Below are 533425 nucleotides of genomic sequence, written 5' to 3'. Positions count from 1 at the left end.
CTTTTTTATAGTTTTGGTTTTAAAATCTAATATTATTGTAAAATGGTCCATTCACCCATAACTTGAGTTGAATAATAAAAAAGTTTCATTTTTAAGTTATGTTTTTCAAAGTGTTATTAACAAATCTTGAGCACAAATGTAGAGTATTAAAATTTCACATGTAAAGTTTCTTTCCCATTTCAGATACAAAAATAATTGGAAAAGAAATGGCTGTTGTACTTTTATTAATGTGTTGCTTTATTATGGGAAAGGTTTTATTTTAAGATAGAGCAATTCCTGCACATTTTGTTTTAGATTTTTTCCCCTTCCTTGTTATATGCAACTCAAGATGACAAACATACCAGTTCTCCTTTCTCCCCCTATTTTTCCACAACAACAATCCTGTGAAGTGAGTTGGCTGAGAGAGTGACCGATCCACAGTCACCCAGCCTGTTTTCAAACCAAAGGCAGAACTAGAACTAAAATCTCCTGCTTTCTAGGCCAGCACCCTCACCACTACACCATTGCATTTCTCATTGCTTAACTTCAATCAAGATCACACGAAGTTTAAAATCACTTTACAATGCCTTGGTAAGGCCACACTTTGAATACTGCATCCAGTTTTGATCACCACAATGCAAGAGTACAGAGAATAGCAACAAAGATGATTAGGGGGCTGGAGGCTAAAACATATAAGGAACGGTTTCTGGGTATGTCTAGTTTAATGAAGAAAAGGGCGAGGGGTGACATGATAGTAGTGTTCCAATATCTCAGGGGCTGCCACAAGGAAGAAGGAGTCAAGCTATTCTCCAAAGCACCTGAAGGCAGAACAAGAAGCAATGGATGGAAACTAACCAAAGAGAGAAGCAACCTACAACTAACGAGAAATTTTCTGACAGAACAATTAACCAGTGGAACAACTTGCCTCCAGAAGTGGTGAATGCTCCAATACTGGAAGTTTTTAAGAAGAGATTAGAAAACCATTTGTCTGAATGGTATAGGGCAGACATCTCAAGCTCGCGACGTCATGTGACGTGCAATGTATCGGGACAGTTTTGCCATTGCCGGCAATGGCTGAGGCTTCTGGATGATGCATCTGGCCCGCAGGCCAGCAGTTTGACACCCCTGGTATAGGTTTCCTGCCTGAGCAGCGGGTTGGACTAAAAGACCTGCAAGGTCCCTTCCAACTCTGATATTTTATTCTAGACTTGGAGATTTTTTTAAACTATAAATGAACATGTTGCACAAATATAAATCAGTTAGATAGGAATGTGCAAGCCATGATGTTAATACTTTTTCTATTTATAGTAGCAGAAGCTGTGATAATTTGCAATTGACTCTCTGTGTTTAAACTATGTGTGAATCTACTATTGTTTCAACAGTTTGTATTATACATTCTCCCCAGAAAGCAAACAATCTAATCAGAGTCTTCCATCCTTCCACGGAAGGTGAAATGAGGACCCAGCATATTAGGGGCAATATGCTGACTCTGTGAAATGCTTAAAGAGGGTTGTAAAGTGGTATATAAGTCTAAGTGCTATTGCTATCATATTTTACTAATGTGGAAATATCACTCTTTTGTCTAACATTCTTTAGATCTTTTTTCTCTATTAGAATTACTTATTATATCAAACATTTCACAGATTACAACAATGTAAAGAGAAATAATTGCTTATTGGATAATTACCAGTTTAAAATATCTGGAACTCTCTTATCTTTCTGATCATTTTATGTTTAATTTGGATGTTTCTTGATTCCCAGTGTCAATTTTTGATGGATCTAATCTGATCCTTTTCCAGGCTTTGGCTATATAGAGGAAAACAATCAATCAATCCAAAATTAAGTAATACCAAACTTGATTGTAATTCCTAATCAGCATCTATGGGAAAATTCTCAGGCTACTAAAACTATAAAAATAGGGGGGGGGGACATATACAATGAAGTGAATTACAATATACGATGGAAAAGTTTATATAAAACAAAGCCATTATTACAGCATAATTTTGTCACTCAATATCAAAAACTAAGTTCAAAAATTATTAAAGCATTCTTTTTAATAAAATGAAAAATGATTTGGATCGGAAAGCAACAAAGATATTATGCAGGCTCTGGGGACAGATTTCATAAGTAGGGTCCAACAACCAAGAATGCCCTTTCCTTTGTAGCTTTGAGCTATCTTTTGGTGGGAATTCCTTGAGATACTCTTGCATTCTGCAATTTTACATCTTAATGCATGCTTGTAGTACTGTAATGCAGGATTTGTTTCATTAAATCTTATAATATTCTGAGTTATGTATATAGGATCCGACTGCTAAAGACAGTTGGAATTAAATGGTAATTTTTTAAAAGATTAGCATAACAAAAATTATTGCATTGCAATATTTTAAAATGAGAAGACATACCAGATTTTTTAAAAAGGATCTCTCCATGACCAGAAATCAGGAACTTTTGAAAACTCTTGAACGATAACTCCCATTAGCAAACCCCTGATCTAGGTGATGTGATGTGGCTGATGCCTTCCAAAAGCAAACTGCAGGTCTTTCCAATATCCAGGAAGTAATGATGGGAAACTTCAATTTTCACAATATTGGTTGAAAGGCAAACTCTGTAAAGCCGAGGTCTCCAAATGTGGCAACTTTAACTGGCTGAGGAATTCTAGAGTTGAATTTGTCAAGGTTTGGAGATTCCTGCTGTAAATCCTAGTTCTTTTACAAAATACTTTCTCACCCTGTTGATAATATTATCTTTAAGAGATCCTAGAAAATAAACAAAATGCTTCTCAAGTGTAGGACAACAAATGTGGAGAGAAGGCCATAACCTATCATCAATTCCTGGATAGGTACTAGAAAATTCCAGACAAGGTCATAAACTGTTAAATGTCTAAGTACCTTGAACAAGGTGTGATTGCTATCAAAAGGCAATATGGGTTTTTAAAGAATATGTCTTACTACAATCTGATTTCATTTTTAATTAGGACCTTTTCTTCTACTGTGGCAATACATTTTCTTCTACTATGCAATATATTTTTACTTCAGAAAGCAGTTTAGAGGTAGCCATTGCATTCTGATTTTGCAAGCTACTGAGTTGAATGAGATGTAGTTCCACAGCTGACTTGAAAACTCTTCAGACAGGAGTGGAATGCCTCAAGGTTTGGTCCTGTGCCACATTTTCATTAGTGGGTAAACTAGAAATGGGAAAAAGGCTTATCAGCTTTGCAGATGACTCAAAATAGTGTGGGATAGTTAAAGTTTCATAAAACAGACACACAATTCAAAATGATTTTGATAGGCTAGACAAGAAGATTGGGAAAAAATGGTGCTCACTTCAGCAGCACATATATTAAAACTGGAATGATACAGTGAAGATTAATATGACACCTGAGCAAAGTTGACATGAAAATTCATGAAGCTTTTCATATTTTTTTAAAAATGAAATAACTAAAACAATAATTACAGAGATAAGAACTAATTTCCCATTGGTGAGACTCAATTATGTATCAGTGTACCACATTTTAATAAAGTATCAGAGAAACTAGAGCTGCAGCAAAGAAAGTAAAAATGCAAGGTTTCAGCTGGATAATGTTTAAGCTTGAGAATACTAACAAAAATAAAGCATTTTTCAAGCACTAAAGTAATAGCAAATAATAGAAAAATAACAGTTGTTTCCTATTATCCCCAAATGCAGGATACAGAATAATAATTTTAAATATCACAGAGGCAGATTTTAGTTGAAACTTAGGAAAATCTTAATAGTAATAATTCAACCACTTATGAGGTGGTGAACTGTCTTTTGTTTGATATATATCCATTTACCAACGATTATTTATTTTGGTTTATTGCACTGAGCAGGGTTATGACTTGATAGTCTAATAAACCCATTTGCAGGCATTCAAGGAAACTAAGAATGATTTTTTTAAAAAAATAGTTTTAAAATAGGTAAAAATCAGTATTGAAGCCAATAGAAATTAAAAAGGCACAACCATTATTACTATGCTGAATATAAAAAGAATGCAAATGCCAAAAGAATATATTCTGTTATTCGAAGCAACATAAGAGAAAATTATAAACCAATGAGACCACACATGGAGTATTGTATATGATTTTGAGTATCACATATTTTAGAATGATATTGAGAAATTAGAACAGGTTCAGAAGTGGTCAGCAAAAATAATACAGGAACTTAGAACAGGAGGAGAAACCTAAATCTTCAATCTGAGAAAAAATGTCTGAAGGGAGACATATCAGTGATCAGATACATAACATTTCTCATAGGGAAAATGGACAGGAATTATTGTCCTTTGCCACAGAAAGAATATTGTAATTACCTAGATTTTCTTTAAACATATGAAAAAAATCCTGATAGATAGTGGGAAAGTTTATCTATAGAGGTTATGAATTCTCCATGTCTAAAAGATTTGTTTAAAAAGGCTGAATACCTACCCCTTCAAGATGGTTTAATTGGTTTTTTACACATATGGCAGAAAACTAGACTAATTGTTCATATGGTTCCTTCCTATTCCACAATTCAACAATTCTATGAAATGGATCTCAGAAAGTAAGTGCATCTTTAAGGCAGATCTCAAATAACGATGGCATCATTAAGGGGACCTCTCCATACCTTCCAATTCTTGCTGCAAAACAATTGACAACCACTGTGTTTCAGTGGCCAAACATACAGTGTATATCCAATACTGCAAAGGCTTTTTGTGCAATATTTTTATGCAGTGATAAGTGAGAAATGAGCTATGAAACTGTTGAAGTGTTTCTAACTGGCAAAGATTTGTTCCACTAAAATAATTAGATTCTAGAACAAATATCAGTTAATTTTGTTTTTCCTTAGCATTCCCTACTAAAAGAATGCTGGTTTCAAACACAAATGATTTTAAGACAAAAGAATCTGTTTTCTATGTTTTTCCTTTTTTGTGTTTCAAATAGAGACTTCAGCATACAGTGTCCATTTATTCCAAATCTGGTAAAAAGGGAAAAGAAAGCTGAGTACATCACATTCTCAATAATCAAGGCAAGACTTATTCTTGGAAATAAAATAAAAGAGGATAAAAATACATGCTTGATAATAAAAGCCCACAATCAGCTGATGGCTACGAAAGGGAAATGTTTCACAATTATTTGTCAAACTTGAAGCTCTGAACTGTTTTTATTTATGGTAAATGATTAAGGGATTGAATTGATGATTTGAAAGGGGGAAAAACTGGGGAATGTGATTAGTTAACAAATGCACAATGATAGAACCAATACAGATGAGCCCAGAAATCAATCAAATCAAACTTTTATCCTTTGGACCAGAAACCACAACAATTCATAGACTTGTAATTACTAATAAAACTTTAAAATGCAATAAAATTACTTACTACAATCTCTTACCACCTTTTTTGAGTTCTTTATTTCTTTCTTAAAACCATCCTGAAATATATATATTTCTTATATGGCACTTAATTTGTAATACTTTCTAAGGGCAGAAATCAACTAAATTTTTACTTGTAGATGCAAGGTTTAGTCAATAGTCAAAGAAGTGAATGGAAATTGGATTATATTAGAATTATTTTTGCTTCCTGGTGCTCTTGTAACAAAAAAAACATAAAGGATGCACTTTTGTTCAGCTATAAGTAATCTTATATTTCCTTCAGAATTTCAGGAATATGTTCTGGGATTATGAAAATATTTTTAAACCTAGAATACAAATTACAAATTATTCATATTTACAATTAATTGAGTTATCCTACAGTTACTCATTTTGTGTTTTGTTACTTGATTTTAACCAAAAAGCAGCATTTTTATCACTATTTCCTATTGAATGGTTAATAGGAGTGAGAAAATAACTAGAATATATCTGAAGCTATGAAACAATATGGTCTTTGGATATACTAAAGATGAAAATACTCTCCTTGGTCATAAATCAGTGTAACATACTAAACTGCATAAATATTCTTATGGCAAGTCACATGCTATTCCTTCAGAATAATAAATGCAATCCCGTGTTGTAAAATGCCCATTAATAATACAGATTTCTTGATTCCTGATAGAAAAGTAGCACTTAAAAAAAGTGATTCCTTTGTTTTGATTAGAGGAAGTAAAGAAACCAGGCCTAACATGCTTTATATGCTTTATACATCCACATATCTAGCCCAGAACATGGGGCGGTACTTGGTCATAACTGCAGTCTCCAACTGCTGCAGGACCACCTCCGCAATGACACCAGAAATGGGGGATCCCATCGGTGTCCCTTTGATCTGTTCATAAATGACACCCTGGAAAGTAAAATACGTTTTGAGACACAAGGTCATCAGTTGTACGAGATCTTTGACATGGAGTGAGTCCTGGTGCTGTCCTTGCTCCTGTTGTAGGCGGTTCATTATAACAGTGACCGCCAGATCTTGTGGGATAGAGGTGAAAAGTGAGGTAATGTCAAAGGATACCATTACCTCATCATCCTCTATTCTTAGGGATTTTATCCTTTCCAGGAATTCCTCAGCTGACCTAACTGTAGTCTCATTGTTGTCCACTAAGTATCCAATACGACCGCTTAGCCATTTAGCCAACCCCAAGATAGGTCATAACTGCAGTCTACCAGCGGGCAAGCTGGTAGGCCAGCTGGTAGGCCAGCTCATAGGCCAGGAAGTGCCTGGGTCTCCCAGGCATTCCTCGAGGGTTCTCCTGCATATTTACAAGATTTTGTTCTGACATAACTGAGCTATGATGTTGTCTGTATCATTATTGTGCTGCTAGCTAGGAGACCCTGTGTATTAGCCAGTATGGAAAACGTGTATATCGCACATTAGTGATGTACCTCTGTAAACTTGTTTTGCTGTAATTATTCTCTTTTTGTTGTTATAATGTTTGTACATTCTAGGGGGGAGGGATTAAGATTAGGATTTATTAAATTTATATGCCGCCCTTCTCCCTAAGGACTCAGGGCGGCTCACAACAATAAAAATTAAGAGACATAAAATATAAAAATTAAAAAAGAATTAAACAATGAATATAAGAAATACAGGACAATTTACACAATAAAAACCAAATTAAAAACCATGGTCAGTCCAGGGGTGTAATGTATTGGGCTTTGTCTTGTTAAGGGAACATCACGTGTGTTAACTGCTGGTAGGTTGCTTAAGCAGGGAAGTTGGCTAACGGCTCCCAGCTCATCAGACAACCCGTCTCCAGCGCCGTCATTGGCTGCCTCTAGGGCGGCAATGGGTTGCTTTAAACCTATTGGCCGCCGCCTAGAGGCCAGGGTATAAATTGCTGCATTCGCAGCCCTGTTCCTCAGTTCAGTTCCTGCAAGCAATAAACAATGATCTTTGCTGAACTCACTCACCTCATCTCGTCACTGAAGCAACGAACCCAGTATCTAACAATTTTTGTACTCAAAAGGGTTTCACCAATATCACCTTTTAATAAATAAACCCAGGAAGCATAAAGTTAAATTTCCACTCTTTGTCCTTCCCTATAATATGTGGCTGTGCAGCATCACTTACACTTAGTTTACTGTCAAATAAACGTTGCTTCTTTATTCTAACTGCCTAATATCTTTATGTCCCAAAGCCCATTTATTAGAAGCTGGGGAAAAAATCTGTTGATGAGTGAAAAAGTATACCCAGACCTGCTGATTCATTTCCACTACAAGTGATACAATAATGGAAGAATAACCCCAAGGGATAATTTATCACTAACCATCAACACTGATATCTGATTATGTTCCCAGTTGGGGCTGGGGGCTGGGACTATGGGGAAAGGAAAAAAGAAGGTAGTCCAAAGTTCAAAATAACAATCTAACTTTTTAATTTTTATTTTATTATGGAACTGATAGACTTTTCTGTGTGAAAGAAAATAATTAAAGGATTAGCTGAGTGTGAAATTAAATAGCTTTTTTCTGCTGCATGTTAAAGAACCTGCAGAGGAAGTGCTTGAGTTGAAACAAGCTTCTGAGTGGTTTTGATTTTGTACAAGAAAACGAATCCAATTTTCTAAAACAACAACACAACACACTGAAAAAAGATCAGCCTTCCTTCAACTTTCCTTGCATTGCCAATACAGCTTAAATAAAAGTTAAAGTAATTTTTCAAAATCATATGTGTAATGATATAGAAAACTAAACTTGGGTCATTTTAAAAAGTCTTGGAGGTCACAGCAGCTAATTATTAATTATTTGTGCTGGAATGTTTTAAATAGTTTATTTTCCTTTAAATTAAAAAAAAAGCCATCTTCTGTCAAGCTATCAGTTACGAAAACACTTTGGGAAAGGATGTTTTTAGAATGTGAAAACATGAAATGTAATTATTGCATACCTTGGGTGAGTAAATGGTTATTTGAGAAAAAAGATGATTAGGAGCCCCTCTGATGGCATTCTTGACTTATAATAGTGGAGAATATATTTTGGTAATGAAACATCTGCAAGAAGCAAGCTTAGAAACCTCATTTTTCAACTTGTCTTCTGTTCTATCCATGACAGCGTGCCTTTTGTCTTTCTAATAATATAGTCTTCTTTTATCAGCATATCACCTGCCTCACTGTAAGCACAGAAAAACTCAAAGCTGTTATATTCGTTTGCCAAAGAAGAAACAGAAGATACAAAATTGGCTTCCATTTTTACAACCAGTCTACGGAAGATGAAATTGTGTTTTTGACTAAGTTCAGGATAGCATTTATGGCAAAGGATCTCCTCATATTACAGTTCTCATGTACCTCACAGGAAATTAGATTTGTAAGCATGCATAAAATTTCAGCTTGACCATCTGTATATAAAAGATGTAATCCCAGTAGATCTGTGAGCAGGGCTGTGGTGCCTCTTTGCAATTGTACAGATAAGGAATCTACGCTTCCTCACCTGAGGGAAAAAAGCATTCAAACTAATTTTTAAGGATGTGTTTCCCTAAAAATATTATGTGTACACATCAGCATCAGTCTGTTCAGTTTTGCTGTCTGTTTTAAATAGTATGATAATTCTGTGCTGTACTATTTTACACTCTGGCTTTTTAAAATGCTATTTAAAATGGTCGTACATGTTTATGTATAACTGCCTCTATTGTATAGATTTTTTGTTTACATCTTTTTCTAATAACGTAATTTGTTCTGTAGCCGGTTCTTTGCAGGCAATAAATGAGACAGAAAGTTCCAAACAGAAACATGCTTTATTGAAGTCAAACAGAAGTGAAACAGAGGCTGCTGAGCAGCTACTTATATGGTTGGCCACTAGGCGGCGGCCAATAGGTTTAAAGGAACCCATTCCCACCCCAAATCTACCAATGATATTCCTGGAGACAAGAAGTCTGGCTTGGTCCATAACTGTTACACAGACACACCATTGAGTAACCATTAAGCAGCATTTAAACAGCCATGTGAATCAGTACAAGCAAAACCCCCAACACATTACACCCCTCTCCCCTAGAATGTACACACATTATTTATTAACATAATCTTGAAGATATTTCAGTGGTCTATGAGACCGCTCAGAACGCCTGGGAGCTCTGGGAAACTCCTGGTCTACCTGCTTGCCTGCCGGGCTGGGTAGACCAGGACTCTTGGGTTCAAATGAGTCAAATTGGCTCGAGTTCCTTTGGCTGGCCATTCCTGGTCAGCCCAAACCAAAGTCCAGTGGAGTAGCTGGGTCAGCGGAGCTGCTGCACAGTTTGGGTTGTCCTTCCCCATCTGGAGACCCAATTTAAACTTCCAGACTGTATCCATCTACAGCCACCTCCCCATTGTATTGTCTGAAGGAATCCTCAGAGCGTGTGAACTTCTCTGTTAGACTGCTAGCTAACAGCTATTGTTGTGGACCCTCTACAGAGTCCTTGGTTAGTGACTGTTCAGAAAACCGCCATTGCAGCTGATCAATATGTCGGCGAATAACTCGCCCCTCTCCAGGACCAACTTGTAGGAGAGGGGTCCTGAAATCTTAACAATTTTAGCGGGCACCCACAAAGCCCCATGCACGTAGTTCCGAGCCCATACCAAATCACCCACTTGCAACCCCCTTGGTGCCTTTGGGCATGCGGTGTCTGCTGCTACTAAGTTAGGGTGCAACCTGTCCAGTTTCATGATCAGTCTTCTTCCCCAGCAGAGCTATGCTGGGCTTTTGCCTGTGGCTGTGCATGGCGTAGTGTGCTGGCATAGCAAGAAATCAGCCAGCTTATGGTGCTAATTCCCTGAAACTATGTGTTTTAATGACTCTTTCGTTGTACGCACCATACGTTCTGCCTGCCCGTTAGTCAAGGGGTGAAAGGGAGCCAATGTTGCGTGCCTTATGAGGTTGGCCCTCAAGAAGGCCTGAAATTCAGACACTGTGAACTGGGCCCCGTTGTCCAAAACTAAGATGTCTGGCAGCCCATGTGTAGCAAAAAGCTTCCTAAGCACCTGGATGGTCCTACCAGTAGTCATAGTGGGTATAGGAATTACTTCCAACCATTTAGAGTGGCTGTTGACCATTATCAAAAACAAGTGTCCCTGAAAGGGCCCAGTGAAGTCAATGTGAATCCTTGACCACAGTGTATGAGTCTCCTCCCATTGGTGGACAGGGGCCTGAGGCATCTCTGGTATGGACTGTTGACACATGTAACACCCATGTACTTGGGCCTCGATAGCCTTATCTAACCCTTGCCACCAAAGGTAGCTCCATGCCAGCATCTTCATCCGGATGATACCTGGATGGCCCTCATGCAGAGACTGAAGCAATCTATGCCTTAGTGAACTAGGGACAATAACCCTGCTCCCCCAAAGAATGCAATCCTTTTGAGCTAGAAGCTCATGTCTACATGTGAAATAGCTCTGGAACTCTGGTCCCAGGCTATTTTCCAGCCATCCGGTGTGAACCTAGGACAGCACCCTGCTTAAAATTTTGTCTGCGGCTGTTTCTGCAGCGATATCCCCTGCATGGAGAGGAAGTTCAGGCAAATCTTGAATGGACAAGATGCAAGCGGCTGGAGCCGGATCTGGCTCCATGTGTGGCAATGGCAACCTGCTAAGGCCATCGGCGTGGCCCATGTCTTTGCCAGGTTTGTGGATCAGCCTATAGCTGTAGGCTGACATAAAAATGGACCACCTTAACACTCTGAGGGAAAGTATTTGAGGCATCTGCCTGTCTGTGGTAAATATTCCCAGCAATGGCTGGTGGTCAGTGAAGACCATGAACTTGCATCCATATAAATAGTTGTGGAATTTTTTAACCCCGGCCACGATGGCCAAAGCCTCTTTGTCAATCTGAGCATAATTGCCCTCAGCTGAGGACAAGGTCCTTGAATAGTAAGCAATAGGGGACTGAGTCCCATCATCTGACAAATGGCTTAGTATAGCTCCAACCCCATAAGGGGATGTATCACACACAATACAAACTGGCAAGTTTTCATTAAAGTGCATGAGCACTGAATTTGAGGACCTTAGTGATTTTACCGCCTTAAACCTCTTTTCCTGAACCTTGGTCCACTTCCACAGGGTGTTCTTGTCTAAGAGCCAGTGTAACGGCTCTGCCACTGTGGCCTTGTTAGGAAGGAATACGTGGTAAAAATTTAGGAGACCTAGGAATGCCTGGAGCTCTCCTTTAGATCTGGGGCTTGGTGCCAGCTGAATTGCCTTCAGCTTGGATTCTGTAGGATGGATGCCTTCGGCATCGATACGGAACCCCAGGAATTCAGTGGAAGGGACCCCAATTTTACATTTGTCCCTCCTCAGCTTGAGTCCCGCTGTGCAGAACCGCTGAAGGACAGCTTTGAGCCACCTTGCCAGAACCTCAGTGGACTCTCCGGTGATGAGTACATTGTCAAAATAGGGGCAGACCCCTGGAATACCCTTGAGTGTATGCTCCATGACTCCCTGGAAGATCCCTGGGGCTACGCTAACCCCAAACTGGAGGCACTTGATCTTAAAGACCCCCCCTGTCACAATTGTTTGTGCAGCCACTGTGGCCTCATCCACTGGTAACTGCTGATAGGACTGTGCCAAATCTAACTTAGCAAACATGCTACCCCCTTGCAGCGATGCCAATATGTGGCTAACGACTGGCACCAGGTACGCGTGCTGCTGCAGTGCCCGGTTAATGGTGCACTTGTAATCAGCACAAATCCTGATCTCCCTGTTGGCCTTACGTAAGTGGCGTAACAATAGGAGTTTCCCACTCGCCCCCATCTATGGGCTGTAGTACCCCCTGACTGACTAGCTTGTCCAGCTCTGCATCAATTTTGTGCTTTAAGGCAAAAGGCACACAACGGGGCTTAACCCTAATTGACATTACGGAGGGACCAAGCTTAAAGGCTATTGGAGGGCCCTTGTACTCTCCCAGGCTTGTGTCAAAAACATCTACGAATTCCTCACATACTGATGCCAAGTTCGCCAATTGTGTCCGGTGAATTCCAGTTACTTGAATGCCCGATGCATCAAACCAATCAAGCCCAATAAGGCTTGTTCTCTGACCCTCAACCACAATGACGTCTAGGGCCCCCAAAAACCCCTTGAAATGTACGGCCAAAGTGGCCTCACCCTTGACGGCTACTCAGGAATTCTGGAAGTCTGTTAAAATAATATCAGACGGCCGAAGCTTGGCCCATCTCTTGCTGCGGCTGCACACGAACCGGAATGTCTCAAGGGAAATAATGGATACAGCTGAACCAGTGTCCAGTTCCATCCTGCAAGGAATGCCTTGCAGCTTGACTTGTAGTCGAAGTTTTTGTTTAAGGGGGTGGTGAGCTCCCGTGTGGCAGACACTCCTGCGGCTGGAGCAGAACCCTACTCTATGCTGCCTGGGGCCCCCGGTACCTCTCTTGAATGGCTCGTCCAGTTGGCAGTCCTTCTGGCGACCTCTACAGATGGCTGCGATGTGGCCGGATTTCCCACAGGCCCGACACGTGGCTGTCCTGAATTTGCAGTCCGCTTGTTGGTGGCGGCCACCACAGCCCAAACATCGAAGGAAGGGAACTGCCTTATAAGGGTGTCTCTGTTCCTTGTCTTGGTGTCGTTGAATTTTGTCGACTTTGTGGTCAGAGTCAATGTCTTCTCGTTGCTTGGCATCCTCGTGGTGGATGGCTTCTTTATGTGGTGTGCTTTTGGCGGGCCGCAATGCCTTCACAGCCCTTCTGGCAGCTTTGTCCGCCATGACCTCTTTCCAAGCTTCTTGGAGTGAGAGAGTCTCCTTCACGAAAAGTTTTTGTTGGAGCTCTCTACTCCTGAGTCCATGGACAAGTCAATCTCAAAGTCTTTCTTCCAAGTCCATGATTTGAGACAAGACATGATGCTTGTCTCAGTGGAAGGCAGGCTGGTTGCAATTATTTTTTCTGCAGTCCTAACTGTCCGTTGAAGTCTGTGTCTTTCTTGATTGGTTGCTGTGCCAAACCAGACAGTTATAGAGGTGCAAATAAATAAATAAACAAACAAACAAACAAAGTCCCATAAATAAAGATTTTCCTTTTGGAAAAATAAGACACTGCATAAAGGAAAATAATTTCACACTATGGAAGGAGTGCCAAAAGATCTTTCAATTTTCTTAGATTCACCAAGGTGGCATCCCCACACATTGTAATGTGACATGTCAACCTTTTTCCCACTATTAGTGTCTAGTCAACAGTTGTTGGAAAAATACAGATGTGGATACACTATTTTGTAAGTCCCTTTACTCCCTTTACAACTTTGAAACGAAATAAAATGTAATTTCTTGAACAGCTTCTGAAGGATAAACTATTATATAGTTGATTCATAGGGCACACTTTGTTCTTTTCTGTTTTTTTAAGGACTCTTTTCATTCTCTGCCTCCAGGAATGTTTGCAGGAAAAGCCCAACTTGGCTCTTTTCCCGAAATAGCTGAGTATTTTCAGACTTCAGAGGTGGAAGATAGTTTAAATATGCAAACTAAAAGACATTATTCTCATTTGTAGATAGATAAATCCACTGACCCTGAAAATAGATCTCTTATTTCTGGCCAGATTCATAATCCAATTATTCTTGATCAGTGAAATGTAAGCCCATAATTAATGTGCCACCTGAGAGTTTTGTTATTCTCTTTAAATTACATACTAATTTATTAAATTGTCCTGATTAAGTAATGTATTTGACAATATAGGTTTCTTGTTAAGAATATTAAATATCTTGCACCTATTTTACTACATAAAGGTCTAAATACTGTTGCACACGGTATTCTTCTAAGTGCAAAGAAAGATCCACATTTCCTTTGGATTTGGATGCATAGAGCTCCCTTCTAAGGAACAATACATACAAAATATATATAGTAAACTTTTCCTTATAATCAAACTTGATTGGAAAAGTAAGCAATAAATAAATGAATGTATAATTTTTAAAACAATAATTTGAGATGGGGTAGAACCTGGTTTTAGGATGCAAAAAATACTTTTACCATATAGCATTCCTTTCATTCTCTGCCTGCATGAATGTTAGCAGGAAAAGCCCAACTTGGATAGTGCATCTTTTGTCTTTCGCTCCCATCAACCCAGCCAGCCTAAACAAGGACAAGGGACTATAAACTGCTAGAATAGGGATATCAAAAAAGCAACAGAAATTCCCCCAAAAGAAGAAGGAGTAAGGAAAAAAACACCTCTACAAGTATAACTCAGGCACATCTCTTTTAGCTCTAATCAAGCTGACTCTGGCAAGTGGTTGAATCTTGTGCCAGGGTAACTACTGGCCTTAGGGTGAAAAGATTCCCAATTTGTGCTGTTCAGCCTCAACAACTGTTTTCCAGATTTTCTTTTCTTTTCCCCCAAAATCTAAACTGTTAGCATGTACCATAGAGAAATTCCTCTCTACAGGATTCACAGTGTTAATAGTATGCTTCCTAGCTTCCTGTGTTGTCAGAGATGTTCCTCTCCTTCAAAAATGTGTCAGGAAGATATTCTGCTGTTTCTACTTTTATCTTTAGATGATTGCAGTGTGGTTCTTTTTCTTTACAATGTGTTTTTTAATTGAAAACACTACAAAATATCTGTGGGGTGCTCTACCATAATAAACGCATCCAAGAGTGCATCTCTGCAGATTAGACAGTATCATCCTGTTTTCATTATGAACCAGAGAAATCATAAGCTTTGCTTGTACTTGCTGGGGTCTCATTCAGATTGTTAAAGAAAAGGAATTTTTGATCCTTTCAGACCTTCAGTCTATTGAAAATTGGGGGAGTAACTATAAAATCACACATGCTGTCCGCATGCTCAACTTCCAACTGTTCATTTGAAGGATAGGTAGAGCCAATACCTAGAAATTCAAAATTCAGTCTTTTTAAAGTGCCTGAATATAGAACTGCAGGCACACCATGGTATAAACATATATTCAAATTATATAATTCAAGAACCATTCTTCTCCTTTTTAAATGCAAAGATGTGCAACACACAGCCACCCAAGCACATTTGCACACAAACTCTGAAGCTTCCTCTGACTGCAGTGCCAAATTTCAGATGCATGGTTTCTTGTCGTTTCAAGAAACAAATACAAAAACACTAAGTTCTAAATAGCATTCCTTCCATGAAAATTATGTTGCTCCTGGCCATCAAAACAGTGCTACTTTAGTAGCTTATCCATCTGGGGTTTCTGGATCCTTTCAGAACCCAAAGCTACTTTTACACTTTTGCACTTCTGTTTGCCTATCATAGAGGGAACGTGCCTCCTTTTTTTAATGGAAAGTCACAGCAGGTAAACAGTGTTTTGGTTTCTTAAGTGTCACCAGAAGGAATCCAAAGCTTTGATTTGTTAAGCTACGAGAGAAGAACACCAATAAATAAAATGGCAATGAAAGGAAGCCAAGCCACCAAGAATCAGATGATAGATTCATTTTGATGACCTGAATCAAAGTGAAGTATTCAGCAAACTCAGAAAGTACAGAAGAGAAAGCAAGACAAAACAGACTACAAGCTGAATATGAAATCCCAGGTTTCCATACTATCTCCCTTGTTTTGCATGGCAGCCTCTATTACTCATAGAAAAACCTTCTGACACAAATATTTTAATGAATTCAATTTGATCTAATTTAATTAACCTCTATTTGTCTTTACATACCTTATCCTTTGATATGTAGACTAGGTCTGGATAACCTATTTGGGGGTTTGAGGAAGTTTGAGTAAAGAAATTACCGTATATACTTGAGTATAAGCCGAATTTTTCAGCCCACTTTTTGGGCTGAAAAAATCCACTTCGGCTTATACTCCAGTCAACAAAAAAAAAGAACTTACCGAGGACTTGCGCGCGGCCGAGCTACTTTGCCTGACGCTGCTGGGGTCGCCCGGGCGCCTCTGCTCGCCCTCAGCAGCACCTGGCCCGGAATCACATGCGAAACAAGCACGGCAGAGGAGCCGGAGCGGCGAGCAGAGGCGCCCGGCCCAGATCCTGCAAGGCCCGGCCGAGACACGCCCCCAGCAGCGGAGCTGCTCCGGCTCCTCTGCCGGGCTTGTTTTGCATGTGAGCTACTTTGCCTGACGCTGCTGGGGTCGCGTCTCGGCCGGGGCCTTGCAGGATCCGGCCCGGGCGCCTCTGCTCGCCCTCAGCAGCACCTGGCCCAGAATCACATGCGAAACAAGCCCGGCAGAGGAGCCGGAGCGGCGAGCAGAGGCGCCCGGCCCAGATCCTGCAAGGCCCGGCCGAGACACGCCCCCAGCAGCGGAGCTGCTCCGGCTCCTCTGCCGGGCTTGTTTTGCATGTGAGATACTTTGCCTGACGCTGAGAAGACCCGCTTGGGCACTCGGGTTGGTGTCAGTCTCCGCAGGCCCTTCTCGTTTCCAGGAACGTCAAGCGCGCTTGGCTCCCCACCCCCACGGCAGGGCAGGGCAGAGACTTGCTCGCCCTTCTGACGGCCCTGAAGAGAAACGAAGGGCTTGCAAACTCCCCGCGAGAAGCTGGGCGAAGCGCGCGGCTGGGCGAGTGTGTGCCTGCGCGCGTATTTACGAAAGAAACGCTCCGAGAGTTCTTTCTCCGCCCCCTTGGGGGGAACTCTAGCGACTGCTGTAGCCGCGCTTCTCTTCTCGGCTCCGAAAATAGGGATTTCTACTCTCTCTCTCTCTCTCTCTCTCCCCTCCCCACCCCGCATTCTCCTGCCTCTTCGATTGCGACAATAAAAGGGCGAAGGGTGCGCTGGTTTCTTCCTCCTTCCTCCCCCCCTCCCCTCCCCTCCCCGATTGTCAGGTGAGGCAGCTGGAGGTCTGGCCGGGAGATTGTAGCCGTTTTGAAACGCCGCGTCTTGAAACGCCCGATCAGCTGATTTTTGGGTGGAAGAGCCGCGGCTTGAATCTGTTTGCATCTGCCTGAATTAGACCGAAACGGCCTGAATTTGACCAGAGTTGCTTTGTAATGGCTGGAGGAACTGCAGAGGAGGTCTTGCCGGGAGATTGTGGCCGTTTTGAAACGGCGCGGCTTGAAACGCCCGATCAGCTGATTTTCGGGGCGGAAAGAGCCACGGCTTGAATCTGCTTGTATTTGTTTGAACTTAACCAGAAACGGCTCGTAATGGCTGGAGGAACTGCGGAGGGAGTGAATGCTCCAGCCTGGAATATTTGGAAAGGCTGGGGGAACCGGATGAACTGCAGCTTAAGCGACTGTTGCCGGAGGAGCCATGGCTTGAAACGCCCCAGTTTTGGGGCAGCGTTTGCTTGTTCCGGGTAGAAAAAACGCTGTCGACCCCGGCATCTTTTGCGGGGATTTCCCATTTCCCGTTGCGAAACCAGCCGAGCCCAAGTCCACCCTTTCTTTTTTTTCCACGGCACGCTCGGTGCCTTTCCCACGATCGTGTCTCCTTCAGATCTTACGCAAGCTTCCTCGATTTCCTGGTGTGTGTGTGTGTGTGTGTGTTTCTTTCTTATTCCTCCCTTCTCTGGTGGTTGGAAAGGCGTGTGACGCGCTTCGACAACAACTCTGCTGGCTCTCTCGGTGGGAACCTCCCATCCTCTATATACCCCCATTTCGGCTGCTTCGCAAACTGCTTCCTCCACCCCACCCCACCCCACCTCACCCCTCCCCGCAAAAGATGCCGGGGTCGACAGCGTTTTTTCTACCCGGAACAAGCAAACACGCAGGCAACCCTGCACTATTCAGCTCAGTGAAGTCACGCTTGGTTAAAAAACAGATTTAATAATAATAATAAGAAGAAGAAGTTGGACTGATCAAATGTTTCAATAATGACTGAAGGAGAGCTGCTTGTACCTTGGTCTTTGTGCTGGTGTCTTGACATGCCAGTGTTTTTATTTATTCCATTTATTCCATTTGATCAGCCCAAAGTACAAAAAAAACCCCCCAAAAACAAGGTCTAGTTTCACGGCGATGAGCGACCGGAGTGCCAATCAATTAGTTAACAGACTTCATCAGTTCCAAAATCAAGATCACACCGGCAAGCTTTGTCAGTTGTCACTCGCGGCAGTACAAATACACTAGTACGGAAAGCTGCCGTTCACTTTCGGGGGGAGGAAAAAAAACAACAACACCGCATGCTTTCCGCCCCGAAAATCAGCTGATCGGGCATTTCAAGCCGTTTCAAGCGTGACTTCACTGAGCTGAATAGTGCAGGGTTGCCTGCGTGTTTGCTTGTTCCGGGTAGAAAAAACGCTGTCGACCCCGGCATCTTTTGCGGGGAGGGGTGAGGTGGGGTGGGGTGGGGTGGAGGAAGCAGTTTGCGAAGCAGCCGAAATGGGGGTGTCAAGCCCTACGGGGACCAGGGGAGCACTTCCAACAATGCCCGCGCAGCACCGAAGGCCCATTGGCACCCGCACCCCCCAACTGTTCGGCGGGCGAACGCCAGACCCGCTGCCGCACTTACAGCTGATCGGCGGCCGGAGGAGATTGTGGACGGGCGCAGAGGGTCCGCGTCAGCACAGACAGCTGATCGGCGGCTGAAGGAGACTGCGAGCGGCTGCGGAGGTTCCGCGCCGGCACAAACAGCTAAGGGACAGCCGGGGACGTCTACCAGTGGTCACGCAGCGCGATCAACTGAGCGGCAGCTAGAAACAGCCGCCGACGGTCGCACGGGCCTCACGGGACTTTTCGGGTCCGATGGCGGCTTGGAGAGTGTGGGTGGCTGCTTCGCAGACCTTGCATGCCGCTACAACCGCCAGGTCTGCAAAGCAGCCACCCACACTCTCCAAGCCGCCATCGGACCCGAAAAGTCCCGTGAGGCCCGTGCGACCGTCGGCGGCTGTTTCTAGCTGCCGCTCAGTTGATCGCGCTGCGTGACCACCGGTAGACGTCCCCGGCTGCCCCTTAGCTGTTTGTGCCGGCGCGGAACCTCCGCAGCCGCTCGCAGTCTCCTTCAGCCGCCGATCAGCTGTCTGTGCTGACGCGGACCCTCTGCGCCCGTCCACAATCTCCTCCGGCCGCCGATCAGCTGTTGATCCGGCCGCGGAACCTCTGCAGCCGCTCGCAGTCTCCTTCAGCCGCCGATCAGCTGTCTGTGCTGACGCGGACCCTCTGCGCCCGTCCACAATCTCCTCCGGCCGCCGATCAGCTGTTGATGTGGCCGCGGAACCTCTGCAGCCGCTCGCAGTCTCCTTCAGCCGCCGATTAGCTGTCTGTGCTGACGCGGACCCTCTGCGCCCGTCCACAATCTCCTCCGGCCGCCGATCAGCTGTTGATGTGGCCGCGGAACCTCTGCAGCCGCTCGCAGTCTCCTTCAGCCGCCGATCAGCTGTAAGTGCGGCAGCGGGTCTGGCGTTCGCCCGCCGAACAGTTGGGGGGTGCGGGCGCCAATGGGCCTTCGGTGCTGCGCGGGCATTGTTGGAAGTGCTCCCCTGGTCCCCGTAGGGCTTGACACCCCCATTTCGGCTGCTTCGCAAACTGCTTCCTCCACCCCACCCCACCCCACCTCACCCCTCCCCGCAAAAGATGCCGGGGTCGACAGCGTTTTTTCTACCCGGAACAAGCAAACGCTGCCCCAAAACTGGGGCGTTTCAAGCCATGGCTCCTCCGGCAACAGTCGCTTAAGCTGCAGTTCATCCGGTTCCCCCAGCCTTTCCAAATATTCCAGGCTGGAGCATTCACTCCCTCCGCAGTTCCTCCAGCCATTACGAGCCGTTTCTGGTTAAGTTCAAACAAATACAAGCAGATTCAAGCCGTGGCTCTTTCCGCCCCGAAAATCAGCTGATCGGGCGTTTCAAGCCGTGGCGTTTCAAAACGGCCACAATCTCCCGGCAAGACCTCCTCTGCAGTTCCTCCAGCCATTACAAAGCAACTCTGGTCAAATTCAGGCCGTTTCGGTCTAATTCAGGCAGATGCAAACAGATTCAAGCCGCGGCTCTTCCACCCGAAAATCAGCTGATCGGGCGTTTCAAGACGCGGCATTTCAAAACGGCTACAATCTCCCGGCCAGACCTCCAGCTGCCTCACCTGACAATCGGGGAGGGGAGGGGAGGGGGGGAGGAAGGAGGAAGAAACCAGCGCACCCTTCGCCCTTTTATTGTCGCAATCGAAGAGGCAGGAAAATGCGGGGTGGGGAGGGGAGAGAGAGAGAGAGAGAGAGTAGAAATCCCTATTTTCGGAGCCGAGAAGAGAAGCGCGGCTACAGCAGTCGCTAGAGTTCCCCCCAAGGGGGCGGAGAAAGAACTCTCGGAGCGTTTCTTTCGTAAATACGCGCGCAGGCACACACTCGCCCAGCCGCGCGCTTCGCCCAGCTTCTCGCGGGGAGTTTGCAAGCCCTTCGTTTCTCTTCAGGGCCGTCAGAAGGGCGAGCAAGTCTCTGCCCTGCCCTGCCCTGCCGTGGGGGTGGGGAGCCAAGCGCGCTTGACGTTCCTGGAAACGAGAAGGGCCTGCGGAGACTGACACCAACCCGAGTGCCCAAGCGGGTCTTCTCAGCGTCAGGCAAAGTAGCTCACATGCAAAACAAGCTCAGCAGAGGAGCCGGAGCAGCTCTGCTGCTGGGGGCGTGTCTCGGCCGGGCCTTGCAGGATCTGGGCCGGGCGCCTCTGCTCGCCGCTCCGGCTCCTCTGCCGGGCTTGTTTCGCATGCGAGCTACTTTGCCGGCCGCTGCTGAGGGAAGATCTCTGGAGAGGAGCATAAGGTGAGCTGCTGCATTTCCCAGCCTCGGCTTATACTCGAGTCACCAACTTTTCCCACTTTTGGGGGGTAAAATTAGGGGTCTCGGCTTATATTCGAGTCGGCTTATACTCAAGTATATACGGTACCCTCATTTGCTATTTTTACTTGATTAGCTTAATTTTAGCTTGACTGTCAATTATTTAGTGGAGACGCTGATTCTTAATCCATTCTGGATTTTGTTAATGTTTTAAGCAAAGCATTATAAAGAATAAAATATATTTTCATATAAAACTTAACACTGCTGCCATATCAAGACCACTTTTAACATTTCTTCTGGAGTCCCTCTGAAAATATGTATAATTTTAATGTGATCTAGTGGGGCGATTAACATTAAAATGGAATTAACCATCTAATTAAATCAAATGCATTTAAGCATTTAACACAGAGAGACACATTTTATTTTTTTTACTGCATTTTAGACTATTTTTATATTAATGATATTAAACATGTTTCAGAGCTTTTATTTCACTTATGGATCACATCTTAAAATGACAGAAAAGTGTGCTATTGATTTTTATCAAGTATTCAAAAGATGATAGATGGGAACTGTTGTGTAGTGAGTTTGTTGCGCAGGAAAGGAGACGAGGCAAGTGAGTTCAGCAATGGTCATGTTTATTTGCTTGCAGAATCTGAACTGGGAATTGGGCTGCAGCCTGCAGCAATTTATAGCCTGGCCACTAGGTGGCAGCCAATAGGTTTAAAGCAACCCATTGCCGCCTAGGGGCAGCCAATAGCAGCGCTGGAGACGGGGAGTCTGAGTTGCTGGAGAGCCGTTAGCTAGCTCCAGCTTACCACGTGGTGTTACAATTGAGCCCAATACATAACACCCCTCCCCTCTTAGAACAGACAACATCATAGCAACAATTAGCAAAACAATACAAGTTACAAGATTTAACATCATAGCAACAGTTAGGCAAGTTACACAATTTTAACACCAGAATGAATAGGCTTCCATTAACAGCGCAATAGACAGTTTACAACATCATAGTCCCATTATTGTTTCAGTATAGCAACAAGTCAATAGTACAGACAACATTATAGTTCCTTTATTTTACAACATAATCTGCTAGATAATTAGGAGGCTTGCATGCCCTTGTGGAACGCCTCAGGGTTCCAGTCACTTTCTGGTCTACCAGCTTAACCATCGGGCCAGGCAGACCAGTGTTCCTTGATGCACTTGAGTCAAAGGAATTAGATGCTCTCTGGATGGCCTCTCTGGGCTGGCCCACCCCAGAGTCAGATTGTTCAGCAGAGTTAGCACAGTAGTTGTTAAAATCTGGTTGGCTTGCTCCGTCAGGGGATCCATGCTGCACTTCTGGACTCCCCTCCTCTACGCCCAATTCCTCATTGCTTATGAAGGAAGTCTTGATAGTCCATGTGTGGGCTGGCTTGGCTGCAAGTTTGGGGACTTTGGGAGGGACTTATGATGCAGTCCTCGCTTAGTGGCCATTCTGGAAACCATTTTCTGCGTTGATCAATGTGGCATCTGACGACTCGCCCTCCCTCCAGCCCCACTTTGTAAGAGAGGGGACCAGATGATTTGGTAATTTTACCAGGAACCCACAGATTCCCATGTCCATAGTTTCTGGCCCATACCCAATTGCCCACTTGCAGCCCCCTTGGGGGTTTTGGTTGAGAGGCTTCTGCTGCCACTCTATCTGGATGCAACCTGTCCAGTTTAGTGATCAGTCGCCTCCCCCACCGAAGTTCTGCAGGACTTTTGCCTGTGGCAGTGCAGGGCGTAGAATGCTGGGAAAATAAAAAATCTGCCAGTCTGTGATGCCAGTCCCCTGTTACTATACATTTAAGTGACTCCTTCGTGGTCCTCACCATACATTTGGCTTGACCATTACAGGATGGGTGAAAAGGGGCAGACGTTGCATGTCTGATGAGATTTGCTCTTAGGAAGGCCTGAAATTCAGCAGCAGTGAATTGGGCCCCATTGTCTGACACTAAGACATCTGGCAACCCATGTGTGGCAAAGAGTTTTCTCAGCACCTGGATGGTCCTAGCAGTAGTCATGTTTGCAACTGGGATTACTTCAAGCCATTGGAGTGGCTGTCTACTACTATGAGGAAGAGCTGCCCCTGAAAGGGCCCAGTATAGTCTATGTGAATTCTAGACCAGGGAGTGTGTGTCTCCTCCCACCTGTGAACTGGAGCGTGTGGCATTTCAGGCCTTGATTGCTAGCATGTATAACATCCTTGTACCTGTGCCTCAATGTCCTTGTCTAGGCCTGGCCACCAAAGGTAGCTTCTTGCTAAAGCTTTCATTCTGACAGTGCCTGGATGGCCTTCATGTAGTGACTGTAAAACTCTATCTCTCAGTGATGAGGGAATTATGACTCCCTTGTGAGCTGATAGCTCATGTCTTCTAACAAAGTAACTCTGGAACTCAGAGCCTGGGCTTTTATCTAAACACCCTGTGTGTACCCATGAAAGTACTCTACTAAGTGTTTTATCAGTAGCTGTTTCTGCAGCTATGTCCCCAGCATGGAGGAGAAATTCTGGCAGGTCCTGAATAGACAGAATTCTGGCCACAGGGGCCGGGTCTGGTTCTGTTAGTGGCAGTGGGAGTCTGCTCAGGCCATCAGCATGGCCCATTTCTTTGCCGGGTTTGTGAACCAGCTTAAATGTGTATGCAGACAGAAAATAGACCATCTAAGCATTCTTGGGGAAAGTATGTGAGGAGTTTGTTTGTCTGTTGTGAAGAGTACTAGCAGTGGTTTGTGGTCTGTGTAACCAATATCGGTCAGGTCCATGTGAAGTCCCTGTCATATAAATAGTCATGGAATTTTTTTAATTTTTTAATTCCTGCTACAATGGCTAAGGCCTCTTTCTCAATTTGAGCATAGTTATGCTCAGCAGAGGACAGTGTCCTTGAATAAAATGCAATAGGGACTTGTGTTCCATTCTTTTCTAATGACTCAAGACTGCCCCCACCCCATAAGGAGATGCATTACATGCTAAGCAGACTGGTTTAGACTCCCTAAAATGAGTTACAGTAGATTTAACTGACAATAGTGACTTTAGGTCCTGGAAACTTTTCTCGTGAATGCTGGTCCATTTCCACGGAGCTTTTTTATCTAAGAGCCTGTGAAGAGGCTCTGCCAATGAGGCCTTGTTAGGCAGAAACGCATGGTAGAAATTGAGGAGGCCCAAGAATGCTTGTAGCTCTCCTTTGGATTTAGGACTAGGAGCCAATTGAATGGCCTTCACTTTGGATTCAGCAGGGTGAATACCGTTAGCATCAATTCGAAATCCCAGAAATTCAGTTGAAGAAACCCCAATACTACATTTACTCTTTTTTAATTTGAGGCCTGATTTATGCAGCCTTTGTAGGACAGCTCTGAGCCTGCTGGCTAATACCTCTGTAGATTCTCCAGCAATTAGTACATCATCAAAATAGGGGCAAACACCCTGAATGCCTTTAAGTGTGTGATTCATGATTCCCTGGAAAATGCCTGGGGCAACACTAACCCCAAATTGTAAACACTTCACTTTGAAGGCCCGCCTGTGAGTCACGATCGTCTGAGCTGTGGCTGTGGCCTCGTTGACTGGCAATTGCTGATAGGCCTGTGCCAAATTTAACTTTGTGAAAATAGTGCCCCCTTGCAAAGAAGCTAAAATGTGGCTCACCACTGTGACAGGTATGAGTGTTGCTTAAGGCCTTTGTTAATAGTACATTTATAGTCTGCACATATTCTAATTTCTCCATTGGCCTTAAGTGGTGTGACTATTGGAGTTTCCCACTCCCCACCATCAACTGGTTGTAAAACGCCCTGTTCTACAAGCTTGTCTATTTCTGTGTCAATTTTATGTTTGAGGGCAAAGGGAACCCTTCGAGGCTTAAATTTAAATTTTGGTTTGAGGGGGCATTGGCCCCCGGTGCGGCATACTCTTCTGCGACTTTCACAAAACCCCACACTAAATGGTCCCTGGGCCCCGGTACCTCTCCTGGTCAGATCTTCCGACTGGTGTTTCGGTGGCTGGTCCCGCTGGCGAGCTCTGTAAACTGCTGCGATGTGGCTGGTTTTGCCGCAGGCCCTGCACGTGGCTGACCGGAATCTGCAATCAGCGCATTGGTGGCTGCCGCCACAACCTTTACATCTAGGTAAGAGAACTGCCTTGTAAGGAGTCTCTTGTTGTTGCTTGCTGCTGCGGTACTGTGCGTCGGGCTGCTTGTGTAGCTTGTTGACTTCAGGATCTTCTTCCTCTGAAAATTCCTCAGAGAGTTTGGCATCCTTGTGGTGGACTGTTTCTTTGTGTTTCATTGTTTTGGTGGGCTGGACTGTTTGGACTGTACCCCCGGCAGCTTTGTCTGCCATGACTTTGTCCTGGGCTTCCGAGAAGGTTAAATTCGGTCTAGCAAAAAGTCTTTGTTGGAGTGTTCGGTTTTGTAGGCCACAGATGAGCCAGTCTCACAGTCGCTCTTCCACATCGGAAAATTTAAACAGGCGTGCGGCCTGCCTCAATTCTGATGCTGTCTCACCAGGCTGCTGCATTCGCTGTTTGAAAGTGTAACACCAAGCAATCACCGACATCTTCGGCTGGAAATGCTCTCCTAGCTTCTTCTTAAGCTTAGCGTAGGAGACTGACTCCAGCGGTGTCGGGGCAAACAGATTTTTGGTCAGGTTGAATGTGGCTGGGCCACACACAGAGAGCAGCGTGGCAGCCTTTAGTCCATCTTCCGCGACCTGGTTTGCTCAGAGGTAGTTTTCTACCTGGGACAAGTAGGATGGCCATCCCTCCAGACGCTTGATATCAAACCCGTGCAGCCTTCCAACCTTGGGCATTCTTTAGGTCTTCTCGGCTGATTCCTGTATCTTTTGATCCTGATTCTCCAAGGCCCGGGGATTGATCCACTGAGCACATGGTCGCTAGCGTGTCTGGATAGCCGACCATAGGGGGGGGAAATGCCTTTTCCCGCCAGGAGTGTGCTGCCTCTCCCCTAGTGAACTTCAGCTCTTTCGGAGAAGCAGGATCCCACCTTTGTTGCCAGTGTTCTGTAGTGAGTTCGTTGCGCAGGAAAGGAGACAAGGAAAGTGAGTTCAGCAATGGTCATGTTTATTTGCTTGCAGAATCTGAACTGGAAATTGGGCTGCAGCCTGCAGCAATTTATAGCCTGGCCCCTAGGCGGCAGCCAATAGGTTTAAAGCAACCCATTGTCGCCTAGGGGCAGCCAATAGCAGCACTGGAGACAGGGAGTCTGAGTTGCTGGAGAGCCATTAGCTAGCTCCAGCTTACCACGTGGTGTTACATGAGCCCAATACATAACAGGAACTGCATGCAACAATTAGATAGTGACTTACTCATAACCTTTTGAATATAAGGATTGCACTTGCATATTATATACCATTTTGGAGGACTAGATATTTAACCAATATCGGTCAGGTCCATGTTTATCTCTCTCAATATTGCAGCTACCTTACTTTTGCATCTTCATTACTGTTGTTTTTTTCCTGATCATTGAGGGTGTTGCTTTGGTTTTCTTTTTCTTTTTTGTTTTTGTACTTAGTTGAGTGGTTTACATTTGAAAACTAGTGAAATAGTGCAAAAAAGGAGAACCACTTTTAAGATGAACTTGACCCCTTAAGATTTACTAACATCATATTTAATTATACCTAAGACATCTAAATAAGTGGTTAAAGGAATCCCTTGAGGATTCATAGAGTGCGCCCATGTGACTTGCATTTCATGGTATGTTACAGGTTTAAACAAAACCATATTCCATAGCACACTGTGCTGATATCTTTCTTCAGATTGGGCTCAGAGGCCTGGGAGCCATTAGTTCCAGTTTCACCACTGAATGATATTTATATTCTTCTCCATTTTCCTTACTCAACAGGACCTCACATTTTTCATTTTTTTTTCTTTGTGAAATCAAAGGGTTGAAGTAGACAAACTGTTTGGGGATAAGAAAAAAATTATTAGAAAAGCATAATTTTTAAAAAATGGCAATCACACCCTGTGGAGAAATATAATATCTAGTGATATTTTAGTTTTTCCCCCACATTTGCTGAAAATTAGATTTTAAGATAGCACATGTTTTGCACTATGTCTGGAAAATTATTTTAATATTTATTAGTGAAGAAAATGCTAGTTAAGTGAAGAAGAATCTCCAAGACCAACCTAGGGCCTAAATCGTTTTTTATTTTTGAAAAGTAAAACATAACTTATATTCTTTCAGTTTCAAAACATTTTCAGATTCAGTTCAGTTCAGTTTATCTGTGAGGTTGTTAAGTTCAAAGTACTTCTTTTCTACTTTTTAAATTAAATCTTTATTAAATTTCAAGATCAAACATTAAAATACAAACTAACATAAAAGAGAAAGGGAACAACAATACAAATTAAAAGTGGCAGGAAAAAAAATACAACAAAAAAATTTATAACAAAGATGACCTCCAATTTTCTTTTACTCCAGAGAAAATAACCCATAAAATAACCTATCTCTAAAGTTAAACAGATAACAACAATATTTTAAAATCCTAATAAACACTTTAAATGCCAATATTCATAAAATATTCTTCTCAACTTTAATCCGATATTAAATTGTCCAATATATTTAACCTTATATTTAAAAATGTTACTACTGTATATTTCTCTAATCCAATCCAATCCAATCTAATCCTCAAATTCCAAAGTCAAAAGATCATCCCCCCCTTTATCTTGTAAGAAATCAAATAGAGGTCTCCAGCTTGCAAAACAAATTAGTCAAATTATTGTCACTAAGCAAAGCAGTCATTTTTGCCATCTTCCTACTTTTACCAGAGTATTTGCTCTCTGACTCTGCCTGATAGGATGTAACTAGCTAGGAATTGGACTTTTCCTATTCCTTTGATGTAATTCTTCTAATAAATTTCTTTTGGAAAGAGCTGCTCAATTCTTTCTCAAGTTATATTCCTACTCTCCAGAAACATACTCAAATCACTTCCTCAAATACCCATACCTCTTAAGGTTCCTCAACAACTAGTATTCATACACCAAACTTATCAGGCATGGAATCACATAGTCATAATCTTCGCTAATTGAGATGTATCATATTTTTTATTTAAATTACAGGAACCACAATTGTTAGAGAAGTTTATGTCCTGTTTTATGGCTAAGGTATTTCATAGTTTTCCAGTTTCATTTTCATCATCATCATCATCAACATCATCATTATCCTAGCCATTGTCTATCCACTGCAGAATGGAGGCTTCTTCTGCATATTTCCAACCAATATGGTCTTGAGCTTTTCTTTGCCCATTGGACCTGCAATACTTACTGATGTCATCGCTCCATCTTGTTTTAGGTCTCTTTTGTGGATGCTTTTTATCAAGTGGGATCCATTCTATGACTGCCTTGGTCCACCTGCCATCAGTTCTTCTTGCTAGGTGACCAGCCTATTTCCATTTCAATTCTTTTTCTCTCTTGATGGCATCATATACTTTTGTTTGTTCTCTAATCCATGTGCGGCTTTCACTTTATTTCGCACTAAATCTCTACATGACTTCTCTAAAGGCTTTATTAGATATAAAAGAGGATATGACATGGCCTCACGGAATTACACCTAAGATAATTTAGGTGCTATTTAAAGTATAGTTTAAACCTTTAAAGCAGAGATACCCAACCTTTTGGGCACCAGGGACCGGTTTCATGGAGAAAGGACCGGAGAGTGCTGGTTTTGTGTGCTGTCTGCATCCCACGGATGGGCCTTTCCTTGTTTGTGCAGACCGGTTGCTGGCATGCCGCGGCCCGGTACCCCTACTTTAAAGGACTAAATAGCTGAAGACTTAATAATTAAAGTGTCCTTTACTTTAATATAATATAAATCTATTCAGATCATCTCTCTTAAATATGAACTCGATTTCCAAAGTCTTAAACAAGCTGTATACTTTTGAGGCTCATTTGCTGAGCACACAAAAGAGCTCCCTCCCCCCATTTTGCTTTAAGCTATAGATTATATACCTTGAATTGTTACATTAACTTCTGTTCTTTCCATGTTCAGGAAAAGAATACTGGCCTTATATTTCATCCATGCTTTTTAAAGATGAATTGATTTTAAAGATTTCAGTATTTTGATTCTTAGATATCTTGAGTGGTTTCCTAGATTCTGAAGGAGCCTTTTAGACCGATCTCCTGCCAGTGTAGAAACCCATATTAAAGTATCCTTGACTGACGTCTAATTTGACTTGAACACCTCCAGTGAAGTGACAAAGAATTTGCTGCTTTATTCAATATTCTATTGTCAAGCTGCAGTTACAATTTTAGGGTTTTCCAAATATTAAACTGAAACCCGTTTTCTTATAATCTAAGTCCATATTTATACCTCTTGCTGTCTAATACAGAGAATAAATCTTGGTCTTTCTCTACATGCCACTGCTTCAAGTACTTATTCACCCTCACTTACCTTTTGTCAGTGCTAAACACACCTAGTTTCCTTACTCAGGCTTAATTTCCTAACTGTATTTCTCAGATTCTATGAATATTTCTAAAATGTGATACACAAAATTGAGATCACATCTAAACAACACAGAATATAGTCAAATTATAACGTTGCGTGATGCTTTATTATTTATTTACTATTCTTTTGACAGAATGTAATTTGCCTTTTTAGCAACCATTTCATATTGCTAAGTCATATCCAGCTTGTGATTAACCACAGTTCAAAATATTCAAAGTATTATTTGAATCTAGGTGTACTCTATCCACACCAGGTTTTGCATGACACGCTAAAGACCACACAAAAGTAAGCAGGGCTACTTTATTTTTCTCCCATTTAATTATTTTCTTTAATTATTTTCCCTTTGATTCATTCCATGTATTTATTTCACAGCATTTCCATGCTGCTCCAGTTATACAACTCTGGCAACTTAGAAAAATAAAAACAATAAAAATAAATGCTTATCCCAGGTCCTCGGTCCTTGACCCAAATGCCAAATCAAGTCTGAACATCTGGCTGACTGTGTGATGAACAAATATAATAGTACCATAATAAAAGCTACAGGATGAAAGTAAAATAATTTAAAAGTAACCTTCCAAATTATGATGCAAATCATAGCAAAAATATACTGTTTTATAACTTGGGGGGGTTGATACTAATAATGACCCCTCCCAGAAAACTAGATTTTTCTTCATCATCAGAGTCATTATTTTTTAGCATTACAGTTCTCTCTACTGTTAAGAGACAACACCGCAGCCTCTCTTTTTCATTTTTTAAAAACAAGCAGTAAATTTTGAGTAAATAGGGAGAAAGTCTTTTTTTTTACATTTTCTGGAGCTTGGGAAGATGGCTAAAGAAAAAAATGGGGGAAAATGATATTATCTTTCAAGTTTGGAGAGATATAAACAGATAAAGTGGTGTCCTAAGTCTCTGTGAAGGTTAAACCCTTATTTTGCCCTTAATCTTCCCTAATCTCCAAAATGTACAAATAAGTTCAAAATGTTTGACTTAGGACTTTAGGAAAGTTTGGGCCAATTCTGAAATATGTAACTCCCCACAGGGGGTTATCCAGACTTGAAGTAGTTTCAGCATTCCTGACCTAAATGAACAACTTTTCATTATGCACTTTCCTGCCTAATTAACTAACCTTAACTTGACTTTGAATTTTGATTCTTTGAGCTATTTCAGTTTGATGTAATCAATAAATCTGATAAGCATAAACTATATTTCTTCATTATCGTCATGAAAACTTACAGGGGCTAAAGTTAAACCCTTTGAAATCTATTTCATATCTCGCTCCATTTTTATGAGGAGCTGGTGCTGCATAATATTTTTAAGCCAACTATAAACATGCTATCAGTTCATGCATATCTAACTTGGCAATCAAAATATATTACGTATTTTTCAAACACTCTACTAAACATTAGTTAAAGGTTGGAATAGTTCCTCAGCTTTTGTTGGTGTTCTTAGGATTGCTCCCACTTAGTTGTAACAAGGTTGCAAGGTTGACTTGTTTTGCACTGCACTCTCTTCAGTTATTATAAGGATGGATCCTTTTTTTCACCTTGATGCTGACCATAGCTGAGATGGAGTTAGTGGCCCAAAGTCATCCAGCTGCCTACCATGTTAAGGGAAGTCTAGAAGTTTGGTCTCCCTGCTCCTAGTTTATCATCTTAACTATTGCCTTATGCTGACACTCATGAATAGTTAATCAGTAGAATATTGAAAATAACCTGCCATGCAAGATAATAACAACAAACTATATTACTATTTCCTTCTCTGTCTGGATATTATGAATGAAATAACTTAGAACCAAAGTCTCTCATGAAACTACACACATTAACTAAATGCTCCATTACCAAAGAAACAACCCAACCTCCCACAAGATAAGCTATGTAAGAACACTATTTAGAAAAGCACAAAAACACTGCAGTAACCCTGAACATCAGAAAAAGGAAACAGATCATCTATACATCAACTTTCAACAAAATGGATACCCAAGCCTGACCATTCAATCCACTGTAGCATAACCAACTCAAGCAATGAAAAGGATAACACTGCCATGCATTAAAAATATCTCAAAAACAATCCACAGACTGTTTCAACCACATGGTATCACCATAGCACCCAAACTAAAGCCCTCCAAAACATCCTAAGCAAATTTAAAGATCTGGCAGCCATAGAAGAAAAAGCCGGAGTCATCTGGAACATGCAGTGTAAAGACTGCAATAGTCACTACATAGGACAAATATGCAGAAGACTAGCAGAGCATATCTATAAATTTCAACTTGCAGTCAGAAGACATAATGAAACCTCCTTAATTTCACAATAGATCAACAGACTTAACCATCGTTTCAGCTGGGAAACGTGAATGTCATAACCAAAGTCCAAAGATGCTAGAGAATTTTTTGCGTGGTGCTCAGAACAGAGGCACATAGAGATAAACAACATCTATATGCCATTCTAAAGAGACAGTCAAAAAGCCCAAAGGAAACAAAAAGACCAAAACACCTCCTTGCCAGCAATCAACAAGCAAATAAGCTGAGATTAACATCAAAACCAACAATCAAGCAGTAAACAATGAACTACCAACTCAATAACACTCTCACAGACCAGCGATTAGTATATGAACAGAGAGCAAGTTCCTCTCGCTTCTAGCACTAATGATGTTACTTAGGTAGTGAAAAACCCACAAGATAACAACAAAGCTCAGAGAGCACCAAGGACCCTACCTAAGGCATTCCAAAAAAATAGAGTACTGTATGATTCTTCTCCCCTATTTTTCTTCATAAAATATACACCCGAGTAATCAAATTACTTATAGTGTGAAATCTAGTTTTGAAGTTGTCTTAGTAATATAACTAGATGATTACTATAATTTTAAGAATGTTGAGGTTGATAATTACCATACATACTTAGTATATCATGAACCAAACCACATTATTTCTCCAAATTAGTTTCCCAACTAATGAAAGATAACAGGGATAGAACTATTCCTTTCACACAAAAAACACTTCAAAGAATAGTCAATGAGTTCACACATCACAGTAAGGCATGTTTAGGTTAGACAGGGCTGGTTTGGTTTACAGCTGCATTTCATAATTTAGCATAATGTGGAAACACAGTCATTATAGCTCTCAAAAATGAGCAGGATGAAAGACATCATGACATACTTCATCTCAAAAATGGTTTTACCATTTTCATCTTTGAAAATATGTTCTCCAGATTGTTTTTTTAAAAAACTGCATTGTATCATACAACTGCATGTCCTGCATATTCTTTACATATCCGCTTTTTTTTAAGTTAAAAACTTTTTAAAAAAGCAGTGGCTAACTTGGAGAACTCAGAGCTGTGACAATCTGCACTGAATGAACTTTACAATGTAAAATGAAATCTTGCCAAGCCATGCTTAAAACTTACTTGCCAGGAAAAATACTCCTAATAATTGTTTCTTAAAGAGAATACTTAAGGCAGATTGAAAAATAATACACACATACTTAGGAAGAAAAACAAATCGGTTTCCAAATCTTCATGAAGTCATTTGGAAAAAAAATACTCCATCTAATAAATGACACTACACAGCCAAGCTGCTTTTCCCTCTAAGCCATATGGCAAGAGAAAGTGATATCTAATTTTTGCTTTCAGATCAAGAAAGCAATTCAGACATGCTCATTAAGCTTGGCTGGGACAATTTTGCCTGTAAGACTTTTAATGATGCACAATAAATAACCGTGACATACCTGTTTCTTTAAACTTTGCTTGTTAAATGAATACATTCATCTTGTAGCACTTACATAGAAAAACTGTTGTTCTTTATGGGAAATTAGTGAAAGTAAGGAATTTTGACATGGGAGGGGAAACAATAGGGAAAGAGAAAGGTGCCATGTCACGGGCTTGTCAGCCTCATACCCTGTGGAACATTTTCTGAATAAGCAAATGTATTAGGCATCCTCAAAGGATTGTATGAATATCTTATGTTATTTGTATAATTTCTTTGGCTGAACCTCCTTTGGCAGCCAACTGAATAGGAGCTCCAGCTTAATTCTCCTGTTCTTTTTATAAGTTCTCTTCCAAACATTGGTCAATTTCATTTCTCAACAGCCACCTCCCTGCCAATTTGAGGCATCCCAAATATTTAAACATTGCTCTTACTTAAGTAGTTAGATCTAGTGCTATCGAGTTAAATAAATTAGCTATCTAGGATCTGGGTTGACATTAGCAAGATAAAAAGGGGGAAGGCAGAAAAGAATAAGAAATAAAGAAGCTCATTACAGAAACATTACATAGGTGGCCATAAATAGACAAGCCTTTGTGATGTAAGGGTGGAAGAAAGAGGCCCATGCTTTAATCCATCATTTTGCCTTATATTTGACTGGAGTATTTAACTTGGTAAAAGCTATTCTTCATCTTTTTAGGTTGATATGATTGAAATATCCTAGATTTATTGAGTTTAAGTGTTAGATTTCTCATGAGTTTCAAACAGCATTATTTGCAAGGCAAATTGACATTTGAAGAAATGCATCCTTGGGAAAGTCTATGCCTATTAGTTTCACAAGACACACTTATTTTAATGGTCCTTGAGTAAATAATCTGTCTCTTGTAACAATCACATTTTTAAAAACATATTGACAGTCACATTGATATGTTAAACAAAAATAAAATATTGTCTATCTTCCCTACCCATTTCTAACACAGCAATTTTTTTGCCCAATGTACCTACAATGCATTTTGCTTGGTCCTAACAATTTTATGTATCCTACCTACAGCTTTATAAATTAAAACCTTAAGGTACTTTTCTGCCAATATTAGAAACATCTCACTAATGGAAGAAAGGTTTCAGAACAGCATGTTAATTCAATCCACCTAATCTCTTCACTGTTCTTTCTTTTTTCTTTTTTAGTGTATCAAGACAAGAGGAGTTTGGCAGCACAATCCTCAAAAAGAATGTTTTCCAGTAGAACTTGGCTCATGCAATAACAGGGGAAGTGAATAGTATGATCTGGAATGAGTTAAGAGTAGCAATGGACTTTTCAACTTCTGAATTCTCTCGATTTGAATCTATAATAGCAAAACAGTATTATTATTATCATTCATCACACAATCAGCCAGATGGTAAGACTGGATCAGGCATTTTTATCCACCTATCAAGTCCTTCCCGTTATTGTTATTGTTATTTATTATATGTGCTGTTTATGTATGCATACATACATGCTTGGCTCATATACAATAACAGGGGACACACACAAACACACAGAGAGAGTCTAAAATCACAATAAAATTTAGGTTATAATCAGTGGTGGAATTCAAATATGTGAACAACCAATTCTCTGTGTGGATGCCACTTCCAGAAGTCCATTTTGGGCTGGGCAACAAAAAATTAGCTACCAGTTCTGCTGAAGTGTTGCGAACCAGCTGAATGCCGCCACTGGTTATAACTAAAAGATGGGGAGGGAGAGACCAGAATATACAGGGAGGAAGGTGATATTTCCTATTTGTCCATCAATCATCTCCATCGTGATATTCCCTCTTTGGTCCCCTAAGCCAACTGGCAGAGCCAGGTCTCCAGGTTCTTGCAAAAGGTCAGGATGGTGGGAGCCAATCTCACCTCAGAAGGACAAGATATTCCAAAGGACCGGAGCCACAGCAGAAAAGGCTGTTTTCCTGGACCTGCCACCTAGAATTTCATGACTAATGGTGTCTGCGGCATGCCTACTCTGCCAGCACAGATGGGCCGGCCCAGTCCCATTGGATGAGATGATTCCTCAAGTTGCATGGACCCCATGCCATGGAGAGCTTTAAAGGAAATAACCAATACTTTGAATTGCACCTGGAAGCAAACTGCAGTCAATGTTTATAAGTATATAAGAACAGTGGAGCCCAAAAAATTGCATGTGCCACCGCTTTGTGCACCAGTTGTAGTTCTGAATGTTCTTCAAGGGTAGACCCATGAAAAGTGCATTGCAGTAATCCAGATGTGAGATGATCAGGGCTTGAATGACTATTACCTGCTAAGGCAGTGTTTTTAAAAAACATCTTTCATTTGGGGTTTGCAGAACTGAATAGATGAGGATTCTTCAGGCTAATAGCACTTCAAGAAAAATATTTGTGGAGTTCCTTTTCACCTCTCCAAAACTCTATCTGCAGAATCAGAAAGTTGCTCTAATGGCTAAGATGAAACCTCCAGAAATGAATCTACCAAGGTTTCTTTTTCTTCCTTCAGAGGGAAATTCTCTCAACACTGAAGGATCAGTCAGTGCAGAATACACTGTATTAAGAGGGATTGACTTGATATAATGAGTTTATTATTCAAAACTGGATTAAATAGTAATATGACTTTAAAAACTGTTGTTGTTTGTGGGTTGTGAAATTAAAAATGTTCTGAATTCAAATATTAAGTTAAAAATCATTGTGTAAAATTTATTAAACAACATTCCCTCTCCAGCTGTGGAATATGCATTTCTATAAAGATTCAATTTCAGTGCCTAACTCAATTTAGTTGGGCCCTTTTAGATTTTGAAGAGCCACACACAGAGATCCACAAAGGAAAGTGCATATTGCTCATGGACTTTTTAAATTCCTTGGTTTTAGGGGACTTGGAGCTGGAGCAAGTTGATCCAACAAAGAAGTGGCTCTAAGAAACTTTCAAATTTTCAGAAAAACAAATACCGTATTTTCCGGCGTATAAGGTGACCCGGCGTATAAGACGACCCCCTACTTTTCATATTAAATTATAGGGTTTGGGCTAATAACTCAATATTTCACTTCCTGGCACACACTCTGCATATTAACAACTCGTTAATAAATAAAAGAGGTAAATTTCGTGACCCTCCCAGCCCGTGCATAAAACAGAAATGAAAAGGCTTAAGCCTTTCCGTTCCCAAATACCAAGGTTTCCCCTGAGTTTTGCGCGGTTAAACAAACGGCATTTGCATATTAATGTTTCTCCACGGAGCACAAAATTCGCCCGAATTAAGGAAAGTGGGGAGCTAAAGAATGTGGGGCTACAGGGAATACCTCTGGCATGACAGGCAACCCTGGGAAACACGAGGACTGTAGTGGCACGCTCAGTTTGCACAATCCGATCCAGAAAGCGCCCGGAGGCTCCTTCGTTAATTCTAACTGCAGAACGTCTCCACGTCCTGCCTGCCTTGCCTTTTAAACCCCGCCCCCTTTTCCCCTGTAACGTTTCTCTGCTCCGCCTGCTCTGTGATTTGCCCAGCTTTGCTCCTTCCCCGCCAAATGGGCGCCTCGCCTTCTTTTCTCTGAGCTCTCTCGCCTGGTGCGCTGCTGCTCTCAGTTCCGGGCAAGGGGCGCCAAGTGGCTGCAGACAAGAGGCGCTCCATCTCTCTTTCCCCCCACCCTCCTGCCGCCCAAAACCTGAAGATTGATTGGCAGACTCACCATGCTGAAAAGAGCGCCGCGCGCGCTGGAGACAATTCACGGGCAGCGGCAGTGCTCTAAGCCGAGGTGTGACCGGGCAATCAATTCTGGTCGGCGCGAGTCAGGTGGTGCCTCGGCGGGAGCAAAGGTGCTCCCTTCCTACGGTCGAGCGGGGCGCCTCTGGGGACTGCCTGCCCCTCCTCTCATTGGGGACCTGACGGCCAGCACTGTGGCGCTAGCATGGCCAGTTCTAGAGAGAGCAATGGCGGCAGCTGCAGTAGCCGCCCCAGAAGCTGACGAGAGTTTGCCCTCATTCGCCGTTCGCCGTCAGCCGCTTTACCACGGGTCGCCATCGCCTGCCTCCATTCAGCCCAGGGCTCCATCCGAGCAGGAGTCGTGTTTCTGCGAAGAGGCGGCGGCCGTGGTGGCGGCAAGGGACTCAAGAAAACTCCCTGTCGCTGGGGAAGGACGACGAAGTCACCCCCGGCAGCGGCTGCCCGAGACGACAGGCGCGGGCTAGTCCCGCTCCTCTCATCAGGGACCTGTCAGTCAGCATTGGAGGCGCTAGCATGGCCAGTCCTAGAGAGAGCAACGGCAGCAGCTGCAGTAGCCGCCCCAGAAGCTGACGAGAGTTTGCCTTCCATCACCCATTCGCCGTCAGCCGCTTTACCACGGGGCGCCATGCCTACCTCCATTCACCCAGCGATCCCACCGCCCAGCAGAAAAGAGAAAAGATCCGAAGGTTTTTTTTCTGGCGTATAAGACGACCCGACGTATAAGACGACCCCCCAACTTTTGAGGTGATTTTCATGGCTTAAAAAGTTGTCTTATACGCCGGAAAATACGGTACAAGTTTGTTTAGGCTAGGGAAGTTTTTAGTTGGGAGAGGAAATATCTCACTTCTGTGCATTTAATCCCTTTTGGGTAATTTATATAAACTTAAACAAGTGATAGATACAGAGATTAAGAGTTGGAATAAAAGAAATAATTTTAGGAAGTATTTTTTGCATGCTGTAATTTTCACTAGATGAGGTATTTTGAATGTTTATATGCAGTTGATGCCATATCTTCAATCAAAATATTTTTAATACTCCTAATTCTAAAAAAAACTATTAAAGGACACTGAACACCTGAATAGTAATGCAAAATGTTATTTCAGTTGTAATTAAAAACTATATTTCATACATTTCTTTTTACTCAATTTACTTTGGAATTTTCTTTATATGCAATGTTGCATAATGTGGTTAAAAGGATGGAGAGCAGGGTTAGCATGCTGTGAATTGAACAGCCAGTCAGCACTGGAATTGGAGAAGATTACCTTATAACCAAACTAAGATTTATTTGCAGAGTAAAATAGTTATTATTTATTACATTTATATGCTACCCATCTGACTGATAAGGTGAATCTGGACAGCTAATAAACAATAAAAAAGTAAAAAGATAAATAGAAAAGCAATTAAATTATATATTTATTTTATTTATTTTATTTTAATTCCATTTATATCCCGCCCTTGTCCGAAGACTCAGGGTGGCTTACAAGCTTAGCAGTAGCCTTCATTCTATGTATATGCCTGCTTATTAGGGCTTTCACACACACCCCCAAGCGGCATTATTACAAAGTCAGCTTAATTGCCCCCAACAATCTGGGTCCTCATTTTACCTACCTCGGAAGGATGGAAGGCTGAGTCAACCTTGAGCCTGGTGGGATGCAAACCTGCACTAATTGCAGGCAGCTGGTGTTACTTAAGGAGGCATTTTATATATATAAACAGCTATCCTAAAAGAGCTATCTTAGTCAATGGCATTATCTAAACCAGGGGTGTCAAACTGCCGGCCTGTGGGCCAGTTTTATCATACCGAAGCTCTGACCACCCCATTGCCAGCAATGCAAAAAGAGTTGCAATACGTCACATCACGTGGCAAGTTTGACACCTGCTGTTATATACTGGAATGTAATGATGCAAGCCATGGACCCTCACTTATTGTGGAGAAGCTAAGTAGGCATTTTCCTGCCAAGCCGAGACTAGCCCTCAGGGGCTAGCTTAACGGTCAGTCCCAACAGTTTCAGAGGGAACATTTGTATTTGGGGCAGGAGAATTCAGGCAGGTAATTGGAGGAACACCAGAGGGCTTATGTGTATAAGTAGCAGCCATTACCTGCAGCTGAGCAGTTGTTTTCTGGAGACAATAAAGAGATGCTTTGAAGCTGCGTTGCTCCTTGCCTATTGACTTAACCCACTATATAAAACCCATGATCTAAACAAAGAAAATAGCTTACCATTGCTTATCATAGTTTGCTATCTCATTAATCCTCTCATCTGGCTGCCTGGATCAAAGTCAATCCTGAAAGCCTGGGTTGTGCTAGAGATTCTTGCTTTGCTTTTGATTTTTGGTTTGTCTGTTTTCCTTCCCATTCTTCTGCAGCATCTGGTTTAACCCAGAAGCTGGTTCTGAGGTTAAAGAGCTAATTCTCCCTGAGATCTGCTAACACAATCCCATTCAGCTCTTTTAGGATTTGATTTAAACACTGCTGCTAAGTTGACACCACTGTGGGGTAATTTCTTTTCCTTTCACTACAATAAAAATATATATATATCACTTGTGAACTTTTTTCACTCCGCAACCGTGGTCATTAGAACTGGCTGCTAGTCTGACTTCTGGAACCTCCCTCCTCCAATTTTTTTTTCTTCCTCTCAGTTCTCCAAATCTTGATCCTCCTACTGTTGAACCACTGAGCTATTTCCTTATTGGTGAGACTGCAACATTCTTGATTGATTGATTGATTGATTGATTGATTATATTTATATGCCGCCCTTCTCCCTAAGGACTCAGGGCGGCTCACAACAATAAAAACTAAAAAAGAACGTGAAGATACAAAATTTAAAAAAGAATTAAACAGATATGTTCAATACATAGTAATTTAACCCCATAAAACCAAATTTAAAACCTATCTGCTAGCCAAGCCTCCTGATCTTTTGCAAGGCCTCCCTTCCCTTATTAGCAGCACGGAGTAGAATTCAACTGAGCAAAGTGTTGCAGGGCAGAAAAGTTTGTACTTTATTTTAATTCACAGCTGCCTTTCTGCTAACAGAGGGGACACTCAACGCTTTGTGGCTTTGTGGTTTTTTTCCACTTTGTGGAAAAATATCTTCCCCAAACTATGGAGTCTGTGATGATTCCAACTGTAATCTGGCAGTAACAGACATCTGTTTTTCCCAAACTGTGTAACAACAACAACAACAGCAGCAGCAGCAGCAACAACAACAACAACAACAACAACAACAACAACAACAACAACAATAATAATAATAATAATAATAATAATAATAATAATAATAATAATAATAATAATAATAATAATAATAATAATAATAATATCTGTCCATCCATTGCAAAAACGCTGGGATATCAGCCAAGATAGCAGCCCTTGCTTTACCAGGATGTTTAGGTTTTTGTCTGCAAAAAACAGATAGGTTGCATGTACCAAGAGCCTTGGTGGAGCAGTGGGCTAATGCCTCCTTAGGTAACACCAGCTGCCTGCAATTAGTGCAGGTTCACATCCCACCAGGCTCAAGGTTGACTCAGCCTTCCATCCTTCCGAGGTAGGTAAAATGAGGACCCAGATTGTTGGGGGCAATAAGCTGACTTTGTAATAATGCCGCTTGGGAAGGGGCGAAAGCCCTAATAAGCAGGCATATACGGTACATAGAATGAAGGCTATTGCTTAGCACATTGATTTGTGCTTTAAATTTTAAGCCACCCTGAGTCTTCGGAGAAGGGCGGGATATAAATGGGATTTTAAAAAATGTATACAGCTGCTGCATTTCTTTGCCCCTGAAAATCTAAAAATTGGAAGTAGACATTGATTTCATCTATTTTCATGGAGCCTTGAACTGAATCACACAACTCTGTGTCTTGTCCAGTCAGTCTGACCCATTCCTCCAATTAAGATTTGGATGATCCTAAGGTTTTACATGCTTTCGAACTGCTAGGTTGGCAGAAGCTAGGATGAGTAACAGGCACTCACTCTGCCGCATAATAGAGTGAGCGCCTGTTACTCGTCCCAGCTACTGCCAACCTAGCAGTTCAAAAGCACGTAAAAATGCAAGTAGAAAAATAGGGACCACTACAGTGGGAAGGTAACAGCGCTCCGTGTGCCTTTGGCGTCTAGTCATGCCGGCCACATGACCACGGAGATGTCCTCGGACAAGCGCTGGCTCTTCGGCTTTGAAACGGAGATGAGCACCGGCCCCTAGAGTTGGAAACGACTAGCACGCATGTGCAGGGGAACCTTTACCTTTACCTTTTAAGGTAATCTCTAGTTTTTTTCAAATCAAGTATATATTCATAAACAATACTGTTTAAAGAAAAACAAAATCCTGGAAATATGATCATTTTCCCTCCAGGGTTCCTTTTATGATTATTATTTACAAAAGATTTGAATCTAATGCATTTGTAAAATAAGAATAAAATCATCATAGAAAGTTTTTTCTATGCAATTTTGCTGAATGTTGTCATTCAAAGAAAAGAAGTAAAGCACTAAAAATGTCCTTTTGCACTTTGGAAGGGGCAGCAAACATAACAGCAGGTCATTATACTCAGCTCTACATACAACTTTGATTTTCAAGTCTACTTAGAAACTTTAGCTGATATAATATATGGCACCGAGCACAGTTGCGTGGAGCATAGGTCAGTCACATTTTTGTACAAACATGTAAGGTATATTTATTTACTTTATTTATTTATTTATCAACTTTATATGCTACACAATCATGCATAGCAAGAATGGGGGATCTATTCCACTTTAAATTCTGGTGTGGGATAAAGAAGAACAATAAATAAATTATTTATTTAGAATTGTTTGATGATTGAAGTGGCTGGTAAATTGATTAAATAAATCAGTATGAATCAGTAGTGGGATTCAAATATGTGAACAACTGGTTCTCTATGTGGATGCCACTTCTGGAAGTCCATTCTGGGCCTGGGCAACAAAAAATTAGCTACCGGTTCTGCTGAACTGGTGCAAACCGGCTGAATCCCACCACTGGTATAAATGCATCTATCTTTCATTTATGAGATTCAAAGATCTCCTAACTTGCCCTGAAGTTCATTATTTTTATTTAGACATTCTTTTGTAATCCTAATACAGTCTTTAAACACTATGTTTTTAAAATGCAGTAGAGGAACTGATTTAAAAATCAAATGAGATATATTTTATTAAATTGTTCAGTTTCACTTTCCTTTTATCAACAAAATGCTTTTAAAATAAGGAAATATTATCCTGACATGATAAAGTGCCATCTAATAAAGAATAAAGTGAGCATGGTTAAAACAAAAAAAAAATAATTGCTCATCATATCTTTTAAAAAGCCAATATACAATTTGCAACATGGTGTGTTTCTCTTCTGACACAGACTAAAAGATTTCATATTTTCTTCTAAAAGTTTGAAAGGTATTGGATATTAAGATGTGATTAAAAAAATCAATCTAAGAAGAGCTTTGTCATATTCATCCTAGCGATGTGGTCTGTCCTGCCACAGTTAATTAATACACTTCTGATTTAATATAAATTTCATCTGTTTTCCATATTTATCTAAGCTATTCCTGAAGAAACAGTTGACAGCAAATGTTGCTTTGCTATTTATAATGTTTTAGTCCTTCCGTTTCAGAAAAACATGTTTTGTTATGTTAAGAACAGAACATCAATAGCTAATGATAACAGTTGATCATTAAACACAATCTTTTATTCAGTGTACTCCTTCTACATATCTGCTAAAAGGTGGAAATTTAACTGGGATAACACTGCTTAATATAATAGTGTGTTATATTTATTTATTGGTTAAATTTATTTGCCACCCAGCTTGCTGTGGGTTACTTTAGGTGACATATTAACACATTTTCTGGATCATATGAAACAGCATGCTTTATATAAGAAGATACAGCATAACAGTACTGATTAACAACCTGTTAATCCAGCATTGTTTCCAGAAATGTTGAGACAAATATCTTTTTAAAATATATTTGCAGGGTGTAAAAGTTTCATTATTTCACTGGAGAGCAAAAATACTATGCCAAAATGAGCCCCAATTGACCAATATTCTCCTTATTTTTAGCAAGGAATATTTTATTGTAATATTCAGGTTTATCTAACTTACCTTTAACAGGTTTCACTATATCAGCATAATGCCAAGCTAACAATTTAATCTTAGCATTAACTGTTAACAAACTGGATAAAGAAAAAAACCCAAAATAAATTCATATTCATTGTCTTTGTATTTGACTTTTTCTTAACTGCTGTGATGAAGCTTTTGACATTACAAGATTGTTTCTGTATCATATGATTAAAAGCAGGGCCTTTTTTATCATAGAACGCTCAGAACAGAGTTCCGGCACCTTTTTGGGATGGAACCTTGTAGGGTAGGCAAGGCAGGTTGTATGACATGTGTGAGTTCCGGCACCTTTTTCTTTTACAAAAAAAAGCACTGATTAAAAGTGATTAGTTTTTGATTAGTGTGAATGGCCCTTCCCCCAAAAAAGATAAGTCTGTAGGTGAGATGGGTGGCATGCAAGTCTACTATATAATAAATAAATAAACAAGCTTGGTAATAATATCTTGAAAATAATAATATTTTATCTCATTCCCAGTTTAGCTTTCCCAGGTCAGACATTTTCCAAATAATTTTGTCTTTTATAGCAGCACTGAAAATATCCCCAGGTTTCTGCATTCTTTTGAGCCTAGGATTATGAGCCTATATAGTTGTGTGACATTCCTGGCAAGCTCAGGAAATAATTCATTAAGCCTTGCCACAACAGAAGTAATCTCATCAATATCCTCTGCTTCTGCTCCAAAGATTGCCCTTTTTGTGCAGTTCTCTAAATCTGCCAAAGTTGTTTTAATGCTTGTAAAGTCTTTGGGATTTTTAAAAATTACAAGATGCATTTTGAATGGTAGTTTCATGTGCTTGACTGATTTTTCAAGCTATATCAATCATTCAGTCTGGTATTTCCTTGAATTGTTTAGTAAATTGTTAAGACATATCTGCAAGATCTTTTTTTTTTACTGAAGTGATAGACTTCTCCAATTCTTTTTAGAATTCTATTTAACAGTCACAATGAAACAGGTAAAAGCCATGTTTTGTATCTCCTCACATCCTCACTATACTCTCCATTTGAAGTTTATCTACTTTTGACTCTTTGTAACTGTTCTTGATTCCTTTTATTTTATGCAGTGTTCTTCTGCAAAATATATTCTGGTATTTATTATCTTTAAGAAAATGAAAAGTTTCAAATTCAGCAGCTGAGATTCACAAAAAGAACTGGATGAGAAGATGAGTAGAGTGTTAGACATTCTTAGACGTTCTGATTAGAAATTGGATCAATTGAAAGTTTGAGATAATTAGATAACTATTAATTAATTATTAATTATCCACTAATTGCACATGTTTTTGTTAAACTGAACCACAAACTGGCAATTGATCCAATTTATAATTGGTAGGAAAACCCTTTCCATACTTTCCATTATCCATTAGTGGGGTAAATAAAGACATTTCTAAATAAATATAACACAACTTTGATTTATTCTTAATATTAACTTGGAATCTAAATTTCAAAAAAGTCAGCCTCTCCTATGAGAAAATATTTTCTCAATATTATATTAATATACAGACATTTGGAGCTTCTGAGTAAGTGTATATCTCAATGGGCTAAAAGGGAATTAGATTCCATATATCCGTTTTGGAGATCAGTGACAAATAGAACAGGTGGAAATATGAGAATGTAGTTCAAATGTAAATATTTATTCAATAGAATTACACCTGTAAAAACTGCAATTTTACAATAGCACAACTGAATAAATATGTTAACTTTTTACATGAAATTCAGGCTGTATTCTACATGCATTCAACTGGGAATAAGTTATCTCTATATATATAATTATGCATTGTTATGATAGAAAATTAAAAAATTCCATTGGACAAAACAAAAAGAGAACAACATCAAAGCAAATTCTCCATGGTTTACAGATCACCAAGTTCAAATGAATAAATTTTATGTAAGAAAAATGATATCCAGGCAACTAAATATTGCTAGATATCTCTGCTTCCATTTCATTTTTGACCTGATTTTTTGCTGGCCAAATGTGATAAACCTACTCCAGTTACAAATATATAAAAGCAATTTCCTGTATCTGTACATCTTGCAGAACTTTGCAGAAAATCATGTTTCAAGGGCACATTCTTGTGAAAAATCAGTGCATGGCCTTGAATTCGAAACTATTAAAAATCACTGAGGAAGAATTAATTTGAGAAAGTAAAGAGCAGTAAATTGCCACAATTATATGGTATTCATTTCAGAACTGGGTGAAGTAAAGTGTGAAAGTAAATCTGAGTATTACTGAGTCTGTATTGTATTTCCCATCATTAGAATGATATCTTATCTTCCAAGCATCAAAAGAAATATACTGCTCAAAAAAATAAAGGGAACACAAAATAAGACATCCTACTATTAAATACAGTGCATTGTGTTGTTTAAGTGTTCCCTTTTTTTGAGCAATATACTTGGGGAGGATTTACCATAGTTTGGCATTTTGAATCAGATGAAATACTTGGGGAAAAACAGCCTTGGGGAGAGATTTACCATCCATTTTTAATGGGTTTTATTCCCAGATAAACATATCTAGGATTATATCACCTAAATGAAACAATACCAGCAAGGAAATATTAGCAATTGCACATGTCAGCATTTAAATCTGTAGGAAGCCATCAAAATGTACACCTATTACATTTCTACCCACACAGAATTTGACATCATTGGAAATCCAATATTTAGTGTGACAAACCAATTAGAACATCTGATTTGCTGCTGTTTTAACTAATCTGTGGGAAGCCATGACTTTTGGTTTGTCAGTGAAACACAGTCAGTCATAATCTCTAGAGACGATAGTGGTGATCTGGTCTGTTGGGCCAAAGAACACTGGTTGGCAGGGTCTTCAAGATATGCCTTTTTGCTACCATAGCACTATCTCATGGAACATTTAGAGATCAAGATGGTCCCAAACCTGCTGGGGCCCTAAAGACCTTATTCTGTACCAAAAGCTAAAGGCCCAAGGATGTGCAGGGACCTGCTTCTTGGCTGTGTTATGGATTTGTTGTTTCTTGGTTGTTTCTATTTCAACTTTTGTAGTGTTTGTAATTGCTTTTATCTAGATCTGTTCACTGCCCAGAGCCATTTGCTGAGATGGATGGCTATGTGAATTGGATAAATAAAACAAATGTTTCTCTTCCACACTTGGTTTTTATTTTTGTCCTATCTGTTAGGTCTCAGGTTACAATTCCTGCTAAGACAGTTTATAGTGACTGTTTAGAAATATCAGGGCTCCCCGTTTTAAGGAGGGGAAGTCAGGGCTGCACAGTCAAAAGCCACCTTTGGGGGCATCAATTGGGCAGAATTTATTATATAACCTGGAATGCTGAATGTGATGCACATGAGCATCACGGGGTCCGCAGGCACTCTGCAGACTTCCTGGAGCTCTGGGTTTTTCTTTTGTGTCTGACCATACCATTACTTACTGAATTGATAATAACCTAGGCAGTCAAAATTACACACTCCAAATGTGCCAACTGGACAAAAATTAGAGACCCAGATATCAGAGCTGCAGCTGCCTTTTAATCTGTGAAACAAAGGCCCTGACATTGTCTGCTAGTGGCCTGTAAATCTATCTTAAAACTTTAAAAAAAAGAAAAAGAAAACTTGTGATCAAGTATTATTTAAAATCTACAGATGGAATGTAAAGTCAAACTTATGATAATGGGTATATTTTAACCAGTGAAATTTGTAATATTGTGTTTTTGAGCATGCTGATGCTTGATTTAAATTCCTATTTGAGGCTTTTTTTTTACAGATGTCTTAAAATCCAATACATATATTACAATGCAAGTCTTTGGCATAATTCAGATGACGTTAATTTTGAGGACTTGGGAAGGAGTAAATCTCTGCTTTATAGAGAAAAAAAACCCTCTTTCTCACAGGAATAATTTCATTGCCCCACTGAATAAATGGAGTACATATTGTGAACTCCATTGAAACAGAAATAATTTCTAAAGGAAAACCTCAACTATCATACGATCAAGCAGTAGATTTGCCTACTATTGATAGCAAAGAACAGGGATGGTTAACATGTAGCCATAATTGTCAACTGGCTGAATTACTTTGCCCTAATTCTCACTTTTTTGAAAAAAATGTTTCAAGTGATTTAAAAAGGTATTTTATGATGATTTACATGTTTAAATCTCTTTTGAGGGAAGGAATGGAAATATCAGTACTGAGTGAAGAGAAAATGCTGGATACTATTGCACTGCAAACGTGTTCATTTGTTTATTTATCATATTTATAATGGGTATATTTTAACCAGTGAAACCACAGATCTGTGCCCGGGTGGAACACAATAAAAGAGACAATCATAAAACTAATAATTAAAAATTCAACAACAAAGTAAGTCACAACTATTAGTTGTTTAGCTGGTGTTAATAATGATTATTATATATTTCATTGAGTATTGCTATGTGTGCATATACCAGATTACATGGGAACACTATGAGAAATACACCTATCCAGTGATTAGAGGCTCATGGGAGTTCAAACTATCCATCCAGAGGAGAAGGAAATTGTACCTCTGTCCCAGCTTTTAATTTTCTCAGTTATTCTTTCCATGTAAACCCTGTTTCAATCCTTCTTATAAAAGGTAATAAAGATTACTCAGTCTTTCTTGAAAGAGATTTTTTGCATAAGGTCACTAAGGGGTATTTGAGGTATGAAGACCACAGCAATAGTATTTTCTTATTCCCTGTTAGTATTTTCTATTGATTTCCAACACTATAGATATACTTTCCTGTTGCTGATGTATAAGCATTGATGGTGATTTGTTGCTACATCAACTAAATAAATAGTTCAAAGTAAATAGTGTCTTCCCTTGCAACTTTTGAGATCTTTTCTCTGAAGCTATATGTCCTTGAAGCCACATTGTTAACTACTGACTCTCTGAATTAACCAAGTCTTTCAGATATGTCTCTTTCCATACAAATAGAAATTTAAAATAAAACTCAGTAGGCATTTTTCTCTGGCCATGGACAGTTCTGACTCTTAATCTTTCATATTCTGAAGCAAGCAGTTGTAAAACTGTAATTTCAGTTTAATTCTTGAGGAGAAAGCATTAGAAAGCATTATTCTATTTCTTGTCTACTAGTCCTGTTTTAATAAATTAAAATAAATATTTTTAACTGTTACAGCGAGAAGAAAATTACATCACAACATTTACCACAGCACTATTAAGTGAATTATGTAGTTAGTAAACTGCAATTTTGTCCAACTAGTCAGTTCAGTCTTAAATCTTAGGTTTACTAATAGCAATAAGTCAATTAAAGCATCAATTCTATACTAACAAGACAATATGTCCCATTGAATTAAATAGAATTTCTTCTGACTGAATGCATATAAGATTGCAGCTGTAAGTGATGGACATGTCTACTGAAAATATAATTGTGGTATAGATAAATTTAAATAGAATAGATTAATGTTCTGTCAGAACAGAGCTAAATTAAGAATACTGCAGTAATACACAATATAAGGAATGCAGATTAGTAAAACTGTATCTTAAACTCTAAATGTCTGCCTTGAAAACCTCTGGAGTAAAACTGACCTGACTCTGGATGCTGTCACTACTGCAGCTCTGGTTGAATGAGTTCCAATTTGACCCTCAAGTGACAATTCTACAGGGAGCAGCATGAAAAATGCAGGAAGACAACCATTTTAATATAGTTCTCTTGGACACAGGCAGCCCTAATGTGCTAGTGTCACAAGAAATAAGAGATGGATGGACTTTCTTAAAAGGCTTTATGTTCTCTGGATAAAAGCTAAAGACCTGTTTAGATGCCTTTGGAGACAAAGGGAGCTATAAGAGTGATACAAAGATTGTTTGGGAAAGACTAGGATAATTGTGGGAATTTGAAGTACCCTTGCATGCTTTGCACTAGCGTGCAGTGTGGAAATTCTGACCCCTTGTTAACAGGAATTTAATGCTAATACAGTATACTGTCTTTCTGCATCTCCAGACTTTCCAAAGAAATGTGTGTGTGTGTGTGCGCTCGTGCATGTATGTATGTATGTATGTACCTCACAAGTGTTTACTAAAGACATTTTCCTGCTCATTGTTTATGATAGCCTAAATATCTATGGAGTAAGATATGAGACAAAAGATAAATGACAAAATGTGTATTGTGCCATTGCAATGCAAACTGCATATATGATTGGATAATTCTTGGGCTTTCAGATAAAGTTTGAACTGATCCTAAACCACCATCATTTGGTGTGCATTATTATGGCAGGCAGCAGAGTCAGTCAGATGTTTTGACTGAATTTGACATTTTTAGCCACCTATCAAGTCCTTCCAAAGGACATGGCACAGGCAATTCTCATTGTTTAATAATATTAAAGACTGCTGGCTGCAAGCAGTTCCAAGTAAAGCTACATTTTGCAGTTAACTGATGGTGATTTTGTCAATGCTGAGGATAGATGTTTTGGTATTGCATCCAAGGCATTGGTGCTATTTTGCTTTCTTTTGCCAAACGTCCTACTTCCATTTACAGGTCTTTGTATTTTGTGATGTTCTTTCTGTTCTCTTCTCCAGGTACTGCCACATCCATTGTCCTGACTGTCTTATCTTTATAGTCAACTATTGGTAAGTGTGGACTGTTATGTAGCAGGTATTTTTCTGTATGAATTCTAAAGTTTCAGAACATTTTCTATTACTTTGTTTTGTAATCCCACCAATTCCTCCTTGCAGGCAAATGCTTCTTTCTTGCTGATCTTCCAATGCACCAACTTTCCTTCCAAAAGTCCAGCACTTCTGGCCCTGGTTGCTCAGCCAATAGCTGAGTCTCTTAGCCCATTTGTCACCAGGAACTCCAATATCTAATCTTTGTTGACCAGGACGATGTCCAATCCAGTATGGTTTTCTATAAATTACAGTTTCACCATATTGTTTACGAGAGAAACATTCTTTGTCTGGCTCCTCTGATGAGACCTCTCCTATACGGTTGAATTTCTGGCATACTCTCATCATTCTTTGGCACCCACTATACTGATAATATATATTAAGTCATTTCCATTATTTTAGCTCTGGGAAGCATGTGGGCTCTTAATAATAGCAATAGCACTTAGACTTATATACTGCTTAACAGTGCTTTACAGCCCTCTCTAAGCAGTTTACCGAGACAGCATATTGCCCCCAACAATCAATTTTACTGTCCTTGGAAGGATGGAAGGCTCAGTCAATTCAAGCTGGTGAGACTCGAATTGCCGATTTGCTGGCAGTTGGCAGTCAGCAGAAGTAGCCTGCAGTACTGCATTCTAACCACTGTGCCACCACGGTTCATAATAACCATCAAATTCTCAAACGTCTACTCGAAAAACTTGCCATCTATTTCTATTATACATGTTTTCTGACAAATGGCTTGTTTGTTAATGGCTGACAGAAGTTTCAGTGGCAGGTAGTGGCTAAGACGTTGCTGAGCGCTCTGTATAGAATTTGTGAGACAGAAACCTTTAGAAAGTGACACATCCTTTCCCAACTTGACTACTACATGAAAATACAAAGAAAATTGGTGGCAATGACAGGGAGTTGGTGGAAGACTAGCTGCATCTGCAGAAGATGGATCATATGGATGCCGTGGTCCATGTCTGAAACACCTCATTTTTAGGTTGCAGCATGTTCCCTATGGCATTGTTCTTGAAAACTGCAGCAATTTCCAAATTTCTTTCTGATGTCTATTTTATAAATTACATAATATGGTCGGGTAACATCTGTCATAAGCTAGCCATAATTCCTCCATGGATGAAAAGGATGAACGGGAGAGGATTTCTAACTAGATGGATACAATTAACTCCAGAGGTCCTAGGCCCCAATGTAACTTGACAAGGCTACCTTGGATAACACACTTTAGGTCCAAGTGCCCCAAAATATTAACTTGAAATAGGTGCAGACTACCTAGGCCACAGGAATATCTTTAGCTTCAATTATAGATTCAGAAGAAAAGGAAGACATGTTTGAAGAAGCTCATACCATCAGTAGTATTATTCATGAAAAGAGCATAGCATTGAAGTACAGAACTGATAGACCTGTCTGTGCTTGGGTGAAAGGTAAAAGCATGCATTTTAAAGCTTTATATAAGCGCTATTAAGTTCTTGTAAAAATGTCCTTTTACAGTCAATTATTTTGGGTCCTACACTTTGATACATTTTGTTCCTAGATCTTTTTTTTTATTTCCACTTGTTAATGTTTCTGCTTCCCTATCAAACTTTGTCATTTTGGATTTGGATTTATGCTCCAGTGTTATATGTGAATCAGGTAATAAAGCTATATTCCACAAACTGTTGTCAAAATTAATGCTATTTATAAGCTTTGCTGCTGGTTCTTTTCAGAAAGTCTTAAATAGTATGGTCTATGTGAATAACTACTTCCTCTATCTGGTTCAGTGCATCCAGGGTTTTGTTTTTACAGATTATTCTATTTATTCCACATTGCAAAGAGACTGGATTAATATGGGTCATGCTCTCTGATGCAACAGTTATAGAACTCCTTCTAATGAGCTTTGGTTCCATCTTTGCTTATTTAAGTAAGCTGTAAGGTAGGCTGAGCTTGAATGGGTTTAAAAATCAGGCTTTCATCACCAAACAATTGACTACTGTGGTGTATTTTATATTGGCAGCCTTTAAAGATCACTCAGACATTATATTATTAATACTGCTCTATCCTGCACTGGTGAGGCCACACTTGGAAGTACTCATCCAGTTTGGGTCACCATGCTACACAAAAGATGCTGAGGCCCTACAAAGAGTATAGAGAAGAGCAACAAATTTCATAAGAGGTCTGAAGGCTAAACTGTTTGGAACATCTTAGGGAAGTAGGTATATTTAGCCTAATGAAGAAAAAGCTCAGGGGAGACATGATAGCCATCAATACTGTATTTGAAGGGCTGTCTCAGGGGAAAGCGGGTCAATTTGTTCACCAAAGCACCCGAGAGAAGGACAGGAAGCAATGGGCAGAACTTGTTAAAGAGAGATCCAAACTGGAACTAAGGAAAAATTTCTTGACAGTGAGAACAATTAATCAGTGGAACAGTTTGCCTCCTGAAGTCATGGGTGCTCTTTCACTGAAGGTTTTCAAGAAAAGATTGGACAACCATTTGTTCGGGCTGGAATAAGGACTCATGCTTTGGGCAGCGGGTTAGACTAGAAAACTTCTAAGGTCCTTTCCAGCCTTATGATTCTATGAAGTTGCACTTGATTTAACAGGCAGCAGCTCATGAGCTGGCATTGGGCATCACTCAACATATTACACCTGTTCTGCAAGCTCTTCATTGCTATAGGTTTCCAAATGTTGGTTTTAACCAGGGCTTTTTTCTCATAGAACGCTCAGAACGGAGTTCTGGCACCTTTTTTGGATGGAACCTTGTAGGGTAGGCAAGGCGGGTTGTATGACATGTGTGAATTCTGGCACCTTTTTCTTTTACAAAAAAGCACTGGTTTTAACCCATAGAACCCTATGTGGTTGGGTCCCACTGTATCTGCTTAAAGCAGAATCTACTTGTCTACAGGAACAAGTCAGAAAGAAAATATGACTGTAGCATTGTATTATATTGTGGATGTTTTCTTATGAACTGATGAACTGATAAGAGTAAAGGTTAAGATAAATATGCAGTCATTCAACCTTTTTTCCATCTCAAACAATCTTGGCCTATAATACATTAACTTTCAGATCCAGATAGAAACAAATTTATTGCAAGTCATCCATTTATGTGCCCAAAGAACACATCTCTGCCATCACCATAAGTTTTCCTTACATAGTCATCTGTAAATACACTAAATAACTAATGGGATATGACAAAAACTCTTCTTTACTTCCTACTCAATATTCAGCCATTTTCTAAGCATTCCATTTAATCTTGTGCCTGCTTTATTTATTCATCATACACTGTTCCTATAGAATTCTGCAATGAGCCTTCAATTACCGTATGTATTCCTAACCTCATAAAAGATATCACTTCGTCATATTTCTTACATCAAAAAAATTTCAATTTCTCACATTTAAGAATGGAGAAATAGAAATAGAATTCTCATGCTTAAAAAGCAAATGCTGCATATTAGCTGGACTCACTATACTGATTGTTTAAAAACTGCAATGCCACAAATATGTTTTTAAAAAACAAATACAAATATAACGGTTCAAACTATTCATTTTTGGGTGAAACCATTTTTTCTTACTGACCAGTTTGCTTTTGCAAATCTATAAAATGCGTCTTTGATACAATACAAAGTTTGGAAGAATGGGTAAAATTTCTCTATTAGCATTAAATTTTTCTGCAAATATATAGCACCAAAAATTGACGTTGGGAATCTTTGATCAGAAACATATTTTATAAGTCTTTATAAATGGCTGCCTTATTCCCAATGTCTATTCTGTTTACTCTCATGTTATTTTCCTTATAATTTTAAATATACAAAGGAACTTCAACTTTTACTCCAATGCATTTATTCAGCTGGGCCTACTTATTCAATATAAATTGAAAGAAGAGTTTACCAACTTTCAAAAATAAATCCTGAAGTAGTGCAAAAAATGTATAAATACAGATCTAATTTCATTTTGCTCACTTTTAAAAGGATTTGTGTAAACCAAGAAAGCAACTATATTGAAATTGGGGAAAACTTGCAAATTACCTCTTTTATTTGGAAGGGGAAAACACACAATGAGGAACAGGATTATTTCTTCTCTTCCCCTTGGTCCTGAAGGCATAATAAAATTAACAGGCCATGAGACAAAACTGAAAGTTTAAATTAATGGCTCCTGGGAATCTGTCAAGTGATGTTAACTCCATCATTCAGGACAATGTCAGTTTGGAGGGCAAAAGCTTCAGACAGGGCATTTGAATGTTAGAATATATTTTAACTGATTAAATACTGTGAACATATCCCTGGAAACAAGAAGATAATCCTTTGCTAATTACAACTGGCATTAGTTTAACATGAGAGAGAATCATTATGCAGATAGCATTTGGAATACAGAAAATTACATCTGATACTTCAATAGCTACTTTAGCAGAACTGTTTGAATTTTGTTGTGCACTTAAAACAAAAGCCATTTTTATTTTCATGTTGTCATCTCATGTTAATTTTGTGATAAAAAAATCAAAACTCAGGATATGTCTATGGAGATTCTTAATCATCCAGGCCATGGGTCCTCAACTCCCAGGCCGTGGCCCACTACCAGGCTGTGACCTCTTTACAACTGGGCATGTGAGTAGCATAAGCCATAAAACATGTTGCCCATCTCTAGTTACCAATCCTTTGCAAATAGAGAATTTGTAACTCCACCAGTTGAAATTTATAACAGTTTTTTAGAAGTAGTTTATATTAGGTCTCCAACAATAAGAAGATAAAACTTACCATAAGAAAAAATATGATGAAAATATTTTTTATAAATCTCAGCATCTTCCACTGTTTTACATTGCTTTATCTTTACAGATAAGATAAGATAACCTTTACTGTCATTTTTTTTACTGTGGGCACAACGGCACACATCAAAAATGAAATTTAGTTGCCTGCTCTTAAAGTGAAACACATACATGACAGACACCTAACTATACTATATACAACATATGTATAGACCGCACACCCCTACATTACATTACAAATAAATATTAAATACTGTCCATCTTGAATATATAACGGAAGGAGGAAGCTTGAGAGTTCACAATTAATTTTTAAAATAGAATGTAATTGTTCTTTTTCTTTCTTTCATGGTTGGATGTTTCATTGGGAACATGAGATTCCACATCCAGTTTAGTTCCAGGACAGATCTTCATATGCTTGTCCTTTCTTAAGATTCCTGTCATCTCAAGAAGGGAAGGATGGAAGGATGGAAGGATGGAAGGATGGAAGGATGGAAGGAAGGAAGGAAGGAAGGAAGGAAGGAAGGAAGGAAGGAAGGAAGGAAGGAAGGAAGGATTCCCTGTTTCGCACAAGGAAACTTAATAGGGAAGCCAAAAAGAAGTTGAAGGCATGCTCACTCCTGATTCTTTGCCTGCCTGGGGTTATTCTGTTTCTCTTATCTTTTTTTTAGTAAGGAAGTATCTCTGAAATGATGACTTAACAGTCATGGGTTGTCTAGTATGGTATAGAGCTGTGCCTCTATTCTCTTTTGGCAGCAGCGAGCACTGCAGTGTGATATCACCTCAAATTGTGATAAAATAATCCAAGAAAAGAGCAGGAAAGAAATGTAGAAGAGGAATTCCACAAACATATCTGTAAGCTATCACTTAACACCCAGCTTCTGAAACAGCTATGCAAGCCTTGGAAAAAAAGATGCTGCTGCTTTAATGACTCAAAGAAAGTGATTTAGTCATTTTGCTGTATATTATGAGGCATCTTCTTGAAATGCTTTGCACAGTCAAAATAAATACAGAACAGGGGGCAGATGAGAGGGAAAAGCTGAAGGGAGATTTCCTTTTACTCAAGCTTCTAAATGAAAGCCTTTATTACATTCATACATCAACAGAATAAAATTGCCTCTGAAGTCTGTCATGCCTCAATATCTATTGCCACTTTTCTCCCCAAGCAAACTCTGCCATGACTGGCATTAGAGCTCTTGGACCACAGGGAATGGCAAAATTGTGCCTTCAGCAGAGGACCTTTTGGCTGTGCAAATATTGATGGTTTGTTATGTTAGGAAGGAAGCCTTATGAATGCCTCTGGTGACTGGTGTTATGCCCTGTGCTCTTATAAATTTGGAGTTAGAAATAGGCTGTATTATGTGGCTTTGCTGTCAGACAAAGAATTTGCTTTAGTGAGCGCCTGAGGTAATTCTCAAATGGAAGAGCCAAATTGTTTTTCCAAAGCTATAACTAATAAAAGGTTCTCATCTTGCTGAATCTACCAAGAGCTTGCTAGCTGGGTTCATTTAATAAAAGGTAAGTTGTATGAGTCTAGCCATATTGTTTAATGTTGATGAATTATTGCTTGTTGATGATATATTAAGACCACAATGCTATACTGGATTGAATTCAGTGAATTTAGTTGCATTAGCAATGGGTAAATAGCCTCAAGAGTGTAGCACAAATGTAGGAGATTGATGAGAGTATTGCTGTTGTAATATTTCCATGAAATTATAATCTGTCAAGCCTAATTATATGACAGCTGCTATTACAATGATATAGACATTTCTGATTTGCTTATGTGATTGAGGTAACAGCTCCATATCTTCTCTACTTTGAGTTTGTACACCATTGTATATCAGAAATGCTTTATGTAGACAAACTTTATATCACAAAAGCTCTCTTGTGGCTAGTTTCTGCTTTAAGATCAATTAACATTTAACAAAAAACAAAAAGCTCTCATGGATATTAGATTACTTCTCTTGCAGCTTTCTAGCATGAAGTTAGCTACCCTTTGATATTTTCTTGAGATCTATATCTAGCTATGTCTATGTCTATATCTGTATATAGAATATAGATATACAAGTATAGATATGTAGATGTACAGATAACTATAGATCTAGAGAAATGATGATGATGATGATAACAACAACAGCAACAGCAACAGCAACAGCAACAGCAACAGCAACAGCAACAGCAACAGCAACAGCAACAACAACAACAACAACAACAATAATAATAATAATAATAATAATAATAATAATAATAATAATAATAATAATAATAATAATAGTAAAGTTGGAAGGTATTCTGGAGGTCATCTAGTCCAACCCCCTGCTCAGGCAGGAAAACCTATACCATTTCAGACAAATGGCTGTCCAGTCTCTTAAAAACTTTCAGTGTTGGAGCATTCACAACTTCTGGAGGCAGGTTGTTCCACTGATTAATAGATATAATAATTTTCATTTATAGATTTTTGACATAATGTCCCTGTTTTGATATTATCTTGTGGCATTATTCAGATCTTCTGAGTATTTGGAAAGATTTGTAATGTGGCTTAGCTTCTATGTTAGGATCTGGATGGGGAAAAACCCCACCTCAATAATTCCACTAAAGATGGAGTAGTAGATTCAGATGTCAACTGCTTATAGATGATTCAAACATAACTTTATCACATTTCTACAATGCACATTTCACCTAAATCTCATGCTGGTCTACTATAAGTTATTCTACTGCTCTTGAGGCCTTAACTGATAGAAAATAAAGCCACGTGCTTTATAAGGAGTGTGAACTGCTACAATTAAACAATACATTTGTTCCATTGGTTGCCAGTTTGCTTCTAATGGATTATTATATGCATTGCTCTCTTTAGCTTGGGAATTTCAGGTAGAAACTGCAGCCTGATATATGCTAGCAGAGACAGCATATTAAGAATTCCACCCACTGGGAAATGTGATTGGAAAAGGGCCATGACCCAAGTATTTTCAGATACATTAGAGCTCCCTACCTTTGGAACAGCCTCTGACATGAGCTTATTCCCATCCCTTTTGGAAAGCTTGTCACTGAGAATTTGATGACTGAAGGGTTAATTATAAGAATATTTTTCCTGGGTTAAGAGAGAATGGTGCTCAAAAAACATGGAATTATTTAGTAGCTGGGGATATTGTTAGTTGCTAATGGGGAGGCAGTGTTTTTTGTTTATTGATATTAGACTCTATAAACTGGTCAGAGTCATTTATCTGCAGTAGCACAGTAATAGGTTTTAGTAACAGTCTGCAGCAGCAGAGGTTTCAGTAACAAATTCATCAGTACATGAATGAATAACATATATTAATATATTTTCAAAGATATTACTACTAGGGCCAGATCAAAGATTAAATTCAGTGTTGGATTTACAACCTAGTTTTGGGGAAGCCAACAAGGAAAGCATTAAGACAACAGGACTTCCCAATTCTGTACCTAAGCTATGAATATTCAATTGCATTCAGTCTCTGAAACTGGGGTTCTGTTTCATTGTTATGGCTCATAATAATGTCTGATATTTCTTCTAAAATTTGCAAAATCCTCCTTTATCTCATTTGTGATTCTGGCCCTAATTAATGAATTTGGTAATCAATAAAGAAATGTATGATGAAAAGCTGATTTTTTTTATAACTGCTTCAACTCTCCTGGCAATCAATTTAATTAGTGATCCTTATTGCAATTCTAGGACTTACCTTGTCTTCTTCAAAGGGCTGGGAATTTTTGAAGCTACAATGTGGAAACTACAATTCCAAACCATATGTAGAAGGTCAGATCAGGAATACCACAGAAATACAGTAGTGGGCAAAATTGTGGAAAACTTTTGGGAAAAGTGTATAGTAGAAATGCCACCTTTGGTTAAGTTTCCACCAATTTTTTTTCTAATTTTTTTATAACTGTAGCCTTGTTCACTTAATAATACTATTTTATGTTGCTTTCTGGACAACCAGTCAACTCTTTGCACCATTACTTTAATTTTATTACATTTTACAAGCTCACTAAATGAAATAACATAACAAAACCCCAACCAACTTTATAGCGATCACATAACACACTGACAAATATCCTCCTCTCAGCCTCAATACATGACATCAATAACTGAATCCTACTGTGATTTGATTGGCTCATTGCTAAAACAAGATGACACCTGATTGGCTCTCTAAACATTCATGCTCATTGGCTACAATCAGATGAAGGAAAGCTATCTGATATCAACCTAAGCAAGTTGTGCTTCCTTTTTCTGGTTATTTGGCTATAACTTTTCATAGAATGCAGTACAGATAATTGAACAAACTTTGCTGCATTACATTCTTGATTCAATTATCTTTCCATTGATATATAATTTTATGGAACTCTCCAAAAAAGTGGTGTTATTAGCCATCAAATCTCAAAAATACACCTTTCCCAAAAGGTTTCCACAATTTTGGCCACTACTGTATTATATTTTGAGATTGGAGATCCAGAACTGTATATAGTATTTTTGAATGTACCACACTGTGGACTTCACTAATGGGTTTACAATCCTTTATAATTTTTCCCTGCTGTTAAATACAATGCTTGACAACCAGGACTGTACAATTTTAGCCATTTACCTTTCAATCCACCATTTCCCATCCCAACCCTAGCTTCTTCAGGTAGCAATATATGGAGTTCAAATCATTCTTCATTACCACTTGACATACAGACTGCCTGGTTTGTGTCAGGCTTGTTTAGCTGTTGTGTTCATCAGCTAACCTTTGGACAGTCACATATATTCTCATGCTTATCTTCCTCCTTAGGACACTGTATTGTGCTGGATAAAAAGGGAAGCTGGAAAACACTGAACTTAATCTGATATCCTTGAAGAAAGGGCAGGATTTTGAAAATACCATAAGCAAACTTGCTATTAGGAGTTTTTCTTAATACTATACATAATTTCATTTATTTTTTATTTCAAAATCCAATTCTAAAAATGCTTACTGATAAATAAGCCTGAGTAAATTTAACTCAGAATTACTAACTTCAGTTCAATTTATCTTCGGCTGAATGAATGTAGGATTTCAACCGTAAATAGTTCAGAAAATTATATTGGGCCAGAAAACAGCAGTATATGGAACATACTGCAATATCTTTTCTGATTCACTTTTATAACATTTTCCTTTACATATTTAGAGTTTTCTCTTAAGCTTTCTGCTTTGAAACTAATTCTGAAATATGTTTTCTCTGCAGCTTTTTACTTGGTTGTTGTTCCTGCAGCAATTGGCAAACTCATGAAAGAGACAGCTGAAATATTTACAAGGTAGAGTGGTTAAAGGAATATGGGTATAGTGTTTCCCCTCCCCATTTTTTTTGAAAGATTACTCTTCAAGCCCATTTATAATCATAACCACCCAGCAATTAGCAAGTAAAATACTTGCCTGTCATAGTTTTTATGAATGTGCTCAGTTAAATCTGTGAATAGTGTTAATGAGTGCAGTTCCCTATATTCTGAATGTTAAAGCCTGAAGAGTGTATCCAGTTTTAATTTAAATATTAAACAGAATGGTTTAATGAGTTTGGAGAGGTCATGAAATTTCTAGCACAAATACTTTGTTAAATTTTAATACTTTTATAGTTGTTTCTGGTCATAATCAGTGCTTCATTTATCATCCTTGTAATATAATAAAATGTATGGTTCAATTTATTTGCAGAGGAATCTAGGAAGAATGGATCTATAAAATCAAGTTGCTGACCACGAAGCCGCAGTTGAAGCCCTGTCTCTTTTTTAATGTGCATCATCACAGACTAAAAGGGTGCAGGGCTTTAATCAGCCACCAACCTTTGACCTGATTCAGTACCAGTGTTGGGTAATTCGGAGCCCATCATCTTCCAGGAGAGATGGGCAATAATTGTCAGGCTCAAAGTTGTCAAGCTCAAATATGACGCAATGAGATCCGATCGAGTCTAGTTCTTTATTTGCTTATACCTAATGGAATCTTGCTAGATTAAAGCTACAGTCTTTTAACCTACTAGATATGCCCTGGGAGATTCTAGGGTGTGGCTACCCTGAAACTTATCCTCCTTTCCCACCCAGTACAGACTGTGCAGTCTCCTGCTTTGGGCTCCTCATTGGAATGTGCTGTCTCCTCCCTGGGAAGCTGCTGTCCTATTGCAGACATTCCCAGCCATTCCTCTTCAGTTCCATTTTCCATTACAATAGTTCACTGCTTTGTTTGGAATTCTAAGGAAGTGAGAAGGGCCCAACTATATAAATGTCTGCCCTGAGGGCATGGCATTCAGAAGACTAACATGAATCCAAATGAAATAACTAGTATTAAAATAATTACGTCTTGTAACTTGGATTTATTTTCCCTTTTCACCTACAAAATAAATAATTTTTGCATCCTCTAGTTGACATCAATTGAATTTGCAATATGTAATCAGGATCAGATAAATTTATACCACACTTTACCATCTGCTACCTTCACAATTCATTTTTTGAATTCATTTCTACCCTCATCAAAAGAATCTACGGATCATTTCCAAGAGATTGCCAAGTAAGGATGGTATATGTAGCACATGAAATTGCTTCTGTCTCTTTTCATGCAAGGGCCTTTCCCATGAACATTACACACACACACACACACACACACACACACACACATATACATATAGGGGGAGGGAGGGAGAGGGAGAGGGAGGGAAAGAGAGAATTTCTCCTGTACAGACATTTATTATAGAAAGGGTGGAGAGGTTGCCATATCAATAGTTGTAACAGAGTCCTCATATGTATAGCTTCATACATCATCTCCTAGATTACAGGCTCATCTGCAATTTGTCATCTAATATTTTACAAGCAAACTTTGCAAAAAGCTGAGATAGAATCTCCACTTACTTGTGGTAAGACATTACAAAGCTAAGTATTTGATATTTAAAACAGGAGTTATTCCTGCAGTAATTATTTTGGAAGAAAGCTGAATTTTTCATTAAGTTAAAAAAGCTACACTATGCATTGTTCAGTGGACTGTAACTAGATTTATGATACAATTAGGGAATGTTTGCTTGTTATGAAGATGCACTCTAGTTTGCCTACCTATCATATAGAGTGCATAAAAATGATGTGTACATTTTCAGTATGCAGACTTTCCATAGAGGGTTCTATGGATTGGCTGTCTAGAATTAACAGCCAAATCACTTCAAAAATATCACATGTGTTGTTAGGGAACACAACTCTCAGTGCAACTGTGGGGAGAGTTGATTAGAATGTTTGAGACCTTGGTTCATTGCTTCAAACACTAATTAGGGTTGCTTCAATGAACATTTGTATTTATTTATTTTATTTTACAAATGATTTTTTTTTCTCAGTGTATTCTGACAGATTTAAATTGCTACAACACTTAATTGGGCTATCCAGAGTGAATAATCTGAAATCATACTTTTATTTGCTTATGTTTGTGTGCTGAATAGAATTACATAAGAACACTTCAGATTATGGCTGTAGCCTTCTAAATGTGGTTTAACTATAATGTCCATTTTGCTTCACATTGATAAACGTCATGTGTACGCAACATCATTTATTATCAGACTAACTTGTGTGCTGGAGATGATGTCCATTGATAAAATGCTCACAGAAGTGAATCTGTCCATCATCCAGATTATTAGACAAGATGAAAAATTCTAACATTGGTCAAAGGAAATATATGAGGACAGAAACCAATACTAGGAAACAACTTAGAAGTTAGAAGTTGATCAGTTACAAGCCAACCAAGAGGAGGAAATGCGACACAACGTTTCAACCCTGTCAAGAAAGAACTTTATCCTTATAGCTTCAGAGAAGCCTTCAGAGTCTCCCTGTTGACAGTGTGGACCTTGGATAAAAAACAGAAATCACAAGCCCAAGAAACTAAAAAAAAAAAGAGAAGGCAGACTCTTGAAAGAGAAGATTGCTACATCTGCCCAGAAGAGGACTCCATAGTTGTGGAAGACTCCATACTGACTTGTACTAAAATAGTGGTTCCTTCATCCTCACAGTATTGATCAGAAAAAGATTCTCAACTCTTTTAAAACCTATTGACAAATATCCTTTTTTATCATCTATTTGAGAACAAATGATGGAGCCAGACACAGTCTTGAAGGCGTAGCAAGGGGCTATGAAGCCCTGGATAGAAGAATGGAAGCACTGAAGGGCTTGGTGGCATTTTCTTTATTCCTTCTTACTGAATTTCATAGAGTAGGAATATTGGAAGTGAACAACTAGAGGCTTGATGGTGCTAAAGGGAACACTTTGGATTCTTTGAACATAACTGTTGTGATTCAGGGTCAGCCTGTGGGTTCGGCAGTTGGGTCAGACGACTCAGAGGAGGAGGAGGAGGGGGGTGTTGAAGAGCTTGCTGAGGGGGTTGGACAGCTTGATGAGAGCCCTCAGCCAGGCCCCTCCCACCTGGTCACGATGCAGACCCAGCTGTGTGAGCCTGACAGCGTGGATGAAGATGACCCACAGCTGGCCCTGTTCAAGGACGCCCGACGCAGGAGGCAGTCAATCAGGAGTAAACAGAGGAAGGCAATGGGGCTCCTCGGAAGGAGGCAGAGAGAAGCCACGCCCTGAACTGTATTTAAGGGGGAATGCGTGGGAGGGCTGGTTTGCTGAAGGCAACCGCTTGAAAAGCTCCTGTTTCTTGGTTCGTGTCTTGTTCTATTTGTTTTTGTAGCAATAAATTTGGCAGGCGTAATTCCAGCCTCTTGCCTTCTTGTAAAAGGGGTTGTCCCTGCCTTTTCTGCAGGGCCAGTAGCAGGCTGGTACAGAACAATAACATGGATTTTCATGATGAGGAGGAATACCTGGCAAGAGATGAGGCATATTTTACAAAAACTGGGAAAAGTATATTTGGAAAGCTCTTTGCAATCCTGACCAATTTGAGTGCTGTGGTGGAGGGAGAAGAGAGATCACAGAAATGTCATACCAATGCTGAAAAACTAGACTGGGAGTGATACATAGAATGTGAAGGCTACAAATAATGATCATGTAAATATAAGGAAGAGATTAAGTTATATGACTCAAAATTTGCTCTGCCTCTACAGAAATGCATGGGATTTTTTTTTTAAAGGAAGCACCATGTATCTTAATTTAGGCAATTTTATTTTGATGTACATTACTGAAACCTGGTCGAATGAAATTTAGGTTTGAAATGCAAAGACTGAAGGTTATAACTTATTCAAAAGGAATAGGTTATATATAAGGGGAGAAGTGGCATTATATTGTATGTAAAGGAAACTTGTCCAGAGATTGAGGAATCTGAACATAAGTACATGAGAGGATGTATTTGGTTTTCTGTTTCTCATTTCTTAGTTATATTATCAAGTATGTTATAAGTTGTCTAATCAAGCAGAATTTCTAGATATACACTTTCAGGAACCTGACTACAGAATTTTCAGAGGGTGGAGAGGGAGTAATAAAAGGTTATGTTAATTGCCCAGCCATCTTTTGGGTAAGCAACTAAGACTGAAAGATTCCAGAAAGTCTATAGTGGTCTTGCTTCATTTACTACAAAATTGAAGAGGAAGTGAATAGGCTCTCCTTGTTCTGATACTATCCAATAGGGTACAGTTGGTTAAAGATATAAAAAGCTTGGGAAGAAGCAACTATGTCATTTTGTTTAGCTCAACTTATTATAGAAAGGGAATATGGAATTATAGACATAAATGCATACTAGATTTCAAGAGATCCTATTTCAGCTGTATTAGAGAAGTATTAACTAGGAATCCATTCAAAACAAATAGAAGGCATGCGTGTTGGGAATATCAGAAAAGTAAGAGGCAGAAAATACAAATACAGTTCCAGTTAAAAGACAGACAGACAGACAAACACACACACACACACACACACACACACACACACATGGTGCTTAGGAAACCATTGGAGTGCATTGGAAACTTTTGACTTAACTAAAAGAGATACATCTAGGAAATGGAAGATGGATATAATTGCTGAAGAGAAATATGAGCAAGGAAGTAATGTCTGGAGAAAGATAGAATTGCTAAATTCTAAAGAACAGAAGCAATGGAAGCTAAAAGCAACAAAATGGGATTTATTTCGCTTTGACAGTAGTAAGAAAAAAGGGCAGAGCGAGCTTCTCTGATTGGAGAAGGTTGCTGGATGGGGAATGCAGAGCCTCTCAACTTTTACTATGCTTGGACCTTTTCCCAGAGAAGAACTTGCTTGAAAGTGTATTCATCTGCTCAGAAAAAAAGTAACAATGAGATATTAGTGTGGGGAAGCAGTAATAGGGGAAACAATTTCTCTTGCGGTAAATATACAGGTGAAACTCGAAAAATTAGAATATCGTGCAAAAGTTCATTTATTTCAGCAATGCAACTTAAAAGGGGAAACTAATATATGAGATAGACTCATTACATGCAAAGCAAGATAGTTCAAGCCATGATTTGTCATAATTGTGATGATTATGGCTTACAGCTCATAAAAACCCCAAATCCACAATCTCAGAAAATTAGAATATTGTGAAAAGGTACAATATTCTAGGCTCAAAGTGTCCCACTGTAATCAGCTAATTAAGCCATAACACCTGCAAAGGGTTCCTGAGCCTTTAAATGGTCTCTCAGTCTGGTTCAGTAGGACTCACAATCATGGGGAAGACTGCTGACCTGACAGTTGTGCAGAAAATCATCACTGACACCCTCCATAAGGAGGGAAAGCCTCAAAAGGTAATTGCAAAAGAAGTTGGATGTTCCCAAAGTGCTGTATCAAAGCACATTAATAGAAAGTTATGTGGAAGGGAAAAGTGTGGAAGAAAAAGGTGCACAAGCAGCAGGGATGACAGCAGCCTGGAGAGGATTGTCAGGAAAAGGCAATTCAAAAGTGTTGGGGACTTTCACAAGGAGTGGACTAAGGCTGGAGTCAGTGCATCAAGAGCCACCACACACAGACGGATCCTGGACATGGGCTTCAAATGTCGTATTCCTCTTGTCAAGCTGCTCCTGAACAACAAACAACGTCAGAAGCGTCTTATCTGGGCTAAAGAAAAACAGACCTGGTCTGTTGCTCAGTGGTCCAAAGTCCTCTTTTCTGATGAGAGCAACTTTTGCATCTCATTTGGAAACCAAGGACCCAGAGTCTGGAGGAAGAATGGAGAGGCACACACTGCAAGATGCTTGAAATCCAGTGTGAAGTTTCCACAGTCTGTGTTGATTTGGGGAGCCATGTCATCTGCTGGTGTTGGTCCACTGTGCTTCATTAAGTCCAGGTTCAACGCAGCCATCTACCAGGAGTTTTTGGAGCACTTCATGCTTCCTTCCGCAGACGAGCTTTATGGGGATGCTGACTTCATTTTCCAGCAGGACTTGGCACCTGCCCACACTGCCAAAAGCACCAAAACCTGGTTCAATGACCGTGGGATTACTGTGCTTGATTGGCCAGCAAACTCACCTGACCTGAACCCCATAGAGAATCTATGGGGCATTGCCAAGAGAAAGATGAGAGACATGAGACCGAACAATGCAGAAGAGCTGAAGGCTGCTATTGAAGCATCCTGGTCTTCCATAACACCTCAGCAGTACCACAGGCTGATAGCTTCCATGCCACGCCGCATTGAGGCAGTAATTGCTGAAAAAGGGGCCCAAACCAAGTACTGAGTACATATGCATGCTTATACTTTTCAGAGATCTGATATTGTTCTATGTACACTCCTTGTTTTATTGATTGCATGTAATATTCTAATTTTCTGAGATTGTGGATTTGGGGTTTTCATGAGCTGTACGCCATAATCATCACAATTACAACAAATCACGGCTTGAACTATCTTGCTTTGCATGTAATGAGTCTATCTCATATATTAGTTTCCCCTTTTAAGTTGCATTACTGAAATAAATGAACTTTTGCACGATATTCTAATTTTTCGAGTTTCACCTGTATATTTTCTGATTGGGCACATTCCATTTGCCCGGTGTCTTCCATGTTAGAAATTTTATGAATATTGTGGACATCAGTAGAACATTTTAAATTTAAAATGTGCCTATTACTGCTCTATTTCATATCATGGATTTTTCCAGGCAGTGATTACCTAATACCAGCATATATTGAACTATACCGAACACTGTCCATCCTTTACACAAGTTTTTTGAAATATTGTTTTTCCCCAACATAATCCAAATAGATGCATTCAACTTACTAGTGATTGATTTGATCATACACTACTCTAACAATGGTATGGATAGTGATTAGCATTGTGGCCTCCAACTTATGGTTGGTCAATGGCAGTCTGTAAAGATATAGCAAATAATCTGTAATGCATTCCTATACATAAGCAGGAGTTTGGCATTTCAGGTAAGATTATTAACAATAAGATTTTTGCTATTTGTTTTTATAAATTAACTATTAATTAATTAACAATATAAACTATTAAGAAATTCAGTTATATGCTATATGTATGAGTTATGTGTCTTCTTATAGGAGAAACATCTCTTGAAAGTAATATATCTCAGTGAGTTTACAGTATAATTATTTCTGTAGTATAAGTTTGTTTCAAACATCAACAGACTGATACAGTGTATAACAAGCAGCCTCCATAGTAACTTTTCACAGGCAGCATTTGTAATTTTACAGAATGTTTTATATATAATGTTACAACTGTAAGATCCTGTATAATAGGCTTCTTCTATATTAGGTATTTTGATGCACTGGGCCCAATTAAAATCAGTCTGCCACAAGGTGGAAGTCTCTCTGCTTCTCTTGCAAGGAAGATACTGTACTTTGGAGAAGAAAATGCAGAAGGGAATGTGGAAAAAGGTAAAGGAAAAAAGGTAGTTTTCTTAGCAGTAGGGTGGAAATGCTTTGCCAATGACTTCTGTTTTTTTCTCCTCCCAAATCTCTAGTTTATCTAAATACTAATGCATTCTGATCCTGCTTAGTTTTGAAGGTGAGGTAAGCTTATACTGTCAACTACTGTGTAGGTATTCTGTTTTACAAGTTTAAAAGTTTGATAATATTCATGATCCTCCAACAAATTGAAACATTGTAGTGATATAATACGCTTCTTTGATATTGCAGAAATTTTAAGGTATCTTAAGGCAAAAACTTCTGGTATGTTATATCCATTGTTCTCTTTACACTCCTCAGACTTCCATAAGAAAAGCGTAATTAATAGATTTTGCTGTGAACTAGTAAAAAGAATGAAAGCACTGTGTGAACATTTCTGTTCATATAGAAATATTGATGTTCAGTAACTGTTGAAAATAAATTGCCTTTTCGTCACCAAATACTTTCCAAATGAGAAGTGTGACTTTGAATTATAAGCTAGTTTCATAGGAAACCTGTATCTAGGTCAGGTTATTTATGTTGCCATAAATTATCCATTTGAATCCCTGATTAGCAGTGGCAATTTCTCCCTGATTTTTTTTTAAACCAGAAATGCAAAAGGAGCTTTTCCTACCCTGATGTCATCCAGATGAATATTATTACTATTATACCCTTAATTATGAATGTATAGCTTACAACATAAAAGATTGGGAAATTAATATATGAGTGAGTAGGCATTGCAAGAGAAAATTATGTTTTTCTAATGTTTATAAATCATCATAAAATGTTTTTTTTAAATTTTAAAATAACCTTTGACTCAGGGTTTGATAAAATAAGAAACAATTCATGAATTCTTTGCATATTTTATTTTTCTTTTTTGATTTCCAACTCACGCACATCTGGCATATTTTACATTTTTGCAATAAAACATGGTTACAATAGCTTAAGGAATTTATATAGCCAAAATATTTCACCATGATCTTGAGATGAAATGAACTTATCTTCCAGATGTTCAGTATTCTCCCAGTTCTAAGCTACAAACTCAAGATATTGCTTACAGACCAATGATGAATAACTTAATTATTACATTGATTCCCCATGATTTCAGAATCTTATTAATACAAACAACAGTGAAGAAGGTATTTAGTGCTAAAACTTACTAATACAAGGTGAGTAACAAATTAGAACCACATCAATAAATAATATGTTTCTGGTGCCAAAGTGCCAGTACAAAGAATCCATTATCTTGTGTTGTTGTTTTTTAAATAAATGACTGTGAGTGAGTGTAAAGTCTGAGAAAATTACATTCCTGTTACATGCCTCATAGCCCTACCGACACAATATGTACATCTATGACAATACAGTCACCAAATATACAAAGAAGAAACATGAAGTGTATATACCCCTGGGTATGTTACATGATTCAGAAAATGTGCAGAAAATTATTTGATAGTCATTATTACAGTACTGTCAAATATGAGTGCCTTTGATGTAAAATGTATGTTAAACATATGAGTTTTAAAAATATTCAAAAGAATAACCCCAATGAAGCTAAGTTTGCTTTTAACCAAGCTTTATTTCCAAGGAATTTAAGAGAAAATCTCAGTTGCTCTCTTCCTGCAATGTAATAGTATGCCAAATGTGATGAATCTAGAAGTCTAGCTATCTTGCTTTGGTGGGAATCATAAAGCGCTGTAGCATAGCATCTTAACCATGCTCCTGTCTGTCTATCACATTATTATTTTTTAAGGGAAAATTATTTTTTAAAATGCATAACTATGGCAAACAATGGCTTCATATCCAAATGCTTCATGTAATGAGCAAAACTGCATTTAGAAGGGGTGGCTTTAGACTGAAATATGCAGACCATGTTTCACTAGCCAAGTCTACATTTCAGCTGGCACCCCGTGTCAACCTTTAAATACAAGCTAGGCCTTTGGGCAGCTTTCAGTTCAACTTGTGGATGTGGTTTCAAGACATCAGGCTTAAAGTACATGCAAGTTGTAACTCCACAATAAAATTAAGAAACAGTTTTTGTTTTTTATACAAGGTTTTACTTTTACAAAAGTATCCCTTTAAAGTTAAGATGTGCATCTGATGTACAAAGTATCAAACGTAGGGTTTGTTTGTTTTTCCCCCCTTTTAATTGATCAGCTTGAAAAGAGGCTGGAAAATGGGAAATGGATGCTAAGGTCATGGCCCAAACCATATAAGAATAGCCAGACACAAGTTCCTCAGAATATTCAAAAGTCTCTTGTGATGTGTTCTTCTACCTTTTCTCAGTAAACAAAAGTATATGAAATAATTACCAAAACATCTATTAAGTCATTATAATTTACATGATACAAGCTTGCTTCTGCAGCAGCTGGTGTTCAGTTGTGAAAAAACACACAAAATAAAATGGTTGCTGACTACAATGTACAGCTATTGCTGGGTGTAATGGAATGTACAACGGAGGTCAATGCAGATTTCTTTTTTCCACCAGAGATACCTTTCAGCAGCACTTGTGCTCTCAGTGTAATCTTTGCTTTCAGTTCTTCACTCTGGTTTAATATCTATTCTGATGCTCATAATGCCAACGATTAAAATCTATATTAAAAGCTACAATGCTACCAGACGCCATGCCGGTAATTAGAGTCCTGAAACAGAAAAGGAGATCTGGCTTGTAAATATCTATATCTATATATTTATTATTCATATTAAACTACACTTAGCTAGTTTGAAGGTCAATAGTCATTTGAAAATACTAGGCAAAATGCAATATCCTGCTAAGAAACCTAAGAGTTTATGATGTTATTCCATATTATTTTGCAAGATAACAAATGACTAAAATTTGGGGCTTTCTTTGGAAAATGGCTGCTTCTACTTTTCCAGCAGTGGATTAAATGTAAAAAAATCAACAAAAATGACTACAAAAACAATTACTTTTTCCTCAATATGGATTTCCCATTTTATCCACACTGCGGACCTAATGACTGGCTCACCCCCACAAGAACTAAGGCTGAACAAGGATTAGAAGTTTGCAGTCCATGTTTTAAGATTATCAGTGGTGGGATTCAGCCGGTTCACACCAGTTCAGGAGAACCAGTAGGTAAATTTACCTGAATTCAGGGAACCGGCTGGCTTCCGGAGGGCCAGTCTAGGCCTTGGAGGCCTGGAGGATGCCTCCCAGGCCTAAAATGGCCTACTGGAAGTGCGTGGACACCATTTCCAGAAGTCTGTTCTAGGCAACGGAGGTCTAGAGGAGGCCTTCCAGGCCTAGAAAGGCTCACCGGAAGTGTGTGATGCCACTTCCAAAAGTCCGTTCTAGGCATCGGAGGCCCAGGCCTGTATCAAATAAGAGAACTGGTTATTCAGGTATTTGAATCCCACCACTGATTACTATCCAATATATTATTGCTTTCTTTGAAGTACCAGCTAGTGGAAGCACAGTCTAAAACATACCAGGAGAAATCTTAGCTATCTAGCTGTTTAACTGAATTCAATTGTTAACTGAGTGGTACATATTCTTCCACCCAAAATTACCTCTCTTAAAATAGCATACTTCTTTAAAGTATCAAAATTTACAAGTTCATAAAATCTCATGAGATCTTTTACAAGAATATTTAAATTTAGAATATGTTATCTAGATTTTTGAAATGATTTTTTGTGGGTACATGTGCTTTGAATTGGTAAATGTTACTGACTCATGTTTTAACATTCAAATGATCCACTTGTACTAAGTAGTTAACTAAGGGAAGACTTGCTAAGGAAAATATTAAATGCATATCACCCCTTATTGCTTTTTTTTTTTAGGTTTCAGCTTACCTCTGATCATGGGATAGGTCCATTGCTCTAATGCCAGCATCACAGCCAGGATAAATGTAGAGCTGTTTAAAGTCACAAGCCTGCCATACTTCTACTACTCCATTATCACCACCTGTAACTAGATTCTGCCCATCACTGCTCAGAAGAATAGCCTACAGGAAAATCAAAAGCAGAAGCAACCATAATAGAACTTCATTATTTAACACATTTTGCTTATAGTAGTAAAGCCTAACCTTAAGTGCAGAATGCTGAGCAATAAAATGTTTTTTATTATTATTATTATTAAAAGCAAAAGTGAAGAAGGCTTGCCTTGAAGTTTACACAAATCAGTTCAGCTTTTGCATTAGTATACAGTATACCACTATGAACAGCTTGAATTATGTATCCATTTAATCTCCTTGAGCTGCTGTTGCTGCTGGTAGATTTAGTTCCTTAGGGGCCCGTATTCATGACAGTGTTGAGATGTCTTCACAGAAGCCAGTGTGTGAACATTATGAAATGCATATAAAAGGGTCATCACTTGCATTTTGCTGGCATGAGTTTCATTATTTACCCCCCTCCCAGCTCACCACCCCACATTGATGCCTCTGAGTTTCCATAATTAAAGGACAACAGAGGTCAAGCTATTTAAGGTTTTAAGCATGATCAGATGATTAAGGAACAGATATCAGGAAACACTGTGTATTAAGCAAAATCTTGGTATAGTCTTTAAGAATAAGTCTAACTTAGTTGAAGCTGAAAAGTTGTTTCTATAGATGTAATTTTTTTCAGGTGACACTGAAGTAACATTAATGCCTTCTATTAAAATATAAAATAAAAATTACCCTGGTTGAATCATTAATTTCCATCTGGGCCAAAAGTTTTCCATTAATGCTGAAATTGCTGAATCTTCCTCGTTCATAATAGATGATACAGTGGCCTTCACTAGACACAGATATTAGGCGTGGATACAAACAATTTTCTGTTCCCTCTAATGCTCTCAGCAAATCTCCAGTAATTGTGTGTACCAGACAAGGTCCTTCTGTATATTACAAATTAATGACAGCATGTTACAGAAATGGAAATTCATATAGTTTGAGTACAGACTAAGTTAGAGATACTACTACAATTTCTGAGAAAGTTTTCTTATTATTTAAATCCTAATGATTTCAATACGAATTAAGAAAGGTTTAGGGTGGGATAGAATATCTCTCTACTAATGAAGAAAAACTCAGCTATCAAGGAGAGTACATCTGATCTCCATGGCACCTGCTATACCTAAGGAAATCTTTATAGGCTTATATCTATTCTTAGTAGAGGTTTTAGCAGCAGGAGGCCAGAACAGGGGCAGGTGAGGTTTGGAATAAAACTGGTGGTTAGGGATTTCTGTTCCATTGAGATAATAGTTGGCTACTACATGTATAACCATGTAATTTAGAATGATCATGGCTAATTCTTCCTGCTGAGTGAAATGAAAACTAAATTATAATTGGCTGAAAGGCCAGCAGAGACACTCTATCCAAATAACTGACTTAGATGAAGGTGAACTAGTTGGATTTAGGAAGAAGAGTATTTGCTCTAACACTTATTTTACCCCTCCATTCTGTTATAAGTGATTAGTGTTGCTTCAATTCAATATATCTAGAAATGGATTAATGGGATGTGAAAATAACATTGAGGAGGAAGAAGAAGAATTGTAGCCAAGGGAATGCTCAGATAAGAGAAATCTGAGCTAAAAGCAGAAATGGAATTTGAGAAAGTGTCTGAGACCTGATCATCTTTATTTCTCTTTAGGATAAAGGCAGGGAGTGGTGAGGTACATTCAGACTTACAAGGGTCTGTTACTACAACCTTATGATACAAGTTGATTAATATTTGTAACTTTTGTGTTCAAATCTGGTCTGTCTCCTAGGGCTGGCCCATCTAATTTCAATGTCTTCATAAGACTGTCGGGACAGCTTTTTTAGGGAGACTTTGAGACTTAACTGGAATTCATGCTGGAAACACTGGAAACCAGGTTGGTTTTGTGACACTTGTTTTATTGCAATGATTAGGTTATTATTTATTATTTTAGATGTTATTGTGAGTTTGTTTTACTTGTTTGTAAAATCTGAAGTTGATCCTGATGGCATCAATCAATAAATAAAAAATAAAGGTAATATAAGCCATGATAGAGGTGAGAAGACAATGTCTTCAAGTACTGCATGTGTCATGTCAAAAAAGTGAGAAAGAATTAAACAGAACTTCTTTGAAGCACTGTTACATCTGTTTGGCCATGAAAAGGGTCTCTCTAAATATTATCTCCAAGAGATCAGAGATCTTTAATATCTATTTTTGTTTCAGAACCCTTTTTGTTTAATCTAGACTTCAATAGGACCGCTGGAATCCATAGGAATTGAATTACTGAATCTTATCGAAGAGTTCAGGAAGTGGAAGTAAGGGAGATGTTGGAGAAAACTGACCAACATGCATTTTGATTTGCAGAATAAATTACAGGGGGAAATGCTTAAGAGAATTGGGAATTTGTTATCATACGAATATTAAAAGCATAATAGGAAACAGTTCCAGTAAGGATAGAAATGGCAGTCAAAAAAAGAAGCCAGCCTTACTACTGAAAATGGAGAACACAAAAGCAATGAAGTGGTCACAAAGGAAGAGTTCGGGCAGATAGGCTGGAAGTGTAGAACTTGTGACCTGAGAACTTCAATCTCAAAAAGATTGAAATCTGCAATATTCAGTGTAGGCAGTGTATTCGGGAAACTTCAAGTTTTTAAAAAGGATTTCAAAGCAATGGATTCTGCTCCACACAACAAATTTGGCAGTATTAATTATCTATAGGTTTGAATTTTGTAACAATGTTTATGCTGGCTTTTTTTTTAACCAGAGGCATCCTGGTGGTCTGGGCTATTTCATTTCTTGATATAAGCTCTTGCAGCTAAAAGCAGTCCTTATCCAGCAACTGCCTCACAGCAACCTTTCAGTTACGATGTGATGAAAAAGTAACGGAGACTAATGTTTGCAATCTTTACAGTGCCTCTCTGTCACCATGTGTTTGCCATTACAGTCAGTTATTATGTGTTGTCCTGTGCCTCACCCATTTCTCTATTCCCTTCTCAGAGAGCAGAGAGATTGCTAAGTTATCTTTAACTGAGCTGCTTTTCTCCACAGCAAAGCGTCCCTAAAAAGTGTTAACCGCAAGTAAACAGGCTTAGCTGTGACTTTAATTAGTTGATTAGAAGCCTCCTCCTGGCTTGTGGCTGCTGCCTGAAACTGATAATCAATTTCATACTAAAGGCTTTTGTTTGTCTCTTAAGTGGTTTATGGCATGCTGCAAATGCACTAAGCAAGCAGCTGTCACTAGCACATTCCTTTCTAATAATGCATATTCCCCTTAGTGTGCCTGCTTACTCTCTTATAGTCCCTTACTCTCCAATGAATGTAAATTCAGATATCAATTTCATGATTATTCCAGAGGAAGGATGAGCATTCCAAAGGGCAGGGGAGTGGAGGAAAAAGGCTATAGTATTTGCCTTTTTACTGGCTTCCTCCTGAGTCAAGTTCTGGAAACCTCCCTTTCTTTCTGGGCTCAGCTGGCTGTTTAGGGTTGTATACTTCCAATACTGTAAATCAACAAGGCTGAAGTAAAATTATAAACACAGTTTCAGTCATGTGGTTTTCCACTTAGCTTAACCACCTAGTTGCTGGTTCCAATTGCAGTTGCTAAATGAGGACTTTCTGTTTATAAATTATTGATGGTAATAATTATTTTGAGGCATGAAGTTTTAAACTAAAATTAATCTTTAACAACTGACCTTTAGCACCACTTATGACAAGTCCCAGCTCAGCACATACTGATACGCAGACAACTTCATGATCATGACCAGTTAGAACAGCTCTGGGAGCAGGATAGTCACCTAAAAAAAGAAAAAAAGAAAAAAAGAACCATATATACATTAAACTAGGTTGAACTTCAATTTGGGAGCATTTCTATTATTATGTTGGGGGAGGTCTGTTTTAGAATATCTCTAGTATTAGGGATGTCTTGATTCATATATATTCCTTCATTGCACACTGATATAGACATCAGGTCTACATTAGTCATAATAATTGTATGCATATTTGACTGGGTTTTGTTTTCATTTTAACAAAATCTTTTAATTAAGCTATGTAATGCTTTGGATTTGATATTTATAATTTCAACTTTTAAGTCTTCCCGCTCTTAAAATACTCTGGTCAACAAAAGTTAAGATAATAATTTAAAACTGCCCAGATTCATCTTACAGGGGAGAGGGGTGGCATAAAAATTTAATAAATAAAAAAACAAAACAAGAAACAGCTTTAATGTAAAAATATACTATTTCTCTTGGAAGTAGTTGTGTTTTTTCTTGGATTTGCACAGACAGCTGATATATTTACATTCTGAAACATATTTTTTTTAATTAAGTGCTGAACAACACCAATTATTTAGATTTCAGTGCATATGCTGGCTAGGAAATAGCCAGCCATTATGGCAATGCATCTGGGAGACATCACATTGGGGAGGACAGACTACCTATAAAATTTGGGATATACGTTTGGATTGAAAAAGAAAAGCTGAATAATATTAGAGGTAGTTTCTCTGCCTTGAAAGATGTTTACATCGGTAACAGGTGCATTATATTATGAAAAGTAAACACAGAAAGAGCTAGGAAGAACTCGGTGATATATCTTTCTATGCTTCTGGGTGGGATGTTTAGATATCAATAGGTTATTTATTTATACTTAATATTTTATAAATTTGTCTGTATTGAAGGAATGTAGGAGGTGAAGCTATCAAGTACAAACTATATAAGCAAATTATTTAATTCTCTAAATGATTTTTATATCCTTTCATAAGTGCCTGTTGCAATATATGACTGCAGTTTCAAAAGCATGTTACATTCTACACAGAATGAAAGTTTAAAAGTCAGCAACTTTTCCAGCCCAAAGTGCTCTAAAGGAAATGTATCAGGAGGTGAAGGGGTTTGACTAAATTTCTAGAGGATGCTAAACTACAGCTGGCAGAGGGCTTGAACTTATTTTACAATATTCTCATTTTGAAATTGCTATTCTCAAGTGTGAATTACCTGACTTAACTCTGGAAAAACCTCAAGAGTTTTTCATGAGAGTTGACAAGAAAGGGGAGAAGGGAAAAAGGAACTATTATCTTACATTACACATAATTCCGAAGTATCAAGCTTAATACACTCAACTGCAGGTTAACTATAATTACAGTGAATCCATACTGTTATTCTTTATTTGGTATTGTCTCTGAAAGCAGATTTTTAGACATGTCCTAACTGTAATATAGTTAGAATCAGCTGAGGCTTGGCAGTAACAGTAAATATCACTTCACTCTTTGCAGCAAATGAAAGAAAATAACAGTTTAATCAGCATTATATTATTTCAGCAAACCTGCTAAATGGGAAAAAGAATTTCACATACCACATTTCATTGCAAAAAAAAATGGACCATTAGGGACTGTAGCAATCATTCAAAATCTAACAAAATTCTCTCACTCTAATGGCACTACTGATAGATGCAGTGAAAGATTAAAGGCTAAGATACTAAGGGATATGCAGCTGAACCTTGACGCTGTGAATTGAAACACTGTCAGCTTGAACTCACAGTAATTTCCCCAACGTAGTAGTTTTACATTTCTGTAGTTAAATCACTTTAGGGCAAAATGGTAAAATGAGCTATCTCAGTGTAGTAATAAATGTAGTAATAAATAAGTTGGTAGCTTTTGTTTCTCACAAAAGACATAATATGCAATAATAGTAGAGAGTTTCTTGTATAAAAGAGAAATATTGTCTAACCATTTCATCCTATTTCTTCATATTTTCTTACAAATTAATATTTCATGTGAATTATAAACATTTTTCTTTTATTTTCTTGATAAGTGTCATACACTATCATCAGTGCAATAATTAATAATTATTAATTATAGTTAATAGTTGAAAAATGGAAGAGATCAAAGCATCTAATCTATGGCAGGATTGCTTTCCTATCTGAAGAGGTAGTAATAATATTGCATAATATTGCAAAATGAGCATCAATAAAATATCCTGAGTATCAAATCCCAAAGTGCAGCTTCCTAGAAATGTTATTTTGCATTATTCATTTTTCTCTACAACAAAGCTACTAACTAAACCAATGAAAGAGCATTGATTGATTTCATATTGCCAACAATATGAAATACAGTTGATACAGTTGATAACTGTATCCTAAATAGTGGACAAAGCATCTTAAAAGGCATAGTCTATTAATTTTTCATAATCACCTATATTCTCAATCGTTCTTGAGTCTTCAAAGAGTCTATTTTTTTTTAATTTTGTCATCTTGTTTGCACCTTTGTCTTACAAAATAATTCATCCATTCCCCAAGCCAGATTTTATGCTGATCATTACACACTTTGTCTGTTTTTTCTATTCTTCTATTGCCCATCTCCAAGACTCCAGGAATTTCCCTCCAAACCTATTCCTAATTCTTTCATTATCACCATTCATTGGAAAATATCATGCAAATAATAAATTCATAGCTTCATATGCATCCAAAACATAAATGACATTACTTCATACTGTGTGATCTCATTTTAGCCTTTTCATTCATAATTAAGTCTGCACCATCTGCAGATATTTATCAGCTCTGCTCCACAAGGTCACAATACTTTAACTGAGAACTATTATGTTTTTCTTCTTTCTTTTGGCTTGAAAAAGACACAAAGGGCAAACAAAACTCAGTTTTATCTCAAGCATGCTCATATTTTATGTAAGCTGGATCTCTATTAAAGTCTAACTTGTAAGACAACATCCTATTGCTCATGTCAACCAGGAGGCATACGTAATCTGGAAGGATTTTTTTGAAATAAGTAGCAAGGAGAGTTGGGAATACTCTTTTATTTCTGGTTATAAGCATGTAGTCTTTTACTGCGATAAACCACTGTGTCAACTAAGTTTACACCGGCTTGGGTTCTGGTAATTCCTTAACATCTTTATAATGTTTCTTAAATCCCTGTGCTTTACTAGGTGCTATAGACTCAGATGGCTATGTGCACAGCATTCGTTCTTTCCCATGCTATTGGGTGAAGATTAGAATCATATATTTTGTACAAGCTCCAAGGAGAAATTAGATATAACCATGTAATATCGTCAAATCACCAAATTGCACCCAATATTTATATCTGTAGGTAGAAACAAGAAGTACAACTGACGCAGACATCAAATAAAGTGGATATATCTATGTGAATGTAGATGAGAAGCTTGATAATAGAGACATTAGCAGCTATAACTGCAATATTTTTCCCACTAGGTATCTCTAGATTTTGGGAAATATAATTCTGGATGCTTACTGATATAAACTGACATCTAAACAATCAGTATCTCTTTATAGAGACATTTAGTATGTTTAGCGTACAGACAGTTTACCACACTCATTTAATGGATACTGAACATTCTCTTTAAGTATATGTAAAATGTGTCAAGTGAGACAAAATGTACTTTAGTGCCTTTAAGGGCTATTTACTATAATTGGTCCACAAACTGAGGGTTGGGCCAGCTGACACAATGTGTTCATACAGTGCTCAATGCAAACATGGCCAGGAAAAGCAACTCACACCTCTGGCAACCTGCTGCTATATAATGAGAAATGTCAAGTCCCAGGATCAATGAAATTTCAGGGGGGGGGGCATGACAGGAATAGCATTGATTGTTTTAAAGAAGAAACCAGTCAAAGACTGAATGCAATATATTGCACAGATGGACTCAGGAGGATAAGCAGCCAAGTCCACTATACCTACATGACAAAAAATTCAATCATCTCTTAACACTAGCTGCTGGCTCATTTTTTCCCCCCAGTCAGCTGGTTCTAATTAAGATGCACAAATTAATTTTTATCATTTCTGAATTAGTTTCTGGATTTGTATCCATTTCAGGAAAAACAACCCTCCCTCCCTTCCTCCCTCCCTTCTACCCAGTGTCCTTAGAAAAAAAACAACTTAAGCAACCTAACTTACAAATGAAAAAATAGCAAGTAGCCAGTTTTATAAGCTGAGTTACAGAACAAACTATATAAAACTATGCACAACTAAGAGAGGATTTTTCAAGTTAAAAAAAGTTAAAGTTTAATTAAACAATTTTCTCTAACTATAAATCCAGAATGTGTTTTCTGTAGAGGCTGCAGTCTGAATACTAACTGAAAAGACTAATGCAGGAATGCTAGTGAAAATCTGAACAGCACGTTTCTTAGTCTAGAGCTTAACTTCTAAGAGATTTTTAAGTAGTGTAATAGCCAACAGAAAATCCTGATTGGACCATACATCTTGGAAGCCATGCGTAACTTCATCTCCCTCCAGATGTAGTAACAAGCAGGAGAGTGCTGTATTTTTTTTTATACAATGGATTATTTAGTCAGAATGTTTAATTTGTTAACTATCACTTTCAAAATAATCCCTTTTCTACCATATATTTGGAAGCATTAAAAATAGATTAGATAGAATTTTATGCAGATCAATGTACCAATATGGTATGAGGCAATGTTAGATGGTTATTAGGAGTATATTAAAGCACTTAAATATGTATATTTAGGTATGAGAACTAGTAAGGGCCACATGGTACTTTTCAGCTTACTTAGTCAATTTATTAATAAGTAACACCAGAGAGTGATGAAGTGAATGCAAGCATGTTTATATGAAGATGAATGTAGCATATGAGATGTATGATTAGTGGTGTTGATGAAAAAAAAAGATGTGATCCTGCTGTATGGGATTTTCTGAAACAACTGAAGTTCCTTTTGATAATTGGATGCACTGAAGCTGAAATTGATAATTAACTATCTTTCAGCTTAAAAGATCATTAGAAAGTCAAACACCTATCCCACATAATTACCATAACCTGACATTTTTCTCTTGAGTTCCTTATCTCCTTATGTTCTGTAATATAAAATATCTTATCTATATCTCCAGATGACAGCTTTTGTGAACCTAATCCTTTTCTGAAAAATATCATCCATATCTTCCTAGAAATTCATTTTAAAGATGTTAACTAATTGGATTTAACCTATCTTATACCCCTCATTTTCATTTTCCTTACAAAATAAACTCCAGTAAAGTACAAGAATTGTAGATATTCTGACAATATTTCATTCAATAACTGTTAAAAAATAATTTTTCAGTAAATTATGAAGCCCATAAATGATGAAGTGTCTCCACAGGCTTTCCTGGAGAAAAAAATGGGATAGGGGCCCATGAGGGAGAAGATGGCGAAGATGGCTATACAATTCTGTACAGACAGAATTGAAAATATAAAATAAACATTACATAAATAGATTAAAAAATGCTAATAACTTACTGCTATTTGGGTTGTCACCAATGATATGATGTCGGCCACTCCAATACCACAACAGCAAAGTAGCATCGCGCGAGCCAGAGACAATGTAGCAGTCCCCACCAATATAAGACTCTGATCTGGCAAGACAAGTGACTACATCCCAATGGCCAAACACGATCTGTGTTAGTTTGCCTACAACAAAGAGAGGTTGCTTGACTGATTTTTTTTCTTGTGCTGCAGTGCATGATGAATACAAATTGCAGCTACCAAACAAATTTAAAAACAAAGCACAAATAAAAGACATTTTCAGCAATGGACTACAAAACAGGTAGTCAGACAGCAGGCAATAAGGTATTCAGTATGAACATGTTGTATGCAGGCTGCATCTAATCTCCATGCAGATGTGTTATTACTGCTTTGACATATGATATGGCATTTCAGCCAATAGATGCCAGGTAATTTGCACTAAACGCTCTGTAGCTTTAACATGTATAAATGTAAAAAAAAAGCTGTTCCCTCTAGAGTTCTCATTCTGTATCCTAAAGGCTGAAGAGGTTTCTGCATTCCCAGGTGTCAAGGTGATATAACATTGACTTGTTGTTCATCAGAGAAACATAGAAAACTGTCCACTCTTGAATGGTAATGGCTCTCCAGAGCCTCAAACAGATATCTTGCCTTTCACCTACAAGTGATCATTCTTCGCTGGAAATGCTAGGAACGGAATCTGTGACCTTCTCTATGCAAAGTATTTGTTGTATGATTGGAGTTACAATTTTTACCCTCCTGATCTCTTCCTGTCACAAAACCATCACATCCAAGGCAGCTGCTGGATTGTAAGCCTGAGAATTCTCATTGCAGCTGCCACCACTGGAATTCTGAATAGTTTAAAATCCCTTGAAAATTTAAATAATTTTGGAGGGGATTTAAGTAGTAAAGGAATCTGCTGTTAGTAAATAACAGATTCATCCCTATCCTAAAGGGGGAAAACATTAAACTCCACCTTCACCAGAACATCCTAAATGAGTATTCTCTCAAAAGATATTGCAAAATATCTGAGGCACCTAAAACGTGGTTACAAATTTATACTTAGGATGGATGATAGTGGAGGGCAAAAGTCTCCAAAATTTGAAACAGATTTCAAAGATTTTTAAATTAGCTTTTGGGATTTGTAACAGTTACTCATCCTTATTTCAATTCCTTCTCTGATGTGAAAAAAGCATTTTCTATATTACTTTATTTAATTTAAAAATATTTCTCTATTTTGTCATGCTGTAAATGATGTAAGAAAATGAATAAAATTCCATGTGAAAATTCCACCTGTTTCTGTTGAATAAACTCGAAAGCTCTTGTCCCAGAAACCACAGATAAGAATGTAGCGATTATCTGCTGTGACCACGAAACAATGAGCATTGATTTGAATGCTTTGATCCACAAGATCTGTGATCTGCCGTTTATTCACACCAGAGTTATTGGCTGTGCAGAATAAGAAAAAGCAAATTCTTTCAGAAACTTTATATCATGAAAATAAACTTTGCATGTGAGTGAACATGCTAATTCAGGCATCACAGTAGACTTACTATACCAGGGGTAGGCAACCTTGGCTCTTTTATGACTCCTGGCTCAGGAATTCTGGGAGTTGAAGTCCATAAGTCATAAAAGAGCCAAGGTTAACCCCTGTACTATACCTTCAATCCCATCTGTCAAGTCTCAAATAACGGCCAAAGTTTTTCTAATACACACTACTTTGCAAGCAATTTTTCCCTAACATAATGTATATTTCATAGTGTAAAATTAGTGACTGTAACTATTTTTCTCTATTTTGAATTCTTCTAATTTATGAACATATTATATACTAAATTCTTATTTATTTTTTATCTAACATAACATACCAATCAATGGATCCATTTCAATAGGAAGGTGATGAGCTTGATCTAGAGAATATCCTGGTGCTCCTCTGAGGCCTAAGGAACAGAAAAGAAATGTCAATAATGGCTATATAAAATTAGGTTTGGGATTCCTAATATTTTCCTCTTTCTTGCTTTCCACATTAGAAAATGGCAAGGAGTTTTGGTGGTTTTTTGTTTTTTTTTTGTAAGACTGGAAGCCTGGTCTTTTTTTGAAGGAAAAATTGATTTTGGAATTAAACAAGAAAAAGAGGATGGGGAAAACACTAAAACAATAATTACTAATTGTTCATTTTGTATATTCTTACTATATTGAAAATCTCTCTCTCTGTGGGTGGGTGTTTGTGTATGTATGTATGTATGTATGCATGAATGATTGAATGAATGTATAATTTTGCTGGAAAAGATTCTGATATTGTACATATTCATCAAGACCTTAGAAAGAGCAAGTCTTCACAACCTAAAGAAAAACAACTCCTGGGGTCTCTAACCCAGGGAGTTAAAGTGGGCTGATGTTACTATCAACCTGGCTTTGCTCAAGGGATGATATTTGAACCTGTTGTAGTAAACATTTTGTTTTCACATATCAGAATTACAGTTTAATATACATTTACAACAAGACAGCAAAGGGATATGTGATGGTCCCTAAATAAGACATATTATGAGGGCATTTGTTTCAGATGTAGAAGTTTGGATTCCTTGCCCATTTTGCTGCACATCTCTTTAACTATTTCTCTACAGTGTACATATTCCTAAATCTGTATTGTCAGTCTATTCTTTTCTCAATTTCCTATTCATTTCCTTTGTTTATTATGGTTTGTTTCCTATAAGTTTTCATTTGTGTCTGAATGAAATTAGATGGAGACTGGCATGTTTATTACCACATTTTTAATGCATTAAATAGAATATGTGCGTATCTAATGTGTAGATATCAGAAAGGAGTGTGTATAATGGAAGTGATTGCAGCTAAATCTTTCCACCACTCCAGTAAATCCCAGTGCTTTCCTCTTGCCATGTTCTCACATAGGGACTGCACCAATAGGAAAGCAAAATGACTAAAGAAACTCTGACAAAGTGAGAGGTCAGCTGTTTGTATCAATACCTCTCTCTTGATCTTAAAAAAAATCATTCTCTCCCCTCTGTTGCATACTTTAATGAATAAAAAAAACCTAGTGAATATATATCTAGCTTGGCCCTAGCAATTCACTATTATCCACATGCAATCCAATGGAATAATTGCTACTTAAATTGGGAGAATATAAACAAGCATTCAAAAGAATATCAGGCAGGTTATTTAGGGGTGTGTATATATTTGTGTATATGTGGTGTGTATCTCTGTGTGTTTTGAAGTGGCATTTAATTTCTCCAATGATATCTACAGAGGTGGATTAAGTTATAAAAAACCTTTTTAAACATCTTCTTGGATTTATTTACATTTGAAAATAAATATTTACATTTATTTGGGTAATAAAGTTTAATACAAGCCCAACCCTAACTATACAAACTCATCACAAAATCCATCTTGAAACACATACCTACTGTATTGTGCCATCTATTCACTGCAAAAAGCCGGCTGCACGTCACAGTTACCACTGCAGGAATTGTAAGGTGGGGGAGTGTATTGGCTGCCACATGTGTGACAGGAGAATTTGATGGAAATTTGAGCACCATTATAACATCTTGCTGCATCTGATCTTTAAACATAAGTGGACTCTGTGGAAGGAAACACTGTTGAGTAGAAAAGGAAAGAGAACAGAAGAAAACAGAAAGAATAACACAATTAGTGAGAAGGTCTGAGGGGAAAATAAGGTTAAGAGAGTCAGGAAGTACTTACACATCCAGGAGAAAAATGTTATTTATATAGCTACCACTACAAATACAAGACAGCAAAATTAGAGAACTGGTTACTGGTGAATTATAGTAAGGCAAATATGGAAAAATCATGGAAAATGTCCATTAATTTATCATTATAGGTCATCTGATGATATAGTTAACATTAACAAATAGAAAATCTCACTAAAATGCTTACAGTTGTTTATACAGTAAAGTTGTCAAACAGAAGCAGTAGTTTAGTCTTCATTAGGCTCATACAATACACAAGCTGAAGAAACATAAACTGGAGGAATTGAGTTAGGAGCTCTATAAAAGCCAATAGCAAAACTAAATGTAATGGCATTAACAGTAAGAAGAAATACTAAGCTAAGCTGAAAATGGCAAAACCATGGAATACACTCTCCTTAATAAATAAAATGTATTACTGTTTTTAATATTATCCTGATGATTTTTAGTGATGTGGAATAGAATGAGGAAGTGTACTGTAACCTAAAAAGCAATCTAGTCATGCAGCGCTTGTCATATTACAATGCTTGAGTGAACATGTATGTCTTCAGTAGTTGTCTAGTAGAACACAGCACAGGGCAGGTAACTTCCCTAAAGAAGGAGACACCATAACTGAAAAGATCTTACTATTGGCCACAATACTGTGAACCAAATCTATTAGTAGAACTACAAACTGGGAGATCCTAACTGATTTTAAAGCACATGTTAGAAGACCCGGGGAGAAGTAATAGAAATTCATAAGCTAAATGTCAAGCCTCGTGTCGCACAGCACAATAAAGGTAACAGGAATCACAAAGAACTGAATGAGAAATTTTAATGAAAAAGTCAGAGGTAAGGAACAGAACCTAGGAGTCTACACACCCTATTCATTGAAGTGGACTCTCTGAAGATTTTGAATATTTTACTGCATTGAAAAATATGGATTGACTTGCCACTTCTGCATTTAAAAGTACTACTACTACACTGAAGACCCCAAATACTTCAATCACACTGCCTGATTCAATTGGAAACAAAGTGCTCAATGTAATCAAAATGGATAATGAGATCATGCTCCCACATTTGCAGATGATCATCACTAGCAATTTCACAGAGATACTGAACACCAAGGCACTCTGTTACATCAAAGCATGTTCACCATAGGAAGAACAGAAAGATTCTATTGACATTCTGTGTTAGTGTTTCTGTAAGGAGGCATAGAACCATCACAATATTCTGCCCCAAATCGCAAGCTGCTAAATTGCTCTAGCACACGGGTGTCAAACTTGATCGCGTCATGTGATGTATTGTGATGTATCATGACTTTTTTTGCCTTTGCGGAGTGGGGGTGGGCGTGGTCTGTGCATGATGCATCCGGACTGCAGGCTGCCATTTGACACTCCTGCCCTAGCATATCAAATAATCAGTGAAGTGGTAAGATGCTGAAAATTCCAGAAGAAGCATTTCTCTAGCTCTTTTGATAATGGTAATCTATTACAGCAACCAAACCTATTTCAATTATTGATCCATATGTTATGTCAGATTGTTTGTAACTGGATGGCTTTAAATTTCTCTTTATCATCTTGCCAAAAGGGAAAAACTAAACTGCTACATATGCCATATTTGTTATCACATGTGAGTGTAATTGTCAATGGATTTAATAAGTCTAAAAGGTTATTTACTTCCAATCCATTCCAATATCCTTAAAAATAATGTAGGATGTGATCTGCATGATTGTTCTTTTGGAAAAGCAATAAATTAAAAAAGCAAGGGTCCTGTCCCTCCCTATGTACTTCTTAGGTAAATGTGTATAGAAAAGATAATCAAGAAAACAGATCTGCAAACAACTAGAAGCAAACAAAGTCATAACTAGTAGCCAGCATGGGTTTGTTAAAAACAGATCATGCCAAACCAATCTTATCTCATTATTCGATAAAATGACTAAACTAGTAGACCAGCAAAATGCAGTGGATGTAGTATACTTAGATTTCAGTAAGGCATTTGACAAAATAGACCACATTCATCTGTCTGAGACGGTATAGGTTTTCCTGCTTGAGCAGGGGGATGGACTAGAAGACCTCCAAGGTCCCTTCCAGTTATTCTATTCTATTCTATTCTATTCTATTCTATTCTATTCTATTCTATTCTATTCTATTCTATTCTATTCTATTCTATTCTATTCTATTCTATTCTATTCTATTCTTTTTTCTATTCTATTCTATTCTATTCTATTCTATTCTTTTTTCTATTCATTACAGATTAAAATAATTTCCAGAATATTCTAGAAGTGTTATGAGAATATGTTTTACTTACTATGATCTTGTTATCCCTTAAGGCTTTAATCATTTTCTTTCCCATAGTTTAAAGAACACAGGTGGTCTTCAATTTAGGACTGTAATTGAGCCCACAATTATGTCATAAGTCGTTTTGATTGTTAAGTGGGTCACCATGTGCCTGATTTTATGACCTTTTCTGTGGCAGTCATGAAAAATATATGGAGTCATAAAGCAAATGTAGTGGCTATTAAGCAAACACCATGGTTGTTAAGCAAAACCATTGTTCACAATGGGTATTTTTTTTTCTAGGAACCAAAATAAACACTGATTTTTTTGACAAAGATATTGTAAATTGCAGTTACATGATCATGGGATACTGCAATCAGCCATAAATGCAGGCCAGTTGCTGATCACTCAAAATATAGTCACATGACCACAAGGGTATATGTGTGCCAGCTGTTGGAAATTTGAATCCAAGTCTTAAATACATTTTGAGGGATATGTCATAACTTTGAACATAAAGTAACTGGTTGTAAGTTGGGAACTCTCTGTATCTTTTTGCTACTCTTGGACTATGAATGGGGACCCAGGTTCACATCCATCTGCAGCTATAGAAACTCTCAGGGCGAATTTGAACTGTTATTCAATACAACCTGTTTTAGTGGACTATTGATTTGAGATTAAAATGGGAGGAATGAATGCTACATACATTGCCTTTTGCTTCTTGGGAAAAAGTGGCATATAAATGTAACAAATGAAAATATAATCAATTGCAAGAAAAAGTGTTCCCTAAACAATTTTGCCCTTAATATTTAATGACAATTGAAGTAGAACCATTTAAAAAACGTCCTCAACTTCCACTAAAATCTTTATAGACAATCCTCAAAAGTTAGAGGTTTAAAATAGGAACAAAAAAAGGAATGAAATACAGTATAATTCTTTCCAGTTTACTTGAACCATACATATATTTACATTCCTCTGAAATAAATACAGAAAAATGAGTTAAAATTATGTTACAATTTCTAATTAGAATTCAAACAAGTATTCAGTATCTCCTCTCTGGAAAGACAGCAGGAGATTAACTATAATTCCTCATTTTGGATACCTAGCCAGCATTCATGAATCACATAAATAATTTCTTTAGCAATGGTTTCTGCAATAATCTACCATGGAATGTTTTTACCATAACAATATAGGCTTTTTAAATTTCCCAACATATTATTAATCTCAAGCATATTTACTATAGTAAAAGCTGATTTAAAGAATCAAATATTTGATAAATCACTTAGTAATTGTCCTAGTTCTCCCTCTCTTTCAGCATACTATTTCATGTACACAGAAACACACATACAGAAAATCTGAATTTGTAGGGAAGTCAGAACACATAAAGAGAAAGTGTTACTTAAATGGGCATTTATGACCAATAAAGGATTGTTGGATTCAGAGGAAATAAATCCCTACAAGCAGTTTTATCTCACCAGGTGCATAGCAGAGCTCCGAGGAGGATGTGGCTCGATAAGCAACTGAGATGGCGTCTGTCCAAAGTTCTGTATCTGTGCCTCCATGGCCTGCAGGGAAAGCAGAGTGCTTGTCATAATCAATGTGCATCACAAATATAGGTCAACACACTCCTTGACAATACAAGCATATCCCAAGTCAGCCATGAAAAAAAGTCCAGAAAATTCACTGGGTGCTCTTCTCCCAGGCTGCAGACTCATCCAAGTGTTAGTATTTTGTAGACAGGTGTTGGTTCTTTCAAGCATGCTTCAGTTACTCCACTAATCATTGCTATTTCAAGTAGCTGGAAATGCATGTGAAAATGTTAACCTGTGAGGACATGCAGCTTAAGACCTTGTGAGAATTCTCTGCACTAAACACAACATATACCTTAATGAAGTCCTTTGTAAGGAGGAAAGTATGAGGATCTCTAATAAAATAAGCATCTGGGATCTTGAATTAGAAAAAGAGAAATATAATTCACAGAGAATACAAATCTAAAAAACCCCAATAATTTCTATCAGATTAACTAGGCACAAAAGAAATAATTATGCTGCTAATTGTTTATCTACTTGTAGATAAAGGAATTAGCCCCAATACAACTTTTATTATGTTTTAATGCCATTTTCTTGGTAGATAGGCATTTCCTTAGTCTTTTTTCAGATTAGCATGTGCTATTTCATTGCTCATTTAATCATATTTTATTGAGGTTGTACATACTGTATTATCAATAATTTGAATTTTTCCAGTATTATCTCTCACAACAATTTCCTTTACTTTTGTCTGCAGATCAAAAACTGTACTACCAGTAACATTTTTAAAAAAGAAAAAGAACCAACCAGCAGCCAAACCTGGCACATTTTAAAGTTACAAGTTGACTTGGTGCTGGCGCTGAAGACATGTTGTCGGAAAAAGATGTAATGTGTGAAGCAATTAATGAAGTGCTAGCAATGCAAGTTTCCAGTTTTAAAAGGAGGACAGGAATTATTGCTCACCTCATGCCCACCATGTAATGTCCCATCCAGCAGTATAGAATGGGTAACATCACCCCTTAAACCAGTGTTTCTCAATCTTAGCAACTTTAAAATGTGTGGACTTCAGCTCCCAGAATTCCCCAACCAATATTGGTTGAGAAACACTGCCTTAAAGAGTTATGATTTGGAAAATAGTTTCAGTTTTGACTGCTTATAATGAAAATAACATGGTTTTATAACTATCTGTAGGGGAAATTCCCTCAAGACGTCAAAGGCAGCAGATTTGTGAACAGCTGTGCTAGCAACAGCAGTGTTGAGTTGTGTTTACTACCCTCTATCCTGCTCTGCTTACGAAATCTACATAAAGCCTGCTTACACTCAACTTTTTCTTAAAAGATAGTAAAACATAGAGCACATTGAAATGAAGAGGATATTACTATGGCATAAATGACTAATGGTTACTGTAGTTGTTCCTAAAGAACAATGCCAGCAGGGAATTAGTCTAACCAGGAAAAATACACCTCTATTTCCAGTAGTTTGAAATCCATCTGTTTACCCAACAGGTTCCAAACTAAGAGTATTGCATGCAATTAGAAGGTGTGAAGGGAAAAAGTAAACACAAAAGCAAAGGTAATGGCTTCAGAAAGGACAGAGTGTTTGTACATTAGTGTAACATGTTCTATTATTCATTCATTCATTCATTCATTCACCATTTGATCCCATACTCTGCAGAATCCTACCTACCTTAGTTATGCATGTGAGAACATTACATAGGTATGACTTAATATACAGCACATGCATAATGGGTTATGTACTAGGTTATTTTCCACACGATTCAAGTATTTATCTCTTTTTTCCCTGTCCTTTGAAAAACCTAGTGAATACTTGGTGCAAATTATCAGTGCTGAACTCCATGCAAAGCTTTCAAGAAAATCTCCACATCCAAATCACATTCTGCCTTGAAACTAGATGATAATTGAATCTAATACTGAAATCCCATGTCCACTTACCATTCTGCGAGCTCATTAAATTCAACAATTTCTGAACAGACATCCATCAAATTGTACAGGCAGCATTATTTAAAACAGATACCAGGAAATGCTCTGATAAATAAATATTCCTGATAGTCCAAAAATAAACTATGCTCGAGCAAGTACTGCAGTCTTAACTATTTCAGAAAACAATTTGCCTTACTGAAGAAAAAAAAATCAGTCTCTTTCATCTCTTATATTTGTTAGCTGTCTCTGGCTAAGGCTTCCTGATATCCCCCTTCATCTTATGCTTTTTATTTTTTTCTCCCTATATTATTTAAGGGTCATTCTGCAATGGGTAGGAGAGTATGTCTGAGTCTCTGGAGTGTACTGGAGAAAACAACAGTACTCTTTTTGTTCTAATACAGAATAATACATACAACATACATACAAAATCCTGTGCAGTGCATAACAACCCCTGTCCACCCTGAAGCAATGGTTGACTGCTCCAGCTGCAACCAATTCTACATATTCTTCCAAGAAATATGTGCAAGCACATAAATATATTTGTATAGGTGTGTGTGTTTGTAGTATATACTATCAGAAGCCACATTTCAAGTAAAGGACAATGCCAGGATAAAAACCCAAGGTATTACATTACAAAATTAAGTGACTCCAGCTGCATATACTCATTTGAACATACAAACTGTCACACTGAAATCTATAAATACAAGCACATGTTCCTTTCCCTTCTTCCAACAGACACAGCAAAAAAATAAACAAACCCAACAACCAACCAAACAATAACAAAAAACAAAAGCCTTGGAGGGAAATGTGGTATGAGGAAGAAATAACTGCATTGGGAAGAGAAGAAAAGTGGTGAATGGAAAAGGTAAGTGAATATGAGGGGAAAAGAGAGAAGCAAGACAAAAACTATTGCTCAAATTAAATTTCAAAAACACCCAACCATTGCAGCAGTAAGCTCATGATTTTAATAATAAAACTAATGCCTATCCCAGGTACTTGGGAAGGCCAGAAATGCCAAATCCACTCTAAATCTCTGTCTAAGTTTGTGTACAACTAGCCATAACATCCCCCACCCCAAAATCTGCGGACGGCGTAGGAAAGAAAATAGGTATTAAAAAATTTTTTAACCTTAAAAAGTATAGCCAAGATATGGAAAAATCTCTCAAAATTAGAATGTGGAGTCTGACATTGTTATGCAAATTTAGTGTCTATCTTGAAATTCAAATACATGCCAATGAAATAGTCATTAATTTTTCATTAATTAAACACCTATGTTTAAAAGTAAAGGGAACCACATTAGAAATCAATAAATGTCTCTTGGGATGGCCAGTTTTTACTAACTGTATGGTGCTCACACAATAAAACATTAATTAAAATTATTATCTTAAATCACCAATCAATAACCTTGTGCTCACAAGTTAAAACTATGCTTAATATATCAAATTGGAAAGGATTTTAAAAATAATTTAGTCCACTCCCCCTGCTTATGTATAGGATTCATTATACTATCAACATATTTGATAGATGACCACTCCACTCCACTTAGAAAAACTAGGCAACAAAGGAATGCCAAAAACTGATAGTTTCCAGAAGGGTGCACATGAAATTTATTGTGGATGGTTTTTTTTTTATGCTATTTGGTGTCCAAGTAGCTTCCCAGCAACAAAATAAAATACTCTTAATAACAATACACCACAGTAATCATGAAACAAATGGACAAAACTATCATAATCTTGTAATAATCACAATTAAACAGCACTATGCTTCAGCAAAATCTCACCACACACACACACACACACACACACACACACACACACACACACACGAACTTTCTGTCACAACAGGAACAAGTCTCTTGTGGCAGTTTTAAATTATAATAAATTTATATTGTCAGAAGCTTTCATGGTATAGAGCTCACTTCCTCGGGTGCATGAACTATTACCCCAAATGGCGGGTCAGCTTTTTCTTTTTTGAGGCATTTAGATTTCCTTCATAGCACAGAGAAAAACAACTACTTGCTGCTGTTTCCAATTTTATAAGCATGAATAGGGCTTTTTTATGTTAATTAGGTGTTTGAAGATACTACTGTGGCATGTTGAGTGTTTCATCTAATACGCTAGAGGAAGAATATTGCTCAAGCACATAATTTAAAGGGCCTAGGTGATGTCCTTGAGTCTTCTTTGTAATACTGAAAATCAGGATTGCTACTGCCAATCACAACAGGAAATAATTCCAAATTAAACAATCCAAGAGTCTATCTTGGCATAAGGCCATTTCCTATTTTTGGAGCCAGATAAAACTATTTTGAAGTCTTGCTGTTGCCATTTCCTTTGCAATTCTGTACTTTTGAGCATGACCAGATTCCCCTATTCCTTCTATTGCATTCCAAGTGATGGAAAATCGACAATAGTTCCATCTATATAAATCCAGAATATGGAGCTTGACAATATATGACATTTACATTTATAGCAGCAATGATGAAATGGCCCTAATACTTTTCTGCCATATAAAAGGTTTAAAGCAGGGTTTCCCAAACTGGGACATATCCTTCTTTTGAGAAGATACAGACAGAGTCCAGGGCAGGTGTGAAGAACATTTTAGTTACCTTGTTATAATAAATCTACCTTTCCCAAAGATTCAATATATAGTTTTCATTGTTCATTTTGGATTGTTAGGGAAAGTGTGTACATTAAGATTACATAAAAGGGAGATGTGATGGCAAGAAGATTAGGAACTCCTGTTTTAAAGGAATGCCTAAAGATTAGGCATTAATCCATCAAATTTAAGTACCATATGCAGGATAATGCCTTTAAATCTAAGGTAATGCCATATGAAAAAGAATTGTCAGTGAAGACAAATTAAGTCCTCTTTATTGTATTTCTATTTTATTTTTTTTCCACTCAACAAAGGAGGCAGAAGAATTCTTACTGCTTTTTTTATAGAAACTCAACTTGATTGTATTCTGTTTAGAGCAGACATGATTGACAGCACACTGGGTAAATAGCATATGCAGCCTGAAAATGTTATTGTTTCATACTAATGATATGAGATATTGCTTTTTATTTTTGTTTATGGCTGTTAAATAGCATTAAAATCTTCAGAAACAGTGAGAATAGAGCTGAAATTATTGATTTCAATTTGACATTAATGCATAAAGCTTAGAAGAGATTTTCTTTAAAGACAATAAGTTCTTGGTTGTTAGAATAAGCAGACAAGAATCCTTGTCTATTTTATAAGACTACTAAACAAAGAAAAATATTTTTCTTTAACTTCTTAGTAACTCTTTTTCTGCTGAGAACACTGCAGAACTTTGATGGAGTTCATTATGCCAGTGATGCGATGAGTTAGCATCAAAAGCATAGAGTCACCCATTCTTTCTCTCTTTCTGGAAGCACTTTCTCTTTTCTTTATTTCTTTCTCTCTCTTCTTTACATTTGCAGGTTACTAGAACAAAAGGTCAAATTGTTCTTGCCAGTGGTATGACCAGTCAGTTTCTTAGTTCAGGCCAACGGTATTACTTGCTTTTCTTTCTACTATTCTACAATATATTTATTTGTGCCTTCAAGGAAGCATTCACTGAATACGTCAGTTTCAAGTTTTCTTGGCAGACATTTTTCAGAGGTGGCTTGCCATTGTCTGCTTCCTGGGGCTGAGAGGAACTGATCCAAGGCACCCAGCTGGCATTGTGCAATATTACTGGTTACATATATTTATACCACGAAGTCACTGTTTAAATAGGGGTATTCATATTCAATTATTGATACAAATATTTTATTCATTATTTATTCACTGATGATGTTACCTATTTAGGGTAATGAAATGTTTGCAAGAAAACAAACAAGCTCAGAGAACACCATTGCGATCTATTGTATGATTCTTTCCTGGATGTTTTGATTACAAGCTTGTGTACGTTATATCCTTTACCAAATCAGTAAAAAGTAATTCATCAGCAATTGTACTGTAATGTCACCAAATTTGGTTGAAAGACATCAGATTAGATAGATTAACCTAGCAGAGTAAAAAAAGGATCAAAAGTCCTTTTGGATCTCTCTGCAAAGCTAGAATGAGACAGTGAGAATGAATATTGTTATAGTTAATATAAATATACCAACTAACTCTATTGAAACAGCATTATGCGTATCGGCTGTGTGTGAAATGAATATGTCTTTGATTACATTTGGTACACTGGCTAAAAATAAATGAGGTACAATGACTGTTTCTTTCCACTTAGTTTTATGTGTCATCAGACATGCTAGAAAACTTAAAATAAAGTGTACTTATCAGAATGTATGCCTTAGGGCAAGTCACAGAGTTTTCCCAATATGTTGGTCTGGAGTTACTAATGGAACTGTTTCTCATGAAAGGGTCTCACATATTCCCCTTTGCCCACCCACCATGTGCTCAGTTAATTTCAGTTTTTATTTGTATAAGAAACAACATTGGATTACATTATATATTTAAGGTGCCTAGAAACCATTGGCTGAGAGAAATCTTATTCTCTTCAAAATTAAATGCTAAAATTACAAAATGTAGTTTTAAGTAAGTTGAAAGTAGAAAGCTTTACTGTGAATTTGAAACTATCCCTTCTCTCCTGATAAAAAATGCTTTTTGGTGCTCATGAAACTTGACAGCAATTGCTTACAGCTGCTTGGTTTAACTTTTATTTAAAGAACTCAATTGGGAGCTTTTTAAATTAGAATTCTATCATACACTAAAGAATACTATGTTTATTTCTGAGGATATAACTTTACTACCATATATTCACTCAAAGTTTGGGTAATTTTTGCTTTTTAGTTTTAGTTCTACTTACATTTGTTATATTCAAAGCTATTGGAAGCTTACCCATAGGTTTAGATCAAGGCAAGAGATTATAATGTAGTTTATAGTTTGCTGCCTTTTTAAAATAAAGAAAAAAATGAAATATTTTACAGTCTACAACAGAGTTGCCAGCAATGCTTATCTTCAGCAGTTATTCATATTTAAGATTGCATTTATAATGCAACATTAAGGAAGATACAGTATGTAAACATCTTTCAAAGTTGAATTTAGATCTAATCATACTCAGAGAAGACTTACAGAATTCTACCTAGCTTGTCGTGGCTACTAATTCCAACTATTCTACATCCTTTATTTCTGCTTTGATTTCCCAAGAAAGTTTCATGATGGCTTCTCAACTAGTCTTTAAGAAAATCAGTTCTAGAATATTGGTATCATCACTTCTCACTTTTTATAAATATAAACGTTGCAAAGTGCTTCTCATATCACAATTGCCTCAGAAAAAAAGGCCACATCACAAAGGAAAAAATTATCACATTTTCAAATAAGCCTTCTATGAATGGACTATGTATAAATGAAATTCTTAGAAACTGGGGTTATACTTCCAGGACTTTTTTCCTCTAATATCACTACCTAGTTGTAAAGAAAGCTAAGGACAGAAAATCCATATCTGTTCCTTTAAAATTATCATACCTGAAGGCTAAACAAGACAAGAACTGTCAAAGGCACGAACAAACTATTGCCTTCTTAAAACAACAGCATCCATGAAAGGCAACTACAGAATATTTATCACTTTTTGGGGCGGCAGTTATGTGCCCTGTTTTAGAAATAATAGTCCTATTGTTGAAGGCAGTCTTCTCCAAGTTTACTTGAAAGTCCCTAGATGAACATAAAGTAACTTTTTAATATCTGGCACCTGGTTGACAGATAGGACATTATCAACTGGCCATAGAGTTTCCAGTACAAAGCAATATGTTACAGTAATATTTATATAACATTAATTAGGAAATTAAAATATCAATTAACATTTTAAAGTTACTTTAAAAGGCTAGCCATTTGATGTGAAGAATTTGCCTTTATCCTCTTATAACCTTGCTCCAGTGAAGCATGAAAACTCATGCCATCTTCTTTTGCATGAATAACAAAGAGTAGAAACATACATTTCCATTAACAGATGAAATCACATGCAAATTGGTAACATGTGCTCTAATTTTCTTTTTCTGTATAAATTACATGTAGAAACAATAATATAGCAGAAAAACAAAATTTGGTATTGTATTCTTTTATTTATTGCAGCTATGGATTCTTTCTGTGGGACAGGTCATAGCCGAAATGATGGCTGGGAACTGGAATTAATCAGACAAATCCTGCAATGATATTTGATCATGGAGAAATGTATTTTAATGGAGGTCTTTTTGTTGTTCTGGCTTATTATAGGAATAAAACATAACCATGTAAAGCATTATTTTTATGGGTCAAATTAAAAAACAGAGAAGTTTAGTAAATCAAATAATATAGTATCTACATTTCCTTACTTTATATGCACAAGACTATATTAAATATTTAAATATAATTTTATGTTCCATCAGTCTATAAAACACATTAGAAAAACATTTTGCTATATAGTAGAAAGTTACTAAATCAAAATGAAATTTCTGTCATTGTTCTACTAAATTCAGTGCTAAATTTGCTATCTTCTCAATTTATATTACATAGAAATGAATTATCCTTTGGGACAATGTGAACTCCAGCTTTTATTATCTTACAGCTTTAGTCAATGTTTCTTATTAATTTGAGACTCAGTATACAAAGGAGAATGGTTTTAATAAAGGTATTTGATCTAAACATGCCCATTCATAAGTTAAAAGACCGTCTTCCTTCTTGGAAGAAAAACAGATCCAATGGAGGCTTACACTAGAATAAAGTGGATAGGTCACTGAGGCTGTTGCTCTTGTTATGTGCTGTCAAAAATGGCTAACAATTACATTATTAATTCACAAACTGGTGAATTAAAACTGGTGAAGCTGATGAAGATAAGTAAGCATCCTATAAATCTGACTAAAAAGACAGTGCTTTGATCTTGGAAAATATACCAACACACATAAACTCAGAAGGTTTTTTCCCCCAAGTCGTTGGAAACTGGTGATACTATAAGTAACCAGCTTCTGAATTCTGAATATATAACTGAAAAACATACTTCCTGGAACTGTGGATTCTCTGTCCTTTCATATACTCAGCACATCTAAACCACTCAGACTAATTCAATTTTTCTTTTATGAAAGCTAGTGTGATATAATTGTTATAGTGTTGGACTAGAAATAAGGGTACTCAGGTTCCAGTCTGGAGATAAGCATTATAAGCAGTGCTTTTTTTGTAAAAGAAAAAGGTGCCGGAACTCACACATGTCATACAACCCGCCTTGCCTACCCTACAAGGTTCCATCCAAAAAAGGTGCTGGAACTCCGTTCTGAGCGTTCTATGACAAAAAAAGCCCTGATTATAAGCATGAGCTCCTAAACAAAAGGCACAATGTAAATTGAATACATAAATGAAAAAGTACTCTATTGTCTTCTTGTTAATTCTGCGGCCATCTATGTGGTGTCTGTGAGAATGTGATTCAGTTACCCTGTCCAGATTGTGGAAGTGATAGAGGCCCATGTCCTCTCAACTGTAGCTTTTTTATTCTAGAATAGCTTGTCTCTGTCCCTGCTCTACCCTCAGCAGAGCAGGTCTTTCTCTGTTGTGTCATTTCAGTACAACCTTAAGACAATGTAAACATGTAAATAAGGGTCAGGGCTTCAATTGCATTCCTTTGACTGTTATATTTTCTATTTTATCCTCCTACAGATACCACTAGTTTCAATATACAAATATGGTTTATAAAATTCTAAAAAGCTGATGGGCAACAAAGACTACAGATCCAGGGAAGATCTTTTTGCCATGTTATGCATGTTCCTTCATTTGTGTCATCAGATCTAATGACCTCAAAAATGCATTTTATTTATTTATTACTTATTTATTAACTAAATATATATGGCTACCCAATTGGCACATGGTGATTCTGGGTGGGGTAGAACAATAAAAATCCACAAATATTATAAATGCTCTATCTACAATAACCATCCTTGGAGGAAAGGTACTTATCTCTTTATAAAGGCATGCACATAACAATAAATATTTAAATGATTAATTCTACAGATCTTAGGAAATTTGGATGCAGAAGCTAATATTGATAAGAAGAGTCACTTTTAAAAACTTAAATGCAAACAAATATTTTATAATATTCTAACAATATAGCATATTTGCCTTTTCCACCTTTATTTTTCAGGAAATGCCCAGAGCTACAAAATGGCAGCATGCTATCTATTTTGTTAGAGATATCTTGTTGGTTCTTGACAGCCTTATCATGTCAACTTTCTACAGTAGCATAGTTTTCAACAAGGAGAAGAATAAGTATAAAACTATGCTTCCTGTGGGTATATTTTACTATGGTAGATCCTGGGGGTTGATTTGTTATTTCTGTCAAACCAAACAAAGAGATAGGAGAATAAAATAAAATACAATAACCAAAAATAAAGCAGCAAAACAAAACAAAATCAAAACCCACTCAGGTCAAAACATTATGCTAGGAAAAACCATCAAAATATAGTGAATATCAAACATCTTCAAAATAAACAAATACCACATAGAAAATGTACTTTCAAAATGGCTATGAAAACCAACTGTCAAACGTCGTTCATTTATTGAGAAATTCTCTCCCACCCCCTTCCATTGCTAGTGTGGCTGGATTTTTTTTTATTAGGCAACAAATAAAATATGACATTTCCAAACTTTTGTAAAATCCCCCCAAAGAGCTCTAAGTGGATAAATAATACTTTTCTCCCATTTTAAATTCACAATACTACCCTGTGAATTAGATGAGTCGGTAGATAATATACAGATCAAAGTCAGTGTGTATAACTGAGTATGGATTCAAATCAATCTCACAATCATAATGAAACATTCTATTAACCCATGGGAGGTATGCAAGAGCCTAGCTACTTTGGCAAGATGTAGTGATAGCCAACAACCTGGGTGGTTTTAAAGAAGTTTACATGGTTATATAGATTATAAAATTTTGACTGGTATTATTAATGATAGTTGCATATTGCCTCAATTATTGCTCACTTCTATCTACTGAGGAACAAAACCAGGACATGATCATTAAATGTTTGTGATATATCAGAATCAGAATGGTTGGTACATTGGACTAACTAGGTTTCTAGTCTGCAGCAACAACATTTCTCCTTTCATTCATTTTCTACTGCAGAGTGCCACAAAATTCTTATGCTGTACTAGCTATGCACAGATCCATATTAGGTGGGAAACACTAAATCTATTGAATCAGCAGGATACCACAATTTTAAATTGTACCTCATATGTGATATAGAACTAATACAAGAAAAACAGTCTAGAAAGAATATACAAAGATCAATTGTTGAATATAATTCTTCACTAACTTTTAAAAACAATACTAAGCATAAACTAACTGCATGTACAACATGTAAATGAGGATTTGGCAAATATTTGAAACAAGAAGTAAATAAAATAAACATTGCGTTTGCAAACATACACAGGAAAAGCCTCCTCTCAATGCTGCATCTGACAAAGATAATTACCTTGGGGGCATCAAGCCAATGATTGTTATTTAGCCATTTTAATTTCAGGTTGTGATGGAGGAGCAAAACATTAGTGATGTATTGACATCACTATGTTAAATTAGTTTTGTAAAAACACATGTGTCGGTTTGTTCAGAAGAAAAACTAATACAAAACAATTTAAGTATCATAAAAATAGGTGTCATTTTTGTAAATGCAGCTTAAAAAGCTTGAAAAGCCACTGCTCACTTTTCTTGTGGTTCAATTGATAGGAATGGAGTTTCAAATAAAAAATCTCCTCTAGAAGAAGCAAATCAAAGTTCATTTCAGTGAGTTTGTATTTTACATTATGAAAAACTTTAAACAAAGTTGGAAAGGTGGGTGCCATGTAGCAAAACAAAGCATTAGTCTCCAGAATTTATTTTCAAGAATATTCTTGGATTCTATGTAGAATCTGCAGCTAAATGCTTTGCTTGTAAATATATTCACTTGTCCAGAAAAACAAATAAAATTTGCTTATTATTAATTTGCTTTTCATTGTCATTAGATTTGGAAATTTACCAATGGTAACCATCTTTTTTGAGCATCAAAGACATATTTGAAAATGCCAAATGCAGCCAATGTCTTTAAAGGGATTGGGATACCTGCGCTCAATATTTCTAATACAAGAGAATATACCTGTCTCACGGTTGAACTGTACAGCCCTTAATGTTCTCTGACCTTGGTTGTTGGTTTTTTTTTTTTTGCAATGTTTCATTACCCAACTAGATATAGTCAGCCGTACTAGTGGATGTAGGATTTATTCCCTATGTATATATGCTTCCTGCCTCACTGTCTACTTTCACTTTGATAAATATAACAACAAATCAGAGGAAAACCTATGGATTCGCCCTGCTTAGGACTCAGCAGATCATAATGCAGTATCTAGAAACTACCTTACTTCTACATATGGATCTGCTTTGTAGGTGGCGCCTTTGCAATCATAAAAATGGAATTAGAGAAGACACGTCAAACAACCAATAACATCTTTAAAGAAACAAGGGAAGAAGAATTTTCTTTCCTGGATATTTCATGAGCAGAGGAAATGACAGCAAACTAGAAAGACAAGTTATCAAAAACCAACCCATGCTAATCAAGCATTATGTTACAAAGTAACAATCATATCTCCCATAAGAAGAGTTGTGTAAGAACATTATTCAGACAAGCACAAACACATTGCAGCAACCTGGAACATCAGAAAAAAATGAAGCAGACTGCCTATACAACATCTTCCAGCAAAATGGATACCCATACAACTTAATCAAAAAGTACCTGATTATTCAAGCCACTACAGTACAGTTAACACAAGGTATGAAAAGGATAACATGACAATATATCAAAAACATTTCAAAAACAAACAACTGACTATTATAACAAATGGCATCACTGTAGCAAACAATTAAACTAAAGCCCTCCATAACATCTTAGCAAGCCAAAAGACCAGTCGCCCAAGAAGGAAAAGATAAGAGTTAATTGTAATATACAGTGGATTGTAACAGCCAATATTTAGAACAGACATGCAGAAGACCAGCAGAGCACATTCATGAATACCAACTGGTAATCAGTAGACATGATATAAATTCCTTAATATTGCAACATATGGCTTTTTATTCAACCACAATTTCATCTGAGAAACTGAGTATCCTAGACCAAGATAAATCCCAAAATTTTAGAAAAATTTCTGTATGCTTGCCATTCAGACAAACCAGCCATTAATAGACACATAGAAATAAACCATATTTACACACTACTCAAAAGAGACAAAAAAGCAAAGAAAACATTCCTTCCAGCATAAAATACCCCAATAAACAGTGATTAACACTAGATAAACAATCAAACAAAAAACATTACCAGAAAGAAAGAAAGAAAGAAAGAAAGAAAGAAAGAAAGAAAGAAAGAAAGAAAGAAAGAAGGAAGGAAGGAAGGAAGGAAGGAAGGAAGGAAGGAAGGAAGGAAGGAAGGAAGGAAGGAAGGAAGGAAGGAAACTATAGCCCCCAACAACACTGGCAGGACAAGCTGCTGTAAATAAACAGGGAGCAAACCCCATGTTCACTTGCACTGAGGATATTATCTAGTAGGGTAATAAAGTGTCTACAAGCAAGCAATCAAGCATAAAGATCATGAAGGAATCCATAGAGCTGTTGTCACATGTCCAAATGGAAACTTGCACACAGCTCATGAAAGGTAATGAAAGTAAAGGATATTTCTTTATGCAAATGACTATGTGCCTAAAATAAAAGAAAATAATCAAGAAATTGTATATAAAAACTTTGAAGTACTACATTGTAATCTACATTCAATGTGTCTGCTAATTCTATAAATTAACATTCTTACAACCACTATTCTGATGATAGCTGAAAAAGCTAAAAGCATTGGTTGGATTTACAATGTACACCAATAGTTAAGACAATCCCAAACAACATCCAGTGTCCACTGCAACTGCTGTTTACATATTAAACAGGGATTCAGACTTTGTAGCAGAGATGTTCTGTCATGTTTCTCCACAGGAGAGGGCTGTCATGGAAAAGTTCATTATCAATTACTGTTGTACAAGTCCAAGATGAGTTAAGCTGTCATAATTTTCTCAGCTAGAGATCCTATGCTGTCAAAGAACGTCAATTTTTAATCTGACATATGGAAGAAAATTATATCTTATTCTGACCTCTAATTTTGTGACATTTTAATGCAATAGATGCTGTGGTTAGTGCTGTAACTATGATTTCACCTGTCAAGGAAAAAAACGAATCAATATCCTTGAGCTATTTATTACATAGCTAATAAAACATCATTTCATTAAATAATATTTGGATGTATAGTAGATACAATAATTAAAGAAAAGTGATTTAGGTCTTCCTTGGTATACACTACTTCTAACAGAAATTCAATTATAAATAAATAAATAATGAAAAAAACTCTAAAGATTATTTTTACCCTGCCCATGATCTCTGATTATACAATAAGTCATTCTTACAGTTTAACCAGATTTGTTAATAGTTTATAGAAAAAAATAAAGAAAGTGTAACTTGGTACATATTTAATGTCAACACAAACATTCTCTGTTAGTCTTTTTTTCAGATCATTTCAGATTAAACAAATTTGAACCTTACAAAATAAAAATCTGAGGAACAGTTCTAATAAGTAAAAAAAAAATAAACTATGGAAGTGACTGGAAGCGTCTATTAATTAGAAAAATATAATATATAGGTACAATAATTTAGATAATTCATAAGATGCAAAGCTAGACCAACATTACCCAATTGGTAACCTACAAATGTACTGGGATTAAAACTCCAAGAATTTCTAGCCAATGATCCTACCACCTAGGAATTTTGAAGCTGTTTTTCCAATGTACCTGGAGACTATCAGGTTGACTTTATCAGGAGCTCTTACAGCAAGCATTTGGAACATATGAAAATCCAAGCAAGAAATAAAGGTATTCAATGTTGTTGTTGCTAGCTGCAAAGTCGTGTCCGACCCATCGCGACCCTATGGACAAGGTTCCTCCAGGCCTTCCTGTCCTCTACCATCTTCTGGAGTCCATTTAAACTCACATCTACTGCTTCAGTGACTCCATCCAGCCACCTCATTCTCTGTCGTCCCCTTCTTCTATTGCCCTCGATCTTTCCCAGCATTAGGCTCTTCTCCAGTGAGTCCTTCCTTCTCATTAGGTGGCCAACGTATTTGAGTTTCAACTTTAGGATCTGGCCTTCTAAAGAGCAGTCAGGGTTGATCTCCTCTAGGACTGACCGGTTTGATCGCCTTGCAGTCCAAAGGACTTGCAGGAGTCTTCTCCAGCACCATAGTTCAAAGGCCTCAATTCTTTGGCACTCAGCCTTTCTTATGGTCTAACTTTCACTGCCATACATTGCAACTGGGAAGACCATAGTGTTCTGTACCAGCCTGCTACCGGCCCTGCAGCAAAAGCAGGGACAACCCCTTTACAAATGGCAAGAGGCTGGAATAAAGCCTGCCAAATTTATTCACATAAAACAGAGCAAGACAAGACACCAACCATAAAACAGGAGCTAAGAAAAAGGAACTATCCAAGCGGTTGCCTTCAGCAAACCAGCCCTCCCACACATTCCCCTTAAATACAGTTCAGGGCGTGGCCTCTCTCTGCCTCCTTCCGAGGTGCCCCATTGCCTTCCTCTGTTTACTCCTGACTGACTGCCTCCTGCGTCAGGCATCCTTGAACAGGGCCAGCTGTGGGTCATCTTCATGCACGCTGTCAGGCTCACACAGCTGGGTCTGCATCGTGACCAGATGAGAGGGGCCTGGCTGGGGGCTCTCATCAAGCTGTCCAATCCCCTCAGCAAGCTCTTCAACACCCCCCTCCTCCTCCTCTGAGTCGTCCGACCCAACTGCCGAACCCACAGGCTGACCCAGAATCACAACACTTAGCCTTGACTTTTCGTACTTTTGTTGATAGGGTGATGTCTCTGCTTTTTAGTGTGCTGTCTAGATTTGCCATGGCTTTCTTCCCCAGGAGCAAGTGTCTTTTAATTTCTTGGCTACAGTCCCCATCTGCAGTGATCTTGGAGCCCAGGAAAATAAAATCTGTCACTACCTCTATTTCTTCCCCATTTATTTGCCAGGAATGGAGAGGGCCGGATGCCATGATCTTGGTTTTCTTAATGTTAAGTTTCAAGCCAACTTTTGCACTCTCCTTCTTCACCCGGAACAAGAGGCTCTTTAGTTCCTCTAAGGTATTCAATACAATTAATCAAATAGGTGACCTGCAAATATGCTAACATTTTTGCCTATTTATCTAAATGACAAAAACATTTTTAAAAAAACCTTCTTAAGTATATGAATGTAAAAAGGAAGACAGGGTTCATTACCCTGTATTTAGTCTGAAGCTGCAAGCCTGATTAGAAGTAATCATCACCTTACAACCTTGGGGTCAGAATTTCTGTTACTAAGCAAGGTGATTGTCAAACAAGTTGTACCCAATTTTACAACCTTATTGCTATAATTGTTAAGTGAATCACTGCAGATATTAAGTGAATCATATGGCCCTTAAGTAAATTCAGTTTCCATATTGACTCTGCTTGTCAGGAGCTGGCTGAGAAGGTTGCAAATGGTGATCACATGATTTCGGGATGCTGCAACCTTTTGGAGTTTTGGAGTTGGGTATCATCAGTATGCTGATGATACCCAGCTTTTCATTTCGACCCCAAACCACCCCAGTGATGCCCTTGACGTGATGTCCCGTTGCCTGGAGGCGGTTCGGGTCTGGATGGGGAGGAACAGGCTTCGACTCAACCCTGACAAGACTGAGTGGCTGTGCATACCGGCATCTCAGGATATTCAGGATATTCCATCTCTCTCTATGGGGGGTGAGTCCTTGAGAGTCCTCCTAGATTCACAGCTTTCTTTAGAAGACCATATAGTAGCTGTGACTAGGGGGGCCTTCGCCCAGGTCTGCCTGGTGCGCCAGTTGCGGCCCTATTTAGACCGGGATGCCTTACGTACGGTCACTCACGCGCTCGTGACCTCTCGTTTGGACTACTGCAATGCTCTCTACATGGGGCTGCCCTTGAAGACCACTCGGAGGCTCCAACTGGTACAGAATGCAGCCGCGAGAGTTGTGTTGGGAGTTTCCCGATACTCCCATGTTACACCTCTGCTCCGCAAGCTGCATTGGCTTCCAGTTGTCTTCCGGGTGAGATTCAAGGTGTTGGTAATGACCTACAAAGTCCTACATGGCATGGGTCTGGAATACCTTGGGGAGCACCTGCAGCCGGCGTCAACTTCCCTCTGCCCAGTACGCTCCCACAGAGAGGGCCTCCTCAGGGTGCCACCGGTCAAAGAATGCCGACTGGTGGCCCCCAGGGGGAGGGTGTTCTCTGTGGGCACGCCGGATTTATGGAACCATCTTCCGGTTGAGCTCCAGATGGTGCCCGACCTCCGCTCCTTCCGGCGCGATCTAAAGACTTACCTCTTCGAACAAGCTGGCCTGGCCTGATGGGATGGGGTTGGGTTTTATTAATGTGTTTTAACCTACTTTTTAATGTGTTTTAACTTATTGTAAGAGTTGTGGGCATTTTGTTTAATCTCTTTTAATTTTTGTATTTTGTCTTTTAACATGTACTGCCCTGTTCACCACCCTGAGTCCTTCGGGAGAAGGGCGGTATACAAATAAAATTAATAATAATAATAATAATAATAATAATAATAATAATAATAATAATAATAATAATAATAATAATAATAATAATAATAATAATAATAATAATAATAAAAAATAAATGCCAGTTTTCAAGTGTCCTAATTTTGATTACATGTCTGTAGGTATTATGCAATGATTGCAGGTGGGAGGACCAACTCTTTGTAAGTCACTTTTTAGTGCTGTTGTAATTTTATATGGTCACTAAATTATTGGTTGTTATGTTTAGGATTACTGGTATCAAAATGAAGCCAAAGTATACACAAACAGAAAAGAATAGAATTCCTAAAAATATAACTACTTTAGGAGGATCGTTGGAAATGGAGAAATACTATCCTAAACCTTGTCCTCAAAAATTCTCTTCAAGAAGTTTTCTCTTGATATGTTCATAGTTAATTAGACTTCCTGAAATAAATGAGAGTGAGTTGCACTGGTTTCACTGAGTCTGTTTGAATGATGATTTAAATTTAGATCCAAATCATTTAAAGTATTTATTTGTTAAATTTATATTTTACCTTTCCACTATTAAAATGAAAGATAAAAATATTTAAACTTTTTCAGTGATTAAATGAAAGATACAGTCCATGCAGTCCTTCAATTACCATGAAGGGGTTTAATATCTCATAATGTACAACATAGCCTAAACTGTAGAAAAGGTTTAGAAATATAATTTAATATCTAGCTTATGAGATAATTAAGTAATTAACTGTAAATTTCAAGATTCTTGGTTTTCAGGGAAAATAAGCCACAAGTATTCTACTGCCTTTGTATAAATTATTGCTTGTTTTGCATACAACAGGTGGCAGATATCATACGGCATGGAAGCTTATGTATGAAACCTCAACACAACAAGACTCATCTTGCAGCTGTTGCATCTTCACACTTTTCAACCAAAGTGAATCTTTTTATAGGATGTTATATATTTCCAAGTTAATCTAATAATAATTTTCCTAAGATGAATTGACAAACTAGGAGACAATATATGGAAGGCCATTTTGCAGAAATCATTTTGTTGTTGTTTAAAAAAGTGCTATAAAATACTATACATACATGCTAAAAGAAACCTGCATTCATGTTTGGGCTATTTTATTCAATGTGTATTTATTAATAAATAAACAAATAAAATCAAACATGATTTTATAAATAGTATATATAATAAAAGTACATATGTATGGATTTCAAAATGTCCAATTCTTCTAGTTAGTAATTTTATAAATATAACATGTTAGAAAAAACACATAACCTATTTTAACTTCACTTGTTGATTAAATCAATATAACTGTAGAAAATCCAAAGGAATATCTGTAATGTCAGCAAAGTTCTCTCATCTGTACATCTACATCTTAATAACATATATGTCAATTCATATTATTTCAAAACAGTAATAAATTTTAAGTCACATTTCCATCTTCCACTGCTTTGAATCAATTATTCAAGATACAGATGAACAATTTATGAGACAACAAGCAAGCTCGACCAAGTGCAGTTATACACTTTTTTTTGAAGTGCAGGAAGTCCTCGATTTACGAGCACAATTGAGCCCAAAAGTTTTGTTGCTAAGTGAGGCATTTGTTAAGTGAATTTTGCTCCCATTTTATGACATTTCTTGCCACAGTGGTTAAGTGAATCACCATAGTTGTTAAGTTAATAACACAGTTGTTAAGGAAATTTACCCATTGACTTTGTCAGAAGGTTGCAAAAGGTGATCACATGACCCCGGGAGACTGCAACTATCATAAATATGAGTCAGTTGCCAAGTGCCGAATTTTGATCACATGACCATTGGGATGCTGCAATGGTCATAAATGTGAAAAACGGTCATAAGTCACTTTTTTGAGAGCTGCTGTAAACTCGATTGGTCACTAAACAAACTGTTGTAAGTTCTGTAACAAAATAACCTACTTTTTTTAAAAAAATGAAAAAATAGTAATTAATAATTTTAAGATACTTACTTCTCTGAGAACAGGATCAGTGATACTGTCAAGATTTACGGAACCTTCATATGTCAAGTAATGGAAAACATTAAGTGCCCGCACTGCTTCTGGCCCTCGTTGCTTATAGCCAAATATGAGATCAATCCACTGGTGAAGCTGACAAGATACAAATTCACTTTCCAGAGCCTAGAAATGAAATCGAGATGAAAAAGGAAAATAATGCTTCTCTTACAAGTATCACTGTCTATTTCTTTTACAAAGCCAATGGCATAACAAGATGGTCTTCTCAGAATTTCCTTTAAAATTCTTAACATGCTTGCTATGAGCTTTCAAAATACACGTTTTTGTGAGCTTTCATTGGCATTCAGTTCTTCATATATGCTGTTCGCTCTATTGAGAGCTTGTTGAGAAGCCTCAATTGAAGTACTAAAAATATTTATTTCATGTTATTGAGTCTACAGTGATCATCCAAATCAAAGCATCTTTGATAAAACCCATTGAGACTCAGCTTGAGGGAAACCTGTCACTTCCATGCGTTATTGGTTCAATTGTAAAATTATACATTTTTTCAAAAATTCAAATCAGATTCTTTCTACTGTCTCCTGAACCCTGGAATGACAGAAGGTACAACTTCCTTTTAGGTATTTGAAGAACACTATGACATCTCCTTTCATTTTTTTCCTCTCAAGGTTATCCACGCTCAAATCTTTCAATCTCTTTTTGAAGAACTAGTTTTTTTTTGTTATCCTTGGTACCATTCTTGGAATCTCTTCCATTTTCTCTAAAACCTTAAAAATTATGTCAAGACTTGAATACTAGTTGAGTGGGATTTGACCAAAGCAAAATAAACTGGAACTATTATTTCGTACGGTTTGAAACATAAACTTGGATTGATGTGGTCTAAATAAATAAATAAATATGAAATAAAATTACATTTGCTTTTTTGCACATCTGTTATTCATATTAAGTTTATATCAATATCTTTTTCATAAGGATTTTAATAACAATAGCAATAGCATAGTATAGCAATAGTATTTAATACACACACACACACACACACACAAGCATCTGAATTTCATTTTTTGATGTGTGCCTGTGTGTTCACAGGAAAAGTGACAATAAATCTTATCTTATCTTATCTTGCCTTATCTTGTCTTTGTCTCCTGCTAAATTTCTTTCTGTCACATTCATCCACCTCTTTAAGAAAACATATTCTATCCGACTCTTTTCAAATTAAAATAAAAGCAGGTTATAAAATTAAGAATACTAATGAGCTTTGTGGCTTATTAGTTGCTATGTAATTCTTCAAATGCAGCAAAAATCTTTGTTCCCAGTCCTAATTCATTAGAATATTTGTTAAAATCAAACTGTAAAATTCTGGCTCTTTTATTTCAATTACAGACTATAATTTTACAGTGTGTAAATTTATGCCATTTTTCTGCTCTTAAAGAATTCTGTAGATGTATATTTAAACCACTGAATTTTAAACAGTACCAGAGTATTATGAATTTCATAAAAGGAAACTTGGATGGATAGTGGACAGCAAGATTTTGAAGTCTTATGTTTTATTCCTGCCTCAGCCATTTTTTTCAATATTTCTAACATTAACCATTCGATCTCACATTAACCATTCTATCCATAGAACATGAGCATGCATTTTTCAGATGGAAATTATTTAGAATAAAAATGCATGTCAGTTTAGTAATAGAAATATAGCCTCGACTGAGTCAGAGCCATATGATTTTATCTGTTAATAGTCTTCCGTATTAGTCAGAAAATAACATTATTAGCTAAATATGAGTTAAGAAAAATATATTCTGCAAAAAATTAACTAAACAAAAAATTTACAATCATTTTTTCTTCTTAAATCATTGTTACAATTGTATGCCTTACTAAATGGAAGCTAGAACAACTGCATTCAGTAAATTTTATTTCAGAGTAAACAAATATAGGACAATAGAGAATGGCAGCAATTCCAGGTGTGTGTGTGGGGGGGTGTATGCTCTCATTAAACAAGGTTGTGAGCAGAAAGAGGCTAGAATTACATAATTATTATATACAGTGAAGTTTTTATTTAACAGACCTTGATGCAACAGACTTCAGATGTAAAAATTCTCCATTGTACATGCAAATGACATAAATGATGCAAATTTGTAATTTGTGGTAATAATATTATTGCAGGTAATACAGTCATTGGATGACTAGGCAATTATGAATAATGAATACCTGTTCTCTTAATTGATTAAATGGATAAAAGTTTCACTGTATGTTATTATATTTTCTATATTAGGGTGCTGTCACAGAAAAAAACTGCATGTTTCTACCAATCCCTTTTGTATGTAGAAGAGATCATCACAAGTTTATAAACAATAGGCAAATTTATATGGAAATCAACAGTGTAGGGGTTGATGTTTTATAGTTTGTTCATAAATGATTCTAACTTAGAGATACAGAATAAGCTGGCCTACTTTTGGATGACAAATCTAAACTTAATTTTTTATTTCAATTAAAATTAAACTAAATTCTTGAAATTCTTATTTAAATATAACCAAGTACTCAAAATATATTTAATAATTTTTATCTTCTGTTATGTGAACAATTACAGCTTTATAGCAACTTTTGAAGGAACTTTTGAGGATCACATCCAAAGCTCTTGGCAGGTATAGAGACTAAAGTACTGCATTAGGATTATTGAGATCCTGATTGAACAAAAGAATTTACTGGATTACCTACAGCCAGTTGGCCTCATTTAATCAAATAACTGTGATGGTCAAAATATCATATTCAAATGTCATTGTCAAGATAAAATAGAAGGCAAAGATGGAAAATGTGAAAGACAAGATATGAGTAATATGCATAAATAGATGACTGTTTAAGAAGCAAATTGGAAGGGAGACAATATATTGAATATGGACATGATCTTGAATTTCCATAAAATATATTCCATCTTTCTAAATGACAAAATTAGTATATTAGGTAGAGAAACACATTTCCTGAATCTGAAAGTATATTTTCTGCTTGTTATATTCAGCACTACAATCTGTAATATATTACAATTTGTGCCTTAAATAATCAAAATATTGTCATAATTAGTCTTGGATTACAACAGGTCATTTCTTGAAATTACAAATGCTTGCTTTAAAGGCTTTACTGTGTCTCTCTGTGTTTCAGATTACAGTTTCTTACCTTGATTTAACATGCTTGTTTCTGAACCTGTTTTATTTCAGACTCTCATGCCACCACAAGTCTTCTGGGATCAAAAAGCTCAGCAAGACTACGAAGTCACATCTGTGAAAAGCTTGCTTCCCTTTTTTGTAAACCGGTAGATTATGATTGATGAACCCAGCATTAGGGTAATGTTAGCAGGAACACTTACTGCTTCTGTCCTCTGTGACATCATTGAGGTCAGGCCATAATCATGTTAGCATTGAACACAATGCTTTATTAATGTTTCATGGCTATGTCAGTAGCAATCAGTCCAGCTTGCTATGGATAAATTAACTAAGCTAACAATCACTGATGTAAAAATGGAATGCTCTTAAAATCCACTGTAACACATCTTAAAAGTTACTGAATGTAATCACTCCTCTAGCCTTTTTAATGAGAGCAATCTGCACAGGAATTTCTTTCAATAAGAGATTATTTCTCAGTTAAAACATATAAAATGTTCTCATTTAGTTTGCAAAATGCTTTCTAAATTAGATGGGATCAAGTTATTATGCAGTACTACAGTACTCCCCTCACATATAGCAGCCATCAAAAACTATAAACAGAACGGAGCTTAATAATATAAATCTCACACATGCACAGAAAATATGTACACATACTGTTAAATATGAGTACACGATTAATTTATGAATGCATGTAAGAAATCAGTAATCATCAGTGTCTTCTAATTTTCATAAGTGATTATCTGCAAAACTGGGAAAGTCTTGAATAGACTTTAGATATTAAAATGCAACAGCATTTGTAAATATCAGGATCAAAGAATATAAAATAAAATAAATCTGGTAAATATTTTATTTTGAAATGAAATAACATAATTTGCCAAATATCTCAGCATTTTTGGCATTAAAGTTAATTAAAAATAGGCCTTCATATAGGCCTTGAAAGCTTTGTATCAAAGAAGCATAAATAAAAGCAAGCATATACTAGGAAAAGTTGATATATTAATAACCATGAACTTGTAGAATCATAGAATCACAGAGTTGGAAAGGATCTTGGAGGGAAATAGTCCAACCCTCTGTCCAAAGCAGGAGTCCTTGTACCACCTTGGGTAAATGGTTGTCCAATCTTTTCTTGAAAACCTCTAGCAATAGAGCACCCATAACTCCGGGAGGCAAGCTGTTCCATTTTTTAATAGCTATCACTTTCTGGAAATTCCTGCTTATTCCCAGGTTGAATCTCTCTCTGATGAGCATCCACCTTTTGCTTCTGGTCCTCTTTCAGGTGCTATGGAGAATAAATTGATTCTGTATTTCCAATGGCAATCCTGCAAGTATTGGAAGGCTACATCATGTCTCCCCAGAGTTTCCTCTTCATTAAGCTAAACCCACTGAGTTTCTTTAGCCTTTCTTCATAGGAATAAGCCTCCAGATTCCTGATCACCTTTGTTCCTCTTCTCTGCACTCTTTCTAGGGCCTAGACATCTTTTCTTTTATTATGGTGACCAGAACTGGACACAGTATTCCAAATGTGCCGTCACCAATGTGGTACAGAATGGTACTATCACTTCCCTTGATCTCGATACTCCTCTTTCTTTGTTGATGCTGCAGCTGCAGGATTTGGTTTTTTAAAATATGTTTATAATTTTTAAAATTTTCCCTATTTTTAAAATAAATTTAATGGATTTTTATTTTTCAGAAAGTATTCTGGATTAATTATAAAAAATTGCATTTGGCAATCATAACAAAAGAACAGAGGACAAATGGAAGTGGGATTTTTACAATAGTGTTTATCAGGAGAGTAGGAAAGAGTATGCCGATTGGTCATCTCCAGGGACTAGGCATCAAGATAAGTTAGCTACTGGAATGGGTGATGCATGTGAGAACAGCCATCATGTGTATCATCAAGTTTTCATGCAAATATTGTGATGGATTATATCATTTTAATCATGATGTCATCATGATCGCGGGGAAAGTGAACATCTGAGATCTATTCCATCTTAGATATCAGACTGAAATCTAGCAGAACCAAGAAAAGTATGTTGTCCTGATGTGATGCAGGAACATCTAGATATTGACAACACTGTGGCATCAAGTGGAAGTGTTTAGATTCATGTGGCACTGGAAAGCATCATGAGAAAGCCAAACCTGAATAAGAGCAGGAGATTCCACCTGAAGTGAAATGGAGATAGGTTGCTGCTGTATAACATAAATAATATGGTACAGCTGGAGGAAAGATGCTGGGCAGCATTCAGTTAGAAAAGTGGGGAAATTTCAAGAAACAGTACAAGGGACAAGTACTGGGGTTGTCATATCAATGAGACAAAAAAAAAAGACAAAACCTAAAGGCAGGACAAGAAGCAATAGATGGAAACTAACCAAAGAGAGAAGCAACCTAGAACTAAGGAGAAATTTCCTCACAGTTAGAACAATTAATCAGTGGAAACTATGAATGCTCCAACACTGGAAGTTTTTAAGAAGAGACTGGTTTTGTCTGAAATGGTATAGCGTTTCCTGCCTGAGCAGGGGATTGCACTAGAAGACCTCCAAGGTCCCTTTCAAATTGTTGTTGTTGTTATATTATTATTATTATTATTATTATTATTATTATTATTATTATTATTATTATTATTATTATTATTATTATTATTATTATTATTATTATTATTATTATTCACACAGTCAGCCAGATGTTCAGATTGGATTTGGCATTTTTGTCTACCTATCGAGTCTTTACCTGGGATAGGCAGATGTGGATGTTTGATGATATTACAGATATTGTTGCAGGATGGAAGCAGTTCCTAGTAAGGCCACCTTTTGCAATTGACTAATGGCGAATTTGTCAATGCCAATGGTGTTCAAGTGGTGCTCCAGTTGTTCTGGGATTGCACCCAAGGCACCTATTACTATTGGTACTACCCTTGCTTGCCTTTGCCACAGTCTATTTCTATTTGTAGGTCTTTGTATTTTGTTATCTTCTCCAGTTCTTTCTCGTCTATTCTGCTGTCTCCAGGCACTGCCACGTCCACTATCCAGACTTTTTTGTCTTTCTTATCGACAATTGTTAAGTTGCAGGTTCTTGTCTGTTTGAATTCTGAAGTCCCAGAGCAGTTTAACTTTATCATTTTCTATGACTTTCTCTATTTTATGATCCCACCAGTTCTTGTTTACAGGCAAATGATATTTCTTGCAGATCTTCCAATGCACCATTGTTGCTACTTTGTCATGCTGCTGCTTGTAGTCAGTCTGTGCAATCTTCTTGCAGCAGGTTACCAGGTGGTCCACTGTTCCTTCAGCTTCTTTGCATAGGCGGCACTTACTGTCTGTTGCTGTCTTCTCAATTTTGACTTTGTATGCATTTGTCCTTAAGGCTTGGTCTTGTGTAGCCAGAATTAGTCCCTCGGTCTCTTTCTTCAACTTTCCTGCTCTTAGCCATTGCCAGGTCTTGTTATCATCTGCTTTCCCAGCTTTTTTTTAATGTACTGGCCATGTAGTGCTTTGTCTTCCCATGCCTCTATTCTGTTCTTCATTTGGTCTTTCTTGTAGGCCAGTTTGGTCTCTCCAGTAGTCAGTAAGCCTTCCTGATATACTAATTTCAGTGCATCTTCATCATTGTCCTTCAGATATTCTTCCAAAGCCATTTGGAAACCTGGCTTTTCAATCTATCAGGCCTGGACTGAAGGGGTTCTAAGCTTTTTTAAACATTGTTTTAATTGTTTGGGCTATAATGAATTTAATTCATTTTAATTCTATTTTATCTTAATTTTATATTGTCTTTTATATGTTGCCCTGTAAACCGCCCTGAGTCCTTTGGGAATAGGGAGGTATAAAAAACTAATTAAATAAATAAATAAATTAAATGTTTTCTTCCTCAACTATCTGATGTACTTGCAGCATTCCACGTCCACCTATTTGCCTTGGTAGATAGAGTCTGTCAATGTCACTGCATGGATGAAGGGCATGATTCATTGTCATTATTTTTCTCGTCTTCCTATCCATTGCTCTAAGTTCTGCTTGAGTCCAGTCCACTATTCCAGCTGTGTATCTAATGACTTGAATTGCCCAAGTGTTGATTGCCTTCACGGTATTTCCTCCATTGAGTTTGGACTTTAAGATACAACAACAACAACAACATCATCAAAAACAAAATAATAATAATAATAATAATAATAATAATAATAATAATAATAATAATAATAATAATAATAATAATAATAATAATAATAGATCATCACACAGTCAGCCAGATGTACAGATTGGATTTGGTATTTTTGTCCTCCTACTGAGTCCTTACCAAGTACCTGGGATAGGCAGATGTCGATGTTTGATGGTATTACAGATATCGTTGCAGGATGGAAGCAGTTCCTAGTAAGACCACCTTTTGCAATTGACTAATGGCGAATTTGTCAATGCCAATGGTGTTCAAGTGGTGCTATTACTATTGGTACTACCCTTGCTTGCCTTTGCCACAGTCTTTCTATTTCTATTTGTAGGTCTTTGTATTTTGTTATCTTCTCCAGTTCTTTCTTGATTATTCTGCTATCTCCAGGCACTGCCATGTCCACTATCCAGACTTTTTTGTCTTTCTTATTGACAATTGTTAAGTCCAGGGTGTTATGTTGCAGGTGTTTGTCTGTTTCGAATTCTGAAGTCCCAGAGCACTTTAGTTTTATCATTTTGTATTACTTTCTCTATTTTATGATCCCACCAATTCTTGCTTACAGGCAAATGATATTTCTTGCAGATCTTCCAATGCACCATTGTTGCTACTTTTTCATGTTGCTGCTTGTAGTCAGATTATTATTATTATCATTAATGCGCCAACAATATTTGAGAGAGGGCATATGTATAGGTATTTCTGTGCAAGTACTATAAAGCTCCAAAATGAGAACTAAGAATTCTTACTTGTTTTTGGAATGCAAATTTTGGTACCAGGAGAGGGAAAACTACAGAGGGGAAAGTGTTGGTAATATATAAAAATTAACGTACTAGAAAAAAAATCCTAGCTTCCTCTGTAGAATCACTATAGGTAGCAATATCTGTCCACAAATTTAAATTAGATCTAGATATATATTATCACCCACCGATTAAAATATCAAGGATAATTGTGAGATGTTGAATGAAACCAGGAGTACAAGCAACTTATTTTAATAATTGGAGGCTTCACATAAATTGGGTACATTATGTCTTAACCATGACAAAGAAACCAAATTTCTAAATAACTTAAATTAATGTGCTTTAGAAGATTTGAGTTTTGGAACTTACCAGAGTTAAATTAAGTCCTAAGATGTGACCAGGATATAATCATTATGAAAACAATAGGAAATGATAATTATGATACTATTACATTTAGGATGTATGCAAATGTATGATAGTCTTACACAAATCACATTTGACTAGAAAGAAGAAGCCATTAATAATGAGAGGATTGATGAAAAAGAGACTGAAAAGAAATGTCAACAGAGCCAAACGTCTTCACAGTATCGAAAGCTTATTTTAAACTACTGAAAGTGGTTTATTCATCTCTGGAAAAGGGTCCATTGCTGGGAAATGTAGAAGCAAAGAAAGCAATACTAGTAGCAAGTTGGATGAACTTAGTTGCAGTGGTGATGAGTGCATTGGAAGACATGAAAAACCAGTTTAGGAAGAGATTGTCCTGGAGAAAATCTATGTGATCAATAAAGTTGACATTGATTTGATGGCACATAATCAATCAACCAACCGAGATTCAACTAAAATATATTCACAATTTAAGACACTCAGACTAATTTAGTATGAACCAACATGGCTTTCTATAGTGTTCAGGAAGCTATAAAACCCAAGAAGCTTTTCTGCAAGAAATGGAAAGTCTGTTGTTATGAGAAGGACAAAAAGAAGATAATATGGGGTGAAAGTGTAAAGTTGTACTAAGGAAAGGATAATAAACTAATTTAAGGAGTATGCCATAGAAAGAGACACCATCAGATAAGAACTTCTTTAAATATATTCAAATTAAAAAGTAGCAGGGAAAGAGGTTGGGCTGTTGGGCTGAAAGAAATGGAGATTGCAGAGAAACTGAATGCATTGAATTTCTCTTTATTACAGAAAACAATGGATAGATATCTGAGAACCACAGAGATTACCTTGGAGAAACTATGTGATGAGAGATAGCAAAACACGATATAAGCCTGACAGGAAGAAAACATTAGAAAAAAAAAATCCAAACTACTTCTTTACTTCTTGAGTAAAAGAAGCATGGGGGGAAATGCTGTCAAGTTTTCAAGATCTAGTTAGTATAGCCTATACCAATAAAATACAGGTCCAGAAAGCTGGAAAGGTTTTGTAGAGTCTGTTTTCTGATCTGACCTACCACATAAGGCTGACATCAAGCCTGTACTGACTTTCCAGGGGAAAGTGTGGAAAAATAAGAGTAATTGAAACAAACCCAAGAGAAGTTAGCTTAGACCCCCTGAATGAATTTTCCCACACTTCATATTTTCTGTCTTTCTGTTTTTATGTTTTTCTTTTTCTTTTATTGTATATTGTTATAGAGGCAATGGCAAATCACTTCTGAAAAGCTTCCCAAGAAAACTGCAGGGATGGGGGCACGAAGGGAGGCTCAGCCAATCTCAATGAATACATGGTTGTACTTTGACAATAAAGGTTTATTCATTCATTTGTCCAAGCAGTCTCTGAGAACTGAACACAACAGAATGGAATTGTTGCTTATTAAATATGATTCATGTGCTGAATGAGAGGTTATATTAATCAAATCAATCAAAACAATCAATGAAATTGTCTTCCATTTCAATTTAAAGCTGTTTCAAATAAACATAATATTCACTAATGATTTGGGAAAACATAATGACACAAGATTCTATCTGGCAAAGAAACTATAAATATCCTTAATTCCTTATACCAAATCATATTGATACACATATTTATATTCTATTCTGATTAATTGCCTTTTTGCCAGGGAAGTGCTTCATGACCTTAGCAATTTTAAGATGTGTGGATGTCAACCCCCAGCATTCTTCAGCCAGCAAGTTACTTTGGGAATTCTGGAAGCCGAATTCCATATTTCTTAAAGTTTCCAAGGTTGAGGAAGACTTCTCCAGGGACTCAAAAGAAGGCCTTCAGTAGACTTCCTGTCTGACACAAAAAGATATACTCTATTTCTGGAGTAAAATTTCCAATCATCTTGCAAGAGGCCTTTTACAGATGAAATGAAATAGGTGAGACAGGAACCGTATGTAATATTTTCATAGAAATCTAATACTGATATAAAAATGCTTAAGAAAGCACTTTCTTTTACAAAAGAGAAAGGATGGTACAATACTACTGGATAAATTATGGGGAGCCTCTGTAATGTGTTGATTTATTCAGGGAGAAAGCAGCTCCGGGAAATGCACTTTAACAAGTAAACCTGAAATAAGTCTTATTAGATTCAGCACCCATAAATTCTAATTTAGATTATAAAACACAATGGACATAAAAACATTACAATCAGCCATCTGGGTTTGATGGATAATTTTACATTTATTTTAAACATATATAATTAACTCTCAATATTTTTATTATTTTAATAATGGCTTGAATTCATATATGAATATATAAAATATAATTTGTAAAGTAAATGTATAAAATGTAATCATAATTTATTTCTATATTTATAATGCATGCCTGCTCAGCAGCAAATCATGTGTATATTACTCCTGGGAAAAGGTGCACTGAACTGTATTTCACTTGTCTGAAATGGTATAGGGCAGGGGTAGGCAACCTTGGCTCTTTCATGACTCGTGGACTTCAACTCCCGGAATTCCTGAGCCAGCATGGCTCAGCTTGGAAACCTCTCCCTTTCCCCTCGGCATGGCTGGCTCAGGAATTCTGGGAGTTGAAGTCCACGAGTCATAAAAGAGCCAAGGTTGCCTACCCCTGGTATAGGGTCTCCTGCATGAGCAGAGAGTTGGACTAGAAGACTTCCAAGATCCCTTCCAGCTCTATTCTGACTGATTGATTGTATTCTTTATATCATGGATATCAAAGTTGCTGGCAGTTTGACACCCCTGCTTTATGTAGTTAACTTTGGGATTTTGGAAAAGCACTGTTGGGATTATGTAATTAATATTTGTCAAATGTTTGTCTGTAAAATTTATATCAGGACTTTCAGGACCTCCAGGTTCCTCCTTCCTCCTTCCAGTTTTCCCCACAATACAGTACGTTTGAGAAGGATTGACTGAGAGAGTGTGACTCGCTTAATGGCACCAATGAGTTTCTGTGGCTGAGAAGGACAAGAATTTGGTCTTTCCAGTCTTTCCTTTACCTCTTCACCATACTGGTTAGGAAAGTATTGTTTTATATGTATGATAAAATAACTAGCAAATAATATTGTATTCCCCAAAACAGTTTCCAGAGGTGTATCTATTGATTTTTTTGCAGAGAAAGCAACAGTCTTGTGGCAGTCTTAAGATGAAAAATATATAATTTTATGTTTGTGTGTTAATATACAGAGAACAATTCAGCTTGAAAGGCCAGTGAAGCAGCTACATGCACACACATATACACAAGGAAAGCAGTTTAAACAAGTTTATTCCTGAATATATGTATTTTTATATTTGCCTTTCTAAATGCAGTATTTGTATTGGGACTTTTTCCATTTTTACCTACTATAATTTTTCTGATAAATATATTTTCCTTTGTACTGCTTTGATTAGAAGGTTTTAATCACAATATTCAGAAAAATATGGATTTTGAGATATAATTGTGTTTCATCTGTTGATTAAACTAAGACTGAATTAGATATGTGTGCATATAATGTTAATACTTTTCTATAATAATCCTACCTAGCCCATAATATTTTTTGTACTGAACTTTTTTTTTCAGGAAATCAATGGAATTTTTATTGGGGACTGTAAGAACTGCAGGGCTAGATGAATCAAAAGTTGGAATTAAGATGGCTGGAAGAAACATCAACAACCTAAGATATGCAGATGATACCACTCTAATGGCAGAAAGTGAAGAGGAACTAAAGAGCCTCTTGTTGCGAGTGAAGAAGGAGAGTGCAAAACTTGAGTTGAAACTAAACATTAAGAAAACCAAGATCATGGCATCTGGCCCTCTCAATTCCTGGCAAATAGATGGGGAAGAAATGGAGGTAGTGACAGATTTTATTTTCCTGGGCTCCAAGATCACTGCAGATGGGGACTGTAGCCAAGAAATTAAAAGACGCTTGCTCCTTGGGAGGAAAGCCATGGCAAATCTAGACAGCACACTAAAAAGCAGAGACATCACCCTGTCAACAAAAGTGCGTATAGTCAAGGCTATGGTCTTCCCAGTTGCAATGTATGGCAGTGAAAGTTGGACCATAAGAAAGGCTGAGCGCCAAAGAATTGAAGCCTTTGAACTATGGTGCTGGAGAAGACTCCTGCGAGTTCCTTGGACTGCAAGGCGATCAAACCGGTCAGTCCTAGAGGAGATCAACCCTGACTGCTCTTTAGAAGGCCAGATCCTGAAGCTAAAACTCAAATACTTTGGCCACCTAATGAGAAGGAAGGACTCACTGGAGAAGAGCCTAATGCTGGGAAAGATTGAGGGCAACAGAAGAAGGGGACGACAGAGAACGAGGTGGCTGGATGGAGTCACTGAAGCAGTAGGCGTGAGCTTAGATGGACTCCAGAAGATGGTAGAGGACAGGAAGGCCTGGAGGAACATTGTCCATAGGGTCGCGATGGGTCGGACACGACTTCGCAACTAACAACAACAACAAAAGAACTGTAAGAACCTTTATCAGGTTGAACAAAATAATAAAATTTATCACAGGAATTATGGTTTTATCATAAGCCTCTACTAAGGAAATTCCAATGAAAATCATTGCATTAAAGCCCAGTACTGTTAATACAGGATAGCTGCAATCAAATAACTCCTTTGTGTGTTTTTGCTTTTATATTTTCAGTTGTTGCTTTACAGTGAATAAAAACAAGGCTATATTAGCTTATACATTCTGTGGAGTTGTTAGCAAGCTTGATTTTAAAAAAAAAAACCCCTTACCATTCTATTGATGCGAACAAAATCTTCAGGCTTCTTAGCCCAAGGGGGAAGCTCAACATCATTCACAATAGTTTCATCTTCTCTGGCTCCAAAATTATATCCATTACTGTTGACAAACATTTCTGGCAGGTAATAAAACTCTGGAATTAGTTCCTGTTTACAAAAGAAACAAGCTTTGTTATTCATCATGCAAAATCTGCAGGTTTTTGCACCGACCAAATTATTCAAGAAATCTTATTTTGTTGCATTTAATTTGGAAGTTCGACTTTCTTTCATTGCTTACTACATTACATTTGTATGTTTAAAATATCTTAAGCAAATTCTCTATTATTAGATTAAAATACTATGTTCCAGTCTACCAGAGTCTTGAATGGTGGACATATTTCTAGGGAATTGGCAAATCTTTTTCTTTCAAAAGGAGAAAAAAAAAGAGGACTTCTATAACTATATAGCAGGGGTAGGCAACCTCGGCTCTTTTATGACTCATGGACTTCAATTCCCAGAATTCCTGAGTCAGCATAGCATAGCATAGCTGACTCAGGAATTCTGGGAGTTGAAGTCCATGAGTCATAAAAGAGCCGAGGTTGCCTACCCCTGCTATATACCATCCAATTTCTCCTTATTACCAGACAAAACAAAAAAGTTTACTATGCAACCAGATTGTGAGATTTAAAAAAAAAGTGTTGCTTAGTAGTACACATCATGAGGTTATCAATAACTAATCATGCATAACAAACCCATTCTCATTTTTTTTTTGGTAGACCAGGAGATAAGGTTCACATAATGGCTTCAGCAAAGTACTCAACCCTCTTTTCTTTAACCAAACCCATCCTATTTAGTAAAAACAACAACAACCCATCCTATGAAGAGGGCTAGGTAATTCATTTAAATCACAACCCCATTCTTGAAATCCAATGTCAGGGGAGGATAGAAAAGACCCTGCCAGTACCTCCAAGATGGATAAAGGATAAGCATAAATATTAAAGGCTGAGGCATGCATTCAATTCCCAAGATCCAGACTGAGATGAAAGAGGAAATTCAAGAACAGACAAGCCTTCTTCCCTTGCTCTGGGTTTTAATTTATCCCCTTCCCCTTCGAAAGCTGACAAGTTTATAGACACTACTGGTATTTGGGAGATCTTTGACCACTGGATATTGTATATGAAATTGATGAATCCAGGAAACTTGAACATCAGCATCTCCTAACATGTCAGAACAGACATTTCAGTCAATTATATTTTTTAGTCTTCCCTATCAGAGTCTGGAATCTAAAACACATTCCATTCCATTCCATTCCATTCCATTCCATTCCATTCCATTCCATTCCATTCCATTGCATCTTTTACCTTTCACAATATATGGTTGTCCAGCTTTCACTTGGAAATTATCTATAACTATCAGGTTATTTTGACTATTGGAAGCTAATTCTAACATTCAAGTAGAATTTGCATTCCAGCAACATTATTCCATGTCCTATATTTCAGATATTTTTCTATACAATATTTGATATTTAAAAAATGTAGATTGCCCCACTTTCCAGGCTAAACATGTGAATTCCCTCAGCCCTCTCTTCAGAGGACTTGGTTTTCTTCTCTTGCACACGTTCCACTTTTACTGAATCTTTCTTAAAATGTGGCACACATAAACAGAGTACTTGTGGATTCAAAATTGGATCGAACAATTCCTTAACAATAGCCTTTTATATTTTGCATGGTTAATAGAACAGTATTCATTCCTGACAATAAACCTTTATGTGTAGATCTAGAACATCAGGTTCTAAGGAACTGTCCTGTGGTGGCACAGGGGGAGGTCCTTCTCTGTGGGCGCCCCGGAGCTATGGAATCGGTTACCGGTTGAGCTCCGGATGGCGCCCGACCTTCGCTCCTTCCGTCGCGATCTAAAGACATTCCTATTCAAACAAGCTGGCCTGGCCTGATGGGGAATGGGTGGGGTTTTTACTTGCTATTTTAATATTTGTAATTACTGTTTTTAGTTGGGCATATATTTAATCCTTTTTAACTTTTGTATTGTATTTTTTTATGCTTGCCCTGTTCACCGCCCTGAGTCCTTTGGGAGAAGGGCGGTATATAAATAAAATTATTATTATTATTATTATTATTATTATTATTATTATTATTATTATTATTATTATTATTATTATTATTATTAAAATGCAGTACTGCAGGCTACTTCTGCTGACTGCCGGCTGGCAGCAGTTCAGCAGTTCAATTCTCACCAGCTCAAGGTTGACTCAGCCTTCCATCCTTCTGAGGTCGGTAAAATGATGACCCAGATTGTTGGCGGCAAAATGCTGACTCTGTAAACCACTTAGAGAAGGCTGTAAAGCACTGTGAAGTGGTATATAAGTCTAAGTGCTATTGCTATTTCTTGGCTGCTTACATAGCATTAATATTGTTGTGATTCAGGGTCAGCCTGTGGGTTCGGAAGTTGGGTCGGACGAATCAGAGGAGGAGGAGAGGGGTGTTGAAGAGCTTGCTGAGAATAATATTGAGGCTCCACAGAGTCCTCAGCCAGGCCCCTCCCACCTGGTCACGACGCAGACCCAGCTGTGTGAGCCTGACAGCGTGGATGAAGATGACCCACAGCTGGCCCTGTTAAAGGACGCCCGACGCAGGAGGCAGTCAATCAGGAGTAAACAGAGGAAGGCAATGGGGCACCTCGGAAGGAGGCAGAGAGAAGCCACGCCCTGAACTGTATAAAAGGGGAATGCGTGGGAGGGCTGGTTTGCTGAAGGCAACTGCTTGAATAGCTCCTGTTTCATAGTTCGTGTCTTGTTCTGTTTGCTTTTGTATCCATAAACTTGGCAGGCTTAGTTCCAGCCTCTTGCCTTCTTGTAAAAGGGGTTGTCCCTGCCTTTTCTGCAGGGGCGGTAACAGGCTGGTACAGAACAAATATGGCTTTTTTGTTGCCATTCTGTTCTGTAGTATATATCTTTTATATATAATATGATGTTTTGCTTTGCTACCATTTTGAATTTCATTTGGAAAATTATAGAAGCTTCTAAAATAAACCCAATAATTCTATCTGATTTTTTAAGTTGTCACCTTTCTTCTACTATATAGTAAAAAATGCAAATTTATAATATTTAATAGCTACTTTTCATGTGACTTTTTTGTTAAAAAATAACAAAGATACAAGTCTTAAAAGGTTAAAAATATTATAATATTCATTTTATTTTATTTTATTCATTTATTCACATTTTATTCATCGAATGTATATGGCCAACTTTATATGATCAATTTTAAATGTGTTCTCTAGTTTGTTTAATTTAATATGTCTAAAACATGCTATTTTATGTCCAGAAATTAAACCCAATGCAGATATTTTCACTTAATATATTTCCATTAAATTTTCAGGCCTCTATTATCGGTAATCTTTTCTCTGCCATACTCAAGGTGATCCCCTGGTAACCATTATTTTAATAATCATCTTGGCTGATGGGAGGGGGGTATCATTCAGTTATAAGAATGTCCATTACCCTTATTAATTTACAATATGTCATCTTAGCTACATCTTGTTCTAGCAACCTTTTCTGATTTGTAGCCTTATCCAAGAGCAATATAATATGTTTGAGAGGCATTCAAAAATTAGTTTTTGAACATTCTATTTTTGCACTTTAGAGTGGCGTCTTTCCAAAGTAACATTATGCTAGCTTCTTTATTACTCTATAAAGCATCTTTATAAGTATTTTTTAACTATACTTCTTGATGCAGGGTAGTCTAACATACTAATTTATCAACTAGGGCAGTATGTGTCTTTTGTTCCTAAGTAATTTTCTGCTTTTGAAAATGAAAATACCCAAATTCATATGTAATGTTTTCTTATGAAAATGGTAGGTGTAAACCTTAGTCTTGAAATTTAAGGGAATCAAGTCAGTACACTACAACTGAAGTCTGCAACAAATGTTAATATGCTGTTTTGCAAAAGGAAAAATAAGTAATTCAGTTTACATCAGGATATTAACCTATCCTGATTTAAGGAAAAACATGATTTCATACACAATATTCAAAACTGTTTAAGGCATTGCTGTAACTGCCAACAACAAAGGAATACATAAGCCAAAAGAAAATTCATATTTACCTATGAATTGTTTGTCTGCCTACATGCAAATTTAAAATCATAATTTAAATTTATAAAACATTTCACGTAATATAATAGTGAAATACTTGACCAGATGACCGATGAATCTATTTAGTCAACTGCTTGGGTTTTTATTGATGAAAACCAATCACAAGATTCCCAAATCTGGAATTCAAATAGAGTACTGTCCTTCAACATAAACTTTGATAACTATTTAAATAGTGGATTGTCGCATGTTATATAAGACACATGATAGCCTTTCTGGAAATCTATAATAATGGAAACCTCCATTAAAATAATAATAATAGTGGAAACATCCTTATCTTTTCTCATTGCATGAGAGGAGAGAATGGGATATATGAAACTAAGGTACACATCTGCTTGTTCTTAAAATATCAAGTCAAGGTTGGATTGGATAATATATATGTCATTTCCTTTTCAAATACAGAAACATATAATTTAAATAAAGTGGTTGTGAGTATTGCCCAAATGGAAGATTGTACCTCCAACCAGTATAAAACTACCCAATTAGGTCTATAATTATGTTTTATTGAGTGAATACTTCGTGAAGGCACCTGATCAATACTGAGGGGGGGGGAGGAATCAGACATACCTTAGGATTAACATTCATGATACTTTTATATATTCAACATATATGTTCAACAATTAACTTGATGTTAATTGTAAGGTTATGGCAGTTAACAGAAGTCAGTAAATAGTATGTGTGTGTGTATGTATGTGTGTGTGTGTATATATATGTGTGTGTGTGTGTGTGTGTGTGTGTGTGTATGGAGAAAGGGAGAGAGCAAAACTAATAATATTAATTTAATAAGACTTTATGTATTCTGAACTTATGTTTGCAAAATGTATTAAAGATTTATACATAGATCAGAGAAGCACGCTTACAGTATTTGTAATAAACCATTACAAAATAATCTATTGCATGCTGCTTTTGCCTGGGTAAACAGCTTTCATAAACTAGATGGATGCTTCATGTTAGTATTTACTTTATATATTTAGAGTGAATCTTAGTGGCAAAAACAGATACTTCTGATAAGAAAATCTTGCATTTTGTCTTTCTAAAAGGACTGCAGCATTAAATCAAAGTTTCTTGCCAACCATCACTTTTCACAAGATGTGAACACAAAAGGATTTGAGCCTCCAGAAATATGCATAGATTCTCCTCTCCACAGGCATAGTTCTTTCTACCAAACTGGGGTATTATATTATTGTATTTTAAAGTTTAATGATAAAATATAACACTAAAATATATTGTTTATTCTTCATTTGAAAAAAATGTGTATTAATGCACATATTGCTATTGATGATTGCAGGTCAAAAAACCATATCTTCCATGTTGTGCTAATTATATTTTGGGGGACATAGATTTCCAATGGAATCCAAACAATAAAAGAACCTAGTAACAGTTGTATGAGTTTACCTTCCTTTTGTTCAACCAATTATTCTTACCTTCTAAGTCACAGCAGAAATTCAATACATAAATAATGTAATTCCTACTTGCATTAGTATGGATAGACTTCTAACTTATAGGAGCCTTTAGAAACAATTCTAGCAATCTATATTTTAAAAAAGACTAAAAGGGATTTACAATAAATGTAAACAATTTCAATATATCTTCTGATTTCAAGCAAGCAATTGAATGAATAAAGATATTTATTTATCATTTTAAAAATGCTGTTTATGTAAGTATATATTTTTATGGGATTTCTAGACTGCCAACTAATTGAAACTCAGGAGAGGACCTTATTTTTTAATATAAAGCAAGGGTTTCATAGTACAATAAAAAACTTATAAAATCCATTTATGCAAGAATGAGTGCATGGTAATACTTCAAAAAGCATCCTTGTTCTCTAGTCGTTACCATGTATTATGTAGATATAAGTTTACTCTAATGTGTATTGTTGCATAATATCCTGAGGCACAATGAGGTAAAAGCTAAGGCTTACACAAAGCATACATTTTAATGTATCTTGTCATTAATGCTTTATTAATTGCCCCAGGCAATGGAAAATTCATGCTAGAAAAGCTATAACGATATAACACTTTAAGGTCACATCCAATCTTGCTGTATTTATGGAATGGGCCAAATATTAACAGCAGGAAAGAACAATTTATTGGGTTTTTCTCCAGTCTGTGATTATTTTATTTAAACTGGGATAGAATTATTTATTTATATGATCAGAAACAAGAGATCTTTTAATGGCTCAGATATTGGGAAAGCTTGTATTCATCATAGTATGTAAAACAGGCATTTAAAAATGATATCATTGCACTTTCTTTTCTGTGTATGTGAAATACAACCCTCCCCCCCCTCCATTTTGCAATTGTAGCATATAATCATGCTGACAGCCATCCAATTACTTCTTACTTTGACATCTGAAGTGTCTCGCTGGCTATTCCTCCATGATCTTGCCACTGAAGAAAAAGTTCGATCTGGATGATCAAATTTACCATCATTTGCATTGAGGAAGAACGTTGTAAAAGGCTCCTACCATTAAAAAATGAGACAGAGAAAGTACTGTAAGAAGCCAAATGGTGAAAGCAGCAATAGGATTAAAATTTACAATTAATTAGGAAACAATTAATAAGCACTTAGTATCAAATCATTGCATGTTTCATTTTTTTAATGTGACTAATAAAGCACAACAATATCTGAATCAGAGAATGGAAAGATTCCTATAAGTCTTGTGCATTACACAGACATAAGTATTCTAAATAATCCAAGAATATTTTTTATATTTTTATATGATTTTTGGGTAATTGGTTGATTGTCCTCACTGACGGGAAGTTTCTCCTTAATTCCAGGTTGCTTCTCACTCTGATCAGTTTCCAACCATTGTTTCTTGGATGCTCTGGTGAACAATGTGACCCCTTCCTCCTTGTGGCAGCGCCTCAGATACTGGAACACTGCTATCATGTCTCCCCTATTTCTTCTTTTCTTTAGACTAGCCAAACCCAAGTCCTGCAGCCATTCTTCATATGTTTTAGTCTCCAGGCCTTTGATCATCTTAGTTGCTCTTCTCTGAATTTTTTCCAAACTCTCAACAACTTTTTTGTGATATGATACCAAAACTGGCTGAAGTATTCCAGGTGTGGTCTTAATAGGGTTTTATAAAGCGGTACTAATATTTCGCATGATCTTGATTCTATGCCTCTGTTTATACAAGCCAGAATTGTATTAGCTTTTTTGGTTGCTGCTGCATATTGCGGGCTCATAGTCAAGTGATCGTCCACTAGGACTCCAAGGTCCCTCTCACAGTTACTGTTTTTAAGCCAGGTCTCACACAATCTGTACTTGTACCTTTGATTTTTTCTGCCTAAATGTAAAACTTTGCTTTTCTCCATACTGAAACTCATTTTGTTAGATACGGCCCATTGTTCAAGTTTGTCTAGATCTTTTTGGATCCTGAGTTTGTCTTCTGGGGTGTTGGCTACTCCTGTCAGTTTGGTATCATCTGCAAATTTGATGAGTTCCCCTTCATTTCCCTCATCTAAGTGATTTATGAAGATATTGAAGAGTACTGGGCCTAAGAAAGAACCTTGTAGTACCCTACTGCTTTCTCTCCATGTAGATGTAGTGCCATTGAGGATTACTTGTTGAGTACAGTTTGTCAGCCAGTTACAGATCCATCTGGTGGTGATGTTGTCTATTCTATCTATTATGTACAGTATGTTCGAATATTTCAAGTTTTAAACAATGAAATAAAGCAACAAATATTAATAATTTCTAAAAAGTGATTTCAGTGAAAGCGATTTAAAATGAGTTTTTCACCCACTGAAATAGATATGAAAGTCCTTAATTGGGAAGAATTCTGCAACAATTATATATGTTATTAAATGCAGTTTCAAATGTAAGTTCAGTACTTTGGTTTCAGATTTTTAATAAGAAAGAAAAAATCTTAATAGTTATTTCAGAATGCTTCTGGTGAAACAAAAGAATCTCATTTTTTATATCAGGCTCCTGTTACCCACTTTCAGCAATGAAATATGCAGTTACCCACTATTACTGTGATTTCTCAGTTTTTCAGTGAAAAGCACAATGAAGCTGTTGTGTGAGCTTTAAAAAGCTGAAAGTATTGAAATAAGAAAACAAAATATCACGTTTACTATATAATCCTCAACCTACAATTTAAAAGAAAATCCTGGCATACCATTTGTAAATAAACCCACCCATTTAATATCATTGATCCCCCATTTGACATATCCCTCATCTTTCTTATCTACTGAGTGCAGACCCTAGGCATGAAAATATTGTTCACCACTATTATAAAGGGTGCAGATATCTCAATACTATTCTGAATTGCAGCAATGCTCTAGTGGAGTATACTGGATTTGTTTGCAAATCCATCTAGCCAAGCGACTTTAATGGAATTCACACTTAAATTTAAGTACAAAATGTTTCCATAATTTGTGCCATAGTTCAGAGTATTAGGTATACTTGCTGACTTGAGTTATTTATAAAAACAGTAAGGGATATAAATACATAAATAAAAATTAAAACACTATAGAACAATATCCTTAGTATAATACCTTATAAGAAGGATGCTCCAGAGATTCATCTCCAGGGCCAAACGGAGGAATTTTTGAAGCATTCAGAGCAGGGGTTCTCAACCTGTGGTCCACAGACTCCTAGGGGTCTGTGATGTTGTTACAGGGGATCCGTGAAGGCTTGAAGAAATTTTATGATTTAAATCTAGATTTAAGTCTTGGGGGTCTGTGGCCATGGTCCATGGCCACAAAAGGTATTAAAAGAGATCCGTATTGAACAAAAGGTTGAGAACCACTGATTTAAAGGATAAAATTGCTTGGATTTGTTCACAGTTGGATACTGTGTATGGTGCAAGTTCTATGGAGATGCCCAGGGAATGGACCTACTCAGTTATCTGCGAATGATTTGATTCTGTTGGACCTGAGGATGAGGACAGGGTCCTGTGGAATGCAAATGCCACTACCTGCAAATTAGATCCATGCTCCTCCTTACTGGTTAAAACCACCTGGGAACCCTACCATGCTGGACAATTTTCTCCCAGTCTCCCACCTGTCTAGAAAAGATGGCTGAGAAGATGGTGGTGTTGCAATTCCATAGGACTTTCGAAGAAAAGGATTATCTGGGCCCTTTTCAGTCAGGTTTCATGCCCCGACAGAAGACTGAAACTGCAGTGGTTGCATGCATGGAAGATGCAGGAGTGAGGGTGGAGGTGGTGCATTTATCCTTGCTATCCTTGGCTTCTCTGTGGCTTTCAATACCATTGACCATGGTATCCTTTGGGCTGCCTTAGGGAGTTGAGGGTGGCTGGAACAATGGAATGGGATATTGCTCAGCAGGTAAATTCCTATTCAGGCCAATTCTTCTCCAGAATATTCCATTCCACTGAAATAGGCTTTGTGCAAGAACCTCTCAAAGGCTCACTAAATATATTTCAAAACACCTCTTCAAGTTGCTGAGCATGTCTGTCCACAGCTGACATTTCCACAAGAGTGACACCAAAGCAAGGCATCTTTGATGATTTTGCACAGTTCTATAAAACTACCTTCTAATTAAAGAATTCTGTGTATAAATCAATGGTAAGCTTTTAGTAAACCATTTGACACTATCAAATATAATTCCTATTCGTAGGAATAAAATATATATTTTTTAAAAACCAAAGTTGGCATTTTAAAAGCATAGCACACCACTGTGTATTTTTATTATGAGTTTTAAATAAGATGGTTTTGAAGCAGAGTTGAAGCAGAGATTGTAAATATGAAGTGCAGATTATTTAAAAAGTAGTAAGGGTAATTACAAGGAATTATGTTAAAATGTAATTACAACTTCCATGACAAAATTATTTAAGAGACAGAGACAAACACAGAAAGTAAGAAGATTCAGTGTGAAGGATTAAACCTCCCATAGTTGAGCTCCATAGGAGGGTGGCTATTATACCAAAGCAATATGTCTATCTTTTGGATTTGTAATCCTTAACAACTATGCTGTGCAGACTCATGTACAATAATCACATAGCTCACACATTTTTAAAAAGTGTCCAATATAAATATGAAATCATAATCACAATAACCACTAATAATCACATAATAATCACTTCAATATTCAGAAAGTATTCTTCCTTATTTAAAAGAAATGTATCATATTTTTAAGTTAAAATATTTTGGAATTTGATGTACAATGAATTTAATAAAATACATAATAATTGTGCATTAAATTCCAAAATATTTTGATCTAAAAACATCTACATTTCCCTTCATGTGAAATATATATTTGTTTTATCAAGAAGGAAATTAGAATCCAAGCTAAAGTAATAAAATTTGAAGAATAGTACACTTCAAATGATGATGGTATTTCAATCCATGTTTTGGTTAAGGATGTGGAAATTAGATTTGCTCATTTACAAAGTGAGCAAAGGTGGACCAAATTTCCCAATAATCCTAATTTTTTTCTGTCTACATTTTTTTAAAGATTTTATTAGTATTTTTTCCTTACATACATATGTTAGTTTTTCAACCAGCACGTAGTCTAAATTTTTATTTTGTTCTGCTTTTTGTATGCATTGTTGTACAGACAAAAAACCCCTCACATATACTGTCAGTTGAGTTTTCAGTATCATATTCATGGATATAATATTCAATTGTATCAGTCCTAAGGTTAGCACGATGATAAGTTTGGAAATTGTTATAATTCACACTGTCACAAGCTCAGCTGTGTGTCCCCTCCCCTCTTTCTGAGTCCCTGTTCTAGAGTTGTTGAATGGTCCAAATCTCTGGCTTTGGTGACAATGGTGCACAAAAAAGGTGTTTTTGCAGTAGAATAGCTAAAGCCTGTAATGCCTCTTGAATGAATACTTCCTAGTCCCCCTTTTCTTGAAAATGGATAAAATGATTTCATTCTAGACTTAGGAGTTTATTGGCAGGTCTTTCCTCTTTAATCTGTGTCTCCAATCCTTGCACTGCAATACTCTTCATGTTCTTTCTAAGAAAAATGACCTAATATATGTTTTTGGCTTTGGACTTTGGGCCTTCAGATTGGACTATGCTCCATTTTATCTTTTTTATCTTATTCCTTGTATTCTGCTCCAGTGACTCTTGCTATTGTGCAGAAATTTTGGAGGTCCCTTGGTCCCCCACTTTTCAGGAATCAACCTGATTCTAAAGAAAGCGCTCCCTAAAAATCTTAGGACAACTATCAAGGTTAACATATTGAAGAATTGTTCAAAACCACATTGCTTTACTCTACTTTACTTTGTTGTCAGCTTCTTCTGTTGTCAGAAGACTTTTGGAAAGCCTCAAATAAAACCTTAACCTACCTGCGACATGTACATGTGTGAACGGCATCAGGACAGTGTTACCCCAAATTCCTTGGGTTGGCCTTGTTATGTCAGAAATCACACTGTTTCATTACATTAAGTCCTATTGTGAGCCTTCTCTTTCTGTAGGCAATTGTAATGAGATAATGGTTGCACTGGAATATTAGGATTCTTCTCTCCTTAAGATTGACTTTGCTTCCCTATAATTTTATTTCTATAATTAAACCACATTTTTTTAAAAAAATACAAAAGACAGCAGACAACTTTATCTATAAAGATACAAAAGATAAAAATGGCAAAAATACTTACAATGCGAACAAGCCAGGCTAATGTACAGGTAGATGTAGAATAATGAGTGTTATAATGATAAGGTGGAGTTTGATCATTTTCCCATGTCTCATAGCGTTCTGCATAAAAGACTGCTCTCTTTGGATTTAAAGCACCAATGGGCTGTAAAGAGAATACATAAGTAAGCTTTATAAACCTGCATTCCATTTTTCTTCTACATTCTTTAATATTCACAATATATGACATTCAACAGCCCCAAACTGATAACTCATTCTGTCTTACTGTAATATGATTGGACTGCCTGAGATGGAATGGGAATTTCATGTGAGAAGCTTGAATTACTAAACACACTATTTCTTCTGTGTGATACATCTACAAATGTCATGATCACCTCAAAGGAAAAAAAAAGCAGGAGAGATATGGTAGCTTCTTTTCAAACTAACATGTTTTATAGCTCACTTCATAGGTAGCTAAATTCATGAAGGATTTAAATTGGAATAAGAGATAGAGATAGGGAGGGAGAAGGGGGGAGAGAGAGAGAAAGAGAAAGAGAGAGAGAATAGAAAGATGGTAATTTTGCAGATACAAGTTACATGTGAGACACACAGGTATCTTTTCAATTCATACTTGTGTTTGCTGAGACTTTGTTCAATTGTGCTGGTAAAGTTTCCTTTTTTGAAAACAGTTAATCTGAAAACTATAACAGAGTATCCTTGGAAGTTAAATTGTTCTGTTAGTCCTTGTTTTGTTATGTTGGAGGTCTTCTAGTTCTATCCCCTGGCCAAGCAAGAGACTTTATATCATTCCAGACAAATAGCTGTCCAATTTCTTCTTAAAAACCTCACAACTTCTGAAAGTAAGCCATTTCATGGATTAATTGTTCTGTCATGAAATTTCTCCTTAATTCTAGGTTGGATTTCTCTTTGATAAGTTTCCATCCATTACTTTTTGTCTTGCCCTCAGGTGCTTTGGAGAATAGGTTGTCCCCCTCTTCTTTGTTACAGCTTTTCAAATATTGGAAGACTATTATGTCACCCCTAGTCCTTCTCTTCGTTAGACTAGTCACTAGACATACCAAATTGCTGCAACTGTGTCATATGTTTCAGCCTCCAAACCCCTAATTATCTTTGTTGCTCTTCTCTGCACTCTTTCCAGCGTGTCAACTTTTTGTATCATTATGACCAGAACTGGACACAATATTCCAAGGCAGTACATAGCAGTACTAATACTTCATGTGATTTTGATACTATTCCTCTGTTGATGATGCATAGGACTGCATTGGCTTTTTTGGCAGCTGCAGAACACTACATGAGCCAGGACTCCTAGATCTTCTCACATTTACAACTATTGAGCCAGATACACAGTTGTTGTGAGGAAAATAGACAGACGAAGGAGTATTAGATAAGTTTACCTTCAGCTGTTTATAAAAGAGTAAAGACAGGCTATAAACAAACAAACATTCTTTAGAAAGCAAAAAATTGAACAGATTCTCCTCCTGTTTTTGGCCTATTTAGTAAACTGAAAAGATTTTTTTAAGTTTTCTTACACTAATTGGTTCCCTTAATGTGCTATGAATAGGGAACACTGATATACTATGAAAGCTTGTATAGGTAAAGGTAGAGGTTTCCCCGCACATGCGTGCTAGTCGTTTCCAACTCTAGGGGCCGGTGCTCATCTCTGTTTCAAAGCCGAACAGCCAGCGATTGTCCGAGGACGTCTCCGTGGTCATGTGGCCGGCATGACTAGACGCCAAAGGCGCATGGAATGCTGTTACCTTCCCACCTTAGTGTTCCCTATTTTTCTACTTGCATTTTTATGTGCTTTCGAACTGCTAGGTTGGCAGAAGCTGGGACGAGTAACAGGCGCTCACTCTGTTACGCGGCACTCGGGATTCGACCCGCCAAACTGCCGACCTTCTGATCGACAAGCTCAGCATCCTAACCCACTGAGCCACCGCGTCCCTACTATGAAAGCTTGTAGTAACACACAAAAGAAAACACAGACAAATCTGTGCTTTTGTCTTATCATATTCCAGGAAGTTCTAATAACCTTATCAAACTCTTTTGCTGCTTTCATAGTTTATCCACAATTTTATCTGAAGAGAAACTTCTGATTTCCTGTGGAAATTGACAATTTGCCACACCTTATTTATTTATTTAATGTATTTATTTTATTTAATTTTAACTATCATAGAATGACAATCTCAACTTTTCTCATATATCATGGAAATAGAGAATGCATATTTTGATGGAATTTCCATATATTAATTCATGCATACATATGCACATTTCAAAAGACTTTAAATTTTCCAGACAATAAATCAAATAACTGTTGAACCAAATCACTTAACATTGTTCTTTAATTTCCACCCATTGAACCCACCCAGACCACTTCTTTTATTCCATTATTACTTTAACCTAGATAATATAGAACCTGCTCCAAAATCAATTTACACCATTCAGTCTGGTCATCCCATCATTATTGCTCCTAAATCATATTAAATTCATAATCAATGGGGTCTCCAGTGCTTTTCCCTTCTGAATGGTGGATTTCATATTATGAGACAAGGAAACCAGATGGGCAGATCAGTGGCTGACCTGATGTTCTCTTCCTTTTCTTAAAACATCATTAAGCCAGCCAAAAGTAATTCACTGAAAGAAATGACTGAGCAATCTACTCCATAGTGCAAATTTTAACTTCAAAAATAATTTCATTTCGATTTCCTGTAAAGGGACATCACATGGAAAAATGACTGGCAGTACCCCATAGCTTGCACTATTTATCTTCTAAGTGAAATATTAGTGAGATTATTCTTGTCTCTACTCACAAGTATTTGAGATTTTAGCTAATTTTAGCTAATACTAAACAGCAGAAAGCTCACCTAAGTTCAGTGCATTTCTTTGCATGGACTAATTATACTAATATTAATAAAAAACCTTCAAAATAAAAAACATTTTAAAGAATCTAAGCTACAAAAAATGTTAAGTATATATTTATTTGTTAACCCAAAATTAAATGTTAAAACAAATATGACAATAATCTTATGGTCATAAAGTCTTTGTTTTCTTCCATAACCTAGCAAATTATTCATTATGTTTATTTTAAATGTATATTTAGAAAGACTCTTCATAAACATATCTATTATAACTTTGAAGTAAACACAGTATACTACAACTTAAGTTATTATAAACCTAATCAAAATAACACTTGGAATGTATTGATTATACATTCCAGATACTTATTGAATTAGTTCTAGGTTTCTAATAAATGCTTGGTAAATATGAACAAACTATATTTGTTTCAGGGTTTTTAAACAAAACAAAACAAAAAACCCTCCAAATGTATTTTACAGGTTCTATCTTGCAGTTAATTTTAGTTTTACGTTAATATACCAGGATTTTGGTTTCCCTAAACATTCTGATTGTTTAATACTTTGCCGTGTCAAGGATATGCTAATAGCTTTCTCATGTGTGCAAAATATTTTAGTAATCCCTTAGGATCAAGCTTATCTGATGCAGATTGCACTGTAAGACCTCACTAAACATTCTAGAATGGAAAGCCTGACCCATTTCTTAATCTGTTCCAGGCATCTTGCAACTACTGGAAGAACAATAAAATAAATGTTTATATATTTTTTATTTTATTCAGGTTTCACAGGCTATCCAACCTTTTTAATTTTTTTTTTTTTGGTTCACAACAAAAGTAGTCCTTCGAATATAAATTATACCTTTAATATTAATTAATAGTTAAATCATTTCTTTACTGCTTTGCCTTCTTGATTATTCAACAAGATACAGCCTAGCCTTGTAATAGGATTTGGTAAATTTCAAGCAGCAAAGGTTGATGCAACATTTCATACAATTGCCAGAATAGCTGTTGAGGTTACAATAATAGAACCTGAAAAAAAACCTAACATTTTATTTGAAATATGTTTGGGATCAGACTTGACAGAAAAGGACTGTTGTATAGTAATCACAGCAGGGATTGGAATTGGGAGTTTTACTTCAGTTGTTAATGGCACATAATCCTTCATTTCTCTTTCATGACCGCTAAAATAGAAATAAGTACTTATTATGAGATGGTTTTGCCTGCTGTTTTTAATTGCTGCTTTTATTGTGATGCATTTTCTTGGCATGACTATTTTTATATATTATTTGAAAACTGTTCTGGGAATTGTTTTGGTGAAAAGCACAACACAATTGTTCCAAAACAAACAAAGACATTCAAATAAATGGTATGTTCAACTACAGTATATTACTATGGTTTATAAAAAAGATAGAGACTTTAGCTGTACACCAAATTACATGGGAATAAATCTCAATGAATTTAATAGAAATTATTTCTCCTTAGGCATGTGCAGAAATACAGTGAAAGGTAGATGCATGAATCAGTGATTTCAATATTTCTGTACTATATCAGATGCCAACAGGATAGATTCTAATATGATTTTAATATTTTTTACATGTTAGCCTACTTTCGTTTTATACCCAAAAGACCAAGAAATTCTGATTTCAGCAATAATGTGCTACAGTTTACGATATCAGAAATTGATACTAGTTCCAATTCAATATAAAAATTAGAAGTTAATCCTGCTGACCCAGGATTTCTAGAACTAACCTCTAGTGGGACATAATATAATGTTTATTTTGATTAGAATCACTGATCAAGCTCATCAAATCCATAAATGTTAGCTAAAATCTATGAGAACTAGTGGCATATGAACATTTCATAATGTCAAATGGTAACACCAAAATACTTGATGCAAGTAAGCTGCTTCGTTTAAATGAAGATTAGTATTTGTACATCATGTCTCTCTTGTCTATGCCTGTTCTTCTGGTAGATCTTATTCTGTTCTGTTTTCTGATCTGAAGGCATCTTTGAGATTGTCTATAGTAATATGCAGTCTGCTCCATAAATTCAGTATGCCTTCTAATATTAGCTGTTGAAGAACATTCATGGAAGGCTGCTATTGCCCTCATGTTGTGTTGTTGAATTCTTTGCAAAATAGCATTGTCTTGAAGAACTCTAAGAGTGCCATTGCTAGATAATTTAGATGCAAAATGGAGTAGTTAACTATTTATTTAATTTTGGAAAAAGTTTTAATTTGAGATTCTATGCAATATAGTGTCAATTTACACGAATGCAAGGTGTTAGCTCACATGGTGTAATAAGATGGAGGGTTTGTTGTCACTGTGAGTTGTGGGGGGGCACATGGTTGTACTTTGACAATAAAGGTTCATTCATTCATTGTTAAATATTATTGTGAAATGATGGTTAACTGTTTTTTTCTGGAAAAAACCCAAATAAATATTATTTATTACTTGACATTTCACTTATTAACATTCTCTTGAAATAAATCTTATCTTGGAGATTTGCTTTATTAACATATATATAAATTTGCAGATTTATAGAAGAATCCAACTATAATCAATCAAATTCAAATTGTACTATAATTGTTCTATATGTTTACAAGCAAGGTATATAAATAATTCTTTTCAGATACATTATTTCATATCATATATATCATATATTATTTGATCCAAGAATATGATAGTCATATACTTTCTTTGATAAATATGTAATTCTCTCATTTAGATTTGTCAAATATTTATTTAATGACTTAAATATTCCTAGGACTAAACTGATTACTGCTTTTTTCAGAACAGATATGGTAGCAGGACAATTCTAATAACTTTAAAGTTAGAAAGTTAATATAATTAACTGAATTAAGTAAAAAATTGAATTTTGTATGGGAAAAAAATTTTATTCAGTTCCCAATTAAACAAAAGGTTCTACATGGAAAAGCTTTAGCATTGCTTTAGTCAGACAGTTACTTTGGTTGTATGAAAAATTTCCTGCTTGAAAAAAAATCACACTTTCATTTATTCATTAATTAATTTAAACACCTCAATATATTATTACTTCCTTTTCTGTAAACTAAAGCATAACATAAGTAACTCATTATGCTTATTATCTGCCTGTAAAGAATTTTGTGATTAATAATAATAATGAATATTTTTCACAGATTGAGATGTTTGATGTGTTTCATATTGGTTAATACTAGAAGAATTTGTCATTAGTAATGGAGCTACAATCTATAGTATTTTGCACGATTGGAAATAATGAGGGAAAGATCTATTTATATTTTAATGAGCAGAGATGATACAGGATGCTAAAGTCATATACTAATAGTACCATATAATGCTCTATACAATTTTATATAAAACATGTTAAACTATTTTTCTTAAAAGAATTAAAATAAAATAAAAATTGCAAAAATATTTCTTATTTGAAAGCTTAGTGGGATTCTTACAGGAAGATCCAATCAAGATGAAAATAAGCAGATCTCCCAATGGCTTGTTCATGCCGAGATAATCTATGGATCTATGACAGTCTCTTTCATTAGCTTTTCAACTTGTCAAACAATAAATGTAACCTCTGACCTTTTGTATGTCTTGAATATAACTTGAAGTCTCAAGTGTCTAACTGATAAAACACCTTGACAAATACTTTGCCTTATTTTTCAAACTTACAATTAAATATATATAATGAAATACGAAGACAAATGCTGCATTTAAAAAAAATTGGAAGAGTTGCTTACTTGTAACATTTCCTGTTCAACTCAGCAACTAACAAAAGCAGAAACCAATCTTTAAACATGGTAACATAAAGCTGTATCTTTACAATGACACACAAAATTATCCTGATTTCTAAAACCAGACTTCCAAGAACTGTTCCTGGGGCTATTTTGAATAATTATAGAACTAATTATGTACTTTAAAAGTAACTTTGTAGGTCACTTCCTAGAAAAAGAGAAAGGAAATGCCTTATTTAAGGGCAAAAGAGCAGAAATAGAATATTTATGTATGGGCAAAGATGAATGTGTATAACCTATTTGAATTAGAGACCAGCCCATATTTTAAATCTGACCACATCTCAATTGACAATGTAATTATTAAATATTTGTTGCTTTTAGAATTATTTATTGATTTTGAACAATAAATAATTCATTTAAAGTAAGCTCCTAAAACACTTTTCCCCCTTCCAATCAATCACGTCTAATTCCAAGATTCTGTTTGGACAAGTCCTTGTAGTTTTCTTGGCAAGATTTTTCAGAAGTGGTATATCATTGCCTCCTTCTGAGAGGGCTGAGAGTAAGAAAAGTGACTGGCCCAAAGTCACCCATCTGGCTTTGTGTCCAAGGTGGTGCTAGAACTCACAATATCCTGGTTTTAGCTAATGCCTTAACAACTACATGAAACTAGATCTTTAAAACACTTAAATGTAATTAAAACATTCTGTAAAATGTTGTACTCCACATGCATTTTGAATAACTATACCTTTTGCTACACTGGAAATTAATTTTGAAAATAAGAGGATTCAAAAAATTGTGTAGAAAAGTGGGCTTTCTGGACTTGAGATACTGTAAAGTAAGCACTACAGGCAAAGGAACCACTTAAGTCAATGTAGTACTTTAGTACTGATGCTAACAGAAACAAAGCCTTTGTTAGACATTCTATTACTATTATACTACTATTGTATATTTGTATACATAGGTATGTACAATCCGGCCTGGCCTGATGGGTGAGGGGTTTGGATTTTAATATTGTTTTAATGTATTTTAACTTATTGTTGTTAGTTTCTGGGCACCCTGTTTAATCTCTTTTAATATTTGTATTCTTGTACTTTTATATGTTTGCCCTGTTCACTGCCCTGAATCCTTCAGGAGAAGGGCGGTATACAAATAAAATAATAATAATAATAATAATAATAATAATAATAATAATAATAATAATAATAATAATAATAATAATAATAATAATAATAATAATAATAATTATTATTATTATTATTATTATTATTATTCCCTTCATCCATATACCCATGAACTCATTCTGAAGAAATTCTAATGAAAAATATTGCACTATATTATTTCTAATACAATATTGTATCTACTTTCCTGGAAATATCCATTGAAATCATTAAGGCTTAATATTCAATAACAACAATGAAACTAGTGCTAAATATATACAGTAAATGCATCCATTAAATTGCTTAATTTAAATGTGTTGTGATTTTTGTTGATAACATTGCAATAGAATAGAAAGTAGGAAAGATCATACATTTAAAATATATTATTTAATAAAGTGGTTTTTCTAATTTGAAAAAGTAAATTGATGATAACAAAGTGTAGATATTTCTTAGAAGTTTAACTTATATTCCAAAATCTACCCTAAACATAACACAACAAACAAGATTTGCTAAACTGAACTGAAATTAGGGTTTTACTTTTTGAATTGATTTATTTTATATAGCAAAAATTTGGAGTGTATTGCAAGACCCAATCTGGCTCAATCACTGGGACCAGACTGGATCTTGCAACATTATCCTGGGACACATATATTTGCTTCACAAATGTGAAGCATATTATACCATTCCAATATGGCCACAGAATTACTTCAATATATTAGAAAAATGGTAAATGGGTTGACAATATTAATGATCAGTCAAACATTATGCATCCCTTTTCATAGAAGCAAAAAAGATGTAGATAATAACAACTTGCCTTGGGGAACATAAAGTTCTGCTATAAACAGTTCCCTGCACATTACTATTACTTCTCAATTTTTAATTATATTTCACTTATGGATCAAACAGGTGGCTGAGAAGTGAAGTACATTTCAGTTATATATACATAAACGTTAGCTGAATTGTTAATATAAAGTAATATTATCTAATCCAAAAATCCCTTCCCTTCTATAAATAAAAAAGTATTTCCCAGCAGCTTTTTAAATTAAATACAATTCATATAGTTATTTGGTAACTCCTCTGTGGGCACTAGTTTTTCTTTTTTAATCACATAAAAGTGATTAATGCTTCAAGTCATATTTAGTATGAAGAAGTCAGAAATCTTGCTGGTCAGAAAATAGTGCTATTAGTGCAAAGGAAGATTGTTAAAGACCCATCCAATTATCATGACTTTAACTGAAGGAACTACGTAGCTAGGAGTAAGTATTGGGCCCTCCGTTTTGATAGGAGACGTTGTGGTTTTGTATACCAAAAAAGCCAAGTGTATATTTTATGAAGGATTTTGTAGTTGCTTTATATATAGATATATCTAAAGCAGGGGTTCCCAACCAGGGGTGCGATACGATATTCCAGGGGGTGCAAAAACTTGGGTTTTCAAAATTACAGTGTATATGCATAATTTGTTGCCGTTATTTTGAACTTTTGTAAGGGGTGCGAGAATATATCAGAAGTGTTCTAAAGGTGCAGGGTATAGAAAAGGTTGGGATTACTGATCTAAAGTAAAGTAAAACCCATTAGTTTAGCTAAGCAACTGCCAGTCAGAATAAACAGGACTATATGTAAGACAAATTTAAATATTTTCTTAAAAATGTAAAATAGAAAATAAAACAATGCAGCAATAAAAGTTAATTTTCTGTTTTATAGTTCTCTTATTTTTCTTGTCGATTTCCCATATTTGGGAAGTGTACTAAATAAATATTCTAGGCATATGACAGTTTTTAGTCATATGATTTGAAGACATGAACATCAGTTTTAAATTCTTGAGAGGAATCTGTAATTAGAAAATGTTTTATTTTTGTGTGCCATTCAATGAGTTTTCAATCTCAATATAGCATATCTCATGCTAATATATCAGTCTATCTCAATATGGCTCTAAGCATTATTTCTCTTCATAGAAATAAATGGAATATTTTTGATCACATAGGAACATGAATTCTGTGTGTATAATAGATTATATTAATTGCAAGCTTTATTGAACTACATATCTACTGTTCATTTGGTTGCAAAGTCAAAAATACTTAGTGACTGAACAACAATAACAAACTGCTGTCCAAGAAAACCTGTTTGAGATTCAAGTTTAAAGTAATTATTAGATATGAATACTCTTTTAAATGTGCCATTACATTATTATTATGTATAATTGCTCATTATAATTCATTACTATTTTGATATATTATGAATTTTGTACCATGGAAGTATTATTTCTTATATTGTAAACTGTAATGTTGTCTGATGAGCCTCACTGAACCAGAATAGAGTTGGTGGCACACAATAATAATAATAATAATATAAAATCTGATTTCCTTTTTCCTCTACAACAGGGGTGTCAAACTGCCAGCTCACGGGCCAGCTGGATCATAGCGAAACCGCACCCACCGTATTGCCGGCAAAAAAGTCACGATACATCGCCTTATGCTATCTGTATACTACTATATTGTACTGTAAACTTTAACTAGGCAAAACACTGTGTCATATAGCAACAATTTTAAACCAAGGTACCTCAGATGGGATAACGTATAACAGGGGTTCCCAACTCATAGGCCACGACCCACTACTGGGCCTTGGCTTAATCGCAACTGGCACACACATCCGTTCAACCTGCATGAGTGACGGGTTGGCACACATGCAGACGTGTGAGCAGCTCAACTTGAGCAAGTCAAGCGGCGCACCATGTGCATGTGCCATGCTGCCATTTGTGTAAGTTGAGTTGTGCACATGTATGCATGCCATCCCACCACTCACACAGCCAAGTTCCCCTTCCCTCCCCCCTGCTGGGCTGCCAAGCTAAAAAGGTTAGAGACAGCTGACTTATACAATGAATCTCAAATCCAGAGCCCATGACTTTTGTGGGAGTGAAATTTGGCAAATTTCCTGGCCTTGGTTTCAGTTGCTGGATATTAGGTAGACCAGTCACACCTAGTACTCTGGAGCTGCATAGTCCAGTCCCACCATTAGCTGGTTAATATGGCAAGAAGTCAGAATTTGCTTCGGCTCACTTTTTTTTGCCTTTGTCATTCTGTTTGTAGGTTAGGAAATATCTCTGAAACAATGACTCAATGGATCACAGGTTAACTAATGATAATTGAAATTGCTTTCCCAAGAGCTAGAATGCATGTTTTCTTTCAGAGAATAGAAGTAAGCTTCATCATTTCACTAAACACACAACTGAAACATACCTTTGAAAGATCTCTGAAGTTTCCTGGCAAGGTTAGATCCAACTCCTCTGATTCATAATTTGTTAATACCCATGGAAACACAGGATACTGATTGAGATCATTATAAGTACGTCCTGATAAAATATAAAAATTATGGATGTTTGTTTAAACTAACTACTTTATCAAAACAGCAGTCAAAACATAATTTTCTTTATACCATTATCAAACGTATTATATTTCATCTGATGGAACTTAACAACTACAGCATATCTAACTATAAGTTCAAGCAAACTACCAAAAACATAATATATGTTTCTCCCTTGTCCCAAAAGTAGCAGATTCAATTCAAAAAATTTATTATTTGTGAGTTCTACTATAAAAAGCCTAAACAAGTAGTATACTGGGATTATATAGGTATGTAAGCTTAACTGATAATGACTTTGTATGTGTACAACCCATGTGCAGAATAAGCATATAAATCATGATGGCATCTACCTATGATTCTATTTTCATTTAATATGCATCAAATGTATTATACTTGATCATATACAAAAAGCTGAAATGTAAATTCTAGATATGTGCTTTCACTCAGGGTGAATTAATTCTATCCTGACAGGTTCGTTAACTGTACTCTCCCCCATTTATACTTTTTGCACTCAATGCAGTGGTGGGATTCAGCCAGTTTGCATCACTTCGGCAGAACCGGTAGCTAATTTTTTGTTGCCCAGGCAAAGAATGGACTTCCGGCAGCGGCATCCACAAAGAGAACTGGTTGTTCACATATTTGAATCCCACCACTGACTCAATGAAATACCACATATGAAATGCCTAAATATTTTTTTAAATGTTATTTAAAAACGTTATACCTATCCAATTAACAAAACAGTCTTTAAATTTAAAAAAGAACTTTAAAAAAATTAGAAAAGATAATAAAAAAATACAAAGACAGGCAAAAATCTATCTTATACTGTATAATAGTCACACATCTACTAATAAACACATATAAATATATTTATAAATAAATATAAATCAGTATAAAATATTATTGTGAGACATCTCAAATCTTTGTATTAGTGGATATTACTGTGTTTTCCAAAACAGACAGATCACACATTTACCTAGTTTGCTAAAAAGACATCACTATACAGAAACTTTTCCTAACTTAAGAGCATCTCATAACTTTAATCAATGTTCAAACCAAATGATTATATAGCTATTTTAGAAGGCTTGACCCAATGCATGCTGATTTAACTTCCAATGGTGACTGCTACTGGAAGGAATAGTGGGATCTGCAGAGGTTACTTCTCACATTCCTCTGTGCGCCTGCTTGAATATTTATACCTCTGCATATAAAAGGGACCTACTTATCCCCAAGAGAAATGTTACATTTCCACTTATAGTTAGCAGCACAATGGCAGAAAGGAGGCCAAAAAGGCTGAGGCCTATTTTATTTATTACATTGTCCCTGATAAGTTAAGCACAAAGATTTCTCTGCTACATAATGAACTACAGAAATACACACTTTTACAATACTGACATATAATTTACTTATACTGAAGTAGCAAAATTTCTTTCAGTTAAATTTACAAAGATTAAGATTAAAGCCTGAATATTAAATATTGCAAGCCTATGGCATTAAATAACTTGAACAATAAAACCTAAGGCACAGGAAAAAAAATTAAATTTCAGAAATATACTCAATGTTTCTTCATTAAAGTAACTTTAATTAAACCATCCAAATTAAAGTTTTTATATGGCACTTTCATTTTGAAGGAAAATGATACAGAGACAGCTGACAAAAAAATTATAACTGCAATTCCTTGGTGAAAATGTTAATGACAGCAAAATATTGTTTAATTAGATGATTGCAGCATCTGGATTAACACTCTTTAAAAGCGATGTTCCTGTGCTTGTCTGCTTCTTCACACTTTACAGACATTTTGTCATCTCTAGGTCATTAGGAAAGAATTTTTAATGGTTTTTCTAGAAGCAAGCAGTTCAAGTTACATCTAATTAGATGACAATAATAAGCTCAACACATGCAGTACCTAAATATATACATAATTAACCAGTGAGGGCTTGTACATTGCAGAGTAAAAATGTGGAAAATGCTAAAAAGGAAGAGGCGGGAACAAGGGGGGAGAAATGACTCTGAATTCATTACCTGAACATGTCAGTTTTAGACTAAAATGTAAAGATTCTTTCCATACTAAATAAGGGTGGAATATTCCTAATTCTTTTTTTATACAAATAAGTCTCTTTTATTTATTAAAGCTTTCTCATGTTATATGCTCTACCTTAGCAATAATTTTCATCTTTTCTAAGGAGTATCTCTAACAAAGTGTTTAGATTGCTTTTTCTGTCTTCGGTATTTTCATTTATAATGTACTAGGTATATTGATTTTAAACTTAATATTAAATGCATTTTGGTATGTAACGCAATAAGTCTGCTTATTACAAATAGATTCAAATATTCCAGTGATCAGTACTATAACAGATAATCTACTTCAAATATTATGCTCTTCTTCATTGTTCAAGTTCAGAAAAAAAATAAGTAGCGAATACTTATTGTTTGAAAAGCAGAGTTTCTGTTCTATGTATTTTACTATTTGGTGGAAAAAAATGAAATTATTATCTTTCCTTCTGCACTACATAAATCAAAGGGTCTCTGGTAACTAAATGTAGTATAATATAATCCAGTCAGGAAGTCTTAAGTCTACAAAATAAAGACAAAAACCAGGCAGAGAGAGTATAAAACTTAGCATGATTGATAAGTAACAGAGTGCTATGTTTACCTTTGGAAAAAAACAGAGTTGTAAACATGATGAAATATGTTCAGTGACAAGAAGGGTAGGAAAGAAGCAAAAACGTTAGAAACAGAATGAAATGACAATGAAATTCTTTGTCAAAATGAGATTCAGCAGTGTAAAAGGACTCTACGTTTCAGATCTAGTTAGGCAAATGAAGAGAATTTTCCATTAGCTAACCATCTCAATTAATAATTATAATTTTATTATTTAATAGAACATTGAAACTCTTTGATTTGTGCCTTCTTAAAAACACAAGATAAAGTAACATCTGAGGAATGTTTGCAGGAACAGGGCAGAAAGATATATTTTAAAATAGTTTCAGAGATTTTGAATATGACATTTCAGCAAGAAATTCTACTTATTCAAAAAATGAAAAAGAGATTAGAAACAGGACCACTATGGAAGAACTCATTACATTATTAAACAAGAAATATAATATACTCTTCAATATAAAGATTTATGAAATTTGGGTACATATTATTTTGGAAGTCCTGTTGCTTTGTTGCAGGGGTATGTGACACATGGCTTCGGGTAGAGACCATGGAGGGAAACATAGGTCAAGAAGGCTGGGGTCACAATGGTTTGTGAGAAGAGTCCTGTAGGTCAGGGTCATATGTGGATGGGTGGCATGGGTTGGTGCCTGGGTGTGAACAAGAGGTGCCATGCAGGTCAGGGTTGGCACTTAGGAGGCGGTATGAATCAGGAAGGATGTGGAGGGGTTCCTCCTCCCTCTCTTTCTTTCCCCTTGTCTTCTCATCATGGCTGATTTACAGTTTTAAATTTTAGGCAAAATATGATCACACATAGTCCATAGTACTTAAAATATGCTGTGATTTAATGATAACACCACTGAAGTACCTTGAATTAAGCAGAATACTATTTTACTATCTTGCTGTTACTGCTAAGAATTGCAACACAGCAAAATATGTTTTTCCATAATTACTTGTAGTCTTACATTACCAATGGTTTGCTGACTCTAACAAAGCTTCAGACCATGCTGTCAGTATAGCAAATGGTAGAAAGAAAGAAAAAACCTACCACCACAAAAAACAAATATGAAGAGTGATATTTTTTCCTATATGATATTACATACTTTTTCAGAACTAATCATAAAGCTGCATTTACATCACAGAGGAATATTGTACTTCATCCATTCGTAGTACTAAACACTTTGACAAATTGAATTGTATTATGAAGAATAAAGAAACAGAAGACTCACCGGCTATAGTATTGAGAAACATCAGGTATTCAAAATTGGAAATCTCCCTTCGCTGCCACCGCTGAGTCATATTGGAAGATTTATAAAGTTGACGAGGAGTAGCCAGAGAAATTCGTCTAGGAATTATAATTAAAAGTCGTCGATTTGCTTATCTACTGACAATTTATTCATGTTTTCAATCTCAAAATAATCTATCCTTTGTTGAAAAGTAACATTTTTATTGAAAGAAACACTATGAACAAATTATTAAAATCAATCAAAATTAAGAACACAGTTATGCAAAATTAAGAACATATCTATACATATAAAATCTCATTTATAAAATTAAATAATAGATCATCTATCTAATACAGAGTAATACATTTAAAGTCTTTTAATCTATGGACAATTTAACTGGACAGAGTTGTACAGAACTGTGTTCTGAGAATGTAATCAAGAAAAGTCAAAAGTGATTTGATAATAAGCCTAACCTATCTTTCCCTGTCATCTTCATTGCTATCCAAGTGTATGAAGGTTGAAACCTGACTTTGGCTATCATATTAATTTTCACAGAAATGGTCTAGTCATGTAAACAGTGGCAGTTTACGTCCTCCACTTCGTGAATCAGAATACTTAAATACTTCTTTACCCACTTCACAATATAGATTTTCATGATTTTGACAGAATAAATCATGAAAAATCAGTATGATATTGTACATGATTATACATAGGAAATGAGCAAAACTGGATAGGCAGGAATAGGATGACCCTTACACAGTGTCATTTGTTTTGCCAATTACAACCTTGGTTGCCTCCTATTTGGACTTGCAATGAGTTGTACATAGATCTGTCCTTGAAAGCCACTGGGAAATTACAGCTGGTCCATAATGTAGCAACTTGAGTAGTTATGGATGTATCCTAGTTTACCCATGTAACACATTTACTTCAAGAGCTGCTCTCTCAGCTCTTGGGTGCCATTCAAGGTGTCACCTGTCATTTTTAAAGGTCTTTAAAGCTCTTTGGATAGCTACACTTTAGATTATACAGAACTACTTGCTTCCAATAGTTTTTGCCCACCTAATTAGCTCACGAAGTGTGGACTTTGCGGTTTTACTCTCTTAATCTGTTTATGGAAGTAGATCTTCCTGACTGCTATCCTCTTTTTCTGGATAATCCACCTACCTAGAAATTTAACTTTTCTGAGATTTGAAAATTTATAAAAACTTGATCATTTCTTTTTGATCAAATGATAAGTAGAGAGAAATTCCTTCCATGTAACCATATTGATTACATAAATGTTTATGGTTCCTTGGCACACAATATTTCATTGTTAAATTGTTAATGTTAAGTTTACTTATTTATTTTTATTGTATTTTTATTTTTTAATCCTGTGTAGGTATAGTTTGATTGTAAACCACACAGAGTTGGTCAAGAGCTTGTTTGATGTATCAACCAATTTAAATAAATAATGAATAAATAAATACATGTATTATTCTCGAGACAAGTTAATATAGGCTAATCTATACAACATTCCCTGTTCCTAATTTTTTTTATTTTAGCTTTTGTGTCTCCAATTTTTTCTTCAGCTTTTCAATAATTTATAATTTCTATACTCATCCATCCATCTGTTTTTTGCTTTCTTTCCTTCTTAGTTCCTCTGCCTTCTAACTTTTTTACTTGGGCTTAATCAAAGCACTATTCTACATACAAAGGCTATGTGGATAATAACTGCTACTACGGTAAGTAAGTTGTTAAGCATTGTTAGGATAGCTCCAAATAAGGACAATGAAAGTTGAATAAGGAATGTAACATGAGAGTTTTCTCTCTTGAGTTCTACAGAATGGTTAGTAGAATATTGTAAAGATTTGTAAGATATCTATCTTGAAAAAGATGTCTGACACTGAGAATATTAAGAGACTCTCTATTCATCTTACATCATATTCTTTTTAGTTACTTGGACAATTAAAACAAAATAAAGAGTTAAAAAGTCTCTTAATTAGTTAGGAGATGGATTTTTCACTCATCAGCATGCACAGCTGAGGCATGAATAATTTGCTCTGAAAGACTAAGATGGGCAAATAAGGGAAATGTTAAACAAAAACAATCGTTTTGTGATTTTCCATAAGTGCCTAATCCCTTTTAGACACACTATGCCACAATTAACAATTCACAACAGATATATTTTATTCATTTAAAATATTTTTGGGGGCTTCCTATCATAGAGAACAACTTTGGGTGGCTCAAATAATACTACATAACATAAATACTGTAATATCCCTCCCCCCCAAAAAAAACCAGGTGCCTAAGCCATCCTTTTAAGGTGTGTTCTGTACCAGCCTACTACCGGCCCTGCAGAAAAGGCAGGGACAACCCCTTTACAAAATGGCAAGAGGCTGGAACTAAGCCTGCCAAATTTATTGACATAAAACAGAGCAAACAGAGCAAACAGAAACACGAACCATGAAACAGGAGCTATTCAAACGGTTGCCTTCAGCAAACCAGCCCTCCCACACATTCCCCTTTTAAACAGTTCAAGGCGTGGCTTCTCTCCGCCTCCTTCCGAGGTGCCCCATTGCCTTCCTCTGTTTACTCCTGATTGACTGCCTCCTGCGTCGGGCGTCCTTGAACAGGGCCAGCTGTGGGTCATCTTCATCCACGCTGTCAGGCTCACACAGCTGGGTCTGTGTCGTAACCAGATGGGAGGGGCCTGGCCGAGGGCTCTGCGGAGCCTCAGGGCTATCCTCTGGAGGCTCTCCAACACCCCCCTCCTCCTCCTCTGAATCGTCCGACCCAACTGCCGAACCCACAGGCTGACCCTGAATCACAACAAGGTGTCCCAACAGTAACGCACAGTCTTACATTACTCTACCCCAGAGTCTGGCTAAACATCTGGGTTTTGGTGGCCTTCCAGAAGGCTAAAAAGCTAGAATATCAGGGGGAGGGTGTTCCACAAGGAAGGGGCAGCCATAGAAAAGGCATGATTCTTAGATCCCATTGGATGGTAGCATTTCAGGGAAGAGACCTGGGTTGTGTTTGGATCTGGTGGGATAGGCAAATAATCTCAGGAAGAGGTGGTCCTGTAAATAGTCTAGTCCATGCTATGTAGAGATCTAAAGGCACCTTGTTATGACAAGATATGACAAGAAAATTGTATTTTTATTTATACCTCCTCAATGCCTACTCTTGACTTTTATTTATTGGATGCTATTCCCATGATACACATTTTACTTATATGATGCTAAATGTCTATTTATATATGGATTTATTGCAAAGCAATATTTCTCAACCAATACATTGACTTACTTATTTAGAGCTCATTTGTCAATTAATTCTATATCTAGTTCCTTCTGTATGATAGAAAATGTAAGAATTTTACACTAATACACCAATTATTAATATATTAGTGAACTACCTGTAACAATTGATATTCTATAACTGGATAAGTTTATATTTTATATTTAATTTTCTTTTTATTTTGTTACAATACCACTGAAAGTATATTTAGATAGTATGCACTTTAAACCTTTAAGAATTTATGGAAGTATCTTCATAATAATATATATATACACAGCCTGTACATCAAAAGAAGAGAAAAAACATTAATCTTGCAGGTGATGAGCTAAAATATTACACAATATGAAATGCACTGGAGATGGGAAGTATATTCGCCTGCAACTATTAAGACAACAGAATGTAATCTGGGAAGTTTCCATAGGAAAGGCACTGATAAAGAATTTCATCAACACCTCAGTCATGCAAAATAGTAATCCAGAAATAGCCTTACGCGCAATGCATTGTAGAAATGCAATTGAATTGGTTACTATAGTATAGATAACTGAAATCAAATTTTCATGAAAGACAAGCTGAAAACCAAGAGTTCTAGAGTAGAGGTGTCAATTATGCCAACAATTGCTCAATTTTTATGCTATCAAACTCAGGGGGGGGGGAATTCTTTGAAATGTGGGATTTAACTATTGTGGATTCAAGAAGGAATTGCACCCTCATGTAATAGAGCTTCAGTGTTTGTTAGACGTTTGCCCAATTTGAGCCTAATAGCTAAAGGCAGATTTATCGGTGAATCTTAGCCCAGAATGTCTCAAAGTCAACTCTGCACAAACAGGATTTCAGGTGGTATATCTGCCTGAGTTGATGTAATGTGATACTATCCACTAGGCCAGATATGCAATCAGTCACATGATGGAATCAAGAACAGGTTAAGAACTACTCAGTGGACATCATCTCTTTCTTTTCAGGATTGTCAATTCATTGGCCCTCATTCAAATTATTACCCTCCTCAAAGTTTAAATCAAGTTTAAGATAAAAAGGAGAAATAATTCTAGAAGTCATCTGAACACTGAGGACAGTTCAGACCACATCTATAAGTTCCACAGTTAACATATAGTTGTTAAAGAGCATGGGGGAATAAATAAAAACACTGACGAATTCCACGAAACAATTGCAAAGGAAAACAATTGCTGATGTTTTCTTTGAATGGGGAAAAAAACAACCTCTTTGACAGTTAGCCTCATCATCAGAATATGAGTATTTTTAAACTCGATGCTTGAAGATGTTGAAAGTTGTGTGAGCGAACAAAGCTTTTGGGGAAGGAAAAAAAAGGAAAGAGAAGGGTGTCAAAAAACTGAATGTCAAAAGAAACTGTTGCTGGACTTCACAAGAGGCCTAGTTGTGACATTGCTCACTTCCCTAGCAGGAACTGAGATGTTCCATCAAAGAATAATGCCAGATGGAAAGAAAGGGAGCTGTCCAAAAAAAAGAGGGCTGCCTATATTTCCTCAGCTAAGGCTGGCTGGTGTTCCAGACTTACCTTTTGAGGGGGGGGGGGAGAGTAAAAGGACATAAACTCCTACCTCTAAAGCTGGCTTATCTTTTTAACTGTATTTGTTTTAATAATTTGACAGACTGAAGCTTCAAAGGAGATTGTATTTGTTTTGAATACATTTGTGTTGCCCTGTCTCTGAGTGCTTAAAAGAGACAAGTGTGCATAAATCAAATAAATAGATAAAACTCCCTACTCTTTTGATGTGTCCAGCATTTGTAACTGCTTGTTTGCCTTCTGCCTCTTTGTATAAACTATTAGAATGTTTTTTAAAACTTTATTAACTTTTGCACACCAAGCTATCATATCAGTGGAATCCAAATTACTTTATATTAATTTTTTATAGGTGTAACTTGCTGTTCTTTAAAGGAGTAACTAAATAGATTCATAAAAATATTATTATGTCAGAATCAAATAAATGATGCATGATTGTTCAGGTAATATTTGAAGGAAATACCATACCACTTTTCGAAATGTGCCCATCCTGATCAAGATTATTTTTTTGAATATACTAACTTAAAGGTATATAAGGAACAATATCTTTATTAATTAAAGAGTGAAAAGAGATTATATGTAGTTGTGGGTTTAACTGTGGCATCCTTGATGCTGTCTGAATTTAGTTGCTTATTTGCAGGCATTTCATTACACAACTGGATAACATTATGATAAGAAAAGCACTAATAGGTCTGAAGGAAAACATGAGGAAAACACTAAAGAGACAAAATCATATCCCATGAAAGCGTGGCCTTCAAAGAATCTTCTAGTAGATTCTATCACTAAAGCATTTTTTCTAACAGTTATATTTTTCCAAGGGAAAATATTTATTTATATAATTCACTCTCTATCCCTAAATTCATGATTCATATAACTGGTGTAGACACAAGGAACCCAACAATATTGTTGATCTTTGCTTAGGAATATTCTAAATAAATTAAAAAAAGAGACCAAATATGAATAAGGCCCTATTCCAGAAGAAAAATAATGTCTAATAAGGGATTATCTCCTGCCTCTCCACCAATTTCTTGACAGTCTTTCTGAGGCCAAGAAATTTCATTTTCAGAAACTCCAAAATCAATGATATTGGAAATGGACTGGAGGAGCATTATGAGAGATGTTAAGATCCTAAAAATCATAACCCTTTCTCCCCAGCATTCCTCACTTCCTCAATTTAAATAGTCAGATTGCATTACTTTGAGTCTTTTGGGGTGTGCTTGTCTATGAATAACTATAAACAAATAAATATTTCTACTTAACCACCATAGGAAGCTATCTGAGGGTGAATTCAAATCCACTTTAAACTAGTATAAAGATAATTTATATAACAGACTTAAATTGCACTTTTATGTATTGTTATCATATTGCACTGCTCATGTATTTCTCAACAGATAATCAAACACTGAATACCTTGCTTGTGGTAAGCCATAGCTGGTTCCCACTCCAACACGTGGTAAGCTGTATACAACTTTTTTCACTGTTGCTTGATCAGGAAAATTAAACATTACAGAAGCTGCAGTACAAAGAGAATTGAAGGGTTAGATAATTGCTGATATACAAAAAGAAGAAGGTTGTATGTGTAACACACAAAATATGTTGTCAAAAGCAAACAAAAAAGCTAAGAATATAATTTGAGATATAATCCAACTACATTTTTATTCAAATTAAGATGCAAGGGATTCTCATATTTTGTGCAAAGAAACATATATAGTTATCTTAAAGGTTCTGTGGGAATCTGATGCATACAAAAGTCACACTTTGCATGTTACGTATTAACAATGGAACTATGCAATGAAAAAAAAATCCCAAGTCCTTCATTGCATCAATGAAACAGTTTTAGGGTCATAGTACTGCAGGCTAAATGAATTTGCTTCATATAACAGCAATGGCATTAATTTCAATCATGCTTGAAGAGTGAAATTTTTTTTCCAAGATCTAATTTTGGAGTGGAAAATGTTTACTCCTCTCAACCTCTGCTAATATATTTATATCCTTCCCTTCTCAACATTTAAGCCTTATCTGTAGATGAAGAAAAACAAAGAAAATTCATGAAAGGTTGGAGGAAGGTTTCCTTAAATTAGAGAAAAAAATTGATCTTTCCCAATTCCTTCTTATTGTGTTTTGTCTGAAAGATATAATTTTCCAGCTATGTGGAGTAAAGCTACTACATCAGACATGTCAAACGTGCAATGTCACGTGACATCGCGCAACGTAGCGGAGCTTTTTTCCCATTGCCAGCAATGGGGTGGGCGCGTTTTTCTGGTGATGTGTCTGGCCCGCGGGCCAGCAGTTTGACACACCTGTACTACATGGGATAATAAAGCACTGCATAATTGAAATATGATCCATCCCACGGCATTTCACTTGATAGTCCCTTTACTGCACCTTTGCTAGGCCTTGAATATCTTCTCCTACTCAGAACAGAAGTCAGTATTAATTATTCTTAAAGACCCTCTAGAAATTATTTCCATATAGGAAATGTGGATATACTAAAATAGTAATGTCTAAACTAGAAGCACATTTTCATTTTCAGTAGGTACTATTTTTATTTAAAAAAAACTTGCTTTATATTAAAGATACAATAAACATACTTCGGTTTGCCATGAATACTTCCAAGGCTGTATTCTGAAGAAGGTAACGTCTTGAGAAAACCGCTCGAATTTCACTGAACATCCATTTTCCATGAAGGCCTTCCGTATAAGCAAGGACCTTTACAATAAAAAGGACACATATTGATATTTGTGATCTTGTTATACAAACATTTTATTTTTCTACAGAAATGGCACTGTGTAACAACCAAGTTTCCCTGAAACATATGATAATCCAAAACCTACATTTCCCCTATATTTCCTTCTGATTCTGATTCTTTCTAATCCTTCCTTCAGTCTTTCAACTGCTTTTCTGCAATTAGTATTATTAAAACTATTACATGGATATGAGCAAAACAATTAACCTGGGGATAGAAGAAGTAGAGAAAAGTTATTTGTGTCATCATAACTTTTTACCACCTTTATTTAAGTATTTACTAAATGGGGAAACAATTATATCAAAAAGACTAGCAACAGAGACTGAGAAGTATTCATGAAGTTTCCCAGCTGCATAGATGCAACAGAAAGTATATATCCAAATAATAATTTACTTTAAAAACCTGCTTCTACATCACCTATGATGGAATATTAACTCATTTTTGATCATATTTTTCTTAAATAGATGGTAAAATAAAAAATGAAGTATATTGCAGGAAATGCTTTAGTTCTTCAAGACACTCACAGAATGACCTGCTCGTTCTACAAGGCTTGATCATTGGTAATATATTACTAATAGCACTTAAACAGAATGTAATGATACTTAATTTTATAGAAACTAGTAAGTAAACAACTAATGAGGGGGGAAATGGAAAGTATATCCTTAAGAAAACTAGACTAGTTAACCAAAACATCGTATAGGACTACTCCTGCAACTTTTGATTGCAGATCCAGTTGGAACATCTATTATCATCAAATAACAGAATAAAATATTATCACTATTAGCCATTCTAAGCTTTTCAAGGGTTAGGATGATCTGCACATATGTATAAATATATTCTTAAACTGTATGGCTTTAAGACTGATAGTGCCACTTAAGATAAGTATCTCACTTCTGATAAAAAAGGAAGTATCAGTCCTAACCATTGTTTTATTCATTTATGTATTATGATTTCTGACAAAACTGTGTGCTCTCCATGTTTTGAGGTCTACATTTTATGTATCAGTAGCAGCTTTGAAAGTTAAGGCCCCCCAAATAAAGTAATTGCTTTTTGATTTTAACTAAATTTGCATGCACTGCTGTAAGTTTATGAAATTACTGAAATCACCGAGTAGCCATCAATGAAACTAGAGACTATTTGGTAGTTGTAATCAATTAAAAAACCTTCCTTTCCTTCTGTCCAGTTATTAGTTTCATTGTTGATTTTCATTCCCTTGTGAATGTTTCTGTTGACAAATAAGAGTATTTTGTGGAAATGGCTAAAGAGTGGTTTCTTATCAGATGTACGCATCTTCAAATAAAGTAGGATTCACACACTCATGAGAAATACTAAAACCAAGCTAAAAATAATTGTGATATCTAATCTTTAACTTTCTAGCATCCAGCTGGATTGCTTTTTCAGCAATCTTTCAGAGAAAAATCCAACACATGCCAGATGACAATTGTAAACTAATCCCTTTCCTGCTTTTTATTTCTTTCTATGAATTGCAAACAAAGTCCAAGAGACAGCCTCTGATGCATCTCAAGTCCAGTACATGCCTTTCAAATCTAATCAAGAGGGTGTAAAAATGTATATAGAAAGATGAAAGTACCTTTGCCTTTGTAACATATGGTGTAGTAAAAAAAAAGCAGGAAAGGCTGAAAGAGATGTTCCATAGGGGAAGGTTAAGTTTGATGCTAATGCTTCTTTAAAATGGTGACAGTCTGGAGAAGTGAAGCCTTGCTGCGCTGCTTTAATTTCTCCCTGGAATAGCTCTCTCCCAACCTTCTGCAGCACATCAAAGTCTCTGGAGCTCAATTAAAATTGGATTATATTGAAATGCTCTATCTGTGGGACTACGGGCTCACTAACACTTTTCTTTCCGTAATACTCCAGATGACAGTTGGCCATCCCAATTTAAACAGTTGTCATAGAGACCACAAACTAAAGCAGCAGTAACTAACATTACAAAGGAAAGGTAAGTGCTTAGATTTCTATGAATGGAGGGCTTCGTTTTCAGCTGCACTAGATAGAGGCAAGCCATTAAACCCAGCCAGCATAAAAGGCTGTAATATGCCAAGCAGCTTGGTGGAAACAAGCAAAGGGAATGATTCCAGCAAGGAATTTCATTTGTATCTTGATAGACACCAATACCTGACAAGTGTTTTGCATGTGTCTATTTTTACACTATCTAAAATATTCAGAATTAATAAACTCTTTTTATGGATCAGTGCTAAAGCTAGTATAGAGGCTAATAAGTAAATAAGCCACCAGTAAATTAAAAAAGTCAATAATTATTTTTTAATTACCAGCTTAATATGATTTCTTTAATTACTGGATCCAGCATTTCAATAGGGATTATTATTTTAAAAATAGAGGGAAAATTTGCATGGATATAAATGCATAAAATGGAAATGCTTTGTAGACTTGTGATACAATACCAAGACCATTTTAATAATTTTATTAATAAATCTATGCATGAGGATTAAGAATCTTTTACAGTAGCTTATTTTGTGATATTTCAGATTATGTCTGGCCTATTTCTTAGACTCAGTTCAATTACCATTTTATTCAGATAAGACAATGCTGATGAAGTGCAATAATAATCAATGGAACATAGCAGGCTAATACATCTTATTAAGAATATATAGACATTAAAATAAGCTATATAAATGACTATTTCTAAACAGTAGTAATTTTATGCTTTTGACTAATTTTGTATTGTCTCAAACCTTACAATTTTTTAAAAAATTTGGCTCTTTCCAAAAATGTAAAGTACCATTATGAAGTCAGGTTAAACTTCTGGAAGCATCAGAAAGCAATATACCTGTCAGTGCAGTGTGCTGGTAATTATATCATATTCTCTGATAAACGTTTTTTAATTGGCTTATTGAGAACTCAAGGTTTTCCTTCCCTTGTCATTATGCGGCTTACCAAGTTTACTGTATGATTCTATCTTTCTTTATAGCTCTGATAAGCATGTTCCATGCCTCTCATGGGGGAAGCTATGTTAGGTTTTTGAAACAGCAACAAGGCTAACAGCACAAGGTACAGGCCAAAGGCGAAGGAAACAAAAATGTGTCACAAATTCTAAAAACTGCACAGATCAAAATTTGTCAAAACAAGAACTAGGTTTAAACCAACAAGACAGACCCCAGCAGCTTTTATTTATTTATTTTATTTTAAGCCCAGCTGTAGAAAACACCATCTAATGAACCTGTCTGGGGCTGCTGTCCCCATCCTGTCAGGCATGTCAGGAAATGACAAGCACTGGGGACAGTCCGCCGCCAGTCATAGACAGGCCTGCCAGCTGGAGAGTTCAACCCCAATCTAATCACACTACCAGAAAATAACTTTCTATGCTTTCAACCTGAAAAGATGGGCTCAACAAAAAAAACGAAATAGTGTCAGGAGCTGAAACAATGCTATGTCATTTAATTACAAATTGTTCTCTGGTGAGAAATGTTAAAAGGAAGCATAGCTAAATATATTCCACGCTATTCCAGATCAATCAAATTTTCAGTTAAGACAATTGTAGATTTTTCTAAGATAATGATAAAGTTTGACAATAATGATGATGATGATGATGATGATGATGAATAAAAAACAGCTTTCTAACAATCTGTTTCTTGGACTTTATTTTGAACTTTAATCACTTTATTTATCCATCAATTTTAGATACCGCCTATCAATTTTAGATACCGCCTATCTTAGATCCCACCTGTATTATATTTTTATATGATTTTTATGCTTTTATCTGTAAAGCACACTTTAATCACTTTATTTATCCATCGATGAAAAACAAGGATAGAAAAAGTTAAAAAGGCATGGGGGGAGACCTTCAAGGTGCTAACCCACCCCCAGGGTTCTATGCCACTCTCTGCCCCATGCAACTAATTCCCAAATTGGCACACACAGGATTTATAGTTCAATAGATTTACAGTGTTACAGATTACAGTTGCTCTACTTTTTTAAAAAAAAACAGTAGTAAGTGGCAATTAGTTTATTGAAAATCAGTGAAAATGTCATGAAAATTCATTGTACCTTATTTTAAAATTTTTCTCAAAATAAATTGTAATTATTAAATTGCATTATGTGTTCACAAAGTATTTCATTTTGTCTTGCTTTTGCTTGGATTAAGGCTACAAACAGTATTATGATAGAATATGCTACCTTTGGTATATTTCCAGATAGCTTAAGGACAGTGAATAGTTCAATTTAGAAAAAAAGGGGGGGAAAAGTAGAATTTGCAGAATTACATACTCAAATTACCCAAACTCTTAATATATGAACACTTGTCTAATCACCCCAAAACCAAGCAGGGTTGCAGGTGGTTAGTATTTGAATGATACTTGACAATATCAAGAAATATTGCACCAGGGCTATAGGCTAAATGGGAGTGACAAAATACTCCCATAAACTTCGTGGATGTGTTCATGAAATCACCAAGATATAAAGTGAACTTGAATCCATATTCACCTTTTGTTACAAAATACAACCCAAACTACACTGCTAATGTTTTATGATGATAATTATACTATGCACAAGCATGAAGCAGACCTTACAAATGCTCCAATGTAATTAAGGAATTACGTTTCAAGAATTTTGATCCTACTCTATCAAATACTGAGGCAGATTCACTATAATGCCCAACTTTAGCTTTGTGTAAGCACGTACACGATTTAGGCATCTAGATTTTAACAAGTTTGTTGAAGCCAAACAGATGCAATCAGTGATTGGATCTCCCAGATTTTTTTTTCCTAAAGAAGATATGAGGAAAAGGAATGGAGAACTGATCCTAGAGGAAATACAGTATTTAACACAATCTTTCACCTATTTTTCCTAACTGAATTTATTCTTTCTCCATGCTACTAAGGGCCATGCTAATGGAAGGAGGGGACTAGGCTATCCTATTACTATGTAGGATTTTTCCCCCCAAAGATCTCATCACAGCTTGGACAGAGTAGTGCTAATTAAATATTCAGATATTTTTTACCTTGGTATGTATTGCTATAATAGCAAATGGTCACAGCTTAAAAATGCCTATTCCTTTCCACAAGTGATAGCTTTTTTTTCTTATTAAATCCATGTCATTTGAACAATGCTGTTATGTAGCCAAATTGTTCATATTACAATAGAGCTGAAATACGTCCTGCAGAAAGTCTTGACATTCATTATATGGTAGTATTATAGTTTCTATGTAATGGATGTGCAGAATTTTTCAGTCCAGATATGGAAGCCCTATATTAAAGTGAGAATTTTGGCAGAATTCAAAGTTTGTTGTCATTTATCAGAAGATGAATCATGTTAATGTGTGTCTTCTTCAGAAAAACAAATGGCTAACATCATTCCCCATTTCCAATGATGTTCTTGGAGAATGCAGGGTATTTGAAATAATGTATTTGCTAAAGAATTGCTGAAATTTTCACAAGTCTTAAAATGCAATAAATTACAATAGACACTTTTATATATTGGATGTACAGCTTCAATACCTCTATAACAGGGTTTCTGAAACTATAAGGTGTCTCTCCACAGAAGAGGTCCAGAATTCAAGGGAGGTATGAAGAACCTTTTAGTTATGTTACATTAAATTCACCTGTCCCAAAATTTAATTACATTGTTTTCACTGTTCATGTCATTTTGTTGTTTGGATTTTTAAGGGAGATGTGTATATTAAGATTAAGAAAGCATGATGCAAAAGGTTAGAAGCCTCTGTTCTAGAAAAAGAATTAAGAGAAATCCTGTCTGACTAATATTATAAAGTTATTTCAGAATGTTAGTAAGCAGTTATTATTTTGGACAATATAGGCTAGCTCCTAATATGTTTAGTGAAAATTATTTGCAATAAATGGGATTCTTTAAGTGTGATATATCTTTGTGTGTATGTTCAAAAGGAGCTTGACTGAATAATTTTATTTATTTATTATATTTATATTTTGCTTTTCATCCAGTAGCTCAAGAGGCATACGTGGCATTCCTGGTGGGATAGGAGTGAATGAAGGGTGTAAAAGCTTTGAACTAGAATGATCCACTGAGGTTCCATGGTTGGGAGAATTGTGGATTTCAACCTGTGATTCCCAAAAGGGCCTAGTCTAACTTTATACCCTATACATTGACTCTCAGTATGGCATTTTCCTTCTGAGCCAAACATCTTATGTCCTACCTAGACATTTTAATGAAATTAAATACATATAGAATTTTTCCATCCACATAGTTGAAAACTTTGGAAACAATTATTATAGTTTACTTTTCACAGTATTGGAACACAGTATTTTTTATCAAAAATGCTCAGCAATTTGACAGCAGTAATTGTATAATATTCATTTATAATACTTTCAATTAGTGCTGAAAAAGGGTAAAGTCATGTTTCTGGATTTCAATTCCTGTCATCTCTATTAACAAGACTTATAGACCGGTCAAATGGAACCTAGAAAAATTCTTAATAATGTCCAATATGCTTATGTTCTTGCTTTAAGGAAACAAAGCAAAGATACATTTGCAGAAATTAATTTCTAGGTTGGGATTGTTGTTGTTTTTGTTATTAGGGCATTTAGGATAAAATAAAAAAATGCTTTGATAATGAAGGAATAGTAAATCTCATATATTTAGACTTTAGTAAGGCTTTTTACATAGGTAATTTGAATAGGTAACTATCCAAATATTTTCAAATAATTGTTGGGGGCAATTAAGCTGACTTTGTAATAATGCTGCTTGGGGTGTGTGTGAAAGCCCTAATAAGCAGGCATATACATAGAATGAAGGCTACTGCTAAGCTTGTAAGCCGCCCTGAGTCTTCGGAGAAGGGCGGGATATAAATGGAATTAAAATAAATAAAATAAATAAATAAAATATAACCATGAGTGTGCATGGATTTATTCAAAACTTATTGATGGTGGCAAATTGCCTGCCCATTGGCCAATTTGGAATGTTTGTTTTTTCTTTCTTATCAAAAATCTTACCTCTATAGAAATGCCAATTGCTTGGATCAAGAACTAAAGGTATACAGAGGCAAAAATCTAGGCTGGAAAGATGTTATTTGACTGACAAAATATGGAATCATGCTGTTTATCTACTAGAATTTCCATCAGTGAGTAAAAAAATTAGATGACATTTAAATAAATAACCATTCACTCTATAAGAATAAAATACTGTAGATCGCTCTTAATCATACATCTCAAGGTCTTCAGCAATCAAAATAATGCATAAACTCTTAACAAAGTAGCCTGATAAAAATTTTACTGCTGGCAAATGGTTTATTACTAATTTAGAAAATTCCATTCATACACTTTGAAATTTCTGTTTCTAAGTTTCAAAGCTATAAACAACAAGCAAAGAAGCAGTTTGAAAAAATGTTCTGATGTTAGTTTACAGCAGAAATATTATTGCTGCATCTTATTAAACATAAAACATATTTGTACAGGTAACAGCCTCCTTTTATCATATATATGCCTGTGTGTTCTATGTAAACTAATTTAAAAGTGAGAATTAAGAACAGAGGAAAGAAAATAACGAAGCACAAAATATCCTGAGGCATAAAATATAAGCCATTTCAGAAATCTTCTGGATAAATGAGAAACATTTTTTTCTATTCCAAAATTACTAATGATATCTGTCAATAGCTGTAAAATCAATGAATGTGATGGAAAAATTGATTAACTATGTTGGTTGGTGAATATGTAACATTAGTACTCTGTAGAAATAACATCTTTATGGGTAAACATGTACATAGCATAATCTAAAATGAAGTGTGAGGATATATTTCATCAAGAATGCTAGAATGTCCAGGCCATATGAGTACAGTGAAGCTCTGCTCAGCCAACCTCTGAAAAATAACAGCAGTAATCAAGTTGGGTAATGGAAAGAGGAATTTTGTAAAAAAAAAAAAGGCCATAGTGACCTGAAGCTATGTGATACAGCTGCTTTGTTGAATATAAGGTCAATGGGAAATTGCTAGAGGGATGTAAGATTTATAGGAGAGCTTTGTAAATGCAGTGCAAATATATTTGAAACAAACAGTATACATGAGATGCTGTTGTGGACCACTGACAAATTTAGAAAGTTTTTCTACACTATTTTAGAACCTCTCTACCAACATCACTGTGCTCATTTAGGATAATACTGGTTCATAGTCCATAGTCATGGATCATAGTCCAACATAGAATGACACATACACTAAAACCAATAAGGTTAAGAATGTTTTAGCTTTACTGATTCTTGGACTCTAATTTTTGTTTGTTCTATATCCATCTTCCTCTTGGATTGCAAAGATTCTATGGTCTGCCCTATCAGAAAATAGCCCTCAGTGTTCTTTCACCTCCAATTAATAATAAAACTTAGTTATGTAAAACAAAATGGAAACAACAAGGAGTATAAGGAACTAAAAAACCACAATAATTTATATTTACTTATTTTACGTATTATTTTTCAAAGATGAATGATGTGCATAGAATAACCAGCATAAGGTATCATAATATCATTGATCTATCATATCTAAATTTCTAATGTACTGTTTTGTCGTTAGCTTACATATTGCTATCTAACAGTGGCATTATTCAATTCATTTCATTCATCTAGAAGCAAAGAAAGCTCTGACCTGCTGACCTCAATTTTCACTTAAAGAAACAAATTTCTTTTTGCAAACAAATTCAATTTATCTCCTGTCAACCTTTAGCCTTGGTTTAAAATATTAACTTTTCCCCATTACAGAAGCAATCAGGTTTCTACTGCAGAAATTTAGCATTAATCTCTACTTAATAATCTGTTGAAAAATTTACTCTCATTTTATTTAGCAATTACTATACAATAAAAGCATTTCAATAGAACTTAGAAACATTTCAGTAACCTATGTTCCTTGCAACAACATAAATCTCATTTTGAAGATATAACTTTATTTTTTGTCTTTCTAATAAAAAGCTCTTTTCAACCACGTGACAACAATCTATACAACAATCCATAATCTGTACAACTAACCGTCCAATCTTATAGAGTATTCTTAAAAGTATTCCCTGGTGAATTCACAACAAGACTTAATCCCAGATAAATCAACAGAAGGTTGCAACTTCTCCATGTACAATATAAAATGTTAAGTATTTCAGTCCCACATTCATACATTTTAACAAATAGATCTATAGAGGCTCTGTTTCTGCAACAAAATAAATATAGGATATAGGAGATTGACAGATTTCAGGACATTCTCATTCTTTTTTTCTCCAAAGCATTTATCGAAAATTGAGCATGTTTGCCTTTTTAAAGGAAAAAAAATCCTTTCCCTCAAAATAATTATCTGATGGTAACTGACAATGAAATCTCTGATAATGGTCCTTGGAATGACTTCTATTTTTTTTTATTTCAAGGATCCTTGAGTTCAATTGTAGTTCACTGAAAATAAAGTCCTCTAAATTGGATTTGAAGATCACTGCAAGTTAAACTACAGGGTTAAATAATACTAGTATATGCCTAGCTTTATACTTTCTAATAATAATGAATCTAGGTGTTTGTTTTCATATATTAGAGTCTTGATCCAATAGATAAATTAATAGAAAATGAAAAAGCTAAAGTGCTCTGGGGGTTTAGAATTTGGACACGCACCAGGCATGTCACATTCCAGACAATCTAACAATTGTAGATAAGACAGACCAAAAAGTATGGCTAAGTAATATCGCAGTACTTTGATATAGCAACATATAAAAGAAAAAAACTGGAGAAAATAAAAAAAATACAAAGACCTGCAAATAGAAGTAAAGAGATGATGGCAAAAGAAAGCCCAGCTAATATCAATAGTAATAGGCTCCTTGGATGCAATCCCAAAACATCTGGAGCACCATTTGAACACTATTGGCATTGACAAAATCACCATCAGTCATTTCCAAAAGGCAGTTTTATGTGGAACAGTTTACATCCTGCAATGACACCTTTAACACCGTCAAACAACATGTGCCTATCCCAGGTCCTAGGGAAGGACTCAATAGGTTGATAAAAAAACCCAAATGCAGTCTAAATACCTGGCTGACTATGTGATGAACCATAATAGCCTTAATGGAATAATAAGCATTATTAATTGTAATATAATAATCTTTATTATGTATAGCATAATAATAAGCTTTATGGAAAATCAGAAACTGAAATTGACAAACACTGTGAGAATTTTTAGCACAGACATAGCAATAGAATTTGGCCTAGAAAAATGTGCTACAGTAGCTGTTGTAAACCAGCCAGAGTCATTTAGGTCAGATGGACAGTGTAGAAATGTAGTAAGTAAGTAAGTAAGTAAGTAAGTAAGCAAGTAAATAAATAAATAAATAAATAAATAAATAAATAAATAAATAAATAAATAAATAAATAAATAAATAAATAAATAAATAAATGTAATGGAATTGAAATGCTGAATGGCCAAACCATCAGGAGCCCTCAGGATGAAGTCTACAACTATCTGGGCAATGTAGAGTTGGGTAACTTCTGTAGCTGCTCAACTTGCCACAGAAACAGACGGGAGGGAGAGTCTGGGAAAGAAATGGGAGTTTCAGGAAGCCGTCCATAGACTGTGAGGACCAATGTCATCCAAAGCAGATGTCTGGCAGAGAAGTTGACCATTCCCATAACAAACTGAAAGAATATGATTGGCCAATGTGAACACATGGTGGGTGGGGGTTATGACAAGATATTAGTAACTAACTAGAGCTTCTTGCTGGAAACTTAGAGCTGATTTTACTTCTTCAGTGCCAGGATGTGTATTCAATAAAAAATTGTCTCTTACGGCACCTCAAGGCCACAGAGTTTCTTTAATGTTGAATTTGCCAGCAGGAAGATTGACACATAGTAAATTAAAAATGTGATTAGTAAAAAATATATCCAAAGTGTCAGAACACTGTTAAAAACAAAGTATTGGGTACATTACCAAATCCATCAATACTTGGGCCATATCTGTGACATGATAGACAGCTGGAATTATTAACTAGACACAAGTTGAACCAGACAGTTTAGTCTGAAAAATAAGAAAACTGATGACTATTTACTATGTATTACATCCCCATAGTGATATTGATAGATTATAGCTGTCCTGCAGAAATGTAGAAGAGGTTTACTTCAGGTCAAAAGAATTATCAAAGAAGAGTATGCATTGGCTGATTATATAAAAGACAGCCAAGAACAAGTGCTGTTGCAAGTCAAAATTGGAACTAATAATGTAATAAAAACACAAACAAAATGTTGGCAAAAACATGATCAATTTCTATAAAAGATTAAGTGGAAAATAGATAAAGATAAAATGTGACAATGGCTTACAACTGGAACATTTAAAAAAACAAACCCCGAAGTCTTGATTGGTTGTGGAAGAGCAGCTAATCAAGGCCAGAATGAAAAATCATCAAATGATTCAAAGAGCAGTTTGTGAAAAGCAGAAGTAACAGCAGATCATATACTGAGCTCATGTAAGAAGATTGCACAAATTGATTATAAATGACATAATATGGTCACCAAAATGATTAACTGAAATATCTGTAAAAATTATCATGAAATGGTAAATTATCATGAAATAGTAATGAAAAATTGATTGAAACATAAAATTGAAAAAGTAGTCAAAATATAGTTAAAATATTTTGGGATTTCCAAATATAGACTAATAAAATCTTGGCTTATAACACACCAGATGTAACTGTGGTTACAAAGAAGTGTGGATAATTTTGGTGGAAACACTAGGGCAGGGGTAGGCAACCTTGGCTCTTTTATGACTCGTGGAGTTCAACTCCAAGAATTCCTGAGCCGGCTGGCTCAGGAATTCTGGGAGTTGAAGTCCACGAGTCATAAAAGAGCCAAGGTTGCCTACCCCTGCACTAGGGGATAGTAGAATATAAGACAAAGAATTGAAGAAGATCACAAATTTTCAAGATGTGAAAAATCAAAACTGAAAGATAATGGCATAAATTGTCCATGGCACTACCAGCTATTATTAGCAGACTGAATGCCATACCCAAAAATCTTGGATGACACTTAGAAAATCTTTGCATTGACAAAATTTCCATCTCTTAAGTGCAAAAGTCACACTGTTTTGGTCCGCACAAATATTACACTGATAGGCTACAATACCTAGGTTCTTGGGAAGAATGTAATGCATGTGAAGACCAACACCAGCCAAAAGAACTGGCAATTGTGACTTCACATTACTGTGAACAGATAATTATTAAACAACAACATCTAGTTTCCCAAGTCCTTGGGGAGGACTTGAGAGGTGGACAAAAATGCCAAATTCAGTCTAAACATCCAGCTAACTGTGTGATCGCCATTATCATCATATATGCCACCTGATTTTCAACAACTCTGTTATGTAGTAGCCATTCTACAAATTCAGAGACAGCCCTTTTCAATTCTTCCCAGAGATGGAAGAAGTTGAACCTGTAACCTTCTACTTTGGTGAGTACAGTTGATACCTATGCTTATACCTACATTCCATGTAATTCTTCGAGTGGCTGTTTCATATCATGGTTATTAACCTGAAAACAGATTAAAAAATACTATTGTTCTTCAATTCTTTCTAATATGATTAGCAATACTATTCTGAAACTAATGTATATTTAATTCAGGAGCTGCTCATTAAGCAGTGGCTACCCATGGACTTTGGAACAACATTTACAACTATATAGCAAAAGGACATTTTTTTCCATCTTTCGGAAAATACTGGTAGAGAACTTTCATACAATCGGCTATTTACAACAAAGAGAAAATTTACGAATAGCTTTATGAGGATGCTAGAAAGTGGATTGATAGAAACTGAGTGGTGTCTAAAAACTGCCCTGTCAGTTTTATGCTCCCTTTTGCCAGATGCATTAAAATGCAGCTCTGGGCAATTTTTTTTGTCTGAAATTTCAAGAACAGAGAGTACAAAAGAGCTGATGAGCAATGAATGCTTCACCCTTCCTCAATTAATCTTGTCTTTCTACCTTTGCTTTTGCTTTCCCTCTACATGAAGGTAATAATGACACCCTCATCCATTATCCTTTTATCCCTGTTATTCTCGTGAAATTGCTTAATAATATGTTACAGATTCGTCTTCACTCACATAATTCTTCCTGTCATTTGCAGTATATCATCCTACAAACATACAGCCCACTTTCACTGGCCGTTCTTTGAAGATTATTGTCAGTGACATCTTGAGGATGCGTTTGGAATCTGGAGCATCATTTCCGTCGCGATGGGGAATTACACTGACTTATCTGTCATTGCCAAAAGCACAACAAGCAATTCAGTGTTAATGCAAAGGTAACACAGGTTTTTATCATGCCGCCAGAACAAGAGCTCTTGCGAATTTATGCTAATATGGCCCTTTTACAGTTTAATAACCTGCCCCCTCAGTGGAAAAAAGTATTGCCTAAGTGTGTGTGTGTGTGTGTTTGTGTATTTGTTTGTTTCACACTGTGTCATAGCATGGTAGGTAATTCATAGATGATCCTCTTGTAATTATTTATAGCAAATCTTTTTATGAATGCTAATCTCTTATAACAGATTGCTAATTCTATTAGATATGGGGTAGTGATAAAGAACAACTAGCTTGTATCTCCTGTACCTAAATTTCTTGCTACAGTTAAGGAGAAATAATTACACAAATTCAGTTTCTCTTTCTAAAAAGAGCAGGAGAGATATACTGTATACATTTTTCCCCATAAGCCTTCCTTTCCTCAACATACAGCTACTACCGGTTTCTCCATACTAAAAGCAAGCAGTTTGCCGAGGTCCAGAGTGGCATTCCAGAGGGACCACGACTATCCAGCATGCATGCCAAATTTGACAGCACATGACAAGCTGGTCGACATGCAGTAATTTGACTAATTATACTGGATTAGAGCATATTAATGCAAGCTGTTTTCTACAAAGTTAATGACCTGCTGACTGGGTTCTGCAAGGCCCCACTAGGTCTACAGACAGATAAAAAACAAAACCTTGCTTTCTAAGCCCTCGTCATTTCACATCAGTAAATGACTATATCAAGCTACTGAGCAGCAAAATGCAAGTGACATTTTGTCTGCTACATACTCATGTATCCTCCCCTAACTTTCCACCTCAAGGGATTCTTTGATGTAGAATTAAAATCTGTTTTCCATAGGCTTGATAAACACTGACCAGAAGCAGGAAGAAACTTCTTTACAAAATTTTGTTTCCAGTTAAACAAACACAGAAATATTTTGAATATAGAGAGAAAATAACTAGAGGCCAGTATCTGTGTGATTAATCTTGATATATACTTTTCATTTACACAATAAAACACAGTATGAATCTGCTACCTAGATATATTAATTAACAAAGAAATGGCCTTTTCAATTATAATATCAGTTTTGTTTCTTATTGTTCTTGTTTAATGTATTACCCTAGCTGCGATTTTTCTTGACTTTGAGGTGATTTTTTTGTAGACTAGTGATAATTTTATAATATACTAAATAGCACAAAGCTATATTCTATAACCAGTGTTGGAGTTCTTTCTAAAAACTGAAAAAAATGAACATTTAATTTTGGTATTTGACTACCAGAATTGTTTATGTAGAAATATTAGGAATTATTGTTGATTTTAAAGTAAGAGATTAAAGTATTTTATATTTATATCCATACTGAAGAATGTTGGAGTTTGTTCTTTCTTCTTCATTTTTTTCTTTTTCTTTTTGCATGCCTGATTTTGCCTTTTCTTTAACCTCTCTTTTACCTAATCCCTCTTTTTTGCTTTCTTGGTATTTTATCCTTTGCTGAAACCTAATAAAAAGAAAAAAAAAACAGCACAAGGCTAAGAGTGTTCAGGCTGTCAGTCCTTCAAAATAGGCCAAGTCAAGAAACAAACACCATAAGAAATATTAGAACTCCACTCTGTGATATAGGCTAAAATAACAGAATCTTGAAAGCCTGACATCATTTCCTCTTCTCTTCCTCTTATACGAGAGAGAGTCAAAGCAGTGGCAATCTTTACTTTCTTTCTCATTATTTCTTGTTATCCCAGGCTAAGCTTATGGTTTGGTTTTTTTTACTAAGGCTGCCACATAGTTTTACCAAAGACATCTCAGTGCTTCTTTAAACCAGTTATTCAACCTTTTCAGTTTTGTGGATTGGCAGGAGGGGGAAGAGGGGATGGTTCTGAGCAAGCGGCGAGCAAGTGCTTGGGCAGTTCCATTTGTGTGAATTGTCGCCTACTACTCATGTGAATGGAGTGCATGCATGCACTCACCCACTGCTCGCACAAGTGGGGATGCGGCATATGCTCCTCTGCCACTTCTGCAGCCTGGTTCCAAATGGCTCAAGCCCGATAGTGGGCCATGGCCTGGGGATTGGGGATCCCTACTCTACACTATTATATTTACTGAATATTTCTAACTGAGATTTTAAGAGGTAAATGATGATAGTTATTTAAATGAAAATTAAGGTAAAATGCCCCTTCATGGATTACTGCCTTGTCGTGGTGAAGGGGCTTGCGTAATTCAATGAAGCTATGAGCTATGCCGTGCAGGGCCACCCAAGACGGACAGGTCATAGCACAGCGTTCTGACAAAACGTGATCCACTGGAGAAGGAAATGGCAACCCACTCCAGTATCTTTGCCATGAAAACCCCATGGACAGTACCAAAAGGCAATACAATATGATGCTGGAAGATGAGCCCCTCAGGTTGGAAGGCATTCAATATGCTACTGGGGAAGAGCAGAGGGCTAGTACTAGTAGTGCCAGAAAGAATGAAACAACTGTGCCAAAGCCGAAAGGACGCTCAGCTGTGGATGTATCTGGTGGGGAAAGGAAAGTCCGATGCTGTAAAGATTTTTTCTTCATAGGAACCTGGAATGTAAGATCCATGAATCAAGGAAAGCTGGATGTGGTCAAACAAGAGATGACAAGACTGAATATCGACATCTTAGGAATCAGCAAATTAAAATGGACAGAAATGGGTGAATTTAATTCAGATGACCATCAGGTATACTATTGCGGGCAAGAATCCCTCAGAAGAAATGCAGTAGCCTTCATAGTCAATAAAAGAGTAGGAAAAGCAATACTGGGATACAATCCCCAAAATGACAGAATGATCTCAGTTCGAATCCAAGGCAAACCATTCAATATCACAGTAGTCCAATTCTATGCCCCAACCACCGGTGCTGAAGAGGATAAAATTGACCGGTTCTATGAAGCCCTATAGCACCTTATAGAACTAAGACCAAGAAATGATGTCCTTATCATCATGGGGGATTGGAATGCTAAAGTAGGAGCCAAAAGATAACCGGAATAACAGGCAAGTTTGGCCTTGGAGTACAGAATGAAGCAGGGAACAGGCTGATAGTATTTTGTCAAGAGAATACAATAGTCATAGCAAACACTCTTTTCCAACAACCCAAGAGACGGCTCTACACATGGACATCAGCAGATGGTCAACACAGAAATCAGATTGACTATGTGCTGTGCAGCCAAAGATGGAGAAGCTCTATACAGTCAGTAAAAACAAGACCAAGAGCTGACTGTGGCTCAGACCATGAGCTTCTCGTTGCAAAATTTAGGCTTAAACTGAAGAAAGTAGGGAAAAGCACTAGGCCACTCAGTGTAAACTAAATCATATCCCTGACAAATATACAGTAGAGGTGACAAATAGATTTAAGGAATTAGATCTGATAGACAGTGCCTGAAGAACTATGGATGGAGGTTCGCAACATTGTACAACAGGTAGCAACCAAAACCATAGCTAGAAGAGATAAGAATGCCTTCTTAAATGAACAGTGCAAAGAAATAGAAGAAAACAATAGAATAGGGAGGACCAGAGATCTCTTCAAGAAAATTGGAGAGATGAAGGGAATGTTTCATGCAAAAATGGGCATGATCAAGGACCAAAATGGCAGGGACCTAACAGAGGCAGAAGAGATTAAGAAGAGGTGGCAAAATTACACAGAAGAACTATACAAGAACAAGCTTAACGCCCCTGATAACCACGATGAGGTGGTCACTGAGCTTGAGCCAGACATCCTAGAAAGTGAAGTGAAGTGGGCCTTGGGAAAGCTGAGCAACAACAAAGCTAGTGGAGGTGACAGTATTCCAGCTGAGCTATTCAAAATCTTAAAAGACGATGCAGTAAACGTGCTACACTCAATTTGCCAGCAAATTTGGAAAGCTCAACAGTGGCCACAGGACTGGAAAAGATCAGTTTACATTCCAATTCAAAGAAAGGCAGTACCAAAGAATGTTCAAGCTATTGCACCATTGCACTCATTTCACATGCTAGTAAAGTTATGCTTAAAATCCTACATGCTAGACTCCAGCAGTAAGTGGATCGAGAACTACAGTACAGGCAGGATTTCAAATAGGCAGAGGAAAGAGAGATCAAATTGCCAACATACGCTGGATCATGGAGAAAGCTAGGGAGTTCCAGAAAAACATCTACTTCTGCTGCATTGACTATGCTAAAGCATTTGATTGTGTGGATCAGAACAAACTATGGCAAGTTCTTAAAGAGATGGGAGTACCAGACCATCTAATTTGTCTCTTGAGAAACCTATATGCAGGTCAAGAAGCAACAGTGAGAACTGGAAACAGAACCACTGATTGGTTCAAAATTGGGAAAGGAGTACGGCAAGGCTGTATACTGTTGCCCTGCCTGTTTAACTTATATGCAGAGCACATCATTAGAAAAGCAGGGCTAGATGAATCAAAAGTTGGAATTAAGATTGCCAGGAGAAATATCAACAACCTAAGATATGCAGATGATACCACTCTCATGGCAGAAAGTGAAGAGGAACTAAAGAGCCTCTTGTTGTGAGTGAAGAAGGAGAGTGCAAAAGTTGGCTTGAAACTTAACATTAAGAAAAACCAAGATCATGGCATCCGGCCCTCTCAATTCCTGGCAAATAGATGAAGAAGAAATAGAGGTAGTGACAGATTTTATTTTCCTGGGCTCCAAGATCACCGCAGATGGGGACTGCAGCCAAGAAATTAAAAGATGCTTGCTCCTGGGGAGGAAAGCCATGGCAAATCTAGACAGCATGCTAAAAAGAAGAGACATCACCCTGCCAACAAAAGTCCATATAGTCAAGGCTATGATCTTCCCAGTTGCATTGTAGGGCTGTGAAAGTTGGACCATAAGAAAGTCTGAGCGCCAAAGAATTGAGGCCTATTCTCCAGCACTATGATGCTGGAGAAAACTCCTGCGAGTCCCTTGGACTGCAAGGCGATCAAACTGGTTAGTCCTAGAGGAGATCAACTCTGACTGCTCTTTAGAAGGCCAGATCCTGAAGTTGAAACTCAAATACTTTGGCCACCAAATGAGAAGGAAGGACTCACTGGAGAAGAGCCTAATGCTGAGAAAGATTGAGGGCAAGAGAAGAAGGGGATGACAGAATGAGGTGGCTGGATGGAGTCACTGAAGTAGTAGGCATGAGCCTAAATGGACTCCAGAAGATGGTAGAGGACAGGAAGGCCTGGAGGAACGTTGTCCATGGGGTAGTGATGGGTCGGACACAACTTTGCAACTAACAACAACAACAAGGTAAAATGTTTATTTATTTGTAAATTTTATTGGTCGCCCATCTTACCTCCGGGTAGCTCTTGGTGGCTTAATTTGTTACTTATAGGCTGATTTAGCATATCTGATTCTAATTATTGGAATCATACTTAGTGCTGAACTCATCTCTTGATATTTAAAAAACCTTTCTGCTGATTAAAAATAATCTGAACACATTAAATTATGCATATGTTTCCCCATTAAAACCTTGGCTACTCAGCTAATTTTGAGAGTACTTATCACCTGTGGAAAAGAGAAAGGGAGGATTTAATTGTTCAAAAGGAATGGTCCATACTGTTAAATCTTAATACCATTAGAGACATGTTATGTTGTGACTGCTAGATATTAAGGCAGGCCTGCAACACTTGAGAACCAGAAAAACTGAAGTGTTGCTTACCAGCTATTGTAATGCTACAACATTTCACAAATTTTCTTCTAGTTTTCCCCCCACTTTCTTCAGAAATTGTCCTGGAAAGCTGAAATACTGTGGCCACAACTTGCATAGGCTTACATTTACCGAAAAGAAAAAAGGAAGACTATGCAATAAAACTTATGTAAGTATATAAAATATAAAAGTGCATGATTACAAGGATGTAGGATGCCTGCTTACAATTTGCCTGTTCTTTATTCATATATTTTGTCTAACTTTCCACTGGTGTTAGTTGAATTTTTGTTTATGTAGATAATAATAGATGAAGTTTTGTTCACTTTTTGTAGTTTTCCTTTCCATATAACCATACAAATACATCAAATACTGTATTACTATAAATGCATTTTAATACTTTAAAAATCTATAGCGTACCTGCCTTTAAGGATTTTTCAAGATTGTGTAATATTTAGTTCTACAGTGAAAAATTGTACAGTAAATAAATACTGTTTTAATTGCTCTGTATTTGTGTATTTATTAATCTTTTTAATAAATGCTTCATAAAAAAGATGCAACCAAATATTTATATTATCCCAGATACATTAATCATACTGATTAGAGGGAAAAATGGAAAATTAAAATTATCTTTAGATAGATAGGCAGATAGACAGACAACCTTTATTATCTTTTTTTTTACTGTGGACACAATGGCACACATTAAAAATGAAATTTAGTTGCTTGCTCTCCACGTGTACACATACATAACACACATTTAAATATAATATATACAAATATGTATAGACCTACACCCTTACATATAAGTAAACATAAATATTAATCACTGTCCATCTTGAATACATAACGGGAAGAGGAAGCTTTAGATTTCACACGGCTAATACTATAGGGAGCAAAACTGTGGCTGAATCTGGATGTTCTGCTTCGGATACCACAAAGCCTCCCCCCAGAAGGTAACAAGGAAAACAGATTGTGAAGAAAATGTGTAGTGTCCCAGACAATCTTATGAACCCTGCTCAAGCAATGCTTATATGCTATGTCCTGGATTGAAATGAGGGAATTGCCAATGATTTTTTCGGCCATCCTCACCACTTTCTGCACCACCTTCCTGTCTGAAGCATTGATGCTTCCAAACCAGGCTGTGATGCTGTATGACAGGATGCTCTCAATCATCCCTCTGTAGAAAGTGGAAGTGGACAGGGGAAGGAAGATGAGCTTTTCTCATGCAACACAAAAAACGCAGGTGCTGTTGTGAACTGCTTCACCAGTGTCTCACTGTTAAGTGACCAAGTCAGCCTACTTGTTAACTGCACACCTAGGAATTTGATGCCGGTAACCATCTCCACAGGTAAATCATTAATGCACAGAAGAGTGTGGCTGTGCTTGTCTTTTCTGAAATCGAGAATGATTTCTCTTATCCCATATTTGTTAAGTGATATGAAAAAAAGAAAAATACTTCTCCTTTTTCTATCTTAGAACATTAAAGAAAATATGTTTGCAGAGCTAAAGAAGAAAATTCAGTGGTAACATACATACGGGATGAGCCCTAGTAATAATGTTTCATATAATTGATATTAGTCTATGATACAGCATTCATGTATTCCAAAAACAATCACTAAATCTAAATTAGAGTGATTAAGGGTATTTTTATTGACTTTTGTTGAAAACCTTGCAACCTTATCTTTTTGCTACTGATATACAATTGTGCAGTGTTAATATTTTTCATTGTCCACTTACTCAAAATGAAAAATCATTTCCTGACCAAAGGAGAAATTCACCATTGCCTTATTCAACATACAATCCTTACTGTATAAAATATTCGAAGTCTGACATGTTAGAAAGCAGAAAGTTAGAAAACTATATAGCTAAAAGGCAAATCATATGAGAAATGCTTAAATCCAGGATTTTAAAAATAGTTTATCAGAAAGATTCATTTTGGAGAAGTTTGTATCTTAGTTATAGAATATGTATTACCCTTTCCAGGCATTCTAGTCTCCTGGTACCTTCAATTAAAACAGACATAAAGGATGTGTAGCTTACAAACCCACCCTTATTGCCAGGTTTGCCTCTCTTCCAGAATGATCAAAGAGAAATAGCTGTCTTATTTGTGAATTTTTTAAAATAGCTTTGAGTGGCATTTTAATACTTTTTTTTAAATTTTAATTCCATTTATATCCCGCCCTTCTCCGAAGACTCAGGGCGGCTTACAAGCTTAGCAGTAGCCTTCATTCTATGTATATGCCTGCTTATTAGGGCTTTCACACCCCTCCCAAGCGGCATTATTACAAACTCAGCTTATTGCCCCCAACAATCTGGGTCCTCATTTTACCTACCTCGGAAGGATGGAAGGCTGAGTCAACCTTGAGCCTGGTGGGACTCGAACCTGCACTAATTGCAGGCAGCTGGTGTTACTTAAGGAGGCATTAGCCCACTGCTCCACCAAGGCTCTTTATTATACATATGTATATATTTTAGGGAGAGAGATTGTTGGAGAGGGGCTAACCTTTTCTTTCATGAAGCTGTGATTCTCACTGAAAAATACTAATGGGTCATATTGCACCATGCAAATAGAAGGATGTATTTACAGTACTTATTACAACTGATATGCAACTTAATCCAAACAGGACTGTCAATTGCTTATCAAATAGTACAAACTACTTAAAGCAGATAATACTACTAATAATAACAACAATCTTCCTACTCATCATTGCACCAAGGAATGATAACTCAATTACAGCCAACCAGCTATTGCAAGGTAGAAACCCCATTTTACCAGCCCCAAATAATTTCAGAAATAGCTAGGTCTTAATAACTTTTCTAGGGATGCGGTGGCTCAGTGGGTTAGGATGCTGAGCTTGTCGATCAGAAGGTCGGCAGTATGGCGGGTTGAATCCCGAGAGCCGCATAACAGAGTGAGTGCCTGTTACTCGTCCCAGCTTCTGCCAACCTAGCAGTTCGAAAGCACGTAAAAATGCAAGTAGAAAAATAGGGACCACTACGGTGGGAAGGTAACAGCGTTCCATGTGCCTTTGGCGTCTAGTCATGCCGGCCACATGACCACGGAGACGTCCTCGGACAAGCGCTGGCTCTTCGGCTTTGAAACAGAGATAAGCACCGGCCCCTAGAGTTGGAAACAACTAGCACGCATGTGCGGGGGAACCTTTACCTTTACCTTTACTAATAACTTTTCTAAATGCCAATAGAGTTGGGATGGAGTTTGCAAGGCCCAGTGAGGTAATCCACTTAATTTCCATCTGTGCCTATTTATGGCTGTCATTCAATTTACTACCTCTATATTTATTTATTTATTTATTTATTTATTATATAATTTCTGAATTAACTTATTTCAATTTCTTCATCTCCTAGGCCAAAATAAATTGCCTACTCTGAATATAGAACAAGTAGCAAGCAATGTAAAAACTTTGCCTGAAGCCTACGAAAATTCTGCTTGTTTTAAAAGAGAATATTCAAGTAGATGAAGAAATAGTCTCACAAGTCTCTGTTCTAATGTTCAAGCCATCAATGAATTATTGAAAACAATAGGATTCATATTTGGCTAATTATACAAAATTACACAATGGAACATATGTCTGGATAATTATTTAAAATAAATGATAGTCATTTATCAGTGCCTAAGGAAGTCAAACCATCTCTTTCTGTAATGATTTCAGGAAAAACACAAGAAGCACCTGCTATCCGTGGATAATTTTTAAAGAAAAGTATAATATACCTGCTCATCCTTTTGATTCTATAAAACATTCAAAATGTTTATTTATTTATTTATATTTTGTTTTTGTCATATTTAATGTAACTTTGGGAGGCACTTTGCCAGTGATATTACTGAAGTTAGTAATATTAGTTGGAAATTTGAGCCATGGGAAATAAGTAACAGACACAAGCAATAGCATAAAAGGAGATAAGTGGATATTCCCTGTGTCCAGTTGAGTTAAATTACAACTCAGGCTTTCCTGTTTATCTCCTCTACACTTTCTAAATGCTTTCCAATGAATTTCCTATCCTAATAATCAAAATAAGATGGACAAATTGAACATTTGAGGCATATTTCTCCAGAGTCTGACTATCTTAGCTGCGCCTTCTATAATAGAGGTAAGAGTTCTTAAGGATTGATAGAGATTCTGGAATTGCAAACTCAGAAATTAATTTAGTTTACATTACTAGAGTTAAGGGAAATGCAAAAGCAAGTGAAATATATTCAGGGCAATTTTGACATTATTCCTTTTAAAAGATTTCTTTCCCTTTACTAGCAGAGATGGGAATGCATTACTTACAATAAGAAACTGCTGGAAGAGGTCATTTGATGGAAAGGATATCAATATGGGATGACGCCCAATTATATATCTCCACCCAAAGCTGGACCGGTGATGAACTTGAAGATTCTGACAGAGTACCTTGGAGGCTGAGGATCTGGATAGGGAGGAACTGACTGCAGCTCAACCCTTGTGAGGTGGAGTGGCTTTGGATTTTTGGCCCCTCCAGGATCTGGTGATATCTCTGACTCTGGATGGAGCTGCATTTTTACTGACCGAGCTAGTGCTCAATTTGGGGATCATCCTGGATTCATAGCTTCTGGTCACAGAGCAGGTAGAAGCCATGCCTAAGGGGGTAGACTATAATGTTGCAATTCTTACTATACAAATTTATAATTTTATCAATGACTATTAACCATTTTTACTATATATCCATTCATCAATATCTCCCTCTTTAATTTGCTGGGAAGAAGGGAGAAAGGCTGCTTTGTTTTGAGATACCTTTATTGATACAATTGTACCAAAACTGTTGTAATCTAGCTAAACTCATATTAATAACACAAAAATAAGCAGGGCACAGAATAGCAAGTGAAACAAACATTGGGTACTAAATAGGGACTCTTTTTTCAAGTAAACAAAAAGGTAAAAGTAAATTGAAATGAAATATGTTAAGACTGCTCTTCTGGATGTACCCTTACATTCCACTTAATTGCAGTGGGACTTATTAATGTCTGGGTTCAAAGACTGCAACTTGGCTTTTATTCCTGGATCAGACTTGGGTTCTTCAGGTCAAGGAAGGGTGAGGTAGAGCAACAAAGCTTGCCTTACTAGTGCTCATGCATAAATAAAGGTCTTAGTTTTCTAGGCTGTCAATCCAGTTCTAAATTATTTCCATTTCTGTCTTTTTTCACACGCATAAAGCATTAAAAAAGGAATGCCAATGCTAGAAATGGGGGGAGGGAGGATAACCCTAAATTTAATGAAAAAAATCTGTCAAAGTAATAAAACAAAGGTTACCTACTTCCACAGGAGTAGTTATAGGATCTATTTTTAACATCTATTTACTTGTCTATAAAAATATACTGAACATAATTTACACAAATATGATTATTAGCAGCATAGGATATTGATAGCAATTCTACAAATTGCATAATTTTCCTATATTCTTTTGCAGAATATTCCTTTTACAATATTCTGATTATACATATATATTAAGAACTGTTTGTTTTTCCATTAAAATGATGGAGCTTCAATCACACATTTCTTTTAAAAATGGTTTTTTCAAGATAACTAGAAAGAAAATATTACAGACTGTCTAAAGGTTGATTTTGCAAGAATCGTTGCTATGAGATGGACTTGAAAAAATATTAATTTAAATAAATATATCCTACAAAATATATATACAATCATTTAAAAATATATATTGGATCACACTATATAAACATAAATAAGCCAAATTCATAATTTGTATTGACAGATTTAATAAGTACCATACAACATCTATCTGACATTGTCAACACTGTAGTATCTAGTGGTAATTCTCGATTTTCACAAGAATGGATACCTTTTGGCATTTGTAGTTCTTGCTGAACTACAAATATAGTTGCTTATTGGCTAGAATTGTGGATGGTTGAGGTTCAGCAGCACTTGAAGTCTATACACCTCTACTGTAATGTCCTGTCAATATTTTTTACTATATATTTACTTAGCACTGTGCGACATGCTGGAAAACAGATCTTTAACACACTATACTGGGTATCAATATCTATATATCTATATCTATATATCTATATCTAATACACACACACACACACACACACACACACACACACATATATATATATATATATAACAAGAAAAGGTAAATACATTTAAAAATCTTCTACTTATGCAAATGGTACATGGGTGTCAATTCACATGGGTAATACAATCTATGGAAGGCAAAAATCTGGATTTAGATTTGGGATACTAAATGCATCACTGTGTATGTTGGGTTCTTTCTCAATTTCTTTATCAAGAGAGAAGCACAAGGGGATTAAATTTCAAGTTTAACTGAAGGGATTATTTCTGTATAGTAGTGTGTCATTCATCTTCAATCTTACTGACCACAGTGATGTTAAAAATGATGAAACATGCATTGTGACACACAATGTAACCTTCCTTTATTTTGTACTTGGGTTGCCATGTCACATGTATATTTAAAGATGGAGTTTGCATTGCAACATTGTTTTGCATGTTTCATTCCTTGCTCTCCTTTGCTCCCCATTGCTGATGTTTATGCTTCCCACAACAATGCCTCTAAAAAGGAATGCTTACGTTTAAATAAATAAACTAATCCCTGAATATTTCTAATTTTATCAGAACTGCTAATAGTGAATATAAAAATGTGACATTTTTAATTATTGAGAAACATTCCTTTTTCCAATCTATTTTTATTAATAATACTTGACTGAGAGATCTTTTCTATGCTCAGTTCAATAATAAACAGTCAGTATATGTAAAATATATTATTTCTAAATATATTTTCTAAATATAACTATGATAGACTCTGAGATGCTTTGCTCAGAAAGACAAGTCTTTTTTAATGCTTTTCATAGCACTAACTGTTATTATTAATCAAATGTTTATAACTTCCAAATTACAGATCTATCATAGCATAAAAATATCCATTGGAGACTTTAATGGCAAATACAGTGTAAATGTAAATATTTCATTATTTAGAACAATTAATGTTGGGTGAGCAGTAACAATATTTTGAACCTATCATTAAATATTATTTTATTTATTCAAACTTACTAAATACTCTATCTGCATTAACTAGACAAACTGTGTTGAAACACATTAGTGCCTGGGTGGTGATTTTACAGAAGCCACAAAGATAAATTCAATACAACCCTGTTAAAGCAAAAGCAAAAGTCAAAGTACAGGCTTTTTTAAAGTCTAGGATGATAGAAAATGTTTAAATTTCAAGTGTAAAATTATTTGTAGTTTCAAAGCATATAAAATCATATCAATAACTGGATGTTATTTCAAGACATGTGAGATATATTGAAATATATCCTGCATTATCTCATTTTTTAAAAAAATCTGTTTTAAATTTCTCACATTTGTATGAAATTTCCTTAAGAAATAACAGTTCATAAGAGCAATGCATATATCTATAAATCAGTGCATGTTTAATTCATTATAGATTCAAGAAAACTATATAAAAATAGGAAAAGGACAGCAAAAATAGACTTTGAGTAAAGGCTTGTAACCTAGATTCTATTCAACATTTAGCTGGTATTGTCTACACACAGCTCTTATGTACAAAGAGTAAGCTGCAAAACACACACACACTTCTGAGAATTTCAAATCATATTGTACAGAAGTCACAGCAAATTAATACTGAGGACCATTCAGAGCTTTTATTCTGAAAAGCTTTTTGAAAAGGGATTAAGCTATAAAAACTCACATGATATTAAAGCACCTTTTAATGGGTTTGTGGTGGGGGAGGAACAATGAAAGTGCTATTTTTAGATAAATAATTATTCTGTGTGGAAGCACAAAGAATTTGCTAAGGAGATATAGCAACAGTTTTTTGGCAATATGCCACACATCTTAACACTAATTAGCAGGAGTATTTTTTTGTCCTTTGAAGTTATACGTGAAACAAGGTCTTACCTATGCTTTTCCCTTCTTCCTCCAAATTTTTTTTAAGAATTTCAGTTAGAAATATTCAGAGACTCTTAGGAAAGACAAATAACTAAGATAACATAAATATTTATTTTACACCAACAATGTTACGAATGGAAGTAATAAATAGATATTCTGATTTCCAACATTACCGCATTCTGCTCTCAACAAAATTGGCTAATTAAATACATTGTCTCTATCAATCTGGTTCTTGTCTCTTTCTCTCCTTTCCTTCATTTCTCTCAAGTGTTATTTTTAAAAATTTGGATTTTATGATATCCTTAATGTGCAAAAAAAATTAATGCCAAGAAACAGCATGAGCAATGAGTACAATGAAGCTGGATAGTTGTCATCTCATCAAAAATAATGAATTCTCAAGAGACTTCTAACTTCATGTCTTCCCAGTCATTTGTCCAATAACAATAGGCTACTAGGAAAGAAATGAGTTGGCACAGAGCACACACTTCTTCATCAGCTCTGACTCACACCTGTAGCCTTCAAACAACTATCTACCAGCTGAAACCTACAAGACAACAAACCCCCAAAGACAACTGGGAGCGTTGTTCCTAGCCTGCTGGGCCTCCATTCAGTCAAAAGATGCACCACATGGTGGATGACAGCTTTGTGTCTATTCTGCCTTGCTGCCTCCCCCCACCCCACTCTAATCAGCCAGCCCACCCCTTGATGGTCATACACTCAGAAAACAGTCTTATGGCTAATGATGCAAACATGAAGTGCAAAGTCTCCTTAATTTGACCCTTGTTAAACTCCTAATTGGATTGGGGCAAGCTCTGGGAGGAAAGCAACCCAGCTTTATTTAAGAATGCTTTTGCCAACTGAAGAACAATTTACAAAAGGCTTCTACTTTGGCTGCAGGACACTATAGAGCAAGCAATGAAGTGCAGCTGTCACTTAAGTTAAAAATCTAATCAGCTGCTTTAAAAAAAGCAACATAACTTTTTGAATAGCTCATTCATTGTAGAAGTCTTTGGAGTGTGTTTGACCCAGATTTAATAAGCTATTATTGAAGCAGAAGAGCAGCTGAACAGCAGCTTCATGGAATGATACTAGTGTGTTCAGTGTCTTAATTATTTTAAAATGATTACAACCACAACTTCATTCAAGAGGCATAATGCTTGGAGCTCTTTCCTCAGCAATGTCTTAACACAAACTGTCTGAACGAGCAGCATTCATTCGTCCTTCATGAACCCTAAAGGTCAGCTGCATGGCTGAAAACATCTCAGCAGTTTGATTGTGTTTCTTCTGGAAGTGGAGAGGGAGGGGAAAAAAACCTGAGGATTCTTCTCCTGTGAAAAGTAGCCTTTTTTCCTTATTATTTGCAAGGAAATATACAGCTTAAGTGCAGAGACAAGGGGTGCATGATATGCAGACAGGTGTAAAACATGAAGTAATTACAGAAGCTCAAATTAGTTCCTAGGCCTGAGGCAAAAAAGAGAACAGTGCCTTGACAAAAGGGAATAGCAAATAAGGATAGCAAACAAAAATGGCTTGAATGTGTAAATTAGCAAGAAAAATGAGACAGAAAAGCAGCTTTACTCTACTATTATTCCCCACATGAGAACAGAGCAGCTGAACATGATCAAGAGGGCTTTGGAGAGAGAGGCAGGCATCAGCACTGAAATGAAGCCAAAGAATGGCAGCAGTGCACTTGCTAGTCAGTCACTCATTATGTGGCGAAGTGCTCTGGAGAAGTGCCTCTTAGACTTGACCTATCATATTACTCCTTCTGTAAACATATAATCCCTGCTTGTTAGGTGGTGTCAACACTTGGATTCATTCCTTGTGGTAGTCTTTTTGTGCACACGCACTTTTAGAAGGGCTGCCAAAACCAAAGAATTGACACCATAATAAAACAGTATGAATTTCAACCAGGTAAATACTAAGACCTTTTGTTTTAAAGGGGGGGGGCACAATGTAGCATAACACATCCAATTTCTATAATATGAACAGTTCTAATTTTTGAAGTACAGAAGTATTTTGAAGTATTAGAAGACATAATGTAGCTAGTTAATGTCATTTAAAATAAAATAAATAAATCTTAAATGGAAGGATGCAGAGACTGTAGCTGTAGACCGAGAACTGTGGAGCATGCTTATAGCCCAATAGGCTTGGCACAGGATGTGATAATAAAATAAACAAAATCTAAGGTCAGGAACAATGAGGTAAGTGCTCAACACAATGTATTTCCATTGAGTATTATATGGAATATGGGTCTAGGGTCCACGGATCAGTTTGCAGCCTGTTGGGAACTAGGCCGCACAAGCGGGGAGCGAGCATGCAAAGTTTCATTTGCGCAAGCAGTAGGCACGTGTGTGAAATCATCCCCTTCCTCCACCACTGCTGCAAACATTGCCAGTCCGCTGCCATTCCACAGACAGAGCCAGAAGGGTTGCGGATCACTGATTTGGAATATACATTTTTTTAAAGTATCTGGGCAAAGCTCACTTTTAAAAGGACACATGGTTGATGTAAGTCATATTGACAAGAGAAAGAATAAGCTTCTTAATTGCTGATCATCCAGTCTTATTTATTTGGTAAACTAGTCTTTGTTTTAATTGAGTGGGTAAAACTATTGAAATAATTAATGTTACAGAAGACATGAAACATAGGATCTGGAAAATCTGCATGAACAGACTGCATATATATTTGCAGAAACAAGTGTCTCCTGTTTTTGTCTTTTACCTGTTCCTGGTGGAATTATATACTGTCATTTCTGGTCTAAAAGTCCTCACAGTTTCTGGATTGGATTTCTGGTGGAATACAAAATCGTATATTTTTTTGACACATGCAGTGTCTTCAGTTGGAAAGAAAACCAAGAAAAACTGATAGAACTATAAATAGAATACTGCTCACATTTCTCTGAAACTACCCCAAAATTATAGGAGTATATGGAGCTTCCACATCCAGGCATGATCACTAAATGGCAACAAAGAGACTCTACAACTATATTTTTGTAGAAAAACAATTTTACATCGTATTTTAGATATCTACAGATCTTGATTTGCCAGAAATGTAGTTTGTATATTATCATCAAACCCTTTTGAAAGGAGGCTTCTGGTTTCACTTATTTATCATCTAGTAAGTCTCAGTTGCAATAAACAATATGTGAGGTTATCTTTGATAAATCTTTGGAGACTGTTCATGCAAAATACAGCAATATATTTATTAAATGAGTCAGTAATATACATAGTTCATAAGCTTTTCTACATGGTGTCTACATGGCATCTGCTTTAAGAGTTACATTAATGTTAAATATTGACTATTTAAAGCCATTATAAAATTTTCAGGTTCATATCATACAGAGCGACCAAAAAAAGATCATCTGCTTTAATGAATAGCAGAGAGGTGCATAAGGTATGAAATACTTCATTTTTTAAGCATGTGCAGTGCACCCCAATGCACAACATTATAGTAATATTGCATAACATACTTAGGATTCACTAAACAATTATTAATTATCCTGGATAATAGTTATACTAATTCAGATATAGATTTCATAGAGTTATGGAAATTGTTTGTCTGCAAACAAATGCTCGATATTTAGATCTCTAGAAGTCTTTGAAAACCTCACTTCTGAATTGTGTAGAGAACCTGCTTCAGAAGCTGACCTCAACTCAAGGAGGGGGATGAAATGAATGGAAGAGAGGCAAATACACATTTACTTTTGATCTCTCCTACTTTAGTATGTGCTAAATTCAGAACAGACTGCCTGAATTAAATTCAAACGCAGACTCACTAAACAGGATTTAGAGTTTAAAAGAAAACCTGAAAGAAAATCACAGAACCTAAATTTGTGATCACAGATGCAAAAATCACAGGAGTAGGCTAAGAGGTTATATGTTTGAATTATATTCCTTGCATATTGTCCATTTCATATTTTAAAACTTCCAAGGAAGGTTTAAACCCTCCTCTCATTAACAAAATATTCTTTATCTTATAAATATTCATATTAAAATATGTTAAAAACACACTCAAAGTTTCTTACAATAAATAAATAAAAATCCCCATCATAAGATTTATAATCTAAAAAGACAAGGCATGTAAGCCAAATGGCGTAGAGAGGGAAAAGAAAAATAAGATTTGGGGATTTTAATTATTAATTATTCAGAATTAAATTGCTTCAACATGAATATATTCCTCTCTTCTTAACTCATTGCATACCTCCTACCCAAGCTATATTTACATTGTGAATCGTAATGCAACCTACTATATAAAGCACAACCCTTTGGGTTAATTTGGAGGAATTCAATATCTTTTTGTTGAAGTTTCCTCCTAAATCTCTAGCAGAATTAATATTTTTAATGTACTATCTCCATTTTACTAGAAAGACATCAAAGAATAAGTTTTGCTACATCACAATTTATGGTCATGGAAATAAGACTAACCTTGAATGATCCCTCTTTCTCTTCTAGCACTGCCTCAAAAGTAATCTTTGTCTTCCATTTTAATTAACCATGGCCTCTCATGTCATCTGAATATTACAAACTGTAATATTCACAAAATATGCTATTTTGAATGATTGTTTATACATTTGGCTTATTTCCAGGCTCAGATTAGTATGTAGACAACAGTGATGCTCTCTGAGCTTGCTTGTTTTCTTGCAAACTAGGTAACATCATCAGTGCTAGATTTATTAGTACATCAGTACTTTATTAAGGGACGCGGTGGCTCAGTGGGTTAGGACGCTGAGCTTGTCGATCAGAAGGTCGGCAGTTTGGCGGGTCGAATCCCGAGTGCCGCATAACAGAGTGAGTGCCTGTTACTCGTCCCAGCTTCTGCCAACCTAGCAGTTCGAAAGCACGTAAAAATGCAAGTGGAAAAATAGGGACCACTACGGTGGGAAGGTAACAGCGTTCCGTGCGCCTTTGGCATCTAGTCATGCCGGCCACATGACCACGAAGACGTCCTCGGACAAGCGCTGGCTCTTCGGCTTTGAAACAGAGATGAGCACTGGCCCCTAGAGTCGGAAACGACTAGCACGCATGTGCGGGGGAACCTTTACCTTTTACTCCTTTATTAGTACCTGTTAGACAATCTTTTTGTATTGAATTGCTTAATGTAAGTTATTGTATTTAGGTTAATTGATTTCCTAATTGAAATTTAGATTTCATAGACATATGGAAATTGTTTAGCTTTAAACAAAATTTTAATATATTATCTTTACTGCATAACTGTTGATTTAAAAATTAGTATCTACCGGTATTTATTCTTTTTCACATCTAATAATAGAAACTTAGTTTTTATACATTATTATTTTGCTATACTTTTGAAGGAAGCATTTACCTATTTTGGTAAATACTTAAGGCACATACGTAGCAGATTAAATGCGTAATAAATGATAAAAGTTCTGAAATGAAGTTGATTTCCAATCCATAATGAAATAGAAACAGTGTGATATTTCCAAGCAGGTTTGAATATTGTACATTGTATAAAAAGTGTATTGCAATTTTTAAAAAATCAAACAAAAATGAATAAATTACTCAGCAACAAACTGTGTTCCAGACCTCATTAGTTGTAATTACACATCAAATATGCTCAGGACAATGCACACATGTCAGCTGCAAGTGACACACAATAGAACAGGCAACCTATAAACCCCTTCAAGCACAAAAAGGAGTCTATAAAACAACTGACTTTGTGCATTTGGATTCATGTGATAACCTCCTCCCACATATCCACCAGGTCACACAGATGGGACAAATCCAGATATGAAAAAGCTTCTTTTGTTTCAGCATTGATATCTATTCAAGCAACACACTGCAGAATATTGTGCACCAAGTGTTACATTTTGGATCTTTTTAATTTTCAGACCATTGCATAAAATAATACGTTACGCTATCCCTGATGACTGTAAAGCTTTTAAACAAAATGTAATTGCCAAAGTTAATGCATTACAAAAGTATTAGAGTTGAACACATTAATATTATTAGAAGTAATGATATTGGAGATGGTCTAAAGCAGTTAAAAGTGTATATAAACTGCCATTTCAAATAATTGTTTAATTTAATTAAAACTACATAAAAACTTTCACTAAGTTAGAATCATACGGTAGAAATGGAACTTGAAGATTTCTTGTCCAAACTCATTCCCAATGCAGTAATCCTTGTAACATCCTAGACAAATGTCTACCCAATCTTTTCCTGAAACCTTCAGTGATATAATGGTCCTATCATTTGATACTTCTGTTGAAGCCCAAAATTACATTGATTTTTGGCAGCTGCTGCACCATTGCTAACTCATGCTTAATCTATGATCTACCAAGGCATTCAGTTCCTTTTCAGAAATACTACTACTAAGGCAGGTATTGTTTTTCTTGTACCTGTGCATTTATTTTTTCTACCTAGATGCATTTCTCAACATTGAACACCAGAGATCCTGTTAAATAAGGTCCAATGTTGAAGTCTATCAGGATTCTTTTGAATCTTCAGTTTGTCTTCTGCAGTATTAACAATTGCCCCCAAACTTTGCCTCCTAATAGATGCAACATTACATGTATTAGGCTACAAAACTCCTTTGAGAAAGTAGTAGTTGTGAATGTGTGACATCTTGTATAAAATACCTATTTCTAATCCTTAATGCAACTGTGTTTTTTCCAGGCTCACAAAGCTACTTGGAATCTGTTGTTTCAGTATATGAAGGCACCACCACTTTATTTCATATCACAAGATGAAGACACAGGCAAGAGCCAGGATCAGTTTATAAGACAGTTATGTAAGCACGGGAAGAACAATGGCTGCATGTTTAGGTATGTAGGACAGAATTACTTGGGTCAAAGTAACAGCTTTTGGGTGTCATGTTCTATTTTTAAATGGTGATACGTACTTCTTCATAGACTGGCTAAGAATTTCTATTTTCACCTACAACCCATACCCTACAAAACCTTGATAAGAAGTTAAATCAGTCTTTAAACTGTTTGAAATGATTTTCAACTCAGAGTTTCTTGACACTGCTTTATTACAAGCATACTACTATTAATTTTTATGATAAATTTCAGATAATTCATTTTATTTCCCTATTTAGCATATGTATACTGCCTTAATATTTTTAGCTTACAGCTAGATTGCTTTTTCTGTTTTGACCCTAAGTTTCATTTATTCTATTTGATACAGACCTTATTGCTTAGAACAGAGGTCCCCACACCAGGGACCAGTTCCATGGAGACAGGTTTTTCCGCAGACTGGAGTGTGTGGTTTTGTGGGCTGCCTGCATCCCACAGATGGGGCTTTGCTTGTTTGTGCAGACCAGTTGCTGGCATGCCACGGCCCAGTACAGGTCCATGGACCCGGGGTTGGGGAACCCTGGCTAAAAAGCAATGAAGCTAGCCTTACCTCAGAGGGTGGAAGATTTTACAACATGGGTGCCATATCAGAAAAGGCTCAATTATATGTAACATTTGAAAGGGTATGCAGAGAACATGACAGCTGCAACAGCCAATATGACATGTGGGAGAGACAAGAGAGGAAATTTAATCTCCCTGACCTGCTCCCATATCAGCATGCAGATATGCTACTATCAAGACCAAGTCTATCTCTTCATTTTTCGAGCTGAAAGGCATTTCTTGCCAAGCAAACATCCTTTAGTTATAGCTTTACATTTTCCCAACCTTTACATGAAGCCACGTGTTGGAATAATTGTGGTTTGAACAGTATTTTTGGTTTAATTAAATGTTTTTCAGATCTTCCATTCTTAAGCATAAAGCATAACATAAGTGTATTGTTGCTACTGCTGCAATAGTAAAAACAAATGCAGGGAATTCTTGTATATTTGAAAAGTAGATCTCCCACTAAAATCTTGCTGATCTGTAAAAGTTTAAAGTGGTGTGAAGATGCACAAAGTCAGTGACCATTAAGAACCTCACGCTTTCCCTGGAAACCCAAATGGTGAAATCAGCTGGGAATTTTTTGGCAAGTAAGGATTATTTAGCATATAATCTTGGAGCATCCTTCCCATATTAGAGTTGCTCTGGATATGATCTCTCTAAAACACAGATATGTATTATGTATTTAGGTAAGCAAAACCACTTCTTGACAGGACCATTTTTATCAGAGCAATTTTTACAGGTTGTAAGTGGACTGCTAAGAAGAACTGTGCAAATTCTCTTTTAACTGTGAGATCACTGAGGTAGTGAATGGCTTTTTGCATGAAGCTTCTGATCAGACCAACTCCCCAACCTTAATTAAGGACTGAAATAGCTCATTATTTATTTTCTCTATAAAAACTTAGAAATTGCTATGTTGTTGTTGTTGTTAGTTGTGAAGTCGTGTCTGACCCATTGCGACCCCCCCCCATGGACAACGTTCCTCCAGGCCTTCCTGTCCTCTACCATCTTCTGGAGTCCATTTAAGCTCACGCCTACTGCTTCAGTGACTCCATCCAGCCACCTCATTCTCTGTTGTCTCCTTCTTCTCTTGTCCTCAATCTTTCCCAGCATTAGGCTCTTCTCCAGTGAGTCCTTCCTTCTCATTAGATGGCCAAAGTATTTGAGTTTCAACTTCAGGATCTGGCCTTCTAAAGAGCAGTCAGGGTTGATCTCCTCTAGGACTGACCGGTTTGATTGCCTTGCAGTCCAAGGGACTCGCAGGAGTCTTCTCCAGCACCATGGTTCAAAGGGCTCAATTCTTTGGCACTCAGCCTTTCTTATGGTCCAACTTTCACAGCCATACATGGCAACTGGGAAGACCATAGCCTTGACTATACGGACTTTTGTTGGCAGGGTGATGTCTCTGCTTTTTAGTGTGCTGTCTAGATTTGCCATGGCTTTCCTCCCCAGGAGCAAGCGTCTTTTAATTTCTTGGCTGCAGTCCCCATCTGCGGTGATCTTGGAGCCCAGGAAAAAGATTGCTATGCTATCTTTTTAAAGCCAAGTCATTATCTTGTGTGCAGATATTCACATTCAGAGAATAAATTCAGTATTGCTATATACAAGACAGCAATGCACAGCAATATAAACTGTACAAAATATTTGAAAGCTTCTATTAAAAACAAAACATTGACAAAACAATTAATGTTCACTCAAATCCCAATGAATGAACTGCAAACATTTGTACACATTTCACCAGGGAAATTTTAGACACCATGGTGAATTGAGGCCTAAGGCTTAGTTCAAATGAATAATGAACTATGAATTTAGACTGAAAGCTCCCAGAAATGGTCATAGTATTAATATCCAACAAAAATTGAATATTATTTTAAAACTTCAGGTAAACACAATCAGATTGTTTAAAAAAACAGATGCTGCGAGGCTGCCTGATGCTTGTGGAGAAACCAGCATTGATTTCAAACTATACAGAATAATTTTAAGCTGGCAAAGCGTATTTACTGCTTATGGGCATGATCAAATCAGTTTCACATTCTTTTAGTGCAACAGGAATGAAAACTGTTTTTGAATATATTTATGTGTCCTCTTAAAAGAGAAAGAAAATAATTTAGATAATAATTTCATTCTGAACTTGAGTTTAAAAGGTTAAGTTAGTATCTGAGAAAGATAATCTGGCTCAATGATCATAGCAGTCAGCAAACACTGCAATCTGCATGAAGAAGGATATTTATCATCATTAGTTGAGCTATGACAGCTGGTACCCAGGGTGTCCCAGATTCAAGAAATGGCAAAGACATACTTTTTTTATACACTTTGGTAGATGGAAAGCTTCATCAGCAACCAGATATTTTGCAAAAAGGGTTGAGATAACAGCTCTGAATACAGCTGGGTTTTCCACAGCATAAAAAGTCCAATACGTTGTACACAGTGTTTGCCTCTAGGCCACAAGTTACAACATTTCCCCTGAAAACTTATGGACATTTTTTTTGCTTCTAAAAATAGGTATAGTACTTTTGTATGAAAAACTATTCTAGTAGTTTAAAGCATGACTAAATTCCAGTTTTTTAAAAATGTGTTTTAAACTAGTACTGTTCAGATTTAAAAAACGTATTAAAACGATGAGGAAAAACACATGATTTATTTTCATGGCGAAAATGATACAGCAACTGAAATCTTCAAGGAAACACTTTAGATAATAGCACATCAGTAGAAATATCAGAAATGCTAAATGTGTCCTTTATGCATAATCTACAAACAACAATAGTTTTCTATTAAAGCTTGGAAATAAAATTAGTAAGGTATAAATCAGGTTTACTGAGAGTTGCAGGAAATGGATTTCCATGTTTAAATAACAGAAATGGAATTCCTATTCTTAGAAACAATGCTTCTAAAAATGTCTAGTCAGTGGACTACAATATTCTTCAGCATTTACCCATTTAAAATAAAGTCTAAAATAAGTGAAGATGAGGTTGATGGGGAATATTTCCTTTACTGCAAAAGCTTCTCCAGTTTCTTTCCTTAGCTTAATAAACATGATTTATACCATTCTTTGCATTATTATGTAAACTACTTTTTCACAAATAAACTAATTTTTCTGCTAATGTAAAATCTATGCAAATACCGGCTGTCATTTATCAGGAAATCTGACAAGCATTCCATATTGGAAAGGGAAAATGAAACTGCCTAAAGAATAGAAGCAATTATTTTTGTATTTTCCCTTCCTCTGACTTAAGGCACAAAAGTTATCCATCCAGTTAAAATAGCAAATGAAATAAGGAGGCTTTTTTATTTAAACACATATGGCTTTTTGCTGCAATACTGATCACCACAGGGTCTACAGATGCCCATGGCTAAATTGTACACGGGCAGATGGACACAAGGGAAAACTGTGCTAATGTGTCATGGTGAGCAAAACAAATGAAGAGCTGAATTTTGGTAGGGTGGGGGAATCTTTCCATCTATTAAATTATGCCATTTGTTTGTGAAGTGCAAATTAGGCCAGTAGTAAGTTGCATGCAATAAATATTCCATGTTATTTCACTAAAAATAAAGTCAAGAAATGTGCAAAACAAATCAAAAGGTAGTATCACAAACAGCAACCGTAAGGGACACAGAGCTGCTTGCCAAAATAAATTACCAACACCGCTTTATTCTCACAAACAATGAATATGTTTAATGAGTACAATGAGGCAACTGTGTTCTTCATATGTTGTGTTATTTTACCTTGCTAAAGGGAAATCTCTCGAGGTGCAGCTGAAAATTACAAACATTAAGGGACAATCTAGCAACTGTGAGATTACTTACATATACTTCCTACTGCCAATGAGAAGTCTATATTTATTAACTGTTTTGTTTTACAGGATTACTAAAAAAAAACATGTAAGGGTCTAAATTAGCCAATATATTTGAGAAATGATTTCCAGGGGAGAAAATGTGCCTTTGGTTGAATATTTGCTAAAAAATGTTTAGCATTATTTATGAAAGAGAACATATTTGGAATATTTGTGTTTTCACTTGAAATTAATCTGATTTTTGATAGACTACTGAATCTCAAATGTGCCTTAAATGCCATTTTAAGTTCTCTATTCTTTTCAATAACTATTTATTAGGTATATGCTGAAGACTTCTTTTTCATAGGAGAGACTGCTTCCAGAAGTCAGACCATGGAGCATAGCTCTATGAATAATGAACAATGAAGAGTTATTTGATTTCCAAATTTTTTTAAAAAATTCTATGTTTGGTTATACATTATCAGGTATGATACATTTATTCTTATAGATCTGACTCTGCAATTGTTACACAGCGACACTGTAAACATTTCTAAACTATATTCTTACTTGAAATGTTATTTCCTGTAATTATTTTTATACTTTTAATAGAACAGATGACTCAACTCTCATTAAAATTAAACTAAATGATTTTACTGAATAAAGGATAAAAGTCAACTTTTTTTGTCCAAGGTGAATGTGTAACATATGTTCAGCTAAAAGTTCAATGTGATGTTAACATGTTTTGAGTGAGTTCTGCTAGACTGAAGGTCATTTAGGTATTTACTAAAAAGTATGTAACTTGCTTGTTTTCTTGCAAACTAGGTAACATCATCAGTGCTAGATTTATTAGTACATCAGTACTTTATTAAGGGACGCGGTGGCTCAGTGGGTTAGGACGCTGAACTTGTCGATCGGAAGGTCGGCAGTTTGGCGGGTCGAATCCCGAGTGCCGCGTAGCAGAGTGAGCGCCTGTTACTCGTCCCAGCTTCTGCCCACCTAGCAGTTCGAAAGCACGTAAAAATGCAAGTAGAAAAATAGGGACCACTCCGGTGGGAAGGTAACAGCGTTCCGTGCGCCTTTGGCGTCTAGTCATGCTGGCCACATGACCACGGAGATGTCCTCGGACAAGCGCTGGCTCTTCGGCTATGAAACGGAGATGAGCACCGGCCCCTAGAGTCGGAAACGACTAGCACGCATGTGCGGGGGAACCTTTACCTTTACCTTTATGTGTATATTACATATAATCTTGATTTATTTCAGGTTTAAGGGAAAGGTTCATTGACCATTTTGAAATTTTAAAATTGTTCAGAACTTAATCCTGTATAAGACCATGGTTTACTTAATATGAAAATCTTTTCCCCACATACTTTCCTGAGAAGTGGAATTGGCGTTTAATTAAGAGAACTAGACAAATCATGGCCTGTTGGACCATCATTTCAGAGATGAAACAGAATGTTCATGGGTAGGCACAAAAGCAGTGTAAGCAGAAGTGACTTCTGACTTTTTGCCAGCTTCCCTATTGTGTTTGATTGTGGGAAGCTGGCAAGAAGAATCAGAATTCCCCCCCCTTCCCTTTGGGAAGTCAGTGGCTGTTGAGTGGAGGGGAGAACAAGGTACTAGTAATGGTGTTTAAAGCCCTACATGGCAGGGGTCCGGAGTACCTTAGGGAACACCTGCTGCCGGCGTCAACTTCCCTCCGCCCTGTACGTTCCCACAGAGAGGGACTCCTCAGGGTGCCACCGGTCAGAGAATGTAGATTGGTGGCCCCCAGGGGGAGATCTTTCTCTGTGGGCGCCCCGGAGCTATGGAACCAGTTACCGGTTGAGCTCCGGACGGCGCCCGATCTTCGCTCCTTTCGCCGCGATCTGAAAACATACCTGTTCGAACAAGCCGGCCTGGCCTGAGGGGGGATTGGTGGGGTTTTTTACTATCATTTTATTGGGGTTTTTATTAATGTACCAACTGTTTTTATGGGCATGTATTTAATTATCTTTTAATTTTTGTAACTCTGTGTTTTATTCTTGCCCTGTACACCGCCCTGAGTCCTTCGGGAGAAGGGCGGTATAGAAATATTAATAAATTAAAATTAAATTAAATTGTGGGACTGGCTGGGAAACTATCACAGAATATTAAAAAGGAAGAACATGTGACCACAATACCAGCCCAGCAGCAGCCAGTAACACTGAAGCAGCCACAATGTTCCCAAATTTCACTCCCTTGGAAGTCATGTGTTCAGGATTTTGGACATTTTCTGAAGTTAGCCCATTTAAACCAATTTTTGGTTCAAAAATTGTGCCTTGTTTCTATTGTTGAAGATGGTTCATATATGAGTGATAGTACACATGCTCATCAATTAATTTTGTTAAATGTTACAGGCAATTAATTTTAATTAGCAATTAATTATTTCCTAAATTCAGTATTGTCTTGAGGGATACATATAATGTTGATTCTAAAGCTACAAATCTATTTTTATATGATGCAAAGAATTAGAACTTAGCCTTTCTTCCTAACTTTTATACTAAAGGTAGCTTTATTTTGCATACCTCCATTATGTCTGGATAAGGAATGGCAACTTCTTCATATTGCCTATACTTATCTTGAGAAAGTTTTAAACATTCTTTGCAAACTGCATTGTTTTCCCACACCTTCAGAAAAAGGATTGTACCCTACATCCCTTTCCAACATATCTAAGAGGAAAAATCATACGTACTTAAATATAACCTTTGACTATTGGAAGATCTATACACACATTCTTGATACTTGATAGATATGTTGATAAACTTTCATTTTACATTTAATTAATTTGAAAGTACCCACTTTCCTGTCTACCATATTTTCCCTTGACATCACCAAGTACTTCAGAGGAACTCAAGAACATCCAAGGAGAAACAGTTTTGCATTATAGCAATTAATTTGGGACAAAGATTGGGTATGAAGTTGTTGTTGGTATTATTATTTGTAGTATTGGTTCCTTTTAAATATTGTATTTAATATTTCTTCAAAATATAAACAATATATTCCTTCTTAGAGTACTTTCAGATGAACATTCAGTCTTTTAATTTGTAAGCTGTTCATGTATATTCTGGATAACATCTGTATGTGATAATTCTTCAATATAGAATTAAATAGTAATATTTAGCCAAGTATATGTTATATAGTATATAACAGAAATCAAAAGTGAACACTAAGTCCATTAAAAATGAATCATTAGTTTTCCAAAGTTTGAGGGAAATCTTTTTTCATTGCAGGAAGCTAACAGAAGTAATTCTGGAATCTACAGTCCACAAAGTATCCCAATAAAAGTTACCAATTCAATACTAAAAAAGAAAAATCTGAAAATGAAAGCATGGTGCAACTTATTTGAAGATGATCTTATTAAATAGTCAGTATATATATTTATAAGGGATGCGGTGGCTCAGTGGGTTAGGATGCTGACCTTGTCGATCAGAAGATCGGCAATTTGGCAGGTCGAATCCCGAGTGCCGCGTAACAGAGTGAGTGCCTGTTACTTCTGCCAACCTAGCAGTTCGAAAGCATGTAAAAAATGCAAGTAGAAAAATAGGGACCACTACGGTGGGAAGGTAACAGCGTTCTGTGCGCCTTTGGCGTCTAGTCATGCCGGCCACATGACCACGGAGACGTCCTCGGACAAGCGCTGGCTCTTCGGCTTTGAAACGGAGATGAGCACCGGCCCCTAGAGTTGGAAACGACTAGCACACATGTGCGGGGGGAACCTTTACCTATATATAATTATATAAAACTGATACAGTATTATATGGAATGGTAAAGAAATGAATAATAAAATATTTGATGCTTATTTCAGGTTTTAAACATAATTGTTTAGATGGCATTCTAAGCACAGGTATCAAATTCCTAGAGATAGTAAATACAAAACTAGTAATCTCCAATCCACTTGCTTATTGTGATACCCTGAAATTTCTGGCTATTAGTTCATCCAGTTAGTAAAAGAGGGTATAGGGAAATGAAATTTCTTTTTCTAACTGCTTATCGACCCTAATTTAAAAGTTGTTTAGAAGAAGTTAGTGTACATTTGCTATATATGACACTTCTGCCTGGTTGAAATCTTGTATGTTTGTTTTTGAGGAAGTGATTTAAACAAAAAGATTAAATGATATTTAAAAAATATTCTTGAAATTCATGCATAGTATTTGAAGTTATGAGAACTGTTCAGGCCCCAGTTTGCCTCACTGAATTATAGTAAACTTCCTTTCAGTCACTGAAGTTCTTCGTTTCAGTTGCTGAGGTTCTTCATCACAATGTCAATGCTGGAACATGTTTAAATCCACAAGTACAGGATATTTTAAAAAAGGCATTAGGGCTATAATCCTATCCTCATTTATCTGGGAATGATTTCTTTGGATCCAGAAGGACCTACCGTATGTCTGAGCAAACAAAAGGAAAATGTCTTCTGGAAAAGACTATTCACTGTGTATCATCCTTTATAGTTGATATACTGAAACTGTCCTAAGCTAGATTTGCAATGGCAATAATTCACCTTCAAAGATGAAAAAAAAAAGATTATTAGTAGCTCCTTTGTTTTCTGTATTTTAACTAGGACTACATTATAGTATATGAAAATCAGTAAAAAGCTACTGTTTTTATATTAATTTATAATAAATAATGTAGTGACAGCACAGGGAATGACCGATTGAAACTTGCTAGTGTTTTAAAGAAAGCTAATAGCATTTCTTCAAATGTTAAGCATTCAGATATTAATGTCCATTAAATGTCTACTAGTACTGTTGCAACTTAGAAGATGCAACCATTTTAAGTTTAAAAATGTATGGTTGATAATCTGTTCTTTAGCTTGGTTTGCGAACACAACAGTTATGTGAATTATACTCATATGGAGCAGTAATATAAAGGTATTTCAAATGTACACTAAATCCATTAATACTTAAGACTTCTAAACTAATTTAAATAAGATTTTCCTACCTTTCAACTTTTTAGAACTGGTAAATTTTAGAGTCTGATGACATAAACCTATGTATTCAGGAATAAATGTAACTAGGTTCAGTGGAAATATAATATGTATGGGATAAATCTTGAAAATATATTTTATAGATTTCATGCTGGAAACCTTATATTTCATTATACAATTATTCAAATTTTCAAACAGGAGTCAAAATAGTTTTCACTTGAAACCCAAAAGTTTTGTGATATGAAACAATTGCATGGGCTTTATTATAATATTTCACATTAAAGAGGGCAATTTATGGAGCAGTTTGATTCAGAATTAATGGCAATCACCCCAATTATTTTTGTTAGCAACCCAGTCTAGAACAGAGAATCACGGAATCATAAGTTTGTAAGGGATATTGGATATTATCTATTCAACACCCTGTATACTGCAGGAATTCTCATAACATCCTCTTACCATAGAAAAATGGCTACTGTTTCAAAGGTCTTGAAAAACCCCCCATGATGGAGCACCCACAGTCTCCAGAGGCAGGCTGTTCTACTACTTAGAAACTCTCACAGAAACCTACCTCCTTCTTGTCTCAAGTTTGGATCTGTGTCCCTTAGCCTACGATGTTAAAGAGAAAACATTCATATTCACATACTCTGCCCTGTGACGTCCCTTCATGTAATCTGTAATCTGTAAAACTGTAATCATGTCTATCCTTGGCTTTCTTTTATTCAAGCTAAGCACATCAAGTTCCTTTAACCACTTTTCATAGGATTTAGCCTCTATGACCCTTACCATTTTTGTTGCTCTTCTCTGAACTCAGGCATAAAAATTGTGATTGCCTTAGAGCTGGTAAAGTACACACAAGTTGATTTCGCTAGTCTTGTGGAATTTTAGCACTTTAAGAAGTAAATATATTTCTATTATTTGACATACTACATTTGGAATGTCCCTATATTTAAAAAATAGTTGCCATAAAGCAACAAGCTGAAAATGGGAAGGGAATATCTGTTGAAACAAATAAAACTATTACCTTGTTATAAATACTGAATATAATGATACAGATAATTTTAATAGCAATGTTTTGTTGATTGCCTTTCTATCTTGCATTTTATGTAATAATATCAAGACTGCTTATCATATACAGTATAAAATTAAATACTTATAGCAATTATTAAGTGTCTGTATTTGAATATGAAAGACTATCAGAATATGTCAATATATTTTAATATATATTTGGGGGTATAATTCCACAGATTTATGTAGGAGGATCTTTTCTCACAATTCTTACAATAAAATTATGGACAAATCTTTCTAGCTGATTATTAATGGAGAAATTATTCAAAGAAGGATATTCTATCTATTAAAGTTTTAAAGAAGGACAACACTTGAATGAATGTAACAAAAGTTTCAGTAGGACTTTACGTATACCTAACTTCTTTCAATTATGTCAATAAACTGAGTTTATTTTTCTTTAATTTATTTTGTAGCTTTTTATATATTCCTAAATCAAAATACAGGTGTTAGAAATTGTAGTCAAATGCAAAATACCTAATGTTACATCTACAAATTCTGTTCACAATTTATGTCTTTGAATACCAACACTAGCCCCTGAAGAATACAAGCTACTAGAGGGGGGAAAATGGTATCAAATATCTAGTCTTTGCAATAATTAAGTGACATCAATTAGTGATGTGCTCTTGTATATTAGCATCTTATTAACTGTTACTTCTGTCTATTTCTGTCTAATAGAGAAAAAAGAATTATTAGAAACTTTTTTTGTCTACTTCTAGTTTTAGGATGACAGAAAGCATTTCTAAACATTTTATTTCCTGTGGGTACATTTTAGAAATCATGTTTACAAAAAAGATTACGTTTTCAAAATTGTTTATCTACTACATGTTGCTATATTTTCAAGGTCCACACAGAATATTTTAGCTGATTAATCATATAATATAAAACTGGTGAGAATTTTATTGGGTGACCTACTGCAGATGTAGTAGATTAAAGGAAACTAATCCTTTCCGATTTTAATGACCACGTGAGCTTTTTCAAAGTAGATTCTTAAATGTCACTGTTGAATTGCTTAACTGAAATTTGATGTGTAGACATGCCAAACTTTTCTGGGATACATTTTCTTTAAAAACATTTTGTAAATGTAATTTTGTTTAAAAATTATTTGTTAAAAATTCTTCCAACAATTCAAATTTTTTTATTTCAAAGAAGAATAAGAATGTACATAAATGACTTCTCAACCTGCACCTAGCATAATATAAATCCAATATAAATGTCATCTTGGAATTATAATGAGAATTTTGATAGGCCATAGCAAACTTGTATGAATTGAAACAGCGCAATTACTGTGGGTTATCTATAGTCCAAAACCTCATTTGAGCTAGACATAATCCACAAAAGAAATATAATATCTGGTTTTTTTAAGGATCATTTGAGAATTGACAGAACCAGGATTTTGATGGTTGGATATTTTTTTTTGGCTGCACTTCAAAAATGCAGGATACTGATATATATCTTTCTAAATGTGTACAAAGTGGGCTGTATGTTTATTTTTTCCTCTTGGCTACACTGTAATAGTGATCACAATATGAGGTAAAAGAGAGAGAGACAAAAAGCAATAACTGGTCCTGAGCTTCATTATCATATCGTAATTGGGGTAAAGAAGGTACGAATTCTTCTTAGGCAAAGTGAATGGGCAGCAAGGCCAAGTGTGGGACTGGAGTGCCTTTTTATCACTTAACTTAAACAGAGTCACAAGGTAGAAAGCTGAGTAAACTTTATTTCCAAAGATGAATGGCATGCATGAAAGATTTGCTATGCTTAATCTTTGGGGAATGGAAGAAGATTTGAGTGTATATGTAGCAATGTCCTGAGGCAGAACAACTCTAATTACACAGTATCTTAATCTGTAGAAGAACACTGAAGCACTCCTGTTTAAATAACCCAACCTGAACTGTTTTAGACACCAAATATATATTATACACTATATCTATGTATGAAGAGGTCATCTGTAATGTAATTATGCATATTTACTACTAATACAGTATACATCTTTTAATATTATAAACCAAAACACATTGAGGAAAAAATAACCTTTTAAAATTCTTTTTTCACCCTTTGAACAAGGTTCTGTTTGAAAAAGGCACGGTAATTAAATATGTTTTTTAAAAAACATCAGAAGTATCACCAAATGTGCTTAGAAGATAAATTTCTGGTTATTTTATTTTGGAAAAAATAATAAAATGCATTGTCTGTAGATATGTTTCATTTACTGCAAAAAATAAATTTATTATGGTGGCAGGAATATGAATTATGAAAAGAAGAAAATACAGTTAAACTCAGACACATTCAGTGAGCTTTCAAGCACACTGCATCAACTGGGATAAATAATTTAATAACACTTCGTGTGCTGTCTCTTCTGTGTTATAGACAGTTATTAAAAAAGATACAAATGTGTAGAATCACAACTACACAATATGCAAAATGTGTTATAAATGTAATGACTGCATGTATTTTTAATTACATTTGGCTTCTGACACAATATAGGAATAATTTTTGACAAAATATTTTTATATCAATGTCTGGAAATTCTAACTACAACAAACAATGCAAAAGTGGGCAGATCTAAGCAACTGGAGAAGAAAAAAAATATATAACATTTTACTATAATTATCCCTTTTATTCTTTACATAATAATACATTTATCAATTATTTTTATAATAAACATCATGATACTAAAATTAAAACTTAAACTTGTATCCACTGGGTATATAGCATAAAGAAAAGTAAAAAGTACAGTGCTTAAAATTTGTGAGAATATCAGCCCAAAACAAGCATCTCTAATGCACAATTATTTTAAGACAATGCATTTGGGAAAGCATTTATTAATATTGAGTCGAATCCACCACCACCTACTTGAAAAACACTGATTCTTGTCAGTATGGTGTTTTGATTCCATGAAATTAAAATAAAGTTAATAAAATGTGGCTAGTCGGTTAAAATGATTTTAAAATAATAAATGACTGAGTTCATCTTAAGTTTGGCAACTTTACTAGTTTTAAATACATCTCTTCTATTCCTGAACATTTTACAATTCATTTGTATGTCTTCCTAAATTGTTTGAAATTTAATATGATCACTTCTGTTTCATATAAATTAAAAAATAGTGTATTTTATCATTCATTTGTATTTATTTTATTAACTGCATGACTCAAATAGCGCACTTAAATATAACCAAAACCATTTGAATCAGCAGTGGCAAACGCTGAAATAATAATTAACCCTAAGAAGATAAATCTGATCTACAGAACTTGGCTTAGTGATCTCAAGAGGATATGGTAACAGCAGTGGGATATGCATATTTAGCTAGAAGTTAAGGCCCACTGAGAATGCTCTTCAGCATATAAAGACTGCAGTTTAAGCTATCAAGGTCTTAGCAATCTAGTGTGACTGCTCAGGCCTATAAATTATGGTTTGCATTTTATATATATATATATATATATATATATATATATATATGTATATATATGTATTTACAGGATATAGTCTGCAAGAAATAGTTACCTCCAGGAAGTATAACAGGACATTCTTAAGCCCATCCCGACAATCATTATAGTCCAGATAAAAAAACCTCCGATTTTAGTGGGACTTTAATTAGACTCCTTGGTTAAGGTCTGCCTCTTGCTACAATAGGAACAAGGTCAATGTAACTCAGTGCTTCACAGTGTGTGCCTTTTCTCAGTAGGCAACGAAGGAAGGAAGAGGATTCCTGATGTCGTAGGATTTCAGTTGGGAGAGCTCTGCTGCATCTCCTCCGAGAAGAGAATCTAAATGGCCGGCCTGGTGTCACGTACCATTTTATGTTTTCGGCCAAAAGCTGGCGATTGGAGAAGACAATCGGAAAGCCCCGATACGTCAGAAAGCGGAGGCAACTGCAGAAGCGCGCTCCAGACACCTCCCTGGGGTTCGGCAGGCCCGGGCCCTTCGCCCGCAGCGCCGGCTCTGCACAGCGCTCCCAGCGCGAATCGCCCTTTCACGGTGGTCCCCAGAGGAGAGGGGTACACGGGCATCGGTCGGTCGGTCGGTCCTCGGTTCGGAGGGCAAAGGCAACTAGTGCCAAGGGGCCAACGTGCAGCTCGCCGTCCTTGGGCCAGAAACGTCTCCCAGGCAGGGCGCGCCTTCATCTGGGGGCGGTCCCTGCCGCCTGGGACTCTCCGGGGCAGCCGGGAAAGTCCAGCGCCGATGCGGCTTCTGGCCCACGCCGTGTCCTCCCCGAAGCCCCGACTTTCGGGGGAAAGAAGTAGCGGGGAGGGGGGGGGCGATGAGTTGCGCGTCGAAACGTCTGCCTGGGCACCGATGGGAATCCGCTGCCCAAAGGCCCAGCTTGGTCTGGAAGTGCCTTGCTGCCGTTTCCTAGCCGGCCGCCCGTTCCCAGCGGGGAAGGGCGCTGAGAGATCAGAAGCCCCGGCTGGAGGAAAACGTGACTCTCTCGGCTCCCGTCGGGCGACCTACGAGCCCACCGAGGCGCAGCTGGAGGCACTTTCAGACCGGCGCGCTCTCCGCGGCGGTTAGGCTCGCATCTTCACCGCCGTCCCATTCGGTGCCTGCCCAAGGCGGACTCGCCTCGCTCCGTTGGAGTGCTGGAGCGCCGACTGGCCTCAGGCGTGTTCCACGTTCAGGGTATCTTACAAGTTCCAATTCGAGGACTTTGGAAAGGGGGAAATTACGGCTGAAGGGGGGAGGGGGCTTAAGCGACGCCTCTCTGAGGAGGGGTGAATCTTCACTCCCAAATCCTACAAAACTACACCGGGGGGATCGTGAATGCAATTTTATGGAGGGGAATAAATCCTTGAAACAGTCTCGGCGCACGGTAAACCCGTCTGTTTCCCACCAGCATCCAGGAGAATAAAACGGGACCTGGAGGCCAAAGGCCGTTTGCCCGGGGGAAGCCCCCGACTTTATAATGCGGAGGAAGGTCCCGCTGACTTCGAGGGCTTAAATCTCGCACCCCTTCCGCTTTCCGGATGGCACTTAATGTTAACCTTAAGAGGGCTTCGAAAGGCCTCTCCAAGAACCGGGCGCTCCCGCACGTCACCTCCCCTCCGCGGGAACCGGATTTCTGGGCCAGCGCCCCGTAACGAACTGCTGTGCTGGGAGGCGTCCTACAAATGTGCCCCACTTCAGCTCCTCCTGGGATGCTCCTTGCGGAGATAAATGCTGTCCCGGCCAATGCCAGTATGAGCTCCGCGGACCTGGCCCACCCCCTCAGCCACACGTGTCCTTTTATTTAATCCCGAATTCAAACGAGGGTAGACTGCCCACTTCGGATCATTTAAAAGGCACTTATTTTTGCAAGTGTGTCCAGAACACTCGGCGTCTCTTGTAGGTATCTCTGTTACACAATTTGCAAAGAAGGCAACAGTGCACCTAAATCACTAACAAACACAAATCGTGCCGATCGCCAGAAGTGTGGCTTCACAAACTCAGTCCGGAAAATTGACAAACCCGGTCGTCCACCGGCTCTCTCGTTCGCCTGCTAGCAATCTAAGAAGACATTTGCATCCGATCGATTAAGACCCGTCAAATCGCTCTTCATGCTATTTAACTGTGCTTGGAAGAGCAGGGATGACTTCTCTTGGCATTTGCGGTCAAGGGTAGGAAACTTCTTAACATTAGGCTGGCCAGCTGACCAGTGGAAAACTGTCCTGACCGTTTCCAAGGGCTATGAGGCAGCGCCAGCGCCAGCGCCAGCTAAGCCCTGTTCAGAAAAGCAGAGGGTCCCCGTTCCCTTTCTCCAACAGCGAACCTCTTCTTCAGTTTGCTGGTCGAGTGATGGAGGGCTTGTGACACCTGCAGTCCCGTTTGTGCCAGAAAGCGGCTCTGACCGCGCCTTTCGAGTTCCTCGAAGTCTTTTCCTGGCGGCACCGCCTTTAAGCGCCCTCTCGATCATTCCCCATGGATAGGCGGCCTGGCTGGTCGTTCTGTGCCATCAACCCCCTACCTTTACTTTGTGTGTTTCTCTCTCTACCGCCAAGAGAGGGATTAATTAACCGGGCTGGAGCTGAAAGAGGCTGCCGTGACGAGCCCAGTGGCGATTGGCCGCCCGCCTGCCTGGCCCTGCCTTTATAATTTCCACACGAGTGCATCTGGGTTCTTATACAAACCAACAGCTAAGCTAGCTCCTTCTCATACATACACACACTGAGAGAGAGAGAGAGAGAGAGAGAAACACCGGCACTTCCTTTGCAATTTAGCCATCCTACACACATGGTTGCTACTCCGAGAGAAGCTCACATATGTATCAGAGGTGTAATTCAGACTATTGGAAGGCTTGCTAAATCTGTTCCAACTTTTTATAACTTTTTTTTAACAGCAGATTTCCATGCGTTTTGCTGTTCACTCAAAGATCCTCTAACTGCACTCATTTGAGCACACCGAAGCAGGGTGTGTGTTTGATAAGGATCGGAGATCTGTCCAGAACTAAACGGTCCATCTAGCAGCAGCAAGAAAAAGCATCTGAGCTGGAAAAGAGCAGAAACGCTGCTGCCGCCGCCGCCGCCGCCTAGCGCCTTCTTCATAACCTTCTGGTTACGTTTCCGAGCGTAAGAGAGTCCGATTCTTCTCTGAAGTTGGCTCCAGCCTTAACAGCCGCATTGGATCCCACAGCATACTGCGAGACTCCGGTCTACAATCCGGATCTCTGCCCCAACATGATCGCAGCCCAGGCCAAGCTGGTTTACCATCTCAATAAGTACTACAACGAGAAATGCCAAGCCAGGAAAGCGGCCATCGCGAAAACTATCCGAGAAGTCTGCAAAGTGGTGTCGGACGTGTTAAAGGAAGTGGAAGTGCAGGAGCCCCGCTTCATCAGCTCCTTGAACGAAATGGACAACCGCTACGAGGGGCTGGAAGTCATTTCGCCCACCGAGTTCGAAGTGGTCCTTTACCTGAACCAAATGGGCGTTTTCAATTTTGTGGACGACGGCTCGCTGCCCGGTTGCGCGGTGCTCAAGTTGAGCGACGGGCGCAAGAGGAGCATGTCCCTTTGGGTGGAGTTCATCACGGCCTCGGGCTACCTTTCCGCCCGCAAAATTCGCTCCCGGTTTCAGACGCTCGTGGCCCAAGCGGTGGACAAATGCAGCTACCGAGACGTTGTGAAAATGGTGGCGGACACCAGCGAGGTGAAGCTGCGGATCCGGGATAGATACGTGGTGCAGATCACGCCGGCGTTTAAATGCACCGGGATCTGGCCCAGAAGCGCTGCCCACTGGCCCTTGCCCCACATCCCCTGGCCGGGTCCGAACCGCGTGGCCGAGGTCAAAGCCGAAGGCTTCAACCTCCTGTCCAAGGAATGCCACTCGCTGGCGGGCAAGCAGAGCTCGGCCGAGAGCGATGCCTGGGTCTTGCAGTTCGCCGAGGCCGAGAACAGACTTCAAATGGGCGGTTGCCGAAAGAAATGCCTCTCGATCCTCAAAACGCTGCGGGATCGCCACTTGGAGCTACCCGGGCAGCCCCTGAACAACTACCACATGAAGACCTTGGTTTCCTACGAGTGCGAAAAGCACCCGCGGGAATCGGACTGGGATGAGTCTTGCCTGGGCGACCGCCTCAACGGGATTTTACTACAGCTCATCTCCTGCCTTCAGTGCAGGCGGTGCCCACATTATTTCTTGCCTAATTTAGACCTCTTTCAAGGCAAACCTCACTCCGCCCTGGAAAACGCAGCCAAACAAACGTGGCGGTTGGCGAGAGAAATACTCACCAACCCCAAAAGTTTGGAAAAACTTTAGGAGGCCGAGGAGACGGAGCCGTCAACTATTCAGCCGTCTCCTTCTCTTTCGAGGATTCTGTGGGGGAAAACTCAGGTCCTGCCAGCCGACCACGCAAAACGCCCAGCCTGTAACAGAAGGAAGAGGCCGTCCCCCCAGGCGAAGCGCACCGCAAGGATTACGACTTGTCACCAACCCGGCGTCCACCTCCCGTTCGGAAAAACAAAACAAAGAGTGTTATTATCACCTGGGGAGAGGCAATAGCGGCTACACTTCAGCCTGCCTGCGAGCAGTGCTGAACAGAAAACAGACCAGGGGGATTATATTAACCAGGCCAGTATTTTTTTTTTTGCGCGAGGCCACCCGAACAAAGAAAAGCAAACAAGCCTTACGGCGGTTGTCTCCCCTCCGCTCACACCCCTGTACATTCTAAAACATTGTAATGGAATATTGTGATCTCACATTGTCTTTGAAATTGTGGATGTTAGTGTTTTGTGATTTGGTGAAAAAAAGTTTAAATTGCCATTGTTGGATACTTCGGGACATTTTTGGCTCAAGAAGATACCCTTTCGAAAGGTACATTTTATCATGGTACTTTACGTTTCTTGTCTTTTGAAGTGTCTAAACTTAAAAGTTTACATTTTTGTTTCAAATATATTGCTTGTTCTCTTTGTAACATTCCATAAATATACTTGAAATGTTATTTAAATATATTCAGAAGAAATTTTGACCTTATCTATATAATTGCGAATATTGGAATTATATATTGGAAAAATGCACTTGAGATACACTGGATAATTACTTTTTGTGATTTAAATTTCTGTTGTTGATTTTATTTAATTACAAATTAATAAATACAAGTAAAATAAATATGGTCAAAGCTTTGCGTACTGGATTCAATATGGGATGGTGCTGCATTTCTCAAGGCACGTAAGTTAAATCTCCTGTGGCATTTTGCATATGGTTTTTTTTTAAGGGATAACAGCCCCAAAACAGGTCTCAGACCCCATCAACATCTGTCACACAGGACGGTATGGTAATTAACCGGAGTAACATTTTTACAACCTCTAGGAGATAAATCTACCCATCAAAGATTTACTAGACTGCATTAACTCGGCCGCCTGTTTTTTTCAGAATCTGTAGCTCTGGAGGCCTAGTTGGCCACAAAATTAGCACTTCGAGAAAAGGGAGGGAAATTGAGAAATTTATAGAGGCCAAAGATCGATCGAACAGCCCCAAGGTTATGGTTCATTTTTCCTTAAAGCCCATTACGCTGGCCATCAGCCAGTTGCCGCTGGGAAAGACAAGCGCCGGCTTCTCCGGACGCCCTTCGGGACACATCCAGCAATGCTTTAGCGCTACCCTTGGAGGCAGTCAGGCCGGGGGACGGGCCATTCTTCCCGAGGTAGACCGTGCTTAAACCCAAGGGCCAAAATCAGAGGTGAACCGCAGCTTATCCCGACTCCGCTTTCAATAACCCAAAGGTGAACGACAAATCCCCACAGAACTGCAGCCTACGACGCTACTATCACCGTCAGGCAGCTTTTCTTTTCTAAATCGGCGTTAATGAAGGTTTAGATAGCATTTTACGGACATGACTTCCAGACACGCAATTACCCCTTCCGCACTGTTCATGCCATGTAAGGGCGGCGGGGGTGGGGGGTGGGAGAGAGGTGGGACGAACACGGCTCCTGCTTTACGGCATCATTGCTGCTGGTCGGCGTGAAGGCAGAACTTTCTCTGCTTCCGCTCTCGGAAAATTGAGCGTGATCCTGGCTCCGCTTTCAAACTAAGCACCATTCAACAACCCCTCCTCTCCCTTCTGGAGCGCCTCCCCCCTCCGAAAATCAGGTCATCGAAACGGGGCGGTTTATTTCCTCTTAGTTCTAAGGAAGCGCCTGGTCTGCAGTTGCTATGTTCAAGGATGGGGTCTGCGGCGTGGGGGCCTCCCGTTACCTCCAGGGAAAACCAAACAGTTGGCTTAACAGCGAAAACTCTCCACATTCCCTCAAACACCCTAGGCTGGCAGGATTGCGGGGCGCGGGCGGAGGGGGACTGATAAAAGGAGAGGTCGGAGTAATAGCGGATTTTATATAATTAAAGCTGTAACGGATCCAGGAGGAGGGAAGGGAAAAGAGTAGGGACAGTCGACAGCCGTTCAGCCTTCTTCACGTGAGAGTTGTAATAAACCACCCGCCGCTCTCCCTTCCCGGCGCTTTACTCACTTTTGGGTCGATTTTCTTGAAGGCCGAATCATCCTCGTCCACCTCGAAGTAGATTTCGGTGGTGGTAATGGAGAGCGTCCCCTTGGCCACAACCACCGGGGCTATGAGCTGAGCCGGCGTGCTGAGGACCACGGGCCCTGCAAGACAAGAGCGGCGACGTCAGGATGCGGCAATTCGGAAGCAGATGTGCCCTGCTCCGTTTCTTTTGCCGAGAACGAAAGCAAAAAGCCTTTATACTCCGGGGACAAGGCGCCGGCAGGCTGGTTTCCTAAAGCGGGACCCTCCGCTGCACCAAAGGGTGACAGACACAGGGCCGGCGGGAGAAGAAACAAGACTGCCTGGGTCTTCTAATCCCAACTCAATGCGAGACCTCGAACTCCCCAAGACTGAGGGGATCTGGTTGGGAAGTGTTCTTTCATGGGAAAATAAATCATAACTGAAAATATTTTATCAATCGTGTATATGTAGGAATCTTATCAAAACGAGCTAGCAGTAGTCCCACTGAAGATGACTACAGTGAAACCAGGGCTGCTTTTAATTGTGCTTTTTTCCAATTCACTGAAGCATCCTATCAGCAAGAAGATATTTTAATTCTTATTATTATCCCTGACTGTAACCGAAGCTTATTTTTAACACTACACAACCATCTGCAAGGCTTCTGATGCTGTTTTGTGTGGGTGTGCCCAAATTTTTGTAAAAAACGTAGCTACTACAAACATTGTGAAAAAAATATCACAAATCGATTTTTCTCCCAAGATGCCAGAAATATTTTCTTAGTTGCCACCATTTAATCTTTAAACATGCTGTCTTGGGCTGGGACCTTAGCTGGGACTTACTTCTGAGTAAAAAAGGAAAGCTTGGCATTAAAATCTGGTTGCTAGCAGAAATATTTTTAAAACAGAAAGCCACCGAAAAATAACTGAGCAATTTTAACAAAATTAATGTTATTTACTGAACATAAAAGACCATTTTGAAAGAAATATGTACCTATTTCATTAAGTCTCGTTTCCAAATAAATGTGAGCAAAATGCAATCAAGATTATCTTAGCAAAGGAATCCTGAAACTAACTAGTATTTCTAAAAGTGGTAAGAATAGGGAAATGCTTTACAGAAGCATTCTCAGATGAGATAGCAATGATTATTGCTACCAATAAAATGTAAATATAGCATGACAACAGGAGAGAATCAAAGCCCAAGGATTTCCTTGTGTAATTGTATTTTAACGTATTAAAAAAAATCTGAGGTAAGGGTCAGGGTCGAAATTAAGGCGTAGTCCTAAAATGAAATGAATAAATAAATCCAGACATCCATTATAAGAAATCCAAAATATACTACCTTCTAAAAGCTAGAATAACTAAATATTGCCCAATTTAGAAAAATGAAAGCACCCCTTTCCGCCGAAGCCAGTTTCCTTAGCCTGTGGAGGGGGGGGGGGAAATCAATTTTCCAATGTGTTCCCTTCAAATCTGAGTCTCTGTGCCTGTGGCCAGGTAAGCTGTCAGCCACCCCATCTCCTTTTTTTTCTGGCTAAAGATGGTGACCTGGGCTTGGAACTGCAACGGAGCGCGCCCTCTCCGCGCACCCACGAATTTCTGGAGGCCCACTTCTCACCACCCACTTAACTCGCGTGTACCCTCTAGCTGCTTGACGTGAGTGGCTCAGCCCTGATTTCCGTGTTAACTTCCCTCCTAGCAGCAGGCATCGCCTCTCCCCCCACCCCTCCGGCGGCCCTTTGCAGAGTCCAAAGCAACGCTCCGTTTGTCGCCTATGACAGCTTTCAGGCAAACCCACCAGGGGCTGGATAATATTGATACAAACTCTATTTTCTTTCATTTTCTTGTTTTTCTCTCGCCTAATAGGCCACCCTGCCCTCTCGACCCCAGTCAGCTGATCCGGATCACATGCGCTGGGCTCGGCTCGCTCTTCCCCCCGCGTCGCCTCCAGCTCTCCCTCTCTGCGCTCGGCGGAGCGCCGTCCTGGCGAGCCGCTGGGCAGGCTGCCGTAACGGCCGGGCTCCTGCTAGGGGCAGGGGATCGATCCGAAACGGCGCTTTAAAGGCTCATCAATCTTCATCTAGGTGGCTCAAGTAAATTATGCGCGATTCTCTCGTGCGATTACAAGTGGATTTGGGTCTGGATTCCCTGGACTCTTTCCTTTTGTGTTTAACGGCAAAGACAGCAGCGCCCGGCCTGGCCTGGCCTGCCCTCCTCTCCCGCCGCGACCCGCCTCGCCGGTTCCTTGTCCCGAGGCTCTTTAACCCTTCCTGGCCGGCTGCCTCTCCCGGAGCTCCGGCTTTTCAGGCCGTAGCGCTAAAATAAAAGGGCGCTAAAGATGATGCAGTTCGGGAGCCGCCTGATAGTCCATCATTTTAAAGAAGGCGTTTTAGTGGGATTCTCTCATTCTCGGAAGAAAGATCGGGTACTTGACCCGATTACCTCCCAGTTCCCCGCTTGTTATATGAACCAAATAAAAATGAAGCGGTTGGTAGTTGGTGGTCAGAAGGCCAAAGCCTATAACGCGAAATCTTTTCCGAAAGAAGCTTTAAGACTTTTGTGGGCGACGCGCCCGCACAACGGGGGGGGGGGGGGGAAGGGAAGCATGAAAGGATGGTCAGTCCTGAAGAGGACAGACTTTCTAAAACTGCCGCTGGAAATAATCAGGAAGAGGGGCCGTACGCAGGACTGGCAAGTAACGGCGCCCCCTTAAAAGGAACCGAACCTTGTGGAACCCAGTGCAGGCCTGAACAAAACCGGCCACACCCGGCGTTGGTGGAGCAGTGGGCTAATGCCTCCTTAAGTAACACCAGCTGCCTGCAATTAGTGCAGGTTCGCATCCCACCAGGCTCAAGGTTGACTCAGCCTTCCATCCTTCCGAGGTAGGTAAAATGAGGACCCAGATTGTTGGGGGCAATTAAGCTGACTTTGTAATAATGCCGCTTGGGGGGTGTGTGAAAGCCCTAATAAGCAGGCATATACATAGAATGAAGGCTACTGCTAAGCTTGTAAGCCGCCCTGAGTCTTAAGGGCGGGATATAAATGGAATTAAAATAAAATAAAAAAAAATTTAACCGCATGATGTTTTGCCATTAACACGTTTATCACACATACCAAGAAAGCAGGGTTCCTGTTTCTGGGGGGGGGGGGCACTCCTATCTACTAGGGCCAGAAGAAACACTGACTTCGCCTTTTCGCCCTTCCAGGCGAGTCCAACGGACGCGCTTCAGCCTCAAAGATAAAAGGTGCAAAGGGTCCAGCTCCGCCCTCTTCGACGGCTTCGAGCCTCGCCCTTGCGCTATTCAGAAGGGCTGCGAGGACCTTCTCTGCGGACGGGAGAGAGGGGGGGGGGGGAGGAAGAAGCGACCCGGCCCTTTCAGGATGGAGTCTACCGCTAGAATGCCGCCTTTCCATAACCTGGTTACATTCTGTCTCGCTCGGAGTTCCGGTCGCTGAACATCTCTCCCTACCCCCCCCCCCCCACACACGCTTCCAAACCCTAGAAAAGGCGCAACTGAAACGTGCGCTCTTAATGGTGTGTCATTTTCAACACTTTTCCTTTGGAAATCTCCCAATTACAACTCCCAATACCACGGCACATTTAAGGAGCGCTGAGTCTTTTTGTTACAGCCTTCAGGGAGCAGAGCAGCCACTGGGAGAATACCAAATTAATCCACTACAGCTATAGAGCAGGAGGATTATGATTTAATCCCCTTTGGGACAGGCTCTGGATTGTAAGGATCCGACATTAAACTGTTTACACTAGGCATAATCAAAATAGTGCAGCTTTTCCATATGGCCCCCGAGACAGGCGGCCAACCAGCCACCGCTCTGCTTCCGCCGCCGCCTCCTCCCCCCCCCACCTCCCGCCTCGGATCGTGCACCTGACACCCCAAAGAACAGCGCGGAAGAGACACTTCGACTCTTAGAAGCACCCCGAGATGCTGGAGTTGGGGGAAGAATGGGCGCGGTTCGTCAAAACGTGTACAAGTCGAACAAAACCATCTCGGGCGTCTTCCACTAGTCTCTTTCCACTGAAAGCCGGACCGTGCCAAATCTCGCTGTTTGGCTCAGGAGGCGACCAAGATGCTCCCACCTGCGCTCGCCTCCACTGGTCCAGAGGACACCCCCTTTGTTGTCCCTCGCCTGCCTGCTAACAAAAGGCGAAGCCAGCAGACCCTGGGTCTGTAAGCAGGTTTCCCTCGTGGGCGTTGCCAGCCTCTCGCCGAAAGAAAAACACCGGGACGCGACAGACATAGCGGCGGCCTGCCCTTACAAGCCGCAATCAAATAAGGACGAAAAGGCTCCGATGTGGATCATCGATCTAGCTGAGTTGCCACTGCGGAGCCGTGTACAGTAATACATTTCGGGGGGGGGGGGTGGAAAGCTGCAAGATTAGTACTCCGACTAATAGTGAAAAGGGCGCCGATAGGGAAAGGAGGGAAAAGGAGAGAAAAGATGGGTTTTGTTAGGGTAGTTTAAAGGAGTACTGGGTACCAAAAAGTCCGCCGATGCAAATTAGCTTTGAAGCAAGTAGGTAGGTTAATAATAAAATCCAAAAGCAGCTCTTCCACTGCTTCCGAGCAACAATTCTCCGTGGCTCTGTAGCCCAAGGCTTTCAAATGGGAGGACACATCCTGCTGAATCTCTTGGGAATTACTTCTCAAGAAACGGCGGTAGCCTAGGAATTATCGGCAGATATGCAAAAAGAAACATCTGCAGGATGGCATTAGAAGTCTGATGGCTTGCTTTTTGAAACTAATTCCCTTCTTGGAACATCATTACACACTGTTAACTCTCTCCAGATTTTCTGCTTAAGAAACTGAAATCATGGGTGGATTATACAGGACATTTTTTTTAAAAAAATCTAGTTCTGGGTGAACTGTACCACAGAATTTGGGGTACAATCACATGTCCTCCATCCAGAACATTTGGAATAGAGAATGTAAATTACACTTTGTTAAGTCACTATTGACTGAGTTTTTAACTAGGTTTTTGTGGCTACTAAAAGAACATTTCACTAATTTTAGTGAAACCATCTGGAAGACAAACTAGTAAGGCAAACTGAAATATTTGGCCCTTTGGTATTTATGCAGTTAATTATACAAATCACTGACAACAGTTAATTCAGTAGATCAGGTTGGTAAATTTTTAAACTAACACTTTGTAATGTTTCATTCCAATACTTCAGCAGGTACTAACACCTGGCTGGTTTTCTCTTGACTCAGAATAATAATAAGTTGGAAGGGACCTTGGAGGTCATCTAGTCCAACCCCCTGCTCAGGCAGGAAACCCTATACCATTTCAGGCAAATGGCTGTTCAGTCTCTTCATAAAAACTTCCAGTGTTGGAGCATTCACCACTTCTGGAGGCAGGTTGTTCCACTGGTTAATTGTTCTAACTGTCAGGAAATTTCTCCTTAGTTCCAGGTTGCTTCTCTCCTTGACTAGTTTTCATCCATTGCTTCTTGTCCTGCCTTCGGGCACTTTGGAGAATAGCCTGACTCCCTCTTCTTTGTGGCAGCCTCTGAGATATTGGAACACTGCTATCATGTCACCCCTAGTCCTTCTCTTCATTAAACTAGACATACCCAATTCCAGCAACCGGTCCCTATATGTTTTAGCCTCCAGTCCCCCAATCATCTTTGTTGCTCTTCTCTGTAACCTTTCTAGAGTCTCAACATCTTTTTTACATCGTGGTGACCAAAACTGGATGGAGTATTCCAGGTGTGGCCTTACTAAAGCATTGTAAAGTGGTATTAGTACTTCACTTGATCTTGATTCTATCCCTGTTAATGCAGCCTAGCACTGTGTTGGCTTTTTTTGGCAGCTGCAGCGCACTGCTGGCTCATATTGAAGTGATTGTCTACTAGGACTCCGAGATCCCTCTCACAGTTACTACTATTGAGCAAGGTATCCCCTATACTATACCTGTGCATTTGATTTTTCCTGCCTAAATGTAGAACCTTACTTTTTTCACCATTGAATTTCATTTTGTTAGATAGTGCTCAGTCTTCAAGTCCGTCCAGATCCTCCTGTATTTTAAGCCTATCTTCTGAAGTATTGGCTATTCCTGCCAGCTTGGTGTTGTCTGCAAATTTGATGAGTTCCCCATCTATCCCCTCATCCAAATCATTAATGAAGATGTTGATGAGCACTGGGCCCAGAACAGAGCCCTGGGGCACCCCACTACTTACTTCCCTTCATGTAGATGCAGTTCCATTGAGGACCACACGCTGAATACGGCCTGTCAGCCAGCTACGAATCCATCTGGTGGTGATGCTATCTAACCCACATTTTTCTATCTTATCAAGTAGTAGGTTGTGATCTACTTTATCAAATGCCTTACTGAAGTCCAAGTAAATTATATCTACAGCATTCCTCTGGTCCACTAATTTTGTCACTTGGTCAAAGAATGCAATAAGATTTGTCTGGTATGATCTGTTTTTGACAAACCCACATTGACTTTTAGTGATGACTTTGTTTGCATCAAGGTGTTCGCTGATTTGTTGTTTGATTATCTTTTCCAGAATCTTCCCAGGTATTGATGTCAGGCTGATAGGTCTGTAGTTTCCTGGATCTATTTTTTCCCTTTTTTGAAGATGGGAACTACATCAGCTCTCTTCCAGTCCTCTGGTAGTTCCCCAGTGCTCCAGGATCTTTGAAAAATATAGTTCAGTGGTTCTGAGATCACGTCTGCCAGTTCCTTGAGAACGTTTGGGTGTAATCCATCTGGTCCTGGTGATTTGAACTCGTCTAGGCTGGACAGGTGTTCACTTACCATTTTCTTGCCTATCTTAACTTGCGTTTCTATTCTGTTTTTTATGGCACTGGTTTTGGTAGGTTGGACTGTTTTTTCCCTTTGTGTAAAGACAGATGCAAAAAACGAGTTATATAGTTCTGCTTTCTCCCTGTTGCTTGTCACCTTCTTGCCACTTTAATGGACCAATCATTTCCTTAACTTTTTTCTTGTTTTTTATATGTTGAAAGCAGCTTTTTTTGTTATTTTTGACTTTGGTCACAAGCCTTAGTTCATTTTGAGCCTTAGCTTTCCTCACTTCATCTTTGCAGGCATGGGCTATTTGCTGATATTCTGACTTAGTTATGTGCCCCTCTTTCCAATTCTTATACTTGTCCTTTTTATCTTTCAATTTATCAGAGTTCTTTATGCAGCCATGCTGGTTTCTTTTGAGAGCTATTATTTTTCTTCTTTGTTGGTATTGTGCTAGACTGGGCCTTTATTATCTCACTTTTCAAAATTTCCCAAGCTTCTTGAGTTGTTTTCCCCTTTAGGATTCTCATCCATGGAATTCTTCCCATGGTCTCTCTAAGTTTATTGAAATTAGCTCTTTTAAAGTCCAAGACTCTAGTTTGGCTGTGTTCTATTGCTTGTGCTTCCAGAATGTTGAATTCCAATATTGCATGATCACTTCCGTCCAAGGTTCCTGTGGCTTTGACATTTTCTATCATTTCATCTCTGTTTGTGAGAATTAAATCCAATATGGCTAATCCCCTAGTTCCCTTCTCTACTTTTTGGGAGAGAAAGTTGTCTGCTAGGTTTGTCAGGAATCTGTTTGATCTTCCACTTGGTGTAGAGTTTGTCTCCCAGTTGATATCAGGGTAATTAAAGTCCCCCATTACTATTGTGATGTGCTTCTTACATACCTTAGTTAGCTGACTAGCAAAAAGTTCATCTATTTCCTCTGCTTGGTTGGGCGGCCTATAGTATACACCTATGGCAATGTCATTTTCCCCCCTTTTATATTGACCCAGATGCATTCAAGTTTACAATTTTCATCATTGTTGTGCTCTATTTCTGTAGAGAAAGTTATTTCTTATATATAGAGCAACTCCACCTCCTCTTTTCTTTAGTCTGTTTCTTTTAAATAGTTTAAATCCCTCTAGCTGTGTGTTCCATTTGTGGGTTTCATCCCACCATGTTTCCGTAATGGCAACAATATCATATCCGCCCTCATTTACCTGAATTTCTAGTTCACCCTGCTTACTGTTCATACTTACTGTTCATACTCTGTGCAATGGTGTATTGACATTTGAGTCCTTTATGACTGACCCTGTGTTTACTTGCTACATAACTTGTGTGGTGCCTGACTTCCCCTATTTTCTTAGATTGCTGGGGACAGTGATATTCTGTATCAATTAACTCACTGTCCCCATTGTTTAGTTTAAATGTTCCTCCAGAAAAGCTGTGACTTAATTGCCAAGTAACTCAGTCCCTTTCTTGGATGGATGCAGACCACTCTTTTATACATTTTTTCATTGGACCAGCTACAGACATCGTGACTAATATAACCAAAGCCTTCTCCTTTACACCACTCCTTTAGCCACATATTAAATTCTGCTATACACTGGCCTTTTCCATTTTGCTCGTTATACACTGGTAAAACCTCTGAAAAAGTAAGCCTACAGCCTATTCTGCTAAGTTCCTGCCCCAAGCTGTGGAAATCATTCTGCACAGAGAGTACATCTTTTTGGGACAGATCGTTAGTGCCAAGATGTACAATAGCCTCCACATCACAGTCCTTGCTGGAATTCTTGATTACTTTGGAAATAGGCTTCTTGTCCCTACTGGCAGTAGCACCTGGAAGACACCTGACCTCTTTTGAAACCTCTGTGTCCTTTCCTAAATTTACATCCCTTATAATTGAATCACCAACCAGAAGGTGGCTTCTCTTTTTGGATGCCTTTCTGTTCTTGCATGACTGGTGTGTAATACCAGATTCACACTTCTCCCTGTCAAAAACAAGTTTTTCATCTTGGACCACGATCCCCTGCTTATTTGAGTTATTATCACAGATACCTTTACCTGTCTCCTTAATGTCCCTATTAAGGTCAGAAAGGGCACTGTATCTGTTGTGCAGGGACACAGTGAAAGCTTTGTGTTTATGGTTCACAGATCCCACAGTTGTCCACACTGCCCTTCCTGCAGGATCTTTGTGGTAGAGGGGGCTGATAGCATGGAGGCTCAATAGGGTAGAAGGGCTGAACTGGACACCTAATTTCTGCTTGAAGAGCACAAATTACAGACCCTAGATAAATAATCTGTCCTTGTAGACTAGTGATTTGTTTACATATAGGACAGTTTCCAAGTTTGAAAAGGGTACTGCGAAAGACAGCTGCAAAACAAGTGTTGCACTGAAATAATAATAATAATAATAATAATAATAATAATAATAATAATAATAATAATAATAATAATAATAATAATAATAATGATGATGATGATGTTGGAAGGGACCTTGGAGGTCATCTAGTCCAACCCCCTGCTAAGGCAGGAAACCCTATACCATTTCAGACAAATGGCTGTCCAGTCTCTTCTTAAAAACTTCCAGTGTTGGAGCATTCACCACTTCTGGAGGCAGGTTGTTCCACTGGTTAGTTGTTCTAACTGTCAGGAAGTTTCTCCTTAGTTCTAGGTTGCTTCTCTCCTTGACTAGTTTCCATCCATTGCTTCTTGTCCTGCTTTCAGGTGCTTTCGAGAATAGCTTGGCTCCCTCTTCTTTGTGGCGGCCCCTGAGATATTGGAACACTGCTATCATGTCACCCCTCACCCTTCTCTTCATTAAACTACACATACCCAATTCCAGCAACCGTTCCCTATATGTTTTAGCCTCCAGTCCCCCAATCATCTTTGTTGCCAGACATTCTTAGATACAAGGAATCTCAGATGCACTTGCCCTGAATGTTCCGCTCCTGTTTTTGATTTTTAGTTATGTAATTCACGTGCCGTTAGGCACGCGGGCCGCTACTTTTTTGGTGCAGCCTTTCCAAAACTTAAGAATGTAGCACTTCCTAGCAGCTTTGAGCAGTTGAAATTCTGCTGAAAAGCGATGGAGATCCAATCAGGGCCCCAAATGCAGTTCAAGAAGCTAAGCAGGACCTGACAAATACTTGGACAGGACACCACCAGATAATCTAAGGGATGAAGACTAAACTGGTTAGTTGAAAAGAATCCCTGGAGAAGACAGTGATAAATTCCTCTCATGCTATACATGGAAAACATCTTCAAAATCAACACCAAGATGTTATCTTTAATAGTTCAGCTATAACATACTGTATAATCCAAAAAGAAATACATAATAAACTGATTCCTTTTTATATAAAATTAAATATTTAAATTTAAATTAAGACTCTAGTGCCTAATCTAACACCACAAAAGTAATAGGTGATATTGAATACTACCTGTTTAGAGATATAAAGATTTAAACAGCACCTTAATATATATAATTAGCTTCTTATGAAGGGACTTAGTTCTCTCCTAATCACAATCATTTAAAATGGAAGGCAGTTCTATGCATAATTGCATGTTTGACATTCCTAATAACATATTTACCATAGTTAGTGAAATTACATAAAAGCTTGATGCTTATGTAATTTATACCTACAAAACAAGTATTTTATTTTTGTTGTCAAAGGTACAGAAGGTTAGTAGATGCTTCTTAAAACATCTCAGTACATTATTATGATTATTTTTATATGTATTAGAGGCTTTCTTGGCCTATCACAATTCTTTCCATTTTTTTATAATAAATCTTAAACACCTTATTTGGAAATGATAACTTTGTCAATATCCATAAACTGTAACTAATTTTTTGCTCCACATGTTAGAGCTACACATACTTTCATTTAAAATAATTAAAGTAATGGAAGTTCTTCCTTTTATCTTTATTGCACTGTGCAATGAAACTACAGTGCTTGTATCTGAGAATCATTTAAAAAGTAGTAGTAGTAGTAAACTGCAATCAGGTGAAATCTCCATATTTTCTTATTTTTCATTTTCCTTTTTGTTATCTTTTCTGCACAAGAAATCTCAGATAAAAACAGCCATATCACAGAGTTCTCTCTCTCACACATGCACACACACAATCCTCAACTACACAGTAGAATGTTGTCATCATAGATGGGTTGTCCTATTTAGAACAAAGAGACAGCTACTGATGTAGCTGACATAAAAAGAGATCTATTTTGTTTCCCAGACTTGGGGCGTTAGTTAAGCAACAAATATCAGGGTGAGAAGATACACCTTTCACACAAAAGCTGGAGCTATACAATTGCAGAAATTTATGAGAAAAAGATGGAATGAGCAAGAGAATACTTAAGTAGGTGCAGGCTTTACTAGTGGGCAAATAGTTCAAATACAGTAGAGAACTTCTATATATGTACATTTGCACATACACATTGGTGCTTTGAGGTTCACCAATGTCAGAGAATAAAAATTTTCTGTATCTTGGTTTTTTTTAAAAAAAATGGTGGTCACTTGAAAGTCAGAATTTGGAACTGGATCACATTACCTGAGAAGATTTTCTTGGCTGCCCAAAGCACTTTAAAGGTGGCTAAACTCTCTGACAAGCTGTTATTAAGACTCTGTTGCTCATTTTCCTTTCAGGCCTGCATATGATATATATACTGCAATTTTGCAGGTTGACTTGGATGTGTCTGTTGCTTAGAATCTGATCTGCAGTTCAGATTCTAACGCCAATATATATGTTGCTGAGCAAATACCAACAAGCAAGGGATATTTGTGTTTCTGAAGGGCTCATTGAGGAAGACAAGGGAATGGGAAGTTGAAGAGGAACTAGTTCTTGAACGCTTATAGAATACTATAACCTTAAATGTAAAACCTATGAATGATTACATATTGATGGCTGACTACTATTGCTTCTGAAAGCCAGTAGACAAAACTGGTAACTGGCATGAGTCCATAGATAGAAAAGCATGGCAGACCAGTGTCAGCTCCATACAGTTCAGAATTAAGGATCAAAATGTTCCTCTATTAGAAATTAGTAATGATAGGTTCAGATCGAGATGTGAAATTGGTGAACTGATGTCAGTTTTTTTCAAAGGAGGATGGATACTACTTTATCATTCACAGGCATCACAAATTAACAACAGTGTTGTATTAAATCCTTGATGCTTTTTTATGGTAGTAGAAGAATGGTAGTAATAATAGCACCTTCTTTTCTCCAAGATAGATGCCTACGCATTTGATCACTGAGAAAGCAGAAAATAGACTATCTCCAGTAAAAGAATAGAAGAGCTATAGATAGAAGATCATATAGTGGCTGTGACTAGGGGGGCTTTCGCCCAGGTTCGCCTGGTGCGCCAGTTGCGGCCCTATCTAGACCAGGATGCCCTGTGTACGGTCACTCATGTGCTCGTGACCTCTCGTCTGGACTACTGCAATGCTCTCTACATGGGGCTTCCCTTGAAGACCACTCGGAGGCTCCAGCTGGTACAGAATGCAGCTGCGAGAGTTGTCTTGGGAGTTTCCCGGTACTCCCATGTTACACCTTTGCTCCGCGAGCTGCATTGGCTACCAGTTGTCTTCCGGGTGAGATTCAAGGTCTTGGTAATGGTTTTCAAGGCCCTACATGGCATGGGTCCAGAGTACCTCAGGGATCACCTGCTGCCGGCATCAACTTCCCTCTGCCCTGTGCGTTCCCACAGAGAGGGCCTCCTCAGGGTGCCACCGGTCAGAGAATGTTGGCTGGTGGCCCCCAGGGGGAGGGCCTTCTCTGTGGGCGCCCCGGCTTTATGGAATCAGCTGCCGGTTGAGCTCTGGATGGCACCTGACCTTCGCTCCTTCCGACGCGGTCTGAAGACCTATCTATTTGAACAAGCCGGCCTGGCCTGATGGGGGATGTGTTGGGGTTTTTATTGTGGATTTTTATATTGCCATCTATTGTTTTAGCTTGGGCTCCTATTTAATTCTTTTTTAATTTTTGTACTCTGTATTTTTATATGTGCCCTGTTCACCGCCCTGAGTCCTTCGGGAGAAGGGCGGTATACAAATATAATAAATAATACTAATACTACTACTACTAATAATAATAATAGTAGTAGTAGTAGTAGTAGTATTAAATATATGATTAGGGAAATGAATCCTCCTTCTTTTGGACATAGGTCAGTCCCACAAGAGGTAAATAAATGTTAATGTTTATTTTTAAAAGGAAAAGAGGAAAGCTAAATATTCATTGTTAATTTTAAGTATGCATATGGAAAACATTTAGTGATGAGTGAATTAAAACAAAATATGAAATTACAGAGAGTAGCTTAGAAGTATCTCCCATAGGAAAATACTCTAAGGGGGTTAAACAGACAACTAAAGCAAAAACCATAAAGACTTAAAAAGAAATTAAATCTAGCACAATAAGAAAAAGCTAATCATTTCTCTAGAGAATATATCACCTTTGGAACAGATGTTACCTTTAGGCCAATTGTATTACTTAGAAAATCCTGCTTTCAGATTTCAACTTAAGCCTGAGCTGAGGAGAGCTGTGTAAATCCCATTGGCTAACAGAAAATGGGAGTAGAGGGCATCTATCTATGAAGAACGCTGCAGGACTTGGATTTGGCTAGACTAAAGAAAAGAAGAAATAGGGATAACAGTATTCCAATATTTGAGAGGCTGCCACAAAGAAGAAGGGTTAAATTATTCTCCAAAGCACCAGAGGGCAGGACGAGAAACAATGGCTGGAAACTGAGCAAAGAGAGAAGCAACCTGGAATTAAGGAGAAACCTCCTAACAATGAGGACAATTAACCAGTGGAACAGCTTACCCCCAGAAATCATGGGTGCTCCATCACTGGAGGTTAAGAAGAGACTGGATAGTCACTTGTCTGAGATGGTATAGGTTCTTCTGCTTGAGTGTGTGTGTGTGGGGGGGGGCTGGACTAGAAGACCTCCAAGGTCTCTTCCAGATTCTATTCTATTCTATTCTATTCTATTCTATTCTATTCTATTCTATTCTATTCTATTCTATTCTATTCTATTCTATTCTATTCTATTCTATTCTATTCTATTCTATTCTATTCTATTCTATTCTATTCTATTCTATTCTATGGTAGTACATGATTGGACACAATAGCATATCTCCAACGAAAAGTTAGATACAGCAGACTAAGTGTCTAAACATCTAGGAAATTGAATAATTGATTCCTCAAAGTCTGATATCCACAGAAAGATGGTTTGCATGTACAAAAATAATCTCTTGATTATTGTTTAGATTTATATAAATCCACTGGGCATAAATCTAGTGGGCATGCATGAAAAAAATAATATGGGGAAGGGTGACCTCTGGATGTTTGCTTTAGCAATAAAGTGAACCATAATTTCAGAATTTGCTGAGAAAGAAAAAGGGTTTATTGACTGTTGTGCTCAAGATAAAAAGGTTCAGGTAGTGAACATATCTGTTTGGTACAACTTTTAAATCACTCCATCTCAATGTGGAAAATGTGGAAAACTCTCACTACCAAAGTGAAAATCCTAAATGCAGTTCTTGATGTCTTTAGATCTCAGTCATACATATGGTGAGGGTTTTTGTTAAAATTTGGAACTACACCTGAAGAATAAAAACTACAGAATTCTGAAATGCCAACAGGCCGCTTCCTGAAAAATGTAGTATTTGCACATTAGATATGTTATTCAACCTACGTGCAATCTTTATTGAGCCACATATAACTGACAACTTGCTACTTTTATATATAAGATAATGGGAGCATAGAGTTTTTATGCAATAACACCAGTCTTTCAAGCTTTCTTTTTGGCACTTTCTGGAACTGCAATATTGCAGTCTATTTGATCATCTCCAGCAAACGGTTCTCAAACTACCTCATACAGTTTTCAATAAGTTTAGAAGTTAGAAGTGTTGGTAAGGGCTTTTACTATAAATTTGTTATGACTCAACTTGACATATCACTTGCCATTCTCAAAATTTGTATGGATGTGTTACATACACACATTCATACACACTCACACATTGATACATACTGTATGTATACACAAACACACACATTCTTAACTTTTTTTAAGGGATGGCACACTGTTGTAAAGTACAATCTAGTCAAAGGCTAGGGTACATCCAACACACTAAACTACAAAAAGGAAAAGAGGGGGGGAGAGGAAAGAAAGAAAGAAAGAAAGAAAGAAAGAAAGAAAGAAAGAAAGAAAGAAAGAAAGAAGAGAAAGAAAGAAAGAAAGAAAGAAAGAAAGAAAGAAAGAAAGAAAGAAAGAAAGAAAGAAAGAAAGAAAGAAAGACTGTTATGTGAGGGAAGTACATATAATCTCTTAGGTGATTTCCAATTCTACAATTCTATAATTCCAAGCAAGTGATGAAGAATAGTTGATTCCCCATATCAGATCCACATCATACTTATCATTCCAGAGAAGTAATATGGTCAATTTTTTGAACTAGTTTATATGGTATTAAAAGTCAATATAATGTTTTTACCAAGAAAATTGAGGATGTTGATAATGATGGATTCAGTGTGAAAGATGGAGTTGGCAAGTATGTTAAATATCAACTTGGTTAGAAAGAATTTTTTTTATAGAAAAGATGAGCAGAGTGCCATAGCACAGGAGATACAAACAAGATAAGTTTGGAAATGTTTTACAGCAATATGCAAGAAGCAAATAATTATAAACATTCCAGTGTATAAAACATAAGCTCAACATATTGCATTAATGAAAATCTCCCTTATCTATTAACTCTTCTGTTGGTAGTGAACTAAAACTCTTACTTCCCTATGAGATGTCCTCATTCCAAATTTATTTTATAACATCATTAGGAAAAAACCTGTAAATATATAATAATGCCAACTGACATATTATTGAAAAATGCATGATGATTTTTTTCTTATTTTAATATCTAAAAATGGAATTCTCTTCTTTGTGCCCAATGATAAACAATGATCCCACTCACCATCATAGTGAATTCAGCATTGTGTAGCAATAGAAATCACCTGAAGAGCTTCTTATATGTAAAGAAAAAGCAATGTAGCACAATTTGTTGCAATAGTCAGAGATGTAGAAATGGCAGCAGTCATTTATAATCTGCTTCTCACAGTTGGCATCAAGGACAATGATTAAAAACAATAATTCCACTCTGAAGGATAGAACAATCTAACCCAAAACCTCCAACTAGTTATATTATTTTGGAAATATAGTACTAATAAAATGGCAATTGGGACAGAATTTGGTCCAAGCAATGAACATACTGCAAAATTCTTGTTTCTCCCCAAATCCTGGCATAGCTGATTTCGTGGAGGATTTATCCTAAGTGACTGTATTAGAAGCCTTGAGCACTTACTGCATGCCTCTTACATAAAAAGAACAGAGCTCTTGCCAATGGAAACAAGAAATAATCAGCCAATTAGAAAGAAAATGTTTTTCCTGGAATATGGACAGGTTGCAGTCAAAAAGAAAAGATCATCCCTTCCCAAACTATCATTAAGTTCAACATCATACTTTCCAAAAAATGTAGAAATTGCAGGCTCTAGAGCTGGAAGTTTTAAATCCTACCCATTGTGGGCAATTTTATGCTTAAAAGAATGCCATTTGCAAGTTCTTTGCATATTAATATTGGGCTACTTCTGCTTTGTGGCTGTTGCTATTGTTGCTTAATCAGATAAATAGTACTTTTTATTTAATGAAATTGTGTCCTTTTATACAAGATTGTATTCAGAAGATAAGAAGCAACGTACAAAACATAGTATTAGGAATCATGTAGAAGCTTAAGACTTCATTACTTTATACATGAAATTGTAATTAAACTGAAGTCAAGTCTCCTAAATATGTGTACCAAATGTACAAACTGTATTTCAACAAGAATAGGGTTCCATAGTATTTTAGACACAGCTGAGAAGATCCATGTCATCCTAACAGATTTTAATGGCAGCACACTAGATTCTAATCTACAGATGTCCACATAAATTTAAGGCACCAGGCTTGGAGAGAGACTGGGAGTTTTATTCTCCCCTTAGGCACAAGGCCAGATGGGTGGTTTTGGACCAGTCATTCTCTCTCAACCCTAGGAAGGTGGCAATAGAAAACCACTTCTAAAGTCTTCCTAAGAAAGCTACAGATATTTGGCCCAGACAGTTGCCAGGAGTCAATGTTGACTTAAGGCACAATGTGTGTTTGTGTCTATATGTATCTGTGCCTATAGGTCACCACATTTTCTTCATATTCTATACTCTACACAAGTAAAGATTCTTTATTTGCCTCTTCAGAATATAATTTAAAACATTCTCAGCCTTGACATTTTTTGTGATAGTTCCAGTCATTATATAAGCTATATGATAGTTTAGCTCAATTTTACTTAGGAAGGAATGTTATTTTTAAGGAAAACATAATTTTGGTTTAATAATTGCTATTTGTTAATTTCAAAAGCCAACCATCAATATATTCAAGTCAGAGCTTACAGGAGGTCTTGATTCCCTAGGTCTTGGAATTTCCTGCATGTTATTGTTCAGTACAGAGGCATTACTCAAAAGATCTCATATGGAATCTTCATCATAGCTTGTCAAAGTTGGAAAGTTATAAATTATAAAACAATACAATATAATTCTAGGTCCACTAAATTCTTTGCGAAATATTAATTTAGTTTTATTGCAAATTTGGGCACTGGCTTCTAATTTCACAGTAGCTTGGAAGTGATCACATCATGTATTGAAGTGTTCAAGAAGTAGGTAATAATGAAAAATGTACTAGTCAAAATTAGGGGAAAATCCTGTCCCAAATATTGAAATGAAAATACAGAGTTCTCTTTCTCAATATCCTTTCATAGATCCATTTAGGATACCGATGATAAATTTCACGGCCAGTTGGAATTGTCATTGGACAGAGTCAGTTGGCTGAGCTGTATAGTCATAGAAATTGAGTAAATAAAAAAATAAAATAAAAATAAATATCAGGGAAGGAGTGGTGATAAGCAGTTACCTGGAAGGAAACTGTTGGGTCTGGAAATCTTATCTAACATTAGATTTTTGCCCTTAAAGTGCCTCCATCTGGATACAGTAAAGTTAATTCCAAAATAAAGATCTTTAACTTATTCCAGGCACAGTAGTACTAAGAAGGGAGATAACTGTTAAAGATCAATAATTTATTATTGCATATCAGCCATGGCCAGCTGGGGACTGGGCTGCTTTCTCAGGAATAAAATTGAACAAAAGAAATTCTCTTGCTGAATGATTCTGAATAGAGTGAGAAAAATGGGGACCAGATCAGGCTATGTATGTTGTAGAAGATTGAAGGTTAAAGGAAGTAAGATTTGATAATTCGTTAAAAAAAATCATTCTGTGAGAAGCAGCAGACTGAAAAATGAACTGTGGCTGCTCTGTGGACATTTGTAGAAATAAATTTTGCAAAGAGTTTAGGTAAATATGGATCAGCCATGGAAGTTCAGCATTATGATAAAGAAGGAAGCCTCACTTGTCTCTTACACTTGCTCTTTGTTAATATATTCTTCTGAATATAAAGATATATTTAGTTATGATGGATAGTAACTGCTGGTTACAAAGCTGATTTGTACAGAGCATTACTTATGGGGAAGACTTTTTCCCAATATGAAGAATGATAATTTTTTAAAAAATTATTCGAAGAAATTATTTGTGTTTAGTACTTGGGGCTTTTAGTTTGGTGTTAATTTATTAATCACTTTCTTACTTTCCTCTTTTTGTACAAGTGGAGCAAATGGCTAACAATATTCTCCTGAGGCTTGTTTCCAGTCCAAAGAAGAGGCAGCATTCTAAATTATGTGAGGAACTTAACACAGAAAAGATGAGTTTCAGAAAGGTGGAACTAAGAAGAGGAGGGACCTGGAATAAAGATATTGAATGAAGATAAAGCCTTTGAAAAGAATACACACGAGTTGAGATTGCCACTGCCAGATGAAATAGACAGTTGAAACAAGTCTATGGCTTGATTGCATAACGGTTTTATGCACTCCTACTTGTTACTTAAGTTACCATGGTTGATATTTGTCCTGCCCATATCTCGTTCTTCAGAAACAAATTCTGAAGTAGTATGTTGCTGCATTAAATCCATTTTATGTATTATTTAATAAACATTCAGTTCAATATTAATATAAAAAGGGGTATTCTAACATTATTACTAAATTACATAATCCAATAGTTTTATCATGGAAAATTTATCTTTTATAATTGCAAGTTAGTATAATTAATTGCCAGAAAAACTACTGGAAATTATTTCTAAAATTCTAAAATTCAGGGATTAGAAAATAAAAAAGGGGTTAATGCTTGGTATAATCAGTATGATTGTGCAAACTGAGACATTAATTTACAGAGTTAGCTATCCGACACTGCTACTATGTATTGATCTTTCTGTCTGTAATTTATCAATAAAAACTTGCCTCTTGAAATGAACAGTCTGGGAAGGAACTTGGGAGCTAAAACTGGAAGAGAAAATTATGAAATGTTTATTAATATTAAACAAGTCACTGAAATGGATTTATGTTTTAAATTGGCCATATCTTCTTAGCCAGCTACACTAAAACCATTTACCAGATTTTAAAAATCATTTAATTGTGAAAAGATTATGTGCAAATGAAATACTAACATTTTAAAGTCATTTTAGTTAATTTATACACATGTTAATTATATCTAAAAAGTAACAAGTTGGGATCTTTGCAAAAGTCTAGAAAACCCCTATAGTGTTTCCCAGATGCAAAGCAGAATAAAAATGGGAATCTATGAGATAACAATAGCAACTAGGGGAATTTGCAGTAGGTTTCCAACAGAAATCCCAGACAAAGGACATAAAAGATTAATATTTATCACATTAATAACTGTTGGGATATGAGGGAGGGAGTAGGAGTTGCCATAGTTGTGGTAGGATGGAAATGAGGGCTTGGGAAACAGTAGTTAGGCATGAGGTGGGGAATTTCAGGGCCACAGAGGAAATGTTGGTAAGAAAAGGAGTTAAACTTATTTGGGTGAAAGTTAGAGGTTCAGTAATGATACCAGCTGTGGCTTTTTTTTTCTTGAGGAAGAACAAAATATTTCGTTTCTCATCCAAGAAACCTCATCAGTTGTGATAGCAGGGGGTGGATGGGATGGAAGGATAGGTAGTAACAGTTGAGTCTGGTTGGGTGGGGGGAATGGAAGGATAGGTTCCATCTATCTAGTCTCTACTGTCAGTACCTATCCTTCCATTCCACCCCCACCCCTATCACAACTGATGAAGTTTCTTGGATGAGAAATGAAATGTTTTGTTCTCAAGGCAAAAAACAGTCCTGTTGCCTTTTGAGAAAAGCACATTTAAGAAATATTTGCATAAAAATAATGCCCTAAATAAAGTCTGGCCATTTCATGTAGTCATCAACCCAATGCTAGTTCCACTCTATTCCATTTTTATATTCCCACATAAGTGTTCTCACATCCTTGAGATTTTGGTAGATGAAAAAGGGCAAGCAAGAATTAGAAGAGCATAAAAATCAGTGCTTCAGCCTGGACCCTGACCTCATATTCATATTTCCTATTTCCTTATCCTGTTTATTTTTTAAGTGAGTGAGAAAGAAAAAAATCAATGATTGTTGAAAAGGATAAAAACAACCGTTTAATTGCTCATGGATATAGAAGGAAAATCCTGGGAGATGGGAAGGAACTGTATGAAAAGATAAATTAGCTCAGTTTCTCACATCATTTTGGATACTGTAATGATATGTAATAATGATCTTGGGAGATCAAGAGAAGACATACTACCCAGAGAATGGGCAGATAAAAGGAAGCTTAGCCCATAGCTTCAGTGTGAGAAGAGCAAGAGACTCATAAGGGGCCCTCACTAAGTTACTGGCTATAATGGTGACAGCAGGAGAATTGTACTTTCAGACTTCTATTAATGTAGCTTTACAATAAAGTAGTATTAGCTTATATGGCCATGAGCTCTTCCTAATAAGGCTGACATCAATCTTGCAAGTCTGAAAGTATAATTCTGCTGCCTTCTACTTTGCAATCTGAGAAGTTAGGAAGAGTTCTTTTTGAGCCTCTTGCTCTGTCCATTATGCAGCTCTGGGCTATGCTGCCTCTTATATCTCTGTTCCCTAGGCCAGTAGCCTCCAATCTTTTGGGCACCAGGAACTGGTTCCATGGAGAGAGGATTTTTGGCAGACCGGAGGGGGCGTGGTATTGCATGCTGCCTGCATCCTGCGGATGGGGCTTTGCTTGTTTGCATGGACCAGTTTCTGGCATGTTGTGGATCGGTGCCGGTCCATGGACCAACGGTTGGGGACCCCTTCCCTAGGCAATATCTCTTTGCCTGATCTTACAAGGTCATTACCACATATCATTATGGGTACACATATGCAAGCAACCTATTTTTAAATTAAAAGGATAATTAAGTGTTAAAAACCATGGTTGCAGAATTGTGTATTTAAATAAAATATAAGAAATCAATTTTTAATACTATTAATTGTCCTCCTATAATAAACATGTAATTACAGGTCTGTAAAATCTAGCAATAGTAGCTTGTAAAGAACAAAACATTCAAAAAAGGTGAGACTGGTCTATCTTTATATATGTGTATTTGTATATATATATAATTTTTGTCTGATAAAGCTTAATGCAGTATGTGTATAATGACTGTAATGATTAGTGACCAGATTCAATAGAATATATTACACTAACCAATATCTTAAAAAGCAACTATACCAAATTCTATAGGCAGCAAAATCTTTCCAAAATATAGGAGATAGATCATAACTTTCTTTTTGCCAAAAGTTGCAATAATTTTTTGATACCTGCAAGATTATCAATCTCCTTTTCTTGCAACAGACTGACAGCATCATCATCCCCTTCTAGCATGAGTTCAGTTTCAGTATTTTGGTTGACTACAGCTTGACTTCGAAAGGTTTTCTTTGATTTCACCACATCTTCTTCCGTTCCTATAAAATAAACATTGTTTTCAATCAACATTTCAGTTTAGTCTGAACATCCATTAAATGTTTTCAAAGACAAAATTAATGGAATTAATTTGTACTTCAAAATATGTTTTCAAACCTTTACAAAAAACAGATGTCACATTTTAGACAAAAATGTGTTAGGATTATTGGTTATTATTATGTAAACTTCAGAATAAAAGATAAAACCATAAAAATGAAAGTATCACACTAGTGGCAGTTCCTCTGTTATAACAACCTGATAATGCACATGCACTAGAAATGCAGTAGTCATTTAGTTGAATTTGCTCAATATGCAGTTTAATAATTTATATAAATCTTCTTGAAATTAATTTTGTTTTACAATATGAAAAATACATTTTTTAAAGAATTGCTTGGGTTCTTTTAGTATGATTGAAACTGCAGGTTTTTTTGTCATTCTTTATCATTCAGTTTGCCACAATGTAATAAACATTTATCTAAATGACAGTGTAGGACACCGAAAGCTGCCCTTCAATCAATGTATCCTTTATGAATTAAAATTCCATTTATCAAAATTACAGAAAGAACTATAATGTCACAGGGGGCTGGCTCATTACAAGATTTATAAACACTGTCCTTACAAAGAAATGGTTTAACACCTAACAAATCAAACTTTGATTGGGCACAGAATTTATTTGTGATCATCTATCTTCAGAAAACATGCTATACTGAATTTCTGGCCTCACTATACATTCATCAAGAAATTAACAAGCAGCTTCTATAAACCACTGCATCACCTTGTATCCTGTAATATGCAATATGTTCTGAGAAGATTTGCTAAAGATAGTTGTTATATAATTCTAAAGAGGTATTCTCGAAAGACAGTATTTTTCTTTTTCAAAGCCGAAGGGCACAGAATCAGTTTAAAAATGCATTTGCTTTGAATTATGCATAGCTAATACTAACACTGAACATGATATAATAAAGGCCAACATTGTGACTATTTAGCATTTTTATAATTAAGCATTCAGATTAAAAATTGATATTAGTTTTGGTAAAGATGATCTCTATGTGATGAGGCAATCAATCAATCAATAAATATGTATATGCATATGTATATTATCATTAACATTTTATGAAAGAATATTGCTAATAATAAGCTTTTTTGATTATGATTGTAAGGTTTTGGACCTTTATTTTTATTTTATTAAACATTGGCTCCAAATTGCATTTTGGAATAATGATTGGGTTTGTCTAATCTTATTTTTTATTTATTTTTAGTCTTTAAATATATCAAGAATCTTGACTATTCAATATTCAAATTGGATAACCTCTTGCAAATTCCTGTTACACTTTAAAATAAAACACTCCTTTAATAATGTTAATTTGAATGTATATTTAAATGTTGTAAAATATATCAAATAATAAACAATGTTACTTAATTGTTATAAGGTAGTCAGCATTAAGTAAGACATTAACAAGCCTTGAGATTTATAAAATAATTTCATTATTTTACAACTTTATTCTAATACATGGCATAAACACATCTACATTTCTGTTTTATATGTAACATTTAGACTGTAGTTATTGTGTTCCACATTCAATATTTAATCAAAAATATTTTTAAGCACATATTTTGTAATATAGGCCTGACTTCTGAATTTTATTATTAATGGCAGTTTGGTTATTTTTTATTTCAGACCACAAGCCAAGTAGCTAATCAAAGAGTTAGATAAAATATTTATCTGTTTTTCTATTTTCAGAATTTAAACTTTCATAGATAAATGAAAAAAATCACTTAAATTTTCATTCTAAATTTGGTACATTTAAATGATTGCAAATGCAGATTCATTTTAATGTACTCTGCCTTAAAATCTGATCTGTATTCTTTTTTAGGAACTCGGGGGATGACATTCAAATTTCCTGTTAAATACATGAATTTAGGGGAAATACAGAAATGATTATTATTATTTTTTGGGTGTAGCAACAAAGACATTTCTTGGTCTTCTGGAAAACTGCATGCAACTTTAGAGATACTTGTATTCTTTTTCCCTTGCCCTACTTGCTTTCTTTAAATATTTTCAATTTCTAAAATAATATATGATTTTCTAATGTTTTTGTACCAGATATAATGGAATATAACACTACATTACCACTGCAATGAACAATTAAGGTTTAGGACATATTTTGACCTAGCCAAATTTTATCAGTCAATCTTTATTATGCTGCAGACTACAACTGTATTAATTCAGCATAAATGTAAATTCTCAGAAATGTATATATTCTAAATGATAGGTACAGTAAAAGACAGAAAAATAATGGATGGAAAATATACCATTGATGGATTAAAATTAAATTTATTAGGAAATCATAGTATAGAGAAATAATAAGGTACACAAGGTATGTTCCAAACCTCTGCATATCTTGTATTAACTATATTAACAGAATTAGCCCTGGTGGTTTTGAGAAAAATTTAGTTGGACCATGGAAGATTTTTTTTTAGATATTTCCATACCTTGGCTTATGAATCCATGACACTAAAGGCACTCACTTGGATCAAAAGGAAGATTATACTAAATAATTCTATTGATGAAATGCACGAGGCACGAACCTATGTAATCATCCACTTTCAGGAAAAGGGGAATGACAAATTACATCCATAGTAGATCACTATTTTTTTTAAATAAAATAACAATAATAAAAATAAAAATTGAATTAGATGCATTGAAATAAAAGGTATTATTAGTAGGTAGAGCTTATTAGATTTATGGGCCACCAAGCTTGGCTAGAGGTGACTTAAAAGTATGTTGAGTAGTAAACCAAAACTCTTATGAAACCAAATAATGAGAACCTTTTTCTTTCTTTCTTTTCTTTCTTTTCTTTCTTTCTTTCTTTCTTTCTTTCTTTCTTTCTTTCTTTCTTTCTTTCTTTCTTTCTTTCTCTTTCTTTCTTTCTTTCTCTTTCTTTCTCTTTCTTTTTCTTTCTTTCTCTTTCTTTTCTTTCTCTCTTTCTTTCTCTCTCTCTGTCTCCCTCCCTCTCTCTCTCTCTCTTTGTCTGTATTTCCCCTCCTCTTTTCCTTTCTATGTATACATTTCATAAAGAAGGAGAAAACAACCATAAAATAGAAAAAAGACAAACTTTTTCAAAAAGAATTTGACACATCAACACTGATTTGGGTAACATCCATATTTTCTTCTCAAATGTCATTTAAACTTGTAAATTCTCATTTAGATTCTTCAGATCACAGCTGGTTCTAGGTATGCAAGCTAAACATCAAAGATTACCTGCTGTGTCCATAACTATTAGAAGTCAGTTCAAGGCTACTTGAATAAATGCACAGACAGTATGTGGCTGATTTTAGACATGAGTTGACTGAAAAGTAAAAACACACACACACACACAAACCAAAATTTCACATCCAAATCTAAGTCAAACACACAACTCAGTTCAAACAAACTACTCAACATCATAATTCATTAACATCTATTTGACTTTAAAGTCACTAATTTCATTTTAAAGGTAAAGTGGAAATAAAAGTACAGTTAGTTTAGTAGCTGTGATACTAACCAAAAGAGAATTCTGCTTCTTTCAGAATTCATTCCACAGCTTACTTCAGTGAATTATAGATAAGGCAATTTATGCAGTGATTTTCCTTTCATCTTTGAAGAGGGCTGGCAGAATGGAAAGTTAACTCATTTTAGTGTTACCTAAATGTACTGACAGGACATTCTAATGTTTCCAAACATCTGGAAATCAGCTTCATGGGGTGATTTCTTTTCTTAAAGAATGCTTCTTATATTTTACAGCTTTGTGTGGCTTCTAAAAGTGTGTCAACATACTGAAAGTTTGTCCCATTAACAATAAAACAATGTGCTCAAGTAAAAAATATATATTTTACACAATAAAAATGTAAGGTGAAACTTTCCTCTTGCTTCTTTCTGAAACTACTTAGCCAGTGCACAACTTTTGCTGTCTTAAATTCTGAAGTAGTCGTAAGTAGTCTTTATAAAAATACCATTATTTCACTACCTGTTAAAGTATACATTTTTTTCTAAGCAATATTATTTTTTGATTCATTTAGTATTGTAATTTTCTACGATTATAAAGTAAGTGTAAAATAAAGACATTCAAAATATAATCATGTGACTGCAGCATACTATCAGGATGAAACTGAGAAATATGGCAAGAAGGCATTTGGATTTCTTCACAACTGGGTGTGGCATAAACTAAAAAAAACCTGGCCTGATTCCTGCCAAACACATCATTATTCTGGTATTAGCAAAAAAAAAAGCAAAGTGTACGTTGCTAACTGAGTCAGATGATCTAAGAATACACCAGAAGAAGGTACTAACCTTATAGAACTACTGTAGATCAGGATGTAAGATCCAGGTCTGATGCACTTCACTAGCAAGTTCTTTACAAATTCTCAAGTATATCTTAAGTTCTCCTTGGCTTCATTCTACCTGTAATTCTAGGGTTCCTAACTGCATGGTTCTTGAGCTGTAATCTGAAATCCATTCTAAACCTTCCTGCCAGTTTATCAGTATTGTATTACTGTGATCAGTAAGAATTAAAGCATCAAGGCGATAAAGGCAATAGCATTAAAACCATTGCTTTTCACAAGTATTTATCCTAAGAACTTAAAGTAGCTTATGAAGGCCATGGTTAAATTCTACTTAATGCTTTTGTTGTGCACATTAATATACTTACCTTATTCTTTACTCAAAACCATCCTGAAATCATAATTGTTCATATGAGATTGAATTGAATGTGACTGAACTCCTACAGTTTCTAATGCCCTTTAATTTTAAATAACTCTATATAAAATTCTTCTTTTAACTAAGAATGTAAGATGTTGCTGTTTTTTTATCTCTGTATTAGAAGATCAGGAAATAGAGCATTACATTTCAGTTTGGTAAAGTGGCAGAAAATAAAAACACTTTCTGAAAAGGAGTAAATATATAGCATAAATCTGTAAAACATTTCATGTAACAGTTTTGTTTAGATGGGGACATAAAAGCATACTATTATTTCTCACTTCTTGATGCTTTTCCTTCTGCATTAAATGTAAAAGGTGATACGATACAATACAATACAGTACAATTATCAGTTAAAGAAAACAGTGGTAAACTAAGTAGGAAAATACTTTGATTTATTTCCTATTCTAGATCTGCAATTCAGTATTTTGTTCCCAATATAACCTGATGTCAAAAAGACATACAAAAGAAGGACAGTTTCTCATTTGTCTTTCCTGTAAGATATATTGAGAGGCATGACTCTCCTGAAGTGGAAGTAATTATGTAGTCATCACAACTAATAAACTATCTTTGATAGTCTTATGCTCCATGAAATTATGGTATTGTGATTGTGATATTGTGATATTGGTTAACTCTGCACTATTATCATTAATTTATTACTGATTATCACTTATTTATCAATATTATTGCTAGCCTTATTCTTTTAAAAAATTATCCTTCACTTTTTCTGTTTATTTTTTGAAACAAAACAAACTTTTTTAAAAATTAAAACTTCATATTAAAATACAAGCTAAAAAGGAGTAGAAAAAAGGATAAAATCTTATATTTCATACTTATCAATAGTCATTGGTTTACCAATGGATTCATTATTACAATATAGGGAATACAAGTTATTATTGTAAGATATCAAGAATCTCTGCCATAGTAATACATATTGCTACATCCTTTGATTAATAGCAAATTGCTTTTTAAAGAGATAGATCACACATTACTGACAGCATTCCTTGACATTTGCAATAATAACACTTTTAAAATTTCTTAATATAATTTTTGACACTCCACTTTACCAATTCTTGATGCAACCACACTTTCCAATAGTCACATTCTAAAGACTTGATCATTATATTAACATCTTTAACATTTAAATGTTTCTGCATAAATTTACTAACTTACATTAATACATTATCCCTCAAAATAGTAAAAGATTGCATGATCATATCATATGGGTTAGTAAGCACTCTAATTTCTTATGCCTCCAGCATAAAAAATCAAATCAAATACATTCTTTAAGGAGTCCAATATACCCTAAATACAATGTTTAATAGATCTCAAATCTGTAGATACTATTTCAACATTTTTAAGAACCTGAGGCCATTGCTATGGCTTTATAGATATTCCAATTCTTTAGTCCATTTTGAAATAGCCAATAAATGTTTGTCCATTTTAAAAATATTCTTGAGACCAAAGAAAAGAACATATCTAACTCAGGGCTGAACTGTGGAATCTTGGGTGCTTAGTTCAATCTTTTCTAAAAGTTTCAACTTATTTCCATATATTTGGAAATACTATGGATATATAAAGTACCAAACATTTAATATAATCATAACAAATCACTTAACCATCATCACCTCTAAAAATGTTCAGGTTCATTTAACACTTTTTTTGCAGAGACACTACATCTATAAAATCCTATCACATGAAAAAAGTTGATTTATTTTGAAATATATTTTTTAAAGAAAATGAGTTAGAGTATTGCTAGGACTCTCCAAGGTGAATATCTGAAATTATATTTACTAGAAGAGATCTATTTGCCATTTAAGATAAGAGAAAATTAGAATTTAAAGAGAAAGAGAAAGAAAGAAAGAAAGAAAGAAAGAAAGAAAGAAAGAAAGAAAGAAAGAAAAAAAAGAAAGAAAGAAAGAAAGAAAGAAAGAAAGAAAGAAAGAAAGAAGAGAAAGAAAAGATCCTGTTATATAATTTAAAATTAAAAACTAAAGATAAATATTATAAGTGACATTCCAGAATTTAACAATAAATATTCGATTCAAATTATTTTAAAAACAATTTTTAATGTGTATGTTATGTGAAAAAAAGATACCAAAATGTTGGATGTTATCTTATTCTTCATTGTTTAGTTACATAAGGAATTTAGTACCACGATGGTTGGACAGATAAAGACCTCATGTTGCAATTATCAATAAAAATTTTATATATATTTTATATGTATACACACACACACACACACACAAAAACATAATTTCATCGTATCTTAAGCTATGAGAGTGCTGTCTTATAACATAGACTGGTAAATAAGATGGTGACTACTTGTGATTTCGTGCCACTATATTGTAAAAAAATTATATGGGAAAATAATAAACTGCAAAAAACTATTTTAATAATAATTGCCCTGAAATACATTTTGCAAACGGCAGTCATAACCAAGTTATTTCCCTAAATAAAACAAATAGCTACTGCTCAGTAGAAAAGGACATCAAGGACACTTGCAAGAAAGAATTGGATCAATATTAAAGTGATTTTCATTTCATGCTTCCCCAACTCCAGTAAGCTGACAATATACTCTGATTATGTGAACTGTCTGTGAGTAACATAGAAAAGGTTATTAGAGGAGGAGGTGGAAATGGAATGCACTTTTTATATTGACAGTTTTGCTAATAGAGTGTACTGGCTTTCAAAGCCATGCAGTATTTTCACTATTTAATTTTTACAGCATTTTCTTCCTTCTTCTAAATACAAGTTTGAAATGTAATTTTAACAGAAATCTGATTTATTTTGAAAGGCAAAAATGTTTATACTGAGAGCATTATTTCTGAAATAACTCAAAATATATTATTGACTATGTAATAGCCAATTATAATAAATTTGCAGATTATGCAATCACAACATAATACAACAAACAAAATTGTTTGGAAAATAATGATAAAATTTATTTTAAGGAAAATGTTAACTGTAAATGTTAACTCAGATTAATTCAAATCTAAGGGAGGAAATTATTTTTACACCCTCCCACATCATTTCCCCCCAATTATCACTTTTCAATTTGGTACTTAGTGGTACCAATACAATACAAAACTCAAACCCAAACAAACCTGCAAACAAAAACAAAAACTAGAAAGCTTTTTAAGTGAAGCAGGTTTACATGCTTTTCTCATTTTCATTGCTTCCTCTAAGATCATCCTTATTAGATTGAAAAATAGAAGAGACTGACGAAACCTGGAAGCCTTTTTGAAGACAACGTGAGGTAAAAAGGAGCGTCTAGAACAGGGGTAGGCAACCTCGGCTCTTTTATGACTCATGGACTTCAACTCCCAGAATTCCTGAGTCAGCTGACTCAGGAATTCTGGGAGTTGAAGTCCATGAGTCATAAAAGAGCCGAGGTTGCCTACCCCTGGTCTAGAACAACATCCTCCATGGATAAAAGTGGTAAGGACCAGTGAGGGACTGCCTTCCACTTTCATCTTTGGAGCATTTTTTTACTCCAATCCTAGTTAATTAAAATGATTTACTTCATTAGTTTACAAAGAGATGTGAAGATCAATATCCAGAGTCAGAATCAGGGTTGGTGTATTGAATAACTACGTTTCTAAGCTACACCTCAATTCAGCCATTCCATCTAATTCCTCTATCCCAATGCATAAAGCACCTCTAAAAGCATGTATTTGTATAGAAAAGGCAACACTGCAAATTTTCTTTCCAAAGGTTCGAGTTTTAAAGAAATCTGTGAGTGTGGATTTGCAAGCTTTGAGATTCATGTTAAGTTTCGTCAAGCAATCACACGGTCAGTTATGTAAACAGTTCTCTACATGGATCAGGATGATTTTGTAAACTGCCTGTGGCAATAACAAAACCGTATAATTAACAAAACTGCTATAGAAAGGTAGTATGAAATACAGTACAGTGAAAAGAGAATTTAATGTGGAATGCTATTTTAAAATATTTTCTGTACAAAATGTCATACAAACAACTGAAATTTTAATTGAATGAATGAAAATGAATAAACCTAATGCTGTTTAGTTCTCAGGTTCTCAAATTATCTGAAACATTTTCACTAAATTTTAATGTTTTACCTCTTTAGGTAATGTCTGCCACTTCTCCCTTGAGCAAGTATAAAATCCATAGAGAGAACTGTTATTTCCAAAAAACTCCTGTGTTCCTTGCTCAGTTAGCATCATAACACTATTATATACCATGTGTTCACTATCAGTAGTGATTTAAGTCTAGATTAGTTAGAGAGTGCTCTTTTATTCATCAAGGTCATGTCTTGATGGCTATGCAAGCTTAGATAAATCAGGCATTAAGTAGATGCATCTCCACAGAACCTAGAAATTCTCTCATCTGCAGACCTCAGCATATCTTGTTATTTATTGCCAAAGAATTGACTGATTAATTTTGTCATCTTTGCTCTGTGATTTTTTGCTCAGCTGAGGCTGCCTGCCCTTGTCTGCAATGCCTGATCAGACCTATTTAAGCTGACGCCTTTGATCACAGTCCCAGATGAGCTTGCTGACTTAGGCTCTGACTAAACATTTCTTGGCTGTGATATTTAATCACAATTCCCTCCACACTCACAGTGATGACTGTCAGTCTATTCTATATAGAAATGTAAAGCAGTATTTACGCTATCATTTTCAAAATAAAATAAAAAACCCCTCATCCATATAATTCTTTTTTTTTTGTTTCTACTATGAAGATATTTGTGGACAGTGAATTACCTTATGTAACTTGGAACTTTTTACATAACAAAAAATGAATGGTTTTCTCCATAGTACTTCTTATCTGTGATTCTGGTATTAAAAAAGAGATATAAAATGATCAAAATAAAACTGATGAAAAATCCCTAATGAAAGTTAAGCCCCCACGGGAAAAAAAATGCTGTGCCTCCAGCTCTTTATTAATCACATTCCAGCACCAGAGGTTGAAAATACATCAAACTGCACCAAATCCTTTTTACATGACAACCTCATAAATTATTCAACTCATTAGTATCACCAGGAGGTATAAAAATAACATCAGTGTTAAGGATGTTTTCTCATACAGTTGGGTCAAGTAAAAGTTTTAATACTAAAATCCATAAGTACAAGCCTCCAAACTACACCCCCTCCCTCCAATCAAGGTAAAAATTCTCTGGTCTTAATCTCAGTGAAAGCTGTTTTAAATTCTTCTGGAAGACTGTTCTTAATTTTGATACTGAAAGGTTTAGGAAAAAAAAAGTACTTTAAAATTGCAAAAGATAACATCTTTCCACTGTGACCTGTAATATAAACAGTAATGACACTATCTATATTTCTCCAGGTACATGGTATCATGGGAAATAAATGCAGGAGGAGAAACATCAACTAATCTGTATGACATTCTTATGATTAAGCTAGATCACAATCTTTAAAAAAAACCCTCCTTTTAAGCACAATAACAAACAGTTCTCTCATTTCATAAATGTGGCTTGCTGTTCTTGCCCTCTGTTAGTTTCAGACTACAAATAAGCAAGACTGATTGTGGTAACACAGACACAGCATATGACATCAATTTGTATTAAGGGAGCCTTTTTTAATTGTCATGGCATGATGGGTCAGACTTGGCTATTCATACAAGGAGGCATATACATATGTATATTATACACACACACCAGAGAAGACACAGAGTGTAGTTCACCAGAGGAGGGAAGTTAAAGTCTCTCCCATGTAGCAATCCCTATTAAAGTCATTGCTACAAGGGTCAAGGGAAGAGAGGCTAAGAACAGCAGGATGTACATATCTTGTCTATACCAATACTGTACTTCAAACTAATCAGAAATTACTTTTTAAAAAAATGTCCTATTTTTTCCCCATGGCATCTATTCCCTCTTGTTCTTCAACATAAATTAGAGAAATAACAATGACATGAAATAAAGTAAAATAAAAAAGCGGTTGTGTCTCAGGATGGCCTGTAATATAGTTTTGCTTTCAGACTCCTTGGTTGAAGACATATCAAGAATTGTGAGAAGTAAAGCTCTGCAACTCAAATGCTATAAGGTTCATATTCTAATATCATCAAAAATTCCTGAATGGAAGTATGGAAAGCTGCTGCCAGTTGATGTATTTATCGAAGAACACAGAACAATCTGACCTAATACATGGCATTCTAGACAAGCAACATCACAAAATCTAAGAATATGCTATATAAAACCTTTAAAGTATTTTACTAATCTAAACAAGTCTGAAGCAGTACTTATACTGTTTCAATTATATTTTCAGAAAAGAGTTAGTTGAAACAAAGGGATCTGAATGCAACATGAACCATACTACAGAGGGCAGAGAAAGGCATTGAATGTGACAGCTTCCAAGCATTATAATTGTGCAATCTTATATGCTACTCAAATATGAGTCCCATGAAATTCAGTCTGACATAGCTCACTAGCAATCGTTTTCATTAAAAGCAAAATAAAAATTGTTGATAGGGCTTAAGAGATAAGAATTAAAATGTGGCACATAAAACAGGATTTCTATTATTAGGCATATAGTTACAAAATAGTTTCTTCATTCTTTTTTCATATTTTTGTTCTATTACATTTCTCTTTTCTCCATAGTTTCCAACTTTTAGTCATTTTTATAAAGTTAAATCATATTAATTGGAGATCAAGAGAGTGTATATAAAATTATTAATTACTAAACTTACATAATTCAACCAAACTACAGAGGCTAGTACTGTGGAATTAAATTTCTGGAATGGTTTACATTCCCAATTAATTCAATGAGATTGTAAATTCTTTCATTTAAATTTGGTTTATTATATCTCTAATAGGAGGTGATTTGCTATTTGTAAATTTATTAGCTCACTCTGACAATGGAATTTATATATACATATAATACTCCATACACACTGCCAGCTTTAAGCAGTGCAATAAGTCTCTATAATCATACAATAAGAAACACTTTTAAGTGCAGAAAACTTTTCAGAAAGGTTATCTTATTCTCATTTTTTGCTTCCAAAAATGGGCTTCTCTCTGTATTCTCTAAAATAAAAGAGACTTATAAAACTAAGAAATGTGAAAGTCCTTTTATATTAACCTTGTCAAAAAAAACCTACCTTTCTTTGGATTCAATGAACCATATTTTTTCTAAAACTAACTGGATTATTAGTGTATTTTTAGTTTTTCATTTATGTGTATATATTATTCTAATGTCCCCAGTCCTGTTTGTATTTAAATAAAATATAAACTGGACAAGCTTGAAAATTACTGTTAACTATGTTGCAAATGTATTTAGCTATACAAGACAAATAACATGCTAAATGTACAAAATAGAAAACACTATAATAAAAATGGACAGATTTCACTCCAACGGAGCCTAATAACAATTCTAACTACATTTTGGACAGTAAGAATGTTACAGTGAAAATGAATGTTTTGCCGAAATTTCTATTTTTATTTCAAATGATACCTATTCTTAAAAAGGATTCAAACTTGGAGGAATGGCAAAAGGGTATTAATAAATTTGTTTGGGCAGGGAAAAGGCCACGAGTTAAATTTAAGATTATGCAGGATACGCATGAGAGAGGTGGTCTTAAAATGCCTAATTTTAAACTATATTATGAAGCTGCTGCTTTGTCAGCGATAAGTGATTGGATTAATCTAACACAAGTGAGATTATTAAATCTTGAAGGTCATGATTTGCTATTCGGTTGGCATGCATACCTATTGTATGATAAGAAGGTGGATAATGTGTTCAAGGTGCATATTTTAAGACATGCTCTGTTGCGAGTTTGGAAAAAGTATAGACATAAGCTAAATTATAAGATACCTTTATGGGCAATACCGAAACACGCAATAGAAAATATAAGTGTTGGATTTAAACATGATGTGACTACATATAAGGAAATTTTAAGTTTGGAAAGGAATGTATGGCATTTGAAGCCGTATAATTTCTTACGAGAAGAAAAGATTGTTCAAACTTGGTTTCAGTATGGGCAATTACAAGCCAGGTGGAAAGAAGATCAGAAAATTGGTTTTTCAATGACTGATGAAAATTTGGTAAAGCAAATTAGAAATCAAGGTCAAGCACATATCAAACGGATATATCTTGCACTGATAGAAATTGATTCAGAGACAGAACTTGTTAAAGATTGTATGATAAAGTGGGCTCAGAATTTTCAAGAAGTCATTACAATGGATACTTGGGAAAAGATTTGGGTGAGAAATGTAAAATTTACGCAAGCTCAAAATTTAAGAGAGAACTTTTATAAAATGTTTTATAGGTGGCATTTAGATCCTAAAAAATTAGCAAGTATGTATCCGAACTGCCAGCCTAAATGTTGGAGGTGTGGTGGTGAAGATGCAACGTATTTTCATATATGGTGGACCTGTAAGAAGGTTAAAGCATTTTGGATTAAAATTTGGTGGAATATGCAGAAGATATTTAAGAAAAGGATAAAGTTTTGTCCGCAATTGTTTTTACTGGGCATTATTACTGACACTACTGTTGTGGACACTAAGTTGATGTTGAATTTAATTACGGCAGCAAGACTTTTAGTAGGGCAATATTGGAAGAAGGAAGAACTGCCGACTATAGAAGAATGGACTTTAAAAGTTTCCAACCTGGCGGAAATGGCAAAGATCTCAGTGTATTTGAAAGACCATTCGCAACAGAGATATATTGTGGAGTGGAAAAAATGGATTGATTACATCCAGAATAAATATGGGACTAAAAAGTTTCATTTAGCATTTGAATAAGTATTGATGTGATATTTATATTGCTTGTAGTCATTTTATAAGTTAAAGTGCGATAGATTTAATAGTTTATTGTTCTTTGCATATGGTAGATTATGATTGTTTCTACTTTTATACCTTGTATTTAGCTCTGGGAAGTCGGGGAGGGGGGAGGGGGAGGGAGGGAGGTGTTGGGGAGGGTTGGGAAGAGGGGAGGGGGTTGGGAGGGGTTTTGTTTTGTTATAAATAAAATGTACTGTAAAACTTTTCAATAAAAAAAAGAATGTTACAGTGATACTGACCGTATTCTCCAGCAGCTTTCAGCAATGCATCAGAATGGGTGGAGCCAAAAGCATTGCGAACAAACCGTCTCCGCCGGCGAAGATCATCTTCCCAGTAATCTAAGCGCCAAAAATCATGCAGTTGGCTAAGGAATTAAAAAAAAAAGTAATCAGCATCTACAGGTAAATTCTGTCTGTACCATTGTTTAGGAAAAAGCTCTATAAAGAACATGTTTATTTCAGTGATTACAAACAAACTACAACAAATATATGACTTCTTAAAATAAAAATATTCAATAACTTCTTTCCTTTCATTTAAATATTCATGGATTCTGCCTCGTCTCAGAATATTTTGCCCACCAAAAAAAGCCATTAATCAGAGGAAGTCCATTAACAAATGCAGTATCAAATTACAAGTATTAATGACACCTCTTGCTTTTTTTAGTGTTTTTAAAAAGAACTGTAAATCATAGAGTGGACTTAAGAGCAAATATTTTTCACTCTAATTACTAGAATCCTTTAGAAGAGTAAAAGTATAAAACACTGGCCACTTGAAATCTGTGGAGTTATGATTAAAATAATGCACTGAAATATTCATTGAACTAATTCCCCATTGCCCCGAGCAACCTGAGAAAATTGCAATTTTATTCATTATTAATAACACAGAATTAGAGCTGCAAAAATCCACCATGTGGTAATTGTATAGGTAAATTATTATTCCAACACCAACAGAGTCCTTGGATGATTGTATAGCTTCCAGCTAAAACAAGCCATTAACAACCATGGCCATGTTCATGTTACATTGCCTGTTTTACATTCAGAATCTATATTAAACTTCCACATAATGATTCAGAAACTATTGTTAATCTGTATCCTACTGAAAATGCAAATATGTGCATTTATTTGACAGAAAATTAATTTTTCTTTAGTATATGTGAGACTTTCAAGAATCTCAAAATTAACAATTCAACACTAAACTAAAATGCAAACAATTATTGTTTTGGATAATAGCATTATGATGTTGATGGATGATCAAGTCATGATTGTACTCTTATGGGGTGGCCATATAAAACTTTAAATAAATAAATACTCTTCTTTCAATGTGATGTGTACATTTTTCTTAGTAACTACATGCTAAGGAAAATTAATTTGCTGAGATAAATAAAACAAATTTACATAATTGTAGGGAATAATTATTCTTCTCTATAGCATGTCAGCTAACAAAGTAGTATCATCAATATAGCCCAATTGATGTTTCTTTCTCCATTTTTAAAACCATCTTCTTCCAGTCCAGCTTTCTCAATATATGTTCATAATGCATAACTAAACTAAACTAAACTAAACTAAACTAAACTAAACTAAACTAAACTAAACTGGGTGGCCATATAAAAATAAAATGTAAAATAAAATAAACTTTCTTTTTCCAACTAGGAATCTTCAGTAAACCCACTTGAGAGATGCCTGGAAAGACTTTTCTTGTCTGTTTGATTTCATGTTCAGAATCTTTAGAATGTTTAATGTAGATTCTGACTTTTTTTTTACCAGCTCTCTATTTTGTTTTGTTTTGTTTCTTCCTGAGGAATGAAGATGTTTCTTCACTCATTCATCTGTAACATTCATACAGGACAGATACCAGTAAACAAATAGAGGCATCTAACCAGCACACACTATTGTCCAAAGCCTCATTGCAACTGTCTTGCATAATATTTTTATGGAGGACTTGACCAGTTTCAAGGGAAAGTTAAAATTCTGTGATCCTCATTTTAGGTTGAATGATTTTGATTGTGAGAATTTAGTATAAATTTTCATGGCTTGAGAATTGCAGGTTATTGCAAGTTCATCTCCCCCAATTAGCCTTGAAAATAAACTGGGTATCATGTGTATAACTGCTTATATGAATGGACTGCATTTATAAAAACTGTCAATATTGAGGGAAACAAGACAATGCCAATTCTTGAATATAAACCCAGATCAGGCTCAGATAGTTCATGACTGACGTGGCAGATGAAACAGAGTAACATGATCATTCACTGTATTTCTAAAAGTGATAATTAATGCAAATTGATACCCAGCATGATGGAACTAGTACATTAGCTTACATAAGACAAGAGATAGCCAGTAAAATTTACCTATTTCCAGATATGAAAACAATGTTACGAATAAATCATAAATCAAGTCAGACTCTAGGCAATTTACAAGTATGTATAATAAAAGTAAAAGTAAAGGTAAATGATTCCCTGTCCAGTTGTTTTCGACTCTAGGGTGCAGTGCTCTTCTCCTTTTCTTGGCGGAGGGAACCAACATTGTCCCCTGGTCATGTGGCCAGCATGGCTATATGCTAAAGCCATGTGGAACACTGTTACCTTCCCACAAAGTGGTACCTATTGATGTACTCACATTTGCATGCTTTTGAACTGCTACAGTAGGTGGGGAGGAGCTGGGGCAAGGAACGGGAGCTCCCCAGTGCACGGCACTGGGCTCTCGAACCAGCTTTCCAGCTGACAAGCTCTGTGTCTTTAACTGCTGAGCCATTGCAGCCCCATAATAACAGTACAGTATTAATAATGTCATTTGATCTGCTTATTGAAATTAAAAACTGTCCAAAATAGTATAGAGTTCTATGTTACTACACTGGGGAAGTAAAAATCAAGTAGAGCAAGAAAAAAAAATATTTCTATAACAAAATATTTGAAAACAACTGTTTTTAAGACTTACTTAGATGACAACAGAAACAGGGCCATGCAGACTTCATGGGGATCTATTTCACACAACAAGGATAACACAGAGAAGCTTGGTCTCTGAAAGCCCACAAAATGACATAATTTTAAAGATGGAACTGAAGCCTGACTATTCCAATTGATTTGAGAATTTTGTCCCATCTGTATTAAGTTATTTAATACCAAAGTTATAGGTATGTTGCTCTAAGAAACCCAGTTGTGTGTCCACAAGAATACACAAGAATTAAATTCTTGTATCCACAGAATTTTATAGTCCGAAAAATCTAAATTTCTAAAAACAATAGCACACATTCCTTCATTAAGCTTGTAATGGTCTAGTAAGATTAGAGCTGAGCTGCAACTCTTTTGAGATTTGTGCAACATAACATATAAGACCCTAGGCACAGCAAATCTGTGGCTCATCTTACCTTAATAATAGATTAAATTCTCACTGCAAAAACTAATTAACCAAAATCAGATACTATATACATTGTTTGCTATAACCAGTCTTACTTATGCTGTGTCCTGATAAAAACCTAGCAGAATTTAAGCAGATGGTCTGAGATTTGAATATCCAGGTGCATATGGGTAAAATTTCCCATCTTTCTTATATCAAAATCACCCCGCTCTTGGACTTTATGTACGGTAATTTTAAGCATATACTTCAATTGTTTTGAATGTTTATTGTATGTTTGTTTGGCCTCAGATTTAATAAATAACTCTTTTCCTTAATTATTTGTTACAGGACATATATAGTTACTTGTAAGCAAGAGAGCAGGGAACTTTCTGTTCTTGGCAGAGATTTTAGAGGTATTAATGTGGAACTGAGAAAATCTGAAAATCGAATTTGAGGAAATTCTAGTTCAGTCATTTTTCCTTTGTGCAAATATTAGCATTATATCAAATTACAAAAAGTAATGTCTCTTTCATTTAATAATGAAATATTACACCTAGTAGCCCATAAAGGCACTATTTCTCTAAGTGCAATAGAGACAACTGTTTCAGTTGTATAAACAGGCAAGTCCTAAATGTTTCCAAAGAAAGTGCAAAAAACTTTATGGTTGACATTTATGCAATACTTTATGCAATAAATGTCACACCAGGGATAGGGCTATGCTTAACTTCCATCAGTTAGCAGTTGTCTTATGCACTAAAGCATGAGGGCTTAATATTCCTTTAGAAAACCTATCCAGTCTTATCAGCTAATATCATACATACAATTATTTAATTCTTGACATTCTTTTGTTTTGACAATAAATGAAGCACCTCAACAGGTTAATTCTGCTCTATGAAAGTCTTTCAATTGGATTCCTAAATTTTCTCCATAAAAGTAATCAAGAGTGCAGAAAAGTAATCATTTTATGACTAGGTCTACATGCCTAAGAGAAACTGGCTTCTCTCACATTGCTCCTGACAGGACTGTTTTAATAATATATTAAGATATAAGCTATTATTGTACAAACCAAGTATTAGAAGAGGTACTTAGGCCACTGAGTCTAAGTACAGGAATTAAAATACAGATAGTTTTCACTGACTACAAATAGAACCAGCAACTCTGTTGATAAGCAATGCGATCATAAAGTAGAATGTCACGTGACAGCACCGACTTATACATTCTACGTTCTGACCCTGGTCATTAAGCAAATCACCCACAGTCACTAAGTATGATGTCACATGACCATAACTTATGACTTCCTGCCAGATTTCCCATTGGATTTGCTTTTTGGAAGCTGGGTATGAAGGTTACAAATAATGATCATGTGATTATAGAACACAGTGGCCATTGTAAATGGGGTTGCTAACTGCATTACTTGTGATCATATGAATGTGGGCAGGAATGCTATAAAGACTGCAACTTGAGGACTGGTCATAAATCTTTTTCAGCAACTTTGTAAATTCAATGTTGAAATAATAACAACAACAACATCAATTATAATAATAACAACGATGATGATGTTGGAAGGGACCTTGGAGGTCTAGTCCAGGGCTTTTCAACCTTTTCACCCATTGTACCACTTTTAGGATATGGCAACATCCGAGTACCACCAGTTGCCCAGCAAGGTGTCCAAAACTTGATGACCAAAAAAAAAAGGAAAAAAGTGATGAAGTACAGGTAGTCCTCGACTTACAACAGCTCGATTAGTGACTGTTCGAAGTTACAATGGCTCTGAAAAAAGTGCCTCCTAAGCCCATTTCTGAATTTTCTACTTCTTACTCTCCTGGCACTAAAAAACTACCTAGGTTTCAAAGTTAACTCAAAACCAGTGAATCTTGAGAGTCTTTTTAATCATATTTACTCCACTTTTCCCAAAACAAAATTAGATTCATATAAAATTGCTTTGTTCTACACCTGGCACCTCAAGCTGAAAAAACAATCAACATACATTATTGTAATACCAACAATCTTTCTTGTTAAATATTGTTGCAACCATAGTTATTTATGAAACCTTTGGTAAAAATCTGCTATGCTGATACATGATAAATGTCTTATATCACTAAGAATGATTAAGCCTCTGGACTCTCAATAGAGAATCTAAACGACTGTGAATCCATTGATGTCAGAAGAAAATGGACCAGGAATTTAAAAATTTCCCATCTTTCTGTTAGAATAACACTTAACAATTCCAATCTTCCCATTTTATAAATTGAATGTAATAGAAAATAGTAGATGATGCAACTTTAAAATCTTGAAATGGAGAATCAGATTGGGAAAAATAAAACATTAGGAATTGCACTACTGAAGTTTTATATGTGAAAAAAGAACCCTGCCTAACACAGTTAAAACATAAAACTATGTAGAACCACTGTAATTAATTGCATAATAGGAAAAAAAACCCATTACAATTAGAATTTTCTCTGTTAAGTAACAAAGTTCATAGTCAGTGCCACTGTAAGATGATCGTTTTAACAATTTATTCTCTAAGGAAATGTAACTACTAGAAGCTGTAAAAATTACCTTAAATGTTAACATTAAGGAAATTTAAAGAGGCAGCCCTGCTGAAACTGCCACTGTTCAAAAGATGAACATTGAACTTTGCCATAAGGGGCAAAAAAACCCTTGAGCACAGATAAATCTTCTTCTATAGAAGGAAAACATCAGAAAAGAAAATATTGCTACCAGATGTATATGGAAATGATTGAACTCAAAATGTTTCTTCTTAGTGAACAGAGTCAGAATTAATATTGGACACATCAGTAGGTTGCGATGAATAGGAAATAGAAACACACCAAAATCATCCACAGTTTTGCCATGACCAGAAATTTCATAGATTAACTACTAAGAAAAGGTCAGCCTACTATAAAATGAAAAAAAAGAAAGAGGGATGACAGTGCAAGAACTCAAACCCGCATATTAAAAGACTATTTTAGTATTTTAAATTTCCTTGTAATATTAAGTAATGTACCGTATACTTGGTATTTCTATACAAGACAAATTGTTTAAAGGGAACAGACTTTCTTAATGTCATATTTTTCCAATTATGAGTTCAGCTGTCATAAGACTATATAAAATTTGTATTTTCCCCAATTATTTTATATACAATTTCACCTAATACCTAAATGTTCTCATAAAATACATTTGGTCTGCTATTATCTCTACTACAATTTCCCCTAAAATCAGTGCTTTTTTTGTAAAAGAAAAAGGTGCCAGAACTCACACATGTCATACCCACCTTGCCTACCCTACAAGGTTCCATCCAAAAAAGGTGCCAGAACTCCGTTCTGAGTGTTCTATGACAAAAAAGCACTGCCTGAAATACATATTTTTGTTTACATTGTATACTAGCAAAATTGTATACACAATACAAAAACCAAGGTTATAAAGTATAAATTTACTTAGTTCACATAGTTTTGGATTTAATTTTTTTTTATGTTGATGCTTCTGAGTCAGTGTTGACTCCAAGAGACACCCTGGAGTCTCTGAAGTTTCCTTCGCAGGATTTTAGAAGTGGTTTGCCATTGCCTACCATACATAACATGGGATTAGGGATTGTTTTATTCCCATCATCTCTACCTATCCCATTAGGAGAGACATGCTCTGGCACAGGGGCGAGAAAATTAATCAAGCCTATGCTATTGGCAAATTGTATTTTCAGGACCTACTCAGTGTTAGTTAGCTGGGAGTTATGTTTTTAATTTTTATTTAAATGTACGCAGTGCTTATATTGTATTTTAATTTCTTTTAGCCATGCAGGGACAAGATATTGTTCTTAGCTGCAAAGTCATGCCCAACCCATCGGGACCCCATGGACAATGTTCCTCCAGGCCTTCCTGTCCTCTACCATCTTCTGGAGTCCATTTAAGCTCACGCCTACTGCTTCAGTGACTCCATCCAGCCACCTCATTCTCTGTCACCCCTTCTTCTCTTGCCCGCAATCTTTCCAAGCATTAGGCTCTTCTCCAGTGAGTCCTTCCTTCTCATTAGGTGGCCAAAGTATTTGAGTTTCAACTTCAGGATCTGGCCTTCTAAAGAGCAGTCAGGGTTGATTTCCTCTAGGACTGACCAGTTTGATCGCCTTGCAGTCTAAGGTACTCGCAGGAGTCTTCTCCAGCACCATAGCTCAAAGGCCCCAATTCTTTGGCACTCAGCCTTTTTTATGGTCCAACTTTCACTGCCATACATTGCAACTGGGAAGACCATAGCCTTGACTATATGCACTTTTGTTGATAGGGTGATGTCTGATATCTCTGCTTTTTAGTGTGCTGTCTAGATTTGCCATGGCTTTCCTCCCCAGGAGCAAGCGTCTTTTAATTTCTTGGCTACAGTCCCCATCTGCAGTGATCTTGGAGCCCAGGAAAATAAAACCTGTCACTACCTCCATTTCTTCCCCATCTATTTGCCAGGAATTGAGAGGGCTGGATGCCATGATCTTGGTTTTCTTAATGTTAAGTTTCAGCCCAACTTTTGCACTCTCCTTTTTCACCCGCAACAAGAGGATCTTTAGTTCTTCACTTTCTGCCTTTAGAGTGGCATCATCTGCATATCTTAGGTTGTTGATATTTCTTCCAACAATCTTAATTCCAATTTTTGATTCATCTAGCCCTGCCTTTCTCATGATGTGCTCTGCATATAAGTTAAATAGGCAGGGCGACAATATACAACATTGCCGGACTCCTTTCCCAATGTTGAACCAGTCAGTGGTTCCGTGTCTATTTCTCACTGTTGCTTCTTTTCTTTACCCGCATATAGGTTTCTCAAGAGACAAATAAGATGGTCTGGTACTCCCATCTCTTTAAGAACTTGCCACAGTTTGTTGTGATCCACACAATCAAAGGCTTTAGCATAGTCAATGAAGCAGATGTTTTTCTGGAACTGGTGCGATAATTTGAACATTCTTTGGCACTGCCTTTCTTTGGAATTGGAATGTAAACTGATCTTTTCCAATCCTGTGGCCACTGTTGAGTTTTCCAAATTTGCTGGCAAATTGAATGTAGCACTTTTACTGCATTGTCTTTTAAGATTTTGAATATCTCAGCTGGAATACTGTCACCTCCATTAGCTTTGTTGTTGCTCAGCTTTCCTAAGGTCCACTTCACTTCACATTCTAGGACAGGGGTCGGCAAGCTGAAACAGTGAAAGAGCCACTTGGAACCGGTTCCCTCACAAAAGAAAAAACTGGGAGCCGCAAAAAATAGTGCGCATGCACATGCATGCGCAAAACAAGAGGCTGATCAGTGGCCAAGTGTATGCATCCTCCCGGGAGCTCTGGCAACTCTGTAAGGCCAGCCCCGAACTTCACAAGTGAAAATTGAGGGAGATTGCCAGGAACACGAGATCAGCGTTTCTCAGCCTGCGCTGATCTCGCCCTTCTTGCAGTCTCCTCTCTGTTTCAGCTTGCTTTCGGCTACTTTTCTTTCGGGGGATCCAGTCTCTGCCGCCCCCTTCTCTCAACAGCTGGATGCCCTGAAAGAAAAGCAGCCAAAGGTAGCAGCTCTGCAAGTCTCCGTCAAGAGAATGGGGCGGCGGAGGCTGGATCCCCCGAAAGAAGTCTCTGCTGAGACGAGAGAACGGGGTGGCAAGCTGCCGAGAGAATGCGGCGGTGGAGCGCTCCACCGAGAGAATGGGGCGGTGGAGGCTTGCTGCCCATTCTCTCGGCAGAGACTTCTTTCGGGGGATCCAGCTTCTGCCGCGCTGCACCGAGAGAACAGCGCTCCACCGAGAGAATGGGGCGGTGGAGTCTTGCCGCCCATTCTCTCGGCGGTGACTTCTTTTGGGGGATCCAGCCTCTGCCGCGCCGAGAACAGCAAGCCGCCCCATTCTCTTGGCGGAGTGCTCCACCGCCCCATTCTCGGCGGCTTGCCACCCCAAAAGAAGTCTCCACCAAGACGAGAGAACAGGGCGGCAAGCCGCCAAGAGAATGGGGCGGTGGAGCGCTCCGCCAAGAGAACGGGGCGGCTTGCTGTTCTCTCGGTGCGGCGCGGCAGAAGCTGGATCCCCCGAAAGAAGTCTCTGCCGAGAGAATGGGCGGCAAGCTTCCACCGCTCCATTCTCTTGTTTTGGTGGAGACTTCTTTCGGGGGATCCAGCCTCTGCCACCCCTTTCTCTCAGCTGCCTGGGCAGCTGAGAGAAGGGGGCGGCAGAGGCTGGATCCCCCGAAAGAAGTCTCCGCTGAGAGAATGGGCGGCAAGCCTCCACCACCCCATACTCTCGGCGGAGCACTCCACCGCCCCATTCTCTCGGCAGCTTGCCACCCCATTCTCTCGTCTCGGCAGAGCCCAGCTGAGAGAAGTGGGCGACAGAGGCTGGATCCCCCGAAAGAAGTTTCCGCTGAGATGAGAGAATGGGGCGGTGGAGCACTCCGCCGAGAGAATGGGGTGGTGGAGGCTTGCTGCCCATTCACTTGGGGGAGACTTCTTTCCGGGGATCCAGCCTCTGCCGCCCCCTTCTCTCAGCTGCCCAGGCAGCTGAGAGAAAGGGGTGGCAGAGGCTGGATCCCCCGAAAGAAGTCTCCACCAAAACAAGAGAATGGAGCGGTGGAAGCTTGCCGCCCATTCTCTCGGCAGAGTGCTCCACTGCCCCATTCTCTCGGTGGAGGCTTGCAGAGGTGGCGGTGGAGCTGCGCACGCAGCTCTCCAAACCGTTGCCGCCCGTTTGGAGAGCTGCTGCCTTGTCAAACATGGACGAAGGCAGCAGCTCTCCAAACAGGGCAGTGGAGGTTGGGGGAGCTGCGCGTGCAGCTCTCCAACCCGCCGCTCCCCAAACCTCCGCCACCCCATTCTCTCAATGGGACTTTTTTGCTCCCACTTTTTTTCCAGAATGGCAGAGGAGGACAGGGAGCCGCAGGAGATGGCTTAAAGAGCCGCATGCAGCTCCGGAGCCACGGGTTGTCGACCCGTGTTCTAGGATGTGGTCAGTGAACACCTCATTGTGGTTATCAAGAATGTTAAGCTCATTCTTGTATAGTTCTTCTGTGTAATTTTGCCACCTCTTCTTAATCTCTTCTGCCTCTGTTAGGTCCCTGTCATTTTGGTCCTTATCATGCCCATTTTTGCATGAAACGTTCCCTTCATCTCTCCAATTTTCTTGGAGATCTCTGGTCCTCCCTATTCTATTGTTTTCTTCTATTTCTTTGCACTGTTCATTTAAGAAGGCATTCTTATCTCTTCTAGCTATTCTCTGGAATTCTGCATTCAATTGGGCGTAACTTTTTTTCCCTTGCCTTTCGCTTCCCTCCTTTCCTCAGCTATTTGCAAAGCTTCCTCAGACAGCCATTTTGCTTTCTTGCATTTCTTTTTCTTTGGAATGGTTTTAGTTGCTACCTCTTGTACAGTGTTGTGAATCTCTGTCCATAGTTCCTCAGGCACTCTGTCTATCAGATCTAATTCCTTAAATCTATTTGTCACCTCTACTGTATATTCAACAGGGATGTGATTTAATTCATACCTGAGTGGCCTAGTGCTTTTCCCTACTTTCTTCAATTTAAACCTAAACTTTGCAATGAGAAGCTCATGGTCTGAGCCACAGTCAGCTCCTGGTCTTGTTTTTACTGACTGTATAGAGCTTCTCCATCTTTGGCTGCAGAGCACATAGTCAATCTGATTTCTGTGTTGACCGTCTGGTGATGTCCATGTGTAGAGCCGTCTCTTGGGTTGTTGGAAAAGAGTGTTTGCTATGACCATCGTATTCTCTTGACAAAATTCTATCAGCCTGTGCCCTGCTTCATTTTGTACTCCAAGGCCAAACTTGCCTGTTATTCCGGTTATCTTTTGGCTTCCTACTTTAGCATTCCAATCCCCCATGATGATAAGGACATCATTTTTTGGTGTTAGTTCTATAAGGTGCTGTAGGACTTCATAGAACCTGTCAATTTCATCCTCTTCAGCACCGGTGGTTGGGGATAGACTTGGACTACTGTGATATTGAATGGTTTGCCTTGGATTCGAACTGAGATCATTCTGTCATTTTGGGGATTGTATCCCAGTATTGCTTTTCCTACTCTTTTATTGACTATGAAGGCTACTCCATTTCTTCTGAGGGATTCTTGCCCGCAGTAGTATACCTGATGGTCATCTGAATTAAATTCACCCATTCCTGTCCATTTTAGTTCACTGATTCCTAAGATGTCGATGCTCAGTCTTGTCATCTCTTGTTTGACCACGTCCAGCTTGCCTTGATTCATGGATCTTACATTCCAGGTTCCTATGGAGAAAAAATCTTTACAGCATCGGACTTTCCTTTCCCCACCAGATACATCCACAGCTGAGCGTCCTTTCAGCTTTGGCCCAGTCGCTTCATTCTTTCTGGTGCTACTAGTACTAGCCCTCTGCTCTTCCCCAGTAGCATATTGGACACCTTCTGACCTGAGGGGCTCATCTTCCAGCGTCATATCATTTTGCCTTTTGGTACTGTGGCAAAGATACTGGAGTGGGTTGCCATTTCCTTCTCCAGTGGATCACATTTTGTCAGAACTCTCTGCTGTGAGCTATCCATCTTGGGTGGCCCTGCATGGCATAGCTCATAGCTTCATTGAATTATGCAAGCCCCTTCGCCACGAGAAGGCAGTAATCCATGAAGGGGAGGGACAAGATAGCCATATTAATTGATATAAATAGTAAGAGTACAGAATATTTATTAATTGTAGCAATTAATTTATTTTTTAATACAGAGATATTATACTTTGGCTGACAATCTAAATCTGCAGGAAAGATTATGATGCAGTAAGAAATGTAGACTTGAAAACTATTACATGAAACTAAGCTGTATTTGATTGATAGAGAAAATGGGGTGAAGAATAAGTTAGAACACAACTATGTGCCCTCTCCCATCTCCCCAAATTCTATAGTAAGCAAATGAATTTGTGTATCTCAGGAAAATATTTACTGGACAAGAACATGATGGGTAATTTTTCAGACATGCAAATGCTGGCAATAGATAATAAATAATGGTAAATTACTTTCAAGGAAAAGTTAATCTTGAAAAAAGTATAAGGTGTAAGATAGTGCATTTGTGAATTTTGTTATCTGGGCGCTAGTTATTTTAGGGGGAAAAATAAAAGTTGACTGTAATGGGAATGTGGTTAAAAAAAGAGATAGTGCAAAATGGATGAAAGTGGATTGAACGCAAATATGAATAACCAATATGAAAGAAGTATGTCAAGAGACTAAATGAGGAGTCAATCACAAAATAAATATCCAGTATGAAGGAAAAGTACCGGTAACTTGGTTAAAAGGAAGGGGAAGACCATGACAGATATGGTTGGATGGAGCTGAAGAGAGGAAAAACTTAAATGGATTGAATGAATCAATGTAAGGTCCAGTGAACCAAGGATGGTTTATCCTCTACCACCAATTTCTAAAGCTTATTCCTTATTACTTTTGTGTACTGTGCATTTCTGTATTTTGTTTAAGGAAATCATGTGGGTAATTATATAAGGACATGTAACAGTAAAGGAAAAACCAAGCTGGGTATTACTCTTATTGAAAAGTAACATTAAAGAAAACTGGGCATTTGCCTTGACCACATGTAAAACAAAAATAAAGTCTAAACCATTATACAGTTTTTGTATGGTTGGTCACTAATCTTGATTGGTTAAATGTCTTCCTGAATTGTGGAAGACTTCACTCTACAATTAGAATTTGTGAGTAGAATACTTTTCTTTCTTTCTTTCTTTCTTTCTTTCTTTCTTTCTTTCTTTCTTTCTTTCTTTCTTTCTTTCTTTCTTTTCCTTCCTTCCTTCCTTCCTTCCTTCCTTCCTTCCTTCCTTCCTTATTTCTTTCTTTCTTTCTTTCTCTTTCTTTCCCCAAGGAAATTCAAAAGAAAAAAAAACTTTACTTAATGTTTAAGTAGATAATACAAATATGTCTAAAAAGAAAAATGAGCCCATACTGATATACTATACTTTGATATATAGCATTGCAAATACTGTAATTAATGGCTTATCAGTATCTCAGTAATGGACTCATATTTGTTCAGCAGCAGTATATCATGGACCACGAAGAATGACTTTTTAAATGTACTATTGTTTAAAAACATATCTGGCATAAAGTTTTAGGACAATGGTAAAGAGTTTACTGTAGATGAATATTCTTTTACTGATTAGTTTGTGAAAAATATGAAAATGCAGATTGGCTATATATGGGATTAGTAAGAAATGGTAAATATCCCCTTAAGATTTTGCTCAATTCCAGGTGACTTTGTAGACATGTCTATATAATCCTCCTGACAGTTGAGTCTGCCACTGCCTTTCAGGAGCCTTTAAAAAGCTTTCCAATGTAGTTTAAGACTTTGACATTCCCCAAATGTTCCCCACTCAAGTATTATCCAAGCCTGACCCTGCTTAGATTTTGAACTCAGCCAAGCTCCACACAAAAATTCTGCTTTAATTATATTTGGCCAAGCTGGTTTGTGTTTTTTGGATTTACCTTTTTACCACAGTACAAGAGTTTAATTTGCCTTAAATTAATTTTCTACACTTTCTTGATCCATTGGATATAATTTTTAAACAGTTGTAACTTGAAGACTTCCTTCCTTCCTTCCTTCCTTCCTTCCTTCCTTCCTTCCTTCCTTCCTTCCTTCCTTCCTTCCTTCCTTCCTTCCTCCCTTCCCTTCCCTTCCCTTCCCTTCCCTTCCCTTCCCTTTCAGAGATTTCAGGGCTGCATTTTCTGAGAGCTCAATCTGACATTAGTTCATTGCTTGCTCCCTTCTTGGCCACAGCTGGCCTCTTGCTGTTCACAGCGGAAAACTGAAATCAATGCTTGCCCTAACAAAAGGCAGATGAAAGTCATTCTGATCATATATAGTCATTTCCCGTAATTTTATCAGCCTAGAGTTATTTACATGATCTCTGGAAATGATTGGTTGTTCCTCTAAATGTAATATTAGTTTTTTGGGGTTCTAAAAAACTTTTATAAAGTTCAGCAGTGTATGTGCAGCTCAGTAAAAATTTTCTAATCTATCATTTTGTTTTAAAGCAATATCAACATTCTAACTAAATTATAAGCTTGTGACTTTGTTACAAAGATTTTGCTTCCAGTCATAAGCTAGTATTATTATCTATTTAATTTTTCCTACTGTATATACAGCTTGAAAGGGGTGACACTTAATATGCTTGTCCTTACAATATATTCATTGACCTCAGCTATTAAACTTTTATTTGAGGAAGCTGTGTTAGTGAACCTATGATCTTAGCTATTGGTTTAGATTGATGTTTAATACTCTGAAGGTAGAAGAAAAACAATGTATTTGTTGTAAAACAGTATTTCCTATTTTAAATGGTTCTTGCTTTGATTATAGGCATTTATTATCTTCATCAAGAGATTGTTCTAGAACATAATAATTGAATAATTTAAAATGGGTATAATAGTGGTTGATTGGATTTAGCAGGAGAACAGAATAGATAAAGTGTTCTCTTTTACAAATGGTTTCACTCCTTGCTAAACACACAATGTTTGTTTCAACTAATTTTGCTTTCTAAGGCTCACAATTACATTGAACTGAAATGTTATTGGTATATAGTTTAAAATCAGAAACAAACTTTTATAGCTACCTACTAATTACATAATTCCAGCAAAGGTAATATTGAATTTAGATAAGTAAAACATTAAATCTATGAAAAGAAAAAAAGAATGCACAGATGAATATCCTATCACCACCCCTAAAAAGTTCAGAAAATATCTTACATTTTATTTTACATTGATATGATCTTTAGATTTTCTATTTTTTGATACCTTATTGTATGCAGTAGTTTTGTAATGATCTTATCAAATTCTTTCACAGATTGTCTGCTGATAAATGTGTCTCATATAAAGTATATGTAACAATGTGTTGAAAGAAGAGACAAGCCTACCCCAGCTATCATGAATCTGAGCAAGGGAAGCTTATAAAAAGGTAAAGGTAAAGGTTCCCTCGCACATGCGTGCTAGTCGTTTCCGACTCTAGGGGCCGGTGCTCATCTCCGTTTCAAAGCCGAAGAGCCAGCGCTTGTCCGAGGACGTCTCCGTGGTCATGTGGCCGGCATGACTAGACGCCAAAGGCGCACGGAACGCTGTTACCTTCCCACCAGAGTGGTCCCTATTTTTCTACTTGCATTTTTACGTGCTTTCGAACTGCTAGATTGGCAGAAGCTGGGACGAGTAACAGGCGCTCACTCTGCTACGCAGCACTCGGGATTCGACCCGCCGAACTGCCGACCTTCAGATCGACAAGCTCAGCGTCCTAACCCAACACATAGTGCCAGTTCAGTAAACCTTTAGGGGGGAAAATAAAATAAAATTGTACACTCTTATGGTGCTGGAAGCATAAATCAAATAATGTACTTTTTACTTTTTTACTGTTTTCTGCTAAAATTAATCATTAATCCTTTTTCCATATTCTTTGCTTTTACAATTTGATAAGGTTATATTATCAAATGCTATGGTGTTGATCTTAAAGTACTGCATAATATAAGTATTTTAGTAAGCACGGGTAAGTGCAACAGATGTCAGATTTAATGTTCATTGTTTTTAAGTGTCACCATTATCATTGTTAAACTTGATAAAATATACTACTCTTAAAACAGTTACACTTCTCCTGATATCAAGATCTCCAGAAAAATTACTTTTGTTATCTCTTGTGGTCTATACTACTCAAGGTCATCAATTACATTCTTCATATGATTTAATTTATCTTACCAACACTGTTTAAATTATTTGCCTTTCTATTGTAGGTAACATACCTCTTTGATAGGTTCCACTACGAGTTCAGAAGCAAAATACTATATTAATTAGCAATTAAACAACAGCTTCTGATCAGTCAGCTGATAACAGCAATTATTTTACTTTTATTTTACATGTACATTCAACATTCCTGAGACAGTAAAACTGATATGTAATATGACTTATCTGCACAAACCAAAATATTCCACATGTTTTCTTACATATAAATTTTGTTTAACATTTTAAACTATGAAGGACTTACAATACTGTGTAAGACAGGCTAGAGACAATGCAGAAACATGAAAAATATGGCAACTGCGATCAAAGAACTATACAGAAGAATGAATGATTTATGCAAATGGCTGAATTATCTAAATTTAGACTATAAGCAGAAAGGCAAAAGGTCACAGTCTAGTCTATAAATATCATAGTAACAATATATCGTCTGTATTATTCAGAAGAAAGAGCTATAGTTCCAAGCATTAAGAAAAAATTAACCGTGAGACTAATTGGTGATAAAATATATGCTTTCTTGGTATGGAGTCTGTGCTGATATATGAACAGACTGATTCACAGCTAGCAACATAATAATTTTTAGAATCAAATTTATGGAACTATCTCAATTCTTCAGTAATTTTAACAAGGCAATAATACGTAGATTTAACTTGATATTTACCTTTAAGAGATACAAGGATTACTTCAGAATGCAACATAATTGAAGTTATTGTTGCAAGACAATACTATTTTCATAAAGACCATGGAATCCAAGTGAATCCCATTTTCTGCTATGGTCACTCATTAGTGTCTTTTTTACTTAACCTAACCTATAGTACCTCAAAGGTTGCTATCACTGAAAAAACCTGAAGGACGGAGCACTTGCAGCTCTCACAAAACAGATAGGCAGTTGAATGATTATGTCAAGAAGTCTAGTAGTACATTTTTAATTTTTGTGTTTCAAAAGGCTAGATGTTTAAATGAAGATCAGGAGTGTAATACAGAAGCTTGTTCTATCAGGGAGAGAAGGCTGTTCAGTTTAGTAAAATATGAGTGAAAGTGATTCAGAAAAGAATAAAAGTAGTTCATCATTTCATTACAAAATAATTATAATGTGCCTCTGTTACTATTTATAATGACTGTTAATAGATGACACTATTAACCAAGAGAAACTTACTGAAATGCTTCCACCTAGATCAATAAATGCCACATTTTTCTCCAGTAAGAAGTAATTATCCCACTGAAGAATTCCTAATCAATATTCTAAGTTAACTTATGATTTGGAGTAGAGTCAACAAATACTATTCAACTACTTTCAGAAGAGATTTGTATTTCTAACCTAAGATACATAGAGCTATTTGCCTCATTTTTTAAAATCCTGGGAGAGAAAGTACACTTATGAATTTAACAAATGAAACTTTTGCTTTGTAATTGTAACTGGTAGCTAGAACAATTGTTAAATATCACAAAAACAAATCAAGATGTCCTAATTTATTAAAGGAATGCTTTCTACCATCTTAAGGTAGAATTTATTTTAAACATTGGGAATCAAATGCAAATCTATCTAAAATATTAAGTTCATTTTTGAAAAAAATCTGAAAATATTTATATTAAGTCAACAAGCAAATGTAAAATGGGAAATGAAATTTCTTTCTAGAACTTCATTCCTGAAATTATTCCTATTCAAAAGTTTCTTCTTCTTCTTCTTCTTCTTCTTCTTCTTCTTCTTCTTCTTCTTCTTCTTCTTCTTCTTCTTCTTCTTCTTCTTCTTCTTCTTCTCCTCCTCCTCCTCCTCCTCCTCCTCCTCCTCCTCCTCCTTCTCTCTCTCTCTCTCTCTCTCTCTCTCTCTCTCTCTCTCTCTCTCTCTCTCTGTAACAAATTTGCTACAGAAGGTAAGCTTAGCCCTATAAACCAATCTAATATATAAGAAAAGGTTAAAGGGCATACAAAAAATCACTACTTCACTGAAAAAAATCTGACATCCAATTTTCAAGCTGATTTATCAGTAGAAAGCTAAAATTGATAGTTGCCACTGGTAGGTAGGTAGCTGTCTGAGAAAGCTGCTACAAAGCCTGTAGTTTTGATTTAGTCATATAGATCAATATAAACCTATACTGTTTCAATTTTAAAAATATTGATTTTCTGATATAACTTCAGGAAAAGAACATACATCATCAGCTTACAGAAAATAATCTTGAAATTTATTTCATAAACTTTCATTCAGAAAGGTTATTAAAAGATATGTGAAATACAGTAAGATGTGTAAGAGAAAGAGTCACTGCTGAAACAGAATATCCTGGCATTTTAAATTGTGAAAAAAATTGCTATGTATTCAGGATGCTGAGCTTTAAGATTTTATTCTCCCTCCCATCAGTCCCATTCTAACTGAACATGTATATTACCTTAGTTGTGAAGCATCCATCTAATATTTCTATTTATCTCTCCCCACTCCATCATTCCATGCTTGAAAATTACTTTATCATATTTGAAGAAAAATAACCATCATTTGCTGAAGAAAAGAAAATGCTGTCATAAAGATGATGAGCATGATGTTTTCTATAATGCTTTAATGTATGTTTTAAATATATTTTCTAAATAAGCTTTAGTAGCTTATTTAAAAAAAACACTGGTTTTTTTTAAAGGTTGTTTTTTTAAAAAAAGTTTATTTTTTAAAAAAAATCTATTTTAAATAAGATAAAGCAATAAATAATTCCAAGTGTTGATGCAGAACTGTTCTTTGTTCTTTGTCTGTAATTGGAGGCCTCTGAACTTGAAAGGCTTTGAATGACACCAATCAGAAATATTAAAATTTAACCTATAAAAGTAAAATCACATATTTCATTATAAATTATAGGATTTTCAAGTTAATAATGTCCTAAGAACTATAATTACTTTCCTGTTCTGTAATTATCATACAAAAATATACATTCATTGTAAAAAAGTGTACATTTGTACATTTTTGTAAGAGAAGAATGCTATCAATAAATAGCAATTTTTAAAAAGATAGGAATCAATGCAAGACAAAGGGAAATAAATTGACATCTCCTTTCCTGCCCTATCCATATTTCCTTCATTTCAACAGATCTTCATGTGAAAAGAGAATGCGATGTTGCTATGAACATATATTACATGTGCAGCAGCTTATGTAGAGAAAGTTTATCTATAAAAAATTGATTTCAGTGGAGTTAGTTAGACACATGTCCAGAAACATTTTTCATTCACATAGAGTGGACACAGCATCCACATATGAATACATAAATTGTAGGGACTGAGAGTTTTCCACACATGTTGCTCTCAGTGAACAGAGATCAGCATACAGATGTGAAACACTTGTCAGACAGACTCAGAATTATTAACATTTCTATTATATGCTGGACCAAGGACATGGATGTCAAATGATGCAGGGGGAGCACGATAGAATTGTTGCTTTATGACTGGGAAGGATAGTTTCATACTACCTCAGCTGCAATGACTCCTCATCCAAATTTATTATTTGCGCAGGCAAGAATCAGGACTGATGAGAGCTTGCTAGTAGTAGAGTATTTTATTCAAGCACTATCACACAGGCAGAAAATGATTCTGGTCTTCATATGCCCTACCTTTCTTGTGCTATCTATTTTTAATAAATTATATAAGAAATGAAATAAGAATGTCTTGTATGGTTTGGCCCAACACTGATTTTAAAGCATTAAACACATATTGGAGTCAGTACTACTTAAAATTATTATTGCTAATTATAGCTAACTATTGTGATCCAGATCTATTACGATTACTTCTGAGTAGCAAATAATGAAATGGAAGCAAATGAAACTCTACATTTAATTCACATATTAATAGCTTCAAACAGGGAAAAATGTTGCCCTGAACCAATCTAAGGCTATAAAGATTCCTCCTATGGCTAAAAGGAATTAAATTTACAGTTACAATAAAAGGCAGTAAAAGTATACCAGATACCTTAGTGTATAAAATCTCATGTATCAAATACACAAACTAATTTAAAAAGCAAGAGGAGAACTTTAAATAGAATGATCACACTAAAATATTTTAAAAATTGAAAAATTGTTTCAACTATACTTAGTTTGGTGTAGTGATTAAGGTATCAGGCTAGAAATCAGGAAATCATGAGTTCTACTTCCACTTTAGGCATGAAAGCTGGCTAGGTGACATTGGGCGAGCACGACCCACCTCACAGGGCTATTGTGGTGCAGAAAATAAAAGAGTATTAGGTGTGCTCACTGCCTGAGTTATTTGTAAAAATAATAATGGTGGGATAATAAATAACATTAAACAGAGAAGGGTCTCTATATAGATAATATAGGTAATATCTATAGCTTCTGTTATTTATGGAGAACATTTGTTGGGGATAAATAAGAACCTACCTGAGGCAGCAAAGATGACATCATGTTTATTTTATATAACATTATGTAAAATATATTTTTTCTCCAAGCAACTTTAAATTAAACCAACCATTGCAACAGAGGATTTCTCCTTTACAATAAAAAGTATAACTTTGTTTTTCTGCATATTGATGTCATTATTATTAATACTATCATCAAAACCTTTCCATTTTATTAAACACTCCTTTCTTCACCAGAAATATATATATGACTAACATGTCTTTTTTTTGCTTCTTTGTTTAGAAGAAATAAAACAAAATATCACATCCAGAATATTTCTGAAATATGACAGAAATAAAGATGATACTCATTAAGAAATATTGAAGTACCATAGCATCTGATTCTGCTGCAACTCTCTAATTACAGCATAATAAATAAAGAGCTATAACCTTTTAAGGCAATCAAAATTGGATTTATCTTATCTTTCCCAATAGGTAAAATTTCCTACTGAGTTGTATTTCAGAAAGCTTTCTTTAACACTAAGGGCAGTGATGAAGTTTCACTGTCAGTAATTTAAAGTTTTTTGATGGACTTATTACAAATTCAATATAGGCAATTTTTAAAGGAGTACTTTTTTTTAAACCAACATGCTCCATTAAACATTTGCTCATCTTTTAATTTTTTGTACATATACTTTTATATCCTATTTTTCCATAAATGTGATTTTTATGAGACTCCTATTTATTAAATTAATAAAAATAATTACAAACAAACAGTATTCTTTAAAACAACTAAGTATCAAATGACTACAAAACATTGAATCTACTGTTCCTGAAAACCTGTTAAACAAAGCAGACTTTATTTACTTTCCTTAATAGGAAGACTAGATAAGCTTTCTTTGAAAGTGTTACAAAATTTGGTTGCTATAATTAAGAAGCTATTCCTTATCTATCACCTAAGCAGATTTCCACAAATTTGTGCAATGCAGTACAAGCTTCAACTTAAGAAAATAATGGATTAATAGGATATATGTCAACCAAGTCCATAGTCCATTTTCAAAAAACTCTGATATGTTTTCAAAACATACTCAATAATCAATCTAGCTTTGTTTATATAATTATAGATTTGGGCTTCAGGAAGTGGCACCTGAGACAATTATGACTAAGCAAATCCAGCCCTGGTTAGTATTTCAAATGACCAGCTAAAGAATTCTAAGACTATTGGCTAGCCCAGGGGTAGGCAACCTTGGCTCTTTTATGACTCGTGGACTGTCTCAGGAATTCTGGGAGTTGAAGTCCACGAGTCATAAAAGAGCCAAGGTTGCCTATCCCTGGGCTAGCTTGAAAGGGCTGGGGGGGGAAATCCTGGGAAAAACAAGGCAATGTAGAGGAATGTTACCATGGACTCCAAATGGATGCAATCACAAGGAGCAGAGCTCAAGTCAAGAATATCTTTATTTTTTCTTATTACAGAACTACCATTATTTTTTTTCATCCATTTCTAGAGAAGTAATATTGACCTAAATTGGCAAAGAAAATTAATTTAATTTTACTCCAGATTGACATATATCGTTATGGTTATAGCTTTCATTTTCTAATTATGGCCAATCTATTTGATAGACTTTGGGCTCACTAGTCATATTGATACCACTCACATGATATCCAAATCTGAAGTAAATCCTGCTTCCTTTTGTCAAAATTTACATAGGAAGCTTATCACATGTTCTCACCTCAGAAAATGAGAAAAGAAATGAGCTCATTAGGTTAATATAAATACTGAGAAAGAAATAAGATAGCATACAGAGAAAGGAAGCATAGAAAGCTGAAGGAGTACTTGACAATTCAGTTGAGTTGTGGGCTATGCTTACAATGTAATAATTGCATAAACAGGAATTGATTCAGGCTATTTGTATCATAAATGCTCACATCCATTCAAAATACCTGATCAGAAGTATATAATTAACAACATACCTATATGAAACAGCTCCCCAAGCACCATGCTTATTAGTAAGAATATTCAGTATTTTCTGCTTCAGCTGATTTGCTGTAACATGATCACGATGCTTGGCTGCACTGATAAGGTGATCACACATCTTCTCCTCTTCTCTTCTATCAGCAGCATATTGGGCACATTGGGACTAAAAAGAGAAAACATGTTTATGATTTCATTAGGCAAATAAATTAAGGTTGTTTTACTTTCTCTAAACCTTCCTTTTAAAAAAAAAATTTAAACTATGCACAGTACACAATAAAGTTTGTTTATTCCTAAACTTGAAGATTTATTTGTGTGTTTATTTATCAAATTTATATGGCTGTCCAAGATACAGAAATAAATGTACAGCAATCCAATGAAACAGCAATGATATAAAACAGTCATTATCTAAAACCATTATATAATTATTATTAAAAAGCATTAAGAACTATAAAACAAAAACACAACAAAGAAACCGAAAGGTGGAAAAATATTAACAATAAGGGTGATACCTCACTAGGTTACCCATCCCATGTACTTCTCACTCCTGCTGGCATAACCAGGTCTTGAGAGACCTTCAAAACCTTAGGAGTGATGAGGCCAACCTCATCGCTAGGAGAAGATTCCAAATGTGGGTGCTATGATAGAAAAGGTGGATTGCCTGTGGCCCACCAAATGAATCTCCCTAGGCAACACATCCAGTAACATGCCCATTCTATTGGGTCTGGTGGGATGGGAGATGAACCTGGAAAGAGGCAATCATTCAAATAATCCGGTCCTATGTCATGTAGGGCTTCAAAGGTCAACCTCTGAAGAACCTTGAATTTCACCTGGAAACAGACTGGTAACCAATGCAGCTGATATAGCAGAAGTGTAACATGTGCTCTACCCAAAGCAAGATATACTGTAAATATCCAAAAGTGGGTGCAAGTGAAAAATATTCATGCTTGCTCCAAGGATTTCTGTGTCAGCAGCATCACACACAATTCCCTATGACTCTTAAAAGATGCTTTTTGATAGAGTGCAACAAAGAGGGGAATATTGTTTTTAAAACACACAGACACAATTCCACAAATATATATAGAAAATATTTGATTAAATACTTTACATAACACAATTTTAGCGAACTTGACAAGGCTTACTATAATGCACAGATCACTGTTTTTTAAAAGATAATGTTTTTTTAGAAAATGAAAATCCAGAATTTTTTTGCTGCATATTAAGAGCAGTAGCTCTGACAGAGAAATAATATGGTACCTAGATCTCATTCATGAAAAATTCATGCTTCCTTAAAACTGATTTTTCATTTTTATTACATGCTAACCTTATCTTCTGTCTCATATTTTTGTATCAAAATTTAGAAAGTGTCTACTAGATTGCTGAAAATTAAGGCAAAATTATGACATATGTAATATTTCAATGAAAATCTGGATGGAATCAGTGTATTAGATCCTTTGCTTCTAAATCCATTAAGCAATATGATCCTTACAGATGCTAACATTACCTCCCCTTACTGCTTTTTAAAGTTATCTGCTTCATCTTTAATTTTTAAAGAACTCTGATTAGTGAATTTATTTTTAATAAGAAGTTACCCTGTTGTGAATTCTCAGCCTTTACCTTTATTTTTAAAAATGCCTCTGGGTCTTATATAGGCTCCATAGGCATTCTTAGAAAATAAAATGGTGTATGAAACCTGACCAGAAAAAAAGAGATGAAGATAAGTTAGGATAGGTGACAAAGAAAAACATCAATTTGGCTTCTGTATTTTGTAATTAGCCATATCTATCATAGCAATCATTTTGTAAATAGGTAAATTGTTGCATAGGAATTATTTGTGAAAGCAACAATCACACATTTAAAACATTACCTATTCTTGCAAATATTACATTAATGTATATGGCACAAAGTAGACTTGAAAAATATTGCAAAAGAAACAGTACAGATTAAATCTTTGCTAATATATTCATAGAAGTTTAAATTGCCTAAATTCTAGCATCACAACCTAATGTAAAAAAATGGCTTCTTCTTCTTCTTTTTTAATCCCATTTATATCCCGCCCTTCTCCGAAGACTCAGGGCGGCTTAATCTAGTTTCCACCTGAAGGTCTATTAACTCTGTTTAAACTAACATTTATTATTTCTAAAAATAATTTTCACTGTGTTCAGTCTAACTAGATCTCCTGAGGCATACAATATGAACATTAGAAGACAAATAATACAAATCTGAAAAAGTAAAACAGACACATTGAAAATAAAAACTTTTTTTAAATTTTCAATGCTGATCAGCTTCTGCACTTTCTACTTTCAACAAGAAAGCCCTTAAAATCTTCCTTCCATTGTGCCAGCTGCATATCTGAGGTTATTCTTCCAGAAAATATAATCCCAGTTTTTATATCTTTTATTTGAGCATTTTTCATGACATATTCTACAGATAAATTAAATGGATAAGGTTAGGATAAGGTTATCCAATTTAGAAACACTTCGTGGCTCCACATTCCATTTGAGCTATTATTTCCTAGTCTTCATAATAATTTTTCAGTACACCCATATTTTAAAGAAATAATTACAATTGGACTACATTGTCAGATGCTATGTATGATCAACAAAGCAAAAACATAGGTAGTTCTTGACTTACAACAGTTCATCTGGTCACCATCTGAAGTTCCATCACTGCAAAAAAGCAGCTTATGACCATTTTTCACACTTACAACCGTTGCAGTATCCCCATTGCCATGTGATCAAAATTTGGATGCTTGGCAACTGGTTCACATTTATGATGGTTGCAGTGTCCAGGATCATGTGATCACCTTTTGTGACATTCTGACAAGCAAAGCGTCAATGGGGAAGACAGATTCACTTGACAACCGTGTTACTAACTTAACAATTGTAGTAATTCATTTAAGAACTGTGGCAAGAAAGGTCATAAAATGGGGCAAAATACACTTAACAACTGTCTCACTTAGCAACATAAATTTTGGGCTCAGTTGTGGTCATAAATCAAGGACTACCTGTACTTGTGTTTTTTTTTTGGAACTTCTTTGCCTTTCCTATAACTTCTAAATGTTAGCAATATCCATGTCTCTTTTGAATCAAGCTTATACATCTATCAGTTCCTGTTCCCAATATTGTTAAAGTCTGGAATTCACATCTGAAGTATTATGTTACTAACATGTAAAATAAGTGCATTTAATCAGTAGTTTGAGCATTCTTTAGTCCTGACCACATATTGGAATTAGAATATAAATAGATCTTGGCCACAGCTGTGATTATTTTTGTACCTGTTTATCAATCATGTGTAGCAGTTTAACTGTACCATCCTGTTAGACTTTTAAGCAGTTGTGCTAGTATTTCATCAATTACTGCAGCTTTGTGGATAACATTGATACGAATTAACATTATAATGTATAGAGTTGCAAAAAGGGTGAACAAATTGTATTGTAGGTGACAGAAGTAAACCTTGATATAATTTAAAAGATATTTTGCCATTCAATTTCAAATCTATAGAATAATGAATTGTACTCAATAGACATGTGATAATTTGAGGGGGGAAATGGGGGCATAAAGGAAGACACAGTAAAAAGAAAAGGGATTATTGTCAGTATATGACTCTTTTGAGAATGTGTCTCAAAGTATTCCCCATCTGTTTGATATCATTTGGGACTGTATTCATAATAATTTGGAGTTTATTTCATTGTCTAATATGAAAAGGCATAAAAACTGCATGTACGCACAATGTAAAATCATTGCACATTTCTCCATCAGGATAGGCATATATTTTAATTAAATGTATTTTAAGACCATAGACATTATGGGGTTAATTAATTTTTCAATTTACCTATTTGTAGAAAGAAACACCAATTAGTACAATAATATTGTTCAGTAATGAGGATAATATTTCATCAGCTTATTGGACAGTTAAATCAAATTTTCATTTTTCATTCTGAGCAATTATAGAAGTTAACAGAATGAATGGATATTAACTGTGAAATAGGCTTTTTAGAAAAAAAAATGGACTAATGATGAAATAAAGTTTTCTTATCCTTCTTATATTAAAGAAGAATTACATATTGTTTCACTGTTTTGAAATACGAGAGGGGGAACAGGATATTCTAATGATGACAATGGGCAAGCAGCTCTGAATCTATGCTATTTTATTCTATTTTATCTTTCAACTTGCTATTTTAATTTTTATATTGATATTTCTTTATATTTATGTTTATATTTCTAATTACAACTATTGCAGCATCCCTGCAATCATGTGGTCAAAATTCTGCAGATCACAATTCTATACTTAGGCTGGGCTTTTGTGTTGCGAAGGAAAAAATATATATCCAAAAGCAGTCTCAGAGCCATGGTGCCCCCAAAAGATCATTTGTTCCACGCTTCTGAATCGGGCTTTCTGGTGCCCCATAGTTCTTTTGACTTTTTTTGGTTTTTTTTGCAACACAGCCTCAGCAGAGCACAGCACAGCACAGCAGCCAAGCCAGTAATGCCTCAGCAGCAGCAGAAGCAAGAAGACAAAAATAAATCAACAGAGCAGCAGCGATCTTGGAGTGCAAGGTGGTAAGGCAACTGCGGATGAGACAGGACTGAGGCAGTTGCAGCTTCCCTGAGCATAGCAAACAGTCCCAGAGTCTCATGAATCTGGGGTTCCTTACTGCCTCATAAGGAAAGGTAGAGGGCAGCGAAAAGAGCAGAGATAAGGGGAGATAGGCAGGTGGGGGGGAGTTGGAGTTAGTTCTCTTTCCTTACTGAGGCTTTTGCTGGGATGGACCAAGAATGGTTTGGATTGGGAGGGTAGTCGCTTAACAACTCATGATTCTCAGTTAACAACAGCTTTGCGATGGAAATTCCCATTCCAGTTGTGGCCTTTGAAATGGGATCTACAGGCAGAAATGAAAAGTTTACAGCTTGTAGATCTTTCCTGGTAGAGGAGAACCTCCTTCCCAAGAAGGCTGCTGTTTGTTCAGCAGCTGCACTGCTTGTGCAACAAGCAGGCAACATGATATTAATAAATGCAATTTATAATTCAATCTTTTCACTTTACCAAAGGAGCACAGCATACCACAGCAGCACTGAATCTATATTAAGGCTTATGAACAACTACTTTCCAGTAGCCAGATAGGACCGTTCATTTCCTTTACTCCTCTTGAAAGGGTCCAATCTAAATTCCTAAGGACTATATTCTAGGTAGCTCTTGTGTTCCAAATGTAGTTTTCAAGAGGGAGATGTTCATGTCCTGCCTTGGCCATGAAAGCCAACTGATTGACCTTGAACCTCTCTCTCTATCTCTCAGGCCAACCCACCTTACAGGTTTTTGTGGGAAAAATAGGAGAAGGAAGGTACACTGGGTGTTTGCCACCTTGATATATATATATATATATATATATATATATATATATATATATATATATATATATATATATATGTATGTATGTATGTATGTATGTATGTATGTATGTATGTATGTATGTATGTATATATATATATATATATATATATATATATATATATATATATATATATATATATATATATATATGTATATATATATATATATATATATATATATATATATATATATATATATATATATATATATATATATATATATATATATATATATATATATATATATATATGTTTTCTGAGGTTTTCGCGGGTATTTGTATGTGGATCTTTGGTTATTCGGGTTTTTCCCCGCGTAGAACTAAAGTTGTAGGCGCAACGTTTCGACGGAATCCCATCCGTCATCATCAGGCTGGTGGCTTTAGCTTCCTTCTTCTGGGAGAAGCATGTGGCTGTTTGTTCCTCTTTTTTTTTTTATTTTTTTTAAACTGCCAGAGGGGGTGTGTTCTGTGGAGGTGTGCTCTGATTGGGTGGGGGACCAAGTGTGTTCTGATTGGGTGGGAGTGTGTTTTGAATGGTGGGTGTGTTCTGATTGGGTGGGGGTGTGTTCTGAGTGGATGGGCTGGTCTCAGCTGCCAGCTCCAGACCTGAGCTGGTGAGTTGTGCTGCTTTTGTTCGGCTTCGTGTTTGTGGTGGTGCCATGTTTTTATAGTGGATGTCAGTTTGCTTATTGTGTGGTTTGGAGGGGTTTAAAGTGGCTGATGTTGCAGCTGTAGTTAGGTTTCTGTTTTGTGGTTGTGCCTCGTTATCATTGTGGGTTCGGATTTGCTTTTTGAATGGTTGTGTGGTGGTGATGTCATGTGATGTTATCATGAGTTTGGGTCTGGTATCATTCTTGGTGGTTGGGCCTCGTCTGTCAATTAAGGCGGGTTTCCAAATGGCTGGAAGGCGAGAGGTATCATCTCGTTTATTCATGCTGTGGGGGCGTTTTTCCATCTCAATGGCTTCTCTGATTATTCTGTTGTTGAAATGTTCAATTTTGGCGATAGTTTTTGTTTTTTTAAAATCAATTTCATGTCCCATGGCTTCAAAGTGTTGGACCAGGGATGAAGTTTGTTCTCCCTTTCTGAGTGAGTTTTTGTGCTCTTCAATGCGTGCACTTATTCTTCTGTTGGTCTGTCCGATGTATGTGGTGGGGCAGGTGGTGCATGGGATTTCGTATACTCCTTGGTTTTCTAACCCAATTATGTCCTTGGGGTTTCTTAGGATGGTGGATATTTTTCTGTCTGTGTAGAATGCTGTTTTGATGTTGTGTTTTTGGAGGACCTTGCTGATTCTGTCTGTGGTCCCTTTTAAGTATGGGAGGAGGGCTTTGCCATTTTCTTGTTCTCTGTCTTGGGTTTCTGTGGGTGTCTCTCTTCGGATTAAGTTGGTAATCGTGTTTCTTTGGAATCCATTGGCTGTTAGTACATTAGTGAGAGTGTGTACTTCGGTTTTTAGGTGTTGTTCGTCAGCTAGGTGTTTTGTTCTGGAGATGAGTGTCTTGGCTACGGAGTTGATCTGTGCTGGGTGGTGGTGTGAGAGTGCGTTCAGATAGCGGTTTGTGTGTGTTTTTTTTTATGGTAGATAGTGTGTCCTAGGGAGCCGTTGGATTTCTTGTAGACTAAGACATCAAGGAAGGGAAGTTGATTGTTAGCTTCTGTTTCCATGGTGAATTGTATTTTGGGGTGTAGGCTATTGAGGTGTATGAGGAAGTCATCTAGTTTTTCTTTGCCGTGTGGCCAGATTACGAAGGTGTCATCTACGTATCTGAGCCAGAGTTTGGGTTTGTGGTTGGATTTTTCTAGAGCGAGGGTTTCAAAGTGTTCCATGTAGAGGTTTGCGATGACAGGTGAAAGGGGTGATCCCATGGGTGCTCCTTCCATTTGTTTGTATCTTTGTCCATTGTAGATGAAGTATGTGTTAGATAGGCAGTGGTTGGTCAGATCTAGGATGTGTTTTGGGGGGTTGTATTTATTTAGGATAGCTGTCAAGGCTTCTTTGATTGGCACTTGGGTGAAGAGGGATATGACATCGAAGCTCACAAGTAGGTCACAGGGCTGTAAGTTTAGTTTACTTATGATCTCTATGAATTGGAATGAGTTTTGTACGTGTGAGGTGATGGAATTTGCGTAAGGCTGTAGTTGTTTGGCCAGAAATTTGGCTAGATTTTGTAGAGGTGAGCCTATGGAGCTGACTATGGGTCTGAGTGGGGTTCCTTCTTTGTGTATCTTGGGCAGACCATAGAGCTTAGGACATCTGGATGATTTTTCTCTGGGAATGATTGTTTTCTGGATCTCTTCACTGATGGGGGTGGCTTTTATTTTTGATTTTGTGGTTTTTTCCAGGTAGGTGGTGGGATCTGTCTTGAGGAGTTTGTATGTGGAGTCTCGGAGTAGGTTGGATAATTTGGTATGGTAGTCAGATGAGTTCATTACCACCGTGGCATTGCCTTTGTCTGCTGGCAGAATGATTATGCTGGTGTCATTTTTTAGGTTAAGTAGTGCTGTCTGTTCCTCTTTGGGTAAGTTGCTTTTGGGTGGTTTGCTGGTGCAGAGGATGTTGGTAACTTCGAGTCTGATTTTGTTGGCGTCATCAGGGTTAATTTTGGTCAGGCTGGATTCGACTCCGCATATAATGGTTTCCGTGGGAATGTGTTTGGGAGCGACTGCAAAATTAAATCCTTTAGACAGGACGTTGGTTTCAGCTTTGGTGAGAATCCTATCTGAGATGTTGTGCACAGTTTGTTTCATGTGTTGCTGTGGGAGAGGAGGGGTTTGTTTCTGGCGTTCCTTTAGTCTTCGGAGTTTATTGGTGTGTGTGTCTGTTTTGTAGGCAGTCTCTGTTTCAGCTCTCCAGACGGCGATTTGTTTGAATTTGTCCCAAAGTGTGGGGTGGATCTTGTTGCTGAGATTGAGGTGAAGTGTGAGGAGGTCTCTGTTGATTCGGTCCAGGAGGAATCTTTTTGTGTGGAGTTCATTTCTGATTAGGGCCAGTTCAGTTCTTATCAGGATGCGTTTGATGGCTGCAGAGTTGGAGTGGAATTTCAATTGGAAGGATGTAGGGATTAAATTTTGATCTCGGCAGTTGCGTAGGAATGTGAGGTCACACAGAATGGAAGCTCTTCGTACTTCGAGTTTTTCGTAGGTCCTGGTTAGCTGGTAGATTTCCTCCCCGTAGAGGTAAGATATTTGTTTTCTGAGGTTTTCGCGGGTATTTGTATGTGGATCTTTGGTTATTCGGGTTTTTCCCCGCGTAGAACTAAAGTTGTAGGCGCAACGTTTCGACGGAATCCCATCCGTCATCATCAGGCTGGTGGCTTTAGCTTCCTTCTTCTGGGAGAAGCATGTGGCTGTTTGTTCCTCTTTTTTTTTTAAATTTTTTTAAACTGCCAGAGGGGGTGTGTTCTGTGGAGGTGTGCTCTGATTGGGTGGGGGACCAAGTGTGTTCTGATTGGGTGGGAGTGTGTTTTGAATGGTGGGTGTGTTCTGATTGGGTGGGGGTGTGTTCTGAGTGGATGGGCTAGTCTCAGCTGCCAGCTCCAGACCTGAGCTGGTGAGTTGTGCTGCTTTTGTTCGGCTTCGTGTTTGTGGTGGTGCCATGTTTTTATAGTGGGTGTCAGTTTGCTTATTGTGTGGTTTGGAGGGGTTTAAAGTGGCTGATGTTGCAGCTGTAGTTAGGTTTCTGTTTTGTGGTTGTGCCTCGTTATCATTGTGGGTTCGGATTTGCTTTTTGAATGGTTGTGTGGTGGTGATGTCATGTGATGTTATCATGAGTTTGGGTCTGGTATCATTCTTGGTGGTTGGGCCTCGTCTTTCAATTAAGGCGGGTTTCCAAATGGCTGGAAGGCGAGAGGTATCATCTCGTTTATTCATGCTGTGGGGGCGTTTTTCTATCTCAATGGCTTCTCTGATTATTCTGTTGTTGAAATGTTCAATTTTGGCGATAGTTTTTGTTTTTTTAACCACAGACAGAATCAGCAAGGTCCTCCAAAAACACAACATCAAAACAGCATTCTACACAGACAGAAAAATATCCACCATCCTAAGAAACCCCAAGGACATAATTGGGTTAGAAAACCAAGGAGTATACGAAATCCCATGCACCACCTGCCCCACCACATACATCGGACAGACCAACAGAAGAATAAGTGCACGCATTGAAGAGCACAAAAACTCACTCAGAAAGGGAGAACAAACTTCATCCCTGGTCCAACACTTTGAAGCCACGGGACATGAAATTGATTTTAAAAAAACAAAAACTATCGCCAAAATTGAACATTTCAACAACAGAATAATCAGAGAAGCCATTGAGATAGAAAAACGCCCCCACAGCATGAATAAACGAGATGATACCTCTCGCCTTCCAGCCATTTGGAAACCCGCCTTAATTGACAGACGAGGCCCAACCACCAAGAATGATACCAGACCCAAACTCATGATAACATCACATGACATCACCACCACACAACCATTCAAAAAGCAAATCCGAACCCACAATGATAACGAGGCACAACCACAAAACAGAAACCTAACTACAGCTGCAACATCAGCCACTTTAAACCCCTCCAAACCACACAATAAGCAAACTGACACCCACTATAAAAACATGGCACCACCACAAACACGAAGCCGAACAAAAGCAGCACAACTCACCAGCTCAGGTCTGGAGCTGGCAGCTGAGACCAGCCCATCCACTCAGAACACACCCCCACCCAATCAGAACACACCCACCATTCAAAACACACTCCCACCCAATCAGAACACACTTGGTCCCCCACCCAATCAGAGCACACCTCCACAGAACACACCCCCTCTGGCAGTTTAAAAAATAAAATAAAAAAAAAAGAGGAACAAACAGCCACATGCTTCTCCCAGAAGAAGGAAGCTAAAGCCACCAGCCTGATGATGACGGATGGGATTCCGTCGAAACGTTGCGCCTACAACTTTAGTTCTACGCGGGGAAAAACCCGAATAACCAAAGATCCATATATATATATATATATATATATATATATATATATATATATATATATATATATATATATATATTATGCAGTGGTTAGAATGCAATATTACAGGCTAATTCTGTCGACTGCCAGAAGTTCAATCCTGACTGGATCAAGGTTGAGTCAGCCTTCCATCTTTCGGAGGTTGGTAAAATGAGGACCCAGATTGTTGGGGAAAATATGCTGACGGTGTAAACCACTTAGAAAAGACTGTAAAGCATTATGAAGTGGTATATAAGTCTAAGTGCTATTGCTATATACTGTAGTTATACCATATAAACGGTTTTCAAATTCTGAAGAGCACTAACTTTAGCATGGTTTAATGCTTTCCCACAGCAGTTTTGGAGGGTCAACATAAAAGAGTCCACTATCAACTGAGACTGTGTGCCTGTGGAGAAGAGGCTGTGGAAACTATGGCTCATGTTCTGCTATACAGGACTCTCTATAAGGACTCAAGGATCTGCCTTATAATTTCTAACCTGGTAAAACACCCAGAGAATTCTGATCTTTTTTATGTGCTATTGTTATCAGATCAGTAAAATTCAATCATCTTGAACATAGCTAAATTTTGCTAGTAAAATTATTTAGACTTCTATAATCCGCTCACAAACCTACCAATTTTAACATTTTATCTTGCTTTCTTTTTAATGCAGGCATATCAAACTCGTGATGACATGTGATGTTGCACAATGTATCGTGACTTTTTCCCCATTGCCGGCAATGGGGTGGGCACGGTTTTGGCGTGACACATACAGCCCACGAGCCAGCAGTTTGACATGCCTGTTTTAATGTGTTTTTGTTTGCAATACTGATCAGTGATCATAATAAAGGTGTTCATTCATTCTTTTAATTAAACTCCTATAACTTTAGACAGCAATTCATAAATCGTTAACAAACTCACTCACACTTTTCCATGTGTGCCAAGATATTTAAGAATTCTGCTTTCAACAGACACTTTTCTGTGGAGTAGTTTTTTGTTTTGTTTTTTTGAGGTCAAGGGATTGTGATGAGTGATTCGAAAGATTTGGTATTCATATACTGAAATTCTATTTTTAATTTTATAAAAAGCTATTTTTATTTGTTATGCAATAGTAATATTTTTAAAAGTTTAAGGACTTAGATTTTTAAAGAAATCCAAGGTTCAGAAATGTCTTTGTTTGCTCACTAGAAAATTGGCTTAAGATTTCCCCTTAAGGGAATTTGGTTAATATTCTAAATTGTGTTTGCTAACTGAAGCTGGAATCTAATTGAATATTCTCATTTTGTCTACGTTTCTGACAGATCTTATTCTGCAATAAATTCTTCAAAGGGCAGATAACTCAATCTTCTACTGTCATCTTAAGTTTACTGCAGAATGCTCTGATAAATATCAAATGTTATTTACCACTGAAGCTGTATGAAACTTCAGTGTGACATACACTTAATTGCAAATGTGATCTTTAAAATTTAAAGTCAAAATATTTAGAATATGTTTGGTAAGATTCTATGTTTGGAAGGCTGTGTGTGTGTGTGTGTGTGTGTGTGTGTGTGTGTGTACACAAATAATATATACATATACATACATGAATAAAATGTAAGTCAAAGATCTGTTTTTAATTTGTGCCAAAAAAATAAAAGTAGCAAGATTGTCTGTCATATTAAAGGATTGCCCATGAAGTCTAATTGACGTTGTTTAGTTATTGATAGCATTGTAGCCAAATAATATTCTTGCTATGCCCTTGCTGAATATACTGCTCCTTGTTGTTCATGTCCTAAGCAGTAGATAGTGAAATACTGGAAGTGTCCAATATCAATTTCAATTTGCTAGTGTCTAAGATATCAGCGTTTATTCAATTCATTTCACCTTTTACTATGTTGAACTTTCTCAAGTTTATGCTTATATTTCATGTTCCCACTGTAATTCTATCATTACAGCTTTGGGTTTTCTTTTCCTGCATGAACCTCAGCAACTAGACATCTGGAAGACTTTAAACTAGCCACATCATAAACACCATTATATTCCAAAAGATCCTCAGCTTTTTTCCAGTAGTAAGCTAGTTTATTAATGCGGTTTTCTTGGTAAAATATAGGAGCAGTTTATCACTGCTTTTTCATACATTGTATAAAATGATTCATTTCCTGTATCTTCCACCTCTAGTATTCTCCTATAAAACTGGTGCCCAATTTAGATGTGTACTTGCCTGAAGCAGGCAGCTAGGATGATCTTCATACCTTGTAGGACTCTGCTGAGAGTATGTAAGTATGTATGTGTACACACACACACACACACACACACACACGATCACACAAACACTGCTGAGTGTATGTATTCTCAGTATAAAGGTAAAGGTAAAGGTTCCCCCGCACATGCATGCTAGTCGTTTCTGACTCTAGGGGCCGGTGCTCATCTCCGTTTCAAAGCCGAAGAGCCAGCGCTTGTCCGAGGACGTCTCCGTGGTCATGTGGCCGGCATGACTAGACGCGTCCCTATTCTCAGTATATACTCCTGGAATTCTCTGCTCATCCTTCCCAATAAAAAAATTCTATTCTTGCCTTAGCTATGAAAAACTAGCTGAGTGACTTTGGGCCAGCCACTTTCTCACAATCCAAGTTATCTCCCAGAGTTGTTGTTGTGGGGAGAATAGGAGAAGGAAGGCATGTTGGATATGTTCACCACTTTGAGTTACTTGTAAAAATAATAATGACAGGATGCAAATAAATAAATAAAACCTTTACCACCATCAAAATAACACAGCAAAAATTTCAGACAATCCTAAGAACAAATTTTAAATTTAAACTGTAATGGAACTGGTAATCCACATCAACAATACCAGAACAATACTGTAACTTTTAAAAATGTAAATAAAGAAAATTCTAAATATAATACTATTTATTTCTATAGAGTTTAAATGAATATGTGCTATTTCTATTAAAAATGAATATAGATTTTGAATGACAATAATCTAAGTTTTCCTTTCTAAATATATTTCTCAGATGGTGTCAAGTTAGGTGAAAACAGAAATTCAGGGTTTTAACAACTATGAGGCTTACCTCAAATTCTGCATGTTTGTGTACATCTTCAGCTCTTTGTCTGTTCAAAATAAACTCTGCCTCATTTGCAACTCTTACAATGTGATCCTTCATTGCATGACACAATAACCTAGAGGAAAAAGTGAATTGATCTCAGACATGATACAATTTTATTAAAGAATGATGGACATTGCATTAATCACCAATCCATTTGCTTACATTAAGAGAAAAATAATGTATTATTTGCTTTGTCAAAACAACTTGTTCTGAAGCAATTTTTATCCACATTCATCCTAATGGCCTAATAAAGTTTATAAGGTTTTTTTGCCATTTTTAATTCAAGAAAGGAACCAATGTACCCTGGGCTTGTAAAATAGCATGCAGCAGTGAAAATGGCCCATTAGTGTATTGCTTGACCCTGGTCAAGATCTCTCCCCTCCCCCAATTTTACTTTTTAGGATAATATCGATATAAAGAATATAAAAAATAACATATGGTAAAGCAAAGCTTCTGCCTGAAAATAAACTGCATTATCAGCAATGCATTTGGGTTCTACTGAGATCCAAGCAACATTTTTAGATGTTGGCTGGCTGAAATCCAGTACTTTTCTAAGTGGCCACATCAGTCGTGATAACCATTATGTGAGAGTCCCCAAAAGACAATCCCAGTAACCCAAAAGACCACTGCTTTACTTTCCTAACTTAAAACCAGGCTCATTAGTGACAAATTGAGCTGTAAAAACTTTGTGAAAAGTCCACATACATAAAAAGCATAATCTAATCAACAAATGATTATTCTTTTTTTTTTTTAAACGAACTATTACTTGGTTGATATATACGAGTTAATATTATAGTATGTCTGATCTAACTGAATGCAATAAACATGTTATTACAGGTTTCAGCAGATTTTAAACAGTAACTCTTTTAGAGGTCTTATTTTTATATTGCTCCTTAAAATGCAAATAGTTTTGGAAATTCTTCTTTATAGATTAACAAAATGTTCTCTACTTGGCAGTTTCTTCTTCATAAGTTATACTGACTATTACAATGAATCATATCAGCTCCTAATGGCCTGTTTCTGACTTCTCAGAAAGGCAAATCACTCTGTTGCATATTTTTTTCATCAAGAAAGGATGTCAAATATGTTACTATCAAATTAGTTTTGACACATGAACTGTAAGGTGTCTTCCAGAAATCTTTACATAAAATACCTAGTCTTTAATGAATTTGATGATGTGGAAGAATACTTACATCCCAATCATTTAATACAGTTTTGCAGACAGATTGAACTGATGATTTATTAATTATTTTCTTTAAAAAGAGGTTGCCAAAATCACACTGAATGTTTAAGAGATGGAGTGCCAAAGTGGGTGCACTTATTATATCACATTATATCACTTAAATATCATATATGTGACCAATTGGGGTCTTCTTTCTTTTTTTAAAATGTAAGCTAGATAAGATTCACTTTATTTTCGCTAACTGGAACTTATAAGTTTCAGTTTATGCAGTCATTTTCATGTCATGCATTTCTAACTAAAAAGCAAAACAAAACAAAAAATAAAACAAAAACAGGATCCTAGATTTTCTGTAATTTTAATTTTTAGAGGGATTCAACAATCACAAATAGAATTTCAAAGGTTGTATGCGACTTCAGGGATAGATTTCCCATCATTACTTTATAATGACATTTCAATCTGAGTGGCAGAAGGAAGGCAATGAACTTCTGTAGACAGATTCTATACAAGAGTCATATAAAGCATACTTGGTAGTCTTCCATATGTCTAATACAGTCTATATAGTCCAATTAACTATTTACTTATTATACAGATATATATGCCATCCAACTCACAATGATTCTGGGCAGTTAAAGTGATCAAATGTGAAGAAGACCTTCACAGAATCACTGTGAATTTCAAACCCAGCCACGCAAAGAAATTTAGTACCAGGAACCTAGTTTCCTTCCTTAATCAAGCTGTTTGAGGTTATCTTCAGATGGAAAAAATAAAAAAATAAAAGAAGTGATTCTAAGTGTGAGGCTTGCAGTTTAAAAAGTAATTTCTCACTAAACATATGAATGTTCTTTCTGGAAAAGGAATGAATGAATGCTTTTAAATCTCAATTGAATTTGTGCAGTTTTCTGAATACCTGAGGTGTGATAAGCATGTCTTCAAGAATGACTTTATTCTTTGTTGTTGTTGTTAGTTGCGAAGTCGTGTCCGACCCATCGCGACCCTATGGACAATGTTCCTCCAGGCCTTCCTGTCCTCTACCATCTTCTGGAGTCCATCTAGGCTCACACCTACTGCTTCAGTGACTCCATCCAGCCACCTCATTCTCTGTCGTCCCCTTCTTCTATTGCCCTCAATCTTTCCCAGCATTAGGCTCTTCTCCAGTGAGTCCTTCCTTCTCATTAGGTGGCCAAAGTATTTGAGTTTTAGCTTCAGGATCTGGCCTTCTAAAGAGCAGTCAGGGTTGATCTCCTCTAGGACTGACCGGTTTGATCGCCTTGCAGTCCAAGGGACTCGCAGGAGTCTTCTCCAGCACCATAGTTCAAAGGCCTCAATTCTTTGGCGCTCAGCCTTTCTGATGGTCCAACTTTCACTGCCATACATTGCAACTGGGAAGACCATAGCCTTGACTATACGCACTTTTGTTGGCAGGGTGATGTCTCTGCTTTTTAGTGTGCTGTCTAGATTTGCCATGGCTTTCCTCCCGAGGAGCAAGCGTCTTTTAATTTCTTGGCTACAGTCCCCATCTGCAGTGATCTTGGAGCCCAGGAAAATAAAATCTGTCACTACCTCCATTTCTTCCCCATCTATTTGCCAGGAGTTGAGAGGGCCGGATGCCATGATCTTGGTTTTCTTAATGTTTAGTTTCAACGCAAGTTTTGCACTCTCCTTCTTCACCTGCAACAAGAGACTCTTTAGTTCTTCTTCACTTTCTGCCATTAGAGTGGTATCATCTGCATATCTTAGGTTGTTGATGTTTCTTCCGGCAATCTTAATTCCAACATTTGATTCATCTAGCCCTGCCTTTCTCATGATGTGCTCTGCATATAAGTTAAATAGGCAAGGCGACAGTATACAGCCTTGCCGGACTCCTTTCCCAATTTTGAACCAATCAGTGGTTCCGTGTCCAGTTCTCACTGTTGCTTCTTGGCCCGCATATAGATTTCTCAAGAGACAAATAAGATGGTCTGGTATGCCCATCTCTTTAAGGACTTGCCACAGTTTGTTATGATCCACACAATCAAAGGCTTTAGCATAGTCAATGAAGCAGAAGTAGATGTTTTTCTGGAACTCTCTAGCTTTCTCCATGATCCAGCGTATGTTAGCAATTTGATCTCTAGTTCCTCTGCCTCTTCGAAATCCTGCCTGTACTTCTGGTAGTTCTCGATCCACATACTGCTGGAGTCTAGCTTGTAGAATTTTAAGCATAACTTTACTAGCGTGAGAAATGAGTGCAATGGTGCGATAGTTTGAACATTCTTTGGCACTGCCTTTCTTTGGAATTGGAATGTAAACTGATCTTTTCCAATCCTGTGGCCACTGTTGAGTTTTCCAAATTTGCTGGCAAATTGAGTGTAGCACTTTTACTGCATCGTCTTTTAAGATTTTGAATAGCTCAGCTGGAATACTGTCACCTCCACTAGCTTTGTTGTTGCTCAGCTTTTCTAAGGCCCACTTCACTTCACATTCTAGGATGTCTGGCTCGAGGTCAGTGACCACCTCATTGTGATTATCAGGGACGTTAAGCTCATTCTTGTATAGTTCTTCTGTGTAATTTTGCCACCTCTTCTTAATCTCTTCTGCCTCTGTTAGGTCCCTGCCATTTTGGTCCTTTATCATGCCCATTTTTGCATGAAACGTTCCTTTCATCTCTCCAATTTTCTTGAAAAGATCTCTGGTCCTCCCTATTCTATTGTTTTCTTCTATTTCTTTGCATTGTTCATTTAAGAAGGCATTCTTATCTCTTCTAGCTATTCTTTGGAATTCTGCATTTAATTGGGCGTATCTTTCTTTTTCTCCCTTGCCTTTCGCTTCCCTCCTTTCCTCAGCTATTTGCAAAGCTTCCTCAGACAGCCATTTTGCTTTCTTGCATTTCTTTTTCTTTGGGATGGTTTTGGTTGCTACCTGTTGTACAACGTTGCGAACCTCTGTCCATAGTTCTTCAGGCACTCTGTCTATCAGATCTAATTCCTTAAATCTATTTGTCACCTCTACTGTATATTCAACAGGGATATGATTTAATTCATACCTGACTGGCCTAGCGCTTTTCCCTACTTTCTTTAATTTAAGCCTAAACTTTGCAACAAGAAGCTCATGGTCTGAGCCACAGTCAGCTCCTGGTCTTGTTTTTACTGACTGTATAGAGCTTCTCCATCTTTGGCTGCAGAGCATATAGTCAATCTGATTTCTGTGTTGACCGTCTGGTGATGTCCATGTGTAAAGCCGTCTCTTGGGTTGTTGGAAAAGAGTGTTTGCTATGACCATCGTATTCTCTTGACAAAATTCTATCAGCCTGTGCCCTGCTTCATTTTGTACTCCAAGGCCAAACTTGCCTGTTATTCCCGTTATCTTTTGGCTTCCTACTTTAGCATTCCAATCCCCCATGATGATAAGGACATCATTTTTGGGTGTTAGTTCTATAAGGTGCTGTAGGGCTTCATAGAACCGGTCAATTTCATCCTCTTCAGCACTGGTGGTTGGGGCATAGACTTGGACTACTGTGATATTGAATGGTTTGCCTTGGATTCGAACTGAGATCATTCTGTCATTTTGAGGATTGTATCCCAGTACTGCTTTTCCTATTTTTTTATTGACTATGAAGGCTACTCCATTTCTTCTGAGGGATTCTTGCCCGCAGTAGTATACCTGATGGTCATCTGAATTAAATTCACCCATTCCTGTCCATTTTAGTTCGCTAATACCTAAGATGTCAATGTTTAGTCTTGTCATCTCTTGTTTGACCACGTCCAGCTTTCCTTGATTCATGGATCTTACATTCCAGGTTCCTATGGAGAAAAAATCTTTACAGCATCGGACTTTCCTTTCACCACCAGACATATCCACAGCTGAGCGTCCTTTCGGCTTTGGCCCAGTCGCTTCATTCTTTCTGGCGCTACTAGTACTAGTCCTCTGCTCTTCCCCAGTAGCATATTGGACGCCTTCCGACCTGAGGGGCTCATCTTCCAGCGTCATATCGTTTTGCCTTTTAGTACTGTCCATAGGGTTTTCATGGCAAAGATACTGGAGTGGTTTGCCATTTCCTTCTCCAGTGGATCACGTTTTGTCAGAACTCTCTGCTATGACCTTTCCGTCTTGGGTGGCCCTGCACGGCATAGCTCATAGCTTCATTGAATTACGCAAGCCCCTTCGCCACGACAAGGCAGTAATCCATGAAGGGGACTTTATTCTTAGTCATGTGCTAATTCAGTCAAATAGTGTATTTCTCAGGTTCTAGGTTAATCAAGCTAAGCTAGCTTTCAATATTTATACTTTTTTATTTACCACATATCATTCTTTTATTATGTATTTTTGTTCTAGTGGGCTAAAGCCAATTAAGTCATGATCCAGAGTTTGTTTTCTTTTTTTGTGACTTTTAGACTTATGTAACTACAATCTGCCAAGGCCCGCAAATGCACATTCACCCGTCTACTGTTTGGGTAATCTTATAAACTTAACCAAGCAGAATGAAGTGCCTGCAGTTTTCTTGGCAAGGCTTTTTCAGAACTCGTTTGCCATTGCCCCTTTCCTAAGGCTGGGACTTGAATACCCAATTTCTAGCCTGATGCCTTAATAATTGAACCAAACTGGCTCTCACGATACACGGCAGTACCATTTTGAAACTGAAGATAGAGAGCAATTTTAAAATGGTATTGAGATTTGCATTAAAGAAATTGCATTGTGCATGCTGAACTTTGGAGACAAGTAAAACAGCTGTTTTTAGGCTAGCCATAGAAGTGATTTCATATTTAATTGTAAGTTTTAACCATCTATTTATTTCTGGCACTCTTTATAATGACTTTGAATTTAATTGTATTCATATTTACTTATTTATTTAAAAAGATTTGTATAGCTGCCCACCTTTCATTAATTTTATTGAACATGCTGCTGAGAGTTGTGTTTTAATCTGGGTATTCTGTTTAAAAATTCTTTTTTTTAAGAATCATCATGAATTATGGAATTTCTTTCAGTATTTTAAAAAGAAAAATGTAGTTCTCTAATTCTCAAATTCTTTTGCACTGTTCTTCAATCCACAATTTAAAATTCAGTCATAATTGTATAGTAATTATAAACAATTTTACAATCCATTAAGCTTGTTTTGTTTTAATTATAAAGCTCCTTTGTTAGATTCCTATAAATGATCTGCTTTATAATTTCAGGCTGTTCAAGGGAGCACTTTAATCCAAGTACACATTCATCAACTGTTTATGTCCTGTTAATTGTTGACAACAGCACAATTGCATTCTCTAGCTATGATTGATGAATAGTATTCCAACTTCACCTATTAAGAAGCATAATATTTATAATAATTTGCTTTTTGTAGAGTAAAATAAAATTTAGGATAGAGGGAAGCATGCATGTTAACAATGTACTGTACATAAGCAAGTGAGATATGTATTTCTAGATATCTATAGAGATATATAGATATAGATGATATATGCAGTAGTTATAAATATATATATAGTGTATGTAGAAAAATCAGCAAAAGAAAGAATATTATTGCTGTAATTACTGCTTGGTCAAAAGAACACTATTAGCATTTTAAAGAAGGAATACAAAACTGAGATTTGTTCAGTGCATATAAAATTGTAATCAAGTTTTCTAACATATATTGTATGGTCAGATAAATATCTGTATAACAAATGTTAGAAAGCTTTACATTTTAGGAACAAGAAAAACAGATTTCTTTTTTGATTAATGTACATTCTGCTCTGATGTCCAAATATTCTTAATCATATTAACCTCAGTTGTGGCTGCTGATGTCTACCACAAATATTACTACTTAAAACATATAGATATTAGCACAAGAAAGCTGTATTACATCTTCATTCAAAAATCAAATTAAAACATTTGCACAAAAAGATTATTCATATTTCCTCACAATTAAAATAAAATAAATGCATATCTGTTTCTAGTGAATTGTGCAGGAATATTACTAAATATACTATCAGAAAGACGGTTATAAATTAACATATTTCTAGCATATTGTTTCATGAATTTGAATCTTATCATTTTATAATTACAAATACCATTTTAACAGTTACAGAAAGTAGAAATTCTCAAAACATCTGCTACCATTTGTTTCACTTCTACATATGATGCAAATAATATATAAGTGTAACAAATAAACAAAAATGCTGCAGATAATTACTAACATTTAAATAATTCTTATTAAGCTTAAAAAGGATAATTTTACTTTTTCCTTAATAATAGCAGCAACACTAAACTTATTATGTTGACAGTATAATTGTCACAGTCTAACTAATAGAACTAAACTGCATCCAGAATGTTAACTCTTTCCATAATACCATAGCACACATAAAATTTCAATCTGATGTTAAAATACCTGAAAATAGCATTGGGAATTATGATAAAAATAGCACTTCCTCCTTACTGCATAAAAACACTATGAACAGAATGCTCCAAAGCAGATGGAGTGACAGATGGATTAGAGATTGGGTTACTGAGATTCTGTCTGAAAAAAAAAGCTGTGTTGCCCTTGTAAGATGATGTGCAGTTCTCAGATAAAACTTATAACTATTACATACTATAGGTATTCTAAAAAAATAAACATAAGAGTTCATTGTTTCTATATTTCATGTACAAACAAGTTGAGTATTTTTATGCCAAACATCTCTACTGTAAATCTGTTTAATTAAAATATTTCATTCTCTGGTATTTGTGTAGCAGATGGTGAAGGTATTATTTCTAATGGAATTAAATGCAAAATGACTACTGGTTCAAAGATTTTGAATTAATTACCTTCCTTCATTGATGAGCTCAATAAAAGCAAGTCCAGCATTCTTCTGAATAGAATTTTGCCATTCCTAAAGGAGAGGAGGGGAAAAACCACATTTTAGAAAGTGGCAATTCTTCTGAAAATGTAACTATTTTTATTAATTTAAAATATTCAGAACTTTGATTTACATTATTTTTTCTAGCCACTATAGTTTATTGAAATGTAACGCAGTAATGTGCATTATTCAAGGGCATCAGATATTTAAATCCAAAATAATAGACACACTTGTGAAGTTTTCTTTTGATTATAAATACAAAACTTTGCTGCTGAATTTTCAAATAATAAAATTTTAAACCATACATTTTATAAATATTTTAGAAAATAAATACATTCTTTATGTTTTAATAGTTCAGTTTTGCATGAAATTCTAAAAATGATAAAATTACACTCTACTCAGTTTCCATAACCAGGCTTGACAGTAGATGGTGATCCTTTAAAAATTTAATCTCTTCGTCAGAACTTGATTAGCCTTCGTAGAAGACTGTCAAATAAGATTTATTTATAGACTTTAATACTGACAAAGGCAGGACTTATATGTACAACTACGATCCAATATTTAAACTCTAAGCTTTGTCTTCCTGCCATCTTGATTTGATGAATATTTTGCTGGTTTCTTGCTGGCTTTGCAAAGCAAAGGAGAAATATCTAAATATAGGTTCTCTTTAAGAAACATATTTTTCTCCCTAACTGCTTTCCTTTCTTACAACAGTTTACAAGAAAACAATAACATATAGGGTAATTTGAATTATAGTTTAGTGCTATGAATTATTCTCTAGTGCAGCCAGTAGAGGTTGGCAAGCTAGTCATCTCATTTGATCCCAACAAAGAGATGCCATATAGTTGGTACAAATAAGCCAACTAATCATACTCAAATTTAATCTAAATTTAAGCTGAGGATTCAGATAAACCATAAATTGTGTTTAATTTAAAAATGGAATTGGAATGTTCTGGTTTTCTTATTATAACCCCTGAGAGAAACGCATGAGAGTGGAACACATAAGTCAGCTTGGATTATTTATAAACCAGTTCATACAATTGTAGATATTGACATGACATCTTAAATCCTTCTAAATAGCAAGGATATGACAATAATTGCTCTTTACGTAGCTCTTTTTTAATGAAGAGGTTAAAAACCCTTAAGACAATTGGTATTTCCAGTCTTCTGAAGGTTTAATCTAGAAAACTAGCCATAATATGTGTTTTTCTAACTGTATTTTTATTAAAAGTATTTCAATAGATTTTGGGCATATTATGAAAAACATTAGAGCAATGTTATAATCTCAAATTCCTAAGGCAGAACATACAAAAGAGGATGTATTTCTTTCTGTTGAATTTAAAAACAAACAAACAAAAAAGAATCTCAGGCTGTCTCAACACCAACTCCAAGACTATTTCTGTTTGCAGAGATGGAATGATTTACTATACGATGGGCTAGCTAGAGAATATACCATTGGATTCGGGAAGAGGTAGTATTTGATTCCATGTATTTAACTAATCTGCTAACCTCTAATGACATTCCCAAAATATTTAAAATATGTCATTTACAACTATTTTCTTTCCCCCACATCATCACTTAAAACACAATAGGGAACAAGATACTAATAGATCAGGAGCCAGTTCCATCATTGCAATTCCTCTTGACAGATAGGTTTATGTGAGTTCTGGCCTCATGAATAGCAGCTCCTTATCTAGGTTATTAGCACACTAAATATGTCAAAATAATTTCATGGTCATAAATATAGTCCAAGGTTAGAACCAAAAGCAAGTTCACTGACAGTGTCCAAAGAACAAGTAAATAGGGAAGTCCAAATGCAAGTCACACTCAAATGTCACAAGAATTACAAATCCCACTTCTATGGAACCAGCTAGCCAAAAGTTAAGAGGAATCAAGAAAATAATAGACCAGAAGTCTGGGGAAGAAAAGAAGATATATTTTCAACAGTTCATACCTGATCTGCTATAGCCAGATTGTCTTAAGGTACTTTTTCCAAGGACTTTTTTGAGGATTTTTTTGTCCTTTAAAAATGTTTTGCTTCTCCAGGAACCTTTTCCTATTTCTCTCTCCCTTGTCCTAAAGACTTATTGATATGCCATTATCTTGATGGATCATGCACAATATTCCTGGCCAATGATAAAGCTATTCAGGCCACTACTTTTTGGGCCTCAAATGCTATATAATGTTACATAAATCCTTTTAAATTCCTTCTGTGTTTTAATTTTTATATTTGTCATGTAGTTATTGAAAGTTTTCCTTATTTAGATTATTACACTAATTTTAAATATTATATTTCTCTTTTTTAAGGTAAGATACTTTGAATTCAGAAAATAAATAATAAATAAATAAATAATCTGTCTCTCCCTATTTTACCCCCATTTAATGGTATTCTTGAGGTCTAGATATGGTAGACTTCTTGTCTGGATAGGGATGATGGAATCTGTTGCAAACTCAGCATAGCTGGGATCTGTAAGTATTGCATACAGCTCTTGGGATGCCCAGTGTGGTTATTGGTTTCATCTCTGGACAATTCTTGAAATACCATGATGGGGGGAAAAATGGGGGGGGGAGTTGAATTATTCAGCATGCAATTCATTAAACTCTGTATTTGGTTCAAATGTCAATTAATAGTTGCATTGCTTAAAATAATAAAAATGATGCCTCAGGTTTGGACAAATCAATAGCCTGCTGCCAATTTCACAATTAGCTGATGTTTCTAAGTCAGTTATATACCATGCCTCACAATAATCTAATCCAGATGCATGAAGCATAATGATTAGGCCATCCCTTATCAGAGAAAAATCACAGCTAGCATAACAATACAAGCTATCATAAAGCATTCTCTTCTTCTATCACTTACACCATATTGGGGTATTAAGGAGTAACGCTATAAACAAGAAGTCAAGCTTCAGCTCTGAAGCTCTCTTGAATATAGATGGCATGAGAAAATGATTTATGTCAGTTGTGTACCTTTATAACTATATGGAACAACTTTATAAATCTGTTATTAGTTTGGGGACAGGAATTATTTATTTTTAATTTAATTATGATAACCTTGAATATTTTTTCAAAACCATATTAAACCAGCAACTGTCTCAAATTAACTCAATATATTATGGAGTCAATATATCAATATATTAAAGTTACTATCGAAACAGCTTATTATGTGTATTTCTTTCAAGTATTACCCTCAGCTTTAGAATAAGGGTTCAAAAATATAATATAGTAGAATTCTTTTACATTCATTTCTTGTGAATCTCATAGTAATTCCTATCTATTAATATTCTGATTAGAAATCAAACTTCATAAACCCCAAAATAACATTTCAAGGGTGATCTTATATTTAAAATATATATGAAAGTAAACTTATTCTAACATTGGAACTGTAATTTTTCTCCTTTAGTGTTGTTTCTTTATTAAAAAATCTCACTGAATATAAATGTTCTGTTACCACAGCAAGAAAGTGCCTTTTTGTTAATAAATAAAAGGTATAAAAGGTATAAAATGTTGTATATCTATTTTAGCATCTCCAGACAGAATCACTCTATACTTTAAGCCTGATACCTCCTTTATTTCTGTCACTAATGGGTCTAATAGAGGAAAAATCTTTTATTTTAATGTTTTTATTTTCAATGGAAAGATGAAGACCCATTTGAAATAGCATGATTATATTTGAATATATTACTACTCTTAACAGGAAAATTTTACAACAATCTGGAAATACTTAGAATCTATTGTGGTTCTTAAAGCAAAGAAAAAAATTATTAATGAATATCAAATATGCTTTTAAAAAAGGAAAACCAAACTTTGGGTGAAATGTCTTGGTTTATTTGAGGAATCTGCTACAAAACAATGTCACAGCTGTGACATATAAAACTAGACTATAGCAAACAAAGACTAGTTACTAAAGGACAGATCTTGTCCAAATCACCATCTTAATCCCACCCACCCCTGAAAATTAACCCAATTCAAGTGTATTAAGTACATTGTTATTTATTATAAATTTTCTAAGGACATTGCAGACCAAATCAATCTAAGTATAATCTCAGCCTCATATTTGGGAAATGCAGAGTGTTAATACACATGAAAGAAAGCTATTGTAAAAGGACAATAGTAATCAAAATATAAAAAGAAAAGTGGTTTCTCAGTGTCGAATAATGCAGTATCCCTCCCTACAGGAGTTCCTGTAAAGCTTAAAGCAAATTTTTCACAAAGACATAATTCCTCTGGGGACAGTCTTGATTGCATATCCTTCAGAGTCTAAAAACCTGCCCATATGAACTGAATTATCCATGACATGTACCTTCAGACGTTTGTAATGTGATATTTCATGTAAATTTAGACCATACCTTAGACATGAGCCGCTGGCAATGTTAAGTTTACTCAGGAGCTCAGATAAGTAAAAAAAATTGACATCCTTGCTAATCTGTAGTCGTTAACATGGAATTTCCAAATAAAGAGCATAAAAGCATCTAATTTGCTGTAGCAAATGAAAAGAAAACAAACTTTGCATTTCCCTTTCCTTTTCAGTGTCTACTATTACCCTACTTTATATAAATAAACCCCTTCAAAAGCCTTCTCAATCATCTATCTTTTTGAAGATACATTTATCTTCAAAACAGACTGCTAACACAGATTGCAAAGTGCAATTAATTTTGGGGAAAAAATCAAAATCTCAAACATTGTATTGCCAGTATTACCAGGTTTGGGGTGAGGGGAGAATAACACCATGAACTTTTAGGCATTATGTTTCTCTACCAATGAAAGGTTTTTTTTTCTTACACAGGAAATTTCCATCAATGGAAACAGAGGTGATATTTTGCTTATCTTTCTTTATCCCCACAATACTTAGGCTTCCAAATGTCCCAAGATGTTTGGAGGAACTTTAGCTATAGGGAGAAGATACAAAAGCTAGGGAGCTGGCAAAAATAAATTCTTTTACTGAATGTAGTGATCAAACAGGCTTTAGTCAATAGGATAAAGCTTCAATCCACAGGAAAAACTCACTGAATGAAGTTCATAAGATTAAATATATATATATAAAAATTAAAACATCAATGAAATGTTTTAGTATGGAATCTAATGTTAGAAAAATATCAGGTTTTTGAAGCCTCTAGCTTTATTTTACTCTTATTTTAAATAGTTATTATTAGTTACTACTATTACTTTTATGGTTGGGTTATACTGTTCTTCTAAAATATTTCTATAGGCAGCCAAAAAAGCTAATACAATCCTTGACTGTATAAATAGAGGCACAGAATCAAAATCACGTGAAGTATTAGTACCACTTTATAAATCCTTAGTAAGACCACACCTGGAATACTGCATCCAGTTTTGGTCACCACATTACAAAAAAATATGAGACTTTGGAAAAAGTGCAAAGAAGAGCAACTAAGATGCTTAAGAGCCTGGAGACAAAAATATATAAAGAATAGTTGCAGGAATTGGGTATGGTCAGTCTAGAGAAAAGAAGGACTACGGGTGACATGATAGCATTATTCCAGTATTTGAGAGGCTGCCACAAAGAAGAGGGGTTCAATCTATTCTCCAAAGTACCAGAAGGCAAGACAAGAAACAATGGATGGAAACTAATCAAGGAGAGAAGCAACCTGGCATTAAGGAGAAACTTCTTAACAGTGAGTACAATTAACCAGTGGAACAGCTTGCCTTCAGATGTTGTAGGTGCTTCACCACTGGAGGCTTTTAAGAAAAGACTGGATAGCCACCTATCTGAAATGGTATAGGGTCTTCTGCTTGAGCAGGAGGTTGGACTAGAAGACCTCCAAGGTCCCTTCCAGCTCTATTCTGATTGAAGCTAGCCATTATTTAGTGACCACAATTGGGACTGGCAACTTGGTTATGATAGGCTGCTCAAAATAATCAGTGTGGGAGCAAGGGATAGCATCTCTGTAATATCTGCAAGTCCAATAGGGATATCTTGCCTCTTTTCTGCAAAAGAATCTGTCTAAATTGCAGATTGAGCATTATTCATACAGCTGGCTACATTTCAATTTACATGTATGTCTCTTGCAGTTCATCCCTAAGTAGTTTTCTGTTCCACTATATATTTACTTTTTTACCTTTAAAAGCAAAACATTTTAAGAACCTCCTTTCCTGTCCACAGAATGAAATAATGCAGGGGTTATTTTTCTACCAGCTACTGTCATTCTAAACAAGTAGCCTATTTCCCAGGTAGACTGCCACCAACTGAAAAAAAATTGGATTAGATTATGTCCAAGCTATGTTCCAAATACCCTTGGCCTCTAGGATAAGAAGGACAGGATGTTGGAAGAGAATCATCTTGGCTCTCCTATATCCCAACTTGAAGTGCATCCATAAAAAGATTGTATGATACGGTTTCATATTTCATGAACAATACAATCATTAGAAAAATGTAATGAGCTCTCTCTCTCTCTCTCTCTCTCTCTCTCTCTCTCTTTGTGTGTGTGTGTGTGTGAATGTGAGAGTTCTACTAGATGTATACTGCTTCTATCATGAATATTTTATGTATTGGAAAAGACATTTTTAAAAAATATTGTTGCAACATATATGCATCAACTTATATAACAACTCTTTCTTGTTATATGTTTAATCAATTAACAATTCCTTCTTCAGCTGTCAATTCTTAACTTTTATTTTTAAGTTCTATAAAATAGCTAAGCATTTTATGTCCTTATTAGAAATCAGTTGAATCTTCCTCCTCTTAACAAGATAATTCATAAATATCATTTGAAACACTTTGGATTTCCTCTTCACAAAGTGTAACACCTTAAATCAGGGGTGTCAAACTGCTGGCCCGCAGGCCAATTGCATCATACAGAGGCCGCACCCATCCCAGCTCCGGTAATGCAAAAAAAGTCATGATACATCACTAAACGTCATGTGACATAGTGGGTTTGACACCAGTGCCTTAAATAAACTATTCTCATGATTGTGGGACAGCTATGGAAGCTAATGAGGTGAACTTGGGAAAAAGACACAACTATTTTAATATATTGAGGGAAATTGCTTCCTTTGCATTTTTGCAGAATTACTCTAAGTACTATCTGGAGGTCAAATCTGAAGCACTGTACAGTTCTATGGTAGACTCCAAACAGTTCTAGATCTTAAAAAATTGAACATTTTATTTTGTGAAATTACAAAAAAAAACAAACCTGATCCGATATTTGGGGGCTGAAGTAAAGTGAAAGTTTATTATAAGCCCATCTAACGCTGCCTTTAAAATAATGTATTTAGTTGGAATATATATAAATATTATCTAAATATACATTCCAGGATAACATTTCAAGTTTAAAAACAATTGGTTTGTTTACTGCACAAATTCTATATAAGGATGAAAGGGAAGGTGAAAAAGCAAAGAAGCTTGAATTTCTCACTTTTCCCACAATCAATATTTGAGGCACATTACATCTCTAGAGTCCTTAATGGCAGGAATTCCTGGAGCCAGCAAATGAGTAATGTTAAACCTATGATTAGATGATGAGACCATCAAAACACACTAAGCTGTAATGCAGCATTCCACTTTAACTCTGTGAGCTGCAGTTAAAACAAGGAGCAGAGAAGAATATATTGTATTAGTCCAGTTTAAGCATCTGCCTATGAACAGCTTCAGTGTTCAGAATTCAGTGGACTTAAATATTTGGGACTTTCTTGAACCAAGGATTTAATTATTATGTAACAAGTTTTAAAAGTGTTTTTTTTTTGCAAGAAAAGTTTTGAAACTCAACCACAATGAACATTCCAAATACAGACATCTTTTATTTAGTGTCCTCCCCTCTTTTTTGGGGTGTGTGTATGTGTTTTGAAGAATCAGTTTGTGGATCATCAAAATGTGAGTAAGCAAAGTATATTTCAGTTATGAGACTTAATTCTAATTTATGACAGCATTGCATATTTTAACATCTGCAAATATAATTTTATTATTAAAATGTGGCTCTACATTTTAATAGCAAGCATACTGCTCTTGTAAATTTGCCATATTTACAGGAATAAGCACTTTAAATATTATTTTATATCAGGTTTACTTAAGTGAATACAAAGAAGTGTGAAAAGAAGTAACTTTATTCAAAAGCAGATATTAGATTATTTGCAAAAAAATAATATACCAGATTAAAATGACAGCTGATCCTTCAATTCAGAATAATTCTTACCTTTTGATTATTATCTATTAGAATAAAAACAAAGCCACATCTCCAGATTTATACTTTAAATGGTTATTTTTCCTGAACATGTGTGATGCCTGTCCTACAGCAATTGTCCCAATGAGTCCCAAACATGCACATTATTTGTATTCATGCGCATATCTGCAATGCGTTTTAATCATATGCTTCCAATTGTCTATTATGTGATACATTGCTATTTATCAATATCAAAGTTTTCAGATGTCATGCCTTATATTAACTGACTTTTACAGGCAATATTGTCAAAAAGAAATACAAACCAAATAATTAAACAAATTGCTCATAATTGCTAATAAATTGCTGACATGAATTTTCTGTTGTTGAAATCAGTTATAATTCATTTAATTATGTATTATTTTGTTAAGGTTTTATCAATCGGATATCACATTGAAGTCATATTCAATGCTTATTTAAACAGAAAAATAAAGGTGTTGTTATAATGGCGTTTATAACACCATTTCAGTTGCTCTATGAGCTCTATAACAGTATCAAATAATTACTTTTTCAATATACAGGTGGAAATGCATGCATCCAATAATTGTGTTTCTCCAAAGAAAAAACAAAAGTAGTATTTGTAAAAACTAGGAATCACCTTACTTGTGAACAAAGAAGCATAACAAGTTCAACCACTGAGGTGCTTGATTTCATGCAAACCAGTCCTGTAAAAAAGTGAAAACAAAGCACTAATTAGAAGTTGCAATGTTAAATTGCATTTTTTTCTCAAATAAGTTACATAGGTTAGATCCTGTAACATTTCAGTAGGACATATCTAGCAAAGACTGCTCAGAATAATCTCCAATTATCTTAAATCAGAAACCATTTGTGACCCAATTATATGGGTTTTCCACTGAACAGTAAAGTCAACCTTATATTATATAAAATACAGAAAGGGCCACAAATTGGCACAAAAAGAATTCTGTACATTTCAGAAATATGAAGCCATGCTATTTGCTCAATTTGACACACACACACACAGAGAAGAATAGATTATTTCTATATTGATTGATTGAATATCACATGTTGTTCTTTTATTTGAAGATTCTAGTATATAATGGAAGCTGAACTCTAGAACCAAAGCAAACTTCTTGAGTTTTAATTTTTAAATTTAAATATCATACTATACAAGATTTCAAACCTTCAAGTTTCTTAAGGTGAATGTTTACAAATGCTTTTTTTTAATTTTAAGAAAGTTCTCGCATATTTAGATATAACCTCATAGTCACCACCATTAATCAGAAATGAATATTTCTGATTAATATAAAATAGCATTCATCTCTGAGATGTTCAAATGCTCACACAAATATTTTCAGAGATATATTTTTTCCTGGTTTTCCCAACTGCCTTGCAATGATTAAAACATGTCCCTTTTAACTTTTTAAATTCATGTTATGCCCCATTCTGTCTTGGAGGTTTCACCAGTATAAATACCATGCCATACCTTGAGTTTAAAATCTGTTATTATAATTAGGCTGCTTTATGAATCCTTTCAGTTTGGCAGATACTGTAGAAGTACCATAGTTATTCTGAAGAACGCTTTACTTGCCTACTTTGCAGGTACAAATTCTACTTTAAACATAAAAATAAATAGCTTACAAAACCTTTTGACAGAAAGTATCATACAATGTCCACTATATTTTTAAAATTATTTTCATGTTTCCTCCCTCAGTTAATATAAATGTCTATTTACTGCATATTATTCTACAGAATTTCTGACAGGGTGATTTATATATTAGTTAGAGATACATACTTCAGTTAAGCTGAGAGTAAACAGAATCATTCAGTGGTAGATGAATGAATATGGATGGAACAAACAAAGTTTTAGTTCATTCCCGAATATAGATTTGATTCTTCGCTCTTAGAAAAATCAGGACTGACTTATAAACCTCCCTGACTTAGAGCTGTCACACCCGGAAATACAGCTATTTGAAGTATACATATAAAAAAGGAATAGGGAACAACAGCTTGCTGCAAAAGCAATGAAGTGAAGAAAGTTATTGTCAGGCCAAACAGTCTTTCACCAATATTTTTCACAAATGTTTTTTGTCAAAGACAGCTGGTGATTATGGGAAGCTGAATATATTAACGTTTGCACAATCAGATGTCTCAATAAGACCTCTCTTTGCTGGGCAAAACTTCCATATGAGTTTGTTAAGGAAGGGTAGCTATATATAAGGGTAAGCCTCCTTTGAATTAGTTTTATCTGAGAAGGAGAAGAATTGCAAACTGAAAAAATTTCAAATTTTCAAAGGTCATGTATGGATATAAAGTTGATAACTCTTATCGACAATGCAAACAACATCCTTTGTTAAATATGCACAAATCAATGAAATGATACTTTGTAAAAAAAGTTTTTCCAAAATAGTCTTTCAATTTCAGTTCTGTAGGTTTCCATAATAATAAAAAACACAGTAGCGTTAATACCCCACATGTATTCAAAATAGTGTTTGACTTAGTATAAGCATTGCTAAAAATTGATCTTTAAATGAATACCTTTCAAAAGTAAAAGTAAAAATGTTATTCAGAATTATTATCAGACAAATACATAAGTACTTTTCTGGAAATCAAATACATTCCTTCAATGAAAATCATTACTTATAGCTGTAGTTTCAACTATATATGCTGAAAAGGCAAACTTATTTTAAACAGACATGAACAAAGAGTCACTGGAGATAAAAGTGTTCCTATACAATCTATATTTATTTCAAATAATGGATAAATACTGATTTGCTCACAATCCTATTTTTATGTACAGTAAGCAGAAAAGCTACAGAAAGATATCACACAGTAATTCCATTCTATCAGATTTACAAGTCAGTAGTTAATTAATGAAAGATGAAATAAATGTAAAAATCGCATTTGAAAAAAACGATTGGTATAGTCGATCACATTTTTTTTGCATGAACAAAAAAGAGAATAAAAACTTTAATGGGACACTTATCACTACTAAACCACTTCAACTATTAGACAGCTGACAAGGAGCTAAACAAAAGGGAACATAGTCAAATTCTCATAATTAAAATGACCACAGCTATTAGTATTAATAGTATTAAAAAGCTGCTCTAATCTTGGATACTTTGCAGTTGATCTTAACACAGAAAACTGCTGCCTTGTACAAAGACACACTACTTATATATGCACACTTCTTATGTTAAGATTTTTCTGGTAAAACTCCAGAGCGTGTGACTAAAAGCAACATGATGAAAGCTACAGGGTGATACAAATATGGCTTCATTGATAAGTTTAGGAAGTGAAGAAACTAATATATTACTACTTAACCAACTGCTTCTTGAACAACTAACAAACTTGCTATTTTCTTTATGCTGTGTGATAATTTTCAGAAAAGAATTAGGTGCTGTGCTGTTGTAGTTTGCAAGGCACCATGGGCTTTAAAGTAATCACAATTGATATATAATAACTCTGATACCCCTGAATGATAGCATTTATCTAAAGAACAATCTGGAGGACACCCAAGACAACTCCAAGGAGGGGGCAACAACTCTTGTGAATTAGCAAGACAGAATTGTACTAATATCTGAATGAGACCAAAACAAAAACAAGAGAAACATCAGTTCAAGATCTGGTTGAAAGAACACTGGAGCAGAAAGCAACAGTCTAAGCCCCATTGCCCTCTCAACAAGTGCACTTACTGACTGCACTCCACAAATAGCAGGATTTGTTATCTAAGGCTCTACTGCTTTTTCTTCATAGAAAACAAGATAAATTAAAATAATGATGTAGGAGATGACCTGGCTGAACCCAAGGAAGTGGTCAAATGTGTCATCAGTCTTGAGTTTGTGCTCCCAAGAGATCTAAGTTCCACCTTGAATTCCATTGATTCTTATCTACCACTAATTTGCTTTGACCCTTAGTAGCTCAGATTCTTATAGGGAGCTTAAGCTTGCAATAACTGCTTATATTCATTTGAACTTCCTCTGCTTCTTGATTTTCACGTTTGACAATCAATTTCATTTAAATTTGTTCAGTCTATGTTCCTCAAAATGGTTCAAACAAAATTGTTTTCCAGTTGTGTGATAAATCCATTCCCCACATTCTTCAATCTTCCTAGGGAAAGCCAATTTATCACTTTTCCACTCAGTCAGGTTTCTGGTGTTGTAAAAGAATGCAAGCTTGAACTTCAGAAGGTATATGCAATCAACTCAGTTCTAAGTCTAAGTTTCCATTGGATCTGCTGCTTTCAAATCACATTCCTTTTGTGAATATAATTTATCCAGAGCTACAAGCATCTGAATAATTTCCACAGTCATTATCATTTCATCAAAATTTTTAAAACAGCTTTCAACACTCCTCCCCAAGATGGCTGCTGAATGGTAGGAATCTCTTTTTCCTGCTAATGTTCTGCTCATTTTGCTGCCAACACTGGTTCCCTGGCAGTGCTGCTCGCTGGACTTGAATGGGAGCAAGACAGCGTTTGGACAGCTATGGATCCACCTGGGGAGTCTTGAAGATTCCAGTTCCTTGGAGTGATCAGAAAGTCACTGGTCATCCATCTTCTTGTTGGAAGTTCATTTTCTTAAGTATGCCTGGGTTTTAACTTCACTTTTTAAATTTTTTGTTGCACTTTGATTTTTATCTTTAAAAGTTGACCAGCTGGCTGAATGCTGATTTATTTTAAACATCTGTTGGACTTTATCCTTTTTTTTCTTTTTCTCTTTGATTTATATTGTTGTTTTGAATAACTTTTGCTTTTCCATAAGGAAATGCGGCATAGTGGAATGTGATGCTTTCATTTTATTTACATCTATATTGGACTCTCACCAGAGCGGTTTTGCATTTTATTAATTTACAAAATATCTGGAGCTTATTTTTTATTTTTATTTTAACGTCTAACATTTGATAACAATTGTTTTTCAAAAAATTTGCTTCCTGAAAAACTTTGGTGATTTCAAACTGAACATGAACATAATTTCAGAATGACTGTAACATGAACCAGTCTTGAAGCATGAAAATAACTTGCAATGTCTGTAATACCTTTAATCACACAACATTTATGACAAGCTATATCAGTTCAACAGGGCTAAAATATTTTGCTGCTGATTGTGTCCGATGCATCTCACTGCAGTGCCCAACAACAGTCAGCCAGCACTGATGGATTGTACTGTCCTGATACCGTTTTTCCATTATGGCAATGACCTGGTGAAAACTTTTACCGTGTTTGTTACTGACTGCAGTTAGATTTTCAGGAAAGAAGTCTAAACCTGAATGCAGAAAATTAATCTTCAGTGATATATTGCCCTTTTGTCTGTATGCTATAAGAGGTTTGTCAACCAGTTGAATGCAGTTTGATGTGTGGTTGCCAAGAAAATTGTCAACATCCTTGAATGCCTTCCAGGCGATTTTCTCTGACCCTACTAACAGATCTTTAAACTGCTTGTCACTGATTTGTGAACCAACAAAATGTCTTCCTTAATCTTGACATCAGTTATTCTTGGAAATATCTGTCTCAAACAACAAAAACCTTCACTTTTCTTGTTCATTGCTTTCATGTTTGTTTTCAAAAGTCTGCATTTTCTATGAAGCAGAGGCAAAAATATCTTTGTTGGGTCAGCAAGTGGCTCATGTGCCATGTTTTTTCTGTCCTGGAACCAAATTATTTCAGAGTGGCCATTTCTTTTTAATGTAATATCATTCTCTTGCATGGCTGTCCTATTCACATATGTAACAAAAGTACTTGGCAATCTGAGCTGCATTCCAAGCAGTAGAGCACTACTTTTAGATCTTCATAGCTATTTCAGTTGTACTTAGTGTACTGGATGAGCTTCAACATTAGTTCCATGATTTCATATGTTTCTTCCATGCATGCAGCACAGCCAACAGCTACTAAGGGGTATACGTTACCATTGTTTAAAAACAGAAGATTTCTATAAAACGATACATGATAGGTTAAATTACAGCTTATTTTTGTGATTGGCAGGCAAAAATCTATAAGATACACCCCAAAGTGCTCAGAGAGCAAACTTTGTTGTCCAATGTAATTTAATTTGTTTGAACTATTTAATTAAACCAAATCCCTTTTCTTCTTAATATAACATATTAGATTAATCTCATATATGTGTTAAAGGAGCTATTTCTCATAAACCCCAAAGAATTAAAACCTGTGTTGATGGGCAGTCCAAACTAAACCAAACTCTCACGATAAGAGAAAGAAGAAAAAAAGCAAAATGTGACAAAAGTTGCATATCTTTATTAAAGATATCTGGAACAGGAAATATGTCACCAGTCAAACTTACAATTTAAGTCATCAGAATATACAGATTTTTTTAAACATATAGAACTTGTGGGCACTGGTACATGTTTAACTGATATTGAGAACTAAAGCATAAGAAGAAATTTTATTCCAAAGAAAGTATTTAGAAGATTGATGTGTTTAGCTTTGTTATTATATAGTTGAATTATTCCTCAGCTTTGATTATCTGTTAAGAAAATATAATGTGCACACAGATTGTACAAGGCAATAAAAATCAAATGTCAGTTTATCTATAGATTTGTTAAATACCCATACTATAAGTAATGTTCTTTAAAAAGAACAAAATATATTCAGAAGGTGAAAAAGCATGCTATTGGGATACTAGCCTGGCTGTTTAGCAAAAATGGAACACATTGAGCCACCCAATTGAACAATTAATTGAACTTGGAATCTATTACAAAAGGAGTGTTCCATTTCAAATTATTCATTTATATATCAGGTAGGAATGAAAGTAATTTCTTTTTTTTTTGTAATATATTTTATTGATTTTTTTAAAAACATAAATCACTTAATAATTGGTGAACAGTGTGTTGTCTGGGTTACATTTGTAAAACAATCACTAACAATTAATTTCTATAATCCATAATCCATGCATGTTGATTTCCTCTTTTCCCAAAATATCCTCTTTTGCAAATATTGAGTTAATACAATTGTTTTCGTTTTGATAGATAACAATTAAATACATATTTTCCCCAATAATCCTAAAAATAATAATCACATCAATATAATATTTCTTTTCTATCCAATCATTCGGGTTGCCTTATCATAGATCCTGTTACAGTCCTTATTTTAATTTGTTTCTAGATATTCTTAAAACGTAAAGGTTCCCCCGCACATGCATGCTAGTCGTTTCCAACTCTAGGGGCCGGTGCTCATCTCCATTTCAAAGCCGAAGAGCCAGCGCTTGTCCGAGGACGTCTCCGTGGTTATGTGGCTGGCATGACTAGGCACACGGAACGCTGTTACCTTCCCACCGTAGTGGTCCCTATTTTTCTACTTGCATTTTTACATGCTTTCAAACTGCTAGGTTGGCAGAAGCTGGGACGAGTAACAGGTGCTCACTCTGTTACGCGGCACTCAGGATTCGACCCACCAAACTGCCGACCTGCTGGTCAACAAGCTCAGTGTCCTAACCCACTGAGCCACCGCGTCCCTAGATATTCTTACTGGTTACGATTTTCTCAAAAATTAATTATATTTAAGAATTGAACTCTATTTTTCCATATGAACCATCTCACACTTTTACATTTCTTAGGAAATAGATAAAACAGTAGAAAAAAGAAAGAAAAGCAAGAGTAAAGAAGGATAAAAAATAACATACTACTTAAAGTACATAGCCCTCCTAAGCTAATATGTATTTATTTCCTAAATTTCTTATTCTTTTTAATCATAATTAAAATATGTTTAATCTTTAAACATTCCATTTAATACATCTAGTCATCTTGTCCTTTAACTTATTCAAAACATTTTTATCCATTATAATTTTCTTAATCACATTTAAATATCTAAAACATTTCAACTTTTTTATATTACTCATATCAAGAAAGACAACAAAAAGGGGAAAAAGCATACTATATTTAGAGAATTCATCCCTCTTAAAGTGACATATATATTCCAAAACCTTTCTATTTCTTTAACCATATTCAAATGTTTCCTTTCTAAGTATTCTCTCTGATAAGTCCCATCATCTATTTTCTTAATTTCCACTTTAGTCTTTTTCTTTTGCTCAGTGTCTTATTTAATCAATGTATTTTGCTGAATCAAAAAGTTTTTCTGTATGTTCATAAATATTGCTGTAGATATAAAAAGTAAATCAGAAGTGTCTTTGTCTAGGACTTCTGCCTTTCCACGTTTGTTGAAAATCTTTTACTTTTTCTTTCTCTCTGCTTTTCTTATCATTTCCTTTCTCTCCAATGTGCTTGACATCTCTACAATCCATTTTATCCGATCAGTTTTCTTGTCCTCAGATTTATTTTGTAGTATTAAGGGATGAATTGTTTTTTCCAATTCTTGTGATTTTTTCCCCACTAAGATTATGAATCATGTTTCCTTGTTTTGTTAAGTTTTATCTTTAAGTCTCTATTCTTGATTCTATATCCATTTATCTGTTTTATCTGCTCCTTCTCTGTTGTTTTTCTGGGAGTTTTTTATTGTTGTTGCAGACTTAACTTGGAAATAGATTGATTTATATTTTCAAAATTGTTTTGGATTTCTGTGTGGTTTAAAGTCGTTGTTTGAATTAGTTACAGTATACTATATATCTCCTCCTGTGACGTATTTATGTTTTCTTGATATGTTCTTTCTACATGTCTCTGATCCATGATAGCCAAGAATTTGAGTTTTCCTCTTCCTTTCTTTTCTCTGTAAATAGCTTTAGAGTCCCAATTAGATATTTGTAATCCAAATAGTTCAAAAAAGATTTTTTTCTTGAAATTTATAATTCTCTCTTTGTCTACAGCCCAGATTATTTCTTTTTTGTCACAGCTGTTCTTTATTGTTAAAGCTTTGAAAGTCACATAGATTAGCTTTTCCCAGATTTTGCCAAGTCTTATATTAAAGTCATAGCTGTCATAGTCTTCATCTGCCACTAGGTGTCAGCAACTATTTGTTTTTCAATTTCCAAAATGAACAATTATCTCTGAAATGAGAGTCTTAACCATTAAAACAATTTTAGATTTATCCAAATTTAAGTTTTAAGTTTCAGGTTTTATATTTATTTCACTTCCATATATTTTGATCTTCCATAAAAAGATTAATTCGCCGCTTCCAATAGTATAAGGGTGGGGCGGAAATCCCCCTCCTTCCCTTTCAGAGGTATTTTGCTTCTTGGGGATCTTTTCCAGGGAATTAAATATAAAAGAGAAAAGAGAAGATCAAATTCCTCACCAAATTTCAAGCACGCTGTTCATAGTTGCGCTGGTTAGTGTTTTTGGACTTCGGTTGCAACTAGCTTGGGCTGGTCGATACAATATAGCCAGCCTTTCTCCTGTCGGGTTAGAAGGCTTTCCCCAAGTCGAACGGAATGGCTGTCGCCATTCCAGAATCGCTGGAGCACCCTTCTTTCTTCGTAGCCTCTCTGGGGCAACCTAGACCATTTAGGGTCCCCTGGCAGGACAAAATTAGCCATGGGGTGTGGAGAATCCGCAAGCCCACGACCGGTCACTACCGTGCAAAACCAGAAGTCCCTGGAATGAAAGTAATTTCTACTCTCCATGACATGCAAACAGTTCTGGCTTTTTTCTATAAAGAAAAAAAATGATCTTAGGATTTCTGATGATGGTATGTGGCTGTGGAGTAAGAATATAAAAAAAAACATGCCAACGTAAAAAATCAAAAATAGTTTTCCCCCGAATTGAAATATTCATAACACAGCAGCTATTTCTTTAATCTAAGAAAGATCAGCCCGATTAGAAAATGGTTATGAAAAGTTATAGAATTTTTTTAAATTTGATCTGCTGGGTGAAAGGACAATGAGGTATAGCATAGCTCTCATGTTAGATCAACAAAAGGGTTTATATGTGAATCTAATTTAGAGATCATTCAATCTGAATCAGGTTTGAAAGATTTGTCATGGTTGGGCTGGGGATGAAGAAGGAATAGAAGATAAGGAGAACAGAGTATTGGGAAGAATGCTGGTAGTGATGAGGAAAAGGAGGACACACACATATTTGCATATAATTGTATTATATTTGTATTTGTGTATTTACCATAATATTACCAAAAGAGACAGAGAATGACAACATCACAAGGTCTTCATCTTTATTCACTTACGCAATGATTAAGAGCAGAGATAATACTTTGAAACAACTTGGATGAGTAAGCAGTATAAACTAGTGTTCTTAAATGGTTTAGAAGCTAAAATCAAAAGATACATATTTATACATATATCATACATGCTTATATGTATATGATATATGCATGGTATTTGTTATATATTTACTAAGCTATTTAAAATAATTGGGTGTTTGTAGATATGTTACAAGAAACTTATAAGCAGAGGAGATAGACAGACAGACAGACAGAAGACAGACAATACTTTGTATCATTAATAAGTAAATGAGTGGTATCAATCCTGTTTAAGGCACTAATATGGGTTTATAATTAGTAGCTTAGTGATTTTATATCAATTTATTCATTTAGCAAGATCAATTACTATGTTGTAATATAAAATACTAAATATAAAACATTATGAAACTGAAAAATTAGATATATTTACTTCCGTTACTGTTTTAAACAAAGGACATACTTTTCAACTACCTATATATCTTAATAGTTTATGTTTAAGAATAGCCTTTTCATCAGAGTTTGCAGGTGTTGCCATCAAATATGCTACATATTAGATTTGAAAAGATTCTTATTTCTCAAAGATATGTCCCTATAATAGTATTGAACTTGAAACAATGAATCATATTTTTGTGATCGCATAATTGATAAGTATTCCTTGGAGTCAAAATCATATATGCCATGCTTCTGAATGTTGGAAATGTTTTTGACTCTATTGCTATAGCTAAACATTGAATTAGCCTCAAGTACACTGGCATATGGATGTTTTCACTTAGCAGATTATATAACAATATCTAAGTGAGAGTTAGATGTACCATATTTTCCGGCGTATAAGATGACTTTTTAACCCACGAAAATCTTCTCAAAAGTTGGGGGTCGTCTTATACGCCCAGTCGTCTTATACGCCGGAAAATACTATTCACCTCTCTGATCTTTTCTCTTTTCTGCTGGACGGTGGGATCGCTGGGTGAATGGAGGTAGGCGATGGCGACCCGTGGTTAAGCGGCCGATGGTGAACGGGTGATGGAGGGCAAACTCTCGTCAGCTCCTGGGGCGGCTACTGCAGCCGCCGCTGTTGCTCTCTGTAGGACTGGCCATGCTGGCGCTTCCAATGCTGGCTGTCAGGTCCCCGAAAAGAGGGGCAGGCGGTCCCCAGAGGCGCGCTGCTCGACAGTAGGAAGGGAGCACCTTTGCTCCTGCTGAGGCACCACCTGACCCGCGCCGACCGGAAGAATCGCTTGCCCGGTCACGGAGTACAGAACAGCGGTACTTGGCACCCCTCTTGCCCGCAGACCATGCAGCGGACCTCGCCAGCTGGCCTCGGCATGGCCGCCCCAAGCCCGGCTCTCTAGCGCATCTCCCGGGCCTGCCTGGCCAACCGTCTCCTGGGCGGGGCTTGGCTCCAGACGCGGCAGCTGCTCCGTCTGCAAATGCTATCTCAAAGCCGGATCGTGCTTGGCCGTGCAGGCTGCCGAAAGGCGGGGACTCAGAGTTCCCGCGGTGGTTGCGGCTTCTGGCATGCTGTTTGCAGAGTCTGGCCTGGAAGAGCGCGTGGCTTTGCACCATTTGCATCAGACGGGGCTGAATCGGGCTTGTGTCGGACACTTGGCAACTGACATGTAAGTATTTTTCGGCGTATAAGACGAAAAATCTTGAAAATCTTCTCAAAAGTCAGGGGTCGTCTTATACACCCAGTCGTCTTATACGCCGGAAAATACGGTAATCTAAATGGGGCATTTCCAACTATTTGTGAAAAAGTATAAGACAACTATAGCATTTTTCAATCTTTATAGCAACACCTTAACCAAAAAGTAGATAAAGTGCAGCAGCATCTTAATCAGCAAGCATTCCAGTGTTATTTATGCCAATGATATAGTCCTTCTGTCTACAAATTTTGTTGGCCTTAAAGGACTTTGAGGATACTAGCTCATTACTTTAATGAAGAACATTTACACATTCATTACAGAAAACCTAAAATAATTATATTTAAGTGAGACATCATTGAACACTTCAAATGCCTAGGAGATAGTACAGTATTCAATAGCTCAGGTAGCATGGATCACAAATGAAACTTGTAACATTGGAAAATCAAAACAAGTTATTGTTTTCCTGTTTGGTCAAATCAAAGACCAAGTGACTTGCCCTTGCAAAACTTAATGTGTATCCCCTTTTTTCAGAAATTATCAAAATAAATGAACGTATATACAAAATTAAGATTTGCTATGTTACCATTCACAGTTCACCAGGGCACATAAAGTATATTCTGTATTTCATATATGGACCATCTCTTTCTTTATGGATCAAGAGCAATTCAGAGTGTTACCTTTATGCCACTATATTGCAAGTTTGAAGAGAAACTCCGTAGAAATATATTACCCAAATGCTATTAAAATTTCAGAACTATTTTATTCTGTACTTTTATCAATTAAGGATGAGCATCTCACCCACAATTTGGCAAAATTCTATTAAAACAGCTCGCAGTGTCACAGAGAACACAATATCTATACAAACTGTTACTGTTGGTTATGTGGATCAATTGTTATTGTTGACTGTGGTATATCAATATGTATTAATTTATTTATAGGAATACATTAATAGTATGGAGTTACATGTATACATTTAGTCAGTTTGTTAACAGTTAATATGGTTGGCCTTTGACTGTAATACAGATTAAACATTTAAAGAAATAATAAAATGATTAGTGAATATGTGCTACCTTCTATTAGAAGCTCTTGCCCGTGACTGCCCAACAATGTACGAGATAGGAATGGGGCAAAATCGACAAAGATTTCCCGAAGAAGAGGAGCCACTTTCTCCAAAGCTCTTTCAAGCTTCGCAGTTATGCTGTTGAAAGCAAAGCATAGTAAGTGAGGTAAACAAAGCCATCATTAAGCAATCCAAAGCTGTTTAAAGTAGATGGGATAAAATAATTTGTAATATAATTTAAACTAGGGCAGTGTCAGAATGCTTTGTATCTAATGAATCAGTCAGAAATTAGTTTACTCAGTTTTCACAGATTTCATAAAGGTAACATGACTCTTGGTGATCTCATGGAGATAAGGGTTTTTGACACATTCTAGGTTTGTCTCTATAGGTAGTACTTGGGTTAGAATGGCAGTTGGGACTGGAATTTCTGTCACTGAGCTATGCTGTCATAAAGTGTGATGTTTTGTGACCACATTGCTTAGTAACAGCAATTCCAATAGTCCCAGGACTATGCAAGTCATTATGTGGGAAGATGCAGGAGTCTTAGGTAAGGAGTGAAGGGAAATGTGTGGCTGCTGCAGGGAGACAAGGGTATGTAGGCGAACTGTTGAGAGCTTGGGTGGGTCCTGGGGAGAGTGCGGGTGGGGCTGGCAGGGGCTGTGGGTGAGTGTTGGGAAGTGTGAGTGAGTAGGCAGGACTGAGAGCAGGCACTAGGGAATGCAGATGTGCAAGGGATTGCTATGGGTGTGTGCTACAGAGTGCTTGAAACCTATACTTTCAGCTCTTGTGTTGATTTTGTTTGTGGGAAGCTGCCAGAGAATTAAGCAAATGGATGCTGCAGTGTGATATATGCAAACTAGTTGCTAAGCACACAAATTGCAATCACATGACTCCAGGGATGGCGCAATGGCTGGAACTTTTAGGACTAGTCATAAGTACCATTTGTTTAGTGCCGTTGTAATGAACAGTTGTTGACTAAATGGCCATAAACTAAAGGCTATCTGTAACTTTGAGATTTCTTGTAATTTCCCATTCAAGTATTAATGTTTGTCTGCTTGCCTGTACTTGGAAATCTTCTAACTAGCTACCTTTAAAACAAATGTATTTATAGCAGATTACTATAGGATAGAAGCTGATTTCAAACTTTCAAACAACTCCAGAAATTCTGTTGCACGCTAATTTAAATTATTAGACCACCACAAGTGTATTTTGATCTTTAAATGTCCTGTATCATGGTTCCTATTATCCATACAAAATATTTTTACCTACCAATAGGCAACAACAAACTGAAGAAACTTATAAATGCTGTTAAAAACATATGACACAGAAAAGAGAATCAAACCATATCTGCTTAATTAAAAACTAACTTCACAGTCAATATAGCTTTTCTACAAAAGGTCTACCTAAATAAAATATCTCTGTCTGCTGGGGGGGGGGGAAGAGAATTTCATCACAGAGAATTTGGTTTTATTGCACTGGAGAAGTTCCTTGTTATAGTGACTGTAAAGGCCCTTTCTTTCATGTCTACAAATGTATTTCTAATGAAGTACAAAAATGTTTAACAATTAAGATATTTCAAATCACCTGACCCCAAAATATATCCCAAAGATTTTATTAAACAAAATCTATGCTATGAACTCTACCAAGAAACAGAAAATAGCGAGAGAAGCTATTCTGTTATTGGACTATGTGTTCCTTATAATTGAACCTAATAAATAGTCTGATTACAGCTTCCTGAATGAGATACAAACACATTAGAGTAGTCCAAATAATATGTATCTGTGATCAGAACAGGAATGTATTATTTAGTGCACAAGCCTTAGCTATGGAAACACAGTTTTCAGCACCACTGTGATGTGGACAACTAGTTTCTGAATTCAATAGTTTGTCTAAATGGAGTCTGTGGGCTGCCAATCACAAGGCTAAATTCCTATTTCCTGACTTTAATTTCAATTGTCTAGTCTAAGTTGAAATAACAGGATTTTGATAATGCCAGTCTTATGGGACTAGGGAATTGCCAGTATGGGGCTTGTCAGTTTAAACAGTTAAGGAAAGAACCTAGTTTGAGGATTTTTAGGTAAGAGGCGCAATTGTGACGCACCCTCCCAATTCACAACTTCTTTGTTACTGGAGTATTGGCAATGTGTTGGTCTGGAACTTCTGTTGGAATCTGAAGAATGGCAGTTATAGTGCCCTGTCCCTCCCCTCTTCTGCTTTCCTGGCTCAACTTGTAGGCCCCGTAGTATCACCATCTTCCTCCCCTCAGCACCCAAAAAAGAATTCTTTGGCATCCAGATCTGGCCGCATTCGTCTCACGTTTCTTGTTAGTGTCACAAAATTTATCATGAGGATGCTGCCTCTTCCCATCCAGTATACCTCTTTTCAACCTGAACTACTGTCAAAAGGCACTCCTTTTAGCTGCCCTTTATTCCCAGTCAGCTTAGCAAATTCATGCTGATCATTATGCAGACTCCGAAAGAGACCCTGACTGATGATTATTTAAATTAGGTAACAATCAGTTCCTACACAAGTAAGACACTATGAGCAGCAGAAAGCTGGACTAGTAGAATGAATAAACTGTGAATTCTCCCTGTGTGTTGATTATTCCCGCACAGCAATCTGGGTGACAGACTAAGGACCCTCAACATCACTGTGCTTCTGCCATTTATCCTTCTAAATATGCTGCCCATCATGCCTTATTGCTTTAAAAAAAAAACCTACCAAATCCCGTCTGTACCCAACTCAGAATCTGAGACTTTAATCAAGAATGCCCTCCTGTATGAACTGCACTGGTTACCATTGTGCTTCCAGGTGCAATTCAAGATGCTGGTGGTTACCTTTAAACTCCTACATAGTTTGGAACTGAGTACCCAAGGGATCACTTTTTCTCTATCCATCCAGCCAGGTCAAGCAGAATGGGCATGTTACAGATCTTATCAGCCAAAGATTGTTGGCTGGTGCTGACCAGAAGGCAAGCTTTTTCTGCAGTAACCTCTGATTTATGGAACATCCTCCTATCAGAGATCAGAGTGGCCTCAATGCCTGCTAGCTTTTCCTAAGGACCTAAAAACCTGCCTATGCTCCCAGAGCCTGGGGGGCGTGGGGGGCTGAATGTGTTAAGAGCCTATTTCCTGCCTATATTGCTAACTGGCCAAATATTCTGTTTTGGCATAGGCTGAATTGGATGTTTTTAATGTTTTTGTTTTACAGATTTTACTTCATTATTTTAAAATGTTTTTTTTTTTAAATCCTAACATATTTTCTGAATTGTAAGGCTCCCAAAGTTATTGACTGAGATGGCCAGCCACAGAAATTGAACAAATAAACAAATGCTTAATTTAGGGATCATTCTATAAAACTGTTGGCATATAGTAGGCCTGATCACATACCTGCCTAACTAGGGGAGAGTCTGAGGGCCCAGAGCTGATCAAATGTGTTATAATGGACCTGGGCTTGTCCAGGCAGTAAGCAGCTGGTTATAGCAGGTCAGAAAAGAAATACCTATTTTGTTTCAGAAGTCCAGAGTTGAATTTCATGAGGTATACCTTTGCCTGTTCTAGCACATGCACAACCTGAGTCTCTCTAGACTAAGCTCCAAGTATCTTTCTTGCTGTATTCAACAGGCTAGGTGTCAGCTTGAGAACCCTTGACTGACATATTAGATTACCAGTGGAAAGAAATTGGTATAAATCTATCAAAATATTTGAAGTAAGCAAATTGTAATCCAAGAATGTTTATGATACATTTCATTAGTTAATCTTTTTGATGTCTCAAGACTCTGCTGTTTCTGTACAGATGTATATATCTACCATATCCAGACACCAGTTTTCAGTTCTAAATAGTTGAGAGTAGTTAGAACCACTACTAAGAATACAGAGGTTCAAAACACAGACTGGGGAGAGGGAAGGGATTACAACTTTATAGCATAGTTGACTTATTTCTTTCATTAAACCATCAGTAAATTATAGGCCTAAATGAATTGTTAAATCAGTCAATCTTTAATGCAAGCTGTCTAAGTGGTAAAAGAGGCGTTCAAATTGTCTCTACTGCATTGCCAAGGAAGCAGAGAAAACATTGATTTCTTACTTCCTCTTATATTTATTATTTATTTATTATTTGGATTTATATACCGCCCCTCTCCCGAAGGACTCGGGGCGGTGTACAGGGCAATTAAAACACTATATACAACACATAATATACAAAAATTAAAATAAATTAAACCAAGTAGCCCTAAACAATAAAACACATTCTAAAATGTAAAATTTTAAATTTTAAATCTAAAATCCCAGTCCCTCAGTCCAAGCCGGCAAGTTCGAATAGCCAAGTCTTCAGGTCGCGGTGGAAAGAGTGAAGGTCGGGAGCCATCTGGAGCTCAACAGGGAGCTGATTCCAGAGGGCAGGCACACACACAGAGAATGCTCTCCCCCTGGGGGCCGCCAGTCGACATTCCCTGACCAATGGCACCCTGAGGAGGCCCTCTCTGTGAGAGCGCACAGGATGATGGGAAGTTAACGCCGGCAAAAGGTACTCCCGTAAATAATCTGGACCCATGCCATTTAGGGCTTTATAGGTCATCACCAGCACCTTGATCGTTTTCTGTTGTTTAATCTCATTCAAACGCCTTGTGGTACTACAGTATGCAGCCTTACAGAAACACTGTTCCAAATTGTTAAGCTGGATTTTGTCCAAAACAGTTCAACCAACTATTTCCTTTTCTTGTTATTTTCCTCAACAAAATGCTACTCTCCTCCTCAAAAGCTAAAAAATGTATTAGCAACTCAACAGGGAGAACAGAGAAAAACCTCTACCCTTTGTAATTATTAGAACTCTCCCATTGCCTTTCAGGGGGAGAGTTCCAATAATCAGAAGGTGGTAATGATCAGTGTAATATAGGTCAAAAGCACATATACTGGCCATTACAGTATTTGATTTTTCTGTTATGGCATTTATTTCCTAGTAATTCTTTCATGAAATCATTCTGTCATTTTAACAAGAAGTACCATAAGGCAGCCATGAAGGAGAGTGGAAAGGATTATACTGACTCCTGACATCCCACAGCAGATATTTTAAAAGGTTATGTATGCTCTTAATATAAACATGACATTAAAAATTGAAGTTTTTCCCTAAAATTCTTCTTGTAGAGAAATGGTTTTTTACCCACAGTATATTGCTCAACAGATTTACATTATCTCTGGAGACATGGAAAAACCTTTTAGCAGTAGAAAATTAGTATTTTTTTTTATTTTACTGTTTAAACTATGCGTAGCTGCATTACAGAAACTGCAAGAAAAGAAAAGTCCTTTTATGAAAAATAATACTTTGTATAAAATCCAACTTCTGAAACACTGGCAACTACGAGGAAGCATTCCGAGACTAAAATCTTACACTGAATTCAATGGTCCTTTTTCAAACCAGAAATATGCTATGCTGTGAATCATGCAAGAGCTATACAACTTTTCATCTTTTGTAATGTTAACATAAATATAATTATAAAATTGCAAAACAAAAATTAATAAGGCACCTCACGAATAAGTGAAAAACCCAGTCATGCAGATGAGGCCTTAGAACTTAGAATAACAGAGTTGGAAGGAATGTTGTAAATCTTCTAATCCAACCTCCTGTTCAAGCAGAAGACCCTATGCCTTTCTAGATAAAGGACTGTATAATCTCTTCTTGAAAACTCCAGTGATGGAGTAGCCCTAACTTTGGAGGCCTACTATAAAAGACATCAAGTAACAATAAACTTGGATATACAATCCACTCATACTCTTGGCAAAGCTGAAATTCAGATAAATAATAGCTGCACTTTTACAGCAATATTCAAAATAACATGAAACAAAGATTTCAGTTTATTATATCTTAGTGAAAAAGATGACAATCAACTTTCTCACATTGTCCAAATCATATAAAATGGAGAACAAATTCTATCTCTTTGCAATCTGATTAGAAAGATCTATATATCTCAATATAAATAGAATTTACTGGATGGAAAAAATAACCTCCATTGTTTATGCACCACATCCCACAATTAAAGGTAAAAAATATGTTTATTTTATCTTAGCTCTATCTCCTATAATTCAAGGTATTATTCCTAATATTAAACAATTCTATGAAAATATCCAGTTTACTTTAATGCAAAAAATCCCATAACTGGTTGCTAACACATTTACTATCCAAAAGGACTATCATTATAAGTAACCTTTTCTTCTTCAATCCATAGGTTTTTACATCATCTAACTTTTACACTTCTCCCATGTTCTGTCTCTGAAATATAGTCATACAAACAACCAGCGAAGGATTGTGAGAAATCAAAACATAAATAAAAATATATATTTTAAACTGATTTAAAATTAAAATTGGCTCAATTGTATTTCTTTTTGAAAGAACTATGTAATGTATAATTAGTGATTCTGTGTAAAAAATTGTCAAACTGGAATCATCAAGAGAGAATTCATGACCAGTTTACAATTTGATGGAAGCCTCCTTGGTACTGCAAAACATAGCTGTTTTTCTTACTTCTGTATCACTGTAACAATTCAACAATTTTTATAATTTTGAATTTATATTTCAGGAACTTAAAATTAGAAGCAATTGATTAATCATAAACAGTTATAGGTGGATAGTAATATTTGAAATTATTTTTCCTCAGAAAATGTGTGAATGCTGTCTAAAAAAAATAAAATTTCCTCTATAGTCTATCTTTATTTCAAAAATTGCATTTACTGATTTTTTTCAAATATTTATAGCCATTCATTTCATATATATATGACTGTAGGTGGCTTACAAACAATTAAAAGAAAAGCTTAAAAAAGAACAAAAAATAAAACAATTTTTAAAAGGTTACAAAAAAACGTAAAAAACCATCATAAAATTTAACAATAACATTTAGTATAACCACTCTGCCAGCTATGCTACATTCCCTGGTTGCCATAGTCAGTTGCAAAACCATGTTTTCAGGGCCTTTTGAAAGGCTATTCTTATATTTACATTTATATATTTACATCAGCAATGTTCGCTATATGAGAAAATACCGAAGCAGAAATAGGATTATTCATATTATATTAATTATAGTTAATGGTCCATATAATGTGGTTATAGCCCATGTTTGTACTTCAATGAGTTTCCAAAGCAGTACATTTTATTTCAAAGACCTAGAAGCCTTTACAAAGATATTTGTTGCTAGGAAGTTCTATGCCATTCATTTTTTTTATCCACCTCTATACTAATTTATAAAGTATACCTCATGCTTTCAGCTGAATCCTCTGGCATTGGTGCAACGGTTTGAACGGCAGGAAGATTCTTACTAGTAGCACCATTCACAAAACTAGATGTTGATGATGATGATGAAGATCCTGAATCCACTGCACCTATCCACCAAAATACAATATATTCAGTCTGAAAAACAATGCATCAATTTCATAGTAAATCATAATGCATCTATTTTCTATGCATTATAACTCTGGAGTGTTATTACTTATAGACAACATTTCTCTGTTACAAAGAGCTGGCAACTAATAATTAAAAACTCATTCATTCTTTTTTCTTAACTATATACCAATATACTATACTACAGATATTTACTTTCAAGTACTCTCATGATTAAGTATGAAATTATTTAAATTATAGAAGAAAATCTTCTAGAACAGACATGTCAAACTCATGACATCACATGATGTCATGCAACATATTGGGACTGTTTTGCCATTGCCGGCAATGGGGTGGGTGCAGCTTCACGTGATGCGTCTGGCCCACGGGCTGGCAGTTTGACACCCGTTCTAGAATATCTTGCCCATAGCTAATTTATAGTCCAAATATTTCAAAAGTGTTATAACTATACTTCACGAATATTTTTCATAAAGATACAAACACATCCTTTTTGAACAAAATGTCAAACCCCTCCCGGTGATTTAAACTAACAGTAATTATAAAATGCAAGGCTAAGACATTATCCTCTTAAAAAATTACCACATAAAAACAGCAATAAGCACTTCCAGTATCATCTAGTGCTAATAGAAATAAAAATAAACATGTGGGGGTATCTGATCTCCATAAACCAATAAGATGATATTTAAAGCCTTCAGTAAATTAGTCACTATTCTGAGTATATCTAGTTAAAAAATCCCAAAGAAATATTATAAATGAGATGTTTTGAGAAACATGCTCAAAATTACTATAAACAGATGTTGGCATATGTTTCTGGCATATACAATAAAAGACATGAAAACAAAAATATGTTTGAGTACAAATGATACCATTTACACCAATGCAACCAGCATATGGAAAGCAATAAACTACAGTTATAATGAAATCTATGAACAGTATCCTTGATGAATTATCCTATTATTAAGCATGACCATGTTGAACAGGGTTTTTTTATAGAATATGCTCATTTCAGTAAGAATTTCCACTTGGAAATTTTTCATTAAAGGTTTTAAATATCTCCTCCAAGATATTTTAAATTAATCTCTAGTCAGGTGTAATCTACTTCTATGAACTAATTTTTTTAAAAAATCAAGGACTGCTTAAGTACATTAGGAGCATTTCCATATAGCAGATTGAGCTTATAATGTTGATATCCTTCAACAATTTTCCCCTTTTCCCAACCACTAATTGAACTGCTTGATTTAGAACATGGGTATCAAACTCGCCGTGTCACGTGATGTGTTGTGACATATCACATTTTTTGCATTGCCAGAGCTGTGGTGGGCGTGGGCCGGCAGTTTGACACGCCTGATTTAGAAGATAAATGTTCTGGGGATCTTTTCAATTTTCTACACATTAGGAAGTGAGAATGCTTAAAGGTATTTATTACAAAAGGATTGCAAATATAAGAAAGATACCAACAACAACAAAAAAGCTGAAATTAAAGGACAAAATTCACAAAAATATCTAAAGACAATACCTGTTGTATTTATCATACTTTTTGGGGTAGCTCCTGTGGCAGCAAATATATTTGGCGTACTGCTTGGCGGTAGTCCACCTCCAGCTGTGGTAGTTCCAACTGTTGTGACCGCTAGACTTCCAGGGGGAGGTTTTTTCACTGGAACTACAACACTTCTACAGAAGGGGGGGAAAAATCAGTGCAAAATTAGGAAATGTTTTTCTCTTTTCTTATCCACTGGAGGAAGAAATCAGTTTATTACTATTACATAAATAAACCATCAAAACAAATATAAAAAGGAAGGAAAGGAGCAAAAACTAAATAAAAGAATACATGTATGATTTTAAGGAGTAATCAAAAACATTTAAAATATGAGTATTAAAGATGTATACTCGGATGACATTTATAGAAAGATAATATATTGTAAAACGCTACAAATATACTGAATATACAACATTTTTTGCCATTTCTGAAATTAGCCACATTTATTTTTCAACTCATATTCGTTAAAATAATAAAATGTTTCTAATATTTTTTCAGGTGATATGACAGTGTAATTTTAACTTTCTTTAACTCTGAAATGATCTCAACAGTAATTTGATTTAGGGCTACCTAATCAGGACTGCAAAAAATCCAGATGACCCCTAAATTTATGTTATTACTTCTGTTTAAGGAATTGATATTCACATCTCCAAATATAAGAATAATACATTTACATAAAATCCGTAAATCAAAATTATTCATTTCAGCAGGACCATAAGCATAATATTATATTACTGTAAACTCTTTAATATAAACCTTATGTATTATCAGTGGTGGGATTCAGCAGGTTCGCACCATTTTGGCAGAACCGGTAGATAATTTTTTGTTGCCCAGGCCCAGTATGGACTTCCGGAAGCGGCATCCACACAGAGAACCGTCGTTCACATATTTGAATCGCACCACTGTGCATTATGTGTAGTAAATAGGTACACAAAGGTTTATAACCAGAAGTAACTATAGCATAAATTTTGACAGTATGATGTAACAAAGACAATTCAGTAGACAACCTAGGCAAGGTACAGAACTAAATTTTTAAGCTAAAGGTTTTGTGGACATAAAGGATTGAAATTCAGGGTTTGAGACATTCATTTAATGAAAAAATTCCAGAAATAACAGAGAAGCATCTTGCTATGGTTTATTATCAGGGGTGGGAGAAGGATTCTTCCTAGGAAGGATGAGCAAAGATACCAGGGGTGTATGCTAGGAGTACATACTCCCAGCAGTATTTTCCGTATAAAACTCATCCCTCCAGGAAAATGCTTGAAGCAGATGATCACTTCAGGGATAACAGAGCAGATATAATTTTAGACTGAGCAGGAGAAGGCAAAGGCAAACCACTTCTGTATTTTAGTCCCCAAAACTAAACTGATAGGCAAGATAAAGTATTGACCTTATAGTTCCTGATGATAAGCCTGATGATAATCAGATGGCACTAAAGATGGTTGTGAGGAATAGCTGAGTACTAGTGGGGTTTATTGATGCAGCCAGATATTAGCCAGATGTCTAGTTGCTAAAGTTGCCATGAAAGAAAAGAAAATCCAACATTGCAAAAACACAATCATAAAAGGAACATGATCATGGGAAACCTCCACGTAGAGAAAAATGAAGAGATTACACACTGACATCCTGGACATAATCAAATTGAAATAAAAAAATAAAATAAAGAATGAACAGTATTGCTTGAAAGCTTATAGCAAAGATGCTACTTGGGTATGATGTGGTCAGTGACTGAATAATATCAATTAAATTTAATGGACAATCGTTTAATATCATGTTTATCCAATTTTGTGCTCTAACCACTCATGCAGAAGAGGGTTTTACGGTCACGTTCAGTCTGAAATCAAAAGAAAAGCAAGCAAGATATATTGCTTATGATTGGAGACTAGAAAGCTAAAGTTGGAGACAAGAAGAAAACTTAGTTGTACTATATGATCTAGGAAAGGGGGAAAAGCAGGGGAAAGACTTATCAGTTTTTGCTTATCCAATGATTTTTTCCCATTGCGAGCACAATGGAACACAAAGAAATAAAATCATATTATTGGTACCATGAAGTAGAAAGGCACAGTTAACAGCAAAAAGAAGGCCAATGGTTGATACTAGAAAATGGGTCACACACAAGTTACCAAGTGAAACTAAAACAGAATAACAGTCAATGTCATTTAGCTAGAATGTCCTCAATGTTTGTAATTTAAAACAATGTTAATAACATAAAATTTAGAGAAAATCAAGCTCTGGTTTAAAATGGGAGTGCACATTTCAATCAACAAATATCAAATTATAGAACTGAAATACTAAAACAAAAAACAACACAAAACAAACAAAAAACCTGCCCTAACATTTACTTCATCTAAAAGCTAGTATAGTCACCATGGACAGCTTCTGCATATTCTGTTCTGCTAAAAATACCCTGGAATTTGAGATTTTAGGAACAGTTACCTAAAAGAAACCACATGCCATTTTTTTTTCTGTTTATTTCTTTGGACAGAATAAATGACCAATCTATTTTACTAAATTCAGGAGAGTTTCAAAAGGTGGTTGGGGGCAGGGAGAAAGCATAATTTTAAAACAAAATTTGGTATTTATGCTTTTATAGTCCTGCTTTTATATCTGCAGGTCTTTTAATTCCATTTTTTTAGGATAGCTGACATTAAGTAATTTACTAGAATTCTTCTTTTCAAATCTCACAAACATTTAGAGTTTTATATTCAACATAGTAATTTACTAAAGACAAATCTGTAAATAAGAATTGCTTGGAAATAAAGTGAAATTAAAATAAAATAAAATATGTAATCTATGAATGTCTTTGCTTGCATTTCCATACACAGCAAAATGTCTGACACATATAAAAAAAAGTATAAATGAAAATGTGTCACTTTCACTAAAATTGCCATAGCCACTAGCAAATAATCAGTTGCTTGTGCTATTGCAAATACCACTACATTTTTTTGTTTTTGTTTTTCACCTGATATTGGGATCAAGAATCTAGAATCTGAGTCAAGAATCTAGGGCCAAAGAAATCTGTTTATATAGTTTTTGATGTAATTACAGCTACACCTTAGGACAGATGAGACAGAAGGCAGGAATATATTGAAACTGATTGAAAAATGCAGTTGTCCAGAAGCACTTGTGGGGAAGAGGTCTCTGAAAAGCTGCTCAAAGCTTCAGAGTTTGAAGTGAAATTTTTGATGTTGTCACTCTCAATCTATTGAAAAGCTGACGGACAATCAAACCCGTCTGGCTAGCTGGCAGCTCATTTTGCTGGCAGGTGGCAAACAATTAGACACACCAATTTGTGCCTCCTGATGACATTAAAGCATGAAACTAAGTTGTATGCAGGGCCTAGTGATTTGTGTGAAAGCATTTCAAAAATAATACTCTTTGCCGTGGCAACTCATTTCAGACTGCCACCTTCCATTATGGCTTTGAGTAGTGAAGACGACAGACTTGAGTTACGTGCAGTGCAAGGGCGCTTCTGTTCAATCCGTCATCAGCGCCCCCCGAGACCTCAATCCCTCCTTTCATCAATATCACCTCATCATTTACATTCGATAGCACTTGAACTGCTGAATACATTAATAAGAGAGAAGCTCTATTTCATGAGTATTACATATAGAGATAGATAGATAGATAGATAGATAGATAGATAGATAGATAGATAGATATAGTGTCTTTACACTTCATTTGCAATTCTAAGTTTTAAAAAGAATTTTAATATGTTTTAGAAGAGAGTTTTTGTAAAATTGTATTACTCATTTCTGTTTTATTTGTAATGAATAAATGCATAATAAGTATTTACTTTCTATGTGAATCTGGGCATTTAAATGTTTTAAATGGATTTTAAGATTCCCCAGGACATTTTTAATAATCTTTAGCTACTTTAGAAAATCTTATAAAAATATTTATGAAAAATAACATCTAATAGAATAAATAGGTATTTATAAGAAGCAGAACAACCCTACAAATGTTTATCTTTTAGAATGGTAATAGAAATATTTTAAATAAATATGGCAATAGTGCAAAGAATTGCACAAGCATACTCTGACAGTTAGTTCACAGGTTAAATTCAAAGATATGCAAAATACAGTTAGGATTTCATATCTCTTTGCTATCATCAAGGGACTATCCAGTTTTTGCAACCCATATATGGTAGTGCTTATTCTACATCTGTTTTCTCCTTTGTGTTTCAGGAAGGGATTTAAATAATCTGTATTCAGCCACAAATAAGCTACAGTTTCCCGTTACATACAATCTGACATATGTTTATTTTACAATTTATTGTACAGTATTGAATAGTATTTATCACCAAAGTTTGATCTTGATTTATTGAAGTTTTGATGTCTTCTTGTTTGCAAAGTCATAGAAGAAAAGGCTCAACATGGCTTATTCTCATAATAGTAATATACTGTAGCTTTAAATTGATTATGTTATACACATAGAACTAATGCTGAAAATGGAAAATAAGGGACTTGCAAATATAGCAACACAAACATTTTCTAAGAGCATTAATATTTAACAGATTTTTAAAAGTTCCTTCTGTATCTTTTTATGTTTAAATAGCCTATACCTACTGTTACCTTTTCTAACACTTAAAGTATTACTTCATGAATTTAGAAACAAATGTAATTCTGAACATATGTTAGAATTGGATTAAAAAATGGAAAGATTGCACAATTTCCCATGTTTTTATCCCAGAAATATCTTCCCACCTACTGTATGCTCCTTATAAACCTATGCACCTGAAGTACACAAAACCCCCTCCAAAAACACTCATAATATGCACAAAAAGGCATCTAAAAGCACATATCCCACAAACAAAAGCATACAAACCACAACAAGTTATCTCTCCTGCACCATAACAGTAGTGAAATACAAATTAGAATATCAAAATTGGAGGAGCCATTTAAAATTTTCTCAATCCCTTGATTAATCCAAGTTAAAGCATCATCCTTGATTGATGACTGCAGGTCCTAATTCAACACATTGGGTAAGGACAAACCCATCACTTCTCCTGTCAAACTGTTTCTGTTATTTCCTTACTGTTAGGAAACATTCAGTTAGAATATGCCTTCTTGATTAGAATCCTTAAAACTTTGTATTTGTATGAGGACTCATTGAAGAACGTTTTTGAATGTGCTGGTCAGGTCAGCTGTGAAACCAACAGAATTGTCATCAATCCTACATTTAGTTAGAACAGGGATGTCAAACTCGCATCATCATGTGATGTGTCGCAATGTATTGTGACTTTTTTCCCATTGCCGGCACTGGGGTGGGCGCGGTTTCGCCATGATGCATCCGGCCCACAGGCTGGCAGTTTGACACCTCTGAGTTAGAGTGATAATCAAAATATTATGAAATTTATTATTTATTTATTTATTAGTGGGACTTATATCCCGCCCTATCTCCCAAGGGACTCAGGGCAGCTAACAACAACAGAAATTAAAGGTCTCTGTACAGTAAATTAAAATTTAAAATTGAAATAAATTAAAGATTAGAGTTAAAATTGTAAACATAATTAAAATCCCTGTCAGTCCAGGTCAGCCAGGTGGAAAAGGAGTGTTTTGAGGCCGCGGCGAAAGGACCGGAGATCTTGGGTCATCCGAAGCTCAGGGGAGAGCTGGTTCCACAGGGCTGGCACTCCCACAGAGAAGGCTCTTCCCCTGGGGGTCGCAAGCCAACATTGTCTAGCCGACGGTACCCTGAGGCCTTCTCTGTGTGAGCGTACTGGGCAATGGGAATTCGTTCCCGGCAGCAGATGGTCCTGCAAGTATCCCGGGCAAGTATACTTTGAAGAAATACTTTGTTAAATGTTTGCCAATAATATTCATACAATTTATTAAGGAAATTAAAATCTTTTAAAAAATTGCTTTCAAAGTGCTTACAGATTCCTCTTTGGAGAAATGATGTGGAGCTTTAAATTCATGCACAGTAAATAAGTATCCTTTACCAGTTAATTTCAAACTTCATTCCTGCCTCTTTATCTTGCTTCCCAATTGTAAAATAGAAACTCTCAAAAAATATTAAGTCAAAATCATGTTTGAGTAATTTTTTTTTCTTCCCACTAGCATTTTCCTTTATCTGAATATGTGGTATTTTGATTCTTTTCCTTCTACTTCAAATATGTCTCATAAAGCTGTTCTTAATATCCTCAGTTTTAGGTTGGCGTTTAGGTTTTTCTGACTGGGCTTTAGGTTTTTCTAATACCATCTGTACAATTATTTGGTATCTGTTTATAATCTTAATGGTGTACTAACTCTCTTTACAGCTCCAATATATGTCTTCTTTTGTCTTTTATGCAGCCAAACTTTTTATGTAGTTTATTGTTTTCTTATTTTTTTCATTGCCAGAGTTGTATAGAAATTCAGGCTCTGAATGTACAGGACATAAACATTTGCAAACACGAACACTAAATTAAAACTAACAAATATATAGCCAAGTAACTACAACATAAAATAAACAGTCCTTTGAGCTGACTAGATGACCTATGATTATTGTAAACATCTGTGAAAATAATTGTGTTCACATTACCAGTTGCTATTAATCATTTTTAGTTGCAAATATTTCTAGTGACTTTTTCACCTAGATCTACGCTGATGTACCATTCTCTAGGGAGATACTTCAGTAACGGAGGATGAGAACTGGCAAAAATAATAATAATAAGTTGGAAGGGACCTTGGAGGTCATCTAGTCCAACCCCCTGCTCAGGCAGGAAACCCTATACCATTTCAGGCAAATGGCTGGCCAGTCTCTTCTTAAAAGCTTCCAGTGTTGGAGCATTCACCACTTCTGGAGGCAGGTTGTTCCACTGGTTAATTGTTCTAACTGTCAGGAAGTTTCTCCTTAGTTCTAGGTTGCTTCTCTCCTTGTCTAGTTTCCATCCATTGCTTTTATACAGCTTTTATATCTGAATATTTCAAATGTTTCTGGTTTACTTACCAAATCATGGTTAAATGTTAGTTTTATGTATGTACATAACACGGTTCAAGTATCAAGAATAAGGTAGGTAGGTAGTGTAGTTAAGACAGGCAGACAGAAAGATAGACAGTTGAGTGAATTGTATTACACACCTGTCAAAAGAGTGAAACTGCATTGGGAGAATAGGCTGAGTTTCTCTTTTCAGTGCAGGATCAGGATAAGGAATCGGATCAGGCCCACATTCTGGAATTTCAACCGGTGCTGCTACCAGACTTTTCAATATTTCTTTAACATTAATACCTTTGCTTTGGCTAATACTTGATATTGAAGATGCAGGCTTCAGAATTTCACTGGAACTTTCCGTTAAACTTTCCTGAGATTTCTTCACCTCAGATGACAAAGTAGATAGCAATTCACTCATAGCATCTGGACCAGGGCTTGTTTCTAAATCTGTCCCATTTAAAATACTGGGTATTTGCTCCTCTTCAATTCCAGAATCAGTATGAGGAATAGAGCTTTCCAATGGAATATCTTCAATGGGTGGAGTTTCTTTCTCTTTGATGTTGTCTGGAAATACAGCAGGAGTTTCTGCAACAGAAAAAGTAGAAAAATATTCAAGTCTGTAAATTAGTAGTGTTATGCTCCCCAAAATTAGTAGAAATGGCAACACAAAATAAGGCAGGACAATATAGGTGAAAAATCCTCCAAAATTCATGAGAAGCAATTAGAAATACATTCCTATTCTGAAATTTCACAGCAGCTATGACACAAACATTTACTGGTCCTACACTGCAAAGCTTGGTACTATCAAAATTTCCAATACTAAGTAACATAGCAAAAAAGAGCTAACTATTTTGCATATATTTGTTTGTTTGCTTGTATTTTGCTTTCCTCAAAGAGCCAAGGCCAAGCACACAACATTCTACCCTCATTTCCCCCCCATACTGTGAAGTCGGTTGCACTGTGAGTGAGCGTCCATGGCTGTGGATAGCTGTAAACCTAGGTCTTCTGGGTCCTAGTCAAGTACCTTTGTAATCTTTCTGTACTTATTCAATAAGTCATTTAGCAGCAAACATGTAAAAAATAACAAGAAGACAGTTGACTATATGCTAGTTTCCTATACTATTTCATAGGATCTGCCCAAATAAAGGCATGTCTCACCACCAAACTTTGACAATCACAGAGAAGGCAGATGACTCAACCTGAATTCTGAAGACACAGGTGTATTGCCTCTGTCAAATCTGACAAGAAATTTCAATCCATGTCTCTTAAGGAATGCCGGCGGGTTATTCCCAGGGGAAGAGCGTTCTCTGTGGGCGCGCCTGCCCTTTGGAATGATTTACCTGCGGAACTCTGGACCGCCCCCGATCTGCATTCATTTCGCCGGGACCTGAAAACCTGGCTTTTCGATCTATCAGGCCTGGACTGAAGGGGTTTTAGCTTTTAAATATTGTTTTAATTGTTGGGCTTAATTAATTTAATTTATTTTAATCTATATTATCTTTTATATTGTATTTTATGCTACCCTGTAAACCGCCCTGAGTCCTTCAGGAATAGGGCGGTATAGAAATCTAATTTAAATAAATAAAAATAAATAAATAAATTCTCTACATATTTGGAGATTTAGTTAGGGTTACTAGTTACTTTCTTAGGTACTTTTTCAATATGGGGAATAGTCAGATTCTAGTTAAGGGACGCAGTGGCTCAGTGGGTTAAGACGCTGAGCTTGTCGATCAGAAGTTCGGCAGTTTGGCGGGTCGAATCCTGAGTGCTGCGTAACAGAGTGAGCGCCTGTTACTCATCCCAGCTTCTGCATACCTAGCAGTTCGAAAGCATGTAAAAATGCAAGTAGAAAAATAGGGACCACTACGGTGGGAAGGTAACAGCGTTCCGTGTGCCTTTAGCATCTAGTCATGCTGGCCACATGACCACGGAGACGTCCTTGGACAAGCGCTGGCTCTTCGGCTTTGAAATGGAGATGAGCACCGGCCCCGAGAGTCGGAAACGACTAGCACACATGTGCAGGGGAACCTTTACCTTTACCTTAGTTAAGGTGCCCTGTTGATTCTGTTATCATTCCAATTTTCAGAACTACATTTTGAATGCAATATACCTTTTAGTAGAAATCAGACAGAATACAGGGTTTTTTTGTAATTTAAAATGGAGTACATTATCATAATGATCATTGCTATTAGTACTGTTACTAACAATACTTCAATTGCCATGGAGGTTGTATTATATTTCTTGTAATCTTTAGATTTCTTGAGTCAGTGCTGTACTTGTTCCTACCTCTGAAATTAATTTTAAAAAGGAAAATGATTTTTTAAAAAACAAATTAAAAGTTTATATACTGAGGTCTGGGATAATTGATTTGTTTTTGGATTTCAAAAAGATTCTGGGCAACCATATTAAATTTAACCAAGAAATGCAAAATATGCATTTAATTAATGCATATGAGCTGCAGGGTGAAGAAAAATCTTTCTCACACAAATTAGTTCTGCTTATAAAAATTCTTCTGGCAAGCATATGACATAGTAAGGCAAATATTTGCTGTATAAAAGTATAAAATATCTGGGTAAACTCTGGTGTATTTAAATCATTCCATTTTATATTCAACTTTTTTATATATTATTTTAATTATGTTTTGTTCATTTTAAAATTGAGGAATAGGGTTAGAAGTGACCTTGGAGTCTTTTAGTTCAATCCCCCAAACAACCAATGATCCACTGACCATTTGTTTCAGATATATTTCTTAAAACAGAATGACCACTACTTTTTTGTGGGAACAGGAGCAACTTCTGACTACAGCAGCATGGCAGCACGATGAGGTCATGACTTTGCCAAATTTCAATCCCACAAGAGTCATCTGGGTCCCAGATTTTGGATGAACTCTGTAAGTTAGTCTATTTGAGGAATGTTGATTCATTTTTTATTATTATTTTATCAAAATTATTTGCCACCCATCTTGAAGTTCAGGAAACACTGAGCGGCTTACATCCAGATTAAAAAAAATAATGATTATAAATATAAAAATGGATTAAAATTACAAAAAAAATTAAGAAGCCAAAGAACAAGATTTGGAGGGGAGAGGTGGTGTGCCTTTTCTGTTAGCGCACCAGACAGTAGCTTCCCCTACAGGACCCTTGGCTGTTGGCATAGCCAGGTTTTAAGGTTTTTCCTGAAGGCTACAGAGATGGGGTGGATATTATCTCCGGAGACAAGATTTTTCAAAGGACAGAAGCTGAAAAATTGTTGTCCTACAATGCACCACTTCACCCAATTGAAGGGTACAATCAAGCAGGCATGAAAATTTTAGTCATATGTAGATCATTTTCTTAATACCATGTATAAAAACTGAAGGAGATGGATTACAGGAGATATGATAGCAGCCATCCAGTACTTGAGGCACTGTCACAGAGAAGAGTGGGTCAACCTATTCTCCAAAGCACTTGAGGGCAGGATGAGAAGTAATAGACTAAATGTCTAACTGTTGAGGTATTTTGTTGTCATACAGATATCACATGCAAAAAGAAGCCCATGAGCAGCAAAAAATGCAACAGCATCCTTTTTCTTGTTCTCCAAGTCTGTTATTAAGAGGCAAATTAAATAAATACATACACTCAACTTATAGCTGTTTATGTAATCTATTATGAATTTAACTAATCATCTTTAAAAGCCTTCTAAACTGAAATAATTAGTACAACTTGTGGCAATAAATTACATAGCAAAAATATTTATTTAGCTTATCAGCTTAGAATTAAGAAGAAATTTCCTGCCAGTGAAAACAGTGGAACAGCTTGCCTCCAGAATGGTGGATGAGATTGGACTGCTATTTGTCCAGAATGATATAGGGTCTTCTGCTCAAGCAGGGGGTTGGATTGTAAAAACCTATTACATAGATTTGTGTATAAGCCCATCCTTGGATAATTTTGGGGTATATTTTGGCACCTAAATTTTCAACTTATTCCCATGTATATACAGTTCTTACCTATAACTGGAATAATCTGGAAATTCACACATATAGGTTATCCTCTAGAAGCTACAGGTTTCTTGACAAAAGTCTCCTTTTCAGTGTATTGTATTTGTCATATTTACATGGCCACCCATCTCACAAGAGTGACTCTGGGCAGCATACAAAAGTGAATTACAAAGAAAACCAATAAGTATATAAAACAGTGATCATGAAAAACTATTTTAAAAACTATTAAAAGCCAGAGAGGACCCAAGCAATATCTTGGGTACATAGAAAGATTACTTGATGAAGCTATCACATGTGCAAAGGGAGCTTCCAGAGATCAGGTAGGAATAACAAAAGTTGCAGCTGCTTTCGACATATTGACTAAAGAATTACGGCCCTTCAAGATTACAAGGGTTGAATTCAAAATGTCCACACTACTATCCTGCTTGGTCTTGTTCTTATGGAAAGGACCTCTTCAATTTCACTATGGCCTAGGCCAGGGGTGTTAAACTGCCGGCCCGTGGGCCGGACGCGTCACGAACAAACCGCGCCTACCCCATTGCTGGCAATGGGGAAAAAGTTCCGATACGTCGCGCGACGTCACGAGTTTGACATGTCTGGCCTAGGCAGACAAATCTCTTCTGTGACATGATGCTTTAGCTTTGCCAATTGAATTATTTCAGTTTGGAAAACCTACATTATTTGTTTGTTCTCTGGGAAAGAGGATAAAAAAATGAAGATAACTTTATCACACTCATACAAAAACAAATATATTCCATTATTCAGATTTGTTTGTGCCAATACAGACTTCAAATTCATTTATTTATCCATGGGCAAGGAATATTCAGTGGAAACTTAACTGATGTCCCTCAACTATAATAGAATGGGGTAGAACAGAAATCAGCTGCTACCCCTCTTTACTGTAGTTTATATTTTCTGTGTTGTAAGATGCTGATAGCATGGTGCTTGGTTTACTGCTAAAGCTGTCTTCAGCAAAGATGGCACAGCACCACCATATACCCTTATGTCACCACTGTTTCATAACCACTGTTACACCCCTGGTTGCTAGTTGGCTTTTAGGAGAAAACCATACTTGTTACAATGTATAAAGCCTTGTGATTATTTGAAGGATGACCTATTTCCAATAGTTTCTGCTCACCCTATAAGACTGGGCAGAATGGGTATGATCCAGGTCCCTTCAAACAATGCCATCTATCAGGACTTAGGAGATGACATTCTGTGTCACAATACCTGCTCTCAGGAAGAGCATCCTCTCAGAGATCCATATGGTTTTAATACTATTTCAAAAGTAAATCCTGGGTTTGCTCCAGGTCTGGGATTAGGGTGGTTGTTGAATTTCTGACATTTTTTTTTCTTGTTGCATTGAGATTTTTTCCCTCCATCTGTTTTCTTCTTACTTTTTTTATTGCTTCTTACTTTTAAAAGATACGTTGCCAGGCAGCCAATCAATCAATCAATCAATCAATCAATAAAAAATAAATAAATAATACATACATACATACATACATACATACATACATACTTTAAAAAAAAAGATCTCTTCCTCATAGTCCCCATTGCTCAAGTTCAATATTATTAATTGCTCAATCTTCTTCTGTTCTGGCATTACTCTTTCCTGTCACCCAATATTATTGCATTTTCCTTCTCTTTTCTCTGCCCCTTCGTGCTCTGGTCAAATTCTGTCCAGTTGCTTGAAAGCTAACATTGTTTGGTTGCTGCCAATGTTTCTTTTATCTGAAGTAATTGAGTATAAAACAGTTAGCAGTCTTAAAATTTATGATCTTCTTCTCCTCATTTTTTTTAATTCTTTCTCTGTTCTGTTCCAGTTTCCTATCCCCTCTTTTATCTGAGCTCTATGAAGTTGGCTTCTCTTTGATTTTCTGACAGGAGGACAAAGTGAAAAGGTTTGCTGTCTAGTGATCATAAAATAAAACAGATACTGTACGATCACTAAAAGCATGGCCACTACTGTTTCCACTCCCCACTCACAAGCAGTTTGAACCTTAAAATGTTGACAATATGGACCAAAAATTATTTCCCTTCTTTGAGCAGCCACAGGTACTGCAGTAATACTAATCCCTTCCATTCTGTGCTAAGGAAAAATGAAATCTTGAAAAGCTAAATAAAATAAATTGCTTCTACCACCACTGTCTCTAGTAATATCCTTTTTTGTTTAATGCTTTTATCATATGGAACAAAAACAGCAACAAAAAGCATTCCTCTGAGGTCAAAACAATTTTTTTCTTCTGAAAGATCTGCCTTCATGGACTGTAGCATTAAAAAAGGGGCACTGGTCTCATAAAAGTTTCAAATACATTACAGGTGAGCTGGTTGAACACAGCTGGTGCTAAGGAATCAAGAAGTTCAGATTTGTTTCATACTGGCACATAACCATCATGTGAAAAAATCCCAAAAATTCTGATGAGGTATCATTTAAATCAGGGATGTCAAACTGCCGGCCCATTGGCCAGACACGTCACGTGGAAACCGCACCCATTGCCAGCAATGGGGAAAAAGCTCTAATACGTTGCGCGACGTCACCTACTTTTCCAGGACACCAGCTAACATACCTTGGTTTTCCACAGTGACAAATCTACTAAGAGTTTTAAACTGAAGACCCTTGTCTTTGAATTTTTGTCTATATGCATGCTTGTCTGTGCACACATAAATGCAGAATTCAAGAAGAGGACATCAATGTAACATCATTAATTCATCTCTTTAGAATTCTAGCATTAAATACTAATTTCATCTACTTCCTAAAAGCATATCTTTTATCTTAAATTTTAATACTGTTAACTTTTTACACTCAACTACTTTAAACAAGAGACATTGGTGGCAACCAAGCAATGATTTCATTTTTCATAATTAAGAGTCTGCTTTCAAACTATTCAGCAGTTCTTATCAGTTCAGCTTGATGCTATTTAAAATATACAATTAAAAATAATGTTGAAGCTAATATTTTAATCTTGCCTGGGAGTTGGGCCGCAGATTCCCCTTTTCTTTCTATTTTTCATAAAAACTGTTAATTTAGCGAATGTATGAAATATAACGCAAATAACAAAGAGCATATACCAAAATAACAACCTTTATGACTCTTTCAAAGGAAGTAAACTTTAGGCCTTAGCTTAAAGCAAAGTCTCTTTAAATCAAACTTAATTCAAGCAGCTTAGTGTTACCTTCTAATTCTTAGCCTAGTCTACAACCTTGGTATTTCCTAATAGTCTCTTATTCAAAATTATTTATTTATTTTATTTATTAATTTAATTTGCATACCGCCCTTCTCCCGAAGGACTCAGGGCGGTGAACAGGGCAATACATAATAAAAACAAGATACAAAAATTAAAAATTATTAAAAGTAATTAAACAACGATGCCCGTAATAAATTAGTACAGATTAAAAGTTAATTTATAAAACCCAACCCCATCCCATCAGGTCAGGCCAGCTTGTTCAAAAAGGTGGGTTTTAAGATCGCGCCGGAAGGAGCGGAGATCAGGCGCCATCCGGAGCTCGACCGGAAGATGGTTCCATAAATCCGGTGCGCCCACAGAGAACGCCCTCCCCTGGGGGCCACCAGTCGGCATTCTTTGACCGGTGGCACCCTGAGGAGGCCCTCTCTATGGGAGCGTACTGGGCGGAGGGAAGTTGACGCCGGCCGCAGGTGCTCTCCAAGGTATTCCGGACCCATGCCATGTAGGGCTTTGTAGGTCATTACTAACACCTTGAACCTCACCCGGAAGACAACTGGAAGCCAATGCAGCTCGCGGAGCAAAGGTGTGACATGGGAGTGTCGGGAAACTCCCAGCACAACTCTCGCGGCTGCATTCTGCACCAGTTGGAGCCTCTGGGTGGTCTTCAAGGGTAGCCCCATGTAGAGAGCGTTGCAGTAGTCAAGACGAGAGGTCATACCAGGTGTGACCCTGTTTAGCTATCTGAGATCAGCAAAAGACAGTCAATTGCTTAACTGTAACATAATCAATGCATTGAGATAATATAAAAAGACTTTCTAGTTTTCCTAAAGGAAACTAAGATAATACAAGAAGACTTTCTAGTTTTCTTACAGGAAACTAACACAAATATATCTCTAAAGCTAAGTTAAATAATAATGCATCTATAGCAAAATAAAACATTTATCTTAAAGCGATTTGAAGTATTTAATTCATTTTTATAAATACATTATATACTTTGCAATATAAAAATCCAAAAATGAAAGCTATAATTTCCACTACTTGGCAATTTCAAAATTTTATATGTTTGCTATTTAAAATGTATCTACAGCTAATCATTGTTACTTCCTAATCTTTTATGAAAAGTTATATAAGATTTTCACAAAATAAAGATTTTAAAATTTATGATAACCACCTTAACAAAACAAACTAAATTTATCAACCATGTCTCAAATACACAAATCTCTCAAATGCAAACATAAAAGTGTAGGGAAAAAACAGGGTGGAAATGAGACAAAGCAAAGAGTTGGCTATGCTGGAAAGGGAAAGAAAAAGAACAAAACAAAATGGAGATCATGTGAGGAAAAGAGATAATTGGACAGGGAAATGAATGAAGGTCATACCATCATTTATTTTCCAGCATTCCAGTGCTAAGAATCTGTGCCTGGACTTCTTGGTTTCTTGAAAAGTAAACTTAGAACTGCAGCTATAAACATACTTTATCTATTTATTTAATCACATAGAGCTATCTATCACAGAAACATGGAAGTCATGCAAGAAAATATACTGCATGTAAAGGGGCAACATGAAGCAGGTATCCATGAATTAAATGATAATTACCTTAGTTATTATTGAAAAACAATTAATCATGCAAAAATAACATGCTAATATGAAACAAATATCTGAAAATCAGGAACTATAGATTTCTGTAGATCAAATACAGAAAATGTCCAAGCAGTGAACTGGAGACTAGCAATTATTTTAAAAAGCATTCATCAACACATGCTATTTACAAAATCAGTAACTGTGCAAGGAGCATTTCCCGTCTACCATGTTGCAATTTCTCCCTTCATAAAACCTTAAAATAAACAAATATACAAAAAATCACGTAAAAATATGTCTGTAAAGTAATCTCAAATGAAGTCAATATAAACAAACTGCTCTAAACAAACATTTTAAAACAAAGTTTCTAGAGAAGGGATAATAATAATCATAAAATCTTTTCCCACATACCAATGGAAGTTTAGTTGCCATGTAAATGTTAAATAATTGGAGATTTGGAAAATGTATAAATGTGAAAATGTGCAAAAAGCATATCACTCTGAAAAATAGAGTGACTTTGGCAACCTCCAACAGAGGTAAATATATATAGCCCAGAGTTCAACTGTAGACTCCTTGATGCTCTATAAGTTTGGTTGTTTGCTGCAGACAATGCAAGTAAGTGTGACGTTTGCTCCCAGTGTATATATAGCGGTGGTGGGATGTGGTTTTCTCCTTGGTAGTTCCTTGATTATTATTTACTGCTTGATTGTTTGGCTAGTGTTAATCTCTGTTTATCTGGATGGAAGCTGCTAAAGAAGATGTGTTCTGGTCTTTTTGTTTCCTTCTTAGCTTTTTTATTCTCTCTCTTGAATAATGTGTAATGTGGTTTATCTCTATGTGTTCCTTGATGGCTGATTAGTGCAAGGTTCCAGGAAATCCTAGAATTTTTGGATTTGTCTTGGTATAGGATGCTCATAGTTTCCCTGCTGAAACTATGGTTAAGTCTGTCTTGAAAATAAGGAGTTTCCATTGTGGCTTCTGACTGCTAGCTGGTGTTCATGGAGGCACTCTTGTTAGTTTTCTGCCTGTCCGTCCAACAAAGTGGCTGTTACAGCCCTTGGACTGTATGTTGTAAATGATTCCTGTTTTTTTTTCTTTTTGAGTTACTGAGTCTTTTGGTTTATATAAGCTCTTTTGGAGGGCTTTTGGTGGTCACACACATTTGATAAGGTTATGTCAGTATCCATGTTGCATAACCAGTCTGTTTTCTTTTTCTGGTATTTGAGTACTGCAGTATGTTTGCTGTGTGTTTGCTTGCAGTTAGGCAAGCTCATTGGGAACTGATACATGCAGTAGACTTAGACTTAAAGGCTCAGATGCCCAAGCCATTTTCAGTTAACATACACAAATATGTAGCTTTGGAACATTTTCCTAAATCAATAGAAGAACAAGTATAATATTTTTGATTCATTTGTTTAACTAGTTACTTTTTGTCTAGTTTTAGCACATGTGGAAAACACACCATTTTAATTATATTATGCAGAAATATTAAAAATTCAATTGGTTCACAAGCACTATTCTTAGAAATAGCCTTATGTATTACTGCCTTGTCGTGGCGAAGGGGCTTGCGTAATTCAATGAAGCTATGAGCTATGCCGTGCAGGGCCACCCAAGACGGAAAGGTCATAGCAGAGAGTTCTGACAAAACGTGATCCACTGGAGAAGGAAATGGCAACCCACTCCAGTATCTTTGCCATGAAAACCCTATGGACAGTACCAAAAGGCAAAACGATATGACGCTGGAAGATGAGCCCCTCAGGTCGGAAGGCGTCCAATATGCTACTGGGGAAGAGCAGAGGGCTAGTACTAGTAGCGCCAGAAAGAATGAAGCGACTGGGCCAAAGCCGAAAGGACGCTCAGCTGTGGATGTGTCTGGTGGTGAAAGGAAAGTCCGATGCTGTAAAGATTTTTTCTCCATAGGAACCTGGAATGTAAGATCCATGAATCAAGGAAAGCTGGACGTGGTCAAACAAGAGATGACAAGACTGAACATCGACATCTTAGGCATCAGCGAACTAAAATGGACAGGAATGGGTGAATTTAATTCAGATGACCATCAGGTATACTACTGCGGGCAAGAATCCCTCAGAAGAAATGGAGTAGCCTTCATAGTCAATAAAAGAGTAGGAAAAGCAATACTGGGATACAATCCTCAAAATGACAGAATGATCTCAGTTCGAATCCAAGGCAAACCATTCAATATCACAGTAGTCCAAGTCTATGCCCCAACCACCGGTGCTGAAGAGGATGAAATTGACCGGTTCTATGAAGCCCTACAGCACCTTATAGAACTAACACCAAAAAACGATGTCCTTATCATCATGGGGGATTGGAATGCTAAAGTAGGAAGCCAAAAGATAACTGGAATAACAGGCAAGTTTGGCCTTGCAGTACAAAATGAAGCAGGGCACAGGCTGATAGAATTTTGTCAAGAGAATACGATGGTCATAGCAAACACTCTTTTCCAACAACCCAAGAGACGGCTCTACACATGGACATCACCAGACGGTCAACACAGAAATCAGATTGACTATGTGCTCTGCAGCCAAAGATGGAGAAGCTCTATGCAGTCAGTAAAAACAAGACCAGGAGCTGACTGTGGCTCAGACCATGAGCTTCTCCTTGCAAAGTTTAGGCTTAAACTGAAGAAAGTAGGGAAAAGCACTAGGCCACTCAGGTATGAATTAAATCATATCCCTGTCGAATATATAGTAGAGGTGACAAATAGATTTAAGGAATTAGATCTGATAGACAGAGTGCCTGAAGAACTATGGACAGAGGTTCACGACATTGTACAACAGGTAGCAACCAAAACCATCCCAAAGAAAAAGAAATGCAAGAAAGCAAAATGGCTGTCTGAGGAAGCTTTGCAAATAGCTGAGGAAAGGAGGGAAGCGAAAGGCAAGGGAGAAAAAGAAAGATACACCCAATTGAATGCAGAATTCCAGAGAATAGCTAGAAGAGATAAGAATGCCTTCTTAAATGAACAGTGCAAAGAAATAGAAGAAAACAATAGAATAGGGAGGACCAGAGATCTTTTCAAGAAAATTGGAGAGATGAAGGGAACGTTTAATGCAAAAATGGGCATGATAAAGGACCAAAATGGCAGGGACCTAACAGAGGCAGAAGAGATTAAGAAGAGGTGGCAAAATTACACAGAAGAACTATACAAGAATGAGCTTAACGTCCCAGATAATCACAATGAGATGGTCACTGACCTTGAGCCAGACATCCTAGAATGTGAAGTGAAGTGGGCCTTAGAAAAGCTGAGCAACAACAAAGCTAGTGGAGGTGACAGTATTCCAGCTGAGCTATTCAAAATCTTAAAAGACAATGCAGTAAAAGTGCTACACTCAATTTGCCAGCAAATTTGGAAAACTCAACAGTGGCCACAGGATTGGAAAAGATCAGTTTACATTCCAATTCCAAAGAAAGGCAATGCCAAAGAATGTTCAAACTATCGCACCATTGCACTCATTTCTCATGCTAGCAAAGTCATGCTTAAAATCCTACAAGCTAGACTTCAGCAGTATGTGGATCGAGAACTACCAGAAGTACAGGCAGGATTTCGAAGAGGCAGAGGAACTAGAGATCAAATTGCCAACATACGCTGGATCATGGAGAAAGCTAGAGAGTTCCAGAAAAACATCTACTTCTGCTTCATTGACTATGCTAAAGCCTTTGATTGTGTGGATCATAACAAACTGTGGCAAGTTCTTAAAGAGATGGGAGTACCAGACCATCTTATTTGTCTCTTGAGAAACCTATATGTGGGTCAAGAAGCAACAGTGAGAACTGGACATGGAACCACTGATTGGTTCAAAATTGGGAAAGGAGTCCGGCAAGGCTGTATACTCTCGCCCTGCCTATTTAACTTATATGCAGAGCACATCATGAGAAAGGCAGGGCTAGATGAGTCAAAAGTTGGAATTAAGATTGCCGGAAGAAATATCAACAACCTAAGATACGCAGATGATACCACTCTAATGGCAGAAAGTGAAGAAGAACTAAAGAGCCTCTTGTTGCAGGTGAAGAAGGAGAGTGCAAAACTTGGGTTGAAACTTAACATTAAGAAAACCAAGATCATGGCATCTGGCCCTCTCAATTTCTGGCAAATAGATGGGGAAGAAATGGAGGTAGTGACAGATTTTATTTTCCTGGGCTCCAAGATCACTGCAGATGGGGACTGTAGCCAAGAAATTAAAAGACGCTTGCTCCTGGGGAGGAAAGCCATGGCAAATCTAGACAGCACACTAAAAAGCAGAGACATCACCCTGTCAACAAAAGTGCGTATCGTCAAGGCTATGGTCTTCCCAGTTGCAATGTATGGCAGTGAAAGTTGGACCATAAGAAAGGCCGAGCGCCAAAGAATTGAGGCCTTTGAACTATGGTGCTGGAGAAGACTCCTGCGAGTCCCTTGGACTGCAAGGCGATCAAACCGGTCAATCCTAGAGGAGATCAATCCTGACTGCTCTTTAGAAGGCCAGATCCTGAAGGTAAAACTCAAATACTTTGGCCACCTAATGAGAAGGAAGGACTCACTGGAGAAGAGCCTAATGCTGGGAAAGATCGAGGGCAATAGAAGAAGGGGACGACAGAGAATGAGGTGGCTGGATGGAGTCACTGAAGCAGTAGGCGTGAGCTTAAATGGACTCCAGAAGATGGTAGAGGACAGGAAGGCCTGGAGGAACGTTGTCCATAGGGTCGCGATGGGTCGGACACGACTTCGCAGCTAACAACAACAACATTATAAGCAAAGAGAAAAATATATTTAGAGTAAACTCAATGTAGCTGAAATTAATAAAACTTTTTCTAAGGTAGAAAGCTCAGGTGAATCAGTCCTATAATATAATAATAATAATAATAATAATAATAATAATAATAATAATAATAATAATAATAATAATAATAATAATAATAATAATAGAAGAAGAAGAAGAAGAAGAAGAAGAAGAAGAAGAAGAAGAAGAAGAAGAAGAAGAAGAAGAAGAAGAAGAAGAAGAAGAAGAAGAAGAAGAAGAAGAAGAAGAAGAAGAAGTTGGAAGGTACCTTGGAGGTCATCTAGTCCAACCCCCTGCTCAGGCAGAAAACCCTATATCATTTCAGGCAAATGGCTGCCAGTTTCTTCTTAAAAACCTCCAGTGTTGGAGTATTTACCACCTCTGGAGGCAGGTTGTTCCACTGGTTAATTGTTGTAACTGTCAGGAAGTTTCTCCTTAGTTCTAGGTTGCTTCTCTCCTTGACTAGTTTCCATCCATTGCTTCTTGTCTTGCTTTCTGGTGCTTTGGAGAATAGCTTGACTCCCTCTTCTTTGTGGTAGACCCTGAGATATTGGAACACTGCTATCATGTCACCCCTCACTCTTCTCTTCGTTAAACTACACATACCCAATTCCAGCAACCGTTCCCTATATGTTTTAGCCTCCAGTCCCCCAATCATCTTTGTTGCTCTTCTCTGTACCCTTTCTAGAGTCTCGACATCTTTTTTACATTGTGGTGACCAAAACTGGATGCAGTATTCCAGGTGTGTCCTTACCAGAGCATTGTAAAGTGGTATTAGTACTTCACTTGATCTTGATTCTATCCCTCTGTTAATGCAGCCTAGCACTGTGTTGGCGTTTTTGGCAGCTGCAGCACACTGCTGGCTCATATTTAAGTGATTGTCTACTAGGACTCCGAGATCCCTCTCACAGTTACTACTATTGAGCAAGGTACCACCTATACTATACCTGTGCATTTGATTTTTCCTGCCTAGATGTAGAACCTTACTTTTTTCACCATTGAATTTCATTTTGTTAGATAGCGCCCAGTGTTCGAGTCTGTCCAGATCCTCCTGTATTTTAAGCCTCTTCTGGAGTATTGGCTATTCCTGCCAGCTTGGTGTTGTCTGCAAATTTGATGAGTTCCCCATCTATCCCCTCATCCAAATCGTTAATGAAGATGTTGAAGAGCACTGGGCCCAGCACAGAGCCCTGGAGCACCCCACTACACACTTCCTTCCATGTAGATGCAGTTCCATTGAGGACCACACGCTGAGTACGGCCTGTCAGCCACCTACGAATCCATCTGGTGGTGATGCTATCTAACCCACATTTTTCTATCTTATCAAGTAGTAGGTTGTGATCTACTTTATCAAATGCCTTACTGAAGTCCAAGTAAATTATATCTACAGCATTCCTCTGGTCCACTAATTTTGTCACTTGGTCAAAGAATGTGATAAGATTTGTCTGGCATGATCTGTTTTTGACAAACCCACGTTGACTTTTAGTGATGACTTTGTTTGCATCTAGGTGTTCGCTGATTTGTTGTTTGATTATCTTTTCCAGAATCTTCCCAGGTATTGAGGTCAGGCTGATAGGTCTGTAGTTTCCTGGATCTATTTTTTTCCCTTTTTTGAAGATGGGAACTACATCAGCTCTCTTCCAGTCTTCTGGTAGTTCCCCAGTGCTCCAGGATCTTTGAAAAATATAGTTCAGTGGTTCTGAGATCACATCTGCCAGTTCCTTGAGAACCTTGGGGTGTAATCCATCTGGTCATGGTGATTTGAACTCGTCTAGGCCGGACAGGTGTTCACTTACCATTTTTTTGCCTATCTTAACTTGCGTTTCTATTCTGTTTTTTATGGCACTGGTTTTGGTAGGTTGGACTGTTTTTTCCCTTTGTGTAAAGACAGATGCAAAAAACGAGTTAAATAGTTCTGCTTTCTCCCTATTGCTTGTCACCTTCTTGCCACTTTCCCCCACTAATGGACCAATCATTTCCTTAACTTTTTTCTTGTTTTTTATATGTTGAAAGAAGCATTTTTTTTTATTTTTGACTTTGGTTGCAAGCCTTAGTTCATTTTGAGCCTTAGCTTTCCTCACTTAATCTTTGCCAGCACAGGCTATTTGCTGATATTCTGACTTAGTTATGTGCCCCTCTTTCCAATTCTTATACTTGTCCTTTTTATCTTTCAATTTATCAGAGAGTTCTTTATGCAGCCATGCTGGTTTCTTTTGAGAGCTGTTATTTTTCTTCTTTGTTGGTATTGTACTAGACTGGGCCTTTATTATCTCACTTTTCAAAATTTCCCAAGCTTCTTGAGTTGTTTTCCCCTTTAGGATTCTCATCCATGGAATTCTTCCCATGGTCTCTCTGTTTATTGAAATTAGCTCTTTTAAAGTCCAAGACTCTAGTTTGGCTGTGTTCTATTGCTTGTGCCTCCAGAATGTTGAATTCCAATATTGCATGATCACTTCCCCCCAAGGTTCCTGTGGCTTCGACACTTTCTATCATTTCATCTCTGTTAGTGAGAATTAAATCCAATATGGCTAATCCCCTAGTTCCCTTCTCTACTTTTTAGGAGAGAGTTGTCTGCTAGGTTTGTAAGGAATCTGTTCGATCTTCCACTTGGTGCAGAGTTTGTCTCCCAGTTGATATCAGGGTAATTAAAGTCCCCCATTACTATTGTGATGTGCTTCTTACTTACCTTACTTAGCTGACTAGCAAAAAGTTCATCTATTTCCTCTGCTTGGTTGGGTGGCCTATAGTATACAGCTATGGCAATGTCATTTTTTCCCCTTTTTGACCCAAATGCATTCAGGTTTACAGTTTTCGTCATTGTTGTGCTCTATTTCTGTAGAGATAAAGTTATTTCTTATATATAGAGCAACTCCTCCTCGTCTTTTGTTTAGTCTGTTTCTTTTAAATAGTTGAAATCCCTCTAGCTGTGTGTTCCATTTGTAGGTTTCGTCCCACCATGTTTCCGTAATGGCAACAATATCATATCTGCCCTCATTTACCTGAATTTCTAGTTCACCCTGCTTACTGTTCATACTCTGTGCATTAGTGTATAGACATTTGAGTCCTTTATGACTGACCCTGTGTTTACTTGCTGCATAACTTGTGTGGTGCCTGGCTTCCCCTATTTTCTTAGATTGCCGGGGACAGTGATGTTCTGTATCAATTAACTTACTGTCCCCATTGTTTAGTTTAAATGTTCCTCCAGAAAAGCTGTGATTTTATTGCCAAGTAACTCAGTCCCTTTCTTGGATGGATGCAGACCATCTCTTTTATACATTTTTTCATTGGATCAGCTACAGACATCGTGACTAATATAACCAAAGCCTTCTCCTTTACACCACTCCTTTAGCCACATATTAAATTCTGCTATACGCTGGCCTTTTCCATTTTGCTCCTTACACACTGGTAAAACCTCTGAAAAAGTAAGCCTACAGCCTATTCTGCTAAGTTCCTGCCCCAAGCTCTGGAAATCATTCTGCACAGAGTATATAAGGTTACATTGTTTGTTTGTTTGTTTGTTTGTTTGTGTATTTATTACATTCTCCTTTTCACTCAGAAGCTGAAGAGAGCTCCTCTTTCCATTTTCCCTCACAGCAACATCCTTCTGTCATGGCTAGAGCAGGGGTCTTCAAACTCAGCCTTTTTATGACTCATGGACTTCAACTCCCAGAATTCCTCAGCCAGGCACACTGGCTTAGGAATTCTGGGAGTGGAAGTCCATGAGTCATAAAAGGGCCAAGTTTGAAGACCTCTGGGTTAGAGAGTGACTGGTCAAAGGTTTTGCTTGGCTGAGGATAGAACTGGATCATCCTACTGCTAGCCCAGCAGTTTCAATATTTTTAAAAAGTCAAATTATGTTTTATAGAATGCTGAGTTATATATAATGTCTGTTATAATAACAAACTTTGTAATTATAAAAGTATGCACAGTAAAATATGCAACTGACTACAATGAACTTTAAGCATTTAACAAATCTACTGATCTTGAAAAGCTAAATAGAACTGGATCTGATTAGAAGCAACATAGAAGATCTAGGAAATATTTGGGCTCTAGGTGTACTCAGAATTTTAAACACACACACACACACACACACACACACACACACACGAAGAAAATCATAGCAAACAGCTTCCATATTGTTTTCATGAAAACTACTTCATAGGTATATCCAGGAAGTCATTAAGAACTTGATCCCAGCAGTTGGCCAAACCTGGAAGAACTTGCCTGGGCTCAGAAGCTAGGCAGGGTTGGGTCTGCTTGGAAGGTGAATGAAAGACCAAGGGGATATTTCAGGACTGAATACTGTACTGGGAAGTAAAACAAAAACCAAAAATCCTGGAAAAGTCAAATTGCTTCTGTATTGTTGGCAAGAAAAATGCCCAGAGATATATGTGTAGTCACCAAACATCTTGACACAGTTCTTTGAATCTGACAAATGCATACAATTATGCCATACAGATACACATGAAGCTGTTCTGAAAAATAAAAAAAAATATTCTGAAATAATAACAAAGGGTATCATGACACCCAGAAGACTAACATCTAGGTAGCATGAGCTTTTGTGAATTACAATCTAGCTCATTAGATATATTGAAGATGCACTTGATCAAACAGACAGTGATCCACATTCGCTTATACCACAGCATCTATTTTAATCCTGAAGGCATTGCAAACTCTTTGATGTAACCAAAGGCTCACTAAACTCCTCCTTTCCACAAGAATAAACTAAAGAGAGAGGCAAATAAAGAGCCTGTAATGACCACTAAAAACAGTTTCAAAACACCAGGTTGAGAGCAAAGTTGCTATGAAGGTTACAGACAATATAATGACTCACAACATGAAAGGAGCTCTCAATTCAAATGTGTATGTGCTGAGCGGAAGTAGCATAATGAGAAATTAGAGGAGAGAGAAAGAGGTAGGGAATGTCCTGAAAAGCCTGAAATTGACACTGCAAAAGAAGCAGGGTTCAGCATCAGATTACAAAATACATAATTCTCCTTGCAGAAGTGGAAAAAAATGTGAATAATAGATGAATTCTCAAATGAATAAATACAAAATGGATGATTAAGAATTATAGAAATTAAAATACTTTGGATAATAGTTGAACAAGTTACAATCCATTATTTAGAAATTAATGGAAAGTTATACTTTTGAAAATGTATATGGGAAAGAAAATAATATTGAAGCCAAAATGATTTGAATGCCTCAGACCTAAGAAACTATGGTATCTCCAGCCCTAATTAAATCCTGTCTACCTCTTCATTTTTAAATAACTCACCAGAAATTAGGTGCTTCATTAAAATCACATGTAATTTATAGGATTGCCTGCAACCACTGTTTTTTTTTTGTAGCTTTAAAACCACAGTAGATCACAGTGGAAAAATTACTTTCTAAAGTTACAGATGATTACTGCATAGCTATTACCAGCCTGGAATGGTTGGAGTTAATGAGAGAAAATGCACCCTTTTGAGTTACTGCTGCTTCCTGGAGAACACACAAAATATAAAATAAATATTTTGAAGGTGGTGAGACACCACAAATCATGATCACACCTCTTTTCTTCCAAACCAAAAGATATTACCCATCAACCCTCCCTAATTTCAACCGGATTCATTTTTGTTAGTTAAATGTGTTTAGTCAAAGCTGTCAATTATTCATTCATATTGCTGACCAATTTATCAATGAAGTATAAAATTGGTAAACTTATATTATAAATTCACATCAATTTGTGGGGGATTAGTTTCTTCAATAGTTTTGCTAATTGCTAAAAGCAGAAATGACCTGTAAGGAGAATCATGCACATAAAAAAAAATTCTGCCAATAAGGCTACCTATCCATTCTGTAAGTATCTATTTAAAAAGATATGAACAATAACTCCCTCTCATATTCTTCCAAGTACTGTAGTAAATTCGGAAGACATTCACAGACTATCATGTTGAAAGTCACCAAGTAATCCTTAAAGATCAATAGGGTCATATCTTCTGTATTATTTTCAGGCAAAGATTACCCATGCTGCAGACATTTCTATTCCAGAACTAGGGAAGAAGCCAGACTGACATTACTGAGAGTATATAAATTAACCAAAAACAATGAGTAATCACACTACTGAATCACTGCATGGATGATGACAATAGTACCAATTATGATTGCAAATAGTCTATCTGATGCCAATCACTGGTATAAATTATGTTGATGTTATTTTTGTCCTAATAATTGGTTAATAATATGGCTAAATATTTTTTATTAAATGGCTTCATTGCTTATTACCAGAGTATTTCTTATTACCATCTATGACATTTAATCATAGAAATCCTTTTCGGTATTCTACTATAATAGTACATGGTAGCTGTCAGTTAACAAGGCCAATTTCCATCACTAAATAACACAATTGTAAAGTGCAATTTTTCATGACTGAACTACTTAGTAACAGCAGTTCTAGCACTTCTAGTTGCTGTAATTCTGTAATATAACGATGTAATGTAAGCAAATATTTTGCTGTAGGAAAAGGAAAGGCAGGTGGTCAGGATGGAGTGAAGAGAGGAATTAGCCTAGAGTTGTTATGTTCCCACACAAGAGGGTCCAGGTCCAGCACCTCTTGAATTCCATTAAGGCTTAGCTAGCATCAATTAATGCTGATGATTAATAGACTAGATTCTTCTGCATAGGCAGAGCAATAAATCAGCTTAACTGAAACTTAACACATGGTCCTGATTCTTCACACCTGACACAGTGGTGTCATTAAGCAAAATATCATGTGATTGCTATTTTTGACCCCTTGCTGGTTTCCAATCATGTAGCCCCAAGATGCTGCAATTTTCTAATTGTCAGTCAGTTGCCAAGTGCCCAGATCATGATCATGTGATCACAGGGATGCTATGATGACCAGAACTTTGAGGACCTGTCATAAGTATCACTCAATCAGTGTCATCATAACTTCAAATTTGCTGAACAAGGGGTCATTAAGCCAGTGTCACCTGTAGTAATAATAATATAGAATTAAAGAAAAAGGAAAAGTGCCATTTTTTAAAGAATGAATAATTTCTTGTAGATTTCTTGGATAATAATTTCTTGTATTCTATCTGCAGTTTTGATAGTACTGATCAACACAAATCAATAATTTTTTTCAGGCTCATCATCACCTCAGGTAACTCCTTTCATGGAGAGGCAATGGGCCCAGAGCATTGCGTTACAAGTTCATTTTATTTGTTTTTTTTTTCTAAAAATGCCTCTGAAATATATGTAGGACCAGAAGGACACCCATAGGCACCATACTGGAAATACTGATCCTAAATGCAGAAGAGCTTCTTCTCATACCAAAATTGTTCATATTTATTCCAGTAATACTAGTTATAGTTTAATCTCTAATTTATAGTTATGTGATTACAACCTGATGTTATTTGGAAAAACTAAAATATGCTAAAAATTAGTAATCTCCCTGTCCATTTATAATAAATATTTATATATTTTAAAAAATGTATTGTTAAAAACTAGTACTGCTATGACTACCAGCTAGACTTTCATTCTTTATTTTTCTTATCCACAGTACCTGCTAGTTCTACAAATGTGGATCAAAATTATTTTTCCAAAGAAGGGAACAAAGACAAGACAACTGAAACTTGGCATTCTGCTAGCTGGATAAAAATGAAAAGAAAGCAAAACATAACACACCCAAAGGTGCTTTTTCACAAGGCAACTGGACTAGTTTCTTCAGCTGAAGAAGCTTCTTAAATGAGAAGCAAAACATCTTCAAAGAAAGTCTAGTTGCCTTGTGAAAAAGCACTTTTAGGATAACTATGACCTGGTTGACTGAGAATCTCCATAGACAAAACATAACACAGTGGGACAATTTGCTGTCACATTAATTTTAAGGACTGAGAAGAACACCAAGAATTTGGAAATAAATGGAAGAAACTGAAGGACTAATAAGGCTAGGAAGATTCCGAAGGGTAGGTGCTAAGAATGGGTACGGAGAACAGACTAGGCAGCATAGATGAGCACTAGTAAGGAATTTGGGAAAGCCTATGAAAAATTGATCATACAACCTTGAGTAGGCTGAATGTATGTGTAATTTTAGGGATAATGGAGAGGATGGATGTATACGCTTCGGAGAGATTAGTTTTTTGGCACTGGTAATAAGAGATAACATTTCTTTATGTATTGTGTATAGTTGTTTAGTGTTGGAAATGTGAAGCATGTGGGTATTTTATAACAGGAAATTATAGCTTTTAATTGAAATATTCAGTTAAAAAATTGTGGCTTCAAAACTGTTTGGTTTTGTAACCTCAGTAGACTGCCTTTTTATATACTTGGTATTTTGTTGCACAGCAGTAAATGTTCTCACTGTGCTAAGCCAAAGTAATCTGTCTTCTGAACTAAATTAATATTCCTTTATTTCTTTAACAGTCTTTGTATGACTTTAACTTAAGAATTTGGGGCTGTCTTTATGGGATTTTAATATCTATCTAACTATCCAATTCTTATTAAAGTACAGCTAATATTAGACAGTGAATAGAATAAAAAGAAATAAGAATTTGTATAGTTATTTAAACTATTTGCAAAGCCCTGTATTGTATATCAGTTGGGAGAGAAATGTCATGCTGTATGGAAGAAAAAGAAGAAAGTTGTGCATCATTTTTTGCTATAATAGACTAAAAGAGAGGGGAACAAGTGACTGCTCCTAGAAGTGATATCATTTTTTTTTTGTTCTCAGTGGTATCTCCCATCATATTGTCTGCCTACTGAAAGTAAAAATAATTGGAAGTTATATAGAAAAAGACGTGTTTCTAAATCAAAAGAAACAAAGAGTTTAGAAAATGCAACAAACTATTTCAGGAATATAGCACTATATAACTTCCTTATACGGCAGTATTCTTTTAAAGGGTTGAAGTATATTTCTCTACAGTATTAAATTTTAATACTGTTAAAAAGTAAAAATTGTAACCCTATAATACTGTTAATAAATAAGAAGTAGAATGTTCACAGTATCATTGCCAGAAAACACTGATCTAAATCATCTTCTTAGTCAAGACTTTGTATTATAATTAAGTTATTGAATTATATAATATGAAATAAGTGTGGCAAAGAATAGGAGGTTATGTTAAAATTACCTTTATAAAATGAGTGGGTAAAGCTCTGTTCAGGTATTAACTTGGCAAGGAATCCATGGTTCAAACTTGGGTGTGGGATAGATGGTATAACCACAACTGCGAAGAAAATCATGGAGTAAATTGTGAGCCAGCTACTTATTGCCGGTAATTTGGTCCACTGAGGATCCATGTCAGAAGTTTATTGAAACATGCAAACAAGGCACAAATAATTTATCAGGGAGAAATCTAGAAAAATAAGATACTTGCAAATAATACAACATACAAAGAAAAAAACATTTACATGGAAAGACAGGTATACATAAATTAGACAGAAATATTTGGAATAGGTTTATGTATGAAACAAAATACAAACAGAAAAATGCATTATCTGTAGCACAGCAACAAATGATAGGCAAATTCTAAGGCAAATCCCCTAAAAAATAAGCAATATAATTTTATTATTTACAAAAAAATAATGCAGGAATAGTTAATTACTTAATCATGATTTGAATGAAGGAAATATACCATGTACTCTATTGTATAAACAATGGAAATGAGTAATTTTATTTTAAAATAAAAATAGTTTATAATGTAATAGAAACAACATAAAATTTAGTTAACTAAAATATGTCTGAAAATAAATAAGTGCAAAATCCTATATTACAATGTGTACTGATTTGGCCACTGATTTTTAAACAACCTTATCTGAGAAGAAAGGATTAGATTTACATGGCATAGCCATACACATTTTTAAAATATGATTCTCACACAAATGTATTTTTTTAATCCTATCAAAATTCTTCAGGCATTTAAGTCCAAAACATTTCTTTTAATTAGGTGAACTGATGGTAATGTTATTTTATTTTAGTATCAGACTTTTCATGAATCAGTTTTGTCATTTAACATGATAATCAATGTCTCAATAAGATATTTATAACACCCAAGAGCTATGTTTAAAAATATATATATAGTGCTACAGACTTCAGATGATACTGAAATCTTGGAAAGATTCGCTTTTCAGGGATATATGAAATGAAGTCATTGTGCTTAATTGTTCTATTCTAGTTACTTTAAAAATGTCTTTTGGCACCAATTCTATTACTACACACTTGGAAGACACATGAATAAATATACATAAGATTATACTGTAGAAGATACTGTATATAGCTATTCTCATTATGTACATACAGTAGGTAGTTCTAACAAAAAGATTAAACATTTCAGAAACTGGACTCTGATAAGATTTCTCTTTTTAAAATTATGTTTAAATTTAAACAACTGGAAACTGATCCAAACTAATATTAGAATGCTCACTGTATTTCATTTCCTTAGAAGATACTTATTGCATCATTTGTGAATAGTCAATCCTGAAAAAGACATGTGCAAGGGAGCTATATACAAAATATTAAAAGTCTACAAAGGAGGAATATGAGAAGCATGGAAGGATGCCAAAATAAAAGGAAGGATTTGCCATCAATTTTGGCTCTCTTTCTAATGCTTGCAATATAAATAATATATTCCAATGAGAGAATCTTTAAAAAGTCTCATCCAAGGCATTTCTGCTTCTGAAGAAAGAGGTTTCACAGGTAAGAATTCACACGAGTATTAAGATATTGTCTTCCCAAAGGAATGTATATCAGAGAAAAGAAAGTTTTATGACTTTGCAGTATGACCCAGGGTAAAACTTGGTTTCAATCCATCTCTCTTGAAACAAACAGCACCTAAATCATGTTCATCAAAACTGAATCAATGATCCTCGTCAATTAGACTACTAAAAGCAAGTTTCTAGAAATACACTATTATACTAGAATTCCCAAACAAGTATCTTAGTAGCAAATTTAGGACATGTAGACAGACTTATTTTCTAGCAACAAAATTTCTCCAATAAGTAAATTTAATTTCGTTTTTGTTAAGAGATAACAGATGCCTTCATGCCATGTACTGTATCTAAAATTTACCTAAATGTTCCCAATGTTTATAAAAACTTCAGTTCTGCCTAAATATAATATTATTCCCCTTTTGTGGATAATTAGATTTTTATCAATGCAAAATGTATTATTTCATTGATTAGATGATAATTTCTAATGATTCCTTGCCATTCAAACAGTAGGAGTCTTTACAAGCTAGATGCTTATAAGTAAAAGTAGACCAGTATACTTTTATTTCATTAATATAAAATGTCTGTCCTTCTCTTCTAATACACATGTATCATACTGCATCGACAGTTGTATTTTTGTTAATATCCAAATGACACCATATCCAAGTAAAATTATTTGCTTTAGTTTGCCAAGACAGGTATTCTTTCTTTTTAGAGATGTTAATAAGTGAAGAAAGTAAAAATTAAATCTGGAATTTTGTGCAAGTAAAATATAATTTTATTTTAATTTATTTATTAGTATTTTTATGGTGTAAAATAGCCAGCCACTAAAGTGTAACAAAGTAATGGAATTATGATTTGAATTCAAAACACATGATGAACATAAAAATTGATTTTATGGAAAAAATGGAAAAGTAATTAGCTTGTGTCCTGCAATTAATTATATGCTTTGGAAGAAGAGTCTCATATCTTAATCCCTAAGACCATCCTGTGCTAAAAAGCGAAAAAACAAGAAATATTTTCAAATATTAATAGGCATTCTTTATTCTTCAGTTTCTACATTCAAACATCAAATGTCCCAACACTTCCTCAGCATTAACTGAAAAACAGCAGTACCTGTACTTGTTGGTGAATTTATTTCTTGCCTGATATTTCTACCTGCCTGGCTTCCAGACCTTGCAGTTTCTCGTTGTGGTTCAAGAATATCCCGGTATTTGGAGACCATTAAAACAGAAATGAAGTAAACCACAGCCAAAGCTAAAAATTGTGCCTGTTTGCTATCATCCTGTTGAAGAAAAGAAAAACATACGAACACACAAAATAAAATACTATTAAAATACATAGTAAACTTATCATTTCCTCTCTTAATCAATGCTATGGAGCAAATTACTAAAATTAAAAACAAACAAGCTGCTGTACGACAATTATTTAAACATTCCCTTGATTGCCCTTTAAATATATGAACATTTCTTTCACCTTCCCAATATGAATGTATAGCTTGTTAGAGAGGGGTATGACTTAGTCTTCATAAATTACTATCTCAGAGGAAGTTAAGACAGCTATGAGAACTACCACAAAGTTGTAAATAAAATTAAATATATCAAATATATCATGTACTTAACTAGAGATCCTCAAACCAGTTTACAATTTCTCTCAGAGGGGAATTGGGACAAGGCTGAGTGACTTACAAGGAGGCCATAAAATGTTTTCAATAGTTAATCATGCCTGTGCAGAGAAAACAGTAATCATGCTACTCAGTTTGGCCTTTCCTCACTACTTTGCTTGGGGCAATAAGGTTTGGTTGCATTTGCACTTTATCTGTACATGTTTGTAAAGGCAAAGTAGGAGGACTGTGAAAATTCATGCTGGACAGTGTGTAACTACTGTAATAGAGCCATGTTGCTGTATTATTATTATTATTATTATTATTATTATTATTATTATTATTATTATTATTATTATTATTATTATTATTATCCTTCTCCCCTTTCCTATTACATATTCCCAGGGCTTTGTTTCTCATAGAACGCTCAGAACGGCGTTCCGGCACCTTTTTTTGCACATACACACGAAAAAAGCTTTTGCACAAGCTGTGATACTCCCTCTATTGGCTTTTGAAAGCCTACTGGCTTTCAAAAGCCAATAGGAATTCCTGCTGAACGCACCAAAAGACCCGGCCGGCAAACGTTGCACAGGCAAGTTGTCTACAGCGAAGGCGAGTTGGCAGGAACTTTGCACCCCTCCCTGCTGCTTTGGTTTAACATCTTTGTGCTGGCAATCACCCCAGAAATACAGTTTGGGGCTGCTTTGTCCGATTCAGGCCACCGTCCGGCGCTCCTCCTTTAGGTCCCAATTGGGGGGAGCTTAGCGTGCGTCTCTGAACTACGTCCACATTGGTCTTTCACGGCTGTGCCTTCCTTGCATGATGAAACCCAGAGAGGGAGCTGCAGCTGGCATCGTTGCTAGAGGAGGGCCAAGTGGGCAGCGCAGCTCAACCCCAGGGGCTGGGGAGAGAGCTCAGGGAGGCGCCCCGGGGTGGCTGTGTCAGACACCTTGCAGCCCTGCAGCCCATAAATAGCCACAATGTCCAGAAAGTCCCCCAGCAGGTGCTGAAGGCCAGTGTCCAGATTCCTTGGCATGCTGGCAAAGGCAGGGGGGCTTAGCGTGCTGTAGACCAGCCGCTGCTGCCCAGAGCCAACCCCACCTGGCTGGCAGTCACGTGGAGCCTGTCAGGCAAGCCAGCATAGGCGGATGTCCATCCAAGGGGTGCCGACGGCCCCGTCAGGCAAGCAAGGGAGAGCCTGCCTCAGCTGGTACTTGTAGTCTGGGTAGTTGAGCATTGTGGCACACCTGGAGCCGCTTGGCCTCATCAATGAAGGGCCGCTTCTGGGCGGTGTCAAGGCACTGCCAGGCGGCGCCCAGCTGCTTGGAGATCTCTGAATTGTGCAGCCGGGGCTGCTCCTGTGCGATCTGCCACTGCTGCGTGCATGATCAGACCATGAAGGCATTCATGGGCCGCTTCACCTTTTCCGGCCAGGCTGGCGAGGGTGTGGGTGGCGGGGCTGGGCTGGGGCCAGTTGGAATGGGCCTGCCACCCAGCCACTGGCAGGTGCTTCCAGGGTGTAGAAACCCGTGAACATCCTCCCACCCATCGGGGAGGGCCCAACAAGAGAGCCTCGAGAGGTCCATCGGCTGGAGCAGCCAGCAGCAAGCGAGCCACAGAGATTGACCAGAAGTTCATCTTGGGTCTGAATTCCCATGCAGTGAAAAGAAGAGGGCTTGCAACTTCTGGTTGTAGTTATCCACGTTTCTGCACACTGAGATAATCGGCCACTTGTACAAATACAGAGCCTATCATGCTTTTATTTATATGGAACAGATAGGTAAAGGTAAAGGTTCCCCTGCACATGCGTGCTAGTCATTTCCGACTCTAGGGGCCAGTGCTCATCTCCGTTTCAAAGCCGAAGAGCCAGCGCTTGTCCGAGGACGTCTCCGTGGTCATGTGGCCGGCATGACTAGACGCCAAAGGCACACGGAACGCTGTTACCTTCCCACCGTAGTGGTCCCTATTTTTCTACTTGCATTTTTACGTGCTTTCGAACTGCTAGGTTGGCAGAAGCTGGGACGAGTAACAGGTGCTCACTCTGTTACACGGCACTCGGGATTCGACCCGCCAAACTGCCAACCTTCTGATCGACAAGCTCAGCGTCCTAACCCACTGAGCCACCGCATCAATTATATACCTATAAATACATCACTCATGACCTAATTTTTGGAATGTGTAAAAAATTTGAACCAACCCAGAAACTCATTTTCCATTGTTTGTGTATATATAGAAAGTAAACCCTGAAATAGATTTGGAAAGAGCAAGGACTTTGATTAAATGGAAATGTTGCTAAGCATAGAACTGTTGAGTTAATTTGCAGCTGTTTCTGCTGTTTTCTTTTTATATGCTTATGATTTTACATCACATTTTAAAATCAGCTAAATTGAATAGGAATAAGATTGTGACTGAAAGAATACTATCTCTGAAATATAGTAAATATCTTTAACAAGTAACGTTAAATTTAGCTTTAGTGTAATTTGCTTGCTTACTGTAGCTAAAACTGGAAATTATATTTATAAAGATTTGCCGGACAAAACTTTGGAATTTACTATGAACATTTGCCTTAAATACAATAAATTAAATCTATGTTAAGAATTGAATATATAATTGTTTAATTATATAAATAAGTATATAAACAAAATTATATAAATAAAAGATTAAAAAGATGAGAGTTCCGGCAACTTTTTCTTTTCTTTTTTTTTTTAGAAAAAAAGCACTGCATACTCCTATTGGTATCTTATGATTATCACTTGTTGGTTGTATCTTATGATTTATGATTTTATCTTATTATTTATGATTTATCACTTTGTTACTTGTATGTATATTAAGAGCTTATGAACAAGAGATAAATTCCTTCAGTGTCCAATCACATTTGACCAATAAAGAATATTCTATAAGAAAATAAAAACTGGTTTAAATAATTGTTAAATAATTATTGGCAAAGCCAATCATTTAGCTAATGAGCGTGTTACGAGTCTGTCATTGCTCATGATGCCACTAAGGGTGGCTGCCAGTTAAAACCGCCCCGAGTCCTTCGGGAGAAGGGCGGTATACAAATTAAATTAATAAATAAATAATAAATAAAAGAAGCATGGCTATCCAATTATTATTCTTTGTTGTTAGTTGTGAAGTCGTGTCCGACCCATCGTAACCCCATGGACAATGTTCCTCCAGGCCTTCCTGTCCTCTACCATCTTCTGGAGTCCATTTAGGCTCATGCCTACTGCTTCAGTGACTCCATCCAGCCACCTCATTCTCTGTTGTAGCTTTCTTCTCTTGCCCTCAACCTTTCCCAGCATTAGGGTCTTCTCCAGTGAGTCCTTCCTTCTCATTAGGTGGCCAAAGTATTTGAGTTTCAGCTTCAGGATCTGGCTTTCTAAAGAGCAGTCAGGGTTGATCTCCTCTAGGACTGACTGGTTTGATCGCCTCGCAGTCCAAGGGACTCGCAGGAGTCTTCTCCAGCACCATAGTTCAAAGACCTCAATTCTTTGGCGCTCAGCCTTTCTTATGGTCCAGCTTTCACAGCCATACATCATTATTCTATTAACCAGCATATTGAGCTGTTGCCAGCTTATCAGATGCTGCGCCAGCAAGAATCATCAAGCAAGAAAACTGAAAGGATGAAACAACCACAGACCCACTTCGGCACGAACGGATGAATGGAGGTTCATAATCTCTCCCCAATCAATACAGCTTTACAGCAAACGACAACGAGGAGGCAGATCGCACCGATGGGCAACAGGGAAGGATTCGTGACCAATGTGGACAGTGACGACAGCAAGGAAGAACGAACAGCTGAAATGGCAGCATCGCATATAGAACTGTCAGATGAGCAGTGAGATGATTGCCTGCGGCAAAATGCACACTCCACATGGGCAGGATGAGTGGAGAGAAGCAGAGCACCAAAAATCAAACAGCTCTCAACGAGCCCGATGGAAACAAGAACGAGGCAACTGATTACGGGATGGCGAGAGCCGAACAGACCTGTAACATGCTCATTAGCTAAACAATTGGCTTTGCAGAGACTATAAGAACGTGCTCCTCAATCCTGGCTTAAACTCTGACACATATAAACATATACATACAAACATACATACATACACACACACACACATATATATGTACACATACACACACACACACATATGAAACGTGACCCAAATAGTACTGTTATAGGGCAATGCAGAAAACATTAGACTAATTCCAAACTCTTTAAAGCTACCATTGAGATCAATGTTACTTATTAGTGAAGGAAAAAGAGAATGTAGATGATCCTTCTCAAGAATCATGAGAAATCATGTTAATTCAAATCTCTTGCTTGTAAATTTGGATTACAATTATTTTGTTTGGAATACTAGGAAAGAAGTTTGTCAGTACTTCTGGCTATATATCATCTTGCTAAAGCTGAGAGATTGTGATTGCCCAAGGTTACCAAGCTGGTTTTAGAACTCATGATCTCACACTTTCTAAGATACCAAACTGGTTCTTAGTTATATGAATATGCAGGTCAATTTCCAATCCAAATAATCTTAAAATGGAAATGGTCCAAGCCTGATTCTCTCTAAGGATGAGCCATATATACATTCTTAGGTGGTTGACTAATTAAAATTCAACCACCCCCACCCCCACACACACACGTCCAGCTACCTTCTTTGCCATCTTGTGTCCATGATTTTATCTGTTAATGTTTTTATCTACTGTGTTTTTTACAAGGAATGATTTGAATGTTTTTTAATATTTTATGTTGTAAATGTTGTATACAAGATGGGTAGCAAATAAATTTTATAAATAAATAAATAAATAAATTCTTCAATGAATCTAAACATTACATATGTCCATCCATATCAGTCTGGTTTTCACTGAATATCAGATCTATCTATCTATCTATCTATCTATCTATCTATCTATCTATCTATCTATCTATCTATCATCTATCTATAAATTTAAAATCATACACTAAAATTCTAAACTTTATAAGTAGAAAAAATGAGAAATAATATAAGAGTTTTCTATTAATTTTAAAAATTCTGAAAGCACAGAAATAAAGTATTAAATAATTTTAAATATGTTAAGTTTAAAAAGGGGTTCGCTGTAAAGATATGTTTAAAGAGAGATGAACTTCCCCTTTTTATGTACTTTGGGCACTGTAATAAAAAAATCTATTTCTGAAAATATAGGGATACAAATCTTAGCCTTCACTATTCATACCAGAACGTTAAACATTAAAAGATACAGGCTGGCACACCTACCAAAGCTGAATTAAAGTATTCTTTACTGTGTATATATCATGAGTTTCAAATAGCAGATCAGAAAACTAAAAGCCACCAATTAAAATAATTGTAAGCAGTTGTCACAGGCATGAGTATATTTTATACTACAGAGTAGGTATGTACCAATTGTGTAGGGAATTTTTTGCAAAGATTTTGTAGAAACTCAAAAAGTTATTTCTCTATCTGAAGTGTTCTGTTTGAAAAGGTTCTGCTGGCCAACTGTGCTATCACAATACTAAAGATTTTAAATTATTTTTTAAAACCCTGTGTCACTGAATAGTCATTTAAAGAGATTTCTCCCATCCTTTTCTACTATTTCATAGAATCATAGAGTTAGGAGGGACCAGGAAAGACTTCTAGTCCAACCCTTTGGCAAAAGCAAGAGTCCTCATACCATCTTAGACAAATGGTTGTACATTCTTTTCTCGAAAAACTCCAGCAATGTAGCACCCACAAACTCCAGGAGGCAAGCTATTTGTCACAAATCTTCCTATTTCCTGCTATTTCTATTTCTCACTATTGCAGAAAACCAAAGAATGAGAGTTGTTGCAACCAAAAATAGTATAGTCATTTCAACTGGTTGTATTCTGTTCTGATTTCAGAGGCTGACTATCTTGGTTGATTAGTAAATCTTGCAAAGTAATCAGAAATCCACCTGATCTATCAGTGGCTTGTGTGGGCCATCTTAATTGGCATTTGATCCCTAAAAAGGTTAGGTATTATCAGTGATCTGTTCTTGACAACAGGTTAGTGCTAAATCTGTCTGTAAATTACAATAATCTGTCCAATAAAAACTAAATTAAGCATATACTGTATCTTCCAATATGTTGGAATCAGATTATCAACTAAGGTAAATACAAAGTTTTCTTAGAAATTCTACCCCCTCCAAATGACACGTCTTAAGCTTCAATACTATATTTCTCCAGCTTACCCATTTTCGATGAAGCAAAATTCATTCATAAGATTAGCTTAATTAACCAGTAAGTAAAGAAGTTTCAAAGGATCATCATAATGTTCATAAATCTTTAAGCTGAAATAATGAATTTCTACACTGGGCAAAGATAAATGTACAAGAATCTGTTCACCATTAATACACAAAGCACAGATTTTAAATACTTTCTTTTAAAGCTGCAGTATAATAATACTTACCACATCACGAAATACAACTGCTCGCAGACGATTAATATCAACATCTTGAAGAAGCCTATCTGGATCTTTAATTGGGGATAGGTTACCAGGAACATTTTCCAATGGAGTCTAAAAATGCAATAATTACATAGTTTTAGCAAATTGTAGTCTTAGCTGTTGAAGTTATCACTAAACAGATAATTTGTATTTTATTCATTTCAAATTTATCATATGAAGCTGGTTTTAGATTTAAATTTGGCACTCCAATACAATTGGCTGTTACTAGAACAGTGCTAAAATCAAGTTTATATTGCCATCAGTTTATGTTTCAATTGGTTCCTATATATGCCCATGGGCTGATGAGAATGTTCCAATACTGTCATCCAACAGCAATACTATGAGTGTTATACTGGTTGCCCATGTTTATGAGTCCAATTTAAGATAAAATTAATAACTTATTAAATCTTACATAGCATTGGCCCCGGGAAGCTGGGAGACTGTCTGCCTCAGGCACACCTATAAAGATTCACTATTCTCCAGGAACTACAGCACAACAGACTGAGAAGCATTGTTTGTTGGATCTCCCTTCTGCAGAAACACATATGCTCACTAGTAATGTTCAGATAGCTTGTGAAGGCCTCAAGAATTGATAAAGAATTGATAAAGTAGGTATGTAGAATATATAAGACACATTATTAGGTCTTATGAGGGACCAATTGTCTTCAATCACTTCTGCCTGCCAAGTATGTTTCCGCAGATAGTGCATTTCCCTTATGAAATGTTGTAACCTTACAGGACAAGGCAGCTGTTCTGACCTTTGGAACAGCATCCCCCACAGAAATGGACAATGGCCTTTCTCCTAGGTTTCTAGAAAGCTTTTAAAACCTGGCTTTGTCCCAAGCCTGGGATTAATGTATTACTGTTTTGGGGGGAACTGTGTTTGCTTTGACTTGTGTCACTTTTAAGATCATTTTAGTCCAGAGTGTATGGTTTTATGATTTATCTGTTTTTACAGATTTTTTGCATTTTTTGTTGCCGAAATTTTATTGGAGTTGGGTAGCTATAAAATTTTTAATAAATAAATGGTATAACTGATCTGCAATTATTTATGATTGACATTTATTTCGTCAATGATACTATTAATAGCTTTTTAATCCCTTAGATCCACTTGTCTGAAGGAGCAAAGAATGCAGATAATAAATGCAACTCTTCATAGCAAATCCAAATTCTGTCTCAAGATTATGAAATATGTAAGAAAATAATTTTGGAATTGTCAAACTGTGAAGTTATTCCCTATGTTACTACTATACTGAATAATAGATTTTTTTTCTCTTTTCCTTTTCACTTTTAATGGAATTCTTTTAATGTAATTTTAAAAGAAAATATTGTACCTTGTTGGTAGTAGTTGCACTTATGCCCTGAAGAGTCTCTTGTGTTTTACTGCAGATTAGTGAAGATTTGTTTACTTTTTCTCTTTGTCTTTGTCGACATTCCAAACAGTTTCTCACAGCAACACAACAAACTAAGTAAATCAAAAGATAAATAGGCATATTAATTATAACTGCTATGCATTAATAAAGCCATTAAAATAGCAATGAAATCAATAAATCAAAATGTAAATTCTATCAACATGAATTGTTATAGTATGTAGGATTGTTATGTTTGGATGTATTTATGAACAAATAAATGAAGGTTTGTATTAGATGTGTTTCTTAATCTTAATCTTGTGTATTTATATGTACCTGCTATTGCTGAACATTTATTTAACAGCAACAATATAACAGCAATATTTCTTCAATATCTTCATAAATGACTTAAGATGAGGGAATTGAAAGGGAACTCATAAAATTTTCAGATGACACCAAACTGACAGGAGTAGCTAAAACACCAGAAGACAAACTCAGGATCCAAAAAGATCTTGACAAACTTGAACAATGGGCCCTATCCAACAAAATGAGTTTCAATGTGGAGAAAAGCAAAGTCTTACATTCAGGCAGGAAAAGCCAAAGGTGCAAATACAGATTGGGTGAGACCTGGCTTAAAAACAGTAACTGTGAGAGGTTGGAAACTGATCAAAAGAGAAGCAACCTGGAATTAAGGAGAAACTTCCTGACAGTGAGGACAATCAACCAGTGGAACAGCTTATCCCCAGAAATCGTGGGCACTCTATCACTGGAGATTTTAAAGAGGAGACTGGACATTCACCTGTCTGAGACGGTATAAGTTCTCCTGCTTGAGCAGGGGGCTGGACTAGAAGACCTCCAAGGTCCCTTCCAGCTCTATTCTATTATATTTAAGTATTTTTAATTTAAAATAGGAAGGAAGGGGGAATAAATTTAGGACCACTGTGTAAATTATTTTAGTGAGGGCCATGAATTTCATATGAAAGAAGAATAAGCAGGCAAGGTATAACTAAGATGGGGTTCAAAAAATAAAAAAGAGCAGAAAAAATATTTCAGCATATAAGTAAATGCATTATACAAAGCAGTTAAGTGACAAATTAGTGACTACAGAGGGTGTGTAGCAATGATATACCTTTAACATACATTATTTATTTATCTAGATTTATATACCGCCCTTTCCCGAAGGACTCAGGGCAGTTTACAGGGTATTTAAAAGAAAATCAATACAAACGTTAAAACAAATTAAAAAAGATTAAATAAAACCCCGAGAAAAAATAAAAACCCAGTTAAAATTAAAAATTAAAAAATTCTCAGCCTGGGCCAGAGAGCTCGAAGAACCAGGTCTTCAGGTCCCGGTGGAATGAACGGAGGTCGGGGGCAGTCCTAAGCTCTGCAGGCAGCTGGTTCCACAGGGCAGGCACACCCACTGAGAAGGCCCTACCCCTGGGTGTTACCCGCCGGCAATCTTTAACCGGCGGCACCCTGAGAAGACCCTCCCTGTGGGAGCGCACTGGACGAAGGGAGCTTGATGCTGGCAGCAGGTGTTCCCTCAAATATCCCGGACCCTCGCCATTTAGGGCTTTATAGGTCATCACCAGCACCTTGAATCTCACCCAAAGGGCAACCGGAAGCCAATGCAGCTCGCGGAGTAGAGGTGTTACATGGGAGTATTGGGAGACCCCCATCACGACTCGCGCGGCTGCATTCTGCACCAGCTGAAGCCTCCGGGTGGTCCTCAAGGGCAGCCCCATGTAGAGAGCGTTGCAGTAGTCTAAACGGGAGGTCATGAGCGCATGAGTGACTTACACATTAGGTGTAAGTCTTATTTTTTGGCAAATTAATAAAAGCACATTGTCACAATTATACTTCTATTTGTGATTTTGAAACCAACTGATGATCAACGTATGTAATGTAGAAACCAGGCAAGATTTTTATATGTGGGAGCTAAATATTTTCAAAGGTATAATTATTTGATCACCTGAGAACCACAGTGAATGATGCTATGATGATATCTGAAAAGGGAGTGAAGGGGAAAAGAAGGTCCAAGTTCTTTTTTTGTTTTGGAAAAGAGATGTTATGTTTTATGGTTAATCTTACATACCATATATAAAATATAACAGATGCTTAATGCATCTACTTATTTTATTTTTAGTAAGAAATGGAAGGGAAATGTCATGGTATTATTTAGCATTTTACTCCAAATTAGGAGACACAATCTTGAAAGAGCATAAGAGGCATAAAGAGGAACCAGAGCTACAATTATCTGTAGGGGTCAAAAAAATCACATTGGCAGCCACATCCATTTGACTGAAACCTCATGATACATAAAGAGTGGAGGAGACATCTGGTTAGAGCAATGCCTATCTTTCATCTAACTATCAGGTAATCTGATATACATAAGGTAATGATTGAAGTTAAGAACTCTTAGATAAAATGAATTTCAAACTCCTTAAAGGCAATATGTTTATTAGGACAAATAATTTATCAAGCTTTTGAATTTTCAAAAACAAATCTGTCTTACTTTCATAGCCAAGAAATGTTGACAGAGTTTAAAACTGGGGACACAACTGAGATTCTATCAGTTGCACCTTCAGTTGAATATACAAAATATAAAAAATAAAAAACAATTGATTTGTCAACTGTTCAGATATAAGAGAACTACTACCCTTATCCAGAGGACAAAGTTTCTGTATAATGAACTGATGATGCCAATAAAAAATGCTCATTCTCTAGGATAAAACAAAGGATTAAAAACTAAGAAGAGACAGAAATCCAAAAATTGGACCCAATGGCTTCTATTTGAAATCAAATTAAAATATTTCTCCACAATTATTACTAGAATTAACTGCCCATCTCAACTGATTAAAAATCAACCTCAAAAAGAAAATGAACATGTCTTTAAAAGATGTTTATTTTAAAAGGTAATACTAACTTGTTGGAATGTAGCTAGTTTCTGGCCTAAGGAAGATGGGAAAAATGGAGTCTATAAGATGAAAAAATTATAAATTTAAATAAATTTGTTAGAATTCTTGAATTTCTGAAGTTTCTTCTATATCCAAGTCAAGTTTTTGAATAAGTTTTTCATTTCTCTTTCTAGATCGTCTTTCCTCAAATGCTTACGTGTATTTCTGAATTTTAGGTTATTTTTATGTGTTTCACTTATTTGGGAAAGTAATTTAACTTTCAACATTTAATTTTGTCTTTTAGGATGCCTGAACTGAAGGTAACATAATTCCCAGTGTCTTGCCTACAATATTTTTAATGCAAGTGTTTTACTGTTGTGTTTAATTAATTTGTTATATTTATCATTAAGGCAAACCTTAAAAGCATAATATTTACATTAAGCAAGCATATACAAAATTGAAACTATTTCAGTTATATAACTGTTTATTGTTATAATGATACATTATACTTTGCTTCCTTTTTGTTTGTTTTTCCCTTTTTAAAAAAATATTTGTTATGCTCTTTCTTGATAATGTATTTATATCCATGAGTACCATTGTATTTTGTTCCTTTTTTCTGTTATTATTTTTAAAGCAATAAGAATAAATAAAAATTGAGCCTTAAAACAATCTAATTTTACTTCCAAATTCAACTGTAGTGGCCCATTACACAGACATAGAATTTCTTTAAAGAAGAAATAATCCAAATTACAGTTTTATTTAGGTAATGAACAACGGGGCCCACCCAAATAGAACTTTCCTGTTTTAATTAAAACTCAGTTAATAATCTTTGTGTTTTTCACTATGCATCTTTTTTTTTTCTTTTAGGATTTAGGACCAAATGCTTTTGTGTCCTAAAACAGCTTAATTAATTTCTAAAACTGCTTATTTTTCTTCTTTTGAATGGTCAATAGGGTTGTCCATTCATATAATATTTTTTCTTATAACAGTCTTCTTACAACAGATCTTAAAATGATGAACTGATTTATAAGCAGGATAAAATCAATCACAGATGGTGATGGTGATGATGATGATCACTTCACTTCCCTTATCTGAATTTATTTTTCTCCAACCAGCTTTGTTTAGTCTACACATTATTTGGTGCTATTATGTTTTCTTTTTTATGAATTTCATGAGATATTTAGAACCACAAGAGGGAGCTCTGACACAAGGAACTTCTATGTGGATTTGTAATTTGGAAGCAAATTTAAGATTTGGATTAGAAAAATGCTTTTCTAATAACACTATTAAAACTTTATTTTAAGATTTTAATATGTATAAATCATTTTTAGATTTAAGATCTGCATTCTTTACACTTTTTGTCTCATACTGGATTATCTATTGTGTTATAAATTATGATACCCAAGTATTACTGCATTTTTAATGTATCTAATATCCTTATCTATCAAATTTATTCAGTCTTGTTTAATGAAAATTCTGTAAAAAAAAAACCAACTATAAAAAATGTGAAGATGAGACACCAAAAAAGAGGAAATGACAAAAATGGGTCCACATTTTTCAGTCAACAGGTTATTTTATCCAAAAGTAAAGCTCTTATTGGAGATGAATTACACATAATTGAAGATTATGATTATGTATTAGCAACTTGGTATTTATCTTAGCAATCACATATTTTTTCCCCAAGATGATTTGTCCCCAGATTGGTCCTTCAGGTCTTCCAAGGATGCAAGCAAACACCTCTGTAACCGAGTGCATCCACTGTGGTTGCTTCTCTTGTTTCTCTTCATTTACCTTTCCCAGCATTAATCTTCTCCAGAGAGCTAGGTCTTCACAAAGTGTGTCCAAAGAAGGATAATCTGAGCCTGAATATTTGTGCTCTAGTAAAAACTCTGGGTTGATTTGTTCAATGATCATTTGTTTTCTTGGCTGTCCATAGTATTCTTAGGAGTCTTCTCCAACACCAAAGCGTCAATAGTCTTTCTATCCTGTTTCTTCAAAGATCTCGGTTCCCTAATACAGTACCACTAAATTAACACAACTGACAGAAATTGAAAGATCAGCCATCCTTTTCTTCTCTGGTTCTGAACTAACTTACTTAATAATGAATTCTTAGAAAAGTTTGCAACTATTTTATAGAACTTCCGCTATAAAGATACTAAGACTCCAGATTTTATATATTTTTATTTATGGCCAACACACCTTTGATAACTTGCATACTCCAGTGATAAAAGAAAATGGTAATGTAGATAATAATACTTTAGAGCAGTATAATATGTACATCAATTGTTTGCTTAAAATATATTTAAAATGTATTTCTTGTTCAGCTGTATTATAATTATCAGAAGAAAAATAAATGACGGTATAAAACAGACTGTAGAGATACTGCCAATTGTTACTAACTGGGGGAATCTGTAATTGCTAGAACAAGGTATTTCCCCTAAAGGTGAGGAAAAGCATAGTCTCAAAAGACGCCAAACCCATTAACACATCACACGATTAAATGACAATCTTATTTTTTCATTAGAAATTCATCTCTCTTAGAATTCAAATACTAAACCAAAAGTGTCTCTATAACCAGGTATAGAGGTAACAGTAGGTTAAAAATCTTAAGGTTCTATAAAATATTCTTTCTCATCAAAATCAAGCGAGCTTCCACATATAAGGTTTTTTCCCCCTTTTCTCACACTAATACCTAGTTTAATTGGTCTATATGTAATTACCTAGTGCACTGAACTGTTCTATGGAAACTTACCAAGCCTTAGACACTGTCGCATTAAGCCTCCAGAAGACATATTTTTTTCAGCTTCAATTTCACTAAAATTTAGTGAACTGGCAAATACTAGTACATCGACCATAGCCATCAGCCGGCTGAGAAAAGTTACTGCTGTTTCCGCTGACATACCCTGAGTTACTTCTATATTTTCCAATTCCGTCTTGAAAAGAAAGGCATAACGTTAGATTTCTAATGTGGCACACATGTGAATACACTATATGCACAAACATTTTTTTTCATTTCTTCTTTGCATGTTGACTATGGCGAAACAGAGAATAAATAATGAAAAATTACAAATACGAAAAATTACCTTTTCATGCATACTATGTAATATAAAATCCCTACAACAAAAGCTGTTTATATGAACTAGCTTCAGTAAAGTAACCATATGTTAAACAGAATGGATTTTCAATTTTCCGTTAAAGGAATACAAGTGAATAAGAAATTTCATAAATTTGCTATAACTTTCTTCTCACTGGAAATTAAAAGCAAAATATCATGAACATGACATGTTATGTAGAACTAAGACTTTGGCCAGAATGTAAAAAGCATTCTTGGCAATATGTACTAAAAAGTACAATTCATTTTTTACCTAGAATATAAAATAAAACAACAGATAGCTGTTTCTTTCATGAAAGTGGTCCAGTAGGCCACATCTAATTAATGTATGCCTGCGCACACAAATACACACTTCATGCAAGTGTTTTTAAAGATAATTTTATGGATGATGGGAGATAATGTTGCAAAGGAATTACCTGGCATTAATTATAAGTAATTTTCCAAACATAGTTTTGTGAATTTTATTCATATAACAGTTCTTTGAAAATTCATTTTTTAAAAATATCTAACATTCGAGTGTCATGAACATTGTGTAAATATAATGCACTTAAATAATGCATTACTTATGTCTTGTAATAACATAGTAAAACATTTTTAAAAACATTAACAATATTTATTTTTTCCATGTTTCAGAAGATGCAGTACCTCTTTTAACAATGGTAAGCTATGAGGAACAATTTTGTAATCACTTTTGCAAAAATATTCTATTAATTTTGATATAAAACCACTATATACAGACATATTATATACAGTATTAAGTATGTGTTCATGTGACGTGTGTGTGTGAGAGACAGAAAAAAGAGAAATCTCAAAATCACACCTTTCTTCTAATTTATTCAAATCCAGTTTTTATACACACACACACACACACACACACACACACTTAATAATTTAAAATTTATTTTAGTCTTCACTAATTAAAAACCAAAATAGAAAAATCTATTTTAATAGTGGAACACTGTGCAAACACTGAAACAGGACTCTTTCCTCATTAAAATTCAGGAAAAATAGTGAGTTGCTCTATGGAAAGTTTCCGTTACTCTCCATTAAACAATTCATTTGGTAGAAGGCTTGGCATGTTAACTAGCATCTGCATAATTTTAGCAACAAGGCCACAGAACAGTTTGTGGTTATGTTCAGTATAAAAATACAGTTTTATACAGAACTTCTTCAATGCATTCCAGATAACAGAAGAATCAACAAAGTCCCTTACTGGTAATTTATGAACATAGTAAGAACTAAGATATTTATTATGTTAAAAGCTTTTGTTGGCCCCAAGAAACTTCATTAAGTTAGACCCATGAAAGCAAAGCTATAATAAACCCTTTTGTTTTAAAGTATTATAAGATTATTTGCTCTTTTGCTGCTAACCTTCTGAAGTTAAACAGAATGTATTGTTTATTCATATTAGAAAATATTATTCAGGTTTCACATGTTAATGTTATCAATTGTAATTTGCAATTGGTTTTATAAGAATTTTATCCATTATAACAACGTTGCTACAGTTTGAACTGTAACAAAGGAAAAATGTTATTTCCATTCAAGGTGTTCTTTTGAGAGAGAAAAAATATTTAGCCTTTTTTAATGTTATTACTGAATAACATTAGAAAAGGTTAAAGCATTTTCTTCAGTTTTCTTCTTAATACTGTTGCAATTTAATAATTCCTTGTTTATTGAGCCAAGATCCTTGGTTCTTGTTGCCCATGAGGTAAGGCGGAGAGAACCGTTATGTCATCATGCTCAAGTATCCCAAAGAAGATTAAAGAAGCAAAAGAGAAATGCAAGTCTGTTCTCTCTCTCATGTCATGCTGTATTTAAATAAAAATATTAGAAATGATGCCCTCTGAATGTGGCTTTTACTTTCATATAGTTAGATTATACAATCAAAACCTGTTGATAATATATCTACATTTTTATCAAAAGAGGCTAAATAATTAAAAAATGAACACAGAAAAATGTCTAATTCTAAAAACTCAAAACTGAAACTTGTAACAATAATACTAACCTTAGAACCCTGGACATGCAATAGAAAAGCAGACAACAGATCACAACAAAAAGAAAAAGAAATGTTACAGTCAAATGAAAATACAATGCAAAACAGAAAATAATATTTTAAAAATCAGGTATTAATTCACAATTTTAAGTCAACTTTTATAAACTTGTTTTTTAAACTTTAACTCTTGTATGGCATCACTGTAATTGACACAACTCTAATTAATAAGGAAATAGTACAACATTCATTAATAAAGCATCCATTTGATACACAGCAATATAAGGCTATTAAAAACTGTATTTCTTAACATTTGAATATATATATTCAATGTAGGGACAGCAGCAGAGAAGGCTCTCTATCTAGAATCTGCAGGTCAAAATTCTCTAACTGATGGGGATCTGAAATATATCTTACCTGCCTGATTGAGTGAGACAGTATGATGAGATGGAGTATAGCCAGTTCTGTAGGTAACCTGCCCCTATACCACCTAGGGCTTTATAATTGATAACCAACACCTTGAACTGGATCCAGAAGCAAATTGGTACCCAGTGTAGTTCACAAAGCAAGGGTATTATAGGTGTCCTTTTTCTGGGGCCCCAGTACGGCTCGTGAGGCCGTACTCTGCACTAGCTGAAGCTTCTGGATACTTTTCAGGGGTAGTCCCATAGGCAGCACATTGTAATAGTTCAGTCAGGAAATGACCAGGGAATGAGTCTCCCTGTCCAGGAAAGGGCACAGTTGGCACACAATGCGAGGTTTGGCAAAGGGCCTCCTGGCCACGGCTGTTACTTGCTCATCAAGCAAGAGCTGTGAGTCCAAGAGCACACCCAAGTTACATACCAGGTCTGGGCTGGTGCACTCTCATCCAAGACCAAAGATGATAAACTCCTGGGTACAGAGGGGCCCACCCTTAGCCACTCAGTCTTACTGAGTTACAGTTGTTCCCCATCTAGGCCCCCACAGCTGCCACCCACCATGAAAGGATGTCCATGCAACACTCACTTCACCTGGGATGAAGATATAACTAGGTATCATTACTATATTGGTGATACTTCATCCCCTGGAGACGGATGATCCCGTCCAGAGGTTTCATATAGATGTTAAAAAGGAGCGTTACTACAAATAGGAATTTGGAAAGCTGTACTAGATAAGAATAATATTATGATATAGAAACAGAGCAATGTAATTTGGGAAGTTTATAACCATTTATTTTGCAGTACACCTAGCTAAAACACCCATATACATAAATAAAAATTATTATTCTGAAGTAATTTTTGTATACAAATTTGCTAAAGGCATAAAACTTGCATCCTGTAGATTAAAAAAATGAAACATGTGAATATTTTCTTCTTATTTAGAAAATCATGCTCAAAACAAGTGTTACTAATACACTAAGTGCAATTTGCAAAATATCCATTAGAGGGAAATATTGTACTTACAGTTGGGGATGTTGCTGCAGACAACAGTGGGAGAATTCCTCCACATGCAATAATAATATTGTCTACCATTTGAGAAATGAGGTGGATTGTATTATGTACAAAAATAATATTTTCATTACTATTGACAAAGTCCATAACTGACTTTGTGGAATGACTATTAAAAGAAAAGGGAAAAAAAGATTATAAGTAAAACTGTAAAGGCAGTTGCTACTGCAAAGATCAAAACCAACTTGTGGACAGAAATAAATCAAACTGAAAAGCAATAAACAACACACACACACACACACACACACACACACACACACACATTTATAACATTTATCAAGTTACAAATATATATTAATCTAAGAAGTCTCATGAGTTGACCAAAAATCATTTTAGAGAGGGAATTGAGATATAAACTGCTGATATCCAATCTGGATGAAGAACTGCTGCTATAACATGGCTCGCAACTCAAATAGCTGGTAAAAATATGTTTAACTAAAGCATGGAAGACCTGATCAAGAAAGCTTTAAACTGAAATGCTTTGGAGGTTGTAGACAAATCCCTGAAGATCCTGTGCATTAAAGCACAGTGTGAGAGTGTTGCTGTAAAGGAGTCCATGAAAGAGATTCTAAGAGAAATCAAAAAGAAAAACAGGCTTGCAAAATTCAAAGCTGCCAGCTTTTCAAGGTTACATCAAGGCTACATCAAGAAACAGACACTGCAAGAAATACTAGAATTCTATTTTATTGTTCTTGGATATAATAACAAAATCTTAAAAGCCTGCAGTTCCCATCTACACCCACTTACACCTTTCAGAATAAACATAGGTTTATTATGACTCTCTTTCTCACACTCCTCCTTTCCCAGGGTTAAAGGAGGGAAATGGCTGAAAGAAACCTGCTAGTTTTGCAAGTACAGCTTTGGCCCACTGCAGTTATGACTGGATGAGGCATAAAGCCTTTGTTGAAAGTTGGGAACAGCTCCCAAGGTCAGGTCCACGTTTGTTTGCACAACAAAAGGTTGGAGAGATTTTCAGCCTTTGAAAAGCTGCATACTCTTGAACAGACCATCTATTTTTTTTTAGAAGTTAAGATCATGGTCTTATATACTCAATTCTATAGAAATTAGCAAAGCACAGAAAACACTGGACATCGTTCACATTTCTAGATGTCTGATTTGGAGGCTCCATCTGTATCCTGATTGGAGAGGTCCAGTAACTCAAACAGTCCAACTGGGAAGATCAGATCCACATTTTCCAATTTAGCAAAAAGTCAAGTGTTCAGAAAAGACATTTCTGGTATTACTTGTGCAAAGCGGAACTTCTGGAAAAAAATCAGTATATCATCTAAGTATATCAGTATATAATTGTCCAAAACATTAAAAAAATCACAAATCTGAAGAAGATTGATGGACAATTAATCAGTCCAAATAGGCATTACTGTGTATTCAAATTTGCTATACATATAAAAAGCTGTTAAATATTCATGACCCTTTTTCATTGTGATCAAATTATAGCACCTGTCAAATCCCATTTGGCAAATATGCATGCCTTCCTAAGGTAGTTCACCAATTCTGAAGAGGCATTGGGAAATGATTTCTAATGGTCACAGATTTAAAAGAGTGATTAAAAAAGAAGGGATATGTGTAAACAGTACTACTACTACTAAGACTTTTGATAGAGAAAGAAATTGCTCCCCATGGACATTTCATCCAATTTATGCCCAATACTAGACATGAATATAACAACCTATGATGCAGAATGACAAAAAATCCATATGTTAATTTATTTTCAGCTGTAAAGGAATTGTACATTGCAAAATGGGAGCAGCTCAAAGCAATTGCCTGGAAATTGTTTCTAGAAGCTTGGCTTTCTCTAGTAACTATGAATTTGTTACACCAGAGTCTGAAGGAGTGGACAGCTGTATTTCTACACCAGGGAGTTATAAAAAATAATAAGAATAATAAAGAGAAAACTGCTTTTTCTCAGTTCTGTGACTTCTTCCTAATTGTCTGAGGGCTTATATGCCAAGCTTATGGAAGTGAAGCCCAATAGATTTCCTGAAGATGAAGTTCTGGAGAGATTCAAACACTAGCTTGCTGTGTGGCCTGCAATTCCATGCTGCAGCAATGTGTAACTGGCTCAGATGTCTGTACTTTAATCATGTACATCTTAGCTAGGTATCCTAAAGTTCTACAATAGAAATCACACATTCTCTTTTTCTCTGCTTAGAACAGGGATCTCTTCACTGCACCTCTCCAGAACTGGAGGCCAAGGAGGCCACAAGGAAAACTGACTAAGTCAAAGAAAAATAATGTAATTTCCCCAGAAAGCTACAGAGGAAGAGACTGGAGTGAAGAGATGATGTAAAATTATCATCTCTATGCTTCAATTCCTTCAGTCACCCCTCAATTAACACACTATTATTATTACTTTATTTAAAACATTTATATAGCCACACATTTTATAACCAACAATGTTGAAACAATTCTTCCAAATTTTCTGGTGTGCATCAGTTCATCAGAAGTTTCCTGGTCAATCCAAGCAACTTCATTCCTGTCCACATGTCTGGCATACAGCTGAAAATCAACTACATATTCACAAACTCAGTTATGTTTAGGCTCACCTTGCAACTCTTCCAATTTGCTAGTGATATCTTGGATGAGTTATCAAAAGCAGCTCTAAAACTTTACATGAGGATTACAATTATCCAATCATTATCCTCAATGAGAGACACAATCTCTTTGGCAACCCCTTCTTTCAGTAGATTAAGAACAAAGGTAATCTTAGAGGGCTCTGTGACAAATTCCCCCGGCCAACTCTCCATAAAAATTAACATTGAGTTGTGAAAGACAGATAGTGATCCTGAGTAACTCTCCATTTCGCATTTGTTTTCCAGTAATTTCCATGAAAATGAAGCCGCAAGTTGTAGGACAGCTTCTGGTTGAAGCAAGTTTTTTCCCAATTGCTATGTTAGTTGCAGCATGGCACTGTGCAAGTCCATTATGTGATTTCACTTACTATTGGTTGGGATAATGTCTTGACAACTCGTTCTACAGAAAATGGGATGCCCAAGGGTCTGTTGCCATCTTCAAGTTCTAAAAGCAAAATTTGATGCCTCTGTGTTGAGAAATTTGTGAGGCTTTCAAGATTGATATCAGTCCTTTGAGGTAGGCCAAACCAAGAAAAGGGATTCCAGGAATTCAGCTTTATGGCTGTAGTATATAATAACAGAATTTTGAAAGCCTAGTTTCTCTCTCCCATTTTATATTAAACAAAATCAAGTTGGGGTGTTCTGATTTGAGTTTCATTCTCAAAAATGCTTCAATCTTTGGACTGTTTAGGCTTGTTCCTTTCTCCTCTCCTTAAAAGCTCTTTCATTCCTCCACCAAAGTAATGTCTAAATCATTTCCAGCAATGCATAGATTAAAAACAAACATTCAAACTACAATCAAAAACATAAAAAAGATGCTCAGCATGGAAACAGCAAACACTATAATAAACCAACACACACTGATCCCAGAGCCTTGGGGAAAAGTTCTTAAAGGTTTTACAGATGACAACCAATACCTTGAATTGCACCCAAAAGACTACTGTTAACCAGTGCAGTTCACATACTGTGGAATACTCCTAACTGCTCATAGCTTCCAGAAAACAGTTCAAGACTTTCAGGGCGTCTCTGGTTAGGACTATAATGGCAAAATGCAGGTGAATGCAGTTGATGATACCTCAGTCAATACAGTTCTCATAGATTTTAAAAAGCATGAGGACCAAGTCCTGTAGTACCTGGAACTACTCTCATTTCATGTCTACCAACTGAATTAGGTAGGAATGGAACCACTAAAAACATTCCTCTGCCCTTGCTGGCTGATTAGGATATTGTGATCAATAGTACTGAATGGTATACTTCTCCTATTCAGCTTCCAATAGAATTTATCTGCTATACAGTGTTGTTTCCATCTCAAGATGAGGCCTGAATCTAGATAATCAATTTCTTTAGGATCCTTATTTCCCACAACCCTCCCTCCAAAAAGAAGATTGGAGGGTGGCAGAAATCTCATGCAGTTAGCATTAACCAAACAGCAGAGTCCAGCTTGCCCTAATCATCCAAATGAGCCAGACTGGATATGAATCTAGCCTAAAGGTATCAAAGCTTATACCACAGAATACTCCATCCGTATTGTCAAGTTCCACAATTTAAAAGAAAATCATAGTTCACTAGGGAAGACTTTGCCTCACTTTTCTCATGTAGTTCTGCCCAAATGGCATCTAGACCTCAGCAAGTAGACTTAAAATGCTAAAAAGAAACCCATAAAGATATTAAAGAAACCTGTATGGGTTTTATCACACTAATTCTTTGTTAGAAAAATTAAAGGTCTCTTACCTTCTCCAAACATGCACATCAGTTTCTAAAGCAAATAGTAGATCAGTCAGTAATCTCTGGTGCATGGGGGACCATTTAAATTCTGGAATACGGAACATTGTTGTTCGTGGACCTGGGCTGAATTGTCGCCTCTGTTCTTCCGTCATTGGCATTCCTCGAAATCCCAAGTCAACACGCAAGTCTCTATCCTGTTGTGTGATAGAACGACCTTGCACAGCCTACATAAGCAGTAAATATTTGTTTTCATTTAAAATATGCAATGCAAAATCTGGCACAAAGTGCACTTCAAGTCTTATGGGGGCAGAGATATTTAATTAAGCACATACAGCAAAATTAGGAAGCCTTATTAAGGAAACTTTGTCCTACTTCCACATGTCTTGTTAGGTAAAATTGTTTAAATTTGCATGTTTTAATACCATTCCATCTGAAACAAAGTACAAAAGAGTTATGAATTACATGACAGTATAACTGAAAATACCTGTTTTGTTTCACCAGCATGTGAAAAAAGCTTTAAAGTAAAATGAAAAAAATGGTAAAGAATAATATAAATTTTATTTGTCACAGAAACAATTCAAATGTGAGATAAAAGATTAATTTACTAGCATTGTTCTCATATAGAAATAATTAACTCAGTTAATTGTCTGAAGGATTTTACTGGCTACATTAGGTCATTTTTTATTTATTTCAGAGCTATATATGTCCCCACATCCCAAGACTTCAGTTGGGCCCAATACTACTAATAACCAGTAGAGCAATTGAAGGATAACATTGCCCTGCAATAATTAATATTCTCCTCCTAGTAATCTGGCTGGGATAGGCAGAAGTGGGTGTTTGATGGTGTTACAGATATTGTCGCAGGATATAAGCTGTTCCAAGTAAAGCTTCCTTTTGCAATTGACTGATGGTGAATCTGTCAATGCCGATGGGTGTTCAATCCAAGAAAATAGTTTTTCAATATATCTACTCTTTGTCTGGATTATATTTTAAAAGCATGTTTTAATTCTGTTTTAAAATCACAAGGTTCTGTTCACAGTAAATCTCTTCATACCTTCAAACTCTTTTGGTGAGCAGTTTTGTGTTTTAATCCAGCTGACATTCATGGTTGCTCTATGACAACACAGTCAAATACGCAAGACAATAAAATTGATACTACTGCCACTATAATATCATGCAATCAAAATGAAGAATAAAAGTCAGGTCTCATTAAGTTTACCACAAAACATCAATCTTCATTCATCAGTCATTATTATTACTTGAAAATAGTGTGGACAAGGAGGAGGCACATATACAGTACCAATTATTTGGGGAAAGTATTTTTACTTTACTTAGTTTAGTTTTTTAATTACAAAAGAACAACATATCAATTTCTTATTTACAATCAATTTGTTCGTAGTCTACTATTTCTATAAGTTATTTTCATCTTTTTCACTCTTATTTTATTTTCCTTATTTATTCCTATTTAAGGGATGGCAATGTAAGATGACATAATCAGTAGAATAACTGATTCTCTGACACTCAAGACACTTCTATTTTTGCTGACCAAAATACAGGACTAAACTGCTATAGGTAGTTTTCACTTACCAAGCCACAATAAAGACCAGCAACTCTGTCACTACGAGGTGTGGTCATTAAGCGTGATGCCATGTGACCGCACTAACATGTCAGTTCTGGCTATAGTTGTTAAGTAAATCTCTGCAGGTCATTAAGCATGATGTCACGTGACCACAATTTATGACTTCCTGCTGGCTTTGTCAGAAACCAGCTGTGAATGTCACAAGCGCCAATCACATGAGCATGGGGTGCGGTAACTGTCATAAATGCATTTGCATCACTTCTCAAGTGCCTGAATCATGAATATATCAGTGCAAGGATGCTGCAACTGTTGTTTTTCAGAACTACTGTAAATTCAAACATTGAACAAGTGGTTTGTGAGCGACACCTGCCTGTATCTAGCCTCACAGTTGAAAAGTTGCAACAGTGTAGCATTATCTCTATTATTAAGGCCATCCATATAAAACCACAGTTTTTATTCTCAGTTGTACACATTTCTATATAATAAATCTCTTCTTAAGATTATGCATGATCAACTTGAATATTTAGCTCTACTTTTACATCTCAAGGAAATTAAAGATATTTATAAATCTATTGAAACCAGAAAAGTTTCCAGTAAAAATCATTTTCCACTGGGTGGCATAAGACATGTACTACTTTGCCACTTTCTTATTGGCATTTTATAATGTTGCTTTTTAAAACCAGGCTTTTGCTATCCCCTTTAGTGATTTTTTCCAATTTCCTTTTAAATACAAAACTATTGATAGCAACTCTTGCAAGTAGCTCCAGAAAATTGTATCTCTGACTATTCATTTTGCACAATGTGGTTTGACAAAAGATGAAGTTTAATCGATTATTGACATTCTGAATGCATATTCAAAACTACTAAAATCACAATAGCCTTCCTAGATGCAAAAATGGCCTTTGCTATTAGAAATTTCTGAAACTCATTACAGATTATTTATTATTATTTAGCGCTCTACTTTTGCTGCAGATAGTAAAATGAAAATTTCTCTTATTTTGTAAAACTGCTTCATGGAAATCAAGGGCATCCTTTATTCCCTCTTATTTTTAAACTAATATTGGATATTGGGTTTTTCTTTTCTTTTGTGAAGTCATGAACAAATAAACGACAATATGGTGACCTGCCGAAATAGCTGTTGAATCTATTTTTCTTTTCTTCTCTATGTCTCAAGGCAGTAACAGTCTTTGATTTAATATCCATAAGTTTTATGTTTTATAAACAAAAGTTGTATAAATAAACATTCAATATCCTTAAGTTTTAAGTCTTCTAAATAAAAAATCCAGTATGTTTAAAAGTATGAATCTATGGATTCAGTACCAATAATTACATTATGTAATAATTATAAGAGAAGGACTAGGGGTGACATGATAGCAGTGTTCCAATATCTCAGGGGCTGCCACAAAGAAGAAGGAGTCAGGCTATTCTCCAAAGCACCTGAAGGCAGGACAAGAAGCAACGGATGGAAACTAATCAAGGAGAGAAGCAACCTAGAACTAAGAAGAAACTTCCTGACAGTTAGAACAATTAACCAGTGGAACAACCTGCCTCCAAAAGTGGTGAATGCTCCAACACTGGAAGTATTTAAGAAGAGACTAGACAGCCATTTGTCTGAAATGGTATAGGGTTTCCTGCCTGAGCAGGGGTTTCGACTAGATGACCTCCAAGGTCCCTTCCAACTTTAATTATTATTGTATATTTAAAACTTCTTACTATAACATTAATTATGTTTCTATCAAATATGAGGGATAGCCAAAGAGATTATTCTGCAAACCTGAAAGAAAATAATCCTTTTTTTAATAAGGAATGTCAGATTCTGGGATTTGTTGTTTACAGAGAAATTCCAGGTAATGAAACAGTAGAAGAGACACTGATTACTCCATGGCTGCTGGAGGACAATGAAGAGAGCATCGGACTGAACATTGATTTGAGCCTCTATTAAGGAGCAAACAGCTCCACCCAAGCAATGGATCTTTAGATTAATCTTCAAAAATACCCAGCTTTTCTGGAGGGAAGTCTGCAGTCATTTGAACCTCCCATCTATTTCATATTTTCAACAGCATTCTTTAATTTGTTTAGTGGAATTCTAGATACCCTGCCATCACCGTTCACAGGAAATAATGAGTTTTAAAAATCCTTATCTTCCAATCTGATTAATAAGGTAACAAAAATATTTATAAACATCAATCTCTCCTAGCTAACCATGATTAATATAGTTTATCAGATTTTTACAAGTAATTCTAATAAAAGCCTAACTTATCTATTTTTCATGTAGGAAACCTGCAGTTGTTAGGGGGGCAAAAACCTGACAGGCAGCTCCAGTGGGGAAAAAATGTATGTTGGCAAGTACAATGAGTTTTTAACACCTAATTTATTCAGTCCCCCAACGAATTTGTACCAAAATAATATAATCTTGAATTTCTGACTAGCTCTCAGCTAAAACCAATATTGTTAAGATAGACAGATAATTGCCTAAGTAAAAACAGAAATGTAAGCATTTTTACCAGAGATATATTTATAGGTAGATAAGAGTAACTGCACCCAGGCTAACTATTATGTTAGCAAGAATGAGACATTCCTACATATATTTTTAAGGGATGTGACTGTTAGAAGTCCTTCTACCTTACTTTGGATATATAAAAAGACAATGGTAAAGAGCTGGCAGTCTAAGGAAAAACAGTGCTGATTAACTCTATTTCTAACTGTGACCTGAAACAAATATGTTCAACCCGCCAATCCCAACCTCTTTCTGAAGAAATATTTGTGTTTTTCACATTTTTGAACAGCTCATCTCCCCCAGGGAGGGACATGGTGTATAATAAATAGATGGAGTATAATAAAATGTTAAAATATAAGGACAGTATATAAAAATTAAAAAATTAGAACATTTAGAACAGCAGCTTCCAATCTTTTCTATACCCTGTACCACTAGAAAGCTTCTGATATATTCTCGCACCCCTTACAAAAGTTCGAAATAACAGCAATGAATTATCATATACGCTATATGCGAGCACCCCTGGTTGGGAACCCCTGATTTAGAATGTAAAAGGAGGCTGTTAGAAATTAGTTTAAAGGGCAAAGGGTTCTAACTAGCTCCATGGGGGTCCGTGGTGAAGAAAAGGTTGAGAACCACTAGTTAAGGCATCAGATTAGAAACCAAGAGACTGTGGCTTATAGTGATAAAGCTACTTCTAGACTGTCCTAGAATGTGAATTCTAGCATCAGATTAAAAAACCAAGACTGTGAATTCTAGTCCTGCCTTAGATATAAAAGGCAGCTTGGTGATTTTGGGCCAGTCACAGTCTTTCAGCCCAACTCATCTCACAGGGTTTTTATTTGGGAAAACAGGAGAAGAAGCAGGGATTAGGTATGTTTGCCACCTTGAGTTTTTTTATAAAAAATAATAAAGACAGGATTAAAAAAAATCTAAATATTTTTAAAGTGCGTCCTTAAGCAGCATCATGACAAGTCAGAGTAAGAAACCAGGAAACTGTGAGTCACATTCCACTGTTTGTTTTAAAAAGAGCCTACTGTTTAGAAATCTATAAAGGCTGATCAAAATGGCCAGACTGGCAATAATCAGTCAGGGTTTTATTTTAGGAATTCTATGTTCTGGGCAATGCTGCTTGGACAACCATTAATGATCCCATGCATCTGCTACTGAAAAACAGTGTCCCATTGGCTGCAGATTTCTACCCTATTAATTAGATTGCAGTCTATCAATTATGTCTTCATGCCAGTCCCCAAAGCTCCAAGATGTGTGAGAAGACAGTGTGTTGTGACAAAAAACAAGATTAGGGCTGGTAAATTCCAGATTCAAATCCATCCTCAGCTATAAAGTTTCACTGAATTACTTTATGCCGACTCTACCTCATAGAATTTTTGTTCTGGAGAGAAGATAGATGATGAAATGCTATAGGTGCCCTTAAACATCAAGAAAAAGGGAGAGATAATGAATCAATAAACTGTATATAGGAACATTACAGTCAAGTGGAACAGCATTACTAAATTCTCTGCATTTGAGGAAAAGTGAAGATCCCAAAGGAACAGAAAATAAAAAAATTCTTCACTAAAAACGGAAGACTGAACAGGGAAAACCTTTGTGTAAAAGGGCCCAAATGAAGTGCCAATGAGAAATCATAGATGTTTACCTTATATATCACGTGCAATATCAATAAAATATTTTGATAATTACAACGTTGATAAGATTTGCTACAAATACAAGTGTGGGGATTGTAAATTTCATTAAGATTTATCCACCTGTTCCTCCAAATTTTAAGCAATGACTTTGTTATATAGAAAAGAAGCATGAGCCACAATCATTTGAGAGTGAACATAAGCCACCTAAACTTTTTTGAAGTTAGATAGCTAGATAGGGGGATAAATAAACATATATATGAATCATCTGCATTTTATTTCTCATGCAGTATATTTACAACATGCCAAACTGACAATTAATATTCTGAGGCAGTTAAATGTTTTCTTAACATTTTGTTTTTCTAAATTTCCATATTCTATGTAATGTCATTATCAAATTTGAAAACCAAGATTTTTGTTCAGTTCAGAAAAAAATGGTTTTAATTATTGTACTTTTATAATAAAGCTTTTACACAGAGGTAGTTTTTCATTTGAAATTTGGGGGAGGGGTCATGTTAGTTTATCTGTTGCAATAATAGCCAAGCAATTTATACAGAATGTCATAGCAAATAATTTTAAAAAAGATGTCTGGATAAATGATTTAAATATACACATTGTTTTAGGTAGTATGTAATACTTACGTTTAATAGAAATTAACAGATATGCAAAAATTCTATATTTAGAAAAGGCAAAATCTCAATTGTAGACCTTTTAAATTATAAATGGATAAATTATATCATCAGCTGTGGTTTCCCAGTCTTATCCAACTGTCTCTCAAAAAGCAAGTTTAAAAGTTCATTAAAAAATTGGATATTGAAGCTCAGAGAGATATAGCCACCCTAAATAAGGCTGGCATAATGAAATGGATGAGGCACTATAAATATAACTTCCAAATTGCTAAATATTTAAACACATAAATGCCTAAACCTTAAGGGAGCAGTTATTCAAGCAATATTTGAGCAGCAGGACAGAATGGATACAGAAGGTTTAACCAAATCCTTATGATGGACACACTTTTATTAGCAGAGCTCCAGAGATAGAATATAACACATATGTTATCTGAGTATCAATTATATAAAGAGAGAGATCAGTGTCATGGACCACACATTAGATCAGGGGACTTCAAACTTGGCCCTTTTATGACTTGTGGACAGCATGCTGGCTGAGGAATTCTGGGAGTTGAAGTCCACAAGTCATAAAAGGGCCAAGTTTGAAGAACCCTGCATTAGATGGATAGCCTATTGTCACCCTTATATTATGTTGTTTTAATGTACAGTATATGTCATTTCATGTGTGGTTAGAATCCCAAAATTATATATAATATAGCCCTTTATTTGAACAAAACAATACATATGTGGATTTGTTTGGGATAAATTATAGGAGTGATACATAAGTATGATTTGCATTTTCTTTTACTCATGTCTTTTACTGTACTTTTGTACTATATGGTCTTATTATTATTCTATATTTTATATTTTGTATTCTACTGGCTAATCAATAAAGTATTATTATATATGTTTAACAATATAGTACCTTTTATACAATTATGTGTTAAAAAACTTACTTGGGTTGTAGTTGTTGTCTGTATTTTTCTTATTTCCTTCCCTACTTCTTTTCCATCATCAGACCTTTCTGTATCTGATATGATACTCCCTCCGTCTATATTTGATACAGTTTTCCCAGAAGACTCAGTTTCAAGAGTTGTAGCTGCCATTTCAGTATATTCTAATCCTTTAGAAGATGTAGCCAAGTCCCTTTCAGATAGTGAATCAATTGTATCAACAGAAGTATGAATTTTAAATTCCTTGTCTTCTATTATGCTTGAACCACATGCTATATCAGTACTGCTAGACATATGAGAAAGAAGCCCAAGGTCATTATTCACACCAAGATGAATTTGAGTCTCTTGAATATTGGCAATAGTGATGTGATTGCTAGACAATTCAGGAAGCAGCTTCTCTTCTTGGCTAGATATTTTATCAAAGAGAAATGAGGTGCTATTATGAGGAGGTTCATCTTTATCATCAGCTAGTGTAATTAAGGGACCATTGTCCTTCTCTTCACTTTTCTTAATAATGCCAACACTCCCATGAACATTGTTCTGAAGTTTTTCAACTGCAGCACTATATACATTATCTAATAAAGATTCTACTTCCACAAGGGTACCATTTTCTCTGGTTACCAAAGTCTCTGGTGACAGATCCATATCATCCAGCTTTACTTCTGTGGCTTCCACCTTTTCAGCTTTTATATCAACTAACAGATCATGAACCTCTACATGCACACCACTCCCCGGTCTATCGGCATTTCCGAGCACATCATCACATACTTTTGTTGCAATGAGTAAATCTCTGGTATCTGTGCTGACTGGGTAGTCTGTTTCACTTTCTGGACTTTGGCTTTGTGAAAGATCTTCAATTTCACGAATATCCATGGCACCTTTTGCTCCAGTTGTCTGAGATGAAAGGCCTGAGATAGTGCTCACATTTCCTTTTTTCCCCTTCTTGATATTCTCCTCTTCCTGTCTTTGGTATTCTTCATACATTTTTGCTAGGTACTCCTTGTGAGCTTCATAGGTAACCTTAATGCAAGCAAATTATAAAGTCAGAAAAAAATAGCAATGCTAATTCAATGTAAGAAAAAAGTAAAACAGTAATTTAACTAAATTAATAATGTAACTGAAAAATAATTCAGAAACAATTATAACATGCCATTTTGCATACTGACCACAAGATGGTACTACAATTTATCTATGACATAATATTAACTAAATGTGGGACTCTTACCTTGGAATGGGCTATGGAAAGTGTATCAACCCAGACCCTCCATCCTCCCCATTCGTATTTTATTGCATGATATAAAAGAATACGAAAGATGTTATACACCATCTCAGTAATTTTCTGTTCTTCAGAGTTCTTAGGATTAATATATCCCAAAGAAAACATCCAATCTTGCCATACTGAACACTGAAGTAAGCATCTAAAATAAAATAGTCACAATAAGATTCCATGGCACTTGAACATTTCATTTATACACGCAGATAAGAAAAACAGAAAAACAGAGGCTTCCAGTCTAAATGTTAATTTTTAGAAAAGTGGTTTGCTAAAATAAACCTGATTTGTAATAATAAGTAAACAATATATATTCATTACACCTTCAGAAATAGAAGAAAACAATGTTTCAAATTGTAAGTGTTAAAATTATAACCTCCAGTAATGGCATCAGGATTCAGAATACTGAATGAAAAGAGACATCTTCAAACTTAACAGCAATTAGGTAGGCTATCTATTTTTGACTTTATTTTTCACATCAAGAAAACAGGAAACGAGACATTAAGAAAAATTATTCAGGAATCAATAAAAAAAAGTGTGAGGAAGCACTATTTAGTATAAATCTTTGCCCAAATTGGCAATACTGAAATATAGATATAATATCCTTAGAAGTGGTATCTCTCAAGTGGTAGATCAAAAATATATATTTTATGGGTCTTAAAAATCAAACACATCTAGAGGATGAAAAGTTTAGGAAGGCAGCTGTAGACCCTGGCAGCAAAAGCATAGTCATCTACATCCTGTATGAAGCATGAAGGAAACCCCAGGCATCCTTGTGAAGGGAAATCCTGACTACTTTATCATCTTGTGATACAAAACAGAAACAAAAAGATGTAAATTATTTCTCTCCAAATACGTATATGAATATGTGAAGGTAATTGCACAAAACCTTTCCTTATTTTGTAGTGTTTCCATAAGAAAGGCTGCATTACTGAATGAGATGATGCTTTACATACCTTCTATTTTCACGGCTATTACTGAAAAGTTTGATCATATCTGATAAAAATAAACGCCGAACCTCCATGAGTTCTGCACTTGGTGCAGAGTTCTTTAACAACGTTGCCACCACTTTCAGGATCACTTTAAAAAAGCAAATATATAAGATGCTTACACTTATTTTAATCATTGAAACACTGCAAACATGGTGTTATCTATTATAATTGTATTAACAATGAATTTTAATTTTTTTTAAAAAAACAGACCTTCTCTAAAGGAACAGAGTAGAAAAAGCTAAAGTATATCAAGTATAATTTATTTTATTTCCAACTGACTTTGGGCAGCAAACAATATCACAATAATTAAAACCAGAAAAACACAGAAACAGTTATAAATTATACATCTAGGCAACTGAAAAATATTATAATAATTAAAATTATTATAATTTAAAAAATTAACAGCGCAACCAGATAGCAGGGCCCCTAACATATTCAGGACCTTATACTTGGGCACATAGCCAGGTGAATCTTTAATGGCTTATAAAAGGCTAACAGGGTCAGGCCATGCTAAGCTCCAAAGGAAGAATGTTCCAAAGGGAAGGGGCTACTGCCAAGAAGGCAACTTCCTGCTCCCCATCCAACATTCCTTGGCTGATGGGATCTGCAGCATCCCCAATTGGCTAGACCAAACTGGTTGGGTAGAAACTATTAGGAGAAGATGGTCCCTTAGGTAACTTTGTCCAAAGCTATGTAGGAATTTCAATATGACAACCAGCACCTTGAATTGGAGCTGGAAACACAATGGCAACCAATGCAGCTCCCAGAGCTGTGGTGTTATACGTGTCATATAACTAGCATCATAAACTACCCATGCAGCTGTTTTTGCACTAGTTGATCTTTCTGACTGTTGCAGCCACATATAAAGCGTGTTGCAGTAATCCTAACAATCGGTAACAAGAGCACAAGTGACTGTATGCAAATCCTCCCTGGTCCAGGAATGGGCACAAATAGCACACAAACCCTCCTAGCCATGGCTGCTACCTACTCTTCAAGCAGGAGATGCAAACCCAAGTGGACCCCCAGACTGCCCACTGGGGCATTCAGTACTAAAGATGGAAGAACTTTGTCCCTAGGAGGACTAAATACTCAAAGACACTTCATCTTGTTTGGATTGAGTCAGAACCTATTGTGCTCCATCCAGACCCATATAACTTCCAGACCCTTCTTTACGTTGACTTATATCAGTAATAGTTCAAAGTTCATAGAAATCTCTGCATCATGTATTGGTTTATCCTTTCCTACCATTTTTGTCCACCTCTGAATAAAAGGCAAAGATATACAGTATCAGAATATATCAATAAAAGGAAGAAACGTCCACCTGTCTATGTAACCTTGCTCTTTTTCTCTGCTTTCTCAAACCTCTTGAAAAAGCTTACATGAAGTGAAGACATACAGAAAACAAAAATGAACAAAAGAAAAATCCTCAGCTAAAAGTGCACATTTTACAGTATAGGAGCATACTGCTTTTGCCAAAATAAGAAAAGTAGTGTTATGGTAGCTCTGCTTCTTTTGTATATAGGTTGTAATGTCGAACACACATATCAAAGAAACAGGGCTTTCCATGTGACACTGCTATTTTGCTTTCTTTCTGCTCCGCCTTGCCCCTTGCCCTCTCTCCAATAGAATGCCAGGGCAGTCTAGTGTCCATCTTACATTTCATCAACAGCAACTCTAGAACCAAAAAGTATTTTGTAGTATTATAGAACCTATGCACTGCGAGTACTGAAGTATTCACTTGAGCTAGTAAAAAGTTTGAAATTTATTACAACCACCGCTCAAAATTAAAAAGATAAATTCTTACTTGGGTTTTGAATTTTCACAGTAGAATCTGGTTCTGGATGTGGTTTATGAACAACCTGTGTGCAGACTTGTTCTGTCAAGATCTATAACAGAAAAATTACTCTTGGGTTTTGCAACAACAATTATTGAAATAAATACTGTCTTCAGTACTGTATGTTATATATTAGTAGTCTTATTTGTTATGTCACATTTTAAGTAAAGTTAAAAGGAATTAATTATATTTCTAGTCTTATTTTTGTCCCATTTTGTTTCTCCAATAAATGATACATGCGTGCATAAATACATATTTTAACATATTTTCCTCTCAACTTATGCAATTCTTAACTTTTGATTATTATTTTAAATTATGCCCCATCTTTGTTAAGCGTTGCAAAAAAAATTCTCTCAGGATATACACTTTAAAATGGATTCTACAACATAACCATACTTCAATTGCTTAAACCCATTTAGCAGGTACAAACTGAATTGTTCTAGAATCAGCTACTATTATGAATTTAAGACAGAGGTAGTGCAACCCTTCTGTTTTGGCCTTGGAAAAACCATTCTGGATGTCCTAGAAATAGTCTGAAATGGGCCAGGATAATCTCAGAATAAGCTGTTTTAAATGTGCCTGAACTGGTCCAACCTAGCCAATTTGAAGGTTGATCCACTTCCACAACACTCAGAATGGTTCCAAAAACTGTGCTACCTATGTTGCTATTTTCAGGATCAAAACATTCAAATGGCATGCTAGTCATTATATTTATAAAACAAAACCACAGAATAATAAATAGATAAACTTAAGAAATATTCAATTATTTAAATAATGTTAAACATTGAAAATAAGCATAGGGAAAAGGTTTTATTTGTGCCACAATGTAATATTAATGTAAATTAATGATTAATAGAAATAAACAAATATTTTAATGGTGGTTAGCAGTAGACTGAATCTGCTAATTACTGAAATAATATTTTCCCAAAGGGTACTTCAGTAAAGAGATTAATATAATATACCTCATACAGTGTGTTGTAAGTTGTAATCGTCAAAGTATTTGTATGTAACATCAGCCTCTCTCCAAGAAGAGTAAAAAGACTATGTGTATGCATGATTTCAACTTTTCGCCTGAAGGACAAAAGTATGGAATGTACTAAAATGTAAGATTTCCACAACAACAAAATGTAACAATTAATATTACGAAGAATCTTTCAATCTTGTGAGATTACAATCACACATAATACAGTATATTTTATGCATATATTTTTAACATATATATTGAAAAGATATATCCATTTTTTACAACTACACAAACTATTTATGAATATGACTATTCCACTACACAATTTTAGTACATACATTGTTAGATCAGAATGACTGAAACATTTTGAATCAAAAAAATTGTGATTACATCTTTAAAAAAAATGAAATGTAAGTAAGACTCATAAAATAATCAACTAATTTATTTTTATTTATTTATTAAATTGTTATGCCATCCATCCCACTGATACAGAGATGTTTAGTGGCTTATGATATAATAAAAAGGTTTAAAAAGGTAATAAAAAGCAACTAAGAGAATTAAATAGAAAGGTAAAAACTAAGAGGATGGGCAACATGGGGGGGGAATCTCTCTACTCGGTTAACCTTAGTCAAATTACTACCGGTAAGTAAAAATAAATAAATATTCTAGTTTGGAGCAAGACAATTTAATAATGCCCACTGAAACCAATGGGACAAATTAGGCATAACATTCCACTGATTTCAATGAACACCTCAAAGTATGAACAAATGTAGCTCCAGTTTTCTGCAGTCTTTTCACTAAGCAAAAAGGAAAAAATAAAAAGGCAATTATATAACTAAACAAGCAAGAAGGTTTGAAATAACATATTAGGAACTGAGGCACATTACTTACTTATGTCCCAGGTGTTTGAGAAAATATCCTAGCACCTTCAGAGCCTGAACCCAAATACTTTCACTTTTTGAAGCCAATAATTTATAAATTACCCTGAAGGGAAGAAACATAAGATAATTTAAGCAAAACTCCTTAAAAGAGTAAAACAAAATCAAGCTATTCTGCTTGTTCTGCTCATATTCAAAGTGCTGCTTTTGGAGCATTTATGCTTTAAATCTGTGGAATATCTGCATCTCTGTCTGATAATCCCAAACCATTAATATTTACATGAAATTACCAAGTGAAATGATAGGGAGGCTATACTATTATCCAACTAATAATGGATGCAACTGCTCCTCTTTTTATCTGAACCAGATGCCATAGTATTACTGTAGACAAGTGCCTGGACACAGTAATACAGGCAATATGGAGCCTTTGGACACCAATATGACCTGGATATGCCCTTTTACCACAAGTTCACATAGAAGCCTGAACATTGCTTCAATCATTACAAAGAGTGGCTGGGCTCAAAGTAGGACGAGGTTTGAAACAGTTTTTCCAAACTGTTTTCAAAGTATATACAGTCACTGCTATGAAGTCATGTGAGTTCCACAGACATATATAACTACCTGAACAGAAAAAAGAAGTATGACTGACCAAATTTATGACACAGAGATAACCTATAAGTGATAAGAGAAACTCAGATGATCTCAAGTCGCAATTTTAAATAGATAATAAATTGATATTTTATGACTGACCATGACCAAGTATTCATTTTGTGGATAGGCAAACTGCTTCCCCATTAACAACTTTAAACATCTCTCACGATTATAAATATGTCCATTATTTAAACATTTGTTCTATTTCTGTACCAGCAAGTGGTACGATGTTCAGTCTTGTCAAGACAAAGGTACTATGACAGACGATTGTGAAGATAACTGCAGATGACAGAACTCTTCTAAAAGTGGTTCATTATCCCACAAACTGGAAGATATGTTTTAGGGCAACCCTTCCCTAGATCCCAAATCTATCCTGTTTGGTAAAACAAGAGAGGTATTTAAATTTACAGAAGCTTGTATTAATGTATGATACAAAAATTCCAGAAAGCACAACCTACATCCATGGAGAAACGCATTACTCCTACAAGCTTTATTTATTAGATTTTTTTAAAATCCTACCTGTATTACTTTGTATTCCTCCTAACCTTCCCACATGAACAACCCTGCAAAGTGCACTGGTCTGAGAGAGAGTGGTCCAAAGTCACCCAGCTGGCTTTCATGTCTAAGGCAGGACTACAACACACAGTCTCTTATTTGTGGGTGACCAATCTTACCTTGGTGATTTGTTCATAAAGAGAAAATGAACAAGGACTAAATTGCAAAATAAGTACATAATGAAACATGAATGGTTGAGATGGCAATGAAGTATGAGAAAGCCATGGATCGTGAAGTTGGAGATCCTCCAAAAACAAGAGCTGAGAGGTTTAATGAACAAAAGACAATGTACCGTATGAATCAGTGTAAATACAAATGGAGGAAGGAAGTACTACATGGTTTGTATGGTAGAAAGGAATGCTGAACTACAGCAAATGTTGTGTATATAAAGGTAAAGGTAAAGGTTCCCCCGCACATGCGTGCTAGTCATTTCCAACTTTAGGGGCCAGTGCTCATCTCCGTTTCAAAGCCAAAGAGCCAGCGCTTGTCTGAGGACGTCTCCGTGGTCATGTGGCTGGCATGACTAGACGCCAAAGGCGCACGGAACGCTGTTACCTTCCCACCGTAGTGGTCCCTATTTTTCTACTTGCATTTTTATGTGCTTTCAAACTGCTAGGTTGGCAGAAGCTGGGACGAGTAACAGGCGCTCACTCACACAGCACTCGGGATTCGACCCGCCAAAGTGCCGACCTTCTGATCGACAAGCTCAGCGTCCTAACCCACTGAGCCACCACGTCCCTTTTGTTGTGTATATAATCTAGGTTTAATTAGGTGCCTCTTATTACTTCCCTTTTTTTGCTGACTGCTTTTTATTCTTTTCTTGTGCTTTGCATAACGTTGCTTAGCCCTAAGGGGAATAGCATGATTAACATGTATGTATTAATATTATACTCTGAATTTCAAAAAAGTATTCATTTGATAAGAACTAGTTAGTTCAACTACTAAATACTATTTTGTGAAGCAAGTCTGTCATTTGTATACCATATTTGATTCATTACAAAAAGAAAAAGTAGAAAGTCCAGTGTCATTGGGAGTAAGCAGTGGTGGGATTCAAATATGTGAACAACTGGTTTTCTGTGTGGATGCCGCTTCCGGAAATCCATTCTGGGCCTGGGCAACAAAAAAATTAGCTACCAGTTTTGCCGAAGTGGTGCAAACCGGCTGAATCCCATCACTGGGAGTAAGGCAGTATATAAATTTAATATTCTGTTGGTTTTGTTATGTTGTGATAATATATAAGTCCAATAAACATAAACAACATAAACATAAATTGTTTTTTTTTTAATTTGAAATACCTAAGTAGGTATGTTAAATGTTCTGATCACTCAATATTTTGAAAAAGTTTGACTTTGCAAATTATGTCAAGAACAAAATACAGTAATAGAAAACAAGGCATTTTTTTGTTTAAATACTGATCTCTCCTTCAATTTTGAATTTTATTTTCAATGTATAGCAATATTAAATGCCAACATCCCCTCCCTTGTTCATAAGCATACTGTCATTGTTTAATTTATTCATCTACCAGAAAAATGAGTTATGGAATTATTGTTTCTACTTAATCTTACCGTATTCCATTTCTTTGATCAAAAGCAGGTATCATAGATGCTGGATGTTCAGACATTAAAGCCACTAGTAACTGAAGCACATCATGAATATTTTCATCCTATACAACACATTATAAAGTTAAAGAAATATTTTATGAACTTTTTAAATTCATATTTCATTATGTGTAAAGATTTATATTCAGACCCTCAGTTTGAAAGCTCCCAGAATGGCAAACATAATAGATTGTAACTTTCTATCTATCTATCTATCTATCTATCTATCTATCTATCTATCTATCTATCTATCTATCTATCTATCTATCTATCTATCTCATGTATTACCAGCTTACCTCATGCATAGTTAGTAAGTAATTCAGTATACTTTGTAGTTCATCTTCTTTTACTCCTCGATCCTACAGAAATTGATTCAATAAACCATTATCAATTTTTTACATTTTGTTTACATTTTAATAACTTAACTGTCATAAACATTAAAATGAAAAGTTTTTATACCAGGGAATCAGAGAGGTGTATGTCTGAGCCATTTCCAAATACAGGTAGTCCTTCACTTATCACAATTGGGACTGAAATTTGTCACTAAGCAATAAGGTCATTAAGCAAGTCATCCCATGACCAGACCCAATTTTATGAGAATTTTAACCATGGTTAAATGGTTAAGTGAATCACACTGTCAATAAGTGAATCTGGCTTCTCCAGTTGACTGAGAAAGCTGCAAATCATAATCACTTGACTTCAAGATAATGCAACTGTTGTAAATGCAAGATGGCTGCCAAGTGCCTGAATTACAATCACTGACTAATTTTAAGAATGTGAATAAACAACTTGAACAAAAACATCAGACCCTAAGATGTACAACTTCTGTTTGATAGCAGAATGAAGCTTCCATATCTTTAATAAAAATTATAGGCACGAGTTTTATATATTTGCTTTCCTTGCAATCAAATAATTTGATGTAGTTTCTGGAGAAATTAAAAATTATCTAAACTGCATTCTTCTATTTTGTTCTCAGATTCTTTGTAATTAAGATATGTTTTCAGGCAAATTGTGTTTTTCTGGCCAAATCATTTGTTAAAGGTTTTGGGGGCATATGAAAACATTGCTCTATAAAGCAATTAACTTTATAGTGTTGTTTTGCCCACAGTCAATAGTTTGCTTCATTTTTAGGAGTATGAAATTAAGCCTACAAATTGCACAATGCAAAACTATGTAACTGTTAAAGTTGCATATTACAAAGGGCAGGGCCAGTTCACTGCATGACTTCTTCAAATCACTTTATGTGAATTTCAGTAGATTGGACATTTCACCAAAACAAAACATACATTCAGCTAAACTATGATATGCTTATCAGGAAAGAAATATTTAAGATTTTGGAATGACTTTCACACCCGCACATTTGAATATTGTTGAAAATTACAGCTTCATCTCAAACATACAGTGCATGTAATGAATCCTAAAAAAATTATGTAGTTGGAAGACTTCTGCAAAGAAAATTATGGGGGAAAAGTCCAAAAGAAACAACATAAAGATTCTTAGCTGATTACAGGAAATGTTTATTTCTTCCAAAAGAAGTGTCACAAAATATTGACTAGAAGGATGTCTAAAATTTTGTATATGCTGCATTTACTATTTTTCCTGTTTTGAATCTGAAAATTGTTGTTGTTAGTTGCGAAGTCATGTCTGACCCATCGCGACCCCATGGACAATGTTCCTCCAGGAGGTCCCATAAATAGTAAATATGTGTTCAAATTTATACAAATAAGCCATTTTGTATTACATAGAGCTATGTAACTTATGTTCACTTAGAAATTGGTGGAAAAATACAATTTGACTGGAATGACTAAACTTTGACATACAGATATAGCTAAAGTTCAATAATAGTATCCAATACAGCAGAATTCACTTTATATAGTTTCAAAAGCATAACACAAACTTCATACTAATGAATATGATAATCTTTCTTTGATGAAGATGGCTTGAAAATCGAGAAAGCCTGTCTTATCATTTTTTTCCACATTTTCTTAAAAATCATAGGGGAGTTCCAAACTTAGCAGATGCACAGATGTGCATAGTCATAATACCAAAGGAGGTGATAAACTAGAGTTGAAAAGCATACAAGATTTAGAATCAATAATAGAATTAGTTGGGTTATAGAGATATAGTATTTTAAAAGTATCCTCTAAAAAATGTGCAATGCCCTGAAGAATGATTCTAAATGGTAGCATAATAAAACACAAATGGAGCAAGAGGCAAAGGAAAAATATAGAGAAAGGGGAATACAAAGCATCTTCAAAAGAAAAAAGAAAAAAAAGAAATGTTAGTGTATAAAAGCAAAAATCAAAATTAAGTTCATTAAGACAAGACAAAAACCAACAGGAGAGACAGAAAAATTCTAAACAAAATAATGAATAACTCAAAAGAAAAAAGATCAAGTTTAGATTAAATTTCATTCTCTCAGAAAAAAGAAGCAGCAAATGCTCCCATGTGCCAGCTGCTGTGGCAGGTCAAGAATACCTAAATGAGAAAAACAAGTTCTCTACATGGACTCTACAATGCATGCAGTTCACACCAATAATTGTTCAGTTTTAGCTTCCTGAACAGGGATCAAAGAACAAATTCATATCTGTGATTTATAGAGACCACAAAGAACAACCTGAATCTGATTCCCTTTTTTCAGAACTGGCAGTACCCATTAATCTTTAAATCTTAAGATACCTTCAAAATAAGTTGCTTCAAAAATAGAAGCATGAATGCTCGCAGAGATATGATTTCCTTCTGTGATGGCCGAGGTCCTTCTGAAATAAATAAAAAAGAGTTGCACAATTTAAGCTTAGTCAACACACAAATAAATAAATACATACATAAATAAATATTTTACTAGTTACGCACTGCAGAAAATCCTACATGCAGATAACTTTCTACTTTTAAATCAAGCTAACACTGTATTTATTTGCCTATTACAGGTTCATTTATTATTTTAAAGCATGAATCTTTCCTTACTTGTTTCATCTTATTTTTCTATTAGAGAGGACTCTAGATTAAACTGCAGAGAACTATCTGTTAGAAGAAACATATGTGTGTAGTAGAACAAGATCCTGGTCTATTAGAAGAAAATCCAATTAAATTCAACAAAATTTACTATCAGATAGAAACTTTTTTATTCAAAACGGTCCACAAATAATTTAATGTATGATATCAGCTTGAAATAGACTTGTTATATGACAATGACACATATATACTGCTCCAAAAAATAAAGGGAACACTTAAACAACACAATGTACTGTATTTAATAGTAGGATGTCTTATCTTGTGTTTCCTTTATTTTTTGAGCAGTATATTTTGAACTATGAACATGCATTTTATAAGCATTCATATGAAAACAATACATTTTTCTCGTATACTTACCCAACCCTTTAGGAGTAATTCCACTGCTATCTGCAGGATTAACCACCCAGTAGTAATATTTTAGTGTGTGCATTAGCTGTAATACTGTTCCTACTCTACGTATTGTATTGTAGATAGTAGCAGTACCAATGAATTCAGCAGACAAGTAGGTATATAGTGATAATTGCACCTAAAAAACATCATGAAAACATAATATTAATTTATCCAAGTTTTAATTATAGATTTTGTGATAGATAAGTAATCACGGTAAACAAAACAATGAAAAATTATTAATATCCATGACATAAACATGATAGCCCAGTATGAAATAATAAAATGATATTTTTTTAAATTTTAAAAAGTGAGAAATGATGGAAAGTGCTATACAAGAACTGAGAACAAAATATATGAATAAAATAATGTATGTGAAGAACATTTTATCCAGAAAACATTGTTACCAGACATTTTAATAAACAAATATATTCACTGTCACATGAAGTGAGGCCAAACTTATGTTATCAAGAGATTCCACGTGAAAGGCAAACAAGACTACTTCTAGTAATAGAAGGAACCTCAAGCTAAGATGCTCCAACTAACCTAAACACTTGAGTTAGGTGGGGTAGGAAAAATAGTCTAGTTTTTACATTTTTAAGTTTATGTTCTGATTGTAACTTCCAAACAATTTAACTTTTGCCAGCATGAATAATAAGAAAATTCCACATTCCTCACCTTTATTAATAATTCATTCATTAAATATATATCCTTCTATTTCTTCTATTGTAATTACTGTATTAATAAACTGTTAATTATAAAAAAAGAAAAATACAAGATGCAAATAAAGCATTAAAAATAAATTAGTTTTTATTAATTTAAAAATACTAATAATACTAATAACACTGTAGTAAAAATGTGTGGTTCACTGACCTTTGCAGGAGTATGAATCCAAATAGCAGGATTAAAAAGGATATGGTCGCATAACTGCTTTAGTAGAGGTGCTCCATGGGAGAGCCCATCAAGGTATTTTGCAAAAGACAGAAACTGTTCCAGCACTGCTCTCGTTATATGAACTCTGGATGACTGAAAAAAATTAATGTTACATATCTGGGCATGGGTAGGGGCCTCCGACGTAAACCTAATAAGAGGCCCCTGGTTAGCTTTTTGTCTAATTTTTTGGGGGGGTTAGGGAGGGGGGAGGGTACTTCTTCTGGTTGTTTGGACAAGGGGGGCAGTCCAGCAACCTCTGTTCAGGCCAGTTCCGAGGTGCATCGCGGGGGGGAGGAGCGGGGCTCGGTTGCCTCTGGGGCTTCAGGGCTGGTTGTGGGATTACCCATTCCCACGACGTTAGGGAATGGCAGCAGGTGTAGGAACAGAGGGCCGTATCGATCTCAGGGAAGGCCTCTCCGCTGCTTGCAAGCGGTGAGGCACTCCGACCCTCTGGTTCCGCCCCGACGTCCCGGGAGTGAGGATGTGCAGCCTCCTGAGCTCCGGCTGGTGTACTTGAATGCCAGGTCTGTTGCTAACAAAGCTCCTCTCATCCGTGACTTGGTCGAGGGTGAGCAGGCGGACCTGGCTTGCATCACGGAGACTTGGTTGGGCCCAGAGGGCGGTATTCCTCTGGTTGATCTTTGCCCACCAGGTTTCCGGGTGCTACACCGGCCTCGGGCTCAGGGTAGGGGTGGGGGAGTGGCTGTTGTTATGAGGGAGACCTTGTGCCTGCAGGAGGCCACCGTTCCTCAGATAGTCGGGTGTGAGTCTCTCTTCCTGAGATGCGGCCCTTGTGCGCAGTTGGGCTTGCTGCTGGCGTACCTTTCGCCTAGTCACGCAGCAGCAGCCCTGCCTGAGCTTCTCGATGTCCTCTCTGGGTTGGTGATTGAGTTCCCGAAACTTATAGTTTTGGGGGACTTCAATCTACCATCTCTGGGAGGATCATCTGAGTTAGCTCGGGAGTTCATGGCTTCCATGACGCAAGTAATTTCAGGACCGACTCATGAGGGAGGCCACACCCTTGACCTGGTTTTCTTATCTGGATGGTGGTTAGATGATCTTGGTGGGGGCTCCCCAATTGTTATGCCCCTGTCATGGACCGATCATCATCTCCTGCGGCTGGTCTTCCGTTTTGCCACTCCCTGCCGTGGGTGCGTGGAACCAATTAGATGGTACCGCTCCAGACGCTTAATGGATCCCGAGAGGTTCCAGGCAGCGCTGGGGTCCCCACCTGCCTCCTTCGCTCACAGCTCGGCAGATGCCTTAGTGGAAGCCTGGGAAAGGGCAGCCACTGAGGCTCTTGACCGAGTTGTACCCTTGCGGCCCCTGACCCGGTGCAGATCCCATCGAGCTCCATGGTTTTCCACAGAACTCCGGGAGATGAAGCGTCGGAGACGGGGCCTAGAGAGCGGTTGGAGATCCAGCCGATCCGAATCCGACCGATTGCGACTAAGAGCCTATATTAGGTCTTATCTCACTGCGATAAGGGTGGCGAGGTCTAATCACTTTGCTACCCTTATCGCATCCACAGATAATCGCCCGGCTGCCCTGTTTAGGGTGACTCGCTCCCTCCTTAATCAAGAAGTGAGGGAGGAACCCTTGCAGGGTCGTGCCGAGGAGTTTAACCAACATCTGTCAGACAAAATCGCTCGGATTCAGACCGGTCTGGACTCTGACTGGGCAAAGTCTGACGATCAGGACACGGGTAGTCTTGTCGATATTACCTGGGAGGAGTTTGACTCTGTGACTCCGGAGGAAGTGGACAGGATTATGGGGAGGCTGAGCTCCACCACATATTTATTGGACCCGTGCCCTTCCTGGCTGGTCTATGCAGCCCGGGAGAGGACACGAAGCTGGTTCCAGGCAGTCATATCGGCTTCTTTGAGTGAGGGTAGCTTCCCCGCCGTCTTGAAAGAGGCGGTGGTGAGGCCTCTCCTCAAGAAGCCTGCCTTGGACCCAGCTGTATTGAACAACTTTCGTCCGGTCTCCAACCTTCGCTTTCTTGCTAAGGTTGTTGAGAGTGTGGTGGCGCATCAGCTCCCTCTGGTCCTGGATGAAGCGGATTATCTAGACCCGTACCAATCGGGTTTCAGGCCCGGGTACAGCACAGAGACGGCATTGGTCGCGCTGGTGAATGATCTCTGGAGGGCTCGGGACAGGGGACATTCCTCTGTTCTAGTCCTATTAGACCTCTCAGCGGCTTTCGATACCATCGACCATGGTATCTTGCTGCGGCGTCTCAGGGGATTGGGAGTGGGAGGCATGGTTTTACAGTGGTTCTCCTCCTATCTCCAGGGACGTTCGCAGTCGGTGTTGACAGGAGGGCAGAGGTCGACCGCGAGGTCTCTCGTTTGTGGAGTTCCTCAGGGGTCGGTCCTCTCGCCTCTCCTGTTCAACATCTACATGAAACCGCTGGGTGAGATCATTCGTGGTTTTGGAGTTGGGTATCATCAGTACGCTGATGATACCCAGCTTTTTCTTTCGACCCCAAACCACCCCAGTGATGCCCTCAACGTGATGTCCCGTTGCCTGGAGGCTGTTTGGGTCTGGATGGGGAGGAACAGACTTCAACTCAACCCCAACAAGACTGAGTGGCTTTGCATACCTTCATCCCGGGTCAATTCGGATATTCCATCTCTTTCTATGGGGGGTAAACTATTACCCCCCGTAGATAGGGCTCGCAACTTGGGAGTCCTCCTAGATTCACGGCTCACCTTGGAAGATCACATAGTGGCTGTGACTAGGGGGGCTTTCGCCCAGGTTCGCCTGGTGCGCCAGTTGCGGCCCTATCTAGGCCGGGATGATTTATGCACGGTCACTCACGCGCTCGTGACCTCTCGTCTAGACTACTGCAACGCTCTCTACATGGGGCTGCCCTTGAGGACCACCCGGAGGCTCCAACTGGTACAGAATGCAGCCGCGAGAGCTGTGTTGGGAGTCTCCCGATACTCCCATGTTACACCTCTGCTAAGTGAGCTGCATTGGTTACCAGTTGTCTTCCGGGTGAGATTCAAGGTACTAGTGATGGTGTTTAAAGCCCTACATGGCAGGGGTCCAGAGTACCTTAGGGAACACCTGCTGCCAGCATCAACCTCCCTTCGCCCTGTGCGTTCCCACAGAGAGGGCCTCCTCAGGGTGCCACCGATCAGAGAATGTCGATTGGTGGCCCCCAGGGGGAGATCCTTCTCTGTGGGCGCTCCGGAGCTATGGAATCAGCTACCGGTTGAGCTCCGGATGGCGCCCGATCTTCACTCCTTTCGCCGCGATCTAAAAACATACTTGTTCGAACAAGCCGGCCTGGCCTGATGGGGGATTGGTGGGGTTTTTTACTGTCATTTTATTGGGGTTTTAATATGTATTGATTGTTTTTTAGTGGGCATGTATTTAATCATTTTTTAATTGTTGTAATTCTGTTTTTATTCTTGCCCTGTTCACCGCCCTGAGTCCTTCAGGAGAAGGGCGGTATAGAAATATTATTAAATTAAATTAAATTAAATATCATGTGACCACAGGGGAGCCTGATGTTTTACAGCAGGGGCCCCCAAACCCTGGTCTGTGGCCCATTCAAAACCAGGCTGCAGAAGGGATGGGTGAGCGTGTGCGCACAGCTCCATTTGCACAAGTGGAGGGCTCACCCATCCCCTCTCCCCCCACTAACGGCTGGCAAAGCTAGAAAGGTTGAGGACCGCTGTTTTATTTACAAAGTCATTATATGAACAATCATATGTCAAGGACTATCTGTACTGCCTCATTTATTGCCAGTTTAGTTTATGTACTCTACATATTTAATCACACAGGAGAAAAAACCCAACAGTCAAATACTGGAGCCCACAAAATAGTACTGAACAACAAAAATATTACTTAAATATTTTTAAATGTCATAATAAAAAATGGAAAATCTTAAATCAACTTTCTCTAATTTACTTGTAGCCTGGTGCATCTATAAAATTTCAAATACTGAATAATATTAAATAAATAAAACTGGAGTAAATTTACTGTTCTGAGATAGCATTAATCTGAAATAAAAAATCTTACACATACACACACAGTGAATTCAGAAAGTATTCAGTCCCCCTTCAATTTCATCAATTTTGTTGTTGCAGCCTGATTTTACAATTGTTCAAATTCATTTTTTTCTCATTAATCTACACTCAGTACCCCATAATGACAAAGTGAAAACAGAATTTTAGAAATGTCTGTAAATTTATTAAAAAGAAAAAATTGAAATATCATGAAATATCTTCAATCCTAAATAAAATAAAAATTTAAGCACTAGCTTAAGAATGTAAAGACTGAAATAAACAGCAAAAAGCTAAATTGATCTGATAAAAGTTATAAATAGACTAAGGATTGAGATAAAACTGGAATATTGAAACTTTTACAATAAAATTTTGGAATTAATTATCAAGACCAAACAGCTTCATGGGAATTAGATTTTTCTTTGTTTTTTTACAAGACAAAATGAAGCAATTTGCCAGGCGCTAAAAACCAGGTCCAAACTTGAAGTTTCAATTTAACCAATTTATTGCTAAAAACCTATGCACAAGAATCTTCTCAACTAATGGTCAGCTCCTGGTTACTGTTAGATAAGATTCAATGACAATCAAGATGGGCTAGACTCATTTGTGGTTATGTAATGATTCTAGGCTGATGCCTCCTTTTTAATCCTCTCCCTGGCTCTGCCAACCATCCCCCCCCCCAAAAAAAATCATGATTTCAAAAACTGGACATTAGAGGAGACTAAAGTTTTTAGATAGAGGGAAGATTTACAAATCTGTAAAGTGTTGCAAAACATTTAACAATAAAAATACTGAAGGAAACTTTTGAAGAATTGACTCAAAAATTGACTCCTGTTTAACATCTATATGAAGCCGCTGGGTGAGATCATCCGTGGCTTTGGGGTGAGGTATCACCAATATGCGGATGATACCCAGTTGTTCATCTCCACCCCGAGCCAACCCAGTGATGTCCTTGACGTGATGTCCCGGTGCCTGGAGGCGGTGCGGGTCTGGATGGGAAGGAACAGGCTCAGGCTGAACCCCGCCAAGACCGAGTGGCTGTGGATACCGGCATCTCGTATTGTCCAACATGTTCCATTTCTTTTGATGGGGGGGGAGATATTGCCCCCCTCAGAAAGGGCCTGCAACTTGGGTGCCCTCCTGGATTCACGGCTTAACTTGGAGGATCATCTAACTGCTGTGACCAGGGGGGCCTTCGCACAGGTTCGCCTGGTGCACCAGTTGCACCCCTTTTTGGACCGAGATGCCCTATGCACGGTCACCCACACCCTTGTCACTTCTCGCCTGGATTACTGCAATGCTCTCTACATGGGGCTGCCCTTGAAGTGCACCCGGAGGCTTCAGCTGGTGCAGAATGCAGCCGCATGGGTGCTTATAGAGTTTCTCGATACTCCCATGTTACACCACTCCTGCGCGAGCTGCATTGGCTTCCGGTTGCCCTCCGGGTGCGATTCAAGGTGCTGGTAATTACCTTTAAAGCCCTACATGGCTTAGGCCCGGGGTACTTGCAAGACCACCTGCTGCCATTGTCAACCTCCCATCGCCCGGTTCACTCCGAGAGTCGGCCTCCTCAGGGTTCCATCGGCTAAGCAATGCCGGCTGACGACCCCCAGGGGGAGAGCCTCCTCTGTGAGCATGCTGACCCTCTGGAATGAGTTGCCTCCGGAGTTGCGGATGGCCCCTGACCTTCAGTGCTTCCACCGTGACCTGAAGACATGGGTGTTCCAACAATCGGGCCTGGACTGACTATAGTTTTAAATTTGGTCTTATTGGGTTGTTATGTATTTATTACATTTATGGTTTAATTCTTTTTTTTAAATTTGTATTTTATGTTTTTTAACTTTTTATTGTTGTGAGCCGCCCTGAGTCCTTAGGGAGAAGGGCGGCATATAAATTTAATAAATTCAATTCAATTCAATTAAAAAAATAGTATGATGATTTGGATGAGGAGCTAGATGGGGAACTCATCAAATTTGCAGACGACACCAAGCTGGCAGCAATAGCCAACACTCCAGAAGATAGGCTTAAAATACAGGAGGATCTTGACAAACTTGAACGTTGGGCACTATCTAACAAAATGAAATTCAATGGTGAAAAAAGGAAGCTTCTACAGTTAAGCAACAAAAACCAAATGCACAGGTACAAATGCACTGGCTCAGTAGTAGTAACTGTGAGAGGGATCTTAAGAGTCCTAATGGACAATCACTTAAATATGAGCCAGCAATGTGCTGCAGCTGCCAAAAAAGCCAACACAGTGCTAGGGACAGAATCAAGATCATGTGAAGTGTTAATACCACTTTATAACACCTAGGTAAGACCACATTTGAAATACTGCATCCAGTTTTGGTTGCCACAATGTAAAAAATGTTGAGATTCTAGAAAGAGTACAGAGAAGAACAACAAAGATGATTAGGGGACTGGAGGCTAAAACATATAAAGAACGGTTGCTGGAAATGGGTATGTCTAGTTTAATGAAGAGAAGGTCTAGGGGTGACATGATACCAGTGTTTCAATATCTCAGGGGTTGCCACAAAGAAGAGGGAGTCAAGCTATTCTCCAAAGCACCTGAAGTCAAGACAAGAAGCCATGGATGGAAACTAATCAAAGAGAGAAGCTACCTAGAACTAAGGAGAAATTTCCTGACAGTTAGAACAATTAATCAGTGGAACAACCTGCCTCCAGAAGTTGTGACTGCTCCAACACTGGAAGTTTTTAAGAAGAGAATGGACAACCATTTGTCTGAAATGATGTATAGGGTTTCCAGCCTGAGCAGGGGGTTAGATTAGAAGACCTCCAAGGTCCCTTCCAACATTATTATTATTATTATTATTATTATTATTATTATTATTATTATTATTATTATTATTATTATTATTATTATTATTATTATTATTATTATCATTATTATTTTAGTAGCCACAGGACAAAGAAGAAAAGAACAGAAATCAAATCCTATGTCAATATTTTTATGAACTAAATATTAAGATTTAAAAGTAAAAAGAAGGAATATAATGTTGGTTTATTTGATCATGATTAAAACAAGATAAATTGTTACCTCTGACAATCTTTTATGGACTTAGAAGGGCTTAGAAGATAATACTTTGTTTATAAATAAGTAATGGGGTATGGGTTGAAGAGATATTTGTAACCTTAGAAGGGGTGAAGAGTCACAAAATCTCTTTATACTTTATCCTCTTTCAAGATTACTTGGACAGCTTGGAACTTTTAATTTTGTGTTACTTGAACAACTGTGTACTGGCTTTCCTGTTCTATACTGAAACCTTACACAAAATCATATTGATTTCTCCAAGCGAAACTTTTAAAATGTAATAAAAAGCAAGCATATAAGAAAGTAGAATACAAAACTATAAGAAGTTTACCAGATAAGGCAAAGCCAAAATTTGTTTTGTTTATTTACAAATGTAATCTAGTTATAAAATCATAATGTTCAAATAGCACAACCATGAATTAAGTCAAATAAATAATATCAAAATATTCAGATATGCGTACAATATTACTTTTTCACTTACTTTTTCAAGAAGATAACCAATCACTAGGAATCCTTTTCCACCCAGCATTTGTTCTTGCATGGCTACTGAGCTCTTAAGAAGCTCCACCAAAAAAGCCAAAAGTGTAGCACTGCACATAAAATACAGATACCAATTAGATATCAAATATTGTAGATTTGATATTATGTTTTTTAAACTTCATAATAATTAAATGAGAACAAAAATAGAGTATTTCAAATGGTATATCAAGATTTAAATTTATTAATTATAGATAATTAAAAGTCAGAATTGATAAATATATTATGTTTTAGGATATCAAAGCAGAGGTTATAAATTTAACTCCCAAATCATTTCAAGATTATAAGCAGTATTATTGATATATATGAATGTATATACGTATATGTAGTTTTACAGCAGTAATTCTTGGATTAATTCTTTGTATAGTGAAGATTCAACATAAGAATCAATGTACAATAAGTCATTCTGTCAAATATATAATAACAAGCCAAGTACAAGCTTTACAAATGATATGGAAGAAAGATTGTATGTAGATCTCCCATACAGAATCACCATCCAAGTTTTCTAAGATTTCACATGAGTTTATTCAACGTATGGTTTGTGCTGCTTTTCCAGTGCCAGATTGGGCTAAAAATGCTATCAATTCTACATTAATTCCAGCTCAGAAAGCACAGATGAAAATGGGTGTTGGTTTGCAAATCTTACGTTTATGTAATTTACAACTCTAAATCATATAGAAAACTGGAATTCAACAAAGTCTATTAAAATGTGAAGGAGACACACACATTCAACTTTCACGAGATCAAAAATGGCTCAGCTGTTAGTTAAGAGAATATATCTCCATACATAGATAAGTGACAAACTAACTTGAAATATTAAAAGCCCTTGATTTAAGAGCTTTTAAAATATATACATAATATGGAGTGAAATTTGGGGAAAATCTGAAAGCAATTTAACATTTGCTGGAATAAAACGATAAAAGAAACAATATGAAAACAATGTAACTGTAAAACATTTCTACAATGAAGAAAGTAAGTATATATTTACACTAAAAAAATAAAGAAAATGCTTTATTTAGTAAATATATTGATGAATCTGCCCTTCTAAATTAGGACCATGTCTCTTTTATCCATCCTGATGAGGAAAACCCAGCTTACTATGAATCATGTCGATCAACCTTTTAGAGCCACAAGACCGCATTGCTTACCCAGCTGCCACCTTGGTGTCTTTGCAAGAGGCTACTTCAGTATGATTACAAAAGCAACCCCATACATGATTACTCAGAAGTCCATTAATTTCTATGGGATTGCGCCCAATTAGTGGACATGGTACTGTAATCTACAGCATTCTTTCTTAAAAATTTCAGAAGATAACTATATGATATTGTTTTTAAAGTAATAAATAAGCATTTACCCTTGTTTATCAGAATACAGGATTCACTTGGGTGAGTGGGTTATAGATTATCTATAATTAAAACTACCAGCAATTAAAGTTATTTGAATAATTTATTTTTTATAGCTTTAAGATTTTTTTTTATGTCACCTTATATGTTGTTGGCCAAAGAAGATTAGATACAGTAAGTTAAATAAAGTAAAGGTTCTCTTGGAATGTTTTGAAGAATGTGTAAGTTTAATCATTATTATATGACTCAAATCTTCAAGCAAGCTGTCTTTGGTTACCTAAAAAGGACACGGTGCATTCTAATTCTCTGTATTTTCAATTGAAAATAACAGCCCTAGGCTATGCATTGCTTGTAACGATAATAAATGAGATTCAGATATAATTTACATGCTCTGATATATTGACAGAAATAATTCAATATTTATAGCCAAATCCAATCCTCAGAGGGCTGCATGAACAAACATTAACTACAGACTTGATTGTGTTAAACAAATATATGACTCATTGTAATTCTAAATTTAATACTTTATAATGTGAGGAACTATACCAAAAGTAAATTGTTTCGCTGATGCAGTGAGTCAACTAGATAAACCAAAAAAAGGGGAAAAATACAGTGCCAATTTCCACATCTTCCCCCATCTTTAAAAAAAAAGATAAATGTCAAATCCCTTTGACTTTTGGTAGTTTCAAGGATACCTTAAGATTGTTTTCTTGGCAACACTGCCTTATTCTGGATTGCACTGTTTTTAAATTTAAACATAGTGTTCTATAATTAGATGATTTAGAGATTTATTGCATAGTGGAAAGGTGATTTTGCCATTAAACAGTTACATGTATTCCTGCCAACACCCCCTTTACTAGCAAGATCAGCTTTTTAGCTAATGCTGCTGGATACAAATTATTATTGCTTATATTTCTCTAGATCCACCCTTGCTGTTTTACTTTTTGTTTGTTTGTTTAAAAATTAATTAAGTAAAACTAGCACACATTCAGTGTCATCACAGCACACTAAAAGCCTAGATTGCATAAAGCTGTTCTCAACCATCTCTAGCAAAGTCTTTGGGTTATATAAAACAGCATAATTAAACTAGTTTGTCTAATCAAGTCTAAAATTAAACAAGATCAGGTATCCCTAAGTATACTCCTTTCAAATCACAGGAACTACAGAAAAAGTAATGTATTTATTTAATATATTGCTCCCACAGGAATGAGCCAAAATATATTTACAGTACCATAAACCATACAAAAACATAAAGGATTTAGACCTACTGAAGAAAGCTAATTTAATTTTCATAAAGTTAAATCATATATTCTAAACATAACTATTTTGGCATGACTCAATAACTAAAATAATTTCAACAACAATTTGTCAATCTAATCAATCATTTTACCTTTATATTCATTACTAATTAGCCTAGAAATATAACATTATCATAGTGATTGACAGATCTGTGTTAGTTTTAAAAGTCTTTTTCATTCTTTTTCATTCATTCACTTTATGCATAATAAAAATTACTGAAGAGAGATTAAACATCTTTGACATTATTTTCTGTATTTTGTTCAACTCTTGTCCTCTTCTGTCAACAATAAAGTCAAAATACAGCTCTGTACACATCTAATTGTCTTCTGAAATCCATCATAATAAAACAAATAGCTAGAGGTCTAAAACATTTTTTAAAAAACACTTAATGAAATAGAATCCATTAATCTTCAGATTATGTTTTAAATATTAATAGTCAGGACAATTACTTACTTTACAACAATTTATGAAAAAACCTTTTTCTCTGTACAGAAAATCAAACACAGTAGATACCCAAAAGACTGTTACATAAAAAGAAATTATAAAATCACAATGTTTTTTATGGAAAACATAATTAGGAACCTTGGTGAAATCACTTCTGAAATAATTCACACCTCCATTCTATCCAATTAAAATACCAGAGGATGGTCATATAGGATAACATGGTCTGAAATTGATCAATACAACGTTGATACAATTGGCCATTTTACTTGTAGCTTAAAACCAGCAGCTAGGCTCCTATGCTTTTCTGATTTATACAACATGTTCTCATGTTTGATGTGCATACTGTTTGGTTATTTGTGCCAGCAGGAATGCTTTAATAAACCAGAAACTCCATGTATGGTTTGTTTAGCATTATGAGAGTGAATCTTTTTTTTATTTTCCAAATACCTTCCCCCCCCAAAAAAAATCTGAAAATATAATCTATTGTTGGCATTGAATTCCTATCTTCATTATTTAAGATAGGAATTTTAAACAAAACAAACATTGGGTTGTTCATCCACATGCACTGGTATGAAAACCAAGAGAGCAAACTATCATTGTACAGCAGTATACTTCCTATTGCATGTTGCAAATGCAGCCAATGTATTCCTAAAAAGTTAGCTTTTAACAACAGAGGATATACCTTAAATATTTATTCTTACAGACGTCTCCACTTATCTTTCAAATGAAAAAAAATCACAAATGGATAATGAGTAAATGAATTATAGACACTTGAAGAGATCTAGAGGTCCCTGTTCCTGAACATATAAAAAGCTATTATCCCAATAGAAATGATCCACTATAATTCTGAATTAGGTTTGTTAGAAACAGTAAAAAAAAACCTTCAATCATTGATCCCATATTTTGTAGCTATTATTTACAGCACTAAAAATTGTATATACTGTATATATTTGTTACATTTTGTATTTTTTACTAAATACAGAATTACGTACATTTCAGAATTACATTTTTGTGAATGATAGTTAACAAAAATTAAATATACTAATATAGTATGATTCTTAATATCTTTGTAGTTTTTATCCAATGTTCTTATACCACTACATAAAGTATAAGAATAAATATCCTTATACTGTACTCATTTTTTCTAGTTCAGTATTGACTGCCTGTCATACTGTAGAATTTTTATTGAGAAATTCAAATGTTTCCAGGAGAGGTTAGATCTTGATTTGGATCTTCATATGAATAGTATGTCATAGTATGTCATTAATATGTGGGGGGGTTTCCTTTTTCCCTTTTTACATATACACGTATGAGTGAAATCTCTACTTTGCCAGTTACCCTTGAAATCTAGGACCCATATGTCAAAGTGCCAATCCTATACAAAAATACATACATAAATAACTATTATTTATTTACATCTATTTAGATCCAACTGTTCAATTCTAACAATTCTTAGTATAGCTTAATATTTGACATTGTGGTCAGTGGAAGAAAGTTGGTTTGCATTGAACATCAAATTTATTCCAGGATGTACTCCATGAAAATCTTTATTAAAAGTCATTATTGAACAGAGGGGAGTAACATTTATAAACAACTTACCAGGAACTAAACTGCATTGGACTGGTGCAGGATTCACATTAAACTTGCAAAATTCTGTGCATTGCCATAAAAATTTCTCTCCATTGTTGCCTATTTCCAACTCCCCTAGATATAAAGGCAAATATAAAGGATACTTCAGGCCATTCCTACATCTCCACTATACCATGTCTCACCTAGTATACAATAGTATGTGTCCATAAGATAGTAATATATACACAATACAATGGCCAATACTAATGAGGTTTATCTGTACTGAAGTTTATCTGTACAAGAAATGGATCGATCCAATTGCCCACCTATGATTGAATTTTACAAAGCTTCATCTTAATTCTTTGTAAATGTAGAATCAAATAGGTGACTGAGAACCCACTCAGCCTTTTATTCATTTGCAGTCGATTCAACATTCTTTCAACACAAGTCGGCATAGCCCTCCTAGACATTCACAAACAGGGCATATCGGCATTTGTGTTGTCACAGTCTGTTTGAACTCTGCCAGATATTATTTATCAATGCCATTTAACATGCTACTTCTTAACACAGAATCAAAGTGAGATGACAACATATAAATTTTATAAATAAAATAGTAACAGTACTGCTATGGGTAAAAATTGAATAAACTTGAAAAGATAGATACTTCTGATATAAAATAGGAATGATTAAAAATTATACCAGAGTAGACAACTTTTGCCCTGTTCAGTCATTGTTTCAGAATTATTTCCTTACCTAAGCAACAACAGCAACAATAAAAAAGAGAGAATGACGATAGGTGGGCAAAAAACCCCAATAGGACAGATTGAGTTCCTGCTGGCTTTCCCACTGAGTTTCCTTCTGAAAAGCTGTCAGGGAGCATTGGAAACCAATCTTCTTTCCTTCCTTTCCTCCTTCTCTCCCTCCCTCCCTCCGTCCCTGACATTCTGTTGTTAATTCTCTTCCCTCCCTCCCTCCCTTCAATTCTTGTCTGCTTCTCCTTTTACTTTGCTTGTGGGAAGCTGGCAGTGAGAAAGTCAACAAAAAGTTGCAGTTCCAAGGCCAGCAGACAGGTAAGTCGCTACTCCTATGTAAGGGAGAAAGCAGGGGGTATGCCAGAGATGCAGCAAAGGTTGGGGAGGTTGTGACCAGTAGGAAATTAGGTCAGAGAAGATCCACGGGGATGCATGAGAAGTACAATATGAATCAAGTAGAGAACAAAGAGCCAGTGCAGTTGAGAAACATGCGTAGGTGTCACAGGGGTATGTGAGAAACACCATGCAGGTCATGAAGGAGGCCTGGGAGTCAGTGAGAGTTTGCAAGAGATGCTATGAAGGTCAGGGACAGCATGTGAGGAGATATACCTCAGAAAGGGTGCCTGGAGATGCCACATACGTCAGGGAAGGCACATGGGAGTTCTTTCTTCATGTTCCTATCTTCCTTCCTTCCTTCCTTCCTTCCTTCCTTCCTCCCTCCCTCCCTCCCTCCCTCCTTCCTTCCCTTCCCTTCCCTTCCCTTCCCATTAAGCAAGTAAGTGGCTGCTGATGGGTGGGGAAGGGAGTGAGGAATTGCAAGAGCGGTTGGAAAACTGCCATGGAGCATTCAAAATTGATATGACTACAGCAGCAGCCTAACTGCAGCAGCAGCTTGAAGCAGGCACAACTTTCACAAATTTTATTTATATTTATGGATTTGTGAGTCATGGATTTTGTAGTCATTATGCAAGTTAGACCATTTGAAGTACCTTAGTTCAAAAACTCTTGTCCTGATTCACTGTTTCCCCCAGATAAAGTAATAGTGTTTTAATAGTATGTATAGTAGATAGGAGTGTGGCATACATAAGTCTGAGAGGCATATTTATCAACTGATTTTTATCAAGAAATTAAATGATAAATCCAGATTTCATTGCTGTTTTCCTTATTAACTACCAGTTTCCTATGGAGAGGGAACCCAGACCCTTCATCTTCTTTGGATTTCCTTCTCAGTCTCAGGTAGCAGGCTCAAAGATCAGAGATTATGAGAATGTATCCCAAATAATCTGGATGTCACACACTTGCCTACCCATTATTATGGAATATGGAGATATTATCCAAAGGTTAACTGAAAAAAGCCTCCATAGAGTTGTTTGTACTAAAAATGTAATTCTTAAAGAGCTTTATATGGTTTTTTTTAATTCTCTATAGTTGTTTCTAATATATTTAAATGGCTGTTGCTTAATCTTTTCTGACAAAAATACTTATTTGAAAAAATAAAAATTTGGGAACAGAAATAATGAATAATTAAAAATGAACAAATGTCTTCCTTATCATATTATTAGAAAAGTAAGAAGTTGCTACTGCTAACTTCCCACTGGAATTATTCAAAGTAATATAATTTTTTTTTATTTAAAAAGTTTTACAGTACATTTTAACTTTATCAATCCCCCCTCCCCTACCCCTATCTAACCCTCCCTATCCCTCTCCCCCATTCCCCCCTCCCCCGCCCCGACTTCCCAGAGCTAAATACAGGGTATAAAAACGAAAAACAAACATAAGCATCCATATGCTATCTACAATAAACTATTAATTCTATCACCCTCATGTAAAATGATTACAAACAATATTAATATTACAGATAAAAAAAGAAGAAAAACAGAAAAAGGAGCTTTACTCAAATGCTAAATGAAATTTCTTAGTCCCATATTATCATATTAATTTAAAAAAAAACTTTCATCTACTATTTACCTCTAATTTCTAAACAAATTCTCAATTACGCGCCAAAAGCGCCTATCTCTATTAACCTTATTAATCTCCCACCAAACTGAACTATGATCAAAAATAGTTCTTGCATATATCACACCAAATGTCTCACAATTCCAGATCATCCTTGAGTTCAAATAAAAAGGAAATTTAGGCAATCTAGCATGACTCATGACACGCTTAAAAAAAAACCCCCGCTTTATCCATCTATATGTCTAGGACACCATTCCAATCTCCAATGGAAAAAAAAAATTAAAAAATTTTATAATCCAATTAAGTACCCTTTATGTGTAGTAAGTTAAGAAAAGTCAACTTGTTGTTAATTAGGAGCTTGCGTACCCAATCTTAAATTCAGTAAATACTTTTGATCCATAACCCTAATATGCGTTTCTTGCAACCAAAAACATCAGTCTTAAATTGTTTTAAATATTGAAAGACTTTCTTTCTCCTCTATGATGAATTTAATCCACTGACATTCTAAATTAGAAATTTAGTCACCAATCTTGACGCCCCAAAGCTTTTGGAGCACGTCTGGAATGGCCCCTGTAACTTCTTTGGACCGCGCCCCTCCCACAGCTTCACTGTAAGTACACTTTAGAAGTTCCATAACTTTCTGCTGGTCTTGCTCTTGCTCTCGTCTCGCTCGTCTTAGGGCGGCACGCGACATCCTCTGCTCTCCAGCAGCAGCCGATGAGACTGTAACTTGATCCCCTCCAACACCATTCTCCTCTGTCTGTCTATCTGCAACATCTTGAGGCTTTCACTCGCCATATCCTTTTGCAGCTTCCAGAAGTGATAGGGGGGTTGCTTTTAACACGTTGCTATAAAAATCACGTGCCTGGGCCACAGTAACCAGACGATGTCTTTTACCTTAGTGCATCACCACCAGTCCAACTGGAATCTCCCATCTAAACTTGATATCACATTTCTTAAGTTCCTGTGTAAGAAATGCAAAATCTTTCCTTCTCCTTAAAATCTTTGGAGGAATCTCTTTTAAAACCAGAACTTCTTGCTCAGCAACTACCAATTTAGTATCATAAGCAGCTTGAATGACTTCATCTCTAATTACTCTCTTTGTAAAATAGACCACCACATCTCTGGGTAACTTCCTCTGTCTTGCAATCCATGAATTTACATGAAAAATTTTATCCATGCTTCCCTCAATTTCAGATGCTGGCTGGCCCAATACCACTTCCAAAGCCTCAGAGATCAGCTGCTTTAAATCTTCTTTAGGATTCTCTTTTAAGCCCCTTATTCTAATAGCATACTGCATCTGATGGTACTGAACAAGGCTCAATTCTCCTTCCATTTTATCCCTTATATTTTCATTCTCTAATACCTTTACTTCTAATATAGAGTTCTTTTGACTGAGATCCTTCATTTTTTCCTCCAGCTGTTGCACACATTCAGCTACACTTTCAATTATAGACAACATGTCTACCCTCATTGCTCTAAACTTCTCTTCCATCTTCTTCTCCAATTTCTCCTCCAGATTTTTCAACTTTTCATCCATCATATCAGACATTAATTGTGAATGCTTTTCAAAGGCATCTTGTAAATCCTTAAGCGTCAATGCCGGAGGAGGTGCAGAAGAAAGCAAAGCTTGCAACAAGGTCTGCTGCACCAGGGAAGACCCCGCACTCCGAAGAGCTTTAGGAGTTTTGGCCGCCATCTTTCCCCACTTTCACTTGTTGCGCACTTTCACTTTAAAGCTATAAAATCCATTGAGCTAGAGAGTAAAAATAAAAGTCCACATCACCATGACCTCCTGTACCGCTCTGCCTGCATCTTGATACTCAAGGGTATTTCCTTCTGGCAGGGGTGGTTGCTAACGCCTGGCTCTGCTCCAAAAATCACGGAGCAGAGACGCTGCGCAGCTCGGAGCAACCCAGGCTTCGGGGGGGCTCAATCCTTCAGCCGCCCAAACTCTCAGCTCAGGCGGCCCCGGAGAGCTCAACCCCTACCTGGGGCCTAACCCCCTCCTCTTCTCCCAAGGAGGGGGCTTCAAATCCATCTAAACAGCTGATCGGCGCTGTTTACGATGGATAAACACAGCTGCGGAGCGGACAGCCCGGAGACGGCTGTCTTCGGCGCCGCGTCGCCACCGGAAGTCCCAAAGTAATATAATTTTAAAAAGCACACAATTAATGAAGTAGACCTGTTATTTTATTCCATTTATATGGAATAAATGGATTGGTGTTTCTGAATTCATTATATCTGTTCAATAAATCAAATATTTCAGTAGAAATTGTTCAATATATCACATAAAATACACACAATATATCACATAAAATACACAATCTTCTAGAAATAGTGTTCTCTAGTAATTCTTCTGAAAACATGTATTTTAAATACTCTAGATAGCTTGTAATAAAGTTCCTTTCATCCGTGACTAACCTGATATATACTGTATCACTCAGATCTAGCTGGCACAAAGGAAGGTTTTACCCTCTTTAAAAAGTTCCCATTCATATTTTGGATGTAGTATCAGCATATAGAATCACAGAATGGCTTTAAGGGACAAGAGCTACTCCCAAGGCAACAGTCATATAAAAAGGCACTGACCCCAGGGAAAATGCACTGTGAATGAACTTCTTGGAAAAACCCCTCCTTAATTCAGTAAAGATAAAGAGAGGGAAGGGAAAAGTGCTTTCATGCTTGCAAGATTCTATCCCTATAGATTTACAATAAAAGAATTGCTGACTTACATGTCACTGGTTTCCTAGTCTGATCTATCTTCCAGGACTGACATAGGTGAGACCCCAGAACAGAAGTGTTGGACTGGCTGTTCTTATCTAAAATACTCTTAAAGCCTTCAGAGGTGTTGTCTGAAGATTACTAGATATGAGAACTTATTTGTAAAGTTGGGCTCTAGCAATCATTTGAGATTGTTCCCTAGTGTGGGAAACAATTATTAAAAAGCTAAACTAGCACCACTTTAGAAGGAAAGTTAGTACTTTGTCATTATACAGAAGTGAAAAAGTCATATAAGCAGATAAATAATTAGGGGAAACTGTTACACTCCTGGCAACAGAGATAAAGTGTACCAATTAGAACAATGAGAAATCATATTATGCCATATTAGGAAAATACAAGATTTTAGAGTTAGGCATGTACTAACTGGTTGTTTATAACAAACTATAAAACAGTGTGCACTCTTTATGTAGTGCCCTGGCACTACATAACACTCAATGCTCTTGATCTGTCAACTAAATAAATTTTTGAACTCTGAATTATAGCATCTGACATTTTGCTCTGAGCAAGGAAGAAACCAGAAGAAAAAAATATCCCAACAGTAGTGACTACTTTGCCTAAGCTTCTTGACTTTCTGACTCAGTTGGCAGTGGAGTTCCTAAGGCATATGGAAAAGGAGACTCATTGGGCAGGGATTCTGATGCACTGTGGGCGTTCAGGTCACCATGGCAACTACTAAGTCAAGTCATCAATGGCCACACACACACATTATAATCACATATTGGATTTGGTTTTTGTGTTAGCGCAGTGGTGATATGATTTGGTTTTGAGGAGCCACCATCACTCCATTTTATGGACTGATCATTCTCCGATTGCCTTGGAATGCTCTAGATCTGCTTTCCACTACAAGAAGATAACACCTATTCTATCAATATGCTCCAGGGGGCTGATGACACCAAATGAGTTTTAAAAGGGAAGTTGGGTTAGTTCCTGAAGATTCAGGTGCACAATTTCACTGCATTATTGGTTGCCATCAGAAATCAGTCAGGATTTCAGACTTGGATTTGATTGCTTCTCTCTGTTAATGGAGATCAAGGCTGCTCTTGATTTACAAAAGAGCTTCAAGTGATGAAATGACAGAAAAGATGCCTAGAATGCTTATGAAATTGACAAAGAGTGACCTAACTATGCTGGACAATAAGGTTCCATCTTCATCCTTTCATCTTAGTGAACATGTTTGAGAAGGGGTTGCACTGCAAAAGGAAGCTGGTTAGAGTCTGATTTTAGACTAAATTATAGGGCTAAAACAACACTGCAATTGTGGATGACCTCTGGCAGGGGAACACTGGGAATGGTATATCATTCTTGATCACTTGTGCCTTCTAATAGCATTGATCATGGTATCCTTTTCAACTGGCACAGGGCATTGGGAATAGGGGCAGTGTTTTGTGATATCCCTCATGATTCTATTGTCTCCACACTCCAGTTCAAAGTGGAATCCACTAGGGACAGTCATTTGGCAATACGGGGTTCAGTATCACCAGTATACTATGATCCCAATTGCACATTTTTCCTTAGGTCATCCAAGTGAAGCTGGAGGATTCTTTTTCTGGAGGCCATAGGGTTTTGAAGATTAAGTAGTTTGGCGTTTCAAAGTCATCTGGATCCAGAGATTTTCCAAATTTACCGGTAGTTCTTTATTGAGTACCAGAGATATATAATTTGAAGCTCTTTCTTACTTTGAAGCTACTGTTCAATAGGTCACAGATATTGCCAGGAGGATTTTTGCACAGATCTGCTTGTTTACCAATTGAACCTTTTCTGGATCAGGGGATCTTTGTTAGGCATATGGTGTTAGCCTACAATGTTGGGTTGAAAATATATTAACCATAATGCTATGGCTTTAAGTTGTTAATTGGCCAATGGGTGTGTAAGTGTTCTCATGGCCATAAGAGGAAGCTAGGAACGTAGCTTCTCTCTCTCTCTCTGAATTCACTGATCTCTACTGTTACTGTTTTTTGCTCTGCTGTTGGTTTACTACTGTTGTAAACCTGAACTGTGTATTGACCTCTGGACCGGTAAGAAGACTTTGTAGTTTGGATTACTCCTTGGACTGTTGCTATTGTGTATGACTTGGACTGTTTATTTTTGACTGTGCATTTTTGTTTTTACACCACCTCAAAGTAAAATACTTTTTGCTTTTAGAACTCAGTGTATTTCTGTGTGTGACTTTTACTGCTCTCAGTGCCCTTCCTTGTCTGTGCAACTCTTTGGTAGCACAAGGAGACCTCTGCACAACAAATTCCATAACACTGGTTATGGGCCCAGGCCTGTACTGAGAGTAAGTACACACAGTATTCCTAGCTGAGTTTGTGTTAGCTTTTTGGTGTAAAATGGCACAAGAACTGATGTCAGGCATCTCCTGGATAACCCGGTTGGATGGGACAAACTATGTTTCCTGGTCCACAAAATGCTGCTTGCTTTTGCGCAAGGAAGGACTATGGTCTGTTGTAAATAACCCACCAGATACTACTGCTTGGGATCCAGATGACGAAGAGGATGCAAAGAAGTTAGACAACTTTAAACGAAGCAACGAGAAAGCTCTTTGCATTATTGGACTAACACTGAATGACCAGCAGCTTGTCCATATTCGTGGTGAGGAGTCTGCTGCTAGGTGTTGGGATGTTTTGCGAAGGCTTTATGTTCGTGACAGTGTGGGTGCACATATACACCTTACACGTAAGCTGTTTAGGGCTCGTCTGCAGAAGAATGGAGATATGCTGACCCATTTAAATTACATGAAGGCAACTTTTCAAGAGCTTCATGAAAAGGAGCTGATTTTTTCAGAGTTGCATCAGGTCTACATTATTCTGTCATCTTTGGATGAGAGTTATGATGAGTATGCTTCTTCTTTGGAAGTCCTGACCAGAGAGGAACTGACATTGACTAACATTACTGGGAGATTGCTGGAAGAGTCCAGAAGGAGGCGTGACAGAGACCAGCTGAGAGAGACACAGCCACGAGAGGAGCAGCAATTTACCACTGCTTACAACGTCAAGAAATGTTTTTCTTGTGGGGCTAGAGGGCATATAGCCAAATTCTGTAGAAAGGGTAAAAAACAGAATGTGAATAGCAGTGGGAAGGCTAAGAAGGGCATTGGTTTGGCTATTTCTGGTGAATCAACATCCAGAAATAATGAATTGTGGGTTGTTGATAGTGGGGCTTCACAATGCATTACTAAAGAGAAAAAGAGGTTTGTTACTATGAAAAACAGCAACCAATATGTTTCACTGGCAAACGGTTGGAGGATGAAGGCCTCTGGTGAAGGTAATTCCTATTGTCCATGCATTGATGAACAGTTACCTATGTTATATATACCTAAACTAAGATTCAACTTGTTATCTGTAAGGGAATTGGTTAAGGTTGGGTTTGTGGTAACATTCAGAGGGGAGCAATGCACTATTGAGAGGAATGGAACCTGTGTAACTGCTAATTTGAAAAATGGTTTATTCATTCTCACAAGTAACCAGGTTAGTACAGTTAAAGCTAACTCAATATGTGAGAACAAGAAGCCACATGATGAATGTATACATTTATTGCATAGGCGGTTAGGGCATGTAAACTTTAACTCACTACGTAAAACAGTGGAATTAGTAGAGGGAGTTAAACTGAAGCCATGTAGTAAGTATTTGAATTGCAATGCCTGTAATCAGGAAAAGAGTAAGGCAACTCCTGCAAACAGGTTAAACAGCTTCAAAACAACTGTTCCTTTGGAAGTTGTGTTTGCTGATTTAATTGGACCCATGAAACCAAGTTTAGGAGGGTCATGTTATGTTTTAAGTATATTGGACCACTACTCTAGATATGGTTTTTGTTATCTGCTTAAGTCAAAGGCAGATACTTTCCAACAATTTGCAAACTGGCTGAAGTTCGTGGAGAGAAAAACAAAGAGAAAGGTTCAGTGCATAATTACTGATAATGGTACTGAATTTACAAATAAGCATTTTGTTGATATGCTACAATCAGCTGGCATTGAGCATAAACATTCAGCCCCATATAGGCCTCAACATAATGCTTTTGTTGAGAGACGTGGGCAAACGTTACAAGCCATGATTAGAACTATGTTAAGAGATTCTGGCTTAACAGATAGACTGTGGGGGGAGGCAGCAAAATGTGCAAACCATGTTCTGAATATAGTTGTTAATACTTCTACTGGTAAAATACCATATACTATATGGCATGGTAGAAGACCAAACCTTGATTACCTGCACACATTTGGCACCCCAGCTTGGGTCCACATTCCTGCACAACTCAGGAGTAAAGGCCAACATAGGGCTAGGCAATTATACTTCGTAGGTTATGAAGCTAATCACAGATCCTATCGTTTCTGGGAACGAGGCACAACTAATGTATATAACAGTGCTAGTGCAAAATTCCTTGAGCACGTTGGTTGGGATAGGTTAGAGCAAGTAACTGTTAATACTGATCCTCTAGTGTTTGAGGACTCCTCTGATAACGTAACTAGTAATGATAATACATCTCCTGTAAATATAAAAGATGAAGAGGAGATAGGGGAGATAATAGATGAATCAGAGGAAGGAAAGGAGACAGAAATTCAAAGCCCTGTAATTCCTTGGCGTTCAATGCGTATCAGACATCCACCTGATCGCTATGAAGCTAGTATAGTATGTCAAGTTAGTGTAGAGCCTTCTAACTATGATGAGATCAGGATGTATCCTGAAAAGGAACAGGCATCATGGAAAGCTGCAATGAACAGGGAGTTGAAGTCTTTGCAGAATCTTAAGGTTTATCAGAAAGCAAAACTGCCACCTGGTGAGCAAGCTATAGGTTGTAAATGGATATATAAGATAAAGAAAGGTGTAGACGGGACTGTAACCCATAAGGCACGTTTGGTTGCACAAGGTTTTGCCCAAACTACTGAGGATTATGACGAAGTGTTTGCACCCAGTCTAAGGGCAACTACTTTAAGAGCAGCTTTAGTATGGGCGGCTAAAAACCAACATATGGTTACCCATGTAGATGTTGAAACTGCATATCTACATGCTCCATTGCAACATACTATTTATTTAAGAATACCACCAGGATTGACCAGTGATAGAGACCATGATTGTTGGGAATTAAAGAAAAGCCTCTATGGATTGAAACAATCAGGCTATGAGTGTAATACATGTTTAGTTAATGAGTTAAGTGCAATAGGTTTTGTAGCCAGTAATGCTGATCCTTGTTTGTTTAGAAGAGAACACAACGGAGCATTATCTTTTATTTTATTATTCACAGATGATATTGCAATAATAACAAAAACTGAGTTAGAAGCACAAACCATCATTTCAAGATTGCAAAATAAATTCACAATTAGAAATCTTGGAGAAATTAGCCACTATTTGGGGTTAGATATTGTGAAAACAAATAGGGGTTTTAAGGTGTCACAAGCCAGTAAGATATCTCAGTTATTAAAGAGATACAATATGGAAATGTGTAAACCAGCTAAAACTCCGATGGCTATGGATTTTAAGGACACTAATGTTGAGAGTCCTGTATTTGATAAGACTATGTACCAATCTTTGATAGGAAGTCTTATGTATCTGAGTAATTGGACTAGACCTGATATTTCTTACTGTGTAAATCAATTAGCTAGGTACAACAATAATCCTACTGTTAGACACTGGCAATCAGCTAAACGAGTATTAAGGTATTTGAAGCAAACTATTCACTACTCGTTATATCTAGAGCCAAATCGTGAGTTAATCCTTACTGCATATGCAGATGCGAGTTTTGCCTCTGATACAAACACTCGTAAATCTACTTCAGGGTTGGCTGTTATGTTGGGTGATTCTTTGATTGGATGGAAGTCCATCAGACAAAAGCACATAAGCTTGTCTACAATGGAGGCTGAATTTTCATGTCTATCAGTGTTATGTACAGAACTGCTAGTGTACAAACAATTATTGTTAGATATGGGTTTAAATGTAAATGATCCATTTATTGTGTATGAGGACAATCAAGCTGCGATAAAGATGGCTAATAATGCTGCAGTAAGAACAAGATCTAAACATACTGATCTTCGTTATTTGAATGTCAGACAATGTATCAAAGATAAATTAATACAGCTAGAGTATTGTTCATCTGATGTAAATATTGCAGACCATTTTACGAAGGTACAAACTGCTGTGAAACACAATGCTAATTGTGAAAGAATGTGCATAAGATTGTAAGAGTTATATATTATTCTACCCAAAGGGGAGAATGTTAGGCATATGGTGTTAGCCTACAATGTTGGGTTGAAAATATATTAACCATAATGCTATGGCTTTAAGTTGTTAATTGGCCAATGGGTGTGTAAGTGTTCTCATGGCCATAAGAGGAAGCTAGGAACGTAGCTTCTCTCTCTCTCTGAATTCACTGATCTCTACTGTTACTGTTTTTTGCTCTGCTGTTGGTTTACTACTGTTGTAAACCTGAACTGTGTATTGACCTCTGGACCGGTAAGAAGACTTTGTAGTTTGGATTACTCCTTGGACTGTTGCTATTGTGTATGACTTGGACTGTTTATTTTTGACTGTGCATTTTTGTTTTTACACCACCTCAAAGTAAAATACTTTTTGCTTTTAGAACTCAGTGTATTTCTGTGTGTGACTTTTACTGCTCTCAGTGCCCTTCCTTGTCTGTGCAACTCTTTGGTAGCACAAGGAGACCTCTGCACAACAAATTCCATAACAATCTTGCTCACAATCACCCATGCACTGGTAATATCCCACATGGATTAATGTAATATGCTCCACAAAGAGCTTCCTTCAAAAAATATTCAGAAGCTGTGACTAGTCCACAATGCAGTGGCACAGGCAATTATGGGTACTTTCTCATTGGGTACATCAACATGATGTACCATGTTACACCTCTGCTCTATGAGTTGCCTATTTCAAGGTACTGATTACCACATATCAAACACTTCAAGGGCTTTATAGTCATCCAAGGACAGGGTTATTTGCAGGACCAATTCCTTGCAGCTGTGTTTGTCCAGACCATTAGATCCAAAAGTGCAGGAATGCTCCTGGTTTTGTTGATTAAACAGTACCATCTAGCATAACCAGAGAAGAGTACCTTAGATGTCGTGGGATCTGTCCTTTGTAACATAAATCTCTCCCTAAAAATAATTTCATAAATTGTTCAAGACCTGGATACCTGTAGATTGGATGAAACTGTTATTGTAGGGTTTTTTCTGATATGATTGGATTATAAAATTTGAGTTATTATTGTTTTATTTTGCTTTGTTTGCTTTGGTTTTTATTCTTCTGTTTGCCATCCAGAGTCATGATTACCAGAAGGGTGGCTATATAAATTGATTAAAAGAATAAATAAAGTTATAAAGAAAGATGCATTTTCACATATTTCAATCCAAGCCATTTAAGGCTCTAAAAGATAAGAAGCAGGAGCTAAAATTAGGGCCATAAATTAAAAAACGAATCAATGTATTTCTTTAAGAGATGAGGTACTGTGGTTCATTTAGTTAAGATTACTGGGAATTATAGAAGACAAGTTCTGAACTGCACACTTGCAGGCATCTTCAAGGGCAACCTTATATATAATGCATTATAGTAATCCAATCAGGAGGTTACCAGAGCATGGTTCATTACAGCTGAGCTATACCTATCCAAGAATGCTTACAGTTGCTGAACTAACTTAAGCTGAAAAATATACATTCCTTCTTCTGCCAAGACTAGCAGTACTTTCAGTAATAATGTTGAATCAATCAATCCTGTTATTATAAACCTTGTGAAAATGAATAAATACTAGTCTCCCAAACAAAAGATTCAAAGCATCTTTATCATGTCAGAATTTGATTTTAAACTCTTAGTCAATATCTAGTATTTTATAATCCAGATAATAGTGCAAGAACTGCAGTTTTCCTTCATAGCAACGACACAGGAAATAGAGCTAGATATTGGCAATGCAGCAGTGACGAATGTCTTAAATTCTCATGATTCAGTCATATAAATCTTAAACAGAACTTCATTTAGTCCAACAACCTTAATTCAATCATGATTCCATTAAATCTCTTGCCATGTACAGTATTTTGATATAATGCCCATTCTATTGATACAGAATGTATGGATGTATGGGATGGATAAAAGGATAAATAGAGAGATAGATAACAGATGGATACAGGAAATATTTGATTTTTATCTTGTAAAATTAAAAATTCAAATTGCAGATTCGAGTATAAAACGTTTTTGCTTTGTTTTGTTTTGTTTTGGGCATTAGAAAGCAACTAGGAAAAAATCTTATTTACTTCAGTATGTATTTTTCTGCATTCATGAAAATCAAGAGCCTAAATGTTTCCATTAAAAATACTAATCTATGGCCTATAGTAAAATAAAAGAAAAAGAAAGTATGAATGACATTTTTAACATGCACAAAATCTCTCAGCATAAGAATTTAATAATAATAATAAAGTTGGAAGGGACCTTCGAGGTCATCTAGTCCAACCCCCTGCTCAGGCAGGAAACCCTATACCATGTCAGACAAGTGGCTGGCCAGTCTCTTCTTAAAAACTTCCAGTGTTGGAGCATTCACCACTTCTGGAGGCAGGTTGTTCCACTAGTTAGTTGTTCTAACTGTCAGGAAGTTTCTCCTTAGTTCTAGGTTGCTTCTCTCTTTGGTTTTTCCATCCGTTGCTTCTTGTCCTGCCTTCAGATGCTTTGGAGAAAAGCTTGCCACCCTCTTCTTTGTGGCAGCCCCTGAGATATTGGAACACTGCTGTCATGTCACCCCTCATCCTTCTCTTCATTAGACTAGACATACCCAATACCAGCAACCGTTCTTTATATGTTTTAGCCTCCAGTCCCCTGATCATCTTTGTTGCTCTTCCCTGTACTCTTTCTAGAGACTCAACATCTTTTTTACATCATGGTGACCAAAACTGGATGCAGTATTCCAACTGTGGTCTTACCAAGGCATTGTAAAGTGGTACTAACACTTCATGTGATCTTGATTCTATCCCTCTGTTAATGCAGCCTAGCACTGTATTGGATTTTTTGGCAGCTGCAGCACACTGCTGGCTCATATTTAAGTGATTGTCTACTAGGACACCAAGATCCCTCTCACAGTTGCTAGTATTGAGCAAGGTACCACCATTTCTTCTAAATGGAAACATTTAATTATTCCATGACTATTGTTGTTGTTGTTAGCTGCGAAGTCATGTCCGACCCATTGCGACCCTATGGACAACGTTCCTTCAGGCCTTCCTGTCCTCTACCATCTTCTGGAGTCCATTTAAGCTCATGCCTACTGCTTCAGTGACTCCATCCAGCCACCTCATTCTCTGTCGTCCCCGTCTTCTATTGCCCTCAATCTTTCCCAGCATTAGGCTCTTCACCAGTGAGTCCTTCCTTCTCATTAGGTGGCCAAAGTATTTGAGTTTCAACTTCAGGATCTGGCCTTCTAAAGAGCATTCAGGGTTGAACTCCTCTAGGACTGACCGGTTTGATCGCCTTGCAGTCCAAGGGACTCGCAGGAGTCTTCTCCAGCACCATAGTTCAAAGGCCTCAATTCTTTGGTGCTCAGCCTTTTTTATGGTCCAACTTTCACTGCCATACATTGCAACTGGGAAGACCTTGACTATACGCACTTTTGTTGACAGGGTGATGTCTCTGCTTTTTAGTGTGCTGTCTAGATTTGCCATGGCTTTCCTCCCCAGGAGCAAGTGTCTTTTAATTTCTTAGCTACACTCCCCATCTGCAGCGATCTTGGAGCCCAGGAAAATAAAATCTGTCACTACCTCCATTTCTTCCCCATCTATTTGCCAGGAATTGAGAGGGCCGAATGCCATGATCTTGGTTTTCTTAATGTTAAGTTTCAACCCAACTTTTGCACTCTCCTTCTTCACCAGCTACAAGAGGCTCTTTAGTTCTTCTTCACTTTCTGCCATTAGAGTGGTATCATCTGCATATCTTAGGTTGTTGATATTTCTTCCAGCAATCTTAATTCCAACTTCTGATTCATCTAGCCCTGCATTTCTCATGATGTGCTCTGCATATAAGTTAAATAGGCAGGGCGACAGTATACAGCCTTGCTGGACTCCTTTCCCAATTTTGAACCAATCAGTAGTTCCGTGTCCAGTTCTCACTGTTGCTACTTGGCCCACATATAGGTTTCTCAAGAGACAAATAAGATGGTCTGGTACGCCTACCTCTTTAAGAACTTGCCACAGTTTGTTATGATCCACACAATCAAAGGCTTTAGCATTGTCAATGAAACAGAAGTATATGTTTTTCTGGAACTCTCTAGCTTTCTCCATGATCCAGCACCATGTTGACAATTTGATCTCTAGTTCCTCTGCCTCTTCAAAATCCTGCCTGTACTTCTGGTATTTCTCGATCCACATACTGCTGGACTCTAGCTTGTAGGATTTTAAGCATAACTTTACTAGCATGAGAAATGAGTGCAATGGTGCGATAGTTTGAACATTCTTTGGCACTGCCTTTCTTTGGAATTGGAATGTAAACTGATCAATCCTGTAGCCACTGTTGAGTTTTCCAAATTTACTGGCAAATTGAGTGTAGCACTTTTACTGCATCGTCTTTTAAGATTTTGAATAGCTCAGCTGGAATACTGTCACCTCCACTAGCTTTGTTGTTGCTCAGCTTTTCTAAGGCCCACTTCACTTCACATTCTAGGATGTCTGGCTCGAGGTCAGTGACCACCTCATTGTGATTATCAGGGACGTTAAGCTCATTCTTGTATAGTTCTTCTGTGTAATTTTGCCACCTCTTCTTACTTTCTTCAGCCTCTGTTAGGTCCCTGCCATTTTGATCCTTTATCATGCTCATTTTTGCATGAAACGTTCCCTTCATCGCTCCAATTTTCTTGAAAAGATCTCTGGTCCTCCCTATTCTATTGTTTTCTTCTATTTCTTTGCACTGTTCATTTAAGAAGGCATTCTTATCTCTTCTAGCTATTCTCTGGAATTCTGCATTCAATTGGGCATATCTTTCTTTTTCTCCCTTGCCTTTCGCTTCCCTCCTTTCCTCAGCTATTTGCAAAGCTTCCTCAGACAGCCATTCTGCTTTCTTGCATTTCTTTTTCTTTGTGATGGTTTTGGTTGCTACCTGTTGTACAATGTTGCGAACCTCTGTCCATAGTTCTTCAGGCACTCTGTCTATCAGATCTAATTCCTTAAATCTATTTGTCACCTCTACTGTATATTCAACAGGGATATGATTTAATTCATACCTGAGTGGCCTAGTGCTTTTTACTACTTTCTTCAGTTTAAGCCTAAACTTTGCAATGAGAAGCTCATGGTCTGAGCCACAGTCAGCTCCTGGTCTTGTTTTTACTGACTGTATAGAACTTCTCCATCTTTGGCTGCAGAGCATATAGTCAATCTGATTTCTGTGTTGACCGTCTGGTGATGTCCATGTGTACAGCCGTCTCTTGGGTTGTTGGAAAAGAGTGTTTGCTATGACCATCATATTCTCTTGACAAAATTCTATCAGCCTGTGCCCTGCTTCATTTTGTACTCCAAGGCCAACCTTACCTGTTATTCTGGTTATCTTTTGGCTTCCTACTTTAGCATTCCAATCCCCCATGATGATAAGGACATCATTTTTGCGTGTTAGTTCTATAAAGTGCTGTAGGGCTTCACAGAACCGGTCAATTTCATCCTCTTCAGCACCGGTGGTTGGGGCATAGACTTGGACTACTGTGATATTGAATGGTTTGCCTTGGATTTGAACTAAGATTATTCTGTCATTTTGAGGATTGTATCCCAGTATTGCTTTTCCTACTCTTTTATTGACTATGAAGGCTACTCCATTTCTTCTGAGGGATTCTTGCCCACAGTAGTATACCTGATGGTCATCTGAATTAAATTCTCCCATTCCTGTCCATTTTAGTTCGCTGATACCTAAGATGTCGATGTTCAGTCTTGTCATCTCTTGTTTGACCACGTCCAGCTTGCCTTGATTCATGGATCTTACATTCCAGGTTCCTATGGAGAAAAAATCTTTACAGCATCGGACTTTCCTTTCACCACCAGACACATCCACAGCTGAGCGTCCTTTCATCTTTGGCCCAGTCGCTTCATTCTTCCTGGTGCTACTTGTGCTAGCCCTCTGCTCTTCCCCAGTAGCATATTGGATGCCTTCCAACCTGAGGGGCTCATCTTCCAGCATCATATCGTTTTGCCTTTTGGTTCTGTCCATAGGGTTTTCATGGCAAAGATACTGGAGTGGGTTGCCATTTCCTTCTCCAGTGGATCACGTTTTGTCAGAACTCTCTGCTATGACCTTTCCGTCTTGGGTGGCCCTGCACGGCATAGCTCATAGCTTCATTGAATTACGCAAGCCCCTTCGCCACGACAAGGCAATAATCCATGAAGGGATTCATTCCTATTAACCAGGCATTATGGAAGTTTGCAAAATACACTTATAATACTAAATTTAAAACTATGGGTAACACCAATCACAAAAATTAATGAACATTTGTATATTTAAAGAAATTTACCAATTCAAAGGGCTGCTGAAATCTAAGCATTTTAATATATGAAATTATTGAAATATTGATTTTTTAATCTTTGCCATATCCATTTTATATAGCTACAAAAAAATTACACAAAATCAAAATTACACTGTTTTATTTGAACCAAAATGTATCTTATCATGTTAATAAATGTGTAGTTTTAAAAATATATCCAGTGCAGGTCAATAGCTATGGGGACCAGTGCAGATAAGGCACATATTTGGTACCTGAATACCAAACATTTTTTTAAAGATTCTCTAGATCCAAAACATCCCTCCCAGTGCTTTCCCAGCCAAACATAAACAGTCTATCTTCCTAAAAAAAGCCAAAGGGGATTATTCTCCAATTAAATGCAATAGGTTCATTCCCCACTCTCCTTCAAAAGCCTTTAAAAAGACCCATTTACCACTTATTTACCCACAGAGTTTTCTAATATGAAAACACAGGATAGAGCTTGAGAAAGATGTATGAAGTCAGCTCTGTTATTTCTAGAGCCACATTTCTTCCCAGCCGCTTTGTTGCTGGAAAGTTGGGTATGATTTGCCACAGTTTATGTTGTTTCAGGGTCCACACTTTTCCCCAACTCATCTGCTACTTTGAACGCAGATTCTTGATATAATTATGACATGCATAATCATGGTCATGGATACAGTGGTTAGCGCCCAACCAAAACTGGACAAAATACTGTACTTTTGGTTATAGTTGCAATCTGCAAACCTGACACAAGGAACATATCCATATTATAAATCTTATTATTCAAAGGTAACATTACTATAACCACAAAGAGCTATAAACATCACTGCATTAGGAGCCCTGTTAGAACATGGCTTGGTTCTCAGTGGACATCCAATCCATTATTTATTTCAGGCACTATTTCATAATTTTCCTAGAATGAGATGTAAAGGAAAGATATCACAGGGATATCATCTACATACTGATGAAATAAACTACAAATATACAGATGATTCTGTGATTCACAGAATCCAGTGATTCTGTGTAGCTATTTAAAATAGTTGGGGTTGGATTGAAAAACTAAAAAAAATCATAAACCAGAGTCAAACAAGTCATAATGCAGTTTCACAGAACCATCTTTGAGAATTTATTTAAGAAGGGCCTGATGGCCCTAACAATAGCAATACCACTTAGGCCACTTATATACCGCTGTACTGTAAAGCAGAGTTTTTCGACCAGTGCTACGGGTTCCACCTGTGGTACATTGGCACCTGGCAGGTGGTACACGACCATCCTAGAAAAGTGGTAGTGGAGGAGGGGAATGAGCTGAACCAGTGGCAGCACCGCACAAGACTGAGCGAGAGACGGCTGGAGCTGCAGGGCTGTCAGGGTTCAGTGGAAGTGCCAGGATCAGCGCTTCTTTGGGTCTGTCAGGGCTCAGCGGAAGCGCCAGGATCAGCGCCAGGCTCCAGCTGGAGTTTGGCGCTGATCCCAGCACTTCTGAGCCCAGAAGTGCTGATCAGCTGGAATGTTGCAGCATCTCCAGGGTCTTGTGATTTACATTCAGATGCTTGGCAACTGATTCATATTTATGACAGTCACAGTGTCCCAGGGTCATGTGAAGTGACCAAAACCTGCTGCAACCACCCAGCAGAGGGGGGGAAATAAAAACCAAACACCCACCCCCACCCTACTTCCGCTGCCAATCCTCAACAGAAATGCTCACAACAATGAAAACCTCGGACAGGAGGAAGAGCGCCAGCCACCATGCAGGCAGGCAGGTGTCTTGCTTGGCTGTGGCTTGGGGGGCACTTTTTTCAGTACCATTGTAACTTCAAACACTCACTAAGCAAACTGTTGTAAGTCGAGGACTACCTGTACTTCATCACTTTCCTCTCCCCTTTTTTTTGGTCATCAAGTTTTTGACACCTTGCTAGGTGACTGGTGGTACTCGGATGTTACCATATCCTAAAAGTGGTACAATGGGTGAAAAGGATGAAAAGCCCTGGTGTAAAGCACTATGGAGTGGTTTACAATGTGAGCATATATTGCCCCCAACAATCTGGCTCCTCATTTTACTGACCTCAGAAAAATGGAAGATTGAATCAACCTCAAGCTTGTTAGGATTGAACTCCAGACTGTGGACAGAGTTAGCCTGCAATACTGCATTCTAATCACTACATCACCAGGACTCCTCAACAAAATCCTGAAGCTCCATTTAGATATCCAAGAAAATTTTGTTGATGGAAGTTTTAGCAAAATCAACATAAATGCATCCCTTTTACACATTTCCCAGCATAATGCATAACCAAGACCACAGTAATCACCAAATCAGTCAAGAAGCCTGACAAAATTGTCTCAACTGTCTTTAGCTGACACATGTAATATCCTTAAATAATATGAAATTAAACAAACTTGTACGTGACTCTAACTAGGATACCCAGATAGAAAGAAAAGTGGGTAAAAGAAAAAAGAATGTCACCATTAGGAAAGGCTCTATGAGTAACACTGGAAAGGAAAAAAAACATTAGGTAGAAGAAAGAGGAAGAAAGAGAAAAACCACATATATTATTGCATGCTGAATATTCAGCATATTCAGCATGCAATAATAGGGATGTTTACAAATGCCTAAGAATTTATAACAGAATAAGAACCTCCACATGTCCCACAACAATATGTTAATTGTTTTTAGTAATAACTATAGAGAAATTAAAATATCTCAGAACATTGGACTCAAGAATGCCGACTTTCTAATTATTTATAATAGACAATCTTAACCCCCAATGGCCGTGTGTAGAAACTCTTGTTAGTTTTTTGACGAAGTGAGAGGAAATGCAGATCAAATATGAAGACCTATTAATTTCTTTCTCCAAAATGCTTCTAAAATAAATGGTATATATGATGAGAAGAAAAGTATTATTTAATCCTCAAACACAGAAGAGACAAAAAAACCTGGTTGCTATTTTTATTCATACAGAACAGATGGCAGAAGACAAGAAGAAACATTTAAGACTTCTTCAAAACAACAAGAAGGCCTTTAAAACTGTGAAGTCTCCTGCCAAAGAAACAGAAGGTCAATACTTCTATGCCAAGTAATCCCTCATACCCAAAATCTGAGTGATCAAAAAAGCTGATCTGAAATACAAAGTAAAGTAACCCAAACCAGAGACTTTTCAATGCAATTATATTTCTGGGACATTCTTTTCTCCCTCTTGAAATCAATTTCCCCATAAATCATCTTAGTTCAAACAAAGATCTTTTCTCATTCCCATCTTCCTCATTTGTAAATATGTGTGAATCACTTCATGTGTGTAGTGCACTTCATTTTTCCCTACTGTACAATCTCCTTAGCACATATCTGCCCACATAACAAGTAATGTACACATATCACATAGCAAGAGCCTAATTATAGCAGCAATGCTGATTCCCTGTAAAAAAATGTGAATAGTCAACATTCCCACATTTAAAAAACAAACAAAAGTTACTAGCTGACCATTCAATATTCCATTGAAACAACTATTTTTTCTTACAAAGCCAAAAGGAAGTATAGTGCTTGGCAACCAGATTGTAAAGGAATATCCCTGTCACAAATTTGCTGGAACATTTAGAAATGAGTAGATTATTGTCTCTGATTATATCATCCCTGGGTTCATTCCTGAGGTATATAGATTGTCCATACGACAATCCATAAGACCTGAATTTTCACTCATGAGGATGAGACTGATATGGGGAAATTTGTGGTTAACACAGGAAAATTTAACTGTAATGGCAGGTGTTTTTGTTTTTATTTTAGTGAAGATAGGAAATGATTTTATTTTGGGGTTTTGAGTTTCCTAGAGTTTGGTTCAAGATGGGCAGCTGTATAAATGCTTTAACCCCCCTGAGCAAGGTCACTTCCATCATCATCATCATCATCAAAATAAACAGGCACATCCCTTAACATTTGTTATTAAGAGGTATATTCATGATGTCAAAAGGTAGGACTTTAGGTACAAATGGAGAATGAATGCTCAGATAATACCTTGATCTACTCTAGAACTTTTCTATTTTATAAGAGTCCAACTAACTATATATGTTCACTTTTTCTCAGGAATACACAGTCAAAAAATAATTTTGAAGAGATGTTTTGGACTTCATACAAAGTCTTTCATTAAAGCAGACCCTCTTTTATGGACCTCTACATAGAAGTCAGAAAAAAGATGGGGTACTTTAATTAATAGCACTCCTTATTTTATGAACAGTGTTGTATTCTTCCCAAACATTTTTGAAATATATATTCCTAATATTTACTGTACAACTAATAAGGGCAATTGAAGAGTACAGTAAATTTCAATACCAGTCAGGAGTTATTTACTAAACTTAGGGTGTCTCATTCCAATATAAAATATTTATTTAGTTCAAGTAATATAATTAAATGTTATTATTACAATGTTTTCATTCTACTAATACTAGTTTTCATTTGCTAGCTTTTGTGAATTTTTATATGTTGTCATGTAAACCTATGAAGAGCAAATTCCCCAAATATCACTTCAGCAAATAGCACTTAATTCTGGTTTACCAAGAAAAAAAATCAAAATAAAAAATGTCCAATGTAAGTGCTTTTAAAAAATGGGGATTTATTCATAAATGTTAAATAATGTGGTTAAATTTCTATGAGCTATTCACATTTCACTTCATAACCATTTAGTGGCAAAAAGGTAAAATCTGACTCAAGCTTAATTTTTGGTGACTTCACAATTTTTATGGTAATGATATGGAAGTGGTTTTCTATTCCATTCTTTAATTTACAGTCTAGCCTAAGAGATCTATTATTTTATGAATGCTCTACCATTTAAGGACTAATGAGGTTCAATCTTGCTAAGATTTTGAACCCTTAATAGGTTATCCAATATTTTCATCTGATGAGGAATCTATTTTTAACAAACACTGACATTTATAGGATAAGTTTGGAAATGTCTAATATTAATTCCTTTCTTTCTTTCTTTCTTTCTTTCTTTTTCTTTCTTTCTTTCTTTCTTTCTTTCTTTATTTATTTATTTATTTATTTATTTATTTATTTATTTATTTATTTATTTATTTATTTATTTATTTATTTGTTCTTATATACCGCCCTTCTCCCGAGGGACTCGGGGCGGTGTACAGAGTAAGGTAGGTACACAGATTGAACAATAGTGAAAAACAATAGTAAAAACAACTGAGACCCCAAGAGCTATCAGGCCAGGCCGGACTGCTGGAACAGGTAAGTTTTTAAATCGCGCCGGAAGGTGCGGAGGTCGGGGGCCATCCGGATTTCGGTAGGCAAGCAGTTCCAGAGGGCTGGCGCACCCACTGAGAATGCCCTCCCCCTGGGGGCCACCAGCCGACATTCCTTGAGCGGTGGCACCCTGAGGAGGCCCTCTCTGTGGGAGCGCACAGGACGGAGGGGAGTTGACATTGGCAGAAGGTGCTCCCGTAGGTAGTCCGGACCCATGCCATGTAGGGCTTTGTATGTCATTGTTAGCACCTTGAATTTCACTCGGAAGGCAACCGGAAGCCAGTGCAGCTCACGGAGGAGAGGTGTGATATGGGAGTATCGGGAGGCCCCCAAAAGTGTCCGTGCAGCTGCACTTTGCACCAGTTGAAGCTTCCGAGTGGCTCTCAAGGGCAGCCCCATGTAGAGAGCGTTACAGTAGTCTAGGCGAGAGGTCACAAGTGCATGGGTGACTGTACGTAAGGCATCCAGGTCCAGATAAGATCGTAGTTGGCGCACGAGTCGAACCCGGGAGAAGGCCCCCTTGGTCACAGCTCCTATGTGATCTTCCAGGGATAGCTGCGAGTCTAGGAGGACACCCAGGTTGCGGGCGCTATCAACTTTACTTTTAATTCCATCAGAAACATTTCATTTTTCAGTTATGATAGCACTGAAAGAAAACAATTTTATTGAAAGATACAGGGTGGGTTCTCACTTTGTGTGAAGTCTAATATGATTTTGATTTAGGCTTATAATCAGTCGTGGGATTCAAATATGTGAACAACCAGTTCTCTGTGTGGATGCTACTTCCGGAAGTCCATTCTGGGCCTGGGCAACAAAAAATTAGCTACTGGTTTTGCCGAAGTGGTGTGAACTGGCTGAATTCCACTACTGCTTATAATGTGTGGTCAACATTATAATATAATATCATACATCACAGATGAACTTTATTATAACCCATATACTGTGTGGGTGAACAAACCATGATTCGTCAAACTATTGCTAAATGTGGTTATGAGCCAAAAAAAATTTAACCCAAATATGAAATGGGTGATTTTAAAAACTTGAGTTATTTTGATTCTTAGCGCCCATATACCATTTATACTACCATTTATACTATCATGAAAAAAATGACAAACATGGTACAGAGGCGGGAAAAAACCACTCAATGCATTTATCACATATTATGCAAAATTATCAGAATTTCCAACAATAAGATTTCCTCACCAAAACCTACCAGACAGTTGTTTCCACTTGACTGTCATGAAGTTGACGATTGTCTAATTGAGCAAAGAGAGGGAAAAGAACTTGGATTCCTCCTATTGAATGAATCGCACTGTGGATAGAATGTGTCACAATCGCTTTCACATCCTGCATTTAAAAAAAGAAGAAGCAATTCTCTTTTATTGGACCAGGATTAAAAGTCAAATATGTGCTACTCAGTGGGAATATAATCCACCTGAAGTTCATCTATTTTGGATTCATTTCTTCAAAATATTTAAGATTGGATTGTTTCTATTCTCACAGTAACAGAAATTGAAACAGATTTCAGCTGTAATAAATAATTAAGGCTGGCATTTCATAGTAATACAGGAATTACCATAACCAAAACCAAGATCATGAATTCATGGTTTTATAAATTATAGACTAAAGATAATAATCATAACAGAAAATTCATCAACACAGAGGAAACAATTTGCATGGGCTACACAAATCAATAGTTTGTAAAAATGATTTTTTCAAGATATGTTTAAAATTTAGTAAAAATTTTAGTTTAAAATTTGAAACAGCTTTATAGGACATTAATAAAACAATGAAAAATTGAAAATAATAAATCTATTGTTATACAAACCTGAAGCATAAGAGCATGGGGAGAATGTACAAAAATTGAAGGATTTTCCTTTGGTGAGGATTCAAGGCATAGTTGAGCATCTGTAGCCTTAGCATTGTAGGTGAAAGCAATACTACTTGCAAGTTTCCCATCATACAGAACTTGCTTATGGTGTTCAGCAAGGTGAATATCACTTTCAGATTTAAATTTGAAAGTACTCTGAGGAAGGAAGAATGTTAAAACAGACAATCACTGTGATATTTTCAAAAGTACAGCTCTGTAACATAGAAAGACAAACAATAATGCTCTAATAAATAATCAAGATATGGCCACTTCACTATATATTAATAAAATCAAGCATGTTCTTTGCCCTTTGCCTAATGGCAAAGACCTAAAGCATTCTTACTGTAGAATAACAAAAGTTTAAAAATATATTTTATTTATTGAGATAACTGTTTCAAAAAAGCTACCTGATTTATAATAGGTACCATGAAAGAATATAGGTATCCAAATTCCCTTATATCAACATGAATTATGTAGATGCAAATCTAGTACACTATAGTTTCCCACTATTTTAATAAAATATATCTGAATCTCCAAGAAATTGCGAACTATTATATGAATTTGATGCATTTTTGTAAGCAGAGAAAGGCCGAGAGGAACATACCGTATATACTTGAGTATAAGCCGAATTTTTCAGCCCACTTTTTGGGCTGAAAAATTCCACTTCGGCTTATACTCCAGTCAACAAAAAAACTTACCGAGGACTTGTGCGCGGCCGAGGCTTTGGTGCTTCCGGGATCGCGCGCACCTCTCCCAAGCCACCGCCGTCCGAGACCTGCAGGTCTCCGTTCCTCCGCGCCCTGCCTGCCTGCTTCTTTCAGCTGTCTGCCCATCAGCTGTCCATAGGGATGCTGCAAAGCTCTCCTTCTCTAGGCCTTGGACTCCCTCCTGGCTGAAGAGTAGATGAACCAAGCCAGCAAGGAGACAAAATGTTTCTGCAGCTGTTTTTCCTCTGAAGTTTTTTTTTGTTTTTTTTTTAAAGTAATCTCCGAAGGTTATGCCAGAAAATGGAGGACGCTGGGTCTTTGCAAGCTTTAGCTGTCCTACTACTACTATTACTACTACTACTACTTCAGGAGTAAAAAGTTGCAGAAAAAAATTCTCTCCTTACTAGCTTAGTTCCTCTACTCTTCCATCTGGAGCCAAGGTAAGATTTTAAAAAGGGATATTGGTTGGAAGGCAGAGGGAGAGTTTAGTTTTAGCATCTAAAAAAAGGGGGGGGGAAATCAGCGAGTACATCCCAACCAGCTTTTTATGTTTTTGTTATTGAAGAAATATGGGGGAGGGGGAGGGGTTCTGGGGTGGGTTGGGGAGGGGATAATATTGTAACTTCAATAAAAATTTTCAATAAAAAAAAAAGAAATATGGCTTTCTGGGGGAAGGTGGGGAGGGCGTTAAGGAAGGAAAGGGTTTTTGGAAGCTCGTCCTGAAGCTGCCTTTTGTGCAAGGGGCCTTTTCTCAAAGCCTAGAGAGGCAGCTTTGTTGCCTCCCCGTAGACAGCTGATGGGCGAACACCAAAAGCTCCAAAAGGCTAGGGAACTAGTCCCAGAACACCTTGGTAGGAGGAAGGGCAGAGGCAGAATTGGGAAAGAGGTAAGACAGGGTTTTCCTTCCCAGATGTTTCTCTTTGGCAAGACAGCCAGCTGTGCTGAAGCCCAGTATCTGGGGGTGGGGGAGACCTGAGGCAGGCGGGCTGGTGCTTGCATTAGGCCTCCCAGGATCTCCCCCACCCTCAATTAATGACCAGTGCAGTCTTTAATGAATGCACTGAGGAGAATACGTATGGCTGGTCATTACTTGAGGCAGTTCATTTAACATTATTTAATGGCAGTCTCCATTAGGGTCACAACCTGAAGACTATCTGTGCAATACTTATCAACAGAATGTGTGGCTGGTACAGTCTATGACATATCTGTTTTTTCCCCCTCCTAAGCTTATACAAAAGCTAACAGATGTAGCAGAAGAATGCCAAAGCAATCAACTAAAGAAGTTGAAAGAGATTTGTGAAAGGTAAAAACTACTTAACAATTCTTTTGACTACCATTCTAGATGTACTTGGAGGGGAATAATCCCCTGTCAGGACAGAGGGAGTCACTTCTGGGTGAATGTGTATAGTGAGACCTGGGGAGGTTTGGGGAGGCGCCCAAACCTCCCCAAACTTCGGCAGGAGGAACGGAGACCTGGGGAGGTTTGGGGAGGCGCCCAAACCTCCCCAAACGTCGGCAGGTCTGCGCGGAGGAACGGAGACCTGGGGAGGTTTGGGGAGGCGCCCAAACCTCCCCAAACTTCGGCAGGAGGAACGGAGACCTGGGGAGGTTTGGGGAGGCGCCCAAACCTCCCCAAACGTCGGCAGGTCTGTGCGGAGGAACGGAGACCTGCCGACGTTTGGGGAGGTTTGGGGAGGTGCGCGCGTACCTCCCCAAACCTCCCCAAACTTCGGCAGGTCTCCGGACGGCGGCGGCTTGGGAGAGGTGCGCGCGATCCTGGAAGTACCGAAGCCTCGGCCGCGCGCAAGTCCTCGGTAAGCTCCGGGCGGTCACTTGCTTCGCGTCTCCTGAGGGAAGGGGGGGCGACTGGAACGGGCGTGTTTCCTCGCCTGCTGGGCGCCGCGATTTGCCCGGGGAACGCGCGGGCCCCGAATGGCTGGAACGGGCGTGTTTCCTCGCCTGCTGGGCGCCGCGATTTGCCCGGGGAACGCGCGGGCCCCGAATGGCAGCGTGGAGTGAGGAAGCGGACAGCCAGGGCTTCCCCGAGAGCCGCGGCCACACAGGGTATTCCTGTGTATTCAGGCTTGCAAAATGGCGGATCGAGCCTCTGCTGGCGGCAGAGGCTTGCAGAGCGCGGATCCAGCCTCCGAGGCATGCAGAACGGCGGATCGGCTTATACTCGAGTCAACAACTTTTCCCAGTTTTGGGGGGTGAAATTGGGGGTCTCGGCTTATACTCGAGTCGGCTTATACTCAAGTATATACGGTAAGTTACCCCTCAAAGATGCAAATAAATTAATTGTTGGCAAAGAGAAGGCATTCCAACCAATACCACACCAAATAAAACATTTGTAAATACTGCCATGAGAATCACATAACAGATATTATTTAGCAAGTAAGAGCTTATTTCAATATGTGAGAATGAATCTGCTAACTTGTTATATTCTTTGACAACAGAAGACAAATTTCTATTAAAAGTATGTATAATGTTTTTTGTAAATTAATGTATCATGGTCTAATATAATGCTATCTTTTAGAAAAATCAATATTCAATTCATTTTATTATATGTTATAACTGCTTTGGTTTAATGGTTTTGTACACACACAGACACATGCACAAACATGCACACAGTATATTTAAAAGGATATTCTATAAAATAAGAATTATAATTTAAAGACTATATAAATGGAGCTAAAAAAACAATGGGATAGTCCATTATAATTTAATGCAACAACTTTTTTCTAAACTGGAATTATAGTAAAATATTACCTTATATCCAGGTCCTAACTGATGTACAGCAAAAATCTGTGCTGGATTAAGAGCTTCAGTGAATACATAGACTGCCCCAAGTTGACCACAAAAAACCCTATTTGCATCAGCAGTTTCAGATGATCCCAAAAAACATTTGTCATAGCTCTGTATGAAAGAGGGACAAAGGAATTAGACAATAAAATACATATATAAATATATAGAAAAGATGCAAGCTATTTTAAATGCACATTTGTTAAAATTCACAGGTAATGACTATGAATATGTAACATTAAGGAGAAACCATGCACATCCATAGTTTATACTCAAAAAGAAAGTGACACAAATAAAGGAAAAATATTAGAAAATTCTTTGTTACTATAATTAAAATGATCAATCTGTTGGCATATTAGAAGATGAAAGTTTTCACAGTATACCACTTGCACACAATCCAATCTGAAACTGCTATAAAGCTATGACCCTCTTATTGTCTGACATTATTAAAAACCAAGAAGACTGGGGAATAAACATTTCTGGGAACTAGCAAAAGGAAAGATGTACATTTCAATCTGAATCTGATTCACTGTCAATATATCTATTTATATATACTGTATATTATTTGTGAGATTTATGGCTCAATCTTTCCAGTGATTTATTTTCTTTAGGTTGTCTCCAGATTATTTGTGAGCAATTTGTGAGAAAAATAAAACTATGTTTTTAAACAACAGTATGGACTAAGAAAATGATACCCAAGAAAGTATTCCTTTCCAAGTGCTGTTGCTTTTAGAAAATAGGAATCCTGTATGATAGTTTTAAAAAAATAATAAAATGTCACAGGGCTCCAATAATTTGTGTAATTTGACTTAGAAAACAGACAGACCGCTAACTGATATGTTCCAAGTTGTATTATATTTAAATAAAAATAAATCCCTGGACTTAGGGACAATCAATCTCTGGTATTATTTTGTCTGTAATTCTAGAAAGGACATATTTATGAATCTTTAAAAACTTGGCTCTTGAATGGGTTGCTGGTATATCTATTTGATGGATATTGATTTGTTTGGGCCACAGTATGTCTTTTCTCTGATGTGCAATGTCCTTTTTTATATTGTTATTTTTATATATTTTATATTAGCTTTTTTAGATCCATTTTTATAATGCCTACCTCCCAGACTCAGCTTTGAATTAGGGATGGCCTTATAAATCAACATTTTAAATAAGCAAAAATAAATAAATACATTATCTGTACATATTTAGAAACAGAAATTTTTTGAACATACATCATTTGTATTTACATGCCAAGCCATGTCACCATAGGATACTAGCTGACCATTAACGTAACAACGAATTTCACTATTTCTCCAGCGATTGTAAATGTGCACAATGCTGATCATGTACCACTAAAAAGAAAGGCAAAATATACAGTAATTTATATGAAGCATTACATTTTAACCACTTTTAACAATTATGCTATTTTAAAACACAAAACAGTAGAATAGTGCTATCCTGAAAACACAAAATTTATGTTCAATTTTATAAAAATTATTAAAAATATATTTCAAAAATCAAACCATAACGCAGTTTAAACTGAAAATTCAAAGCGTTCCAAGTTATAAATCTTTTAAGCACTGCTCATGAGAAATTGTAATCGGATCTTAAAACTGAAAAGTTCCAATAAACAGTATTATTATTTGAACCTACCATATAATATTGTAACATGCTATGCTGAATGCCACTGATAACCGAAAATACAAAAAATATGCAAACTTCAATAATAAAAACTAAGGAGCACAGTGAAAAAAATGGGACTAAAATTAAATATGAAGAAAAAAACATTAATGGCCGCAGGTGGAATAGCTAGCCTTAGAATTGGCAATGAAGATATTGAAGACTCTGCCTTTTAGGATCATCCATCAGCAGTAAAAAAATAAGCAGTCAAGAAATACACTGCAGACTACCACTTAATAGCAAAGCATGAAGGTCTTGGAAAAGATATTCAAATACTGCAAAGTTTCTATATCTGCAAAGATGAGAATCATATAAGCAGAGGTATTCCCTGTGACACTCTATGGAACCGAAAGTTAGATAGGAAGAGCACTGACTCTTTTGATCAAAGACTCCGGAGGCAAGACAACAAACAAATAGATCATCAAACAAATCCAGTTGTCACTTGAGGCAGAAATAACCAGGCTATATTTTATTTCAGACACATTATGTAAAGATTCAGCTCTCTAGAAAAGACTTAATGCTAGGAATGGTAGAAGAAAAATGAAGAACTGGATGACCAGAAGCAAAGGGGATGAATTCAGTTACTAATGCACTGTTGGAAGACCTGAAAAATCAGGTTAAGAACAAACTGACATGGGAAAAAATCTATCTATATGATTGTTAACAGCTGAATGACTTGAAGACACATAATCAATCAATCAATATAAAATATTGCAACTTTAATATCTGAGGAAAAATTTCAACATCCAATAGCATAGGAACAAAATTTGAAAGCTGTTTTCATTTTCTTCTAATTTGAAATACACAATTGAATAACAATTTAAACAAAATAATTAACATTTCTGAATAAACATAATGAGACCAACTGTAGTGTAAACAGCGGACATACATTTATTATTTGATACACAAAATGGTATGTGCTGTGAATGTCTAAAAAAATTCTACAATTTAATAATTTTTGTAAAATTTCTAATAATTTAGTGATACTCTATAGAAAAGTGCAGAAATTTAGGTAGAGTTTAATATAATGAACTCTGTTTTGCCACAGATATTTGTTGCCTTCTGTATGCATTAATACGAGGATTTCAAAATTGTCCAAAATGCAAAGACTAAAACTAAAAATTTGGCCTGGCTCACCACTAAGTATGATAATTTTTACAATTTCCTATATAAGCATTTTGTGCTTACCTTGCGAGGCTGAAAATCATACTTCACACAATGTTGAAAACCTTTGCCTTTTGACTTCAGTGATGTGACTATTAAACAGTTACCAACAAAATGTGCAGAATAGCCAACCCCTTTGCTGGTGCGAAAACTGAAAATTTTAAAAATATATTTTTTAAAAAAGCATTCCAAGAAAATATTTTTTCAGTAAAAATATGTTATGCATTGTTTAATTAATAGAATCAGTAGAGTTCCTCCATAGAGTTTTAAGAAAATCTTTTATATAGTTGAAAAACTAAGACAAAGTTGTTTTATTTTCATATTGATGTCCAAATACTGAATTCCATAATAGTGAAAAAATAGTCTGTAATATATTGTCACTCTGATAAACATTCAGATATACTTTATTATGATTAATCTATTCTGACTTTATCAATACTTTCTATTTTTACAGGGCACAAACCGAAATTCAGTTTTACCAATTTGACTGTTGCTATATGCATTACAGTACATAGAAGACGAATGATAATTTCAAACTTCTTGCAATATTCCTCCATGTATTTTTTAAAGTATACACATTATTCCCAAGAAAGAAAAAAAATATTGCATCTTTTTCTTAAATCATGTTTTGCAATATTTCAAATGCTGTAAATGTTACCTTCATTATGATTTTTAAATTTTGTTTCTGTTAGTATACAAAGAAAAATTTCAAAAGAAAAATAAATAGAAAACAAATTATGTTATATATTTGAAAAGCTTTTAAAAATATGCAATTTAAACTTGACCATGCAGAATAATATTGATCATATATCAATGAAATGTATATGTGTGTGTGTGTGTGTGTGTGTGTGTGTGTGTGTGTATATATATATATATATATATATATATATATATATATATATATATATATATATATGGGGGGGTGTATCTATATATCTATATCTATCTATTTATATATCTATGTCTATATCTATATCTATATCTATATCTATCTATCTATCTATCTATCTATCTATATATATATATATATAATCTATATCTATCTATCTATCTATCTATCTATCTATCTATCTATCTATCTATCTATCTATCTATCTATCTGTTGACGCTAAAAAATGATCCTTGCATTTATAACTGCTGCAGTGTCCTCGTGGTCACAAGATCAAGATTTTGATGTTTTGCAACTGATAGGTGTTTATGGCCATCATAGTGTCCCACAATCACATGATCGCTAGTTGCATCCTTAACACCTGACTACCAGGCAGAGTCAATGGAGAAGCCAGTAATAAAATAGCAAGTTGTGGTCATATGATGATTTGTTTAACAATGACAGGTGACTCACATAACCATGGCAGAAATGTGTCATGGTACCATGTTAAGCTTAACCTCATGTCACTGTGATGGAGTTGCTGGTCCCAATTGCGGGTCATTAAACAAGGAATACCCTGTAATTGATCTAAAACTGTAAAGCACATTGATTTGTGCTTTAGATTGTAAGCCGCCCTGAATCTTCAGAGAAGGGCGGGATATAAATGGGATTTAAAAAAAATTCAGAGTGTCAGTATTGTAGGCTTAAGGACAATAACAAATACAAAAAATCCTTTTTATTAATAAGACAAAGTGTTTTTATTCTTACAAAAACAGTCAGAAAAATATGTTGATTCATTATAGGTTTTACAAAATCTATGCATAATGGCAACTAAAGATAGCATCTGTGTTGTAGGGATGTTATCAGATATTAAGATATAATGAGGAAATAGGGAAAAATCTTGCAGAAACTGTACCAGCATTCAAAATCAATTATAAATATCTCATTAAAGGAAAATGGAAAAATTGTATTCAGAGTAGTATTATAAATGTATTCTAGATTATGTAAGACTAAAAGTCAATATATATTTCATATCGCTGAATATGGACTTGAAGCCCTCCTATTTTCATAGATTCACTACAATTATTTCCTTATCAAATATAATTTAAAAATAGTTAATATGATCCTTGGTATCATAAAGCATGACTCTTTTCAGAATATTGATTTGTTAGAGCAGTTATTATATTCATTATCTTTAATGTCCTTAACAGTTGTAACTGTATGTGGGAATGACCACAAGAGACATTACATGTCTCCCAGCATGTAAAAGATTTCTTGGCATGTAAAAGCAAGACTAACAACAGTAGACATTAACATTATATTGTTCCATAAAGATTGCTATAGACATTTTGTTTTATCTTTATCTTTATCTTTATTAGACTTATATACCGCCCTTCTCCCGTAGGACTCAGGGCAGTTCACAAGGTTTTTAAAATAACAATACAACAATTACAAAAATTAAGAACAGTTAAAATGATTATATTTAGACCTTGAATAAATATAAAAACATAAAACCCCAATTAAAATCCAATTAAAACCCCAATTAATACTCTCAGTCCAGGCCAGAAAGCTCAAAGAGCCAGGTTTTCAGGTCCCGGCGGAATGAGCGAAGGTCAGGGGCAGTCCTAAGCTCTACGGGCAGCTGGTTCCAAAGGGCAGGTGCACCCACAGAGAAGGCCCTCCCCCTGGGTGTTATCCGCCGGCAATCTTTTACTGGCAATCTTTTATAACCTTAAAATTACTGTTGGATCAACAATTACACATAGCTGACCTGCAGAATGATCTCTGTATTTCTAGTCAACTGAATATATCTCAAAATAAATGCTAAGAGAAGATTTTGATGGGAACGGTTTATCATATATGTCTTCCAAGGTAAAAGACAAGACACATTTTCCAGGTTACACATAATGAGAATTTTCCAGAAGTTATGTCAGAAATTAATTACTTGTAGACTTCTAGACAACAAAAAACCCTCAATTATATTGTTAAGAATTGTTCTTTTTTATGTGCCCAGTCTTGCCCAGTCTTTCCTAACAAATTTTCCATACAAATTTACATACATACAGAGAGAGAGGGGGGGGAGGGAGGGAGGGAGAGATATCACCATTTTTGAAGAATATTTTTCTTCTGTTTATACTTAGTCTTTGAAATCAATTCTCTTTGTTTAAGCCCAACATTATTCTATTTGTATTTTCTAAGAAAGTCAGTACTAGTTGAAAGGTACATTTTTGGTGCCAAAGTTTTTGTGGACAGCAATCTGTTAACGTGCTATAGAGATTTTAAGCTTCTGCAGAATGACTATAAATTCCCAGGTTTAATTGTCTTTCTACCACCACACCTTTTTTTTAATTAGCAGAAAGATGAAGCATGTTTGCTTTCTTTTGGTCTATCAAGTTGGTGGGGAGAAAGACTGTGATAGAAATGAGTATCAGTGAAAGCAATCCCTAATGAATTCATGTAAGGCTGACCCAGTTTGGTGTGGTATATCCACGGGATATGTGAAAACTATACAGGACGCTGTCTTTATACAGGTCTAATCTATTTAAGGACACAGTGCCAGTCATGTAATGCAGGCTACCATATCTCGGCTATAAAATCCTTGCACTAAATAGCAGCAAAGAGATGTAGCAAATTCTAATTATTTGCTTCTATTTAGTGGTTGTCTGCATTTCTGCAATCCAGATGTGGTAGCCCTAATGCAATATAGTCTGACTAAAGCAGAATAATGGAATCACACCCCAAGTTCCACTTTGGAGTAAGTGTCTGATATTGCAAAAGACATAACAAAACACGCATATGTCTTTATGATACCAGAATGCTTGTTTTGTCACTGTCACCTTTCCTTATTCCCTATATCTTTGTCATTATTAAACTCCTTGTTCCAGCAGGTGCATCCACACAACTATCTCTTAACATATTGCACATATTGTCATTTTTTCCAGAAAGCAATAAACAGTAAACTTTATGACTATTTATATCTTTTCCTATTGTCCCATTTCTAAACCCGAATGCCAAAGATGATTACATTACCAAAAGAAATCCAGTGCAATTTATTATTTATTAATTTCAGACATTTGGAAACTATAAGTGAAGCTGAAGTGTAGAATTTATCTACATCTCACATTTTTATTATAATATTGGCTCCAATTTAATTAATTATTTTTATAAATGGAGTAACATATACATTTATGTAGAGAGTAAATCCAGCCTGTTTGAGCTGGTCATCCTAGTCCTATGTAATGCATTTCCAATACTTTATAATGTTGGATATGGAAAGAAATGGTCAAATACAAACTATATTTATTCAAAGCCATAACCTTATGTTCACTTAAATGTAATTCTTGCTATGCTTATCATTGATTATTAGGAAAGCATACAGCATCAGTTTATTAATGCATTATATAGGAATCCTCTATGTTACATTGGAAAAAGGTTACTTATTTAACAGTTTGATTTATGTTAAGCTTTCCTCCATCAATATACAGTATTCTTTCGTACAATTCTTTTTCATACAACAAGCCTGTGAGATAAGTTGGATTGGGAGATACTGAGTAAACATACAGAAGACTATAGTGTAAAGATTTTCTCTTTCCTTTGGTTATTTCCATCTGGTTACAACAATATCTGAAAAGTCCTGTTTTCTCTACTAAAAGAAGCAAGCAATTATTTAATTAAACATTAAAAAATATCACAATGATACTTACCAATAAAGATATGGTTTATCTTTATCAACATTGATATTATTCAATGGATCCATACGAAACCAAGTATTAAGCGTAAACCCATTTTGATAAGGCCACTTGGCAATTGGAGGCAATGCAATTGCCTATGGAAAAAAACAACAACAAAGTTAATCATTATCTTATAAAACTAAAAATGTTTAGCAAAAAAATAAGTAATTTGTAATCTCAGTACAGATTTATACACCAATCCAAGTCATCCCATCATAATCCATACAAAGATACTAGTATTTGGAAAATACATAAAAATACAACATCCATCTGGGATTCGGTTTTGTTTTGTTTGTTTTTTGTGCCCACTTTCCATTTCTTTCTTTAGCACAGATAATGTACATGATCCAGAGTTTCTAAGGGATGAAATATACAGCAGAATACACCTAGTATTTTACCAAGAAAAATTATTTCAGATATCTCTCACAAATCAAGGCTCCAAATGTATTCAAACCAATTCTATATACAGGTGAAACTCGAAAAATTAGAATATCGTGCAAAAGTTCATTTATTTCAGTAATGCAACTTAAAAGGGGAAACTAATATATGAGATAGACTCATTACATGAAAAGCAAGATAGTTCAAGCCGTGATTTGTCATAATTGTGATGATTATGGCATACAGCTCATGAAAACCCGAAATCTACAATCTCAGAAAATTAGAATATTGTGAAAAGGTGCAATATTCTAGGCTCAAAGTGGCCCACTCTAATCAGCTAATTAAGCCATAACACCTCCAAAGGGTTCCTGAGCCTTTAAATGGTCTCTCAGTCTGGTTCAGTAGGAATCACAATCATGGGGAAGACTGCTGACCTGACAGTTGTGCAGAAAACCATCATTGACACCCTCCAGAAGGAGGGAAAGCCTCAAAAGGTAATTGCAAAAGAAGTTGGATGTTCCCAAAGTGCTGTATCAAAGCACATTAAAGTTATGTGGAAGGGAAAAGTGTGGAAGAAAAAGGTGCACAAGCAGCAGGGATGACTGCAGCCTGGAGAGGATTGTCAGGAAAAGGCCATTCAAAAGTGTTGGGGACTTTCACAAGGAGTGGACTGAGGCTGGAGTCAGTGCATCAAGAGCCACCACACAGAGACGGATCCTGGACATGGGCTTCAAATGTCATATTCCTTTTGTCAAGCCGCTCCTGAACAACAAACAACGTCAGAAGCGTCTTACCTGGGCTAAAGAAAAACAGACCGGGTCTGTTGCTCAGTGGTCCAAAGTCCTCTTTTCTGATGAGAGCAACTTTTGCATCTCATTTGGAAACCAAGGACCCAGAGTCTGGAGGAAGAATGGAGAGGCACACACTGCAAGATGCTTGAAGTCCAGTGTGAAGTTTCCACAGTCTGTGTTGATTTGGGGAGCCATGTCATCTGCTGGTATTGGTCCACTGTGCTTCATTAAGTCCAGGGTCAACGCAACCGTCTACCAGGAGTTTTTGGAGCACTTCATGCTTCCTTCCACAGATGAGCTTTATGGGGATGCTGACTTCATTTTCCAGCAGGACTTGGCACCTGCCCACACTGCCAAAAGCACCAAAACCTGGTTCAATGACCATGGGATTACTGTGCTTGATTGGCCAGCAAACTTGCCTGACCTGAACCCCATAGAGAATCTATGGGGCATTGCCAAGAGAAAGATGAGAGACATGAGACCGAACAATGCAGAAGAGCTGAAGGCCGCTATTGAAGCATCCTGGTCTTCCATAACACCTCAGCATTGCCACAGGCTGATAGCTTCCATGCCATGCCGCATTGAGGCAGTAATTGCTGCAAAAGGGGCCCAAACCAAGTACTGAGTACATATGCATGCTTATACTTTTCAGAGGTCCGATATTGTTCTATGTACACTCCTTGTTTTATTGATTGCATGTAATATTCTAATTTTCTGAGATTGTGGATTTGAGGTTTTCATGAGCTGTACACCATAATCATCACAATTATGACAAATCACGGCTTGAACTATCTTGCTTTGCATGTAATGAGTCTATCTCATATATTAAGTTTCCCCTTTTAAGTTGCATTACTGAAATAAATGAACTTTTGCACAATATTCTAATTTTTTGAGTTTTACCTGTAAGTAAAACAATTAAACATGCTATTTTTAGATGGTTTCTAGAAGCATATTTATACATTAGAAGATTTAATTTTTACTATTATCAATAAATTATTGCTTGAAACTTACTGCAGCACTGCAGCCTGGAAAGTTGAAAAAAGTATCAGGACCATGCCTCTGTGGCATCTGATTAAGGACTGACAACAACTTGACTGCATGTCTAGGCTATCAAAAACAAAATTGTACAATTATTTACTGTATTTATTTATTACATTTATATCCCACCTCACCTTCAAGAATGAAAGACAGTACACAGAGAACACTCTCCCCCAATTTCCTTCAGAAGAAAACTATAGGCTTAAACTTACCAATGAATTTCCCTGCTTTATTTGAACCTGGGTCTCACCAGTTGAATTTCAACATTAGAACCACTATGCCACTAGAATCTATAATTATATGTTCATCTTATTCACTTTACAATGAGATAATGTATATTAGTTGGTATCTAGTTTTCCAAACTGACTAGAAATTTATTTTTAAAAAGTCATCAGAAGCTGAGTTAAAAGTAAAAAAATGCTAAATGCTTAATTAGACATAATGTTGCACCTTAATTAAGCAAGGCATAACTATATTTGCATTAGCCATAGCTTACCCAGATTCCATTTTCACCACGAAGCATGCTGAACAAAAGCTTCAATTCCTTAACGGTAATGCTATAGCTGGCAAGAACTCCCAACATATCAACGAGAAGATCTTCAAAGAAAAATAAAATTACTCCATTGCTTCCTTAATTTTTTATATAAATTATATTTCACAAGTAGAAACTGGATTGACTGTTAAAACTATTCATTATGAATGCTAGTTTTCCTAGCAATTAAAGACTATCTTGCAAAATTCAGAGGAATCATGATAAGCCCTAAGAATTCATTTTGAGATTTCCTAGATCTGCCATGACAGAAAGCCCAAACCATTTGCATAACTGAATGGACAGATAAAAGGTTCATATTATGAGCTTTTTGCTTTTTCGTAAACAAATTCAACAATATAGAAAGGTTTTCAATAATGCAAGAAATATTGATCAAGAGAAGAATCTTTATTATTTCAACAAATAATCTGAAATGATTATTTTGTAGTTATATGGAAGCTTTTACCAACCATTACCCCTAACTTAAAGTAGGAATATTATTTTTTTTAATCTCATGTTTTGTAATTATACATCAGGTAGACTTCGTTTATGATCACTTGTTCAGTAACCAAGTTATAACCATGCTGAATGAATAGTACATATGACCAGTCCTCATAGATGCAGCTGTCACACCATCCCTGTGATCATATGATCACAATCCAATAGTTTGGCGATCGGCTCGCAATTGTGACATCACAGCATCCCATGGTCACATGCCTGCCATTTGTGACCTTCAATGACAGTTTTTGACAAGCAAAATTAATAGGGGAACTGACAAGAGGTCATTTCTGGATTTGCTTAATGATGCCAACCAGAAGTTATCTTACTTTTATACAGGCAATTATCCATATCTTTGGCTTTGAATTACATCTTACATCTAATGACTATGACTGTAAGGAAAGGATATAATGTACAGCTTTGTATTCACAAGTGTCCCTTTTTCCCCCTCTCCCTACCCACCAATTTCTTGCTTTCCCTTCTTTTTCTAAATCAGACTTGATTAAATGATTAAATGAAAATTTCTCTCATCCCATTTCAAATAAAATATATGTATAATTTATTAGGTCCAATGGCAGTCTTTTCTGAAACATGGTATGCAAAGTGTTGGGCTCTCAAGCTGTATGTAAACCAACTTGAAAAATATGGGAACTGAAATAACTATTTGTAACTATTTTTTACTATAGGCAAACAACTTACAGAAAGCTGATGGTGGGAGGAGTAGGGAAGAAATTTTATGCAAGTAGTAACTGTAAATTTGCAAGATGTGTTGCAACTTTAATTATAGATAGTCTTTGAAGTTACAATGGCACTCAAAAATGTGCCTTATGACTAGTCATCATGCTTATGGCTGCTGCATCATCCCCAAGGTCACGAGGCACTTGGCCATCAACATGTATTTATGAAGGCTGCAGCATTCTGGGATTGCATGGTTGCCATTTGCAATCTTCCCAACTGGCTTCCAACAAGCAAAGTCAATTGGGGAAGCAGAATTTGCTTAACAACTGCAATGATTCGCTTAACAACTGCAATGATTCACTTAACCATAACAAAACAGGTTGCAAAATTGAGTATGATTTATTTAACAATGGCCTTGCTTAGCAATGGAAATTCTAATCATAAATCGAGAATTACCTCTAATAGGTTTTCTAAGCTGATTATTGAAGATCTCCAGACTGATGTCTGGTACTCCAAATTTTTTTAGAGACTACAAGATATTCTCCATAACAAATATGAAATTGTTTTAATAGGTTTATAATAAAGAAAGTTGAACATATAATAGTTGGGAATACTTTTAATCAAACATTGGATACTTTTGAAAACTTAATATTCCATCCTCCAAATAATATTCTTAAATTCATAACATTTTCCAAAGGTTATTTCTTAATTTAACTGAGTGAATATTGAGCATTGTCTGACTTCTTAACAAATAAAAAAATAAACTTTTATTGTTTCTCCACTGGAAAAAATATTTTCAACTAGATTATTTCCTGATATCTTATTCTGCATATTTAAAACATGTGATGGAAATGTTAAATTTCAGACCATGGAACTATGAAGCTTTCTGCTTTAGTGATAAAAATCTAAATATGCATTGTATATATCTGAATGATAAAATTATTAGAGAGGTGGAACAGAAAATGGCATAGGATTTTCTTTTTCATATTAAAAGTGACTTTTGATTAGCATTATCACATTTATTCAGTTAGATGTTCTTCATATTAAAGAAGGTAAAATTGGCTAAAATTAATTTTTACTCTTTAGGCCAGGGCTTCACAACTGGGGGTGCTCACACCCCCTGGGGGTACAAGATGATATTCCAGGGGGTGTGAAAACTTGGGTTTAGAAATTTCAAAATTATAGTGTATATGCATAATTCATTGCCATTATTTTGAACATTTTAAGGGGTGCGAGAATATATTAGAAGTGTTCTAGGGATGTGGGGTATAGAAAAGGTTGGGAACCACTGGTTTAGGCATATCATCCATTTGGATCCTTGTTTTTTACAAAATTTAAGCTTAATAATAAACTTTATAGTACATATAGCAATGATACTGAAAAAGTGAAGAGAAGTCCAGTACATTATTGGCCTTCATATAATGTAATATTGTAGCATCTTTTGGGGATAAAATTGGAATAAGTATACAGAGTACAGACTAAGTCATCAAATACTTACATTTTATTCTAAATGCTATAGTGTCAATTCTTCATTTACAGAAGCTGAGAATCTCATATATTTAATTCATAATTTTGGTTTAACTACATATAGGTAAATCCCAACACTTACAGTTATCCCATAAGTCAAAGTAAATCTGATTCAGTGACAATAGGTTATAGCAATAATATAGGAAAACATAGTAACTCCTTCATGTTGGCATAAGAATGGAAGCTTTCTCAACTGCTAACTATGAAAATATCTCCCATGGAGATGAAAAAAAAATCCAACAGATGCTTTAAAACTCCTTTTAGGATTCACAGTAAGATAAATGGAAAGATTAACACCAAGATTGATTTACCTTCCTATTTTCATTTCATTCATTATTTTAAACAACTTTACAACACACAAAATATATTTGTTTCTAAAGGGCATCTCTAAAGATTCTCTGAAAATTAGTGTCTAAAATAGGAATGTCAGAATTGAGTTCCTGAATACAATTCAAGAATTATTATCAGATCCTTATTGAAATCCTGACAAACGTTAAGATCCTGGTTCTGAAAGAAACAGTTCAATATCGATAATTCATGATATAAAACATTGTGGGAAATAATTGATCATATTGGAAAATAACCTACACATTAAAAGCTTAAAATATACTCACTAAAACTGCATTTTATTTTTTATTTTTTTTGGGGGGTTGCCTGGTGCACAAGATTTTTTGTATATACTAAGCTCTTTTAACATTATAATGTGTTATAATCCAGAAAAAGCATTTTTTAAACATCTGCCGAATTTAAAGTTTGATTTACTTTGATTACCACTCTGTTCAAATTCACAAATGTTTTCTGAATACCCTATATAACTAAATACAACTTTCAACATTTTACTTTTGAGCAGATTAGAAAAAAACATTTAAAAACGGAGTCTAAGAAAGTGATATCAGCAATAATCATAATTTAATTCCAAACTATCTCTTATACATGCTCAGATAATATCCTTCAATAATTAATGTTCATATACAATGTTAAAAATATCTCAATTATGATAGTCTATTATATAATTTATACCTGCAATCATATCATCCACAGTACTCATCTTCAATAGCACCTGTTCAATTAAACCAACTTCTGTACTGGTCTGTAAATTCCGGACACTTTTACGAAGGATGGCAGTGAACATACTCCAAATTTCTGCTTGACATGTTACATCACAGTGCTCTAAAAGTTCTGACATGCATGTTATACTTTCTGCATCTTGGATTATAAAGTTCATCTCTAGATCAAATTCTCCACCAACCAACTGAAAATTAAAAAAGAAAAAAAGAAAATGTTAATTTACTAAATCTTTTCAAGATTGAGGCAAACTAACTCAATTTTTTTGATGTTCATAAGCTACTTTGTGATCTATGAAAATGAATGTATTCTTAGGGGTTACCTTCTTTTAAATAGTCTCATATTAATTAAAATATATAATGGTAAATTAATAGAATAATATATATTTTAAAATCATAACGTGTGTATACAATCGTAATACCGTAGAGTGTATGACAAAGGCGAGAAAAATTAAACAAAATTCCATTTTTCTATCACTTTTTTTAATGAGTCTTTAGAAATGTATGTTGAGCATTGAAAGATAAGCCTATAGTTTGTGGTACGAAATTCAGTGGGATGGTGGGAGCTGAATTTGGTAAGATTTATATAGGGATAGATCAGGCCCAAATCAGAACTGATTGTTTATTAACAGCTACCAAGCTATTATTTGTTCACTCAGTGTCTCTTTATATATTATTAGGACCTTAACTAAGAGAACTATATAGAGTGTAATCAGAAGCTAGTAACAAAGATTTTTTTAGAAAACATACAGGGTAGGATAGATTCATATCATCTCTAATACTTTGTACATTATTACTACAATGCTGTCTTGATTTTAATATTTATTGTTATAGTCTATCAGGAACCCATTCAGATTATGATACATCAATGACAGAAATATATTTTTTCATTTCCAAATACTATCTAACAACTTTATGTAGACTAAAGGTCAGTAGCCCAACTCTTCTATTTATAAAAAAAGGCATTGAGCATAATGAGGTATAGGATACATTTTTCAAGGGCTTACCTCTATTACTAAATAATTACTAAATAAATAAATAAAAACATATTGAAGCAGTTTAACTTTCTAGACTGGTTTATGTACAAATAAATGTCACCACACAGAATCCATCCACAGATACTGTCAGAGAAATAATGGTGCCATGAGCATTTCACAATAGTCTTCAGTGCACATATTAATAAACATCCCTACAACAAGCTTTCAAGAAAATTATTTTTAAAAAACATATATATAATTGTATGAGCTAAATGAGACAGTGTTGTACTAATTTTCAATTTTGATGTCATTCTGTTTCACATTTGACTTTCAACTGCAACCTTTTAATTCCAAATATTTTCCTCTCCATAAAAAACTGTGTCCCCCCCACCTACAAACAAATTAATACCAGTTCCTAAACAGAACAGAAGCCAGTATCATTGGGAAAGCTGGAAAGAAACAGTAAGCTCTACTTCCTTTGCTATTTATTTATATGTCTTGAGTTTTCTCCTCTCTTAACTGAAGTTTTTCAGTTTACAAGACATTTAGAAGCACTCGATGGTAAGTATTCATTAGGTCAATTAAAGCAAAAACAACAAAGTACAAGCAAAGCTTTGGCAGATCACAGCTCTTTATCAGTTACAAAACGTAAACTGTAATTGTGAAATATAGTACTTTGGGGAAAAAGTTGAAAGAGACCTGAGACAGAACAGTTTAACAAAATAACAAGGCACAACAATTGTTTTCTAAGTAACAGTGTAATAAAAAAAACTTGATCTCCGTTCCAAAGAAATATTGTTAAATCTGAATTCTAGTTCAAAATTTTCACAGTGAAGTCAGGATTTCTTATTATCTTTTATTCAAGAATGCCACTTTAAAAGTATCCTAGATAGCTTAAAAGTTTCCTGTTGGTTTTGGATATTATTTTTGATGTACATTTTTTATTGATTTATCCTTCTAGGAGACACTGCCGAGTTTATCTAATGCAGAGAGTCATGGGCATTGCCAACAATTAATGCCATATACAGCACTAGAGAAGAAGCAAATATACATTTCCCTGAACTTATGATTGATGTTATAGATACTGTGGCAGTGTTTTCACAATATAATTAAAAGCAGTTGTCATCTGGATTTGCCACAGACTTTGGTTCCTATATCTGTTTCCCTGTGGCATGATATAATAGAATATCACATATATTACTATAGTTCAGAGCATATTTATAGCCCAACATGGACAATGTTTTCCTTCCTCAAGTTCTGCATGAATGTTCCATGTTGCATACAGATAGCTATGCAACTTCATACAACTGTTAACCACTAACAATAGAACACTAGGTTCAAAATTAGTTGAGTTTAATTATTTCTTCGTGAAACATTCAAAATTACCAATTTAAAGAACAAGTTTTTAAAATTATATTATCACTATTGCTGATGTTTTTATTGTTCCTACTTCTGCTCTACAATAGGTTTTGTCCTTATAAAAAATAGAGACATCAGTGCTGCGGGATGTATTTTCTTTGTCTCCAATTGGTAGGTATAATCTGAAAGCAATGACATCAATCGCTAGAAAATGCGTTCAGTTGATTTAGTACTAAATTTATACTGCATACTGTGGGAATCAAGGTAATAAAGGGGTCAGCAGCATTCAAGGGATGCTACCCAATTTTCTTGCCATAACAATGCACTTGGGGAAATTTTCTGGATTATTTTTTCTACCATACTTATTCAACCTCTTTGGAGTTAAATTTCTTTTACCAGCTTCGCCTCATAGTTGGTTGACTTCTGTCCAACTTTCAAATAATTAATGTGACAACTAACAAATGCAAATGATCCTGATCCACTTTACATAATTTCCAAATAAGAAGAAGGAAAACTAAATATGAGATATAGCTGTTATGCTCAACTCCCAGCTACTAATCTATTCACTTGATATGTGCATTTTGGTGCTTTATGCTATGAATTACCTCAGTTACTGTATTAGTATAAAGATAATCTTTGTTTCAGCCAAAGATCAATAATTGTTTTTTATTGTATTGGTGGTCTACTTTCATGTGATTTCTTACTATTTTTTTCTTGGTTATTATTCACCTAGAGTTATGATTTGAAAATGGGTGGCCATATTAATTTTCTAAGTTATAAAATAAATATGGAACTATGATTATAGTAAAAATAACCTACTACAAACCATCAATATAAATTGTAGTTACAATACCCTTCTTTAAGAATTCACTATCTCCAAATTCACTAGCATGTCATACGAACCAGATAAAATATTGCATTCCTCTTGATTAATCTACCAAGACAAGACCAATGTGCCAGTTAGAGACATACAAACCAAAATGAGTAGAATCATCTTCCCTTCCTTCTTCTCCAATAGACAGGAGAAAAACAGCCTTTTCTGAATTAATTTTATATTACAAGTGCTTCTTATTTTTTGCATAGTTTTCTGTACCAACCTAAAGAATGTGAATAAAAAAAACTGGAGATAATGGAACCTTGAAAAACTTTATGAATGTATAAAAGCCCATCTCACCAGTTGCATTTGTAGGTAAAATACAAAAAAGACATTTCAAAAGTCCTCTTCTAAGCATCAAAAACTACAAACACACGAAACCTTTGCAGTGAGTAACAGTTGGGCTGTATTTACTCTGCAGATATATTAAACTGGGTAATGGATGGAACCCTGTATAATGAGGACCACCTGTTTTGACATCAACATCCAGACATCAGTGAGGTATTTAGCCCAAATGAGAGTGCAAAATAGACAACAAAATTAAACTACTAAAAAAATTGAACTATTCTTAGTAACAGCCCATTCTCCTGAAACAAGGAAAGAAAAACATATATGGTGAGGTTCATATTAAGCCATGATTTGCTTAAATATTGTTTCTCGAGTCTAATGTAATTATCTGAGTGTGTACAATATGCTAAGCCATCAATTATATAAACCTGACACATAACCCATAACAAAGACTAAATATCCCACATTACAGTTGAACATATTATATGAATTAGGCCAACATATAAACCTTACACACTGTATTAAGCCATTTTGTGATTTATGCAATCCTGACTCAATATAAACTTTGCCAAACAATCCTACAATAATCTTACCCAAATGTGAAACAAAAATACTTATTAGAATATATACAGTAGAGAATTTTAGCCTGATTTTGTTTAAAAAATAAAGATGTAGGAAACTTCTCAATGACTAAAGATTATACTTTAAATATTAAGAGTCAGAAACTGAATGGACTACCTTGTATATCGGAACACTCCTGAGTTTCTGCAAGGTGTCTTTTTATGCATCTTTTAGGGGGTACTCTACAGTTTTATATATTTACAAAATGACAGGTAACTGTAGTATTGCCTTTATGCATATATTTATTTATTCTCCCACAATTATTATTTTTATAAATAACTCAGTCAATGAACATAGCTAATACACTTTCATTTTCTGTTTTGTCCACAACAACCCTGGGTTTGGCTGAGAGAAAGTGACTGGCCCAAATCCACCCAGCTGACTTTCATGACACCAAATATGTCTATATGGATCATGGATTATATGGATCAAATACTAAATATAAATTTGTTTATAAATTTTATAAATAAATAACATTCTCTCTCATGTTGATACATGATCAAAGATGATTGCAAGGGCCACAAAAAATGAACTGCAGCTTATCCACTCTGAAGCATTGCATAGCACCAATATATACTGCTCAAAAAAATAAAGGGAACACTTAAACAACACAATGTACTGTATTTAATAGTAGGATGTCTTATCTTGTGTTCCCTTTATTTTTTTGAGCAGTATAGTTTCCTCTATCAGTCAAAACATTTATGACGTAAAGTGCCTAATTTTATTTCTAAGATCAAATGATAGTTTCAATTTCTCTAGTTCTGTTCCAATGTTTTAAATATTACACTCTATTATAAGAAATACGTTTATGTACACCATTATCATTATTATTATGACTGGCCACAGAGTCAGCCAGATGTTTAGACTTGATTTGGCATTTTTATCCACCTATCTAGTCCTTCCCAAAGACCTGGGATAGGCAGATGTTATTGTTTAGTGGTGTTAAAGGTATCATCACAGGATGTAAGCTGCCTTTTGCAATTGACTGATGGTGATTTTGTCAATCCCAATGATTGGTACTCCAGGCACTTATTACTATTGGTACTGTCTTTGCTTTCTTTTGCCATAATTGTTCTATTTGCAGGTCTTTGTATTTTCTGATTTTCTCTACTTCTCTTTTATTCAGCTCTATCTATGTATTGTCACATCCACTAACCAGACTTTTTTGTCTTTCTTATCAAACATGATTAAATCTTGGGTGTTAGTGGCATGTATTTGTCTGTATTATTGTTATGGTTGCTGTTGTTATTATTATTATTTTTATTTTATTTTTTTATTTTAATTCCATTTATATCCTGCCCTTCTCCGAAGACTCAGGGCGGCTTACAAGCTTAGCAGTAGTATTGATCATCGCACAGTCAGCCAGATGTTCAGACTGGATTTGGCATTTTTGTCTACCTATCTCAAGTCCTTACCAAAGACATGGGATAGGCAGATGTGTATGTTTGATGGTATTACAGATATTGTGGCAGGATGGAAGCAGTTCCTAGTAAGGCCCCCTTTTGCAATTGACTAATGGCAAATTTGTCAATGCCAGTTGTGTTCAAGTGGTGCCCCAGTTGTTTTGGGATTGCACCTGATGTGTCAATAAAAAAATTATGGTGTGTCACCTGTGACATGCATGTCATAGGTTTGCTACAGATTTAAGAGTTACACTTCAATTGACTTCTATTTCTATTTCTGAAAACTGAGTCTGCTCAGACTGAGACAAACTTCTCTACTGTTGTACAGAGAAGTTATACAATCTTCTGATGCAATCTGCCTATTATTATTTATCTATTAAATATTTATAAAATATTTGGGTTTAATATAAGACAGAAACATATGTGCATCCTGTTCTACTTGCTCAGTATTCTAAAAGAACACAGTTCCTTGGGCTTTTTAAAACATTTCCAAAAAATTTCATAGTTAGCACAAACTGGGTTCAGTCAAGGTGTTGATTTTTTTTCTTCTGAACCTTCACATTTCTAATTCTAATTCTTCATTTATCAGATGACAATTACAAGTTAAAAACACTGCTTTTGTCCTGGAAACCTTGAGCAAATGGATGTTAAACTTCAAACATACTAATCACTGTGAATGTGGGACTAGTATTTATAGTATTGTAGGCTGCCTCTACCTTGGGGAATTTCTGCTTTTGCAATGTTGGTATCAATTATCAAAATTACTACAGAATAGTGGCTAAACATTACACAGTTTGTACTAAGGCTATTTTTGCAACAGCATGTTGCATAAGACAATTTCTTTAGTGTTTTGCAGAATATGTCAAGCAAGTGTTTAATGTAAACAATATTCCACTATATTAATAGAAGCATGGAAATAAGAAAAGGAAAGACCTGCTAAAAACTGTTTAGGTTTGTGCTTTTGTTTAAGCAAATAGTGATTGAAATCCCAGGGGATGATGATGCAACTCTCTTGAGATGTCTGAGATCAGATGATATTAAGAAACTAACAGGAACTATTAACATGTAATAGTATGATTTTATATAACAATTAGCAAACTTTGGGGGTAGAGAATAGATTTGGAGAAGACTAAAAATTCAGTTTAAAAGATAAATTAAAAAGACATGACAAGAAGTGTTTTGTGTTCCCCACCCATATAACAGTGCAATGTCCAAAAATCCCAGTACCCTTTAATCCTGCAGTCCCTCAATTATTTAATGATGAAAAATGCAAAATATATAAAAATGAAATTCAAATTATAAATGCTAAATATTAAAATTTGTTATCATTAATATAAAATGGGGATATTTTTATCATCCAATGTAATTTTATCTACAAGAACAAACTATAAAATTTCTAATTCACTAATCCAAGAAACACTTGTTAAAAAAGCTCATTTATTTGAACGTCCAACATATCCATGTTATTTTATTTTTAAAGTAACATATAGTATTTTCAAATGTATGTAGTTGCATAACTATGACAAAAGCATCAATAAACAGAATTAGAATGAGTATTATAAGAGTTATAATTGCAAATAAATCAGCATTGCAATTTTCTGCTTTTGCACAGCACCTAGCGTTGTTGTAAAAGTTTCTAAAGATGTTAACAGTATTGTTTAGGGATACCACATGTTTGTGGTATGTATCATAATAAATTTCTATTGAAGAGTCAAATGCGCTCAGTATGGACCATGTCCGCTATAAACACAGCAACCAAGATTAGATTATTTAATGCCATTGTCATACTGACTGCCAACTATGCTAGTGATGTATACCTAAGGGTATTGAATTCACCCTGGCTAAAGTGAAGGTCTTAAGAAATTTCAGAATCATGATGGATGATAAATAATAAGCTAGAGGGATACAATGAATTATGACATCTTGCTTAAATTTGTTTGGACATCTATATCCCATATTTGTTGTTTGAGGGCAGTTCTAGAATTGTCAAAACCTAATGAACACAGGAGAAGACTCCTGCAAGTCCCTTGGACTGCAAGGCGATCAAACTGGTCAGTCCTAGAGGAGTTCAACCCTGAATGCTCTTTAGAAGGCCAGATCCTGAAGTTGAAACTCAAATACTTTGGCCACCTAATGAGAAGGATAGACTCACTGGTGAAGAGCCTAATGCTGGGAAAGATTGAGGGCAATAGAAGAAGGGGACGACAGAGAATGAGGTGGCTGGATAGAGTCATTGAAGCTGTAGGCGTGAGCTTAAATGGACTCCAGAAGATGGTAGAGGACACGAATGCCTGGAGGAACGTTGTCCATGGGGTCGCAATGGGTTGGACATGACTTCGCAACTAACAACAAAAACAATGAGCACAAATTTAAAATGAACTCTAATTACTAATGGGTCAAAAGTAGAGGAAGTAGGACAAACATAAACCAAATGGTTATAAGAAGAAATCATACTCTAGCCTATACTATACCTGTCTCTATACATGAAAGCATTTTTTATATTTTGTAGAACCATCAGTATTGATCCAGTAAGATTTTGAGTAGTTTCAAGAATATTAAATTTTGCAGAAAAGCACATTTGAAGCTAAGTAACCTGCCTTAGCCTAAAAAACCCTGCAGGCTGTAGGGATATAATATCTTCTAACTCTCATTCATATAATTTATAATTACAACACAGAGCCTTAATAAAAGCCTGTGGTACCTCACTCAACAGTTCCCTATAGTTTGTGGAAGCACTGACATACACTTGTTGAATCTGTTCATCCTGTCTAAAAATTCTATAGCAGCAATATGGCATTCATTAAGTTCAACAGAGATTGAGAATATGTGTGAGATTATATATAAAGTACACAAATCACATTTTATATATTAAGGAGTAAATGTGTATTTTCAGACTCCAATATCTAATTAAAATATGTGCAGCTTTGATGAAATATTACAAATATTGCTAATTATATATGCATAAGTCACCAATACAAGCTCAGAATCTAAATGTTAATGACTTAACCTTCCCAACATTTTATCTTAAAAAAATTCTAAACCTTTTTATGATGTTAAACCAATTAAGTGTAAACTACAATTGTAATAGGAATTCAACTACTATTTTAAACAACATGCAAAACTCCATACTTCCTTAAGAAATTAAGGAAGATCCCTATATCAACTAAAAACTACAGAGTGCATTTACATAGACAATATAATTATCCAAATGGGAATTTGTCAAGGAAAGCCACATAACCATCAATGATGTTGTAAAGTATCCTGAGATTTAATTAGCACAAGTGTTTAAAAAAAAGGAAGGAAGAGAAAGAGAGTATGTCCTCTAGAAGAGCCTTCCCACATGTTATGAAAATGCTTATAACAAAAGTATGACAGGGTGAGAAATTAGTCTAGCTGTAACATACATTAAAATAGGTTTAACCAAGGTTCTATATTATTTATTTTAATTAAGCTGCAGATTTGCAAATTTTAAAAACAATTTAACTTTTTTTAAAAAAAATATGTTATAGACCTCGTTGTTTTGCATAGTCCCTAGTATTCTTTTTAAAAAGATATCTTATAACTTAACATAAAAACAGTACAAAACTACCATCCTTGAAGTTAAATATCTTTTATAACGATACAATAAATATTCAGTTAAAAGTCAGTCAGTTAAAGAATATATTAGTTTTTATTGTTCCTTATTCAAACAGCTCAGTTAAAAATTATTTTACTTTTCTAAATGTAAAAGACTTCCAGAATTAAGAGTAGAAAGCAACAGTAGAAAACACCTGTTGTTGTTGTTAGTTGCGAAGTCATGTCCGACCCATCACAACCCTATGGACAGCGTTCCTCCAGGCCTTCCTGTCCTCTACCATCTTCTGGAGTCCATTTAAGCTCACGCCTACTGCTTCAGTAACTCCATCCAGCCACCTCATTCTCTGTCGTCCCCTTCTTCTATTGCCCTCAATCTTTCCCAGCATTAGGCTCTTCTCCAGTGAGTCCTCCCTTCTCATTAGGTGGCCAAAGTATTTGAGTTTTAGCTTCAGGATCTGGCCTTCTAAAGAGCAGTCAGGGTTGATCTCCTCTAGGACTGACCGGTTTGATCGCCTTGCTTCTTTCTTTCATATACCTAGCTTCTTTCTTTCATATACCAGATCCAGCTCTGCTGGAAGGTTATCTAGCTCTTGGTTATCTACGGCATAAATAAGAATATGGATACAAGGCTGATCAAATTGTTTTTTTCTTTGTTTGTTTCAGTTGCAAATAATACAGTCTGTATGTATTGGGATATACATACACAGCCATCAGTCAGAATATCAGAAAACGGTAAAGCACTAGTATACTAGAATTATATTTTACATGTTCTAGAAAAATACTAGAAACAATGTAACATACCTGATACATACCTATATTCTCTTATTTTATTAAAACATTTTTAATAACCATTACAATTTCACAATTATCTTTATATTATATATTTCAAAGTTTTATATGTCAACAGCCAGACTTAACAGAAGGTTATACTAAAACTTTCAAAATGAAACCATGCCATAAAATCTAAAAACATTAAAAGTTAAAATTACTGAAACAGCAGAGCACAGCAGCCAACAATACAGCAGGACCCAAAAAAAATTGTACAGATAAATCATTTGATAGAATAAATGGTCTTCATCATGACACATTATATAAAGAGAGTCAATTGCTGAAAGTGCATTGTGTTCCTTGGACAATGGATTTTTAGGAGCATAACCCAATATGCCAATGTTTCCAGTCTTACAAGGAAATTATTCCCCCCCAAAAAATCAAACAAATATGTAGGTCTTTCAGACTCAGACTGAAACATCGCAGCTGCAATATCCATACTCCGGTTTCTAACTTTTCGGCTTCCTTTTTAAAGGCAAAATTGAGTTCTCTTAACATCCTAATTCCTTGACTGAAAAATCTCTACCACATGGAAACTACGGGATTAAAAATGGGATTAAATGGGATTAAAAATGGGATTAAAAAAATAAAAATAAAAATATAGAAGTACAAATAAGATTTGCATAACCTTGACTTATTGAAGGAAGTGTGATAGCTTCACCTTCCACAGCTATAAGGGCAGGCCACAGTGTGATGTGGCTACAAAAAAGTAAAGCAAATGCAAACAAGTGAAGATGCATCATCACCTGTTGTTGCAAAGCAAATGCATCAACAGGTGAAGTTCAAACAAGTAATTGTTCCTCTTCTGTGCCGGTTAGATCAAACCTAGAATATTCAGAGATTACATGCTACATTTTGGAAAGGACGTTGCTAGACTGGAATGTGTTTAGAAGAATGCAACAAAATAATATTGAGCCTACAAGGAAAAATATGTGAAGAATGGAGAAAGGCTTTGGGAATGTTCAGCCTGAAGAAAAGACTGAAAGGAGGCACAATCACTGTCTTCAAGGGCTGTTATGCAGAGTTCTTTCAAAAATGGGTTGAAGTTATAAAAAAGTAGATTTGATTGGACACCAGAAAACTTCCTGATGTTACAAATGTTAAACAATGGAACAGATTACCTGAAGGATGTAGTTAACTCTCCTTCAATGGAGATGTTTAAAAAACAAAGTGGCTGGTTAAGGGTATCCAACAGGGTGCTGTAGTTGTAGTTTCCTGCCCTAGGATGATCTCTTGGATCTATTTTCTTAGGTCTTTTACACTGTATGGTTCCACGAAGTCTTGACGGTTACACTCCTTAACTATGGGGAAATTTCAGTTTCAGATGTGCTTGGTGTTCTATATGCACATTTTGCTGGCTGTTAATCTGTTCAGTCAAAAGTCACATAAAGGTAAAGGTAAAGGTTCCCCCGCACATGCGTGCTAGTCGTTTCCAACTCTAGGGGCCGGTGCTCATCTCCATCACATACATATTACTTAAATATTATGTGCACCGAGGCTATTATTCTCAAGGCCTACAATTTCACTAATTAATCAATTATGGTGCCTGAATAATAACTGATTATTAGTTATTAGGAATTATCAATTTACTTTATTTGAACATCAACTTCCGGCATCAACTTCCCTCCGCCCAATACGCTCCCACAGAGAGGGCCTCCTCAGGGTGCCACCGGTCAAAGAATGCCGACTGGTGGCCCCCAGGGGGAGGGCATTCCCTGTGGGCGCGCCGGATTTATGGAACCGTCTTCCGGTTGAGCTCCGGATGGCGCCCGACCTTCGCTCCTTCCGGCGCGATCTAAAGACGTATCTCTTTGAACAAGCTGGCCTGGCCTGATGGGATGGGGTTGGGTTTTTATTACTTTTAAATGTGTTTTAACCTATTATAAGAGTTGTGGGCATTTTGTTTAATCTTTTTTAATTTTCGTATTCTGTCTTTTTAACATGTATTGCCCTGTTCACCGCCCTGAGTCCTTCGGGAGAAGGGTGGTATACAAATAAAATTAATAATAATAATAATAACAGCTATTGGTGCTTTGGGAGAAAACATTTATCTAGTAGAATTAGGCAAAAGAAGTTACTGCAGTGCATGATCAGTTTGGAGAGTGTTAACAAGCAAGAAAGTTGAATCTATAAGTCTCTCTTATTAGTTTCTCTTACCACTCTCTCTTGACAGGGGAACCAAGCCCTGCTATAGGGCTAGGCTCTATTCCTTTCACCTCAATAGACTTAATAAATATTTCACAGTCAGCCCTAAGATATCACTCTAACTAAGTGGAACAGCAGGAAGATAAACAGTACTGAAGGATCAGGTCAAAAGGGGTTTTTTGTGTGTAGGTTTTTTCCCCCAAGAAATAGTATTAGATGAGCCTAGGATAGGGTAAGTTACCTGGAGAATAAGAGTTTATGTAGCAAATGAATCCAATTGATAGAACATATTTTTAACAAAAGTTTTGTGACTTTTTTCGAGAAAGAACAATCCTGCTTGTTTCTCTAGATGCTCAACTTCATCTGTGCATTATCAAGTTTTTCTTCTGACTCTCTTGGATAATATATCATTTCTTGTGCCTCATATATTGAGCTGGTCAATCTTTTGCCTGTCAATTTTCCATGAAAAAAACAAGCTTAGTCATATGGAAGGGTCTTTGTCATAAACATTTCTCTTGGAGGATAGAATATGTAGTTTGAATTTCATTGTTAAAATTAAATGGCAGCTATTAGGAAACATAGGAAACACATGAAGACCAGAAAATTTACACCATGTACAGAATTCAATGTAATTTTTCAGGTTTTGTTGTTTATTAAAACAGCAACAGTTAAGTTGCATCCTTGTAAGAAATCAGATATTACAAATATGCTACTTTGAAACCCTTTTATATTCATCCAAATAAAATCAGTACAATCCCATACATCCTTGGAAATGGTATCAGCTTTGTTCAGTATAGTTTAAGAGTTCGACCTAAAACATTTGTCATGTCCCTGCATTTCTCAAAACTCACATAATAAGCATGGAATGACTGCCATCAACCTGACTATATAAGTAAAGCAATGTCCAATGCAATAATTGTCTTATCTTCTCCCTATATTTATTTTAATATATACCTATCATGTATGACATTGCTGATTTAAGAGGTTTTAGAATGTTTTATTTACTTGTATGTAAATACATTAACTTTTGAGCTATGTAGTATTCCAGCTCACCAATTTAATCACAGAATTCAAAGATAACCATTAAAAGTTTAACCCGGTCTCATCTTCAAAATCTTGTTCTAAATTCCAAATCAGATGTGAAAAAATGCTTTTTCAAAAGTTGTTTAAACTAATAAAATTGTACTTTATATAACTAGTACTGCAGAGAGCTAGTTGTTTAAGAGCAAATGCACATGCATCTCTCTATTTACTTTCATGATATATTGCATACCAACTACAAATTATTTCATAGGAAAATATCAGAGGCATAAAAAGAATGGTGACTAACTAGACATTTCCCTGAAGTTCTCTTAGCAAGGCTTCCAGAAGGAATTTGGCACTGCTTCATAGGGTTGTTGGTAATATATCATTTATAACAAAAGTGATATACACCGTTCCTGAAAGCAATTCCCAAAAGGATGCTAGTTAGGTTAATGTAACTCTTACTGTATGTCATTTCTTAATATGATATGAAAAGTACGTTTATATGCATAATGAGTTTGAAAATAACAGGAGACACTACCCTAATTTTTGTACTGTTGTTTTTTATTGTTGTCAGCCGCCCTGAGTCCTTCGGGAGATAGGGCGGCATATAAGTCCCAAAAATAAATAAATAAAATAAATATACTGGAGAAGAAAAAATAAAACATAATTTATTCTAACTTGGAACATTCTGTGTCTTGTTCTCTATCTACTATTTTTCTAACTATGCATAAAAGTTCAATATGTGATACATGGGATTTATTAACCTATACAGTTCTAGCTCAGACAATTTCATTTAATTAACAGGACATAATTTGATTTATTGACATGCTTAGCATTTATAAAAACAGAACATTTATCTTCAAAACTTTACTCTGATATTTCTTAGAACCATTCAATACAATCAAAAAAGGAATCAGCAACTTTTAAAAAAAAAACTCATTACACCAATAAATCAGTGATCAAATATATGCTAGAAAAATATTATAAACAAATAGTTTAATCAAAATTATTTACTCTATACAAAGCAATCCCAAAGGTGCTTTTTTCAAAAGGCAACTGGACTTTCTTGTTTTTCTTTGAAGACATTTCACTTCTCATCCAAGAAGCTTCTTCAGCTCTGATTGGATGGTGGGGAATGGAAGGATTTATATTCCTTGCAGACAGCTGGTCATTTGCATTCTTTTAGAGCAGGAGTATCAAACTCGCAATGTCACATGACGTGTCATGACGTATCGTGACTTTTTTGCCATTACCAGCAATGGGGTGGGCACGGTGTTGCTATGATGCATCCAGCCCACAGGCTGGCAGTTTGAAACTCCTGTTTTAGAGAGTCATTGAATCCACTTGGAGGTTTGTCTGTATCCTTAGGGTCACCTGAGTAGTGCAAATGGGATTGCAAATGGGAAATGGCAAATAATTGTATCATTATTATATTTGACTTCAGACATGAGTTTGGACAAGAGTTTGTGATAAGGGGCTTAAAAGGAACATGCTGGAACCCATTTTTAACTTAGGACATCTAAATATATTCACCATACATGGTATTGCAGACTTTTCTCTTTTTGTCATGTCCCAGTCTCATTCTTTCCTGTGTTTACCTTCAGAGACTTCAATATATGTAGTACTCCTATCAGAGTATACACTCATTTTGGTGACATTCTATGTACACTTTTTAAAAATTTGGCTAGGCTAATCAGTCAGGAAGTCCTCCTCCTAGCAATTGTATTGCTGGTTCGTTGTTCTATCTTATTAATTAACAGAGGTGTGCAATGCAGTAAGTTCCCTGCAGCTGCCACATGATCCTGCTTTATGAATTACTGTATCTTATTTACATATATATTTAAAGCATTTCCTCAAATCAAGTCCAAAGCAGTACACAGTTCTATTAAATAGACAATCTAGTAATTACTCTAGTATTCTGACAATTAATTTACCTTATGATTAGTAGAGTTGTATTTATATAGCCTGGCCTTTTGAATTATCAAAATTTTAAAATTTGTTTTATATCTATTGCATGCTGCTCTACAAAAATGTGGCCTGTAAATGAGCTTAAATAAATAAATCCACTGTAAATGTACAAAAACTTATTAACGTGTGAGCAACATGATTTGTAAAAATCCTTGAATATTTAGCCTTTGATTAGCTACTTACCAAATTGACATTATCGTTTATTTTATCTATATATTAATAATCTCTAAGATCCATATTAGCAAAAATGTCTGAGCTAATTTATATTTACCAAAAACCTGGGCCCAAGGGCTCCAAATCATTAGTAGTCCTTATTTGGCAACCAGAATTGGACCAATACTCAGTCATTAAGCAAAACAGTCACTAAGGGAAACCATGACTATACTTATGCTTTTACTTCAGCTTCCCTTTGCTTTACAGACTTGTGAAGATCATAAATGCAAGAATTCGCCACAAAGTTATTTATTTATCATTATCACAGCTATGAATGGTTGCTGCACAGCAGTCAGTAAATACTACTGTATTTAAAACTGGTGCCCTTCCATATTTACAACTGGTTTATTAAAAGCAATTAAAATGCCTTTATAATTATTTTATAATTAATTACCAGAATATCTATTATAAAACCTAAATATGAAATTTCCTCCAAATTTTGCATTTTCACTTGCAAATCAGCAGTATCTACTTGAACAATACTGTAATATGTAAAACACAGGTAGTCTTCAACTTACTATAATTGGAACTGGAAATTTGTCATTATGCAGTGTGGTCACTAAGTGAGCCATCAAGTGACTGCACCTGATTTTATCACCTCTTTTGCCCACGCAGTTGTTAAGCAAGACATCACATGACCCAGATTTGCAACCTTCCCCACTGACTTTGCTTGCTGGAAGCAGATTAGAAAGGTCACAGAGATATTGTGACGCCCAGAAGACTGAACCTTGTAAAATACATGTTGGTTGCCAAGTGAAAAAAATTTCAGTCACAAAACTGCAGGAACAATGCAATGGTCCTAAATGCAAGGTAGTAAGTCACTTTTTTCAGTGCTGTCATACTGTAATTTCAAACTGTTACCAAACAAATAATTGTAAATCAAAGACTACCTGTACTGATCACTTGCATATAATCTGTAATGAAATAATAAAATACCAGCAACAAGCAATTCTCCAAAAAGCTTTACATTTTTAACAATGTGTTTGTTCCATAAGATTTTCCTACTGCAAATATCAATTGGTTATATGAAACTTCAAAGTAGATATTTGAACTGAAAATTATTCAATTAAATCTCTGAATCTAATCAATTTTTCACATTAGATCAATGAATCATTAAATCAAATTGTATCTACAAATTTATTTTATGATTGGGAATCAATTTTTCAAATCAAACTGAATTCAAATCAATTCAATTATTTTTTTTTCAGTTCAATAGAGGATTTTCTATAATACTGTACATGAAAATAGATTTATTAGAAAGTGTTTAATGACATTAAACCACTAGTTTTCTCCGATTTGTCATTTTTAACATTAATCAAAACACCTTTTTTTGAAGAAGCTGAATATTTCATTTTAAAGAGGCTATTGAATCTTGTTCTTATGAACATATACATATATCTTATATGGGGTTGTCACTTCTAATTTGTATTCTGTAGGGAGATATTTTCACAAAGAGCAATTTAAGATGAAGCTCCAATCGTACCATCTAAAATCCCATAATATACCTAAATCACATTATTCGCTTGCATTACAATTTAAATTGCAGTAAATTCACTTATTCTGACTCCAAAACAACAACCTTTTCCAAACAACAACCTTGTGAGGTGGGTTGGACTGAGAGTGACTGGCCCAAGGTCACCCAGGACTTGAATCACAGTCTCCTGTTTTTTAAGCCTAGTGCCTTAACCTAGACCAAATAGGCTTAAGAAACCTATAGAAATAGCTCTTTGTGTAGATGGAGAAAGACCATTATAGAAGAAAACATATGTAGCTCAGATTTGAACCATGGAGTCCTCTTTGAGCCTGTTATTTTCATTATCCAATTACGTTTCCAGCTAAGTAACATTATTAGTGCTGGACCATTTCAAGTTTTCAACTAGAATGCATTCTTTCTGCAACAATATATTTTAAAATTATATTGAAACATATCCTCTCAGGAAGTATTAAGCATAGTAAAAAAACAAAGTTAATTCTTTCATAACTTGATCCTGTGCATATTTTAGTAACCAATTCTAATGTAAAAACCATCATAGCAGTTTATCACCAAAAATTTTTAAAAAAACAAGTGGGACTGAATTCCACATATTAATATGTAGTAACAGAGGATACTCCAACAAAATTTGTCACTGGCTTATGAATGGATAAAATATTACCTGGCACATCAACAGGTTCATAGAGGTTTTTATGCTTCTGCAATGCCAAAACAATACATAAGTTCAGAAAATGGATTAAACACTTTATGTCCAGGGCATAATCTGCTTAATGAATGAAAGCTGCTTTATTTTGATAACCTTATTCCACAGCTCTACTGAAATAAATAAGCAGTATCTTTATATAAATGCAACAAATGTTGCAACTTAAATAACAGTGTTTATTTTAAAAGACACCTTTGAAAACTGACAAACTGATGTGAATGTTGAAGAACTGCCAATAGTTTATCTTAGAGTCACAAACCTCATAAAAGCCAATAGAGCTTTAACTTTCACTCATCCATAAGCTATAAATGTTAAATATCCCATTTCTAACTGTGTTAACAGCACTGTCACTCTGTAAGACTAGATAACATTTACTAAATATCAAGACAATATGAGATATCCAAGTGATTATTTCAGTTTCTGCCACAGTAATAAATTAGCATAGAATGTTTAAAATTTAGTCACAAAAACACCCCCAAATTTTTGCAAGGTTATTCATGTTACCATCAAGATAGAATATTCTCATTTATTCAGCTATTTCATCAGTTTTATCACAGCAAATCTTTCATTCAGAAGCATCAAATTATATATAACTGGAAATAAATCATTTCTAAATTCTTATTTTTCTCCCTGATATTAGACAATAAACTTCTGGTACAGATAGAGGTGAACACTGCCATATACTTCTGCATTAACTCTTGCACACCATGAACTGAATTAGGGTTCCATATAAAATGCTACCTTCTCTAAAGAGGGGACATTTTTGCATACCGGTAATTTAGGTATGAAAGTGATTTTTTAAAAAAAAATCTATTCTAAATGATCAGATAATTCATTCCCAGTGAAATGAAATAATAGGTCATCTCATTAACACTGTAAGACACAGCCCCTTTTTTCAATATGTCAAACCAAACTGCTAGCAACATTCACACGTCAACTAGAGAAAAGAAATGCAATCTGTAGCTATATTTTAATGTTTCACAATTAAAAGGAATTAATATCAAATCCTCTTCTTAACAATAAAGCCATTTATAATCCATTTAAACTGAAAATAAAATTAAATCTAATTTTATAAAATACTGTATTTGGAAAAGCAACAGATAAGGCCATGCAATTTTATGGGACAGAGCAACATCCTATACATTACTGTAAGCAAGGCAATCAAGTTAATTTACAGATGATACAGTTCTGTGTGGATGTTAAAATCATAGGGTTGGATGGACTCTGAAGGGAGTTGGAGCATCAAAGTTGGGGAAGGAATTAAAAGAATCAAACTTCATCATTGCAAAGGAGGAACTCAATGCTAGAAAAGCAGTAACTACTAATTCTCAGTGAAAAAAAACCTTTCATTTCTGGATGTAAAAGATTCAGCTGCCACAGGCCTGATCAAGTTCAAGGAGGAGGTGAACAACTTGATAGAAAAGGCAGTAAGGAGAAGACCAGTATGGCAAAAGGCAGAAGTGAGTTAAGGGCAAAGCAGGCCTGTGAAGCTACAGGAGCACTCTGTGGACCAGTGGAAGATAAAAAGACTTCCTAGGTAAGCCTCCAAGTAGCTCAAGAAGACCTCCTAACTCCACCCCTCTTCTATGGGCTGTTGGAGGATGTGTCAAAATGAGGGGAGGAAAAGTAGGAGAGAAGATGACGGAGCACTTAAGAGGACAGAAGTGGAGTTAGGGAGTTCCAGAGCTAGAGACTCTTGCCCGGGCAAGGCAAGGCAAGGTGAACCCAAAGGAAGACTGACGCTTGGCAGCGCTCCCTTCTATGGGGAAGGGGTGGAAGGCTGCTCGTGCCCCCGCTGGTGGGGTGGAGCCCCCTTACCAGGTTCAATACGGTCTCCACGATGTCCCGGTTGCTGACCTCCCCGACTTGAATGAGTCCGATCAACACGGCAAATTTCATGCGGATGTTGCGGATGGGCACGGACGGATTAATCATACCCGCCGGCAGCACGACAGAGCCGGAGCCCGATGCCCTCAGCTCCCCCATCACGGCCGCAGAGCTGCTGCTCCCGCCGCCGCCTCCAGCCACCGCTGCTAGAGCAGGTGACGGGGCTGAAGCTCCGCCGGTGCTGCTGGCCCCGACCGGGATGAGAGCCGCCGGTTGCGACTCCGGCCCCGTCACGGGCTTGTCGCTCGCCATCTAGCCTCGGCTGCTGCTGACCCTGCCTGTCGCCGCGCTCCTCCCTGAACGAGAAGCTGCGCCTCCACCGCAGCTGCAAGACCACGGCAGGAGCAACGCCGGCGGGGCCGCTAAACCGGACCAAGCCGCCGCCGCCGCCGCCGCCTCGCCGAAAGACCGTCCCAGGAGCCGCTCTCCCGCTGGACTCTATAATGAGATTATTATGGGCTCCGCTGCCCCGTTAGCCGGAGCAGCTTCTCGCCCGCTCCTCTTCAACAGAGACGGGAAGAGCCTCCGCGGTATTACCAGCCGGGCGAGGGAGGAAACCGGCGAGGGCGACGGGGGCCAGAGAGCCACACCGCAGCCCCCGCTGTTGTTGTGGAGCCAGAACCGCCGCCGCCGCCGCCGCCGCTCACTCCGCCATGTTGCCGCCCCCTGCCTGCGGTAGCTGCCAGGGCGCCTGCGCTGCGGAGCCCGCGGAGGAGTGGCCCGGCTCCCTCGGCAGCCCCCTTTTACCCCTCCTTCTTTCGTCGAGTCCCGCACATTCGCCGGGAGAGAAAGTCGGCGAAAGGATCCTAGCGCTCGTGGCGGCTGAGCTGCCTGCCTGCCTTGCCTGCCTGCCTTTCCCCGCTTGGCCGGCCGGAAGCAGCGGCAGCTGGAGGCGGTGGCGGCTTCCACAGGTAGTGATAGAGGCGAGCGGATGACATAACGGGTTTGGGTTTTCCTCCCTCGACCAGCCAGACCTCCTTCCACCTTTCGCGGTTGCAGCGGCTGCGCGAGAAGACAACGGCGTGCTGGCAAAGGAAACCGGCGGGCCCGGCTCATTATGGCCCCCTGCGACGACCGGGGTGGGAGAAGCAGGTGTCAACGGCCGGCGGCTGCCCCCTCCGCTGCAGTCTGCCTGCCTGAGGAGAGCCGGATAACCGCGCGAAGGGGATCCAGAGGTCTGCCAAGAGCGCGCGCTTCTGGCCTGTATGGGGGAAGGGGAGAATAAAAGTGGCGGAGAATTCCCCACATTTTGAATGATTCCACGTTTGGATTGGTTGACCGATTTCCTGCTCTACTGCTGAAGGCAGTTGATCCCTAGGGCCGCCACTTGCGATACAAAAATCACGATGGGTAGGCGGAAGGGGGTGTGAGGAAATACATAAATTTCTATGGCGATTTGCCCAAACCACTTTACATCTCCCTGACAGTATTAAAAATAAAAAAATTCAAAGCTTTGGTAGCATGGTCTTAAGAGGTTGTAACATAGGATTCCCCAAAACCACTTACCAAAATTTGTGGATGTGAGATAGAAACCATACGTTCATCTATTTGTGGCTTTGATATCCATGTTTGGGACATGATGTCAGACTCCCAAAATTAGTATGAATCTCCTATCCAGATCTACTAACTATAGAACTCTAGTTCCAGCATAAAAATAGGGAAATGGTACCAAAAATGGGTTCTAGGCATGGTCTATATTTCTAAATCTTACCAGATCACAACACAGAAATCTCCAGTTTTCTCTTGAAACATCATGAATTCATTGTTTTTATACATTTGGGGTGTGACTACTTGGACATGAGGATGGATCTTCATTATTTTCCATGAAGTATATATTTAATCCATCATTATGTTTAAGTGGGATACAGAGACAGTAAGTAAAAAATGCTAACACAATCAAATAAATTCCCTTTCTAACTTTTATACTGCTTATATGTAGGAAAATCGGGTAGGCAAATATATTTTGGCCCAGCTTAAAGTATTAAAATTAACACTTTGAATTGAGCCCAGAAAACCGTTGGCATCCAATACAAATCTGTCAGTAGAAACATGATGTAATGATACCATACCATGCACCAGATAACAGCCTGCTGCATTTTGCATCAATTAACACTTAAGGGTTCTGTTCACGTTAGCACACTGAAATAGCTTAGGTATTATCACAAATATTACACTTAACATTCATTGTGCAAATGTGTTCTTTGCCAGCACTGTCTTAAGTCTAAGAACAGTAGAATGTCAATTCTTTCGAGATATGAATCTGTTCTTTCAGCATTAAAGATTACCACTTTCAGAAAAGATTTTACTCCAAAGCCTAAGTCTAAAAACAGTTGTTTTTAATTATCTGATTAATTCTAGCATATTTAATGGCATCCACACCTCTGGATACTGTTTAAAAGTTGATTTAGATTTACTTCAGTAAAGTACTGCATCATATAAATATATGCTAATATTTATACAGTAATCTGAGTACATTACATGCTGTATTATAAAAATCATTCAGAAAAAGTATTTTGGGATGCAGAGGAACATAATCATGGGACATCTTTAAATACTAGCGTTTTAGACTTATTAAAGCAGTTGGGTCTTTAACAGAACTCATTAAAGCCAAGTCTTTTTTTCAGGCTTGCATGGAGGTCTGACAAAGGACATAGTTGCTTTAAACTAATGTTCCTATCAAGTGTTTCAAAGCACCTTTTCTTAATTATTTTCAAAGTATAAAGAACTCTAGTGAAGGAAAAAATATAGCATCATTAGGCAAACAAAGGAGAAGATTCCTCCCTCCTCAAGTCTAATTTTCACAGGGAAAACAAACTTGTCAACCATAAAACTTGATAGAAAGAAATGATGGTTCAAATACTGTAAAGGAATGTACCATAGAGAACCTTGGAGAAGAAATGTATGGACCATTAAGGGAGGAGAAATGGCAGCTCAATAACGAGAAAGTGGTGCTAGAAATTCAAAACAGTCCTGTCTTGATTTTATCTGATATAAGAAGGGGAAGAGGGAAACTCACTATGGACTTTCACAATTTTATTATTATTCTATGTAGCAATAAAGTAGCATTCCTAGAATTCCTGTGGTGTCTGTTTCTTTACCTTGCTTACCTCGAAGGGCTGACATCACTCTTTAAAGCCTCACTACTTACTTATCCGATGAGCATCAAACCTTGCCATTATATCCTGAAGATGGAGATTGATCCTCAGCATACCCTGGGGTCTGCAGAATAAGTTCCAAAGTATTCTTATAGTATTACAGAGGTATAGTAAACTAACCTTGAAAAGCAGTGCAGAAATAATTGGGCTTACTTTCAGTCACTTTTGAGAAGTAAGAGGGGGGGAAGAAACTTGAGATACCCACCCTCATTCTCTATTACGAGAGGACAGAATTTCAAGATTCTGTTATACCTTACAACAAAGCTCTAATACTGTAGTCCTTGTAACACATTATTATGGTACCTAATCTGATCCACTTTGAAAGACTAACATTAATCTCAAAAAGTCTTAACTGCTTTCTGTTCAGAGGCATTGAACTTTGGCTTAATCATGGAGATGACATAAGATCATTGAGGTATTCCACAATCTTCCTGAACCATGGTTACAACATTAATAGCAGATTGATACACAACACAGCTGCACAATGGCATAACAATCTTTTGGACAAAGGAAGAATATTTGGAACAATAGTACTTGCAACATCCAGGAATGGTTCAGCAGCCTACAGCCCAACTGCAGGCTGTATTTCTTCACTCTCATGGGAGTTTGTCAGAAGGATTTGGAGGAATCCATTTGACTTATCACAATCCTATGTGAATTGTTTATGATAAGTGGATCAAGAGAATTTCCTACAGATCACTCCAGGATGACATTTGAGTATGCTGTAATAATAGGAAACCAAGTAGGCTACGCCCTCATTTAGGGCAATGATCCATTAGTGAGTAATTACCAGATTTTCATGCAAATATTTAGAGATGCATTTAACCATTCATGTAGGAGACCAACAAATTAAGAGTTTTGCAAGTTAAAAAAGCAATTGTAGAGACAGATTTTTAATTATAAGACAGGTGGGGTGGAATGATCTTGCTCTGATTGACTAGTTTTGAGAAGGACTTGCTAATGAGCTGAGAAATAATTAGTAATATAAAGCACACCCAGAAAATTGGAAGAACTGTTCCAGTATTGTATGTTAATGGGTGATTGAAGAAGAGGCATAGAGAAAATAGTAAAACATGTAAACAGTGTAAAATATATCCCCTTGTCTTCTCAGACAGCTACATCAGAGAACCTATTCAAACAGGATCAGTAAGGAACCCCCTGTTCTCAGCAGAGAAACAGTAGGAGATATCTTGGTTTCTCCTGGGAATTCTTACTCAAGGCTTGCACTGCTTAAGCGCAGACCTCTGAATTTGACGCGGTGGTTCAGTGGGTTAGGACACTGAGCTTATCAATCAAATGGTTAGCAGTTTGGCGGGTTGAATCCCGAGTGCCGCATAACAAAGTGAGCGCCTGTTACTCATCCAAGCTTCTGCCAACCTAGCAGTTCGAAAGCACGTAAAAATGCAAGTAGAAAAATAGGGACCACTACGGTGAGAAGGTAACAGCGTTCCATGCGCCTTTGGCATCTAGTCATGCCGGCCACATGACCACGGAGATGTCCTCGGACAAGCGCTGGCTCTTCGGCTTTTAAACGGAGATGAGCACTGGCCCCTAGAGTTGGAAACGACTAGCACACCTGTAGAACTATAAGTCACAAAACAAGCAAGTTCCCAGATTGCTGCAGAGCATCATCTCAGAGAAGATCTCAGGCTCCCTTCCCAGGATACACATAGAGAAATTACATAAACAATCAACTACATTTTCCAATGAATAAATTTCATAAGGTAATAAGAAAAGAAAACACAACCTTTCCTGATTATCCTCATCAGTAGAGGAATTATTACAAATTAGAAACAAGTCTATTCAAAAACCACCCATACTAACTTCAGTAGCAAAGTAACAACCTCTCACAAGAGAAGCTGTGTAAGAACATTATTTAGACAAGCCCAAACATGCTACAGCAAACCAGAACACCAGAAAAAGGGGGAAACGGCTATATATCATCTTCCCTATAACAAAATGGTTACTCCCACAATTTTACACATCTGTTGGACCACCTTTAATGGAATAGACTTACAAATTTGGATTTCAGAGGCACTTACAATTTATTAAGAATGAAATAAAGACATAAATATTTAACTGAATTTGATATCAGGTATTGCAAATTTAAATATTACAGTAATGCCTTATGGACTCATTAACTGCTCCACAGTTTTCTCCGGATCCATGCTTATGATAAATATTTAGAAGTATACTTGGTGACATGATGTTTTCAGAAGACACAGCTTTGCACAAGATGCAGATAGAAATGTCTTAAAGCACAGTACAAACTTTTTGTCAAGTTGAAAAAACTGCTTCCTCTTCTCCAGTTAACTATTTGGGTCACCAGAACAAAGCAGGTGCCATAGATTGAATCCAGCAAAAGTACAATACATTTCCCATGGCAGGCATCTAGAAAAGTGAAGGATGTTCAGGCTTGTAGAAGCAGGGTTGCCAATTTCTAAGAAATTTCATAAATGATTTTGTGGAGTACATAAAAATCTCTGTCATAACTTCTTTAAAAAAAATCCCATAACTTCAAATGGAAGTTGAAGAATAGATAGCAGCATTTCAGGAACTGAACAATAATAAAACACCATTCCTGAAATCCTTCAGTGTCTATTCTTCACTTGGCCTACCTCAAAGATCTAAGATATACTAAAATATTGTAGAAATATTGGGAAATTTTATTATATCTAGATAAAAGTATTCTTTAGCAGACACATGATTAAATCTCTGTTCAACTCAAAAAATCACAGTATTCATTTTTTTTATTAAATTTGTTTGCTGCAAAGTGACTGCATAAAACCACATATACTGTAGGAGTTGCATCCTGCAGTTTGGCCTTTGATACCAATTTTTGCATGGTCTCCTGTTCAAAATGAACTCTTGAAAGTTCTCAAACTAATATGTATAATTCTTTTGCCTATACTATTTATAAAATTTGAAATACATTTATTATCTGTATTATCATAATCCTAGATTGCAGTAATATCCCTTTGTGTGCAACTTGATAAAAGGATCCGAAGGGAGGTACACATTCACTGTATATGTATATATTACATTAAAAACATGCATTAAAAATAATTCCCCAAGCTGTTTTTCAAGTTTCAGTCATGCACTTTGTCTCTACACCTCCCTGCCCACAAGCCATTTGAGGTAAAGTAAGAAGATGCAATTTCTCAACAAAGAAAAACCACACTGATTAACTGCTTAAATGTAACATCAATGACTTTCTTACAGGCATTGAATGATACATCATAATAGTGGTTTCATTACTATAACAATATTATCACAAGTACCAAACAAACAAGTTTGCCTCTCTATCAAGAATTGTAATATTTTTTAACTTGTGGATACTGGTATATTCAGAATTTTACACTTTGTTGTAGACATATTTCACAGATAGAATATGTGAGATAATCATTCTTCTGCAATGGTAATAATCATGCAATGGTAAGACTGTACTTGAAGTACCATCCTAAGTACCAAATTGCAAAAAAGGTTATAGAGAAACACTAAGTTTCAGTATCAGTGATAACTGATTTTAAAACTGAGCTTTAAAGGAATGAATAAAGGAACTGGGCATATGTACCTTGCAAAAAATAATAAGCGAAGATATTGTAAATGTCTATAAAAATCTAAAGGATGTGTAGATTCAGAGAGCTGAATTATTGAAGTAGCAGGATATAAACATGCAATGAAAATTTAAAGAAAGGAAGTTATATCCAATAACATAATTGCGTATTAAAATCTACATTTTGAGGGTTTTCTGAGGGTTTTCTGTTACAGATAATTAGTGCAGTAGCTAATTTCTTTTGAAATCTAAATACTCTTGTTCTATGAAATATATTGGTTAATATATTGGTTTTTAGATAGATAGATAGATAGATTAGATAGATAGATAGATAGATAGATAGATAGATAGATAGATAGATAGATAGATAGATAGATAGACGATAGATAGATTATAGATAGATAAATGATAGATGATAGATAGATAGATAGATAGATAGATAGATAGATAGATAGATAGATAGATAGATAGATAGATAGATAGATAGATGATAGATAGGCCATAAGCCACTGAAATTATTCCATCTGAATGAGGTACAAAAGTACAATGAGATAATGTACTACTACATGTAATTACTACATGATCTGTTAGTTTGGGTTGAGCAAATTACATAAATTCAGTCATTGTGGTTTGGAAATTTGATCTATCATTTAGAATTTATCCTGTTGGGCTCATTAATATGAAAACTCAACCCTTGAGTTTTTTTGCATTTGTGTGTATGCAGTTTTCTTTATATATATCAGAATCAGCAAGGTCCTCCAAAAACACAACATCAAAACAGCATTCTACACAGACAGAAAAATATCCACCATCCTAAGAAACCCCAAGGACATAATTGGGTTAGAAAACCAAGGAGTATACGAAATCCCATGCACCACCTGCCCCACCACATACATCGGACAGACCAACAGAAGAATAAGTGCACGCATTGAAGAGCACAAAAACTCACTCAGAAAGGGAGAACAAACTTCATCCCTGGTCCAACACTTTGAAGCCACGGGACATGAAATTGATTTTAAAAAAACCAAAACTATCGCCAAAATTGAACATTTTAACAACAGAATAATCAGAGAAGCCATTGAGATAGAAAAACGCCCCCACAGCATGAATAAATGAGATGATACCTCTCGCCTACCAGCCATTTGGAAACCCGCCTTGATTGACAGACGAGGCCCAACCACCAAGAATGATACCAGACCCAAACTCATGATAACATCACATGACATCACCACCACACAACCATTCAAAAAGCAAATCCGAACCCACAATGATAACGAGGCACAACCACAAAACAGAAACCTAACTACAGATGCAACATCAGCCACTTTAAACCCCTCCAAACCACACAATAAGCAAACTGACACCCACTATAAAAACATGGCACCACCACAAACACGAAGCCGAACAAAAGCAGCACAACTCACCAGCTCAGGTCTGGAGCTGGCAGCTGAGACCAGCCCATCCACTCAGAACACACCCCCACCCAATCAGAACACACCCACCATTCAAAACACACTCCCACCCAATCAGAACACACTTGGTCCCCCACCCAATCAGAGCACACCTCCACCCACAGAACACACCCCCTCTGGCAGTTTAAAAAAGAGGAACAAACAGCCACATGCTTCTCCCAGAAGAAGGAAGCTAAAGCCACCAGCCTGATGATGACGGATGGGATTCCGTCGAAACGTTGCGCCTACACCTTTAGTCCTACGCGGGGAAAAACCCGAATAACCAAAGATCCATATATATATATATATATATATATATATATATATATATATATATATATATATATATATATATATATATATATATATATATATATATATATATATATATATATATATATATATATATATATATATATATATATATATATATATATATATATATATATATATATATATATATATATATATATATATATATATATGTTTTCTGAGGTTAAAACATATTGGAGTATAAAGCACAAATGAAAATGAAAATAGTGGGGGAAGGGGAAAAGGGGAAACAGAGAGGTATATGGTGAAGGGGGGGAAGCAATAACTTTTGACCCTTTTCAGTGCAGTAGAATGAGCATAATAATGCTACAGTCTCAACTTTTTACTTCGCATGCTCAGTATACAGTAGTCATTTCTATAACAAAAAAACACCCTTGTCAAATCAATAAATGCCAAGGTCAACGTTTCATTTTTTTCCATCTCAAGCACAAAATTTTGTGTTTGAGTGGTTTCCAGATGTGAAAGTGGTTTCCAGGTAGAAATGGTTTCCAGTTAGAAACAAAGTTAGATGTATTATTTTCTTTCATTACAACGGTTAATTTGGCCATTCCACTGCTTCCATCAGTTACTCCAACCATTCCTTTATTGTAGAAATTAATATATATTTCCCTTTTTGCACATAAAGCATTCTCACTGCTGTCAACATGCATACAACAAAGTTCCATTTTTTCCAAGTTCTTTGTCAATTAAATCTAGAAGAAAAGTCTCTAGTTTAATTTGTATATTCATTTTAAGAATCATCTACATTAAAATAGGAATCTTAGCCCAGTATTTCTTTGCTTAAATTGCTATGTCAACAATTGTCTATGTTAACTGTCCGAGAAATAGAAATTAAACTGAATTATGTGAAACACAAGTGGTTTGCCATTGCCTCTTTTGAGGGCTGAGAGGAGTGACTAAACTCAGGCCTCCCAGGTACTTTTGTGCCTAAAGTGGGACTAGAACAAACGTTATCCTGGTTTCTAGCTCGATGCCTTAATATACCAAACTGGCTCTCTGAGTTATATATTACTACCATTTATAAATAATAAAAGGCAGGAATAGCATTGACAAACAAAAATTATTATTTATTATATTCAACTTGGACACCACCCAACACAAACTGACTCTGGGTGGCTTTAAAAACATAAAAAGAAACAATATACAAGAAGCAAGCAACTATAACAAGATGGCAGAACCAATCAGCAAGACAAACATCTCATATACCTAGAAAGGACTAACCATTCTAGCCAATGCTTGGAAGAAAAGCCAAGTCTTTAAAGCAATCCAGAATGCCATCAAGATAAGAGCCCCAGGATCTCAGAGGAAACCTCAGGCCAGAGGGCAGGTGCCATTACATTAAAGGCACATTCCTGGGTTCCTGATAAATGGAACAACTTGATTGAAGAAAACCAGAATGCTGGATGTTGTTGGATTGAAACAGCCAGGCTGATGCCATGGGAGATGAACAGTTCCTCAAGTAATCTAGTTCTATGCATGTAGAGTTTATAGGTCATAGCCAGAACTTTGAATTGCACCCAGAATCTAACTGGTTAGCAGTGCAGTTCATGAAGGAGGAATACCACATACCAAGACTGATCTAGGAAAGAGCTGTGCATAAGGCATCCTGGCCACAACTGCTACCCACTCATGAAGCAGGAGCTGTGAGTCCCTTATGCATCACTCTTGAATTAGGAAGTGCTACCTATCCAAAATAGACAAGATAGACAATACCCAGATATATGTGGCTTTAGTATCAGTAGCATTCAGTATTGGTGGGAATGAGTTGGAATCTGAGCTGTGTAGCTTAAGGCACTGGGACAGAACCTCAACATCCTCACTTGGCCAGCCTGCAGATATAATTGTTATTGATGATACTAAGCTTCAAACCAGTGGATAATTTCACCTGCTGTTTAATGTAGATATTGAATAAAAGAATACAAGAAGTGGAGCTGAAAAAGAAGGACCCTAGGAAGCAACTTCCACCTTTAATCAAGACTGACTGAAATCAGCCCCAAGAAAGGAAAAGAACCATGTAATATTCCTAATTCCTGCAGCCAGCCCAGAAGGATACTGTGGTTGATGGTAAGACAGTGAGAGATCAAGAAGCAAAGAATGAATTTATCACCCACATCCCAATTCTGCCACAAGTCATCAATATGTGCAACCAAGGCTATATCTCAGCATGAAACCCATTTGAAACTAGAAGGCCAGAAGATAGTTACTTAAAACTGTTAGGTTCAAGGATGGCTTTCTGAGGAGAGAGCACATCACAGTCTCCTGCAAGACAAGATGTACCACACATACCTCAAATAAAGTGACACCTCAACCTCAAAATCCAACTGCAGGCCACCTCCTTGGGTATTTTCACAACCAGAAGTAGTCTGAATTCCATTAACAACTGCCTGACTACTGGAACAGAGAACCCTATCCATTTTCTCAAGAATAATGAGCTATTATCATCAATGTTTATGATATGAAATACATATGAAAACATGTAAGTATGCATAGTTGTAATAAATGTATATATAGCTACTGAGATTTATAGAAATCATATAAGTAATTATAAATAAGTTGGTATTAAAGTCCAAGCTCAAATATGCATCTACAGAAACATTTCATTTAACTTGGCTTATTTAAAAACTGAACAATATAAATGAATAACCTGGTCAATTTATCAGAATATGTATTATATTTATGGTTACTGTAGAGAAGCTAGAGATTACATTCCAACAAATGTCATGTTACTGTTATTTTAATGTATCTTATACATCTTCATTTTTTAAAAAAAATCATAAGGTTGATATTAACTGAAATACTACATTTCAGAATCAAATTTACTTCCAGAAAACAGAGACAACATACATCCAACCTCAGATTTCCAAAGTAAGAACTTGGAAAAATTAAGTGTTAAATACATATAGATTCCCCTTTGTTCTGAATTCTGATGGACACAAAATGCCACTGTTCCTTGTGTGATAAGTATGGATAAGTAAGGATTAGATTTAACTGCTGAAAGTTTTAAGAGCTGCTGTATTAACTGGAAAATTCCAGAAAGCAAAATTCTTTTGACATCACATGATTATAAATATATAGCATGATCTCTGCTTTATATCTGCAGTCTCAATATATAGATATGTCTGGTACTTTTTATCAGGTACATAGATTTTATCTACTTTTTAGGATTGAAAACCTAAATATGAATCTGTCTACACTAAGGCTCGATGCAGAAACAAACATAAACATAATATGCTGAAAAATAACATACAATTAAGAATAATTTGAACATTATTTAATCAATTATAATGTTCTGATAAAAAATGCATTTGTGGTAAAACTATCTTGAAACAGCACTAAATAAACTCTGTAAACAACTGCATTGGTACACATAGTTACAATAAAAAGTTATTTAAATGCAGCTTATTTTAGAATAGAATATGATAGAGCTGGAAGGGACCTTGGATGTCTTCTAATCCAAGGCTGTTCAACCAGTGGTATGGGTACCACTTGTGGTACATTGGCACCTGGCAGGTGGTACGTGACCATCCTAGAAAAGTGGTAGTGGGGGAGGGGAATGAGCTGAACCGTACAAGCACTGCACCGCACAAGCCTGAGCGAGAGATGGCTGGAGCTGCAGGGCTGTCAAGGCTCAGCGGAAGTGCCAGGATCAGTGCTTCTTCGGGGCTGTCAGGGCTCAGTAGAAGCTCCAGGATCAGCGCCAGGCTCCAGCTGGAGCTCGGCGCTGATCCTGGTGCTTCTGCTGAGCCCAGAAGAAGCGCCGATCAGCTGGAATGTTGCAGCATCTCCAGGGTCTTGTGATTTACATTCTGATGCTTGGCAACTGATTCATATTTATGACGGTCACAGTGTTCCAGGGTCATGTGAAGTGACCAATACCTGCCGCAACCACCCAGCAGACAGGGGGAATAAAAACACCCCCCACCCACCCCTGCTGCCAATCCTCAACAGAAATGCGCACAACAATGAAAACCTCAGACAGAAGGAAGAGCACCACCAGGCAGCCAGGCAGGCAGGTGTCTTGCTCGGCTGTGGCTTGGCGGGCACTTTTTTCAGTGTCATTGTAACTTCAAACAGTCACTAAGCGAACTGTTGTAAGTCGAGGACTACCTGTACTTCATCACTTTTTTCCTTTTTTTGTCATCAGGTTTTTGACACCTTGCTAGGCGACTGGTGGTACTCAGATGTTGCCATATCCTAAAAATGGTACAATTGGTGAAAAGGTTGAAAAGCCGTGTTCTAGTCCAGCCCCCTGCTCAAGCAGGAGAACCTATACCATCTCAGATATTTAACAGCTATTATTCTTTCCTTACATATTATGGTGAACAGTGAAAGACAATGTTCTGAACTCAAACTTCATTATACTTGTGGGAAGAATTCAGAGAAAGAAATATTTTGGGGAATATTAAAAATGCAGAATATAGTTCCCCAAAGGAATAATGGAGAAGATCTTTGAAAAGGCAGAAACTTCTCCAAACACACACACACACACACACACACACACACAAACAAACAAACAGACAGCTCAGCAGAAACCAGCTTTTAGAAATGCAGATGTGATAATCCATTCAGGAAGGCTGGAGCCTTCCAGCTAGAAACTGAAGAAACATAATAGGAAGACAAAGACCCTTAAAATCTACATACCCCACCCAAATTCTAAGGACAGGAAGCATAATAGGATTTAACCTACCATCATCAGAATACCAGAATGGCACACTCAGACTCAGGTTAAAGGACACAGGAAATACAAAGCCTCAAACGGGAACAGGAAACAACCTCAAGAACCCTAGAAGGTATAAAAACCCACTCCCTGCTACAGGTGGTCTCTCTTTTTCCAGAGCCATATTTTTGTCTGGTTCTCCTCTTCAATAAACTACAACCTTCTTTCTAAAGCAGTCACCATGTTGTTTATTCCCGGCCTGGACTGGACCTTGATGAAGATTTTTCCTTCAACATACTTAAAACAGATTAATTAAAACATGACTAACTTTAGTCATTATTACAATGATTCTATCTTGGTTTGGAACCAACTCATTATTAGAAAAAGTTATTTGATCCCTTTCTTCCAAACATGTAGTAGGTACGCAGTATCCTGAAATAAAATCATTATTATTGTTATCATAGTAATCATATATGGTCCATGATCAATATTTTTAAAAAGATGATATAGTATGACATTAGATTGAAATAAAACATAACATAAAGATTTAAATGTATGAATAATCTGCTTTGTATAAACAAGTCAAATTATATCAGGACTTATTGTTTTTGTTGTTCAAAGACTGCAAGTAGTGATGGTGAATTATTTGAGAGAGTATTAATAAAAAGAAAAATAAACATCTTATGTGCAATGTAAGAGTTGCTAATTAAGGTATAATCACCCAGCCATCATTAAGCTTCATTGCCAAGAAAAAAAAATATTTCAACTTGAAAGAAAAGAGATGGCAAAGCTGATATTTAAAGTACCTCTCTGAATGAGAAGAGCTGGAAAATTAGGATTAAAAAGGTCATAGATTTATTGAGCAACTCACTGTAATATAGATAGTAACACCCAGTGTTCATTTCTTAATGAAATCCTGAAAGTACAAGAATGTGTTGGAAATTAGTCTGAAATAACAAATACTTCTCTATTTATCACTATCTTAAGGATGACACAAAAATGTAGCCTTTTTAGAAACAGATGTTACCTAAAATATGTTAATTCTATAAAAACCAATGGTCTTCTTTCCATTAAGCAAATAATTTAGTTAATACTATCCTTAATTTTTTTCTTTGTCCATTTAATCAGTCTTCAAAAATGGCTAGAATGGCAGTCCTTAGCTAAACAAGGAATTTTGGAAAGAATTGAAATTAAGAATAAAGTGATGAAATGGTTTGTAAGGAAACTGAAATGAATGCTAGAGTGTATATTTTAGATATTTTTATGGGTATTAGAGTAATATATCACACAGTCAAATTATATGAATGCTACAAATGTTAGTGCCTTCCAAAATTGGATAAAAAGCAAATGGTAAAATATTGAAAAATGGTGAGGCTGCAGTGATAAATGGTGAAATTGGAGAAATATTAAAATGGACATGCTTTGCTTATATTTATAGCTGTGCTTCTCATTTAATATGTATTAAGACTACATATGTGCCTGACAGTTGGAAGAATGCTGTTATCCAACGGATATCTAGAATTTTCTAGCTTTTTTTACACACCCGGCAAACATAAGAAAATGTCCTTTTTGTTGTTCACATTTCCAACATGAATTTGAAGTGCCTTCATACATTCTAGAGTATTTCTATTGTACATCATCTTATAAAACTTCTCTTTAAGATTATAACATAATGTAAATTTCAATCCTTTCAGCTACAGAAGAGGCTTAAATTATAGCACATTCTATTTGAGTATAGAATTGAAGGTTGGTTGGTGAATGCAGTAAAAACATCATATAATGGAAATAAAGCATGCATAAATGCTTAGCAAAAGGTTTAACAATAACCAGGGGAAAAGAATGGGATGCCTGATGTCCATTTGTGGTTTAATGTATTTATGGATAAATGCATAAGAAATTCTTATGGTTGTATTAGAGATGTAGGGGTTCAGGATAAGAACATCCATGTATTTTTGCATGCAAAATATGAGTGTCATTGGCTGATAGTCACATTATTTGCAGCAAATGTTAGATAAATTGTATGATGCAATACGTATGGACCTGAAAATTAATAATAAAAATTAATAATCAAGCTTTTAATAGTAAAAACAGTGCATAATTATATGTTTATGTATAAAATTGTGATCCAGTGGAGTTGATGAAATCCTCAACTTGAGAAGATGAAAAGTTAAAAAGAAACTATACGAAATCAGAAGTTTCAGCAATCTAGAAAAGCATATGCAGACACCTGACATGGAATACACATATGATGTAAGTCAAAACCTCTCAGAAAACTATCTGCGGTTAAGTGATTTTACTTCTTTTATTAACAGTTCCTTTTTTTTATTTAGTAACCACAGAATGAAACTCTTTTCATGATAATGGAAATATATTTTGCCATCTGTTTTTAAACCCATATTTCACAAAAGCAAACATTATTCTGTGCTTTCATGCTAATGGAATTGCCATCCATTCCTGAACCTGTTTCACAATAGCAAATATTAAATTCTAACACAGAGTACTCCTTAATCCAATTTTAAGAATGCTGTGTTTACTAAAAGGCACATTGCCTAGATGCATATGTAAACATACTGTCTGAAAATATTACCCCACAGTAACAGAGCTAACAGGAAGAAACATTGCTTTAGCATGGAAGTAATTGAATGGTTTTGTTTTGGAAAAAAAATGACTGATTTTGCTCAGTTTAACATAGATTATAATGACTTATTAAATAATGCAATTTCTCCTAAATTGCATCTTTTTCTAAAAAAATAACTTTAGTATATGTTAAAATAAAGAGTTAGAATTAACAACAACAACAATAATAAAGATGGAAAACAGAGAATGAAAAGGAAGCAAAATCCAAAGTGCAAAAATAAAAGAAAAAAGAATACAGAGAAGTAATTTCCGACTTTCAATGAATCAATGAACACCTAGAGGCAAAGTCATTACCAAAAGCCAACACAGGTTTGTCAAAAACAGATCATGCCAGATAAACCCTATTACATTCTTTGATAAAGTGACAAAATTAGTGGACCAGAGGAATGCGGTGGATATAATTTACCTGGACTTCAGTAAGGCAGTTGATAAAGTAGACCACCACTTACTACTTGATAAGATAGAAAAAATTAGGTTAGACAGCATCACCACCAGTTGGATTTGTAACTGGCTGACCAACTGCATTCAACATGTAGTCCTCAATGGAACTGCATCTACATGGAAGGAAGTATGCAGTGGGGTACCCAAGGCTCTGTTTTAGGGCCAGTACACATCAACATATTCATCAATGATTTGGATGAGGAGATAGATGGGGAATTCATCAAATTTGCAGATGACACCAAGTTGGCAGCATTAGCCAACACTCCAGAAGACAGGTTTAAGATACAGGAGGATCTGGACAGACTTGAGCACTGGGCGCTATCTAACAAAATGAAATTCAATGGTGAAAAAAGTAAGGTTCTACCCTTAGGCAAGAAAACCAAATGCACCGGTATAGTATAGGTGGTAACTTGCTCAATAGTAGTAACTGTGAGAGGGATCTCAGAGTCTTAGTGGACAATCCCTTAAATATGAGCCAGCAGTATCCTGCAGCTGCACAAAAAGGCCAATCCAGTGGTAGGCTGCATTAATAGAGGAATAGAATCAAGATCACATGAAGTGTTAATACCACTTTATAACGCCTTGGTAAGGCCACACTTGCATCCAGTTTTGGTTTCCACAATGTAAAAAAGATGAGATTCTAGAAAGAATACAGAGATGAGATTCTAGAAAGAGTACAGAGAAGAGCAACAAAGATGATTAGGGGACTGGAGGCTAAAACACATAAAGAATGGTTGCTGGAATTGGGTATGTCCAGTTTAATTGAGAGAAGGAATAGAGGTGACACGATAGCAGTGTTCCAATATTTCAGGGGTTGCCACAAAGAAGAGGGTGTCCAGCTATTCTCCAAAGCACCTAAAGGCAAGACAAGAAGCAACGGATGGAAACTAAACAAAGGGAGAACCAACCTAGAACTAAGGAGAAATTTCCTGACAGTTAGAACAATTAATCAGTGGAATAACTTACCTCCAGAAGTTGTGAATGCTCCAACACTGAAAGTTTTTAAGAAGAGATTGGACCACCATTTGTCTGAAATGGTATAGGGTTTTCTGCCTGAGCAGGGGGTTGGACTAAGACCTCCAAGATCCCTTCCAACTCTGTTATTCTGTTCTGTTCTTTTACAACAGATAAACTATACATTTACATTAAACTCCTACAATGTTATTGTGAAGTCATGTCCGACCTATCGCTACGCCATGGACAACGTTCCTCCAGGCCTTCCTGTCCTTTACCGTCTTCTGGAGTCCATTTAGGCTCACACCTACTGCTTCAGTGACTCCATCCAGCCACCTCATTCTCTGTCATCCTTCTTCTCTTGTCCTCAACCTTTCCCAGCATTAAGCTCTTCTCCAGTGAGTCCTTCCTTCTCATTAGGTGGCCAAAGTATTTGAGTTTCAACTTCAGGATCTGGCCTTCTAAAGAGCAGTCAGGGTTGATCTCCTCTAGGACTTGGGAGGCCAGTGTGTGGTGTAGTTGGTTCACATAGTGTGGTGGGATGGAGGGTTTGTTGTCACTGTGTGATGGGGGGAGAGAGCACGGGGGGAGGCTCAGCTAATCTCAATGTACACATGTTGTACTTTGACAATAAAGGTTTATTATTATTATTATTATTATTATTATTATTATTATTATTATTATTATTATTATTATTATTATTATTCCCATTTTCTGGAGTGTTGGCTATTCCTGCCAGTTAGGTGTCATCTGCAAATCTGAAGAGTTCCCCATCTATCACCTCATTCAAATCGTTGATTGCTTGCAAGCAAACAATTAAGATCAGAGAGCACCAAATACTCTACACTTCAATTCTGAGCTACATGTATTCTCTTCTGTTTGTTGTATAATTTAATGCTGTCACAAAAATATGCACGATCATTCCAGCAAATGTATACAAACTTAATTATAAGAAAGAGAAACAGATTTGTTCAAGGCAGTTTCCATCTTGTGCCATCTGGACATGGATGGCTGGTTCAAAGGACTAAGCTAATGAAGGTTAGGGTTACAAAAGTAGTGGAGTTTTCTCCTTGGATAATAAAAAGGAGGTTCTAGATTTTAAAAAAGTTGCCTTCTTCTACAGCACATGAATTTCTAGTAAGGTAGGGTGTAAATAGAGGACTCAGAGTGAATTTGTTTTAAGAAAACCACAATTAATATGTTTGCCTCACATGCTTTTTGTGTTTCTCAGTGCTTAAATTATAGAGTTTGGGACTCTGTAATAAAACAGATTAAGCCTACTTTCTTATCTTCCTCAGTTTCTGGCCTGTTAAAGTTACAAGATATTTTAGTTTTCCTATGGGCACTCTATGTTCAGAAGGGAAAGACAGTATAAAATTGTCATAATGAATTTTAACAAAGATTTATTGTTTCAAGTCAGAGTATTGGTCTATTATTCTGCAAAGCTGTGATTCTTGGTGAGTCTAGGAAATATCAATTTAATCACAGAGCATATGCTTTGAGTGCAACAGATCTCAGTTTTAATCCCCAGCCCACTTCAGAGGGTTAAAAAACCTGGAACCTTAGAGAGCTATTGAAATAAACTGCTTATGCTCCCTCTTTTCACAGTCATTTCTGTGCTTGAGTTTAGGACCCAACTGTTCATCACTTCACATCCAAGAATTGTTCTGGCTAAAGCAAAGAATGATTATGGAGCAATAAAGCTGCTCCTCATGACATCTGATATTCGCAGGGAGACTATTTTGAAAATATTTTTGCATAAGAAATTAATTGTCCAATTTGCTGCTGTGTAGCATCTTAGAACTCCCACTTTTATCTCCCTAACTATAACTGTCATCCTGGCTATAAGCAGTCCTATGATCCTTGAGGCACTGCAGTGGTTCTGCTCTCTCTCTCTCTCTGGGTTTCCAATTAAATCCGATTTTTTAACTTCTGCAAAAAAACAACAACTACACATTACATTTCAAAGATGAAAACATTATGTAATTAAATGTTTTAATAACTTTCATGTGACATTTAATTTGCAAATTGATCTCAGAACAAAATCTCCTTTTGCTCTCTCCCTATCCTATTATCTGCTGGAATTCTTAAGCTTCTTTAGCAATAACAAAACAAATTGTGTAAGGCTATTTAAAAAGCCCAGCTGGATTAGACCAATGTTCCATGTAATCTGACATTCTGTATCATTCAGTAGCTGTCCAGATGCAAAGCTCAAAGGTAGGAAATTAAGGTAACACTCCCTCCAATCATGTTTTCGTCTCTTATTAGCATAGAAATAAAAAAAAAGTTAGCAATCCTTCATAGCTCTACTTATTGTGCTCCCCACACACACTTTAAAAAAAAATCACCTGAATTAGAGGCAACTACTGTATGCTTTGCTGATGGGAGCACATTAACTATGCGTTGTGTAAAGATGTACTATACCAGCATTTCTTTTTTTTCTGTCCTGAATCTCCCTGCATTTACTTTCAGTTGATAGTCCCAAGTTCTATTTGCCAGGGAGAAAAACACTTTTTATCCATCCTTTCTGTTCTATGATCTATTTGATAAGCATTTCTCTATGATATACCCTTTATCTGTGCACAAACCAGTTCAAAAGAGACTTTAACTATGTGCAATTTCTTATCCTTAAATGATTAGGTTTAACACTTAAAATTGGCATAATTCAAAGCAAAAAACAAAACAAAAAATAGAATTTGGAGATATTTGCCTCTTCTATACCACACAATAAATAAAAAGTATAGAAGTGACACGTCAGGGATAAGGCTGATGCTTGAATCATGTATCATTCATCATTCATGAATAAGTGGCAAAACATAGATTTGTATAATATTTTAGAACATGCTTATGTTTTCTTCCTATAATAATTACATCAGACTTGTAAGATGGACCCCTGGTGTATCTTATGACAAGGAGACAAAAATGCTTGCCAGAAATTACTTTAAAAGAACATAGCTAATGAAGTGGCTGACAGACCACTCAGAGACAGCAGGCTTAACATCAACTGGTTTATTTGGAATCGGACAAACAGGTGTTAGGGGTTCGTACTTTTATAGCCGGCAGCCGGCCGGCTAGTCCAATCAGCGGCCGTTCTTCTCCCGCCAGGATTCCGGAGCCAATCCACAGTCGGCTGTGTTTGACAGCTCCTTCGTCCGCGTGGCTGGGCGCGTGCGTGGTTCTGTACTTGTGTTGACAGCAGAGAGCTGTCAACTGGCTGCGCCTGCGCCTTCGGTGGGGAGGTTTTGACAGCTGTCAAAACTCCTGCGTGTTCAGCTGTCATGGTGTTTACCTCACGAATAATATAACTGTTTAACTATTAACATTAACGGTCTTACATATAATACACCCCTTACCCTTCCCCCGGATTAGTTCCTCCCCCCTGCTGTTGTTGATTGCTTCCTGCCCACTCGTAGTCCTGAAGGTAGGCAGGTGCTCTCCTGGTTCGGCTGGAATGGCGTGGGGGTGCTTCGTCGTAAGACTCCCTTTCCCCTTGCTGTGGTAGTGGCATGCCATCGTCGTTGGGTAGGGCTGGATTATGTGGTGTGGGATTGGTCAGCGGTGGCCGGCCTCGGCATTCAGAGGGTGACTGGGAGTTGTTTTTGGGTCTGCGTGCTCTCAGTTGGTCTACGTGTCGCCGCATTTGTCCCTCGGGACCCGCGTTTATTAGGTATGACAGGGGGCCGGTTTGGTGAAGTATGACCCCTTGTACCCATTTTTGAGCGCTTGTGTAACTCCTTGCCCAGATGGTTTGTCCTGGTTTGAAGGTTCGAGGTGGGGGAGGCTGCTCTGGGTCGAAGTTTGCCCTGTCGGGGTGCATTCTGTCTAATCTGGTTATTAGCCTCCTGCCCCACCTGAGTTCTGCCGGGGATTTGCCCGTGGTTGTGCAAGGGGTAGTGTGTTGGGCAAGGAGGAACTGGCTGAGGCGACGGTGCCAGTCTCCCTTAACGAACTTTTTTAATGCTTCTTTTGTGGACCTCACCATAATCTCTGCCATGCCATTCGACGGCGGGTGGAATGGAGCCGACGTGACATGCCTAATAGAGTTCCTCATAGCGAACATCTGAAATTCACGAGAAGTGAATTGTGGTCCGTTATCGGAAACAAGGACGTCAGGGAGGCCGTGCGTTGGAAAGACCCTTCTGAGTGCTTGGATGGTGGAGGTTGTGGTGGTTTTATTGATGGGAATGACTTCGAGCCATTTTGAATAACTGTCTACAATTATTAGAAAACTTTGTCCCCGTATGGGTCCGGCAAAATCTAGATGGATGCGGGACCAAGGGTTCTTAGTGGTTTCCCATCTGTGGACTGGGGCATGGGGAGGGTCTGATCTGGCTAATTGGCAAGGGTAGCACCCCCCTACGTGCTCCTTGATGTTGCTGTCAATCCCCGGCCACCACACGTAACTTCTGGCAAGGGACTTCATTTTTACCACCCCGGGGTGTCCCTTGTGCAGTGTATTGAGTGTCTGGAGCCTATTTTTCCCTGGAATCACCACCCTGTTTCCCCATAGAAGGCAGCCCAAGTGGGAAGTTAATTCCTGTTGTTTTGTGAAGAAGGGGCAAAATTCGGGGTTGGGGCATTTTGCCGGCCAACCTGCGGTGACCCAGTGTAGGACTCTGCTAAGGAGTTTGTCCCTAGCAGTGTTGGTCGCTATATCTTTGGCTGAGAGCGGGCACTCTGGCAGTTCTGAGATGGCCAGTATATTTCCGGCCGGAGCTGGGTCTGGGTCTGCCGTCTGTAAGGGAAGCCTGCTGAGGCCGTCTGTGTGTCCTAACTCCTTCCCCGGTTTGTGTACCAGCTTGTAAGAGTATGCTGATAGAAAGGTAGACCACCGTAAGATTCTTGGGGATAGTATTTGTGGAGTTGTCTTGTTCCACGTAAATATGCCTAATAGGGGTCTGTGGTCAGTGAAGATGGTAAAGGGTCTGCCGTATAGATAGTCGTGAAATTTCTTCACGCCGGCGACGATAGCCAGAGCCTCCCTATCAATTTGGGCATAGTTTCTCTCTGCCTTAGATAGCGTTCGTGAGTAGAAAGCTATTGGCCTTTGTGTTCCATCTTTGTCTAGGTGGCTTAGGACGGCTCCTATCCCGTATGGGGAGGCATCACAAGCGATGCAAACGGGAACTTCCTCTTTGAATAGAGTGACTGTGGAGCTATTGCAAATAATGTCTTTCAGGGATTGGAAACTGTTTTCGTGTGTCCTTGTCCAGGACCACGGCGTGCCTTTGTCTAATAGCCTATGCAAAGGCTCCGCAATAGTTGCCTTGTGCGGCAAAAAAGCATGATAAAAGTTTAATAACCCCAGGAAAGCCTGGAGTTCTTGCTTATTCCTGGGGCTGGGGGCCGTTTTGATAGCTTTGAGCTTTTCATTAGTGGGGTGGATGCCCTGGGCGTCTATCCTGTACCCCAGGAATTCCGTAGAAGGAACTCCAATGGAGCATTTCTCCCTTTTTAACTGAAGACCGGCTGTTCTGAGCCGGTCTAGGACAGCTGACAATCTGTCAGCTAAATTGGCTTCTGTCTTTCCGGCAATGAGTACATCGTCGAAGTAGGGACAGACCCCAGGAATTCCTTTCAGTGTTTTTTCCATTATGCTTTGGAATATTCCCGGGGCAGCCGAAATGCCAAATTGTAGCCTATTGACTTTGAATGCCCCGTGGTGCGTGACGATCGTCTGCACGTCCGCGGTTTCTTTGGTTACAGGCAATTGCAAGTACGCCTGCGTGAGATCCAGTTTAGCGAAGATGGCGCCCGAGCGGATAGAAGCGAGGACGTCTCTCACCGCCGGGACTGGGTAAGTGTGGGCACTCAGGGCTAGGTTCAGGGTGGCTTTGTAGTCGGTGCAGAGCCGAATTTGTCCATTAGGTTTGATAGGGGTCACTATAGGGGTTTCCCAGCTTCCCCCTTCGGTAGGTTCTAATACCCCCAGCTCCACGAGGCGTTCTAGTTCGTCCTCAATTTTCTTTTTGAGGGCGAATGGAACCCTCCTGGCCCTAATCCTGATAGGTTGTACGGTTGGGTTTAAACTTAAGGAGACGGGTGGTCCTGTATACTTCCCCAGAGAGCCGTCGAAGACGTCTGCATATTGTTTGCAGACGGCTTCAAGGCTTGAGGCCTGTACTGTGTTGACTCCCATGATTGCAATGCCTAAGAGGCTAAACCAGTTTAGCTCTATTAAGTTGGTGCGTTCTCCCTGTGTCACTAGCACGTCTAGGGGTCCTTGAATTTTTTTAAATTCAACCCATACCCGGGCTTTCCCCTTAAGTAGTATAGGGGTTTTTTGATAGTCTGCCAATTGCACGTGGGGGGGCTCTAAGGGAATTTCCTTGTTGTTGCGCTGGCAAATTTCTTTGTAAGTTCTTAAGGAAATTAGAGACACTGCAGACCCGGAGTCGACCTCCATGTCACAGGCGACCCCTTGGAGTTTGTCTTTGATTCTTACTTTGGGGCTTAGAAGGTGGACCCTGTCTACTGCCTCCACTAAACTTCCTGGGGTTTTTTCCCTATAGGCTTGGGTAGGTTTCATATGTGGGGGGGTGGCCTCCACTTCGTGCAGGTTGTCGCGGGGTCGGCTCCGGAAAACTGTTTTGATGTGCCCGGTCTTTCCGCAGTTGTGGCACTTTGCGTTGCGGAAGTGGCAGCTAGTTCGGGTATGGTTGCCCCCGCAGCTGGCACAGGTGGCTCGCAGATCCCTGTTGTGGCTTCGTGGTGGAATGTGGCTCCGTGTTTTTTGTTTGTCGTGGAGGTCGCTTCGGCGGGTTTGTAGTCTTTCCATCCGGCGTTGGATGGCGTCTACATCGGTTAGGTCTATGGTTCCATCATCATCGCTGAAGGTTGTCTCGTCGTGATGTACGCTTCCATGGTGTTCGTTGGTTGGATGTGCGGGGTCTTTCCGATGGCTGTCTTCATACGCCAATACCTCCCGAGAGACCTCCGCTAGGTTCATGTCTGGCTTGGCGATGATCTTTTTTTGGAGACGTTTGTCTCTCAGCCCTATGATGATTTGGTCCCGGATCCGGTCTTCTAAGTCCGGAAATCTGCAACTTCGTGCGGCGTGCTGGACTCCCGCGATGAAGTCGTTCGCAGATTCATCCGGCCGCTGGCGTCGATGAGCGAACTGCACTCTCCAATATAGCTCTGAGCAGGCTGGCATAAAATGTTTGTTGAGCCTGTCAGTGAGCTCGGCGTATCGGGCTGAACAGCCCTACGGCGGCGGCGTAGACTGGAGGCCCGCTTATGTACAGGAGGGCTGCCACTTTTGCTCGATCGTCAGTGATTTTACTGACCAAGAGAAAGCCCTCGACCTGCCCCAGATGCGACTCCCAACGCTCTGCGTGGCGGGTGTCAAATTCTCTGATGCGTCTGAAGTTGGCCATGCTGTCTAGGTCCGATGATCCGCTCCACAGTGGAAGTTATAACTTCCAAGTGACTCAGCCGTGACTTGCTCGGATGGCCGGGAACTCTCTTCCCTGGCCGTGACTTCAGCTCGGCGAAGCGGATCCCACCTTCGTCGCCAGTGAAGTGGCTGACCAGCCACTCAGAGACAGCAGGCTTAACATCAACTGGTTTATTTGGAATCGGACAAACAGGTGTTAGGGGTTCGTACTTTTATAGCCGGCAGCCGGCCGGCTAGTCCAATCAGCGGCCGTTCTTCTCCCGTCGGGATTCCGGAGCCAATCCGCAGTCGGCTGTGTTTGACAGCTCCTTCGTCCGCGTGGCTGGGCACGTGCGTGGTTCTGTACTTGTGTTGACAGCGGAGAGCTGTCAACTGGCTGCGCCTGCGCCTTCGCTGGGGAGATTTTGACAGCTGTCAAAACTCCTGCATGTTCAGCTGTCATGGTGTTTACCTCACGAATAATATAACTGTTTAACTATTAACATTAACGGTCTTACATATAATACAGCTAACATAATCATAAAATAGAGAGAATTGATTCTCTGTTCCAATTCAGAAGAGGTGGCTGTCCGGCCTCTTCTTAAAAAACTCCAAAAATAGAGAGTCCACAAACCTTGTAGGTAGCTTATAGGTTATTATATGTGTGGATCTTATTGACAAGGAGTTCTTTCTTATATAAATTAAATCTAGGTATCTGAAATGTACACTGCTCAAAAAAATAAAGGGAACACTTAAACAACACAATGTACTGTATTTAATAGTAGGATGTCTTATTTTCTGTTCCCTTTATTTTTTTGAGCAGTATATATCCATTATTTATGTTGTTAGATCAGTAGCAATGGGAAATAGTACCTGACCAACCTAGCAATCTAGAACTGAGAAGAAATTTCCTGACAATTAGAACAATTAATCAGTGGAACAATCTGCCTCCCAAAGTTGTGAATGCTCCAACACTGGAAGTTTTTAAGAAGAGACTGCACAGCGATTTGTCTGAAATGGTATAGGGTTTCCTGCCTGAGCAGGGGGTTGGACTAGATGACCTCCAAGATCCCTTCCAACTCTGTTATTCTGTTCTGTCCTGTCCTGTCCTATCGTATCCTATCCTATCCTATCCTCTGTGCAGTACCCTTTGTACAGGAACATTGAAATCATGTCTTACTTCAGTTTTCTTTTGTCCAGAATGAATGTCTCCATTTTTTTCAGCTTGTCTTCATGAGGCATTTTCTCAAATCTCTGAATCATCCTTTTCTTCTCTGAACCTATTTTAATCTGTCAGTATATTCTGGAATTGTGGTGCCTAGACCTGTTATACAAGTATGGTGTCACCAATGCAAAATAAGAGGACTACAGAAGAAGAATAACTTCAGTAACACTGTCAAGGACTAGATGAGCTTTTCTAAAAGCTTGTAAGTTCATTTTATAGATATCACACAACGAAGTTCAAGGTAATGATTTTCTAATTCATATCTCAGCTGTTAGGAAATTGAAACCATCTAATTTGAAGTCCATCACATTTGGATAGTTTTTCTATTTTCTATTCAAAAGTACTATTTGGTTTACCATATTGGCCATCACTATGCACTAGAGTTATTTGAAAGAGAGGTTTTTGGTCTAGGTAGCAACTGGTTCCAATGATCATTCTGATCTATACAGGTCTCCTAAGGAAAAGATTTCTATGAAAATTCATGGGATTTACTCCCAGGAAAACTTGGTAGAATGGTAAGTAAACATAGGTAAAAGTAACTCATATTCCATTTGAACGGCAGATGATACTTAATTCCACCAGATGTCTTGGTAATGAGATTTCTCTCATATATTTTTCTGTTCTGCATGAATTTTCAGGCCTGAACTGTTTTTACTTTCTCCTTATAGTTATACATGTAATTCTGCCCAAAATGCTCACCAGAAATCCAGTTCTAATATGCATAACCTCCAACAAGCAAAGAGAAAGAATAGTATTGAAGTTATCTTCCTAGTTTGCATTTTAGTGCCAAGTAAAGTCAGGTATTTCTTTATCTTTCTGGGGGTCAGCATTGGACATTTATCAATGTGTCATAGTTGATTTGGAGTAGGAAATATTGTTTTTCCTAGAGGCAGTTAGCCTTAGGTTTGTTTTTCCCAAGTAACTTCTCCATTCTTGTTTTAAATTTTTATCAAAGTAACTGTTTTAAAAACTTATTTGCATGAACTGGATAAAACCAGGTAGATAACATCCTGGAATAAAAACCCACATTCCCGTATATCAGACATGTCAAACTCATGACATCACATGACATTGCAAAATGTTTTGGGACAGTTTTGCCATTGCCGGCAATGGGGTGGGCGCAGCTTCCAGATGACTCATCCAGCCCGTGGGCTGGCAGTTTGACACCCCTGCCATACATTGTTCTTGATATCTTTGTAAACTCTCAGCCTTTCATCCTCATAGAAAGCATCTAAGAGTCTATATTTTGGAACCAGAAAAATTTAATGAACTATGGTGTGTTTGGATGAGAAGGATTCATTCAAATGTTCATCACATTATGAAATATTTGGGCTGCCATTATAGTTCAATCTTGTCTCAAACAGGAAGAATACAATTATAATTGTTTAAAAAGATTTTGTAAGGATATGGTCCAAATAATTTTGATACATGCAAGAAACACCTGAAAATGTGAAAAAATATTTTCATATCCTAATAGATATGCAATTCACTGCCTAGATTCATGAACAATTAAATACAGTTAAAGTTATTTTTAAATAAATGTATAGAATTGCAGTGCTAGTATAATGATAGCAACTTTGGTCATATAGCCACCCTATCACAATGAAAATGTTCTTGAAACAGGTGCTTCCTAGTTCTATTTAATAACATAAAACTGCCAGTATAAAATAACCTTTGATTTTTTTTTATAACACTAAATTGCATTGGACGGATTTTGGAGCTAATTGTCTAATATCCTAAGGGAGATATCATTATAAAATCTACCTTCACATCCCAGACAATTTAAAAACTAGGTCAGTTGACAATACTGCCAGTCCCTGCATGGGGCCGAGCTTACCATAATTAGTAATACATTTACGTTTTATATGTGCCATGAAAAACCTTCATTCTCCTCTTTTCCTATTATATAGTTTCAGCTCTAACCTGTGTTTCTAAACAGTTATGACTTTAAATATTACACAATTAACCCACATCTTTATTTTGTTCTGCTTTTTCTGCTAGTAAACTTGAATCCGTATGCCTGGTTAGCCTTTTGCATTTTTGTTCCTTCCCTTTCTTAATTTCTTTCACTTAATATGGAAATGCACCACCTGTATTTAGAGATTGTTAAATTCTTATCGAGAGAGCAGCACTACTTTTCAAAAGAAGTAAATTGTTCCTGAAGTAGTCTAATATAAATAGTTAAAGTTCTAATATAAATAGTTAAACCTCTTCTTGCCAACATGTTTGCTAATGAATTATAATTAGTCTTGGAAGAAACTTGTTTTTGAAATCTATTTCAATCACAATAACGTCTTGCATAGATTTTTAATGGAAACTAACTTTATCACTACAACTGCAATTTCTTAGACTTTTTACTTGCTGTTAATAATGTTATCCATGATAATCTGCCAGAACTGAAATATTAATTTAAACAGTCCCCAAATGAATAAAATTTATAATCCAATAAAAGTATACTCAAATGTTTCATCAAATTAAAGGCTCTATTTCTTTTTGGTATTTGGTACCCTTGGTATTAGTCTGGTCCTCAAACCAGTATTTTCAGCCAAAATGTCTGCTCTGAGAGTGTTGTGTGTACAGCAGTGCAAATGAAGTGAGTTCAAACCCTGCTATAGCAAACATGGAGAAGCAGAACTAGGAAACAAAAGTTAACCCATATGAGATACAGTCGTTGTTCCTGAAGAAACAAATTCAATCTCTCCTAGGTGAGGTTTGTATCCTTCCAAAGTTTTAAATTCACAATTTCAAGACGAGTTGACTGAAACCATAACAAGTGAATTCATAATCGATAATTATAACTATTGGGAGGATTTTCATTAGAGGTATAAATATCTTTAATATCTTGCACCATTTATTTCCAATTTATAATATACCAATCCTTCCAGGTCTTAGCTGCAGTTGCTTTCTCAAGGAATCAAGGCACACTAAGAAGTAAGTTTTACTATCAGCAGATTAATGGCCAAATAAGGCAACTTGATATTACTGACTGATAAAGAATTCTTCTTAATATATAAACATTCAAATTACTGTATCCCTTTTTTCTGTCACACTCTAGCCCAGGGATAGGCAACCTCGGCTCTTTTATGACTCATAGACTTCAACTCCCAGAATTCCTGAGTCAGCTATGCATAGCTGACTCAGGAATGCTGACTCAGGAATTCTGGGAGTTGAAGTCCATGAGTCATAAAAAAGCTGAGGTTGCCTACCCCTGCTCCAGCCAGTCTAAATATGACTTTCCTTTTGAACCCACTGGCTCAGGAAGCTATAATGTCTGCCTTTTTTTGCATTCTTTCCCCCAACAGTAAATAATACCATGACTGATCTGAGGCTTTTTTACCAAGACCCTGGCAAATCTCAATCAGACAGAACTTTTACCATAGATATTAAGTTGGCAGAAATGTAGCTTCTTTTCACTAATTTAACATAATTCTCATCCATTGCTAATGAATAGAATTTCATAGCTTATCAGATGTTAAAAATAAGTTTGTACAGTTGAAGTTTTCCCATGAACTGCATAGATTGCTCAGCTGTTTCTTTGATTGATTGATTTATGCCTCACCTTTATTATTTTTTATAAGTTACTCAAGACAGCAAACGTACCTAATATTCCTTCCTCCTCTTATTTTCCCCAGTAAAACAACCCTGGGAAGTGATTGGGCTGAGAGAAAGTGAATGGCCCCAAGTCACCCAGCTGGTATTTCATGCCTAAGAAGAGACCGGAACTCACAAATTTCCCGGATTCTAGCAAGGTGAATAATGGGCATGTGATAGTATGGACTAAATTCTCTTGGCTGTGGTTGAATTTTTCCTTTTCTACTCTGTCCTCTGACTGATCCCTTTATTTACTAGGCATATATGCAGGAGTAAGTTAGAAGATGGATAATCAGATACCTTCAGGCTATGAATTGGTAAATTAGAATCACATCCCTCTCTGTGTTTCATAGAGATACTTTTACCTATGAACTCTTTGTCTATATACTGTCCCCAGGTGGAGAAACTCAGACGTTTCCTCTATGCATGCTTCTTCCTTAAGTTATTCTTAGATTTGATTCTTGTTAAGTAAACTTCATTTAGCTAATTCTATGTTCGAAAGCACGTAAAAATGCAAGTAGAAAAATAGGGACCACTACGGTGGGAAGGTAACAGCGTTCCGTGCGCCTTTGGCGTCTAGTCATGCCGGCCACATGACCACGGAGACGTCCTCGGACAAGCGCTGACTCTTCGGCTTTGAAACGGAGATGAGCACCGGCCCCTAGAGTCGGAAACGACTAGCACGCATGTGCGGGGGAATCTTTACCTTTACCTTACCTATGTTTAATTATGTTTAAAAGTAACTAGCCATTTTAAAATCTATGCCTGCTCAATTCTTTAGTAACAATCCTCAACAGGAAACTGGATTTGATTTTTCTCCTCTGTCAAACCATTTAACATGCAGATAAATGGACCAGAATTTCCATTGTTAAGCAAAACAAGTGAGTCATGCTTAATTTTACGACCTTTTTTGCCATGGTTGTTAAATGACTCACTATAGTAGTTAAGTGAATCAAGCAATCATTAATCAAAATCCAGCTTCCCTCAATCACTTTCCTTGTCAGAAGCCAACTGGGAAAGTCATAAATAGTGATCACATGACCCTGTGATGCTGCACCCATCATAAATATAAGCTAGTTGCCAAGTGCCTGAATTTTGATCAGGCGATTGTGAGGATGTTGCTGTAGTCATAAGTGTGAGAACTGGTTATGTCACTTTTTTCAACAATGTTGTAACTTTGAAAAGTCACTAAATGAATGGTTTTAGGTAAGGACTACCTGTACAGTACCTAGTAATCTGTTTTCAAAATATTTTTTTTAAAAAGGGAAGATACTTATTTAATATTAAAATATAAAGTTAGGATCAAACTTAATAACTATGGCTAATGATGGTGAGTAACTCTAGACAGATAACTGTTTTGTAGCCTAATCCTATCATGTAAGATAATATCCAATTCTGTAAATTTGGAGTTTGGATACTTATTAAGAAGCAAGCCCTATTCTAAAACCCGGTAAGATGACTGCAATGGATGAGGTGTTTGATACTAGAACAGAACAGAACAGAACAGAACAGACTTTGTAGGTCTTCTAATCCAACACCCTGCTCAGACAGGAAACCCTCTACTATTTCAGACAAATAGTAGATAAATGGCGGTCCAATCTCTTCTTAAAAACTTCCAGTGCTCGAGCATTCACAACTTCTGGAGGCAAGTTGTTCCACTGATTAATTGTTCTAACTGTCAGGAAATTTCTCCTTACTTCTAGGTTGCTTCTCTCCTTGATTAGTTTCCATCCATTGCTTCTTGTCCTGCCCTCAAGTGCTTTGGAAAATAGCTTGACCCCCTTTTCTTTGTGGCAGCCCCTGAGATATTGGAACACTGCTATCATGTCAACCCTAGTCCTTCTCTTCATTAAACTAGACATACTCAATTCCAACAACCATTATTAATATGTTTTAGCCTCCAATCCCTGATTCATTTTTCTAGAGGCTCAACACCTTTTTTACATCGGGGTAACTAAAACTGTATGCAGCATTCCAACTGTGACCTTACCAAGGCACTATAAAGTGGTATTAATACTTCATGTGATCTTGATTCTATCCCTCTGTTAATGCAGCCTAGAAGTGTGTTGGCTTTTTGGGCAGCTACAATATACTGATGGCTCATATTTAAGTAATTGTCCACTAGGACTCCAACATCCCTCTCACAGTTACCACTATTGAGCGAGGTAACCACCTATACTGTACTTGTGCATTAGATTTTTCTTCCCTAAATGTAGAACCTTACTTTTTTCACCACTGAATTTCATTTTTTTAGATAGCACCGAATGTTCAGGTCTGTCAAGATCCTTCTATATCTTAAGCCTATCTTTTGGAATGTTGGCTATTCCTTCCAGCTTGGTGTCATCTGCAAATTTGATGAGTTCCCCATCAATCCCCTCATCCAAATCATTGATGAAGATGTTGAAGAATACTGGGCCTAAAACAGAGCCTTGGGGTACCCCACTGCATACTTCCCTCCATGTAGATGCAGTTCCATTGAGGATTACACTTTGAGTGCAGTTGGTCAGCCAGTTACAAATCCATCTGGTGGTGATGCTGTCTACACCACATTTTTCTATCTTATCAAGAAGTAGTTTTGTACTTGGATGAAACATTTCCCTAGGACTTTTGTAGGAATACTTTCCAAAGGAATTGGGTCCCGTGATTTCAAAAAAACACAGAAAAGAGTGTCAGCTTATCTGCTGAGGCAAATGTTTCTCAATCTCTGCATAAGAACATCCAAGGAGTAATAATTGTTTTATTTCATAAACCTAGCACTTAGATTTTTATATGAAAGACATGATATATATTTTGTCGCATAAGATAATATGATCATTTATATGTGACGAAAGAAGGTCCAATACAATTCTTTAAAAGGACAACCATGTGGTGTTCTCCTTTGACAGGTCTTTTCTTTGCTTCTGGAAAGATATTTTTAAAGTAAAGTTTTACCTATTGAAAAATAATGAATCAAAAGGATGTAACCTCTTTAGGGATGCTATATAATTACAAAAGATACAGCTGAACTGTTTGGCAGAGGAAGAGGTCATGGACATTAATTATGTTATTTCCTTTCCCATTTAATAAGGAATAAAGTTACCATGGAGACTGAGTGGACATATAACTCCACTCTTGCAAATCGGCAGTGATGAAAAAACTAAAACATGTTACACTGATAATGATTCTTTGTACAAGAGAAAAAAGGAACACCTCTCAGATTCTTTTATGAATGAGAATTATTTCAGAAACCAAACAAAAATCTCCTTACTGTCTTTTTAAAGCCTTAAATTGTAAATAATAACTTTCTGTATTACAAGTATTTATTTTATAGATAAAACCGAAGAGACATATTTTGGTTTTCCTTCTCTCTCTCTTTTCTCTCCATCCTTTTCTGTTTCATTCCCAATATTTCTGTTCCTTTCTAATGATAGATTCTCAGAAAAGTAAATATATAATAAAAATATAGAACATCAAAAGCACAGAATGATAAAAATCAGAATAAAATCTATTAAAAACACAATCACCAGATGTTATATATAGTTGCCATTAAACCCACAACTTACACTTTGAAGGTGTAGAAGAAAAAAATATTATCTTTATCACTTTCTTAGAACTAGCAGTGAAGAAGGCATACTAACCTTCGGGAAAAAGAATTCCATAGAGTTGAGGTGGCCATTGAATATATACGCTTTTTCAATTCCATCATACAAACTACTTGGGTCAGGAAAACAGGAGCACATATTTTCTTAAAAGAATTCTGAATCATGTACGGCTTTTTGGTAATGACCAGTAATTTAAACTGTACCAGGAAACCTACTGACACTCCAGACAGTTCTCACAATATAGTTATTACTTTGCTAAACCTAAACTATATAAACTATATAAACTAATAAGCAGGCATATACATAGAATGAAGGCTATTGCTAAGCACATTGGTTTGTGCTTAAATTGTAAGCCGCCCTGAGTCTTCGGAAAAGGGCGGGATATAAATGGGATTAAAATAAAATAAAAATAAAATAAACTGACCCCAACCTTTTGGCAAGCAGTCCACGGCATTCCAAACCAATTTTAGTTTCCACATAACCTTCAAAAGCTACTTCAAGTAGACACTAACAGAAATCTAAACACAAAATTGTGAAGGCATAAATGATGCTTACCAGATCATGTTTTAAAAAAATTTCTACATTCAAGAGCCTCAGGTTCCCCCCCCCCCAAAAAAATGCCTAAACATATAGCATTATTCTTTCCAGGTAAATGCAATCCCATTCAGAATTAATGTTAGAGGTAATCTAGATTCAGATTATTTTTGGATAAAGAGCATTTCTGCCTTGTTGGGATTTTTAATCTAAACATCTGCTTTGTCTCATCCAGTGACATTATGTTTTGGGCTGCTTTTCTTCAGCTGTATTGGACTTTTATTCAAGGTGGGGGGGTAATTAGGAATAGTTTTAAACACCAGTCAATTTTGGCACAAAACCTTCAGGCTTCTGCTAAAATACTGAAGATGAAGAGGATTTTCACCTTTCAACACAACTGTGACCCAAAGCATACCTCCAAATGAACAACAGAATGGCTTTATCAAAAGAATATCAAAGTGGATGTTATAGGATATATAAGTAGTATAGTATGTTTATAATACACGAAATATGAAAATATTGGAATGGTGTATGTAAGTGAAAAGTTTGGATATTTAGGTAATCAATTTTGAGAAAACTATGACTGATAAGAATGGTTTGAATACTGTAAGTTTAAATAAGAATTTTGAAAACAGGACACTTAGTGACCTAACAAGATGACTTTTACAAATATAATTGAAACATAAGTTGACTAGAAAACATGTTATATATGGATGTCATTGTTATTTGTACAAACACAAAAAATGTTTATATCCAACCTTGTATGTACTGAAAATATTAAGCATTATATTTATCTAATGTTGACAAAGGAGAATACCATTGGAATGGGAAGATCAAGGAAACATACTATTAATTAATATATTGATCATGGAATTATAGAAATTAATCATTATTGATTGTTTTTTCAAATATACGAACCTAGACAAAACTGTTTACTAAGCACTAAAGATTGTTATTGTAAAAGATCAATGAAATATATTTTAAAGAAAAAAATCTATCAGAGTTTTGGAATGGCCCAGCCAGAGCCTGGATCTGAATCCAATTGAAAATCTGTGGGATGACCTGAAGAGGTCTAGAATGTTGAGGCTCTGACTCTTGGGCATGCCCACTTCACCCCCAGCCACCCACCTCAGTTGATTCACAGCCAGCTTTCCTCCTATACTGGCCGTCCCCTGGAGTTTCTTTGTGGCCAATGTCCCCCTGGGCCTCCACTCCCAGCCCTTCATCCCTGCCCTTTACTTTGGTGCTTTTGGACCAATTGGGTGGCCCCAGAGCCATGTTTTGACAGGTTGTGCAGAGGGGATGGGGTTATAAAAAGAAGGTGTCAGAAATGGCAAAATTTGCATGAAACCATCCTGTTGCTTGGGGCCGCATGGATCTGACACCAAGACAGGAAGGGAGGGAAGCAGGGGAGGGGGAGTGGAAACCTATTGGTCCAAAAGCATCAAGGGGCCCTCTGCTGCTTTTTAAAGGCAGCACCTTTAAAAAGAAAACTTGCAGAGTGGCTGCGTCACTTAAAAAAAAATCTTGCATCTCACGCTGCACCCACAGCTCTTGAGATTGTCCCACCCATCACCAATCATGTGCTGCCCCTGCAGTGGCATTGCTTCTTCCTGCCACCTGATTGGCTGGTGACTATTTGCCCCATGCAGCAAAATGCTTGGATGCCTAGGGGAATGGGCAGGGATGAAGGGCTAGGGGCAGAAGGCCAGGGGGCCATTGGCTGTGAAGAATCATGGGGGAGGGCCAGTGGAGGAGGAAAGCTGGCTGTGAATCAGCAGAGGCTGGGAGCGAAGTGGGTCAATGCCTAAATGTACCATTCCGGACCTGAAGAGGGCTTTGCACAGGAGATTCCCTCACAATCTGACAGATTTTTGCAAGGAAGTCTGGGCAAAAATTCCCAAGGCAAGATGTGCTATACTGATAGGCTTATACCTCAAAAGTCTGAATGCTGTCATTAAATCAAAAGGCGTTTCAACAAAGTATTAGTTTAAGGGTGTGTGACTTATGCAACCAGGTTATTGTGCATTTTTTTTTTAAAATCCTGGTAAAGATTTCAGTTTGTTTTTCAATTGAATTGTACAGCATATATGCATATATAATTTATATTAAAGGTGGAAAAATTCTGAAATGATTTTTCTTGGTCTGATTTTTTCATATCTCAAAAACCTAACATTTTAACAGGGGTGTAGAGAGACTTTCTATATCCACTGTATATGTGGCTGTAATCTTTTAATTGTTTTTGTTTGTTTTCATACACAATAATTCTGAACTGCCTGAGCTACGAGTTTAAAAGAAAAGTGTCCTCTTAAACATCCTAAAACATTACTTTTAATTCTGTAAAAAAATATTACGTTCCTATTACATCAATTTATGCATTAGTGCTGTAGCATCACACTTTATGCAACACACTTCATCTAGTAGTTATCATGTTTATGTGATATTATATCACTGCACAATTACATGACAGACATCCATTCATTAAAGCATGGGAAAGCAAAATATAGCCCCTCTCTGAGGGAAATTAGTGGTTAAGAAATACAAAGTATAAATAAAGTATGTCTGATAAGATTAAATATTTTTCCTAAGAGGTAAGTAGAAGTAATCTAATGCAGGCTCTCTTGGGAAAATAATTGTTGCTAGACTATTGATGCATATTAATCTAAAGAATGATAGGATGTAGGCTAGGAGATCTCAAACTTTACATTAATTTCCCCAATCCAGGCTATTAGCAATTTGGGGAGAGGGTGTCACCTTTTTTAAAAAAAAAACAACTCCTGATCCATTTTCCACTGGTAGAGTGAAAGCACTACCAAGTTATTTCTCCTCACTTTGCCTGCACAGACTTCAAGGTACCTTGTGATATATAGATGTCTATGAAGATTCTTGGTCATTTAAGTTGACTTTTCCTTGAAGATGTTTCTCATTCAAGAAGCTTCTTCAGTTCAAGAAGCTTCCTGAATGAGAAGCAAAACATCTTCAAGGAAAAGTCCAGTTGCCTTTTGAAAAAGCTTCTTTGAGATATATAGATTAAAATTAAGTTTATTGCATAATACAACTTTAAATTACATCATCACACAAGGTGCCTGACATGGTCCATATTAACCTTAATGAAATAATAAGTTTTATAAAAGGGAATCATACAAATTCATTTATCAATGAATTTAAGAAACTCTGAAGTTGGCTTAAAGAAATAATTTGTCTACCTGTTTAATCTTTTCTTCAATTCCAAAGTGTTATGCTATGAAAAAACAGCATATCCACAAAAGCAGATGAACATATCCATTGGCTCATTCCTACACATTAACAAATTCTTACATGATTAAAAATTCCCAGGCTAGTTCTTATAAGGAAATGTTTGATAATGAAATTAAAACTGCAGAAGTGAAAATGTATTTAAATCAGCTAAATAAAGCCATCCAATCTGAGGGCAAAAGAAGAAGGGGATGACAGAGAATGAAGTGGCTGAATGGAGTCACTGAAGCAGTAGGCGTGAGCCTAAATGGACTCCAGAAGATGGTAGAGGAGGAACGTTGTCCATGGGGTCGCGATGGGTCGGACACGACTTCGCAACTAACAACAATCTGTGATAAACACCCTCAGTTATGTACTAGGAAATATGATCAAATGAACTGTCTTGAACTGATACCAAGATGACATTTGGATAAACTCTAACTGAACCATTCTGTGAAGGACATTTCACTTGTGGAGCACAGCAAATAATAATAAAAAAGTTATCTTGATCATCTTAGGTCAACATTCAGGGGAATGGAGGGGAGGAGAACAAAATGGAAGGGAACGGAAGGGAAGGGAACGGAAGGGAATCAAAGGGAAAAGAGTCTTGTATCATACAGTAACAGCATGTTTCAAGTGAGAGATTTAGGGATACCTTTAGGCAGCAGTATGTATCAGTAATCCAGTATATTATTAATATAACTAACTGCCAGGAGAAAGGGAATTTTTGTGCTTACAGCTGCAAGCATCATAATACTTCAATTTGTCTCTAGTGCTAACAAGGCCAGGTAGCTGACAGAAGCATTTGAAGCATTTGAATAAGATTTAGTGTCTGGATCTAACCCAGAAGCATTTCTCAGCATTGCTGCTTCTCACATCATTTAACCAAATTGTACTTGGGATACTTTACATACAAAATATATTCTGTTAGTGAGCTATGGCTTTCTCTTGTTCCTGTATTAAGCAAAGCCTACACAATTAGAACTGTTGGCAATGACAGAACTTATCCCGGGAACTTATAGATTTGCATAACTTAGAGGATATTTGGTGGTGGTGATGGAGGAGGTCAAGAAATTGAACATGCCTTCAGAAACTAAATTTAATTGTTAAGAAGTCTTCCTATTAAATTAAGCTCATTTAATTTGAGGCCCAAATAATTGAAACAATTTTTATTTTTATTCTTTTCAAAGAGTATATGAACTACTCCATGGACTTAAAAATAAAATGAATTATTGATGTGTTCATGATCCTTGATAAACTTTACTGATGCTTAAAATTCAAGAAGATTTACAGAACCAATCTAATTTGGACTGAAAGCAGAGAATGAAGATATGCAGAATAAAACAACATTTTATCTTTCCCAGTGACTGCAGTGGGTGAGAATTAATTGGCAGAGATTCATTCCTGAGCTTGGTCTATGGTTTTTTGCATATTCTGCCCCATCCTCCCCTAATTTATTCATGGGGACCATCCAATGCTAATGATCATCCAATGGCGTTTACTATCTGAATAAGAAAATGCCTTAGTGATGAGATCAGGAGTCTTCTTAAGGTTGCAAATTATATTTCTGTTGGACAGAGAAAACATCTGAGTGTACGTTCATACCTTGAACAGCTATAAAAGCAATATAAAAGAAAGCAATTTGTCACATGGTCCATGGTTTGTCCAAGATTTACCATCACAAGATTTAATGCTTAATTGACTATGGATCATCAAGACATTTTCAATTCCTTGCAACCACATAGATAGGTCATCTTCATAATAATCTAGCCTCTGTCTGGTCTTTCATGTCTTCTAATGGTGTACTCATCTCTACTGTAATTGAACCATTCACCTTGTTGCTGATCATCTTCTCTTTACTTTCAACTTTCCCAGTATTAGAGCATTTTCCAGAGAGGTGGCTCTTCACATAATGTGTCCAATGTAGGATAATTTAACCTTGAGTAAGAACTCTGTAAAAGGGACGCGGTGGCTCAGTGGGTTAGGATGCTGAGCTTGTCGATCAGATGGTTGGCAGTTTGGCGGGTCGAATCCCGAGTGCTGCATAACAGAGTGAGCACCTGTTACTCGTCCCAGCTTCTGCCAACCTAGCAGTTTGAAAGCACATAAAAATGCAAGTAGAAAAATAGGGACCACTACGGTGGGAAGGTAACAGTGTTCCGTGCGCCTTTGGTGTCTAGTCATGCCGGCCACATAACCACGGAGACGTCCTCGGACAAGCGCTGGCTCTTCGGCTTTGAAACGGAGATGAGCACCGGCCCCTAGAGTTGGAAACGACTAGCACCTTTACCTTTAAGAACTCTGTATTGATTTATTCAAAGATCCATTTGAATTTTCTTGGCTATCCATGGATTAAATGCACCCATAGAAACAAAGAAATCAGTAATAACTAGTGGTGGTTTGGTCATATTTTAAATCTAAAACTCAGATGAAACAACTCAGTTGAAATGGAACTCCTCCAAAATACAATTAATTTAAATCTAAAAGTGAGAATGTGAAAGGTCCTTAAGAACTGGCTCTGTTCCCAGGCCTGGGGTTGGTGTTTGTGCAAACTCTGTCATTTTTTTAAAATGGCTGTTGTTTCATTATTATGTTTAACTGTTTTAATTGTATACTTTAATGTTGTAAGGCCTCAGAGACTTTGGGGAGGCAATCATAATAAAACTAATAATAGTATTGGTAATTTGTAGATTGAGAAAATCAGAGATAAAGACTTAGAATTAGAATAGAATAGAGGTGAAAGGGACCTTGGAGGTCTTCTAGTCCAGCTCCCTGTTCAAGCAGGAGAACCTATACCATCTCAGACAGGTGAATGTCCAGTCTCTTCTTAAAAATCTCCAGTGATGGAACGCCAACAATTTCTGGGGGTAAGCTGTTCCACTAGTTGATTGTCCTCACTCTCAGGAAGTTTCTCCTTAGTTCCAGGTTGCCTCTCCCTTTGATCAGTTTCCAACCATTGTTTCTTGTCCTTCCATCTGGTGCTTTGGTGAACAATCTGCCCCCCTCTGCCTTGTGGCAGCCCATCAGATACTGCTATCATGTCTCCCCTATTTCTTCTTTTCTTTAGACTAGCCAAACCCAAGTCCTGTAGCCGTTCTTCATATGTTTTATTCTCCAAGCCTTTGATCATCTTAGTTGCTCTTCTCTGAATTTTTTCCATACTCTTTAACATCTTTTTTGTGATAAGGTGACCAAAATTGGCTGCAGTATTCCAGGTGTAGTCTTACTAGGGTTTTATAAAGCAGTACTAATACTTTGTGTTATCTTGATTCCTATGCCTCTGTTTATGCAACCCAGGATTGTATTAGCTTTTTTGGTTGCTGCTGCACACTGCTGGCTCATAGTCAAGTGATCATCCACTAGGATTCCAAGGTCCCTCTCACAGTTAATGTTTTTAAGCCAGGTCTCACCCAATCTGTATTTGTACCTTTGGTTTTTCCTGCCTAAATGTAAGACTTTGCTTTTCTCCACATTGAAACTCATTTTGTTGAATAGTGCCCATTGTGCAAGTTTGTCAAGATCTTTTTGGATCCTGAGTTTGTCTTCTGGGGTGTTGGCTACTCCTGTCAGTTTGGTATCATCTGCAAATTTGATGAGTTTTCTTTTAATTCCCTCATCTAAGTCATTTATGAAGATATTGAAGAGTACTGGGCCTAGAACGAAACCTTGTGGTATCCCACTGCTTACTTCTCTCCATGTGGATGTAGTGCCATTGAGTACGGTGTGTTAGCCAGCTATAGATCCATCTGGTGGACTATATGACTGAAAATATTTTCACTTATTTCCTATAACAGGACATTGTTTTGTGGTTAACAGTTATAATCACAGTGAATGGTTTTACCAAATACATCCAGGAACTGGATTTTGAAAAGTATATATCGCTAAATATTCTGTGTGCTCCAAACTACTTTTTTCTTCCAGGAAACGGAAAGTGAGAAAATGTTTGTGGTCAGGTCTGTTCCCTGCAGATCGGGACAGGGAAAGGAAGTAGATCTGCCCCAATTATTTATATACTACTAAAACACCCAACTGAATGAAATGGTGCATCATAGCACAAAACTTTTTCAACCAAGTTTCCTCTAATGGACTAACCTACAGAATGTGCAAAAGATCCAGGACTCAGGATTTCAAACTGAAACCCATGGATTGAAATTGGGCAAATTTTATAGAACATTTAATGACATAAAATTATCATAAAGCTTTTGATGACATAATGCAAAATGTCATAAAACATTTCCTGTGGTCAATTCCTGATGTTTGATCTGCTATACCATTCACTGTAGGCTACTTTCAAGGCAGATAGATCTCTGAATATTTTCCTGAATTTTTAAGAACTTTTCAAGTACATCACAAGCTCTGTCATTGTTGAACACATTGAGGAATCTGGTAAAGAAAATCTCTAAAATGACGACACAAGGGATCTAGTAGGTTCTAGGCAGCAGGCCTTCAAAGCTATTTTTGTTTTTAATGGATAGTCTGTTATAACACTAGAGAGAAAATGAACAATTATAGATTAAAAGAAGCAAAATTTTTCTTCTTTGTTATCATAGGTGCAATAGAAACTAGAATGTTGATAACTCATGCATTGAATTCAATTATATAAAGGAGGTCACTTGCAAGCATACTCAGAAAGCTCTGGAAATAGAGTACAAGCATTCTGGTCTCTGAGCTCAAAGATATTGTGACATGTAGTAACATAGAATTAAATTAGAGACATTTGGAACCAAGAGATAGAACAATGTTTTATTAACATAACTTCTGTATCCCAATCTCATAGCTGTGGATACTATTTAAGAATCTCAAACAACAATCTTTCAATGTAAATAATAGCATAATAAATCAGTCCTAAATACTGATAAAAGAAAACTGTTCTTCTCCTTTAGGCATAAGTATCAAAGGCAAAAAAGGAAGGTTTTTCAAAAATTCTAAAAATCAGGAAAGGATCTAAGTATATTTCCAGAGACAGCATATTCCAGAGTTGAGACTACAGCCAAAAAGGCTCTTCTTCACTTTACATGGGTGCAACACCCTGAGCAGACCCTCTCTTGATGAATTAACAGGGTAGACAGACTCATTTTGGAAAACAGAATCTTTGATACTGCATCAATCAGGACTTTTTAGGTGATAACCAGCAATTTGAACTGAGAATACATGTAGTGCAAGAACAACAAAAATAGATGGTTTCCAGTAGTCTATCTGCCTCAAATCTAACAACTGCATTTTATAACAGTTGTGGCCTCTAAGGTTCAAAGACAGCCCAACAAACAGGTTTCTAGTGGCTGATGAAGTTATGACAGTTTCCAAATATCACCCTGGAGACAGACAATTGGGAGCTTTGAATGGAAGGATATGTCTGAGTTAGATTCTGAGTCTTTACTCAAGTACTGTATATCTTTTAGCAGTCATAGTGGTTATGATGTAATATGGTCCAAATTCCCAGGAAGTAGAGAGGGAGGGAGGAAATGCATACCAGTTCAGACAGTTTGTGCAAGAATAGGAAGCTGAACAGAATTGGAATAACAGAATTGGAAGGACCTTGGAGGTCTTCTAGTCCAACTGCCTGCACAAGCAAGAAAATCCTATACCATTCTAGACAAGTGGCTGCCCAGTCTCTTCTTAAAAGCCTCCAGTGATGGAACACCCATAACTTCTGAAGGCAAGCCATTCCATTAGTTAATTGGTCTCACTGTCAGGAAATTTCTCCTTAGTTCTAGGTTGCTTCTCTCCTTGATTAGTTTCCATCCTTTCTTTCTTGTCTTGTCTTCTGGTGCTTTGGAAAATAGATTGACCCCCCTCTTCTTTGTGGCAGCCTCTCAAATATTGGAACACTGCTATCATGTCACTGTGAGACTAGGCCAAAGCCACCATACCTAAAAGTGTCAAAGGCAGATAAGCAGGGTGGACAAAAGCCAGGAAAAGCTCCCTCAGAGAAAGGAACCAAGTCGTTAAGGGACAAAAAGGACAAAAGTTGGGTCTGAGCACATGGCTAGTCCCTCCCCAAGTCTCACAAACAAAGAAGTTGGGCCTGTATGGGAAGCCCCCCTTAATTTGGGGAGATAAAAAGAGGTCCTCAAGCTAGCCCAATCCTTTTGAGTCATTTTTGGATCTCAGACTTGGTGGCTTCCATCCCTCTGGCTAGTGCTTGGCACCTGGTAGTGGATGCTGGGTAAGTATTGATGTGTGTTTGTGTATGTGTGTGCATGTAAGAGCAAAAATATATCAGTAAAAGTTTGCTGTTATTTTAAATTCACTGGCTCTATTTTAAAGAACTGTTTGTGCCTCAGTGTTCAGTTGATTTGGGATTGAATATGGCAGTTTTCAAGGCCTGTGAGTGTGTGTGTGAGAGAGTGACCATTAGCTCAACTTGAGAGAACACTTCTGTAATATCACCCCTAGTCCTTCTTTTCACTAGACTAGACAAACTCAATTCCTGCAACCATTCTTCATATCTTCATTCTTCATATGTTTTAGTCTCCAGCTTCCTTTATTGCTCTTTTCTGCACTCTTTCCAGAATCTCTACATCTTTTTATAATATGGTGACCAAAACTGGATGCAGTATTTTAAGTGTGGTCTTACTAAGGCTTTATAAAGAGATATTAATACTTCACCTGATCTTGATTCTATCTCTCTGTCAATGCAACCTAGGATTGCGTTGGCTTTTACCAGAATATATGTTTGGTGAGGGTGGTGCTTTGCTTTAGTTTGGCGATTTTACATGGGCTTGATGCCTGGCAACATCCTTCAGGCCAGCTGGATGACTCCATTTGTATTTCAATTTGATTCAATTTGATTTATATAGCCACACATCTCACCTAAGTGATGCTGAAGACAACACCAGCAACAAGACAGTTGAAAAGGATTTTTATCAATTCTGATGGAATATTCAAAAACCTTTTAACTTTGAGATAGCAAGGCTATTTACCTGGGTTCTGCCCAGAAACAGCCCCTTAAGACCTGCTATGCTGCCTCATCTTGGGTGGGGAGGGATGATCTTGGATGGGTGAGAAAATAGTGTCAAGATCATGTAGTCCAAGCAAAGTCCCCCAAGGCCTGAAGGTCATCCTAACACACAACTAGCTGGAAACTGATGATCACTTTACTATAGCATCCACTGCAAAGGCATTATTATGTGGAACATGATAAATTATTGCTGTATTTTACAAAGCATATAGACAATACTGTATAAATGATTAAAGATACAATGCCAGATGATGAGCTGCTCAGGTTGAATGGTATTCAACATGCTACTAAAGAAGCATTAAGGATCTTTTGGAGTACTAATGAAGTTTTAACTTAGCTAGATTAAAGCCTCAGGACATCTAATTGCTGAATCATTAGTAAAAGGAAAAAAGATTTATATGATCTGAAGAGAAACCAGAATAACACATATAGGACATCTAATTGCTAATGTTGCTAGGCACAAAAAAAAATCTGAAGCTGCAAAGACAGAATTACATGGGACCATTGAATGTAAGACTCATTAAGCTAATAAAGTTTAGTACAATGAAAGATGAAAGAAATTGATTACATATTGCCATCTTAGATATCAGCAAATAGAAATGAACAGGAACTGAACATTTTTGGTCACAAGGTCATACTATTTCTTGCTCAGGACATGAAAAAGAAGGAATGACATTGCTTTCATAATCAAGAAGAATATAGCAATATTACCTTGGTGCAACACTTTCAATGGCCATATTAACTGATGTAGAAGTTCATAAATGAACAAAACATGCAACAAAATGTACTGCTTGTGGCAAAGTAAGAAATAGTAAGGAAGAAAATGTAGTTGGACTGAATGGCTTAGGAAACAGAATGAAGCAGGAGAACAATTTAGTAGTTTCTGCCAATCCAATGATTTCTTCATTGCTACTGTAACTCAGTCTTGAAAAACCAAATAATACCTAAGTATATACATGGGCATCACTAGATGGTGTATGCAGAAATCATATTGACCATACTATTTGCACAAGCAGGTAGAGCTTCTCAATGTAACCAAGGGCTGGATGTAGAACATATCATGAGCTGCTTATGTACAAATTCTAAGCCAAGCTAAAATGGAAAAAGAAAGCCAACCAGTTTCTATGATATGAGTTTGTGTTCCTATTTAAGTAATAGTTATATCTAAAATTGTAGCTATGCATATGAATTAATATGTGTAAGTTTTATGGAACTTGATGAGCTATTTTGTTCTCTTCTTTGAGTGAAACATGAGTGGTCTGTTTATCAGAAGTTGCTGATAAAAAGTTTCCTGATAAAGCCAATAAGAAGGATTTATGAAACTGTACTACAATAGAATCTTTAGGTTATTTTCATTATTGCCTAATTTTATAAAGCAAACCACTAAACCACTGGGGATTTTAGATTGAAAAGTATATATAATTGCTATTTTCCTAAGCAACTGATTAACAAAGATCTTTGAAACTGATAATATAAATGTTGTCTTTGGGTGAGGGTAAACATAAACATTTTTTCTTGAGAAAATTTATTTATTTTGTTTTGCATTTTTCTATGGAGCATATAATTTATTTTTATATTCCAAACAAATAAGTGTAGCATCATATTAGTTTCTTTGTTTTTAGCTACAATTGGCATTTTTATAAGTATTAATAAGAATGTAGGTGGGATTTCAAAAAACCAGATGCATGTGGGAGGGTTTTCTTGAATATTTGTTGATTGAAAGAGAAAACAAATTTTGTTAATGATAAATGATATTCTTGAGCAGTAATTTTTGACTGGTACAGTAGGAAGTTTTTTATTATTACTGTGGGTTGTATTTCCTTCAATATTTAAATTCATAAGTAACATATTTTGTTCCATTTAAGTGTCTATCTAGCAATTAGGAGAACTATATGGTGACATTGAGAATTACTATGCTAAAAAATCCTACAGTAAGATTAGAAAGGTTGCATACCTTTACAGGAAAGGCAACTACCAAAAAAGGTTTATTCTGATAGACAGTTCAGTATGTGAGAGTCATAGAAAAGTTTGCATTTTATAAAATGTTGCTAAACAACTATCACCATATATAGAATTTGGTCTTTGGCATGCCATCGCAAACCATCCGAAATATGGATGAATGATGATATGCCAGAAAGGAAACCATTTTGCAATATGTGACAGATCTGAAAATTAGCATGAGCTAAGCTTTTTTCACAGTGAGTTTGTGTCAAATTGGGTCAGTGCATTTATAAATCAAGTGTGGTATGGCTCAACATGTTACTGGGGGAAAAAAACAGGTTTGTCCTTCCTATTCTGTTTAGAAAGTCAGCTGGAGTGGTGACTAAACATTTAACAGTAATACATTGAAAGCATCCTGTCAATATATTTAAAATCAGAAGACAAACCTAAAACTTGCACAACAATATGATATGTGAACTATCTCTTCCCCAAACCTTGCTTCCTTTGGGTACCACTTTACTATCTCCCTAATATTAGCAATGGCCCAATGACAATTATTTTTCTCTTAAGAGAGATCACAGAAAACAAACACATTAGCAGTTTGTAGACCCAGTTTTCTGGAAGTTGCCTTTTTCCTGTCTTTCTCAATTTCATATTTTCCTCCATTGCCACTATAAAATATTACTAGATGACTTCTCCTGTAATGAAACACTGAAAGGGACTCGTGTACTTGCCCTCCATCCATTTTTTATAGAGTAATAGGACCAAAGGCATTTTTTACATTTATTTATGTATAAAATAGGGACGCGGTGGCTCAGTGCGTTAGGACGCTGAGCTTGTCGATCAGAAGGTCGGCAGTTTGGTGGGTTGAATCCCGAGTGCCGCGTAACAGAGTGCCTGTTACTCGTCCCAGCTTCTGTCAGCCTAGCAGTTTGAAAGCATGTAAAAATGCAAGTAGAAAAATAGGGACCACTACGGTGGGAAGGTAACAGCATTCCATGCGCCTTTGGCATCTAGTCATGCCAGCCACATGACCACGGAGACATCCTTGGCCAAGCGCTGACTCTTCGGCTTTGAAACAGAGATGAGCACTGGCCCCTAGAGTTGGAAATGACTAGCACGCATGTGCGGGGGAACCTTATGTATAAAATATCTATATATTGGATCTACTAAAATTCATCTGATTGTTAACTAGATTATTTTCATTCTAAGTAAGCTTTTGGACTAGGACACCTGTGAGCATTCAATAGTATCATGATTACAAGTTCCTCGAACATATTTAGCAATAAGATTTTGAAATGCTGATAACTCACTCATACCTAAACTAATTTTCCACATGAATATCTGAACTTCACAGGAGGGCTTTTTCTTCACAGGGTTGTGACATTTTGTTTCATGATATATTAAAAGAAATGGCATTTAATCATAACAAAACAATTATTTCCATTTTTCAGTATGTTATTTTTATTCTTGTTGCAGAAGATTTGTTTTCAGTTACAGAATATAATCCTACAGTAAACCTATACAAATGTTTTATCCTGATATCTGATATCTGTCTTGGAGTTCACATGATGTACTCCTCATGCCATCAACCTGGTGATATTTTACCTCAGTACATTTGTTGTTTTTTTTTAAATTAAGTTTATGATTTTTTTTAGGTTTATAACTAGTTACAACCATTTCTTGACAGGAATGGTTTTGAAATCTGTAGCACAGGTGGGGGGAGGGAAGGGAAGAGCCTGCCTGCCTGCTAAAGAGCTGTGCTACATTCATATGAAAACCACAAAAATGTGAAGAAAATGAATAGATAAACAAATAGATCTCTTTACCATTTGTCACTGGGGCAAATGAAGAGTTAATTGGCCAATAAATAATATAGGGAAACTAACTATTCTGTTCCAAATTCTCTTTATGGTGGAAAAGATAAAAACAAGGTAGAATTATTATTTTTTTTAAAAAAATAAGAAATGGAATAGGTAATTAATGGGCTTTTTTTTTACAAAAAGCAGTAATTTGAACTCGCATTTGTTCCACTGTATAATTAATAGGAACTGATATCCATAATTGCATCTCCAAACTTGTAATAATCATGTTACCCTAACCTCTTACAATAATTTCTAGTGGCCGCCAATTTATTCTCAGTATGGCTGCATTTTTACTTATGAAATTAAAATATAGCACTTGTTCTCTTTCTTTCTTAGATAAACTAAACATTAAAAAAAGAACCTCTCATAGGTCCCACAGCAAGTGGCGATGACTGGGAAGAACAAATATTTACTTTCTTAATACAAAAGAGCAAATATATTGAACCTTCTCACTGGTGAACAGAAAGATCAGGAAGATAATCTCACTGACAAACAAAAGAGTTACTGGCATGAGTGTCACCTGCCCAGTATTGCACTGTCTGTGTCAATGAATGGCAGAGAAAAAACTTATAACTCCCACCAAATCTTTCTCTTACCATTTACCTACCAATGACAAATTAGAAATATATGCACACACACATACACACACACATACACACACACACACACACACACAGAGAGAGAGAGAGAGAGAGAGAGAGAGAGAGAGAGAGAGAGAGAGAGAGAGAGAGAGAGAGAGAGAGAGAGAGAGAGAGAGAGAACTCTAGGAAATGTTATTTAAAATACAATCAAATTAAGTACTATACTGTAGAATTATTAGTAGTCTTTTATTTGGTGCTGGGTAGCAGATACTCAAACTTAACAAGCAAATAAGTTTCATTTGTGGTGAAAAGGTATCATTTCAAGTAAGAGATATGAGAAATAATCCTTATGATAGTTCAAGGCAGCATTCACAATTTTTTTTACCCTTCCTCTAGGACAGATATTTTCACTTTCAGGATTTTTCAATCACCTGCCAATGCAAGATTAATTCATTCTCACATACATTGATAATAGTTATTTGCTACTGTTTTGAAGAAGGTAAGAGTTTTTGCACCTGCACATTATGAATGCTTTTTTCTGATCTGCAGTAGATAATGAGCCTTTCATTCACTCTTAAAACAGAGTACTCTTTGTGAAGAATATATGACGTTCCTACTAAAACTGTTAATTATATCCAAACCAATGCCCAGAGTATAAAATGCCAGGAATGTCAAACGCAACTTTTATAAAGCTAAACTAGATTTCCTTGTAATTTTTGTTATTTATTATGGTAAATTTCAAGACCAATTTTTCAGCAATTATTTTCAGCACACCTGCTTTTCTTTTCATAAATCTATAAAGTAATAACTTCATAGCAAAATTATTTATAGAACCAATGTTTATATTTCTAGACTTTTCTATGATTGCTATTGTAATTCTCCTTCTGGAACTGGTTCCATGAGTATTTCTTATTCTTCTTCAGCTGTTCTTCACCAGTTTCTCAGAATGTAAAATAAATAAATAAGGCTTTATAGCTTCCACATTCATCATCTCTAAGGACTTTCTCTCAAAAGAATGGATATAAATTTTCATCAAAGAGTTAATATGTCACCATGGGTGAGTGACTGCAGAATTATTTGTCTTCTCTTTGTTTCTATGTCTCTATGTGTATTTGTATTTGCAAAATTTGGTGGGCAAAAGGGAAGAGTAGTACTGTAGTTAATTGAAGGTCCTAAATTGCTGGTTTCAATCTTGTAGTAAGACCAATATTCTCTTCTGAGTATGAGCTAGATCTCATCAAACCACTTGTATGCAGAGAACTACTTCATTTGGTACATTTAATATTTGCCAGCATGGTTAAGTGAAAGGCAATCTAATGCAAATATTTCCCACAGCTGCTAGGCAATGAACCTGTCTTGAAAAAATCCCTGTTGTTCATATAAAAAGTGGGCATCTTTAGAAAGCACAAATAATGTACTTCAGAACTTTTTATTCTTAGAGATCAGGGGTGTTAAACTGCCAGCCCGTGGGCCAGGTGAGGCATGGTGAAACTGCGCCCACCCCATTGCGTCACATGACATTGCGAGTTTGACACTCCTGTTGTAGATCATTGACAGACATGCCATAGCAGCCTTTCCCAACCTGTAGCCCTCCTGATATTTTGGATGCTTAAACATGCTGATCAGAGTTGGAGAACTGAAGCCCAACATAGTCAGAGGGATGGCTGTTCTACAAACTATCAATACTATGCAACATAATTTCAAAAGATGCCTGTCAACTTTACAACGAACCTGGCTGCAGCCATCTTTGTTGTTCTAGGTTGCCACAACAAGGGGAGGGGGAATTAGGTATTTTTCTTGTCTAAGCATGAATAGATCCAGTGGGAACCAAGATCATTCCCACACCTTAGTGGAGAAGGAGGGACATCCTGCCAGAAAGCCCACCAAGTAGTTCTTGGAGAATGTGATTTATGCCTAAATAGGGGTGGGTGGGTGGGAATTATTACATTGATTTAGTCTGAACTTTTTTGGGGGGATTTTAGATTTAGTTTCACTTCTGACTGTGCTGACATCATGTATCCAATAAGCCTGTTCTTTGAGAAATTCTCATGCCTTGGAGTTCTGATTTATTTGGTTCCATTGGTTGGAACCTTGACAATGGCAATGTAACAAAATGATGACCTTGTTTCTGCAGAATGGGATGGTTTCCCTAAAACTGCACAATGTTGAGTCCTTTACATAGTGCCTCTTTCTAAAGGGTTTAAAAAATGTTTCTTACGTTTCGTACTTTCTTCAAATTTGCGCCAAGAGAAGCATTAAATCTGTATTTGCAATGGCCCTCCACGAATCTGGCAGCCTAAACCTGGATCATGAAAACCAGCAATTACTTGTTTTTATGGCAATACATCCACAGTACTGTATAACAGAGGTTGGGAAATTATTTTTGTTTTGAACTGGAATGTGACAGAAGGTTGTATTATGTGTGTCAGAGCGATATGGTAGAAACCAAATGCTTTCCCACTTCCTTTGTTCTTCAACTAATGTAATGCTCTTCCTGGCTTGTGAAAGAAATGAAAAACGATCCAAAGGCTAACACAAAAAAAATCCTGATAAAGATTTCAACAGCATTTGGACCAAGGGACTTCTATTATCTTCAAGGCATGACATCATAAAGAAAGAAATACTAGCTCACAGTATAGTGCTTTGAAACACTCGTTTCCTAACCACCCCCACCCCCAGTTAAACATTAAAATTTAGAACAATACATTTTTTCTTCTTTCTCATCTTTCTCTATAATGCTTATGGTTATTTTCCTGGTTTAAAGAAAGTATGAAGGAATGAGGGAGCCTGCAGATCATATTATAGCGAAATATGCAAGAATAGGATGATAGTAATTTTTAAGTAAACAGCTCCATCAATCATCCTTTTTTATCTCTCCAATTTCCAGTTTGTGTGTTTCCTTATCCCAGCAATAATATGACTATATGAGCCAGATCATATAGAAGCATTAAAAGAATATGCTGCATTAGAAAAAGGGAGAAGAAACCTATAATGCCTTTTAAATCCATCCTGTCATGGATAAGGGGAATATTCTGTATATCCTCTGATCCCACTAATCTGTTATAACCTGAATATTCAGGTTATAATGGGAGCAGAATATCATGCTTTAAATCTCATTTTATGAATAACAGGCTATTCTTGTTTCTGGTTATGGGTTTATATGCTTCCCCTTGGCTACTTTCCATCCTTCCTTTTTATTTCTTTTGCAAAATGTCAGTCAGCTTTTAATCATGCTTCAGAAATCTACCCTCCAGCTCAATTTTTACTTGATTCACAAATGACAAATAGACTTCCTATTTCCTTTCCAGTAGAAATTGCCTATCTTTCACTCTCCTCAGTGTTTGTGAAATGATGTGAATTATTTCAAGGAATGACACCTACTGAAATAGTCCAGATAGCATATTTCCTAGTCTAAACTACACTGATGCACCAGCTTTTGTGGGGAAGGTAAGGAGAGAAATCAGCAATGAGTCACAAGAATACAGTGCTCTGGAAGTACAGTATTTAAGGGGCTTTATCTGTCTGGCTAACAACTGGTAATTTTCTTTCTGTATGTATAAATTATGTCCCATCCCAGCCTGCCCCTTGTTTCCTATGTGCCATGATTTGTTCTGCCTTCTTATCATTTTGGAGTGGACGTAAGAGAACACTGCATTTCCAAGAAATCTTATTTAGCAGACTGGCATTCTGTAATTGATCTAACTTTATTCCCCACCTTCTTCCTTTGTATGTGTGTGTATATATTTGTATAGGTAGGAAAAGTTGTTAATTGGCAATCTTCCATATGCAGCAACTCTCCGTCTTCATAAAAAGAGAGAGCATGGCAGGTTACTCTAAAGTACTTGAATTACACTAGATGCTAGGGTAAATGAATCTCAGTTATTAGCGCCATCAAGATATACCAGAGCAACAGTGTGGACTTAATTAATTAGCCCTTAAACTTCAGAAACAGATGTCACTTCTTATTTTTTTAAAATAAGTATTTCATAAACAGTGAATTATTAAAGCACTGGGGGCAAAGCATAATAAAGAACAAAGAAAATAATGTAAAAACTGTACAAAAACTAATATTTACCCTTCAGTATTGTTATTGGATATTTGTCATTTTTAAAAGAGATTAATTAACTTTGGAATTCAATATTTTATTTATTATTGAATTTATACCCCATCTTTCTATTTCAGGAAGGCTTACAATAATTTAAAAAATTGCAGAGCATAAATCATAAAAATAAAAGCAATTAAAAGCAAAGCAAAGTTTTTTTAAAAAAAAATATTATTGAAAGGTATTAACTAACAGCCTTCTCTGATATACCAAAGTGCCCACTGAACCCTCCTAGAAAAAAGAGAGCTTTCAGAAGTAAAAGTTGAGCTGCTGGACATTTACAAGTTCTAGAGATCCACAAAGGCGTATGGTACCTCCAACAAATGAGGTGGTAAATACCACATAGGTCTGTTAGACAGCAAGGCCAGATAGTGTTAACAAGTCTTTTTTCTCTTGCAAAAGTTTTGCCAGCCACCATTCTAAAACTGACTAGAGAGTGATTTGTCCCTAACAATGTAACTGCAGAAAAATCCTTCACTGTCATATTACTATCACAAGCTGAATGGAATGCTGAGAAAAACAGACAGAGACCAACTGACCGATAGACACCGACCAACCTTGGGCCAGTCACTTGCAGCACAACTCACTTCACAGGGTTGTTGTTGTGGAGAAAATAGGAGGAGGAAGGTGTGTTGGATATGTTCACCGCCTTGAGTGAGTCATAAATATAATAAAGGCAGAATACAAATAAATAAAATAAAAAATATTGTGTCCTGCCACTAGGGTTGTCTGGGTGAGTGGTGAGTAGATGATGGATGATCCCTTAAGATAAAATTCCATGGTAACCTTGATATCACTTTGGCTAATTCAAAAAGTGATTATGTTATTCAACAACTGGAAGGAACACAATCTCTCCAATATCTATCCAGATTCAGCAGCAAACATTTGAATTTGGCAGAGTATTCAATGGAGCTTCTGGTCAGTGAAATGAAATGTTATTGATTACCTCTATTCTCTGCTTGATAGGTAATCACTAGAGAATCTGCATGAAATGGAGAGATGTATGTTCAAATTCTTATCTAGTTGTGAAATCACTGAGTCACATCCTCTTAGCATTGTATTATGAAGAAAATTGTGTGTTGACAGAACATGCAAGCTACACGAGTTCTTTGAAAATAAGCTATGATAGAGACAGGCAGATAGGTAATCAGAAAGATGTTTGAACTGTACATGCATTTATCATATTCATGTTGGTGATAATTTCAGTCTGAATCTGCCTGAAATTCCCTGATTCTTTTCAGGATTTTTCCTTTGGCTAAAAATTATGCACATCCCTTACCCCATTTTAAATAAAAATAATATATTTGAGCAAAATACATTTTAACCATCACAGAATACAAGGAGGGAAAATTCAAACAACTAAGAAACAGAGGAAGCATAATCAAAATTTAAAACATGTATGAGAGTATGCCTCAATAGTTTAAATTAAAATATGATAGTAAACTATACATTTGACTTGTGCAATTCTTTATTATTTCTCAAATTATCAAGTCAACTTTATTTTGCATATGGTATATACATATTCAGACCTTGCATGGACATGCACTGGGTTATTCTTATCAGAAATTTGAAATTATCACTTTCAGAGGCTGAGAACCATATGCATTAAGATAAGCTTCTGGTTGTCCATCTAACTTTCTCATAGCTGGTATATTCCATATGTTTTGGAACTTTAGTCCCACAAAATTTCTAGCCACATTCTAGGACATCAGGTTGTAGGATGCTGAGAAAATCCAAACAGTATCCTTAGCTACAAGTCTAACAATACAACATTTTCAACCTCTGAAAGAAGAAAACAAAAACGTGATAGATAAATATGGAAAATAGCTTTCAGGGAGTAAATGGCAATAAAATGTTTCTTTAAAGGCTTTAAAGTACATTAAAAATGAATGGAATGGAGCTATAAAAGAAAGTTGTCAACAGTATACATACTGTAACTCTTTAAAACACTTAGCAACAATTGGATCATTTTAATACTGCCATGATAGAGCTTCATTTTATCATTTTGTTGCTAGCAACAACTGCCTTGTTTGATATTAAAAATGAAATAATAATGTTACAGGATAAAGTTTATGAATTATCTATTGCATAGGTCTTTCTTGGACAGCATTTTGTCGTTTCTGAGAAGCAAACAGCATTATTGGGCAGAACTGTCACTTTTTCTCTCTAAGGCTCATTTCATTATTATGGAGCAAGCCCTGAATCCAGGTTCAGCTAAAAGGCACAGACAATGTAGTTTTTGGAGAATGGACATTCTTGACAGTGTGCATTTCAAGCACCTATTTCCTATTACTCATCCTTAATAGAGATGGCTACTATACTTCTCAAACTATATATTTATATTTTTTTTGCTTAGAAAAACAGTACTTAAGCACTCAATACTAATTTTATTATTTTCTATTTACACCATGTTGCATTATAAACTTGTGGGGTAAATTATATAAGATCCTCACAGTATAATTGCATTCAATATATTGATTATGAGATAGAAATAACATGTTCCAGAAGAGGAATGTTATTCAATTATGGTATAAGTTTCTATAGCCTACAGTTCAGTTCACCAGATGCATAAAGTGTTATCTTGAATTACAAATACTATAAATATTTTAAATGTGAAAATTTTACCCAGAAAAACTAATTTTACCCATGAGTACATCCAACTGGCTTCTGGAAATCATTCTCCAAAGCCCTTTAAGCTTGAGAGTATTTCTTAAGCCTCTGTGGCTGAAGTACCACTTTAAGAAATCATTGCTAATTTTAGGACCAAATCTCTGAAATTGATATAGAAAACATTTTATTGCACTAGTTCTACTCCTACTTGTAGAATCAGTTACAAAGAGTTGAGTGTCTTTGAGTCTACTGTGAGATGCAACATGGAATGCAAGCTTAAAAATTTGCTCCTGATCAACATGTTTATATATTCTCTTTATATAAAGGTTGCCTAGTGAAAAATAAGAGATACGCCTCAAATACAAATTTATCAAGGTGAAACATTTATATAATAATTGATTTAATGCTAAGGTAGTTCAATCACCAGTTCTGTTGTTCTCCAACTGCAATAATGTTTGAAGATTTGAAGTCTGGCCAGGATGACATACACCCTAGGCACATTATACTGCTTGGTGGTCAACATATTTGCCAACTTCAGCTGATCCAGAATGCAGCATCCACACTACAAAAAACCTGGGTACATGTAATATGTGTTTTTAATATAACTGAACTATTAGTCTATTTTTGGACAAAATTCATATAGAATTTCAAATAGAATCCTATTGGAAAGTTCACACTCATTCATACTCATTCATTCAAGGTTGACTCAGCCTTCCATCCTTCCGAGGTAGGTAAAATGAGAACCCAGATTGTTGGGGGCAATAAGCTGACTTTGTAATAATGCCGCTTGCCCCCCCCCGAAAGCCCTAATAAGCAGGCATATACATAGAATGAAGGCTATTGCTAAGCACATTGATTGTGCTTAGATTGTAAGCCGCCCTGAGTCTTCGGAGAAGGGCGGGATATAAATGGGATTAAATACTGGAGTTTTCAGACTTTAGAGATAATTTCTAAGGTTTCACAGGTTCAATGGAAATAGAATGTAGGACCTTGTCAATGGCTGCTTCTAAATGATGGGAGTTTGTAAATGGAAAGCAGGTATACTTATTTCTGTGATATTTTTATTTGGACAAGAATTTGATATTTCTACTTATTTTTCTTATGAAATGCATACACAAATGTTTTTGATTTCCTTTTATTGATGTTTTAATAATTGTTTTTGTTGTGTAGTGAGTTCGTTGCGCAGGAATGAAGACGAGGCGAGTGAGTTCAGCAAAGAGCATGGTTTATTTCTTGAAGGATCTGAACTGAGGAACTGAGCTGCAGCATGCAGTAATTTATAGCCTGGACCCTAGGCTATAAATAGGTTTTAAATAGGTTTAAAGCAACCCATTGCTGCCTAGGGGCAGCCAATAGCAGCACTGGAGACGGGGAGTCTGAGTTGCTGGGAGCCGTTAGCTGGCTCCAGGTTACCACTTGGTGTTACGATTAAGCCCAATACATAACACCCCTCCCCTCTTAGAATGAACAACATCATAGCAACAATAGGCAAAATAATACAAGTTACAAGATTTAATACCAGACTGAATAGGCTCCCATTAAAAGCACAATAAGAAGGTTAACAATATCATAGCTCCATTATTGTTTCAGTACAGCAACAAGTCAACATACAACATTATAGTTCCTTTATTTTACAATATAATCTGCTAGATAAGCAGGAGGCTTGCGTGCCCTTGTGGAATGCCTCGGGTTCAGTCACTTTCTGGTCTACCAGCTTACCCACCAGATCGGACAGACCAGTGTCCTTTGATGCACTTGAGTCAAAAGGATTGAATGCTCTCTGGCAGGCCTCCCCAGAGTCAGATTGTTTAGCAGAGTTAGCACAGCAGCTGTGGAAATCAGGTTGGCTTGCTCCGTCAGGGGATCCATGTTGTACTTCCGGACTCCCCTTCTCTACTACCATGTTAACAATTACGTGTTCTGCCAGACACCTGCAAAGTCTGGCAGTGCTCAATTTATATAGTCTTTGAGATTTAAACTCATGCATAGTAAATAGAAATATGATGAAAGAGTTCCTATCAAGACACAATCCTGCCCCTACCACAGGTCTTTTGAATTTTCTATTTACTATGCATGAGTTTAAATCTCAAAGACTATATTATCACAGAAAGTGCAAATTAGTTTGGTTAGCTTGAAGATATGGATAAAAATAAATTCTGCCTGTCCTAGGTACATCATGGTCTAACTGATTCCTTCCTTGCTTCTATATCTTTAAGCAAGTGAATCATTGGTAGACCTTAGTAAATTAAAACACATTCCCAGATTGTGAAAAGCATCTCCTGTTGATTTTTACAGATTAGTTTATGTCAAAGACACTGAATCAGCCAAAAACAATTTTTTCCTTCAAACTGCTAGGAACATTCAATATCCCATTCCTGAAATAAATTGTGGCTTGATTACATTGAATACAAATCAGATCTCAGTAGACAGCATGAAGAACTTCACTTTCAGTAAAAGTTTAAGGGCTGCTTAGTGGTGCCACCTTTTTTCAGGCTGCCATATTTCTTGATTTTATTAGTAATGGCCAGATGGCTGTCACAGATGGAAAATAAAAGTAACAGCAGGGGAGGATGAGAACAGTAAATAAATTCCTAAGAAAAATTAAGACAACTAATGCATACAGTGAGTATTGGGCATGAGAAAGAATTCAGATTATTTATTATTATTATTAAATTTTTATACCGCCCTTCTCCCGAAGGACTCAGGGCGGTGTACAAGGCAATAAATATCAAAAGTGTAAATACAAAAGTTAAAAAAGAGATTAAAAAAATTAAATAATTATGCCCAAGAATATAATACTAAAAATGTGTTAAGAACTTATTTAAATCCAACCCCAAACCCATCAGACCAGGCCAGATTGTTCAAATAGATAAGTTTTTAAATCACGCTGGAAGGAGCGCAGGTCGGGGACCATCCGGAGCTCAACCGGAAGGCAGTTCCACAGGTCTGGCATGCCCACAGAGAACGCCCGCCCCCTGGGGGCCACCAATCAACATTCTTTGATCGGAGGCACCCTGAGGAGGCCCTCTCTGTGGGAGCGCACTGGACGGAGGGAAGTTGATGCCGGCAGCAGGTGCTGCCGTAGGTAATCCGGACCCATGCCATGTAGGGCTTTGTAGGTCATAACCAGCACCTTGAATCTCACCCGGAGGGCAACCGGCAGCCAATGCAGCTCGCGGAGCAGAAGTGTAACATGGGAGTATCGGGAGACCCCCAACAAAACTCATGCGGCTGCATTCTGCACCAGTTGAAGCCTCCGGGTGGTCCTCAAGGGCAGCCCCATGTAGAGAGCATTGCAGTAGTCCAAACGAGAGGTCACGAGTGCATGAGTGACCGTACGCAAGGCATCCCGGTCTAGATAGGGCCGCAACTGGCGCACCAGGCGAACCTGGGCGAAGGCCCCCCTAGTCACAGCTCCTATATGATCTTCTAAGGAGAGCTGTGAATCTAGAAGGACCCCCAAGTTGCGAGCCCTATCTACGGGGGGTAATAGCTCACCCCCCATAGAAAGAGATGGAATATTCTGAATATCCTGAGATGCCGACACGTACAGCCACTCAGTCTTGTCAGGGTTGAGTCGAAGCCTGTTCCTCCCCATCCAGACCCGAACCGCCTCCAGGCAACGGGACATCACGTCGAGGGCATCACAGTATACTGCTATGATACACAGTATACATCTCTGGTTTTTAGGTTTCCAGGCCTCCTAAGCAACTGATAGCATTTGCTGATTTCAGAAGCTAAGCAGGATCAGTCTTGATTAATAATTATTTGGGTGATCACTTGAAAATTCCAGAGCAATTGGTTAGAGTGGGAAATTAGAAGAAAGTGCCAAAGGGCAAACCAATTCCACAATGTTGCCCAGAAAAGTCTATGGATGTTGTCAAAAGTCAAACTCGAGGACATCTTTGCCTTTACATTTTCTGAACCTTTTCTTTTTCTGTAGAGTAAGCATCTCTGTATTTTATCAAAGAATTATAGAATTGGAATGGACTGTTGAGGCAATAAGTCTAATTTGCATAGTCAGTACAGGAAACACAGAGAGATTTCTTTAATCTTCCTATGAAGAGATCCATTATGAAAAAGCTTATCACTTCGCTAGGTATTTTGTTTCAGTGTTAGTTTTTTGTAACATTTAATTAGAATCTGTTTTCCGATATAAAACTTCTATTCCACCACCTGCAGTCTGGAATGGTAAGAGAACAAGTCATAACTTTCTTCTATGTGCTACATGCTATCACTTCAGGTACTTGATGAGCACTATCAAGTTCCTTTTCAGTCACCTTTTTTCAAGTTTAAACATACCAGTTGTTCAGATACTTCTAATAAATCATCCTACTCATCCTCATTGTCCTTCTTTGCACCGTTCAGGCTCTCCCTGAATCATTAAAGTGTAGCGCTCAGTAGTTGCCATATTATTAGAAGATAGGCTTAAGATACAGAAGGATCTGGACAGACTCGAACACTGGGCACTATCTAACAAAATGAAATTCAATGGTGAAAAAAGTAAGGTTCTACATTTAGGCAGGAAAAACCAAATGTACAGGTATAGTATAGGTGGTACCTTGCTCAATAGTAGCAACTGTGAAAGGGATCTTGGACTCCTAGTGGACAATCACTTGGATATGAGCCAGCAGTGTGCTGCAGCTGCCAAAAAAGCCAACACAGTGCTAGGCTGCATTAACAGAGGGATAGAATCAAGATCAAGTGAAGTACTAATACCACTTTACAATGCTTTGGTAAGGCCACAGCTGGAATACTGCATCCAGTTTTGGTCACCACGATGTAAAAAAGATGTCGAGACTCTAGAAAGGGTACAGAGAAGAGCAACAAAGATGATTAGCGGGCTGGAGGCTAAAACATATAGGGAACGGTTGCTGGAATTGGGTATGTGTAGTTTAATGAAGAGAAGGGTGTTAGCAGTGTTCCAATACCTCAGGGGCTACCACAAAGAAGAGGGAGTCAAGCTATTCTCCAAAGCACCTGAAAGCAGGACAAGAAGCAATGGATGGAAACTAGTCAAGGAGAGAAGCAACCTAGAACTAAGGAGAAACTTCCTGACAGTTAGAACAATTAATCAGTGGAACAACCTGCCTCCAGAGGTGGTGAATGCTCCAACACTGGAGGTTTTTAAGAAGAGACTGGACAGCCATTTGCCTGAAATGGTATAGGGTTTCCTGCCTGAGCAGGGGGTTGAACTAGATGACCTCCAAGGTCCCTTCCAACTTTATATTATTATTATTATTATTATTATTATTATTATTATTATTATTATTATTATTATTATTATTATTATTATTATTATTATTATTATTATTATTATTGATTTTCTTCTCTGGATTAAGATGAATTTCTTACCTGATAGAAGTTATACACTGGAGAATTGCTATTTGACCAAGTTGGGAAGCCAAATAGAGATGATTTTTTTCCCTTTTAGAAAAGTTTTCCTCCAGAAATATCTGGCTCATGCAATGGAAATTCTAATTCCTGTGAATTGGAAACCAGAGAGAGAGAGAGAGAGAGTAGGAGCAGACCTGTGAGAATCTGTAATCTGAATGCTAATGGGTATTTGAAGCAAGTAGATGTAGTACTTGGCAGTACTTTGTTTACCAGGATCACATGTTGCTTTCAAATATTACATGGGAAATGACACATCTGGTAAATGGAACTGCAGATCAGCATTATGTTTGTGTCCCCTCACTCTCTAAAGCACCATTTGGCCTTCCAATTTGAATCGCTTCCCAGGAATTTCTCTTCCTGTTCCCCCATCATGATGGGACTACCACTAGCCTAATACACATTTACTGAAAAAGCTATTCAAACTAAATGATAGCTTTCTTATGAATGGAGTTCTATAGCAATATAATATATACTCCTATGTATGAATTATATATGGAGTATGATTCATTATAATGAATTAAATATGGGATCTCCTCTGATGGAAACATTACACATTCTGTAAATTTCATAAACCTTATTTATACAATTTATAAAATATGTAATGTTTCCATAAATAAAATCTAAATAAATACATGGATTTACTACAAAGAAAAATCGGGCAATGTGAGAGTAGGTATCTAGTGCAGGAATCAGAAAATTTTGGCGATTAAAATGTTGTCAAACCACAGTTGTCATCATTCCATGATTTTTTTCCTATGGCAATTGGACTTGCAGCTGGAGGATCTACAGATATCTATCTCAGATGTAGATAAATGTTTAGTCTCACATCCTATCCATTACCCCTCATCTAATATGGTAATGGTTTTCAAGGCCCTACATGGCATGGGTCCGGAGTACCTCGGGGATCACCTGCTGCCGGCGTCAACTTCCCTCCGCCCTGTGTGTTCCCACAGAGAGGGCCTCCTCAGGGTGCCACCGGTCAGAGAATGTCGGCTGGTGGCCCCCAGGGGGAGGGCCTTCTCTGTGGGCGCCCCGGCTTTATGGAATCAGCTGCCGGTTGAGCTGCGGATGGCACCAGACCTTCGCTCCTTCCGACGCGGTCTGAAGACCTATCTATTTGAACAAGCCGGCCTGGCCTGATGGGGGATGTGCTGGGGTTTTTATTGTGGATTTTTATATTATTCTACTGTTTTAGCTCGGGCCCTTATTTAATTCTTTTTTAATTTTTGTATTCTGTATTTTTATATGTGCCCTGTTCACCGCCCTGAGTCCTTTGGGAGAAGGGCGGTATACAAATACAATAAAAATAATAATAATATCAGCTGAGAAAAACATGGAAATTGGAACTTTTGGCCACTTCTTTTATCTTTTTTATTCTAACACACCCAGTTCCTGAAAAAAACATGGCTACATCTTTTAAGGATGTAGACACTGGCTGCTGCATCTTGTCATATTTTGAGCAAGTATGCCACCAAACAATGTAATATGGACTTGGGAAGAGAGCAATAAACTGTTAAGGAGAAAAGACAACTCAGGTCCTGAGAAAATGGGACGCATAAGAACGGAACTCAAAACAACATTGCTCTAATTTTGTGTGGCACATAAACAGGACAGACAGAAACTCTCCTTTCAATATTCCATTATTCTACCTTACAACAATGAGGACAATTCCTGGAATCCCTGATGCTTTAGTTTCTTGACGTTGCCTGCCTTGAAGCCTTGTGTTTTCCATCAAAAACAGAAAACTTCTTTACCATCAAATCATCCTATTCAGCAAGATCTTTCTTCTACTGCAGGTCAATGCCACATCTCAATGAGTGAGGGTTACTGGGTTAACCAAATGAGCATGCCTTGCACCTTACTCTTGTTCCCTTTAGAACTGTTTTGTTTCAAGACTAACAGACAATATTAGTTCAAGTAACAGCAAAGCTATTTGAGATTGTGAGTCAAAGCTTTAGTCAGCTTATTTGTAATTAAGGTGCTTCCTATAGATTAGAAGAAATGGAAGTAGTGACAGATTTTATTTTCCTGGGCTCCAAGATCACTGCAGATGGGGACTGTAGCCAAGAAATTAAAAGACGCTTCCTCCTTGGGAGGAAAGCCATGGCAAATCTAGACAGCACACTAAAAAGCAGAGACATCACCCTGTCAACAAAAGTGTGTATAGTCAAGGCTATGGTCTTCCCAGTTGCAATGTATGGCAGTGAAAGTTGGACCATAAGAAAGGCTGAGCGCCAAAGAATTGAGGCCTTTGAACTCTGGTGCTGGAGAAGGCTCCTGTGAGTCCCTTGGACTGCAAGGCGATCAAACCAGTCAGTCAGTCCTAGATCAACCCTGACTGCTCTTTAGAAGGCCAGATCCTGAAGCTAAAACTCAAATACTTTGGCCACCTAATGAGAAGGAAGGACTCACTGGAGAAGAGCCTAATGCTGGGAAAGATTGAGGGCAATAGAAGAAGGGGACAACAGAGAATGAGGTAGCTGGATGGAGTCACTGAAGCAGTAGGTGTGAGCTTAAATGGACTCCAGAAGAAGGTAGAGGACAGGAAGGCCTGGAGGAATGTTGTCCATAGGGTCGTGATGGGTTGGACACGACTTCGCAGCTAACAACAACACAGATTAGATTTGATATCATGTGACTTCAATTGATGTGGCAATACTAGTTAATGAAGCCACTTGCAAAATGGTACTGACCAAAGCCTCTCCGTGCTGATGCTTGCTTGTTTCCTTATTTGTTTGTTTTAAATGCTTTTAAAAACATTAAAACATTAAAAACATATGGATTGCATGTGGTACACTCAAGAAAGAAACCTTTAGATCTAACATCCCTATAATTATTTTCTAAAGGCTTGTCATTATTACTCTTTTCTGAATGGTGGAATCAAACAATTCAGCTTGGAAATTTAATGCCGCTATCCATTCCTGATACAAATGTCCTTTGCTGAACTGTATATTGAACCCTATATTGGTTTGCTTAGCTAAGATACCGATCTCTGAAATAAAAATATTTATAATATAGCTTATCTGGTCAATTTACATTTATATTCCATGTTTCCATGAATCAACCCCAGTGTAATAAAACCAATAGGTACAAATATACCAGGAACGTTTTTTGAAAGATCTAAAAAGATGGAGAAAATAATTAAACAATTCATAATAGCAAAGTATCAGTCTCTAGATATACAATTTTAATTCAGTTCAACAATAAGACCTATAAACTAGTAGTACATGACTGTTATAAAATATGTAAATACTAGAATAGATGATATTTATTATTCTGCTTAATTTTTATCACTCTATTGCTTAGGAAAATGTACCCATTTTGCACAATTGAATTAATTGTGATGGGGTATATGATATATTCATAATTGTGCTTGTTGAGGTCGTTCAATTACTTAGATTAAACTTCAGTAAATAAATTTACCAGTAGAGACACTTTAATAATGCAACCAAATTACATTTTATTTTATTTTGATTTCTCTGGATTTTTGTTAGTTCACTGCAACCACCTCCCAGCCAGTAGAAATGTGCGAAGCAATATTTTTTAACTGTCTTCCTTTTTTCTTTGGTGTTGTTCTGTTTGACAGACTTGTCAAAAAAGTGGGCAGCTTTAGGAGTATGGATTGTTAACAATAACAGTGTGGATTGTTTTCTCAGTAATCTCATAATCTATATTTTCATCTACAATGAATTGCAATAGGTCTCTGTGTGCATGAGTGCATGTGTACATATGTATAGGTTTCATGTTAAATGTCTTAGAAGTGGCTTGTACTTAGAAAGCCTCACAAAGGCAATCAGCCAATCTCAATGTATACATGGTTGTACTTTGACAATAAAAGGTTCATTCATTCAAAACAGCAAAGCCCTAGAAAATTGCTTTGTGGATATGAGCAATCAGGCTTTGAAGGAAAATATGTAGCAGCTAAGGACGTGTTTTATATGAGAATGGGTAACCCTGATCCAACATTTGTTTCAGTTAAAACAAGCCGCTAGTTGACTTCAAGGGGAAGTGGCTGAGCCGTTTCATCAAGTCGATTATTAGAACAAAAGCCCAATCTACAAGTCCTTTCAGATTCCAAGAATATTATTCTGTTTAAATAAAATACCTTCTCTTCATTTATTGTACTTAGAAGTATCTTCTTCACTTAATTTAAACACAACAGTACAAAAAGAAATCAATTGCCATTAAATAACCTCCCTGTTGCTTACAGGTAATTGTTCTATGCAAAATACAATAGTTTGGTTAACACAAGGTAGAAATAGTTTTGAGTAGCCAGCAGCATGATTCTAATTCAGAAATCCTACCAGAATGAACTTATCTGAGACCCAAACAGTGAAAGCATCTGCTTCCAGCAGCTGCCCATCTGATCAAGTCATTTTTTTCTGGGTGACTTTGCTATCAAACATTGCATGTGGACAGCAGTATGGTGGCAAAAAAAATCATAAGAAGTCTGGTTTCACCTTTTTCTACTAACATATTTTATTAAAAAAAGAGACATAAACTTTCATACCATCAAGTTCCTCCTGCCTTTTTACCATGAGAAGTGAGATGACAACAGAGAAAAGTCACTTGACTGCAGAGATCCATTTGTAGACATGCATTTAAGGTTTCTACTAACCCTGACATTCAGATCTTTACTAGAATTGTACATGCTTCAAAAACAATTTGGCAGAAGTGCTTGAAATCTTGCACAAACATCTGCTTTAAGAGTCACTTAAGTCAGCTGCTCTTAACAATGTTGCACCCTTTTCAGCCTTGCGTAGAAGCTTGAGAAAAACAGAGGCTTTAATGATTCCCAGGCAGGTGCTGTGCTCATGCAAAGTATGAAGCACTTCTGAATAAGTTTTGAAGAGTGCACAACTCTTAATATTTGCCAGTTTTAATTGATTTTGCTGTTTTATTGCAGTTTTTTCTAGCTTCCAGTTTTATTGAGATTGTGTTTAATGTGAATGTAAACTGCCTTTAAATTAACTAAGAAAGCACAGTATATATTTAAAATAAATAAGAGCAAGAGAAATAAAAGCTTACATAAAGGATGCCTAACAATAGCCACTTTCCATTATGCTCTAGAAACTTTGGTGCCAGCTGCTAATTATCAAGATGTTTCCTAATGATATGTGTACGCTGGATAACATGAACAAAGTCAAGTCAAGATTATTGTTATTATTTGGAACTAACACAAGCTAACAAACAAGAGAAGACTGCAGCTCCTAACAAAGGAGACTTCATTAGTTATGTTGATAAAAAAATAATAGTGAAAAGCTGCTTACATCTTTACAATGTGCAAAACACAAAGACAGTCAGGAACAAGGAATGAAATGGCAGCCACTTTTTTCAAACAAAGTTTCTTCTTCCCTTGGAGGGCCTAGCTGTTAAGGAAGTTCTTTTAATTGCAAAATTATTTCTTACCAGAGACTACAACTCTGCTTGCTTGCGTACTATTGTCACTGCCACTACTGTTTACATTTATCACAAGCAAAAGCAGTCACTAAACCCTTAGCAATACTAGTTTTTGAAAGCATTGGACATTGAAGAAAGATGAAGGGCCCCACAATTCCTGAGGTCCACAAGTTCAGAGTACTAAACATCTTTCTTTTTCCTTAAACACATAAATATGCCCATGAACACAGAGCCTTAGCAGATATAGTATTTGGCTTCTGTTAGAAAACAGTAACAAGCATACAGAAAAGAAAGGAAAGGTACAAAAACAATTGCTGATAAAGGAATATATAAAATTTTTGAGAGTCTTCATGTTAGGAAGGGGAACTTGGGTGGGAGATTCAATGGCAGATGATCCTCAGAAGGAAGCTGGCCCATAACTTTCTTTATAAAGGCAAGATAAAAAAAATCTCAAAATAAATTAAAAATACATGGAGAACAATTCCTATATTTCTAATATGAACCAGGGATTATGGATGTTGTATTACAGTGTATCTGGAATACACTAGATTGGGGACAGCTTAGATCAATATTTTCCATCCTTGATAACTTCTAGCAATGCAGATTCCACTCTAGAATTTTCAGCAATGGCCCTGCACGGTGGGTAATTCTGGCTGTGTTATGTTCACAGAACTGGAACTGTCAGTGTTGGGTAGCTCTGGGTTAAATTGTTACATTCAGCAGTCTTTGTTATTCTTTCCTGGAATTTTATGGATCAAACAATAGATTGTAAATACATGCATGCTATTACCCCACATTACAGCAGGTGATACAACATAACTCATTTCCAGTTTATGAGATATATTTAACGTTCAGCCATCACTGAAACTGTGAGCAAAACCATATTTTTCTCAATGACAGGCAAATATTTGAGTTGAGATGTGTTTGAACATTAGTAGCTCTGGTTGGTAGTTGGGCTGTTGGTTTGATCTCCAAACTTGGTGATTTGGCTGCAAATGTTTCATCTCCATTTGGCTGGGGGGGTGGGACATCTTCAGTGCACTTTGAATGTTTGACTCCTAGAACTCACACACAACCCCACATTCGTCTGTCACGAATTCCAACCCCTTGCTCATAATCACTGCATTCTTCTTCTGTTATAGGGCAATTTTGAAGGCCTTTGTTTTGGAAGCATTTATCCTGAAGATTATGGGTTTCCCATAATATAAAATAATAATTAAGTAAGTTTTGGGGGCCAACTCAAAACATTTTATTCATCTACCCAATTTGATGGGAGGAAATGGAATAATGGAGATAAACAATAATCCATAAACCTGAGGGCAACAGAATTTCAAGACGAGGCTAGTCTAAGCTCAGGGTGTGTTTTGTTTCACTTTTTTTTACCTATTTAGAGATTGGAAAAGACGATGTGCTATTTGTACCTCCCTTCTCCCAGATATGTTTTGTAAATAATTATTTAATTAAAAATAAAAAACTAGCACGCTCTTGTAATATCTACTGCTAGGCCTTTGAATCGCACAAATCCTTATTTGTTGTTGTTAGCTGCAAAGTCGAGTCCGACCCATCACGACCCTATGGACAACATTCCTCCAGGCCTTCCTGTCCTCTACCATCTTCTGGAGTCCATTTAAGCTCACGCCTACTGCTTCAGTGACTCCATCCAGCCACCTCATTCTCTGTCGTCCCATTCTTCTCTTGCCCTCAATCT

At 36.6% G+C, this 533425-nt stretch overlaps 2 protein-coding genes across 4 annotated transcripts; one reads left to right on the top strand and one right to left on the bottom strand.

Moving 5' to 3' along the window:
• Positions 1 to 69195: 69195 nt before the first annotated feature.
• NBEA (neurobeachin) lies at positions 69196 to 466386 on the bottom strand. 3 transcript variants are annotated; one of them, XM_081327264.1, is made up of 57 exons: positions 466065 to 466386; positions 446730 to 446961; positions 442974 to 443074; positions 442451 to 442546; positions 440244 to 440365; positions 435696 to 435822; positions 434060 to 434179; positions 432801 to 432947; positions 429283 to 429480; positions 428668 to 428801; positions 399572 to 399680; positions 391963 to 392115; positions 391060 to 391228; positions 390370 to 390449; positions 387987 to 388049; positions 387658 to 387755; positions 384900 to 384992; positions 384007 to 384115; positions 383015 to 383096; positions 381175 to 381298; positions 380174 to 380366; positions 378952 to 379968; positions 371678 to 371895; positions 367311 to 367464; positions 363519 to 363699; positions 357852 to 357982; positions 356482 to 356589; positions 349573 to 349741; positions 346881 to 346976; positions 324400 to 324835; positions 317315 to 317469; positions 315653 to 315779; positions 308423 to 308550; positions 296256 to 296317; positions 287447 to 287511; positions 279478 to 279586; positions 266052 to 266218; positions 243924 to 244048; positions 230047 to 230190; positions 208502 to 208638; positions 154499 to 154616; positions 153318 to 153420; positions 147098 to 147213; positions 143090 to 143202; positions 132126 to 132266; positions 126887 to 127006; positions 120397 to 120549; positions 107225 to 107392; positions 87661 to 87750; positions 83627 to 83819; positions 82077 to 82148; positions 81505 to 81660; positions 80209 to 80379; positions 74656 to 74757; positions 71689 to 71885; positions 70865 to 71016; positions 69196 to 69696 (listed from the first exon to the last, which is right to left on the bottom strand). In XM_081327264.1, the coding sequence occupies exons 1-57, from the start codon at positions 466383 to 466385 to the stop codon at positions 69606 to 69608; spliced, it is 8856 nt and encodes a 2951-aa protein (XP_081183390.1). In that variant the 5' UTR covers position 466386; the 3' UTR covers positions 69196 to 69605. The 3 variants fall into 3 exon arrangements, with proteins under 3 accessions (XP_081183390.1, XP_081183388.1, XP_081183389.1); XM_081327262.1 differs by lacking the exons at positions 367311 to 367464; positions 371678 to 371895; positions 378952 to 379968; ... (19 more) ...; positions 446730 to 446961; positions 466065 to 466386 and having other exon boundaries at positions 317333 to 317469; positions 363519 to 363696; XM_081327263.1 differs by lacking the exons at positions 346881 to 346976; positions 367311 to 367464; positions 371678 to 371895; ... (20 more) ...; positions 446730 to 446961; positions 466065 to 466386 and having other exon boundaries at positions 363519 to 363696.
• Positions 205072 to 206297, top strand: MAB21L1 (mab-21 like 1; the record flags this gene model as incomplete). Its single annotated transcript, XM_081326614.1, has 1 exon — positions 205072 to 206297. The coding sequence occupies exon 1, from the start codon at positions 205218 to 205220 to the stop codon at positions 206295 to 206297; it is 1080 nt and encodes a 359-aa protein (XP_081182740.1). The 5' UTR covers positions 205072 to 205217.
• Positions 466387 to 533425: the final 67039 nt, after the last annotated feature.

Source organism: Vipera berus (assembly GCF_964194415.1).
Source record: "Vipera berus genome assembly, chromosome: 4".
NCBI lineage: Eukaryota > Metazoa > Chordata > Lepidosauria > Squamata > Viperidae > Vipera > Vipera berus.
Note: the sequence above shows the minus strand (reverse complement) of the source record. Positions and strands in the feature narration are given on the sequence as shown.

Coding starts and splice junctions, on each gene's coding strand:
- NBEA (XM_081327264.1), bottom strand. CDS start 466,385: ATGGCGAGCGACAAGCCCGTGACGGGGCCGGAGTCGCAACCGGCGGCT. Junction 440,366..442,450: donor TTCCAGGCTGCAGTGCTGCA/GTAAGTTTCAAG, acceptor TTTTTTCCATAG/GCAATTGCATTGCCTCCAAT. Junction 81,661..82,076: donor TGAAATGGATCCATTGATTG/GTATGTTATGTT, acceptor TATTCTGCACAG/CCAATAACTCTGGTGTGAAT.